The 429,569-nt window shown below is 41.0% G+C and overlaps 8 protein-coding genes and 2 long non-coding RNA genes across 26 annotated transcripts; 7 read left to right on the forward strand and 3 right to left on the reverse strand.

The window, feature by feature from the left end:
- The first annotated feature begins 6,605 nt into the window (after positions 1-6,605).
- Positions 6,606-40,522, forward strand: ripor1 (RHO family interacting cell polarization regulator 1). 5 transcript variants are annotated; one of them, XM_034587322.1, is made up of 26 exons: positions 6,606-7,148; positions 17,915-18,038; positions 21,213-21,365; positions 22,510-22,588; positions 23,373-23,396; positions 23,976-24,029; positions 24,803-24,952; positions 25,165-25,228; positions 25,969-26,012; positions 26,315-26,440; positions 26,817-26,965; positions 27,091-27,223; positions 27,528-27,644; positions 28,824-28,949; positions 30,546-30,718; positions 30,865-31,588; positions 32,223-32,359; positions 33,447-33,567; positions 33,905-34,040; positions 36,717-36,878; positions 37,045-37,185; positions 37,317-37,513; positions 38,024-38,107; positions 38,302-38,392; positions 39,035-39,161; positions 39,222-40,522. In XM_034587322.1, exons 1-25 carry the CDS (start codon positions 7,130-7,132, stop codon positions 39,130-39,132), a joined length of 3,426 nt encoding a protein of 1,141 aa, XP_034443213.1. In that variant the 5' UTR covers positions 6,606-7,129; the 3' UTR covers positions 39,133-39,161; positions 39,222-40,522. The 5 variants fall into 5 exon arrangements, with proteins under 5 accessions (XP_034443213.1, XP_034443214.1, XP_034443212.1 ...); XM_034587321.1 differs by having other exon boundaries at positions 6,609-7,148; positions 37,027-37,185; positions 39,035-39,179; XM_034587320.1 differs by having other exon boundaries at positions 6,609-7,148; positions 37,027-37,185.
- On the forward strand, positions 34,681-35,839 carry LOC117762770. The gene is made up of 2 exons (XR_004614073.1): positions 34,681-35,226; positions 35,792-35,839. It is a non-coding gene; the product is annotated as an uncharacterized LOC117762770 (long non-coding RNA).
- Positions 40,523-44,521: 3,999 nt separating the features above from the next.
- LOC117762751 (transcriptional repressor CTCF-like) lies at positions 44,522-60,098 on the forward strand. Its single transcript, XM_034587344.1, is given in 18 exon segments — positions 44,522-45,050; positions 48,111-48,258; positions 48,396-48,535; positions 48,741-48,833; positions 49,033-49,212; positions 51,577-51,786; positions 51,890-52,052; positions 54,104-54,274; positions 54,398-54,435; positions 54,437-54,532; positions 55,060-55,180; positions 55,399-55,548; positions 55,648-55,808; positions 56,456-56,638; positions 56,755-56,890; positions 56,985-57,221; positions 58,059-58,178; positions 58,181-60,098. Coding segments are annotated over 17 exon segments (2,460 nt in total). The 5' UTR covers positions 44,522-45,050; positions 48,111-48,122; the 3' UTR covers positions 58,306-60,098.
- A 649-nt stretch (positions 60,099-60,747) lies between these two features.
- On the forward strand, positions 60,748-113,400 carry carmil2 (capping protein regulator and myosin 1 linker 2). Its single transcript, XM_034587316.1, is given in 42 exon segments — positions 60,748-61,572; positions 63,135-63,238; positions 63,693-63,743; positions 64,269-64,328; positions 64,409-64,530; positions 65,671-65,768; positions 66,053-66,123; positions 66,294-66,367; positions 66,458-66,533; positions 70,199-70,287; positions 70,901-70,995; positions 72,870-72,956; positions 73,301-73,410; positions 73,609-73,686; positions 74,117-74,193; positions 74,684-74,788; positions 77,036-77,105; positions 77,363-77,444; positions 78,614-78,710; positions 79,248-79,302; positions 79,539-79,711; positions 80,255-80,323; positions 81,403-81,496; positions 81,716-81,802; positions 82,428-82,556; positions 84,583-84,699; positions 86,032-86,207; positions 88,326-88,413; positions 89,313-89,402; positions 89,508-89,574; positions 92,308-92,801; positions 99,398-99,501; positions 104,321-105,158; positions 105,160-105,216; positions 106,970-107,068; positions 107,250-107,286; positions 107,692-107,760; positions 108,382-108,644; positions 109,833-109,968; positions 110,689-110,778; positions 112,429-112,542; positions 112,664-113,400. Coding segments are annotated over 42 exon segments (5,532 nt in total). The 5' UTR covers positions 60,748-61,544; the 3' UTR covers positions 113,176-113,400.
- A 3,996-nt stretch (positions 113,401-117,396) lies between these two features.
- Positions 117,397-132,630, reverse strand: ric8a (RIC8 guanine nucleotide exchange factor A). The gene is made up of 14 exons (XM_034587345.1): positions 132,404-132,630; positions 128,491-128,538; positions 124,614-124,827; positions 124,230-124,375; positions 124,054-124,134; positions 123,679-123,778; positions 123,208-123,395; positions 122,063-122,157; positions 121,823-121,973; positions 120,942-121,037; positions 120,703-120,847; positions 120,119-120,263; positions 119,325-119,444; positions 117,397-118,249 (listed from the first exon to the last, which is right to left on the reverse strand). Exons 1-14 carry the CDS (start codon positions 132,497-132,499, stop codon positions 118,117-118,119), a joined length of 1,758 nt encoding a protein of 585 aa, XP_034443236.1. The 5' UTR covers positions 132,500-132,630; the 3' UTR covers positions 117,397-118,116.
- A 1,079-nt stretch (positions 132,631-133,709) lies between these two features.
- ppp6r3 (protein phosphatase 6, regulatory subunit 3) lies at positions 133,710-162,091 on the forward strand. Of its 9 annotated transcripts, XR_004614064.1 has the most exons (27): positions 133,736-133,944; positions 139,371-139,537; positions 139,723-139,956; positions 141,961-142,147; positions 142,354-142,491; positions 143,284-143,349; positions 143,649-143,761; positions 143,960-144,073; positions 145,563-145,689; positions 146,049-146,201; positions 147,182-147,331; positions 147,798-147,862; positions 148,112-148,227; positions 148,424-148,509; positions 149,025-149,111; positions 150,364-150,461; positions 153,818-153,872; positions 154,360-154,490; positions 154,673-154,788; positions 154,992-155,214; positions 155,353-155,450; positions 155,861-156,056; positions 156,973-156,990; positions 158,536-158,643; positions 159,616-159,690; positions 159,889-160,757; positions 160,861-162,091. XR_004614064.1 is itself a non-coding variant. In XM_034587335.1 (26 exons), exons 3-26 carry the CDS (start codon positions 139,730-139,732, stop codon positions 159,938-159,940), a joined length of 2,799 nt encoding a protein of 932 aa, XP_034443226.1. In that variant the 5' UTR covers positions 133,736-133,944; positions 139,371-139,537; positions 139,723-139,729; the 3' UTR covers positions 159,941-162,091. The 9 variants fall into 9 exon arrangements, 8 of the variants coding, with proteins under 8 accessions (XP_034443229.1, XP_034443226.1, XP_034443231.1 ...); XM_034587335.1 differs by having other exon boundaries at positions 159,889-162,091; XM_034587340.1 differs by having other exon boundaries at positions 150,415-150,461; positions 159,889-162,091.
- A 7,984-nt stretch (positions 162,092-170,075) lies between these two features.
- Positions 170,076-176,191, forward strand: tmem170a (transmembrane protein 170A). The gene is made up of 3 exons (XM_034587355.1): positions 170,076-170,316; positions 171,844-172,014; positions 172,670-176,191. The coding sequence occupies exons 1-3, from the start codon at positions 170,202-170,204 to the stop codon at positions 172,798-172,800; spliced, it is 417 nt and encodes a 138-aa protein (XP_034443246.1). The 5' UTR covers positions 170,076-170,201; the 3' UTR covers positions 172,801-176,191.
- A 4,043-nt stretch (positions 176,192-180,234) lies between these two features.
- On the reverse strand, positions 180,235-182,327 carry LOC117762762 (cytochrome c oxidase subunit 8B, mitochondrial). Its single transcript, XM_034587356.1, has 2 exons — positions 182,080-182,327; positions 180,235-180,506 (listed from the first exon to the last, which is right to left on the reverse strand). Exons 1-2 carry the CDS (start codon positions 182,185-182,187, stop codon positions 180,411-180,413), a joined length of 204 nt encoding a protein of 67 aa, XP_034443247.1. The 5' UTR covers positions 182,188-182,327; the 3' UTR covers positions 180,235-180,410.
- Positions 182,328-182,397: 70 nt separating this feature from the next.
- Positions 182,398-352,380, forward strand: LOC117762746 (cytosolic carboxypeptidase 4). Of its 5 annotated transcripts, XM_034587325.1 has the most exons (27): positions 182,398-182,517; positions 196,449-196,544; positions 210,276-210,339; positions 210,555-210,701; positions 211,977-212,108; positions 214,343-214,436; positions 228,523-228,560; positions 236,316-236,524; positions 237,832-237,997; positions 240,152-240,216; positions 250,572-250,688; positions 251,077-251,266; positions 255,881-255,959; positions 256,370-256,636; positions 263,959-264,042; positions 264,213-264,317; positions 264,421-264,569; positions 284,025-284,112; positions 284,345-284,477; positions 296,448-296,601; positions 305,111-305,291; positions 306,213-306,342; positions 312,713-312,844; positions 343,172-343,234; positions 343,467-343,580; positions 348,473-348,627; positions 352,014-352,380. In XM_034587325.1, the coding sequence occupies exons 2-27, from the start codon at positions 196,488-196,490 to the stop codon at positions 352,324-352,326; spliced, it is 3,426 nt and encodes a 1,141-aa protein (XP_034443216.1). In that variant the 5' UTR covers positions 182,398-182,517; positions 196,449-196,487; the 3' UTR covers positions 352,327-352,380. The 5 variants fall into 5 exon arrangements, with proteins under 5 accessions (XP_034443216.1, XP_034443218.1, XP_034443219.1 ...); XM_034587327.1 differs by lacking the exon at positions 182,398-182,517 and having other exon boundaries at positions 196,342-196,544; positions 264,237-264,317; XM_034587328.1 differs by lacking the exons at positions 182,398-182,517; positions 312,713-312,844 and having other exon boundaries at positions 196,342-196,544.
- On the reverse strand, positions 219,219-245,961 carry LOC117762766. Its single transcript, XR_004614069.1, has 4 exons — positions 245,755-245,961; positions 232,847-232,859; positions 226,717-226,724; positions 219,219-219,229 (listed from the first exon to the last, which is right to left on the reverse strand). It is a non-coding gene; the product is annotated as an uncharacterized LOC117762766 (long non-coding RNA).
- Positions 352,381-429,569: the final 77,189 nt, after the last annotated feature.

The following is a 429,569-nucleotide window of genomic DNA, read 5'->3' on the forward strand; positions in this document are numbered from 1 at the left end:
TTAATGGAAGACAGTGGTTTGGGTTAAACATAAATTAATAAGTTGTGTCTCAATTCACTGTGGCCTTCTTTAGCATGCTAGTATAGGCCAGGATCTTTATCTGGCATTTTCTTTAATCTAGTACTGTGAGAGGCTAAACAGAACTATAAAACACTTGAATGACTCTACAATACCCTACAAGTTTATATTATAAGATTTAGAGGTGTTAAAGGGATAGTTCACCCAAAAACGAAAATTCACTCATTATCTACTCACCACTATGCCAATGGGGGGGGGGGGGGGGGGGGTTTAGTGTTTGAGTCAACAAAACATGTTTGGAGTCTCAGGGGTAAACAGTGTTGTAGCTGAATCCAATACAATTGAAGTAACTGGCGACCACGTAAAAAAGCAACTGAAAAGAAACAAAAAATGCCTCCATGCTGCTCCTGTGCTGTTATCCAAGTGTCCTTAAGCCCCGACATTCAGAGTTCTCGCGATATTCACAAGTTCTCGAATTGCTGCAGCAGTAACTAGGAGGAGGTGCGGACATTTAGAAAAAATACATGGTGTAAATGACTTAGAGTCTCATTAACTGTTTTCCTGATGATTATTTATACTTTTTTCATAGGGTTAATTAATTTCATAAATTTAGTTTCGTTAAGGTCAGTACACTAGAAAAATTATCTCAAAGGAAGAAATTATATTAAAGACTAAAGATTATGTTGTCAGAAAACTCAGAGACAGAAATAAACACAAAGATAATGTGGCAGTTGGAAAGAAGATGATGTGAATTTTATTGTTTCTTGGTTTCAAAATATTTATGTATTTTTAGGAGGTGGATGGAAATTGAATATCACTAGAGGGAGGGTTCAAAACTGAACCCTCCCTCTAGTCTTGTTCATCACTGTCCTGCCACAGGATGACACTGTCTACCGTGCCAAGAATGAACTGTAACTGTAAATAATATTTTACTTTTCAGGAAGTTTCAAGTCGGTGCAAGTTGATTTTCATACTGAACAGAAATAAATTAGTGGTTGCCTGAAAGGTAGGACAGGATTTTTAAAACATGTGTTTTTCTTTGAAAATGGTCTGTAGTCATGACAGCATGAAACAGTGTAGAGAAAGGGGTAAAACATGCGAAATCACTCTTATACAGTTAAATGTGCTTTAAGTTTTCTGTGTCGCTGAACGTGGTTCTTTTGCCAAGAGCTTCAGCCATTGTTACATTTAAAAAACACTGGTTATAACATCTGACTTTTGTCATTAGTTGTGAAGGGTACAAACAACATTCATTTGTTCAAATGATAATGCAATACTCTTGTGTTTTCATCGACTCCGATTGGCAGTGATGTAAAAATTACACTTGGTTGGTAATGCAAATTTTCCCTTTTTCTACACTGTGACATGTTTCAGAGCATACTGTAAACCAGTGGTCACCAACCCGTCGATCGCGATCTACCGGTCGATCTCCCAGTCTTCACGGTCGATCCCCCAACTTTCTGGACTCACTGGCTGTCTTCGCGCCGCAGATCAGCTGTGTGTCGGTTGTCTGTTTTTCACACGCACTGTGTGTCTGCTACTGGAGGTGGAGTTGCAGGTTTATCTCCTGCATTTCCTTCAACAACAAGTTGGTTTATGTACTAAACTAAATGTCAGGACTCTACGGTATGAAGATGCAAATCTTTCAGTCTGTCGATAACAATCAAAGCCCTGTTGGAACAAATGAGTGGATTCCGAAAGTGAAACGCTGGAGTGCTTTTACTTTGAAACGGGTTCGGGAAGTGTTGTAAGTACATTTGTGTCATAAACAGATAAACATTGTGGTTCACAGCAGAATAAACAGAGAAAATGATCTTACCTGAGTTTTAATGTTTATCTGATGAATTTATGTCACAAACAAATGGTTGCAACACTTTCTGTATGCCTTTTCAAAATAAAAACACTCCAGCGTTTCTGTTAATGGAATCCATTCCCTTGTTTAAAAAGGTTTTTTTATTGTGAATTATTTGCAAGAGCGGATGATGCACGGCTTCATACTGTGTAGTACTGGTATTTATTGGAGTACAAGGGACTTCTTTCATACAAGGCAATAATCATATTTGTGGCCATATTCAAATCAAAGCCTATATGTAAAAACTTTGTGCTGCAGTAGCAGCTCCTCTGCAGAACATGATGTGGAACTGAGAAGCTACATATTGTGCATTGTAAATATCAACATCTGGCAATCATGATGCTGTCTAACCATAAAGTGCATGGCAGCACCTGATTTTTGTCTGAGCTACAAACACAATGACACGGCTGTGCTAACAATGCAAGGCATCCTAACTAGGTGCTAGTTACCATGCAGGCCATCTGAGGTTTTGCTGCGATCAGAGCTGCAAGAGTGACCACAGTTATCAGTTGTACTGTATCTGTGGACAAGTCTACCAATATGGGAACTGAGCATTCACCTTGAGAAGGGCAGCTACTAATCAAATGCTTCTAATATACAATAAACGACTTCAGCAAGCAAGCAGGGGGGGTCACAGAGTGAAGGATCTGTGTGTTTAAGTATAGTCCAGGGTGGTGTCAGGGCCAGTGAGTGTTGAGAAAAACTCACAGGATTGATGGTATTAAAAAGAACTGGTACAGAGAATCATCCTCATGGCATAATGCCAGGCATTTGCTGATGAGCCAACCTGATTTGAGCATTAATTCCCCAAAACCCATTCGACACTAGCTCCTATCACCTCAAGTTTTTCAGCACCATTAAATCCATGAGTTGTGAATCACCAAGGCAACAGTTGCTGTATACACAGTTTCTCCATTCTCAGTGCCCTAATCTCTTAAGAGTATGTATCCTAGATCAGTGTCAAAACAATTCTAATTGCATCTTAGTGTGTGAGTGTGATTGACCTTTGAACTTCTTATTTGTGTGGGCGTCAGACGGTTGTATTGTGTAAGTGTTGGCTTAACAGCAGCTGCTCTCCTGCTCTTGACAGATAAACACTGTTGCTCGTGTCCATGGCAGGCTGATAATAATAGTAATAATAATTATTATTATTATTGTTGTTATTGTTTTGATTTATGTGACTTCAGTGTTTCTGATCAAAAACAGTTATTATTACGTATAATTTTTAATTAATTAATACATTTTTTATTTAAAGTTCAGGGAAGTCCCGACTACTGCTTCTACAGAGCACCGGTCACCTGCTTATTTAATGTTTATAATTATTGAATGCATGAAGGGTCCATTTTGACCTTGGGAAATTGTGCGTTATCTATAATTAAAATTTAGTACCATAGATCGGCAATAGACAATTTGATCGGCAGAGGGTAGTCAACGTACGTAAGAGTATTGTTTGCAGCCCCACAAAGTGTGTTAGAAATGTTAGATTACTATAAAAATTGAATAGCTACCTTAAGTTTTCCCTACAAGCTTAAGGTCTCAACCTTATTATGTCATAATTTGGCTCTTAAATTAGACTGAACAGAATATCTTTTATTACAATCGATTCTTCATTTTTGCCATTGACTTTTGAAGCACTTTGTAACCTCGTTTAGATAAGTGCTATACAAAATATAGTTATTATTACTTATGGTTAAAACTATAAAGCAGCACAAAACAAATAGTGACAAAGAAGTAAATTTAGCATTTTGTAACATTAAATGGAAAACTACATATTCAACTAAAAAGCATTAGGGGACAATCACAAGGGGATTGGGGGAGTTACCTAGGAGCACTCCAGAGAAATGCTAACATGGAGGAGTTATGCCCTGCCTCAATTCCTTTCCATTGGTTAGGAATTGGGACACCACTCGCTATGTCATCAGCAGCCAACCAACTTTATAAAAGTGACACAGCGATTCAATGACCTTTTCATTTGCTAGTGGATTAAGATAAAATATTCCGCTGGATAAAATAAAAAAAAAACATAGTTATTTTGCAAGATTTCATTCTTTTATTCTTTTATTCTTTTACTTTTATGACCTGTTCGTTCACAATGTTGATTTGCTTCGTCCGTTCGTAAAGCATTCAGGAATTTCTGTCCACCCCTTCGTTTTTTACGGAGGTCCTGAATACATTATGGGTTTAAGGGGTGTTTTGAAGGGTTAGATCAGTGGTCACCAGCCTTTTTTAATTCCAAATGTAAGTCGAGATCTACCACCCTGATATCTTCCAAAAAAACCACTTGTGAGGTTCAAATTTTTTGCAATTTCTGTTAAAGGCTCAATGTACATCCATAAATATACACAAAGAAAGGCACATTGATATCAATTCATCTTAACAGCATCTGTTCAATGCACAATATTTATCTTCTCAGTTCAACAACATGTTCTGCAGAGTTCTGCTAATGCAGCACAATGTTTTTTATATAGGCTTTGCCTTGAATATGGCCATAAATATGACTATTTCCTTGTCTAAAAGTTTATGTAGTCCTGTGTACTCAAATAAATACCAGTACTTTACAGTATGAAGCTGTGAATCTTCCGCTCTGGAGATAAACCAGCAGCCCCGCAGCCAGTAGCGGACACAGCGTGTGTGAACAACAGACAACCAACACACAGCTGATCTGAGGCGCAACCACAGCCAGTGAGTCCAGAGAGTTACAGGGATCGACAGCGAAGGTTTTAGAGATCGACCGGTCGATCATGATTGACGGCCGGGGTTGGCAACAACTGGGTTAGATGAACATTACCCCTTCATCGCACAGAGAAATTGGACACTACCCCTTCACAGCCATGTGCAAAATGAAGGGGTAGGGCCAAGTGATAGGGCTAATAGTTAAATTTAGTTAGTTAAAACGTGACATACTTGGGAATGTTATGAATTTTAAAGATACCAAAGGTAAGCCTGAGGATCCTACACAGCCTATCTGCAAACTATGTAAAAGATGTGTGCCAGTTAAAGACATGCAGAGCAACAATTGTTTTGCACACACACGTGACTTCAGCATCTCTCCAAGGCTGCAAAACGTCCTCAAGCTTGCTCCTCTCACAGCGCAGGTGCTCTTAGCCAAGACGCACCTCACCAGCCCACAATATTTGACAGCTTTTGCTAAAGGCTTCAAATACAGGGAAGGCAGAGCGAAATGGAAAGAGTATAGCATGGCTGTTGCAAGGTATCGGTCCCATTTGACATGGTTGAGAAAATAACTCAAAGATATGCTGGCTACGTTGGAAAGACAATACGACGGCCTCGGCGAAAACACTAGAAAATGAATATCGCCATCCTTAAGCTTTTACAGCCGGCTGAAAACAGATATTGCCAGTGATTTAAAATACAGGTAAAGTTATGTAATTAAATATTTCTGAGAGTGTTACAAATGTATTTAAGATAATAATTTGATTTTTTTCCCTCATCTGTTTTAACAACAGCTATGTGTGTCTGTGCTTGTGTAACAATACCACAGCGTCATGTTCCGTTTTATCTTTAATGTCACAATCCAAATCATATCATAAATGTTTCCTACTCTTATGAAGCGCAGAGCAAAGTTTTGGTGAGCAGACATAAGGATAACAGAGATGCGTGTCAGGTTCATGGAAAAGAGACAGCAAACATGCAGAGGGCAGACATCCTGCTCACCCAGAAACTGTTTTAATGCACATTAGGGTCCAAATTCTATAGATTATTCTATAGATTAACTTGATAACATATAATCTTAGTTCTGAAAAAATGATTCTCCATCATGCCTCCAATAGACAATCTCACCGCCATTTGGCACAAGCTTGCTGTACTTCCTTGGCCCTTGACAATAAACATGAAGAGTGGTTCTTGAGATATGCGTTCCATGGACGGATGGACAGACAGAAAGACAGACAGACAGAGATTTCTGGAATTAGAAGAGTGTTAGTGTTTTGCATGAACATGCTCATATTTTTGTTGAAATGAACCGAACAGTTTCCAACTGCTGAATCTGAACATGAGTGCGGTTCAGTCCTGTGAGAGTGAATGGCACTCGTGTTTACGGCATAAAAATTTCCGCCTTAAAAAATACAAAAATAAACACTTTTAGAGTGAATATGAATATGATCATGTAGTTGTAGCGTACCGGAGTTATGTTTCCCTTTGGGAAATTTGGGAAAAAAACAAGTTGTGGCTGCAAGATAATCCATGGCAATGAGATACAAATCAGTTCTTTACTGACAACACCAGGCGAACTGAACTGAAGAAGCCTCTTGGATGAGAAATGAAACTTTTCACTTAATCAAATTATGTACCCTCTAGAAGCGGCTTTAGTTTGACACACACTGTATGCACTGACACTGAACAGGGCAACATTGTGCTGGGAAAGTTTGCAACCACTTGTCAATAAAACGCAGTCGTGCACCTTCCACACACACATTCATTCAGCACTTCTATATATAGCACTTTTCTATCATATGTCCCATTCTCACAATGCTGGCACAGCCCAAGGAAACTTGTGTACAACTAAAAATACAAGTCAAAGTTCTATATAATCTTACTAGTAGTGAGGTACTCAATGACCAGGCAAATCTGAAGTATTATCACTGTGTTTTTATGTTAAATTATCATTATTATAATCATTATTGATTTATTGTATGAATCTTATTAATGTTTTGACACCCAATTGATGCTGTAAAAACAACTAAAAAAAAAGTTTATATTGACTCTCACTGTGGTGGGAGGATGTTGGGAGAAGAATTATGTAGTGTTTTTATCTGTGTGGTCAAAAACAATTTGTTCAACAGGGAGGGCAGGAAAAACTGGTGATGTCAGCAGGGAAGCGAAGGGAGGACCGCCTTGCTTTTCCTTTTTCCTCCTCCCTTCCTACCTCCCCCAACCCTCCCTCCCCTTCCTCGTCTTATCAGTGCGGTAGAGAGAGCAAGAGAGGGGATCAGTAGGAGAGTGGACAAAGTGTTATCAACTGTGATAGTGGAGATGGGGGACGCAAGAAAGGGGAAACATACCCCGCTAGAGAGAAGAGGAGTGAACTAAAAGAGAAGACGGACGTAGTTATTCCCACTGCTCAACAAAATAAGAGAGACAGATGTTACAGGCAGTGACAAAGTCAAAGAAAGGGAAGCAAGAAATCAGAAAGTATACAGACCCAAGAGTCAGTCTGTTTGCAGTGAGTATTGAGCGCCTGTTCCTGGAACAGGGTGGGACCATCTCTAGGAAGACTCAACTTCAACCACCACAACGACCATGTACAGTGGATATGGAGGTATGAACCTGTGTAGTGTGGCTCAGTGAGACAAGCTCATCTCTAATCATTAACTCAATGTTTGTCAGGATGAACTTGTTGCTGGTTAACATGTGTGTAACTTATTTTGAGTTGATGGCCAAAGACCACTCCAAACACCTACAAACCAATAACTTCTGTAAAGTTCAGTGAATGGGGATTCAGTGAATGCTTTTCCTCTCAACATAGCAACATACAAACAGGACAAAAGTGTTCCTGCTGCTAATGAAGAGATTAGCGGGGTCACTCCACCTTAAAGGACCATGCAACTATTCCACTGCCAGGACATAGCAAGTGCAGCCAGGGTTGTGGTTCCATACGTATGTCCATGTGAGATCTACTTTATACACATTTGTTAACTGAGTTTAAATGTTGTTCATATTTTTTCAAGTCTGTCTTGTCCAACACTAAAGTGCTGACATTGAAACAGTCACTGTGATTTGTAGCCCTCACTCTGTAAAACCAAAATGGCATTTTTTTTAAAAGACTGAATTTTGAATGACTGTGACCTACATCCCTCTACCTTCTCGTTATATGTTTTAAATAAAGTGAACCTACTCTTTTACATAATTATCAATGGTCAAGACGTACAAAAGCTGTATCCCAGTTCAAATGCTGCATCCTTCAGGAACTGCATTTGATCAACGATTGCGACCATAGACTATGTCATCACTTCCTCCCTGCACTATTCAGAAATTAAGCTAAGATGAATACACCATCTTATACATTTGAGGCAGAGGCAGTAGCCATCGTGGGATGGAGCCGCGGTATAGCGGTCCCCTTGATACAACAATCAACCAATCAATAGTCTCAGCTGTCAATCATGACATTTCAACAAATTGTTAATAACATCAAATAATTAATTGTCCCATCCATTAACATGGAGGAGGCAAGATTTATGATCTTTACTACAGCTTGTCACCAGGTGGCTTTGGCTTCACATTTTGGGAGCAGTCATTTTGTCCATCTTTATGTGTATGGGTGTGACTAGGCTGTTCCATTTGAAAGGCTCCTTCAAACGGTGCAGAGAAATGTGTCCTTCCATTCCTGAGCAAAAAAGGATTTTCAGTGGGAGAATTAGTCTTGGGCCACCCTATCCCAGGATTCATTGCACGCCAGTGATGAAGCTAGCTAGCTTGCTATCTGGATGGCTGAGTGCAGCATCTTAATGTGGCTACTGATGCAAGGGTGAGACAAGTTGGTGATGCATATAGACATATCTGAACAGCTGAACAGAAACAAGAGCAGACTGTCGTTTCTGTTCAGCCTTTTCTATGAAGGCCATGCTTTCGTAAAAAGACCAGACTGAATCCTCTAAAGGATGTGGGGACTGATTTGGCACACAGATAAAGACAGGGCAGTCATCCTAATAGAATTGATGCTGTGGAAAAACTATAACTACAGAGGTGAAAACCTAATCTCTTTGGCAGATGTAAAGATCCTTCTTTTGGGGCAAACTCATGAAAGTTTTTAAGCAGTTTATTTCTAATCCAATCTGACTGGTGAATCTATACTTGAGGTTTTGTATTTCTCTATGACCATTGAATGTGCAGTTGTGACTCTCTTGTTCATTTAAATACAGTAGGATTCTGATGTTGTTATTCTACAAAAACTGCCCAAGGGCATTGAAAAGATGGCTACTGAGTGAGTTGAGGACTTTGGTGGACCCTGCTTGCGTACTTTGATCTTATGATTTAATAATAATAATAATAATAATAATAATAATAATATATGATTTCTCAACTAAAATAAGTAGAGACAGTTTACTGTCTAAAATAAAACCAAAAAGAATCTAAAAATAAAACCAAAAATGTGTGCAACATGCCTTGTAAAATTGTTCACTGTGAAAAGATGCTAGAACATATGCATAGTACTTTTAAATTGCTGCAAAAAAATAATATGTCCTAATCCATCTCAATCGTAACAAGACAAACCGACCATAGACCAAGTGTGGGAGAAATAGTGACTTTCAGATTTTGAAAGAAAATGAAAAGGAAATGAACACAGTAAATACTATATGTTAATAGTATCAGTGCACAATATGAGCTGTTGTCAGCTACAGTATGAAAATATTAATATTAATATTCACTTTCCCTGTTGGCTGTAGTCTCTTGGTTTGTCTCTCTTTTAAATTTTTGTCAAAACATTTTCTTCAATTCAGGAAATCTCGCAAATGTCACCTCTCCTTCCTTTACACATGATACCAGTGAATCATAGCCTTGAAGTATTTGGACATTCAACAAAAATACAACTTAGCACAAAACTAGACATCATGTCCACTGCTGCTTTCAGTGCTGATAATTATTTTTTAGACACTAGTGTCCTTTTCCTGGAAATGAGCAAGCATGCTACACAGTAAAGCTGTGGGGTTATTCCCAGTGACTCAGTACAAGGCCATAAACTGTGCTAGTCTTTTCTGACCCTGCCCTCGTCTCAGGATGTTACTACCCTCTGGTGTTTCCTTCTCCTACAGTGCCTGGAGTTATGAAGCTGACTGTATGTACGTATGTGGTGGTGTGTATGAAATGTGTGGGAATCATGAACATCAAATGAAGCATCAATGCTTGTAGGGAGGAAAACAAAAAAACTGAAACCATCTTTCACTTTGACAGGCATGCAGTATTGTCAGTGTCTACAGTTCACCAGGAGAAACCAATTAGCTGTTTTTGTCATATTCTCTAAGCTGCCCTTGTCTCTGCTGTGGTGGCAGCAGGGACCCTCATTCGCCTCATCTCTTGTAGTTCTTGGCTGGAGACGAATGTACCTCACTGTTTCTTATCATTAACTGCAAAATACAAACATTTAATCAAACCTAATTTTTACAACATAATCATCTTTAGGTTAAAGGAATCTAAAAATACAAATACAAAGACTGAAATTAGATGCAAGATACCCGTACAAAACCATACAGGCACAGTTTGCTCTGATCTGTGCCTGTTTGGTTTCCGATTTTATAATTCTTCCTTTGTCTGATAGGCTGGATAAGTGTTGTTTTCATGGTACAATGGATGAGTCTTTCAGGTAAAATATGTGACTCATGCAGGCCATTCTGTTAATGTGGAGCACAAACTGTTGCACTCTGGACTGTACTGTGATACTGTATGTTTTAAATTTTGAGAATAAGATTAAGTCAGTGATGCTCAGTATGTCTGTTCCCTAACTTAATCTGATAAGATTGTTTTTGATGCCCTTACTGTGGTATATTGTATCAGTAATAAGTAAAAACTTAGATGTGGCTTCATCGGTCATCAGAGCACTCGGGCATTTCAACTCTAAAACAGACTGTGTTTAATTTGTATTTTCTGTTAGACTTTGCACCCATTCGCCAACTTTTACAAATATCATTAGCCAATGTCGCCTCAGCTTGTATTTTTAGCCTAACTGGATATGAAAAGATTTTCTTGGCGACAACTTAAAAGCTTACATTTAATCATTTTACATTTTATCAGCCAATTGAGACCGGAGGACCACAGGCATGTGTGTGTGGGTGATGGCAGATATGCAAGAATATGAATTATTTTTGAAGCTGCAGTTACAATTTCTATTTTTTGTATTTTTGTTTTACCTTTCAAGATTTACAGTGACTGACATTTTGTTTGACATAAAGTTTCCTGTTGCAGTGAACAAGGCTGTTTTTCTTCAGTTTGAAATATGTATATTAAATTGCAAGGATGAATTGCAGTTGTGGTCTGAAGCAAGATATGCATGGAATGCATATTTGGTGTTGAAAAATATGCTGTACATACCTGCACTTTCTGTCGTACAACTTTTTGTAGTTCTACTGAAATGAATTGAAAGGAAAAGTTTCAAACTTTAGACCCTGAGTACTACTGCTGCCTGAAATATTTAAATGTGAGTGTGTGAGTGTGTGAGTGTGTAAATGTGTGAGTGAGTGAGTGTGTGAGTGTGTGTGTGTGTGTGTAAATGTGTGAGTGTGTGAGTGTGTGTGAGTGTGAGTGTGTAAATGTGTGAGTGAGTGTGTGTGAGTGTGTGTGTGTTTTCTTGGATCTGCTAGCCTGTCTGGATTTGACATTCCTTACATGACAGAGATCCACAGGCCCAGTTTTCCCAGGGGTGCATGTGCACACGCACACACACACACACACACACACACACACACACACACCACAAAGCGCTTCTAGTGGACATAACAAACAACCTGGTAACATAGTTATTCTTAGTGCCTTTATCAGTAGTGAGTAAAGAAGTGTTTTCCTGTCGGTGGTGTATGAAAATGCTCTCGATATTTTTGTGAACAATTTTATCATGATACCTTTTGACTTCTTAGTCAATATTTATATATGCCACAATACAGTTTAAGTCAAAATTGAGAACTGAGAAATGATTAACCTGAGCTGTCAAAAGAAAATCTATGTCAGTAACATGGGAATTATCCATTCATATCGGTATATGTCTCAGTTTGAATCTCAGGGATAGCAGCAGCACTTTGTTTGTTGTCAGATGTGTGGACATTCAAGTTGTTGTTAGTTGTGACATTGTGTGTCTGAGTGGCTTGCTGTGTTTCTGAGGGCGATGGGCTCAAACTAGCTTCACTGCCTCTGCTCCTGGTGCTTTAAAAATGAAGTGAGGTGTTATTTCCTGTCTTTGTTGGCACCATTTTTCAGCATTGTTAATGATGCACACCATCAGTATGTGTATTTTAGCACCCGAGTTATTTCTGCAACTATATCATCCACAACCGGTCTAAATGCAGTCTTTTTTAAGATGAAGGTGGTTGTGAATGTTGGAAGAGCTCCTGTTTGTCTGAGCCTCCTCTGTCCAACCTCTGCTGCTAACACAACAACACTTGCTGTGGACTGTCCATTCATAAAGGAATGCCAAAGCATTGATTAGAAACACTAACCTATTACTAATGTGTTTGGTTTCTAGTCCACAGTCATTGCATCCAAATTTGAATGTTATTACTCATCTGGGGAACTGTGTGTGTGTGTGTGTGTGTGTGTGTGTGTGTGTGTGTGTGTCTGTGTGTGTGTCTGTGTGTGTGTCTGTGTCTGTGTGTGTGTGTGTCTGTGTCTGTGTGTGAACCTACGAACGGACATTTTTCCAGAATGGTCTGGGAGAGGGAGGCCAAAGAGCATCAAACAATAGGCATGGTGTCACACACTGGCTCAGCACAGTGTGTGTGTGGCACAGAGCCACAGTCTCACTGTTTATATGAGAACATCAATAGCAGAGGAGATGGTGTGACTGGAGTCTGTTGTTTTCATTGGGCAGGACAGCATCACTGTTTGGATCAGGTATGTTTGGATTAACTGATGGACTTCTGGATAAAGTAGTTGAAGTTTAAACGGAGCCAATTGATCATTAAACTTGGATTTTGGCTGATTAGCCAATGAAAGTCTGTTATAAGGCTGGAAATAGGTGGCAGGACAGTGGGTTGTGACGGGGAGAAATGTGCCATCTACCACTGGTCCGTCTAAACTGGGACAAAGACATGGCGTCCCATCAAGGTTGGTGTTTGGTTTTATTAGGGTGTAGGGTTACTTAACATAACAAAACTCCACAGTTTGGAACATACTTTCATGGTTTAGTACATTTTGATACAGCAGGTAAACAAGAGAAATGCAGAAGATTACATTTTTGTCATTTGTTTTGAAAAATGTAAACATTAAATGGTGGGTCACTGTCTGCAGTTCATGTTTTAACATTTTGTAATATGTTACTTATACATTTACATATTTAGAGAACAAAAAAATCGTCAGTTTACTCTCTTGAGACACATGTCTATAACAGTTGATGTGTACGAAGCAGGAAAACAGTTCCGTGTTAAAAGCTCCATCCGGATTTAGCTGCATCCGATCCATGTGCAGCTTCTGAGATTTGCTGTTTAAGCTGTTTAATTTTTATTTAGATTCTTTAGAATCGTTGACACAAGTTTTATATAATAATCTTGAGATATTTTTCATGTACTGGCTGCTGTATGCAGCAGCTGTTTAGCTCTTTTATATAAGATAAAAACATTTCTTAGAGATACAGCGATGCAAGTATCTTTACTAGTTTCCGTCTGACATGGTCATCATTCTTCCGTCCAGAGCACACATTGTTTAAATAGATAATGCCTCTGCACCCATCTGAGAACCCGGGTGTGTTGGTCCTAACACGAGGTGTGGTCAGGTGTTATTTTATCTTGAGGCAGCAGAAAGAAATTGACCAACAAACACTGGTCTGAAGTCAGTGCAACATCAATTCATTGTTATTTTAAGGTCACATTATCAAGATAGTAAAATCCAGCTACATAGGCAGGTGCACGACACTCAAAGTCTCTGCTATTTACACACAGATGATCTGCTTGTCTGCAAATTTACAACCGTGGCAAATCCACCATTATAATATCATTCCACCAAGGTGGCAGCTTACCTGCAGGAGATGCCACTCTGATTGGTTTATTACACCAAACACACCCATTATTCATTAGGGACTTATTACAACCCTTTGAACCATGTGCGTTTTTTTCTGCTGTTAAACTAGAAAAAAATTGATTTGGACATTAACTCATTAAATCATTATCTACCCACCACTATGCCGATGGAGGGGTGGGTAAAGTGTTAGAGTCCACAAAACACTTTTGGAGTCTCAGGAGTAAACAGCGTTCTAATACAATTGAAGTCAATTGTGACCCATTCTTCAGACTTAAACAAAAACACAGAAAAAACATAACATGCATCCATACTGCTCGTGTGGTGTCATCCAAGTGTCCGCAAGCCTCGACATTCATATCCGACTCGAAACGGCATCATTTACACTGTGTTTTAAGCTTGAAAGTCCTCTGATCCCCCTTGGAGTCGCATTCACGTTCTCACGGACACACTGTAAAACCGCACACACTCACGCGTTAGCAACGCTACGTCTGTAGGATCATCATTTAGGCTTGAAACATGGTGTAAATTAAGCTGTTTCAAGTCGAATATGAATGTTGGGGCTTGCGGACACTTGGATGACAGCAGTATGGAGGCATGTTGTGTTTTTTCTGTTGTTTTATTACGTCTGAAGAAGAGGTCACTTTAGCTGCAACACTGTTTCCCCCTGAGACTCCTAAAGGGTTTTGTGGACTCAAACACTTCACTCACCCCTCCAACATCATAGTGGTGAGTAGATGAGTGAAGTTTATTTTTTACATTTAAATATCCCTTTAAATCTCTGAGTTATTAGTTACGCTAAGATGAACTGCTGTGTCAACAACCCAAGAAGATTTATCTGGTGGCTGATAGTGGCTGATTGTGTTGGATCCAGTATGAGCCAACATTTCCACCTGCTCTGTTTGTGCACTCGATACCTCAGACAGGCTCAGCCCCTCTCTCTCAAGTGGGTTTTCTTCCCGTCTCTCACCCCCCTCTCACCCACTCCTCTGTCTGTGTGACTATTTAAACCAGGTTAAGTCAACAAATCCATTAAAATATCAAACTGGTTCTCACACACACATACCTTCATAATGATTTTCTAAGGCAGAAGTAACACAAAAATCACTGTATGTAACATGTTGTTATTCAGAATACATTTTTCATGATTAACATTTAAGTATTGTTGTGAAAGTTGTACAATCAGTTTACTGATTATAAATACTGCTAAGTACTCTTTCCATCCCTCGTGATTTATTTGAACTCCACCAGAACTGACCTCAGCCCTCAGGACTATCTCCCTTTGTTCAGCTTCCTGTCAGGAGAGGCAGTTGCATCTGACTTCCTGTAGGATTGTGACATTTCCTGTTCTGACAGAGGGGTGGGGGGCGTCATCTTGCAAAGACTTTTCAGCTGTTGGAAGAGACAGGATACAGGACAGTGGATAGGCCACAGTAGGAAAACACTAGCTGACAAAAATCCACCAGTGACTGAAGTCACAATAACAAAACACAGCTTCAGGTCACAGACTTCACATGATGGTTAAGGCCACAAAATGGAAAATGGAAAAGGGATAAGTCCGCAAAATGTTGCCTTAGCCAACAAAGAAACATGTGAGGTATCCAGATAGTATTCACTGGTTTTACATAGTACTAAGAGTATGCCCAATAACACTCACTATATCAATTGTATATTCATGGGCTTTCACAAACAGCCTGGAAACCCACAAACACAAACTGTCTATCAGAGCTGCCACCGCTTTTCGAGTCTGACTCCTGTGCATTAGAATCCAGGTTCTGTACTTAGTTTTTGACCCAATTAGATTGTATGGAGAAAATTGTGTACTAGACAACATATTGTTCTAAATGCTTCATGAATACACTCACAGTGCACTGGGACAGCCTTAGTAGTCTTAGCAGCTCCATAATGCGGTGACTGAAATGCCAAGAAGAAAGGAGCTAGGTTTCTCTCCAGAGAAAACTGAGGCTCTGAATTTTTTTGGTTTATCTTGATCTGTGTGAAGAATTGATAATACCAGAGGTTAGATTCACCAGGAACTCCAATCTAAAACTCAGTCAGTCTAAAGCAACAGTCCTGTAATAACTCCTCTTCTAATGTTCAGTTATGAAAATGGCTTTAGAGAGGTCATTTTGGAGGAAAGTGTGTGTGGTGCTGTTGGACTGATTTGTATTGTATACAGAGATGTTTCTGTTATTTATTTTAGTTCTCAGGTGGACAAAATACTAGAAACAGCTGATTCAGCATCAGCCACTTCATCATCCCAAATGACCATGAAGTTGACCTAATGTAAGCAGAGCAGTTTTAACTAGGTGTGCATATAAACTGTCAACTGAGTGTATGTTGCACATTAGACACAGTCATATTTCTAGAATATGCAATGCACTATAAAATGGTAAACTGACTACATTTATGCAGCAATTCTCAGGTCTGAACTCCCACTTAAAGCAATTTTCATGAGGAGTCACATTCACCAATTCACACACACACACACACACACACACACACACACACACACACACACACACACACACACACACACACACACACACACACACACACACAGTTATAAACAAGCACCACAGGTCACCATGGTATGAGACAAAGATACTGGACTTTAACATGGTGCACATTCACCTGCTCAGCATATAAGAGACGAATTCTGGATTTTCTTGAACATTGTGCGGCAGACTGAGCATAAGTGTTTCTCTCTTTGGCTTTGTGTGCTCAGTTCCTCAGACAGTACACTTTGAATTGGGATGACATGACACGCATGAAACTTTCCTATCTCTGCTATGGTCCATGAATTAAAACTTGATCATACAAAGAATGCTCATGCACACTGGGGTAAACACTTTGGGATTGTTGTAAGGTTACAATGTTAAAGCAAGGGCGACTGGCAGCACCATGTACAGCTGTATCAATTCAGTACATCCCTGCAGTTTTTGTCTCCGAGCTAAACTGTCAGCTGAGAATTATATTATTAACAGGCAGTTTCAGTCAACCTGTCCCTGTATGTGAGTGACTCCGCCAAGGAGCTTATTCATAATTTTTTTGTTGTTGTCTGTTTGTTAGCAGCCAAGCTATACAATGCAGCAATCAAGTTAGAGAGGTCTTATGTTATTATGAGAAGTGTTAAAAAAAATGTTGGTTCATTAACCTGTGGCAGGACAAATTCAGTAGTCTAGATAATGAATGGGAAACACTGCTTTGATGTGCTGTGATTCCACATTAGCCTTGGCAGAGGTATGCCATTCCAGTTGAAACAAGTTTTCAAAGATAAAACATAACACAACTTCTTATTATTGCATCCACCAAATCATGAAACATGCAGTGTCCCACAGTGACTCACTGATAATACACTTCAGTACACAAATTCAAATGAAGGCATGTTTGTATGTGGGTGTTTGTTAGTTTTTTGGTGGGAGGGTCTGTTGATTCTTGCTCCATCTAATAAACCTTATTACCAGAGACAGATAAAGGCCATATCACCATGTCCTGTACAGCCCTGAGTCTAGCTGCTATGAGGAGCAGAATGTGCCGTGGTGTTTACTGTGACATCATACTGCACTGTCACTCTGTACTCACATGACTGACATGATGGTATTTCTAAGTGTGACTCCAGACATGGAGCTGGATGCATAGTGTCAGAACACAACACAGCTGCTCGTTTCTGTTGGTCACTTCTGGTTTAATATATTATTAAATGACTCACTTTAAGTTATACATTCGAGAAGTAACAGTCATATTAGATTATCTGCTGAATAAGAAGAACGTAAAACACAAACGGAAAATAAAAGTACATTTTCATATCTTCATAACTTAAAAATGCTCCTAAATCTCTAGAGTAAATCAGCTGTGGCTCAGGGGATCAAGCAGGTCATCCTCCTACCAGAAGATCAGTGGTTTGATGCCTGGCTCCTCCAGTCCGCATTCCGCAATTGTCCAAGGGCAAGACACTGAAGCCCATCCCTGACTGTGCCTCAGGCTGTGTTGTCAAAACATCAAGTTTTATACACAAATAAAATTATTACAATTATATCAGCATGCTTTTGTCTGATCCAGATATGTGAATCAGATGCAGGAGCACAGGCAGCGACTGCAAAGCAATCTGTGCATGTGACTGTAACATCCCTGCTTGGATTCCCACTGAGACCCTTGTATTGTCTTTGCTTATTTCCTGTCTATCTCCACTGTCAGACTTGAGTTGTACAAATAACTCCTCAAAAAGTTTTTTAAAAGTTGCAGAGTAAGGATAGCTGTGTCCTCAAATGTGTGTGTGATGGATGACAAAGAAGAAAAACATGATTGGTGTGTCCCCGATGCTGTGGTGCCAGCAGTCTGGTGACAAGTCTTTTCCTCTGCTCTCAACAGGGAGTCCGTCCCGAACTCTCTCCACCATGTCCCTGTCCGTTCGCCCAGTCAGACGCCTCACCTCCAGATCCATCACTAGGAGCCAGAGTTTTACTGGAGTCAACAACTACGACAAGCCCTACAGGTACACACACATACACTCAGCGTGCGTGTAAGTGTGGGAATTGACTTTTTGGTGTAATATGATTTTTTTTGTCACCAACTTTTCAGGGGTAAACAGTGTTGCAGCCGAATCCAATACAATTGAAGTCAATGTTGACCACTTCTTCAGACGTAATAAAACAACAGAAAAAACATAAAATGCGTCCATACTACTCGTGTGGTGTCATCCAAGAGTCCGCAAGCCCCGACATTCATATTTGACTTGAAATGAGTTCATTCACACCGTGTTTTAAGCGTAAAAGTCCACCGTAAGTGGCTAAGCTAGCGGACGTAGCCACACGACCGTGAATACCATGCGTGCCCTTGGGCGAGAGGGGGTGTGTGGGTGTGTGTCTGTGTGTGTGTGTGTCTGTGTGGGTGTGGTGAGTCGATAATGAGTGAATTTTTATTTTTCTGTGAACTATCCGTTAAGTCCAGTATTTCTCTTTTAAAACCTGTTTTTACAAATGAATTGTGTATGTATATGTTTATGTACAAAAACATAATAATTTGGATGAAGTACTTTGGATTTATGAGATTTGAGGCTGGTTGGATTGCATGCTACAGAGCAGCTTTTACGCAGATGAGCTGAATCGAACAGTGGCATTTTATTATGATGTACTGTAGCTTCCCTGTTAACTTGCACTGACACTCAGGCCTGATAAGCACAAGGGTTTCTTGATGTCACTGTTGTATCTGTCATGACTTTGATTGAACAAAGACTCACAACTGACTGTGAAATTATGAAGCCATTTGACTGAGGCCTCAATTAAATGCTGTAGCATTTGACACAGATTTACAGTGATTTCAGTTTGTTTGAATGAGCTTGTTGTGATCAGTGCATTCAGTCACTGAGGTAAACATGTTTGAAGTTGTTGGTAAGCATATCCTCTGCAGTCTTTGTGTTAAAGGGGACATAGCATGACAATTCCACTTTGTTAGTGCTTCTACAGGTTAATGTGGGTATCTGGCATGTCTACCAACCCAAAAACTCTGGGGAAAAACACTCGCGCGTTTTGTTATAGTTCCTCTAAGTCAGAAACGTCATGCTTGAGTGACTCGAATGAGCTTCCTGGGTTTTGTGTCGTAACAAGGCACTGGAAGTCTCCCTACATGGTCTTGACCAAAGTATGTTACAGACATTTCATTAAGACCCCAAGGAACCATATCAACTTGTGGTAAAATGGGCATGCTATGTCCCCTTTAAGAAAAATCACATGATCATATTTCACACAGTTTACAAATTATCTATGAAAATATGACATATGAAATATGCAAAAATAAATACATTCATACACTGTTCAGAACTGGTATTAACATGCATCCCCAGTGATCTGATCACAAGTGGACAGCTCTGAGTTCATCAGTTCACCTGTGTGTCTCCAGTGACCGCTTGTGAATAAACACAACATTTCTGTTCACAAAGTTTGAAGACTCAGTCATAGTTCATTGAAACTGTAGCTGACTTAGAGCTGTCCACTTATGATAAGATCACCTGAGACACAGGTTATTAGGCCCACAAACTACCTAAGCCCTTATTTTACATCAGCCATTATTAGTGTATATGAAATGATGTGTTATGTACATATACAGACAGCATTAACACAGATGTGGCACTTATACTAATAGTAGTTGTTGCCTGGCTGCACTACCTTACATTCACAATTTGTCTCATAGTGCTTAACAAGGTGCAAGTTCTTCTGCTCTTAAACCTCAGCAAGAATATGAAAAAACTACCAAAAAAACAAAGAGGGATCCCTCTCCTAGGACGGATAGAAGTGCAATAGATGCACGTGTCAACAAAATCCCAATATTTACAACATTGGAGACTTAAGGGAAAACGAGTAAGCCTGAATTCTCGAAGTGCAGTGATAAAGGGTGATATGGTACTATGAGCTAAGGTATGAGGTGCCATATCATTCAGGGCTTTGTATTGTAAATGAAAAGTCATCTGTCTTCCTGGTTCTTGTCAGGACACGTGCTGGCAATATGGCCAAGCTATAGAGCCTTTAAAGACTTACTGTTGGAGTATACAATAAGTCTGGACATAACAAAAGCATGAACACATTTTTATGCAGCTTTTCGAGATGGGACGTCTGTGATTTTTGAAATGTTATTTAGGTGAAAAAAGTTAGTCCTTGAAGTTTCTTTTGAATGGGATTTCAAGGTCAAATCCAAAGATTACTCACAGATTCCTCAGTTTCCCTGGAAGCAAAACTTTGGTCCGCACAGATGACTCTGTGTTAATTTGTACAAATTGGAATCGATCATATAATTAAGATGTAAACTGGGTCAGGGCAGTTCCTTTAATGCCCATTAACTATTACAGTCTCCGAAGTAGAATGTGATGATCAATAGTATCAAATGCTGCACTAAGATCTAACAATATGACAGAGACACACCCTTTATCTGAAGCTACGAGAATGTAATTTGTGACTTATGCTAAAGCTGTATCTGTGCCGTGATGAGCTCCAAACTTTGACTGAAAGTCTTCCTATACATTATTTTTCTGAAGAGAGTCACAGAGCTAATTAGCGTTAACTTTCTGAAGGATTTTTTAAAGAAAGGAGAAGTTGGATATCGGTTTGAATGGCTAAAACCCCTGGGTCCAGAGTGGGTTTTTTTAAAACAGGTTTAATTATGTGGTACATAACTAATGATAAATACATTGTATTCAGTAAAGTACTATTTCTTAATGTACAGAATTTCTTTAATTAACTTCTTTAATTACATTACAAATTATTCAGTTATTACAAAATAACTGTGTCCTTGGGCAAGATGCTGAACCCCGAATTGCCCTCATAGAACAACAAAGTGCTGCTAATAGATGCACTGTATGAATGTGTGTGTGAATGGGTGAATGCCAAACTGTACTGTAAAGAGCTTTGAGTGGTCATCAAGACTAGAAAAGAGATATATAAATATATAAACTATTTTACAAGAAATGCTTCACAATATGTTACTTTAAGTTGTTATATCATGTAACATCCTCTAACATCTCTTGTAAAAAACAAGAGACTTTAATTTCAACAACATCCAACTTAAAGTCGGTACATCATGGAGAGTTTCCCCTTCATTACTGATTATTTAAAATGTTAAAAATATATTTTTCAGTGTAATGTTTTCATGTAATGAGCCGGTGCTGCTGATGTTGCAGGAACCTCTCGGTGTTCAGCACCCCAGGTCTTAGTAGAAAGCCCAGCAGAGCCAGCAGGATGTTCACTATGTCCACCAAGTCTAACCCACCACCAAAGGTTCCTCAACCAGAGCGACTGGATCAGGTCTATGAGGCACTGAGGAAAGGCCTTCAGTAAGTACACACACACACACACACACACACACACACACACACACACACACACACACACACACACACACACACACACACACACAATGCTGCAGGGACTAATATTTCTGTCTTAGTTCTAGTACTGTGCTCCCACTTCGTACTATTGAAGTCTAGAAGAAGAAATGTCATCATTTGATAATAAATCCACCTGATTGGATTTTGTAACATCATCCATGTCTGTTTGGAAAGGTTTTCACAGACTTTAAACAGACTGCAAATAGTGGGTAACATGCTAACATAAGGCTTAAAGATCCCATTAAATGGTCAATTCATTCATTCATCACAGATATTTCTGCCTTTTTACTCCACCATAACCAAATGTTGGATCTTCATTATCAATAGCTCGTTGGTTTGAACTTAAAGGATTAGTTCCACATTTAGGAAAACAGTCTAACTCACTTTGTTTCCAATAGTAAGACGATAGTATGATTCTGTCTGTTAACTATGAAGCAACGATCTGTCATTTTAGTATACCAGGCTAAGACTGGAAACAGAAAGCACTAGCCCCCAGTTATGACTGCAGAAATGTTGAGCTATTGCTTTAAACTCGCTGGGCTAGAAACACACAGTATTCAGGTGGACAGTGCCATTGAGTCAGCTCCAATTACCATTACATTACATTACATGTAATTCATATTTAACCCCCTGACATATCATACAGGGAGACATAGTGGTCAGTATTTTTGTGTATACATAATAATTTTGATTCCAGAGCAGAAATCCAACTCCATTTGGAATTTCTTCATGAAACTTCACAATAATGTTGATCAAGTTGTGATGTAATGCCTTTTGATATTTTGGGTTTAATGAGAGAAATATTATGACCTTGGGTTACTGATAGCCCTAAATGATCAAATGTGTCAATTGTTCTAGGTGCCAGGTGGATATGTCATTTCCTGATGAGCAGAACAATAGGTTAATCATGAGGCACAGTCAGGTGCAGAGTTAAATCATTTCTTCTTCTCCTTTTTCTTCTTCTTCTTCTTCTTCTTTGTGTGTGTGTGTGTGTGTGTGTGTGTGTGTGTGTGTGTGTGTGTGTGTGTGTGTGTGTGTGTGTGTGTGTGTGTGTGTGTGTGTGTGTGTGTGTGTGTGTGTGTGCGCTCAGGTCTTACCTGCAGGTTCATCAGATGGACTTGGACAACCTCAGCAGACAAATGAAAGAATCAAAGAGGAACTCCAGACTGGTACGTCAAGTCTTGACACGTCACTGTCTGCTTCACAGTCTCCTTTTGTTGAATTATTTTTTCACTTTTTGACTTTTGGGTGAGAGTGTTTTGGCATGTTGATAACGTAACACTGTTTAAATCTGCACTGTAAGCATTCTTGACATCTTGGTAACTGCCTGAAATTTTTTGTTTAATAATGGCACCATGTTCGTTTATATTGCTTCCTTATAAGCCCTTCTTTCACTATGAAATTCTGTATGTCAGTGGGATTGAAATTTCACAGAAAAATGAAGTCTTGATTTACAGGTCAAAGGAAGTGCATCTGACACTGCCCAAGCAAAACAGAAAGAGGGTAGCTCCTACACACTTCCTGGTAGCTATGGGTAGTGTTGCACAGGCAGTGGTGGAATGACAGGAAAGACACAGAGAGAGCCAGTAAAAACCTAGTGACTGACTGCTGACCAATGCAGCATCCTATTGGGTGCTGTCCTGGTGACAAATCCATAAAAAGGTTATAAACAATCCTTCAGTGGACATTATTCCTTCTAGATCAGAAAGTAACTGACCCTGTCTTTACACTACCTTTATTATAGGGTAGAGATAAAACTTTCTTGATAAAATTGGGATTAGCCAGGGCTGATAGTGGTAGCTTTGTTGCCAGCGTCTTTTTCCAACAGTAAAACCACTTGGTGATGCTGGAGTAGATGTTTCTACTCAAACATTGGGACCATAAAACACATTGTGCTGCCACTTAATTAAAATGTGAAAAATACTAATAACTCGTTGCTTTGTTCTTCCTAAGGGTTTCCTGTATGAACTAGACAAGGTGAGTTACTATCAGTTCTTCAATATTTACCTCAGCTGCTAAGAAGCTGTACAACAGCTCTATCAGAGACAGACCTTTATTTCTGAGTCTGTACCTCTTTAAAGTATGCATTCATAATTTTGTTTTCTTTTAATTGCTATGGATGTAACCTCAACACGTCACTGTGTTTACCACAGCACTAAGTGAATGAATACAACAGGCATGTCATAGGCACCACTCTGCTCTTCTTACTTTCTCTTCTCTACCACTTCTTCTGTCCAGTCACTTTTACTGTTAAACTATCCTCAGCTCTTCCTGCACAGAAGTTTCACATTGAAAGCCCCCCGCAGCTTTGGCAGACTTTTAATTTGAAACATATGTAGGAAGTCTTCGAAGTTTAACAGCAATCCAAAAAAGAAATTAGATTCAAGTAATAGTGTGTTGTATTGTGTATGCATTTACACATTTTAACACACTTCAGTGTATTAAATTCATTTGTTCTTGCAGCCTGAGCCATAAATTGACTTTGGTTGATACAATGTGAAAATAGTTCAGTCTGTGCTGATTTGTGGGATGTGACTCTGTGCTTCACTCTCACAGCAAGTGAAGGTGACTGAGAGGTACATAAGACGACTGGAGTTTCACCTCAGCAAGGTAAGACCACTGTGATCCCTGACCCCATTACAAACAGTAATCAGTAGTCAATCAGTGAATCAGTTAGTCAGTCAGTCAGTCAGTCAGTCAGTTAGTGAGTCAGTGAGTCAGTCAGTGAGTTAGACAGTTAGTCAGTCAGTCAGTGAATTCATCAGTAAGTTAGTCAGTCAGTCAGTGAATCAGTCAGTAAGTTAGTCAGTCAGTCAGTCAGTAAGGCAGTCAGCGAGTGAGTTAGTGAGTAAGTGAGTGAATTATACAGTCAATTAGTTAGTCAGTCAGTCAGTCAGTGACTAAGTCAGTCAGTCAGTCAGTGACTAAGTCAGTCAGTCAGTTACTGTGGAACCTGGGGTTGCTCAGCGAATCTTGATCCAGTCTTTGGCTGTTTGTCAGAACCCTGCTTGGATCTGTCCTTCTCCTGTACTTGGGTAAAGGGGTAAAAGCAGATACAGACGGACACCACAGTGTGGTTGGTGCATTGCTGTGTGTCTGCAGCTTTCTCACTGTATTTCATTCTGGAAAATCAGACAGTAGAGCTACTCAACTGCAGACATGTCAAAGCTTATGCATATTGGTCAACAGAGGCATTTTTAAATGTCAGTGTGTGTTTGAAAATGTGCTCTGCAGTTCTGCTCTATAACACAGACAGGGCTCCCTGACTGTCACCCTGACCAGACTCAGTTGTGGACAGTTTTGTAATGATTTCTTTTGGCCTCTCTTTCCTCTGCATAGGAGGGAAAGATGAAGTGGGTAAACTGTTGGCCCTCTTGTTACAGATCGAGGAGCTATATGAAGCCTACTGCCTGCAGAGGAGACTCCGGGATGGAGCTGACAAGATGGTCAAGGCGTACACTGCCTCTCTAAGCAGTAAGGAGGCAAGGGAGAGCTTAACAGAAGCCAACAAAGGCTACAAAGAGTACACTGAGGTAAGACAAAGGACTGGAGAGTGTGAACATAGTATTCAAATCGGTGAGAGAGAAATAGTAAATGTATAGTAATCCTTGTGGGAGATAGGGTATTTAAGAGTAATGAGAGATAACAATTGCACAGTTAATGGGGATGATATATAAAATAAATACTCTGTAGTTGAGGCATGTTATTTACAATAAATTAAATTTTGTCCTAATCCTGTCTTTAGAACATGTGTGTGTTGGAGAGTGAGTTGGAGAACCAGCTGGGGGAGTTCCACATTAAGATGAAAGGTAAGAATCTAACATTCACGGCAAGCTCACCCACGTGTCTTTACTCTTTCCTCCTTCCTTTCATCCTCCATTTTTGTAGGCCTCCGCGCCGGTGACAGCCAGTGGCTGCCGGCATTATGTTTTTGGTTTGTGCGTCAGTTCGGCCATCTCGGGAACGCCTTGAGAGAATTTTTTTTAATTTGGCCACTCCTAAACACTGTTAATTCATTGTATTTATTGCAGCAAGATACTATATTTAGGCTTTCGAGCACCATGATGTTAGAAATGGGATTCAATTGATTTTATGTTTGTTTTTTATTAACCAGCAATCAATATTGACCTATGTGAAATTTGTTCAAGGGGTAGTGGAGAAGGAAGACTACAAAATAATTCAGTTCAGTTATAAGGGGGGAGCGAGTCGCTCACCCAATTTCCATATCCCCCTTGATATGCTCATAATGGACTGTACTGAATTTGGTGCAATCTCAATCATAGTAACATTATAAGTACATTATTAGTAGTCCCTTAAAATTAGATATGCACATTCTTTACATCCTCCAGTATTTTCCTATATTTGGCACAGATTTGCCTTATCAATACCAGTACCCCAGTATACCTGTCTAGTTATGTTTTGATTTTATTATCTAATATCACAGTAAATAATTGTTTTGATTTTGTTTTTTATATCACATAATAATAATAATAGGTTTGAGTCTATGAGAAACCTGTACATACAGTATCTGTCTCTGTTTGTCTTTCAGGTCTGGCTGGATTTGCCAGATTATGTGCTGGTGACCAGTATGAAGTGAGTGTCTCGCTCTAGCTCTCGCTCTAGCTCTCTCTCTCGCTCTCTTTATGTTTTATTGTTTGTGTGCGCTCAGTCTGTGTTTCACATGTGAAGTTCTTGCACAGTGATGGAAGGTCGAAAGGTTGAACGGTTCCTTGATGACCATGTAATCTATTTAAACTTTTAGTTATGCCTTTGTTCACTTTCTGAATTTGATGAAATGATTGATCTCAATGTCTCCATTTTGTATAACTGAATCATCAGCGTTAGTTTAGTTGATTTTTGTCCAGTTTTCAATAGTGTGTGTGTGTGTGTGTCAGATCTTTATGAGGTACGGTCGGCAGCGGTGGAAGCTTCGAGGCAGAATAGAGATCAATTCCAAGCAGGTGTGGGACAGTGAAGAGATGGTGTTGCTGCCGCTCGTCAATGACTTCCTCTCTGTGAAGGTCAGTCCCTCTCGATGTCTTCTGCCTGTCTTTTACTGGTTTTATTTCCCTTTAGACTTAGTTCCGATAGGTCAATGAAAGCATTGTGATCTGGAATACACCTTATGAAATGTAATTGCCCATGCATTCTTCATGTTGTCCTTGTGATTCTTGTGATAGTAAATATCTTTGTGGCACGATTCTGTTGCCGCTAGCTGGCGCTCTCTTTTTGCATTCTTTTTACTCATCTGAGATTAAATGATTAAATAGGGTGAATTAGGTTAATGAAACATGTTCAGTGGGGACGATAATGTTACTGCTTCCACTGATATAAAAAACTATACACTGGCCGAAGACGATAGTAGCCTGATCAAACTATATTTCTGTGGTCTCCTAGGTGACAGAGCTGAAGAGCTTAGCCAATCACGTGGTTGTAGGAAGTATTTCCTGTGAGACTAAGGATCTGTTTGCTGCACTGCCCCAGACAGTTGCTGTGGATATTAATGACCTTGGAACTGTTAAGCTAAGCCTCGAAGTCACCTGGAAGTAAGTTTTTCCAACTGAGCTGTCAGAGTATTGAACAGTGCACTGAGTGTTTGTTTGTTTGTTAATTTAATCATTAAAGTGTTAACTAAAGTGTGTATTTATTGTTCGCACCCCCCTTCTGTCAGTCCTTTTGATAAAGATGATCAGGGGTCAATGGCGAGCTCTGTCAACAAGCCCCCGACCGTCAGTAAGAGATTCTCAACAATCTTCAACCAGAGTCCACCTGACACGCCGTCCTTACGTGAACAAGCCTTTTATGTGAGTTCTCCCATATTCCTATTTCTTCTTCCCTGTAACGAGAGAGGTGCAGACAACTGAGAAATTATCAGGCTATGCCAAGTAAGCTGAGTTATAGATTTCAGGTGACTGTTGTAAAAAGACATTGAAGAAGAAAGCATTTCTATTCCATATCAAAGAATTTATAACCACACTTCTGGAACTGGCTGTACACTCATGGACAACAGGACAGTTTAGTCACTGTAGAGTGAGTTGAGGCAATAATCTCTGGTCCCTAACCAGCTCTATTGCACTTAATTCCACCTGCTGCTACCCTGACATCCAGTCTCTGCCTCGGAGTCTGACCAGGCGGCAGCACTGGCCGCTGTTGGACATCTTCAGAGACACACTTAGCCAGAGCTGTTCCTGTAGTGACAAGTCACCAACAAGACAGCCCACTGCAGTAAGTCTTCGTGGGGTAGAACCCAGCAGATTGTAGAAATGTAGATCCCATTGGCTTATTGACTAGTGGCAGTAATGATAGTGTAGTACATTAGAAACCTAGAACAGTAGTCTCCATTTGTTTTGAGCCTCATGGAGCCATGAGGTATGTACAGTATTCAAGGTTTCCAAACAGCTAAGCAGCTGATTTCAGTGACTGTCAGCTCAGCTCCAGTTTGAGAGCAGGAAAAGGAACTCTGCTGCTGTAGTGTTTGATCAAACTGAAGGTCTGCACACACATGACTTCTCTCTGGCCAATGGAGCTATTGGAGCCCCTCTGACAGACTAAGACTACTTTTATCAAGGAGTCATTACTGGCATCATGCTGTTCTCAGTTTCTTTTTAAACTCCAAGTAAGGTGGTTTAGATAATCTGGAGTAACTACTGGTTTGTTTCTGATGATGCTGCCATGTTCTCAGATCTCAACAGTTACTCTGGTGAGTATAACGTTATTAACCTTGAGAGGCTGCTAGATTTTTTTTACCAACAGAAAAATTATTAATTGTGGCAGAACCACAGTGGTTCAGACCAATGACTGTGTATAAAGATGGACGACATGACAGCAAAAACATCTCCATCGCTGAGCTCCGCCCAAGAATTCTATGTCTTTGTGTCTCTCTTGAAGGTATTGATGGTGTTGCAATCACCACACATGAAAATAGAAGTAGTTCTATGCAGAATGACAACAAGTAAGCTTGAGAGAGGAGTTCACAGCCCACCTCCTTTCAAACCTATGTACGCTGCTCGACATGACCCTGAATGTCACAGTTTCAAAAGTTACTATAGACGCCTTTTGATATTCTCATCGAATTGCAGCAGTCAGACGCTGTTAGACTATCTGTTGAGCTCTTTGTTTGAAGCCCACTGACCATGTTCAGTAACCTGACAGGCATAGACACGGCATAAAAGTATTAAGCAGAGGGAAAAGCAGTTGCTGGATTAGAAGTAGGTACAGCATATATATCCTTCAGTCACTTATATCCTCCAACAACATTTTGTTAGCCATCTGGAAGACACTATTGCGATAGGTGAATTTGGCATCTGAATGTGTTCACCTCTATAATCAAACTTGTTTGTGTTTGTCCACTTACAACAGTTTCTTCATCTGTCCAGCCTTTTAAACAGCACTCCTCTGTTTTAGAACATGCTGCGTCGTCATGAAGAGTTAGAGAATGGAACAGCGTGGTCAAATTCTTCTGAATCCTCTGATGACTCCTCTAGTCCTCAGCTATCTGCAGGAGGTCCACGCAACTCGACACATCATAAGGTAACACACAACAAACACTACACACTGATCGTGATTCTATGTAGCTCTGAAAGCTACATACATGTAGCTTTTTATTGGCGGGGTTGGTTTAAACAAACTGAAGCCAGACTCAACTCAAACAACACAACACATATCACTCTTCACCTGCTGCTGAATCTGTAAATCTGGTTGGGTCCTTTATCCTCTTTTTTTCTTGTTGGGGTGTTTTTGTCAAGAAATTACTGGATTTGTCGAAGTTCCCCTGAAGCCGGTCAGCTCGTAGCAGAGGTAACTTAGTGACGACTGATGTACCTGAGACAGCGTCGAGGGTCGACCAATCACATTAGATTTAGAAAACGTAGATCAGTTCCTATTGGCTGTAAATAAAAGTGGTGTCCGGGGCACGGAGAATTAAATTATGTTTAACATTTTTATACAGGCTTTTTTGTCTCAGGGTGTTAGAGGGGGTGCCCCAGGGCCCCATATTACATCACATTACTTTACTTTTCAGCCTCACTCTCTGTAACATGTGACCTCTACACAGTTAACATTCTAAAGAGATGACTGGATTCTGCTCACTCCCTCAATTTTCCAGTATAAACAATAAACAATAATAACAATTATAACATCAGTCGATCTTACCTGACCTCTCCAGACTATTTAGAATTAAGCTAAGAGACAATGCTGATCCAGAACTCTTGGTTTAATGTTCATGAACGTATAAAAAGCAATCTGAGGATATATGTTCTTAACTATATGCAAATAGGATCCGACTGTGGAGCCAAGGGTTTTATTCAGACCAGTGTGATGGTGGTAAATACTAATAACAATAATAATAATGGCTTGCATTTATGCTATATAAATGCAAGCCATTATTATTATCCTTTCACAGGACCCAAGAATGCTTTACATATGTCTGTGAATACAAAACAGAAAAGAAAAGAAAAGAAAAAAGTAATAGTACACAGCAAGATAGAAATAAACAGCAGGGTGGGGCATTAACTGAGGCCAAAGGCCTTAGTGAAGAGGTGGTGCTTGAGGATTTTTTTGAAGATGTCGAGGGATTCAGTGTTGTGTATTTCGGCTGGGAGAGAGTTCCAGAGGGAGAGGGCTGAGACACAGAAGGCTTTGTCTCCAAAAGTTTGCAGTTTGGTGTTGGGGATGGAGAGCAAACCTGAAACAGGAAGAACCCAGGTGAACCCTCTTTCTTAGAATGGTTCACAGAGTTGGTGTCATACAAACAAATCTTTCAGCTCTAAGGACTGGACTAAGAAATAAGTGGGGAAGAAGGGAGACTACTGATCTCCTTTCCTAACTTTGACCTGCCAAAAGCCACAGCGGTGGCTCAGCAGGTCGAAGTCTCCTTGGGCAAGATACTCAACCCCAAACATGCTGCATATACATGCACTGTATGAAGGTTTGTGTGAATTGATGAATGGCAAAAACTGTACTGTAAGGTGCGTTGAGTGGTCATCAAGACTAGAAAAGCGCTATATAAATATAGACCATTTACCATTTATTATCTTTTCACTGTAGAACCCAATTGTGTTTCTTTACTGCAATGTTGCGTTGTGTCTCCTGGTGACTCCATGGGTTCATGTCTCTCTGGCTCTCTAGGCAGTGGTGGTGACACCAGAGATTCAGCCAACTGCAACAGAAAGATCCTCCCCTCAGCCTGACATCTCATTCAGCCTCAGAGACTCTTCCTCCCAAACTCCAAAATCCACCTATATGGTATGCTCCGTCAGTGAGGTTGCCAACACCACCCATCACCCAACAGAGAGCAACAGGTAGTATTCACTTTGGAGATTTCATTTTAATCCCATTCTACATTCTCATACTTAAATATAGTTACAAATACACTGGGATGTGTTAAAATGCTTGGTATTTTGTGTGTTCTATCAATAATTAAACTGATTTATGAACTCATTCACAGAGAAGAGGACAAGGGGACAGCCACTGAGATGACAAAACCTGACAGTGAGGAAGAGGATGCAGGGAAACAGTCTCCCACTGCAACAGGGGATGGGTTGGTGACCAATAGCCACACCTCACACAGTTACTCGCGCTCTCTGAGCCACATTAGTGAAAGCAGCGCCGATGGTATTGTGTTAACGGATAGGTCAGCTGGGGAATCAGGGGAGGAGATTTCTTTGGCCTCTGGGATCTCCATCAATGACATTGAAATGGAGCTGCCCAGCAGAACTCCTGAGTTACCTAGCTCTGCTGCCACAGACACTGACATGTCACCGAGGAGGCTTGATGTCGTCGAAGAAAACACAACAGTGAATGATGTCACAGATCAACATCCAATCAGGTTGCCACAGGATACATCCAGCTCTGTCCTCACATCATTCTCCCCTAGGACTGAAGGAATGAACTCTAGCCCTCCATCACAAATGAACACACTCCCACACCTCGAGTGCAACATAGTCCCAGAGAGCGGGGATGCAACATATTCAGCTCGGCGGGTGTCGGTGGAGGAGGAGATGCCATGTGCAGATGCAGATTGTCTGTCCAGAGAGGGTGATGGTCCAGTGGACTGCGGGCTGGAGGATGCCCTGGCAGTTGTAGTTTCCTCTCTGGATGATTACAGGGGACAGTTCCCTGAGTTACAACTACTGGAGCAAGAGCTGAAGCTGCTGCAGGTTACACTGAAGGTGAGGACAGAACATGTGTGCCAAACAAGAGATACTTCCAGAGTTAGAGTAACTTTCACTACACTCAAAAAAAGTACATGCAATGTGTGTCATCGAGGAAAAAATACAGGTACACTACAGTCAACTGTCTTTTGTCTTATGTATTATACACATGTTTTAAATGTTTTGTTTTTGCTACATAAAGAGCAGGATATTTCCAGTCCATATCCCTTAAGTGATGTCACAAAATTCCAGAAATACACACACAAACACCCACAAATACAAATATACACAATGCATAAATCTAGTTTTTTACATGCACCCTGGGTGTGCTGTGTTGTTGTGTTTCAAATCAAGGTAGATCTCTGCAGTGTGTGACTGTGCATGCGTTTTTTCTCTTCAAGATCCATTGTGTGTGTGTGTGTGAAGACATATGTATATTGTATCTGTGCTCTGTTCTGTGTACATCTTAAGACATAGCTGACTACTGATACACAATCTAAATATGGACGTGTGTGTGTGTGTGTGTGTGTGTGTGTGTGTGTGTGTGTGTGTGTGTGTGTGTGTGTGTGTGTGTGTGTGTGTGTGTGTGTGTGTGTGTGTGTGTGTGTGTGTGTGTGTTTCTGTGTGTGTTTCTGTGTGTCTGTGTTTTTAGGGTGGAAGGCACAGCCGTTCACCCAGTGTGGCCAGCCTCACAGTGGAAACAGCTCTGGGCAGCTTTGATTTCCTCAACATGTCTGACTGGGAGGAAGATGAGGAGGAAAGGAGTGACAAGAGGAACAGAAATGGCAGGTCAGTGCTGCTCAATGACTGATGAATGTTACTCAAACACAACAATCGACCTTCTCATGAGCACAAATTCTGACATGAACATATATTACATACATGGGTTTAGCTTAAGACCTCCTTGTGTGTCAAATAAATAACCTAATAAACAACCCTCTCATTGTACAACTTTATTTGTTGAAGAATCTGTCACTGCAGGATCTTGCTGCCATCTAGTGGAGCTTTAGGGTACCATCACTTTCGCACAGCACAAATGTTGTATGTGCAGCTGTGACGTGAAGGAAAACCTCACACACTCTCAGATTTTTCACACAATATCATAACCACCTTGAAATATGACTTCAATATCACAAACCATTTTCCATCATTTATTCACCTTGCAGTGATGTAATTTAGTTTCTAACATGCAACACTAGCAATGAAAGCTAAAGAAGACTAAGACTGCACAGCCATTCTTGATGTTCTGCTCTAACTGTACTCATGCAGAGCAGTGCAGGGTGGGTATGCAAAAAATGTATTTGTTTAATATGGTGACATTTGCTTATTGGAAAGGGAACACAAGCCACAGTAGGGACTGATGGGAACGTCACATGTTTGTTCATAAATCAAGAAAGAAATTGAACCTGACGATGGCACTTGAGGAAAGGCCGAGGGAGTTACTGCAGTTCACCATGAGGAGAACACGAATGGATGAATCAAAATTTGGTGGTTGAGATATTAAATGTCAATGTCATAGTAGCACGAGTAAAGTTCTTTGGTGACCATCAACATGTGTGTAAGATATCATCTTCATCTAGCAGTGTGTCAGCAGGCTGGTTGTGATAGTGTTGGGTTATTTTGGGGCAAGTTGTGATTGTCCATGGGACTGGTTTTGTCACACACACCTGGCCACCCTGCTGCTGTCTGTTAACCTGTGTTGCTTAGAGCTTCGTTTCTAGGAATGATCAACTGAAGCAAGCTGAACTGATGTGTCTGAATTAAACAGTAACAGCTTCCTATTACACACTGAAACGCTGTGTGTGTGTGTGTGTGTGTGTGTGTGTGTGTGTGTGTGTGTGTGTGTGCGTGTGTGTGCGTGTGTGTGTGTGTGTAGGTCTCTGCAGGACAGAGGCTGGGACAGCCCCTCCTCCCCCACCCTCCCCCTCACTACAGGCTGCACTACTCTAGACTGCTCCCTGGTGGTCCACTTGAAGAACTGCAATGCACAGTTGCTGGTAAGAGTCAAGAAAATCTTGAATGAACATCTAAATTATAAATGTGTGTCTTGTTAAAAACAAGTAGTATTTGTGATAGATTTACTCCTGCTATCACAAAAAAAGAATGCTTCAATAAGCATATGCTTTTAACAAATCTTGTAGAAATAGATTTTGGAAGGAAACAAATTATATGATCAGCCAGCTTTTTGAAAAACATGTTGCATGATCATATTAATATGAGGTGGAGCACAGAGGACAACATTACTGTTTTATAAATGTTTACTGTTGTTTGACAGATGGTTATACATGACTGTACCTGTCATATGTAAATTGATACATGGCACTATGTGTGTAGCGTCTGGGTATGTTTGGGCCTCTGCGCTGTGGAGAAATGTACGCCTTAGACCGACTGCTGAGAGAGGCTCGAGTGCTTGAAAACATCCGTCGTCTCACCAGGGACAACCCGAGACGCCTCAGACAGCCCGATGAAGGTAAGTACTAACTAGTATCTGTACACATGTGTGGGCTCTTCTGTGTGTGTGTGCGTGTGCCATCACTTTTACATGCACAAGTACAATCACAATACCATAGACAGCGCGTGACAACTGGAAACATCAGTACCTGTTTACCTCGGATTCCTCCATGTGGTTTGATGAAGTGTTGCCCTGTGACATTCAAGGATGAACCAAATACGCATTCAATTTAATTCATCTTCTTCAACAAGCTGCTTGATGACAAAGACACAGTGACTCATTACCTCAAGTACAGTGCTTGCTGCTTGCTATTTGATGAAGTGAACCTGGTAGAATATCAGCTAGTAATACATATAACACACCACTGACTACACTGTTGTCTATAGTGTTGGCCCTTTTTACCACAACTGCAGCAGCTGTGGGATCCAGGACTGCAGCTCTCAGACAGATTCAACTTCACATCACTGCACACAGCTTTAAGATGACAACAATTTAAACATGGAGAGCATTCATAACATGCTCAACCAAACCTGCATTGTCGTCTATAGTTGTTATTTAATCAACGTGTATGTTCATCTGGACTTTCATAATAAAACACAACACGGTAGACAATCATGCTGATTTTCGAGAATAACCAAATCCTTGAACTAGTCTGGCTTTGTGAAGGGATATATTTTACATAATATGACCCTTCTAAATGACATTATCTAAATTTGGTCACAAAAAATGGCAATTTACATGTCAAATACATTGGATTTAAAAATTATACATGGTCATGCTAATACATTTCTTGCTTAATCTGGATAAAATGGGATTACATTCGCGGAAGGGGTTTGTATAAATAATTATTTGTACGAAATTTTGGAAACATTAAAAAAAGCTTCTGTGCCTGATGCTTTCAGTATACTTTTACTGAAGCCTGTAGGGTTTTAAAATGGCTTCTGAAAACTCCTCCCACCACCATATTGACATAATGCTCATAAACTGCTCTGGCACAGTAAGGAGGTATATAAGACATATAATTGTTTTAAATGTTCTACTTCAGGTGAGTGAAATGTTAAGTTATTTAGCAGGAGTTGTCTTCCTCATGAGTTCTGCTCAGTCTTTAAATCAAAACAAGACATTTATTGTGCGAAATATTGTGAAAATTAAGGCCACATCATCCTGCCCGAGGTTGAATTGTTTTTACTCCCTTACCTACACAGTCATTTCAGTCACCTTCCATGTTAAGTGCAGCACATTAAAAGGATAGTTCATCTAAAAATGCACTCATTATCTTCTCACCACTATGCTGATGGAGGGGTGGGTAAAGTGTTTAAGTCCACAGAACACTTCTGGAGTCTCAGGGGTAAACTTGGTTAGATGAGAATCCAATACAATTGAAGTCAATGGTGAGTCCTTCTTCAGATGTAATGAAACAACAGAAAAGCCTCCATACTGCTCCTGTGGCATCGTCCAAGTGTCCCGAAACCCCGACATTCATATTCGACTCGAAACGAGGTCATTTACACCAATAGCATAGGGCTGAGTAGATCATGAGTGAATTTTCATTTCTGGGTGAACTATCCCTTTAAGTGCCTTCCATGAGAAACCGTCTTAAAATGTTTCTCTCTATAAATATTGGTGTATTTGTGTCCAACAATAGTTACTATATATACCTCCGGTTGTTGTGTACCCATAGAACCTTATCTAATTATTATGGTTTCATAACAATGACCCATTCAGAAATGTTGGCACAAGTTACATGATCATAGTGATGGGATATTGAGGCCTTTATGGGTAAATGGTGCCACCATTAAAAACTGATATGAATGACATAAAATCCATGCCATCAATTTAACAAAGGCAAAAACTTATACTTAAAGTAAAACCATATATAGGTTTACTGTTGTTCAACATGTTACTCAAACATTTTAGGGAAGGATTAAACTGTGATCTTTGTGTGTTAGCTACAGAAATAATTTATTTGTACATGTACTTTTGTGTACATACAGCATGTTTGTGTGACTTAATAAGGTTTTCATTACATTAACATTGTAAAACTTGTAACAGTGATCCAACATGAACGTGTAACAGTGACACAAAGAGTTCGTGCACGTGTATGTATGCATATCTATGTATGTGTGTGCGCCCGAGTGCATGTGTGTGTATGTGTGCAGTGAACAATGACTGACCATCTTAATTTACCCCCACATCATTGGCTCATTTTACCCCACAACCACTATTTTTACAAAACTGTTTCACACAGTAGCTCAGATTAATAGCTATGTAAAGTTTATTACCTTGTTTTGTAGCTTACAATAACTTAAATTAACATGTAATAATGTCAAAAACATCTCTATTTTAATTCAGATACAAGACTGATAACTTTAGTAACATGATGAATTCACTTTGCAAGAATCTGTTATTTTGCTCTGGTTTGCTTACCACTCTCTCCATGTGCTTCAGTCAAAGATGTAATGAGTATTGTCGACTACACTACACAATTTTGTGGTCACATGATTACTTTCTTTTATGGTTACCTAGATACAGGGGGTTGCTCATCTTACCACTAGCTCGACTTACCCCGTTCTCTCCTACAACAGGCAGTATCATTCACTTAAGTATTAGTCTCAGGCTGCATATGTTCCAGTGAAAAAGCACTAATACGTATCCTTTAACTTGTCCTCCCTTTTTACCTTCTCTCCTTCACAGTGATACCTCAGTTAGGCCTGTGCCTGGGTGCTGTGTCACTATGGCAACAGTGTGTGGGGCAGGGCAGCAAGTACAGCGTCTCTGCTGAGGACTTCCTGGATACGTTGTCTACAGCCTTCTCCAGCATACTGCCAGAGATGGTCAGCAGCATGGCTGACAAAGGTACAACAACTTTGTGTGTGTGTGTGTGTGTTGGGGGGGGGGGGCTGCGTGTGTGTGTGCATGCATGCATGCATGCATGTGTATTTGCGTGCACGCTCACAGCACAAGTCAGAATAGGTGTCATGTTCACACGTGTGTGTTTGTCTAGTGTTCCTGTGTCTGATTGAGCGAGTGCTGGATCAGAGGTTACCACGGCGAGGCAGCAGCAGAGATGGAGTGATGTTGACGTTGTTCCAGCTCTGGAGTTACGTAGAGGCTAACGGCATCAGTGACATGGAAACACACATCACTGAACTGGCAGAAGAGGGTATCTGACACAAACACACACACACCCACACACCCACACACACACACACACAAACACAGAAGGGTAAATAACTGCAGAAAACATAACTTCTGATTGAATAGCAGTAATCATTGATAACCTTCCTCCACTAGTGTGGTTGGTGCAGCGGCTGGCATCGTCTGACCTGGACGTGATCGTTCACACTTTGCGGCGTCCTGCAGAGTGTAGCCTGAGAAGAGAAGGACTTCATGCTGTGGCAAAGTTACTGAAAGACCCACGAGGCAAAGTGTCAGCATCTGCCAGCTCTGTACTGAGAAGCCTGGCTGCCCAGCCAAGACAGAGAGAGCAGGTGAGTGAACACTGCGTGTTAGTGGCAAAACATTTACTATTTATTTTAGAACTCAACTGTAATTTGAATGACTGAATACTTCTTCTGAATGCTGAGAATGTCTCCAGATTTACCGTGAAATGTTAAAACTCTTTGTTTATCTACGTCATTCTTATAACTTTAAACCTTTAACCTCTCTTTAAATGATGGATCTCCCTTGTGTCATATTGATGATTCTGTATTTGAATATTTCACTGACACCATTGTGGAAGGCCAACTTGCAAGCAGGATATGTTGATAGTGTAACATTAGCGTAATTGTTTCTCATTTTCAGCATTATTTGGTTGGTCTGCCATCCTGCATATACAGCCCTACTGTTTTCCTGTGAGATGAAAAATAGTATTGATTGGGCTCTAATCATAAGGTGTTAATCACACAAACACCTTAAATGTAACAGTGTAAAAAGTGTACTGCAGCAGCCTCACACTGGACGAATCAAAGACATGACACTGTGAATGTTCTCCCCCTCAGGCTTTGGTCAGCTGTCTGGAGCTGCTGGAGGATGAGAAAGTGGACACCAGAGTGTGTGGGTGCAAGGCCTTAGCTTGTCTGAAGGTAGAAACAAATAGAGACTTTGGGCTTTTATCCTAACCTGTTGCAATCTCGATTTTAGGATAATGTTGATCCAGTTTATGGCATAACAGTGGTAAACAACTGTCATAAGATCTTGTGTGTGCAGCTTGTTTGTACTGTGTAATACAGCATGTATTGTTCACATGAACACTACATTCCATCTGTTGTCATTTCAGGCTAAAGAAAGTATCGACCAGTTAGTGTATCTTTGTCGGACAGACAAGGAGGAAGTCCGAGATGCTGCCAAACAAACGCTGCTCGTCCTCGGTAATAACCATCAGATTTATCAGAATGAGAGAACCTGCTTTACTACAATGAATATAGACACAACATTAATAAATAATGAAAGCACATTCAATACCTGCACATGTTAGTGAAATAACTTTGCAGACTGCCGACTTCATGATAGATACTAAAGGATATTAAAGTTCTAAAATAGTGTACTTTGGGACTTTGACATCTAATAGCTGTTGATATGTAGTGTATGGATAATTTATTTATCTCAAATCTTCTTAGAACTGGCAGTAGTGATGATCAAAGTAACAAAAAGCTTTGTTGAGAAATAATTCCCTTAAATGATGTGGGTTGAATGGGTTCTGATTTAAATGTGTATTTTTATTCCTGTACATGATGCACGTACTGTTTCTTATGTATATAATTATTGTAAACATGGTGACTATAATGTTTCCTTTGGGTATTTTCTTCATTTCCATTCATATTTTTATTCCATTTACTCACATGTCTGTGGCATAAGACAATAATTAAGACAGAAACAAGAAACGTATATCTTTCTTGTTTTCTGTTTTTCCAACACAGATCTCTTGAGATGATTCATTCATTCTTTCATTTGACCATTCTTTTATTCACTTTTTCCATTTTTTTTTTGTTGTCATTCATCCTGTGGAGCAGGAGAGGAGGGGAAGATGGCCCACAGACATGTGGAGACGTCTCAGGACAGTATACCAAGACTCTTCGCTCCAGGAAGCATGGCCAGCACAGCGTTCTAACACACACACACACACACACACACACACACACACACACACACACACACACACACACACACACACACACACACACACACACACAGACACATACATATCTACCCCATTACTAACACTGGAAGATCAAAAGATAAATACAATATGATATACAGTATATACACTGACAGAGAGGAGTCATATCAACATTAAGAATGAGACCTCTGCTTAACACTGGGCAAAGATTTACGTAAGCTACAAATACTATCGCTGTATTTTATATCAGCCTGTGATAAATACTCCAAGAAGATTGGTTAGACTGTAAAGATGCTGGGAAGAATGAATAGTGTGAGCAAACTGGACAGGAGGGATGAAGAGAGGAGCAGAAGAATGAAATTGATATGAGAACAGGGAATAATGTGTCGGCATTGATTAAAATCATATTCAAGTCAGATTACTGGGCAAATGTCTTTCCACCACTGTAATGTTCATGGTCCAGACACATATATATACTCTTTTGAAATATGTCAAGAAAAGACAACTTTATAAAGCTTTATCAGATAATTACTGTTTTCACAGCTTTCAAATGCCAAAATAACTATTTAGTTTCTTGTGATTTGTGATATGAAAGTTGTATTACTTTTACATTCTTGATAACTTTTGATTGGTTACATGGTGAACCAGCAGGCATACACAGAATAAATATTCCATTCTAACTCTGCATAAAACTACTTTAAGCTTAAACTGCCGTGTTTACTTAAGAACTGGAGGCTGTTTGTACTGTGCTGCTCCAGATGAACAGTTTGGTCTGTAACATGTCTGCAAACTCAACATTAATGACACTAAAAAAGGCTTTCCCACACAGCTCAGCCTTCACTGTAGCCACCAGCTCTACCTATGCTTGTTGTTTTCAAGTTTTGCCAGATGGCTGTGGAGACCTCTCTGGTTGTAATCAAGATCACTTAAGACCACTTCAGTCGAACGATGTGCTGGTTTTGAGACAGAGTCAAGGGACTGATATTGCTAAATTTAAATGGAGACCCAAAAAATCAAATTTAGTCTATAGTAAGCTTTTAACTACTGGATATAAACCTAGTTGTCTAAAAGGAGGACACTTGGTTGTTATGCGGAAAAGACACTATGGAAATTAAACTTGTGTCAGTGACATTGTAGAGCAGTTAAGGTGGCAGCAGAACTGCAGGCTGCTGTGAGGCAAGAACAATCAAAACACATGCACGACTGAGAGACAACTGGGAGCATGTTTCAAGACCAGTTCTACAGCACTGACTTGCAACATTGTTCAGAGGAAATCATCGTCCTCAAACCTGATCATGAGTGTATAGAATTAGTGACTATAAATGTTTCATTTTATTCTCAAAACAAAGACATGAACTGAAGGTCCACAGGGACAGAAACATCACTAATCCGTCTCTCCATCTGTTATGACTGTGACATAAGTGGCATTACTTAAACAAACTAGATGGCATAACATATTGTGTCACTAACTGGCCTGACCCATAGGAGGAGAATAAAAGGCATTGCTATAGCGTCCTCCTGGCTGAGTCCCACTACCTCCCTGACCCCACTCTAAGAACTCTGTTCTGTGTCTGTAGTTTCGACACATGAAAAGTACAGAAAGGGATACTGGTGCTCACTTTCAGTCAGAATTCCATTGTGTTAAACCTGTTTGCTAATACAGAAAGTGAAAGACAAATGTGTTTGAAAAATGAACCAAGGTGGATAGAAACATTAAAACCCTGCTTACTTCCACTCATCCTCAAACCTGGCTAGTCTCTGCATGAGGGTGGTGTGATGGGTTTTCAGTGGCTACGGTGGTTTCAGATGCTGAAACACTTTGTGAGGCACACAGAGGCCCCAAGAGATACAAACGTCCAGTCCTTGTGCAAAAATACATGCCTCAGTGAACATGAGGTGAGCAGCCTTCCCTCTGGTAGCACAGCAAAGACTCTTATTTTACTGCATAACACAGGATACAGTAGATGCAGAATGCAGCAAGCAGCATGTTTCAACTAACACACTCACAAAGATAATCCATGTCCCACATCTGCTAACACTGGTTTATTAACTGTGAATCGTCTTCCACTTAAGAAGGTCAAAATGAAAGCTTTTTTACTCTGTATTACAGGCCTTCATGTTTAATGTTGCCAACATACTGGCAACCGATTAAGAAGAGAATGACTCACACTGTAGTTCTGTATAAAGCTTGAGACTGTTTCTGCACAGAGAATGGTTTAAACAATACAGTGCCATTACTCTTTACAATTATCACATACCTTATTCTAAATGAAAATACATGACTATATGCCACTGGGATTTAATATTTTGTGATTGTAAATTGTTTTTATTTACCAGAGTCTTCTTTTGTAAATGTATACTTTGTTGTATGAGATGCTGTTAAAAATGATGATCGACATGAATTCACTGTCACTGTCAGTGGCACTTCACTTTACCACTGACATATACCTGCTGTAAATGAGGCTGCAATCTGTCTGGAGTCACTGTATTACTGTGACAGACTGCTGTGGGTAATCTGTTGTTTGAGAAGGTAAATATGGATCACTAAGAGAGGTGTATTCAAGTCCAGGATGACCTCCGTTTAAAGTCAGGTCAATAACAGCTGAAGCTCAAACAGTTATTCACTGATTGTATTTCAAGTAAACTGGTCCCAGACACAGATCATTATATTTAATGGCCATACCAGTGTTATTTCCCTTCTCTTTTTTTTTACAATTTAGCACATATAACATCCTAAAATCATTAAAATGCTGCTTAACATTTCACAGTTAAAACACTAGTCATAAAACAAAAACACGGAAGACCAAATTTTAGAACTCAAAGTGATCACATCTGTAATTTGTCTGAGTAACTAATATCTGCAGTTATGTACTGATGACTTCATAATTACAAGATAGGTCTGTCATAATTGTTAACAATGATCTCATTATTGTGTGATGTTTCCATTCAAAAGAACACATCTAGCTCACTCTTTTAGATTTTTTTAATCTGACCCTCGGGCAGTAACACAATATTTGTTAAGCATACTATTGTCTAAGTAACAATATGTAAACAGAGCGGAAGGTAACGGTGCCATGAGGGATTACCAAATATAATTAGGTCAATGGTAAAAATAAAAAGAACAAAGTTACAGAATGTGATGTTTAGTAAATGGGTAAAAAAAGATAGAAACACACTGATATCATTATAAATATAGTGGTCTTAACAATTGAAGCATCATAACTTGTTTTTCTCATAGTCCAACAGGTTACCCACACTGAGTTTGACGTGTGAAAATGCCAAAATGTCCAGCCCTGTGACTCCAGTTGTTCTGTTTCTTGTAATCCTCTTTCTTTGGTTTCACAGTGACACTGCTGACAGTGATGCTGTCATTCTGCCTTTTCTTATTTCCTGAACACCGTTACTGTAAGGTCATCTCAGAAAGACCACTGGTTATATCATTACTACAGTGATAGTATATAGACGTGTCCTGGTTGCATGCTGTGTTCTATGATGTAAAGATGATATATTTATGTTGACTGTGCATTGTTCGGGCAGTTAAATATAAAGCAAGATAAATTAAAGCAAATTATATGTAGGCTAATTCCTAGTCCATTACTTTAATCTAAGAAATAGTCAATGGATCCATGAAAATGTGTTTATTCTGATGAATTGTAAGATCTCAGGTGACACAGGAGCCACTTTGACATGTTGCTAAACGAACTGTAAAACATAACATTGCCATAAGCTTCAGCTGTTAGCATGCTGCCACACCAAGTTGGTGAACATCATTCTAACTTTGTGAACATGTTAGCATGGTGATGTTAGCATTTAGCTCAAAGCTCAACTGTACAACTTCAGAGTCACTAGCACACTCCTTTTTTTACTGTGGTGTTAAGTTTTCATATAATTTTTTCTTCTTTTCTTTCTGTGTAACAACAGACTAATTCTGACTGAAGACAAGTTTTAACTGAAATTCACATGTTTACCATGTTTTACATTCTACATGTTTCAAACAGGAGTTAGATTCAGTGTAGTGTATGCAGACTGGACATGTCTTTGGCCTTCAAGCAGTTCCTTATGTTCAATGTGCCAAACCTGAGTTAGATGTTGTCAGAAACACTGCAGTGTACAGACCAAACAAATCAGCAGTAACTGTGTTTGTAAGGATGAAATCAATCATCTATAACAGAGGTTAGGGACATGTCTTAAAATATGTACAGTGAAATCTGAGCTTGAAGTCAGAATCCTCAGATTCCTGAATAGGTTTTAAATCATCAGAATTTGAAAAGAAAAAAAATTCTAAATTCTGGCATTTAAGATTTCAAACTGTATACCTGTATGAATTATTTTTACATATCCTTAATCCTCTTGTATGCAGTACAAATGCATATTTTTTTAAAGCAATAATGAATCATTGTTTTGTTGTCTCCCTAAAAAGAACAGATATTCATATATTATTTTCAGTTAGAGGGAGGCTGATCAGACAACTATCTGACTTTTTTAATACAACATATTACAAGCGACTGCAATGTCAGAGATGATAATATAGGACTGGTGTCATGGGGGACTTAGACTCACTGTTTGTAAATATGATTGCTACCACTGTATGCAATGTATTTACCACTATTAGATTCTATAGGACAACAGCAATCTGCAGCTATATCTCTGCATCCATAAAGCACTTTGCAGTGTTTAAGTGCCTCAAGGTTTGATAGTAGCAGAGATATAAAATGACATAGATGAAAAATAAGATAGATCCTTTATTTAAGAATGAAGACAGTGTGAAGCTTGAGAAAAACACTGTAGTATATATTGTACACTGTTGCATATATAGTTTTTACATATGCTATAGTGTTTTGTTTTTTTTCTTCTTCCACAAGCTTGTTTAATTGTGCAGCATTGGACTGGAAATGTTCTAATATTCTTTTCTTTTTTCTAAAAAATAAAGTGTCCAGGTATTCTGGTGTCAAATATATACAATCTATTAAACGTGTTCAAAAATAGTCTTGTGTGACTGTGTGTTTGTCAACTGTATCATGACCTGCTAACACATTTACAACTAAAACTAATATTCTGGCTGAAATCTGCCTGGAGGCCACCAGCAAACTGTACACGTCCTAAAACAGTGACGCTCCCACAGCACAGCAGCTGTTAACAGCTGGCTGTCCTTGCTGAGAAATATCCATTTGTACTCATGTCCCAGAGAGAACAAAATATAATTCAAGCTGCATTCACAGCATTTATGAAACTTTGGATGGCCTATGAAAAACTGAATGGTCAGCTCAGATATGCTGAATGTCAGGTCATATAAGTCACACAGGATTGTAGATTTAAAAAAAATTCATCAGTGCAAAATTCATCAGTGCAAAATGCACTGAATAAAGATTTCTTTGGACTTTAATCTTTGTCACTTTTTGCACTCTTACACTGACAGATGTGACTGAAAGCTTCACAGTAAATATGAACCATAAACCAAAATTATACTCAAATGCCATGGCATTTAACAGCTGCGCTCACCTCATTTTGAATGTATTGCTGTATTTATTTGGTTTGAAATAAACATAATTTCTCATAAGGTTTTTAGTCGCTATCCTTATTTGACTGTGGTGAAAGTGAACATGTCCGAGGGTCGTGAAAGCAGCCTCGTTCCCACCATTGTGACAAATGGCCTTCCATGTATTCCAACGGGGCGCCCCTCCTGGCCAATCAGGGTGTGTGCAGAGGCTTCGACACCACCCCCCAGCGGCCGCACAGGCGCACTGAGCTGCCAACTGCCATTTTGTGGCAGAGGCTACTCTGCTAAAGCGGGAGAGGGATTAAAACAAACTGCGAAGAAGCCTGCACTTCTCAGCAGCCTGTCAAACTTTGTAGCAGACACCCTGAGCTGTGGGCCTTGTTAAAGGGGAAGAGAAACACACCAAACACAGGTAAAGTACCACTACTTTTCTGATAAGGGGGAGTTTGCAGGATCTTTAATCGGCCTCTAGGTGTCACGATGGGGCTCTAGGTCCGGGCACTCGTCGGAGAGTGTTTGTCTCCCTCTATCGTTATTGAAAAAGCCGTCAAAATACGTTTAAATAACTGAAGTTCCAACAAATGATTATACAACCCGCTGTTTTTCCACACACATCTGTGGAAATATCGTCGAGAATAAGTTATGGGCACTTCGTCGCTCTGGTGGGAGAGTTTAGGCCAAGGCGTCCATTTTCTCGCTTCTTTGTTTCCCGTCTTTACAGCCTTGACGACATGGAAACTGGCGGGTTTAAGTTATAGCCCACAGCTAACGTTAGCTTGTTTTAATGAACATACGTAAAGTATATTACTAAACACTTGTATGCACATGGCAACACGACTACATGACCTACAGCACAGCCCTGTGTATCCAGGAGATGTTTCGTTGAGTTTTGCCACATGACATTATTTAACGAGACCTTTACTCGAAGACCCATGTAGCATCTGAAGCTAGCTAAGAGTTAACTAGGTTAGCTCAAGGCCCTTTCCCACCCAGGACCCTCAGTAAATGTTTACTGAGTAAGTGTCGACAGCAGCGAGGTCCCCGTCGGTAACCGAGTCCAATTTTTGATTTCCCAGTTTCTGTAGCTGATGCATTAAATACTTTTGAAATGTCATCGGTAGCGGAGTATACACACGGAAATCGGAAGGATAGGGCCAACGAGGAAAAAAGGAATGACGAAGCATTGACAGCAAAACGATCCTCGGTGATCCACTCAGACCTAACACACGATGTGTGCTCTCCAATCGCTGACTTCTGCCATTATCGAGTATTTCTCCCGTTTCTCTGGTCGCCGTGGTCGGGATAGTCAGCTGTTGTTGCACCCGTCGCCCGCTTGTCTCTTATTCTAAGCCCACCTAGAGCCTCATGGCCACAGCTATATATTACAGCAGAGAGCTCCCTCTACGACTCGGCTTGGAGAGCTACAAAAACACCCCTGTATAAACTCTGTGCAAGGAGGCGACAGTTGCCAGACTGGACACTGATCATCTCTACCATGTTATGGTGGATCTTTTGTACCATATGTCAACAGATCTATAAAGGCCTGCACCACAGCCTCTCTGGCTTCAACCAATTCAACAACATAAAAATGTACTAAGTGTACAAAAAAACTGAAGACAAGCAGATGTTAGACATTTACACAAACATGCCTGTGCATTTGTGCCCGTCTTTGTCACTAATGTGTATATATAGGGTTTACATTAACACGTTGTTTGTATTTAGTCCCTTAAAGGTGGGGATTGGATTTCTAACCCAATACACTTTTTGTCAAATTCATAGAATATCTCCCCATGGTCCTCTAGCTGCCCATTCTGTTGAAGTGATGTAAAAATCCAGTGTTCCTACACAGTCCTGGATCTGTCAAAGTGGATAATCTAAGTGGTTTGGAAAGAGTCACACATCACTAACTCAGTAAATCTGTAACAGGGCATTTGTGCTTGTGAACAGAAGAGAAGAAGGGAATGGGAGGGAAATTAGACAGTGTGAGGATTGAGCACATGCTAACAGATAATGCCCTTTTAAAGATTATCAGGGAAAGGGGGAGTCAGAAGAACAACATTTAGGAAACGAGGCACAGCATCCACATCAGACTGGGTAAGAAAATCATCCCTGAACTGACTTGCTGTAACTGAGCAACATCCATAATGACAGGCATATAGAATGGGTCGTTGGGCTTTTGTAGGCTGAATTTCTCTTCCCAGAGCTGGAGAATAGTGCTAATATTACCTTTAAAATCTCAGAACTACTCATTAAATGAGGTCATACAAAATATTATTATTGTCAGGTAAACAAAGTTTAGCAATTTTTAGGTTTTAGGTTCATCTGTTGGAAAAATTATTGAAATAGTTTTACTCAGTTGTAAGATGTAGATGTAGACAATTCATTGATCAGAGTGAATGTTTGGATCAAACTGACCTGACCAGATTCAAAAAGAATGGCCACTAAGAATTTGAGCTTTTGAATAGTTGATAAATCATTTCAAAGCCTCTGGTTATTCATATGTGCCTTAGTAAACCAGTTGGAAAAAAGCTGCTTTAGACATTCAAGTTTGTGAAGAATGAGAATGTCTTGATAAATCTGAGAACAAATATCAGCAGTAAGCTTAGACAAATGTTGTGGGAGTCTCTCTTGATCACTCTGGTTTCTTTTAAATACAAAGGGAGATCTTTCTTCATATTAAGATGTTGAAACTAATAGGCACTAGTCTTTATGCAGACTGTGGGGAAGAATCCCTTCAACTGTCTGATAAATTAAAGTGAGACTGATACCCAAAGCAAACACTGAACCCCCCCTCCCCAGTGTCATTATGTTGAAGGATTCCACTTGTGACATCACTTGTTATCTCATAGTAGTCATGATAATCAAATCAAAAGAACTCAGAACTAGAAGAATACAAAATAGGATAGAAGCTGTATGGACTCACTTCATTTAAGAGTGAATGTATCAGTGTGTGTGTATCATTTAGCTGATGCTTTTATCCAAAGTGACTAAAAATAAGCGCATTCAACCATGAGGGTACACACCATATGTTGACATATTACCCAACCCCTCTTGTAGCTTTACAGGCAGGTAACAGCCTGAAGGTGAGCATAGTGTGTTGAAGACAACATTTAACTCTGTCAGAGATGTGTTGTGTGTTACCACATCAATCATAATTTATCTCATCCATACTAACACACCTGAAAACTTAATTTGGTGTAAACAGGAAACAGATACTCTACTCTGTAGTTGGTTGCTTGGTTACAGAAAATTCTATGAACAAGGAACAGCAATGGTGAGAAGTAGGAGCAATAAGGCACAGCTGTTACTGACAGCAAGCTTTAGTAACAATTTGCATTCATAACTGAATTTCTGTCTGTCTTCCTTGTCCTTTTCAAATATAGACACAAAATGTCTAAGGAAATAACTAAGAAGCTGGGGTGTTATGCAAAACACTTCATGATGATGATTTTTCCACAATCTCATATTTCAGAACCAACCCAGCATGGATGCAGGGCCATCGGAGGGTGTAGGGGAGGTGGAGGTCCACAGCCAGGACGCCATTGTTGCTGACCTCCTCCAGCAAGCTGCAGAGGCCGGGGGCGTGGTAGAGGGACAAGCTGGAGTCGTCCTTGAACAAGGTTCTTACAAGTTGGGCATGATATTATTCTTCAGTTTAGCTGTTAAAAGAGCAGATCGTATCATACATTTCTATTGCATGTTATCTTTGTGGAGAATGTGGTCAAATATTTTGTGACCGAGCAATGTTGTGTTTCAGGTCATGGGGAAGAAATGGTAGCAGCCGCCCAGGCCCAGCAACAGCTAATGGAGGCCGGGGTTGGTGTAGAAGATGGACCAGGTGTTGAAATGATGGTTATGGACTCACTGGACCCCACCTTGCTGCAGATGAAGACTGAGGTGAGGTCACTGTTAATGACCTTTGTGTTTGATGCAACATAACTGTTGCCCAGTCTGAGATGAATAAGGATGTGGGCTTGTCTCTGTTTGTACTTTGTTCTGATGTCTGTTAGAAATTAAATCACCTGGTTGTGAGGACAGTGTTTGCTGCATCTCCCAACATTTTACACAACAGTCTATTAACATGAAGTTTACTTACTTGCAGGTGATAGATGCTGCAGTGGGGGGGTCATCAGCTTGTTCTGCTCACCAAGCAACTGTAACAACAGTGGACCAGACTCAAATCATCACACTACAGGTAGGTGCTCTTTTTAAACCACTTCCCACCATCATACAATCTCCAGCTGTTTCATTTTTTTCTGTGTGGTGTATGGAGACCATCTGCATTTACAAGCTGTCTGTAGACCATTAACTCTCCAGTCTTGCATTTATCTTAATTGATTTCCTGTATATTGCCCAGACATGAGAGCTGATCTCTGGTGTGTTTCTGTCCTCAGGTGGTTAACATGGAGGAGCAGGCAGCTTTAGGCCTGGGAGAGCTGCAGCTGGTCCAGGTGCCAGTTTCTGCCACCACTGTGGAGGCCCTGCAGCAAGGCACCTTTGTTGACACCACTGCAATGCCAAAGGATGGAGACCCAGTCATTTGCCACACCCTGCCACTTCCGGAGGGCTTCCAGGTACAAAAAAACTGCTTTCAGACATCCGTAGATTCTCCACACTTTCTCCAGAGAAGATGTATGTGTGAACGCAATGTCCAAGTGAGAGCCTCCGCATTATCTGCAGACTTTCTCCTCCTGGCTCCGTAGTATGAAGTCTGCAGAAAGTCTGGAGAATCTTATGTGAATCCATGGCAGGGGCTCCCCCCCTGGATTCACCGTGAGTGAGTTGGGGGGGTTGATGATAATTCTAACACTTGACAGATGCAAAAGTGAAAAAAATATATATCTCCAGGTGAAAAAGCGCAGCCACACACGTAGAAGACACTAACAAAGATGCCAGAGAGTTTGTGATAAGCGCTGATGACAGTGTGTGTGTCTCGTGATCTCTGAAGCGGACTAAATGCATTACTTCCTGCTGCACCCAACTGCACCCAACTGCACCACCTCTCGTCTGAGTAATAAAGAGGTTTTGTTGCTGATGTGAAAGTGTCTGTGCAGAGAGCCTCACGCTGTGTTGTTGCATGTGTGAAAGGCAAACTGCGGATAAAGTCTGCACCCAATACTCCGCACTTTATCTGCAGGTCATGTCTGAAAACGACTAAATGGACTCACTCATTGTTCCGGCTTTAACTTAGACAATCAACACATATGCATGCGGGTCCCTGACAGAAACGAACTTCATTTGAATCTGTTACTGTAAGTGTAAAGTAAACAAATTTTTACCGTTTTAACATTTTTGTTAGACTTCTAGCACAATTCAAATCTGAAAGACCTACTGTCACAATATTAACAGCACAGGGTTACACAGATTTTCTACCTTCTGAGAGAACTGTGACTCATTTATAACATCATATGCACAAAGATAGGAAAATCTTTTAAATAAACTACAGAAAAAAGTATTCTCAAGTCAGATCAGTTTGTAAAATATATACTATCCCTGCTGAGAAAGAAAAGAAGAAGAAAAAACCTTCATGAATGTGTATAAATCAGTAGTGCATTGCAGGTTAAACGCAGGTATACTGCGTATACCCACTTCTAATCGCCTATGGTATTTATATGATATGACTAAAGGCGAGGATATAATGCTGTAATGATTTAATACAGGTATGTGACAAATAATAAGAAAAAACTGTATAAATGAACAGAAACAGCAAATGCAGATGCCCTCCTCTCACAATCGCCTGGTGACCTTCAGTCACCAGATCTCAACTCAGCTCAACACATATGGGAGGTTCTGGATAGTGCACTCCACCACCATCATCAAAACACCAAACGAGCATTTAAATCTGTAAATAACACTCAACACTGTCAGACTGCTAGATGAATGTTTTGTTCAATGATCTGTGTTAATGAGAATGTTGGAGTCAGAGCATTATTAATCAATGTGGTATGTCACTGGCACCGATGCATCTGAATTTTTCACTGGTCGATCAACTTGTCTTGGCTGCAAGACACCTGGTCGGCGCAAATGTTGCAGCTGATTTCAATTAACAAGTTTAAGTTAATTTAACTTATGGAAATAATTCATCCTCCTTGCTAAGGAAGTGGGCATCAGTCCATCCATTCAGGTTTTCTGTTTTTCCTGGTTTCAGTTCACTTGCTTGTTGTGGTGACAGATGACAAATTCAACTCATTCAGAAGCCTTTAAGCCTCTAGCATATTAAAGATAACTTTCACTTTGAACTAATATAATAATTGTTCATTCCTTGCCATGGCTGCTAACACTAGCATTCCTATAATGCGATCACTCGGTGCCCTCCGAGACAGGTCCCTCCCCTCCAGAGAAGGTGCCCGTCGTGCTTCCTTCATGATTAACACTGATCGTGGCTAGGTCTTCTCTGATTCTTTCGGGTATTACATATATTGTTAAACAGACTATGTTTTACCAATGGAAACTTGGTTGATACAGGCCTTGAGTCCACAGATTCAGGAGGAGCCTTGAAGACCTAATTCAAATGTTTACAGACGTGTGAGTAAAATGCACTGAAGGCTGTCGTAAAGGAAGGTAGTGCTGCAACGCTGGCAGCCTCAGGTGGACAAGCACAATGCCCTAAATTTAATTGGCTTCATTTTATCTGATACCAGCCCTTCTACCGTCCCTGGGCGAAACTAACAATACCTCTAATATGCAGTGGCTTCAGAAAGTTAACAGACCCTTTCACTTTGTCATTATGGGTTATTAAGTGTAGATTGTCGGGCAAAATGGCACTTCCATCCATGTAAAGTAAGATCTACTATGTCAAAAAATTTGACATTTTGCAAATAAGTGAATGGGCTGATTTGAATTCATTTGGGAACATGACTTCTCTTTTTAGCTTCATGCTTGCAGAATAAAACCTCACAAACAGTTGGTCAACAACCATGATTGTGTTTTATGTATAGGTAGTTAAGGTTGGTGCTAATGGGGAGGTGGAGACAGTGGAGCAAGAAGAGGAGGGAGGACAAGCCCACCATGAAGAGGAAGATGAGGAGGTGGGGAACCAGCTGTTGGAAGGGGAAGATGGACCCATTCAGACTCCAAATGATGACACAAACTGGGCTAAAGATCCAGACTATCAGCCTCCATCTGGAATGTTGAAAAAGACCAAAAAGGTAAGATAAGTTATTGTGAAAGTGAAACTCTGTTATTGAATTGGACTTAGTTAAAATTTGATCTGCTGATGATATGACATTTAATGAGTCGCTGTTTTTCTAGGGAAAAAAGAGTCGCCTGCGTTACGCTGAAGGCGATAAGGATATGGACGTCAGTGTCTATGACTTTGAAGAAGAGCAGCAGGAGGGCCTTCTGTCTGAGGTCAATGCTGAGAAAGTGGTGGGCAACATGAAACCACCCAAACCTACAAAGATCAAGAAGAAAGGTGAGAAACTGCTATCTGCTGAAAACTGCCTCTGCAAACCTTTGACGATAATTTTTTTTTAAAGTATTAGTTATCTTTGCATGTCATGGATTGTACTCATCACTCAATTGCTAACACAAGTAGCTCTTCTATAATCTGTGATACAGTGGAGATACCACAAAAAACATGCACTGTAATCAATTTGTCTGCTTCTATATCAGTTTTTTCCCTCAATCAACAGGAGAATAAACAGCAAGAATACAAGCCAACCTCGCTTATAATGAATCACAATTACACAAGGACACCAACAAAAAAACATGTAGCATTACTCATGTTGACGTGTACTCACCTTTTAGAATGGTTAATGTTATGATCTGTAACAAGGTTTATGATTAGGTTGTACAGTTGACATGCTCTGCTCACCTTTGGTGCCTCCTTCACTGCTTCACTTGTGTGAAAAGTTAACAGATTTGTCGTAGTTGAAGAGTAAGCCAGCTGCCCTGTACTTGATGACCATCAGCCTTATCTTTGTTTGTTACTTTACCGTCTACGGTGTAGAAGCTAAAATACCTCCTCACACACCCGCCCACTGCCGCCGCTTTTAAAATATCCTGAGGTAAAGACTATCACACTTTAGTGTATTACAAAAATGTAGGGCTGCGCGATTAAATGATATCGATAATTATTGTGATATAGGTTTTCCTTGATAGAGATTTAAGACATGTTGATAGAACTCATCCCGTCCATATTTTGACAAACAACACGAACGGCCAATGATAATGAGCATAGTGCTGCGCCGAACCAATCATGTGGCTGGAATAGAGTTACACCCACATCAAGTTAGGTGAACGAACACAGCACAGAGCAGCGGAAAAGCAACACACATTCTAATGTTTAGGCTCCTGCAGAGAGTTGGACGACTCTGCATCGATACAGTGACAGAACATAATCGTGTTTCCGCTACGTTCATAGTTTCGGCGGGTTTCCACCGCTGAATAATTATAACCAGCGCTGCTCCAGGATCAGACAGGCGCTCATTAAAGATCCGGTCGTCCTGTGTCGGAGTCTCTGTCGGAGCTTCCTCCTCACTCCCCCTCTGACCTGCGCTCACTTTACACTGTAACAATAAACACCATCACTGATCACAAGTTATTATGACACACTAGTTTACTTTGTGTTTGTTTGATTCTCTAAGATAAGACACATGTTTAAACATGCTACACAGACGTAACGTGACGCGCACAGACAGGACATCAGAGTTAAAGTGACGTGAACGATCCGGAGTCATGATCCGACATCATAGATTAATAACTAAATACATGTGATTATTGGTTCCTGTGTCAAGAGGGGCAGAGATGAGCGGGGACACACACACATAGAAACACACTCCTGAAGACAGAAGTTCTTCCCACAGATTACAACGTAACGCAGTGTTTTATCTTCACTGTTTCCACATTCATCCAGCAACATGAATATGAATTCAGCAGGTTTTTATAAAGATCAGTTCTAAGTGTGTGGTGATTAGAAAACATAAGAGGAGCAGAGTCACTTGTTGACCCACATAGTAATGCACCTCAGTGATGAGGTAGACAAGAGAATTAAGAAATATAAAAAGGCAATAGAATAAAAATAAATAATAGAAACAATTCGGAGTATGTACATTATATACACCCTTTCATTGTCGTGGTTTGTATGAAATGCTACTGTATAAGTAAAGTGCAGTGGCACAGGATGAATGTAAAAGCAAGTAAAATCTGTTTTGTGCAAAAAACCTTTTTATTTATTTATATATATATATATATATATGAACACTGTACATGTATACACATATGTGCAAAGTTGTGTTCAGGTTATTTTATTTATATCACGATATATATTGATATCGACTGATGAAAAAATATATCGTGATAAGATTTTTTTACATATTGCCCAGCCCTACAACAATGCATCATATTACTATGTGATTCATTATAATTGATGATAAAGTCATTAATATAGTAACTACTATCTAATATAGTTGTCATCAGGCAGTGGGATTTAGATTTTAACATTTGTTGTTTGTTGTGTTACAGGAGTGAAGAAGACATTTCAGTGTGAACTGTGCAGCTACACCTGCCCTCGACGCTCCAACCTGGACAGACACATGAAGAGCCACACAGATGAGAGACCACATAAATGTCATTTGTGTGGAAGAGCCTTTAGGACGGTCACCTTGCTAAGAAACCATCTCAACACACACACCGGTATACACTAACACCCATCTTCATAAAAACATGTGCTTTGTTTTATTGTAAGAGGAGACATAAGAATGTTGTTGTTTTTAACCACATGCAAGAACAACTTCCATGTTTCTTTAAATTTATACAGAACTCGTCCACACAAGTGCACAGACTGTGATATGGCTTTTTGTGACTAGCGGAGAGCTGGTTCGTCATCGTCGCTACAAACACACACATGAGAAACCCTTCAAATGCTCCATGTGCGACTATGCCAGTGTGGAGGTAGGATGTGGTGATGTCTGCTTGATGTTAAAGTTGTGAATGGTAAATGGTTTGTATTTATATAGCGCTTTTATAGTCCTGATGACCACTCAAAGTGCTTTACAGTACAGTTTGCCATTCACCCAGTCATACACACACACATGCATACAGTGCATCTATTAGCAGCACTTTTTTCTATGAGGGGTAGGCTTCAGATGGGGAAGACTTGGATCGAACGGCCGACCTTCTGGTTGGAGGACGAACGCTCTACTCCTCAACCACAGAGTTTTTAGTTTATTTCTGTTCATTACAGCTCATACATTTATCTCTGTCGACATCTTGTCATTCAGGAGTGATGATGAGTGGAAGATAAATTCACAGTTGTGTAGCCAGCAGCAGTGGAGGAGGGAAGTTACTATGTGCTTTTCTAACAAGTTAATCCATTCTGTTTCAGAGTCCAGAGCAGTTACTAAGAGCATGGCCTAAAATGGCAGACCTATTGTAAAGTTGTAATGTTCTGTGCAGTGACTCTAAGTTTGTCTGTGTAGGTGAGCAAACTAAAGCGTCACATTCGATCCCACACTGGTGAGCGTCCATTCCAGTGCAGTCTCTGCAGCTACGCCAGTAGAGACACGTACAAGCTGAAGAGACACATGAGGACACACTCAGGTAGGACAATGATAAATTCCAATCAAAAGGTTTGGAGGTCATCTGCCCTTCTAACAAACCCCTCCTCCATTAATTGCGAACCACAAACAACTACAAAACCAAAATTTTCACATGTTACCACTGAAGTTCTGCCATACTAGTGGATATGACATTGTTAAAATGTATACTTTAGGTAATAACAGTAATAAACCAGTGTACATGTTAAACCCTCTTTCCAGGAGAGAAACCTTATGAGTGCTACATCTGCCACGCCCGTTTTACCCAGAGTGGAACCATGAAAATGCACATTCTGCAGAAACACACGGAAAACGTGGCGAAATTCCACTGTCCACACTGTGACACGGTTATCGCACGGAAGAGTGACTTGGGTAAGATAATAAATCAAATGTACACATTCACACAGTTGACTTTGGCAAGCTGTTCCTCTTATAACCTTTTTTTATTTTGTTAACCTTGTACACCTCCAGGTGTCCATCTTCGAAAGCAGCACTCGTTTATTGAGACTGGAAAGAAGTGTCGTTACTGTGATGCAGTTTTCCACGAGCGCTACGCTCTGATCCAGCACCAGAAGTCCCATAAGAACGAGAAAAGGTTCAAATGCGACATGTGTGACTACTGCTGCCGCCAGGTCAGTGCTTTATCCAATATCTTCTTAATCTTTGTGAATTGATGTGTAGGGTTGCCATTCTTTCTGCAAATATGTAATTTAATTTTTGAATATCAGGTATGAGTGCCTCTAGGAATGTCACGATATAAAATTTTGGTGCCACGATTATTGTCAGAGGAAATATCACGGTTTTCACGATTATATAGTTTTTATAGGAGATGATCAGAAACAGAAAGTAAACAAGGATTTTTCCTCTCGCTGTGAACTCCTCCAATGGAGTTTTATGGCCAGCATTGGTGAAAATATGGCTGTTACGTCAGTTCCCTCTTCTCAACTAACGTTTCAGTTAAGTAGCTCGCACACAAAAACAAGCGCAGCATACTCACAAATCATGACTCACAAGAGGAGATTTCACCATACTTCAAATAACGTGACTCATGAAAGGAAGGACGCCATAGATATCGTAGTGCATACAATTCTTACAGTTATGAAACCATGGCATTATGAAACTGTGGTTATGGTAAAATCGGTAATCCTGACATCCCTAGTTGACACATGCCACCAGTTAAATTTTTTAGCTGGTTATTATTTAATGTGTACCATGGCCACCTTTTAATGTAATTTAAAGGTTTTCAGAGTTTTGGTGTTTCCTATGCTGCTGAATACAGGAGCGACACATGGTGATGCATCGTCGAACCCACACTGGAGAGAAACCATATGCCTGCAGCCAGTGTGAAAAAACCTTCAGACAGAAGCAGCTGCTGGACATGCACTTCAAACGCTACCACGACCCCAACTTTATCCCCACCGCCTTCGTCTGCCCCAAGTGCAGCAAGACCTTCACTCGCAGGGTAAGGATACTTGCGTTTAGCTGTAATACACTGAAGTGTTTTTCCTACAGGCTTCAACACAGGCTAAGGCTAGTATGTTTTAAAAGTCAACAGTGTATAACAGTGCGTTCTTGTAGAACACCATGGCACGCCACTCTGAGAACTGCAGTGGTGAGGTTGAGGACGCTGAGAACGGAACTCCTACCCCAAAGAGAGGGAGAAGAGGAAGAAAGAGAAAGATGAGGAGCAGGAGAGATGACGATGATGACAGTGGTGAGAATTTGATGTTGCATGATTGGCACAAAAACTCTGTTCACTCAACTCAGAGTACTACATACTGTCTTTGTTGTATCTCTCTGTCATTCAGAGGAGGATCCCGTTGATCCGATGAGGAGGAAGAGGGTGAGGGAGAGGAAGAATCATCACTGCTACAGGAAGATGAGGACCCAGAAAGCATGGAATTGGACCAGGCCCCTGCCGCCATCCCCGTCCCAGCCCCCGACGAGCCACCAGTCAAGAGGAAACGAGGCCGACCCCCTAAGAATGCCCCTAAGCCTCCGACACCTATCAAGTCAGTCAGAGTGGGCTGCCAAGACAACGGCTGGTGAGAAGAGCACTATGTGGGAAAACAAAATGTATTTAGTCTGCAATATTTGTAATGTAATAGCACATGTACTATAGATAATAGATGATTATTATATTTCTGTATTAGGTGTGGTTACAGCTAGGGCTGTGCGATATGGCCTAAAACAAATACAACAATATTTTTAGGCTAAATTACGATGTATCGATTTTTGAAATCTCCTCTAAATCACTGTATAAATGTGAATGCACGTCCGTCTGAAGATATCAGCGGACATTTTGGCTTAAAACACAGTGTAAATTACTTTGTTTCGAGTTGAATATAAATGTCGGGGCCTTCTGATTATTGAGCGGCTGTGGATCAAAAAGGGAACTCTTTGTTTCCACTGTTCTTCCATCTCACAACTACAGAGGCCACTGTAGTTGTGAGATGCGAGGTGCGTTCACGTAAAGCAGCCGGTCATTGACTTTGTGGAAGAACAGTGGAAACAAAGAGTTCCCTTTTTGATCCACAGCCGCTCAATAATCAGAAGGCCCTGACATTTATATGATGATCCTGAGCTCAACGCACTGCAACTTAAGAAAACACATGCAAGTAGACAAAACATCTTCATCAATTAGGCAACATAACACAACACATGGCTGTGGCTGAGTGGTAGAGCGTTCGTCCTCCAACCAGAAGGTTGGCAGGTCGATCCCCAGTCTTCCCCATCTGCATGCCCGTGGTAAAAGCTGCAAATCGCCCACCCCTAGTTACAGCCATTATGATTCTTCTCCACGCTGTTGAGGTTTTGAGCTGGTATTGTCTCTGTCATAAGAGAGCTTTAGTCAAACTTGTCCATGTTGCTGTGTTTTGTAGCTGCTGCCATCATTCAGGTGGAGGATGAGAGCACTGGAGCGGTGGAGAACATCATAGTGAAGAAGGAGGAGGGTGACACGTCTGCAGCGACACCTCTGGAGCAGGGAGTGGCCCTGACGGTGGGGGGGTTGGGCTGGAGGGGGAAGGGGTGGAGACTGTTGAGCTGGCTGTGAATGAAGAAACGGCAGCTGCTGCCGCCAATGGCGATCTAACGCCAGAGATGATCCTGAGCATGATGGACCGGTGAACACAACACGCAGCCACACACGTGTAGCCAGACTATGTGTAAAGCTAATATTTCCACATCCTTAGCCTTCACCTCATGTCTCATCTGTATGTGCTTTTAACAGCAGCCATGTTGGCGCTTTGGAGTGCTGCACAACTGGTGACAGCAAAAATATCCATGCACAAAGAAAGGAAGCTGCATGTAAATACTTCCACAGTAACTTCACATCCATGTATGTCAACCTGCTGCACACTGATGTTTGTGGGTCTCAAACACACACACACACACACACAGACACAGACACACAATACTTGATCCTGTGTCATCTCATATACAGGTCAAATATATTGTCCAAGCTAATTACTGACTGCTGTCTGCTCTAAATGCTTTTTTCATAAGGTGAATGTCTATTGAATGAATCATTTATTTAGCTACTTGTGTCTACACAAAGCCACATCCTGTGTCAGTCCCTACCCACGCACTCTGCCGTTAATGTTCAGCAGGAAACCACCTCCTCTGTGTATGTTGCTCTGCCACCATCACTTTATTTTTCTGCTCTCTTGCTTGAGAATGTTTCAGAACATTTTGCGAATCCCTGGCCTTTATTTGTTTGTATATAGATATTGTATGTAATTTTTTCCTATTGAAGATCAGGATATTGAAAGAAGGGTCCTTCCTTATAAATGAGAGAGGCAGGTACATTAAAATGAACAGAGCGATTCATAACTGTGGTACATCTTTTAGCCTCATTCTAATGGAAACATGCCCTCGGTCAGATCATGTACAGTACATACTTGAGATAGCTGCTAAATTATCAACATAGTTTGAGATGAAGTTATTTTTGAACTTTTTTCTATTTTCTCGTACTTATTACTGTTGGGGGCTATTTATAACTCACAGTTAATATTCTTCTTCCTCCCTGTTTTAAAAGAACATAGACAGTTTTCATCACATTAACTTGGAGCAATTACAGATAATCTTGATTGGTGAAATATGTAACTGTAGTTGTGGGTTTGAACATTCCAAAAACATCAAGTAACATGAGATTATTTCAATGCATTTGAGTATCTCACTTGAAATAATCAGCAGTAACAAACTCAAATTTGTATACGGTAATTATCAGCCATTCTAAAGCCAGTTCATGTTTTGTTTGGCCCAGACTACCTTGTGAGTCAGTGTGTCCCTCAAACACCACCCTTCTCCACCATAATCCATGATGTGACAGGTGACTTTCATGTAAATACATATTTTAAAACCCCTTTTTCTTTTTGATTTCTTGTAAATCCTTTTAAAGTTTTTAAATCGCTGATTGGGGGATGTGTTGGTTAAAAAGTACACATGAGCTTCTCTGTTATGTGGTTAACATGTCAGAACCAGACTGGGTTCTTCCTAACCAACCAAAACCATCTTTGTATTCTCTTGTTCAGAGCCATTTTCTGCTTTGATGTTGTTTTACAGTTTTGGTTTGTGGCCATTGGGTAGAGGTCACTGGGGTTTTCTACAGGTTGATTAGTTATCAGAGGAAACATGTTAGAAGAAGGGTTCTGAGAAAATCAACCTCCATGCATCATACTGACACTGTCACTTGTGTATCAATCATTAAGCAGCATCAGTTCTGTGACCGCAGGACAACATGTGTTCTCAGTCATGTTGCAGAATTCTTTTTTTGCTTGTTTGTTTCGTCAGAGTTGAGGGAACAGAGATTATAAAACATCCCTGTTTAAAGAGCTAGAAAACAGAAGAATCCTCTGTCATGTTGGAGCTGAGACACTGTACAGCTGATGAAAAATAAAACCATATTCATAGGCCTACAACTGCTGCATGCTTCTGTTCTTTCATTTAGTTAGTACAGGTGGGGGGGGCAGTCTGTCAAGGCCCTACAAAATGTATGTCTTCTGTTTTCCAGTCATGATCGGCCTGTATTCTAACCCAAACATTATTTCCTATAAGAACCGTTTTAGCCGAGAAACTTCAGTCAACCCAGCTCTTTCTCTGGTCCTCAGCCACCAACTAGTAAGTTTGAAATGGTTTAAGAAAGTCGAAGGATAGACACTGACAGATTTCTCTGCTGGTATGAATTAGAAAGTTACAGTGAACACAAAATGTCACCACAGCATATGAAAGTGAAAACAGCCTTTTATTGACATGGTTCTGCTCATTGAAGCAAACATCTGAGTCGAGGAACTACAAGAAACACATAGTTCTATGAGAAGGAACTGGAAGCTCGGAGTATGCAGAACAGCTGTAATCCAAAGGATAAAACATTTTGGAGCAAGAGAATAAAAGACTGAATGTTTGAATAATGTCCAAATGTTCCAGCCAAAATATCTAATCAATGAAAAAGAAAATGCTCTTATCAAAGAACTGAAGTACAATATACATATGCGCAACTTGAAATATTGTAACTTTTATTGTAAGTTTTCTTTTTATGCAGGTTATATTTTTACTGAATTCATTTCAGGGACGAATGTCATATGATTTACTCTGCTCTGACATAGGGTGAGTGTCAGTACACCCTATGATAAAATGTTAGTTATGTGAAATATGATGTGTTGTTAAAGGTCTAATCACCCAAAGGTTATTGTCGTAATTGAATTAAAGGCCACTTCAACCAGCAACATTAAAACGCCTGTAACTCATCCAATGATCTGTATTAATAATCCAATATGTCTATATGTAATACAACGGTGTGGATCAGGGCCTTTTCTCATGAATACATCTCAGTGCTCAAATTGTTGCGCTTTAATACAAGGTGGATTTTTAATGCAGTAAATTTACATTTAATGGAGGATATTTAAGTTATGGCATTCGAATGATAATTAATCAAAACACTTCCAACACAAGGTACGACATTTATGTTTGATTTATATGCATGTTGGGACCCCTGGTGGTTCCATGTCACCTAAGCATTGTCACCCTGGCTGTTAATGTGCCACAGTACTGAAGTGTACAGAGAAGCACCTGTTCATCTCACACATCAGATTCTCTGACAATAAGTTCTTCAACCACTCTGATGCTCTTTAAGTCACCTTTTTCCAGCCCAGTGGATTTTTAACACAAGTTTGAAACTCAACCAGACTGGTGATTTTCTCAGTGTGGGAGGTTAGACTAAGTTACTGCCTGCTCTGGCTCCTCTACCTTCACTGCTATAGTGACGCACAACGTGGAACAGGATGTGTGTGTATGGGTGGATTGGTACAGAGGTTGATCACAGACGGATGTTTGTGCGTTGATACCAGTGTTTTACTGAAGACTACAGGATGGACTCCATCTCTCAGAGCCTGCAAGGTAAGATTAACCAGCTCTTTTATCTTAGTTAGAAAATAGAATGGAAAAGCCAAAGTTCTACAAACCATTCTGTATTGGTAAATATTCTCCTTCATTAAACTTCTAATGTTCAGTTTGTGTTGAAACTTTTTTAGAGGGGTTTGTCTCAGCCTGCTTATTTATATCAGTGAGAGAAGGCTAGATATTAGAAGAATCTACTTGTTTTGTAGTTTATGATCTGAAACTTGCAGAAATGTTTTAAACAATTACAAGTTTAATGCCAAAAACAACGATGGGAAAAGTTCACAGAACTATGGAAAATCTTTTGAAACAGAGGTGAGATTGTGTAATCAGATGTGGAATAAATGTGTGAATAGCTCATGCTGCATTACATGTGCAGCATCAGAGACATGAGCATGTTTAGCAAACCACAGCTGGACTGGTTTCAAAGTCTCCTGGTCTGAATACGTGAGCCTGTTCTTGTAATCTGACGTTTGCTGCTGAGGCTTTTCTGATAACAGATCAACATTTGTTTGTTCAGAATGTGTTTGCTCAGGTCAAAAGATGATGGACTGATGAAGGACTTCACATTACTGTCTGTTTTGATGATGATAGAAAGTGAATATGGTCCAGAGAACTTGTCTTGTATATAATCAGTGTGTGCACAGCAGAGGTCAGCCATTTTACCTCTGACTGGGGAAACCGGAGGGTGGATTTGTCTAATGTGCTCTCCAATGATGTTTTGATTCCTACTGTCCTTATGACTACGGTCTGTGTGATACTTTGCTTTGTAAGATAAAAGATATTAGTTTTATAAATTTGGATGATGCATCAACACTGAGTTGGCTGTTTACTTAGGAAACATATAAATTAGCGAGTTATCTTGAGGAGGCCCAAGAGAAGAGAGAAAAAGATCTCTTAATGGAGTCAGTTTATGTATATTATGCATATATTCTGTATGTGATTAGTTTGGGGTTTCTTTTCTTTTTTACCCTTGTTTTGTATATGTACTAACAGAAGATGTACACTTTGTAAATGCCAAATGTATCAGCATGACACAGAAATAAAGTATATTTAGCTTATTTATGTATGAGCAGATATAAGGTAGGTGGACAGGATGGGTTTATTAGTGTTCAGTATTTATCATTTATTATAAAAACCTATTTTAAATACTGTCATGTATTCTCTGTTTTAACAGCAGCCTCCTCTCAGTGTCCGAAAGAGGAGTTTGAGTTCTTAGCAGATTCTTACAGCTACATCCTATTCATCAAATGTCCAAATACATGCTAAATACATATTCACTAAGAGTATTTAGAGTACAGTTTCAGCTCCTTGTTTTCCTTTCGTGTCATTGAAGGCCAACGTGTGAAGTGATCAGATGAACTGTAACACGTCAGGACTGTGTTGTCTAAACCCAGTTATTTTAAACAGACGGTCAAATCGGAGCAATGTGCTGCAGTTTTCACCCACAGTAAATATGGCCGTCATAGCTGTGTTCATTAGGATGATGAAGGTTCAGCAGTAGTCATCACGACAGATGGAGTTCAGGTGACAGTGCTCCTGTCTGTGCTCCTTCTAAACAGATCAGATCTCAGAGCTGCTGAAACCTCAGAGAGTCTGTCTGGTGACGCCTGTTGTTCTGAACAACTCCACTCAGACATGTGGGAGATCGTCCGACACGTTTGTGGTGAGTCACTGATAATGAATGTCACATTTACTATTTTTTACTGGGGATGGAAACCAGGTATCTGTGTCATCATGACAGGTTGAATCCTGGTTTGGATCAAACCAGCATCACTGGTGAAAATGTTCACTCATGAAACAGCTCAAGTATCCTAGTTCAGCTGCCCTTCTCTCCCTGTCTGCTTTTTTGTGTTCAGTGCATAAGGTTATGTATTATGGTCCGGTCCTGTTTAACCAGTGTTGTAGCCCACTGCGTATGTCTTAACTGTGAATCTGGTTTATGGTCTTTTGTTGAACTTGAAGCCCTGTGTCAAATCTCATTTTAAAACCTGACGTGACTACAAATTAAATAGCAATCCTGGTACAATACAGTAGATCAAATGTTGGGGGAGCTAGAGGTCCATCCATCCCATAACTGCTGCCGTGTCTCTTTCTCTCCCAACCTGTCTCTGTTATAGGTGCTGAGTCTGTGGAGAGGTTACCTGGTCGTGAACAAGCAGCCTGTCAGGGTAAATCACAACTTAAAACATCCGTAATGAGGCAAGCGAACTGTTAGACAGCAAACTACCAAGACTTGAACGAGTGTCGTTGCAGGGAGGTAAAGGCAAAGAGGGCAGTTAATGTTAAGCTCCACACATTTCTTACCTCACTCAATATATACAGTTCATTCAGAGCATTTTGTTATGTTAAAGCCTCATGGCTTAATCCTTGTGCTGAATGAATTTCCCTCATCAAACCATATCCCACAATTACAAAACAAAGACAGATCATTCAACTGAAAGAAAATTGAAATCATTTCTCTTGATTATTGGGCACTGAGTGTGGAATGATGAGGAAGAGATGGGGAAAACTCACTTTGGTGGAAATAATTTCAATTTATAGACATTTGAAAGCGTTTTATTTTTTTTACAGCTATGCAAATACAGTTTCAAGGTAAAGCTTAAAATTGGGTTTAGGTTGGAGGAAGAGTTACAGGAACATGTATATCAATGAGGGTCAACATGTGTGTGTGTGTGTGTGTGTCTTGTGTACAGGTGGAGAGCACTTTCAGCTACATAGAGGTTTGCTCCATCAACATTCACAGTCTCACACAGGTACAAGTGAAGCTCAAAATAAACGTGTGTTTTTACTGACAATAAGCATCATGCATGTATAAGTACTGTGTGTGTTGCAGATCGTGTTGGAGACAGACAGGCAGACTCTGTCTTTCGGCGTATTGCATGTTGAGGATCTTGAGGCCATGGTCACTCACATGACTGCTTCACTGAAGAGGATCTTCCCTGATTCATCTCCAGGGTGGGTCTCACTCCACAACCTGAATGCACAGTAATGAGTACATAGTCTCCAACCACCATCTGAATCGATATACTGTATCCCTCTGTTGGGTCCTTAAATAGTCTGAAAAATGTCCAAATTGTTAACTCAAAATGTGAACGTTAAACACAGTCTACAGACAGTGACTGCACACATTTGGTGTAAGATGATGGAGAGCACTGTTTAACACATCGGTCCATGTGTGTAGAAGTGGCCCATAAATGTTAAAGATCTGGTGACTATGAACATAGGATTCACATAAACCATCCAAGGAGTCCTGTGACTTGTTAAAGCATTTGGATTCATACACTCATGTATTCTGGTACAACCTTTGAGTTGTCTGCATCTCAAAACATGAAGACATGAAATGTCCTCAGCACACATACGCTCACATTGACAAAACGTATTGAACAATTCCACAGGCCACTCTCAGGACAAAAGTTAAATTAGCAACGCTGCTTGAAACATGATGGATTTCCATGTACAAACATTTCAGTTTCCGTTAGGATGAGTTGTATAATGACTGACTTTCCATCAGATAGATAATCATCAGGACAAAGTTTCAGTTTGTCCAGTTTATTACCAAATATCAACAAAATCACGACTCTTTGCTGTCCTGGCTCCTAAATGGTGGAACGAGCTCCCCAATGACATCAGGACAGCAGAACGTCTACACATCTTCCTTCACAAACTTGGATAACATTTTCACTTTTTTTTTTTTTTAAAGTAGCGATTTAGTAGCACTTAAACACACTTATACACTTACCTATAGCACTTTGTAGTTTGGCTTTCTTGAAGAAAATTGTACATTCTTGATTCTTGTTGTTCTGGGTTTGTACCCTCATGGTTGAATGCACTTATTGTAAGTCGCTTTGGATAAAAGCGTCAGCTAAATGAAATGTAATGTAAAATACCTGCAAAACTATAGACATTGTGTTTTAGTGCACAGGGCTAATGAGCAAATGTTGCCATGGGTGAACATTGTTAACATTATACATGTTAAAAATCTGCATGTGAGCATTGTCATGCATGCTTGTTAACATGATGAATCTGTAGCACATCCTCACAGAGCTGCTACAGTCAGTGATACACACAGTGTGTTTCCTGCCCTTCACTCCTCAGAAAGCTATTAAAGACGATTCCTGCAGATCTCCAGCAGAGACTCATCACATTGACTGCTGTGATAGAGGAGCAGATGAACAGTCAGCCTGGCTGCTGTGGTACGAACCTTTCATTTTACAGTGTCTGAGGTCACATGTGAGATTGAGCCATTTGTTAACTTTAGCCTGTGCATCCTGTTGCTTTTTCAAAAAGTCAAGTTGCAAATGCTTTTTTGGACCACAAGGTCTTTTCTTCACACAGTCTGATGCTCCTATAGATTGTACATTATAGATCTGATCAGGTCCTCACAGTTGAGATGAATGAATGTTTGAATCAAAAGGGAAAGTGTCTGTTCTCTTCGCACAGATGATGATGAGCGTGTGTTTCAATGTGTGTTCCTCAGGAGGATTCTCTGATACCTATGCTGCTCTATGTGATTTCCATGAGATGCCATTTATAGAGGAGATTCAGTGGGTATGTCACTGCTGTATTCCTACTAATAATCATCATAAATGTAAAAATGCAACACATGCTACTTAAATGTGCTGTTTGTTTGTTTAATAGAATTATTCAGTGACCTTTTAAAGCCACTTGACATGAACTGAATGTTAGTCCCTGTGTATAATGGCTCCCTGCTTTGGCAGGATGTTGACAACATCTACTACAAGCACAACTGCAGACAGTTCAACCTGCACGACTTCAGCCACTTAGACAGCAGGTGAGATCTAACTGTCTCATCCAATCTTACTTCACCTCAGTCACATACTCTGTTTAAATCCCTCTGGTTTCTCCTTTCCTCTGCTCTCAGAGATTTGGCGTTAGCAGTAGCAGCTCTGTCCTTCAACCACTGGTTTACCAAGATCTACTGCAAAGATCTCAAAATGGTAAACTCTCTTCTGTTTTCAAATATCTATGAAAAGATGTGAATTCTTGAATCCAGGCTTTTTAAAGGATTGTGTGCAAAGCATGTAGACAAGTCCATGCTTAATTCGTGCAACCCAATCAGGAGGGCAGAGGTTAAAATTGTTTCACATGTACTAATCCGCTATCTGTGTGTGTGGTCACATGACCCAACAACCAATAACACACAGAGTGCTCTCTATTTTACTGCCTCCTGTCCTCACTCTTCCGTCCTCTGGCTGTGACCCAGAGCCAATATCATCCGTAGGAAAGAGTTAGAAAACGAAGGTCTCTTGGCCAAACGCTGCAAAAGTGAGTTCAGTTTCAACACACATCATTTTTTATTTTATGAATCAACATGAATGATAGAGTCACTGCTTACAGTGTCATCTCTGTTTCCACAAGCAGTTTGTAGAATCTCTAGTATAACAGCCTAAAACCACTGGAGCCTACATTTCCCTTAATGCAATTTGACAGTGTCTTTCATTAAACCCTCTCTGCCTGACAAATCACCAGGGTGGTGTCACTTTAATTTAATTCAATCAAATTTTATTTGTATAGCGCCAAATCACAATATACATTATCTCAAGGAGAGAAAAAACTCCCCCATTAACTGGAAGAAACCTCTAGCAGAACCAGAATGTGGCGGCCATCTGCTTCGACAGGTTGGGGTGAGCAGAGAATAATGGGGAAGAGAAGAGAGATGGGTGGAAAAGAGGGGAGAGAAGGGAGAGAGAGATAGGGGGGAAAGGGAGGAGAGGGGGAGAGAGAGGAGGAGAGAGACCAGGAACTGTGCAGCATCAGGTATCAGCTCTGACTAGTTATAATGAAAACAATAACAGTGTAAAGATGTTATTGATTATGAATGATAGCAGCAACAGTTCATATGATAATTAATTAATACTACGTATTATTATTATTATTATTATTACTATATTATGAATAATAATAATAATATTATATTATATAATATTATATAATAATAATAATAATAATATTATTATTATTCATAATATAGTAATAATAATAATAATAATAATAATAATAATAATAATAATAATAATAATAATGGAGTCAGAGATACCTGCAAAGAGAGCGAGAAAGAGAGAGACTATGGGAGGGAAAAAACACATAGCTAGTGACATGTATTAAGATAAATAAATGAATGTGGGGGCAGAAGGGGAGAAGTGCTCAGGGCATGATGGGAGTTCCCCCAGCAGTCTAGGCCTATATCAGCATAACTAAGGGATGGTTCAGGACTCACCTGATCCAGCCCTAACTATAGGCTTTATCAAAAAGGAACGTTTTAAGATTAGCCTTGAATGTAGAGATGGTGTCTGCCTCCCAAACCGAGAGTAGGAGAGGAGCCTGGTAGCTGAAGGCTCTACCTCCCATTCTACTCTTACAGATTCTTGGAACCAGAAGAGAGCCTGTGTTTTGGGAGCGAAGTGATCTATTTGGACAATATGGTGTTATGATCTCTTTGACATATGAAGGGGCTGAATGTGAAGGGCTCTGGTTGTAAGGACCAGGATCTTGAATTCTATTCTGAATTTCACAGGGAGCCAATGCAGCGACAGGAGTAATATGATCTCTCCTTTTAGTTCCTGTCAGCACTCGTGCTGCAGCATTTTGGACCAACTGGAGGCTTTTCACAGACTTACTGGGACATACTGATAATAAAGAATTACTGTAATCCAGCCTAGAGGTAACAAATGCATGGACTAGTTTCTCAGCATCCTTCTGAGACAGGATGTTCCTAATTTTCACAATATTGCGCAGGTGGAAGAAAGCTGTCCGAGAGACTTGTTTAATATGTGGGTCAAATGACATGTCCTGGTCAAACATAACTCCAAGGTTCCTCACAGTAGAGCTCTGAAATGTTAAGTGCCAATTACAATGACATAAATTATGTCTGAATTTAGAAGTAATAAGTTCTTGCTCATCCAGGCCTTGATGTTCTTGAGACATTCCTGAAATTGAACTAAGTGACTAGATTCATCAGTCTTCATAGATATGTACAGTTGGGCGTCATCTGCGTAACAGTGGAAGTGTATGTGGTGCTTTCTGATGATGTTGCCTAAGGGAGCATATATAATGCTCCAAGGACAGAACCATGTGGAACTCCATGACTAACTTGTGTGTGCATGGAGGATGGTAAATGGTAAATGATTTGTATTTTTATAGCACTTTTCTAGTCTTGATGACCACTCAAATCGATTTAAACCAGCATAATGTCGTTCCTTCAATCCCTACATGTTGTTCCAGTCTCTGTAACAGAATCTTATGATCTATGGTGTCAAATGCTGCACTAAGATCCACTAGGACGAGTATAGAGACAAGTCCATTATCTGATGCAATGAAAAGGTCATTGGTAACTTTTAATAGTGCTGTTTCTGTGCTGTGATGGATTCTAAATCCTGACTGAAAGTCTTCCAACAAACCATTACTATCTAAGTAATCACATAGCTGGTTAGCATAAGCTTTTTCTAGGATTTGGAAATGAAGGGCAGGTTTGATATGGGTCTATAATTAGCTAAAACTTCTTTAACAAGAGTGGGCTTTTTAAGCAGCGGTTTTGTTACAGCTACCTTATAAGCTTGTGGTACGTAGCCGTTAAACAAAGACATATTAATCTGATTTAATATGGAACTGTTAATTAGGGGGGAAACTTCCTTAAAAAGTGTAGTTGGGACAGAGTCTAATAGACAAGTCATTGGTTTAGATGATTAAACTAGTGAAGTCAATTCAGGACGATCAATTGAAGAAAAGTGGTCAAAATATAAATCTGCTGCTACAGGTGGTTCTATGGTTTCTGGACTAGACAATGTATCTGTGCTGTTCATGGGGAGGTGGTGGTGGATTTTTTCCCTGATGGTTATAATTTTATTTGTAAAGAAGCTCATGAAATCATTGCTTCTCAGAGTTAAAGGAACAGATGGATCAGTAGAGCTGTGACTCTCTGTCAGCCTGGCTACAGTGCTGAAGAGGAACCTGGGGTTGTTCTTATTGTCTTCCTTGGTTTATTCCCCACTCTTTCTCCATGTTTTAAGAAAATCACTTCAGTAGTTTTTGCGTAATCCTGCTAACAGACAAAACTGTTTAGAAACAGACAAATGAAAACATAACCTCCTTGGAAGAGGTAATAATTGTTGGTGAAGTGTACAGTGACATTTTGTACAGTGACACTCCAAGAGCTTGGTCAAAGGATATGATCTTTTTATTATTATTATTATATTCAATCCTCACATGCCATTTGCAAACTGAAAGAGTTATTGTTCCTCCTTCATTGCAACCATGAACTGATGAATTCCTAAAACACAAAGTCCTCAGTCCATTGGACATTGTATTTAAGACTTATTGGAAAATGTCTGACCATATTCTTTCATTTGGTTCACGACCAGTTTACTCTCATTTCACCTTAAGAGCACAAAATCAGGACAAAGTAGTGCCATTAGCGTGTGTTCTCCTGCAAAAGAATTTGACATCCAAAAAACGCCGCCCCAAGGAGCCTGAGGAACTTATTGTGACTCTTTGGGAGATGCATTACCAGATTTCTCAGCACTGATGAGAGAAAAGGACATAGAAATTTACATTGACTGGACATGTGTTTTAGACTTTGTCTTTCTCTCTGTCTTTGTACCTTCAGTCAGTAGATGTCCAGAAGCAGCTGACTTTCCTGCTCTCCAGGTCTCCCAGTGTGCAGGAGCTCTCACTGGAGGCCAGTGGACTCAAACCGTGAGTTTGTGTGTGACAACAATGTAAACAAACACTTCCATCAACAAGAGTAGAGGATGTTAGAGTTAGATGTTTCCCTTCTTCAGGGATGCTGCACAGAGATTCAAAGTTGCTGACTGGTTGTACTGGAGGTTTGAATCTGTTTGAAGTAGATTCTCTTCACATTAATAATAATGGGGATGAAATGACACTTTAACGGAGGGCCCTCAGTACTACTGCAAATATATGTCATTCACCTGCTATCTGTAACTTCCTATCAAAGTCCACTCTTGATAAAGGTTCAGGACTTACAGTACAAAGTGAAGTTTGGACATGTTATTCCTGTTAGGATGCAGTCATCCCTCTGACAAGTTTTACAATCTCTAACTTTGATGTACTTTAGTAAGATTTGCAGTAATTCCCTCCGATTTGGCTGATTTATCTGGGTAATAATCTGATGTCTGTGAACTGATGATTTGACTGTGCACACTGACAGACCAAGAGACACTTAACCACAGGGTTGATTATAACTTATACCAGAGAAACACTGTAAGTCCAAAGAGTCTGTCTAATTTAAAGTGTACTTTTTAGGCATTGATTGAAATTGAGAAATATCTTTTTTATTCTGCCGCAGTGACTTTGCAGTCAAAATGGCCGCCGCCCTGCATGAGCACGCCTGCTCTACCCTGCATTCCATCAACCTCTCAGGCAATCCAATCGAAGACAAAGGTGAACTCTTTATATATCACATCTGGTAGGAGCATGGTATCAGAATAGAGCACTAACTCTAAGCCATCTTCCATATTGATCCAAATTGCCAGTTTAACTGTAAATGTCTTCCTCACAGAGCACTCTCTGTGGGAGGCCTCTATTTACTTTGACTCATTCTCTTGGAATGGGGTGACCTCATGTGGTTATGTTGCCTTGTTTTGCTTGGGTTGCAGTAAGAACTTGAGTAAAGTTCAAATTTCAACAGCAGCACAGGCAGCACCTGTCCGGATGTCAGGATGGAGGAGAGAATGAGCACTGTGGTGTGCAATCACTCTGTTCTCTATAATCTGATGTTATCTACTAACCAGGACACAAACTGGAGAAACCAAGCGTGAAGAGACGAGGCAGCTGGTGAACTAAGCTTACCTCAGTGTGACTATGTTGTCTGTCTCGAGCAAGAAACTGCGATTGTTTGTTGTTTTGATGATTGCTCCAGCACCAAGCGTCAGAAACGGACACCATCAAGTGCTAAAGCAGCATGTATGTGTGAGTCAGCCAGTGAAGCTTTGTCAGCCAGTGAAATGGGCTGCTGTACTGTTTAACTGGAAGCTCTTCTTCTTGAGCTTCAATCATGCAGCTATGGGTCAGTTCACTCAAATTACAAAAAAAGTGAATAAAAGACTACATGTAATCAATCTAAGGAATGCCATGCAGTTATTCTGAAGTTATAAGTTTGATACAGTCCTCGAAAGGCAGTGTTGGTCAAATGTTTCTGAAACCCTTTCTCTTTTCTTATTTATTGAAATCCTTTTCATGTCCCAATAGCCATCAATAAATAAAGCACAAAAAAACAAAGAACAGAAGTAATGCCGGTGTCTTTGTCTGCCTGTCACTGTGCATGAGTCTTCACAAGCCGGACAGCAGACATACACTGCTGAAGCAGAGGCGATCGCCAGAAGTTAGTGAGAGAGTCACAGAGCATTCGGCTTCCAGCAGCTGTCAGTCAGTGCACGTTCCTGTGTTTTGGGGGCGTAACTTTGATGAGAAGGCTGACGGAAGGGGGTGGGATGTATCAGTTGGATGTTTTCAAAGTGTAGCCTGCTCTTGATAGCTTTGCAGGCCTACCGACTCTCATACACTGTGGCAGAGGAAAGTGTGCTCAGAGTCGTTCCCTGACTGTGAAGCAGGAGTAGAGAGACTTCTGCTGCAGGTCCAGATAAACAGAGAGTGATAATACAACAGATGCACCATTAATTACATCATTGCTGCTGTACAATAAAAATCTGCCACATTAACATCAATAAATAAAATACACTCAATTTAGTGGTGAATCCATATTATGTTAAATCGGTTTACATTTGAATAAATACAAAATGTCTGCTACAGCTTTCAGTACATTTAATCAAAGCTCCTTTTCTATTTGAGCAGATTTTTTATTATCAATTCTATGAACCATTATAATGATTTTTAATAGGAGTCTGTATTTATAGTGTTTCTTTGACATTTAGTTTTGATGCTTTTGAAGTTTTTGGTCAGGAGTTAAAGATAATGTTGTATCAATATATCAATGTGACATTTGTATAAAAGTGTTCTCTCCCCTTGTCTGATGAAAGTGTTCTTCAATCATACTAATAAATAAATAATATTCACATATTATATTGTTCATTTTACAATTAAAAGTTTTATAATTGATATTAATGAGGATATGTTGGTAATACCAGAGCACCTGAGGTGATCATCTCTATAAAATGTAACCGCTATTCATGTTATAAATTTCACCATCCATAGCTACATGTGATAGGACAAAAATGGTGATTGTATTCACATCAGGTATGCGTTTATAAAAATCAGTCCACATTCTGTGTGTGTGAGTGTTGTGTCTTTGTTCCCAGGTGTAATAGCTCTCAGTCAGGAGCTGGAAAATCGACCTAAAGGACTCAAGCACCTTTCTCTGTCCAGAGTATCAATGACTGCAAGAGGTACACACACACACACACACACACACACACACACACACACACACACACACACACACACACACACACACACACACACACACACACTGTATATGCTGTATAAATCAGGAGGAAGAGCAGGATGATGATTTGGGGGGGTGGACATATTGTACAAAGAGCAGGTGACTGGACCTGAACGTCCTCCTCAGACCTCTCAGCCCTGCAGCTCTCCATCCTGCTCCTCCGGAAGAGCATGTGATGTTCAGTATCTGTGGCCAAATGCAATTCGTTCACAAGATGTACTGTATGACCAGTTGTCCTCCACCAACAACACCATCACTGTTGGTCCATGGTGCATCTGTTTCCAGGTATGGGCTGTCTGAGTCAGCTGTTATGCTCCAGTCAGCTCTTCTCCACCTCTCTGACCCACCTTGATCTGTCTGCTAACCCCAGCACCCTGGTTACTGAGGAGGCCATGGTACGCTCTCTCTCTCTCTCTCTCTCTCTCTCTCTCTCTCTCTCTCTCTCTCTCTCTCTCTCTCTCTCTCTCTCTCTCTCTGTAAGTTTGTGTGTGTCATGCCAAGCTAAAGATACATGCGCTGGAATAATTGATATGGATTTTTTTATCCCTCTCATTATATACAACTCTGTGTGCGTGTGTGTGTGTGTCTTACAGTTTCTCTTCAGGTTCTTGTCCAGCCCTAACTCTCTGTGTCACCTGGACCTCAGTGATACCAGCTGTCCCCTTGACACGGTCAGTGAGAGACTGAAATTCATTTATGTAGATATGTGTAGAGATACACAAATGAAACACTGTGGTTTCAGGTGCAGTTCAGCCATGGAGCACGGTGAAATCTAGGCTGTGACAGTGAAACAGAATAAACTCATTATCAGGTCAGCATAGAGAGATGGTTAGCACAAGAGCATTTGGAGCATAATATAGGCAGCAGTCCTGTGTTTAAAGATTTACTTTATTAACAATTACACTAATAATCATTACAGATGAATGTATCGACTTGTAGATTCAGTTTCTTGTTAAAGTATTGCAGTAGACATATTAAAGGGGAAGGGGCCCACTGGGGCTGTGTACGTTTGGGGCCAAGATGTTTGTGTTAATTGGGTATTGAAAAGCTGTGCTGGTCAGTCTGTATGTAGCACTCACTTGTCCATACTTCCTCTTTCAGTTATTTGTGTCGCTCTCCTCTGGCTTTTGTTACAAACTGATGCACCTGAACCTTGCCAGGAATCCTTTCAGCCACAGGTCAGCTCCATTTTCCATTTCTATGAACCTTATTTAGTGTAGAGACCTTTTTACATAGCATAGCAGGACACAGTACAGGTAGAACAAACAGCTGAGAGTGAGTAAGCCCTGTGAATGAGCCAGGGACAGATACACATCAATCAAATTAAGCCTTTTAGGCCAAAAGTTCTGCGGTGAAAAAGGCAGACTCGCAGCAAAAGTAACACAGACCATCTTGTGCGAAGTGGTCAGTGTACTGAGACTAATGGGGGCTACGCAGTGCAGGTGACAGGTGATGAGTCAGAAACTGAAGATGACCAGTGGACACGTTTGTGATAGAATTCTGACATCACTAGAAATTTGAAAGAAATCACATTCTGTAATTCAGTCATAAACAATTTCATGGTGTGGCATAAAATTTGTATTCAAATTAATAGCAGCTTGTGTACCATTGTGCATGAATTTGTGTGTGTGTGTGTGTGTGTGTGTGTGTGTGTGTGTGTGTGTGTAGAAAGGTGCGAGGGGTGACCAGGAGCATTGAAGAGTTCTTCAGTCAGAGCTGTGAGCTGAAATATGTGAACCTTTCTGTGACCAAACTACCTCCACAAGCTCTCAGGTGGGTTCACGCCCATTAAATGCAATAATGTAATATTCACTTTTAATCATTCATTTATTTCTCTAATTTGAAAGTTTTAAATACACCATAATACAAAGCAGGAAAACGATACAAATACAAAATGTAAAGCAAAACAAGTTCACTTTACATTTTTTGGGTTGTTTTCTTTTATTCCCTTAATTATTAACCACGTTTTTTATAAGGACCACACAATAAGAAATCTAAACCTTATTGTTTAGTGTGATGGAACCGGACTTTATCAATGGACCAGCCAGCAAAGTGGAGGAAGCAAATGTTACAGACGCAATTCCAACGAGACGTCTATATGAACTTTAGAAATAGAGAAAATAATGGCTTTTGTGGTGTCACACACAGTAAAACAGACTTGTTTTAAATGTGTTAAAACTGAGTGTTTTTTCCTTGTTCTTCTAGGAGTTATTATGCTAAGACAAATATCCTTACTGAAGTAAGTTTGCATGGTTGCTGCTGAGCTACAAACGGAGCTTACAGCTAGCACAACTGCTTTTGGTCACCTGTGCTTAGTAACAGCAGACAAACAGACAAACAGCTGGTGGTAGCAACCACTTTCAGTCATGCTAACAAATAGTGACTGGCTGACAAACATAATTCTCCTTAAAGGGGACATAGCATGCCCATTTTACCACAAGTTGATATGGTTCCTTGGGGTCTTAATGAAATGTCTGTAACATACTTTGGTCAAAATACCACAAGGATCATTTCAAACAGCACCCTTTTTACCCTGTATAAAACAGCCCTCCACAGAGTGACCTGTTTTGAGTGCCTGTTCCTTTAAATGCTAATGAGCCAGCTCCCCCCTCCCCCCTCCCCCCTCCCCCTCTCCCCTCTCCCCCCATGATTTTAAACGATATAAATTACATATTTTATATGATATAAATTATCAAATATGCATCCCATACTTTGTATTCCCCTTCTGTTGTCCTGGAGTTTTAATTTTTCCCAATCACATAATTAAATGTCCCCCTCTGCCCATCCACTACAAGCACACAAGCAGACAGACAGAGAGAGAAAGAGAGGGGTGGGGTGGGGGGGGCTATGAAGACCATCATTTACCCCCGAACCCCGACATTCAACGGGTACAACAACAAGCGGAGAAAGCAGAATCGCGGGCTGACCTTATATATACAGTCTATGGGGCTGACCAGCGCGGAGAAATGCACGTCCCGTGTGAACAGCCAGGCGGCTGCGCGCTTGAGAACGGCGCTGCGCTGCCTCGCAGCAGCGCTTCCGCGTCCGGTGTTAACCCGGCGTAACTACTGTACCCCGGCGTACAGTAGAGCTGAACACTGCGGAAGTCTTCCACACAGCTGGCTGTGTGGAAGACCGCTGCGAGGCAGCGCAGCGCCGTTCTCAAGCGCGCAGCCGCCTGGCTGTTCACACGGGACGAGCATTTCTCCGCTGGTCAGCCCCATAGACTGTATATATAAGGTCAGCCCGCGATTCTGCTTTCTCCGCTTGTTGTTGTACCCGTTGAATGTCGGGGTTCGGGGGTTACAGTAGTGCTGAACACTGCGGAAGTCTTCCACACTGCTGGCTGTGTGGCGCTGACACAAATTCCAGCTCACGCACGGGAGAGCGAGCGGTCGCTCCCGAGCAGCTGCTGCAGCCTCCCAGTCCCAACGATCCAGACAAATGCCACATGTGAGTGAATCGCGGGCTGACCAGCGGAGAAATGCTCGTCCCGTGTGAACAGCCAGGCGGCTGCGCGCTTGGGAACGGCGCTGCGCTGCCTCGCAGCCTCGCTGCGTCCGGTGTAAACCCGGAAGTAACGAGTGTGTGGGGGGACGGGGGGGGACGGGGGGGGACGGGGGGTGGGGTGGGCCAAGACCATGTAGGGAGACTTCCAGTTCCTTGTTACGACACAATACACAGGAAGCTCAATCGAGTCACTCAAGCATGACGTTTCTGACTTAGAGGAACCATAACAAAACGCGCAAGTGTTTTTTTCCCAGAGTTTTGGGTTGGTAGACATGCCAGATACCCACATTAACCTGTAGAAGCACTAACAAAGTGGAATTTGTATGCTATGTCCCCTTTAAGCTAACAATTCACAATATTACTATCTGTTCTCATACACAGACACAACACAGAAAGGTGCAAAAGAAGATGTGATACAACTAAATAAAATATCATATATATATATATATATATATATATATATATATATATTTAATAATAATTAAATATAATTTTATTATTATCTTTAAGGTTATTACTACAGGGCCTGGCAACCAACACCCATCTCTCTGGTCTGGAGTTGGACCTTAGTAGCTGTGAGGTACACACACACACAAACACACACACAACCTATGTACATTGTGCAAAACATTTCTCATTCCCCATCAGTTAAAAGACAGTTTGTACATTACAACAAATTAGCAATGTAAATCTGACTTTAAAAAAAAATTAATTTGATAATGCATGAATAGGCTCATTTACTTGAAACTACATTTCAAGGTACCAGAAGTCACAGTAAAGAAATTATTTACGTGTGTGTGTGTGTGTGTGTGTGTGTGTGTGTGTGTGTGTGTGTAGCTACGTTCTGAAGGGGCCCAGGTGATACAAGAGCATATCTCTGAAGCTACTGCTATCAAAAGTCTGGATATCTCTGACAATGGTATGCAAAATTACACACACACACACACACACACACACACACACACACACACACACACACACACACACACACACACACACACACACACACACACACACACACACACACACACACAGGATGGTCAGTTGTGGTTAGGGTAACGAATCATGGTGAGCCAATCAGAGGCAGAAAAAAACGACACACATAATTATAACAGCGATAACAATAATAACATGTAATATTATCTATAGCATTTTATATATATATATATAGTATATTATAGTGTATATGTGTCTGTAAAAATAATACATGTTTTAGTCATGTGTTCATTATGTTATTTAATAAAACATATATCTTTCAAATATTTCAAAACATTCTAATAAATACACTAAAACAATGAAACTAACATTTTGAAAAAAAAGTTTTAACAAAAACTAAACGATTAATTACAGTCTCTTGACAAAGTCTGTTAAATAGCCATTGTGTGTCTTTCTCACTGTCTCTTACACACACACACACACACACACCTACACACACACCTACACACACACACACACACAAACACACACACACACACACAAACACACACACACAACGAATTTTGACCTATAGAGCAATATCAAGGTCACGGACCCTGCATCGGCCCACTGTGGTTTGGGGGTTTAACTGGAGGCTCGCGCCACGACCCTCACACCACGCCCCACAAAGTCTGCAGGCCGTAGCCGGATCTTATTGGAATCCGGCTGTGAGAGACTCTGCTGCTGCAGCAATGCATAGAATAAAAAACTGAACTTTGGAGCCTGTAAACCTTTTCAAGTACTGCCCCAAATTAATATTATGAACCCCAAAAACCAGCATGGTCTCCTTTAACACACAGGCTGAATCTGGAAATAACATTATAAAATGTAGTCTCTTTAATTTGCCATACTTACAACATAAATTCACATTTTTACAGTTTAATGTAATTGAAGACACCACACTGAATTATGGAAATATGTGTCATTTTGACCAGGAGGTGGAATACATTTATTAAACATAAAACATGTGCGCTGTGAATCATAGCAGTTGACTTTCTGGAATAAAAATCTGTTTTGCAGCTGCACTTTTCTTACGTCCTCTCTTAATTTTTGGCTGAATGTTGACAAATAACTTAATTCCTCTGTCGCTTTTCTCATTCTGTTGGGCTGTAGGTTTTGAAAATGACATGGTGACTCTGGTCCTGTCTCTGGGTCGTTGTCGCTCTCTTCAACGTCTCGCTCTAGGGGGGAACTTTGCCATGAAGTCCAGGTGTGGAGAACATAATACAATGCTATGCTGTACATCACCATGCTCCATTGCTTATGATCATTTTACTCTACCAGCTTGTCTTCCTCTGACATCAGGCAATAACCAAACCTGTGAATGTAACAAGGCCCAGGTGAGGCTTCTGTAAACTGAAAACGTTATGAAATAATGGCTCTTTGCCTGTGGCAGAGAAAAAAGATAGACTTAAAATTGATCATAATGAGCACAATACATTCATGTAAAATTACTAAAGATAATTTCCACTTTTCTGTTCAAAGAGTGCCCTCTTACTGTCAGCTGCCTGCTCCGAAGTGGTAACAATTTGATAAATTCATTTAGGTCTGCTTCAAACAAGTGCCTGAGATTTAATTGTAGAATTCATCACATCCAGACAGAAAAGCTTCAAGTCTAACATTATAGGTCAACATCATGTTTCAAAACCTTAACTGTGATGACAGTTTTCTTCCGTCCTTCTTTCCGATGATTCGTTTTTTCTTGTTCACATCATTCTTCTTGATATCTGCTGTCTGTGTCCACCAGAGCTCTCACTGATGTTCTTCATCGTATAGCTCAGCTCATTCAGGATGAAGAGTGTGTGAGTGACACTTCCTTTCATCTCATTCACTCTCTGTATAACCCTCAGTAATATTAGCACTCATTGCTACTTATTATGTTCAACTTGATCAAAACAACAATCACAGCCTATTTTGAATAGAATGTTCTAAATGTTAATATTTTTCCAGTGTTGGAAAGAATAGAGAACTACAGATTTGTCATGCATTTGTGTGTGCATTTGTGTGGGTGCGTGTGTGTATGCGTGTGTGTGTGCAGCCCTTGCAGTCTCTATCAGTGTGTGACTCCAAGCTGAAGACTGGGATGCACATTCTGCTGAGCGCTCTGGGAGGCCACACAGCTTTGGCTGAACTGGACATCAGTGGAAACAACATTGGAGACACTGGAGCCAAAATGCTGGCTAAAACCCTGATGAATAACACTAGACTGAGGTACACACACACACACACACACACACACACACACACACACACACACACACACACACACACACACACACACACACACACACACACACACACACACACACACACACACACACACACACACACACACTAGCCAATGTGTTGCATGCACATCAATTTGAGGCACAGTAACCAACTTTCCATCGGACACACTATAATGGTTGAATCTGTTTCTATTACACATCATAATGCAAATTGTTCCACTTTATGTTTTCACGGCATTTCACGAGAACGGGTTTGGTTCCACAGCCAAACCATTACTGAGCCCCTCTTACTGATTTGTTACTGGAAACTGTGGGTCTAATGTTTGCCACTAGATGTCATTATTTCATCATTTATATTATTTAAATTATTATTTGATTGGCTACAGGAGTATTTGGTGTGTTCACATTGTCATCTGATGTTGCATGGAGCAGCTATCACTCACTGCAAGTTCACACAGGCTACAGTCACTTATCTTCAACCAGACTGTAATGGAATTCTACCAGATCTCTGTCTGTCTCTTTCAAGGTCTCTGACATGGGACAGAAACAATGTGACTGCCAGGGGTTTCCAGGATGTGGCAGATGCGTTGGAAAGGTCACACACACACACACACACACACACACACACACACACACACACACACACACACACACACACACACACACACACACACATATTATTAAAATTTTTGTTAACAGACCTTTTAACCTTTTCAAGGCCTGAATAAGTTTTAATTGCATCCAGGCCAATGGACCAAACCTACAACATTGTAACTACCATGCAGTTAATAAAATACAGAAACTCTGAAGCTTTTTTCTTTCTTGTGCATTCAACACAGAAATTGACCTTTTAGGTCTTCAGTGGCTCCATAGTAAACATCTTAATGGAAATTACAATGTAACGTTGAGCAAGACCTCAGCCATGCAAGAAGCTCTAGGAGGCTGCAGCTAGGTGCAGTGGTGATTTGAGATAAATGCTAACATCAGCACCATCTTAATTAAATAAAATAAAATTTTATTTGTATAGCGCCAAATCATATACATTACCTTAATGCACTTTACACCAAGCACTAAACATGAAGTCCTGTTGAGGCTTTTAGGAATGTTATTAGTTTAGCATGTATCAACTGGACAATATGAAACTCTGACCTGATCATGGCTGCTAGTAAAAAAAAACTTTTATTTATTATTATTATTATTATTATTATTATATTTTAAATTATTATTATTATTAATAAAAGTAATAATAATACATTTTACAGCACTATTAAAGGTGCTCAAAGCTACTTGACAAAGGATTACAAAACAGAAATCAGATAAAGCAAAAACCTATAAATATAAAATACACATCTTGAAGGAACAAGAATGTGTGTATCCAGTAGCTGTGAGAATGGCTTTGCGGCACCTCAGGGAAAGTTGGGATCATCAAAGTCAAAAGGATTCATCCTTTGTGGACCATGAATTTCTATACAAGGGATTTCAAGACAACCCATCAAGTACTTCTTTCTATCTGGATCAAAATGGTGGACCATCCGACAGATACACCTAGAGACCAATGTTGTTATCCCAGGAGCTGTCATGTCACTGCTGTCATGAGTGACGTTTAAGTGGAAGTACAGACAACACAGTATGCATGGTGGTGTAACAGTGACGGTTGGGTTTTATGTTGAGCAGGAACTTCACTCTGCAGCAGGTGTCTCTGCCTCTGGCTGATATCACACAGAGTTACCGCAGTGACCCTGACAGAACAAAAGAGGCCCTGCACAAGGTCAGTGTTAAGGAGCATGAATACATTCTAAAAGGGGGAATGTAAATGGATATTGATGGATAAACAGATATTAAGAGTACAATGTGTGTGTGTGTGTGTGTGTGTGTGTGTGTGTGTGTGTGTGTGTGTGTGTGTGTGTGTGTGTGTGTGTGTGTGTGTGTGTGTGTGTGTGTGTGTGTGTGTGTGTGTGTGTGTGTGTGTGTGTGTGAGAGAGAGCAGATTCAGCAGTGTTTGGACAGAAACAACCAGAGAAAGTTTGACAGAGTGGAACTTCAGCGAGTGTTTGTATCTCAACAATCTGAAAAGGTAAGAAGAATACTGTATAACAAAGATGAAGATATGCACGTGTCAATTTACAACAGGAATACAAATAGTGACAATTAATTCTAACATGGTATTGTCAATGAATAGGGTGTTAGATACCAATATCTTGAGCTTAGTCAGAGTAGAAAAAAAACTCAGAATAGTACTTCCTGGATATATATTTCATTGAAAATGTGTTTGTGTGAAATCATTTAGAAAATAACAGCGTGGAAATTCATTGCACTGAGAATTAACGAAAGCTCCATACAGACAGGTGTCTGTGGCTGAGGTGGTAGAGTGGTCGTACTCTTACCAGAGGGTCAGTGGTTCGAGCTCAGTCTCCCCCATCTGCATGCTTAAGTGTCCTCGGTCAAGATACTAAACACAATTGCCCCTCATAGTAATAGTCCTGCCCATACTGTATGAATGCACTGTATGAATTTGTTGGCAATAAACTGTACTGTAAAGTTATATAGATACAGAACCAAAACTGGTAGAGAGTAAACGCTTCATTTTCATTTAGTATAATTAATTTGACAATAAATGTGTTTTGATTGAAATTGACTTCTTGTATTACCTTCTGCCCAGGTCTGTATCATCAGCTTTGTATTTGTCTGTTGTCTTTTAGCTGGTTCATGGTATGTGTCGGCAGCTGGAGGACAGTCTTCAACAGTTAAACCCCTGCAGCATTCAGGAGGCCCAGGCTGACATCCTAACAGCCCACGAGGTGCTGCACAATGCCAGAGAGTCGTGCAAGGTACGGGCTGCTCTAATGGGCTCAGAAATCCTCTATGAATTACTACAAATTCTTTTGGTCTGTAAAAATCTGAGCAGAAATGTTGGATTCTTGTGGGGCTGACTTGCGTGTTAAATAAAAGTCAATTTGTAAAAATTGGATATACTCTCTAGCACCTTTATTTGGTACTGGTTTAAAATCAATCAATCAAATTTGATTTGTATAGCCCCAAATCTAATGCCATCCAGTAGAACAGCTAATCTCTAAATTCTACCTGAACAAAGATTATGTTTGAATGACAGTGCCAGAGGTATTCATTTGACTATATTTCTGTTATTCAATCAATCACTCAAATGTCATTTGTATAGCCCATATTCACATATCACAATTTGCCTCATCAGGCTTGACAAGGTGTGACATTCTCTAAGAGTGAAGATAAACTACACCCCAAAATAACTATTAACTGGACGGGAAAAAAACCTAGAAACCTCAGAGAGAGCCACATGTGAGGGATCCCTCACACAGGACGGACAGAAGTGCAATAGATGCTGCGTGTAACAGAGAACATTAACAAAATAACATTGACAACATCATCATGACAAAAGAATACATAACATAAATAGAAAGGTGTATCAATGTTTAAAGTGTTAAGGCAAAATAAATCTCGGACAGAGATGAGGGGAGCAGCAGTGACAATCGTAATGATAGAGGTAATGCCAAGATATTGTGTTGTATATTTTAACAATCTAGGTGTAATCATAATCCACAATCAGATGCCACCACCACATATTATCGACAATTTACAAGCACTGTCACGATCCGCCATCATGATCCACGATCATGATCCATGGTGTGGCCACAGCCGCAATCCTAGATCTGCAATGATAAAGCACAATGACTTGGGAAGAAGTCAATATAGTGATGAGACATTAATGTGATGAAGAGCGAGAAGAGGAAAGAGAAGCTCTATGCATCATATGTCCCCTGACAGTCTAGGGCCTAGGCCTATAGCAACATAACTAAGAGCTGGTTAAAGACAAGCCTGGACCAGCTCTAACTATAACCTTTATCGTAAAGGAAGGTTTTAAGCCTACTCTTAAACGTACAGATGGTGTCTGCCTCCCGAACTGAAAGAGGGAGATGATTCCACAGGAGAGGAGCTTGATAGCTGAAAGCTCTGGCTCCTACTCTACTTTTAGAGACTTTAGGGACGACAAGTAAGCCTGAATCCTGGGAGTGCAGTGCTCTAGTGAGGTGATATGGTACCGTAAGCTGTTTAAAGTGTGAAGGTGGCATATCATGAATAGCTTTATAGGTAAAGTTGTGGTTTGCAGAGTTGTTGAACTAAGCTGCATAAAATTGAAAGATGTGTCCCTTGATTGTACCATTATATAGGAGAAAGAGTTTTTATGCCTCCGCGGTGATAGCCAGTGTCCAGAGGCTTTATGTCTTCTGGTTGTCAATCTGTCCCATTCCCGTGAACGCGATACCTCAAGAATGCCTTGACAGTTTCCTCAAATTTGGTACAAATATTAACTTTACTTGTGGATGAACTGATTTTGGTGGTCAAAGGTCAAAGATCAAGGTCATGGTGACCTCACAAAATACATTTTACTCCATCAAGGAATCCTTTCACATTTGGCACAAACATTCACTGTGCTCAAAGATTAACTCACTTGATTTTGGTAGCTAAAGGTCAAAGGTCAAGGTAATGGTGGCCATAGTATGTTTATGTTTTTCTCGTGTTACTGTGTTTCAGTTGTCGAAGGTAAAGGTTACAGTGACCTTTATATGAAAAAAAGTATGTAGAAATATGGACACAGAAACTGCACTGGTGGGTGGAGGTATACAACGCAGTGCGGTGATTCTAGTCTGACAATGAGGCAACTCAGCCTCAGTATAAACATTACTGAGGTGTTGAATTAACAGCTTACAAGGTTTAACAAAAAGTTTCATAAATGTATGGTGGAGTTCTTTTACTTGGTCGCTTGAGATCAGACAGTGTAAATGTGCAAAGTGTAAATGATGCCACTGTTTGTCTGTGCAGATGCTTCCCTCTCTGTATGAGGCAGGAAGGACATGTGCCTCTCATGGAGACTTTGTGAACAGCATCCTCACTAACACAGCTGCTGCACTGACCAAGGAGTTCACACGAAGCATTCAGGTACATATTTAAATTCAAGGTCAAGTATGGATAACTGTTAGTACTTTAGGAAAGTACAACATGAATAGTGTCTTTATATCAATTAGTAGAAGTATTTATACCACACTCAATGCAGGTTGAGAGCTAAAAACCGATGAGTTTGTCATTCCTTGTCATAGTGATAAATGTCAGTTGATTGTTTTGAATGATGAATGTTAGACAGCAGAAAGAAACACAGTCCATTTGAATATTAGAGTTAGACGTTTCAAATGGAAATTAAAAGAAGTTTTTCAAATCAACTGACAATGTATCATTTATATCTTAGATGCATCTTTACTTCAAAGAGCCCCTAGCTTTACTTTGTATAATGTTCATGCTACTATGATGTTCAGTTCCTGTGTCTTTATATATTAAAATCTAGTTGTCTGTATTCAATCAATCCATCAAATTTTATTTGTATAGCCCATATTCACAGATCACAATTTGTCTCATAGGGCTCAACAAGGTGTGATATCTTCTGTCCTTAACCCTCAGCAAGAGTATACAAAAACTACCAAAGAAACGTTACTTACAGGGGACGAACAGAGGTGCAATAGATGCTGCGGGGGAAACTTGCGTGTGTAGGCTGAAGACAAAACCCAAAGCAAAAGAAAATGCCCCCAAGCCACTTGAGGCACCACCTGCTGCTGCTAGCAGTGACTCAGAAGTCTAATCTTCTCTTATCTACATTGTGGTGTGTGGACAGTAAAAGGACAGTATTCAGATATTCAGATAAATCAACTTGAAAACTAATACTACCTCAGATCAGTTTACCTGTGATTTCTCTGATTCTTTGCATGAAAATAGACGATTTACATCAGTGGTGATCTCCTAGTTCCAAATTGTACTTTAATATCCAAAGAATGGTTCTTAATGAAAAGTTCTAAAATGGGTAGGCTTTGGCTCAAAGGCTACAGCAGGGTGTCCACGAACCAAAAGGTCGGTGGTTTGATCCTGCATGCTGAGGTGTCCTTGACCAAAATACTGGCCCCTGTGCTGACAGTGTGTGATAAAAAGAAAGGTGCATAGAACCACTGTATGAATTTGGGTGAATGGGTGAATGTGGCTTGTAATGTAAAGCTCTTTGAGTGGCTGATTGAAAAAGTGCTGTATAAACACAGTCTATTCAAATTCGTTTTAAAATAATGTTAATAATAACAGACAGTGTTGATGGATGCTGGTTAGATCTGAGGTCAATCTTGAAAGGACACATCAAGTGACTGGGGCCTTAGGAGAGAACAGTGTCTTCTCGGTCACAGTCTCAGGCTCGGACTTAACAATGCTCAGTCACTGAAGAGTCACTCTGTGCTGCAGGAAATGGCTCAACGCCTGATGAGGTGCGCAGGGGCAGTGTGTCCACGTGTAGTCCAGCGGTCAAGTGTGAGTGAGTGTTTGTCAGAGTGTGTGTCCAAAAGAAGCACACTGACACACATGTTTCTGAGAAGCACTCTGGTGGAGAACACAGCGAAGATCATCATCGACAGACTGAGGTAAGAAAGCATCCCCTCACTCTGCTTATTTACACTGTATGATCACTGTAGGTACTGTCGATACTGTAGATACTCTATGATCACAGTAAATACCCTGTCATCACTGTAGATACTCTACGTTCACAATAGATACTGTAGATAATCTATGATCACTGTAGATCAGTGGTCACCAACCTTTTGAAGCCCAAGGTCAGTTTTCAATTCCAAACGTAAGCTGAGATCTACCACCCCGATAACTTCCAAAAAACCCACTTAGGAGGGTCATGTTTATAATTTTTTGCAATATCTGTTTAAGGCCATACAAGCCAGTAGCCAGTCGGATTTATCTTTAGCCTTTGCATTTGTTACTATTTTTGTTTGTTGTTTTGCTGGCTGTTTGGATTGGCTCCCAAGGGTTTGGATCTGTCTGTCTCTCTCTCTCTCTCTCTCTCTCTCTCACCAACCTAGATCATGTTATAAACGTGCAGCTTTTATAAATGTCTCTCTCGAGCCGGCAGCAAGCACTAGGCACACATTCAAAATTTCTCGGCAGGAGGAATTTTCTAGTTATTTTTAGCAATTTCTGTTAAAGGCTCAATGGCTCAAAGCATTAATATATGGAAAGAAAGGCAGTGATGCAACTTTATCTGTTCAATGCACAATATTTAGCTTCTCAGTTCAACAATATGTTCTGCAGAGGAGCTGCTACTGCAGCACAATGTTTTTACATATAGGCTTTGCCTTGAATATGTCCATAAATATGATTTTTTCCTTGTATAAAAGTTTATGTAGTCCTTGTGTACTCAAATAAATATCACTACTATACAGTATGAAGCCGTGCATCTTCCGCTCCTGCAAATATTTCACAATAAAAAAACTTTTAGAAACAAAAGAATGGATTCGGTCAACAAAAACACGTTATGTTTGTGACATAAATTCAACAGATATACATTAAAACTCAGGTGAAAGATCATTTTCTCTGTTTATTCTGCTGTGAACCACAGTGTTCTCTGTATATGTCACAATTTGTTCTAACAGCGCTTTGATTGTTATCGAGAGACTGGAAGATGCATGTCTTCATACCGTAGAGTCCGGGTGTTTAGTTCAGTATATAATCGGACTTGTATTGAAGGAAATGCAGTAGATACTCTATAATCACTGTAGATAGTGTGGAATCGACAGTATCTACAGAGTAGATAGCGTAGCTACCCTATGATCACTGTAGCTCCTGTGGCTACCCTATGTTAACTGTAGATACCCTATGATCACCGTAGGTACTCTTTAATCACTGTAGATAGTGTATAATCCAGTTTCTACAGTGTAGATACTCTATGTTCACTGTAGATACTCTGTAATCACTGTAGATAGCGTAGCTACCCTATGATCACTGTAGATACTCTATAATCAATGTAGATACTGTAGATACTATATCTTCACTGTACTGTATGATCATTGTAGATACAAAGGTTTAAGGTAGAACCAGTTACGTTTGAAATAATTATAAGCTCAGGATATCAATATACACTTAAGTATTTAATACACATAATCAGGAGTATAGATGATGTCTACAGTTAAATGAATTTAGATTCATTCATCCATATACATGGAGCTTCCTTGCCTATTTCAAATTGAAAAAAGCTTCAATATGAGTTGTTTAATTTCTATGTCCCAACTCAAAGGTTCAGTAAATGTGTTGCTAATATTTAGTCTGCCTCATCTACAAAGAATGAGAAAGAAATATCATTAACAACAACCATTTATTCTTTTACATAAGAAACATTAACTACAGAAGTTTTGAATCAACATGTCTCTTTGTTCTTTATTCAATAACCTAGTATGAAAAATATAAATGTACTTACCAACAGTTAGTAACCAACTTTAAATTTAAAGTGAAAACATTTTAATATTAGCTTTGTTTTGCTTCAAACAAGTACATTTTGCTGCCATTCACATCTTGCTGATATTGTGAAATACATGCCGTACTGAGACAAAACAGAACATGATATTAACTTTACTGTCTTTTTATGACTGTAAATAATTGATGGACTCATTGTAACTTTGGGCTTTACTCTTTGCTTTACTCTTTGACTTACTGCTATCAAATTTGTTTCCCCTCTGTTGTTCTCTCCATCCATCCAGTGAACTAAGAGAAACATTGAGTGTTTCTTTGGCTGAAAGCATCATAGAACAAGTACTAAAGGATCTGACAGTCGCACAAGATACCATGGTAAATCTTTGCGTGTGTGTGATATTTGATCTTGCAGTATAATAATCTCTTGTTGATTGGTTAAGGTTAAAGAAGGACTGTGGTGTGGTTTCATACAGGAAAGTATTCACAGTGCCTTCAGAGAGACAGTATGTTTAATCACATGAAATGTTTATCTTAACTTGGCACAAAGATACAGGAGGGAAGCTGCATCAAAACCCTCCCAAGAAATCCAGCAATCTTAAATACTGCATTGTACCAATGTGCCAATAAAACACAACATATAATTATTACTATAACTACACATCATTATTATTATTATTATGTCAGGATCCACAGAGATGGTCTGGTCTACAAAGGCTTTCCGTGATCGGCGTTACCAGCTTGTCTGGCCTTATGGCTGTTGCCTAGCAACAGAGCTTGACTTGGACATAACGAGAAAGTTGTAATGCCCCTTGGGTTGTTAACATTAGTACTGTAAGCTGTTCAGTTGAGATGAAGCCGTTCCCCTTTTAAGAAAATGGTTTGTCACTGAAGCACAACAAATCCTTAGATAGGTTGTGCTGGGAACGATCCACACGTTGGAGCTTTCGTTTCTCTGGGTTGGAAGAATGCATAAAAGGGCCACATTTGAAAAGGGACATCCTAGTCGCGCCACTGTGAAGCATATTGGTCTTCAAATGCAGCCTCTGAAAGAAGCCACCCCTAAGATGAGACACAGCTACTGTCAGGGGGTGGAGCAGAGCGAGGAAAGGGAAGATACACATACACAATCCAATTTACCACCAGGAAGTGAACCAAACAATGCCAAAATTCCATAATCCTAACAGTTAGATAACATTATCAGATATCAGTGTTATTCATACATTGTGTGTAAATCAATATGTCGCACTGAATATTGGCCGTGTTTCTTTATTTAGGATTGTCTAATAAAAGAACATTCATGCAGTGCTCTTCGACTCAACATCCCAGAGCTCCTTCTGGGAGACAGTGACTTACCAACTGATGATGTAAGGGAACACCACACCTTTCCCCCCTTATTCATTCTGTTCACACATTCATTTATGTGTTAGACTTTCCATTTTTGTTCTTACTCTTACACTGTCCATCAACAGTACAGTCCAGCGTTTTGGAGAAATAGCTTCAACTCCAAGAGCCTGAGGCCTGCTTCTTCAATAAAGAGTAAGATCCAGTCACTGTTATGCAGGGATCCTGAAATATTTCTATCTGCCTCTCCCACTATCTGACTCTCAGTTTGGTTCAAGTCGATTCCTCTGCATATGTGGACGATTGCTCTACTTGCAAAATACATTCATCAATTTGTTGTCATGTTTGTGTCCCCTCTCCTCTCCCCTCTGGTTGAACCTCACCAGCTCCTAAGAACAAAAGATCAGGCTCTCCAGCTGCTAAACTCACCATTATGTTAACCAGCTGCTCTCTAACATGGTCTGACAGCTGAGTGGTGCTGAGCATGTAGTGGACAGCAGGTTTGTCATAGCTTTTCCCTGAAGACACTGTAAAAGGCTATAGATCTGAGGCGAACTACAGAACTGCTGACAATATCTGTGGGTTTATCTCGACCATTCACATTACACATAGCCATGTGATCAAGTTTTAATACAAACATATGAATTGGTGCAGCTTTAAGTATATTAGCTCACTTTGATTAAATTGACAATGGACTCTGTATGTTGCACTACATTAGGCTATACAGTTGGATGTGTGCAGCCAAAGCTAGTTGGGGTTGCTAAAACTACTTCCAATGCGGCATCATATCTGTATAATAAAAAGCCTTAAAAGGGTGATGCATACCCTGTGCACGTGCCATATATAACTCAATTAGATGATTTAAATTTTTGATAAGCGATAATTGTAATAAGTAAAAAACCACTATGTACGGAATTCGTACGAAAAGATGTTTTTCAGGACATAGAAAGAGACAATAAATAGATATTATTGAAAATCTAAATAAAACAGGACTGAAATGTTGAAATATAATAACATGAGGAAGATACATGGAGAAAAAACAATAAGTGGAGAAAATATTTTTGTGTGCATGATATTTATATTTGTATTTTGGTCGGAATATGATATTTCTATTTTTTATATAATGGCATTTCATCATGTCGTCATTTATACCATATATATGATTAATAATTGGTTAAAGCGAGAGCATTGGTAATGCTGGAAAGCTAGAGAGAGCAGGCTACATAGGCTACACTTCAAATCTGCAACAGATACATCCCTCCCCCTCCCATCAGCACTCTCGTGAAAGCTACGCCCCCAAAACACATGAACATGCAGTGCCTGACAGCTCGCTAGCTGCTGACTATTGTCTCTTTCTGTATTATTTCCTCCACCACACCGCCACTCCAAAGTGTTGGATGTTGTGTTGATATTCTGCTACTCATTTTGTTTTATGTCCGCAGATTGTGGCTGTAAAAGAAAAGTCATTATTTATTGAGAACACTTTTAAAAAGTTAATTAAATCAATGGTAAAAAAGGAGTAGAAAAATCAAGCACAAAGCTTTGTGATAAATATAAGAAGTCAGCTATCTGCCACCACGATCAAAGACACATATCAAACTAGAAAGCAAAGATTAGATGCTGAAAATAAATTCAAACTTCCATTCATGCAATCCAAGAAGAAATCAGTCAGTTATAGACATTGTGAGTCCATCACATGTCCATTCAACATGTTATTTATAAAGTCTTTTAAATCTGACTAGTCCTTCACATGTTTTCACTTCTCCACCTCCTTTAATTGTGACACAATTTTTACAGCCACGATCTGTGGACATCCCAAACATTTTAGCCCCTTTGCGGATAAAAAAAAAAAGAGTTTCTTTTATTGGTCCCCCCCCCCCCCACACTTGTTCGTGGTGAATCCCCTGCTGTATTCACACATCGACTTATCCTGTATTTCTACGTACATTATACTAGGGGGCCAGGCGGAGATAGTCAGCAGAAATTGCTATGTAGCTATGAAAGATTATCTAAGTCATGGCATTATTTAGAGAGAAACCATTACTTTTGGAATAGTAATCAGGATTACATTGTGAACAACCTCTTTAATTATGTTCTGCTGCTGCAGGAATCCAGGCCAGCTATACAGTTTAACCACTATATCATACTACTTAATCTTGTGTCATTGTGGTCTTTGTGTGTGCCGTGCTGAACCATTCTGTGGCACACACTGTTTGGCTAATTGGAGCATGGCCTGTTTACTTTCACACCAGCGACTTCCACTATGGGAGAGATGAGATGGGGAGAAGATGGAGGAGGGAGAGAATAGGAGGAAACATGAGGGGAGTGCTCTGCTCTACCCTCGCTCCTATATTGTTCTACAGGAGAATAACATTAAAAGTCATAAGCTCCTTACAAAATAATGCATGAAAATAATAAGTTACTCATCATCATTTTTTGTTACAAAAAAAAAAATATATATATATATCCGTCAATTTGCTTTTCAAAGGCCTCTGACATGGCAAGACAAGGTGGAGACACTGAACCCGAATTAATTCGACCATAAATGTTGTCTTGTATGTCCGTGTTCCTGCAGCATCCATCTGCTGCTCTCCTTCCTCTGCTCCCTTCCTCTGTGTCTATATCCTTAAATGATTATTTCTCACTTGTATTCTCCCCCCTCTTTTTTTGCTTAGTCTGTCCTCCTCTTTTAATCATGATGGTCCCTCCTTTCATTTTTAACACTTTCTTGTCTCTATCCACCATCCATTCTCTCGAAGTCTTCCCTTTACAGCTCCGCATGTCACATTCCACCCAAAAAATGCAGTAAAGCATCCATCCATCCTTCTCTCCCTCTCTTACATGATCTCTCTCTCTCTCTCTCTCTCTCTCTCTCTCTCTCTCTCTCTCTCTCTCTCTCTCATATTATTCATGCTACCTCTCTGTCAGGTCTCCTCGATGCAGACTGGGAGCAGAAGACCAGGAACAGAGTAGCAAAGGGAGAGAGGGGAGGAGATGCTGGAGAGGAAAGAGGAGGAGAAGAAAGATATGACCTCCCCCCCCTGTCAGTCACAGACACAAGCCCCTCCCCTTCGCCCTCCCCTTCCCCGACCCCCTCCCCCCCGGGATGGAGGAGGCGGAGGGAGGGGGAGGTGGTGGATGCTGCAGCAGCAATATCAGGAGCGAGAGGAGCATCGCTCATTCCTCCTCCCAGTCTCCCCCTCCTGTACTCCATCTCCACTCCAGCGCCAGAGGAGGAGGCTGCCGGCCGTGGAGGCTCATCCAGACGAGAAGCTCCCTTCTCCCGCTGCGGCCCCAGCTCTGGATCCCCCGCTTCTCCCATGGAGCCTCTACCCACCCAGGGACAGACTCTAAGGCACTACACCGCCTCCCGACCACGGCCACGACGCACACATACACAACCCCCCTCCTCCAGGCCTCAGGTAGGAACACAGTGATCACACATATACAAACACGCATACACAGCTTGAGCCAACGTGCATCTGCATCCACACGCATATGCAATCATGCAGAAATTACACAGCCTTTGCATTTATATATGGACATAAAATGTATCCATGGTGAAAGGTGGGCAGCAGGATGGAGAGGAGGAGAGGAGAGATGGAGGGAAGGGTAGATGAAGTGGAAGCTAATTGCATGACTACAGAGGGATCTCCAAGGAGAAAATTATATAAATTGAGAGAATTAACATGATAAAAATGTATCTATCTATCTATCTATCTATCTATCTATCTATTATAATTTCTGTGATGCTGTAGTAATAATGGTAGCCATTTTTCTCTTTGCATTATCTTGCTCCATGTAGTCGTGCTCTCTCTGTGTGTGTGTGTGTGTGTGTGTGTGTGTGTGTGTGTGTGTGTGTGTGTGTGTGTGTGTGTGTGTGTGTGTGTGTGTGTGTGTGTGTGTGTGTGTGTGTGTGTGTGTGTGTGCGTGTGTGTGTGTGTGTGTGCGTGTGTGTGTGCGTGTGTGTTTTGGGAGTGGTGTTCCCTGGGTTGTTCCCAGTGCTGATTTCTCTCTCTCTCTCTCTCTCTCTCTCTCTCTCTCTCTCTCTCTCTCTCTCTCTCTCTCTCTCTCCCCCCTCTCTCTCTCTCGCTGGTCCTCCTGGGAATGGTTTCACTAACTCAATTATTCATGTTCTCACATTAATGGGGGTCTCTTCCTTCCACGGTTCTGTCACTGTGTAAATGGAACACGAGGATTTCTCTTCATCTATGGTGACCTTGCGTGTTTAAACTGTGTCTCATCTGGGATGTCTTTTTGAAAGATGTACATTTGCTGTTCTGTTGCTACTGTTTGTCACACATGATCACAATCACAGTGTATGGGTTCTTAGTGGTAAGATTTGATTCATGTAATCTCATGACATTCTACATTCTTTTCGGTCATTGGTCTTAATGTAAAGTAAAGTAAGTAAAGGAGAAGCTACCATTAGCTTGTTAGTATGCTAGATGGATTTAAGAGGGTCGGACATTTTCAGGCTAGCATGCTAGCCTTAGTTAGGAGAGGATCTCATTCGAATGATAGCATGCAAGTTTGAGTTTTTAAATGATTTAATTTAATAGGAGGAAGAGCCGTGTATTATAGCGTATTAACAGTAAATGTGAGTGACCCTTGCTGTCGCCATTCCACATCCTAATTATATGTGGAAAACAATTTGCTTTGAAATTCTTGGTGCTAAAAAATCTGAATGGGACATAAATGATTAAAATATTCACAACTCGTAAGCATGGGAAGATTTTCCAATGCTAACTTAAAGTCATGAATGTGGCATTAGTTCTTTAGTCAGCTATGAATAACACATGTTACCCCTAACATCAATTATCTTCATATGTGACAGCAACATTTTTCATTACAAAATCCATTTGGGTTAAATGATTTTCTTTTTGTAAGTTAAAAAGTTCATATCAAATAAATATGCTAATAATACAGTTTATAGATGCACACTTTACCGTTTGTTTCTAAATACTCAATTGTCAACGAATCTTCTAAAACACTTGTTGGAAACATTCAGAGTGGGATGTATTTTCTGTAAAGGGCGTCTACCACTCCAGTGATAAATTGATGTAACATGTATAATATTGTATGATAAAAAAATGGCTATAGTTGATCACATTTTATATGTTTAATTAGAAACATCAGGATATATGATACAAGATATTTTAAAATGTAATAAACTGAAAAAGAAAGAAAATCTTTGATAAAGAGGCTTAAGTTGTGATTACTTGGTGTTTCAAACATCTAGATGTTCATTCTGTGTGTCTTCAGAATCAGCAGCTACTTTCTTGTCACACAATGTTTGTGCAGATTAAATTCTGCTGAAATACAACTGTGCATCTACAGATAACATGAAGCCTCACTGACTGTATCGGAATTCTATGTCCCTTTTCCATAATCCTGTTATTTAGTTGGATTGGGACTATTGTAGGTAAGTTAAATGTCTATTTAAGGGATACTATTTGAAGTAAGATCCACTGGATCTTATTTTATGACATTTAAAATGATATCACCAAACCACTTATTGGAATTTATTTGGTTACCATTATACTTAACAAAATCCATGATGTCTAAATGGAAAAGGCAGGCATGCATGGTAACAGATGGCTAGACCACAAGGCAGCGCTGTATGATCTGGCAATTATATGAGGAAACCTTCCCACTGCACAGTCACATGATCAGCAGTCACCTGATCACAGGGACAGTCAGGTGATTCACAGAGGTGGAAAAAACTCAGATGGGGCATCTATCAGGCCAGGGCTGCAGTCGGAAAGTCCAAGTAATGTCTTTTCCTAACCACTATTCCTTTAACCTGATGTAAAACATCACAAGGTCTAGGAAAGATGTGAAGGAGAAGCTGTAAGGAGTTAGGAAAGGAGAATAACAGAACAGAGCACATAAGAGCACATAAATGAAAAACTTCTCTAGGGCATAAAAATGTATAATTCATAATAGATTAAATAAAAATAGAAATAAATAATTATCATGTGTGAAAGGCAAACTCCAGATCCAATTCTGCTGACATCCTCCATGTCTGAAAATAGCCTAAGGGATTTTCTCAAGGACATTAATTATATTAAACTTTTACAGTTGCATTTGCAGTTCATCATTTGTCAGATGCTTTTAGGGCCCAGTCACACACACATGAGTGTATTTAATTTATTTTATTTAACCTTTATTTAACCAGGAAAGTCCCTTTGAGAATAAGAATCTCTTTTTTCAAGGGAGACCTGGCCAAGATAGGCAGCAGCACAGATACAAAATAAATAAAGCACAGGTAAAAACATGTGTAACACACAACCAGGTAAGTTAAAAAGCAACATCTTATAGAATATGCCTCCAGTTCTTTTATTCTGGTTTTAAAGGCGTAGAGTGAGATTAATTCGCTGAGCTTTAGGTCCTTCTGCAATGATGTTGCAGGTGCAGAATAAGCAAAAGCCCTTTTCCCAATTTCTGTGTGTGTCAGTGGAAAGAAACTCACCTCCCTTTCACTTCCAATCTGTGGGAGCGAGGAGGTGAATGAACATTCACTTCACTGGCTTAGCATGGAGTTCAACTTTGGTTAACTTTGACCAGTGATATTTGCATATGTGTAATGGTGCCTCATCCTAACTAAGTGCTAAATATGTTCAATAAGAAAAAGTGAGGAAAATCACTCAAGTAGTGAACTGTTACTACGAGTCAGACACGGTAGAATTTTGTTAAGAGTGGAGGTGCACTCAGAAGAGATGTGTTTTCAGAAGGTTCTTTACCCTTCAGATGAGACTGTGACCGCCTTGTGTGCAGTGATTCTCACCCGGTGTCAGGTGAGAATCCTTCAAGGAACAAGGAGCTGCTGAGTTCAGGTAGATGGTTACAGACCCAAATGTGTCTATAGCCAAGCCTTAGTGACTAAAATGTTTTTCTTTGATTTGACATGATTCTTTCAGCCATGTGTTGTACCCAGTTTAGCTCAATGAGTTGAGGTTAATTGTATAATTGCATCGGCCTGTCCAGGTGGAAGATGGTAGTGCTGGGTCTGGTTTTTGTTACTGTGGACACTTCTGTTACAGGATGATAAGTTTAGCAGGAGAGTCCTGAGCATGTCTGAAGAGTTCATTATGAAAAGGTCATGAGGTCAATAAAAGGGTCCAAAGAGTCTTCAACCCCACTGTTTGTCTTCTAGTGGTCTCAGCGATGAAAAGGAAGGGATTCCTCGCTACTAATAAACAACTCAAAAGAGGAGGGGGCAGCAGGAAGTCAATCTGCATTTCACCAGTGATCATGAAAAGTAAATGTGGTTGTTAATAGGTTGCACTTATATTTACAACAAAAAGTCTGTTGTAATGACCTCATTCAGCTCCTCCAGGCCACATGCTCCCTGTCAAAGCTTTACTTCCACCTGCTCCTGTTTGCACAGTGTGCTGCTCCTGCTTGTCGCTCTGCACAGCGATTGGAAGAGTTAGTGTTTGCTCATTCAACATGTCTGCTGGAAAGACAGAGCATCCAAGTGCAGTGATAAACTGTCTAAACATTTGTCAAGTTTGTCAGACACTGATTTTGTTGTGATGATTCACTAGTTTGTTGCGGGTCTGTAAACATTTTGCTGCCTATGTGTGTGTGTTAGAGAGAGAGAGGGGGGTGAAGAGTCTCTATGCCAACCACTATGTGACAAAGTGCCATGTTGGCATGTAGCACATAGAGACAGGTGGCTGTAAAGGAGGTGGCAGAGATTGAAAGATAGGGACAATTTTTTTCATTGGATGTTAGAAAGAGATGGAGGAGACAAATCTCTAATGACTTTGGAGCTTTTATTTTGGCCTCTGATTTTAATATTATATTATCTATTGTTAGGACATTTTATTATTGTTTATTATTGTTAAAACTTAACATATCAGCCGATTTTCTATCTGTGAAATTTCAAATAACTGACACTTCTATGTTTTTATTCTAGGAATTCAGATGCGTTTTCTGCAATATATATCAAGTCAATCTCGAATAGACCTCATGACTCTCTCGGAAATCTTGTTCACCTACGACCTGTTGACTAAGTTGATGCTTAACGTGAGATGAGCAGTTAAAACAATCAACAGCGAACACTAATGCATTCTTTATGAACATTCAGAAAAGGCTTTAGGTCGTTGACTGCTTGACATGTTGACATCTCGCAATGAAGTTGCATATTATAACCAACTGAATACCCCTTGCCTCACCCTCCTTGTCAAAGAACCTACATTCACGGTCAGAATAATACATTTTTTCAAAATTTCCATCAGAATCAGTAAAGTATCAATCGACTAATTTCTGCCAAGAGCCTAAAAACAGTAAACTAATGTTAACAACTGTTTCAGTTGTTTTGTTCTTTTTTTCTTAACATTCAATCTACATTGAAATAATAATAATACATTTTGGCTTTTATTAGATTTTAAAATCTAACAATTGTTTCTCAGTGGTGTGAAGTGGAAGAATGAAGCAACTCTTTGCACTGTGCTGCTACAAGATGTTTAGTACATGTGAAGGGTTAGCAGAGCTGATAAAGTTGTGCTTCTGCACAGTGAGTTTGACCCAGTTAGAATAATGCTTACACATGACTACTGTGCTGAACTGGAGCTGCTTATTGTTTTAGTCCGCAGCAGCTTCAGCAGGTCCAGAAGGCTGTTAATCCACACCTGACAACAAATACAAACCAACTGAAATGTATCAGTTCTGTTATTATTAACTGCAACGCATTGAAATACATAACTCCTGTGTCATTAAATGGAGGGTTACACACACACACACACACACACACACACACACACACACACACACACACACACACACACACACACACACACACACACACACACACACACACACACACACAGTCGTGCCTCTATAGCTACTTTCAGACATGCACTGAGCTCTGGAGTTTCTCTCCAGAAGGTGTATGTGTGAATGCAAATGAGTGAGAGCCTCTGGGGTTTTTGCGAACTTCTCTGTCTGTTCCCCTAGTTTGAGGTCTGCAGAATGTCCGGAGGAGTGGATGAGAGAACTCCATAGGAGATCCTCTGCAGGATTCACGGCAAGTGAGTGGGGGTTAATGACGTTTCTAACACGTGACAGACGTGAAAAAAATCAAAAGGAATAGAAACATCTCCAGATGAAAAGCTGTGCTATACACGTAGAAGACACAGATGAAGATGTCAAGAGAGCTTTTGGTGATAAACCCCGACGCCGGTGCTGATTTGATGTATGTATCATGCTGGCTGATCGTGATAATAATGGTGGATCCTGTATCGTGTTGGCATCTGATAATGGTGGTGGACCACGATCGAGGTGGCAGCTGATGGTGGATCCTGATGGCGGCAGTGGACAATGACTGTGGACTATAGTGGCATCTGATCTTGATGGTGGATCATGATCGTGGTGGCTGCTGACCATGGACTATGATTACAACAGGACTGCTTGATATACAATATTTCTCCTCAGATACTCGACCATTACTGACAATAATCCATCAATTCATTGACCTTCAGTTATGCTACAAAGTGTTTATTCTAATCAATGCTGCAAATACCCTTATCTCTCTGATGTTCTCCATTACACGTGGCATCTATTGCACTTCTGTCCGTCCTGGGAGAGGGATCCCTCACATGTGGCTCTCTCTGAGGTTTCTACCTTCTTTTTACCCTGTTAAAAGGGTTTTTTAGTAGTTTTTCCTGACTCTTGTTGAGGGTTAAGGGCAGAGGATGTCACACCTTGTTAAAGCCCTATGAGAAAAATTATGATTTGTGAATATGGGCTATACAAATAAAATTTGATTGATTGATTGATTGATAAAACCTGTGGCCTGGTTGACCCACTTTTAGGCAAAAAATGGCAACTACCATCCCAATTGTTGGGCTGATTATAATATAATAGTGAATAAACTGTGTGAGGATGTTTTGGTTCATAATTTAGTTCAAACCGACAAATTGGATTTTTGTCTGTATTTTTTCTCCCTGACAAGCCACACACTCCTATGCTAAGGTGTAAATACTGTTGTGTTTTTTATTTGTTACAGGAGCCAGTGTCAAAAGTAGAGAATGAGGCCAGTGAGGGGATGGGCCGAGTGGATGAAGGAGTAGAGGAGTTCTTCACAAAGAAAATCCTCCCTGACTATGCACTGTGAGTTACACACATATGAACACAGAGAAGCATGAAAATACTGACAATTCATTGTGAAACTGTAGCAGGTCAGAGAAGTCCATCATATGTGGCCCAGGACTAACTGCAAAAGTCTAAAACCACCTTGAACATTGTTTGAGTGCTAGGATCACAGCAAGAACTGAGGACGCACTTTGGTGGTTTAAGATGAACTTAGTGCTGGCCAGTTGGGCTCCAATCACTCAGGATGGATGTTAATACCAATTCTGAACAGGGTCTATGACACTGACAAAGGAGTAGATGTGCAGCCAAGACTGGCAGGTCCAAACAGCCATCCTAAGAGCCAGGTTTATAAATGATACATACACACAAAAACATGCACATACATATAAACTGGTATTTTAGGACAAAGATTGTGCAGTGAGAATGTGCACCTCACACAGGGTGCAGACCAGGCGTACTGTATGTGCAATTTTCTAGAGAAATATGTGAATGATATGATAAGGATCCGATTAAATAAAACGATGAGGAATTAAATCTTATAGTAAAAAAGGTTTGTTTAGGCTGCTAGAGTCAAGGCAGCAGTAGACAGGCACAGGCCCAGTTAAAACATAATTTTAATAATCATTTAATTTACATTAGAGACAGCCTATTTCAGTCGGGGATCTTTTAATTACATACCCTGACCTTTGAATTCTTAGGTCTGTTTCAATATGAGCTCTCTGAATTACCATGGATAACGATGAGTGAGATACCCCTCACCAATAATTTACAGGTATCTGTGATGAATTCGTGTTACAGGTGGTCTAAGAAGCCACAGCTGTGTGTAATGACAGCTGCTATAGTGTGTTTGAGAACTAATGCAACACAGTTTGGGAGGTTGAACTTTCCAATCTTTAGCTGCATCTTCTTCTCTTCAGTCTGTCCTGATACCAACATTTGAAGTATTTGTCAAATGAGGTGTGTAACATGTTGGTAAGAGTGCAGGCAAGGGCAGCTTTATTGGAACTCAGTGTGTTTACATGCAAACAAGTAACAGGTTCCAGTCATCTCTTCTCTGTAAGCTGATTTCTTAACTTTCAGGATCAGACAGAGCCTCCATAATATCACTAATACAGACAGTAAAACTAACGACTAAAGTAAAAAAAGATTGTGGCAAAGGGAGAGATCTGACTACTGATCTGCTACATCTACACACATATCTACAGTTACGACGTGAACACATTGTCCTTCAGTCCCACAGTGAAGTCTAAAAGTGGTTTCAGACTATTGGACTGCGCTGCTTGTCCTGGTCTCTGAGAGATCTGACAATGGTCTGTGCTGGTACACTCTTCATTCTCCTCTCAGATTAAACCAGTGCACATCAGATTCACACAAATAAAAACAGAGTTATTTTAAGTCTAATATGTTCGTCATGGTAGTTCAAGGTCAATTCTGAAATGAGCCCCTTGTTTCCATGGTAACGATCATAGTGACACCTTCTGACCAGTGGCCCCAAATAACAATACCAACATGGCTACATTATGTCATGACTAATGATAGAAGATAGAGTTTGGGTGCAGTAAGCTGACATATACAGCAGTGATGACATTATCAGTCCACTGACTCACAAGCAGCTCAGCCCCACTACAGCTGGACTGAGTGGGCTCATGTGGTTTCTTGATCAGTTATGTTTTGCTTAAATTGTGTGCAACAGATGAATACAGACATGTCTGATGTCCTACTATTAGTTTGATAAAAGCCTTAGTGAAAGTCTGTCTTTGTGAAACCTGTTAACGACACATGGGAAATTAAAAATGATATTATTTTGATTCTGTTTGATGAAATGTTTTTAATTACTTGCTAAAATAATATGATATTTAATATTTCTGGTGACCAGTCTGATCAAGAAGAATAAATTGCTAGTGTGTAGTGATAAAGAACCATCCATCAACTTTGCAGTTTTGACAGAGCCATAACTTTAGGCTGAATCCAACATATCATATATTTAAAGGTGTTGATTATTGTCAGACCAACATCTATTTGTTGGTGCACTACCTGAAATATCTGGATTCCCACTATTTGTCAGATGCTCTAACATTAGCTCTAAATAGCACCACCAATAGTTATGAGCATCACAATGTTTACTACTATGTCTGCACGTGGGTAGAGAGTTATTGAAAAGCACAAAGGGTGGTGGGAAAATAAAAATTCCGACCCCCATGACACAGACACAGACACACACAGATAACGAGAGAAGAAGGTCACGGAACTGCCCTCACTGTCATTGTCCAATCAGTTTCTGGTGTAAAGACAGTCAAACTTAAAATGTACGTAACTTCAGTGTCAGCAGGGGAACTCAGTGACCTGCCTCTGGAATCATTGAGATTGTGGATTCTGAACATTTCCTCCAATTTCCATATTTTAAGATTAGAAGTTGCTCTTTGTTCTTAATACTTTTACATAAAAAAAGTTACTGGGAGTGATAAGAGTGTATTATTATCTAATATAATTGCGTGTGACCCCACAGATGTAGTTGAATGTATAGACTGCATGGTGAATGTTTTTGTAGTGTTTAACAAACCCAGTGTCTGTTCAGTGTACCACAACACAAACACACATTGCATGTCTAAATCATTTTTTGTCAGGCTTTGAGCAGCAGCAGTGAAAGGTGGACCTGCATGCAGACACACAGGCAGATGCTGTTAACTATTCTGATAAGGGTTTATTTTAATTAACCAGGCTTACAGGAAACAGACAAGTGGATACTAAACCAGGAAGGGAAGGTGAAGAGGGAAATGGGAGTGGGTGTGTAGATGGGTGATGGTAGTCAGGTGACTGGGACAGGTGAGAAAGTCAGGGGACATCTGGTGACTAGGTGGAAGAATGGCAGAAGACAGGCCAAAATAAACAGCATGACATGGCACTGTTTGCTATTACATTTGGCTTGGCTGGTTTCACAAAGTCAATTTAAATGGTTGTATTTGTTTAGCTAGATATCAAGACTTAATTAGTATTTTATAGTCACTCAATTAGTCAGTCAAGTGTCCCATGGACTGAATATAAAGATGGAAAACATACAAAATTCAGCCGAAATATCCCAGATATGAACGCTGCCATTTTGCACCAAAGACGTAATTTGGAGTCAGAGACTGCACAGTGGCAATCGGGAAATGGAACAGAAGTATCGAGGTCCCACCTCTCACGCTTAGTGTCAGCTGTCATCATGACATTTCATCCAATTTTTAACTTATCAAATGAGTAATTACAACTAAACTTACTGAAAATATATTAGCACTTGGACAAACATCAGTGTGATAAGAAGTACCTTAAATAACAGAAACTGTGACTGATCCATCCGTTAACCAGCACCACAGCTGCGTTGTGGCAATGAGCAGTTTCCAGATCTTTCAACCACAGAGACCCCTGTTTGTCATCATCTTTGTCCTGGTCCTGGTAAATGCTCAGAGAGATTAAGGTCTGGTGTTCACAGACAGCTATTCTGTTCTTGAGTAGATTTCCCCACAGCTGCCCCACATGATGCCATGATGATGGCAGACAACAATCCAGTCTTCCTACTACAGGCACTCCTGTCTTTAAGATGTACAGGCAGAGATCATAGAAACTAATTCTGATTCTCTACAATGGAGGTGGAGAGTGCAAAGTTAACACTGTACTTATATAACCCTTTTCTAGTCTTGATGACCACTCAATGCACTTTACAGTACAGTTGTGCCATTCACAATCTTTTACAATGAGCACTGAAGATGTTCTGGAGGCTCATGGTGGACCAACAGCCTACTAACACAATTGATGATAGATTATCTTTTTATTTCTCATCCACCTGTATAATAGTTCTTTTAGGCTTGGACTAAGGGGACAGCAGACAAATTCTAGTCATCAGTTACTTACAGAAAACATCAGGGATGTATTTCTCATACTTCCACACTAAGGCCTGTATGTACAGGTCAGAGCTCAGATATGGCAACACACACCTCTCCTTCCCCTTTGGTTTTCTAGCTTCAGAGCAAACTCACCTCCTGTCTGCAGCACACAGGCTGGGCTGTTGTTGGCGTTCATTTTCATTTGCATCTCTAGTCTTTACCAGCCATGTAGCAAAAGCAGCATTATACACAATCCTGTAGCTCCATTTGTAAGGGGAGCAAAAATATATCTGGAGCCTAAAATCTGTACCATTCCCAAGCAGTGGCTAAAATGTAGGTATATCTGTTCTGTTCATGGATAGATTAAGAGGATTATATACTTTTAGTCCTTACATGAAAATGACCTCACAGCCCATAACCATTTCCCTTTTCTCTCAGACAACATGGCTACTGTGTCTGTTGTAGACAGGGTATGAGACGGTCTGTGCAGATCACTGCTACCCAAATATCATGACCCTTTAGATTTAGAGATGCTTAGTTTATATGTTAAAAAATAAAAAGTCTGAAGAATATTCGAAGGAGCCAATTTGAGGACACAACAGGAGATCCTCCGCAGGATTCACCGCGAGCAAGTGGATGTGTTGATGACATTTCTAACACATGACTGACGCAAAAATGAAAAAAACAAAGTCTAGACTAATCCCAAATGTTAAAAAATGACAGCCAAAAGTTCTGAAAGGTCAGGTCCAGAACAGCTTTCATTGTCAAACAGATAATAATAATAATTCTAGATATTATGCTCAGGCCCAAAGTGTCCAGAGGCCATCAGTAAGAGGTGTCTTTGCTCTGTGAGCTGTTTGCATGATGTTTCTCGTTGTGTACCTGAGCTGAGCATGTGACTTGAGTCCTGTAGCAATAGTTGTAGTACTGAGTGTCTCTTCTTGTCTGTTGCTCTTTCTGCTATCTCCCTGCTGCAGAAAAGGCCGGTGGGAGGAGTCAAACCCTGCCCAAGCCACTCCCCCAGAATCAAGTTCCACCCCCTCTGCTTCAACCCCCTTTTCCTCTTCGTCTGAGAATATCACCTCCTCTACCACCACCACTGTCACCTCTCCCTCTGTCCCATACACTGACACATCCTTTACATCCACTGATGTCCCACCCCTATCTGCATCCTCCACTACCCCCACACCCTCTTCTGTAACCACCACCACCAACACTGCAATTCCTACCAAAAACATCAAGAAAAAGTTTGGCGACTTCTTCGTTTTCAAGAGGGCTCGGGCTGGCCGAGTCACCAAGGCAGGAGGGGGAGAGGGAGGAGGAGGAGAGGGGGTGAAGGTCAAAAGGACCTCCATTGCAGACCTTATTCGACCCCTCCGCGAGGCCAAAGAAAGGGAGAGAGAGAGGGAGAGGGACAAGGAGAGAGAAAAGGAGAGAGAGGCAAGGTCAGGGGAGGATGCTAATGTTTCTAATGATGCCGCCACTACAGAAGGAACCGTTCCCACAAGCCACCATGTTGTAGGAGATGCAAGGGAAGTGATGGCACCTGCCAATACATTAACCACAACAACGCCTCCCAGTGAGACCAGTCCTTCTTACCGCACCATCAGCCCTGACCCCATTGGTGCTACGCTTTCCAACCTGGAAGAAGAGGCGGTGTTGTCAGGTTGCACCCCCAGCCCCATGGTCACATCCCCCTTAACTGAGCAGGAGAGAAGTAGTGTGCTGACGAGAGAGATGAAGTTGGGAGGGACCCCATATGGAGAGAGAAGACTGAAGGCCACCAAGAGGTCACTGAGAGAGGGCAAGAGCCAGAAGTCTCATCCTGCTGACCGGACTGGAGCCTGAAGACAAGGATAATATACACAGTAAGGTCAGTCTGATGCGACACTCAACACACACAGTCAGATCATTTAATAACATTAATTATTAATGAAGCACCAACAAACACCAGCTTCAGTTCTTCAATACTACCATGCTTTGTTAACAACCTAACCCGTCAATACCAGCAGCAGAACAACACAGTCATCTCACCAACCTGTCACGTACTAGTTCATTGCAGATGTTTGCTACTTGGCTCTTTTGTATTTCTGTGTTGAGTTACTTTCAGTGAAACTTGAAACTTCCTTCTCATGATCTGTAAATGTGAAACATCTGCATGATTGTTTTGATATTAACTGCTAATAGCTTAAAGGGCCTGCACACCTACAGTATATCATTTCTTAATGCACTTTGACAAAAAGGCTCCCAATTCTTTTCTCTGTGGAACATGGTGAGGAACATTCGGCTCCGGTTGAAAACGAAGCCGTTTCCTTCAGTCCGGTTGAACTGACGGTTCAAATCAGAGGGTGCACCAAAAAAACGGCTTCACTCATTGATATTCCTGAGCAGGTGTTCACATTTAGAACGAAAAAGCATATCGAAGGGCACAATCGCTCCATTTGAGAGTTCAACTTTCGGTGATAATATCTTGTAATGCAGACCAGCTAACAATGTTGTGTTTCACCTTTACATCTTTTCCTGTTTCTGTTGTCAGACAACTGGACAAGCATGATAACAAGCATCATAATATACAACCTTTAACCAAGACGTCATCATTATTATTATTTATTATTTTGTTAGTGATGTCTGACAGAGTCATCATTATTAATTTATTATTGAAAAACATTATTATGTAATTGTCAGTGTCAGTATGTGATACTTATATTATTGTAGTTTGAGTGTTAAAACTATACCACAAACAATTCTGTTCAGGAAACATAAATCCAGGTTAATTAACAGCTGAACTGTGTGTTAGTCTTGAGGAAGTCTGAGGCACATAACAGCTGTCCTCTAAACCTAACTGGCACACAGAGCCTGACCCTTAGCTTCCACCATCTTTTACCCTGTACACACTAAAAGCTGCCATAGTAAGAGTCATCCACTCTAAAACAACATCCATTAAAACTATGTTTTGGAATTGTTCATATGAATGGAAAGTGTTACCAGCATGATTTACTTATTGTAAAATCACATATACTGCCTTAAAGTCTAGACTGAAGATTGAGTAGGCCTCGAATCAGACCTAACAGAGGCTAAAGATAAGAGATGTAACAAGAGCCACAAACTTATCTGTAAATGAATGAAGCTGCATCTCTCTGCAGGAGCTGAAACCTGGGCTGCTCAAAATGTTTACTCGGTTTGTAAAGTGTTGATATTTCCTTCTGTTTAGTAGAGCCTGACAGATTTTTACTGATGGCATTGGCCAATCATATATATATATTGGTATTGGTGTACATATCTAATGTGCACATACTTAGTTTTCGAAGCTTAAAAAGAAGCTTGAGATAATGTAGAAATTGTGAAAATATATTTACCTGAAATCTGAAAGAAAAGTTGCTTGAATCTACACCTTGAATATACCGCTGTGTATGAAAAGTGCTTTTTAAATCAAATTGCCTTGCCTTGCCTTTGTACCAAATTTTGCCACAAAACCTGTCATCGACAATACAAATCAGAATGTTTTGCTCATTGGTATCAGTATCCAGTACCTTGCACTTGGCAGTTATCAGTCAGAATTTGGAGGGCTAAAGTAATTGGAGATCAAAAGAGTTGATTTTAATCTGTGTATGTGTGTTGTCCTCTAGAAACATGCATCTGAGAGCACCTCCAGCTTTGAGCAGAGACTTCAGGTGATGCTGCACAGAATGGGTGTGGCCAAGACCAGTTCTGCTGACACCAAGACTGTGAGCACAGAATTACAATATTTTGGTTTGCTCTTATACGAGTCGAAGGATCAAAATAGGACATGTTTTCTTCAATTCTTATATGTACAGCACCATCTGCTATCAGGAAGATAGCAACCATAAGAGCATCATATTGTGAACACTTATTCAGGTATAATACTGTCTAATGTGTGTGTTCCAGAACAAAGACGAGGAGCTGAGAAAAGCCAACTCTGAAGGTAAGAGTGTGTGTGTGTGTGTGTGTGTGTGTGTGTGTGTGTGTGTGTGTGTGTGTGTCTGTGTGTGTGTGTGTGTGTGTGTGTGTGTGTGTGGGGGGGGGGGGGGGGGGGGTTACCTGTTTACACAGTCACATTATGGGGACTTGTTCTCCTTATTTGGGAATCTAGTTCCCAAAAAATCTAGTTCCCAAAAAACTTAAAATTAAGTTCTCTTTCTCTTTTCCAATTTCAGAAATTATTCTAAATGATTCCATATGTCTGACAACATTCCTTAAATTCTCTCAGCATCACCAGTTACAGCTTAGAATGACTTCAGCCGAGCCCAGTCTTCATATATGGTATTCATCATTTACTGAGCTTATATAAGGATTGTCTCTCAGCTGTACTATGGTCTGTGTCCCTCAGGTGCTATCCTGGAAAAACCTGAACCACCTCCCACATACATGAAACCCAGAACCATGTCCACATCATCAGGTAGGTAACATTATCTATCTACTATCTATCCTTAGTTCTATAGAGTCAGTGTGTGTGTGTGTTACACTGGGTCTGTTTATTTTGCCCGCTTATTTTTAAGTCACTGTTGTTGACACCCTTCCTGGTGTCCCTGGGCCTTGGACACGAGACAACAGGAGTGTCTCTGCAGTGGTCTTATGGTTTCTTAGTCTACATCAGTCGAAACGTCTGTCCAGCCTGGATTCCCTGATTGAACCAATCTGCATCATTCACTCAAGCAATTTTCCAGACTTTCTCCAGAGTTAGCCTTTCACACATGAACAATGCAGCAGGAGATTCTCTGCTCTGACGCTATCACAGGAACACAGAAGTCTCCAGAGCATTCAGTAGAGGGGAGGTGCAGCAGGGTGAAGCAGGATGTAATGTATTAATTCTGCTGCAGAGATTTTTGTTTACAGCAGTTTTTTTAGGGGGCTGGCAGGAGAAACTCTGGATGCTCTCACTTGGACATGGGCGTTGACTTGGCGTTCTCACATTCAGCCCTTCTGGAGAATGTCCGGAGATCCTCCGGAGTTCAGTGCTTGTCTGAAAGTTGAATCAGTGTCTACTCCTCATTGACTGTCTCTCACCCTCTGTTTCCAGCAGACCCTAGGCATCTTATTAGAGTGCTGGACCCCATCCGACCAGACCCTCCCCTTCACCCGAAGCCCAGCCTCCATGATCGCCCCTTTGGCTCCCTGCCCCCCAAACCTGCCATCGCAGCCAAACCTCCCCTCCCCACCCCAGCTGCTCCTGCAGGGGGAGGAGCTCGTCCATCTTCTGCTCCTCCATCCAGCAGCATGGCAGAAAGAGTCCCACTCAGAGCACACACACGTGATGGCAGGCCAGGCGAGAGTGCAGTACAGGTAATACAGCACTCAGTCGGAGAGTTACTTCGATGCTGTAGGGATCATATTCGATATCTAAGGCTTCACATTCAGGGCCAAAGCTACCACTTTTTACATCAAAACGTTTTTTTTATGGGCAGAATGTTTCACAACTGTGTCTGCAGGCAAACATTAATTAGATTCAGTTGCAAGTTCCATCCACAAAAGGACCAGTGCAATAAAAACACAATTTTCTGAAAGAAAAAAAATAGAATGCAATGTTGGATTAAGGAACTTGTCCATGGCTTTGGAGATCTTAGTTTAGAGATTATTAAAATAAAATGATTTAATGAATGTATTTGTGAACATACCAAAAGACAAAACCAACTGTCTGCTACACTTCCAGATCTTTGTTGAGGAGACAGGTCAGCTGGCAGGAACAGACTCAATGATATCAGATGCAGGTAGCTGGTTCACATTGACAAACTGGGAACATGTAGCATGTGCACTAGGAACACACTGAACATTATGCTGCCTTCAAATTGAACTTATGAGCTTGTAGTTACGTTGTAGGAAGTTGTTTACATGATGTGCGTGGTGTTTAAGTTGTGAGAACACTGCTGCTAAGCAATGGCAACATGGATGCTAAAATTAGATACTGTCAGCGTCTAGAACCCACAGATGCTAACAATTTAGCAGGCATGTAACGTGATGCAGGGAATGTAGATGAAACAGATTTATCATAAAGTCACAAAGACACTCTTCTTCTACGAAAATTATATTATTCATCATTCACCAAAAAATGAACTTCCATGACCTTTCCCCATTTCTGTAATCATCATCAAGCATGTCACAACTCGTTAAATCGGTGCTTATGTTAATTCTGAGGTCAGATGTTGTAAACACACAAGAGGGGCTGTTTGAATACACTCTTCTCTGAACACGTACACATATCAAAAATGTAAATTCAGTCTGTTTATTAGATTCATCTCAGTGTTGATTCTAATATTCTTTCATTCCACAGAGGGTAGACTAAATATTAGAAACACCTCAGCCACTACATCTAAAGTTTGGGTTTATTAAAATAGATAACTGAATATTACCACAAACGACTGCCTATTTCCACATTGGTATGATTCTTCTCTTCCTCCATATATGCACATGACATATAGCAGTCACATTGTTTGTGTCATAGCCCTCTGAGCACCTTCTGATCATCATCCCTAGAATGGAGGCCAGGACGGTCCCCAGGGTGCAGCCTCGGCGCCGTCCCCCAGGAAAGAGCAGCTTCCTCCATCCCCATCTCCATGGAGGGGTCCCAGTGCACAGGATCGCCAGGAGAAAGCACAATCAGTGACAGACGGTAGGTCCCACCATCTCATTAAAATCAAATAATTCATGCTAATTAGTTTTGTCTGATGTATTATTTAATGGTTATGATCTTTTAGAAGGAATCAAGTGTGGTCTGGTCAATGTGTTGTGTTTATAGAGAGGGAGGATCTGAGTAAGGCAGCTGTGAACTTATGGTTGTCTTTAGCACACTTAACAGCTCCCGGCCATCATCACATAGATGTAACATGACAGTCATCAGAGTCATATGTGAGACACATACACACCATGTGAGTGAAAATACCAATTAGGAAGATAATACTCTTTAAAATATAACTAATTAAGGCTGTGATGATAAAAGCAATTCCGGAGTCATGTGATGTCTACTGCGGGATTGAGCTCATTACCGACATCTCCGCAATTTATTTATTTTTCGCTGGTGAAAGTTACAGGAGTGCATATATAAATTTATAGACCAGCCCATCAATGATCTGAATATCTTTGATTTATTTAACGGGTAGGGTGGGGGGGGGGGGTTGATTGGTTAATCAAAAGGGAAAGTGACGTATTCGATTTTATGTTTAAATTTTAAGTTAAAAAGTAGTTAACTATCCAAAATGTTGATTTTAATTTGTGTGTGTGTGTGTGTGTGTGTGTGTGTGTGTGTGTGTGTGTGTGTGTGTGTGTGTGTGTGTGTGTGTGTGTGTGTGTGTGTGTTTGCGTGTGTATGTGTGCATGTGTGTGTCTCTTTCAGAGTGTCTTCCCAAGCCACGCCAACATGTGAAGCCCCTTCCACAACGTAGAGCTGTGTCCGTCCATGAAGACGCTCTGGCTATGACACAAGGTTTGATAAAGACATAAGACTTCTTACACTGACCACCATTCATTACTTGTTAACATATACAGTACATGTGACGCTTTATGAGTCATTATAAAGCATTTCATGTTCATGTTGTTCAGTTCATGTTGTATTCTGCGTGACCATATTCTACAACCCTTAGACCATTCACTAAATGTTTGTCCCTCAATAACCTGAAACTTATTAGCAAAGTTGTTGTTAAGTTGTAAACAGAACTAGACTCAATCAGGGGGTTATCTGCCTTGACTGGTTGGGATGAAAGGAGACAAAGGGAGGAGAGAAGAGAGGTGCATTGGTGTATAGGAGGGAGAGAAGAGAGAGTGAGAGAGGGGAGAGACAGTAGTGAGAACAGGTCAAACAAAGAGTGATCAAAGTGTGATCTCTCCCCTAATTCACAAGAGAAAACATCAATTATCAGAGGAGGGTCTGAAAAATACATCATAACATTTAATGACATTTCATGGTTTTTCCCTGCTTATATGTTACAAAAAAAACACCTCACATTTATGTTGGATTACCATTTTGCTCATCCGTTTCCTAAAAGTTGGGTATGTCACATGGCGAGTAAATGCTAAATCCAAATATAAAAGCCTCTGTGCTGTCCCCATCAATGCTTATTAATATATTAATACTGAAGAATGCAGCTTTAAATATCAGTGCTTGTCAGGTTGTGTCTTGTTTTGGATGGTTGCACCTGACACAAAGTGGCGGCAACCACAACTCGTGCCTTTGCCAGTCTAGACTGATGCCATTTTCTTATCATCCACAGTTGCAGTGGGAAATGATTAACCAATGAAAGCAGACAGTGACACAGTGTTATATTGTTAGACACATTATGAACATAGAAACATGTTTATCCTGTACATACAAGGGTACAAAACAACAACAACAACACATATACACTCTGCTTGTTACACACACAGATTGTGCACAGAGTGAAACCATTTCCTGCAGAGAAGTGTTTTCTCTTGCTTCTGGACAAATTATAACATCAATCCACCAAGGTACAAGCTCACCTGGCTTTTAAAGGGAATGTCACTCTGATTTATTACTTGTTACGCCCTTATGAGTTTAAAAGTGACAAGTACAATCCCTCTTGAAACATGTGCCCAGAACAGCAATGTTTTTTCTCTGATAAATTAGCAAAACTAAACTTAAAAACAACTAAGAACATAGAATAATGATAGTATAGCTTGCTGGAGATTTTGAATCTATCGGTCAAAAGCCTTTGTGAACAGTTGAGTGTTAACAAATTTGTTTTAATGTGTCCAGAGATGGGGCATTGCAGATCTCCATATCTGAGTGGAATTTTCCACCGTCTGAGGGCCGTAGATTCTGGGATGGGGTATAGGTGTGGAGCAGGTCAAACAGATACTGGTGGACTGGGAAAGGGAGAAGGATTTTGTAAATGATGTGGGACTTGACTTGAAGCCAGTTAAGATGGATTAGAGTGGGGGAGATGAGCTTCCAGGGGTTGTTTCGAGTGACAACCCCAGCGGCAGAGCTCTGAACATACGGGAGCCTGTCCATGTCCCGCTACCCCAGACAGGTCTTTTCACACATGTGGATCATGTATAATTTACTGCTGACCTCCGATATGTTGAAGCCCGCCTACCTTTGTCTCATCTCTTTAAGAGCTGAAGGCGGTGTTACAGAGGTCCCCCATCCGTTTCCGGGGAAACAGAGGGGACTTACCCACCTGCACTGAAGATCCATCCAGTGCAGAGGAAGCACAAAGAGCTCAGGAAGGTGAGAGGTGTTTATCAGTCATGGTTATATCTACTTTTCTTACTCTTTGCTTCCTTGTTTTTCTTTTTTTTCTTTTATTTAAACATACTCTTCCACCTGTCTGTGTCTTTCATCCCCTCAGCCAGTGACAAAGGAAAAGAGACAGCTGGAGAAAAAAAGGACCAGAAGGAGGAGCTGAAGTCACAGAAAGGTGGCGGGACGATAGCTGAAGCAAAGTACCCCTCTCCAGAAGAGGAAGAAGCCCTAGGCTCAGGGTGTGCCTCCTCTACAGCTCAGACTCAACAAGGAGTATCAGCACCTCGACTCTTCACTCCAGCCGCAGCCCTCAACAAAGCTTCGTCCACCCAGGAGAGGCCTCCAGCACGAACCCCGACGCTGGAAAAGCCTCCTGTAACCTCCACAACCCAGAAAAAGAGCCCCAGCACAGTCCCAACTCTCGACAAACTGCTTGTGTCCCCACCACTCCAAGACAAGACCTCCAGCACAACCCACAAGAAGAAGAGCCCCGGCACGGCACCAGCTACAATGGATCTTGGAAACAGCACAGAGGAGAGAGGAGAGGCGCTCTTTAAACAGCACACAATGAAGGCAGAGCCCGCAGACCAAAGAACTGAGCCCCCTCTGTCTGAATAACACACAGACATTGACTTACCCAAGGAGAAAAGACACACCTCGGAGAGAGAGGGAGGAGGGGGCTGTGACATGACTGAGATCAGGAAATGCAAGGGCACATGAGTTCTGAGAGAAACCCCCTGTGGAAAAAAGCTGCTGGGTCCCACATCATTAGTGTTCTCCTGAGAACTAGATATTATTTAGTGAACACGGTTGGTGCTTGTTTAAATGCTAGCCTACAGCTAACATCCCTGCAGCTTTTTTACTCTGACTTGAGTTGAGTTTGGTCAAATCCAATCAAAAAATGGCTACTGTTTTTTTTTTTGTGAGGCTTCCTGATTCATATGATTTTGGCAGCTGGGATTTATTTTCTGGTCTGTGCTTATTTACACCAACATCAAATATACAGATGTTAGCTGTAGCTAGTCAGCAAGACACACCAATTGTGCGACAGAGTGTGTTTGTGTGTGTTGATCTCGATAAGGGACTTTGTTCTGTTTTTTTGCTCGAGACTCATGATTTTTTTCATCTTCATACACTGATGAAATGACATGGAGTCATAAATTGTTCTATTTTACACTCACCACAAAGAGATGACACATTTAACAACACATTTAGTGTGTGTAGTTCATCAACATGTTAGGTTTCAACACAAATACACAAAAATCGCCTGCTTATATAAATGAGATCATTCTGACATAATAACAGGTTTTCAAGGTCCATTATGTCATTTATTTCTTCTCACTTTACCTTCTTACTTTCTTTTACTTCCAGGTTCGTCTTCGATCCACACTGATGTATTTTAATTTGACTGACATCCAAGTGATTAATTGACAATTAGACCCATTAAGCTCATTTTTAATTGGGTATTTTTGTTAAATGTTTAAATCTTATTGAGTCAAAAAATATTGATTGAATGGTGCTCTCTCTCTCAATGCACTGTTTCTTTTTTGTCATTGGCCTGATATTCAGGTTGATGTTGGCTGTTTAGGATGGAGCATTACAGAAAGAATAGTTTACATTACAACAGGATTACAGTACCAAACCCATAGTTGCATTTATTTTCATAAAAATGTACATCCTCAGTTGGATTTATGGATATAAACAAACTGCTGAGGGAGATAAGGTAAAGTTACATAAGAAGGAGTTCAGTTTTCAGGTACACGAACATGCAGGCTTTATAACTGTTAATAGCTCTGGTGAGATGAGGTGGAAATGGATTAACAATGAATTAGCCACTGTTTTTTTAAGCTTTTACATTTATAGATGCTGCATGGTGGCAGACTGCAGGACTTCAGCAGTTCACAAGGACAGTTCCCTGTCGCTTGTTTGACTTAATCCGTCATTCAGACCATCATGAATCTGATTTGAAATCCATTTTCCTCATGTACCAGAGCATCCGACTGATAAATTCAAGGTTTTTAAACACCAACAGCCTGCTTTTATGGAAATGCCCAAAGTTTCATTCTTTGGCTTTTATTTCAGTCAGTCCATTCACAACAGTATAAATAGCCGTGTCAGTCATCACAACAGGGGAAACTTTAAATCAGAAGCACAGCACAAAAACTTGCCACTTCGAGGTTTGGTAGTGTGGGCTAAGAGTAAACAACATAAATATAAGGTTTTGTCTTCACCAGATATTTGTCATTTTATGATACGTACCAGACTTCGTTACTACAGAACCGGCTCCAAACATGCTCCAAAGAATATTTATAATTCCAGAAGTTTACCACATTTTCGGGTTGTTTTCACTTTTGAACTGAAAGTTATTTCAAATCAATTTCCTCTACACTACTTATTAAAGGCCACATTATGCCAACTATGTGGTAAAATATTCCAATTTTGCTTTTGCCTTGTTAAGATGTTTTCACATTAAGCCTTTGGATCTTCAGATGAACAAATGGAATGCTCTTTCTGATTCAGTCACTGTCACTAATTGAAGGAAGGAGCATATAAGTATGATCAGATGTAGTGTAACATAAGAATCACTGTATTCAGTCTATCGAAGTTTCAGGGTGGTTGTGGAGAGTGGTGCGTGTTTTGTGAGAGCAGACCTCGATGTTGTCAGCGACCTGAGCCTCCGTCTAATCCTGGGGTAGAGTTTATTTTCTACTGTCATGTTTATCTTTATAAATCTTGCACGCACAGGATATGTACAAAACTACATAAGCAAACAAAAACGTTATGAAAGTTATGAACAGAGTGTAAATCCATACAAATACTTATAATTATTAAAAAGTTGATTGAGTTGTGTCAAAATGTGTATTCTCTTGTTTTTGTTGTGATTCTGTTGTTTAATTTCTTCCTTCATTCAAGTTTGTAAAGTCTCAGAAAACAATCCTTATGTTAAACTGGGAGACTCGAAATAGAGAAGAAAAAGGCTGCAGTTTGATAATTTAATATTGGACCCAATGTTTGAGGGGCTCTCCCTGAAGCAGAGAGGAAAAGTTAGGATATACAGTATCTTGTGCTGCTTAGATTTCAACTATTTCTCACTTGCCACATTTATTGGACTAACCTGCTTGCATGCCACACATTAAATCTAATATGATAATTTTTTTACAACCCTTTTTTGTTTTTTACTTGATTTTGAGATTTACTTTCCTACCTACCCTTCTGGGTGTTTTTGCAGTATATTTGTTGAAGATACAGTAAGCAAAGGTTGGGATTCCTTTTACATTTTCTAAAGGTTCACGTCTGTGATGTATAAGTGAAGTGTGCTCTCTGTGTTTAGTAGTGAAATAAGCCTTCTGAAGGGGAAACTAAAATGACCACACATGTCTGGGACCCCATTTCTAAAACAGTGTGTAGGTTTCATACTAAAAAAGAGCACACAAAATCAAACGTGCATGAGTAGATCTGCCTCATATCCTGCCCTCTACACACCTACATTCAACCATAAATGGTCAATGCAAAGCACCTCATGAATGTCTGATGACACTGTATGGACAATTGCGCCTCTCCCTCTGATGCTTTCCCTGCTGCTCTCCACATTTAGTGAAAACATTCATCCATAAGTTAAACACCTTTAAGTTCATCTGTTATTTTATGATGTTGCATTAAGTGAACTTTTGTTTTGGATTTGCAACTGTGATGCTTGTAATGTGTTTCTCTTTTGTATTTTCTGATGTGTTGCTGTTGATAATTTGTTGTGTTTTTATTGGGTTCATCCACAACCATATGTTTGTGCATATCAATAAAAGCTCCCAGATAGTTCACAGCTTAAATCAAAAAAACATGTGATAGTGAAAGCTAATACACAAACTTTGTGAGTAAAATGTTGGTAACACATGGCTACAGAATATACCCAGACAATAGAAAAATCCACAGAAATCTATGTCTAGCTTTTCTATCAGTTATGCATCTCATTCAGGTACAGCCGGCAGGAGCAATTTGGGGGCTTGCATATTGGACGACCTTGGAATCGAACCAACGCTCTGCCAATTAGTGTACAACCTGCTCTAACTTCTGAGCCACCGAAGCTCATGAACGGAGAAAGCTGGTTTGTGTAAAACTGTATTTTACATGGTACACTTCAAAATATGACCTTTTATGATGATGGTGCAACAGTAAAAGTTAGCATCAAAAATATGACATGACATTTTTGTAATTTAAAGACATTTAATGTATAATACAGCCCATTATTATTGGCAGCTATACAACAACAATATAAATACAAAATATTATATGATGTGTTATAGATTACAGGCTCTTTCTTTTCATAAGAATATTTCATCTCCAGTCTAAAATTATGACATATCTGTCAGCAGTTTCACATCAAGTCTAAAAATAAAACATCTGAGGGGCTTTATGAAAAAGAACAGGCATCTAAAGTATTTCTTTTTTCTCCTCAAAAATAGCTGATTCCATCATCACAAACTGAGCAGCATCTCTTTGGCTTTCATACAGTTCCACTGCTCCCATGAGACGGGGAAATGACACATAATCTGAACATGAAAAGCTCCTATTAATGACAAACTAGTTTACACTGTGAAAGCACAACTGTTTTCTGCTGTTAATAGTTCTCTATGGAAAAGAAAATGTCAGTGAGGTTCGTGCAATACCCTGAGTAACAGTAACTGGGTGTTTGTGGAGAGGCATGGTGCTGTTGAGCTCATTCAGCTCTGTGCTGTGAGGAGGCACAGGAGTCTCAAAAGACACGGTCTCATAACCTCAACAAATCAGATCCAAATGATTGGGAAAACATGATCTCAGTGGTTTGGGAGTCAGGTGAGAAGTGTTGAATGAGCCCATAGTTGTTGTTTTTGTCTGCTGAAATAAATCACTTTGAACCATACAATCATACATCAACTCTGTGAGGCATTTAAGGTTCGGGTTTTGTGTCAGGGGGGTTTTGGGGCAAGGAATGGTCAACATAATGGATTACACAGCATACTGTATGTGTGCAGTTGACTGAGAAATACTAATGATCAGTCAAAGACTCAGAGAGCTCAGGTACACAAACACTTGAAGAGATACAAGAAGTCTACTTATAAAGTTAGACAAGCAGGTCATGAGCAAAAATGAGCAATAAATGATTCTTCTTGTTTGTTAGAAGCAAAGTCAACCCTGCTGAGTTGGACAGGAGCATGATTTAAACGACCATACTTAAGCTGTTTCTGTTTCTCTACCTTACAATTATGAAAATCAACTGGCTACATATACAACTCAGCCATTTACAATTTTTTGTCAAAAGGATGGTTTTGGACATGTACGTGTATAATTTCATATAGTCCCATTTTTGTAAAATCGTAAGTAATGAAACACGGGTTATTTGTATATGACAGAGAAGCACATAAAGCCAGTGATATTGTCCTTCAATCTGAATTTCATGCTGTGGTTTCACTTTGACTCAACTAATCCCAACTGTCCACCATGTGACACGTGAATGTTTTCAATAATCAAACTGCCAGGACTGACACAGGAGTTACAGCTATTTCTGTATTTATGCTTCTGTGCTTACTAAGCCTCATCTTCACTGCCTGGATCTTCTGGCTGGAACACAGGATTGTGTGTGAGGTTTTGTAGATCATCTGGAGTTATCTCTCTCATTTTCCCATCCATGCTGAGCTGCATAGGCTGGATCACATTGGTCCTGTCGAGAAAGGTGGTTCAAATGAAATAATGAGGGCATGTGTGAGTATAGATTGAACTAAGTCTGCAGCCCTGAGCAGTGAACACTGTGGCAGTATTAATTACTGAGAAAATGGCAGTAAGCGCAACTAAATACAAAACTGAGTGCATTCAACGTGATATTGCTCAAAGTTAAAGTAATTACAAATCCTGTTCATTTAATTGTGCTGTATGTACATTTTTACAGCCCCTGAACGTCATTTTGACACGAAACTGGCAGTGGGTGGTGGTGATGGTCGCTTGCCAAGAGCTTCAGCTGTTCTTGTCTCGTAAAGACAAGATATAATTTATCATCTGAGCAGAGTAAGTTCATCGGGACAGACTTGATGATTCAGTGACAGGCCAGCCATATTGGGGCTAGTTGGTTAGCATACTGACTTTAGTAGAAGCAGATCTGTTCCAGCTGATGCTCAGCAGGATACTGATGCTCTTAACCTTTTTCATCCTTACAAAGTTTTTATCTGGTTTATATCTTCTTCCTCACCACATGGAGCCATGTTACATCAAATGCAACAGGTCCACAGGTTAATTCATAACCTTGTTCATGTAGTTATAGAAAAATCACAGGTGTAATTACAGTTGTGTTCATGCATGGATACTATACTTTGGGAACTATATTTTGAATGTAGTCTATTTCTTTCATCCATCCATCCATTACCCATTATCCTTTGAGGGTGATGGGGGAGCTGAAGCCAATCACAGGACTAACATACTGAGAAACCGGTAACCTTCTTGCTATGAGGCAAGCACTGCACCACCATGCGGCCTTAGTCAATTTGTCTTTAGTTACAAATAAAACCAAATACACTTAACTTCAACTTAATCACTTAACATTTTGTGATTTTGTAAAGGGTGCACTCAGAATACTAAATGTAACTATTATTAGACTTTCTATCTAGAGTGGAGTGTAATCTGTTCTAACAGATCGTGTGTGTGTGTGTGTGTGTGTGTGTGTGTGTGTGTGTGTGTGTGTGTGTGTGTGTGTGTGTGTGTGTGTGTGTGCGTGTGTGTGTGTGTGTGTTTCAGCTTGTATTGACCTTGACAGTTTGTCAAACATCCTGACCAGCTTCATAGCTTCATATTCTTTCTGCTCCTCTGTCATTCCCTCCATGGGATCAGGCTGCTCCTCTTCCACAACTCCTGTTATTGGGTTTATACTGGAGACAAAAAAGAGCGAGACAGAAAGAAAATAAAAGAATAGAAAATAGCAAAGTTATTCAAATTCTAAGATCTCAGAGTTCAGACCTCATTTTACATTACACTCGCGTTAGTTTAACTGTGCCATGTTTCAAAAGGCTTGCATATGGTCACCTAATGAATCATGGGGGTGTTTTGGGTGTAACATGTAATTAACCAATCAGAATGACATCTCCCATTCAATGGTGTCACTTTGTATATGAGAAGGTCATCTGTGTGTGTAACAAGCTGAGTATTAGTTTGTGGTGCACCTGCCTATGCGGGTGCATATTACTATTTTGATAATGAATCTTTAAAAAACAATGAACTGTGCCACTGACTTCAGACAGGGTTTTGGTGGTCAACCACTTTTCACTGCCTCAAAGTAGCAATTCATTAACAATACACATGACCACAGCTCACTTTAAGACCAACACACCCATGGGTGCTCAGATGGATGCAATTGCATTTTCTATTTAAACAATGTGGGTGCTGGAGAGAGAAATGTCTTTAGTCTGTAAGACAGAGCCCAATAATTCAATGGTTACACTAAATGTTTAATACTTAAAGCTAGCAAATGTATTTTGGAAATGCTGCAATGAAACACACTAAATAAAGCACTGAGCTAAGGTGACAGTGTAGAGGTGGTACTGACTGAGCCTTGGCCTCTTTGTACTCCTCTGTCTCAGAGTCTTCATCTTCAGAGTAGATCCCAGAGTCTCTGCCCCCCCTCAACAGCCCTCTGGCAGCCAGGAGACCCGCAGCGTTACCATATCCAGTATACTTAATGAACCTTGACACTGAATTTTAAAAAAAGTTACTGTTAATACAGCAGAATTAAAAGACACCAATACAATGTCAAGAAAAGCAATCCAAGACGTCTCTGGTCAGAGAGCCCCAACCTCATCCAGCTACGATATTTACATCAGACATGAGGCTGATCTGAATTATGAGCCGATCGTTTAGGCTGCACTAGCTAAGATTTATATTCAGGGCACATGTTTTTATCTATGAAAAACCAGATCTCATGTCGGTAATTTCAACATTAGTACATGCACTGGTCAGAGAGTTTAACTCATAACAGAGTTGATAATAATAGAGTCATATTACATAGTTGTTCAACTGCATAGTTGATGAGTCGACATAGTCCATGTCGCAGTGAGCGATGAGCTTAAAGTCACTCATACAGAGAGTGACATGAATCATTAAAACAAACCATTAAAAATATATTTTCCTCACCACTTTCTTTGCAGAGCACAAAGAGGAATTCAGCTGCACAGTCCTTAACATCGGTGTCAATGTGTGTCATTATACGGACTAGTTTGTTCCTCAGAGCACTGCCCACCTCTGGTCTGTTTATCACATCACGCAGTGGAGGTAGCACCTAAACACACACACACATTAGCCGTCAAAACACCAACAGTGCTAATAATTACTCTCTTCATCGTGGATCTTATTCGCGTCAGTCCAGTACTGACCTTTGACCTGAGAAACTTCCTGGTCTCTCTATGGATGCGGCCGCTTTCGGTCAGCAAGTTCAGTGATGGGAGAAGGGTCTCTCTCAGTTTATGGCCCTGATTAAATGAAAAGCAAACATTTACAATTGTAGAATAAATACAACCAATCATCTGGACTCCGTGGATGCCGCTCAGAGAGCATACACTTCCACCAATGCTATTGCCCAAAACTTCTCCATTTAAAATAATGTGAAAAGAACATCAAATAAATTGTTCTCAAAGATGTATTTTATCTTTGAGGTAGTACTTATTACACTGATGTATTGTGAAGTTTTCATGATTCTGACAAGTTTTGTTGAAATTAATTTGATGATATGTGGAGCTTGTGTATTATATTGATACCATGGCTCCAACCCAATCACTACAGTCACACAATGCTAGCTTGATTTGTAATTTGGATTTTAAATCTTCGATCAAAACCCTATTGAATAAGAAAATTGGTTCTAATTGGTTACTTTCCACCACTGTCTATAAGGAACATGGTCCATTAGATCTTTCTAATATCAGTTAATAATTTAAAATACTGTCAGCTGCATTTGTCAGTAATCAAACGTATCCTAGACTGCTACACATTTTCACTGATTTGTTGTAACTTGTAGCAACCAGCTGGCATAGTATTCTAAACACAGACACATCAGTTAACACACAGCTCCACCTACTGACAGAGAGCCAGGCTCTGTTCAACAGTTTATTTCCTTTTACCTTCAAGAAGATAAGCAACTGTTAACCAGGCGGGTAACAAGCTATATCATATTATAGTAGCATATTTAATATATTACCTAATTTGATTAATATTTGTATTAATTTATATAGTGAGGAAGATACAAAAAGTCTTGTCTTACCCGGTCAAGTCTTTTCTCCATGAATTCCAGCAGCATGTTGACAGCATCCATGTTGACCCCCATATACTCAGTGGAGCCTTGTTGTACCTTTGGCATCAACAGCACATCCAGACAGGGCAGAGGGAGGTTACCTAACAGGTTAACAGTGTGGCTGGGGAAAAGAGGGATGGAGGGCAATGACTGTATGATTCAATGAACAGAGTGACAAAGACAACAGATGTAAGGTTTGTGATGTTCTACCTGTGGAACTCCTCAGTCCTCTCCTCTCCATCAGCATGGCTCATTAGACAGTGTCTCAGTATGGCTCCCAAATGTCTGTACTCTGCCGTCTCCTCCTTCACACACACACACACACACACACACACACACACACACACACACACACACACACACACACACACACACACACACACACACACACACACACACACACACACACACACACACACACACACACACACACACACACACGTTACAGTTACACATGTCTCGTTCGCATGGTCTGAAGTGGAAGCCTTTCACTGTAAATGTGTATATTTTCAGTGTATTTGTGTGTAACAGACAGAGGGAGCTGACTAATCTATGTTGTTGGGTTCCAATGGAAACAGAAAAATGTTTGAAATATTCAAAAGAAAGGCATAAACATTTTCAACACACACAAGACCAGCAGCTAGGGGGTTCTTTCCCTGACTTTTGGTTTGGGATGAAAAGTCTCAACAACCATAGGATGAAAATAAAAAATTCAATGTCTCCTGAGAATAAATCTAATTATTCTGTCTGTGATGATCCCAGACCCTTGCTCTCACAGCACCAACAGGTCTGTGTTTTCATGTATACCATGAAATATCTTAAAATGTCTGCTTGATGGATTGGTTGGATGGATTGTTGGCACTCATGCCCCCCTCAGCATGAGTTGTAGTTGGCGTTGGTGATCCTTTGACTGTCCCTCTAGTGCCACCATCAGGTCAAAGTTGCACTTTGTGGCCAAATACTTAAAAATAATAACAAATCAAATCCGCCTCAGCTCAAATACATTTTTAGTGTCAATTAGCATGTAAATAACTGTAAGTACATTTAACAGTGAGGGAAGGCCTCACAGAGTTTAGCCAGATGTCCCAAGAGAATGAATGAATTTGATATAACTGTAGCTGTTCTGGATAGTTATTACACAACAAGCCTGGGAAATATGACAGTGTTGTATCTTTATGGGTTCATTCACATAAAATAAAAATGGCTGCAGGTCTTTCTGAAATAAGTAATTCTATTAATGTACAGTAAGTTAGCTACTAAATGCAATTACTATATAATATTCAGAATTGTTAGTATTATATTAATAACAACATGACAAAAACTACATAATAAAGACATGTACTTTTCTTCAATACCTCGTCAACCTTACGCCTTGCAGTGTCAAACGTGACGTTGAATAGTATTTTCAGAATTTCCATGGCTAGTTCTATTTGTTCCCGGCTCAGAGGGGGTAGTTCTTCAGGTGGGACGTCCTCTGATCCTGCTCTGGCCGTCTCCAATGTGTCTGGCCAACACAGGCCTAGTGTCACATCCAACTGGTTGCCTAGAACACACAGGAGGAGAAGTTGCCAACGTATTCGCTTTGTACCTTCCTCTTATGGAATCCTTTCCTCCTTGAAAGAACTTGTCAATTTATGTGCGATGATTTTTCATTTGTCTTGTTATTGCTTTATAAAAATCCTAGGTATTACAGACACTGGAGACCTGCAAGGTGAGTTACATTGCGCCATTGGTTAACTTGGAGACTGGTAACCTAGAGATGATGATGGCCACTAGATCAGTAGTTACAGAGGGAGGATATAGTGGTTACACATGAAATCAGTTACCTAGCAGACTGATGCCATGAAGCTCCTGTGCTAGCTGTGCCCTGACATCTACCCTGAGGGCAGTCAGCAGAAAGGTGAGGCGCAAGTCAAAGAACCGCACCTGGACAGAGAGAGCACACACGGACACAAACCTCAGTGCTTATTTGGTACCAGCTGGAGGGTATCTGCTGCACAGAGTATCATTAAGTGTAGTGTTCTATGTAGTGTGACAAATATTTTTCATAAACAACATTGAAGCTTCAAACAACCTGGCAGTTCATGCAGACACACACAAAAGCATAGAATTAGCGCACTATTATTATGAGTGCTCTGGTTTTGAGGCTACAGATGTCAACAAAGTCAACATGAAGAAATGTAGCTAACTGACATCCATACCTCGTGGTTCCAGATGGAATCATGACACTGTTTCAGCCTCTCTGACAAGCCCTTTATCAGCTGCAGATCTGCTGCGATGACCTGCCAACCACCCATCCAAGTACAGGTTTTAGATTGTCACCAACACAATCTGAAGTTTTCATGTAAATGTGCAAAGAGAAATACAGCACACTGACCTGTCCCGTCTCGTTGTGTAGCAGGATGTTACATATGGACTTGAGAGCCTCGACAATCACTTCCTGGTCAGGACTTTCTGACGGAGGGGACGCTCCCTTCATCAACTCACTCGACACTTCCTCTGCATCTTCCCCCTCACCCTCGACTAGAAAGAATTAATGCCAAAGTCCAGTAGTGAAGCAGACACATCCTGTATTTAGACTGTGTTTAGTTGAAATGCCCATGGGAAGATTTGAGGAACAGAGGATGAACTTTGTTCTTTTTTTTGTTTAGTAATTCCAAAACAAATTTATGCTGTAGGGGCTAAAAAGGAGAAACAATACAATAGTTACACTGCAAAAAAAATCTTTAAAAGTGCAAACGTGGTTGGCAGCAGGGCTTACCTTGGCCCTCCATCGGATTGCTGTGGGCATGTGTGGCAGTGCTGGCAACAGTGATGCCAGCGTAGCGGGCAAGAGTAGACATGGCAGAGCGATTGATGAAGGGGTCCAGGCAGTCTTTGTCTCTGGTCAGGATGCGAAGCGTTTCTAGACATGCCAGCTGACAGGACGGCTGCAACTCCCTATTGAGGAAACCGAGCACCAACTCCCCCAGACGCTGTGTCACACAACAAACAAATCAAGTCACACCTGTATTCATGGAAGCATAGAAGGAAATAGGTGATTAAACATAGCAGTTTCACCCATACAATGTAATGAACACTGGACTGAAGCTGCTGCTTGTCTCAATACTGTACATAAAGTGTATTGAGTATTTTCCATGGCTGAGATGCTCTTTGATTTAATTTCACTCATGACTACTTTAGCTTTTGTACAAGTAGTTGTGACTCTGCCGTTAAAGGACAGTTTGTCAAAGTCCTATGTCTCCTGGCTAACGAGGTGAGTGGCAGCTAATCCTGGCTCTGATAAATGCGTCTGCTAAGCTCATCTTGCTAATATGTTCCTACAGTCTATTTGCAGGTGTATGCTCCATGTGTGCACGTTTGTTGGATAAAGAAAGCACGCAATGACACATAAGCTGCACTTGACCTATGTTAAAGCCTGAACTTTGAACTAATTTACTTTTCTTTTTTCCTAAGGACCATAGTTTTAATCTTATGCTCTCTATAGCTAAACTGAACAACAACATCAAGGTTTACTTTGTGAAGCTGTTGCTTTGCTGCTCTGTCAGAGACTGAATGTGGTCTGTATTTATAAAGCACTTTTCGAGTCTAGTCTTGATGACCACTCAAAGCGCTTTATAGTTTATTGCCATTCACCAATTCACACACACACTCATACAGTGCATCTATGGGCAGCACTTTTTCTATGAGGGGCAATTGTCTACCTCCTCAGTCACAGCCGCCCCCAGAGACATTAGACCCAAAACAGTCACAAATGTGTGTTAAATCATCAAAAAATTTAAAATAGGATTTACAAATGTGTAAAATTTTAGAATAATTTGGGGTACTCATAAATGCATGTTCCAATCCACAGCCTAACACCAAGCAATTAGGAACCCAGGTTAAACTTTACAACGTTTATTTTACAAATGGACAAATCACAACCTGAATAAATATGAATGTGTTACTTCTACTATTACTTTTAGATTAACTTCAACTTCATTGATCTGATCATTTTTGCTTTTGTTGTGTCACAGTCTGCTCCTCCAGTAGAATTTAGTTTTCTCGTAGAACCCCATGACCCCCTGGACTGACAGTTTTCCCTGAAGCTGCTTGCTAAATCTACCCCTTTTTAAACCATATGTAGGCTATAGTCCATAGTTGGGACATGTATGTCTTCAAAAGAAGAGTTTGTCTATCTCAACAATTTAAAAACACAAAGTCACCAGAAGCCCATAAAGACATATAAAATAAATGTCACAAATCTTACACATTTGTTTACACATGAAGCTTTTCCAGAGCAAAAATGATCCGATCTGTGAAGTTGAAAAATACGAACATGCATATGTAAATCTGTTTTACATGTTTTCAAATTGCTTGGTATTTCTGTGTGTGGATTGGAACACATTTGTGAGTACTCAAAATTATGCAAATTGTACAGGTGTATATCTTATTTTTCATTTGTAGATTGTGAAACACACATTTGTGGCCATTTTGAGTGTCATTCTTCTCAATAGGTACTTGGTAATTTCCGAACTAAGTAGATTCAGTGTTTAGTGCTCTAACCTGTTAATCACCTTAATCGGTTAAGTGGTCATTTGCATCAGAACAGAATGAAGACTTAGTGGAAGTTCTGGTTAGTATAAGGCTGTGAATGAAATTTAACCTTTTTATAGTCTGGACTGAAAATCATATTTGTGTTCATGTATAGTAAATGATCAGAATAACCTATTAGCTCCAGTTTATGTGTAATTAATTAATTAATGCTGCAGCAAGAAAATCACTTCATCTGATCAATGTATAAAGGACGTGACAGATTTATTCTATAATCTTTGAGTTCTGTTAGCTTCCAGTCTGCTGTTATGAGAGATTCCAGGATGTGCTTTTATTCTGGTTTGATTATTTATATTTATCACTGACCGTCTGAACTGATTAAGCAAAGCATACTGATCTGATGTGTACATCTACTGACTAACACCCAGAGTTGGATTTAGTTTGATATCGCTGATATTCAAAATAAAATGGTACACCCTCTTGGGAACATAAATGTACTCCAACATTTCTGTTTATTGAGGACCATGTCATCATAAATGTTGAGGCAGTCATGAGGCAGTATTTTTTGTATGTCCTCTGCATGTGTGCTTTTCTAACACACCCTCCTTATGTTGAGATGGAGGTCTGGCTACATTACTCATCCTGGTTCACTGCACCACACCTTCCAATAGTTCCCTTCTTTCACTGACACCTCCATGTCTTTATATACACCTCCATTGAGTTTCTGGTTATAGTATTAGGTCCAGAACGCATTCATTGAGAATGTGCTCTCACATTTACATTTATTTTGTACCACTCAGTGGTTAGGTTGAACTGAGGGTAATGAACCATACATTTTTTATTGAGTGGGACTGAATGAGATTTTAGTCCTGGAACCACCCTCACTGAGAGTCACTCTGCCCAAAAAATCCTGTAAGACCACAAAAATCCAAACGTGGAACACTAACCATAGAAACCGTTTATATTGCCCTAGTTTTCAAGTGAACTGAAAAAAATACGAAACAGTTCAAACTGGCACCAAAACCAGTGAATGCTTTAAGTTTCAGTCTCTGTTTCACACCTGTCTGATGGAACACATTCACTCCTATTTCAGTCACTCTCTGTCTCATCGGGCCACATAGCTGCTCATGTGTTAAGGCATGGTTATGCTTTCCATATGGGGTTTGATAAAGTTGCATTGAAAAGCATCTGCATCCTCGTAGTGAGAGAACATGCACAGACAGGCAGTGTGATGCTGCCGGTGTGTCACTGTGGCCGGGCTGACACTCGTAATTTCAGCCTTGATAACTCTGAACTGAAGTGAATGAAACAAGTCAAATGCATTCACAATATTGCCATTAGCAGCCAACTCTACAACTGACAAAGGTTATCTGAGTTTGTCAGATGTCAGCTGCATTGGTTTATTGGTGCATTAGTTTCTTAAATGTCAACGGATGCCCGTCGTGTCTAACTTCAGCAATTTAATAAATAGTATATTTACATTTGTGTTAGCACTCAGTTAAGTAACATCTCACTACAGAGCCTCAGAAATAAGATGAAAAAATACACAAGATTCTCTGTCACCTTGTTTGAACATACAGACAAACAACATTCCACTGACATTTGTTCACTGACATTTGAATTCCCCTCCTATCATTTGCTTTCTGTAATAAATTCCTGTCACCAGGACCTCATCTACCTTTTCATTTCTGGTTTAAGGGAATTAAACTACATTTGGATTTAAAAATCTGCATTACAGTACATTGTAGATAAACAGTGGGATCTCTCTCTCTCTCTCTCTCTCTCTCTCTCTCTCTCTCTCTCTCTCTCTCTCTCTCTCTCTCTCTCTCTCTCTCTCTCTCTCTCTCTCATTGAGAGTAAGAGCATACACATGTTAGTTATTCCATATTCATACCTTTTGTAACTCCCCTTCCTAGAGCACCGGGAATGCACACACAAGGAGAGACAGATGATACAGAGGAGGTGAGAGCGATAATAAATAACCATGTGTTCTTTTACTGGTGACATAAAGTTAGACATTTTATTACAAAATTTAAAGCTTCAAAGCTCTTAAGAATTCATGCAACTCTTTCATTGTCTAACATCAAGTACATTAACAGTCATACCTCTCTTTCATGCTCCTCTTCCCTGCTGAATGTAAAGCATTGGTCCATCTGAAGAGAAGGCACAAAAAAAAGTGTGAGGTAGAGGATATTCTAAAGGAGGAAGAGACAAGAGGAAGAGAACAGTACAGAAGAGGAAGAGAGGGAAAAGCAGGGGAAGAATAAGAAAACATAAACTTTTAAGACCTTAAAACAAAGAGGTAATCATAAATCATGATGGCGAATTGTGACAATCCTCTAACGGAGGAGGGTGGGGTCTCTTTTTCAAACTGAAGACTGCTATTCACATGTACTGTCCAATCAACAGTGTCCTTTAACCATGTCCACTATCCAGCTCGGACATATCCAGTCACTGTTGTGAAGATTGGCTTCTTGAATCTCCACTGAAATGTTTACCAAGGAATCCTGAACATTTCAAACCAAAACTAATGTTTTTTTCAATAAAGCAAAAGCATTCAACAGTTCGAAAACCAATTTTTTTTTAGGTTTGTTGGTTGTTATTATTGTTTATTTATATAGCTTATAAAGTGTTAATGACCAGTCAAAGCTTTTTAAAGTACAGTTTTGCCATTCACACACATTCATACAGTGCATCAAAGTGTGGCTGAGGGGTAGAGCGGTCGTCCTCCAACCTGAAGGTCGGCAGTTCGATCCCCAGTCTTCTCCATCTGCATGCCGAAGTGTCCTTGGGCAAGATGCTGAACCCTGAATTGCCCCTCATAGAACAACAAAGTGCTGCTAATAGATGCACTGTATGAATGTGTGTGTGAATGTAAGTGTACCGTAAAGAGCTTTGAGTGGTCATCAACACTAGAAAAGTATAAATACAAAACCATTTACCATTCCTCTATCACACATCAGTCACACTCTGCCGGCATAACCATCAGGGGCAATTTAGGGTTCGCTGTCATGCTCAAGGACACTTCGAACCACTGACATTGTTGTTAGAGGATGATTTGCTCTATGTCCTGAGCAACAGCTGCCCTAAAGGGGCAGTAGGGGGCGCTATAATGAACAAATTACATGTAATTACAATAAACAAACCCTAAAACTACTCCCAGATAGTAATGGCATGAAAGATGGTTCCATCTCGAAAATGTCCAGTCATATAGGTCAAGTAGTAATACTAGTAGGTAGTTTAAAGCTTATATATCTCTTACAATTAATGAGGTGTGGTGGATGGTTTGTATTTAAATTGCGTTTTTCTAGTCTTGATGACCACTCAAAGCGCTTTACAGTACAGTTTATTGCCTTTCACCCATTCACACACACATTCATACAATGCATCTCTAGGAAGCACTTTTTCCATGAGGTGCAATATGGGGTTCAGTTTCCTACCCAAGGCCATCGGCATGCAGATGGGGACGACTGCTCTACCTCCTCAGCCTCATATTAGCATTCTCTTCGGGCGGTGTAAATATCTGCAAAATGCTCACTTTGTCTGTCTGCTGTTTGGTGCTGAGCAAATAGTTTTTATAGTGTGTTAATCAGAGCTCAGCTGATATATATGTTATTGTCAAGCTGCAAAACCTCAACAATGAGATAATAGATAATAATAATTTTTTTAAACTGTAGAACAGAGGGCAACTGAAGAGTTAGATAATTGTTTTTGGACTTGATCCACTGTTGATGTAAGGCAGGGGAAGGGTAACCTTTTTCCAATCAAATGGTCATTTCGATGTTTTTATTCCTTCAAGGGTCCTATCAATGAAACTAAGCTTGCTATCAATCTGACACATACACATACAAACATGGCTAATCCACACCTTCCAGCCAATCAGAATCTAGAAATATTGGTGGTATAGTTATTATATAATTGAGGTATTGTTATAAGTGCAACTTTAACAATGTACATGTTAAAAGTAAATTCCCACACTGTGTATTATATATATATGGCTTCTGATGTTAGGACTGTTTCTGAAAAGTTTAGAAAAGATTTTGAACATTTATGCTAAAACAGTAAAGGGGGGGCGGCTCTAACTAGAAGGTCGGCGGTTCAATCCCAGTCTTTCCCATCGGCATGCCAAAATGTCCTTTGGCAAGATATAGAAAAACGTTGTATGAATGTGTGTGTGAATGGGTGAAAGAGCTTTAAGTGGTCATCAAGTCTAGAAAAGCAATATATAAATACAGACCTTTTACCATTTAAAGAAATACTTCAAGATAAAACCATAAATAAAAGTAACCAGCACAGGCAAACAGCAGAGCATAGTGAGGAAAGGATATTGCAGATCGTGCAGCTCTCCTTTAACACTAAGCTCCTCTTTAGTAGAGTAGGATTTGACTTGGCTGTAGAAGTCTCTATTTGTGCATCAGAGAACATAATCCTATTGCCTTTGAGATCAACTCCCACACAGCTAAAAGCTCTGCCACAGAGAGAGCCATGCAGCATTGCTCACCTGGGTTAGCAAACAGCATTTTGTGAAACGCAAGGGCATTAAACTCTTGGGAAGAAGTTGCTATTTAGCAGACATAGTGAAATTAATCAGATGCACATTTTTCAAACCAGCCAAATAGTTTTCATCCTCAAAGTCTTCTGTCTCGAAAAACTGAAAAATACCATATGAAGCCTCGTCTTCATTCCTGCCCATGTAGACGAGGACCAAAAACAGCCATTGGTGCTTGACAGTTGGTGAGAGCCTCAGATAAAGTCACTGTTTTTACCAACGTCATGAACTAGTAGGTAGTTGGTTGGGATTATGCACTCCCAGTCTAAAGTTTGTTGTGTTGCTAGAGGTGGTAGGGCCATAGGTCGCCTGAAGGGAAGACCTGTGGACAATATTCAGATCGGAAAAAAGTACTGCCCCAGTGGAATTAGCCCCTATGACTGGTGGACGACCCAACTTTGATTTCACAGGTGGCCCTAAATACTAAAATGTAGCATTACAGAAGTAGAAGAATGCTATAAATCAGTAACCCAACCCCTAGTCCGCATGCTGAAGTGTCCTTTGGCAAGATACTGAGCCCCAAATTGCCCCTTTTTCTTTTGTTAATGGGTGAATTTAAAACTGTACTGTAAAGTGCTTCGAGTGGTCATCAAGACTAGAAAAGCTATTTAAATACAGTCCCATTTACCATTTACCAAATAACACTACTGCTCAATTTTCTACAACATTCTTCATGGGCCATACAAAATATTTAGAAAATGTTTTACAAATTTGTAATAGTTTTAATAGTGTATTTTTTATTGATGTGAATCGCTTAGTGATTTTGTATCTGCGAAAGGTATTATACAATTACTCTTCACAACTTTTATTTTCTTGATACTCACCATGATGCTTGTCAGCTGTGAAACACAACACAATGCATGTTTCTTTCACTCTGACCTGAGAGGCATCCAGTCAGAAGGGACTGAAGAACATTTGCCTTTAAATGGATGGTTTTACCGTGGTGTTCAGGTGGTTGTGAGAGTGCTGCTGGCTAACGGCTACATTGACACTAATGTTACTGTTTTATGCTATTTCTTTTCCTTTATCTCAATAAAAATAATAGCTGTCATGAGAATTTTTGTATTTCTAACTTGCCTTTTTTTGTTTTTATGAATTATTCTACTGTCAAGTTAACATTCAGGTAAACTATTTAAAAATTAGAGTAAATGCTGCAGACTTAAAAAAAATCATTCTATGAAATCTATTGCTGTTAAGAATGTACCTAATATATATAGATACTCATATTTTGTATGTGTTAACATGTTTTCTGTTACTCCCCAACACTGTATGACTTAGAAAAATCCAGTCCTAATGAGGATAATGTGAGCATCCATGACCTTAACTGAACATGTATTTTTTGAGCTAAACACATAAAGCGAGGACAGAAGCTGCTTGCGTAAAACAGACAACATGTACATCACATTAATGTATACATTTAAGATTAACTTGATGTTTCGCTGCAGAGATGCAGTTGGGCTCGTGTTTACCTCCTTGGTGTAGCTCTGTAGAGCAGTCAGAGCGGTGTCCTGCTCTCCCGTCTCCATCTGCTCTAAGATGGCACTTAAATCCATTTTCATCGCCATAGAACTGAGGCTTCCTCCTGGATTCACGCTCAGAGCACAAGTGTGTTTGTCCTCAGCGTGTGTGTACAAGCTATGATTTGACACCACCCACAGATGACTGCATGATGCCTGGATCCCTGCCTGCCAGAGAGAGAGAGAGAGAGAGAGAGAGAGAGAGAGAGAGAGAGAGAGAGAGAGAGAGAGATTAACCTTGGATTTGTTCAAAACTGATGCTGCGTTCAAGAGTCCTGGAGAGTGACGGACAAAACCCATCTCCTGAATAACGAAAGGATATACAGTATCTGTACTTATAATCATATACTAATAATATTAGTAAGTATACATAATATGTACACTGGCTGTCATGTGAACAAAAGAATCCGTCCCTCTTCGACCTATAATTCCTCTCCTTTACATTTGAGTGGAAAATGTACTTTCTTTCTTTTTTCATTATTTTTCATATGGTTATTGTTCGACAATGAATTATAACATACAGTTATGGTAAATAGTGGTCTGCCTAATGTATTACACATATGATAAAAAAGGGTGGTCCTGAGGGTCTGAACCAAAACACAACAACTTGCTTCGTAGTACAGGCCCCGTTTCCAAAGTCCTTATTCTTTAAAGTCACAAAGTCATGATATGATGAAACCATATCGAGAACTGCATCGTATAAATGTGTTTAAACTCTCAGGGCCACAAGTACTGATTTTCGGTAAACATAATCACAGTTTTCAATAGGGGATTCAATTATTTTTTTTAATTATTATTATATAATAGAATTTATCCAAATAAGATTTAAAAATTGTATTGCTTGTTGGACTAAACCAAAGGGGTAAATCATCTCAAAATATGTGCGTGATCTATGATGACCCATCACCGTTTATTTTCTAAAGTAGACAAGGGCGTGTTGGCAATGTGCGGGTGTGTTCGATTCATAATCCAAAGCAAATGTACGGGCGGGGTTAATGTTATACATTCGACAAATATCATCCAAATAGCATTGTATGACAAAGCAAATAAATTGTTATAATTCTTAACTTCTTCTGTTGCTACAGGATTTTTAAGAAATGTATAGAGACGATCACAGTATAAACTCCACTCTTCCGGGCTACACGAGATCAGTACTACGATTTGAATGACGCTTTGATTTGACACGCGCTGTAGCAAATCAAACGTCAAGGCGGGGTTTGGGCGATGGGATTACAGCCAATAGCGTTGCTGTGACTATCTGAGTGACAGAAGCTGCAGCTGTAGTGGGGGAAGGGGTAGCTGAAGTTGACGAAACCGCCATCTTGAAAAGTGCCCTCTGATGATCTACCGTTTCGCGCCTGTCAGAATCACTTTTAAACGCTTTTTTCCCCCACTGGGGTTCCGTGTTAGCTCAGCGTTCGTCTTCTAAAGGCACGGGGCTAATGGCAAGATAAGCCACATGCTGGAGACTCTCCGTTTACCGTTGTCTATCGGTAAGTACACTTGCTAGCCCATGCACTTGGTTGGTGCTGAAGAGACGATTAGCCAGTAGTCTTCTGATAGCCCGCTAGCGTTAGCAAGAAGCATACTTGGCCATCTTAACATTGCGCTGTCAGACACTTGGTGAACCTCTAGCTAGGACATGGGTAATGTTAACATTACATTTCAGTTCCAACATGTACCGTGAAGCCGGATTGTAATTTAGCTGGCCAGCCTCTCAGCGAATTAACGTGAGCTTCAATCTCACTGATATCATTTAACTTGACGTCGTCTCTATCGGTAGTTTGAACCCGATTTTAGGTGACCAGGTTAGCGCATGAGAGCTAACGATAGCTAGTGACGTTAGCTTGCTGGCCTGAGCCGGTGTGTTTCTGTAGCGTTAGCGGTAACTGTTTTGGGCCCTGGTATGTAAATCGACTGACGTTACTACCAACGTGGTATTTCTACAGCAATACGCCAGTAACGTTAGCCAGTCTTACTCATGATAATCCGAGTAAAAACTATCATTTGTACATCCTGTATTTAAACCCGTGTCCATGCCGGTGTTTCGTGGATAGCTGGAAAATAGTGTTAAGTAATGGTCACAATATGCGGTTACTACTGTAATCTGCGACAAAGCTACGTCTTCAGCAGGGTCAGTCTGTCTGTTAGTGGGTAACTACTGAAAATGAATGTAAATCAACGTTTGATGTATAGGTTGAGGTAGCTTTGTTATTGTAGGTAAGGTAAACACTGTTGTCTACCCTTGATTGGGAACTGACTTTAGTCAAGTTTACCTAAACTGGCTGAAGGTGTCCATATCCATTTAGTTTGGGTCTTGTGACAGCGATTCGTCTAATGTGGCACCCAATCAGTAAACTATGTTAAAGCTGTAAAAGTTTGTCATCCTGACTTTCTGCTGTGTTGTCTACACTATTTTATTGCCTTTGACCTTCGGTCTGTCGCTGTGAATTTGTTGTGTCAAGGGGCAAATTATTACAATGTTATAAGAATAAGTTATCTTGTTTGCTTTGAACAATCAAGAATTTGTAGAATTATGAATGTGGATGTATTTGAGACCAGAGCCCTGCTATGGAGGACTCTATGGAGACTGCCATGTGTATATGTATATGCGATTCTTTGACAGCTGTTACATATTCAACAACTTTTAGCCAAAACAACAGGAGATTACATGGTATGACCATGACTGACCTCATTCTAATGAAGTTTTGTGGAGTAACTGAGTTTTCTGCAGCCTAAGTAAGAACAAGCTTTATTTACCAATGTTCACAGTCCTTCTAAACCTGCATATGCTGCAAACACCAACACAAGTGTTTATGTAAACACAAGAAATCACATTATGTGGAAAAAGATGAGTGGTTTACACTCATTCTGATAACATGGTTGGTATAGAAGCTTTGTTTACATACAACTGATCAGTAGTCAGACTTTTCTCGACCCACCAACATTTTTTAAGCCATAACTGGGCTATTTGGTACATTAGGCTCCAGGCTTTTTTCCTTAGTTCTGTTTGTGTATTTGCACTGGTGGCACATTGAGCTGTCAGGCTCTGTACAGAGGCCACACCACAGTTTAACGTCGTCTGAGTTATACAAATACTAGATGATGATTAGACTTAATCTCAGTTTCAGTTGTTGGTTGAATTGTAATAATCTAGAAAAAATACTGGGAATGATCTCTCTATAGCATTACCTTCCCTATTCGGTCTCATTAAGATGCACTCTTGCAAAATGTCCCATTAAAAACCTGATATAGCCTGTTCATGGCCAAGAAATCAGGTTTCTCCAGAGGAAATCATATATATATATATATATATATATACGCACACACACACATTACACTTTTTTTTAATTAAGGGAACACTTAAATCTCACATCAGATCTTGATGAACGAATTATTCAAGTTCAAAATCTTAACTTATTTGTGTAATTTGAGAACAAAACAAATGTAACAACGGCCTATGGAAACCGAAACCATCAACCCATTGAGGGCTGTGAATTTCATCACAGCAACTCATAATGTGACTCAGTAGTGTGTATGGACTCTGCGTGCCTGTATGCACTCCTGACAATGTCTGGGCATGCTCCTGATGAGTCGGCAGATGTTGTCCTCAGGGATGCTCATTTGGATTTAGGTCAGGGGAACATGACGGCCAGTCAATGGCATCAATCCTTCATAAATGAAGCCTTCGTCATCCAGGAACTGCCTATACACTCTGGCGACATGAGGCCGGGCATTGTCCTGCACCAGGAGGAACCCAGCTCCCACTGCACCAGTGTGAGGTCTGACAATCACTCTGAGGATGTCATCCTGTTACCTAAGAGCAGTCAGGATACCATTGGCTATGACATGGCGGTCGATGCGACCCTCCAAGGAAATGCCTCCCAAGACCGTCACTGACTGGCTCTCATCTGTGAACAGAAAGGTACGCCAGTGGCGGACCTGCCAATGTTGGTGTTCTCTGGCAAATTCCAATTGAGCTGCCCGGGGCTGGGCTGTGAGCACAGGTCCTACCAGAGAATGTCGGGCCATCATGCCACCCTCATGGAGTCTGTTTCTGACAGTTTGGTCAGAAACATTCACACCAGTAGTCTGCTGGAGGTCATTTTGTAGGGCTCTGGCAGTGCTCCTCCTGTTTCTCCTCGCACAAAGGAGCAGATACCGGTCCTGCTGCTAGGTTGAAGCCCTTCTATGGCCCTGTCCAGCTCTCCTTTGTAACGCCCGGTCTCCTGGTATCTCCTCCATGCTCCTGAGACTGTGCTGAGAGGCACAGCAAACCTTCTTGCAACTGCACATATGGATGTGCCATCTTGGAGGAGCTGGACTACCTGTGCTACCTGAATGGGCTTCCGGTACCGCCTCATGCTACCAGTAGTGACAAGGACACTAGCAGAACACACAACTAGAGAAGAATCGTCAGAAAAGATAAGGAGAGAGCAATTGTCTCTCACAGCATATAAAACTGTTCCCTTTTTGGGGGTTGTCTTGCTTTTGCCTCTCCATTGCACCTGTTGTCACTTTCATTTGCACCAAAGAAGGTGAAATTGGTTCACAATCCGTTGCGCATCCTAAATGGACAGACTGATATACCTGAAGTTTAACTCACTTGGTGTTATACTGTGACGATTAAGTGTTCCCTCAATTTTTTTGAGCAGTGTATACACGCACAGAGTTTTACATTTTCCCAGACAGTAGTTTATATTCCAAGGCATCAGGTCAGCAGCTCTCATTTAGATGGTTGTTGGTATCTAAAACTTTTCACATCTTTTGAGAGGTAAAGTGTGTACACAATTTAGATTACCTAGAAGGAAACACAGCCCATAATAACACTTTTCCTGGCAGTCACCTTAAAGCTGCTGCTCTGCTAAAATCCTGATTTAATGACCACAATAAAATAAATCTGATTTTGTCAGATGATGCAACACATAAATTTAAAATAATGGCTGTGCTGTTAGTTCAGCTGTATTCACTATCAAAATTATAACAGAGAATGATTAGAAACTTATTCCTTGTTATGCAGGAAATTAAAACATGCTCAGAGTTGAGAGCTGAGTTGAAATGAAAGTCAATACTGGTGTCTTCTGTCTGATATAAGCTACACTTGGTCTGCAGTGGAGCTAAATTTGATGCTAAAAGTGCCTACTTACTACAGTAGAAAGAAGCAGCACAGTTGACAAAGGTCAGTTTAGCACTGTACAGCTGGTATAGTAAAGAACCCAGTGTAAGCAAGGCATGAGTTTCTTCCATTTACAGTGCACTCAAAGTATTTGGACATTGACTCACCTTTTGTTGTGTTGAAACTGTTCTCCAGTCGTTACAATACTGTGCAAGTGTTCCTCTTAAGATTTATCATTTTAACATTATATGGCCATGGATAGACTTGCGCATTCAAATGACAGAGGTTTCAAGTCAGTCTGAACACGGCCTTGAGATTCTGTTTCAATTGGTGTAAATAATTAAAGGTTGTATATAAATTAGATTTTTAACATTAATATAGTAGCCAATAATACATTTCTGTCTTGAGTAAAGAATGATGCTGGGTTTCAAAAATCTTTTCTCTGATTAAAATTGATCTTCATGTTAATGATCCGATATTGATTCTTAAAAAGGAGGAATGGATTTTTTTTAATGTACGACTTTTCCCATGAGTGACCCCATTTTACGTAAGAACAGTGGCAACATTTTAGCAAGTCGCTTCTCTCATATCTGTGTCTGGAGACGGAGCGTGGCCGAGTTTTCCACTCTGACAATTGTTGTTAGGCTGATGGACAATGACCACTTGATCACACAGACTTTCTATGTGACACATTGAAATAAACAGTAGATTAGTTAGTCTCACACGAACCTATGATCTAAAATAAAATACGTAGCCTTAATTCATTGATATGATATGAGAGCACCATCCCCAACAGTGACATGACACTAAACGCCAAGATGTCTCACTCTGTTGGATTAGTTTGAACTCCAGAAAGACTCTTAACATCGGTGTTAGTGACTCGTCCTGTCTCACTTATTATTTTGACAAGTACTGACAGTGGTGTGCAGAAAGCTGACAACAGCCGAGTTTAATTTAGGCCTCTCATCAAGTTAGTTATAGCTGATACAATGAACCACCAGCATGTTTGTTATTCAAACCAGGGTCAACGACTCTCGGCACCAGGTAAAGAGAAGAAGGAGCAGCTGCATTGCTCATGATCTTTCCTGATCATGTTGATAATTATTATTGTTGGAACTTAGTTAACCTGAACTGAAGACACTCACACAGAGGCTCAGACACTGACAGGTACACCATCCTGTGGATTCAATTACATTTTCATTTGCTACTGGTTTAAAAATAAGATATTTGGCTGGATTTAAACATTTCATGGCTATTTCATACTTAAACATGGCTATTTTCATACTTGCATTTATAAACATTTTACCTGCACCGGTTGCCATGTTGATTCACTTTGTCCATTTGTAAAGCATTTAGGAATTTCCGTCTTCCCCAAAGTTTTTAGGGGGTCCTGAATCCACTAGATTGTTCAAGAGGTGTTTGAAGGGCTTGATGGCCACTACCCCTACATCACATAGAGAAATGGGACAACACTACCCCTTCATGGCCACGCGCAAAATGAAGGGGTAGGGTTAAGGGATGAATACGGACAGGGCATAAGTATTTGTTTAGGTCCAAGATGCTGGTGCAAGTGCAACAATTAGTGGCAGTTAATATTATATATACATATATGTATATATAATAACTGCTATGCAGTCAATGTTTTTTTGTAAAGTTCTCTCTCAGATTACATTGGTATGTGAATGACTGGTTCTTTTCTATAAATTATAAAAAATTATAATTAGCGAAAATTGCTGTAATATCCACATGAAAACCAGAGCATTCCTCTAACAATATGTCTCCATCCGTGTTTCTGGCTCACAGGTGTGTGCTGTTGAACTGCTGTATGTGTGCTGTTTGTCAGTCTGTCTCTCACTGCTGTCTGCCTGCCTGTCCATCCGGCTAGCCTGGAATGGGCCACAACTTCCAAAGACTAAAACACACCTCCTTTTAACCTGAGCTCCTCCGTCTGGACTCCAACATACACACAGGTAGTGAGAAAAAATAGCTGTTAAATAACATTCCCTCAGTAAATCTTTACAATCATCTGTCATATTCTGGTCACAGGGTCTGTGTCAGATGAGTAGATTAAGGACCCTATGTTTGTATTTCTGGTAGTGACACATTTTGTCAGCAATATTTGCACTAAATTTTACTGCCAATGTGATCTTTTTAGAGCCAAGATGTTTTGGAAGTTTGACCTCCACACCACATCCCACATTGACACACTGCTAGAGAAGGAGGATGTGACGCTGACAGAGGTGATGGATGAGGATGACGTCCTGCAGGAGTGCAAGGCCCAGAACCACAAATTGGTGGACTTCCTGCTGAGACCACAGTGCATGGAGGACCTGGTCACCTACATCACACAGGAACCCAACACTGAAGTTGAAGAGAAGGTTAAATACAAGTAAGAGAAAATTGTATAAAGGGAAGTGAATTAAATGTGTCTTTTGCTTTTGAGAAATTTGACAAACGCATCTGTAGAGACCTTTCTTTCTCAGTTCTCTCTCTGTTCTGTATAGGTGCCGTTATTTCTACCATAATGGTTATTTTAGCAGTGAATGGTTATACAGGCTCACAAACAGGGTCAAACTGAGTATTGACAGCATTTTATTTACAACACACACAGTTTTTAGTTATTGACTTTGTGAATCCCTGCAGTGCACAAAACAATTATCTTGACAATGACAGAATGTCATTAGATGGTTATATTAGATGAGAAAGACTATATATATTATGCCATAAAAGCACTTGTCTATTTTTAACAAATGGTTCAAGGAATTAATATGGAGCCAAAAAGGAAGGAAGGGTCTCTTGCACATGCCTGCTTGTTTTTGCCCATATCTGAAGAACATAAAACACATTGTATATCTTATAAAAGGAAATAAAACATTATCTAAAGAGCCATAGAAATAAAGCAAATTTCACAGATATGTTGTTTTTGAAAGCCAAGGAAACAATAATGTGAGTCAGTGTTTTATCATAATGTGACTTAATGTCCCGGCTAATGCAGCCAGTACATTTCTATCTCTCCCTGTTTCCAGATGCGCCAGGTGCATCCTGTCACTAAAATACCAAATGCGCAGTCACGTGACGCATGAAAATTGGTCCATATGTTTTTATCAAACAGTGTGGCCTCAGTCAGTGCAGACCGTTTGTGTCAAAGTAAAGGTCATTATAGAGGCTACATCATGTGATTAAGTGAAACGTTTCATCCAAGAGGCTTCTTCAATTCAGTTCGCCAGGTCTTGCAGTAAAGAACAGATTCATATCTTGTGGCCCGAGCTATTTATCTCGCTCCCACGACTTAATAAGTTGTGGCCACACAATATTTCCCCCCCCAAATGTCGTCAGAGAGGCTCAGTGATTATGCGACTACCTGTTACCATTTCAATTTTCCCAAAAACTTAAAATAAATGTGAATTTAATTACAACCAGCTTTCTTAAGGTAGAGGTGGAGTGGATTTTCATGCGTGTGAGGGTCTCTAAATTGGTGCGTGGGTGATGGGCAGAGAGTAAAATTTAGGTTGTGATTCCTGCCTCCAAAATGCAGGACAGTTACTGGTTCGTGCAATAATTCACTTGCTGCACTGTCTTCTGGCTACGCTCTGGTGCAGTCGTGCCTCCATTACAGAAATCTTTCTGAAACGTAACAGTACACCTGTTCCCCAGCAGCCATATTTATAATGTTTGGAGATGTTTAGTGGATTTTTTGTGTGTTATAGGCATAGATATTAAAACAGTAACAGATGCTTTGTAGTAGTACCTCAATATAACTTTCCAAGTTATCACAAATTTGTATTGTCTATATATCAAATCTCACAGCACAGCTCCTGTCATTAACCGATAGTTTCATTTTTTGTCTGATAATGTTGTGATCTTAAAATTTTATCGGAAACTTTATAATGACTCTGGGCAACATGGTATTTATGTGTCACAGTCTGATTTCACACTATTGGTTGTCTGGAAACAGAAAGCATAAATAAGAACAATCAAATTGTTCAGTGAATTAGGCTGACAAACACAGTTATGGTTAAATTCTTGCATATTTTAATATCATTTAAGTAATTTGCCAATAGATAGACATGTATGTACATTTACAAGTAAATAACAGTTCGAGTTTGAGACACAGGCTACTCTGGCAAAAGTGTGCAAAGGAAAACGAAGTGGAAAGAAAAGTTATTTTCCCCACCCTAAAAATAATAACTTTTGAATAAGAATAATTTCAGATTAAAGTTTGAAGAACAGTGCATTCTCCATCAAACATCTCTTGACTCAGAATGTGACATTAAGAGTCACAACCAATCATTACTTTCTCCATAATGACTCTTGGTATTTTCCAGCATTTATTAGAATATTATAACCATGGTATTGGAAAAAACAACTAAGGAGCAGCTTTTGTTTTTTCCAGGTATCCTAACATATCATGTGAGCTGCTTACATCAGATGTTAGCCAGATAAATGACAGACTTGGAGAAGATGAAAAACTGCTGATGAAACTTTACGGCTTCCTCCAAAATGAGCCACCTCTCAACCCACTCCTCGCCAGCTTCTTCTCCAAGGTCCTGTCCATTCTTATTGGACGTAAACCTGAACAGGTAAGTTGGTCAAAAGGGGGTGTTTTGTGTTACAATGTGAAGCAAGTTGTTGTCCTATTTGATTAATAATCAACAGGTTACATGCTATGAATGTACTTTTCACTCAAGCAGAATATATTTGACTTGTTTATAAAAAAAAAAAAAGGCTTTTTGTGTTTATCCTATGTAATGATTGTAAACTGTGTATGGTTGGTTTGTGTTTATAGATTGTCGATTTTCTGCGAAAGCAGGAAGATTTTGTTGACCTGATGATCAAACACATCGGGACATCAGCCATCATGGACCTGCTACTTAGAATGCTCACCTGCATTGAACCACAACAGCTCCGACAGGATGTTCTCAACGTGGGTAGCAGGACAATACTTTCTCATTAGTGCTAAAATTATTTCTACAATGGTTTCATTTACAAAGTAATAAATTAGACCATCACATCCAACAAGAACATATTATCAAAATAAATTTGGCTTGTTGTGATCTGGTATTAGTAAAGCTATCTTTCATCAGTGTGAATTTTACTTGAACAGGTCTAGCCTTGATTTTCAAACTACATTTTTTTTCTTTATGAGGTATACACTGAGCATTTACAGCATTGTGCTTTACATAGTATCTACAATGCTTAGATCTAGGTGTATAGTCAGGTCTCAGTTGATGATAAGAATGACATGTAACACCCGAAGCTGAGGTTGCATCATTCGGGCCGGTTTTGCAAAGCTAACATCACGGTACAATGCATTTCCTCTAACAGTTTCTATTTACGTGCAAACAAGTAATTAGAGTCTTCGATTTTTAACCAGGAATAGACTTCTTTTTTTTTTTTTCACAGCAACCATGTGACGCAGGTAAAACCAGTGTTTCTAACCACATTGATTGAGTTTCTGTATACCCTTAAATAATGTGAAACATGTACCTACTATTTTGTATTCATTGTTGACATGCTGAAATGAAATGTCAGAATAAACTTTAACATTTTCTAACAGTTATATCGTATATGGGATTTTCCCACGTGCTACACTAAAGGTGATTATATGAATTGGTGAAAATGTATCTTCACTTTGAATGGAAGAACTTGTTTTTCTTGTGTTCCCTCTGAATATTTTGTGCTGTCTGGACCATCTCTGCTTGTTGTTGTTTTATAGTGGCTAAATGAGGAGAAGGTGATCCAGAGATTGGTGGACATGGTACAGCCTTCTCAAGATGAGGATGTAAGTTGTCAATTGGCTACTGGGATATTACAGTCCTCTGTGCCTTCTTGATGAACCTGTGAACATTCTTTTGTTTTATTTAAGCTTTGAAAAGAAAATGTTTCTAAAAGATCAGTTTACTCAATTACAAAAAAAGGAAATCATATACCAATTATTAACCGAGATAAACCATCATGCTTGTTTTACATCTGTTTATAAATATAAGGACTTCAAATGAAGCATCAAATAATGAGTCCGATTTTAGACCTTAGATTCCTAGTTTATTGTTTGCCTTCTCCTTTTTGTTCATCTTTGCCCAGAGACACTCCAATGCCTCCCAGTCACTGTGTGAGATCATCAGACTGAGCAGAGATCAGATGTTCCAGGTTCAGGGTTGCTCAGAGCCTGACCCACTTCTGGCCACACTTGAAAAGTATGTGCCATTTAAAACCAAAAAACTCTAATCTAAAAATGGTTCATTTCTCTGGTGTTTTTCACCCATGACCTGACCCTTTGAACCCGCTACGGTGTTTTGTTTTGCTGTATGTTGACCCCTGTATGCTCTTGAAACACATTCTGCTCTACTGTCAAGTGACTCAGTCTTTCCCTTCACCTTGGTTGTTCTTCTCAGACAGGAGACGGTGGAGCAACTGTTGTCTAATATCTTTGACAAGGAGAAGAATGAATCTGCAATCGTCAGTGTTATCCAGATCCTCCTCACACTGTTTGAAACCAGGAGACCAGCGTACGTCTTGTGGACTCTGCCACTCTTGATATTTTATTTTGACATTCCATTTATAGTTGGTTAAGAGATTGTTATGCCTGTGCACCGGCAATAGCTAGTGGCTGGAGGCATTATGTTTTCAGGTTGTCCGTTTGTACCATCCTCAAAATGCGACACCTCAAGAATGCCTTGAGGGAATTTCTTCAAATTTGGTACACATATTCACTTGGACTTACGGATGAACTGATTTAGATTGGCCATACAAAGCCAATGTCTTGCCTTGTGAAGTTCTCTGTAACACTGTCAAGGAATCGTTTCACATTTGACACAAACATTCACTTGGTTTAGGATTAACTGTTATGATTTATGTAGCCAAAGGTCAAGGTCATGGTGGGCTCACAAAGTATGTTTGTTTTTCTTGAACGTGATATCTTAACGTCAACTCAAGGAATGTCTTCAAATTTGGTTCAAACACTCACTTTGTCTCAAAGATGATTTTGGTGGTAAAAGGTCACGTGACCATAGTCGTTTTAATCGCAATACATCAGGAATGCCCAAATGTAATATCTCGGGAACATATCGAGGGAATTATTTCCTATTTAGCACACATGTTCACTTGGACTCTGATTAATTGATTTGATTTTGGTGGTCAAGGTCACGGTGGCCTCAAAAAAACGTGTTTTTGGCCAACAGCTTTTGATCAGTTGTCACTTGGAGTCAAAAATGAAGTGATTTGAGTGGTCAAAGGTAAATGTTACACTGACCTTATGAATCGGTGAAATATAAAATGCAGGTATACTGCACTGGTTGGCGGTGGCATACAACAGCAGTGTGGTAATTCTGGTTGAAGAATAATGTGAAATGAGAACAAAACACCTAGTATGATATAAAATGCCTTAGATTGACAAATGAATGGGCTTTTTGTTAGCACATTAGTTATTGAAGTCAGATTTTATCGCTTAACACATTTAGTATCACATTTTCGACTACTCGCCAGTTATTTCTGATATCTGTGAACATGGCAACATCACTACAACTCTGACAGAAAGCGGCACACTTTATTTTTATAGCCTATATTCACAAATCACAATTTGCCTCACAATGTGCAACATTCTCTGTTTTTAACCCTCAGCAAGAGTAAGGAAAAACTACCAAACAAACTCTTGCAACAGGGGTAAAAAAAACAACATACGAGTGATCCCTCTTCCAAGACGGACAGAAGTGCAATAGATGTTGAGTGTAATCAAACAGGTTATAAACAAGCCCAACAATTAATCCAGATCATTTAAACAATTTACTTGAAAGTAAACCCATTTGAGACTACTGATGGTTTAATGGCAATTCTGTGTCACAGTTAATACCAACAAAATGCAATACAACGAAATAGCTGTACAATAATTATAAGTAAATGTTCATCATACTATGAAATAATTGTGAAATCAGTCTAACCACCTGCACCCCCACAATTACTACAAATGTTCATACTACTTGTTTGTGTTTAATGTTCCAGGTTTGAGGGTCATATGGATTGCCCCCCAGGGATGTCCCATCCGTCATTTTCAGTCAACCACAGCATCCTGGAGGCTGTGAGACCCCGTCTCAAAGACTTTCACCAGCTGCTACTGGAACCCCCAAAGGTAAGCTGCTTACACATGAGGTGTAAGCAGTTTTACAATAACAAAATGTTGTAGACTGCTGTTATAAGGTTACATTCTACATGTGAGTATTAAATAATTTTTTGTCCTATCCATTGTCAGCTTTTTCCAGTCTTGTTTGTAGTATGTTTATCCAAAATTGGTTAACAGTGTAGTTCCTGAAATTGAGTTTATATAATAAAAATGGTAAATGTTTACTAGAAATTATCCAAAGATGACAAATGATCCAGTGGCAAATGGTCTTCTACCTCGTCCTAAAAGTTTTTTATTTAGTAATTATTATGTGTATATATCCCTGTCCGTAGTTTATATACTGAGCTGTGTATGTTCTCCACTAACAGAAGAATGTGATGAAAACAACGTGGGGGGTGCTGGACCCTCCAGTGGGCAACACCAGACTCCATGTTGTCAGACTGGTGGCCAGTCTGTTGCAGAGCAACACGCACAGCATCAACACAGAACTCATTAACCTCAACACACTGGGAGTCATACTAGTAAGTACTGTTGAGGATTTTTGACCATCCTCACACATTACTCTACATTCCACTAAATATTATATATATTATATCTGTACAGGAGAATAGTGCCGGTCTAATTCCACAGATACTCCCTTCTCTCTCTAAGCAGTACCCAAGGTCAGGTTGTAGATAAAGGGCCAACCAACAGTACATTGTAGTGTCTACGTTGAGGGACTTTCATATCTAACTCAGATGCACCAGACAGAGAGGCACCAACTTCAACCATCACCAACTTTGATTCTTTGCGTATTTCACCAGTGACGAGACGTAAGGACACAATGTGATCTAGGAATGGATACTTTAGGCTAAACTATCCAATAGGATGCGAACACCTACATGTAACAGAGTGATAGCAATTCTACCCATTCATGGATGTGCTGATGGGTGATGCAAGTAGAGGAAGATAGATGTGGAAGCTGTGGGAGACATCTTCAGACTTTGGGTGACAATTGCTCATGTTACTCTGTTAGCGTTTGTATATTGTTCAACCTTCTGGTCTCCTTGAAGCATCAAGTCTACATTAAAACCTTCTGCATAAGACATCAGCTGCTGCCTGAGTTCTCCTTTCACCAACTTCCAGAAAACTTTCATAACAAGTACTATTTGGATATTTGATTTTATTTGTCACCCTAACGGTGTTCAGATTTATTTCACTACCTTATTACAGTGTAACAGTCTTAAAAAGATAGTAATAATAATGTAATTAATTTTATTTACGTACTTTATGTACTTTTCCTAACAATGTTTTCTTAACGCACTACAAGATTTAAAATAATGGTACATCACACAACAGGATATTATCAAGATTATCTCTGTGGGTCCACACAATGTTAGTTTGTCCGGCAGGATGCCTTTAGATTTTTCTTCAGTATAGCGTTAAAACCACTCTTAGCATTATACTATCCATACCACGTACTAATATGTCTGTCTTCATAATTCTTTGTTTTGCTCCTCAGGACATGTATTTCAAATACATCTGGAACAACTTCCTCCACATTCAGGTTGAAATCTGTACAGCCATGATTCTTGCTATGCCCCCCGCCCCCAGTGACATCCAGCCAGATACAGAGCAGGAACATGCGAGGGAGAGCATCCTCATCAAACATGTAAGAAAATAGTAGAGACAAGAACTACCATCATAATATTTTATCTTGTGGGATTTAAGCAAATCTTCTTGTTAGTAAATTAAAGCTGAAGTTATTTTTTTTTTTTTTTTCTGCTGAACCTTCAGACTAAACACAACAATGTTGGTTATGTGGTTATTCCATTACCAACAAGCCAATGAAGAAGTGAGTTGTACTTACTGTAAAATAAAGATAAAACACAGTGGCAAGACAGCGATTCTTAAATAAGAAGAAGCATGTTTTTCTAGGCAATCTGGTTCATGTTGAGCATAATTGGTTTATTTCAAAGTTTGGACTGAATATTGTATTGCAAGGTCCATGGACCTTGCATGGACCACTTTCACTATTCACAAATAGTGAAGGCTTATTGATGATATGTGATAGATGACTGTCTGTGCCGTGTACACAAAATTAGTTGGATTAACTTGCTTATATTTTTCTTCACCAGCTGTTTCAAAAGTGCCAGTTTATTCAGAGAATCCTAGACGCCTGGGGCTCCAATGAGAAAGAACAGTGAGTATTCTGCTCTGCTGCAAAGATAATATAAGTAACTACGTCAGACTGTAGCTATGTCAGACTTTTGCTGTGTTTAATTTAGTTGTGGTTTTCTGTAAAAGAAAAGAACAGACCACAAAACCAAAAGTTATGTGCTCCTTTACTATCAAAATGTAAATGTTAAAAGTGTAACAAAATGTCAAAAGAACACTACTGGTTGTGGAGAAGTTAACAGAGTGATGCTAAAATTGTATTGATGTGTTTTAGGGCGGAAGGTGGTCGGCGACAAGGCTACATGGGTCACCTTACTAGAATAGCCAACTCTATAGTTCATAACTGTGACAAAGGCCCTAATGGACCGCAGATACAACAGCTCATCTCAGGTAAGGACTGGCTCATACCTGTTATCTTCATCTGTCTTGAAAAATTGACTTTATATAATATAACATTTAAATCTATTTTGGGAGTAACTGAGTGAAAATCCTCTCATGGCATCCCTTAACTCGATGGTTAGCCTATGTAACAAAATAACTAGTGGCATCTTACATGGAGTATGACCTCTGTGTGTGTCTAACACAGAGCTCCCAGTAGAGGACAGAGAGAAATGGGAGGCCTTTATTTCTGGGCAGCTGGCTGACACAAACAAGAGAAACACTGTCGACCTGGTGAGTAACTAGGGCATCAACGCTGATGTCAAGTTTTAGTTTAGCCATACACGTTGGGTGTGCAGTGCAGGTATTTAAGAGAGTTTTTATGATTGTGTTGACCCTAGTTGAGCACGTTGGATTAGGGTTGGGTAATAACAAATTTTTATAACCAGCCACCGACACCCAACAATCGTCAATTGGCTATATATATGCATGTGTGCGTGTGTGTCGGCGAGACAAAGAAAAGAATGAGCAGAGTCAGAATGGGCTGAGTGAATGAATGAATGCAGGCAGTATTGATAATTTTCATTTAAAAAAAGCATCAATCATTATTGCGGTGATCACTGTTGATCTTGTAGCGGTGGCGGAAAACAAGTCGACTGTAAACTGTAGAGTGTCAGACATCGGCTGTGTGTGTGGACAACCACTTCAATAGACTGCTTTGGAATTCACATTGAAGAAGAGGATACTGTTTTCTTTAAGGCACTTTTTAAAGGCTCCAACCTCTTTTGCTTAAATTAACTTTTCTTTAGGTAAACACACACCACATCCATTCTTCCAGTGATGATGAGGTGGACTTTAAAGACAGTGGCTTTCACCAGGACTCCTCTCTACAACAAGTAAGACCAAAACACACATGCACAAATGCATATGTGCACACAAAGCAGGCCCATAGCCACACAGACTGTTGGATATACATGGACATCTAATTAACAGAGAAAAGTCTTTTAAGCAGTGTCAGTGGTCAATATTGTCTCTTCAGCTCCTTCGCATTTATACACTCTCAAAGCAGTTTCATAACAAAAGTAGAAACCTCTTCATGAAATTCCGGTTTAACTTAAGTTCTCAGTTTCAACTCTTTATGTTTAAGAACATCTTGGGTAATATTGAATGAGGAGGAATATAGTGGTTGAGATTTTGAACTAATCTTCCTCCTTTACTTCCTCAAAATGCCTGGCCCCGACCCATTGCTGCTTATAGCAGCTATAATTGCATGTGAGTTTTTTGAAAATTTGCCATGTTGCATTTATTTTAGTCAAGCCTCTCAAAATACTACATCACATCATTTAGCCCTCTCTCTGGGTGATAACAGTGGTTTTCCTGCATGCATTTACCTTGTGTGTGTGCCATTATGTTATGCAGACAATCACCAGCATTATCAGATGTTATAGAAGCATATTGTATGTTTACTGTATCACTGACACTGATTAAATTTACTACTCAGTTTTCCAAACAACACATTTTTTAAATCACATCAGGTACCAGTGAAACATGATTTAGTTCTGGCAGCCCCTAAGAGCAATAGCATGAAGAAAATGATCTTTTTAGATAGATTCGAGATTTCAATAGTTGAAGGGTACATTACATACAGGCTACATGGGTTGAGTACAAACATTTCCAGCTGATGATGCAGTTGACATCAGCTTTTTTGGTCACTGTACCACAAGTAATACAGATGCGTTTTCCTTAAGCCCTTGTCACTGATTGATGGTAGAGATGTAACTGCATGTGTACAATGCATAACTTTTTTCACCGGGTAATTTGTGACTATGGGTCATGCACAACTACAAGCTACAGATACATCCCTACCCTGTTTTGAAATAATTTACTTAACTACTGTTATTTAAAAACGTTTTAGTCACTGTAAACATAATGGAATTGTTTTGTTATTTTTGGCAAGTGATATATAGTGTTTTGGCATCTGACTGTAAATGCATGTTTGTGCCTTTTTCTGCACTTAACCTGTATAGCCTACATGTTATATATATATATTTATTTATTTATATTTGCTATGTATTTGTATTGCAAGTAATGACCAGCTTTGTGTAGAGCCAAGACTATATCATTATCGTTGGTCTTGGGTTTTGCCAGGCCTTTTCTGATTATCAGATGCAACAAATGACGTCCAATTTTATTGAGCAGTTCGGCTTCAATGATGAAGAGTTTGCTGATCAGGACGATGTTGTGGAGTGAGTACTCATCCTGCATGACTAGACTTCCTGTCTAAGTATTACTGTGTAACACTGAAGGGGCAGGGCACTTCCAACATCAAAAAGCTGGTTGGCAGATTTTTTTCATTTATTCTTACTCTAAAATTTTAAGGTTCTTCATTCTCTGTCTCAATGTTATGCCATGCCAAATATCTGAATGGCCTCTAGATGTCATGCAGCATATATTTGTCTGATACATTTTATATTTTCACCTTGGAGCATAACAAATTCCAATACAGTGATGCATAAAATGGTCCTTGCCAAACCTAAACCATTTTTGGACACATTAAAACTAATGTTATTATTTTTCGAGATAAACCTTATTTTATTTGTATGTAGTGAATTATCCAACTTTTTTATGTTGTTGTGTGCTGCCCCTATGTACCTTTTTGTAGGTCAAGCTGGTTTTGGTGTTAATCTTATGCTAAAGTTGTGGGTTGTTGGATATATCTTGCAGTTGATCAATTATTCAAAATGTGTGCTTCATTTTAAACAAAACGCTTGTAGAGTGAAGCAGAGCATTTTCTTTTTGATATATTTGATTTTGGGTGTACCATTATCAAAAAATGGGTCCGGGTGGAATAAGCTATATGAACATTTAAAATCTATTCCTCTAATCTTGGCATTAATTCTTGTAACTTTAAATTTTAAAACAAAGTAGATTCAAAAGATGAGATTAATAGATGCATTTATTTATAAAGACAAGCATGGTAGTCCTATTCTATTAAAACTTTGCCACTCAAAAGTAACTACTAGTTCTAAGCAATAGCTGGCATCAATAAATAGCATCAGAAAAACTCCCAAAACAACTTCCAAATTATGTCTTCTGTGCAAGCAAGTGCTCATATATTCATGGTTCAAATATATCATGGACTTAGAGCATTGATTACTTCCATCCTCAATGAGAGATTAATGTGGCTATGCTTTGTAAAAAGTGGCAGATTTAACGCGTGTCAACATTTGTTCCCATCTCGAATTCTTTGACAGTTCTAGATGCTAATATTTGATGCCAGTTTTAATAGAGGAAAATTCATGAGTGATCAAATTATAAAGAAATATTTGCTGAAAAATATGTCTTTGTAAAATTGATGTGAATGATTCACAGAACTGCTGTGTTTGTGTACCTGATAACGCTCCTATTCTAGTTAAGTCTGTCTGTCCATTTGTGCAGTCAAGATGCTTGGAAAGTGTCTGACTAGTCCTTGTTGACGACCTGGCTTTTTTCCTTGTCCTAAACACTGGACACCTTCTACAACCCTGCTGTACATTAAAAACACATTCTGTACAGTTCAGATACTTTCTAAATCTCATGATTGCACAAGTAGGAAAGTAACATGGGATTAGACGGATGAATAATTTAGGATATTTTCCGTTTGATAATTTTCAGTAGTGGGGACTTGTAATAAAGAGGTTAAAGGAATTTTGGGTTGGTAGGCCAGCTGGCAGATGGTAACAGGATGTTTGGGTTTATATAGAGTTCGTGTGTGCACAGGTGGTAATTGTTCACCTGGCTTGGTCTTGAGTTATTGATGTGTTGTTTGGTACTTAATTACTGCCATATTCTCTGTGGAAAGACTAAAGCTGTCTTCCTGACAGCAACAAAAGCAACATTTTTACCTAAGTCAGATGACAGGCTCAATATTAATTTGATGAAAGAGCCTCAGGTGTGTTTGGTGTATCTCAGCATTAAAATTTAGAAGCAAGAAGATAGCTTCTATAACTAGTTCAGTCAAGTGTGTTCATCATTAGGCCAACAAGTAACTGACCTTGTGTCCTTACTGTCAAGTCTCTGCTTTTGCCTAGGGCATTTGTCAAACATCTTAACTAAACATCTCATATGTGAAAATGTGATGAAAAACATTTCCACACAGTCCAAACCAGAAGGGCACTCGGGGAGTTTATACCTCCGCTAAGGCCCAACATTCCACCTTATGAAACCCAATTTAAATAAATATTTATTTGGATCTGCACCAAATTACATTCACTCATTATACACTCTTTATATCAATCCCCTAAACATACCAGATTTTTCTTCATCAAGATTCTACCCTATCCCTCAATGTTAAAGAAAGTGGAATAGAAATTCCAGGATCCATCCCCTGATCAGGAACCACACCAAAATATAATGGGTTCCTCCCTGACCCGTACCACATTCTTCCACCAAGTTTCACTGTAAACCATCCAGCAGGGTGTAACGGTACACAAAAATCACAGTTTGGTACCTACATTGGTATGAGTTCATGGTTCAGTTGATTTTCGGTACCGCAAAAATAAGAATTGGCTATCTTGTAGTCTTTTTTATATTAAACACTAGTATTCTCAATAGACATTGGCTGTCATTCTTAATAATACTGACTTACTAATAAAGTGCATAAAGTAAATTTAAAAAATATATATTATGGGGATCGATTGCTTAGTCTGTTATCAAAAAAACTACGACTACCAAATTGAGTTCTGCACACACAAAAAAGTCTGCACATGCAGTGGCGACAGGTGCGTGCCGAATCCAAAGGACCATTCCAAAAACATTTGATACAAATATGTGTACTGTAACACCTCTACTGTAGTTTTAGCATAATCCTGCTAAATAACAACAAATAAACAAATGTTAATAAAACCATAGCCTCCTTGGCAGAGGTAATAATTATTACAAAAGTTTAAACCCTGTCATAGTTTAGTTACTATGGATTATCTCTCCTTCATGGCGTCTAATCCATACTATGTAAACTGCCTTTAGTTTAGTTTTTAGTGTTAGTATAACATGAGATCATGTGACAAGTGCCGTAAAGGTTTGGCCACCAAGTGCATTACCACATTCACATTGTTTAAATTAAATGGGTAATCATCTGCAGATTAATCAATAATGAAAATAATGGTTTGATATTTATGATAGGTTTGGTTGGAAAATGTCACTTTTACCTTTGAAAGAGCTGGTCTAACAATATTCCTCTGTTTCCAGAATTTATGCTTAGCTTGGCTAAACTTTGAGCTTTTATTAATGTTACCTGACCTTGGGAAACTAAGCAAGATTGAAAAAGGCCATCTTGGCCTACGTGTATAGTGCTTTTTATCTCCTGCTAGAGCCCCTGTGTGATTTATGTGCTTTTCGTTGTTTACAACACAAAAAATGCATGTAAAAAACAAGTGTGCTTCTTCAGCACTATCTTTGTGACCTTGAACCTGGCAAAGGACAGAATACGTTAATGTTTTTGCTGCAGTATGGAACATGAAGTATTATAGCTGTGTGCCAGAGCCTGTCTGCTTGTTGTGTAGCCATGTATGTGGATGCCTAACGACCCTAACTAAACTAAACTTTGTTCTCTTTAACATTGCAGTATTCCCTTTGATAGAATATCAGACATCAATTTTTCACTGAATACAAATGAAAGTGTAAGTACTTGGTCTATTAATCTTGAAATCATATTAAGTCAGTGATTAAGAGGATAAATTGAAGTGGAAGAAATTAAATATGTTTATTAATATGGCATGTATTGTATTTCCTGATTTCACTGTTAACATTCATTTAGAAGCAGATGCCACAAAGGGAGATGATAAGAAATTCTAATTATTTTTGGTGGATGTGTAGAATGAGGATTTATTTTGAATATGTGCATTTGAACCACAAGGAACAAGCACATGATGAAATGCAGTAAAGCATGAATTGGCTTAAATTAATATCCATTGAGATGGCTCTGATTGAGGCCTGCTGTGAAACTGTTATGCTAGGATACTAGAGGTTAACCTGTTAATGTCTGCTTCACAGCTCAGGGACTCTTGTTTTGTAGGATCCAACCCTAGTTTTTATGTGCAAGTAAAGTAAAGTACATAAGACAGTGTTTTATTAGCTACCCCTGCATGTGCATTTGTGTTACCACAGGCAAACATAGCTTTGTTTGAGGCTCGCTGTAAAGAGAAAATCCAGCAGTTTGAAGATGCCGGTTCAGATGAGGAAGATATCTGGGATGAAAAAGATGTCACCTTTGCACCAGAGGCACAGAGACGCCCCAGGTCAGCTGACAACACGAGCGCACACACACACACACACACACACGCGTCCTTGTGTCCTTTGTGCTGAATACATGTATGTTGTGACTTTAAACTTTAAGGCCAACATCCCTCTCCTTTTGTAAAAGTTGTCTATGCAACTAAACAAATAAGAAATAGCCGTTTATCCGTTGTGTCCATCTCAGGAGCTCAGGCAGCACAGACAGTGAAGAGAGCACAGATTCAGAGGAGGAGGATGGAAAGAGAGATCCATTTGAAGCATCCAATCCCATCACTGATGACAGAATGGAAGTTGACACAGGTTGGTTTACTTAGCTGACTTGGACTGGATTTGTTTTGAAATTTTGGATTTGTATTCAGTGCTGATAGTGAATGTTCTGTAATTACTATTTTATTCATTTTAACAGTAATATAAATGGTTCAGTGCTGGTGTACATTAGATTTTTTTATCAAGACCTTGCTTCTAATGACTAATTTTATGTATTTTTAAAAAAAAAAAATTAGGGCCAGTGTGGACAGCCAACTTTGATGACATCCCCATGGACACGGGTACATCCACAGCTCCAGCCTCCAGCCCCAGTGACCCTGCTGCCTCCTGTCCTTTGTCCTCCTCCTCCTCCTCCACCACGACTGAAGTCCTTTCTGGGGAAACATGGAGCACCTCTCCTGCTCCCACCTCCAATTCTGAAACTGGCTGGGCAGATTTCTCCAACTTTACCCCTGTTAGGTAGGGCTTCCTGACAGACTCTAATACAGTTTGTTGTTAGTGTGCCAGCAGTGCTGCAGTAACAGCAGAGCATTGATTGCTTTTGGCTTCAGTCAATCTGAAATAACAATTCTTAAAGAGAATTTTTTTTTTTTTCAGCCCAAAAGACCCACTGAGATGCAACTCTCCTGTTGCTATGGAAACCAGCATAGAGACAATGGACCCTCTTGGGGTCAATGCCCCCATTCAGCCTGAAGGTGAGATGTCTTCAAATACATGTCCATATTGACAGCTAGGGTGACTTGTGTACACAGTTATGATCCTGTGACACACACACACACACACACACACACACACACACACACACACACACACAAGAGGGTGCCCTCCCACATTCTGACATCTATGAATGAACATAAGTCTTGGCTGCTGACCCATTGTGACAATCTAAACATAGACACATTTTGAAAGAAAATGTGATACTTGCTAATTTGTGTAATTTCTCTTTGCTTATGATTTAGTATCAGAATCTAAATTAACCAAAAATAACTTTGAGTGAATATGCCTCCTATCCGGGTAGCTTGAGTTGATAAGTGTTGAAACAGCTGAAATAATCTTGACCATTGGCAATTATGACCCCTTTCTCGCCATTCTTAACACCCCTCAGACTGTGATGGCTGGTTGGGAACCAGTGTGGCTTCTCCCTCCCCTACCTCACCTAAGGAGTGTGGGAAATCTAAAGCAGAGGAGGAAACCACCTGCTGTGAGCAGCGCAGCATCACCGAGACGGTCATCAATGGCTCCATGAAAGAAACAGTCAGCCTCACTGTTGACGCCAAGACTGAGACCGCCGTCTTCAAGAGGTTCGCCAAACTCATCCACACGAGACAAATACTACATAGCTGTACTTGATGACTGGATGTCATTACTAGCAGATTCCATGCTAAGGATGTGGTCCTGTCATTCTAAAAACCCAAGAGGGGAATATTGAAAAGCACTTACATTACAGTGTCTTCACTAGAATGACTACATGTTATGGTGTGTCTCATTAGTGTTGTCACATCTGTTTTCTGAGAGTGCCCTCATACTATTACTTAGTCACGATTCCTATAGTAGCAGTGTTAAATATAACACCAAGATTGGAGACTTGCACCAGGCCTATTTAAAACATCTATTGGTTGGAGAGTGTTAAATAGAAATGTGGTTTTAAGATGTCTATGGCCAGCACATGATCTAAGATCCAATTACCACAAAATACCATCAGCTCTCTTTGTTCTGCCTCATTTGAAAAGAACCATTTGCTCCTCTCCTTGCACTTGTGCATCATGTTCTTTTAGCTGAGCACAAAAATACCACACAGATGGGTAAAACCAATTTCTATGTTAGAAGAATACTGTAGGTGTGCTGCTTAAGCTGCTCGTTGCAGCATAGGGCCAAGTTGGGCTGAAAGGAGAGAAAATAGTAGAGACCGAGAGACAATCCACATCTGGTCCATCTTCCACAAATTATCGAACTACAAATGTGTCACAGCCACCTTTCAGTCCGCCAAGGACTAATTGTTTCTTTGAGTTTCAACAGTGTCTTCATATTGAAGTACTTGCTTATCCTAAATCAGCAGCTGTTGAAGGTGGTCATCCTCTGTCCTTCTGTCCTCTTGTTGATGCTGCAATATATTGTCTGTCTGTCTGTGTAAATAACTGTCTGATGAACTGAGCGACACTTACAACCTGAGCTTCCCCTCTCTCTCTTGCTGTGCGTTGTGGGTGTGGTCTTCTTCAGAGTGTTGAAATCTTATCGGTATGTACAGCCAATCAGAGATCAGCCTGCAGCCGTGATGTAGTCTTGTTGTCACGTCAACCACCAACTTTTCTTTCCCAGTTTCGATCTTTGGTTTCAGCTCCTTGTTTGTTTATTTCATTATCTCCATTCTGCATGTTTTTCTACAAAAGTTGTCGTCCATTTCTGGATTCGCCTCAGCCTCTTGACAATAGCATTTTTAATGGTCTCAAACGGCCTGGACTATTAAGTTTATTTAATTTCTATGGTATGTGTCTCCCACATCTGCCTTTTTATTGGCTCTAGCCCTTAGCCATGCTTCCCTTCTTAAGAGAATAGAGAAAAATGAAAATGCTAAATTAAAGGTGTAACTGCTTAAAAATCCCTAATGTGTAAACGGTCACATCAGGCACTGCTGATTTTAATGATGCATTTATGCGTTAGTCCACCAGTCCGAAATGAGGCATGTGTTCAAAGACCATTTGTAAAGAATTCTTATCATTACGGCCCTCCCAACTTGTACTCACATTTTTAAAAATGCATATTTTTCTGTGTTTTGGTCCTTTTTCAGCCACACAAGCTGCGTTTTAGCTTACTAACAGATCCTTCCAGGGCGAACATGTTCTGAAAACTATGTTGAGTTGGCTGGCAAAACAGCCTACTGTAACAGGTTTCTTTTTTCTGATATATATAATTTCAGTTTACCTAGTAAACTTCTATGCAAACTATAATGGAGACACCGTGCGTCAATAACCTCAAACATGTTAATGACTCTACTCTACTGCATTTTATGTTACTTAAGGCCTTAAGTATGTGCCAACGCAGTGGGAATCCTTAATATCTACCAAACAACTTAAGTTGGATTTAGACTTATTTTATTCCTTGTTGTAAGCATTAAGGATGGATATTATTGTTGTTACTACACAATAAAAGAACTTCTAATCAGGCATGACAATACCATTATGAATGTTGTTGCGTTGTGTGAAAAACAGATGTTGTTCCACGTGTGTAACCATAACCAGAGATTTGTAATTGGGCACATATTCGTCTTGTAGCATGACAGCTTGTTTCCAGAAGTGACAAATGCTGAGTGATTGTTAAGTATCATCACAAATGTTGGATTGTATTTCGGTGTTCATGAGTGTTTTGCTTTGATTGAGGCCTCATCAAGATCATTGGTGGTTCTCTGAGACAAAGCAAGACTGACGGCTGGCACAATCAATTTTGGTCTAATCAGTGTCCAAATCCGTTTGTATGGCCACCTGCTGTTTTCTGGCTCTGTAGCTACACAGTAGAAAGAGTGATGTAGCTCAACAACCAAAACAGTTGACTTTCTCCATTTGCTGTACATTTGATGCTTTTCCTACATACTGCTCCAGTTACTCCATTTCAACACCTCCATCCTTTGTTTTACTGTGTACTCTATCAGTCAGTTCAGCATGCATCACAGTTCACGTCTCACTGTATTTTTGTGTCTTTCTATGGGAAACTAAGTGGTTAGTATAAACTACTTCTTATTGTATTAATGTATATCTCTGTGTTTGTGCATGTACGTGTGTGTTCCAGTGATGAAGAGAAGAGTGCTTCTTCAGAGAAATACTCAGTAGTGGAGTGTGTGGATTTGGAAAGAACAGGCGTTAACACCTCTGCTGCTGCCTGCTGTCCCAAAACAGGGTCAGACACAACACATGGACAACTAACCTAAAGAAAAACAACAAAATTAACAACTATATCAATCTCTATATTACAAAATGCTTACCTTGTTGTCTTGATGGTGCATAATTCAAAAGTAACTTTTTATTTATCTGTGGTAAACAAAAATTATCATAATTAATAAAATCAACTTTTCCAGTGGAACATACCACTCCATAGGTTTGTCATAAAAAAAAGAACTAAGTGTCCAGCAGATATGTCAGTATTACAATATCAGAAGTCAATTTAACGATGAAAAGTATATTTTGCTGTATATTGAATATTAATCTGCAGTATTTACACAACCAAATCTGTCATAGTTGTACATATTATATCTGTAGAGCAACATATTTCCACATCTTTCTCTTTAAGCGAAATGTTGTGGAAAAACACCGAACTGTATTTTGTGGGTAGAAAAGATTTCTGATCAATCACAATTTTTATTTGAATCAATCAATATAGATTCTTATTGCTCAGCCAACATGTGCGTCTCTGCTAAATGTTCTGTGTGCTGTGGTCACTTGTTGCAAGTGCTTCAGTTAAGGCTGTATGATGTACAAAATTGAGTTGTTACAATGTGCAGAAGTCATGTTTGTGTCTTTTGCATTTAAATTAATAGGTCATTGTTTCACTTTTTGATAACATGAAATGTGGGAAATTAAACCGTAACCTCAGTTTTATTTTCAAGGAAAAAAGAAAAGTGTAAGCAACTTTGGTATTTTTCTGAATTAACGAAATCATCAAGAATCAAAGAGATTTTAATCAAATCGTAATCAAACTATATTTGACTGTTAGAATAGAAATTAGACTGACTCAGGGAATCAGTGCAAATATCAATCCCTAATTTTGCATATACTATAAGTGGTTTCCTTTTGATCATGATCTATTTGAGTTAGGTTACAATATTTCCAGATGAGCTATTGACAGACTCCACTCTCCTTTGTTTACTTAAAGCAGTGACAAGTGTCGGTCCACTGCAGCACTTCCCAATGGTCCTCTAGAGGAAATGGCAGCCATAGAGGAAGCCAAGTAAGTGAAACCTGTGTGAGAGGTTGATCCTGAGCTTTTCTAGGATATACCCCTAAATCATGAAACTCCCTCAAATGTCATAATGTGTAATGTTCAGTATACATCTTAACTCAGAGAAAAGTACTAGAGCAAAGCTAATTATTGTATTACTCTAAAATGTATGTATGTCCATATCTGTATCTTTGTGTTTCTCTCCAGAGTAGACCAGAGTGCCGTGTCTTCAGAGCCAGCTGTGAATGGGCCAGCATGAGGGTCGTCTATTGCCAGCCAATGGCCAGCCTGTTCTGCCACGCAGGGCCCTCCTCCTGGCTAACCAGCAGAGGCCACTGCTCAGAGCTCTACCAATCACATGCCCCACCAGGACCAGCAATACTCATCGGCTCATCAATGACAGTCACAGACAGGTGTACAGACACAGGATGAACTGAAAAGCAAAATAAGAGACAAACTCAAATGGATACTAGTTTTTTTTCTGCTTTTGTTTATATACTATTGTTCTTATGAGGTGATGTCCGACTGATATCTTGCCACTCAAAATTAAATAGTAATGTTGCTATAGTTAAAGAAATGATTGTATGAATAAAATATTTTATAAAAAGACAAATGTATACAGAAACATAAGATGAATTACCACAGAAACGGGAATAGCACATTGGTGACCAAAGCAACCATAAAGCTGTTGTTACAAGATCGATCTGTTCTCCTGCACAGCAGCCAGACACAACAGTTGCTTTATTTATAACTCTTGCCCACCATTGGTCTTTCTCTGAGCAAAGCTGCTCCTTCCAATTGAAAAACGTTTTAATTACCACGCACAGTTTTATTTTGCTGCAGATCTTCTTTGTAAATGTTTTCACTTGTATTCTTCTGCATTGAGTAAGACCAAGCTTTTTGGTATTTTTTATTTATTTATTATGGAAGTAAAATGATGGTTATGTATTGTTACGTAAGAGCCATACAAACACTCTCTCCCCTTCTAGTGAGCTGCATTTATGCTAACTGGGTTCCTACCTCGCAGCTAGAAGGTTCAGCAGGAGAGAAGCAGTTTGTTGTCAGCGCAGCCTAAAGTGGGAGCTGTAAATGCTTTCTGAGGTTGATGTTATAGCTCCAATTTCAGAACTACAGTCCCCTCTCTTTGGCCCAGCACTCTGATTTTTTTTTTTTTTCAAGTGCTTTTTAGACCAATAGTTTCTCTGAGGGTCTTCCTTTTATATTACCCTTACATTTAGAACATTTAATTGTAGGCTGACGACAGTCTGCAAAACTGTCATTTCTTACCAGCTATGACTAACTTCACAAAGGGACATGAAATAATAAGAAAAGTCAATTTGATTCAGTTTGTGTTAAGAGTTTGATGTTTTGGACAGGCTGCTGAACAAGTTCCAGGCAGCAGTGTTACATACTTACACTGCATTCAGACTGACAACTCTGGAGAAAGAACAGCACCTGTCTTCAAGGTATTGTTGGCAAATCAGAGTAACAGAGCAGAGAAGCTGTACCATCAGACCATTTACTATTTTGACCAATCAAAATAGTGCCAGTCAACATTCCTGGTAGATTAGGTGACTTGTTAAAATGGAGGATTCAAAATCCTTCCTTTAAAATGTTGTGTGGTGTTTTGGTGTCTGATATGCCTTCAACAGTTTGAATTAATTACTCAAACTTCCTGCATTGTCTTATTTCTCAGCAGTAACCAAAGTAAAATATCCTCTCTAATGTAGACCCTTGTGCAGTGATGGTTCATCTTTGAAGTCCATTTTGAGTAAAGCATCTTTAAGAGTGCTCTTGTCAGCCTGAACGCAGCTTTGGTCCTTCTTCATCCACTTAAAAATCCACTTTCATGAGACTTTGGATTGACTTAGTTTTCAAATTTCAAACTTGCTGTGGTTTCAGACAAACTCTAGTTGACTCTGTATATATGGCCTTTTAGCTTTGGTTTGGACGCCACCAACCCCTGAGCAAAATGTCTGTCTGGCTTTTGAGGTGCTAGATGCTTAACCTTTTTACCATTATACATACATGACCCACTTTTGCATTTGGCCAATTGTTAGCGAAAATTAACATGAGCTAGTCTTGAAATATGTTGAAGCATTACGGCTGAATATCTGTCCACATGAGGTTAACTGAGCCTGACAAAGGCCAGTTACCAGAGCATCTACAAGCAGCTGGGATGAAATTAAGGCCGCCTTGTTTCCACAGAACCCTATCTCCACTTCAAATGTGTTCATCCTAGAATCATGTGATTCAGTGTTTGGCATTTGGTTCCAAAATAAACTAGTTTTGTAACTCGGTTTTCTGTACCATCGTTAGAAACGGAATAAGCTATTTACAGATGACGTACAACTTAACCCCCACTTTTTGTCTGATTATTGATAAATTAAATTTCCTCTTACTTTCTGAAGCTCAGTGGTCTTTGCAGATGGGTTATTAGGCTCGTCTATTTTTGCACAATCCCACCACAGACTTTTTTTTAATGCTCTCCATATGTGACCTTAAATGCTTAATAATAATAAGGCAATCCTCCTTCAATGACCCATATTTGTGAGCTGCCAGTCAGTTTCTTTCATTGGATTAAATGTTTCACTGGAATATAAATTTGCCTTTAACGTGACACTGCATGAGGTGGTCTTCAACAGTGGCTGTCTTCTGGTGCTCTCCTTCGTAGGAAAGCAGCATCTGAGCACTGATGTATGCACTGCTTCAACTTCACGCAGAAATCCTGGAAAAGGAAGGTCAGTATTTTTATTCCTCTGCACCCACCAGTGGCTGGAGGCATCCTGTTTTCAGATTATCTGTCTATCCCCTTGTAAACACGATATTTTCAAGGGATAGTTCACCCAGAAATGAAAATTCACTCGGGTGTTTGAGTCCACAAAATGCTTTTGGATTTTCAGGGGTTAACAGTGTAGCAGCCGAATCCAATACAATTGAAGACATTTGTGAATTATCTTTAGACGTAAAAAAACATAACATGCCTCCCTACTGCTCGTATGGTGTCAGCCAAGTGTCCCCAAGCCCGACATTCAAATTCGAGTTGGAATAAGGACATTTCCACTGTGTTTTAAGCGTAAAAGTCCACCAGAAGTGGCTAAGCTAGTGGAATTAGCATTTACGACGGTCTCTGAGTGCACCTCATCGGGAGATATCAGACATTTAGGCTTAAAAATGGGTGTAGATGACCTTGTTTCAAGGCAAATACTAATGTCGGGGTTTCCGGACCCTTGCATGACACCACAGGAGCAGTCTGGAGGCATGTTATGGTTTTTCTGTTTTATTACATCTGAAGAAGGACTCACCATTGATTTTAATTGTATTGAATTGTGCTCTCACAAAGTTTACCCCTGAGACTCCAGAAATGTTTGTGGACTCAAACACTTCATCCACCCCTCCATCGGCATAGTGGTGAATAGATAGTGAATTTAAATTTTTGGATGAACTATCCCTTTAAGAACACCTTGAGGGAATTTCTTCAAATTTGTTACAAATATTAATTTGGACATAAAAACTGTCCAAATTAATATTGGTGGTACTTCTACATCTCAGAGACATCTGTGGGAATTTCCTCAAATTTGGTACAAGTCTTCAGTTGGACTCAGACATGAACTTGGGGAATGTCCTCTACCCAGAAGGTCGGTCACGATGTGATAGAGAAAGTGCTGCACATAGATTAAATGAATGGCAAAACTACTACAAAGTACTTTGGGTGGTCATTAAGAATAGAAGAATAGCGTATATGTAAATACAGACCATTTATCATGATTAGAATTTGGTGGTCCATGGTCACAGTGACCCTATATTCTTTTTAACATGATATATCAGGAAAACCAGGGGAATTAATTTAATTTGGCCAAAACATTCACTCTAGGATGACTTGATTAGAATTTGGAGATCAGAGGTCCAGGTTACTGACCTCTCAAAACACTTTTGCCTTGTGAACACGCTATTTTTAGAATGCCTGGAGAGAATCCCTTTAAATTCACTATAATTACTGACTCAGCGGTACTCGTAGTCTGTGCCCAAGGATAAACTCTGAATTTGAGTGATAGGTTCCAGAAAGAGTCTGGTAGATGGAAAGTCTTAAGCTCATTATAGCAACAGATGACAAAAGAGCAGAGCCTTGATTTTATTCTAATGGTTTCAGAAATATCCAAGGGTAACATCAAGTTTGATTTATCTTGGAGAAAAAAAACAACAGCACGTAAAAGCCTGAGTTGGATAAAATCTCCAGGACAGAAGTGCAATACATGTTGTGTATCCATGTCTGACCAGACTTGTGTAATGAATACTTTGAAGAATCTAATAAAAACATGTTACAAATGGTGAATAGGCTGTATTTATATAAATACTTTTCTAGTCTTGATGACCACTCAAAGCACTATACAGTACAGCTTGCCATTCACCCACACATTCATACAGTTCATCTATTGGAAGAACTTTTTTTCTATGATGCGCCATTCAGGGTTCAGTATCTTGCCCAAGGACCCTTTGGCATACAGATTGGGAAGGCTGGAATCGAACCACCGACTTGGTTGGAGGACAATTGCGCTGCCACAGCCGCTGAATAATAATATATAAATGCAGTGGTTATGGGCACACTTGTTTTGTGCCCCACAGTGATCTTTGACCCAAAAAAGCAGTTAATCTTTGATTTAAAACGAATATTTTTGCCAAATGTGGTGCTATACAAGTAAATGTAATTGAATTAAGAAACCAGTATTTGGTTTATTGTACAGTCAGACACTAGAAGAGCAAAATACCTCAAAATCCCAGAGTATAGTTTGATTATATCACTGTAAATGTCACTATTATTAATGCTCCTGATTGAGATTTCGACAGGAACTGTGGTGGATAACTTGCCTTGATGAAGTTGCCATGTATCAACAAAAGATAGATAGAAATATGGCTTTTTGTCAAGTAAAACACATTCCTTAAAACATTTTTTTTACTGTATCTACCTTTGTGGTTTTATCCCTTAATCAATTAATCATTTGAGAGTTAAATATATAGGTTAAAAAGCCTGTTACCAGTTCAAGCCTTTTTTTAGACATAATCATAGGTATAAGTGAGTGCTGTAGATTTACTCTCAGCTGGTGACATGTTTGTTGACCCACTCCTGTGCACTGTCAAAAATACACCTACAGTCAAGGTTTGCAGTGGGGTTAGTATTTCCTGGACTCAGACTGTCAGGTTGTCTGAACCCAGAGAAACCTAAAGAGTAGAGATTCTAACTAGCATATTGAAAATAATATCTACAACATTCATGAGAAAATACAGTACCTAATGTAAATGGAGAGGTGTATCAATGTTTAAAGTATTTATACAAAACGAAAAAGTCTGATAGGGGGAAGGGTGCAGCAATTACATTGTAATGATAGAGGTATTGCCAATTATGGTTGAATATTTGAGTGGGCCTATTGTGTATCTAAGCAACCAGTTGTAACCATAATCCATTATCAACTACCACCATGATCCACGTTCTACGATCCACAACATCATCCACCATCACGATCCTAGATGTGGCTGCAGCCGTGATCCTGGATCTACAACGATAAAGCACAAGGACTTCTGGGAAGAAGTTAAGACATTAATGTGAGGAAGAGGAAGAGGAGGAAAGAGAAGTTCCATCTGTCCCCCAACAGTCGTAGTAGGCCTATAGCAACATAACTAAGAGATGGTCAAAGACAAACCTGAACCGGCTCTAACTATAGTTTGTTGATTACTGTGTTCTGATTTTATAGGTAAGTATAACTTCGTATCATCCGCATAGTAATTGAAATTTACAGAATGTTTCCTGATAATGTTTTCTAATGGAAGCATATATATGGTAAATCAAATTATCCTGAGCACAGAACCCTTGGGAACTTGTGATTAATTTTGGTGCACACAGATGACTCATTGTTTAATATTCAAACATGCTTAGGACGGTTCCTTTAAAGCCATTGTTCCAGTCTCTGTCGTAGGATTGTGATGATCAATAGTGTCAAATGCTGCATGAAGATCTAACAAAACAAGTATGACAAACCCTTTGTCTGAAGCTATAAGGTCATTGGTATCTTTTGCTAAAGCTGTTTTTGTGCTGGGATGAGCTCCAAACCCTGACTTTCAGTTTATTCTGTTCTGAAGAAAGTCAAAGAGCTGATAGGCAACAACTTTCTCAAGGATTTTAGAAATAAAGAGGAGGTTGGATATCAGTCTGTAGTTGGCTAAAACTGTCAAGTGCATAGTGTTTTTTTTAGAAGAGGTTTAATTATAGATAGCTTAAAGTAATGTGTTATATAACTAATGACAGATTCATTGTATTGAGTGAAGTACTATTTATGAAGTACAGACATTTTTTTTGTAGTTGATCTGAGAGAAGCTGTCGAGATATTTGTCCTGAACAATGTAATCAATTAACTAAACTCCAAGCATGTCTCAAGGACATAAAAACCTGGATGACCCGCAATTTTCTCTGATTAAACTCAGATAAAACAGAGGTTCTAATACTTGGCCCTAAACACCTTAGAGATACATTATCTAATGATATAGCTGCGCTAGACGACATTGCCCTTTCCTCCAATGAAACAGTCAGGAACTAGGGAGCGATCTTCTATCCTGATTTGATTAAAACAAATTTCTAGGACCGCCTTCTTCCACTTGCGTAATATCTCAAAAATCCGACATGTCCTTTCTCAAAAAGATGCAGAAAAACTAGTCCACGCCTTTGTTACATCCAGACTTGATTATTGTAATTCCTTATTATCAGGCTCCAGCAGTAAGTCGTTGAAGACTCTGCAGCTTGTCCAAAATGCTGCAGCACGTGTCCTGACAAGAACCAGGAAAAGAGACCACACTTCTCCTGTATTAGCTTCACTACACTGGCTTCCAGTTAAATCTAGAATAGAATTTAAAATTCTCCTCCTCACCTTCAAGGCCCTTAATAATATGGCACCATTATACCTCAAAGAGCTGATAGTACCTTATCAACCCACTAGAGCACTGCGCTCCCAGAATTCAGGCTTACTTGTCGTCCCTAAAGTCTCTAAAAGTAGAGTAGGAGCCAGAGCTTTCAGCTATCAAGCTCCTCTCCTGTGGAATCATCTCCCACTTTCAGTTCGGGAGGCAGACACCATCTGTACGTTTAAGAGTAGGCTTAAAACCTTCCTTTACGATAAAGCTTATAGTTAGAGCTGGTCCAGGCTTGTCTCGGACCTGCTCTTAGTTATGCTGCTATAGGTCTAGAATGTCCGGGGACACATGACACATGGAGCTTCTCTTTCCAGCTTCTCCTTCCTCTTCTCAACCGTTATCACATCAAATAAATTCATATCTCATCAATACATGTTACTGACTTGACTTCTTCCCCGGAGTCCCTTTGCCTTATCGTCCGCAGATCCAGGGCCGCAGCTGTGGCCACATCATGGATTAAGATCTCTGGTGGATCCAGTATGGTGGATCCTGTATCGTGTTGGCATCTGATAATGGTGGTGGACCACGATTGAGGTGGCAGCTGATGGTGGATCCTGATGGCGGCAGTGAACAATGACTGTGGCCTATAGTGGCATCCGATCTTGATGGTGGATCCTGATCGTGGTGGCTGCTGACCATGGACTATGATTACAACAGGACTGCTTGATATACAATATTTCTCCTCAGATACTCAACCATTACTGACAATAATCCATCAATTCATTGACCTTCAGTTATGCTTCAAAATGTTTACCCTTATCAATGCTGCAAATACCCTTATCTCTCTGATGTTCTCCATTACACTTGACATCTATTGCACTTCTGTCCGTCCTGGGAGAGGGATCCCTCACATGTGGCTCTCTCTGAGGTTTCTACCTTCTTTTTACCTTGTTAAAAGGGTTTTTTAGTAGTTTTTCCTTACTCTTGTTGAGGGTTAAGGGCAGAGGATGTCACACCCTGTTAAAGCCCTATGAGACAAATTGTGATTTGTGAATATGGGCTATACAAATAAAATTTGATTGATTGATTATAAATGCAGCTAACTTGAGCATAACAACAACAACAATGGGCAGAAACAAGGTGGTGCCAGGGTGGAATAGTGAATGTAGCAGAGCTATTAAAGCAAGGAACAAGGCATTCAGGGCTTTAAGGAAAAAGGATAGTCAAATGTACAAAAAAGAGGATATGGAGAGACTTTTGCTCCATCATGGGTAGAGGAGTTAAGCTAGGGGATGTCTGGGGCATGTTCAAACCATTGAGTGGAAAAAGGAAGGCGAGCTAAATCCCAGTACTGGTTGATGGTGACAGGCTGGCTTTGTCAGACAGAGAGAAGGCAGATGTCTTATGTAGGGCATTTGCTGCAGTACATAGTGAGAAGATACTAATTCACAGATTATCTCATGAATTGGAACAAAAAGGTAATCGAGTAATTATCAGTATGGGTTTCAGAAAGAAAGATCTACAACAGATGCTAGTGAGAGAAATTGAAAATGAAAGAGTTGATTGCGATAGTATATTTGATATTGAAAAGGCATATGATTCTTTATGCAGGGAAGGGTTATTTAACAAATTATATAAAATGGGAATTGAATGAATAATGTTTAACTGGGTAAAGGACTTTTAACAGATAGGAAAATAAGCGTGAAGGTTGGAGCAGAGGTATCAGGGGGAAATGGTGACCCTCAGGGGAGTGTAATCAGCCCTGTTTTGTTCAATATAATGATAAATGATAATTTTGCAAACCTAGAACCATGCATCCAACGCATCATACGCAGATGGTGGGGACATCTGGATGAGGGGAAGAAATGTCTCACATACAATAAAGAATATAAGAAAAGGAAAATGGAAAAGTGGGCATATGACTGGGGGTTTAAGCTATCAACAAGCAAGTCTTGTTACACGATCACTAATAAATGCACGCTTGGTGCTGAGAAGCTAACATTATATGGTCAGCAGATGGAGAGAGAAAATGAGTTTAAGCATCTGGGTCTGTGGCTTGATAACAAATATACATGGAAAATATATAACCATTTAAACAGTAAACCTGTTACGAGCAGTGGCTGGCTATGACTGGGGGGGCAGGAAAATAAGCATTAATTAACATATATAGGGCATGCATGAGGTCTGCAATAGGCCATGGCTGCATTGCTTGTGGAGCAGCAGCAAAGTCATATTTACAAAAAATGGAAAGTTTGCAGTATATATCACTGCGTCAACCCCTATTAATGCAATACTCATAGAAGCAGGAGAGATAGCACTTGAGTTAAGAAGAGATACGCATGCACTAGCATACTGGAGCCGCTTGAAGGGAAGAAAATCCCTCAATCAAGACAATACAGGACTGCTGGGAATATACCAAGTTCAGGGGTCACGGCTTTGGGTGGACAAATGCTGAAAGAGACCGGTTTATGAAATGGAGGCCTTAAAGTCCACCCCAATAAGTAACATTTCACCATGGCTATTTCCAGAGACTAAAGTAGCCATGACTATCCTGGAAAATAAAAGAGATTGGTTTGCAGGTGAGGTGACCATTAAAACAAGTGTGTATCTCAGACACAGCTTTTGCAACTACCTTAAAATCTACACAGATGGATCTAAAGACAAGCAGGAGCATGTTGGATTTGCTGTGTATATCCCTGAGTTCAAAGTATCAATCTCCAAAAGATTATCCAATCATCTATCTGTATTCACAGCAGAGATAACGGCAACCATTATTGGGTTACAGTGGGTGGAGGAGGTCAGACCAGACTGGGTGGTATTATGCTCTGACTAAGCAGCTACTTTTTATTGTATTTATTTATTAAGCATATTTTGGGGGCTTTTATTGCCTTTAATTCATAGGAAGGAGAGCAAGCTGTGAAAGGTACAATCTACAATATCCATCAGAGAAGATTTACTAATTGAGCTGTTCTATAGTTTGTTAAGACTTCACAGGTATAGACGTTCACTTTTCATGGGTTCCTGCTCACGAGTGGTAGGGTATGAGTATGCTGATTAGTTAGCATAGTTAGCAAAAGGTAAACCTAGAAAATAAATATCAGTATCAGTTCAACTTGGCGAAGGAGAAGGGAAAGCAATAATCAAGAAGAAATGAATGAAAATATGGCAGAAAAGATGGGAGGAGGACCAGAAAGGAAGGAGATATTATAAAATATAAAACTGATTCATAAAATCCTTATATCAAGACTAACATTTGATAACACTGGATTAAATTACACTATTTATAATGGGGAAGTGTAACAAATGCTGTAATTTGTGGGATCTAATGGGGGTTTTGGGGACAGATGGAGAGGGAATAAGAGAAATCAGGAAGGCACTCGTTATTTTTATAGAAGACGGGGCTGATGGGTTAAATGTGTTAAATTACATGATGTTACACACTCTTGTACAGTAGGTGGCGGTACACACCTTAAGTTGTTTGCGATCCGCTAGTAAACCGAGAGAAGAAGAAAGAGAGCAGAGGAAAAGCCTGCTGCTGTCAAATCCCACACAAACCACTCTGATGGTTCCCCACGTCTCTTGTCCATCTGTCCCTCATGCAGCGTCCAGTGTCGGTGTGAGAGATGACGGACAGATACAGTGAGATCGGTTTTGTCCAGCAAATACTCGGGTTGAATTTAGTGCCGAGGAAAAATGGCACACAGCGAGGAAACGACACATCTCTCAGCGACTTCTCAGGTGGGCTAATGTTTGCTATCTTGTTAGCTACCAAAGCTTAATAACACCAGGTTGAGGAATATCACACTATGTGTTTCCTTGTTAACGACCGTGTTACATTTGGTCAGTTCTCTTGTAAATGTCTCCCTGTAGGTTAGTAGCTGGACGCACAGTTAGCCTTGTTTAGGTAACTCCTGTACATTAGTGCAGCGAGCTCACTTCCTGCTAACTCTCAACTGTTGTTAAAACAAACCTCTCACTTGCTCCAAGCGATGGTTGATACAAGTTGCTGTGATTTTCCACGTTATTGCTGTTAGCTCATGTCACCACCTTTAACTTCAAGTATTAGCTGTATAATAACGTTACGTAACGTTGAATTAAAATCCCTGTGCGCTGCTATAGTTAGGTGCTCTGCTTAGTATTGGGGAAGCCTGAGGTAAGAAAATGTCTGACTGGCCACTGCTTGTATTTGATTATTGAGCTTCTCAGTTATTGAGTTTCTCAGCCTAAAGCGATTATTTCATTCACAACAATGCAATAAAGTGACACGTTTTCTTCAGTTTTCCCTCCTTACACCTGCTCAATCGGTTTATAACAAATTCATAGAGGGGAGTGTAAACTTTCAGCTTTAATTCAAGGGTTTTGATAAAAAATATCCCATAGAGTTTACTGTAAAAACTGACATTACACATTAAGGTATTAAAGCCTGTTTTTCATAGTCCATTGGTTGTGTCACTAGTCCAAATACTAATGGACCCATCTGTAGTCCAAACATGCACAATAAGGGCATCAAGATAACATCAATATAAAAGTACTAATTTTGTGGACACCATACCGGAGGTATGTGGACTCCTTGTGTTGTGTACTCATCTATCTCAGTAAAGATTATCTATGTATTTCATGGATTAAGTTTAGGAAAGAATTATACACCTATATTATAAAACAGTAATAGTAATGTAATAAATTATTAACTGCTGCTGTATTGATGTGCACATTTTTTAAGTGGCAGCTAATGTGATTAAGAAGATATTGTGACTTGTCTTGGACTCAAAGGCTGAAGTACGGGACTTGGCCCTCTCCTGACTGGGACTTGAGTCTCCATCTTAGCTGTTCCCCATGAACCTGTAGACTGTACCGATGTGTGAAACTCTAATGGATTGAACACCACAAAAGAAATTACCCTATTTGGTGGTGGTTGGACAGCACTGTCATTCCGAAATCTCCCATAGGTGTTCAGTTCTGTTAAAATGTGGAGACTGTAGCCACCGCATTTGAATCCAACGATTATCATACTCGACAAACCATGACCCATCATCACCTGCATGGTATCATATTTATTCTATGTATTCAGGTCTTTCCTTTCATTTGTCACTCCTATATTTGTCAAAATCCTTTCCACAGAGGAGATGTAGTGAGTGGAATGAGGAATCATGGTAATGAACAATTTCATAATCTGATTAAATTGCTCCAGCGTCATGTAGAACTGTTCATAATTACTTATCTGATTAGCATGAAGTGATGTGTGACTGCATGACTGTGTTTGTCCAGAGATGTGGTACGGAGTGTTTCTGTGGGCAGCGGTTTCTTCCCTGGTCTTCCACCTGCCTGCAGCTCTCCTCTCCCTTGCCACGCTGCGTCAGCACAAGATGGCCCGATTCATGCCCATTGCCATCCTCCTCATGGGCATCGTGGGACCAGTGTGTGGGGGACTCCTCACCAGTAAGTTATGGGGAGGTGCACTATTAGTTGACTAAATTATTAAATATTTTTACTCTTGCTAGTTGGTACAAGAAGTTCTAATTAGTTAAACAAATTGATTAGAGTGCCGTTGTAACTGTTGAACCTAAAACGTTAGGCAGCTTCCGGCCACCTGCCGGAGCTGCATCCCTCTCTTTATGCCCTAATGCCTGAATGTTGTAAAGCAGCCAGGTCGAATGTGGGAGAGATAAAATCTGGTATAACTGGCACAGTTTGACAGTATTTTGATGTAGAAAATTAAAATAATGTTGTCTATAGGCTGTGTCAGAATAAACTGGAATAAAACCACTCGACCGGAGCCCTGCATACATCACATTCATGTAAAGGAAGGATCTGCATTTCATCAGGTTTATGTCATAACAAATACCAGTCCAGTTAAACGTGGCCAGATCCAGCCAAATCTACGCTATCATACGTCAATGAACTGTTATTTTCTAATCGGAAGTGTTTGGCAAAGAATTATCATATTTATATATATATTTATTATTATTATTATTATATATATATATATATTATTTCAGTTCCATTTTTCTAGAATTCCATGGTTTAAAATCAGAAAACAGGTCAAACTATGCAGTTAATTTATACTTATGTAATGTTTTGTCATATTTTTAAGGTGCAGCCATCGCAGGCGTGTACAAGGCGGCAGGGAAGAGGATGATCTCTTTGGAGGCTCTTGTTTTTGGGGTCGGACAGTCCTTTTGTGTCCTCATCATCTCCTTCCTCAGGGTCCTTGCCACCCTTTAGCAGAGCTGAGGCTTGTCTCGGTGGACCTGATGCTGCTGGATCACTCTCACACCAGCTGCACCCAAATTTCACATGGTACATTACTACATCCCGGCAAATCCTGGGCCACCTGTAAACCAGCCAGATGTGGGTCGTGATGTCACTTCCTGCTGATGGAGCAGGAACAGAACAGATTTTAGTCTACTATGAAGAAATAAGCAGCAAGTGTTATACAGCACTAAGCCTTTTAATTAGCTGTCGAGACATCTATATGATGTCACTGTAAGACAGCTAAAAACTGTATTCACATCACAGGGCAGGCATACACTACACAACAGCAAAGACAGTTTATTTAAAAATGACAAATAATCATTACACACTTAATTATTATGTATGCAGTTTTTCCTGTGTGATGTGGAGGCAGCATGATGCTGTTCTGCAGTAGTATGCGGATGACATTAACCTCTTAGGTTCTGTGTTTGTGTTTTTCTATAGTTGTAAGGACCAATTTGAGACTTGGACCTAAGTAGTGAGGACATTTTGTTTGAGGGTTATGACTTGACTCTGAGGTTCAGTTAGCGTTAGGTTGAGCTTTGGCGAAGCTTTGGGGTTAGACATTTAGTTGAGGTGTTTGAGGCCAGGGTCTGCATAATGTCAATAAGTGTCCTCACAGAGACAGAGGTACAAGCACACTTGTCTAATTTGAAAGTTTAAATGTGCACATGTTCTTTCATTAGGGATCAATATAATAGTGGGACGTACATTGATTTGATACATTTGATTTGTGCTGAGGGATGCTGTTGTTAAAGATGGGTGAACATGTGTCTCCTCTCTTGGTTGCTACTTCGAATTCATAACTTCTTCCAACTGGATTTTTATTCTCAAGCCAACCCCATGTTTCTTTGTGATGTCCAAAGTGATGGCATGCTGCTAAATTCTAGTTTCCTTATTTGGGGACAGCTGACATTCTCCATTCAGTTGCACTGTTAATGTGCAAATGTACAGTGTACATGATATGATGAACATTGTTTTTCATAGCGTGGTATACTGTGAAACCAGCTGCAACCTCAGTATGTGAATGTTGGACTCCATGCAGTAACTGGATAACAGTCATTTTGACAGATGCTCTTTTGATACAGGAAGATGATGGTTTTATGCAAGATCCTGGCTTTTCCTTTGAGGCCTTAATTTCTATTTTCTAATATCCAAAGTGGTGTTTTCTCTTCAGGGCTGTCTTTCTTTATAACCATTTCTACTGCTGCCCTTTTGTTATTCCTCATCGTTTTTGTTTAGATCAATTCAAGTTGGACTGCCTGTCTTCTCTAGGTTTTAAATCAGCAATTAACATTAACTGCCACCTGTAACCTGTTATGACACCGTTGAAAATTTTAAGTTGTGATCACACAGACTAGAGAATGTCTTCATAGTTTCTCTGCTCAACTTCTTAGTTTGTCGGTTTATTTGTTTAGAGTGAATTGATTACAGACTGTTGTCAGTTTTTTTGACAAACCCAAACATGACCTTTGCTGGATCTTTTCCAATCTCTTTGAATGATATGTATTTTGTTTTGTTCGTTTTATTCCCAAGTCTTTGTAGCCGTTCAATCTTTTTGACCAAATACAGATTGCTCATATTTTTTTTAAGTGTGAATATGATGTTTCGATGATGGTGTTAAAAATGTGTTGCCCTGTACATCAGTCACAACATTCAAACCAGTTAGTGGTTTGAATGCTGACAGGTCCTGTATACAGTTTCTGTGCATGCCATCAGGTTTTATTGTTGTATTTTTATTGGCTAATTGAGTCCCACAGTCTTTATGCTATTTGTTGCTTGTGGAAGTGGACATGTGCTTTTGAATTAACATCACACATGTACAACTTTCATATACAGACATACTCTACATCTAATTTTATTCTTTGTTAAAAGTGATGCACGTAATGACTGAAACCTGCTGAATCAGCTGACACCACTAACAGAACTGTATTTAATGTTGAGCACATGTCTCTTCTCCACATGATTTGACTTTGGTTTGGAATTAATATTTAACTTTAGTAAGTTTTGATTAAACTAATAGTAAACCAATATGCAGTTAATGGAATTAACACACTGGAGCTACCACACGGTGAACTTGGAGCAGTTTCCAGCTTCATCTAGTCAACAATCTAAATTTTTAGCATTAATGGAACAGAAACAAGACAGCTGGTAAAAATCCAGGTAGAATCTGTGGAGCAAAGACGGAGTAATAGAGCCTGGACATGATCAGAAACTTCCACTTCTCTACCATTGATGAACTTGAACAGCTGTACACCAGCCATGCTGGAATCAGTCATTAAAACCAGTTAGCTTAAAGCTAGTGGACCAGTTGTTCTATTAACTGTCATTGATACACAATAGACTGCCTTTGAACAAGGGTTAGGAGCCTTTTAACTTATGCAATGGTAAAGAAAGCAGACAGCAAGCTTCATCATCATCTCCTCAAAGAAGTTTTTAAACCCCTGAAACCAAAGATGTCTTGAATTCTTCCCATTGTACATCACTAGCTACTCTTCAGTCCAGTAGTTTACTTCCATATGAACAGTTAGCTTCATGATGCATGTAAATATGCAGCAAATCAATCTGAAGCTAGAATGTAGAAGTTTCTGGTTTAAGTAAAATATCTTCATCGAAATATCTAAAAATAGGAAATTGCCATAATTAGAGAATGAGTAGACATTGATGACAGCACAGTTGGATTGTTAAGAGCAGGTTACAGACGTTCAGTACAATTAGGACCAACAATGGGACAGGAGTAGTTTCTGGACAGTGACCATGATAACCATTAACTGAGGACTTTCGAGAAATATGATTTATTTCCCTATCTTATTTCATTAACAAATTTTAATGGGATGTCTTCAGATTATGCACCAAGATGAGATAATTCCCTTCCACACCAAACGGTAATTTCTTAAAATGTCGCTTCATTGAGACTGATTTTTATCAACAACGGAGGAAACTCCGCTCATCTCACTGTACATACTGTATGTTCTGTATATGCACAATCCCCTGAGATAAGAAAAATGAAACAATTTTTGTTACTACAAAGACTTGATGGAGTAGAAAATCAAAGCAGTTAATTGAAATGTGTGGCTGCTGCAGGAAGAAATGGAGTTGTGTTAATCCCATGGCCTTGCTGTTAATGCTGTACATTTTGGAGAATTTTTATTTTTTTATGGTTGTGTAATTTAGCTCCTTGAGGACAGGAGTTATCTGTGGTTCTGTTACTGCATCTTACACTGTGACCTTAATAAATTCAGTCTGGATATTTTCACTTCTGTTTCAAGCTAGTTTGCATCAACACTAATCTATCTCGACTGGAGACACTGATACAACTATCTTGTTGTCTGACCTTACAGACAATAAACGTGTTTTCCTGGGTGTCTTGTTGTGTTGGGGAAAAATCCAAAACAAGTGCTTTAATGTGAACTGTTAACTGTTAAATACAACACTTTTTTTTTCACAACATTTTTCCACACATGCAGATGGAACTGTCTCAGGGCAAACTCAGCCTTTTACATCAGACTCACAGGAAACATGAAAGACAAACTGTGTAAACCTTCTGTTTTCATACAAACTCAAACGTGTTCAGTTTCTCCAGTTTGGACCACTGTGAAAAAATAGGTGGCCTCCAAGGACCCGCTCTCGATGTAAATACACAGTATTAAGATATAAAGGGCTCATTCTACAGGCCGAGAAATGCGGAGAATGTTAAGCCCCAACACTAAAAGAAGATCAAGTAACTAATAAAAGTAGCTGTTCAGTTGATGCATATGTCCGACCTGCTACCACCAGGAAAAGCCAAGGGAAAATGAATGAAAATTTGGGGATGTTTGGGAAAAATACTCATGCAAAGTCCAAATGAGGAGATGTGGAGTCCTGGAGTCAATTTAGACAAACAGGGAGATTCACTATTTCAGTCATGAGCAACTTCCCTCAATAGGTTATAAAGTAAATGGCCTGTATTCATATAGAGTTTTTCTGGTCTTGATGACCACTCAAAGCGCTTTACAGTACAGTACATTACAGTACATCTATCCAAAGCCAGTCAACAGCAGTAGCCTTTCAGTACGTCCTCCTTCATGAAGCTTATAATGTTCACTTTGAGCTGAAACTGAATCGTCTTTTTGATGACTTTGGATTTCTTTGGAAGATGTAGTTCATGGTGCTGTTCAACCTAGTTGCATTATATTGGGAAACATTTGTTGAACAGCACCACAAACTACATTGTCCAGACTGACCATGAAAAAACACCTCTCTTTCTACAAAAACTACATTATGCATTGGTTTTAGCTAGGTGTACCTAAGAGAGGAGTAAATGACTATATGCTGCATCGTTCATCATTTTCAAAAAGTTCCAATTTCAACTGTCTCATAACCTAAAACTAATCTCGTTATTTTGCCTCAATCTCATAATGCTGATTTACAATGACAGTTGTGATTTTGGTTATTCCTTAAGCACATCCATTTTATTTTTATTTGTCTGGCAGAATAGGCGTCAATACAGGCTGGTACAGTTCATCCAGAAAATCCCTGAGTGCTGCATGGGATGAAGCTTCATGTTTTGTAAGAGGGGGCAGTGTGCACAGAAGACTGAAAGCCATGTAATTTTACTGTAAACACGCCACATGTATCGGTGAGATTTTTCTCTGATGGACAAACAGAAAATAAGTGAATCAAATTATAAATGTCAAGTTCAAAAGAACTTTTGGTTTATTCCTATTGTCCTCATTCCTGGATCAGTGTTGCTCAACTTTTACCAGATTCAAATGGTGTAAAGTTAATTTTACTGGAGTAAATTAAGTGCCATTGGTAATTATTTTCATGAAATAAAAATCTTTCAACTAGAACGTTGTGGTGATTTTTTTGTCCTTTGTCTGCCCCTAGTGGTGAACAGTGGGAACTGCAATAAAACCGACAGCACTGACTTAATCCTCTGTTCAGAAATGTAAATAATAATGCAAATACCTGAGAAAAACCACTGAAACCACATGTATTTTAAGTGAATCCAAATAGTATTAGCTGTATAATATAGTTTATATTCAATAAATGTGACAGTGGTCAGAGCTTCTTGTAAGAAAACTGCTTTTAGACCTAACATTGTCATTCCATTTCTGTTCAAAAGTTTAAGGGGTGTTATTTCCACTTTTGTAAGGCCGCCTATTGATTTCTATGCCTGGTGAATTAGAAGTTCAATTCACATCTTGGAACTTCAGAGGGTTACAGAAAGTCTGCAAGGTAACAAACTGAACACTAATGGTAAATGGTCTGGATTTACATCCATGGGCAGACCTTTTTTTCTATCTTTGGGTTCGGTATCTTGCCCAAGGACACTTTGGCACGCAGATGGGGATTAGATTTGAGACGCTGACCTTCTGGTTATAGGACGACCGCTCAAGCCCCCTAGCCACAGCCGTCACATGATGATTTTTCATTATTTTCTGATATAGTCACTAATGACCTTCTAATAGCTTCAGATCAGGGGTTTGTGTCTGTCCTCGTTCTGTTAGATCTCAGTGCAGCATTTGACACAATTGACCATCACATTTTATTACAGAGACTAGAACAGTTAATTAGCATTAAAGGAACCGCCCTAAACTGGTTTAAATCCTATTTTTCTGATCGCTCCCAATTCGTGCAAATTAATGATGAGTCATCTGTGCGCACCAAAGTTAACCATGGTGTTCCACAAGGCTCTGTGCTCGGCCCAATTTTATTCTCATTATATATGCTTCCACTAGGAAACAATATCAGGACACACTCTGTAAATTTCCACTGCTATGCGGATGACACCCAGTTATACTTGTCAATAAAACCTGAACAAAGTAATCAAATAACTAAACTCCAAGCATGTCTCAAGGACATAAAAACCTGGATGACCCGCAATTTTCTCTTATTAAACTCAGATAAGACAGAGGTTCTAATACTTGGCCCTAAACAACTTAGAGATACATTATCTAACGATATAGCTGCGAAAATGCTGCAGCACGTGTCCTGACAAGAACCACGAAAAGAGACCACATTTCTCCAGTATTAGCTTCGCTACACTGGCTTCCGGTTAAATCTAGAATAGAATTTAAAATTCTCCTCCTCACCTTCAAGGCCCTTAATAATATGGCACCATTATATCTTAAAGAGCTGTTAGTACCTTATCAACCCACTAGAGCACTGCGCTCCCAGGATTCAGGCTTACTTGTCGTCCCTAAAGTCTCTAAAAGTAGAGTAGGAGCCAGAGCTTTCAGCTATCAAGCTCCTCTCCTGTGGAATCATCTCCCACTTTCAGTTCGGGAGGCAGACACCATCTGTACGTTTAAGAGTAGGCTTAAAACCTTCCTTTACGATAAAGCTTATAGTTAGAGCCGGTCCAGGCTTGTCTCGGACCTGCTCTTAGTTATGCTGCTATAGGTCTAGAAGGTCGGGGGACACATGACACACGGAGCTTCTCTTTCCAGCTTCTCCTTCCTCTTCTCAATCTTTATCACATCAAAGTAATTCATATCTCATCAATACATGTTCCTGACTTGACTTCTTCCCCGGAGTCCCTTTGCCTTATCGTCCGCAGATCCAGGGCCGCGGCTGTGGCCACATCATGGATTAAGATCTGTGGATCACGTATCAGAGATCGTAATGGTGGATCCAGTATGGTGGATTCTGTATCGTGCTGGCTGATCGTGATAATAAAGGCAGATCCTGTATCGTGTTGGCATCAGATACTGGTGGTGGACCACGACCGAGGTGGCAGCTGATGGTGGATCCTGATGGTGGCAGTGGACAATGACTGTGGACTATAGTGGCATCCGATCTTGATGGTGGATCATGATCTTGCTGGCTGCTGACCACAGACTATGATTGCAGCAGGACTGCTCGATACATAGTATTTCTCCTCAGATACTCGACCATTAACGACATTAATCCACCAATTCACTGACCTTCAGTTATACTTCAAAATCTTTACCCTTATCAATGCTGCTAAAACCTTTATCTTTCTGATGTTCTCCATTACACGTGGCATCCATTGCACTTCTGTCCGTCCTGGGAGAGGGATCCCTCACATGTGGCTCTCTCTGAGGTTTCTACCTTCTTTTTACCCTGTTAAAAGGGTTTTTTAGTAGTTTTTCCTTACTCTTGTTGAGGGTTAAGGGCAGAGGATGTCACACCTTGTTAAAGCCCTATGAGACAAATTGTGATTTGTGAATATGGGCTATACAAATAAAATTTGATTGATTGATTGATTGATATATTGTACACTAAACATTTAGTCTATCAATAAAAAGATTACGGTCACAACAGATACATCTGTTGTGAACGTAATCTGTAGTTGTAGGCCTGAAACGCTTATCATTGTCATTCTATCTATATCTTTGGTATATATAATAATTAGAAGAAAATCTAAAATGAAACATCACACACACTGAGCCGTAGTCTATGTATTGAGCCTTAATTTATTAGTAAGAGGTTGACAGGTGCACATGCACATTATCATAGAAGGAAGGAACAAGTGAATCTCATCTGTTTACGAGAAACACAGCAGAATGAGATGTGGAGGGAGGGTGGGTTGACAGAGCGGCTGCTGTCATCAGCATCTTCAGCTGTGACATCTACTGCTTCTTCTTGTAGTCCTCCAGGTGAGCCAGGATCCAGCCAGAGGGGCCCAGGATGGCCACAAACATGGCTGTCAAAGCTATGACCTGCTCCTGTGAGATACCAAAGGGATTGATTAATAATACTACAATTCATTTTTTAGACTTCATTACATTACATTTCATTTAGCTGACGCTTTTATCCAAAGCATCTTACAATAAGTGCATTCAACCATGAGGGTACAAACCCAGAACAGCAAGAATCAAGAAAGTGCAATATTCTTCAAGAAAGCCAAACTACAATGTGCTATATGTAAGTGCCATATAAGTGCTACTATCTTTTTTTAATTTTGTATTAATTTATTTTTTTTTTTAATTTTGAGCATTGGTAAGAATGTTCAACACAGAGTTCAAACATTAGTCACATTTGTCCATAGTCACATTTCAGGTTGTCAACTTTAGTGAAACAGAGAGAAGCACCTGATTAGAAACCTCAGTTAGAGCCACATGTGACTGAGGGATCCCCCTCCGAGGACTTATCACTAAGGATTCAATCCAAAAATCAGAACTTCAGAATTCCTCCAGTAATTCTAACTACAAGCCGCAACTAAAAAAACTACTGTTTTCTATGCATCTAATGCATCACTGTTGTTTCAGCTGAATCCACATGTCCTGAATAAATACGTTTCAAACCCCTAGTGCTCTTACAGATCTGTTAACTCAGTAAAATCTCTGTCTGTCTCTGTCCTTGGTACAGAGGGAAGTAGCAAGCAAGAAAACTGTCTATAAACAGAGAACTGTAACATGTTTGTTAATGTGAAACAAATACATATTGGATAATTATTAAAATTATTAAATTTTTCTTACATATTCATGTTAGCCTATGACTCTGAGTGTATTTAAACTAAAACCAGTATACTGTGAGGTAACCTTCGGGTTCCTGAGTATCTGATAAATAATCAGATTAACCAAACAAGTCTAAAGTCCAATGTAGTAAAAAAATTCATTTCAGTGACTTTATAATTCCTCGGGCTGATAATATGAGCACAGGTTTCATACAAAGTCTGTGTTTCACTCTGTCGGGTCTTGGTCTGTCTCAAGGTCAGGGACTTGGCTCCTGCTGAACGTGTTTACACACTGACCTCACATTAAACCTGCACTAATATCAAACCTCTGCTGTGCTCACTAACACTTTCTTCTATCTTTGTGTGCTGTGGTTAATGGGAGCACTTGTATTAGAGACGTTGTCTGTAACTTGCTGTTGGTGTGTGAGCTGCCAGACGTGTACGTGTTGGAATTACGCGGAATAATGGCGAGATACTGACGCACTTATCTGACGTGTTGAATATATAGACCTATTTGTCTGGTCGCCTGATAAAGCATTCACATCAAAATGGTCGGTATTTCACTGCACTTGGAAACTAATATTTCATACACATGAATATTAGAAATATTAGTATGGGAGAAGCAATGGTGTAAAGTTTGTGTAAAAGCTGAGTAACCATGTGTGTAACCATGACAGTTTGGCGCAGTTAAGGTAAAGTCATACTATTCTGTCACAACAGGCTGCGGCGCACCGTCGCAGAAAAGCTCCCGTTGATGTAGCGGGGTGTGTGTTGCTGCTGTGCGGGGACAGGAGCTGTTGTCTAGGCGCATGTTGTGTCCGTGGAGCCGTGCACTCACTCACCCCTGCAGTGACAGTGTGTTTGGCAGGTTTGGACGTCAGGTTAGCCACAGGGACCAGCTGCGTCCTCAGCGCGCTCCTGAACAGACGGGACACGGCGGGCAGAGACATTGGGACTGGTCGGTGCTGCAGACACGAAGGACTGGAGGAGAAGGAGGAGAACCGGAGAAGAGGGACGACAGGCGGCTTTACAGTTACTCACACTGCTGATCGACTTCCAGGTTTCATCTACCAATATGTATGTGTGTGTGTGGGTGTGTGTGTGTGTGGGTGGGTGGGGGCGTGCGTGTGTGCGCACATTACGCCGCGGAATGTAATTGGTCGTCTCACCTCCCACCACATGACACCGTGACCGATGAGCGCGGAACGTGTCCTGGTTTCACCCCGAGCTGTGAACACTCGTCCAGGAAGCTGCAGGCACTGAGTGCTTCACTGCTGGAGGTTAGTGACAAGTCATGGAGATTACACGTATGTTCCCCTGCACCTCTTTGACAACAGGTCTGCCTTAACTTCAGACCAAGTCATACACTCCTATGGTCAAACAGTGTGACATTACATTACATTTCATTTAGCTGACGCTTTTATACAAAGCGACTTACAATAAGTGCATTCAACCATGAGGGTACAAACCTAGAACAACAAGAATCAAGAAAGTATAATATTCTTCAAGAAAGAGCTACTAAATCGCTTTTTTTATTTTATTTTGTATATTATTATACAATATATATATAGTTATAGTCGGAAGAGATGTGTTTTTAGTTTGAGGTGGAAGATGTGTAGACGTTCTGCTGTCCTGATATCATTGGGGAGCTCGTTCCACCATTTAGGAGCCAGGACAGCAAACGAGTGTTGAGCTCGCAGTGAGGGAGCAACAAGCCGATTGGCAGATGCAGAGCAGAGTGAACGGGCTGGGGTGTAACGTTTGACCATGTCCTGGATGTAGACTGGACCCGATCCGTTCGCAGCACGGTACGCAAGTACCAATGTTTTGAAACGGATGCGGGCAGCCACTGGTAACCAGTGAAGGGAGCGGAGGAGCAGAGTAGTGTGAGTGAATTATAGGTAGGTTAAAAACCAGTCGAGCTGCTGCATTCTGGATGAGCTGCAGTGTTCATCTACATATGCCTCAGATTGTTTACAAGCTAATGTCCAGTGTTATCAGGGAGTTCACCATGCAGATGATAAATGGGCAGTAGCAGAGAGACATGGTCTGAGTAGTAACTCTGAAGGCTAGTTGTAGTCGTCACATTTGTCTTAATATAGTGTATGTAGGTAAAGCAGCTTCAATATTCTGTTTATTGTCATTCTTCCAGTATTTCCACACACGTAAAAAAAACAACATTTTATTTCTGCTCAGCATCCTACTGGATCTTGAGCAGATGCTCATGTACCTCTTTCCTGACACCAGGCCTTGAGAAGGGTGGTGAGGGTCCCTGATAAAAACTCAGTGGCTCTGCGGATGCAGCTTTAAAACATGGGTGACTCCAAACATAGCCAGTTTTTAATGTTGGTCCATATGAACCTTGTGACCCATGTATTCAGTATGATATGGTAGGGGGCTGAGACCCTAAAAGAGATGTTAAAAAGATATAACTACTTCATAATATGAAATATCCCATTAGTCCTATACTGCATCGATTACAGGTTTTATAAATGTATTCTGTATTATCCCTGTCAAATAAAATAAGATTCTTTTTGTCTTTTTAAAAACACACATAAGCTAAGTGTTATCATGTAGATATTAAGGCTGAGACCGTAACATACCTGACGTTCTTGCTTCAAGGAGGAGGCTGATGCATAGTTCTGAGCACTGATCCAATTTGTGTCTCTGCAGCATGCACAACGTTCAGGGCAAGATACCCATTCATTATTCTTTCTTCCATGAACTAATTGACATGATTTCCACTTTTGAAAATCATTCCTGCTGATATGTTTATCTTGAAATTTGACAATACAGTGTGAGTATTGTGAGATCTACATGTATGTTGACTGTGATTACTTACAAATGTTTTAGGCTGAAGCTATTTATTGTGATTTATAAACTATTGGTTATTATTTATAATTGTGATAAACACAAACACACAAACAAATCTAAGTAGCAAAGGGGAGATTCATACCTTGTTTATAGCTTTTGCCACCTCTAACTCCAAATGTGCGTCGGAGAGTCCCATCAAGCTGCAGCCATTTTCAGCAAAAAATCTCCTCCCATTTCTCGCTTTTCCGCCCCCAACTTTCTTGTGAAATGTGTGCAGAGATTTCTGTGGATGACAGGCCTTCTTTTGACATATCTAAAAATTTATTTCAGAGTAGGGTTCTCAAAGACATTTTACCCTGGGTTTGTCACCAGCCTACCCGAGTCATCCGACAGGACTAAGGCAACACCGGCACACATATTTGGCGCTCTTGCCAGAACATGAAAAAAAGGGCTGTTTTTTGTCTACATCTTGATTTAATTTTTTTGTTACACTAAATAGAGTCCAATTAAAATTTTTTTTTTGCTAATTCCCTTTTGACCAGGAAAAAGAAAAATGCTGTATATTTCAATTTTTTAATTTTAAAATGAAAATCTATGAACCACTAGTTTTTTGTTTTCCAATACCCGTTCCTTGACAGAAAATCCAATGACCAAAAGATACACTGAACCAGTAGTTTTTCCATTTTTGTTGCCAGAATCAAAAACCAAGAATAAAAAAAAAATATGTTGTTTTATGCAAAGTCTTCTTCTAATTTTTCATATTGTATTATTGCTTGAAAATGGCAGACACATGACACGGAAGAGTAAGTAAAAATATTTTTAAATAAAAGTCAAGAGAATAGAACATTAATGTTAGATAGATAGACTAAAAGAATACGTAAATTAATATATGTGTCAATAAATCCATATATATGCAACATAAATGAATGGTTAATTTCTTCTTATATTTTCATTTAATTAAATCAAATTTTATTTGTGTAGCACAAAATCATAACAAACCCTATCTCAAGGCACGAATGGAAGTTCCCCCAGCAGTCTAGGCCTATAGCAGCATAACTAAGGGACGGTTCAGGACTCACCTGATCCAGCCCTAACTATAGGCTTTATCAAAAAGGAACGTTTTAAGTTTAACCTTAAATGTAGAGATAGTGTCTGCCTCCCAAAGCCAGAGTGGGAGCTGGTTCCACAGGAGAGGAGCCTGGTAGCTGAAGGCTCTACCTCCCATTCTACTCTTACAGATTTGTTGAACCACAAGGGAGCTTGTATTTAGGGAGTGAAGTGATCTATTTGGACAATACAGTGTTATGAGCTCTTTGATATATGAAGGGGTTGATTTAGGGCTATTTAGAGCAGGATCTTTAATTCTATTCAAAATTTTACAGGGAGCCAGTGCAGAGAAGCTAAGACAGGAGTAATATGACCTCTTGTCATAGTTCCTGTCATCACTCCTTCTGCAGCATTTTTAACAGATTCATCATCCTAATAATAAAAAATTACAATAATCCAGTTTAGAGGTAACAAATGCATGGACTAGTTTCTGAGCATCCTTTTGAGACAGGGTGTTTCTAATTTTCATGATTTTGCACAGTCTGTCCTAGAGACTTGTTTTATATGTGGGTCAAATGACATGTCCTGGTCAAACATAACTCCAAGGTTCCTCACAGTAGAGCTGGGGGCCAAGCTAATACCATCCAAGATGGTCTTTCCAAGACAGTGTCTCTCTGAGATGTTTAGTGAAAAGTTCTGGGTCATCCAGGCCTTGATGTCTTTAAGAAATTCCTGAAGTTTAACTAAGTGATTAGATTTATCAGGCTTCAAACATAAGTACAGCTGGGTGTCATCTCTGTAATAATGGAAGTGTATGTGGTGCTGTAGAGGAAATTTGACTTTGCAAGACTTCTGAAATATAGAGAACAGATCTTACAGCATGCGGACATGTGAAGATGGGTAAGACAAAGAAACATTCTCGGCGTGCTCTTTAATACAGAAAGAGGTGATGTATGTGTGTAAGAAGCAGATGTGTGTGTGTGTAAAGATAAAGTGTGTATGTGAGAATGGAGTCGAAGTAAACCCCAGGAAGATATGATTGGACAAGACAGCACAGTGATTCCCAGTGGCTCCAATGTCCGGATCTCTCAGAGTATTGACGAGACAGACACAGTGCTAGCGTTCAGTCACTTTACTCAGCCATGCTCTTAAACATAAACAAAGGCACTGCGCATGCGCGACTTAACAAACGTTGACTCAACCGAGCACACGGGTACACAAGCATAAGTGATCCTCATGACCATACAACTATAATGTGATCAATATACCACATCATTCCTCCTTTAAGCTGAAAAACATCCAACTAAAATTATTCCAATAGACAACTGAAAATATTAACAACCATGTTATCCTTAACCTAATAGCAATTATCTGGTTATTCTTAACAAAAATAGAATGTGACCTCAGTTTAACTCACATAACATTTTTACATTCAACATTTCCTTATGTATAAAGTAAGGTGCTCAAACTGTGTAAGTACATGCATATGAACGCAGTCCACGGAGGCCATACAGTCTAAGGCACATATCGCTCAGGTGGTTTAGTCACTCTGTTTGAGCGCCTCAGAGCCACAGGTTCAGGCTCCAGGAGCTCTGGTGTTGACATAGTAGTGTCCACACTGTCGTGAGTGCTGCTGCCGTCTTGTCAGTCCAACTGTTCTGCCTGCAAACCAGTACCACCTGTACCTGGCTCAGCAATGACACAAGCCCACAGCTGGTCTCCATGGCGTCTGTGTACTGTGTCGAGTCCCGCTCTCTGACTTCATACGACACAGGACCAGTCTGTCTCATGACCAATCCAGGAATCCACTTATGGCCACCTCCCACAGTGCTGCGCAGATACACAGCATCATCCCCTTTGAAGAAACGATCTGCAGCACTGCGTCGTGGAGGTCCTTTTGTTGGTACTGTCCCTTGCACACCAGCTCCTTGGTGCAGGGTTTGAGAAAATCCAGCCTTGTTCGGACATGTCTGTGTAAAAACAGATCTGCTGGGGACTGTCCAGTTGTGCAGTTAGGCTTCGTCCAATACGGCAACAGGAATAGTGAGATTTTGTCCTCAATGTTTGAAGTTGCGTCAGCAAGTTTTTTCATACCTCCTTAAATGTTTGAACATATCTCTCTGCCAGACCATTTGTGGATGGATGTCCCGGGGCACTTGTGGTGTGCCGAATTCCATTCTGCTTGACAAAAGTCTGAAACTCCTCCGATGTAAATGTGGTAGCGTTGTCTTTCACAATTTGTTCTGGCAGACCATAAGAGGCAAACAGCCTCGTAGTGGTACCTTGAGAAGTGGTTTGTGACATGTGAAACACTTCTAACCACTTTGTGTACGAATCAACAATTATCATGCACATGTTGTTCAGGAAGGGTCCCGCAAAATCTATATGCAGTCTCTTCCAGGACTCACCCAGAAACTCCAAGAGGTGTTGTTAAGGCCGTAGCCGTCCCCTGTCTGTCTTAGTATGTATTGTGTGTGTGTGTGTGTGTCTCTCCCTCTCTGTGCACGTGGAAGATATGTTAAAAAGATGCTCCTCCTCCTTATGGCCTGGTGTCAAAGACGGGGATTCCGATTGGAGCGGCATTAACCCCGCACCTCCAATCAACAAGAAGCACTTAGGGAGGGAGGCCGTATATAATCTGTCCAGCTGTGTCAGTCGGGGCAGCTGTATGTCCTGTGTGAACAGCTCGCCAAACTAGCTCCTGAGATTCTGTTTGAATTTAGAATTGATGTAAGAGAATCAGTCTAGAAGTGTTATTAGAGAATTTATGACTTTTGATTTGAAAACTGTCGTGTTGTGAATGAGTATTGTTATTTCGTTTTGGTTTATTCCAGATAGCTCTTGTTAAGAGTCCTCCCTTTGTTATATTTGTTTTCATATTTGAAATAGCACCTTGTTGCTTGTTCTTTGGTTAATTCATATTATTTGTGTTGTCCTGCAATCTTAAAACCAGGTTTACATTAAAATAAACAGCTTACATACCAAAACCATCTGGTTTTATGTTGCCACCTCATTCCTTGCGAGCCGGGTCGTAACAGGTGTAATGGAAGAGACTGCATATAGACTGCATACTAGATAGTAAATCTAGTAAATAATGGTCATATTAAATCTGCCATGAGGTCACTAAAGGACATCTTGTCAGGTCACACATGGTACGGTCATCTTGTCACACATGATATGCATAAGCAGAGATAATAGTGTGGTTACATAAGCATGCTTAAGTAGAGATAATACATAGCATAGTATGATTATATAATTTTCCATTACACTCCTCCCTCATACAATGATCACTAAAGTATTTACAAAACACCATAATGGACATCAGACCCAGAAATTCACAAAGATCTAGGACATCATCAACATGGTGATGTGAAAGAATTTGCTGTTTTTGTGGAAACAAAGGTGCGAGGGTCTTCTGGTAATCCTATCATAGTTAATTTTGGATTGGCTGACATGCAAATATAACAAGAAGAATAGATGGCTTGTCAAGTGGAGAAATTTACAGCCTGCAACCAATTGTTTTAAACCCATGGTTGTGTAAGTATGGAGTTGATGGGACTTGAATCTGCTGATCATCTTTCCTGAGATCTGTTAGTGGAGTGTTATGAGATGGGGATAGTGTTGTTTGTCAAGTGTGAATTATCATCATGCTGTGGAGGTGTCTCTAACATGTATACTATAGGAACAACAATGATAATGGAAATTAAAAGCAAACAACATGTTGTCCCTGGTATGCCACACAAGCCCGGATGACGGAACGGATGCCATGGTGGTCTGCGTTCCATCGTTGATCCCGTGGTTGTAATATTTATAATAATAATATCTTGCATTTATATAGCACCTTTCAAGAGACCCAAGGACGCTTTACATATGTCCGTGAGGACAGAGCAGAAGAGAAAAGATAAAAAGTGCATTTCGGCAGGGAGAAAATTCCAGAGAGTGGGGGCTGCGACACAGAAGGCTTTGTCTCCAAAAGTTCGCAGTTTGGTGTTGGGGATGGAGAGAAAACCTGAATTTGAGGACCGCAGCCTTCTGAGTGGAGTGCAGCTGTCTGCTAGTGCATCAAAATGGACTCTCCAGCCCCATTAACAATATTGATCTTGAATTTGTTGGATGGAATAATTACTCCTGCTTTTTGCAATGATTCAAAAACTGGAGTAATGCCTTTAATGGCTTCAGTTTTTAATGGATATTGCTGTTGGCAGGGCCTGAAGTCAGATTTCGGCGTTATAACTACAGGTTCCGCATTTTGATTAAGCCCACATCATGTTTGTCTTGAGCCCACAGTGTCTTAGGGATTTCCTGTAGTGCGGGGATGTTCGCAACATCCGTTTGAGACAAGAAATGATGAGACAACGACATTAAAGGTACCAGATGAACGATTCGCTGCGTGTGCATTGTAACTGAGAAAACAAAACAAAACAAATATATAAATATCTACACCTTTGGAGATCACTAAATCCAGTATGTGGCCATGGTTATGAGTAGGCCCAGTAATATGTTGAATAAAATCCTAAGAGTTTAGAAGTTGCATGAACACCATGGCCTTGTAGTCCGAGTTGTCATCAATATGCAGATTAAAATCACCAGTTATGATTATCCTATCATCGCTATTAAACAGTGTGACAGCATTTCAGACATTTCTGGTAAAAATGAAGCTACGGGTTTTGGAGGGGGATAAATAGAGATAAAAAACACTGGATTTTGACTTTCAAATCTAAAAGCTTGATATTCAAAAGATAAAAAGGTACCTAGACTGTGACGCTTGTTTAAAAATATAGCTGCTAGACCTCCCCCTTTCTTTCACTCACGTATTGTGTGTATATAGCTAAAGTTTGGGAGGGAGGCTTTGTTTAAGAGAGCAGCTCCACCGGATTCGAGCCATGTTTCAGTCAGGAAAATAAAATCAAGCTTATGTTCACTGATAAAATCATTTATGATGAAAGTCCTATTAGTAAGTGCACAAAGGTTTAAAGAGCCATTTTTACCTTCTGTCCATGTCTGAGACCACCTCCTCGACTGCCTCTTTGCTTTTCTTTGTTCATCACAAATAAAATAAAATCTGTGAGTAATCCTGACAGGAATGTCAGAGGCTGGGGGTGATGGTGTACCAGAGACAGTATTGGAATTTATCCACAAGGGGGAGCTAGTGGCAGCATGGGGAGCATGACTGTTTAAAGTGGCAGAAGAAAAGGAGGGGGTGACAGGTGATGTAAATAGTCAGTCACACGGGGTAAATAGTACAGCGTGCTGCAGATTACCCTCAAGCATGCGACTACCCTGCAAACTTGGATGCAGACCGTCTCGTGCAAACAAGGCAGAGCGATTCCAGGATAAATTGAAGTTGTGAATGAGACCAATGTTGTGAGTGGAGCATACGGACTGGAGCCAGGTGTGGCTGAGAAAAGAGTGTTTGAATTTTTCAAGAGTTTGGTTATCAGAACATGTTACAGGAACGGAATATACTTCTTTAACAATTTTGCCAGAAGCGCCAATGGAGTGTGGGAATCGACCACTTTCTTTGGGTGGAACAGGAAATCATCTCTCCTTATCACAGAGTGTGTTGCACCAGAATCAACCCAAAACATTGTTTGTATGCCATTGATTGTTAAAGCATATTGTGGTAGTTTCTCAAAAACTGCAGTGTCCCATTTAGCATATGTGCTAGTAAAGTCATTTTTCATTTAAAATCAATCAATCAATAAATCAAATTTTATTTGTATAGCCGATATTCACAAATTCTAAGCATGTGATTGCTTCAGATACCAGTGTGGGTGTGTGTGTCAGTGACAGTCTGTGTGTCACTATCTTGTTTGAGTGGTTTGTGTGTTATACCGTTCTCAGGCGTCGAATGAGTCAGAGTTTCCACTGCTCTCTCCTGGTCCCCCTCCTCCAGTCAATCAGCCTGGGTAGTTGCAGCTTGGTTCTCTAGACAATCCCTCGCCCAATGTCACTTCTTTCCACAAATCCCTGATCTGAAACTATTAGAAGGTCGTTAGTGACTTTTGCCAAGGCTGTCTCCGTGCTGTGATGAGCTCTAAACCCTTATGGAAAGTCTTCATATTACTTTCCTGGAGAAATTCACACAGTTGATCGGCTACAATTTTGTAAAGGATTTTAGACAGGAAAGGGAGGTTGGATATCAAGAGTGGGTTTTTTGAGAAGGGGTTTAATTAAAGCTAGTTTAAAAGATTGTGGTACATATCCTGACGATAATGAAAGATAGATTGTATTTAGTAAAGTACTATTAATTAGGGTCAGAATTTCTTCGAGTAACTTTGTAGGAATGGGATCTCAGATACAAGTTGTGGGTTTAGAAGATGAGATTATTGTGGATGCTGATCAAGGGTCATCAGAGAGAAGCTGTCTTAATAATTAATAGGATTCTCAGCTGTTCCTGAGATTTCTGTGCTTGATGATATATTAACATCAATTTAGGGCAGGAGATGGTGGATTTTATTCTGAATAGTTAGAATTGTGTTGTTAAAGAAGTGCATAAAGACATTGCTATTCAGGGTTGGAGGAAGGTTCAATGGAGCTGTGACTCTCTGTCAGCCTGGCTACAGTGCTGAAGAGAAACTCAGGGTTGTTTTTATTTTCTGCAATTAATGTGGAGTAGTAGGCAGCTCTTGCATTGTGGAGGGCCTTCTTATATACTATATAATAATATAGATTTTTTAACACAGTTGTTAGGGCGCCACTTCCTTTCTAGTTTGGTATCTAGTGGTATCGACAAGATGGTCAATCTCAGTGGAACTAGGGTTTCTAAAGAATCCGTCAATTATATTGAGGGATGATAATGAGTTATTTAGTAACTATAACTATTTCCTTAAATTTATCTACAGCACTATAAGGAAGACATCTAGAAAAGGATAATAAATCAATATTGTCACCTGAGATTAATTTATTAACCAAAACAGCCTTCGATGATAATCATCATACATTTAAAAGCCCACATTTAATTATCTTGCTTTGTTCTGTTTTTGTAGAGGTTGTGTAGGACTGCAGATCTGCCTCCTGGTCCCAACTCGGGGATGTCAATTTGGCTTTATAAGCTGAGTTATATTCGTACATAAGAGAGCCGCTCCATCCTTTGGAGACAGAGCTTGTGTGTCGAGCCCTCACCCTCTGGAACTCTCTCCCTGCCGAAATGGATCCCTGGACAACTTCAAAAAACTCCTCAAACACCACCTGTTCACTACACCACCTGTTCACTAAGGCCTTTGGCCTCAAAAGTTGATGGCTTAGAGGGAGAGAATAGTGAAGTCAGCTCAGAAAGATCTACTGAAAGTGGTCTCAATATAAATCTGGTGCCACAGTTGGTTCTAAGGTTTTTGTACTAGACAATGTATGTGTTATTCATGGGGAGGGGGTGGTGAATTATTTTCCTTGATGGTTACAATTTTATTTGTGAAGAAGTTTATGAAATCATTACTGCTCAGAGTTAAAGGAATAGATGGATCAATAGAGCTATGTCAGCCTGGCTATAGTGCTGTACAGGAACCTGGGGCTGCTCTTCTTCTATTTATGATGAATAATAGGAGGATCTGGCATTTCAGAGCGCATTCTTGTATGTTATTAGACTGTCTTGAAATACATAAAGTCCTCCGACTGACGTAGTCGGATGTCGTCATTGCTGACATGAATAACAATCTTAATGCAGAGGTCACCAACCCATCCAAATCCTTCACTGTCGATCCCTGTAACGCTCTGGACACACTGGCATGCGGTTTCTCCAGCTGTCTGTGGCAGTTGTCTGTTGTTCACATGTGCAGCGTTTCCACTACTGGCAGCAGAGCCACTGGGGGGGGAATTTGTTGCAACAATGCTACCTAGGGGAGTTTCACCCCAAGGAAATTACTAGAGCTAAATTGTGAATCAGCAAGGTCCCACAGGTTCATCAAATACCACAGGGCGAGATACGGTTTCAGTTTAAAAGGAAAATAACTTTATTTAACAAACTAATTACTTAGGCAGGGTAATGAGGACAGGGCTGTGGCTTAAAACGGGGGCAGGGAACCAAAAATGGGAAGGGTCCACAAACTAACTGTTGTGTAAGTTTTCTGGAAGTTGGTAAAAGGAGAACTCAGGCAGCAGCTGATTTCTTATGCAGAAGGTTTTAATGTAGACTTGATGCTTCAAGGAGACCAGAAGGTTGAACAATATACAAATGCTAACAGAGTAACATGAGGAATTGTCACCCAAAGTCTCAAGATGTCTCCCACAGCATCCCCATATATCTTCCTCTACTTGCATCACCCATCAGCACATCCATGAATGGCTTGAATTGCTGTCACTCTCTGTGTTCGCATCCTATTGGATAGTTTAGCCTAAAGTATGCATTCCTAAATCACATTGTGTCCTTACATCTCGTCACTGGTGAAATACGCAAAAGAGTTAAAGTTGGTGAGAGTTGAAGTTGGTGCCTCTCTCTCGGCGCATCTGAGATAGATATGAAAGTCCCTCAACGTAGACACTACAATGTACTGTTGGTTGGCCCTTTATCTACAACCTGACCTTGGGTACTGCTTAGAGAGAGAAGGGAGTGTGTGTGGAATTAGACAGGCACTATTCTCCTGTACAGATATAATGTAATATACAATTTACATAATATATGGTGGCATATACAGTAATGTGAGGATCGTCAAAGATTCCTCAACATTAACCAACCGTGACAGTGCACACCAACAAAAAAAAGGGATTGTGAGGAAAACACCACCACCAGGTATAGGGTTGCCACCTTAGCCCCACAGCACCTGTCCGACAACGAAAAAAGAGAGTTAAATGACGGCCAAAGTGCTAGACATAACGGGTGCTGACAAAAATCAATATTGAAAATGAAATAACAAAAGAAACCAAATCCAGGAAAATACAAAATAGCCGAATTAAATAACAACACAAGATGCAAACAAAATTAATAACACAAATCAAAGCAAAGGCTTCACCACGCCGAAGGAAGCCACGCAAAACAACATGCTCTTCCATGCCAGGCTGCAGCCACTACGAGACTGGAAACGGAAGGAAAGAGAAAGAGACGTATGGCACACCCGTATATAAAAGGGCGCACAGCGTACTCAGTGTGCCAGGAAAGCTGGCACAATGCCGTACAGCGGCAAGGGGGGAGACCACCTCTGGCCACACCTGCATCTAGTGGCTTTTCCCTACATCACTGCTGATAATGTTTCCCTTTAATTTCCTCACTCTATGGTTTACAATTGCACTAGTCTTTTCCTCTCCAAAGCCGGCCTTTTTCCCTGGCACCATTACTAAGTATTCTCTTTACACTCTCTGCTTGTGTGGATAATTAGGTACGGTGTTCTCTATTTTTTGAGGGGTATTTATCCAAACCACATGTATATGATTTATTATCAGTGTCATCTGAACATTCTGCATCATGTTCTTTCTTTTTTTCCACTTGATTTTTTTTTTCTTCATTTAAAGATCTCAACAGTGGCTGGATTAGATTGATCATACGACTGTACCTCTCTCTGACTCAGCCATGCCCTGCTAACCACCCTTTGATTTATACTGTAATACTAGGGGTGTACACAAAAATCACGGTTTAGTATGTACCTCGGTTTTGAGGTCATGGTTTGGTATGTTTTCGGTACAGTAGAAACAAGGAACAGAAAACATTAAACAGATTTTTTATTTATTTTTATTCAACACTGGTTAACTGAGCAGACTATGGCTGTGTCTTTCTTACCTTAGTACATTTTACAAAAGTAAAAAACTAAATAAACATTCTCTCAAATGACTAAATAATAAAAAAATAGTAACATAAAGATAAAAATGTCTTTATAAATATCCATTAAGGTGCAGCGTGTAGAATATTAACTGTAATTAAACTGTACTGTTATTGTATTTTACGATTATCATTATTAAATATATGTATTTTCATGTGCTTTTCTCCCAAAAAATGATCTTGTCCACATAGTTTGCAGAGGGTGGCCTTGCTGGTACTAACAATGTCTACACAGTGGAGAACACTCTCACTATAGGGACAGAGGTTTATAAAGGGCTGGTGTGACTTGCTGGCTGAAATGTGGATGAGAGTAAACTTTGTAACGGGGCTCGATTACTTTCAGTGTGTTTTTTGAAGCCTGCATTCTCAACAACAAAGAACGGTCGCATGTCTGCTGCTATAAAAATACCTATGACGCTCGTTATTGCTTTGACCACGAGCCGACAGCACATCCGGTCCTTTACTAAAGTTGTCCCTGGAAATTTGAGACTTGTACGCACAGAAATAAGTTCCACACGTGGACTTATTTGTTGCATTTGTTCGGTACCCGTGCGTATCGAAATACCGAGATACATGTACCGTTACACCCCTAGGTAATACAGACAGATGTTTCTAATACCGTCCATAATAGACAGATACCTGGGTGTTAATAGTTAATAAGTTACTGTTTATAAACACAAGTGCTAAGGTTAGTTCATTGTTCCAGACACTTTGGACCTGTGGTGGTTTTAACATAAATTACTGAATACTTGGCATTTTTTTTGTGTTGTCTGAGTTTGTTGATTACCCTGAAAATGGTAACATTTTAGGGTTAATTTTACATCAGCCATCAACCCTTACTCATTGAGGTCTGTCTCTTACTATAGTCTGTGTCCTGCAGCTGACCAGCTGGTCTTGTCAAGGCCTTTTTATAGTGGCTGCCTTCTCAACACCACAGCACAAATGTTTTCTGGAGCACTTTATCCTGGGGGATAGAATTACACATGCACAGGCATATGCATGCACTCAAACACAACAGGACACATATTTAACCACTTTTATTTATGTTCATGGGACTAATCTTCTCCAAAAGACCAAAGCCCCATGATTGTATTTTCCAATAGGAAACACTTAAAGAATATACAATTGTAATATATTTGTACTGCAACATGTAGTAAGATGGTGTAAAAAACATTAATCACTCAACAATGAGCATGTTTTCAGAAAAAGAGGACACCTACAGAGGAGCGTCCTGTGAATATGTTTCCTTCTATGTCTCCCAGACACACACACACATACCCTGCATGGTCTGCACAATTTTATTTAGGAGTCTGTGTCACTTCATTCTCACTTATAAGACACAGGAGCAATGTTGCATGTGGACATATGTGTTGGTGTCAGAGAGAACTAGAGACAGATGCTTTGGTTTCACGTGTGTGTGTGTGAGAGAGAGAGAGAGAGAGAGAGAGAGAGAGAGAGAGACCGGGAGAGGGAGAGATGACACTTTGGATGTCATCTGTCTACCCCTGATTGAGGATCTCTAGCTGTGCGAGTACACCTATCTCTTTTCTGTCCTTCTGTTTATCTGTGTGCAAGTTAGTTTAACTTTGGCTGACTGTCTTAATGACCAACTGATTGACTGGTACAGAGCAAAGGCGACTAAGAATGGCAGCCTCCCCAAGAACCTCCATTGGCTTCGAGGTCCTTCTTTCTGCTCTTAAGGTAGGATCTTACTAGAATTTTACACAGATCATATCTTAACTACAATGTTTGAATACCAAATACATGGCTTAATTTTTAAGCTTTTACTTTATAGTTAGAAGTTATTTCAAAAAACAGTATTTTGTGAATTCTGAATAATTTTTGTGGTTAAAAATAAGTTTAATCATTTAATCATCAGTAAGCATTATAAAACTTCCTTGCTGTATTAGATTTAACAAAATGTACACTGTGACATTTGTTATATGAGCCACTAAGATGATTAAGTGATGAGACCATAGGCACTAGAATTAGCCACATATTCCCTGTAGATTTGGGACTCTGTTGGTGCATGCTGACATTTCAGAGTACAGTATATGCTCACTTATAGTTGACTAGCATTAGCATTAGTAAAAGCAGAAGTGAGAGGAATATTAAAATACTGAAAGTGAAGTGTGGACATGTCGGCATGAGTTTGGTATATGGTTAAGATACTTGGCTGTGAGGTTTCGTTTTTTTAACTGGACCCGAAAGCAGACACAGGGTTTGTGAGTGAACAAGTGGTATTTTTAATGAAGCGCAGAGGCAGGCAGGTAACAAGATGGTAGCTGGCCCGGACTGAGCAGGCTATCTGTCTGTAACTGGTTTCAGCAGGGAAACATGAAACGTGGGGTGGATCTTAATAGAAGAAGGCACTTTTAATCTTATGGCAGAGGGGTTGATGATCTTGATGATTTGATTAGTGTTTGCTCTGGGAACATAGGTGAGCGTGAAGTTGAAACGGTCGAGAAACAAGGCCCAGCGGGTCTGGGGAGAGTTCAGCCGTTAAGAGGAGCACAGGTAGTAAAGGTTCTTGTGTTCGGTCCATACGATGAATGGCTGCCATAAAGTCCACGCATAAAGTTGCACGTTCTTCAACAAAACTGAGCACGAGATTTAACTTAATCCAAATGTAGACAGAGGCAGAGAACAGGTTGAAAAGTTATTAATTGAGAAAGAGAGTTGGTGTTCAGAGCAGGCGTTCAGGCCGGTAGTGGTGGGATTGGGGGCTCAGAGAGGGGAAACTACAGGACCAGGGGCTCATCCAGAGATCGCAGAGTCAAAAAACAGATAAGTGCGCACAGGAGGGGTGAGTGTAACAGAGACTAAGCTCTGGCGGCATAGTGAAGTTGAAGTCTGCTTTTTAAGCTGAGTTGATTGGCAATGGAAAACAGCTGCAACCGGATGACTGCACTCCTAATGCCCTTCCTGATCTCTCTCACACACACACACACACACACACACACAGTGTTCTTTAAACATACTATACAAGTATGACAAGTGCCAAGTAATAAGTCCAGCAAAAACAATTGGAATTTAAGAAAACTCTCATGTCTCTCCAGGACTGATGTTGGTTAAAAATAAGTTTTGATCTCAGCCTTGCTATAATTTTACAAGATAAAGCTTATAGTTAGAGCCGGTCCAGGCTTGTCTTGGACCTGCTCTAAGTTATGCTGCTATAGGTCTAGAATGTCGGGGGACACTTCTCTTCCCAGCTTCTCCTTCCTCTTCTCCAGGGGTGTCCAAACTTTTTTTCCCGAGGGCCACATACAGAAAAATATACGAAGGACTGGGCCACTCACTAGACGTGAGGTATACTGCCTCACTTCTCATGCACTAATATTGGCAAAATCAATCAAATGCAGGTAAATTACGTTTGATAATTGAACATGTTTGAAGAAAAAAAGCCTCCATCATAGCTCTCCATTAGTAGATTTTCATTTTATTTTTTACAAAAAGGTTGGCAGGTCGTTCTCTCAGTGACAGCCTCAGATTGGTTCTTAGGGTGCTGATCCCCCTTCATTGTCCTGTATGAAGGGAGAGACAAGAAGAGAAATAGGGGATGTGGATATTTCAAGCTTATTACACAAATAAATTATTGGGCTTGTTAACACATCAACTAACGTTTGTTAAAAAATTGTCATCGACTTTAATTGACTGAATTTATTAAGTAATTGGGCTTATTAACAAATGAAAACTGTGTGTATATTTTTAACTCACCTGTAATGGGAAGAATGTTGCGCTCAGTGGGAGCAGTGATGCTGCGCTTTGGTCTGAAGGATAGCTGGCAGGTCAGGAGTAAGTTTGGTGGTTGAGATGCGAAGGATGTCACGGACCGATGGCTGTCGGTCGTTCTGGTTCTCAGTCTGCTTCTGTTCAGCGTTAACAGAGAGAATGTCTGCTCACAGATGTATGTTGAGCCGAACAGACTCATCATTCGTTTTGCGTGGCGTCTCATCAGAGGAAACTTGGCTTTTTCCAAGCTCCGGTAGAAGTCAGGTAGGGAGAGAAGCTGATGCTGATTCTTCAGAGAATCATCACACTGAACTTCGATCAGTTCTAATTGCAGACTCTCCTCCACTTCTTCTGCATCCATTGAAAACGGAGCCGCAAACAGTGTGATTTCCTTCTCAATGACAGAAAAATCTTGGAAGCACTGACTGAATTCTGTCATGAGATGTGATCACAGACACATTCTCCCATTTTTGCAGAGAGCTTGGCATTTGATTTCGGTCAGCGCGGGGAAGTGCGCTACATTGAAGTTGCGCAGTTGTGACTCGAAGAGACGGAGCTTCGCACGGAATGCTTTCATCACGGCAACACTCTCATTGCAAATCAAACAAACACACTTCCCCTTGGTTTCTATGAAAAAATATTCATTTTTCCACCGAGTCTGAAATTTTCTGCACTCGCTTGCAATCTTGCGTCTCTTCAGTTCCGGCATTTGTGGTGACCCTGAGCAAATTTTTTCTTCGATTGCTTGCTTTGTGGAGATGCTGCCTTGTTCAAGACAATACCGCCACCTAGTGTTTAAACTAAGAAGTGCACTACAGTGGGCCATAGTCCATTATATTTTTAGACTTTGATACGGGCCAATTAAAAATGGATGGTGGGCCGCAGTTGGCCCGCGGGCCGTAGTTTGGACACCCCTGCTCTTCTCCATCCTGTTCACATCAAAGAAATTAATATCTCATTGTGGCAGTAGACCATGCCACGGGGTTCTCACCACAGCAGCCAGAGACAAACCATTCCGGTTTTAACATCTTTTACTAAATCAAACACACACTTGAACAAACATAAATAAACTTCAACTTAAAGCAACTAGCTTTGCAGCTCAGTGTCTCTGGAGTGTTCTGTGTGTCTGAGTCTTCCAGTTCCTCCGTGAGGCAGCTCAGTTGCTGCCTTGTAAGCATGAGGATCCATCAGCTAACAGCTCTCACCTGTGCTGATTGATCCTCTGTGGTGCAGGTGAAGGCGTTCTCCCAGTCCCCTCACCTCCACATACCCCCATAACCAAATTCAGGCCAGGGAGCCATCCGGCCTGACCTACTCCCCCACCTCCCCACAGACCAGGAGAGGAAGCCAGCCCATCCACCCAGGCTCTCCGGAGCTCGAGCAGGTGGGCGTCGTCGTGTGCAGCATCTCTCCGGAGGCCGGGCAGGTGGGCGACGCCGCACGGGGCACCCTGGCAACGGAAAATAGGGCCTGAAAGTGTCGGCCTCTCCGCCGACGAGGGAACAGGAACAGAGGCTGCAGGGCCTGCAGGCGTTGGACTCTCTGCCGACAAGGGACTAGGAACAGGGGCTGCAGGGCCTGCAGGCGACGAGGGACCAGGATCAGGGGCTGCAGGGCCTGCAGGCGTCGGCCTCTCCGCTGACGAGGGACCCGGGACAGGGGATGCAGGGGTTGCAGGTGTCGGCTTCACCGCCGACGAGGGACCCGGTACAGGGGCTGCAGGGGCTGCACCTCCGTGTGCTCCGTCCTGAGTGTCTGAGTGTTCTGTGTGTCTGAGTCTTCCAGTTCCTCTTTGAGGCAGCTCAGTTGTTGCCTTGTAAGCGTGAGGATCCATCAGCTAACAGCTCCCACCTGTGCTGATTGATCCTCTGTGGTGCAGGTGAGGGGGTCTCCCAGCCCCCCTCACCTCCACACTCATCAATACATGTTACTGACTTGACTTCTTCCCCGGAGTCCCTTTGCCTTATCGTCCGCAGATCCAGGGCCGCATCGTGGATTATGATCTGATACTGATACGCGGTGGATCGCGTATCAGAGATCGAGATCGTAATGGTGGATCCTGTATGGCGGACTCTGTATCGTGCTGGCTGATCGTGATAATAATGGTGGATCCTGTATCGTGTTGGCATCTGATTGAGGTGGCAGCTGATGGTGGATCCTGATGGTGGCAGTGGACAATGACTGTGGACTACAGTGGCATCTGATCTTGATGGTGGATCATGATCGTGGTGGCTGCTGACCATGGACTATGATTACAACAAAACTGCTTGATATACAATATTTCTCCTCAGATACTCGACCATTACTGACAATAATCCATCAGTTCATTGACCTTCAGTTATGCTAGAAAGTGTTTATTCTAATCAATGTTGCAAATACCCTTATCTTTCTGATGTTCTCCATTACACGTGGCATCTATTGCACTTCTGTCCGTCCTGGGAGAGGGATCCCTCACATGTGGCTCTCTCTGAGGTTTCTACCTTCTTTTTACCTTGTTAACAGTTTTTTTTTAGTAGTTTTTCCTTACTCTTGTTGAGGGTTAAGAGCAGAGGATGTCACAACTTGTGATTTGTGAATATGGACTATGCAAATAAAATTTGATTGATTGATTGATTTATATGCTTACATGCGTAAAGTGGTTTGTTAAACTGAGGGAATGGATCTTTTTTTTTTCTTCACCTGATACCAGGGGGGGCTCCGTATTATTTGAGATGTGGAAATATTTAATTAAAATTCTTTTGAAGGAGAAATTTTCCTCCTCCACCTAAAGTTGTTTGAAGTTTTCTGATGTACATCACTAAAAAACTAAACAAACACTCCATATTTGCTTACCATGTTTTGCAATTTTACCCTCAGGTGTGCATTAACTAAAGGCTATAAACTTATTTTTAAGAAACGTGAAATTATTATCGGTATTGGCCATGTGAAGCATGTAATTATCGGTTATTGGTATCGAAAAATCCATATTGAGCATCCCTATTCGTTTCCTTCCACCTCGATGTTTGCAGGAATCCATACAAACTTGATTTCAATCCCTATTCTCTTTATTACTAATACAGAATGTGCTATCTCTAAAATTGATGTAAACATACTCCTGGGGAGGGGGGATTGCCGCCGGGGTGACGCGGAGCGAAGGTGTGATCTAATTAGCATATGAATCGCAGTGAATCCGCTGGTGAGAACTTATCTCACTTCACCATTGGATGAAACCTTTTCACGCGATGACACAGCTGATATGCTTTATGTGAAGCACAGTGTTTTGGTGTCAGCAGAAAGACTTCTCTTAGAAAACTGTTCAGTGGTGCCACTCTCTCCATTCCAACAGATTTTCTTGGATGAGCTTGACAGACATGCAATGTTAACAATGTATCATCAGATGTAGCCTGGAAATTGTATCACTGATTACACTCATTATAGCATACTTACTTATATAAGACCTAGACCTAGGAACAGGGGGGTCAACTGCCAAGCTTCTCAGGCTTGTAAAACTGCCCAAAACTGGAACCCCACGTCAATTCCCGGCAATTACTGGTAGTTTTCTGTGCTGCCTGCAGATTCCTGTGAACAGTCGTTAACCTGAACTTCCACAGAAATTTACAGGGGCACTAACTGACTAAAATTCTTCTTTTCATGCAGTGTGTGCCCACATTTGTCACTAACATCCACCGGAGTCTGCATGAACGGGACCAAAGGTGTTATTGATGTGTAAAGCCCTATGAGACAAATTGTGATTTGTGAATATGGGCTATACAAATAAAATTTGATTTGATTTAATTTCTACCTTCTCAATAAAATCAACATTTCGTCCTCTTTTCCACATAACTCCACCATCTGAAAATAGTGAAACCCCAATTGACCTGTCAACCTTACTAAATATTTCATTTATTATAATTGATTACAATTAAATCTGACCCGAAGGACCATATGAAAGAACTTGTGACCTAATTTAAGATAATTAAATGAACCCACCAGAACCCTCAGTTGTATGGATTTTGCTGCAATCTCTATACATTGTCCGGTAAATCCGGTAAGAATAAGATTGAAGATTTATTAGTAGATACTCCTACTGAATACTACTTTTCACTTTGTACATGCTTCCTTTAGGACATCATCAGAAAGCACCACATACTCTTCAATTGTAATGCAGATGACCCCCAGCTGTACTTCATAGATAAGTACAGCTGATCTATACTTAGTTGAACTTCAGGAATGTCTTGAATACATTAAGGGCTGGATCAGGTGCGGCTCCTGGCACGGGCGACCGGTTGCCTAGGGCGCAAAATGCAGAGAGGGCGCCACAAGAGGCTGATTTATCATGACGTGATACATGTAATGTTAACCAATGCAGTAACATCACACCATCGTCCTCTAACCCCGGAGACACACCGGAGGCAGAAGCGCCGCAAAGCACCTCGAAAAGCTGTACGCCTCATTTCCACGCCCATGTTAATCAATTGGGCTGTTCGCACCGGCAGCGAAGTATTGGGAAGCGCCGTGAAGCGCCGGGAAGCTCCACGGCTGGCTCACGATCTACAGCGATGGTTTCGGGGTCTGTTCTATTTTTTCCGCTAGCCGCAAGCGAATCGGGCCGGAAAACACACTGATATATTATATATTATATAAATGATTAAATATGCATCCCATACTTTCGATTTCCCCGCTGTTCTCCTGGAGTTTCAATTTCCCCGATATTTGCCCCCACATGATGAAATTTCCCCATCTTTAATTATGTACTTAATCCACACATTTGTCAGTTGTGTCTAAACAGACAGACACACACAAGCACACAATCTCTTGTGGGGGGCGGCTATAGGCTTGCGTAGGTCAGTCACCTATGAAGACCATCATCATTTACCCCCGAACCGGTGCGGAGACATGCGCTTCCTGTGCGACCAGCAAGGCGGCTGCTCGCACGAGAATTGCACATCATTAATGTTTATTTTTGTCGACATGAATAGCTAGCTAGCTGTCAGTACAGCAGATTTCAGACTCTTTGTATATTTTTTATTATATATTCGAATTGTTTTTTATAGCCTACATGCAGTATTTCATTTAACCCTTGTGTTGTCCCTGCTTCCCCCGGCTGTTGGCCCCCTCACATAGCCCACCCCATATTAGGACGCACACGTAGGGCAATAGACAAGTGAGCAGCCCTTGCAGATGTATTGCAAGGGCTGCTGCTAGGGCTATGGAGGAGGCCGGACGCTCGGGTTAAGCGTCGTAGTTGTCGTGGTCAAGAGCTCTCTGTGCGGCGGCGGCTTTTACAGCCTTCACAACCTCGGCCAACGCTTCCGTGCGGGGGATGCGCTCCCTTCGTGCGATGAACGGAGTCACGAGAGCCTTTCCCAGCTGCTCTAGGAACACCCTCCACTTGTTCTGCTTGCCCGGCATCCAGTCTGGGTTGATCTCTCTCCATATCACGAAGGCGTTGTAGGAAGAGACGTCGAGAATGTTGTGAAAGACGACCAGGGGCCAGCGCGCGGTCATCCTCCTGCAGCTGTACGTTCCGATCACCTTGTCTAGGTTGTCCACGCCACCTTTGTTGCGGTTGTAGTCCAGGACAATGACCGGTTTCCCGTCCTCGCGGTCCCTGACGTCGGCCTCGTGTGCTCAGGAGCACCACGTTCCTGTTTTCCTTTGGGATGTAGGACACCAGGGTGGCGGTGGGCGTGAATGCGAACTTGGATGAGAACACCTCTCTTCCCTTGACCGCGAGCAGCCCGGTCAGGAGCTCGGGCTTGTTCTTCCGAACCGTGCCGACCACGGTGAGCTTCCTCTGCAGGAGCTGCCGCGCGAGTTCGTAGGAGGTGAAGTAATTGTCGCACGTGACGTTACGACCATGCAGTCCCTCCGTTACATCGAGCACTACCCGAAACCCCTGGTTCCGTTCTGGGCGTCCCCGCTCGGCTTTCCGGTGTACACTTGCATCTTCCAAGCGTAGCTGGATTTTGCATCGCAGGCCACCCACGACTTGATCCCGTATTTCGCCGGCTTGCTGGGCATGTACTGACGGAACGGACACCGGCCTAGGGAGAAAAACAGGAGGAGAAGAGATGAGAGGAGATGAGATGAGGACGAGGACTAGCAGCCGCTATCTACATAACAACATAACATAACATAACATAATAATAATAATAATAATAATAATAATAATAATAATAATAATATAATAATAATCCACGGTCACTTCGGGCCCCGAGTTGTAGAGACGTGGCGGCCGCGCCACCCACGCGTCCCAGACCTCTCGCACGGCCGCCAATTTGTCCGTGGCTTGTCTCGTGCGTCTCGTCTCGCGGTCGTCGAAGCGCAGCAGTCTGGAGTACGTGTGGAAGAGTTTTAGGGGCATCGTGGCACGAAATGCCCACAGGCTGGCGGCGGCCTCGCCCCGGGACCTGTACATGCCCGCTAAGATCAGCAGCCCTACGTAGGCGTGCAGGTCGGTCTCGTCCATCCCTTTCCATTCGTCGCCGTATTTTCAACGACCCTCCCGATTCGTCATCTCCAGGATGATGTCCTGTACCGTCGGCGTGATGAACAGGCGGAACGTCGAGGCTAGGTCACCGGTGTGGGACTTCGCGTGGATCGTGGGGCCCGGGGGGACCCCGCTTTGAGCCGCAGGAGGAGGAGCAGCGGCCCTCGAGGACCATGTTATTTCCCCGTTTCTTGACAGGAAGGTCTCTCTTTCCACGAGTCCGGTGGTGGTGTTGGTGGTGTCGCCGTGGTCTTGTCCTTCTTCTTCCAAGGATGACAAATCTGCAGAAGCATCACCCACTGGGTCGTAGTCTTCGTCGCCGTCGCCGCTGTCCTCTCTGTCTTCTTCTCGGTCTGCTTTTCTGTCTGCTTCTCGGTCTGCTTCTCCATCTCCTTGTCCGTCCGCTTCTCGGAGAATAGCTGTTGGAGAACCTGTTCTCTGGTGAAACGCTCCTGACATGACATCGTGCCATGGTCCGGGAGGGTGGCACACGGAGAATGGTGCGCCGGCTTCTATGTGGGTCTAATGTACCCCCCTAGATTACAATTGGAATCAGGTGTGGGTCTAAATGACCCCACAGAGCACCACAGCGCCCTCTCTGGGGGTCTAAATGACCCCCCAGGAGAATCAAGAATGACAATCCATTGGTCTCAATTACCCCAGGAGAATTGGATAATGACAATCCTTGGGTCACCCTAACCCTAACCCTGACCGGCCAGGGCTTGCATATGATCACACGCATGCACACACACACACACAGACACACACACACACTCTGGGTCAATCCGACCCAGGAACAACACAAGGGTTAATTAACTAATGAATGTAACCTCTGGAGTGAAGGAAGGAATTTGTGTTTGTTTGTGTGTGTGTGTGTGTGTGTGTGTTTATGTGTGTGTGGGGGGGGCGCCAATGTGAAATCTCGCCTAGGGCTCCAACATTGCCAGGGCCGGCCCTGGGCTGGATGACCCAGAACTTTTTACTTCTAACCTCGTCCATGTCATTTGACCCATGTATAAAACAGGTCGTTAGGACAGCCTTGGCAAAATCATGAAAATTAGAAACATCCTGTCTCAGAAAGTTGCTTAGAAACTAGTCCATGCATTTTTTAGCTCTACACTGGATTACTGTAATTCTTTATTATCAGTATGTCCCAGTAAGTCTGTGAAAAGCCTCCAGTTGTTCCAAAATGCTGCAGCACAAGTGCTGACAGGAACTAGAGAGAGATCATATTACTCCTGTCTTAGCTTTGCTGCGTTGGCTCCCTGTAAAATTCAGAATAGAATTCAAGATCCTGGTCCTTACAACCAGAGCCCTTCACATTCAACCCCTTCATATGTCAAAGAGATCATAACAACGTATTATCCCAATAAACCACTTCACTCCCGAAATACAGTCTTGTGGTTCCAAGAGTCAGTCACACACGAGAGTCAGTCAGTCAGTCAGTCAGTCAGTCAGTCAGTCTCTCTCTCTCTCTCTCTCTCTCTCTCTCTCTCTCTCTCTCTCTCTCTCTCTCAGCTGACGTATCTGACTCGCTACAGTTTAAAATTTGATTTGTTTGTCATCACAATATCAATACTGATCATCACATTAAGATCGATACTTTTATTAATGAATTAAATCTTTATTCAGAGGGCTATGAAGACCATCATTTAATGGGATAAATAAAAGTATAAATAAATAAATAAAATAGATAAATAAATAGATAAAATTGGAAATATATAAATAAATAGATAAATAAATGTGTAAATTAATTTGAAATAAATTAATACATAAATAAATATATAAATACACATTTAGGCATTTCATTATATAATTATGTATTTGTTTATCCATTATTTATTTATTGATCCTTTTATTTATGTATTTATGTATTACCCTCCATAGTTTTTGGCACAACCACAGATAAGAAAAATGTGAGTAGAGCTCTTTACAGCATTGGTGGGACATGGGCAAAGTAAAAATCAAACAACTTTGCCTACAGTACACTCTCAATGTCACAAAGGACATGGACAGATCTATGAAAGCTCTGGAGAGAGAAGTGGTGGAACTGCAGGATTTAGCAGACTCCACAGGAGAAAGAGAACACATTCAGGTTTTCAAAAGGAAAAAAGCAGCTCTGTCTGACCTGCTGGGTATTTCTGCTCAGGGTGCCTTGACTACATCTCGCTTTCAGAACATTGTAAAAATGGATGCTTTGAGCGTAAGAATGGCCAGAGAAGACTGATACACTCGGTCTGACACTGGACAGTTGCTGCAGGATTCAGCCGACATTCGACAGTGTTCTGTGAGTTTTAATCAAGAACTTTATAAAACAGAGTACCAGGACGAACCAGAGGTGTACGGTGGCCCTGAGAGCTCAACGCACTGCAACTGAAGAAAACACATGCAAGTGGACAAAACACAAGCAAAGTAAGAAAACATCTTCATCAATTTCACAACACAACACAGAACATTACAGAAATGCGCAGCAAATACAGAAAACGACAACGGAAGTGTTTCCAGAGGACAGCTAAAAGTGATGGACACTGCTGCCACAGGAGACACAAAAACGTCCAATACATCAAACAAATTCGGTTCCACACAGGGGTCTGCAACCCGCGGCGCTGGAGCCGCATGCGGCTCTTCAGCCCCTCTGTGTTGTGTTGTGAAATTGATGAAGATGTTTTCTTACTTTGCTTGTGTTTTGTCCACTTGCATGTGTTTTCTTAAGTTACAGTGCGTTGAGCTCTCAGGGCCACCGTAGAGGTGGCGCGGCCCTAAAGTCTCTGAGGTGAACAAGGCAGAGCTGGAGGCTCAGCTCTCTGCTCAGGAGCTGCAAGAGGCTCTGCAGAGCATGAAGAGTGGGAAGGCTCCTGGGATAGATGGTCTCCCTGCAGATTTTTACAAGACTTTCTGGCCAATTATTATCAATGAAGATCTGTTGTTGGTCCTCAGAGTCTGAGTAAGGGGAGGTTGCCCCTGAGCTGCAAGAGAGCCGTCCTCACCCTCCTACCAAAGAAAGGAGACCTACAGGACATTAAGAAATGGCATCCTGTGTCCTTGCTCTGCACCGATTACAAGCTGCTGTCCAAAGTGTTGGCAACAAGACTGAGAAAAGTGATGGCGCAAGTTATCCATGTAGATCAATCATATTGTGTACCCAGCAGGTTAATAACTGACAATATTACTCTGATTTGGAATATTTTGGACCTCTCTGGTTCATTGTGCCGTGAGCTTGGTCTGATTTCCATAGATCAAGAAAAGGCTTTTGACGGAGTTGAACACCAGTACTTGTGGCAGACGCTAAAGGTGTTTGGGTTCAGTTCTGGTCTCATAGCCAAGATCAAGGTCTTGTACAGTGACATTGAGAGTGTTTTAAAGATTAATGGTGGTTTAAGTGCTCCTTTTAAAGTTCAGAGAGGGGTCAGACAGGGCTGCTCCTTGTCGGGGATGCTATACTCTCTGGCCATAGAACCGTTTTAACACAAATCAATCAATTTCAAAAATCAATAGGAGATAAATACTCTCGATGAAACTGTGGTTAACTTCAGCAAACTCTCCTCTGCCAGGGTGAACTGGCAAAAAAGCGAAGCCCTAGCGGTAGGCGAAGGGCTGATCAACAGGCTGGCTCTACCTAGAGGCCTTGTATGGAAGAGAGGAGGATTTAAACATCTGGGGGTTCATCTTGGCAATGAAACCTCTTCCTCTAAGAACTGGGATGGCCTTCTAGAAAAAGTTGAAGGCAGACTTAAAAAATGGAAGTGGATTTTACCGAAGCTGTCTTTTAAAGGTCGGATGTTAATCATTAACAACCTTGTGTCTTCCATGTTGTGGCTCCTCAAAGAGCCGGTGGTTCATGGGGCTCGGCTCGAATCAGAGATAGCCCTGCCTCAAAAACTGTGCGAGGCCAAAATCCTCACACTGGGCCATGTGGTGTAGGTGTGTGGCCCTCACCTGGACAACGCTGCAGGTCTGGCCTCATGTTTGGCGATCAGGTCAGTCAGGGTGGTCAGCCTCCTGCTGAGAGGCTGGAAACAACAACACCCCCCCGCTGAACTATTACTGATCACTGCTCACTGTGACGGCCTGATTCAGCCTGACATCAATGATCCTCTTCCTGGTTTTAAACTTGTTCCGGTCTTTAGACATAAAGGTTTTTTGTTAAAGTTATACAATGTCTCTGACAACAACCTGAGCATTATAGCAGGTAAGACACTGTATTATTTATTTGTCAAACTACTGAACCAAAACAAATTAAAAGACCAAGCTGACTCTCCATGGAGGGCTCACCTGGCCCTGAACGAGGCTCAGAGGCCGGAGTGGAGAACACTGTACAAACCACCTCTAACTAGGAGGGTTGGGGAGGGTCCTTCATGGAGCTGTTGCCGTCAATGCGTTTGTCTCTGTAATAAATCCAGAAGTTGCTGACACTTGTCCCTTCTGTCCACAGAGGGAGACAGTCTTTCACTGTTTCACAGTCTCCTCTATTTCGTTTTCTAACTCTGTTATTTACTTTATTTAATCAAGTTTTTTCATGTCAAACTTTCATTCTAGGTCACAAGTACATTGAAAAAGAATTTTGAAAGAGAGTTTTCTTCTGTGTCAAGCGAAAATGGCCATTTATCTCAGCCGGAGAAATAAGATTAACAACCTGGGTGATGTTGACGCAACATCTATTCTCAAACGAATGATAACAACAAGACTAAAAACTGATTTTGTTTTCTTTATGTTGACCAACAATGTGGAGGAGATTTGGAGCTTTGAAAATGTTTTATGTCCTTTAGAGAGAGACGAGCTGGTTTTTGCTCATATTTTGGTTTGCAAATGCTTTTTTTGGTGTTGTTTCTGTATTTATTTGTAAAACAAAAAGTTTTTTCAAACAAATAAAAAGGGTTTGAAAAATCTAAAATCTCTCTCTCTCTCTCACACTCTCACTCACTATGTAAAGTCCCTTGAGATAATGTATATTATGATTTGGCACTATACAAATACAATTTAATTGAATTGATTTGTTGGTTCAGAGTGTACTAAGCGCATGGGCTTCACAGAGGAAGGCCTGATGAGAGGGTGACCTTCTGGAAGGGTTATATCTGCCTATGTGCCTGTGTTTATCTCATGTTGGTCTGTCCTTTATTTGTCATCGAGCTGTAGATATATAGATAGATGGATATATAATAATATATCCATCTATCTAAAAGAAAACCTTTTGCATTTATTTATATTTCTTTGTATATTTGTGTCTGCAGAACGAAGGGGATGTGGAGAGCACCTTAAACATCCTCAATGTCTTGGATGAACTTCTGTCAGCTGGTGAGCTAATATCAGCTTTTAACCAACACCAGCTGTATTCAATGTGATGTGGGAGGAGACACCATGAAATTAAGGCTGAATCCAGTGTGCTAATGGACTCATGGAGACATTATAACAACAACAAAATGGGCCACTCTAACTGAAACTCACAATTAATTTTGCTCTATAACATAATTTGTTTTGTATCAACGTTATCATTACTTGTCTCTGTTCAGGTACAGATCGTCGTATCCACTATTTGATTAGTAAAGGTGGCAGCGAGGCCTTGCTGTCTGTGTTGGTCAACACTGGCCTCAGTTTCTGTCCCAATTACACTGTCCTGCTGCCACTGCTGCACCTGCTGGCTAAAGTTGGACACAGAGGTGAGGAATGATCAAAAGTAAATAAATGATGGTGATGGGAAACTAAATTATATCTATTTGACTCTTTAATCAAACTTCTTACACACTAGTGCAACACAAGATTCTTGTAGCTATACTCACTGAGCACCTAATGAGCAATACCACACTAATTTTAGATTGTTTATATATATTTGCCTTTAAACAGCCTCTTTTTTATGTCATGAATTTTACAATATGTTGGAAACATTCCTTTTATTTCTGCTTTCTGTTGACTTGACTGCATCACATTATTTCTCCAGATTTATCTCCTGCATATTTGTGCTGGAAATCTAGAAATCCATAGAAAACCTCCACATCCCAAAGTTGTCTGTGTTGGAGATAAAATAGTCTAATACTGGGCCAAAGACTGAGCTTCTGATTTGTCCCAAATCTAATGGTGTCATACTTCCATTGTGGATTTTGGCTTTAGATCACTGTTTTTGTAATGGTGTATTCAATCACTGGTTAGCAGTCCAATTGGGACACCTATTATAATTCTCAGTCATTGGAGGCCTTTGAACTGAGCCTTCACCTGTACCTGTTTATCTTAGGTCTTGTCCAGGCCGCCTGCAGTTTCTGATCACCTCAGTACATAGACACATAGTATAAGTACATAAGCTTGCAAAGAATACATGTAGACAGAATAGAATAAATGTATAAAGAATTTTCTACAACATCCGACTGGATTTAGATCTGGTGACTGCAGGGGCCACTGATGTGTAACGACTGGGTTGGAAGTGACGGTTTAGAGGCTGCAATAATAGTAAAGGGTAAATGGGCTGTATTTATATAGCGCTTTTTTAGTCTCATCAAGACTTTGGCCGATTCTGAGATAAAAAGAGTAACTTAGTAACTATCCCCTTGGAAGAAAGACAGGAGGTCCCGGCTTTCAAATTCAAGTTGTTTAAGATTGGATAACAGGGATAATTAGCCTTGTAGAGGTGTATTGACTTTATATTGAGATATACTTACTAACAGAGAGGGACCATACAGAATATAAAATAAATGACTGGCATTGGATAAAGATTTTTTAAAGTCCACTACCGGAAGTAGCGATGCTCGCAAAAGGAGCGATGTTAGCGAAGGTAGCAATGCGTACGGCACCTCCCGTGTGCCCTTGGGCGAGAGCTTGTGTGCAGTGTGTGAACGCAGCTCCAGATGAGGATATCAGCGGCCATTTAGGATACATTTTGTAAATTTTGCCCTTACTAATGGCTTCATTTTAATACAAATATTTATTTGTATCCGTTTGTGCAGATAGTCGTATTGGTTTGAAGGCAGAGGAGACTGGAGCTGTGCTGCTGACTCTGAATCTGCTAAAACACAATGCCAAACATGTCAAGATGGCTGCTGCCTGCCTCTGGGTCATCGAAGTGTTTTCTTCATCAGGTATCAACACATGAAAAGTCACACACTAGCATTAACGTTAACAATTTGGTACCTCCTCTAAGGAGGTTATGTTTCCACTTGTGTTTGTTTATCATCAGGATATGCTAACTGCTAAACCAAACTAGATGGGAGGATGGGGCATTAGCCAGGGAAGAATTCATCCAAATCTAGTGCAGATCTGTGTATCTTTATCAATTTACAGGAAATTTAAATAGTTTAATCTTAAAGTAAATGAACGGAATTATAAATCATGTTGAGACCAATGCATTTGTACAATTTGGTGCAGATTATTAGACTATTATGAGATTGAATGACAGGTGTTGTGCATTTCCCATTATCCTTATTGTTAATATGATAAAGGGATGTTTCAAAATAACATGGCAAGTGTCTGATGCATTGGCAGCTCATCACTGAGTGAAGTAAATACATAGGTATGTGCAGTGTTGATCCACTAGTTGTCAATGAAGTAGCAGTCAAGCAAAGATACAAACTTTACGTATGAACCAGCCAGTATCCATCTGCCCCCATACTTATGAAAGCAACTTTGTCTTTGTCAATACATCATGAAGCAGCACCCCTCTGTGTGTGTTTGCTTTGCATGTTCTTAGACATGGCATTACCATTTATATGACTATTATAGCCATATAAAGAAAGAAAATAATGTAACGAGAAAAGAATGTAACGAGGATAAGTGTGTTAAGTTGGAAACATGTTGATAAAATAAAGGGTAAAATGTTCACAGGTAAGATGTTTGTTTATTCAACCCAAACATCCACTCGGAGCAACTTCAGTAATATGTGAACATAATTTCTAAAAGATTTGGTTGAACCAGGAGTGGTCATGTCATTTACAGTACTGACTCAACCACCTGGGAGCACAGTTTGGTGGAGGGGCAGGTGCAAACAATACAGGTATAAGATTACAAGGATTTAGTGAACAACTGGCAACTCACTACCAATACCAAATTTTAGCGGCAATGACGATATTGCAGCTTTTATTGCCACACTAGACTTGTAGGTGTATTGTAAGACCAAAGCTTTTAGCAGTTAGACACATTACAGATTAGCTCAAGTGGGCAAAAAGCAGTGCAGAACCAAATCGGCTGTGTGTATCGTCTGGAGCATGCACTTAAAATAATTTGTATGAGTCTGTACAAGCATTCCTGCCTGCCCACATACTAATAGAGAGCAGTTCTCTCTACACACCTGCCTACTGAGGCAGAATTCCAAATATACCTTATATATAATGAAATATTCAAATAAAGTCCTTTCAATTTAATTGAAATAATAAAATTAAAACTTCCATATTGCACTTTAAAAATTATAATAGACAATAGCAAGAGTGGACAAGAAGAAAACAGTTATATCAGATCATTAGATTAGACACAATATGCAAGAGTGAAAGTCAAAATACTGTAAAAATTGGATTCTAGCCAAAATGAAAAACAGAAACTGTGGCCGAATAGAGAGGTATTGCAGAAGGTCACATTTCAAAGCCAAAACTTTGGCGTATTAAATGCGGCAAATTGATTTAATGTATATAGCTCCTTTCTACTTCTTAGCTCCACTCAAAGTGCTTTATACTACTTAAAGTGCTTCTATGTATGACACTTCATCATGTAGACTGGAGGAGCTGAGGATTAACATTCTGATTAGTAGACAAGCCGCCTTATCTTCAATAAAAAGGACTTGACTGTTTTGAATTGAATAAGCCTTTGGTGAACTACAGGTTCACAGTTTTACTATTGGACCAGATTGTGGAACTGGGTAGTTATCAAGTTATTAAGGGAACCAATGTGCACAAGACCAGAACACCATGACTTAAGCTCTCAGGATCATAGAAACTGTAACCTTCTATGGTCTATATATATGCGTTTATCTTTAGGGCAGAGGTATATCATTCCCAGGACATGGACTAAAGTGGCATCACGTCCTTTATCCCACGCATTAATCTGCTTAACAAGCTTTGATAACATGGTCTGAATCTGAATTTGAACCATTTTTGAACGTTATGTGGTATTTCATGTCTTGAAAATGTTTTATGTTATATGCTGTCATATATTGATTCTTTTAGTGTGGAGCTAGGTTTTAGCTTACTCTAAGTCTTCCCTCCCCCTCTACTTTTCCATGCTAGAACACCTGTATTTAAACAAATTTGTTGACTAACCTCAGTAACTCTCATCATTCCTTTGTAAAAGAATAGTATTTAATTGTGTTGTTGTGTTCTGCTTACAGTTTCTGCAGCCAACGTAATAGGAGAAAACCATGGACTGGATGTCATCTTCCACCTCATCCCTCAGTATACCACCAAAAATCTGCACACCATCAAGTATGTATACCCAGTATATCTGCATTTTACTCTGACAACTTAAGATAAATAGTTAGTGTCAGAGGTTATGAAATCCTTTTCTCAGAACCCAGGGGCTGACGTCAATGACTTGTTTATTTATACTTCGATAGTTTGTAGATCTAAAAATAACATTCAGGATGTTGTCTTGTAGACTATATCACAGAGGGGCTGCACCATACATATACATACTGCAGTGTTTATTTACAGGTAATTATCCTATTTCCTCCTCCTCTTTGACCTCTGACAATTAGTCTGTCAAAACTGAAGACATTTGACTCAAATAGCAGATTCCTCCAGTATACCCAGTTCAACTTGCCAACAGAACCAGGAGTACCAGACACTCAACTAAACTGGAAATACTAATATTCTCTAAATATATCTGAAACAAAACATCTTTCCTATATCTTAACATAAACTAACTAAAAGCACTGTCATTTATATGTTGGCTGTAGTATCTGATATAGTAAGTAGATGTGTCTTTTTTCAACCCTATTGTGAACCAAAATAATACAAATATACTCAGAATTTTGAGTGTAACTGTAATTTTTTACTTTTATTTATTTCGAAAAAAGCTATTTCCTTCAATTAGAGGTTGTAAATAATAAATAGTATTGAATGGGGTTTCAGGGGAATGGAAAACATCTGATTGTTAGAAGGGTGCAATTTTATATTTGACACATTTGACAGCTCCCCCACTTGATGACTATATCCATATGGATATTGTCACTAAGCTCAAGAGCTCTCTTTAACAGTTAGTCCCATGTTAGTAGCCCCTTCTGTTGCTGAATGACAAGCCTTTCTCAGAAATCAAGGGTCATAGCCATTTACAACTTTTAAACTAACAATTCAGTATGTATTTGTGAGGAATTTCGACATTGTGTACAACCAAATCGTCAGGAGTTATTATAATTAAGTATATATAGGCAAGAGATATCATGAAGCTAGCTTACTGTGTAAATACTAATCCCACAGCTATTTGCCAAGTGATATTGCATAGGTCTACACGAGTTCCCATATGTATGGAAAGATGTGTGTTGATGAATTAAAGCTCCATTTTGGATCTGGAAACAAAAACAATGAATGCTGTTTGAACACTGAGGAGTATTCAGATGGAACTGGCCGACGGGGGTCAACAAAAACAAATGACCAGAACTCACTAACTCATTAACAGTGCTTTGGGGTGTCACCAAATGGATATATCACAGACAGATGTCATAAAACCACATTACATTCTATACTGAAATTCTATACTGAAAGTTCATACTTTCTGTAATTTGGACAATATTGTTTTCTCATTGCTCTCAGGTAATTTGATAGAATCCCTACACAATTCAAAGACTTAATGAAAGCTAAATAGAGATTTCAGATGCCTGAGGTATTCATCTAACAAGCAACTATACATTTACCATATAACTACACTGCAACTAATAATATTCAATTTTGTCATATAGCTGCAAGCATTTATCAATGTTAGGAACACTTAATTACACTATTGTCAAATTAACCTTTAATGTTTCACATTGATCAATCAATGATTCCCTATTCATAACCTACATTTATCTAATACACCCTATATTGCTTTATTTGCTCATACAGCAAAGGTTTATTGGGTCATAGTGGAGAGAGGATATGCAATCTAACCGTTTATACATTAGCTTGCACAATTTAACAAAACAGAATCTATTTTTCTTCTTCTCCAAACATGAAGATCAGTGTGACTGCACTCAGAGACCCATCCGACCTCCTGGAATATAAACAGGGGGCAGACAAAATTTGATTGCTTCTTTTCCTTTTGCTTCTTCTTTCTCTTGCTCTCAGTGTACTTACATAGAAATAGACAAACAGCTGAACAAATACATTAAATAATTGTACAAAATACCTTGATCATAGTAGTGGATGGTCCAGACAATATTGTACAGTACTCCTACAAAGAATGTAATTGAATATGCAGTATATTTTAAACACTAATGACCAACATCATAAAAGTATACACAATGAGAGTATGTACACAGGTCAATTGGTTCTGTATGTAGTAAACAGTCGAGGTAGTGCAAAGAAGTAATAAAGTAGTGTATTTAAATAAATAATAAGAACTGTATAAATATGTGGACAGGGGATCGATGTAACTGATTGCGAATCGCAATATAAAATTGATGCTCTACATTTGTCTATGTGCTGAAGGTAAATTGATGTTTGGTGTGAGAGGGATGAAGACACTGTGTCCTGCCCTCTGATGTGCATGTTCAGCAGACATTTGTGTATCATAATGCCCCCTTCTGGTTATTCAGCAGCAGAAGCTTAGAGCATGGGATTTCCACCAGACTTAGAATTAAGTGTGCTGCAGAACAGAGTGCTGCTGTTTCTCCTCCTGCAATTTTTCCTTTGTACATTGTTACCTTGAACACTATTTGTCCATTAGTATCGTGTTTATTACTTTTTATATAATAATAATACATTCCATTTATATAGCACTTTTTAAATTTCTCAAAGGCAAATTTCTCAAATAGTGGGGAATAAAATAGTGAAACTATCAAAATATTCTTTAAAATCAAAAAAAGCTTAAAATTCAGGTATACTAAGAAAAATATAAAATAAAAAAATAAACAGAATAAAAACATGAAGTGGGGGCTTTAGCTGGGGAAGGCAAGTCTGAAGAGGTGGGTTTTGAGGGCTTTTTTGAAAGATAGCATTGTAGGGGCATTTTTGATGTGTGGTGGTAATGAGTTCCAGAGAGTGGGGGTGGCGACTGAAAATGCCTTGTCACCCTGCTTGGTTCTGGGGACCTGAGGGAGGTTGGCATCAGCCGATCTCAGCTGTCGGGTCGGGGTGTGATGGTGGAGGAGGTCCGAGAGGTTGGGGGGAGCCAGGTTGTTGAGGGTCTTGTAGGTAGTGAGTAGAATTTTGAGGTTTTTACCAGGAGCCAGTGAAGGTCATGGAGGACTGGGGTGATGTGATCAGTTGATTGGGTACTGGTAAGTAGGCGGGCGGGAGAGTTCTGGACATATTGAAGTTTGTAAAGGACTTTGTTTGTGGAACCAAATAGTAAGCTGTTTCAGTAGTCGAGTCTGGCTGTTATAAATGCGTGAATGAGTGATTCTGCAGCAGAACGTGAAAGTGTGGTTCGGAGGCGGGAGATGTTACGGAGGTGGAAAAAGGTTGTTTTGGTGATATGGTTGACATGGGGCAGGAATGAGAGGGTGGGGTCGAGTATGACTCCAGATTGGAAGGGTTCGTAGAGGTTATTGGAGTCAAGGTGGGATTTGATCTGATTTGCAACGATTCTCTCCAGTACTTTTGACAGGAATGGCAGGTTGGAAATGGGCCGGTAGTTATTGGGGGAGTCGGGGTCAAGTCCAGGTTTTTTAAGTATGGGGGTGACTGCAGCAAGCTTTAAGGTGGAGGGGACGTAACCAGAGGATAGGGAGGAGTTTACGGTTTTGGTGATGAGTGAGCAGAGTGTGGGGAGACATGCTTTGAAGAGGGAGGAGGGGAATGGGTCCAAGGCGCTGGTACTGTCCACTTGGGGGGTCAGGTTAGGGTCCAATTGGGGTGGGGAAGGCCAGCTGGTTGTGAATAGTGTTGATTTTTGCTCGGAAGAAATGTACAAATTCGTTGCATTTGTCAACTGTAAAGGAGTGGGAGAGGTTGTCCTTGGGTTTGAGGAGTTTGTTGATGGTGGAGAAAAGAGTTCTTGGATTGTCGCAGCCAGATGGATTAGTCCTGAGTAAAATGCAGTGCAGGTAGTGTTGAGAGTGTTTTTATAAAGATGTTGGTGTTCTTTGTATGTCTCTGTGTGGACCGTGAGACCTGTTCTCCTTACGAGCCACTCAAGCTGGAGTCCTTTTGATTTTAGCTGGTGCAGCTCGTTAGTGAACCAGGGGGCGGAGTGGGTGAAGGAGACAGATCTGGTTTGAATGGGTGCTAGTAAGAAGCAAGTATAGTTGCTGTTCTTTGATAGCTCAGCTTTTTGTCTATGTTCTGATTATGCCCTTACATTGTGCCTTTGTTATCTGTATTGGGGTATTCTAATTTGTGTTTGCAATTATGCTCTGTTGCAGGTTTACAGTAAAAGGTTCTTCATTAAACAAGAAAAGTTATGCCTTGTGTTTTTTTTGGAGGACTTCACACTGTTAGCTAACTGTCAAGCTTTGAAGACGAGCAACTCTTTGCAAGGACAGTATACACTGAATGAAAGAGTGGTAGCCTGTGGTAGAAGTTGTTATTGTGTCTGGTTGCACTGGCCATATTTAGAGGGGAATAGTGTGAACAGGTTGCAGAGGTGTGTTACATTTACTCCGTTACATGTACTAACTTATTTCAATAAATTGTAGTTTGAGTACTGTAATTGCAGAATACTTTATACTCCTACTCAGTTACATTTATGATGAAAAAATTACTTCTACTCTGTTACATTGGGCCAGAAACTTCTCGCTACTTTTCCATGTCTATGATTTATAAATTTGTACACTCAACTGAGCGTACATTGCGATTTCCCGACAGTGAAGGTTGGAAGGCAGTTTGGCACCAGACCCTCTCTGCAGCCATGATAATCCGTTTTAGTCTGTTCCTGTCCTGTTTGGTTGCCGACCCAAACCAGACAATGATGGATGTGCAGAGGGCAGACTGCAATTTACCATGTAGAACTGGACCTACAGCTCCTGAGGCAGATTGAACTTCCTAAGCTGGTGCAGGAAGTACATGCTCTGCTGGGCTTTTTTTATGATGGTATTTGTTGGATGTACACTTCAGGGGAGATAGTGGATCTCAAAATACTGAATGTCTCCACAGCAGACACAGTGTTGTTATATATGGTGATTATGTGCACTATTAGAGGGTTTCTCCTGAAATCCACTGTCATTTACACAGTCTTGTGATGGAAATCAGGAAATACAAGAGGCTGGAACACCAAATTTGTCTTTGTGTATTTTAATAGGGGCTTTCTGCAGAAAGGATCAACACAGAGAGTCACAGGGATTGAAGATTGAGGACAGTCAAATGCAAGGATCTTATATAGGAGAACTAAGGCTGTCTCTCTGAGCCAGTTCAGACTGGTTCTGTAGGCGCAGGTTGAGAGAGGAATCATAACACAGAAATCTGATTTACATATGTTTCCTTTGGAGATAGAGCAGACATACATTCAGTTCTTTGGAGAGTAAATAAGTGATAAAAAGGTCATAAAGGTTTCAGGTCATAAAAGTATTTAGACATGTTATATAGGTTTCAGGTCACAAACAGTTCAGGTCATAAAAGTCTTTAGACAGGTCTGCAAAAACTTACTTTTCAACTACAAAATAGGTTTCAACCACACTTAGTTAATTTTTCCACTACAGTCTTGAGCGTGTTTGTGCTCCAGGTTGTTTCGACAACACCAGAGGACCAGCCATTCAACCTCCCACCGTTGTGTCGTCACCTGCAAACTTCAGGAATTTAACAGACGGGTCTTTGCGGTGCATTCGTGTATGTAGAGCAAGAAGAGCAGTGGAGAGAGCACACATCACAGATTCACATCCGGGTCCTGGATGGTATTTTCCCAAGCCTTACCTGCTGCCACCTCAGGAAGTTTGTGATCTGCAGATCTAGCAGAACTCTGCCAGACAACCAACAATGTTTCTGGAACAGACCACCTTGGTGGGATGTTACCAGCCGGGGAAGCCCACAGCCCCCGTGGCACTCATTCAAGTTGGCTTGGTACAATCATTCTATTCTGCTATTAATGACTGGGTTGATGTTCTTACCACAATTATGATCTATAAATGTACTTATAGATTTATTCATTTTCTAACTCATTCACTTATAGCTTAGTTGCTGTTAAGGTTATCACAGCACAATCCGATATCAACATATTATCTGCCACTATCACCCAAATTGCCGCCTTCTCATTCCATTGCAATTTATCCGTATGATGCATTTATTCCATTTTAGATATTTTATATTTTATCGTCATTATATATACTCCCTTCCTATCAGATATTAGTCAAATAATCTTATATTTTCCACCTTGTTATTATCTTTGTGTTGCTTTGAGGTAGACAATGGAGATGTGATAACAAGTAATTAGACAATGACAAAAGCAACTTAATAAAATGAGATGTGCAATCTACCCTGGGCCTGTGGATTCCCCTAAACTAAGGCCCAACTCCCACCGGCCTAAATATTACTATTAATCATATGTTCATCATAAGTCTATCCATATAGTTAGCTAGTTATGTGTATCAAGTTGTTTTGTCTACTGATGTTTCAGAATTTCAAATTCATTTCAGTGAAATCATTTTTCTGTGTAATGATTTTGTTAACATGTTATGTTGTTGTACTTCACATTAGATGGGTCAATCAATCAATCAAATTTTATTTGTATAGCTCATATTCACATCTCACCTTAACAAGGCGCAACATCCTCTGCCCTGACCCTCAACAAGAGTAAGGAAAAACTACTACTACTAAAATAATCCCCATTAATGGGGGAAAAAACGAAAACGTAGAAACCTTGGAGAGAGCCACATGTGAGGGATCCCTCTCACACAGAAAGAAAGAAAGAAAGAAAGAAAAAAAGAAACGAAACGAAACATACAATACAAACAAAAGCATAAAAGACAATAATCACAAAGGACAAAAAAAAGAAAAGAAGCCAGACTCTACAGAGATACAATAAAGCGTTACAGCCTATACTAATAAATCATTCAGTAAAAATAAAGCATATGGCGAGGAATAGCCAGAATGGGTATCGCGCAAAATTTGGGGTGTCATTCCGGAAAGTTAAGGTGCCTATAAATTGAGCCCCAAGTGCTCTCCAATTTTTCAGGAAAACCATGCGTGTTGCTCCGAAGCCTCTCAAGATGTATCCCTGAAACCAGTTCCATTAACCATCTGGAGAAACAAGGAGCACTGGTAGCTTTCAAGTATTATTCTCTTTGCAACTAGCATACCAAACATCAGGGTCTGCTGTACAGTTTGTGGCAGTGCAAAATAAGCTACAGAGCAGCCAAACAGGGCGTCAGGTTCAATCTGTAGATCATACATTTTAGAATACCATTTAAAAATATCCTGCCAGAAGGGAGCAATCTTAGGACAAAACCAAAAGGTTTGGCCTAGAGTGCCTTTTGAAGATTTACTTCTGTAACATACATTGTCGGTCAACTCTACACCTAGATCTGCCTCCCAGGCAGACTTTATATGTTCTGATGAAACAACAGACTCATTAGCAAATAGTGTCACAAATTTAGAAATAGATGTTTAGAAACAGGATTTTGTTTCATTAAAACATAAAAAGAGTGTTCCTTTGGTGGGTTTTCAAAGTTTTTTTATATTATTTTTAACAAAATGTCTAATTTGTAAGTAACATAAAAAGTGAGCTTGAAGTAGGGAGAAGGTTTCTTTCAGCTCCATATAGGATGCAAAATTATTGTTTCTGTACAAGTCTGCAATAGTAGTCAGTTCTTTATCCTTCCAGTAAATAAAGGCCTGATCAGATTGAGATGGAATAAAATTATGGTTATTATGGTTATATGGTTACAAATAGGAGAATGTTACGAAAATTGAGGAGCTTGAAGCACCATTTTATTATATTTTAAGTGAATTTTGGAGAACAAAATTGTCTTTAACTAGATGCATTTGATAATCCTTAGTAGAAAACAGAAGAGCTGACAGAGAGCTGTTTCTTGCAGCGTTCGATTCCAATTACAACCACGGGGTGTATCACGGAGCTCATTTGACTTGGGAAGCTGGTCTTGCCAATATATTAGGGCTCTGGCATTAGTTCCCCCATAGTAATCTTGGAACACTGGAAGGTTAAAACCCCCCAGTTTTTTGGGGCTTGTGTTTTCTAGCCCCAGACAAAAAGCATTATTATTGAGTCAAGTTTTTTTTTTAAAGATAACGGAAGGTTGATTGGAATATTTTGAAACAAATACATAAACCTGGGGAGCGACACCATTTTAATCGTATTTACACGCCCTATAAGAGATAGAGGCAAAGTCCTGCAAAAATCTATATCTTTCTTCAGCTTGTCTAACTGAATAGTAAAATTACTCTTAAAGGGGACATAGCATGCCCATTTTACCACAAGTTGATATGGTTCCTTGGGGTCTTAATGAAATGTCTGTAACATACTTTGGTCAAAATACCACAAGGATCATTTAAAACAGCACCCTTTTTACCCTGTATAAAACAGCCCTCCACAGAGTGACCTGTTTTGAGTGCCTGTTCCTTTAAATGCTAATGAGCCAGCTCCCCCCTCCCCCCTCTCCCCCCATGATTTTAAACGATATAAATTACATATTTTATATGATATAAATTATCAAATATGCATCCCATACTTTGTATTCCCCTTGTTGTCCTGGGGTGATGTGGGGGGTGGTGGGCCAAGGCCATGTAGGGAGACTTCCAGTGCCTTGTTACGACACAAAACCCAGGAAGCTCAATCGAGTCACTCAAGCATGACGTTTCTGACTTAGAGGAACTATAACAAAACGCGCGAGTGTTTTTTTCCCAGAGTTTTTGGGTTGGTAGACATGCCAGATACCCACATTAACGTGTAGAAGCACTAACAAAGTGGAATTTGCATGATATGTCCCCTTTAAGTAAGAGTGTAGGATTTACGGGAATAGATAGGCCCAAATAAGTGAACTGATCCCTGGCAATTTCAAAGGGAAGAGATTCAAGAAAAAGAGGATCTAGATTTTCTGAAAGAGGAATATATGCACTTTTCCGCCAATTAATGGAATACCCAGACAGGCTACCAAAACATTTAATTAGCGAGAGGAGTGGAGGAAGGTATAATGGGGGGTCCGATAGAAAAATGAACAAGTCGTCTGCATAAATTGATAGTTTACATTCAATATCCCCCACCTTAATTCCCCTAATATCAGCATGCTGCCTTATACTACTAGCCAGAGGCTCTAGTTCTAAGTTAAACAGCAGAGGACTGGCACAGCAGCCCCGCCTTGTCCCATGCTTCAGGTTAAAAGGTAATGACCTGTTCCCATTAGTGAGAATGGCAGATGTAGGACAAGCATAAACCATCTTGAATGAGTGAAAAATTCACCAAATCCATAGTGTCTCAATGTGGCTTGCATATATCTCCATTTAATTTTATCAAACGCCCTCTCTGCATCCAATGAGATAACTACAGGCTTGTCATTTACTTTATGTTTTGGATACATTATATTAAATAATCTCCGGGTATTAAAAGAAAGAGAATCTGCCCGATACAAAGCCCGTTGGATCAGGATGTATTAATGAGGATATTTGCCTGCCCAACCTAGTGACCATCATTTTTGCTACTACTTTCTGATCATAGTTTAATAGACTAAGGGGTCTATATGCCAGCGAATCTGAAACGTCCCTGCCTTTCTTAAGTATTAGACAAATATTTGCCTCATAAAAAGATTTAAGGACTTAAAAAAATCTGCACCGAACCCATCTGGACCTTATCACTTGGAAATGATTTTATTGCCTCTTTGATTTCACAAACAGTAAAATTTAAATCAAGATCAAGCTTAGCAGAGTCACTTATTTTAGGTAATTCAACAGAATAGGTATATACATTTGAATATAGCTCTCTAAAGTATTCATTTATATCACATGGATTAGTTAAAGTTTCACCAGTGGAAGACTTAAGTTTAAGAATGGACCTACTTGCCTGTGCACCCTGCAACTGCCTGGCCAACAATTTACCTGGCTTGTCATTCAATTCAAATTGCTTTTGTTTCAGCTTAAGTATTTGCCTATTAAGTTGAAGGATTTAATCAAATTATTCAAAGTGCCCACTGAATTGATAGACGGCGGAGGGCTTGTGGAAAGGCGATCGAGATAGGGATCTAGGCAACAATTATAGTCACCGCCTATTATTAAGTTAGTAGAATCAAGATCAGGTAGTAAATTGAAAATAATTTACTATCAAGTGCGAAAACACCTTCCCCCTCTTAACTTGACTTCCCATACCCTTTACATTCCAAGTAACAAACGTTATTATCCCTGTGTCAGAAGTAGGCATATTTCTAAGCCTTCCTGCCATAATAAACATACATGTCAAATATAACACAAACAGTAGGCTTATCACACCTAAATGATATTTAAAACCTTTCCCAGTCTGGCACATATAACATACCCCATTCTCACCCTAACCCACGTTAGGCCAAACAGGTTGGCCGTGCCCCATCTTCTTAGGGAAACAGCAAGGCAGCAATATGAATTCACAACGTCTTCGCCCACATTCAAAACCAATGTGGTAACCAATATTTAAGCCTTCTTTTGCTCAGCTTTAAAATGAAAGACTTAAGAGATTTAATCACCCTATCAAATATAAATGAATAACAAGTAAACAAAACAGTATCTCAGACTATTACAGATACCAACCGATTAGTCCATCTTGCAGCTCACTTCTGTTGGATTTACCAGTACATGGTTTTGTAGCATCAGCTGGAGGGTAAAGCATTTGCAAAACGCTCTGCATCCTCCGCTGAAGTAAACGTTGTAGTCTTTCCATTATGCTCAATGCACATCTTGGCAGGGAAGCGGAGAGTAGTTTTCACATTAGCCCCGCGAAGTGTCTTGATGAATTTGCCAAAGGCTTGTCGCTGATTCATCACCTCTGATGTATATTCCGGAAAGATGTGCACCCTAGCACCGTCATAATACAAGGGTGCTCTCTCCCAACTTAATCGCAATATCAGCTCCCTGTCCTGGTCGCGCTGTATTTTCGCAATAATTGTCCGTGGTCGTTCTCCCTCTGACCTCAGTCGGGGTTTCGTAATACGGTGGGCTCTGTCCACTTCCACCACCCTGGAGAATGCAGCTTCTTTAAATTTTTATCTTTGTTGTTTAAGTGTTTTTTGTCCACATGCTGTTTATTCGTTAAGTCCGCCAGTGTTTTTGCGATTTTTCTTTCTTGAAATAAAATGTTTACAGGCCAAGCAACAGCGTTCCACAGCTCTTTTCCCATGACTATTATTCAAGTAACTAAGATTTTGCGAAATATTTTTGAGATTTTGCTGTCGTCTGGCCAACGCCAATTTTCTTTTCAATCAATCAATTAATCAAATTTTATTTGTATAGCCCATATTCACAAATCACAATTTGTCTCATAGGGCTTTAACATGGTGTGACATCCTCTGCTCTTAACCCTCAACAAGAGTAAGGAAAAACTACTAAAAACCCTTTTAACAAGGTAAAAAGAAGGTAGAAACCTCAGAGAGAGCCACATGTGAGGGATCCCTCTCCCAGGACGGACAGAAGTGCAATAGATGTCAAGTGTAGTTTGAGTTTGGTAAGTCCAGTCCCTGTGTAGTCGGAGCCTAGTCCGATAAACAACTCAGCAGACATACACCGCTTAGCCGAAACAACACCTCAATCAATCGCATTCAATCTCATTCAGCCTCAATCTTATCTCCCACCATTACCCAAGTGCATACATTCCTCATTCCATCATATTAATGGACAACTCATTTCTGAACAGAGAACGGAGATATTTTGAATTGATTGCTCATGACTCATGGTTTGAGACAATCAATAGATAATCTAAATTTCCTCCAAAAGGAGCTGGTGCTCATCTTTTTAACAAGTGCAAATTCATCATAACACTGCAGATGTGTTGTTTTTCTATCTGTATTGTGTCATAACACAACCGTGGCAAATGACCATGCCATGTCTCTTCCCATGTGTCTCTGTCCTCTCTGCGTGTCTCAGTCGCTGCCTTTTAAACCTGAGGATCAATCAGCTAACAGCTCTCACCTGCGCTGATTGATCCTCTGGTAAAGGTGAAGGTGCTCTCCCAGCCCCCTGACCTCCACAACAACAAAATGACAAAAATAATGACAAAAGTAAAACTGGATCGTGTTTATTTATTATTTATTTCTCTAAGAACAGCTCCTCATTCTGTTGTCCATCTACTCTCTCCATTCTCTGTTTCTCCTCTCACTATGCCATCTCTCTTCTCTTCTTTCTCTCTCCCTTCTCTGTTTTCTCCCCAAGGCCCCTCACTTCTCCTTCCTTTTCCCTCTCCTCTTCCGTTTTTTTTTTCAAATGCAACATGTAGTAGTAGTATAATATAACAACATCAAGTGAAGAGCAGGGCTTATGAACATTACAACACAAATGCTCTTCTTCCAAACCTTTGATGGTGGCATTACGCCAACCAGTGAATTGCTGTTCATTCTCAGTGCTCCATTTAGCGAGGCGCTGAGTGTCCTCACCTGTCCCTTAAAGAAATGAATAACAATACATGGCATTATTAATCAAGTTATTACTCATCCACATTTACAACTCAGTTAGCTACGTTGATATTAGTCAACTTGCTAACATGTAGACTAAGAGGCTAGCATGCAAGTCGTGCGATATATTAAATTCCAACAATAGAGATACATTAATTTTGTATATAGATCTTGTAAAGCAAGTATTAACAAGCTGTATGGTAGAATGATTTATCGACATTTATATGCGAGTCGTTGCTGGTTCTAAGATGGCAGCATCCACTGTATACTCTGCCATAGTACAGGAAGGAACTGAGGAACGCAATGCATTATGGGGCAGTTAAGTCTGTCAACTAAGCTCATGGTGCATACTGAAATTCTTCCAAATTTAGTATCCATCAGAGCATTTCTCCCCTTCTCACACATTCTGCACGGCATTCTATGCAGTTGGAACGCACTTCATGCTAATTTTGCAGTCATGTTAGTATGAGGTTCCAAACACACCCATTCTCTTACTTTACTTCCTGTCTTTGTCTGTTTTTACAGAGATTGTCTGCAGCTACCCTACTGTATCACAACTGAGTTCAATTATCCCTGATTCCTGTGTATTTATTAGCAATATGTCTGCTCAGTAAGGGTTCTGTTCAGGTCTGTTACTGTCTCAAGATGCTTCTCGTGTTTTTGGCTCCAGTTACTTGCTTTTTTCTGTGTTGATGGACTTTCGACCCAGCAAAGCTTGTGTGTTAAATTATTGGAATAAATTGCTGAACTGCCTCTGCTGGTCTTTGTGTCTGCACTTGGATTCAGGTCAGGTCAGGTTTCTCTATACTTTTTTAGGACTTTACTATGTAAAGTGCCTTGTATGTTGTGATTTGGTGCTATGCAAAAAAAATTGAAATGAATCTTATTAAAATACAAACTGCAAGAAGTCTCTTACATCATCAGTCAACTTCACATCATCTCAGAAACAGAGGAAGTAACAATTCAATATCCATCATAGCTTCTTTACAATATCTCGAATAAAATGTTCTACAATGTTAACTGGCACAGCGTTTCATAGAACTAAGCATCAATAACTAGCTAAGCAGCTAATACTGAGAGGGCAAAGCACATGTGTACCAGCCATCTCCAGACAAAAGTAGTAGATCCAATGATCACCACGCTATGACCAAACAGGCTTTAAACTGTGTTAAGCCCACCTATGTAGTTAACATATGGACAAAGAGATACAGGATTAAATATAAATGTAAATTAAGTCAATAAATATATAAGTAAAATATATAGAAATAGATGTATAAATATAAAATGTAATACTTGTAAAAATAAATACATAAATAATAGATATACATTTAGAAAAACAGAAATGGTCTTTTCTGCCACAAACTATATTTTTTAAAACTTATTTATGTATTTAATTATTTGTTTTTTGTTTGCTTATGTCATGTTTGTTCTTCCTACCTGCCAGACATATTGAATCAAAATCAAAATAACTGATAGAAAGCCCTCAAGCAAATAAATCTTCATTAAAGCATATTATTACTTGTTTTATTTTTAAGAATATAAAGCAACCACAAAGTCAAAACAGTATATGACAACGTCACAATTCAATTAAATTCAATTAAATTTTATTTATATAGCGCCAAATTATAATATACATTATCTCAAGGCACTTTACATAGAAGGTCAAGACCTTTAAAACAATGAGCTACAGCAAATACTAACATCTGAATGACATAATTATTTTGGTGTGTGTCGTCATATCAAAACACTCAAAAACACACACCCTTATTTGTGTCATGGCCTAACTCGTGTACCATGAACACAAAATGTTTATGTATTAAAATATCAGAAAATGACTGCTCCCTCTGTTTCTTTTCCAGGGCAGCAATTAATGCCTTTACGGCCCTGCTGTGCTCAAGTAAGTTTTCATGACTTTCTTCATTCACCAGCTCATGGTTTCCTTTATACTATAAGTATATCATTATTACCACCATTGTCACAATACAACACTTTCTTCACTGGCAGTGCTTGCATTTCTGACACCCTTTTCTTATTTAATGATGTATTTCTCTTAGTTTATGAATAACGGATCACGTACTGATGATCACAGAAACATCTCATTGGGATACACTACATAACAAGTACGCTTTTTTGGGGTCCCATTGGCAGGAAGACTGTTGTTTTAGTATATAGACTAATATAACAAGAGTTTCTGCAGGTTTAAATAAGTTAATTTAAAGTTTTTTAAGAAGTTTTAAAGGCCATAATGAATAAAAAGACCTATATCTTGGGTTGGGTATTGTTTGAATTAGATAAATTCTGATTCTTTTTATCTATTCCAGTTCTTATAGATTCTGATTTATGATTCGAATAGGGAAAAAATGGGTCAAATTCTGATATAATAAAAACATCTTTATTCTTTAAAGAAGCAAAGACATGAGCAATCAAAAACTCTGAAGGAGCAGAAATAAAGAATAGCGACTGCTTCTTAGATGTTCCAAACAATATTCAAACCTATTTTGGCAATAAACTGAAGCTTAGAAATTATAATTCCACACATTTATTATTTCTTTGAGCACACTGTCCAGTGGCCTGGGAGACCATCAACAAAGTAGTGCATTGGTATTTTGCATGTACCTGACCATGTAATCATCACTAACTGCTGTTCAACAACATTGTAAGGAATTAGTGATGTCATGCCATTTCATGTAAGTAATGACATTTCGGCAATGACCCAAAGTTTTACTACAACATGCTTATGCTGTTTTATTATTTAATTACAGCATGCTCTGTATCATTGAGAAAGAATTACAACACACAGAGACATTACAAACAATGCATTCTGCCAAAACATTTCTCTTAAATAAATGAATCTAATCTTGTCTGATGGAGGTAGTATTAAATAGAAATGTGAGATAATTAAGACCTACCTAATGACCTAGTACATAATAAATGAACCTAGACTTTGTATGTCTCTAATGTTCCAATACCTTGGTGACTGTTTAACGCCAATATATTCAACATCACTAGTCCACCCAGATTAAAAATATAAAATAAGCTAGAGCTCAATTCTCTCACTGACAAGAAAAGTGGGGGGTGAATATAAAATGAAAAAAAAGGTAGCGAAAAGGAGAGAAAAGCTATGCAGTTGTTAAGATGTGTTGAAATTGTTAGAAAGTTGGGTGAGATTGTGAAATAAAAATGTGTTAACAAAAGGGATGAAAAGGTTAACGTAGTTCCCATTTTTAAGATGCACATTTTATAAAAGCTTTGTTATGAATTTAAATTTTACTTGACATTAGAACAGAGCATGTATTTTTTATTAGAGTACCTATACTGTATATAATTCAGTTCAACATGAAAACTGATAAGTGTTACTGCACTATCACACTATAGATGTTGACCACACACCGACATGGATACATCTAAAAATATAAATATAAGTAAATTTAAAGCAAATTACGCTTACATACCATAATAGCAGAATTGCAGAGCCAAGGGATTAACAGTTTTTAAAACTGTTCTACCACTGTATATATATATATATACATACATATAATATACATGTATGTATGTATATATATATATATATATAGTTAGGGTTATAATATATAATAATGTATATTATATGTATATAATATACATATAATACTGTTTTCATATAATTTGTGTGTAAAATTACTGCAGTGAACATGCACTGTCAGGCGCACAGAACACCCCTGGAGACCACTATAGAGAATATACTGTATACACTGTGTTCATATGACAAACGTTCATTCCCAAATGATATCCCAGAGTGGAGGTTAAGACACCAATGATTTGTGAAGCAATCAGTCTGATTGCTGTTGACAAAACTCCTGCAGTGACTGATGCACTGGCACTGATAGAGAAGTATGTGAATGGAAGGATTAGATGGATTAGTGTTCATTGACCACAAAGATTTGCTGTCCCATGATGATGACTGATGTCCTGTGATCATCAGCTGATTTAAATTCTGTCGAGCTGTGATCTCGGATCTTTGCATTGAATGAGTCCAGTTTTAGAACAACGAAATCAAACCATCCCAGTACAAACACGTCTACCCATCACTCTGGGTTAATTAGCACACGGGTATGTGTGACAGGATTACACTGTAAAGTTAACCTTTCTATCTAAACCCTTTTTTGGGAATGTTATATTTTATAGGTTGTTGTTTTCACAGAGGTCCATGAGTTTAATAATACCTGCAGTTTTGGATTATAAAAATTATTGGGTGATATAAATTCCCTCACATTCTGACGGTGCAAAGTGATTCTGTTTTTGCCTCAACCATTAAATTTGACCCCGATTTTTTTTCAGCCACTGTCCTCTCTATCATACTCACTCTCACTAACTGCATTAACCACAGCAGCAACACGCTACCACTGTGCAATTTCTGTATTAGTGATATCACTGCTGTGGCCACCAAACAATGTCATTCTCCATCTCACTCACAAGCTCCTCAATGTTGGTGTCTTCTCGCTTGATGTCATGTTTCAACATGGAAACCCATGTATTACCAGGGTCATCTAACATTCATGTGGTGCTTTGCATTGGCCATTCCTGCTTGAATGAGGGCGTGTAAAGGGCAGGATATTAGGCAGAGTATAGGCCATCATGTGAAATACCAGGAGCGAATGAAAATGTTTGTGTGTGTGTGTGTGTGTGTGTGTGTGTGTGTGTGTGTGTGTGTGTGTGTGTGTGTGAGTGAGTGAGTGAGTGTGTGTGTGTCTGTGTGTGTGTGTGCGTGCAGTCAGTAAGTTACTTTGTTGAAGAACAGTGGCAACAAAAAACGAAAATATAGAGTTTCCTAGTCGATGATCAGAAGGTTGGTTTGTATCGTGCTGGAGTTTCTGTGTCCTCCCTCCACACTCCTGCTGACCTGCACTCACTTTAGCTAATAAACACCAACACTCATCACAAGTTATCATGACCAGAACAGTACATGAAGTTTACTTAGTGTTTATGAAGCTGCATTTTAACATAATGAAAAACTAGTCGTCAACATTGTGTGCGCAAAGTTCAACACGAGATGTGACGTGCACAACCAGGACTCAGTGTTAATCAGGAGAATTGGATAATGACAATCCGTGGGTCACCCTAACCCTGACCGGCCAGGGCTTGCGGATGATCGCATGCACACGCACGCACACACACACACACACTCTGGGTCAATCCGACCCAGAAACAACACAAGGGTTAAGCCAAGCTCACTTTAATAATTCATTACCAGCTTTAAGCACTGACTGAAAAACTTGAAAAATAGAGCTGAATAATGACCCTAGATTGTGGAGAATTTCACATGAATCCATGCAGCTAACTATGAGATATAAACGTTTTACATTTGATCACAGCTGCATTACGTCAACTGGCAACTATAGTTCGGCCGACATGTTTAGCCAAAACCTGACCACATGTTTCTTGGTTCTGGAGACAAAGGAGAGCCTCCAGATCTCAGTCTCCCAGGGTGCTTCAACTTAACACCTAGGTGTTAAAACTGCCCCTGGACACAACTTTCAACCAATATTGGTCACTCTGGGCCCCATGACCCATGAGGTGACCAGGCCAATATAAGCCCAGTTCCCTCTCTCTTCTTTCTCTTTCCACTCAATTGTCCTGGAGGAGAGGTGTAGCTCTCCAGCTCACCTCTCTTTCTACTCAACTTCTCATGGAGGAGAGATATAGCTTTCCAGCTCGCCTCTTTCTGATCACTTCTCCTGGAGGAGACCCAGCCAGGGAAGCTTCCTCCCTACCCAAGCTCTACCAACCTTCAAGCAGGCCTGCCTGGAGCAGACTGCTAAAACTTTCCAAAAGGCAGCAATGCAAGAGCCTGCATAAGAACTTCAGCACAAGAGCTGCATCGCACAGCAGAACCACAACAACAGGAGCCACAAACCAGCAAGACAACTTCACTGGACTTCAAACAGCACATCAACCTTTTCCCCCTTTTCATGGATGGGTAACACAACTGGGCTTAATAATTATACTAGGCTTAGCAAAAACTGTTCAATTCTATTCATGTGATGTTTCTAAGTTTGATTTGTGTTGTTGGAATATTTGGTAATAAGTTATTTGAAAGTTAATGTTAGTTATGTTATGCTCTTCACAGTCTTTCTTTGCATGCAACTAACTACTTTCTCTAACCTGGAACCAACACACACACACACACATCTCCCCAAACTTAACACATATATGTGACCTCAACCACATGGTGTAAACACTCCAGGGGGTCGTTTGTCTTCATAGTGGCCAGCCGCCATTTTGAAAGCACATTCACTCACACAGACACACAGAGACACACACACACACACACACACACATACTCACATACACATCTTTATATAGTAAGTACACCTAGTTTGTGTTTTTATGCTTTTATTATCTTCATAATAAATGTTTTCTTTAACAAATGTTGTCTTCATTAATGTTGCATAAGTGTGAATTTTGCCAACCTCTACACTGTCAAGAACTCCATATCCTTCAACTTTGCTAACTACCTATATGGTAATTTTGGTTATAGTTATTAATTTAACTATTAATAAGAGTTCCAAATTTGTAGTTAGTACTTTCATGAGACTTAATCGATAAATTGGGTGGTGCCCCGAGGTAACTTAAATCAATTAAAGTTATTATTTAATATTAATATTTTTAATATTAATATTCTTTCTGATAACCAAATTTATTGAATGCCCCAAGGCACACCATTTAATGGTGTCACGTTTAAGGTATCATATGCACAACATTACCAACACTAGAATTACCATTACTATTATTACCAAGTGGTTGGTCATGGTGGGAATTGTTGGGTGTCTGCAAAGAGTGCTGTAGAGTCCTGCCATGTTGTTGTGATTTGGCACTAAGTAAAATTTACTTGATTTTCTGTTTGTATTGAAAAAAAACACGTCACAAACATAGTGCATTTTTTTTAAAGGCTCAGTAATTTTCTAAAACAGTTGCTCACTGTGGATTTATTTGTTGAGGATAATGTTTTTAGAGCCAGATGAATTACCATTTCAGCAGCAGCATTGGGGACTGAGTTGAAATAAACTACTAAATTACAATGTGTTTTTTCATGGTAATGAAGGACCATGTCACCTTGTGAAATATTGTTGCCCACAAATGTGTTTTAATCATTTTAGGTATGAAACAAACATACTAATATTTTGACTGTTAAGCTTATTCAGAATAAGACGTTATTTTGATTATGTTGTTTTGCACAAGTTGTTCTGTTCACATGTTACAGAGCATAGTGTGCCTCACATTATTATGTCCACTAAGCCATTACGCACAACATGACTCCGCCAGTTTTAAAACCCAAACCTGCATTTTTTTTACGTAGCGCTGGCTTTAATCCCCTGGCTGTCAAGGTGGTGTCCAGCAAACGATGTAACTTTTTTCCACAATTGAATAACATTCTGGAGTAAACCAGGGGAGAAAGCGTTCATCCCACTTTGGATGAACACTCTTATCCTATCTAAATGAAATGTAATGTAATTCAAGAGTATAACTGAGTTTACTGAGCCAAAATGACAACCCAGGGTCAAGGAGATATAGTTGCAGTCCTACACACTTCTCTGCGCTCTCTTTAGATCCGTCACTCACTTAAAACCCTATAGACATTGTCTTTTAATTAATTAAATCAAAAATAAGTAGAGAAAATGTTCCCCTAAAAACCTAATAGGAATGAACAAAATCTCTGCAAAACAATATAGTTAAATGTGGTCTCTTAAACATTAGATCACTGCCATCCAAAGATGATTTAGTAAATTAATTGATCTTAGATTACAGTGTTTAGGCTCTGGCCAAGGAGGTAGAATTATTTTTACTATCAATCTATCAATTAATCCCAATTTTTAAATCCTCTATATCCCATTTGAAAGCCTTGTTCTAAGTTTATCACACCAATCCTAGAAAAAACAAACAATTCTATTTGTTGTAGTTTACCATGCTCCTGGGTCTTAAAACATGTAAAGAAATGATTGTACAGAATGTCAATATTCATGTTGACATTAATAATAGCCTTAGTGCTGTGTTTATGTCAATATTATCCCAATTGGTTTCAGTGAGTGTTTACATCAACCCCCTCATTGTTTTAACCACACCCTTGACCTTGCTTTAACATAAGGCGTTACCAGGAGGTGTGTCCTAGGGCAACATACTGCTGTAAAGCGCTTTGAGTGGTCATCAAGACAAGAAAAGCACTATATTAATACAGGCCATTTACAATTAGTGTGTGTGTGTTGTTCACTGTAGACATAAAACTGCCTGTAGTCTACTGTACTGTAAACTGCACCTGCTGTTACCATGGTCACCATATTTTCCAACCATTTGATGATGTCACTAATGAGATCTGGAATTGTCTATCTAATTGTAATTTTATTTTAATCTACAACCTACAATTCTATTTTCACAGCTCCCTGAACAGAACTTTACAATACAGCAGCCATGTTAAGTCTTTTATCTAAACTGTCACATGGGAGATGACATCCCAGGCAGTGATAGCTGTAATCAGATTGCATCATCAGAACCAGCATGCTCTGTCACAAGGATTTCATGAGAGGTCCAGGTATAGAACATATCCTCAAGCAAAGATCTGGAACATCATAATGTCTTACTAGCATTATGATTAAGTGCAATATATATTGAAATATCAGATGTATCAACATTTGTATGCATCCAACAACTTACTGTCAAATCAAAGCAAGTGATATAAATATTTTAACAATATTTACTATAAGTTTTCACATTGAATTAGAGATTTAAAATAAGTAATCTAATAAAAAAAAGTATTTCCTCATGTCAAGTAAAAAGGTAAATACATAACAGAAAGCTCTTTTTTAAATGGGTATTTTAAAAATATTCTTAATTAAAAAAAGAATGTAAGTGTTCCGTTTTTCTTATTTTTGTCAATCAATTTTCTAATAATTTCAACACATCTTTTCCTTACTTTTCCTCTTGTATCCCATCTCCACTTACTCCACTAACCCTCCACTTTTCATTTTTAGTGAGAGAAGTGGGGTCTATTCTGGCCAAAGCTGCAGCGATTAAAAATCAAATGCTCTATCAAAATTTGACAATTCTAAATAATGTATTGATTATAGGTCCAAATTTAATGGCGTCTGGGTCTGGATCCGGAAAATAAAGTCTACCTCCTCCATATTAGTGGACGGGACATGGACCAAACTAAAAAGACCAAAAAAATATTTTTTCTCTCTGTCATTTTATGCTGATGTATCCTCAAGGGTTTTTCTGGGTATGAATGGGCGAAAAAACTGTTCTATAAAATGCTTTGAGTCAAGCATTTGTATGATGTGGTTGTTTACCATTTGAGCTTTGTGGCTCCAAACTGGTGCTACACAGAGCTATGATACGAGATGAATGAGACACATCAGCAAAACATACATATAAATAATGGGAGTGTTGAGAGTGGATGCAGAGGAACTGATTGATACCATGTAGCCAAACAGCCAGACAATTTGGAGTCAACGATGTTTTATCATTCTTATATTTTGTATTGATCTGCTCAGTCGATATTGTCTCCAATCAGCCAATACTGATGTCAACAGAGGAGGGATCAAATAGTTAAACATCTCTCTCTCTCTCTCTCTCTCTCTCTCTCTCTCTCTCTCTCTCTCTCTCTGTTTTTCCCTCACAGAGGCTAACGTTTGTTCTGTGATATCAAAGGGTTACATCTCTGGCCTATTGCATCTTTATGAGGACTGGCACAGCAAAGATACTCAACATACTGCCATAGAAATCCGGCACATGCTGCTGCGCTGCCTCCATAAGGTCACCCACAACAATCCTGGCAGACAGGCTTTCATATCCAAGGGAGGCCTCAGACTGCTGTATCACACCACACAGGTAAAATTCATAGCTGTATTTATTAAGCGCCACTCAAATTGCTTTACTTTCCCTATCATACATCACTCATACACTTCCGGCACAGTCCTCAATCTAGGGCAATTTCGGGTTCAGTATCTTGCCCAACGACACTTCGGCCCGTGGATTGGTGGAGACTGGGATCGAATCTATTGGTCCAACCATATAAACACACATTTGCATGCACAAATACTCAGTGGACAAACAATGTACTTCTGCAGCATACTGTGCATTTGCCAACTGTAAAGTATCTACAATATACTATCTTCTCAAAGTTGCCTTTTAGTTTCTTCTATGTCCTATTCATTACTGAAGCTGCACATTTCAATTCCCAGTTCTTTCGGTCAGAGCATTTCAGAAATCATGTCTGCCACACCAGGGTTACAAGGTAGAACCCCTTTGTCAGACAAGCCAAACCACAACTTAATCGACTGTTTTCTAAAATGTTTAGACTGTGATTTCCAATGCTCTTTTGTGAAGCTTTGGAATTGATCAAGGCTAAGTTATACCACAAACTCTTCAAGATTAAACTCCATCAATAACAGTAAATTAAAGAGAGAGCAGAGAGGGAGACCAGGAACACTTTGGCACCATCAGGTATCAGCTCTGACTAGTTATAATGAAAACAATAACAGTGTAAAGATGTTATTGATTATTAATGATAGCAGCAACAGTTCATATAATAATTAACTCATAATAAGTATTATTGTTATTAATAATAATAATAATAATAATAATAATAATAATGGAGTCAGAGATACCTGCAAAGAGAGAGAGAGAGAGACTATGGGAGGAAAAAAACATGTTAGTGACATGTATTAAGATAAATAAATGTATGTGGGGGCAGAGAGACAGCGAGAAGGGGAGAAGTGCTCAGTGGATGATGGGAGTTCCCCCAGCAGTCTAGACCTATAGCAGCTTAACTAAGGGATGGTTCAGGACTCACCTGATCCAGCCCTAACTATAGGCTTTATCAACATAGGCGTCATGATGACGCCAAGATGAACATCTGAAGATATGTCCCTAACATCAACTGGTGGTTGGCATTTTTATTAGTGCAGTAGACCTTCAAACATACAACGGGTATTCTCCATCTTATCTTATGTTCTAAAATAAAGTCTAATTTCTTTAATATTCATATATGTATGCCCATTATGCTTATAGCAGTACTAGTTTTGTAGAGTACAGCTTAATTGGTACATCGTTATCCCTTTGTACAACACAGTACAGTCCAGCTAGAGCAAATGATCTATTAAAATCTATTAACTTTTTTGTTTTTACCTTTGTAGACAGATTTGTTGATTAAAGGTCTGGAGTCTCTGATTGAGCCCTCTGTGCAGTTGATGAGGAAGTGTCTCCCCAAAACTCCTCTACCACTGACATCAGATCAGTCTGCATACACCTTCCTCCTGCCAGGAAGAGCGCATGCCGTCCCTGATGTGGACATGGCACCAGGTACAGTAAACAATCAAAGTAATGACACAACTTTTGGTAAAGCTTTACATTACAGCCCACAACACACATACTCTAAGTCAAATGATGCTGATACACGCACCGAACACATCCTCTGTCTAATCTTTTAGAAACATTTATTTGATGTGTGTTTGACTTTTTAGTTTGATTCATTTCCCATCCACTAACATGGAGGCAGCTGGATTTACCACCTATAATGCAGCCTGCCACCAGGAGGTGAGCTTTAATCTGGACATTTGGAAGGGATAGACAGAAGTGTAATAGATGTTGCATGTAAAATAGCACATCATGAGAAAAGACAGTGTGTAAATGGAGAGATGTATCAATGTTTAAAGTTTTGACAAAGGAAATGTCAGCAAGGGAGCAGCAATGACTGATATTGTATATCTAGCAATCTAGTAGTAATCATAATCCACAATCAGCTGCCACCACGGTCCACATTGTGACTGCAGCTGCAGCTGAATCTGCAATGAAACAAGGCCTTCAGGAGAGAATGAAGATGAAGATGGAGAAAAGCAAAGAGATGCTCCATGTGTCAACAACAATTACAGTATAACAAAGAGCTGGTCCAAGACAGACCTGAGGCAGCTATAACTATAAGCTTTATCAAAAAGGAAGGTTTTAAGACTATTCTTAAACGTAAAGAGGGTGTCTGCATCCTGAACTGAAACTGGGAGATGATTCCACAGGAGAGGAGTTTGATAGCCGAAGGCTGAACTCTCCACTGTACTTTTAGAAATTTCAGAGACGAAAATTATGCGGGAATCCTGGGAGTGCAGTACTCCAGTGGGGTGACATGGTTCTAGTGTTTTTAAAGTATGAGGGCACTATATCATTAAGGGCTTTGTAGGTGAGTGAATTTAACAGGGAGTCAGTGAAAGTAATACAGGTGATCTTTTCTCGTAGTTCTTGTCATTAAACTTGATGTAGCATTTTGGACAAGCTGCAGAGTCTTTTAAGACTCATAAGTAGAATTTGATCGTAAGGAACTACAGTAATCAAGTCTAGAGGAAACTAATGTGAGGACACATTTTTCTGAATCTGCATCTTTTTTTAAAAATAGGATGTGCCTGATTTTTGCAATGTTATGCAGGTGAAAAAAGGCAGTCCTTGAAATGTGTTTTAAATGTGAATCAAAGGACAAATCCGGAACAAAGATAACTCACAGATTCCTGGCGGTTTTGCTGGAGGCAAGGGCAATGCCATCCAGAGCAGCTACTCTATATCATTAGATATTGTATCTAACTTTTGTAACTTTTGTTTTGTCTTTTTTCTGAACATATCAATCAATCAATAACATTTTATTTGTATAGCCCATATTCACAAATCCCAATTTGTCTCATAGGGCTTTAACAAGGTGTGACAACCTCTGCCCTTAACCCTCAACAAGAGTAAGGAAAAACTAAAAAAAAAAAAAATTAAAAAAGGTAAAAAGAATGTACCCTGTATACCAGGTAAATAAAATTGGGACAAGCACAGAAACCTGAGAAACCCTGTGATTAACTTTTTCGAACAGATCACTCGGTAAAGTGATCACACTAGAAATAACCAATATTGATAATAAATTGCCAGGTATAATGCAGTTTGAGGAATTCTTTTGTTTCGTTTGGTTGTGTATTCCATATTTCCAAATTAATATGAGAGTATGTGTATTTATTGTAGCGTTGTTTTTTTCTAAGGAAAAGGTACTTCTCCAGGCTAAACTTAAAGGGATAGTTCACCCAGAAATGAAAATGTACTCATTATCTACTGACCACTATGCCGATGGAGGGGTGGGTAAAGTGTTGCAGCAGAATGCAATACAATTAAAGAAATTTGTGACCAAAGCTTCAAACGTAATAAAACAACATAAAAATCATTACATGCCTCTATACTGCTCGTGTGGTGTTATCCAAGTGTCCACAAGCCCCGACATTCAAATTTGACTAGAAAAGAGGTAATTTCCACTGTGTTTTAAGCCTAAACCTCCGACGAGGTGCATTCAGGAACTGTCGGAAACATCCACTAGCTGAGCTACTTCTGGTGGACTTTGAGTAGATAATGAGTGAATTTTCATTTCTGGGTGAACTATCGGTTTAACAGGCACACACATATTGGACACTGACATTTTCACTTAACTTTTTCTGTTGTGACCAGATAACAGCAGTGAGGAGAGTGACGATGATGACGCTGACAAGCAACAGGCAGAGAGCAAAGATTATGTAAGTGTGTCTCTGTGTGTGTATGTCTTATGTGCATATGCATTTGTGTGTAATTTCAGAGCCTTTGATCATCAGGACCTGTCTTGAGATCCACTGTTGAAAACATGGTTATCTTGTTCACTGAGTTGGAGTTAAGACAGTCAACTAATCACAAACTTCTTAATGTTATATTAATCGTGAAACACAATCCAAAAAGTAATGCAGAGTGATTTGTATCTGCACCTCAAAGCACACCTCCATACAACTCATACTATCACTGAGCATTTATTTGTGGATTGCATTTTACAAGACACAATTTACGATGCATTTTACCAGTCACATGATACATGCATTTGAGGATTTTTAGTCTCAGAAGAATAAATTCAGTTCAATTCAATTTTCAATTCAATTTTATTTCTAAAGCGCCGAATTAATAAATACATTATCTCAAGGCACTTTACAAAGTGAGGTGCAAGCAGGTGCGACAGAGGTTGGTTGCTCTACAGGTAAGTCATTTACTTGAAGCAACAATTTTCGGTGGAGAGTGCGGATGGGCCAGCCCCCTGTCTCAGGACTCACTTTATAGACTGGGTTATCACCAAGCTGTTCTCTGACGATGTAGATTGTCTTTTCCCAGTAGGACTTCAGTTTGCATGGACCTCCTCTTTGGGCAACATTGCGAACAAGGACCCGGTCAACTGGCTGAAGAGTCACACCTCTGTTCCTTCTATCATAATAATGTTTGCCTTTAGCACTTGACTGCTGGCTGTTTGTGCTAGCTATCCTGTATGCCTCGACCATTTTCTCTGCCCATTTTTCTGCGTACCCTGTTGGTGTTTTTGTTTCTTCCTCTGCCACCAACCCGAAGAGAAGGTCAACAGGAAGACGTGGATGGTGACCATATAACAGAAAATATGGCGAGTAGCCTGTTGACTCGTGCTTGGTACAATTGTACGCATGAATGACATGAGGCAGGTGATCCTTCCAGCTCTCTTTCTCACCTAGGGTTCTGAGCATTTGCAACAGAGTTCTATTGAACCTCTCTGCAGGGTTGCCTTGTGGATGATAAGGGGAGGTCCTGGAATGGTTCACACCGGACAACTGTCTGAGAGCTCTGAACAGTTCATTTTCAAACTCCCGGCCCTGATCATGGTGCAGTTTAGAAGGGTATCCAAACCGAGGGACAAAGTCCTTAAAAATCTTGTCAGCAGCAGTTTTGCCGGCCTTATTTCTGGTGGGGTATGCTTGGGCAAACCTAGTAAAGTGATCGACTACCACCAGGATATACTCGTATCCACCCCGGCTGGTCTCAAGGTGAAGAAAGTCTATACAGACGAGCTCAAGAGGCGAGTTGGATGTTACACTTCCCATAGGTGCTCTGTCATTTAAAGCTGGCTTTTTCCGCTTTATACACTGACACTTCCTGGTGATGTACTCTTCAATGTCCTTACTCATAAAAGGCCAATAAAAACACTCTCTTGCAAGACTAAGAACTCTCTCGACACCAACATGTCCCATGTTGTCGTGCAAGTGCGTGAGGGCTGTTTGTCTATGGCAAACAGTTGGCTGGCAAGACTAGCTGTTTGCGACCAAGGCCATTCTCTATATACAGCCTGCTCCACTCTCTTGAGAGTTTTCTTGTGTGTTTGTCCAAAGACCTGCGTCTGTCGTCAGTCAGTTCTGTCATTCTCTTTTAACTCTAAAATTTTCCCAATGACAGGATCTTTTCGCTGCTCGTCTACCAGTTCATTATGGTCAATTACAGGGAAAGGTTCTGTGTGTGTCTGTTGTTGAGAGGTGATGTTAAGGCTGGCTACCCATGCTACTTCCCCCTGCTGGGCTGTTCTAGAACCCTCCCAGGTGGCGCACACTGCCTCCTCTGACAATCCCTCTGAACACTGACTCACGTAGGCATTGATATCATGGGGACAACGAGAAAGGGTATCTGCATCAATATTCAGTTTGCCTGGCTTGTATCTTATTTCAAAGTGAAAGTCTGAAAGCTGACCAACCCAGCGATGTCCTACTACATTAAGCTTAGCCGTGCTCATTACGTAAGTCAGGGGATTGTTATCGGTGAAGAGCGTGAAGTGAGGGGCATAAAACAGGTAGTCCCTAAATTTATCACAAACTGCCCACTTTAAGGCTAAGAACTCAAGCTTACCACTGTGGAGATGGTAACTCTGCTCTGCTGGTGTCAACGTGCGAGACCCATAACCAATCACCCTCATCTTCCCGTCCTGGAGGATTGCTCCCAGACCTTGTTGAGAGGCATCGGTGTGGAGTATAAAGGGTTGGTTGAAGTCTGGGTACCCTAGCACTGGTGGGTTGGTTAGAATGTTTATGAGGCGCTCAAGAATCTGCTGGTGTTGATTATAACATTCCACTGGGGTACGTGAAAGCAGTTGCGGGCCCTTTGTTTTCCCCCTGACAGGCTTAGGTTGTGGTGAATTGGGTTTTACCTGGAGCAGCTCATATAGTGGTCTTGCTATGCGTGAGAAGTCTTGTACATATGCTCGGTAATAGCTAAGGAAACCTAGCAGCCTCCGAACATCTCCTACTGTCCGTGGAGTTTTTCTCCTTCAATGCTTGAACTGCCTCAACATCTTTTGGATCCACTCTGACCCCATTTGCAGACACCAGCCGACCAACGTACCTGACCTCGTTGCGAAATAACTCACACTTTTCTGGCCTCAACTTAACCCCATGGCGATGTAGGGCTTGGAGTACATGGCGCAGCACCTCGACATGCTCTTCGAATGACCTCGAGAAGCAGAGGACGTCATCGAGATAAGGGATGCAACACTCATCCCTCAGCGTCTCAAGCATTTCCTCCATGCTTCTTTGGAAGGCTGCTGGTGCATTTGACAACCCGAACGGTATTCTGACCCATTCGTATAAACCCCAAGGGGTCCTGAAGGCAGTGAGATGTCTCGAACCTTCGGCCATAAAGCCTTGGTGGTAGGCTTTGCCCTGGTCTAAGATGGAAAACCAGCTATAGCCCCCAAGTGAGTCAATTGAGTCCTGAATACGGGGAAGGGGATGTCTGTCTGGCACAGTCTTTTTGTTAAGCAGTCGGTAGTCAATACAAAGGCGCAATGATCCATCTTTTTTTCTGACACAAACAATAGGGGCGGCATATGGCGACTTAGACTTTACAATTCATCCTTTCACTAACAACTCCTGGATGTACTCTTTTACTTCCTTGTACAGTGGCTTAGGAATGGAAGCATAAGCTTTCTGAATGGGGATGTCATCACTGAGCCTGAGTGACATCTGGAGAGAGGGGACACATCCAATATTGCCGCTGTCTTGGGCAAATGCTGCTGCCTCCTCATGCAGCATCTCCTCAACTAGATGTTGTTGCTCTACAGTAAGATGACTGAGGTCAACGGGTGGTCGCCCCGGCTCATTTGTGGGAACCCTGGGAGCGGTGACTTTATGGACATCAGCCCTTACTGTTGTAACCTGTGGTGTCTCTACTTGTGGTGTCATTGTCTCACCCATCTCTATGACTTTCGCTACATGTTGGATGGAGCCCAATGGAGTTCTCTTTGGGAGGGTGATTTCATGCTTAGTGTGATTGGAGATGGGCACATGAACAAGAGGCCACCTGTGCTTACTGATCTCTACGAGGCTTTCCCCCACACTCAGCTGTTCTAAGCTTGTACTCTCTTCTGGGGATTCATATAGGACAACAGAGTCGGAGGCGTCGAAGCTAGGTGGTACTCTGCACCGTACACGTAATGTTTTTCCAGCTGGGATAGTCACATCTTCCCTGCCTACTCTGATTGTTGCCAAACTGTGGTCTGGTGTCTTTTGGGCCTGAATGAAATTAACCATTGCTTCAGCTTGTTCTTCTTCCACTCCAAGGGCTTTCTGGTCAGGGGTTTCTGGTGTTTCTTGGGGGAAAGTGTCATCAGCTCTTTTGTCACATCTTTGGCGTTTTGAGTAACGCTGCTTACGCGTGGGGGTTATTGGATGGGACTGGAATTCTGGAACGGCCTCTGGTTGTCCCTCAACAGAGGTCGGTTCCCGTTTCCCTGCTGCCTGGCTCTTTTTAAGCAGCCAACAGCCCGATGTCCTGGGTCCCCACATACAAAACAGTGGTTACAGTTCTCTAAGCCCTGGTGTAGACAGTTGGTACAGATGGGTATTTTACCCTTCCTTGTGAGAGAGGGTTGGCCTGGTGTGGAAGGAGGAATTTTTCTAGGAATGGATGTAAGAGGTCTGTGTGCTTGCGGCTGACCAAGCATTTGGACAGGTACAGACTTTGGGTGGGTTATGTGCATAGCTGTCGTTTGCTGGTCCATTAAAGCTGCAACCATGTTGGTCAGAGTCTCAACCTGAGCACTGAGCTGTTGTATTGTCTGGTGTTCTTTCTTGTTCGCAGTTTGCTCTATATCATCCACTCGCACACTGTGTGAATGTGTTGCTTTCTGTCAGAGACCATAACCTAGCCTGCGCTGGTGCTCATTTTCGTCGCTGAGAATCTTCATAACTTGACTGACAATGTCTTCATCAGTCACTTGATTGTTTGAGAAGAGTGGTCTCAACTGTTGTCTGATGTCCGTGTGTTTAGACCCTAGGCCCTGGTAGATGGTGTGGAGGAAAACTTCCTGGATGGTTTTCGGGTCATAGTGAATGTCTGTGTTGGCCTGCTTTGACTGAAAGAGGATTTTCTGTTTGAGTCCAATCATGCAATACAGAAACTGTTGAGGCGGTTCTTGTTCACTTTGTTTTGCACACATTAGTTACTGCAACAGTTCCGTACTGGCCTTCTCACCAAGATGAGGCCTGAGGAAGCCCTTGAGTTCACCGATTGTGATGTCATCTTTGTGGGTGAGCATGTCTTTGAAGGCACCTGGTTTAACTATCCTCAGCACAGCTCGGATCACTTCTGTCCCTGTGAAACCCTCCCTGACTCCCTCGTCTATCTGCTTACAGATACTGCTATATGTGATGTCAGAGCTTTGGTCTCCAATCTGCCCCCCATGTATCTTAAACTCCCTACGCTGGAGATGGGAGAGGTCCTTTAAAGAAACCACCTTCTCAGTATCGAACGTAGCTGGGATATGACGTGGCAGTTGGTGTGGCATGGGCTCACCTAGACTGTGATGTGCTGCATTTGCTATATCTTTGTAGTGTTGTAGCCTCTTGCCTAGCTCTTCATGCATTACTTGGAGCTGGTCCACACTTTGACAAACTTCTTCATCTGTGGACTTCAGATCGGGTGTACTTTGATTGTCAGTTGCGATGTCCCGTGCCAGCTGGTATGCGTCGCTGCCCGAGAGTTTGTACAAGTTCTTTATGATGCTCCATACGAGTTCTTTGCGTGCGGTTGACATGATGTGTGTGATGAAACAGCAGTGCGGTTCCCTTGGAAGAATGAAGACCCTCCTTGGACTCTGATCTCCCCTCGTGGACACCCACCAGCTGTTGTCACGGCTGTAATCACGTCACCTCGCCTTGGCCTCGTGGTTCTGATATCACTGGATCTGCTCCCCTTGATGATTCTTATGGAGAGAGATCCCGGACGAGCCCCCCAAAATTTCTTACGGGCCCCAGGATTGGTACCACAGCAACAAAGTATGTCTGTAAAATACAGCATGAATGCAGCAGCAATGAAGACACGGAGCATTCAGTTCATCATCCAGACTGCATCTTATTCAAATTCAACACAATTTCAAATACAAGCATTTCTCTGAGTGTCAGTCTCTGTTTCAGTTTATAACTGCATTTTAAAGTGTATAAAACATACATTCAATTATCCTCTCCTTTGTAATGGAATGTGTTCTCAGTGTTACTCACACTTCTGGTGTACATCTTATGTCTCCTTACTTCAAACAACATCTTAATACACATTATCACTCATATATAAGTGAACAGGGCTACTATAATCACATAGTGCAGGTTACAGTGATACTTAACTGTAGTGACATCAGAAATGAATTCTGGACATGCACACTTAATCACAACACAGCTTTCACTCAGGAAGAAATACAAACATTTTCAATATAAACCTATTGAACATTAGCTTATAACTGGTCTTTATAAGGCACAATAACAATACATGACTTTATTACAACATACGTGTGTGTCGGAGCTGAAATACACACTGTGTAAAGTAAACATACTATAGCGACCTGCCTGCAAGACTACGCGCAGGTTAAATAAACACCTATACAGGCGAATGTGGTCACCGCCCACCAAGCCAGCAACACAAAATATTACTTAGCCTGCCATGCAATTTTATAAATATATATATATATATATATATTGTTGTGCAATAGTAGGTAGACTGGATGTTGGCTAATTTTCAATAATCATAAAATATGATTATTAAAATAATAAAATTATTTAATTAAAATAATACAATTATTTATTAAAAATGATAGTTATCAATTAAGAATAATAAAAGTTGTAATTATAATTTATCAAAGACGGGGCACCACCCTGGTATCAGGGACCAACAATCAGTCGATAAAGATCAGTCTCATAGTCTGAAAAGTTCAATTAGAAATCTCAATATTTGCTATTAATGATTATATAATGAACAGTGAAGGTTTTAAGTTCGAGCACAGGCAGTCATAATCCAGCTGTATTCACATACATATGCACAAAGAATCACAAAAATACCGGTACTTTAATTACAAAGGGGATTTATTTAAGACATCAACCAATGACTATTATCACAGCAAAACCCACTATATCAAAGATAAAACACCACAAGCATCTATCACAATCGTAACACATATGTAATACCTCCAATGTGTATACCTGGAGGTGGGTATGTGTGTGTGTGTGTGCGTGCGTGCGTGCGTGCGTGTGTGTGTGTACGAGGAAGATGGAGACAAGATGGCGTCCGACGTCGTACAAGTGGTGTCGTGTTGCGAAATCTAAAATGGCGTACGAAGTCGTACACGAGGTGTTACTAAATACAAAATGGCGGTGCAACCATGTGGTTTGACCGAAAGGAAATGGAGAACAAAGGGTACTTTGATCTATCTCGTGGTTCAAAGCGCCCGTATGGTACGCAAGAAGTGCCCATCAAGCCAATCCAACTTGTGGGAGGTGCTTCAGGAAGCGTGGGGTGAAATTTCTACAGATTACCTCAACAAATTAACAGCTAGAATGCCAAAGGTCTGCAATGCTGTAATTGCTGCAAATGGAGCATTCTTTGACGAAAGCAAAGTTTGAAGAACAAAATTAATATTTCAAATAAAAATCATTATTTCTAACCTTGTCAATGTCTTGACTATATTTTCTATTCATTTTGCAACTCATTTGATAAATAAAAGTGTGAGTTTTCATGGAAAACACGAAATTGTCTGGGTGACCCCAAACCTTTGAACGGTAGTGTATATATATATATAATAGTTAATACAATAATCTGGTTTGTTGTGTATAATCCAAGCCTCATACATAGCGGCCTTGTGTTCTTGTCTTTGGCTGGCAAGGACATCCAATGTCAGGACACAAAACTCTATGTATTGATATTTCACGTTCTGAACATGACCGCAGAAAACATAGTGGTAAGCATCAGAGACTTGTAGGGTCATAATTTCTCCCTGGTGTACACGCTAGGTTTCTCCACTAAATGTGTATATATCTGGCCACTGAATATTGGGCCACTTGCTTATGTCTTCTTCCCACTCACTAATAGCACATGGATCTGGAAGTCAGTCACCATTTTTCAAAGTCAACTTATTTAGGTAACTTTTGCAAACTTTAGTGGTTAATGCCCTTGCATGGGTTGACAAGCTATTGAATTCTGCCATACTTCTGTTGCCACAATGCTCGCGCAGCTAACGTATGTCATCATTGTTTACAAACTGTAAAAGGGTCTATAAGGAATTACAATAATCAAGTATTGATATAAGAAAGGCATGGGCAAATTGTTCTGATTCTCTTGAGACAGGACTTGCCTGATTTTGGAAATGTTGGTGTAAGGTGAACTGCTGACCCGGACTGGGGACATCATCAGACGGTGGAAGGAGCAATTTAAGGAGCTCTTGAACCGGCCCTACAGGTCCTCTGTGGATGACGCAGAATCTGAAGACTCGGGGGAAGCCTCAACCAAAAGCCCTGCACAGGTTGCCATGGTAATTAAGAAGCTTCCCTGATGTGGATGAGATTTGCCCTGAGATACTGATGGCTCTGGATGTTGTTGGGCTATCGAGGCTGACATTCCTCTGCGATGTCACGTGGAGGTCGGGAACAGTACCTGACCGGGGTGGTGGTTCCGATTTCCAAAAGGGGGGACTGGAGGGTGTGCTTGAGAGATCACACGTCTCAGCCTCCCTGGGAAAATCTACTCCAGGGTCCTACAAAGGAGGTTCTGGCCAATTGCTGAACCTCAGATACAGGGCGAGCAATGTGGATTCCTTCCAGGCTGTGGAACTGTGGACCAGCTTTTTACCATTGGTGGCATGCTGCAGGAGTCATGGGAGTATGACCACCCAGTCTAGATGTGTTTTCTGGATTAGGAGAAGGCATATGACTGTTTGTAATTGTTTAAACCAATAACAATTACCTCAGAGTATGCTAAGACCAGCGGCCTGTACTATGAAGCGAGGTCATTGGCTTAGGGCAACTTCACGAAGTCGGGATTAACTTAATGGTTAACCAGTACTACAAAAGAAGGTTAAGTTTGAACCTGAGGTATGCTGCCATGACAACTTACACGGCAACCTAAAACTGCTCTGAGCAGATTTTGTTCATGGTTAAATCTGTGTTGCCCTCTATTCCTTAAAGATGATCCGAATCTGCTGATCCCCCCCAAATCATTTTCAATATGAAATATATAGATTCTCATCTGAGTGAATTCAGTTTCTTCTAGGATCGGACGTCTCTAATGTCACTCACAGGAGTATTGTCCTCACTGTCAAACTCTGCGACTCGCTATTTTGTCACCTGACATTTTTATCTCTTTATCATAATTTCATCTCTTTATTGTAATATTTCCTGTAATTTATGAACTATGTACATTTATATAATATATTTTAAACTACTAAATAAAGCTATCATTCAGACTTACTGTTCCTGTGTTTTTTGTTATACTTTGTGCCATAAAAGGCAAACAGACATATCACAGCATTAACTGTAATTTTTACTCCGTAGATAATTTTATTAGAAATGCAACCCTACAGCATCTGTAATCTTTATACACTGTTTTAGATGCTGTGTTTAAATACAGTAAAAAAGAAAAGAAATAGAGTTAATAAAGTTTAATTCAGTGAATCTTGTATGCAGATGTTTATGAACATAACATGACAGACAAACTTTAGACTGGATACATGTGGACAGTGAATATGGTTCCGTGTTTGATCTGCATTAGCGAATTTGGAACTTTTTGTTCTTCGTATATGCCCTTTGAGATCTTTAATCCATGTTTGCAAAAATAAAAAGAGATGTCACTTTTTATAGGTGGATCAAGTCTAATTACTTAAAAGGAAGCTTCACTTGTGCATTACATATTCATACTGATGCATCATTCATATGGTTAGGATCACATTATGGGAGTGGCTGTGGCTCAGGCGGTAGAGAAGTCGTCTTCTATCCAAAAGGTGCGAGCGGTTTCATCCCCGTTGTGCACTTACATGTCATATGACATTAACATATGTGACAAAAACACTGCTTTTATGAATTAAGTAATGTATTTTAATAAACCTCCTGACTGTTCATTGTCAGTGTCACATTTCTCAATTAAACTTTATTTAATATCTTCATATCCGCTCAGAATCAACCTGCACTCTTCCTCTGTGAAATATGGTGCACAGGTTTGCACTGCAAAACATGCCCCCTTTATGCACATGGACATTAACACAGATTAGCAGACCAACATCTTAACCAGCTTTGTAGTACCGTTTAACACCGATCCACTGAACCAGGGTTTCTCAACTCAGACTTTGTTAACCCAAGTTACAGCTGAGTAGGTTGAACCAGCTTCGTAGTTCAGGCGCACAGATGCCTCTACAAAATAGTGTCTTGGAAAACTTTTTTTGTGGAGCATTTGCATATGAGGAGTGCACTCTCATTAAAATGGCAAATTCTCTTTACAAAAAACAAAAGAGATATATTGACTGTGTGAAAACTTGCCATTTTAAGTGTTTACGTTGGGGTTGTAGCTCAGAGATTATTGCTTCTAGTAGTAAGGGAAATTTTCAAAACATTAACAGGCAGGAAGCGAAGGGGCATCACATAAGAATTTTGCCTGTGATGCTTGGCCAATGGCAAGCTTATACTGACAGTGTACATCTTATAAATCAAACTAGTCCTTGTTTAAATCTGAAAGTATGTTTCCCTCCATCTGTTTCCTCACACACACATCTGTACGTGTGTGTGTGTGTGTGTGTGTGCATTCCTCTATCAAGGATGATGACTTGGAGACAGACGTGAACAGACTTTGTCTTCGTCCGGACCTAGACAGACCTATAGAGCTGCTGCCACAGTATGGCCACCTGTGTCCTGAACTCTCACATGACTTTAAGGTAATGCAAGTGTGTGTTTGTGTCTATATCTAGCTGCTTTTAGACATGCACTTCGCAGTTGGGAACTCCGCAGTTCCTCCAAAATAGTTGCATGCTTAAAACTGTCAGGAAAACTGTCATAGGCCAGAGAATTGTTATACAGTTGCAAAATAACAGGGCTGACAGAAAATACTTCCTTGAGCAGTTTGGTGGGGATGATGTCTAGGATGCAGAAAGAGGAGTTCGTAGGTAACAAGGTAACAAGTGAAACCCATAACACTCAAGCCCATCATCACTGACTTGTGTGAGATTTGTTAGTCATTATTTAGTTAAGAATGAGATATTGTATGCTGTGATTTTGCAAAATGTTTAATTAAATTGACTGTAAAATAACATGCGTGTCTCCCAGGAACTGAATCTTAGTTCAGAGCCAGAGGAGAGTTCACCATCATCAGATGAGGAAGCTGTGCTGCTCAACACTTTCTCCCCTCACTCCACCAGGATGGACAGAAAGAAGGGTGATTCCAACAATGAGTTGTCCACTTCCTCTTCAGGCTCTCAGTCAGAGACAGAAACCTCCACAAAGGAAAACACAACAGGTCAGAATGAAAGTGTTGAAACAATGCTGGAACCAAGACACTCATACGCAGAAAACACTCAGGAAGCCAAGGGATAAGGCAGAAGTCAAGGTCTTTACTAAAACCAGTGAAGGCCATGCACAGGCAAACACTCCAATAATACAAGCTGACAAATCCAAAGGGAGCAGGCAAAATATCCACAAACAAGACAAAAGTCATACATTTAGAAGCAACACTAGGAAAACCACGAGCGTGCACAGAGGCAACATCACACAATTGGGGTGGGAAGCAGTGTGTGTACTGGGTGACTGTTTGGTGATGAGGTGCAGGTGTCATGAGTGCAGTGGCGGAAAACTGAACAATGGGAGGAAGTGATGCTGGAGTCCATGATCAGAGTGAATGAAAAACAGGAAATGACTAGCTACAATGCATGAAAGTTATGTAGCAGATGTTAAAACAAACAACATCCAACTATTGATATTTCCACATTTGTTCCAAAATTTTGTTAAATATTTCTACATCTACATTATTTCTGAATTTCTAAATTTATTTATGCATGTTGGTGACTCTGGCTCAGGAGGCAGAGAGGGTCATCCACTAACCAGGTGCTTTGATCCCTAGCTCCTCCAGTCATCAATATGAAGTGTTCTTGGATACTGAACCTCAAATTACACTTGACAGCTGTGTTGACCATGTTTTAATGTTGTGTGAGAGAAAATGCATGTAATGGCGATTTATGAATATGTGCATGATTGGGTATATGTGACTTGTACTGTAAAGTGCTTTGAGTGATCGATAAGACTGGAAAAGCTCTCTATAGAAATACATTTCATTTTCCAATTCAGCATTGATTTATTTCTGTGTCCATATGTTAATTATATATTCAAGTGTAACTCTGTTAACTCGCATAACGATTTTCAAAAAGCCTTGGAATGTTAACAATCGACAAACCTACAAAAATCTTTCCACGGCTTCAGCAGTCAGAGGATAAGCATCTGACTGTCCCCACTTTATTATGGTCCTCAGCAGATGTTACATTGAGCCTGGGCTGTCCATAACTCAGCCCCAGCACAAAGATCTATGCTGCACCTTGCAGCGTAGGTTTTCTAAATTGAAAAAATAAAAGAGTTGGGCGCCAGACAGGGCTTCTTCACCTGTCAAAAATTGTAATATCTCCCGGTAAGAGAGTTAACCCGGATAGCTTATTTACCAAACTACAAAAGGCATCAAAGAAAAAGAAATCACAAACAATCAATTCGGTTAATCAATATATATTCAATTGAATTATTCAATCAAGTTAACAATCAAATCAAATAGGTATGATTGATAAACAGACAAAGAACTCATTTTGACCAAAATATCCAGTAATCAATGCAAACAAATTAATTTCCAAATAAGAACAATTAACCGTCCATCAAATAAACATATGAAAGAAGCTTCCATTAAGAGTTCATGATGAGTATAGGTCGAGTTCAGATCAAGTGTGAGATTGTGTGTGTGGAGAGAGTGTTCAGGAACAAAACCGTTTGTATATAATATGCCATTCAGTTCATAATTCGATTTGTAAAGAGGGATATGTGTGTGGGTGTTGGAGAGGGGAGTTAGGGTCCAATGAAAAGGTAAAGTGAGGGAAATGTGTGTTCTTTATGGCGGTCCTTTAATCTCCAGGTAGAGGGAAGATGAGGGGTGAAGTTTCTAGAGGCCAAGGGAATTCGGTGAAGCCAGGAGAGTTTCAATAGGGAGACTTAGCTTGTTTGGTTCATCCAGGAAAGAGGGAATCACGTTCCAATCCGAGCAGGTTAGATGGTTTTTTTAAATCCACTTCAGGCTCCAGGGATCAGCTTTCTTGCCTCATGGTCCAGGACGATTGTGAAATAAATCCAGCGGGTTCTGGGATCATGCTTTCCAGAAAACTAGTTTATCTTTTTTATGATCTCCTTCCTACATTTGCTCTCACTTCACATGCTTCCACTCCATGCTGCCTTTGTTTGAATTTCCCTCTTCTCTCTGGCTCACAGGTGTGTCCCATTTATCATCTCCCTCGCCCCTCCTTTTCCTGTTGAGGAGTAAAGGGCCATTCTGTCCTTTTAGTTTTCTCCTTTCTGCTACAACCTATGTCATCAGGGGCCTCTCAGCCTCGTCTTCAACTTCAACAGCATATATCTTTTTTACCTTATTTACCATTTACCTTGTGATTGTTGATAGCATAAATGACGGCTTATGGTGATACAATATACAGTATGCAGTGCATGCTCGTCCACAAACAAAAACTCACATACAAAGAACAAGCAGAGCAAGTCATGAAGTTAATTATATTTCTTGATGAGTGAACACTTCCTGACATGGTGCAGGAAGCATAGCAATAGATGGTATTATTGGGGCGTTAACTATGCTAATTTGCTATCCTCTCGCACGTTAACTTAAATATGCACAAGTCGCATCCATCATGTTTATGTGGGTCATTTATACACGTTTCTGAAGTTAGAAGCATTTGCTAAATCGTATGAGTCTGTTTGTAAAACTGTATGCAAAATTGTACAAGGTTTAAGATAAAAATATGAAAGGAAGTTTCTAATTTCAAATAGGTCACCCCATAGACACCTACTGAGAAGGTAACTGAGGTTATGTATTTTGGGGGCCATAGCAGGCAACATTGAATCCTACTCAAAACTTCTGGCTAAGGATAAATGTTTTTTCAATGACATGTGCGGATGGTGTCCAGAAAAGAAATTGAGCTTGGTAGATAATTGGCAAACTTTCTTCAGAAAACTTTGTCTGAGATGGCATTCATCCCAATTTGGATGGAACTCTCATATGTAGACATTTGACAAAATTCTTTAGACAGCCTGACAACCCAGAGTTCAGACCAGGAAGCAGAGTTGCAGTCTTACACACTTCTTTGTGTGCTCTGTGTACCTGAGAGCACAGTCATGTTCACTTCTGCGACAAGATGGTGAATATCCCTTTTACATTTGAAGGTCTTCTGGATAATTTAAGTTACCAACTAACATTAGATGTTAGAAGGTGTAAGCGGCCGCCAGCGGATGTTAGGGACTAAGCACTTTCCTATTTTAGAACAGAGGACAAGATGCAGAATATCCCTTGAATGTTCTACCACACTAATGATTGCCTACCAACAGTTGAAGTTAGTGGATGTTAGTGACCACCAGCGCCATTAGGTGTCTTGTTTTAATCACAAGACACCCTCTTCTCAGGCAGGCCCACCACAGGTTAATCAGACCTAGGTGCATGTCCCTAGTATCTTGGGGCCCATATCGAATCCTTTGTCCTGGGAGAGATATCCCTCACATGTGGTTTCTAGTTTTTTTACCCCTGTTAATGGGGTTTATTCTGTAGTTTTCCCTTACTCTTGTTGAGGGTTATGGACAGAGGATGTCACTCCTTTCTAAGCCCTATCAGACAAATTCTGATTTTGTCGAGCTGCCAAGACTGAGGAGCTCAGCTCACTTTCAAAGAGCTCAAACATTGTCTCCCTGTCCTCCCCAAAGGACCATAATGGTGGCCTTAAGAGTTTTCACCTACATTCAGCATTAGTGCACACTCGAGTGAAACCCATTTCACTTATGTGGGCTAAAAGGTTTTTGAAGACATGGCAGTTACGGAGGTTTTCTGACAGAGTGCTCGGCCTCTCTATTCCTTCCCGTCGTCAACACGGAGTTGGTGGAGTTGATCATTGAGTTATCTCGATGAGCTTCAGCGAATGTAAACAATGGTGGCTGCATTCAACTTTCCCTGAGTCAATACAGAATCTGTCACTCCCATCTTTTTTTCCTAATAAGAACAGCAGGGGAAGACCTGGCGCTACAACTTTCCTCAATTATTTCTTGTGAAAGGAGCTGCTGAACTTACCTGTCTATCTCTGAAGTGATATGATGGGTGATGCTCTCTGTTTATTGGGTGGAGAATCTCCTGTCCTGATACTGTGTCTTACTATGTCTGTGTATCCATAATCTTGATCACACTCACTACACAATAAAAATACAACTTTGGCAGGGGTTGAACCAAACCATTATTCCTTGACCCTGATGGGAAACATCATGAGGTCAAGGAAAGATGTGAAGGGTTAGGGTTAGGATAATCTGTCTGGAGTTAGGACAAGAGAACCTTGGTGCTGAGAAACCCCAACTCGAATGAAACTTGGACCAACAAACTTCATTTATAACAGAGAGGAGGAGGAGCTGAGGCCATCTGAAATGGAGATTGTGAATACATCATCTTGCAGATATATTGCAAATTAGCATGAACACACATATATGAATTTGTTTTCCTGGGTTGGGCTAATATCTTCAAAGACTGTCGTTAAAATGATGTTTAACTGTTATTGTCTTTTCCAACGGATTTCCACCCAACCATCCATTTCTATTGTTGATTGGTTGTCAGTAGTACATACTGTGCAGCTATGCATTTAATTCCTGCGACCCATCCTTGGCTAAATTCAGTTCAAATATATTTATCAGTCAAGTGTGGTTTCATTTATTGCTCATGGTCACTTATTGACAAAACCCTTATAAAAATACCTTTTAATTTGAGCACCTTTTTTCATTATTTCTAATTGATTTCCTAACTTTCTTAAAAAGTGTAATTTAAAATAAGGTATTTTTTCTTTTTCTCTAGGTGCTGCCCAGTTAGAGACCCCTGACGTTCTCTGTCACAGCAGCATCCTTGGCTGTAGGACTACAGTTAGAGAGCTGAGGTACATCAAAGTATTTTCTTTGTATGTGTATTTGGACTAAGGTTTATAATATGCTGCATGATAACTCTATAGTTTACTTTAGAACACATATGTTGATAACGTGTTTGACAGTCAGGCACTGCAACCCTGACCTTACCTAGACATTACCTGACCGAAATGGCCAGATCTTTTGACCCACGTTAAACAGAATTAACCCTGCATGAATATTCTATGTAAGTTAAGCCCAGGAATATTTGACCTGTCTGTACACTGACTTTCTTTTAAATAATTTCCTTGTGTGATGTGCCATTCCTGTGGTCACCTCTCAGTCAGTCTCTCATATTATTGTAATAATAGAGTCTTTAGTCAGTATGACCTTCACTTTGTTTTATGATGCTGGGTTTGATCTTATTATTGCTTTTTTCTCATAGGGTAGAAGCCACCCCAGGTCTTAAAGGAAATGAACAAGTTGAAGAGCAGGAGGGAGGAGAAGAGTTCCCCCATTGTACCATGATAGACATGTTATTGAAGAGACATGGAGCCTGTATTCCGCACCATGAACCCCAGCTGTATCGTGCTGTAGCCACTCAAACCAAGTCTATTCCAGGGTTCAGCATCCTACCTTTCCCTGATTTCTGGGGTCATGTCCCTCCAGCAAGACATGAACCCATGGTCCCTCGCAAACCCAACATACAGAGGTACTCCGTGCTCATTAAAACAAAATAGATTATATCCCTTGTCCACATTTGGCATAGTTTCTTTTGGTCTTATTAAACTATCTGTGTTATACTTTGGTCAAAATACGAAAGAGATGAAGTACCACGACACCCCTCTCAACTCTATGTGAAGAACCTTGTTCAGAATGGCCTGTTTATGGGTGTGTTCCATTAAATGCTAATGAGCCTCTGCTCCCCTTGGTAATATGTTGTATATGCGTGCAAATTCTAAGTTCTGGCTGTGTATGTGTATAAAATAACGGAAAGACATGTATGGATTGGGTTGTGCAATTGATACATTAAACGTGACACCATTAAATGGTGTGCCTTTCGGCATTCAATAAATTTGGTTATCAGAAAAAATATTGAATATTAATATTAAAAATATTAATATTGAATAATAACTTTAATTGATTAAAGTTACCTCGGGGCACGACACTTCAAAGGAAGGGAAAAGATATATTGACATCTTGATATATTGAAGTCTCATGAAAGTACTAACTACAAATTTGGAACTCTGATTAACAATTAAATTAATAACTATAACCAAAATTACCATATAGATAGTTAGCAAAGTTGAAGGATATAGAGTTCTTGACAGTGTAGAGGTTGGCAAAATTCACACTTATGCAACATTAATGAAAACATTTGTGAAAGAAAAACATTTATTATGAAGATAATAAAGTATAAAAACACAAATTACTAAAGGTGTACTTACTATATAAAAATATGTATGTGAATATGCGTGTGTGTATCTGTGTGTCTGTGTGAGTGAGTGTGCTTTAAAAATGGCGGCTGGCCACTATGAATGCAATAAACCATCCCCCCTGGTATGTTTACGACATGTGGTGGGGGTCAGAGAGATGTGTGGGGAGATATGTGTGTGTGTGTGTGTGTTGGTGCCAGGTTAGAGAAAGTAGCTAGTTGCATGCAAAGAAAGACTGTGAAGAGCATAACATAACTAACATTAACTTTCAAATAACTTATAACCAAAATATCACAGCAACACAAATCAAAACATCACACGGAATCGGAATAAACAGTCTTTGCTTAGACTAGTATAATTATTAAGCCCAGATGTGTTACCCATCCATGAAAAGGGAAAAAAGGCTGTTCGATGTCCAGTGAAGTCGTCTTGCTGGTTTGTGGCTCCTGTTTTTGTGGTTCAGCTGTGCTATGCAGCTCTTGTGCTGAAGTTCTTAGGCAGGCTCTCGCGTCGCTGCCTTTGGAAGGTTTTAGCAGTCTGCTCCAGGCAGGCCTGCTTGAAGGCTTTGACTATACATGTAGGCTGAACTGTAGTTCACAAATACCAGGTCCCAACAATTGTCACCAAAATTGGTGGGAGTTATGTATCCCCAGATTAATAATTCATGGAACTGATGGAGAGGAGCTCCAGGTCATGGTATCTTCAGGAGTTGTACATTTACAGACACTTTCCTCTGACATCCTCACAGATTGAATGTGTCCATTCACTAGATTGACGTGTTCTGAGAGGGCTTCGACTTTCTATGTTCTGATTTTGACCGAGCTGTCATCCACATATCTGAACCAATGGTAGGGGCAGTGAAGTGAAGAGGGTCAAGGCTCTGCTCTCCACTTTCACGTAGAGGATATCCGCTAGGAGAAACAGTTGAGCACAGCAGCTGTCTGTAGAAACTTTAATTGAATTCAAAGTAGGTGATAGCTGTCTACAGCAATTTGAGAAGGACCAAGTTATTTTGCATCAACTAACCACCTTTAGCCTGGGAAACACATGCAAGTTCAGTGTGTGTGTGTGTGAGTGCTGGTTAGGGAGGTGTTAAAAAGTGACGATGGTGGGGAGGTCTGTATTAGAGTAACTGAGTAGCATTGAAAGGAGTAGTGTAAGCAGCTGCAACTGCATGGGGCAGAGGCTCAGCCGAACGTGTCATATTTGCACTGATTTACCGGAGGATGAGTGTTGTTTGCCTGCCATTTAGGGCTGCTGGTGGCCAAGATAGGCAGCACATTTGGGGTGAGTTTTCTTTGTGAGGCAAGGCTGAGGTAATGATTGCGACTCAACTCCAACTATACAAACATCCTGATAAAATTCAACAGTCCAGTGCTTAGCCTAGCTTGATTAGCCATTACATTACATTACATTTCATTTAGCTGACGCTTTTATCCAAAGCGACTTACAATAAGTGCTTTTAACCATGAGGGTACAAACCCAGACCAACAAGAATCAAGAAAATACTATTTCTTCAAGAAAGCCAAACTACAAAGTGCTATAAGTAAGTGCCATTTCAGTGCTACTAAATTGTTAGGTTCAACTTTTATTCAAGGTATAGTCGGAACAGGTGTGTTTTTAGTTTGCGACTTTCTGCTGTCCTGATGTCATTGGGGAGCTCATTCCACCATTGCACCATTCCAGCCATGTTGTGTTACTGATTTGGAGGGAAGAGACACCTAGTGTGTTACTTTCTACGCTTGCAATTCCTTGTGGATGGGCCAGGCTGGGAAAGTTGGGGAAAGCTTGTTTGTTTCCTGCTGTTACAAAATCTGCTGGCAAGACTTTGTGTCGTGGCCGCTGGTCATGTTGTGTGTAGCAGGTGAACTGTGTGTGCCTAAAATGTTGAAATTTTATTTTCAATGTGTTTAAATGTGCCTCAAACTCTCGAGTGAATCAAACAAACATAAAGTAGACTTCAAGTACCGGACAGGTACTAATAACTTATTATATTTGTTGTCAAATGTTTAAGTGCAAAGTGAGTGAGGAGTGGCGAGTTCTTCTGCCCTGATCTGGAGTAGCAGCACTTGTGGTTTTTCCTCTTTTTGTTGCCACTGTTCTTAAACAAATTTGACTTATTGCACTTCTGTACCTCCTGGGAGAGGGATTCCTTACATGTGGCTCTCTCTGAGGTTTCTAACCTTCCCCCTTTATAGGAACAATAATAATTTAAATGTGTTTTTTGTTTTGGTAGTTTTTCCTAACTCCTGTTGAGTGTTAAGGACAGAGGATGTAACACCTTGTTAAAGCCCTATGAGACAAATTGTGATTTGTGAATATGGGTGTGGAGGTGAGGGGGCTGGGAGAGCACCCTTCACCTGCACCACAGAGGATCAATCAGCACAGGTGAGAGCTGTTAGCTGATTGATCCTCACACTTAAAAGGCAGCATGTTACGTTCCGGGTAATGCTCCTTTCTCCACGCCCCTTCCTATTTCTGCACCGAGGCCGGTGGTGAAGCCGGCGTCCCTGCACCAAGGTCGGCGGTGAAGCCACGCCCCCTGCTCCTGCAAGGAGGTCGGCGGTGAAGCCGACGCCCCCTACTCCTGTCCCTGCTCCAAGGTCAGCGGTGAGGCACAAACACCTTGCTCCTGTTCCTGCAGGCCCTGTACCTGGTCACTTGTCGGCGGAGAGGCCCCAGGTGCAGCCTGGTGCCGAAGCTTGCAGGCCCTGTTCCTGTTGCCAGGGCGCACGTGCGGCGTCGCGCACCTGCCCAGCCCCCGGAGAGATGCTGCGCATGACGACCACCTGCTCGACCTCCAGAGAGCCTCAGTGGGTGGGCTGGCTTCCACTCCTGGTCTGTGGGGAGGGGGAGTAGGTCAGGCCGGATGGCTCCCTGGCCTGAATTTGGTGATGGGGGTATGTGGAGGTAAGGGGGCTGGGAGAACACCTTCACCTGCACCACAGAGGATCATTCAGCACAGGTGAGAGCTGTTAGCTGATTGACCCTCACACTTAAAAGGCAGCAACTGAGGTGCCTCACAGACACTCAGACACACAGGAAGGACTCAGAGACACGGACAGACTCTCAGCGACACTGAGAAACGTGGGAGAGACACTGAGCTGAAAAGCTCAGGACATTTAAGTTTGACTTTTGAATTTATGTTTGGATTTAAAACAAGGTGCTAAAACCTGAATGGTACATCTCTGGCTGCTGTGGTGAGAGCCCCTTGGCATGGTCTACTGCAACACTGGCGCCCAACGTGGGGCTCCACGCAGCCAGAGACGCGGACCGGGAGGCAGAGATGGCGCTGGTGAGGATGGCGCTGGACCTCTTGGCCGCGTACCGGAAGCAGATAGCGGAGAGCAGACGGGGCTGGAGGCGCTTTGGAGGCAGGCGGAGAGGCAGACGACTCTGATGGAGCGTCTGCTCGCCCGGTCGGGGTCCGCTCCTGCTCCCACCTGCCGCACCGGGCAGGTGCAGCCTGGTGCCGAAGCTTGCAGGCCCTGTTCCTGTTGCCAGGGTGCCCGTGCGGTGTTGCCCACCTGCCCGGCCTCCGGAGAGATGCTGCGCGCGACGCCCACCTGCTCGACCTCCAGAGAGCCTCAGTGGGTGGGCTGGCTTCCACTCCTGGTCTGTGGGGAGGGGGAGTAGGTCAGGCCGGATGGCTCCCTGGCCTTAATTTGGTGATGGGGGTATGTGGAGGTGAGGGGGCTGGGAGAGCACCGAATGGCTGCTGTGGTGAGAGCCCTGTGGCATGGTCGACTGCCACACTGGGCTATACAAACTATTGGATAAATATAACAAAATATACAATATTCAGGATCAGGTCCCGCTCGGTGCACACACAGGGAGCTCTGCTGCACCCTCAGACCTGGGTGCAGTGCATCTCCTTAGCCATCTCTCGTCTCAGAACAGAAATAAACTCAGCTTTCAGAATTAACAGGCTACACTTGGAAGGAACATTTTACTAAAAGCTGTAATGGTAAAACTATGGAACATGTGACACATCTAATATGTAAACACCAGTGTGTAAAACCTAAATATGGGCAATTTTTTTGAGAGACAGGATATTCTCCACTTCAAGGTGTTATCTTTTGCAGTATAGACCAAATATGTAATCTCCTCGTCATTATTTCCATCCCAGATAAGAAATCTTCGTTAATACAGTGTAAGTTCGTTTTAAGAAGAAATTTCTTAAGAAAGTTTGGTAAATGAGGCCCACTTGTGCTTTTCATTTGAAGAGAACTTGCTAAAGAGTAAGTGATTCTATGAATGTTGCTGCTATGATGGAGATCATCACCTGGGATTTGCATGCATGTCTATGTCTGATATGATGAAATAGAAATAATCAAATTCATTATTGAAGTGTATATTGTTTACTTGATTTGATTTTTTTTTTATGAATACAACTGACTTAATTTAAACCATATAAAATGATAAGAACTGGTAACTTTGATTTGATACATATATGACTTTAAGAACAAGGATATAAATCTAACATAATTATACTTAACACAGTGTAGTAGTGGTATCAAAAATAAAATAGAATTGTAACAATTCCTTGAGATATTGTGACTCAGCCCCCACTGTCTGGTCATCAAATTTTCTATAAAATGGACTGAATATCAAATGTATTTACATTTATTTATTTTACATAAACGCATTTTACTGAGATTAGACATAATTTTTTTCATATTATTACATGCATATATAATGTCAATCTACATTATCTATTTGTATGTATGTATATAGAAGTCTGGTTTATCTGATACCTTAAACAATGAGGATGTTTTTTGAAAGTGAAGACTTTTTTGCTCATCCTCACAACTTCAAAGGGCTGGTTGGGGGTTTTACGGTTCAGGTTAGAATTATAGGCTTAGGTTCAGGTAAGGTAAGTATCTACAGAAAAAAATGATGTCATTGAGTAGGCTCAAAAAGATAAGATTAGAAAGAGATAAGATTTCAAGAGGCCAATAGAGTTTGACAATTAAAAATGTCTGGCATAGAGTGGAAAGTTATTTGAGATGAGAGAGTCCTTTGTTCTGTGTTTTAATTAATCTGTGTGTAAATTACTTCAGTTTTGCTGATTGCTGGCAGAAACAGCACCAACGTATGAGCAAAGTGGATGTTGTTAGAAAGAGTCTGTTCTGCTGAAGAGCAGTTCATGTGTTTAACCAGTGCAACCTCAGAAATGACCCAAACTCTTCCTTCTCATTGAAACTTCTGCAACTTCCTGTACTGCCATGAGTTATTATCATTATATCCATCTATCTTTACTGCCAAGTTATCCAAGTTATTCTGACCTGTCGAGCTGGTTTCAATGGCTCTTCAAGGTTTTTGAAATATCATAGTAACACACTTTATCCTTTGTATTAAAGGGGACATAGCATGCAAATTCCACTTTGTTAGTGCTTCTACACGTTAATGTGGGTATCTGGCATGTCTACCAACCCAAAAACTCTGGGGAAAAAACACTCGCGCGTTTTGTTATGGTTCCTCTAAGTCAGAAACATCATGCTTGAGTGACTCGATTGAGCTTCCTGGATTTTGTGTCGTAACAAGGCATTGGAAGTCTCCCTACATGGCCTTGGCCCACCACCCCCCACATCACCCACCCCCCCCCCGTCCCCCCACACTCGTTACGCCGGGTTTACACCGGACGCAGCAAGGCTGCGAGGCAGCGCAGCGCCGTTCCCAAGCACGCAGCCCCCTGGCTGTTCACACGGGACGAGCATTTCTCCGCTGGTCAGCCCGCGATTCACTCACATGTGGCATTTGTCTGGATCGTTGGGACTGGGAGGCTGCAGCAGTTGCTCGGGCGCGACCGCTCGCTCTCCCATGCGTGAGCTGGAATTTGTGTCAACGCCACACAGCCAGCAGTGTGGAAGAATTCCGCAGTGTTCAGCACTACTGTAACACTGGCACAAACACACAGAGCCCCCCCACTCATTACGCCGGGTTTACACCGGACACGGAAAGCGCCGCTGCGAGGCTGCGAGGCAGCGCAGCGCCGTTCTCAAGCGCGCAGCCACTTGGCTGTTCACACGGGACGTGCATTTCTCCGCGCTGGTCAGCCCCATAGACTGTATATATAAGGTCAGCCCGCGATTCTGCTTTCTCCGCTTGTTGTTGTACCCATTGAATGTCGGGGTTCGGGGGTAAATGATGGTCTTCATAGCCCCCCACCCCCCCCCCCCCCTCTCTCTCTTTCTCTCTCTGTCTGTCTGCTTGTGTGCTTGTAGTGGATGGGCAGAGGGGGACATTTAATTATGTGATTGGGAAAATTAAAACTCCAGGACAACAGAAGGGGAATACAAAGTATGGGATGCATATTTGATAATTTATATCGTTTAAAATCATGGGGGGAGAGGGGGGAGGGGGAGCTGGCTCATTAGCATTTAAAGGAACAGGCACTCAAAACAGGTCACTCTGTGGAGGGCTGTTTTAGACAGGGTAAAAAGGGTGCTGTTTTAAATGATCCTTGTGGTATTTTGACCAAAGTATGTTACAGACATTTCATTAAGACCCCAAGGAACCATATCAACTTGTGGTAAAATGGGCATACAATGTCCCCTTTAATATATGTATGCCTGCATGTGCTTGTCTCTATCAGGCAGAAAGTGTTTGAAGATGTCCAACGTTTCTTGAATACTGCTGACATCATCAACCAGGTAGTCTATGACCTAGAAGACAGCAGGTTGGTGAACAACACACACACACAAACCGTAGGCATTCATAGATTCAGTTAGATTTATGTTTGAATTATCTTTCAGTGAACACACTTGTTAAAATGTTTTTTGAAATGTAATTTTAATATCCGTGTTCAAATTGGAATTTCATAATGTGCCCTAAAATGAATCTGACCAGTTTCTCTCTATCTTTGTTTGTCAGCCTTCAGTGTCTGTCTGATTCTCTGAGGTTTTTCTCTAACTTTGAGTGTGGGAACTTGAGGAAGGCTGTTCATATCCGCAGGTATGACCACATGGACACACAAAAACACACACTGGTATTGCTTCATCCCGGTCCTGACTGAGAGAACCACAGACACATTCTCTTATCTTCTCTTCTCTTGTAGATATGAATATGACCTCATATTGAATGCAGATGCCAACTGTTCCCAGCACACCCAATGGTTTTACTTTGAAGTCAGTAATATGGTGGCAGATGTCCCCTACCGTTTTAATGTCATCAACTGTGAGAAGAGCAACAGCCAATTCAACTATGGTGAGAAGTTGTAATGCGTAAAATTTTGTTAATTAATTAATTTATGCATTACAGAGGAATCCATTATGTCACCAGGGGAGGACTGGGACAATAATTTAGGTCTGGAATTTGACTCTTTTCCAGGTCACCCTTTTCACACAAAGCACCAGCCCTCTAATTTTGTTGGCTAACCCTATATGTTGATGTAACAGTTACCAGACTAGTAGACAAATAGGCAGCACAGTAACTCACTGCACCCTGCCATCTTTTCAGTGACGTCATCTTTTTCAAGTGCCATAAGAATCTCCTGCTCTCGTTCCACAACCAAAACAGTAAAAATATGATATCTCCAAGGGCTTTTACTTTTAAATTTTACATCAGATCGTCCTGATATTATCTGGGTGAAAATCTGAGATGGTGAACTGTCATTGAGAAGTGAAATTAGTCTGTGGAAACAGGTAGTTTCTCTATGACAGTGTCTGGGTTTGTGGAGCAGGTGGACCCAAGATGCAGAGACAGGAATTTTTCAACAAAAAGTGTCCCTTAATGGAAAATTCAACCAAAACAGAAAAAACAACTAGGAACGGGTATCAAAGTCTAAACTGAAAAACCCAGAACACACTGCGTAAATCATTAGGAACTGACGAGAGATGAAGATGACGCAGAGGAATGACGAATGACGAGGCATAAATGACGACGAACCGACAAGGACAAAGGGAAGCACAAAGATTTATATACACAGGGAAGGCAGGGGCAATTGAACACAGGTGGAACACATGAGGACTGGTACAGACAATCACAAGGGCGGGAAACAGGACAAACACAGGAAGTGAAGATGGAATACACACAAGGAGCAGAAACTACGAAATAAAACAGGAAACAGAACACAGGGAGAAAACATAAATCTAAACACAGAATGAAACAAAGAGTGGGAAATCATGAAACACAGGTCAAATACAAACATAAACACAGGGATAGACATGAAACACAAGGAGGTAATAATCAAACTGAAAACACTCAGTCCAGAGTCATAACCATGACAGAACCCCCCCCCCCCCCCCCCCTCAAGGGCCTGATTCCAGACGGTCCAAACTGGAAACTGAGACAGGTGGGAGGAGGGGGATCCGGAGGAGGGAATCTGGGACGGAGCACAGGGGCTCGGGTGGGCGACCCGGAGTCTGGTCAGGGGTAAAGCACGGGGGCTCAGGCGGACAGCCCCGAGGCCCGTCAGGGGTAGAGCATGGGGGCTCGGTCGGAGAGGATAGCTCTGGAGAGAATAGCAGCTGCTGCAGTTGTCCAGGTACAAGAAGGGGCGTTGGCCTAACCCCCGGACGTAGGGCAGGAACGGGAACTGGAGCGGAGCCAGGAACTGGAGAGACGCCAGGCAAGACCACCTAGCGCAGGACAGGAACTGGAGAGGCGCCAGGCGAGACCTCCTGGTGCGGGACAGGAACTGGAGAGACGCAATACAGAGAAGCCAACAACGCCACCTTGGGATATTAATCCAGGGAATATTAATCACTCCCAACCAATACTAATAATCATAAGGCACTCCGGTTCAGTATACTAAGGTGCATGAGACTTGGTTCCATTCAAAAATTATACTTTCCAATCAAAATTTAAATCATTAAAAGAGCCATCACACCATTCACACATAGGAATGGGGAGGAATGATCCAGGGCTGAGGCTTACCAGTGGAGAGGCAGGTTTGTGAAGGAGGAGTGGTATCCCTAGGAGAGTCACCCCGATCACATGTGCACACACGTCCTCACACACACACACAAGCAATAGTGGAAAACCGGATTAGGGATGTATGCAAGCGGCAGCAACCCAGGCTGAGCGATGAGGACAATGCGGAAGTGCAAAAAACTGCAGTTCACTGGATGGACACTTGAGGCTGGTTCCAAGAAGGAGTCAATGGGAAAATGTTAAAAAGCCGACTTTAGAGCAGAATTAAACCTGTTTTAAAGCCTGGTTCAAAAAACTGTTTGAGTCTCAATTACAAAGTTTTTCCTTCATGACAACTGTGAGGGGGGTGAATTTTTTTCTAACTCACTCGTCTAAATTATATAGAGGTTTGAAATTATGAAAAATTATCACTTGATGGACAGGTGACGGCACCGTTAGCTCGCCACTCCTAGCCTGCTGCCTGCTCGGCTTCACCTGAGCTAACAGGCTAATCCCCGTCGCTGAACAGAACCCGAGTCTGTGCAGACGTTTTTTCTCACATATCGGACGAATGATACGGGTTGATGTTCAGCTGGATCTCCTGACGGAGAAGTTAAAGACGTCTGTGCTCCAGTTTCTGTGGTAAGTAAAATACTATATTTTATTTATTTGTTAATAGTGATGAGCAGGTATGGGTGTCTCTGTACCTGGCTTATTAGCTTAGCTCCGCTAGCCTGCAGACAAGATACCAGCAGTAATGGCGATGCTAACGGGACCGTATGGGAGTTATTTAACCGACACAACACCGACATGAACCGACATGAACCGGTCCACACAGCAGAGAGAAGCGTTCCAGTTTATGAGGATGAATCTTTTAAACTGAAGGCGACTGTGTGTGTTTGGAGAATATTTCCAACACGTTAGATATATAACGTTCTGTACGTTATCTGCATTTTAAGAGCAGCCATTTAAAGTAGCATTGCGTCTCCTAAAGCTCTTTATTCAGAGTATTGGTGTTGATGTGTTATAACGTGTTACAGTGAAAACTCAACTTGTCTGCTACATTCAGTTTTTAAATCATTAATCTTAGGCAGACTTTACTGAATCTGTCATTCATGTGTTAAATAAGTGGACATGCAGAATAATTAGTTTGTTTGTCACAAATAAATAAATTATAGGAAGTGTAACTTTACTAGAATAGACAGTCACATAGAGAACCTGAGGCTGATGTCCACCACCTATTTCCTAAGCTGAAGTGATTATGATCTGATGAATTTTGAAGTAATAAACTTGTATTTTTACCATGTAAAAGTCTGTGAAGGAGTTAACCTGGCACATGTATGACTTTACATATCTGTGTATTTGTGTTGAGTTTTACTCTAGGTGACTCAGACAGCCTGCACCTGTGGAGGTCCAACATGAGACACAACTGGAATCTAACCAGACTGAACACTGAGAGTCATCACTTCAACACTGACTCCAGGTACAGACCTGTTTTCATAACTGACAAACAATCAAAGCAAAGTATTGCACATAATACATAATACATTAAATTATATATGCAATACTATTAATGTGGAAGAACTCCATACTGTACATTCATTGTCTTGGTAGTGCACTGTTTAATCCAAAACCATATTCAAATACATAGTTGAATATCCACAGAAAATAAGGGCACAAACTTTGTTTATAAGTAACACTTCCGCTACAATAATGCCATACTTTTATGTTTTATGTCATTTTATTAGGGTCGGACGAGCCTGAAGGACACAGCTGTGCTGACCGTGTTCTGTCTCTTATGGCAGAGAAGAAAAATAAAAAACTGGGTTTAAATCTAAAGTGTATCAAATCAGAAAGTAAAAGATGAACATTGTTGTGATAACCGTGTAATTTTTTTTTTTTACCAACCATAATGAATATAGAAATTGACTCAATATTATCCATGACACTTAAAAATGACTGACAACTCTAAACAGTTGCAGGCCATCTTTAGTTGAGGGAGGTAAACATGAAGTGTTGTGCAGATGAAGCTGGTGCAGGTCGTCCTCATGTTGACCAGCCTGAAGCTGCCGATCTCCACCATGTTGCTGCTGCCACAGTGGATGCTGAGGACATCAGGTGCTGCAGTGCTTCATCTAATGAAAAGAAGAAACTCACTATAAAGGATGTTTTATGCTGAAATCACTGTCACATCTGTAGGATAACATGGGACAAAGGAACAACACCTCAGATTAACGACAGTCTGTAAATACTTTTTACAGATACTGTACAAAACAATTAATAATAATTATATTACTTTTGACACATGTTATATCAGCTGTGTTAAGCAGCCAAGACTGGTACTTACAGTTTATTCTGTGTTCAGCAGGTGTAAGCACCACAGATCATCTCAGCCAGAACTGATGTACTGAAAGAAATAAACATATTGTACAAATATATCAAATGTCTTTCTACCTCATCTGTAATATTCAAGGTGATAATCTCTCACAGTGCTGTTGATAACAGTCCACATTAAGTCCCTTGACTTCTCTCAGGGTACAAACAGATAAATATATAATAAATATGAGAACTGTTAACAGCAGTGGTGTGTGGAGATTATAGTCATATCTAAACTAGAGTCTAATTCACTGTTAAATCCATAACAGGCTAAATAAACGAGGTGGTAATAGTAATGGTGGTTATACAAGCCTGTTTTAGAACAATTGTGAAACATTATATAGTTACTATCACATGCAATTTACACGTGTAGCTTATTAATATTAACTTGTAATTACAATCAAGTGAACACATAACACACGACTCTTTACTAAAGTGATGTGAAAACTGAGGTAGTTAACTTGCTTCAATCTGTTCATTAGACGTGTTAAATAAACGGTAAATTAACACAATTACATATTAAAAATGACTTGAGGCATGTCAGCATATGTAGTATGATTATGATAAATCAATAGGTTTTGTTGTTGTAAAGTTTCAGGGTAACTTAACTCTTGTTAACTTTGTTGTGACAAATCCTTGAAGCATATACACCGCAGCACTAGCTGGTTAGCAGCAGCGGGTAGCATGTAGCCCAGCTCCTTAGCATGAGCTAACCAGGTAACGTTGAGCTCTTTGGGCATGGCGCAGTTGTCCCTAAGCCCACCTCTGTCCACTCGCACTCCGAACTAGGAGGAGTCAGCACCGGCAAGATGGCGCTGGGTGAAACGCCCATTAAGAGTCTCATTTTCACTCTTCAGAAACTAACGGGTGACGTCACGTACACTACGTCCATCTTTATATACAGTCTATGGGTGTATGGCACAGCACACAGGAGGGAGACACCGACACCAGAGACACCAGCCCCGACCACCTTAGGCTCTCAGCTCCTGTAAAATATAAAAGAAACACACACGCATCAGTAGGACTCCATACAGTTCAATCAAAGAAACAAAAGTAAAGAAACAATCCCAAAACCATATAAATTTACACCAGTAAATAACCAAAAGAACTTAATCTACACAAGTATTCAAAAGCCAAATAAAGTCTAATTAATCAAGTCATAACGGGGGTGAAATTTAGATACAAATGGAAAGGAAATAATAAAGATCCTCAAATTAAGCAGATACGTATAATCCAAACCAAAAACGGACAAACGGACCACCAGGGTACGATTGACTTGCCTGGTTTTGGTATGGTCATCAAAGGGTGCACTGGTGTATACTGAGCCACCATCTTTACGTGCTTTAAGGACTTTATACACCAAAGGCTTCCACAGGTCTTGGATTTTATGATGCCCAAATCCTGCTGCAGCACCAACTGACCCTTTCCGTGGTGCATCTCGAACGTGCCAATCGTAGTTTTTCTTCCGGCTCTCTGCAGAGATGTCCAGTCGCTCTCTGGCTCCTTCAAAGACCATCTGTAGCCAGGTCTGGTGCTCCTTAATCCATTCATGGACGTGTCCACCAACAGGGTCCTGAAACAACAGGAAGTCAACTGGTAACCTGGGCTATTGGCCGAACATAAGGAAAAAGGGAGACTCACCAGTTGACTCTAGTAGCACTAGAGTACATGTGGCAGACAGGAATTCCTTTCTCTGTTCTGAGACACAGGCAGAGTACGCAGCAAGTTGTGGAGGTTCCCCTTTTGAACCGCTCGCATTGTCAATTGACAGCCAGATGATACAGTGTTTTACGAGACTTGTCAATTCCATAAAAGCCACAAAGCTACTGAATGAGGCAACCCTCAAAGTTGCAGCCCTGGTCCGAGTGTATACGGGTAGGGACAACCAACTTTGAGAACCACTCTGTCACCAAAAGACATCAGTCATTACAAGGGTTGTTTTCGAGTCCATTATGGGCAGGCTCCAGCACTGTGTAATCCATGGTCAGGATCTCATTTGGGCAAGAAGCCAAATCCACCTCCAAGATAAAAGGCAGGGAGAAATCTGCTTAGGTAATCACCTGTGCAGAGATTAGCTTGGCCTTTAGTGCCTCGAAACTTGGAACTGGATGGAACTCCTCGGCCCAGTTCCTGATGACGCTGTGCTCTGCCCTCTTCTTAGATCTTGTGCCTGCCAGCTCTGCCACCAGCCTATGTAGGGGGGCCGCCAATTTGGTGAAGCCTTCCGCAAACGGCGATAGTAGCTGGCGAACCCCAGGAAAGACCGCAGCTCTATGGTAGTGGTGGGAGACTTCCAGTTGGCTACCACTTCTACCTTGCTTGGATCTGTAGAGACCACCTTGTCGAGATCACATGGCCCAAGTAGCTCACCTGGAAAAATGCACACTTGGTGAACTTTACTTTCAAGCCTTTCTGTTGAAGCTGACCCAGCACCACCTCCAACCTCTCCAGATGCTGTTCTACTGAGGAAGAGAAAACCACAATGTCGTCAAGGTAGAGGAGCAATGATTGGCCTTGTTGGTCAACAAACATGCATTGCATTAACCTCTGGAGGATGCTGGGAGCGTTACATAGTCCAAAGGGCATGCGGTTCCACTCAAACAATCCAAATGGGGTGCAAAATGCAGTCTTGGGCCGGTCTCCCTCAGTGACTGGGACCTAGTTGTATCCACTAGCCAGGTCCATAGTGGAAAACCAGCGAGCACCCGTTAGTCCATCTAGGGATTCTTCGATGTGTGGCAAAAGAAACGCATCTTTCCTCGTCTTGTTGTTAAATTGTCTGTAATCTACACACTTGCGCAGGCTGCCAACCTTCTTTTTGACCAGAACAATGGGGGAGGTGTAGGGGGTGCAACTCTCTCTGATCACCTGTGCTTAAAGCAGTTGATTAATATGCTCTTTTACGACCTCATACTCTGACAGGGGTATGCGTCGATAACGCTGCAGGGACATCATCTAAGAGAGGGATATTGTGGGATATCAGGTTGCTGCAACCCAAATCCCTATCATGCGCAGAAAAGACTGTGATATATTCCATGAGAAGGGACCTCACCTAACCCTGCTCTTCATCAGGCAATGGAGACAGATCCATGGTCTCTATCTGATCCTGCAAAGCATTTGTAACAGATTGAGATGCCATAGTGGCTACACTGGATGGCACCTCAGTGACTCATGTGGACAGACAAATAAACAAAAGAACTTAATCTACTAAATTATTCAAAAGCCAAATAAAGTCTAATTAATTAAGTCATAGCAAGGGTGAAAATTAAATACAATAAATAAAGGAACAGGAAATAATAAAGATCCTCAAATTAAGCAGACACGTAAAATCCAAAACAAAAAGACGACAAACCCCACTCACCCCGTTAAAGCTTTCCAGCAAAGCTCAGAGGGGTTTCTATGCTGATTCACCGTAGAAACCCATTGGTCAGCAGGATAATTTATTATGCATGAGGTGCTTTGCATTGACCATTTATGGTTGAATATGGGCATGTACAGGCCAGATATAGAGGCAGATCCACGTACACACGTTTCCAGCTGGAATTTGATTTATAAAAGAAAAATTGCCTTCAGGTGTGCATACACGCGGTTTTATAAATCTGAATCTATTTTACGGCACGCCATTTTCGGCTTTTGTGCGGACGTACACTTTTAGTGGGAATCATAAGCACTGTTTTATAAATGAGGCCACTGGTCCCTTCCTGGCGAACATGTTGCTTATTTTGCTTAATTTACCTGCATCTGAGCTTTTCTCTTCTTAATTCTCTCTCTCTCTGCTCCACCTTTTCCTTTTCTTCTGATCAAGACCTCCCATTTCCCCCACGACTATTGGAAGCGGGTGCGCGGCTGCGCACAGACAGGCGGCTCAATTAGTGACAGACGGCAGTGAGTAGTATATATTACGGTTGTGCAAAGACCACAGACAGTTTTTTCAGAAAGCTTTATTCATTTATGGCTATCGGGACATGATTCCAACAAATAAGATAACTAGAATTAGCTCACTGCGGTTGTATGCCTCCACCAACCAGTCCAGTTTCTGTATACATATTTCTACCTACTTTTTTCCAGATTCATATATTTTCCTGCCGCTGCTGGTGGCTGTTCTCTCTGAACTAGCTCCTCTACTAACACAGATATTTTTCTATATTAATACGGCTAAATTGCCGGTCTATAGTTAAACATCCACACATACCCTACCCTACTCTTTGGTGCTTTAGCGATTCTGTGTCTTTCCATCTGCGTGTCACCGGATTTTTCAGTTTGAGCTCACCCTCGTAGGCTAACAGGCTAATATATCAGCGATGGCTTCTCTCCCTCCCTCTTGCTCCACTGCTCTCTCCTGCTCCGAGTGTCTCATGTTTACTTACTCCTCTGCCTCCTTTAACAGTGGTGGTACATGTAACAAATGTAGTGTATTGGTAGCGATGGAGGCAAGGCTTAGCGACTTAGAAGCTCGGCTCCGCAGCTTAGAACCTCCGTTAGCTGTAGTTAGCCAGCCCCCGCTAGCCGCCGCGGAGCCACCTAGCTTAGCCTCCGCTAGCAGTCCCTCGACTTCTCCCATGCAGCCGGGAGCCCAGGGCGGCTGTGTGGCTGGTCGGAGGGGGCATAGAGCTATCTTTAAAAAGCCCACGATTAAAGACCAACCAGCTCACGTTTCAAACAGATTCTATCCACTGGCCTGCTAAAGCTAAACGTAAATACAGTAAGATCGTAATTCCTGTATGTCGGAGGTCACTAAAGTTAATGTTGAGTTGGTGTGTGCTTTTGCAAAAACGATGTCGGACACTGTAGTTTTCTCTGGACCTCTTCCTAACACAACAGGTGATGACATGTTTAGCCGCATGTTGTCTTTAACCGCTGGCTGTCGAGGTGGTGTCCTGTAAATGGTGTGGGCTTTGTAGATAATTGGCAAACTTTTTGGAGGAAACCTGGTCTTGTTAGGAGAGACGGCGTTCATCCCACTTGGGATGGAGCAGCTCTCTTATCAAGGAATATTACTCAGTCTATAAAATGACAACCCAGAGTTGGAACCAGGACGCAGAGCTGCAGTGCTACACACTTCTCTGCGCTCCCTCTGATTCAGTCACACAACCACAAACCCATAGAGATTGTGTCTGTCCATTGTCCCATTAAATTATGTAAATAAAAAAGTAACAGAGGGAGAATTCTACACAAAAACCTAATACAAATTAACACAACTTCTGCAACAACTCAAGAAACAAAGACTTTTAAATGTAAGATCATTATCATCAAAGGCTATTTTAGTAAATGAACTAGTCTCAGATAAAAAAATTGATTTATTGTCCCTCACTGAGACCTGGCTGCATCCAGATGAATATGTCAGCCTAAATGAATCTACCCCCCCCCAGTCATGTAAATTCACACGTTCCCCGAAACTTTGGCCGAGGAGGTGGAGTTGCTGCTATTTTTAACTCCGGTCTATCAATTAATCCTAAACCTAAACTAAGCTACAACTCATTTGAAAGTCTTGTTCTTAGTCTTCCACACCAATCCTAGAAACACCAACAGCCAATTATATTTGCTGTAGTTTACCGTGCTCCTGGGGCTTATTCTGAATTTTTAACAGAATTCTCTGAGTTTTTATCAAGCCTAGTCCTAAAAATCGATAAAATTATTATTGTCGGTGACTTTAATATTCATGTTGACAATAATAATGATAGCCTTAGCATAGCATTTATTTCAGTACTAGACTCAGTTGGTTTCAGTCAGTGTGTACACCAACCTACTCATTGTTGTAACCACACACTTGACCTTGTATTATCATATGGTGTTAAAATTTAACAACTAATAGTACTTCCACATAATCCAATTCTATCAGACCATAATTTAACAACCTTCAATTTTTGATTATCAGAATATATGTGTAACACGTCCCTGCGTCACCGTGGGTTCCTCGTCATGAACACAAGGGGGAATCAGGTAGGTTTCTTATTGGTCTCTTTATTTCCAATATTAATCACATATACAAATATACACCACCAGACACGTCTCTTCTTTGCTGTGTGCTGGTTCCAGGGCGATCTCCGCGCCCCAGCGCGCTACTGCTGATAAAGGGGAGAGAGTCATTAGTTGAACTGGAACACCTGTGTACAATCAGACTCTCTCCCTGGCACCGATCCCAGAACCCCATCTCCACTCCCTCCCTCCTGCAGCCGACGCTGACCACGCCCCATTACCACAATATGCCACTAATAAAAAACTCCTTTTCTAGATGTCTACCCGATAGTGCTGTAGCTAAATTTCAGGAAAAATCTTGTCATCTCGTCGATAGCTCTGTAAAGTCATTACGATTAACATTAGACTCAAAAAGAAACGTGTAAAACATAGTAAATTAACTTCGTGGTATAATTCCAAGACATTTGAATTAAAACAGGCGTCAAGAAAATTTAAAAGGAAGTGGCGCTCCAGCAACCATGTTGAAAATCTCCTAGCCTGGAAAAATAATAAATGAACTTCTTTAATGATAAAATTCTAACTATTAGAAATAAAATCAACCATCTCCTGCCCTCAGTTCGCACTAATACCCTAGTCTGTAAAGTTTGTACCAGAGTTTAAGACATTCACTCAAGCTGATCTTAAGATATAATGTTCAAGAATAACCAAGATGAAATCCAAGCTCAAGTGAATGTTTATGCCAAATGAGAAAGAATTCACTTTAGGTTTTTTTTAGAGATATTGCATTCACAAGGCAAAGAATGTGCTTTGCGGGGTCACAGTGACCTTGACCTTTGGCCACCACATTATATTCATGTATCCTTGAGTGTCAGTGAATGTTTGTGACAGAGGTGAGGAAATCCCTTTGGGTATTCCTATAAATGTAGCTTTATCTCAGCGTTCATTTTCTGAAATTCTGAGTAAGTCAGTGATCAGAAAACTCAACATCTAAATAATTTTTAATTATTTCATAATTGAAATTTTTTCCTGCATTCTGACAAATTCTGTCATTGAAAATCTAAACATCTTAACCATTTTTGCTAAATTTGCTTTATCTCAGCGTCCCAAGCATTTTTCAACTCAGTGAATAAGAAACTCAACATCTTAACCATTTTTCCAAATTCTGACTCATTTCCCAATTTCAAGCTTTTTTTCGCATGCTGACCAACTCTGTCATTGAAAAACTAAACATCTTATCCATTGATGCAAATGTACCTTTATTTCAGTTTTCTAAGCAATTTCTGGCAGTCTGAATAACAGTGATCAAGAAACTCAACATTTTAACAATTGTTGCAAATTTAGCTTTATCTCAGCGTTTCAAGCGTTTTCTGAAATTCTGAGTAACTCAGTAATTAAGAAACTCAACATCTAAGTCATTGTTGGAAATTAAGCCTTATTTCACAATTTTAAAAGTTTTCCTGCATTCTGACCAACTCTGTGATTGAAAAACGAAACATCGAGTTAAAAAAAACGTAAGGCTATTTGACTCTGACCTTTGTCCACCAAAATGTAATCAGTTCCTCTTTGAGTACATGTTTTTACCAAATTTGATGAGATTCCCTGAAGCTTATCTTAAGATATCACATTATCTTAAGATATCACATAAAATCCAAGACCTGTGGAAAAACATAAACATAATTTGTGAGGCCATTGTGACCTTCACCTTTGACCTTTGGCTACCAAAATCAAGTGAGCTAATACTTGACTCCAAGTGAATGTTTGTGCCAAATGTGAAAGGATTCCTTGATGGCATTCTTGAGATATCGTGTTCACGGGAATGGGACGGACAACCCGAAAACAGGCATAAAAAGGTGTGGTGGGAGAATGCATGTGAATGAACATTTCAAAGAAATGGAGGTGGTGAATTGATGCCAGATAATAGATCCCCTTTATCATAAGCATTAAAACCGGCAGTCTTATTTGTGCTTGTTAGGCATAACTGTTCTATTAGCATCCCTCAGTTGTAAAAGATATAAGCCAACTCAAATCAAATTACACAAACATTTTCAAATGATATCCCAGGGAAGAGGTTAAGATACCCAAACATTATTCAGGTATTCAGGTATTCAGGTAAAATAGGACTCCCACCAAAGCCACTGTGTGATTTGAACCCAACTCTGATGATGTAAATTTTTTGCCTTTACCTTTAAATCTGACTGCTTTTTTATATCTGTAACAATTCACCTTATATGTTATTAAACCTCGGGTACACCGCTTGACAAAACATCGCTGGTCACTGGTCCCTCACCGGCATGTCAAAAACACACATCCTCCAGGACGACAATTCCCCCCATTTATAACATTCAGGTAGAAAAAAATATACAATAAACAAATAAATATGGAGATCCATTCCCTTGTCATTATAAATTCAGGTTTCTGACAGACAAACCATGTACAGACTATATATATATATGTAGGTAACAAAAGAACAGATTACTTGTCCTCCCCTTCACATTTTTTGTACAATAAAGTTAACTTAGGTGACCTTTACAAATTGCAGGCACTGTCCTCTCTCACTGCATTAATCACAGCAGTAACACATTGCCAATTAGCTCATTTACATTTATTAGTGATACCACTGCTTACGCCATGAAACAATATGTAACTCACAATCACTTAAATTTCGGTGCCAAAGAGGTTGCATTTCTTGATTCCTTGATTCCTTATAATAAATCATAAATAATAAATCATTGATCAGCAGGGTCAGTAAGCAACTTGTTAAGAAACTAGTAATGTAATTACATTTTTCGTAGTTATGGAGTTAATTTGTACTTATTGTAAGACTTCTATAAAACATGAAATAACAGATGTTTTTACAGAACTGCACTCTTTATTCCCCCTCCAACACTGATGTAAGAGGTTGCTTCTTACTCAAACAATCTGGTGGGAATGACAAACATATCTAAGTCAGTGCTAGCAACAGTACTGCAGACTTTCATCTTAAACACTCAAATAAGACATTTGGCCTTTCTGATTAATTTGATCTCTTAAACAGAGATAGGATAGCATTTAGGATTACTAAATGTGTGGTTGTATGAGTTATTTTTCTGTAGTCAGTGTATTAACTATACACTATGGAGTTTAGTTGATGTTTGAAGTTGATAAAAATACCTTTTGTTGCTTATGCTGTGAGGTGAGTTGAGGGGTATTCAGCTGTAACATGCAACTTCACAGCTAAATTCTAGACACTGAACCTTGAATCTTGTAAGAAACATACATTAAGTGAGATCCCATTTTAAGCCTTCTTTGCCACACTTCTACAGTCATCAATAACCTCTTTTCCCTTGATGCTGACTGACACATGGTCAGGGGTGTGGCCTTCCTGTTCTGCATTTCCCTCATATCTTCAAGACATGATGAGGGAAGTCCTCTTTGATGGCTTCCTTTCTGAAATCCTGTCAAACACATTTCAAAGGGCCCATATTTTACACCTTTCTGGGATTTCATTTGAGGTATTGGTCCCCCTAAGATGATATATCAGTGGTTTAAAGCCGAAAAACTGCTGCAATGTGTATTTCCATGTCCTCTCTGCTGCTTCTCTCTGGAGCTGCAGACAGAACAGGCTGTTTTCGCCTGCTGGACTGGTACCGGCTGGGTGGGGCTGAGAGACGAGTGCGATCCCAAATTACATCATACGGGGGGATGAAGTACGAAACGAGACGTTTCGATAACATATTTCTTAGAATGTTAAACAATGTTAATGAAAGATACTTATTTTCTGCATTATTACATCCACCTTACTAAAATACATGTAGTGTAATACATCATAATACATTTTGGCAAGCAGGAGGTGCATAACTTAAGACACGAGGACCCCTTTTTCAGCAACTAAAAACATGTCTGCAAGAATTTGCTGGTGGGTGTTGATTGTATAATTCGGACAAACAAGCCACGAAAAATCACAGGGCCAAAAAAACCATTTTTCTCAGTGTAAAGCAGTAATAACCGAGTTCATGTTGAAGCATGCCAAAAATGGGAAAATCTTGATAGATGTTTTCTCTGCAACCAAGATTTCTCTCCTGCTGATGATCAATCTGATTGTGACAGACGGTCAGTGTGTTTGTGTGGGCGAGAGAGAAAGGCAAAGAGCGCTGTCTTTCTGTTCTTTTTTATGTCTTTTGGTTTTAAATTTTTAAAATAAACTGCAGATCCCGCAATTTAGTCAGCCACATTAACTACAGGATGTTCACCTGCACACACAAATTCTCGATGTCCACACACAGCACCCTCTCATTGAGGTACAGTAGCTGCGGCTGAGAGGGGATGGCAGATTTGGCAGATTATTAAATGGGATGGATTTTTGTTCATTTTGGTTTACAGGGGATGACATCAACCTTCATTCCCCACAAATTGACTACTGGGTGGGACAATTTATCAATCAATCAATCAAATTTATTTGTATAACCGATATTTACAAATCACAATTAGTCATTTGTCATATTTTTGTTGTTCTAGGTTTGTACCCTCATGGTTGAATGCACTTATTGTAATGGTTGAATGTGCATATTTTATATATTTACTTTTTTTTGGGCTTGAGTAATTTTTGGCTTTTGTGCACATTTACACCTTTAGAATGAATCCTACGCACTATTGTATAAATGAGGCTCCAGCTTCCACTGGGGCGGCTGTGGATATCTATTTAAACCACTGGAGATCTGATGCTTTTACAAGATTAGTAGCTCCTTAACTTTTCCAGCATCAGGTAGGTTGAGAGTTAAGGTCATAGCTACAAGATGAATATTTCTAGAGTAAAAAGCTCATCATGAAATTCTATGAAAATTGACATATGCTTCACTAAATACTGCCTTTAATTAAGAACTGACTCATTAAACATATATGCAGCAACAGTTTACAAAGTTTTTCATTTAAAGACTAATTTAGATTGTTTAATAATTGTATAGAGCAGGCGAGGGTAAACTCCAGCCACTGGGCAATACACAGCCCATAAGATCATCCATAAATACAAAAAAGCAACTAAAAAATGCGAAACATTCTCAAGACTGAAATAGTGAAGAGGCGACCACATTTTCAAGGTATGCCCATCAGGTCATGGTCAGGAGGAAGGAACCACACGTCATGTGGAATGTTGATTTTACCAAGTAAAAATGATAAACGATAAAGACAATCCAGTGTGTCTGATTTATGGGGACACCCACTATGATGAAAAAGGTAAATCTCACCATCATTTCAGTTGGAGACATGTTTAACTGGATGCGTTGCATGGACAAATACTCTTGGATAAAGTTAATGCTCTCTGCTACAGTTTGGTGGCCAATAAACAGCTTTCATTCGAGACAAAGCTGAAACCTAATTCTTAAGGAGAAGCTGTGATGGAGTGGGTTGTTGCTACTGTGGCACTAGAACCAGACAAAGTAAACCTGTTCATCTAATTGCTATGGCTATAACCAACTGAGAGTAGCATCATCCATGTCATTAGTAGTAATCAAACAAGCATTTCCAGCCATCCCATTGGAGAGACTTGTGATATACGCTGACGTCCCACATCATGAAGACCCTGGAGAGACTCATCCTGGAGCACCTCAGGCCCATGGTCAGGCCACACTTGGATCCCCCTCCAGTTCACCTACCAGCCCCTGCTAGGAGTTGAGGACGCCATCATCTACCTGCTGAATCGAGTCTACACCCACCTGGACAAGCCGGCTAGCACTGTGAGGGTCATATTTTGTGACTTCTCAAGTGCTTTCAACACCATACTCTACTGGGCGAGAAACTCACAGCGATGCAGGTGTACGCCCCCGTCATGTCCTGGATTGTGAACTACCTGACTGGCAGACCACAGTATGTGCGCTTGCAGCACTGTGTGTCTGACAGAGTGGTCAGTAACACCGGGACCCCACAGGGGCGGTCCTCTCTCCCTTCCTCTTCACCCTCTACACCACGGACTTCAGCTACCAGACAGAGTCCTGTCAAACCCCCCTGAAGTTTTCTGATGACTCTGCAATAGTTGTATGCATTAGCAAGGGTGAGGATGCTGAATACAGGGCTGTGGTGGGTAACTACGTGCAGCTCAACATGACAAAGACAAAGGAGCTGGTTGTGGATCTGAGGAGGGTCATGACACCGGTGACCCCTGTTTCCATCCAGGGGGTCAGCGTGGACATTGTGGAAGAGTATAAATACCTGGGAGTGTTCATAGACCGTAAGCTGGACTGGGCTAAGAACACTGATTTCCTCTACAATAAGGGCCAGAGGCGCCTCTATTTCCTGAGGAGACTGAGGTCCTACCCCCATATGTGGGGGTGGAGCTGGACTCTCTGATGGTGGTATCAGACAGGAGGATGCTGTCTAAGTTACATGCCATCCTGGACAATGTCTCCCACCCTCTCCATGACGTGCTGGTCAAACACAAGAGCACGTTCAGTGCAAGACTGAGACCACCAAAATGCACCACAGAGCGCCATCCAACTATACAACTCCTTCCTCTGAGTGTCAGACACTCTGAGACAACAGACTGGACTCATTACAATGCCAGCAATATCCGCACATATCCATGCTTGCATTCAATACTGAATGTACAGAACGCACATATTGTATATATTTCATATTTTATTTTATTGCATTGTATTTTATATACATTTTTTAAATCTTTATATGCTTATATTTCTACTCTTGCATGGAGCTATTGTAACAAACACAATTTCCCCCTGGGATCAATAAAGTATTTCTGATTCTGATATGAATGTACTGTATTTATCTATAAGACAATGCTAGGGCAAGCATTGCATACTAGCTTATAAGACTAGGTGTGGTATGTGGTATTTGTGCATGCTGTGTACTTATCACTTTATGAAACTTAAGTACATAAAAAAATCTAACAGTGGGCCCAGATACTAAGGCCCAATCCCATTTCACCCCTTGGCCCTACCCCTACCCCTTGTTTTCGAGGGTTATCTTGCTCCTTGAAATGGAGTCACAAGGGCTAATGGTTTAAATATTTCCCTACAGAGTCGGACAGCACTTCAAGAAGCCGTTACATCATCAGTAGTCGATGCGACGTGACATTATGGGAAAATACGGGATTATTGCTAGCATGCTAACGCTAGCGCGCTCGCAATCTTTTTTTTTTAGCTTGTTGGGGGGGTATAGAGCCCTACCCCTTGGCCCTACCCCTCCATCCCAACAGGTATTGGGACAGCCTACCCCTACATGTGAACGCGCAAAACGAAGGGGAAGGGCCAAGGGGTGAAATGGGATTGGGCCCTTGTCTCTGCTGTTGCCCAGGAGGTGGGTTTCTCAACCTCCTTTCTGTTTCAAAACGTCTGATTCGTCCAGAACCTAATGGTGTCATACTTGCACAAGTTGAATTTGTCTCCCCCTACAGTTATGTCAGAGGTCGGTTCTAATGGTGTATTAAAGTAGTGGTTGTTGGTCCAATTTTGACACCATTATAAATCGTATAGTTTTTTTATAGGCTTCTGTTTTAAACCCTACTAGATTTCGGAGGCACTTTTTCAGACTCAGGCAATGTCTAACTGCATTTAAAAAAAATGATGACATTACTGATTACATTTCTTTCATGCTGAATATACAGTATGTGCAAAAAATGACATTGTCTATTAAGGGTGTAAACATAGTTAAATGATTACATTTCTTTATGCTGGATATACAGTGCCTTGCATAAGTATTCACCCCCCTTGGACTTTTTCCCATTATGTACTGTTACTAACTGGAATTCAAATAGACTTAAATAAACTTTTTCCCGTTTGATCAACAAAACATGCATAGTACTTTGGAGGTGCAAAATAAATTTTATTGTGACACAAACAATAATGAGAACAAAAAAGTTGACATCTGTTGGGTGCATAAGTATTCACCCCCCTGTGTCAATACTTGGTAGAACCCCCTTTCGCTGCAATTACAGCTGCAAGTCTTTTGGGGTATGTCTCTACCAGCTTTGCACATCTAGAGATGGAAAGGTTTGTCCATTCTTCTTGGCAAAAAAGATGAAGCTCAGTCAGATTGGATGGAGACCGTCTGTGAACCGCAATCTTCAAGTCTTGCCATAGATTCTCTATTGGATTGAGGTCTGGGCTTTGACTGGGCCATTTTAAGACATTAACATTCTTTAATCCAAACCATTCCTTTGTAGCTCTGGCTGTATGTTTAGGGTCATTGTCCTGCTGGAAGATGAACCTCCGCCCCAGTCTCAAGTCTTTTGCAGACTGCATCAGATTTTCTTCAAGGATTTCCCTGTATTTGGCTCCATCCATCTTTCCCTCTATTCTGACCAGTTTCCCTGTACCTGCTGAAGAGAAGCATCCCCACAGCATGATGCTACCACCACCATATTTCACTGTTGGGATGGTGTGCTCAGGGTGATGGGCAGTGTTGGGTTTTCGCCACACATAGCGTTTTGCATTGAGGCCAAAAAGTTCAATTTTGGTCTCATCTGACCAGAGCACCTTCTTCCACATGTTTGCTGTGTCTCCCACATGGCTTCTGGCAAACTCCAAACGGGATTTTTTATGGATCCCTTTCAACAATGGCTTTCTTCTTGCCACTCTTCCATAAAGGCCAGATTTGTGGAGTAGACGACTAATAGTTGTCCTGTGGACAGATTCTCCCACCTCAGCTGTGGATCTCTGCAACTCCTCCAGAGTAACCATGGGCCTCCTGGTTGCTTCTCTGATTAATTTTCTCCTTGTCCGACTCTTCAGTTTGGGTGGACGGCCTCCTCTTGGTAGGTTTGCGGTTGTGCCATATTCTTTCCATTTTCTTATGATGGATTTTATGGTGCTCAGAGAGATGTTCAAAGCTCTGGATATTTTTTTATAACCTAACCCTGCTTCATATTTCTCCACAACTTTATCCCTGACCTGTTTGGTGAGCTCCTTGGTCTTCATGATGCTGTTTGTTCAGTAATGATCTCCAACAAACTCTGAGTCCATCACAGAACAGGTGTATTTATACTGAGATTAAATTGCAGACAGGTGGACCCTATTTACTAATTATGTGACTTGCAAATGTGACTTGTGAATGCAATTGGTCGCACCAGATCTTTGTTAGGGGTTTCACAGTAAAGGGGGTGAATACATATGCACTCAACACTTTTCAGATTTTTATTTGTAAATAATTGTGAAATCCATGTAATATTTCCCCCCACTTCCAAATGATGCACTATTTTGTGTTGGTCCATTACATAAACTCACGATGAAATAAATTTTAATCTGTGGTTATACCATGACAAAATGTAGAAAAGTCCAAAGGGGGTGAATACTTATGCAAGGCACTGTATATATGCAACTGATAATTGAGACCCAGCATAGACTGAAGTGAACACACACTGCTGCAACATCATCAGATCTGTGTGTCTATATCCCACCTGTCTGTCCACTGTCGCTCTCTCTCTCTCTCTCTCTCTCTCTCTCTCTCTCTCTCTCTCTCTCTCGCTCTCTCTCTCTCTCACCCTCTCTCTTTCTGTGTGTGTGTGTGTGTGTGTGTGTATGGGCACTGTAGGAATGCAGCCAGTGCTGTACTCAGTAAGGGAAGCTCTGGAAGGTAGACCACACTGGACCAGGACCGGAACTGAAATTTGTTATTTCAGGTACGAATGTCTTTATTGTCAGACTAAATAGTAAATTTTTTTTTAATTTTAGGTGATGTTAATGATCCAATCACATAGTGCATGACTTCATCAGACCTTTCTGAGGGACTATGGAAAAATGTGATTTCATAAAAAATGTAAACTTGACTTGATCCACTCAGTAATTTTTACAACCACTGTACATAATTTAACTTGCAGTATCAATTCTTATTTCCTCCACTTTCTCCTCAAGAAACCACTTTTGTCCAGCTCAAGGAAGAAGAAAAACAAACTTTTATACTCTGACCTTTACCATCACCTTCAAACACAACGAGGATGTCTGCTACGTGGCCTACCATTATCCCTACACATACTCTGCCATGAAGGTAATCACTCATCCATCCACCCACCCACCCATTCATCCAATAGCTTCATGTATGAGACATTTACCCGCATGAATTAATTAAAATTCTTAATAATTAAAACATGTTATCGTTGAGCGAGTTAGAAAAAAGTCATGCAGTTCATGGTATCTTCAGGAGTTGTAAATGTGCACATATGGAACTGGACTTGCTTGTGTTTCTTGAAGACGTTTCACTTAATCCAAGAGGCTCTGACTAGTACTTGACTGGACTTGAAGATCATGAGCCTGGAGGAATAGTTCAGGGCTATCAATTTATCAGTGAGTCCAAGGGAATTGTGCCAGACGTATTGAAATTCCCTAAGGGCAGTCCGAATATATCACATTCACAGTAACATGACCTGTTGACCTTTTGACCTTTAACCACTAAAATGTAATTATTTCCTCTTTGAGTCCAAGTGAATGTTTGTACAAGATTTGATGAAATTCCCTCAATCCGACCTCAAGATATCACATTAATATCACAACATATACTTATGAGGCCACCGTGACCGATTACTAAATTAGCTGCCAGCTACTTTTTTAATCGATTATAATATATTAAATAGATAAATTGCTGCAGCCCTTCATCTAGGCTTTGCTTAATTCACATACAACTATGTACAGCTCAATGGTCACCATGTTTCGCAGAGAACACTCTTGTTCACACTTTTGTGGTGTGCTTGAAGTTGTCAGTATCTCATGTTAATTGGCCTCAGTCTAGTTTATCTCGACACCATCGACGCCTAAGATGGCCGCCGCTGCATGTGGAGGTGCAGCAGGCAGGAGCAAAATTCGAACAAAACCTGAAATCTACCGCACAGATACAGGGAAAATGATTGTGGAAGATGAGTTTTTAAACTTTCTTTTTATCAAGATCAAAACTGTGAAACAGGACGAGATTGTTTTGATGACTGTGGACCATTTTGGATCAGAATGGATTACAAACTCCACCAAACTGCTTTTTGAACTGTGCCCAGGTACTACTCGCAAGCTTGTGGCTCACACTGGGCCGCAAAAAGACTCAAAGAACGTCAGGAGTTGCCTTAAGCTTCTCAATGAAGCTGGTGAAACTGTTCCTCGGTTTGTTTCCCACCATCTTGATGAACTACCACCTGTGACTTTTAACAGCCTTGATGTTTCCTGTTTGCTTGGTAAGATTGAACAACTAGGTGCGGATATTACCACCATGAAACAGGCTGTGTCCCTGCAGACAAACACCTGTAACGATCTGCGGATTATCACCGCAGACATAAACCAACGTTTGGGTGCTATTGAGCAGCCTAGAATAAATCTGGAGAGAGGGCCTATTTCCCAAACAAACAAGCCTGGAACGTCTCAGAGAGCGTCCATTCCCCAAGCCTGTGAGAAGACCCAAGATGGCATGGAGGGCCAGACCAGCGAGGAAGACTCAAGCCAGAAGGTGGAGAGTTCTGCCTCGGGCCTGGACGGACAAACCAGCGCTGCAAAGGGAGACCCTCATGTGAAGTGGAGTGACATGGCAGCTACCCCACCCTGGAACCTGGTCCAGGACAAGAGGAGCCACAACCGTCGGAAACAGGTCCCCGAAAATGCTTCAGTAAAGCCCAAACCTCGCCTGAATCCTCCTAAAGGGAGGAAAACTGGCGGCATTGTTGGGACTGGTACTGGTGGAGACATCCAAGTCATAAAGTCTAAGCTGGTGAGTGTATTTGCAACAAAATTCTCACCTGATTTAGACTCTGAGACTTTGACTAGTTACATGAAAGATAAACTTGGGCGTGATGTAACCTGTCAAAAGATAGAAACTGTACAAAGCCGGTTCAGTTCATTTAAAATAACTGCAGAGTGCAAAGAAGTGGATGAAATGTACAACCCAGAGCTGTGGCCTGAAGGCATTTTAAATGTTTATACCCCATATGACTGCTACAAAAATGAAGATGAATATATGAATAGATTGGCATTTTTAAACTCTTATATTAAGGAATGTACATATGCAAATATATTTGTGATGGGTGATTTGAATGCAGACATCTCTGATGATAAATCTCTCTTTGGTCAGCACTTGATGCAGTTCTGTCATGACAGTAAACTGGTTCTTTCTAGCATGAAATTCCTGCCTGTAGATAGTTATACTTACATCAGTGAAGCATGGCACACAACATCCTGGCTGGATCATGTAATCTGTACAGCCGATGCTCATGAAAGTCTGGAAGTAGTTGAAATTTTGTATGGGTTGACTACCACTGATCACTTACCTGTCTCTATGATGATAAATGTTGATAACCTACCAGACTGCAGCAGTTCAACAGAAGATGGCGCCAACAGGGTCAAAGTGGATTGGGCTAAACTATCCAAAGAGGATGTCTTGTATTATTGTGGGAGGTCAGATGTTCTCTTGAGGGAAGTACAGCTACCCATGGATGCTATTTTATGTTCAAATATTAACTGTGATGATGTTACTCACTGTAATGACCTATGTGAAATGTACAATAGTATAGTGAGCGCTATACATGAAGCCAGTAGTAGACATCTACACACTCACCCCAGAAAGGCTAAGAATACCAAGCCTGGTTGGAACAAGTATGTAGCAGACCACCAAGGAGCCGCTAAGGCGGCTCATAGGACCTGGGTTATAGCTGGTAGACCCAGACAGGGGCCAGCCTTAGAGCACACGAAGCTTACTAATGCTAGATATAAATATGCAGTGCGCTTTGTTGGGAAGCATGAGCAAGCCTTAAGAGCTCATTCTATGGCTGAAAACTTGCTTGGTAACAATGTCACTGAGTTTTGGAAAGAGGTAAAAGCTACAAATAGGGCCAAAACAGTACTGCCATGCCACATTGAAGGTGTATCTGGTGCAGACAATATAGCAGAGCAGTGGAGGCAGCACTATGCAGCTCTGTTTAATTGTATCAAAAGTGAGCCCTATTGTGTGGGCAAGTTAAATGAGGAAGTGATTCATTTTACTCCCAACGAGGTTTATCATGCTATAGAGCAACTAGCTGATAACAAAGCTAGTGGCAAGGATAACATCACTGCGGAGCATCTTAAATTAGCCTGCCCCAGAGTAGCAGCACTGCTGTCCATCTGCCTCACAGGGCTGATGACACATGGTATACTGCCAGACACCATGCTGACAGTCACATTAGTGCCAGTCATTAAGGACAAGGCAGGTAAAATAGGGAGTTTGGACAACTATAGACCCATCGCCTTAGCCAGCATTCTTTCAAAGGTGTTAGAAAAGATGCTACTAGATAGACTGAGTGAGTTCATTTACACCACAGAAAATCAATTTAGTTTTAAGTCTAAGCACAGTACAGATCTATGTATCTATGCCTTGAAAGAAGCTGTTGAATCCTACAGAAGGCAGGGCTCTACAATGTTTCTAGGGTTTATTGATGCTTCCAAGGCATTTGACAGAGTAAATCACCATAAGCTTTTTACTAAACTCATGCTTAGGGGTGTGCCTGGATGCATCATACGAATCCTGGTTTACTGGTATGCCAACCAAGGTATGCAGGTTAAATGGGGTACGGCAGGGGGGGGCTTCTGTCTCCAGCCCTGTTCAACCTATACATGAACAACCTGTCGAAGCAGTTGGGGAAGTGTAAGACAGGTTGTCTGATAGGGAACACTCTGTTAAACCATCTGATGTACGCAGACGATTTGGCTATTATGTCCCCCAGCACTGTTGGGTTCCAGCAGCTGTTGGATATATGCTCCGAGTATGGGGTTGAGTTTGACGTACAGTACAATGCAAAAAAGAGTGTTGCTATGTAGGACCAAGGAAGATCAGAAGCTACACTTTCCAATGTTTTACCTGTCAGGAAAATCCCTCTGTGTATCTAACTGTACGAAATATCTTGGGCACATCATCACTGACTAGATGGAAGATTATGCTGACATGTACAGGCAGAGACGAATGTTGTATGTCCAAGCAAACATGTTAGTCAGGAAATTCCACTACTGTTCTGATGATGTGAAAGTGAGCTTGTTTCGTGCTTACTGTACCCCCATGTATGCAGCCCCATTATGGGGCAGCTACAAAAAGGAGACCCTGCGCAAACTTCAGGTCGCATACAATGACTGTCTGAGGATACTGCTGAAAAAGCCCAGGTGTAGCAGTGCTAGTAAGCTCTTTTGTGACTCAGGGCTAAGCACTTTACAGGCTCTCTTGAGGAACCTGATGTTTAAGTTTATGTCTTGACTTGATGAATCACAAAACTGTATTATAATGATGCTCACAAGCCCCAGATATCAATCATATCTGTGGAAACATTGGTATGGGTGCCTTTTAAGACTCTCATGAATAAGAGTATGTTTGTATGTGTTTATGTATCTGTTTTCTTTTTTCTTTATGGTGTATGTCTTGCTATTGGGTCTAGAGCCTGTAATAAAGTTTATCATTTCATTGGAGATTTTTTTTTTCTTTTCGCTTTTCATAATAACAAATAAGCTCTCTAACTCACTGTTAGTTACTGTTGTCTCATGTGGCCATCAGTAGGCGTGGATAAATTATTTTTTGATGCATTGCGATGTGGATGTGGACATGGACGACTCTGCATCGATGCAAAGACAAAACATAATCAATTCATGTTTTCTGCTACGTTTATTTCTTTAGCGATGTCCCACCACTGCATAATTATGACCACCGCTGGTTCAACATCAGGACAGACCACACTAAAGGTCTGGTCGTCTTATACTAGTGGCTGGGGTGGCTGTGGCTGAGGGGTAGAGTAGTCGTCCTCCAACCAGAAGGTTGGTAGTTCACTCCTCAGTTTTCCCCATCTGCATGCCGAAGTGTCCTTGGGCAAGATACTGAACCCCTAAATGGCCCTTTGGATAAAAGCGTCTGCCAAATGACATGTAACAGTATGTCAGGGTCTCCTGTTGGAGTCCTGTCCCAATGACCTGCACACACTTTAATAATACAATCAAAATGCAGACATGTAAGAAATAATCAATGTATGTTGCTATATTTTCTTTCTCTTCTTCAGCTGGTTCAGTGACCTTTGGTAGTAGGAGTAAACCATTGGAAGCTGTGGAGTCTAGGCTTTACGATGATAGTTTATGTTTTTGCTTGAAGTTCCATGATCGTCAGTGCTCGCTTTGTCTGTGGGCCTTGTACATTCAGTAAAATATCCTCCATACTGGTTAGAGTGCATTGCATCTGTGTAGTAGCATTGTTGCGGGGAGTGATTCCCTATTGGTTCTCACCTAAAGCTGAAGTTCATATCAGAGGTTTTCCCTGTGCATTAGTTGGTTTGCTGCCATTTTGTGAGGGGAACTAACATGCTTTTGTAACATAGTTAAAAGGGTTCATATTAAATCCCACTAAATGGGATAACAGTACCACCTGGTGTGGTGAATATGTACCTGCAGTAGGGAGCGGTGAGCCCTAGGGGAAAGGGATGGTGGGTATTCCTCAAAGGTATCGAGTTAGTGTTCGGGACTTCACATCTCCTGTGGATGGCACCCAGACTGATAATCTACCCCACTTAATGTCTCTTTTGTCAGACTTGGATAAATGTGGTGCCGGAGCAACACTGAACAGTATCGGCACGGCTAAACTCAAATGATGTGTCACTCTACACCGATGTCTGAACATTTAGTTTGGGCTAAGTTGCATGCTTCTGATGTATCTGCAGTGGGAAAAGCAGTTGTCATTGAACCCACCCTGTCCAACACTAGACCTGCACAAATTCATGTGGGAGAGTTGAGACTTCCTTATCAGGAGACAGCTGGGTTCCAGTGAAAGTCTTAAATCCGGCTCACGCTTAAGAGAAATGCAAAGGTTGCAGATGGGTCCCCCTGTCTTTCTGTGCAGGACTTACTTGAACCAAAGCAAATCCAATCCAGTACACAGTACACGTACAGTTCACCCCCTGAAGCAAGGTCAGAGGAAGAAGTGTCACGCATCTTGAGTGACTTGGCCTGCAAGATTTGGACCTTTTATCTCGTCAAGTGTCTCCAGAGTGGAAAGATAAACTGCTGCAGATCATTGAGCAGTAAGAGCACATCTTCTCAAGGAACAAAATGTACTGTGGTAAGGCAAAAGACTTTGTCCTCAGAATCTGTTTAATGGATGATAAGCCATTCAGACGTCCATATAGACGTTGCCTCATCAGACCGACACTTTCGCTGCGCTTGGTGGAAATGTGTCTTCCTCCACGATGGACCTCACATCAGGGTTCTACAATGTCGGGCTGCATGAGGATGACAAAAAGTACACAGCGTTCTCTTCTCCCTTTGGTCTGCATGAATATAACAGGATGCCCCAAGGCCTGACAAATAGCCCTGCCACTTTCATGCAGATGATGATGTCCAACTTTGGTTATGAGAACTTCACAAGCCTGTTATGCTACCTGGTTGATCTTATGGTTTATGCTCCATCCGAACAGGTCGCACGCCTTTCTGCTAACAACTTGAAGCTCTCGCCTAAAAAGTGCCACTTTCTTCACCAGTCGGTCAAGTCCCTGGGGTACATCATATGTGAAGATGGTGTTAAGACTGACCCAAGTAATGTGCATGCTATAAATGATGTGAAGGAAGCCGACCTGATGGAGTCTGATGGACAGACACCATCTGCTAAGAAAATCAGATCTTTCCTAGGTATGGTCCTCTACTACCATCATTTTATTGAAGGATGCTCTGCCGAAGCTAAGCCACTGTTCAGCCTTGTGGCTGAACCTGCTGCATCACACAACAAAGGTAGAGGCAACAAACCAAAGTTCAAAAAAGCCCAAGTGAGACTGTCACCAACGGATTGGACTGATGAGTGCGGAGAGGCTTTCAGAGTTTTAAAACATGAGCTTGTGCACAGTGTTACACTAGCACATCCAGATTTTAATGCGCTAGTGTTACACTAGCACATCCAGATTTTAATGCCCCATTCATCCTTGCAGTTGATGCCTCTTTTGATGGCATAGGAGCTGTCCTCTCACAAATGCCTCCTGGTGGAAAGATTGCCAGACCTGTGGCATTTGCCAGAAAAACTCTCTCGGGATCACAGCTTAACTACCCAGCACATCGACTAGAGTTTCTTGCTCTTAACTGGGCAGTATGTGATAAGTTTAGCCATTGGCTAAAGGGACGAAGTTTCACTGTTTGGACGGATCATAATCCATTGACATACATCTTAACTAAGCCTAAGTTAGATGCATGTGAACAGAGATGGGTTTCAAAGCTTGCAGCATACAGTTTTGACCTGAACTATGTCCCTGGTCCAAAGAATGTGGTTGCTGATGCACTTAGTAGAGAGTCCTTTGTCCAGTCATCCAGCCCTTGTAACTGAACCTTATGCCTTGTTGCGGAATCAAGTGAGTGGGATGTTGGATAGGACAGTACAAGATGCATTCAGATGTACCACTAACACTCAGTTAGTTGTTCATCAGCCTGAGAAAGAAGCTGATGACGCCTTGTCATCTTCTCAGGGATCACTGTCTTCACAGGATGTCTCAGCTGTGTTGAATGCACATGACTCTGGAGGTGTGAGCAGATTGCTCATGTCGACCAAACTGCCTCTCTACCAAGGAGTGAACTGGTAAACCTGCAGGAGCAGGATGACGTTCTGGGCAGAGCTCTGTTTTACATCCAGCGTCACAGGAGGCCAACTAGGCGTGACCGTGCTGGTGAGTCTCGTGGTGTGCTGAAGCTGTTAAGACATAGGCCAAAGCTCTCCATCAAGAACAGGATGTTTTTCAAAGTGAAGAGGGACAAACAAATGAACATGACAACTCACCAGTTTGTTGTCCCGAACTCCATGAAGGCACAAGTCCTCAATGGTCTCCATGACTCAGCTGGTCATCAGGGCCATGCTCGCACACTTGCACTTGCCAGGCAGAGGTTCTTTTGGATAGGGATGGAACAAGACATTATCAATCATGTTAAAAACTGCTTTCATTGTGTGTTTGGGAAGACTCCAGCACCTAAGGACTGTGCTCCACTTGAGAGCATTTGCACTTCTGAGCCGATGGAGCTTGTGTGTATTGATTTCTGGACTGCTGAGCAGACTGAAGAGAAGTGTGTGGATGTTTTGGTTGTCACAGATCACTTCTCCAAACTGGCGCATGCTTTCCCGTGCAAGAATCATTCAATAAAGCAGGTTGCCCGGGTTTCCCTTAACGCATTCATTCGGATCAGGGAGCCAATTTCAAGAGTCAACTCATTAAAGAGCTCCTGGAAGTGGCCGGTGTCCAGAAATCTCACACCACCCAGTATCATCCTATAGGCAATGGGGTTGTGGAAGGCTACAACAGGACTCTTGGGAACATGATCAGGGCCCTGCTCCCCCCCCATTTAAAGGCAAAGTGGCCACAAATGCTTCAGATGCTGACTGTCTGTTACAATTGCACCCAGCACGAGACGACAGGTTTGGCTCCCTTCTTTCTTATGTTTGGCAGGATTCCCCGGTTACCAGTTGATGTTATGTTCCAGCACGCCCTTCCCAATGATACTGTTGTTGGTCACAGTGATTTTGTCCTTCGTTTGAAGCGTGACCTGTCTCAAGCTGCATGCATTGCCTGGCAGAACAGTCGGACGGAACAAGCTTGTCAGGCGACAAACTACAACCGCAAAGCAAAGGGATCACCCCACACCGTTGGTGACATGGTCTTGCTTGCAAATCGTGGTGAGAGAGGGAAGAGGCGGACAAATAGGAATCCACAGTCTATGAAGTGGCATCTGTAAAACCTGGAATCAATGTTTACTGCATCAGGGACCCTGTGACATCAAGAGAAAAAGTTGTTCACAGAAACCTTCTACTCCCTGCAAGTTTTCTTCCCACAGGAGATGATGATGATTCAAGCTGCTCTTCTGTTGACGGCAGTGAGCAATGTGAACCAGTCGTTGATGTACAAGACATTGAGTCAAAGACACGTACCTGGCTTCTGCAGATGGATGATGCAAGTGATGTGGATGCTATAGACAGCCAGGCTGATTGTTCTCGTGCTATAGTGGTGTTGTGCAATAATGCATTAAACGTGATACCATAAAATGGTGTGCCTTTCGGCATTCAATAAATTTGGTTATCAAAATAAAATATTGAATATTAATATTACAAATATTAATATTAAATAATAACTTTAATTGATTAAAGTTACCTCGGGGCACCACCCTTCAAAGGAAGGGAAAAGATTGAGGCACCCTGGGAGACTGCGTTCTGGAGGCTCTGGTTTTCTCCAGAACAAAGGACATGCGGCTTCAGGCTTTTGCCTACCCATGTAGGCCCGAACTGTGTTTCACAAAAACCATGTCCCAACAGTGGTAAGCAGCCCACCCCCGCATACTGAACTGACTGTAGCCCCACATGCTGTGTGAGAAGCTTTGGAGTCCTCTGATTCTGTCAAACAAGCTTTACAGTTGCCTTCACTTGGTTGCCATCTGACTTAATGTTTACGATTATGCTCTTTTGAGTATTAGTGTACCCCAATTTAGCAGGATTTAAGGGGGGTGTACGTAACATAGTTATAAGGGTTCATATTTAATCCCACTAAATGGGATAACAGTGCCACCTGGTGTGGTGAATATGTACCTCCAGGGAGCGGTGAGCTCTACGGGCAAGGGATTGTGGCTATTCCTCAAAGTTATCGAGGAACGCCATGAGGTAGGGTGTGTGTGTTGAAGTCTGTAAGCATGTTTGTTGTTAACTACATGAAATGTTAGTTAAGCAGGATTTATTTAATGCGATTTTACATGTCTAGGATACATTTTGCAATCTTTTTATTCAGCTACCGATCGTCTTTTATATGTTTTATTGTCTGTAAAGATTCACCTATGTAAGCTAGCTAACATTATATATGCTGTCTTTACAGTGAGCACGCAACTGCCTTTGTTTTGATGACCCTTCCACTCTGTGTTTTATATAAAATATGCAGGTATGTTCATAAAACGTCATGTTACAAACTGTTTTGATATAATGCAGCTTAGATATTTTCTGCTGTTTAGTTATTGTGTTTTTATGTTGCTAAATGTTATGACTGAAAGGAAACAAAAAAAGGTAATAGCATGTTATGTGTGCTCTGTAAAATAATGTTTTTTTTTATATAGGCAAACAGTTATTTCTTTATTGTTTTAAGAGCGAGAGACTTCTGTTTTGTACTATTTATTTTATCACATGTCCCAAATTCCACTATATGATCACTTGATCACAGTGTGAAATTATAGTTTTGTTTTATATTATTATTTAGACAAAAAGGTATTGAGGAATGCCATGAGTGAGCGCGCGACTGCCTTCGTTTTGATGACCCTTCCGCTCTTGTGTTTTATATCAAATATTCAGAGTCAATAAACATTTGTTGCCAACAACAACATTGACCAGCGTCAAGGGAATCATTGTGGGAGAAGACAGATCACAGCGGTCACACTTTACTAGTTGTAGGCATGTGAATGTGTAAAATGGGTGTGTGAGTGGGTTTGGGGGTGGAAGGTGAGTATGGTTGTCTAAACTGAACTAATCTTAATTATGTTTCGCAAGGATTGTCAGACTCAGGAACGAACTATCAAAATTTTAAATATGCACAGGACAAGCAGGCACACATCCACATCATGTGAAATAATGAAAAAACCAAGCAATGTATGTACAAAAAATTAGACTAAATACGTGATGAGCAACTATCGACCCAAAACTACCGAACATAAGTGCTAGGGATTTCAACGATGAGGGAGAGGTATAATCCAGTGTCGAGGCATAGGAGCTGGTTGTCTTCTGAGGTTCATCCAGCAGCACACACTGTGACAGATTTCGGCAGAGCAGGGGTAGGGAACCACAATCATATTTCATTCCAGCAGGACTGAGTGAACAAGAAAAAGAGCCAAATCTCAAAATAATAACAATTAGGTAAACCAATTTCCAGGATCATGTAGGTACCTGATACTGTCACTGTCATTACTAATTTGATCTTCCAAGTCCCATCTGCAACTATACAAGAGGGAGGAAGAATAGTGTGAACAATCGGAGGTGCCTAATCATGTGTTTGAGCATCTGGTATATTGCGATAGCCAGCGTGATAAGTCTATGAAAAATGCTAAGAAATCATGATACACTGCAATAGGAAGCTGTGGCATTTGTCCAGCTGTTCTCTGGACTAAAGTAACAGCAGAGTGGTAGCTGCAGCACATAATTGAGGCTGAATTGTGGCAGTTGAAGGACAGGGAGATGAGTGATTGAAGAAATGTGTTCAGTTAAGTTATTTACCATGCTCTGTTTGCTGTCAGTGTTCAAAGGGATTGTTCACCTTGTCCCAGGAGCACACCATGGGTGACAGCTTTCTGAATTGTCCTGGTTTCTGGCTCCATATGGACCCATATGCAATTGAAAACAAGAAGATAGGAAATGGTTAAAAACATTCCTTTGATTACCTGCCCTCTGGCTGGGATATATGTCATTTCATCTGAATAGAATCTATAGCTGCTTTCAGACATGCTCTGAACTCCACAGATTTCTCCAGAGTACTTGTATGCGTGAACACAAACATGATGTGAGTGCACAGCAGGAGATCCCCGCTGGATTCATGACAAGCGAGTGGTGACACGTGGCTGATGACAATTCTAACATGCAACAGACGCAAACAATTTTAAAACAAAAAGAAAATAAATATCTCAGGATGAAAAACCACATGTAGAAGACACCAAAAAAGGCGTCAAGATAGTTTGTGGTGATAACAGTCAACTGTTGTTGATGTGTTGTAATTAAATCATTTGATTTTTAGAGCAGAAATTATGTGTTACATCCTTCCTCTGCCTGCTACACCATTCCTCACCTGAATCCTGCAGATACTTTGTTTCTGTTGTGAACGTGTCTGAGCAGAGAACCTCCCGCTGCATAGTGCATGTGTGAAAGGCAAACTGCGAAGAAAGTCTGGACCCAATTCTATGGAGATCTTCCACACGTGTATGAAAACAGGACAGGGGTGTACACATTTATGCATCACAACCTACTGTACTTGTACTCATATATATTTATTGTTTCTTTCAGGCTCATCTGAATGTGCTGCAAAAATCCGTGGACCCTGCCATTGTGTTTTTCCGGCAGCAGATTCTTTGTAGCACTTTGGCTGGAAACCTCTGTCCAGTGGTCACCATCACTGCCTGTCCTGCCAGCAGGGCCTGGAAAGACATGCACCAGCTACGTGAGTTCTGCTGTGTGTGTGTGTGTGTGTGTTTGTGAGAGAGAGAGAGAGAGAGTGATGAGCTGGAAGAAAAAGGGTCAGAGTGGCCATTTCATTGTGGATTGATGGGGTGTTTATGAGTATGGCATTTGTGTACGTTACTCCTTTTGTAGGGAAATAAATATGTTAAAATGGATGGAGATTTAGGTTATGACAGTGGTTAGGGGGTTAGGCTCAATATCCAGGATGCCAGTGTTCTCTAAAGTGAGCCTTCAGGATGGGACAGAATAAAAGCAAGAAAACAAAGGTCTGCTGAGAACAGATGTATATCACATATCACATTATTTTTCAGTAACTAATGATCACTAGCAGTTGGAAATATGTAGAAATCATTTGTTTAAGAGAAAAACATGAGATTCATCATGGCATATCCAAATTAGACAACCTGTAGCTTCATTATAAAACTGTAGCTGTTATTATACACCAGGTATGTTTCCATTATGCCATTGATTTTCAAAGGGTAAGGCGGGGTACAGACACATGAGGTTCGAGCAACAGGTGAAAATATAATGCAGAACTAATGTTTTGACAACAGAATGTATTTGACAGTTGAACAAATTTGCAGTGATGCTCATTCAATAGGTTTTCGAAATAGAGGTATTTGACGGGTAAAACATCAGGTTCAGAAAATACGGGTAAAATACATAAATGTATAAATACAAGTGCTGTGTAAAATATCTCAGTAAAATAAATTAAATGACAGTTATAAAGAAAGTTAAAAATCTGTAAAGGCTATCCGATAAAAGTTTGTTTTAAGAAGGGACTTAAAAGAGTTCACTGAGTCAGCTTACCTGATCTTCTCAGGCGGTGTTTCCAGGGCCTTGGGGGCCCGGACTGCAAATGCTCTGTCCCCCTTTTTAGCCGGGCCTCTGAAACAGACAAGAGACCTCTAGCCAAGGATCTCAACGTGCGTACTGGTGTGTATGATTCTAAAAGGTCAGCGATGTAGCAGGGAGCGAGGCCATGAAGGGCCTTTAAAGTGTTCAGTAAAATCTTAAAAGCAAGTTCAGCTGAAGAAAATCCTGAGACATCCAGTTTTTTATGTCAGAGAGGCAGTTAGTGAGTGAACTCAGCATATCAGGTCTTTTGTGTCTTACAGGCAAGTAGAACTGCATATCGTCAGCATAAAAATGAAATGAGACTCCAGCGCTATGCCAGATATCCCTACTGTTGTATACTCACTCTATTATCAGGTACTATCGCCAATAACGAGTACACGGGAGACACGGGAGAATTGCTCATAAACATGTATTAGCTTTTACACAGAATGGAGGATTGCAACAACATAAGCACGTAACACAAAAGGGGGCGTAACAGTATCCGTGAAGGGACAAACTTAGGCTGTCAATACACAACATATCCCTCCCCGTTTACCTTTGATGCTCCTTTAACAAAAGTAAACATTTTACCGTCTCAGTATCTTCTCTGAAATGTCTCTGCATCAAACACACCTTTTTTTTTTCTCTTTTCTTTTCTTTTCGATATATCACAATGTTTGTACTGTATTTCTTAATTCTATAATGAACTTTTAACAAACTTGTTTTGGCTATAGAACTTTGCCTAAACTAGGGAAACCCTGGGGATTATTCTGCCCCAATGTCAAGGGTTAGTCTCTACTCTACAATGTCAGTCTATCAGGAGGCTGTCTGTCTCTTCTAGGGTAGGTATGACCTGTAGGCAAGTCAGTCACATTGTCTCTTGCTGAGGACTGTATGAGTCCTGGTCTGGGAGAAGTGATGCCTCGGGTAGGGACCTGATCAGGGCTTAGTGTGCCCGGAACAGTGTCCAGTCCTGAAGGTTGCGTCAGGGGTTCTTCTGGGGATAGATGCTGTTCCTGGTAGGCCTCCCGCTCTGGAACAAGGGATGGTGGCTCAGGTGAGTCATCATGGGAAGTGTGGAGCAGTTGATCGATGTGTCTTCTCCAGATGAGGTGATTATGTGTTTCAACTGTGTATGACACGGGGCCTGTTTTTGTAACAACTGTAGCAGGCATCCACTTTATCCCTTTGGTATAGTTCCGGGCGAGAACCATGTCTCCAGCTGTGAAGCTCCGGAACTTTGCTTTCGCTCGTCTCTCAACTTGAGCTCTCTGTTGTAGGTGCACAAACTCTCTTGTCTTTTGAGGTTTTAGGAGGTCAAGTCGAGTGCGAAGTTGTCTCTTGAGCATAGCCACGGCAGGAGACACCTTTGTCGTAGCATGAGGTGTATTTCGGTATGACAACAGGAAAGCACTGAGGCGCCTGTTGAGGGACTGGGTACCTTGAGAGGACATGAGAGCTTGCTTCATGGTCTGTACAAATCTTTCAGCGAGCCCATTGGTAGCTGGGTGATATGGCGCAGACTTGAGGTGCTGAATACCGTTCTCTTCCATGAATGTCTTGTACTCTTCAGACACTAGTTGCGGACCGTTATCACTAACAAGCTGTTGTGGAAGACCAAAACGGCTGAAGATAGACCTTAGCTCTTCAATGGTGCTCTTCATGACAGCAACCTCAGGCCATTTGCTATGGGCGTCGACTACAACTAAGAACATGCAGTTCTCTAGTGGTCCAGCAAAGTCTATGTGGACTCTTTGCCATGGTTCTTCAGGCCAGTCACATGGATGTAATGGAGCCAGCTGTGGGAGGCTTCTTACTTTCTGGCAGGCAGAGCATGACTTTGCTTTCTCCTCTATAGCTGCATCCAGACCTGGCCACCAGAAATAACTGCGTGCAATTTCTTTCATTCGCACCACACCACAGTGTCCAGAGTGGAGCTCGTCCCTCTCTCCCTCTCTCTTAATGGTGGTGGAATAATGACACGATAGCCCCATAATAGGCATCCAGACTGGACTGAAAGCTCATTTCTTCTTACCAGGTAAGGCTTCAAACTCGGTGTCACCTCTCGTTTCCTTCCCCGAGCGACTATGTCCATAACCTCAGACATGACCGGGTCAGTGCGTGTGTGCCTCCTCACATGAGTCGAGGTTATAGGAGCAGCAGCCACATCCTTGAAATAGAAAATCTCAGCCTGTGTTGACTCAGTGTGCACGACAGGTAGCGGGAGCCTTGAGAGCCCGTCAGCATTCCCATGCTGGTCCGACTTCCTATACTTGATGTCATACTGGTGGGCAGACAATAACAAAGCCCATCGCTGCGTACGACTGGCTGCAAGCGATGGGCCAGTATGAGGACCAAAGATAGAGGTGAGAGGTCGATGGTCTGTCAGTAGCGTGAATTTCCTGCCGAAAAGAAACTGATGGAATTTCTTCACTCCAAACACTATAGACAGTGCTTCACGCTCAATCTGTGCGTAATTGCCTTCTGCTTTGCTCAGTGTCCTCGATGCAAAGGCAATTGGTCTCTCTTTCCCTGATACCTTGGGTTTGATAGCATATGGGACAGGTCTAGCTTTAAAGCATTTTGGTGCACTTCCTGATTTAACTGTCAGCTTAACTGTAATGTCCTTCATGCTGCCAAGTTCTCCGTCAAAAACTTTGGAGTGCTTCTTCAGGATCTCCTGTAGGAGGGCGGTGTCTCCATCATTGACCATGAACACTTCTTGCCAATTCAGTCTGAGCTTCCTCAGCCCCCTGCGGCCTAGCAGAGCTGGACGTTTTCCTGGAATGATATACAATGGTCTAGTCTTTTTCTGATTGTGGTGTTCCACGTTCACATCCACGACTCCTAACACTGGAACAGGCTCACCAGTGTAGGTCCGTAACTTCAACTTAGTCCCTCGAAGAGTGAGGTTCTGCAGCTTCTCCTCGTAAACAGCTTCTGATACCATGGATACACGTGTACCGGTGTCCACCTGCATCCGCACTGCTTTGTTCTCCAGCAGTGGGGTGACCCAGTATTCATCATCACTGTCCATAACAGATAAAATATGCACTGTATCTTCGTCATCAGACTCATAGTCACTCTGCTCGACTTGTTCGTGCTCCATCTTATTCACATGTTTTTTCTTGTTTCTGTAAAAACCACTTTTCTTCATCTCAGTGTGCTGTGTGTTTGTCTGAGTCTTTTTATTTTGACAGGCACGTTCAACATGGCCTTTCTTACCACAGTTTATGCAGTCTAAGTCCTTACACCAACACTCTGATGCCTGGTGCCCCACTTTTCCGCAGCGGTAGCATGGCTTGCTCGCTATCTTGTTCTTGGACTCAAAGGACAACCTATGGACTTGGGTTGATGCACTTAGGCAGCCATCTCCATTGACTTGCTTATCTCTATGGCCTTTTCCAGTTTCAGGCTAGCCTCTGTAAGTAAGCGTTTCTGAATAGCCTCACTGCGTAGACCACACACCAATCTGTCACGTATAGTGTCATTGAGTGAAAGTCCAAATTGACAATGTTCAGATAACTGTTTCAGTACAGCTACGAACTGTGAAACAGATTCACCCTCTTCCTGGTTTCTTTTATGGAATCTGAACCTCTCAGCAATAACGAGTGGCTTAGGGGAGTAGTGACTTCCTAATATCTTCACTATTTCATCATAGGACCTGTCCCCTGTCTTGTCAGGTTGCAAAAGACTACGTAGTAGGTTGAAAGTTTTTCCTCCCATAACACTTAAGAATGTTGGCACTAAGACATCTCCTTTAATCTTGTTAGCCAATACGAAATACTCAAACCTCTCGGAGTATGAAGTCCATTGTTCCGTCTGTTCTTCAAATGGTCCAATATTTCCAACAAGTGCAGCCATTTTAAAGCAACATTTGTTATTTTCCTTTGCTTTCTGCAATAAGTCTTATCCTTGTGCTTATTGTCCTTGTTTCGATGGACTCACTGTCCTTGTGGTCCCTATATCCGTCCCATCAGAGTTCTCTTCAGTCTCCTTTCCACCGCGGAGTTTCGTCCTCCCCGGCAGCAGCGCTGTTCTCCGTGCAGGTGCCGTTTCATCCACACTGTAGCAGCTAGCTTGCGCTGTAGCAGCTAGCTTGCGCCGTTGCCCCGTTAGCCACGATCTTGCGCCATGCACCCGCCAAAAAAAACTTTCAACCGAAAATACCAAACACAACGTGAGAACGCATAATCCTCGTCGCCAGTTTTGTTGTATACTCACTCTATTATCAGGTACTATCGCCAACAATGAGTACACGGGAGATACGGGAGAATTGCTCGTAAACATGTATTAGTTTTTACACAGAACGGAGGATTGCAACAACGTAAGCACGTAACACAAAAGGGATAAGACTGTGCAGCAGAGGGTGCAGATGTGAGGGTTCCATCGCTATCCCCAAAATGGCAAGAAGAAGAATGGAGATCTGTTGGTAGAATAAAGGTCAAGGGATTGAAGGACCATGGATATTTCCCTTCTCGGCTCGCTCAAGCCATTACAGCAGCAGTCACATTTGGTGAACATTCTGTCTCACCTGATTTACTGTTTGACTCCCTGATGTTGTATCTTAGTCAGTCCGAGCGTGATCTCTTGTCCACTGCTTTGCAAGAGGCTCTAGTTGGTGATGATGAAGATGAGTTCCTTGATCTTATGGATCGCATGGGAGTAAGAACAGTACCAACACAAGAAAACTGGTGGCCCACAAACAAATAATCCAGCAACCGAAATATGCACTGGATAACATTGCAGCAGTCGCAGGACCAACTCTCAGGAAGTTCTTCCCCAGTGTGCTGGAAATCCGGAAGATGTATGATGATCTTAAACCAACAACGTGAAAGGTGTTAAAGCTAATCATGGCCTCTCCAGCTACACCAGCAGAGAATCAAAGTTTGCGGTTTTTACATCAGTACATTAGGGGATTGGATGAAATAGGCCTCCGGAAGATGTTAAGATTTGTGACTGGGTCTGATGTCATCTGCGTTAAGGAAATTGAAGTCATATTCACCTCGTTGGAAGGGCTGGCACGGCGGCCAATTGCACATACTTGTGGCCCAACTTTGGAGCTGATAATATGGGAAAAGAAAGTCATCACCTCACTTAAACTGTTTATAACAAATGGTTGATGAACAGTCTGTTCATGCACTTGAAGGACTACTACACCAAAAAACAAATGTGCAAATGTGCAAAATTGTTTACTGCTTTTGTGTACTTTTTTCATCTAAATATACCAGCTCAGTACAGTTTTGTAGACAATGTGAAAGTCTTTAAGTGGTACAAAAGACATCATCCTCTAAACCTTTCTGATGTTGTTAACAGGAAGTCTTTTGTGCATTTTGTTGTGTTAAGGTGTCCAAGATTTTACATTTTTACATTTTATTTTGGAAGTGTTGTTATTGCAAATGTCTGAACAGGCTGGGCTTTTCCATGTTACTACTTTAAAATTTCTTGAATTATTTAAAAAAGCTTTTCATTTATTTTATAGTGGTATTGCTGACCCTTTACAGAGCATCCGTTGAACACTGTGATTCTATAAAAAAGCTAGACCTATAAACAAATTGAGCCTTTTACAAAAGTCATGTTTGTCACACATTTTGTTATGTAAATGACTAAGAAACATCTATTGCAAATTTAATTTGATTTACGTCTGTTATCAGTTTGAGTAGAATCTTTTTGGAAATGGTTCTCACACAGTTGCATTTTTTACTGAGAAATTATAATTGAATTGGAGCCTCTTGCTCATGTCAGCTGTTATTACTGGCTGTGTTTGTTTGTTATTCTGTTCTAATATACATTAAGGAGTACCTCAAAAGTGTCTTACTTTAAATAAAAAGCACTGGTTTCTCTCTTGTTTTGTACATTTGTGATCAAGCTAATTGTGTCTTTACTGCAGATAAGCTGCAGATAAGTTTTTCTGAGATAATTATCTCGGAAATTCCGAGATAATTATCTCAGAAAAACAGAGCTTTTTTTATTTTTTTTTTATTTTTTTTTTTGAGAACTTTTTTTTTGGAGAACTTATTTCGGAATTTCATGTGGCTCTATTGGTTACAAGGGAATCAGGGCATACATACACACACATACATAATGTAGATAATCAGAAATATACATTAATGAAAAGAAAAAAACAACTGTGCTGAGTGTCTTATTTGTCTCAGGTTTTAGTGAATTGACAGCGTACAGAGGCCCTCTGAGACTCGGGAAGTTTTCAGTCAGTTGTTCAGTCCAGCATAGTTCCTGGAGAGCTGTGGGGTGGGACCACATCTAAAACTGGTTGTGTTCATGGTGATGAGAAGGTGTACCCCACAGCTGAGGTTTATCTTACAGTAGCTTTAGTGCCCAAATTACCATATCCTGTTATCCTTGGCCAAGATGTCCCAACATTTCTAGACTTAATACAGCAGGCACGAGGTAATAACCAGGTTTCCAGTGAGGGATGGTTAAAGGGCACTGTTGAGGTACCCGTTCAGGAGGGTGAGCATCAGCAGCTCGCTCCCCAACCTGTAGGGGTAGCATGTAATGTGGTCACAGCCAGGGCTCTGAAAGTGAAAAATACCCTTGCATGAGGTACCTTTACCATGCTGAGTTAGAGGCAGGGCTAGCCAAGCAACCAAAGTCCAGAGCTCAGAGAAAAAGGGAAAAGATTTTGATTATGGTTAGGGGAAAGCAGGAGGAGGTCTCAAGGCCCAGCCAGCCCCTAGATTTTCAAATTCCCTCTGATATAGCAGTCCTGCAGCAAGCTGACCCGATGCTAAAACCATGGTAGGACAAGGTCTCAGAGGTTGAGGGTGAGAGACAGGGCAAGGAAGAAAGTTCGGCTGATGCTAGCTATATAGCTCAAAACAGCATTCTCTATCAGCGTCAGGGGGAAATTGAGGCCTTAGTTTTGCCATAGAGCCTTACACACAAGGTCATGTAGCTAGGTCACTCTATTTCTTGGGCAGGCCACCTGGGATTCCAAAAATCCCTTAGTAGGATTGCCAGTAGGTTTGTTTTGCCAAGCATGTATACCCAGGTGAAGGATTTTTGTGCATCATGTGAGACATGTCAGCTAACTTCACCTAGGGGAGTAGCCCGTGCACAGCTTCAGACATTACCTGTCATTGACATCCCATTTGAAAGAATAGCCATGGATGTAGAGGGGCCCCTTGAGAGAAGTTCCTCAGGCAATCGATACATCTTGGTGATTTGTGATTATGCCACCAGATACCCAGAAGCCTTTCCCATCAGATCTGTTGAGGCCAGACAGGTTGCAAATTACAACGTATGCAGGATGGAATGCAGGATGACACAACGTATACAGAATGTAAGATAGAGTGCAGACCAAAAGGTAAAATGCTATACTATAATTCACACAGGATGTAAGATAGCGAACAAAGCAAGAGGACATGACATATTTCATGGTTAAAGGTACTATCCAATATGCATTGCACATCTGCTTGTGGTTTTAAGAACGCACGTAAATGGAACATAGTTTCACATCTAGCTCAGCCGTTTATGCAACATTGGTCTGCGCAGATTGACAGGGTGTTTAGATGAGCTGTGTGTCTTGGTGAATGAGCCAGTCTTTACATACTAAAACAGAACTCTAATTTTCCACACAGCATACATAATGCCAACAGGTAAATGATAGAGCTGTATGTTCCTCCCTCCAGGTAATCGTCCCTGTATCGTGCTGACAAGCCGTGTCCATCCTGGTGAGTCCAATGCCAGCTGGGTTATGAAGGGGACCCTTGAGTTTCTGTGCAGCAGTGACCTGGTGGCTCAGTGTCTGAGGGAAGCCTTTGTCTTCAAGATCATCCCAATGCTTAACCCGGACGGAGTCATCAATGGCACGTGAGTGTGATAAGAAAACTGTTCGAAAAAAGTATCTCTTTCACGTTCATACAAATTGTGATTTAAGCCTTATTTGTTAAGTTGTGTCCACATTTTTATTGTGTACACTGCACACAGTAAAGGGAGATAAGTGTTGTTTGATACACATATGTACATTATTAAGGGACAGTCTGGGACACAACACTGACTTACTGATGGCAAATACTAGATTGGATCAGCCGGAGGGTTGCTTCAATTATTATTGAGTCAAAGGTTTTCTGTTACGTACCTGAGAAGTTCAAAGGATAAGGGGAGTACAATAAAACCTAAACCAGGGAAAACGAGTCCGAAGTATAAACACATAGCAGTCTTGTAATCATAGTCCAAGGTCAGCAGCCACCACAATCAAGATCTTTGCGTATCCATTAGCAAAGATCTTTTCCATAAATGTCACTGCATCTCAGGTTTTATCTTCCAGGTTCATTGCAGGGATGCAAACAGGTTGACTCCCTGCTCATAATTATTTGGTGAATGCTGGTATGGTTTCCTGAATGGTAGTAAATGGTAAATGTTTTGTATTTATATAGCGCTTTTCTAGTCTTGATGACCACTCAAAGCTCTTTACAGTACAGTTTTACATTCACCCATTCACACACGAATTCCTACAGTGCATCTATTAGCAGCACTTTTTTGTTCTATGAGGGGCAATTCGGAGTTCAGCATCTTGCCCAAGGAAACTTCGGCATGCAGATGGGGAAGACTGGGGATCGAACTGCCGACTTTCTGGTTGGAGGACGACTGCTCTACTCTACTCTTTTTTACATTTATGTTCATGGTCTCCTTTTAGTCATATACAACATGTAACAGAAGATAACACACCAAATAACCAACAACATAATAATTTGTGCACTCAATGTGGTCTCTTCTGATATGTCTTCTCAGGAATCGCTGTGATCTGAACAGTAAAGATCTGAATCGTCAGTGGTGTAAACCAGACCCCATCCTCAGTCCAACCATCTACCACACAAAAGGCTTCCTCTACTACCTCAACAGTATAGGGCGAACTCCATTGGTGAGAAACACAGGCTGTCCATTTGTAAACTTGTTATCTTAATTTACTTATCCTTTGATGTTGTGTTTTCTTGAGCTCTGCTTGTTTTTTCTTTTGATGAAAACCTCATGTTACTTTGCACTGATGTCAGTTATTCTGCATATCTTTACTCAACATGTAGTTACACAATTTTGTAGCCTTTAAATTTCTAATTAAAAAAAGTTAAATGTGTTAATAAGTTATCTTTAGAGGTGCTGGGGCTTCTTCTGGAACCTTTAGAAGGTCTTCTGTCAATGAAGCAAATGGCAAAAGGACTGTTTTTATATCACACCTTTGACATCATCATCAGTGCTCTACAATGCAAGTCACATTCATACACTGCTCAAAAAATCCCTTAATCATCACAGTATAACACCAAGTCAGTTAGACTCCAGGGACATCAATCTGTCCATTTAGAAAGCACAAGTGATTCTTAATTAATATCACCTGCTTTGGTGCAATGAAAGTGACAACAGGTGCAATGGAGAGGCAAAAGCAAGACAACACCCCAAAAGGGAATGTGTTTACATGTGGTGGCTACAGACAGTTACTCTCCCCTTATGCTTCCTGACTGAATCTTCTCTAGTTTTGTGTTCTGCTAGTTTCCTTGTCACTACTGGTAGCATGAGGCGGAGCCTGCAGCCTATTCAGGTTGCACATGTAGTACAGCTCCTCCAGGATTGCACATCTATACGTGCGGTCGAAGGGAAAGATTTGCTGTGTCTCCCACCACAGTCTCAAGAGCATCGAGAAGATACCAGGAGACGTGCCATAGAAGGGCATCAATCCAGCAGCAGGAACGGTATCTGCCTCTTTTGTGCGAGGAGGAACAGGAGAAGCATTGCCATAGCCCTACAAAATGACCTCCAGCAGGCTACTGGTGTATAGAGTGTGTATACAGTTCCTGGATGACAAAGGCATTGATGTCATTGACTGGCCCTCACGTTCCCCTGACCTAAATCCAATTGAGCACCTATGGGACGTTATGTATCGGTGTATACGATGCTGCCAAGTACCACCAGGAGCTAACTGATGCCCTGAAGAGTACACCTTCTGCCGACTCACCTGGAGCATGCCCAGACGTTGTTGGGAGTGCATACAGGCACGTGGAGACCATACACACTACTGAGTCAAATAATTAATTGCCGTGATAAAGTTCAAGCAAGTTGGATCAGCCTGTGATTTAAATTTTTTACTTCGATTTTTCTGTGTTTTTAATCTAGCCCACAATGGTTTGATTTGGTTTCATACATCAGTAAAGATATTACACTTGAATAATCCGTTCATCAAGATCTGATGTATGATTTAAGAGTTCCCTTAATTCTTTAAATTTCGGGTGGTAGGTTATTTTCATTGTTCTTATGCAGTTTACGACAGGTTATGCATTGTGGAGGACTGAATTGATCAGTGTCTTGCCACTTAAGATCCACAGTCCTGCTGCCCTGTTTGCTACATCCGTCAGTTGTCACCTGGTCATGGTGATGGCTTGCGAGTAGTAGCGAGATGTGGCTATCTTTGGGCAAAACTGTGGGGTTCTTTTCCATGGTTGGAAGGTGAGAGTGCTTCAGTTGGCCTCCTACACAAATAATGTTGTCCTCCAAGGTTGGGCTGAGTTTCTGCAAGGGGCTGTTTTTGAATATTGGTCTATTGGCTTATAGAGATGACAGTTCTTTTGAAAAAAAGCTCCCTTTTCTGTTGCTCTAAGGAAAACATTTCTTGCTTGAGCCGTTTCATCTGGAGTACGAGGTAGGTCACACCTGTGCCAGCCTTTGCTGTTGTGACTGGAATGATTAAAGGATCTTGCCGTGTGTATGCACTGCTCTTACTAAGAGGAGAAGGTAGAAAAGCGCTGAAAGCAGTCAGAGGTAAGTATCAATTAATTTAGGTAAGTACCACAGGTTTGTACCTGAGGTCTAATTTCTGAGTCCTTTCAGGATCAATGAGCTCAAATGTCTCGCTTAATTGTGTTTTTTTCTGCAGGTGGTTGACTCAGGAAGGAGGGTCCAGTGAACCAAGACGTCTGCGCCAGGTGAGATGCAGGTACAGATCTCAACGCTTGGTTTGCAGGGTTTTCCTCTGTATGTACAAAGTGCCATTGTTCAGGCTTTGTGGACTGGCAGAAACGTTGAAACCTGTTGTGGACGTATGCATAGAATTGCTTTGTCTCATTGCAAATGTAGCCAAGCACTACCTTGCTGTCAGTGTAGAGGTTTGTTGCATCCAACTTCAGGTCTATCTCATCCTGGATGAGATCTGCCACCTCTACAGCGCAAAGCTCAAGCCTTGGGATTGTAGGCTCAGATGGGGGTGTTAGCTTTGCCTTACCCATAACGATTCCCACTTCGACTTATGTCACAGCACCCATGACCTTTGTTGAAGCATCTGAAAACACACACAACTCCATGTGCACTGCTTTACTGGGTGAGGTTGTCATGTAAGTATGTGGAACATGAAGCTCTTTGAGGTCTTGGAGCAAATCTTCCCAGGCTTCCCTTCTGCTCAGTTTGTCTTGCGGGAGGGCTGTGTCCCAGTCTGAGAGTTCGGAGGTAAGTTTCCTTAGGAAGGCTCTGCCCTTGATTGTGATGGATGCCAGCAGACTCAGGGGATCAAAAAGGGGATGAACTTTGAAGAGGAAGACCGTCCGTTTTCCACCTTTAAGTTTGAACCTGGAGAAGACTTGGATGGGGTCGAACTGCCCTTGTCATGTTGCAAGCATAACTATAGCAGGACTGCTTGATATATAGTATTTCTCCTCAGATATTCGACCATTACTGACAATAATCCATCAATTCATTGACCTTCAGTTATGCTTCAAAATGTTTACCCTTATCAATGCTGCTAAAACCTTTATCTTGATGATGTTCTCCTTTACACTTGACATCTATTGCACTTCTGTCCGTCCTGGGAGAGGGATCCCTCACATGTGGCTCTCTCTGAGGTTTCTACGTTCTTTTTACCTTGTTAAAAGGGTTTTTTAGTAGTTTTTCCTTACTCTTGTTTAGGGTTAAGGGCAGAGGATGCCACACCCTGTTAAAGCCCTATGAGACAAATTGTGATTTGTGAATATGGGCTATACAAATAAAATTTGATTGATTGATTGATTGATGACTATTGACAGTAGAGAGGACTCTGCGGTGGGTGAATGGTTTGTTTATGGTCGATGCAGAGAAGGTGAAAGTGTCAGAAGTGATCTCCCAGAGCAGATCTAAGCTCTGTTGCATGGGTGCAGTTTCTCCACTCAGATCTAAGTCCTTGATTACTGGGATTATCGTCAAGCGGGAAGGTCTCCTTGACTGCCTGACAGTTTGACACAAACATGTGTAAGCAAAGGTTTGATTCCGCAAGTGAGGCCCGTGTTCGTTGGAGCAGGTCTATTCCCCCGGCTTCAGGTGGTACAGATACTAAGCCATCATCAACATAGAAGTGTCTCTCCACGAACTTGAGAGTATCCTCTCCATGCTCCTGTGCACCTTCTCTGATGGCTCTTCGCAGCCCATAGATGGCCAAAGCAGGAGATGGCCCGTTGCCAAAGACTTAGACCTTCATCCAGTACCCTATAACTTCCTTTTTGATGTCATTGTCCTTTTTCCCCAAAAACTGGAGGAAATTGGATGAAGGTTCGCAATCTTCTCTTTCCTGAAGCGTAGCAGGACAACCAGGAGGGAGTTATTGAGGTTTGGGCCCGCAAGGAGTACATCATTAAGGGAGACACCAGAGTACTGGCTGCTAGAATCAAAGATAACCATGTTTTGATTGGGTTTTGTGGGTGGTAGACCACAAAGGTAGGGAGATACCAGTAGTCCTCATCTTCTTTAACAGTGGCACTACCTTTGCGTATCCATTAGCAAAGATCTTTTCCATAAATGTCACTGCATCTCAGGTTTTATCTTCCAGGTTCATTGCAGGGATGCAAACAGGTTGACTCCCTGCTCATAATTATTTGGTGACTGCTGGTATGGTTTCCTGAATGGTAGTAAATGGTAAATGTTTTGTATTTATATAGCGCTTTTCTAGTCTTGATGACCACTCAAAGCTCCTTACAGTACAGTTTTACATTCACACACACATTCATACAGTGCATCTATTAGCAGCACTTTTTTGTTCTATGAGGGGCAATTCGGGGTTCAGTATCTTGCCCAAGGAAACTTCGGCATGCAGATGGGGAAGTATGGGGATCGAACTGCCGACCTTCAGGTTGGAGGACGACCACTCTACCCCTCAGCCACAGCCGCCTGGTAAAGACATTTGTGTTCATTATCTTCAAGAGGACGTTGTCCTCCACTGATGAAGCAGGTTTGTTGTCCTGCTCAGTTCAGTTGAACACTGTCAGTCCCAACATATTCTCTGGTGCTTTGTTGACCTGTTGACCTGTTGAAAACATCATTGACAACCACTTTCCAGCACATTGGACTTGAAAGTGCTGACTATGGATTAATGTACACGACCCAAGCACACCTCTCCTAACACTTGTAAGGCAAGGGCCCTAAGTACATCTCCCCTGAGTAGCAAGAGTATTTCTGCTTCTGGGCCCAATTCTGGTATGTCTTTGGCGATGTGATGGAGATGAGGCTGGTGTAGGACTGCGCTTGGTGTTGGAATCTCAGATCAGTTGTTCGGGATCTCGTGACACTCAATGAGTGGGGCAGGGCGGTGAGAACTTGCCATCGAGTGACTCAATCTGGAATCCTTCTTCCTTCTTGCCGGATGTTTTGATTATGCCAGAACAAGTTCTTAGATGGTATGAGAATGGTTGGTTCTACACATTAAACATCTCAAAGAACTCTGGTCTGGCTAATGCTAATGCTCTGTTCATCCAGAATTGCATGGGCTTTGATGGCCATGTCCGTGGAACCCCTATGTTTGTCTTGGCGAGGCAGATTTTTGAGCTTGAGTTATGTAGAAATTATCAGGTGAACCCAGACGATGACTGGAGAGCAGGATCCGGAGTGGTGAAGATGAAACTGCAGAACAGGAGAATAATAGTTAAATTGGGAAAACTGGCAACAAGTAAAAGCTGGAACGCAGACTTACTGATCAGACACTACAGTCTGGTAAGGTGATTGTAGCAGGGCTGAGTCTTTATGGTCTTGATTATGGATGGAATGCAGCTAGTGAGGCTCACCTGTCTCCATTCAGGCAATCACACACACTCACGCATGTACACACACACACAGAGAAAGAGACTGCAGGCTAGATAGAGGGCAAATTAGGAGGGTCTTTTTTTAATTTTTATTCACGATTTCTGGTAAAGGCTGAATGTACGAGCATAAATATACACAAAGAAAGGCAGTTGTGCAACTTTATCTATTCAATGCAGAATATTCACATTAATATCAATTCATATTTATAGCATCTGTTCAAAGCACAATATGTAGCTTCTCAGTTCAACAATATGTTCTGCAGAGGAGCTGCTACTGCAGCATGATGTTTTTACATATAGGCTTTCACTTGAATATGGCCATACAGTATTAAGCCGTGCATCTTCCTCTCCTGCAAATATTTCAAAATGAAAAAACCTTTTTAAACAAGGGAATGGATTCCGTCAACAGAAACGCTGGAGTTCTTTTATTTTGAAAAGGCATACAGAAAGTGTTGCAATCATTTGTTTGTGACATAAATTCATCAGATAAACATTAAAACTCAGGTGAAAGATAATTTTCTCAGTTTATTCTGCTGTGAACCACAATATTTATCTGTCAATGACACAAATGTATTTTCAACACTTCCTTAAAACCGTTTCAAAGTAAAAGCACTCCAGCATTTCACTTTCTGAATCCATTCATTTGATCTAATGGGGCTTTGATTGTTATCGACAGACCGGAAGATGCGCATCTTAATACCGTAGAGTACTGACATTTAGTTTAGTACATAAACCGACTTGTTTTGAAGGAAATGCAGGAGATAAACCAGGACCTCTGTCGCCAGTAGCGGACACACAGCGTGTGCCAAAAACAAGCAACAGACACACAGCTGATCTGCGGCACGACGACAGCCAGAGAGTTCGGGGATCGACAGTGAAGACTGCGAGATCGACCGGTCGATCGCGATCGACGGGTTGTCGACCTCTGTGCAAGAGGTTTCTTCCAGTTGAGGGAGACTTTTCTCTCCATAGTCGCCAAAATGCTTGCTCATTGTGGGAACTTTCTCTACAACCTTTAAGGTCTCGTCCTTACTATGTAGAGTAAATATAATGTATAAAATGTATATTATGTTTGGGCGCTATACAAATAAAATTGAACTGAATTGAATTATTGCTTAATAATCCACACTTGGGTTATTGTGCCACAGATTTGTGTGGATATTAACTGCTGCACTGTAAAGCTCAGTTTCTCTTCCTGTATACATCTTCCAGGTTTTCTGTGACTACCACGGCCACTCTAGAAAGAAGAATGTGTTCCTGTATGGCTGCAGTGTGAAGGAGACTCTCTGGCAGTCTGGATCTGCAGTTGACACTTTAGGATTAAAAGAGGACCCTGGATATAGGGTAAGGCTTATTTCTCTAAAAAATTTTTCACAAATCTTTTATTACTGAGCACTTTACCTTTGCTAAGATAATCCATTCCATCCACCTGGAATGTGAGGCACATCCAGATGCTGATTAAAGACCATGATTTTTGCACCGGTGCGGACACAATAGAACGCTACTCTAAAATGTGCAGTTCTTTCATGCAACAAAATGCCACAGATCCGACAAGTTTTGAGGGAGCGTGCAATTGGCATACTAACTGCAGGAATGTCTACCTGACCTGTTGCACATAACTGAATATTCCAACGTCATTTCTGAGAATTTGGCAGTACATCCAACCGGTCTCGTGAGCGCTTTACTAATGTCAATGTTGTCCCATGGTGGTGGGGTTAGAGTATGCTGCGTCAATGACCACAATTGCTTTTTATTGATGGCAATTTGAGTGCACAGAGATTACGTGATGAGATCCTCATCCCAGTTCTTGCAAGACCTGAATAGTCACCAGACATGTCACCTATTCATCATGTTTGGATCGACGTGTACAACAGCGGGTTCCAATTCCTGCCAATATCTAGCAACTTCGCATAATTCAAAGTTCAGTTCATGCAGATGAAAATGAACTAGTTCACGTTTATAGTAAATTTTTTACAATTTTGAACTAAGTTCACAGTTCCAAAAATGAACTAGTTCACGTTCACTTGTTCAATTTTTTATTGGGATGATTTAGATGACAAACGTACGGTCATGTGTGTTGGGCCATGGTTCTTTGTGAAACCACACTTCGGCCTACATGTTCAGTCAAAGCCTGAAGCCGCATGTTCTTCCAAGACTCAGTCTACCAGGGGCCATCAAAAACCAGAGCAAGGAACTCAGTCTCCCAGGGAGCATCAGAGGTGTGGAAACCCCCCCAGGGACACAGGTTTCAACTCCCATTGGTCACTCTGGACCCCATGACCTGTGAGGTCACCGGGCCAATATAAAGTCAGGTCTCCCCCTCTTCTGCCTTTTTCTACACTCCCTCAACGGAGAGAAGGCTGTCGAGCCTCTTCCTGCCTCTTCCTACGATCCTTCCACAGGAGGGAAGGCTGTCGAGCCTCTTCTCCAGCTCACATCTTCTCTTCCCATCCAACTCTTCGAGAGGAGCACAAAGGTGCAGCTTCCAGCTCATCTCAGCAAGGAAACCTCCTCGCCCTCCAAGCTCTACCAACCCTTCAAGCAGCGACTCGATGTCCTGCTTGAAAACTTCAACCAGCAACTGAGCTACACAGCTCAACAGAAACCAGCAAGACGACACAAAACTGAGAACTGCACAGCAACTTCCTTTTTCCCCTTTCCACAGACGGGTAACACAACTGGGCTTAATAATTATACTAGGCTAAGCAAGACTGTTTCTTCGATTCTGTGTGAGGTTTATAAGTTTGATTTGTGGTGTTGTGATATTTTGGGTACAAGTTATTGAGAAAGTAATGTTAGTCTGTTATGCTCTTCAACATTTTTGGCGTCCCTGGGTGGGCAGAGTACAGTTGGTAAAAATTCATAATTATGCAACATTAATTTTTTTTTTCTCTTCCATTTTTGGCTAACATAAATGGTGCCCCCATGTGAGGCAGAGTACAGTTGAAAAATTCATAATTATGCAATATTAATTTGTTTTCATTTTTGGCCAACGCCAGAAATAGGTGGAATTTTGAATTTTCAGTCAAGCCAAAGGTTTGAATTCAGTTCCACTAGTCTGCCACCGGAGTAGACATTCAACCGTACTTACAAACAAGTGCATTGTGGTGAAATTTAATTTATTCATAAATTAAATGTTTATTAATAATTAATTATTCATAACTACCACTTTAAGTCCTCATAGTGTTACGCTAAAAGATTGCTATCTTTGCTAATAACTCCAGTTGAATATTCGTTGTTGAAATTTTAAGAATTTCTTTTAACATTTGAATATCACATATTCAATGTTAACTGGTCAAGCTGTGAAATTTCCTGTAACTGTCAAGTGCTTTTGAATTAAGACATAGCGTGCCACCGGCCCTATGTAACAGAGCTTGTACCTGGCTGTTACTGCCAAGCATATCAGCCCAAGTTGGATTAAGAGAACCTGAGAAAGAGCCACAGCGTGCTTCCAGCCCTGTGAATTTATAGAACCTCTAACTGTTACTGCCCTGCATATCAGTTAGTGATTCAAAGTTTGGTGAACTGTTTAACCCACCATAGTTTTGGTTGGGCTAGTGTACGATCAAATCCACACTACAAGGTGTCTGCCAGTGCAACACCAAAGCCAACCACACTGCTTTTTGATTTATAAACTTGTAAATCTAATCCTTCAATTTCAGACCCAACAATGGAGAACCCCTGTGTAGAACAATTTGTTTCTTCCATAGCACAGAGCCTGACCCCTGGCTATCCTGAATTCATCAGCAAGTTGAACTTCAGTGAGTGTAATAAAGAAATAGATTCTCTACTTAACGACAGGTGTGATGCACAAACAGCATCAAAGGGTCCATTGTTGAGATGTATGATTCTAAATTTCCACAGGCAAATCAACCTCGCCTGTCAGAGCAAAGCAGCTGTGGAACAGGAGGTAAATGCCCTAAGAGCGCAAAATGCTTTTCTTTTCCGGGAGGTTCAAACTGCAAGTAAGAAAGCCCTGCACTATTTAGAAGACCTGCACTCAGCAGAGTCAGATCTCTATTCACACAAGGAGGAATTGTTAAAACTTAGATTAGAAGGCCCGGCCTTACATCAGTTTTTGAACCAATGTGATTCTGGTTATTCCGATTCACACTCCTCCAATAGTGTACGGTTAACTCCCTCTTCACTCCCAAGATGGGACAGAATCCCATCCGACCCCAAGTCTTTGGGAATTAAGTCACCTCCTGATCCTCCACTGACAGGAAGAGGTAACAGCTTCCTAACTTCCCATCTCTCTGACTCTGACGCTGACATTGATGACATATGTAGTTTATCCTCAAGAATACATCGTGCCTCATATACTTCTGGTCCACTGATGCATGACACATTTTTCCGTGCACAACTCTCCAAAGGGGGGACTTCAACATTCAAGAATGTTTTAGCACCTCCCCCTCAACCAGAGAGACCTGTAGCAGGTGATGCACGTGCCCGGACCTCAGTGTCCTCGCTTTGATTTGCTTGAGTTTCTAGCTAAAGATATTGAACAATTTGATCCAGACAACTGTGATAACAATATTGATAATTACTTTAGAGAACTAGATCTCAGCTTAAGTGATGTGCCAAATGCAACAGAAAGAGAAAAGGTTAGACTCGTGTTAAAAACCAGCTCTACAGCTGTTCACAAGTTAATTCAGTCACTTCCTTCGAGTGTCACAAATAACTACACAGAGCTCCGTCAAGCACTAGTCGAGGAATTCTCTTCTACTGCTGACGAGATAACATCCATTGTTACAGCATCCCAAATTAAACATTCACGTCGCGAAAATCCCAAGGATTATTTTCGACGTTTAAGGCATGTTTATTTTCAGGGAAAGAACGCACCAGGCCTAGAAGAACATCCCACCTTCAAGTCCTTGTTCTTACGTAACTTACATCCATGTATACGCACACATGTTGTACTGATGACACAGCAAGGAAAACCTTCAATGCAGCAGATCAGGAAGATGACACAGGTGGCTTGGGAAACTGTTATCACTTTCAAGGCTACAGTAGGTGCAACCGAGTCCGTCAAAACAAACAGCACGGTGCAAAATTCATCCGCTGCCTCAAAACTTCACCCTCAAAACAAAACGAAGGGGGGTGACAGAAGGCAGCGTAGGGACACAGAGCGTATCCGCCATGTCCACCAACTTCCCAGAGATAGGCATTCCCACAGTAGAAGCTGTAGGAAGCCATACTCTGAAATTCTGGCCCAGACAACTTACCACTACTCAGAAGATGACGACAGCGTCTCTGAGTACAGTTTAAAATATGGTTATGACCGAGCACACAGTGACAGCGCCTCTGAAGTCCTCCTGGACTCTGGCTCCCCAGAGCGTTACGGCCCTGAGCCACGACACAGGTGATCCAGAGCTCGTTTCGCACGGCCATAACCAACACAGTGAACCCCTGTACTGACAGTCAGTATTAAGTTTCTTGCAGTTAATAGGAAAACTGTTTTGTTAGCAACAGCAGCAAACTTCAAAACCTAAATTCTGATTGAACTTATATACCACTGCCAACTTTGTAAATATGTTTGGATTGACTACTTTTCATTTCATAATAATGAAGTCCATACCACACATGTTAGGACATTAGCATATTCTTACAGGAACAATGATACAGTCATTTGGATTTTGAGACTTTGAAAAATTATGACAACCTTCCGCAGAAAAACCTGCTGAAGATTAAAATTGTTAAGTCTAACAGATCAGACTGAGTACTACATTGTGTAGGATTCCATGAGTGAACAAAACTCTTGGACATTCCAAAAATGACCTTATCATTGTACGTGCCACTCTCTCTGCATCTTATCTTACAATTTACAATGTCTTATTTTTTTCCTTTTTCTCCCTAACCTAGTGAAGAGCACCGGTTATTCATATTGTACTGTCATTGTAATCTGAATTATTTGTCTAATTTGAATCTGGCTTAGCCAAACTAGATAGTATACACAAATGCCCAGATGTTACAATCCAAATGAACTGACAATTGACTTTTCCAGCTTTGGACTAAACATGTTCAAGTTCGCCCTCAGGAACCCACGTCAGGTGCGATCCTGAGAACGAAGGGGGGATGTTGGGCCATGGTTTTGTGTGAAACCACACTTCGGCCTACATGTGCCATCAAAGCCTGAAGCTGCATGTTCCTCCAAGACTCAGTCTCCTAGGGGACATCAAAAACCAGAGCAAGGAACTCAGTCTCCCAGGGAGCATCAGAGGTGTGAAACCCCCCCCAGGGACACAGGTTTCAACTCCCATTGGTCACTCTGGACCCCATGACCTGTGAGGTCACCGGGCCAATATAAAGTCAGGTCTCCCCCTCTTCTGCCTTTTTCTACACTCCCTCAACGGAGAGAAGGCTGTCGAGCCTCTTCCTGCCTCTTCCCACAATCCTTCCACAGGAGGGAAGGCTGTCGAGCCTCTTTCCCTGCATCGCCGAGGGAAGAAGCCTCTTCTCCAGCTCACATCTTCTCTTCCCATCCAACTCTTCGAGAGGAGCACAAAGGTGCAGCTTCCAGCTCATCTCACCAAGGAAACCTCCTCGCCCTCCAAGCTCTACTCGATGTCCTGCTTGAAAACTTCAACCAGCAACTGAGCTACACAGCTCAACAGAAACCAGCAAGACGACACAAAACTGAGAACTGCACAGCAACTTCCTTTTTCCCCTTTCCGCGGACGGGTAACACAACTGGGCTTGATAATTATACTAGGCTAAGCAAGACTGTTTATTCGATTCTGTGTGAGGTTTATAAGTTTGATTTGTGGTATTGTGATATTTTGGGTACAAGTTATTGAGAAAGTAATGTTAGTCTGTTATGCTCTTCACAGTCTTTCGTTGCTTCCAATCTAGTAACTTCCTCTAATTTGGCACACACACAGACACACGCATAACTCTTCACCTCATTATCTCTACAGGTCGTAAACATTCCAATAGGTGGGGGAAGGGTGTTATCTCTTTGGCCAGCCACCATCTTGAAAGCACGCTGACTCACACAGACACACACACATGTATACACACATACCTATCTTTGTTTAGACCGTTAGTAATTTGTGTTTTTATACTTTATTATATTCATAATAAATGTTTTCTTTCACAAATGTTTTTCATTAATGTTGCATAAGTGAATTTTGCCAACCTCTACACTGTCAAGAACTCCATATCCTTCAACTTAGCTAACTATCTATATGGTAATTTTGGTTATAGTTATTAATTTAATTGTTAATCAGAGTTCCAAATTTGTAGTTAGTACCTTTATGAGACTTAATCAATAAATTGGCTATCTTTTCCCTTCCTTTGAAAGGTGGTGCCCCGAGGTAACTTTGATCAATTAAAGTTATTATTTAATATTAATAATAAAATATTAATATTTTATATTTTATTTTGATATCCAAATTTATTGAATACAGGAAAGGCACACCATTTAATGGTATCACGTTTAATGCATTATGGCACAACATGTGTTTAGTTATTAATGTTTTAGGATCATGTATGCGTGTCGCTTTGGTCATTTTAACACTGAGTCCTGACTATGTGTCACGTCCCGGTTAATGTACTGAGCGCGCACAAAATGTTGACGAGTCATTTTTCTTTATATTTAAATGCAGCCTCATAAACTCTGCAGTGAATCAAACAAACACTAAGTAAACTTGATGTACTGATCAGGTCCTGATAACTAGTGATGAGTGTTTATGAGTTAAAGTGAGAGCAGAGTGGAGGAGGACACAGAAACTCCAGCTCGGTACAAATCAACTGCAGATTCTGCTCTGATCATGAAGCAGCAGCGCTGATTGTTTAGCAGCTGTGACCAGAGAGAAAGTCTGTGTTTTCACTGTTTGTTTCCACTGTTCTTCAACAAAGTCACTTACCGGCTGCGCCAGGTAAACGAGCTCTGATCTCACTGTGTGTGGCGCCCTGAGCGAGTGAGTGGGGACGGAGCCCCGGGGCTTGTGTGTGTGTGCACATTTTCGCCCGCTCCTGGTATTTCACATGATGGCCTGATAGATGATAATTTTATAAAATGAACGTGAACATGAGTGACGTTCACTCTCGCTGGAGTGAACGTCACTCACGTTCACGTTCATCATATGAAAACTGATTTGTTCAGTTCATCGTCAAAAATATGAACAAGTTCAATGAACACTTTCATGCACAACACTGACAATCAATAACCTAATTAGCTCTATGTGAATGTGTCGCACTGCGTGAGGCATATGCCAGTCATACCAGATACTGACTTGTTTTTTCCCCACTTCCAAAAAATACCCTATGTGAAACTGAAACTCAGTGCCTAAAAATGGCCTTTTATTGTGACTAGTCCAAGGCACATCTGCGTAATAATCATGGTTTATAATCCACATCTTTTGATATGCCACACCCTCAGGGGGAGGGATTATTTTGGTAAAGGTGAGGTGCTCACTTACACAGATTTGACCAAATTTGAGAGAAAATAGCTCTTTGTGTTTGTTTGTATTTTTGTTGAGTGTACTACTTTGTCAGGCAGTCTCTCTCTCTCTCTTTCTCTCTCTCTCTCTCTCTCTCTCTTTCTCCCTCTTGCTTTCCTAAATTAAAATTAAAAGAGGCTTTGCTAGCATGACCGTAGTGAATGTAAGTATGTTTGTATGTGTTCTTGTTACGGTAAGAGGTGAATAGGTTAGGGTTAGGATAAATGGAAGTCAATAACAAATCCTTACAAGGTTACCTGGCAAACGTGTGTGTGTGTGTGTGTGTGTGTGTGTGTGTGTGTGTGTGTGTGTGTGTGTGTGTGTGTGTGTGTGTGTGTGTGTGTGCGTGTGCTGGGTTGGGTGTAGGCAGGGGTGGATACCCTTAAAGAATATTTGGGTATTCTTTAAGGGTAATATTTGAGTCTGCCATGTTGCACAATCATGTGTCATTAATTTACAGGAATCCTGAATGGACTAAGCAAACATAGGGCCTTTAAAATGTTTAGTTATCTGAAGGCCACCACTGGTTCTCCAACATTCTTGGAAAGATATTTGGGAATTTGTATTCAAGGTTAGGTTCACGATTTGATGCCACTAATTCCGAGGTCACACAACTCAGATTTTAACACAATTTTCCACTCGCTAACAGATGTTGGAACTCCTCAAGAACCCTAGATCCGAGGCAAACCAGTGTTCTATTTGCAATGGCTATGTGCAAACTCTTCAAATTCAAGAAACTTGCAGACACGTCGCCTCCTCCTCCGATCAGATTTCTAGCACGCTATCTAGATGGATAGGTGGCAACTGCAGCCAATCAGAGGGCAGCACAGGGTGAAAGAGGTACATGTAGTGGTGAGGTGTCCCCTTGACTTTTGCATATTGCTTAATTATACAACTTTAGAAATTAATTCAGTGTTTATTTGAAACTAATAATAAATAAATATGACAAACCTGTGAGCAGAATGACACAGAAGAGCAGGAGGATGATTTAAAGGTTTTTATCCCATTTCTATTTAAAATTGTGGTATTTAAGTTTGAGAGCAGGACTTCTGATTTCACATTCCTCTGCTCTAAGATTTTTTTGTCTTTCAAAATTCTCCAACCATTGGAAAGGTCCCGCCCTCGCTAAGGGTGTATTAGCTTTACTTAGTCTCATACGGTCAGATACTTTAACGGGGTTCATGCACTCCCGCTCACCATGGCTTTTTTACATGTGCTTCCCTTGCTTCTTTTTAAACTTATTTAGTGAAATTTATTGTATATACAAGTGTCTGTATCTTTTACTATAATAGCTTGTAAAGTCGTATAGCACATCAGCTGTTCGTCAGAGTGCTTGAAGGAAAATTGACATCTTCATGGAGCAGAAGTCCATCTGTTCCCTGGTCAACATGAAGCGGCAAAATCAAGGATCTCAAGTAAGGTTTTAATTCTATTCTTATAGTGCCAATTTTGAAACAGACTTTCTTGTGATGTTGTTTTATTCCATACTATGTTCGCTGTCAAGGATGTTAAGATTTAGCCACGTCAGCTCATGCTTATTGGCAGCTGCACAGGACAGCTGCTAACAAACCGCCACTTAGTAGGCTACGTCCACTCACAACCATGGTCTGCCCAGATTTAGCTAGTCATAAATTTTGCTTGTAGTTCCACTTCTGTGATGGAAATCTGAAAATACAAGAGGCTGGAACACCAAATTTGTCTTTGTGTATTTTAATAGGGGCTTTTTGCAGAAAGGATCAACACACAGAGTCACAGGGATCTCAGAGTGTTGATGGAGAACAGTCAAATGCAAGGATCTTATATAGAAGAACTAAGGCTGTTTGTCTGAGCCAGTCAGACTGGTTCTGTAGGCGCAGTTTGAGACAGGAATTAAGACACAGGAAACTGATTTGCATACGTTTCCATTAGGTTCCTGGACAGTCAATAAGTAATAGAAAGGTCATAAAGGTATTTAGAAATATCATATAGGTTTCAGGTCACAAACAGTTCAGGTCATAAAAGTCTCAAACAGGTATGCAAAAAGTTACTTTTCAACTACAAAATAGTTTTCCACCAGACTTGGTTTTTTTTCACTACACTTCCAAGCTTAAACTGTATGTATCATGCTGAAAAGTGCTCTATATTCAGCCTTGCTAGCATGAGGCATCGGTAATAAGAACTTAGCTCTGTCGATTGAGTGTCTCAAGTCTTGCTGCAGTGATATAGTTGTATAATTTATTTATTTGTCGGTGGTGTCCTGTTGACTAATGCTGAATGTTGTTGTTATGAACCACAGAAGTGGCCAGGTACCACTCCTTGGCATAAAATGATTCTCACTGGTACTGGTAGTACTGTGCCACTAAATTTAACTTGTTTAGCATATTGCGGAGCTGATTATATATTGCTCATAAGTGCCATATTGCTGTGTGTAACTAAAAACTGATGTTAATGATTGTGTACATTTGTATTATTTGTGTCACATATAGATTCTCAGTGGTATGGCACTGCTATTTCACTTGCATAAGGTGAGGGCAAAACAGCATTTCTCTATTTCCATTTAGATATATCATTTCCCGCAGCTTTAGACATGAAAACAACCTCTTCTTTAATCCTTAAAAAAATCTAATAAAGCATTTAGTTTGATTTGAAACAATTAAGGACATAAAATGTTTTAAAAGTCTTATTTTTTATTTGTGAGAGGTCATACATTTTGAGATGATGTGTAGACTAACTGAAACATGTCTAAATACAGTTATCTAATCTACATATATTTACTTCAGGCCTGAAAGTTTTCCAACCTGAAAACAAAACTTACCTGAATCATTTAAATCTATCCTAATTATTTGAGAGGGGGTTTGTAGACATGCCCATTTTAGACTTGTAATGGAACGGAGGCTATACAAGACCAATCAGTGAGCATTTATTTGGAAAATCTGTGAAAATAACACCAAATGCATGTTTTATGACCAATGTATGGGATTAAGACCTTAGTCCCAGTAAAAAAACACTGCTGCATATGATGCTGGGGAGACACATAGTCCCACTGACTGACTCTGCTGACCACTTCAAGGTAAATTAAGTCAACCTGGGTTAATAAGCCGCTTGTTTTTGTAACAAACTAACTTTGACAATTGAAAATACACAATGTAGCCTGAACAATTAAACAAATTCTACCTAAAATTTGGTGTAGTTACCAAATACACTCGGAAATCTTCCAAACATAGTATATGGATGAGGGGTGTACTTCTATCATACAATGTTGTGTGTTGTGTTTTGTACAGATTTCTGTTCTGACCAGTCAGTACCTAAAACTTGAGAATTTATCCAAAGGGTGGCTGCTGTATGAAGCCCTTGGTTTTGTATATATCAAAGAAGTTATTGACTGAATCTAAAAAGCTGTGCCCTGAATCATTTATTTAGGTTTTTAGTCTTCATTTATTCACATATTGCTACTTTTAGGTGGATCAGGACAATAAAATTTCAGTTATTCCCCCAGAAGCTGAAAGTTATATTGCCCATTTTTTTAAAACAGTGACCGGTGGAGGATAGAACACATCTACATCTTTCCACTCTTGGATGAATTAGATAAATCCCTTCTTCCTCCAGATGGACATAAATTCCAAAAGATGCTGAAGGTAATTTGTAGTGTCTGTAAATCTAGTCATTGCAAGTAATGGCTGTGCATGTGAAGTCCTGTGTGGTCGAGACATCATCAGGGGGATGACATAGATCTTCGTAAAGAGGTTATTCAAAATTAAAACAGCTTTTGAGTTTTTTCATCATATGATTAAAGAAATATTTTTAAAGTGTAACTGCCAATATCTTTTCTTTTGTCTTCCCCTCATGTGACAATTGTTGCTAAGTTCATTCTAGCTGAATCTCCGCCAGGGACTGGTGATACCACACTAAGCACAACCATGAGACCAAATTTGGGAATAGAAAAAATGTCATACAAGCACGATGAAGATAAAATTATGATGCAATTATGTAATGAACTCAGGAGAACACACTACTTTTGTATTCAGGCTACCTGTCCAATATGCCAGATGAAATACCCACTGGATTATGTACAAACCCATGCCAGCTCATGTGGAGATAGGTGAGAACAGACACATCATTTTTACTCAGTAAAATTATTTCCTATGGAGAATTAAGGACAAGGTCAAATCAAATTTGGACTGAAAAGATTGTGTGCTATTAGTATATATGCATACACGTATATACACGTGTGTGTATATATATATATACACACACACACACATATGTATATATGTGCATGTATATATACATATACATGACATTAATTAAGCGTTCCAACTACAATCTGAATAGATAGTACAAATTGGTAATTTGTTATCTTTGTGTAAATATGTTGACAGTCTAGAGGGAATTCCTTCTAGGCAAGAGGATGTCTCTAAATCAACTCAACATTATTTGAGAGGTATGTTTTCAGTTAACATATTTAATGTTTAAATTCTCTGATTTAATGTACAGAATCTGATACAGCAGGCATTGTTGAAAAACAAATGCATCGCTTATGCATCGTCTGTATTTACATTTTTCAAGTTGTTATTGTATGTAATGCTAAGTATAAATGTAGAAATATTGAAGTCATTAATGGTTTGAAATAAAATATTTTAGAAATACATGTTTTTGTAAAACCTTTTCTGTTAAAATCTAATGCATTGATAATTTTGTAACTATTTAAGGTTGCATGCACCACAGTCATCCTGACCAAATGGATATAAAACGACTTTGCTATTTACATGGCTCTTTGTGAGCTTGTGACCTTTGGGATGATCAAGTTTGATGACCCTTCAGACAATTACAGGGAATTGGAAATCAACCTTCACAAATGCCATACAAGGTCTGATACACACCTTTAATGAAGACTTTGACCTTAATATTAAGTGGTTAGGCCCCCCGTCATTAGAACAGATAAGGAGAATCAGAGCTGTTTATGTCAGTGACCCAACTGCTGTGCTCAGGATGGTGCGATGGCGAGGAGTGCCATGGTTCGCCTGAAAAAATTGACAAAGCTCTTCTTGACAAACCTGAGAGGTTTTACCAAGATTGGCAATAAATATACCCTCAAATTGAGAGAACTTGGTGATCTCTTGAGGGAGTTGGAGCCAGCAAAACTGGAGGGTTATTTACCTGGGCTTGCCTACTTGGGATACATCTTTGGGTGTTACTGCATAAACTTCTGTCTGGGCTTCAAGAGAAATGGATGACACAAGGCAGTTTGTACAAGCTTCAAAACCAAGTCCACGATTGTCATTCCTCACAGATTTTGTCTGCAGAGAGGCCGTAATTAAGGTTGTCTTGGGTTGCCTGTAGATGCTTATTAATTTTCATAAGCAAACTAAAAATGATAAAGTATGTGTAAAATAATGTAGCGATCGGTAAGCCGGTCGCTCTAATTGGACAGCATATTGCAAAGGCTCATGGGACTGTTAAGTGTTTTGGTGAAATATAGCTGTTTTGGCTGCTATTTAGTTAATCTTCTGACTTATTTCATGAGGTTTTATGTTAATTAAATTCACTTATGCAACCATTGTGACTATGAGGTGTGGTGTCTGTGATGGGGTTCAGTCACTGTTCATCTGTGAAGTGTTCACCTTCATGAACATTTTGCTACTGTATAAAAAAACAATAGATAAATGAGGTCATTCATGGTGTGAAGAAAATAGTAACTTTTGTGTGGCTTGAGTCGAGTGCAGTGTAATGGTGGTGCTGCTATGAGTGGGGGGTATGAGTGGATGGTCATGTGCAGTGGTGATGCTGTTTTGTTTGGGAGTGTGTGGGGGAGTCTGGCTGCAAGTTGAGAAGTGTGACAGTATTTCACAGAGGAAGCACGCACATTGATTCTGAGCAGATACGAGGGTACTGTTGACATGTGAAACTGTGACAGCAAACAAAGTCAGGAGGTTTTTTAAATGACATTTCTGTCTGAGTTAATTCATAAGAGAAGTGTTTTTTTTGGTCACATGTTCTCTAGAATCTGTCATGTCATGACATGTGAAAACATATTGAATTATGAAATGACTTGAACATGGTCTGTAAAGCACTTTGAGTGGTCATCAAGACTAGAAATGTATAAATACACACTGTTAATACTATTAAAAATGTAAAAAAAAGAATAAATTCCCAGTCCAGTTCCACAGCTCCTCCTGTATCCATGTCCTCTCTTTGTCACTCCAATGCCACTTGACACGCCACCCACGCCGACCTGCGGTGATCCGTGGCCATCGGATCTGTGGGAGAAAGGGAGATAGAGAGCGAATAGTGTGTTCCCCACTGCTACACCCCCTAGCTCCAAGCCTTTCTTGCTGTGCCAGCCTGTCAGAGACTACTCATGGTTTTCCTGAGTGGCAAGTATCCAGCTGTCTGCTCTGTATGGATATAATGCAATGAGATTTTGAGCGTAACAGTAAACCAAAACACCGAGAAACAACATGGGATAAAGCTCTGTAGAGTTGAGTGATCTCTACACATTGCTGTAAGCAACGACAAAAATCATAAAATATCGCTGTTTTCTTACAATTCATTGTGATTAGCCAATTTAGTCTATCTGTAATTTGGTAATAAGGTGTGTTTGACAGATAATAGCTGCCAGCTTGTCCCAAGGACGACGAATTAATTGATTATATTTTAGTTACTGGCTGTGTCATGGCCCAATTCAGTTTATGCGTGTTAAGATTATGTAGCAATCTACATAATCTTAACACAGAGAATCATTTAAGCTTTCCAGTGCATCATCGAGGTGTGCACATTATTAAAGTATAACAATATGTAAATTCCTTAAATTGAGTCCTGATTAAACTGAACAATATCAGACACTGTGTGGTTGATATATGCAGTAAGAGCACAATCAAACTGATACTACCTGGTTTTAGATAGTTCTGCTTCATGCTAAAACTATTTGTTACAAACCTGTCTCAAGGCTGTAATAAAGGAGGGGGTCCACAGAGTGTTAGCAGGGAAAGTGATCATTGAACAAAACGTGCATCAAAATCAAAAGGAACGATGTAACATGTCGGTAATGTAGCGTGTGTGGGTGACAGCCCCTCTGGAACTCCAGGAAGGGAGGATACTGAAGAGAAAGAGCAACAGATTAGCAAGGCCGTCACAAAAGGTGGAGTAAGTTGAACGATCAGTCTCTAAAAAGATGAAAAAGTACAAAATCATTGACTCTAGTAATGACAACACCACTATGAAGTCTGCATGCTCAACAAAAGGAGGCCAGTATAATATACAGGACTGCAACAACTAATCGATTTAATCAATCATAAAAAAAGTTGGCAACTAATCGATGAGTCGGATCTGTTTTAATGTACGGCACACACACAAACATTGCCGCAACGTCTCCTGAGGCAGTAAACAAGCCAATCCTGTGTCTTGTGTAGATCAAGTGAACGAGGTCTCCTGTCTGGTAAAAACATTTGGTCCAAAAAAGTGTGGGAACACTTTACATTAAAGCTTTAAAGAAGGCTGTTAGCTGCTAAATGTGCAAAGCTGATTTCAACTGTCACAGGAGCACAACATCACTGTAGTATGTGTGGCAAACGAAGTGAAGTTTGTGATTGATTAGTTTAACATTTAACCGGTACAATCACGGGGAAGCCAATAACGCCACCCTGGGGTATTAATCCAGGGAATATTAATTACTTTCAACCAATACTAATAACCATAAGGCACTCAGGTTCAGTATACTAAAGAGCGTGAGACGTGGTTCCATCCAAAAGTAATACTTTTATTTCCAATCACAATTTAAATCATTAAAAGAGGAGCCATCACACCATTCACACGTAGGAAGGGGGAGGAATGATCCAGGGCTGAGGCTTACCAGTGGAGAGCTAGTGAAGGAGGAGTGGTATCACAAAGAGAGTTACCCCAATCACACGTGCACACATGTCCTCACACAACACACACATGCAATAGTGGAAAAGCAGATTAGGGGTGTATGGCACAGCACACAGGAGGGGGACACCGCTACCAAAGACACCAGCCTCCACCACCTTAGGCTCTAAGCTCCGGTAAAATATAAGGGAAACACACACACGCATCAGTACGGCTCCACACAGTTCAAAGAAACAAAAGTAAAGAAACAATCCCTCCAAACCTTGTTTGGAGGGAGGGGAAAGGCCAAGTGTTAGGGCTGTACAGTCCTCGAGACCGACAGAAGTGCAATAGATGCCATGTGTAATGGAGAACATCAGAGAGATAAGGGTATTTGCAGCATTGATTAGAATAAAAAGTTTGTAGCATAATGGAAGGTAAATGAATTGATGAATTATTGTCAGTAATGGTATCTGAGTAGACATATTGTGTATAACGCAGTCTTGTTGTAATCATAGTCCACGGTCAGCAGCCACCACGATCAGGATCCACCATCACGATCGGATGCCACCTTAGTCCACAATCCATCGTCATGATCCAGTGCCGCTATCAGGATCCACCATCAGCTGCCACCTCGATCATAGTCCACCACCACTATCAGATGCCAACATGATACAGGATCTGCCATTACAATAATCAGAATCTCTGATTCGCGATCCACCATCGTAATGCAAGGTGTGGCCGCAGCCGTGGCCCTGGATCTGCGAACGATAAGGCATAGGGACTCATAGGGAAGAAGTCAAGTCTTCTTGATACTAGAAGATACTAGACTTTGTTACTAGACTTGTAACATGTATTGATGTATTGAGACATTCATTTATTTGATGTGATAAGGGGGAGAAGAGGAAAGAGAAGCTGGGAAGAGAAGCTCCATGTGTGTACCAGCTCTAACTTAAGGCTTTATCCAAAAGGAAGGTTTAAAGCCTAGTCTTAAACATAGAGAGGGTGTCTGCCTCCCGAACTGAAAGTGGGAGATGATTCCACAGGAGAGGAGCTTGATAGCTGAAAGCTCTGGCTCCTACTCTACTTTTAGAGACTTTAGGGACGAGAAGTAAGCCTGAATTCTGGGAGCACAGTGCTCTAGTGGGTTGATATGGTACTATCAGCTCTTTAAAGTATAATGGTGCCATATTATTAAGGGCCTTGTAGGTGAGAAGGAGAATTTTATTTTCTATTCTAGATTTAACCGGAAGCCAGTGTAGTGAAGCTAATACAGGAGAAATGTGGTCTCTTTTCCTGGTTCTTGTCAGGACACGTGCTGCGGCATTTTGGACAAGCTGCAGAGTCTTTAATGACTTACTGCTGGAGCCTGATAATAAGGACTTACAATAATCAAGTCTGGATGTGACAAAGGCGTGGACACATTTTCTGCATCTTTTTGAGACATGTTGGAGCTGTTACATATGTGAAAGAAGGCGGTCCTAGAAATTAGTTTTACGTGAGATTTAAAGGACAAATCGGGATCAAAGATTACTCCTAATTCCTGACTGTTTCATTGGAAGCAAGGCAATGTCATCTAGCGCAGCTATATCATTAGACAATGTATCTCTAAGGTGTTTAGGGCCAAGTATTAGAACCTCTGTTTTATCTGAGTTTAATAAGAGAAAATTGCGGGTCATCCAGGTTTTTATGTCCTTGAGACATGCTTGGAGTTTAGTTAATTGATTACACTGTTCTGGTTTCATTGACAAGTATAACTGGGTGTCATCCGCATAGCAGTAGAAATTAACAGAGTGTGTCCTGATAATGTTTCCTAGTGGAAGCATATATAATGAGAATAAAATTAGCCCTGTGGAACACCGTGGTTAACTTTGGTGCGCACAGATGACTCATCATTAATTTGCACAAATTGGAATCGATCTGAAAAATATGATTTAATCCAGTTTAGGGCGGTTCCTTTAATGCTAATTAACTGTTCTAGTCTCTGTAATAAAATGTGATGATCAAAAGTGTTGAATGCTGCACTAAGATCTAACAGAACAAGGACAGACACAAACCCCTGATCTGAAGCTATTAGGTCATTAGTGACTCTTGCCAAGGCTGTCTCCGTGATGTGATTGGCTCTAAACCCCGACTGAAAGTCTTCATATACATTACTTTCCTGGAGAAACTCACACAGGTGATTGGCTACAACCTTCTCAAGGTTTTTAGACAGGAAGGGGAGGTTAGATATCGGTCTGTAGTTGGCTAAAACCTCAGAGTCTAGGGTGGATTTTTTGAGAAGGGGTTTGATTACAGCTAGTTTAAAGGACTGTGGTACATATCCTGATGATAATGACAGATTTATTGTGTTCAGTAACGTACTATCAATTAGGGGCAGAATTTCTTAAAGTAAATTTGTAGGAATGGGATCTAAGATACAAGTTGTGGGTTTAGAAGATGAGATTATTTTAGTCAGCTGATCAAGGGTGATCAGATATAAACTGTCTAAATAATTGGTAAGATTCTCAGCTGTTCCTGAGATTTCTGTTCTTGATGGGGTGTTAGTGCCAACTGAGGGCAGGAGAGGGTTTATTTTATTTCTAATAGTTAGAATTTTATCATTAAAGAAGGTCATAAAGATATTGCTATACAGGGATGGTGTGACTCTTTGTCAGCCTGGCTACAGTGCTGAAGAGAAACCTGTTTTTTTGTTGTTCTTCTATTAATGTGGAGTAGTAGGCAGCTCTTGCTTTGTGGAGGGCCTTCTTATATGCTTTAACACTATTTTTCCAGGCTAGGAGATTTTCAACGCAGTTGCTGGAGCGCCACTTCCTTTCTAGTTTTCTTGACGCTTGTTTTAATTCATGTGTGATGGAATTATACAAAGGAGCTAATTTACTATGTTTTACACGCTTTTGTAGAGGCGCTATGAAGTCTAATGTTAATCGTAATGAGTTTGCTTTTGACAAGATGGTCAATTTCAGTGGAGCAAGGTTTTTTAAAGAATTCGTTGGTTCGTACAACGTATAGTGCAGGGTTAAATGTAATTGGAATTATTTCGTTAAATTTAGCTACAGCACTATCAGGTAGACATCTAGAAAAGGAATTTTTCATTAATGGCATGTAGTCTGATAATGATAAATCAAAGGTTATTAAATTATGGTCTGATAGAATCGGATTATGTGGAAGTACTATGTTGTGAATATTATACCTTAAGTGTGACACCATTAAATGGTGGGCCTTTGGGAATTCAATGAATTTGGTTAGCAGAAAAATATTGAAAATTAATATTAATAATTTTAATATTAAATATAACTTTAATTGATTAAAGTTACCTCGGGCACCACCCTTCAAATGAAGGGACAAGATAGCCAACTTATTGATTAAGTCTCATGAAAGTACTAACTACAAATTTGGAACTCTGATTAACAATTGAATTAATAACTATAACCAAAATTACCATATAGGTAGTTAGCAAAGTTGAAGGATATGGAGTTCTTGACAGTGTAGAGGTTGGCAAAATTCACACTTATGCAACATTAATAAAGACATTTGTTCAAGAAAAACATTTATTATGAAGATAATAAAAGTATAAAAACACGAACTACTAAAGGTGTACTTACTATATACAGATGTGTATGTAAGTATGCGTTTGTGTGTGTGTATATGTGTGAGTGAGTGTGCTTTCAAAATGGCGGCTGGCAACTATGAAGACAAAAGACCCCCTGGAGTGTTTACACCATCTGGTTGATGTCGCATGTATGTGTTAAGTTTGAGGAGATGTGTGTGTGTGTGTTGGTGCCAGGTTAGAGAAAGTAGTTAGTTGCATGCAAAGAAAAACTGTGAAGAGCATAACATAGCTAACATTAACTTTCAAATAACTTGTTACCAAATATCACATCACAGGAGGGAGTTGCAGTAGTCTAGGCGTGAGATGACCAGAGCCTGGCCCAGAACCTGCACCGCTTTCTGAGTGAGAAGGGGACGTATTCTCTTGATGTTGTGCAGTATGTATCTACACGAGTAGGTTTTTGCAGTAATGTTGGCAGTAAGGGAGAGTTGACTGTCGAGTGTCACACCCAGGTGTCATCTGTGTAGCTGTGGTAGGAAAAGCCATGTGAGTGAATGACAGAGCTGAGAGAGTTGGCGTACAGAGAGGGACCCCAGTAGTGAGAACACAAGGTTCGGACACAGATCCTCTCCAAGTTACCCAGTATGTGCGGTCTTTGAGGTAGGGTGACAGCAGGGAGAGAGCAGAGCCTGAGACACCCAGATCCTGAAGGGAGGAAATAAGGATCTGGTGGTTTACTGTGTCAAATGCAGCAGAAAGGTGTAGAAGGATGACGACAGAGGAGAGAAAGGCTGCTCTAGCAGTGTGCTCAGAGACAGCAATGAGGGCAGTCTCAGTTGAGTGGCTTGCCTTGAAACCAAACTGGTGAGGATCAAGAAGGTTGTTCTGGTGAAGATAGGAGGAGAGTTAATTAAAGATAGCACGCTCTAGTGCTTTGGAAAGAAAGGGAAGACGAGTTCATACTTCAGACGGGTTGAGGGTGGGTTTCTTCAGGAGAGGGTTTACTCTTGCCTCCTTAAGAGAGTTAAGGAAACAGCTAGTTGACAGGAAAGTGTTAATGAGATGGGTGAGAAAAGGAAGAAGGTCGGGAGCAATAGACTGGAGAATGTGAGATGGGATGGGGTCAAGGGGGCAGGTGGTTGGGCGGCCGGAGGTTACCAGGGTATTGCTTTGATATTGATTGATATTGCTTATTAAATCACTCGCTCCCCAGCACCAGAGTCCATTGATAAAAACAGCAAACATGTGTATATGAGTATTTTGGTAATTTCCCCTGTTTAAACGTGTGACTGCCTCAAGGTCTCATTGGCTGCCGAGCACCTAGGTTAAACCATTTTTGTAAGCCCAGAGTTATAGAGGTATAGCAGTAGCAGCTGAATCTACTGTTTAGAAGATTTATCTTACAGAGCATTGAAAAATACAGTGTGAACATGTTGTGGTGTTGAACATGAATTGTTTAGAGCATTGTAATTCACCAGCAACCAAATCATGTAAAATCATATATACTCATCCATTTCATGCTGAGCAACAGTATCTCTTCTAAGATCAAGACTTCTAAAATAATAAGAAAAATTTGTTGCTCTTTATTCTTTTTTCATAATGTTTAAGATTGTTTTTTGCATAAACATAGTTGTAATAATTATATTACATTTCTGTACACAATGTAGTCTAAAATTGTATTAATAAAATGGTTGCATGATCTTGCGCCAGGTTACACCCTGGACAGATCATCAGTCAATAAGAGGGCCAACATACAGAGACAACAGCCATTCACACCAATGTTTAAGAGTGTCTAATAAACCTGCATGTCTTTAGACTGTGAGTAAATAGTACCCAGAGAATACCCATACAGACACAGGGAAAACATCTTCACAGAAAGGCCCTAGTCGGCCATCAGGTTTGAACCCAGAACCAGCTTGCCGTAAGCCGACAGTGCTAACCACGCACCAAACCTTGTGTCAGCAGTGAAAACATCCCTCACATCAACGGGTTGGAAGCTCATGCTGTGTTTCGTGATTAAAGTTGGTGAACGTGCTTTTATTGGATGTGTTCAGCTTCATGTGTCCTCCTCTCACTGCTGGTTAAAGTAAGCGGACGTGATTTTAAAAGACGGGCTCGATGTTCTTGATGATGAGGTTCAGTCATCTGAGAATGGAAACAACTCAAACGCTCATTAGAAAACTGTATAGTTTGTTTATCGTAGTTTCTGTAATGCAAGTGCTATATATCTCTGTGTACTCAACAGATGATCTGTGTGTTGTGATGAGGCAAATCTGGAAAACTAACTTAACGTCTTCATTGTTGAACAACGTGTTGTGCATTTCTTCTCTACTGTCATTTGTGCTTTGTTGGAGCTGTGTCAGTCGAAGGAGTAATTAAAGTCCCCTGTCTAACTATGAGTGTATTCACTGATTGTGTATTTCATGTTCAAACTGATAGTGGTCGTGTTGCATAGTTTGCTATATGTGTGGGATCTGTCACATGTGGTTCTCCCTGAAGTTTCCACGTTTGTTAATAGGTTATTTTTTTGTAGCTTGTCTTTACTCTTGTCAAGGATTAAGGACAGAGGATGTTGCACCTTTGTGATTTAATTCAGATACAATAAAATTAGCGTGTTTTGGTGTGGTTTATGACATCCATCTGTCAGATTTGTATTTGGTTCCCCCCCTCTGGAAGTGAGAGGGGAAGAATGCAATGTCAATTTGTTGAGCATGGGCTTTTGGGCATCAATGCTTATTGACAACCTCTGACTGATCCCTTGTGTTAATCAGACATCTCTTTTGTCAGGCTGAATGTAGTTTTTTTGGAGTACAGATATTCCTTGTTTTTGTGGCCCGTTTTGAAATGGAGGTATTATGGTTTGTAGATAGGGTGTAGGTCAATCTGCTGGTCATTGCATCTGGTTGTCCTCATCTTTGCTCAGAAATGGCCAGTGATTGATACAAAGCAAGGACTGTCCACTACAAATGTTTCACTTTCCCACTGGTGCAGTGCATCAGAAGCAAGTCCTCGTCCAAACTTTGCAAATCATATCAGATTTCAACCTACATTTATATAGCATTATGCCCGTAGATTTTGTAGCAGCAGATGAAGTTGCAATAGGATGGTAAATCCTTGCACACCAATTTTATTCCCTAATCACAGCAAAGTCTACCTGTTATCTTGCTCAAAATTTTTAATATGGCCTCCCGCCTGCTCTTCCCTCTCCCCCGAATATCCGAATATCACAACAGCAGAAAAAAAGAAGGATTTGCTGTTGTGAACACATCCGAGCAGAGAACCTCCTCCTGAGTTGTGCATGTCTGTAAAGGAAAACTGCAAATATGTGTGGGCTTTGTAGATAATTGGCAACATTTTTGGAGGAAACCTGGTCTTGTTCGGAGAGACGGCGTTCATCCTACTTGGGATGGAGCAGCTCTCTTATCTAGGAATATCACCTAGACTACTAGGTCTACTAAATGACAAACCAGAGTTGGGACCAGGAAGCAGAGCTGCAGTGCTAAACACTTCTCTCTAGATCAGTCACACAACCACAAACCCATAGAGATTGTGTCTGTCCACCGTCCCATTAAATTATGTAAATCAAACAATAACAGAGGGAGAATTCTACACAAAAATCTAATACAAATTATCACAACCTCTGCTACAACTCAAGAAACAAAAACTTTTAAATGTGGTCTTTTAAATATAAGATCATTATCATCAAAGGCTATTTTAGTAAATGAACTAATCTCAGATCAAAAAATAGATTTATTGTCCCTCACTGAGACCTGGCTGCATCCTGATGAATATGTCAGCCTAAATTAATCTACTCCCCCCAGTCATGTAAATTCACACGTTCCCTGAGAATTTGGCCGAAGAGTTGGAGTTGCTGCTATTTTTAACTCCAGTCTATCAATTAATCCTAAACCTAAACTAAGCTACAACTCATTTGAAAGTCTTGTTCTTAGACTTCCACACCCATCCAAGAAGTACCAACAGCCAATCATATTTGCTGTAGTTTACCGTGCTCCTGGGGCTTTTTCTGAATTTTTAACGGAATTCCCTGAGTTTTTATCAAGCCTAGTCCTAAAGACCGATAAAATGATTATTGTTGGTGACTTTAATGTTCATGTTGATAATACTAATGATAGCCTTAGCGTAGCATTTATTTCAGTACTAGACTCAATTGGTTTCAGTCAGTGTGTACACCAACCTACTCATTGTTGTAACCACACACTTGACCTGGTATTGTCAGACGGTGTCAAAATTGAACAGCTAATAGTACTTCCGCGTAATCCAATTCTATCAGACCATAATTTAATAACCTTCGATTTTTCATTATCAGAATATATGCCACTAATAAAAAACTCATTTTCTAGATGTCCCGATAGTGCTGTAGCTAAATTTAAGGAAATAATTCCAATTACATTTAAACCCGTACTATCTGTCGATATAACCAACAACTTCTTTACAAACCCTAGCTCCACTGAGATTGACCATCTCGTCGATAGCTCTGTAAAGTCATTACAATTAACATTAGACTCAATAGCGCCTTTAAAAAAGAAACGCGTAAAACATAGTAAATTAGCTCCGTGGTATAATTCCAAGACACATGAATTAAAACAAGTGTCAAGAAAACTAGAAGGGAAGTGGCGCTCCAGCAACCGTGTTGAATATCTCCTAGCCTGGAAAAATAGTGTTAAAGCATATAAGAAGGCCCTCCACAAAGCAAGAGATGCCTACTACTCAAAATGAATAGAAGAAAATAAAAACAACCCCAGGTTTCTCTTCAGCACTGTAGCCAGGCTGACTGAGAGTCACACCTCCACCGAACCCAGTATTCCTCGATCCCTTAATAGCAATATCTTTATGACCTTCTTTAATGATAAAATTCTAACTATTAGAAATAAAATCAACCATCTCCTGCCCTCAATTGGCACTAACACCCTATCAAGAACAGAAATCTCAGAAACTGCTGAGAATCTTACCAATTATTTAGACAGCTTCTCTCTGATCACCCTTGATCAGCTGACCAAAATAATCTCATGTTCTAAACCAACAACTTGTATCTTAGATCCCATCCCTACAAAATTACTTAAAGAAATTCTGCCCCAAATTGATAGTACGTTACTGAACACAATTAATCTCTAGTTATCATCAGGATAGGTACCACAGTCCTTTAAGCTAGCTGTAATCAAACCCCTTCTCAAAAAACCCACCCTAGACCCGGAGGTTTTAGCCAACTACAGACCGATATCTAACCTCCCCTTCATGTCTAAAATCCTTGAAAAAGTTGTAGCCAATCAGCTGTGCGAGTTTCTCCAGGAAAGTAATGTAAATGAATACTTTCAGTCGGGGTTTAGAGCAAATCACAGGACAGAGACAGCCTTGGTTAAAGTCACTAATGACCTTCTAATAGCTTCAGATCAGGGGTTTGTGTCTGTCCTTGTTCTGTTAGATCTTAGTGCAGCATTCAACACTTTTGATCATCACATTTTATTACAGAGACTAGACCAGTTAATTAGCATTAAAGGAACCGCCCTAAACTGGTTTAAATCATATTTTTCAGATCGATTCCAATTTGTGCAAATTAATGAGTCATCTGTGCGCACCAAAGTTAACCACGGTGTTCCACAGGGCTCTGTGCTCGGCCCAATTTTATTCTCATTATATATGCTTCCGCTAGGAAACATTATCAGGACACACTCGGTAAATTTTCATTGCTATGCAGATGACACCTAGTTATACTCGTCAATAAAACCAGAACAATGTAATCAATTAACTAAACTCCAAGCATGTCTCAAGGACATAAAAACCTGGATGACCCGCAATTTTCTCTTATTAAACTCAGATAAAACAGAGGTTCTAATACTTGGCCCTAAACACCTTAGAGATACATTATCTAATGATACAGCTGCGCTAGACGACATTGCCTTGCTTCCAATGAAACAGTCAGGAACTTGGGAGTGATCTTCGATCCAGATTTGTCCTTTAATTCTCACTTAAAACTAATTTCTAGGACCGCCTTCTTCCACTTGCGTAATATCTCAAAAATGTCCTTCCTCAAAAAGATGCAGAAAAACTAGTCCACGCCTTTGTCACATCCAGACTTGATTATTGTAATTCCTTATTATCAGGCTCCAGCAGTAAGTCGTTAAAGACTCTGCAGCTTGTCCAAAATGCTGCAGCACGTGTCCTGACAAGAACCAGGAAAAGAGACCACATTTCTCCAGTATTAGCTTCGCTACACTGGCTTCCGGTTAAATCTAGAATAGAATTTAAAATTATCCTCCTCACCTTCAAGGCCCTTAATAATTTGGTACCAGTATACTTCAAAGAGCTGATAGTACCTTATCAACCCACTAGAGCACTGCGCTCCCAGAATTCAGGCTTACTTCTCGTCCCTAAAGTCTCTAAAAGTAGAGTAGGAGCCAGAGCTTTCAGCTATCAAGCTCCTCTCCTGTGGAATCATCTCCCACTTTCAGTTCGGGAGGCAGACAACATCTGTACGTTTAAGAGTAGGCTTAAAACCTTCCTTTACGATAAAGCTTATAGTTAGAGCCGGTCCAGGCTTGTCTTGGACCTGCTCTTAGTTATGCTGCTATAGGTTTAGAATGTCGGGGGACACATGACACATGGAGCTTCTCTTTCCAGTTTCTCCTTCCTCTTCTCAATCCTTATCACATCAAAGAAATTAATATCTCATCAATACATGTTACTGACTTGACATCTTCCCCGGAGTCCCTTTGCCTTATCGTCCGCAGATCCAGGGCCGCGGCTGTGGCCACATCGTGGATTATGATCTGTGGATCGCGTATCAGAGATCGTAATGGTGGATCCAGTATGGCGGATTCTGTATCGTGCTGGCTGATTGTGACAATAATGGCGGATCCTGTATCGTGTTGGCATCTGATAATGGTGGTGGACCACGACCGAGGTGGCAGCTGATGGTGGATCCTAATGGCGGCAGTGGACAATGACTGTGGACTATAGTGGCATCCGATCTTGATGGTGGATCATGATCTTGCTGGCTGCTGACCATAGACTATGATTGCAGCAGGACTGCTCGATATATAGTTTTTCTCCTCGGATCCTCGACCGTTACTGACAATAATCCATCAATTCATTGACCTTCAGTTATGCTTAAAAATGTTTATTCTTATCAATGCTGCTAAAACCTTTATCTTGATGATGTTCTCCTTTACACTTGACATCTATTGCACTTCTGTCCGTCCTGGGAGAGGGATCCCTCACATGTGGCTCTCTCTGAGGTTTCTACCTTCTTTTTACCCTGTTAAAAGGGTTTTTTAGTAGTTTTTCCTTACTCTTGTTGAGGGTTAAGGGTAGATGATGTCACACCTTGTTAAAGCCCTATGAGAAAAATTGTGATTTGTGAATATGGGCTATACAAATACAATTTGATTGATTGATTGATTGAAATATAAATCTAGAAATGAGTACATAAAGCTTTAAGTACTCGAAAGGCACTTCTGGCAAGAATGAGTGTTATAATATTTCTAAAAAACGGCTTCAGTGTCAAGACTCTTTTTTTAAACAATGAATCCACATTGTAACAGATCAAAACACATTCAATACGAGCTTAAGCACCTGTAGCATTATGATGAATTAGCACTTGATTGAAAAAGGGACACCAGGTCACACCAGTCGAATTGCAGCACTGTATCGTGTACATATTTCTGCGTTATTTTTTTCCAGATTCAAATAAAGTCATAGTGACTTTTTACCACCAACTTCTAATCAGGTCATCCACGATTCTAAGTGAATTTTGCCATATATAATGAAATTCCCTTCAGGCCGTCCTGATATATCTCATGGTGATATTGCATTCATAAGGCAAAAAAGGTGCTTTGTGAAGTCACCGTGACCTTGACTGTTGGTGCAGGCGTGCACAATATTTAAACAATGAGCTGGCTGTTGATTTAGACCAGGGTTCGGCAACCTTTTTGACAATAAGTGCCAATGTGAAATTTTCTTGTTAATTAGTGTGCCATATCAAATTTTTTTTATATTAAGTTTTATTATTGAACCACATTAATATTTCCAACAGACATGTCATTTTATTCCATCCATATTGGCTATATATAGAAAAACACTTTAAAGAACCATGTTTATCTCATTATGATTGCAATAACACTCATATTCAGAATTGCGAAAGCTTGCTTCAGTCGCATGGTTTTTGGCAGTGGCAAAGACTTTGAGAGAGTTGGCTTGCTTCCCATACCTGGACACTGCACATTTGATTGATTCTCCCTTGTCTGCCTGATCTTTGAAACTTCTTTCGTGCTTTGTCTCAAAGTGGCGCTTAACACTGGACGTTCGGCACACAACATTTTCAAAACATAACGTGCACACAGCATGGTCCTTATGAAAAACAAAGCCATAGTCTTCTTCCCATGAGGGCTGAAATGCCCGTGTCTTCATTTTTTTTAGCTAGTGGGCATGCCATCACCAATACACCTGAACGGCTGCACTTCACGGAGATTCATGTGGGAAAATGCGAGCAGCGCCAGCTGGGCGGCTTCTTCTTATTATTATTTAATGGCGATTGGCATCCAGCCTATGGCGCATTACTGGCACCTAGTGGCTGGGAGGTGTTAACATCAATCAAGCTAAATAATACAGGCTGCGTGACGGCAAAACCTTTGAACATTTCTTTTATAAGAAATCGCCTGTGTGCCAATGATTATGGTGCCGCGTGCCAATGATGGCACGCATGCCTTAGGTTGCTGACCCCTGATTTAGACAAACAATAAGAACTAACCAAGTGTATAAGAGAAGAGCAAAATGAGAAAAAGCGGCAAAAGAGTGAAAAGCTAAGTGACAAAAAGTGGGAAGAGCTTAAAAGTATGGAGAGTTTCCATCTGCCCATTGTTTTGTCCCAGGTAGTCAGAGGGGTCCCTTGGGGCAGTCACACTGTTGTCTTCACTTTTGGAGATGTAATAATTGTATATTGTTTAATTGTGTAACCTAATGTCTAAAGGGCAAGGTCACATACTTCATCTCTACCATGACCCAATGAACATTTGTTTTATGGAAAACCAAGTAAAAGAACGATGTAAGGCAGAAGGTGAATTAGACAAATGTGGGTTTTTACTATTGGGAATCATTGATGGATCAATATACAACATTAGGTTAATTTCAAAATTGTATATTGTAACTATTTCTAACATTAATAAAAGATGTGCAGCTATATGACAAAATGAATAAAATATAACATTAGTTGCAGTGTATTTATATTGCAAATGTATAGTTGCATGCTAGATAAATATCTCAGCCCTAAATTTAGCTTTCTTTGTCCTTGAAAAAAGAATCCTGAAAGCAATTACAAAACAATATTGAACAAATTACAGAGAGTTTGAACATTATTCTCACTTTGTGCTGTTTTTTACTTCAGAATGTGGATTTTATGGCCTCTGTCTGATGCAAGCACTCTCGCTGAGTAAGGAGAGGAAGTACAAATAATTGGTTGAGCATGGGTTCTAGGCAATGTCTGTAAGATACACATTTTGTGAGCTTAAAAGCACTTTGTGTGGAAGAAAAGAATCTGTTGTATTTTTGAATCCTGTCTGGAGGTTTTATGGAATGAAGACATGGGTAGAACGCAACCTGCAGGTCATAGGGTCAGGTTGTCCACATGCTGGTTCAGTGATGACAGGCCAGGAAATATCCATTAAACACCCTTCCAACAACGAAGAGGTAACAAAACCAAAAGGTAATATAGGTTTGCATAAAGTAAGGTACTCATATAGCCTGCAAGTGAAAAAATAATGGTGCAAAATTTAAGTAGCAGACCTGTATTGCATATAGTAGTCCACAGATGACAGGATGAGACTGGTTTAAAAAAGTGAAAGGGGAAAAAAGTTTCTTCCAATAGTAACATCAGTCATTGTCTCACCGGGAATTATTAAAGATATTTAACACATTGCAAAACCTTCTTTGGATTGTGTGGTGATCTCCTTTCTGTTTTGCATTTTCTTAAAATTTGGCTTCCTAAAGATTGTTAAATTTTTCCCATAATCAGTTGGTGATAATGAACTGCTAAATTAATGTTATTTATTTCTTGTGTGTATCATATTAGTATATAATGTAACATTAAAGATCAGTTTTTAAGTATTTATTCAATTTCTTTACATTCTTTGTTAAACCATTTTACTCCTTTTAGGTTTACCATTGGATCATTTCAGCAGTTTGCTTTATAATGTGTTTGATGTGTCACTACACCAATAATGTTTACTTTTTTATATTGACTGTATATGGTGTACTTGAATTTCTAGCTATGCCAATTGCTTATAACTCTTTTGTGATTTTTGGCTGAATAGTTTCCTGTTAAACAGCTCATTTGGCTGGGGAGATGTGATGGTTGGACCAAGAACAGATTCACATGCAGCAATCAGGCAAAACTCAAAGTTCAAATCAAGTCATACACGTGAAGGCAGTCAGCGATGCAAAGGTTACTGGGAAGCCAAAGGCAAAAATCACAAAGCCCCAAAACAATTAGAAAGTAAAAAAACAAAACAAGGCAGCAAAACTAACAGGGTATTTATGAAGAGGGCAGTCTCGGACACAAAAACAGGCAATGGTTGAGGAACGAATGTCTGAAAGCTTGATATAAAGTACGGAGACAATCTGGCAGGGAAGTGGTGTGTGAGCAGGTGTATATATACTGGTTGACTGATGGTGTAGGTGTGGTGAGTGCAGTGGTGTGAAACTGAACAATGGGAGAAAGTCAAGCTAGCAGTGCTGTGCAAGTTCACACTTAAAAAGAACTAGTTTAAAGTTCAGTTCATAAAGATGAAAATGAACCAGTTCACTTTTATTTGTTCCGTTTTTTATTGGGATGGTTATGATTTTGATGACAAACTTACAATAATTTGATTAGTTATTAACAGTGGCGGTCGGTCAATACAGGACGCGGGGGCACGGCCCCTCCAACATCCTGAGACAAAAACCCTGTATGTTAAACATAATTTAATTGGATAATAATATTTTACTTGTACAATGCTCCTGGGTGACCGTAAGCCCCGGTGAGCATTCAATATAAGTTGTTTTCAAATTGTATTTGGTTAATTTCTGTTTAAGTACTGTAGTGGCAATTTCTGTTTAATCATACACAAATTAGACATTGTCTCTCGGTAAGTTCAATTCTAACACCTGCAGGTGGACCCACCCCACACATCACCTAGCGTAACGTGTATGAATGAGCAAAGAGCATAGGAGAATCACTACACTTATACAATCACAAGCCCCTCCCTGCGAGGAGCAAAAGGTATTCGTCAGCCACTTGATGTCTGACCAGGGTGGGCAGACATCCTGTCTCCATCTCCGTCCCAGACCCCTGGAGTGACTTCTGGTGCGAACCCTCTGTCTCAGAGATCCTTATCTTCGTTTACAAGACAAAAGACCCCAGTCCTGTATACAATACAGATATCCCCTCACCCATCTACTCAGACATACTGAGTGACCTGCAGTGAAACATTTGCCCAGTGACACTCAGTATTCGGGAAGTCATAAACATCTCAGTTCCTTGAGCAACACTCGTAAAGTTTAAGTTAACCCACGAGAACCACATCTGTTCATACTTCTTCTAAATATATGTCTGTTCTTCTATTAAACATTAACCAAATGCAGAAATCCCCATCACAGTACATAATACTTCTGGGTGTGGGTTGCTGTCCAAGTAGATGTGAATATGGGTCCTGAACGTTTTGGCAACCACGGGATCCAGGAGGTCTCTTTTTCTGTCATTCTGGAAATGAAGCCACATTTTGATAAAATTCAGGTAACTGATGAACACATCTGTCTCTCTCTCCCTCTTTCACGATCTATCTATCTATCTATCTATCTATCTAGACCATTCCAAAGACCCTGGATCGTATTTCACCTGCCTTTTCTTTCAACAGCTGCAACTATTTGGTAATAATAACAATTATAATAACTAATCATCAACAGCTATATTATCATCACAAACTCATCTAAATTATTTCATTCTGTTTTCATCATGTCTCATCACCACCACAATTATCATCATTATAATAGTTAGTCTTATACATTTTTTTGGGCTTAATTTATTTTTGAAATTTTTCTTTTGTTAACAGTTAAGTCACAAAAGAAAACATGTGATATTGAAACTATGTATTTTTGTCAGGTTGAAAAGTCTCGCTCTGCCACAGCCAGGGTGGTTGTCTGGAGGGAGATGGGTGTGCTAAGAAGTTACACAATGGAGAGTACTTACAATGGTTGTGACCAGGGAATATACAAGGTATGTGTATGTAAGATTTTGTGAAATCAGTCCAAAGACACTTTATAAGGTGGACTGGAAGATGAAGAAAAATGTTCATGAGCTAGTATCTGTGCCATATAAGTGCAAATAAAAGCCAGCTCAGATCAGGATGCAATTTGTAAAAAAAAAATATATATATATATATATATATCACATTTACTCCAGTAAATCAGTAACCACAGTGCCTAAAGCCTAAATGAGACACCTCAGATTTTTTCTTGAAGCTGTTTTAACATTTATATAATATTAAGAGTTAAAATTAAAACAATTTAAACTTGAAATTAAAAAAGCATTTTTTAATCAATTCATAAAATATAATAAATATTTATTATAAATATTTTCAACCGATCAAGTAAAACGAAAGGTTAATATGCTAGAATTTCAGTAACATGTTATAGCGCATTTCAGCCTACAAGTAAAAACAATTAAGTTAGCTTATTAAGTTCAATATTTAACATAATTAAGTCTAATAAAAATAGCACAACAAGCTTTAAAACATGAAAATAAAGGCTACAGTGCCTACTTGTTGTTACGCTCCAGATTTTTTTAGAACCCCAGCGCAGAGACAGAACAGTGAGCAGGAGTCAAAAAGGAGAGTTCAAGGGTGTGTATTTTTCCAAACGCTGGATCTGAGATGTGGTAGCTGAGGGAGAATACCTGTATATCTCTGGGAGGTTGTGAGCGAGGAGGGAAGGCAGGAGGATCGACAGGTGAATCCTGGAGGAGACGAGGAGAAAACACGGTGAGAACATTGTATAACAACACGAGAGAGTAACTCTGATTGTCTTAAGCAGAGGGGCTGAGGACGAATAACTACCACGGTAGTGACAAGGGCGAACTGGCGATGACTAGGGTAGATATCCTGTTGCTGATCAGCTGATGAGCTGCAGGTGCGGTGGTGAGCTGTGCCTCCGCCAAGTCATCAGGGGAAGATGGCACACACCTCTGGAGGGGGAGAGAGACAAGGGAAGGGGGAGAGAAACTGGGGGGCACAGAGGAGCTGTGACACTGGTCAGAAAAAAGTATATTTTGATGGTGGACTTTTGTCCTCTTTGTCTGTTTACCTGCAGAATGGACATCTGGGGCATGTCATCCTTCTTTCCTTCACATCTCTGCGAATGTGTGAGCAGGTGAATACATCATTCACTGAGATAAACAGCAGGCTGGTCAGTGTGCAGACATGGATTCTGTTTTGATTATCTGAGCAAATATGGCCCTGTTCAGACCTGACATCAACATCTGATCCAAGAGATCCGCATACAAGTTGACAGCTCTAAGTTTGTTCGCACCTGCTGGTGTGTAGTGCAGTTCCCAGTTGGTCCAGTTTCTTTCCAATGACCGAGCCAGACGTTTTTTTATCAGCCTCTCCTGCCACTTGGTGTTCCTGTCTGTTATGGACCTGTCATTATAATAATGATATATCTGACACCTGCAGGACAGACGGGACCGATTGTTCATACTCACATTTGTGAGCATTTTACCCGCAGCGGTCTCCATGCTGATTTGTTTCCTCTGTTCATAAAGCATTCAGGAAAATTTCATCTACTGCTTCGTTTTCAGGGTGGTCCTGAGTAAACTACGGTTGAAGGGATGTTTGAGGGGCTAGATGGCCACCACCCCTAGATCACATAGAGAAGTGGAACAACACTACCCTTTCACAGCCACACACAAAATGAAGGGCTAGGGCCAAGAAGCCAGGCTTAGGGATGAATTGGGACAGGCGCTGTGCCTCTCCAGCAGGCAGCTATCTAAAAAAGGACACTTGCAGCTACTTAGTGGTAGAACATGCTGAACTTCTCAGTACAGATATCAAATGAGCACAGCTTCCTGAGGAAGAAGAGCCAGTTTTTTGTCTAGGTGGACACCTAAGTAATTATAAGTGTGCACCATCTCAAAGTCCTTTCCTCCTATGCTGACTAGCTGGAAGGGGACTTTGGTAATGCAGAAGTTAACAACCATCTCATCTAGTCTTGGAGATGTTAGTGCAGACTTAATTGTTCCACCTTCTAGCCATTCCTAATGCACGCCACAATAGCAGTCTCATTCTGTACATGGCATAATTCAGAGTTGTATTTAAAGTCTGCTGTGTACAGTGTTAACAGGAACAGTAAAAGAACAGTGCCCTGTGGAGCCCCTGTGCTGCTTACCACCATCCCAGAAACGCAATTTCCCAGCCTGACATACTGTGGTTGTCTCGTCAGGTAAGTACTTAAATATAGGAGGGATCTACCCTCAACCCCTCAACTGTATCTCTTAGTACACAGGGTTGGATGGTGTTAAATGCCACACATAATCACCTGGCTCATCCAAGTGAGAGTAGGCCCGGTGGAGCATGTAGAGGACACCATTATCCACTCCAATGTGTTCCTGATATGCAAACTGTAGCGGATCATCTGTAGGGGAGCATGTTCAATTTGAGGTCTTAGCAAGTAGAGAAGCAGCCACTCCAGTGTTTTCATGATGTGTATTGTGAGTTCCACCGATCTGTAGTCACTTATCTCTGATGGACGCCCTACTTTGGGTACCAACACAAGACATGATGTTTTCCACAGAACTGGGACCCTATCTGACTGCAAGCTAAGGTTGAAGATCCTCTGGAGGGGCTCAGCCAGTTGTCTTGAACAGTCCTTGAGTAGTCACGGACACACACCATCCCGGCTGACTGCCGTCCCAGAACGCAACCTCTTTATCTCTGCCCTCACCTCGTCTGTTGTAAACACAGGTTTGCAACAGTGTGAGGGAGGATGATGATGGGGGGGGAAAACTGGACCTGGAGTGGGGGGAGAGCGAGAAGGTTGTATCCACAGGGGCAAGGCAGACACTAGATGTAGAGTGAAACCTGTTCTGTTAAACTCATTAGCCCTGTGCTCATCCACATCTCCTGCCATTTGCTGGCTGTTCTTCTTTGAGTAGCCAATAATGGTCCCCATTCTGCTCCATATCTCTCTTGTGTTGTTATGCAGCAGCTTTCTCTCAACCTTGAATTTGTTCCCCACCTTTGCCTGCTTTAGTGTCCTCTTCAGCTCATGTTGCACACCCTTGAACTTCTCCCTGTCTCCACCGGAATGTCTGGATGTTGCAGATGATCCAATGTTTATTATAGCCTCAGTGTACCCTAGAGTTTGGCCTGTATCATTGATTACAAGGCCAAAACACCCGATGACACTAAGTTACCAGACTGGAGTAATGTCTCTAACATCTGCTGGTGGCCGCTAACACCTGCTAACAACTACTAACATCTACTGGTAGTTGGTAACTTGAATTGTGCAGAAGACCTTCAAACGTACAAGGGATATTTACCACTTGTACTATATTCTAAAATGATTGTAGCAGGATTCATCAAGTGACCCTTATGAACAGGATAGCTGACAACAAGGGAAAAACCTTGTGACTGTGAGGAAAGACAGCTGACTGGAGGGAATAGACCCCACTGGGGCCGGTATGGCCATACCCATACTGACAGTATCCAATACGTATTGGTATTTGGAGACACCCACAAATGAATACGAAAGCAATAAAAACATTTTTTTTAAAAGAATCGTCGCGAGCAGGGGCGGGAGATGACTCACTAAAGGACCACACGACTGATGACCCTGGAATGGAAACGACAAAGAGGAAGCCAAGCACAATTCAAGAAGCTAACATGGCAGAGGCTGACAAAAAATTCCAGGTTTGTCCCTCTGGCTGGAGGAAAATAACATTGGCAAAGGGCCTAAAAATATACCAAGGAAAGAAGAAGTGCTTGATCGAAAGAGCAGGGATCTTGCATTGATCAGCACTACACAAGTAGTCACTCAAGTCAGGGGAGTGAAGTCCAGTGACTTGACTCAACCCAAAGTTCGCAGGTGATTAGTCCTCCTGTATTTGAAGAAGTTAACTCAAGCACAGAGGCAGTTTAAGAAGAAGGTATAGAGCCCACTCAGCCAGGAAAACCAACAAGGGAGAAGAAACCTTTACAAACCAAACCAAAGGTGAACTGGGCTGGAGCTTCATAAAAAGCAAAATGGGAGGCCATCAATGCAGAAAGGGCACAGTTGAAACAAAGCTTGAGAGGAGGGTAACATCATCTACGACCATGGAGCGGAACATTTTGGAGTGACAGAAAGAATGGATAACACTAACAATGGAAACCAAGTCCAGAAGGCAACTGGAAATAGAATGCTTGGTACAAGAGAGGAGGCAGATTAAAAAGCAGTGGTAAAAGCCTCAGAAGAGCAGAAGGGAGAATTAACTTACTGCAGGAGAACATCAAAAGCTGACTGACAACCTTGAGGCGAGCAGAGCGCCTAAGAAAATCTCGAGGTGACATGGCAGAAATCCCCTGATACTACAATTAATGCATCAGGGTATTGGGTCTTTATTCTTGCGACCATCTCATGGATGACGTCACATGCTTCTACAGTCCCTGCTCATGGTGGAATATAAACAAGAATAGCGCAATGTGAGAAAACTCCCTTGTTACATAATACATTCTTAGACCGTCTGCCAAAAGTTCAATATCCTCACAGCAGATCTTCTCCATCATAAAATGTCCAGGGTTGCAGCATCTATTGTTCACAGACAGAACCAGTCCCCGACTTTTGCTCGTACCACTCTTCTCGCACCTCTGTCTGCATGTACCAGTCTGTAACCTGTCTGGGTGGAAAAATTATGGTGAGTTGTGAGGGATAACCAATTTATATTTATATTGTGAATCCATTCATAGTTGCTCCAAATGGATTCATAATCGTCAGTTTTTCCTTTACACACAACTCTGGTATTAGTTTTAAAATATATGTGAATTAAGTTGGTATAGCTACACTTCTGTTCATAAATAAGTACAAATCTATTTAACAGTGTGTGTGTGTGTGTGTGTGGGTGTGTGTGTGTAGGGCCTGCAAACAGGAACCAGGGAGCTGCAGGAGATGGGGGTGAAGTTCTGCCACAGTCTGCTTTCTGTAACCAAAGACATGAAGGCTCTTTACGACAGGAGACTCAGCAACCACATTGGCCTGGATCATAACATCCTCGACCACAAGTCTCACAAGTAAGACACCATCTTTAAAAGGCTTGTGACATGTACAGTTTAGTACAAAATGCCTTGATGGGGGTAAAAGAAATTAGGAAAATCCTTCAAAGTGAGAACATGAGATTAGGACTTCAGATCTGGGTTAAATTTAGAATGGGTAATGTCCTTACTGAAAGGAATATCGTCTCTCCACAGGTGGATATTGTGAGACTAATTTTGAGTCAGAACTAAATTACCATCGTATATCAATTAAAATGGTATATAAACTTATTAAACCCATAGTAAATAACAACTATGGGTTTTAAACAGAACTTAAAGTAATACATTTCCAGTAATTGACATTATCTTTTCTAATTATACTAAATATCCATCCGGTGGTACAATGTGTGTGGTTTTTGTTGTAACTGTGCAAACTGTGGAGCTGTCAGCTCTGGCTTTTGACTGCAAATTGTGAACATACTGGAACAGCTTACCTCCGCATTTCCCCAGGCTATAAAGGTGAGAGGGAATTTCTTTTTCAGAAAACCATTATATATGAATTTATTTTTCAACAGCGACCCAGAGACCAGACCAAGACATGAATCAGTAGCACGGTGCAGACTGGTGGTGTTGATGTTAGCATCACTTTGAACAACAAGCATTCTCGGAAAAGTTGTGTGTGTGTGTCTGTGCCTGTGCTGACTTCCTATCCTTTCTCTCTGCTGAAATAATTCAAGATAGCTGAGTTTTTTCGTCAAGTAACAATTAGGACCGTCAAAATTAACGCGGGATGATTAATTTGTGGAATTAACGCATTCATTTTTTTCCGCATTAACGCATGCGCAGAATGACCCGCTCCATGTACCCATACCCGCCCCCACTCACTCGCTCAGAGCGACACACGCAGTGAGATCAGAGCTCGTTCACGTTAAGCAGCCGGTCAGTGACTTTGTAGAAGAACAGTGAAACACAGAGTTTCTCTGGTCTCAGCTGCTCAGTGATCAGTGCCGCTGCGTCATGATCAGAGCAGAAGCTACAGTTGGTTTGTACCGAGCTGGAGTTTCTTTGTCCTCCTCCACTCTGCTCTCACTGGCTCAACACTGCTTCTACAGATGGGCTCAGATTCAGATTTCACATTCACATTTAATTGTGTAAAGGTTTGGTTGTTTGTTTGATTTAAAAAAGAAAAGAAAAAAGTTTTATTCAACCATCCTATATTTGCAAAAAAAAAAAAAGAGCAAAGGCTAAGATGCCCCAATTGTTTAGGATAAAGGTTATTTTTGAGTTTGATAAAAAAAAAAGTTCTAAATAACATCATCTTATATTTGCTCAGAGGCATAGCAAAGAGACAGCCACATTTAATTATGGTGTGGTATGTTTTATTTTTATTTTATTTTTCAATCTTAATAACTCTGTCATTTGGACTTGTCATCAACAAAAAAACAAATGTTAAATGTATATATCCGCCTTCTGTCATTTATCTTTCCGTTCCTATAACAATATATTTAGAAAATGGGGATTTTTCGGGCATTTAGAAATGGTTATTAATCGTGATTATTCACAGCTACCCTGTGATTAATCTGATTAAAATTTTGTATCGTTTGACAGCCCTAGTAAAAATATATTCAACTGACTCATTGTACCAGTATGTGTCATGCAATATCCGTACATATCCATGCTTGCACTAAATACTCAATGAACAGAACGCACATATTGTATATATTTTATATTTTATTTTATATTTTTTAATCTTTATATGCTTATGTTTCTACTCTTGCATGGAACAATTGTAACAAACACAATTTCCCGCTGGGATCAATAAAGTATTTCTGATGTCCTTCTAGTTACTGCTGCAGTAAATGCAGCTATTGCGAGTTCTCGTGAGAAAGAAATCTTAGTATTTAGTTTAGCTTAACAAGATGTGACATCCTCTGCCCTTAATCCTCAACAAGAGTAAGGAAAAACTACCCCCCAAAGAATATATACCCCCCAATAAGAACGTAGAGATCTCAGAGAGAGCCACATGTGAGGGATCCCTCTCTCAGGATGGACAGATATGCATTAGATAAGCTGCCAACACGATCATGATCCACCACCACTATCCACGGTCAGCTGCCAACACAATAAAAATCAAAGAACATGATTCTCACAGTGCTCCCAGTTTTTTTTTTCCAGGTCAGAATGTTGTGTTGGAAGTAATGGTCTCACAAAGGGATGGAGATAAGTGAGGACAAATTGCTCCAGGGTCTTCATTAGGTGGGATGTTGTTGCCACCGGCCTTTAGCTGCTAAGGTATTTGGGTTGCGGACTCTTGCAGCAGTAACACACAAAAGGTCACCAAGGTTGTGGTACTCGCCTTAATTTTCCAGAGTTCTTTCCTCACCTGGGTTGTTGTGAGTGTAGCGCTTTCTTGGCCTCAATCTCCATGAGATCCTAAGCACTGGGTTCTTTTGTTTCTAAACCAATCCCTGTAATACAATTACTATGAATCGTTTATGATATGTACTGTTGTCAACTTGCATGAAAGTAACTTGTAACTGAGTAAATAGTGGTGTTAACCCTTGTGATCCTATAAAATAATACCTCAGCTTTAAATCCTATTTATTAACACAGTACCCTCCCCCGATTCGAGAGCGACATACCGAGTCCCGGTTAAGGATTCAGGCCATGGCTGCACGCAATGATTCACCAGAACCTGTGTCGACCGGGGGCTTTGGTGGAGGCCTGTTGGGTGAATATTAGGTCACTTTGGATAAAAGCGCCAACTAAATGTAATGTAATGTGTGATCAGTGTCAGCTGCAGGAGGTAGAAATTGGGGATGTGGTTCAGGGAACGGTGACAGGGAGGGAGTTTGATTGTACACAGGTGTTCTGTGTTGGCTAATCACTCTCTCCCCTTTATCAGCAGTAGCGTGCTGCGCCAAAGACGGCGGAGAACAGCAAATAGAGAACAGTGTGTGTGTGCGTGTGTGCGTGCGTGCGTGTGCGCGTGCGTGTGTGTGCGTGCACGTGCGTGTGTGAAATAGTCTGCAAAGAGGGAATAAAAATCACAAGCTAACCTGTACCTTGTGAGTCTGGTGCTTCATTGACAAGGAACCTGTGCTATACAGTTATGTACTGTTACACGTGTTTGCGCAATATTACCCTTCCCTCAAGTTCTGGGACTATCATATAGAAGCTATGCAATTCGGTAATAGTAATCAGTGTTATATGAATCTCTCGGTTTTACATTATTCCACTGCTAGGTGGTGACACTGCAAGACAAAAAGAAAACTAGTAATAACTGATGTAAAGATTAATTAAAAAAAAAATTTTGCATATGTTTTCTCAAGGAGACATATTCACAATGTTTGTTATAACTCAAGGATATGGAGTGTTTTTATAACAATACTGAACCTAACTTTCCTCTATCCTCTCTTTTGCAGCTTTTTTGAAGACGATGAGCCTCCATGTGTTGAGGAGATTGAGTATTCCACAAACTGTCCCACTCTCAAAGGCACTGATCTGGATTCAGATATCAACAGCAACATGGCCATTGAGGATGAAGATGAAGATGGCGATGGCATAGGACAAAGGGGAGCAAAGCAGCAACAAGGCAGCATTGGCGTGTTGCAACAGTCAAATATGAAGAGCTGCCTATTCCCTGACTCAATCGGACAGGCATCAATCAAAACACTCATTGAGAAAAGAAACAAGTGTCAGGGTGTGAGCATTGTCAATGGACAAATCACAAGTTAAAGGAATATTTCTATAATTTTCAGTGTTTTTAAAGAGATAGAAATTACACCCTTAGCATGTTATTAAATGGTCTTTTAAGACAAGTTCTGCTGTAAGTGAATGATTTCAATTGTATTGTTCTCCAATAGTTTAGCTTTCCTTCACCCACTCATTCACTAAACTCTACTTTACTGTATAATGACCTTCATAAAGGGAACTGTATACTGAGCGTATCAACAAAAGACACTATTGAATTCAATTTGATTTGTATATCATCATAATATACATTATCTCAAGGCACTTTACATAGAAGGCCAAGACCTTAAAAATTATACAGAAACCCAACAGTTACCACAATGAGCAGCACTTTGGTGACTGTGGAGAGAAAAAACTCCCTCATTAACTGGAAGAAACCTCTAGCAGTACCAGACTCACTGTGGGCGGCCATCTGCCTCGACAGGTTGGGGCGAGCAGGGAAAAATGGGGAACAGAGGAGAGAGGGGTGGAAAAGAGGGGAGAGAAGAGAGATGGGGGAGAGGGAGAGAGAGGAGACAGAAACCAGAAACAGTTGTGTAACCATCATGTTTCAGCTCTGACAGAATAGTTATTATGAAAACAATAATAGTAATAATTATGGATGTAAAGATGTTATTAATGATAGCAGCGACAGTTCATATAATAATAATAATAGTTGTTGTCTGAATCCTGCAGCTACTATTCAGCATATCTGCGCCATTAATTACATCATTGTCGCAGGTTTATGATGTACAACAACGTCGGCCTGTGGAAAATCCAGCAGTAAATTTTAAATATTCATTTTCCACTTAATAGAAATACAATTAGGTAAAAAAAACACGTTAAATAACTATGTTTAAATGTAGAAATAAAGTCTTTTACTGCAGTTTGTGCTGTGATGCTCTGCTCTACTAATTTTTACGACAGGTCGGGCTGTTCCTGCTGCCCTGTCTCCTTTCGTCTGTCCACCATTTGTACAATGCATGATGGTATATGTTGCTCCGTTTTCACAATGCATTATGGGAAACAATGAGTGCACTATATAGGTCAAAACAAAAATCACTAAACATTTGGACAGCGCTACAAATTGGCAAACTCACTATATAGTGGACTATATCGTGAATAGTGACTGATTTCAGACACAGCCATGGGAAGTTTGGAACAGCAAAACAATTTCACTCAGCTATAAAAATAATCTAATACTCTTTATTATTTGTCACTGTATTTAAAACAGTCAGGAACCTGTAGAATGATAACTCTGGGTTTCCATTTATCTGATTGGTCAGCAGATGGGCCACTGACAGGTTTTGATCTATTAACTTAACCTGCTAGACAGCTGGAATTTCCATGGTGATTTACCCCGGTAAGAAATTAGGTGTCGTACCACTGAAAACCCAGAGTTAAAAGCTGAAATTACCACCATGACCTGATTCTGCTTGGTTGTACAGGCCCCTGAACTCACATGAAATGTTTAACATTTCTCTCAGTGTTGAAAGCCAACAATGGTAACTACACAAGAGTCTAAAAACCAAAGGATTAATTGGCAACTGGTCACTGCAGCAGTATTTAATGGGTGGTCAGGATAGTCTTAATGGTGTAAATTGTCTCATGCAACCAATAAACAGTCTTGCTGCATGCAACATGCTAACTACCTTCTGTGGTGAAAGAAACTTGCTCTTTTGGAATTTCTGTTTGATTAAACTTTACTCCACTTTAAAACTAAATTGTAAACCTTTGCATGATTTTAGTGTGTAGTATTCTGTATACTTTATATAATGCAACAAATTAAATTCAAATTAGTTGTTGTTTGTTCTGTCTGTACTCCCAGAATAGGGATTATTTACCTACAGAAAACTTAGACGTAGTTATCAGCAGGCCTGTATCAAACTGTACTTTGATTGTTGCTTCTGTGTCCAGTTGTATTAATTGATGGTGTTGGAGACTTCAGAAAACAATCGGCATTAGTTCGTTCAAAATGGTTTCAATTACCTATGTTTTAAAGTAAGGTAGTGGCTGTTGAGGTGCAGCTGGGCATAAAAGAACTTTGTTTGTCCTGTCGTCTACCAACAATTCCCATCTATAACCTTCACCACAATATTTTCCTAACTTTGTTAGGAAAAAATGTCTAATTTGCCCGAATTTAACCAAACTCTTTCAGAAACAGAAAATCAGCCTGCCCTATTTTCGTGATCAAAAACTTGCAGCTGAAGTGTTGTTGAAGCTGAGGCCACATTTACACAATACAAGAAACAAGAGACTTTTGGGAAAAATGTATACATGTTATTGTGGTCACCATGATCAACACCAACATGGCTGAGGTTGCAGCCCAATCCTCACTTTCATATGAACATTATAGTCTCGCCCTATTCATATGTTCACCCATAGAAACTCAATACATCTCTTAAATAACTGTGGTGTGCCTGCACAGTACATCAAATTGGCCATCACTCAATAGGCTCTCAATTCAAAAGTGAACTGAAAAAGTTATTAGTTGTTCTATTTTAACAGTGCAGTGCTAATCTCTTTCGTGGGTATCTGGCCAGATTGCTTTCAACTTTACCTTTACACCATCAGATAAAATATTGCAAACAATTTCATCAAAAGGTACACTTATGAAATTTGCTGTGAAGTCCTTTGTTTTGTAGACACTTTGTCCTTAACAAATCAAGCATTCCATACGGAAGAAACACATTTCCTGGAATGACACAAATAGACAATACTCCACTTTAGTTTCTTGTGTGATGGCTTTTATGAATGTATTTAAATTCTTAAGAATATAAATCTTTTAAGCTTTTTGTCAAACACTAGATCAAGTGAATAAAAAAGAAGATGACAGCTGTCAAAAATAAAACAATGCATTCTCATCCCAATTCCAATGAGATTTTTGGCCAGCATCATTAACAAATTACTCCTTGCCAAATAATGGCACATACTGTTGATCTACAGTAGTTACCTATAGACCAGCTGAGATAACTTTAAATGTGGAAGGTTAGTGTAGGTATATATGTGTTATCATCTAGATTTAGAGGATACTTTCAAGAAGTGACACACATATAAAATGTGAAATAAGTACAATAAATTTGTTGGGATTCTATATCTGGTAAGATGTTGGAACAGTCACACTTTGAACAAAAAGGGAAAGCTTTGTTAATTTTATTGTTATGGCTTGGATACACAACTTTGACTATTCACAGTTCATTTTTCAACAGTAAATATACAGTCAACAAAAATCAATTAAGCAAAACTAAATCTGACATATAATAAGATGCTTACATTCAATACTTGATTTATGTCTATAATATATTGCATTTAAGTTTTTAAATGCAATATTTACACATTATCAACACCATTGTAACACGTTTTATGAATTTGCAACCTAGAATTTAATCATAATTCGAAACATGTAGATATAAAAATTTCAGTATTATGCTTCTTAGGTTTGCCTTTTTCCTTTATTGTTTCATATAAGTTTTGTGCATGTAAAGGTTCTGCAAAGTTACAAAGGCCAAAGTCTGAATTGCAAATAGAAAAGTCCTAAAGAGCCTTCAACACTTTGTTTGAATTCCTGGCTTTATTTCTGTCATGTTGTTTGCCACTAAGCAACAGTTAACACATTTTGAGTATTGTATTGGTATGGGTATTTTGAACATTACAGTGTGATACATTACATAACTGCTGATAAAAGTTCCTGACATTATTTTACCCAAACCTATTGCACTGATTCTAAATTGAGCACAATGGAGGTGTTTTCATAAATAATTGTTTGGAATTGATGTTTCACAAACTCATTTCTTTTGGGCGACAATCACTGCAGGGAAGGAACCAGGCTCAACATGAAAAGTTCATCCCTGAAGGAGAAGGCTTCTTTAATGGTGCCAGAAGAAGCGTCTCAATTTCCCTCTCACTCTCCGGTCCTCTTCCAGGTCCTCCTTGTCACTGTATGAAATAGAAACATGTGAAGTAAATATCTGTTAAAATATTGAGAGGCAAAAGATAAAGACATGAATCAAACATGGAAGACAATTAATACAATACTTCTCATTGTGAAAAACATACTATTCTTGCAGGAATTCTACTGAATTCTAGGCTGAACAGCGGCTGAACCGGTGTGGCCCCACTAAGATGTTAACATGTGCGCGATGAAAAGCAAGCGGTTCTGCAGTGCAACCGCAGCCAGTGAGACTTTTCCATCTCTCACACACACACACACTCAAACATAAAGTGTTGAATGTAAAAATCCCTTACGCCACACAAGAATGCTGGCGAGAAAGCCACACAAACATAGAAACCCAGTTGGAAGCAAGTTCTTTACGGGGCTACTATTAATTCCATCATGATAAAGTGTAAGCAATATCTTAAATCAACATATTTTCAGAATTTACCCGCAAGTCCTACCTCCCTAATGACCTTTTTCTAGGCCCTCTCTTTCCTCACTCAGTCAAAAAATAAGCTGTGGTGTCCTAAAGCTCTGGATGCTGGCACACAGCCACTATTATTTGTATTCCATTTTCTGTCGCAGCGTGGGACACGGACACGTGGGACTCGGACGAGTGAGTAAACTCTTGTTTTATTAACATCTTCACATATGTTCTCTATTCTCCACAAAAGCTACTGTGGGTTTCTATGTGTTCTGACCGGAGAAGAGGAAACTGTTAGCATGCTAGGTACTGTCCCAGTGAGTGTGAAGTATGATGCTTACCAAGCTAGCTAGTTAGCTGATAGCTTTGTAATGCTGGGCCTATCAGTTCCCTCAGGGCTGCTACCCTGAGTTTACCAGGTGTTAAAGTTAAGCTCAATAAAGATGTAAATTTAAAAGGTCCATGAGGACGTGTTGATAGTTCAGTTTAACATGATGTTTAGGTAACTTCTTACATGTGGTTAAACAGTAGCATTAGCTTTCTGTGTTCTGTTGGAATTACATGCTGTGTGTCTACAGTTAATCAGGTAAAAAGTTGTGTGTAAATCTATGTGGTTATTTATTGAAGCTGTCAGATTATACTGACTGTGTAGGAAAAACAGACAGTAAGTTAACTACATTACATTCAGTTTTATGATTTCTCCTGGGCTGTGGATGTTGGATTTCTTGGTGCCACTGTCTTTATTTCTACTTTAATCTGATTATTTAATTCTGATGTGATAATGTCTGATTGTTACTAACATTCATTAATTATTTTACTATTTCTCTCTGATGATGTGCTTTTGTATGCTTTAAATCATCCATGAATCTACCAGAGGCTGAAGGACCGAAGCTTAAGTTTTTGATGATGACATGAAACAACTGGACTTCATCCAACGATCAGATGACTGGAAAGAAGACCTCATGTATGGAGCAGAATATTTGATGCCATTCTTCAGGATGTTGAGGAGAGAGACTGGATATCAACATCCTTAATTCTTTAATGAGATGTGTCAATAAACCACCTTCAGTTTCCTCTGAGATAACAGACCAACAGAACTTTTTGTTTCATTCTCCATATTCTCAGATTCAGTTTCTTACCTTTTACTTAATTTCTGCTGTTTTTAGAGGTGGTAGTAACATTTTTAAAACATAACTTGCAAATTATTTCCATAGAATTAGTAAATGGATCAGCTTCAGCAGTCACAACCTTCAGAGGTAAGTGTTTACCAATGTGACATCTACAACCTGAAGTTCACCTGGATTAATTGTGACATTTATAACAAATGTTTACTGCTGTAATGTATTAGATATACATGATTTAATGTTTACTTAACCTCTGATATTTATAATTAAACCGTACTGAGTACATTTTCCATTGACTACAGATGACTTGCCTGTTTTTTGCACATTTACCCTTTTCCTTATTATAAATCAAACAGACACTTTGGTGAATTAATGTTTTAAGTGGCATCAAATGTTAAAGACACATAATCAAAGTATTAACTCATATCTTAACTATCAATGATTGATTTGATTAAAAGCAAAATATAAAAAGCCTGTCCAAAAACACGTTCATCAAAGTGTTCTTGTATGATTACAGTACTGTGCATCTTGCTGTTGTTACTTGATACCAGATGTTCCCTTAGAATCATGAGTAGTGAAATAGTTTCATAGATAACTTTATTGCACATTAAACTACATTAATTATTTCATAATACAACAAAAAAGTAGTTGTGGATCCAGGTAAACATGATCTTCACTGTAGGAAGATTCATCTTTAGTGCTCAATATTTAGTGAGTATAATTTGCACTAGAAATGTTAGAATTGAGAAAGCACAATAGTACGGTAGTATTTCATATAAATATTACAGCACTTGATGCATATGTGGACAGCACTGGCTTTTCACATTATTAAACATGAACTTTACCTCAGATGTTTTGGGTTAGCAGCTAGTTCTTGGCGCAGTCGGGAGCTGTGGTCAGTAGCTGATGTAGGTGGGCTTGTTTACACTCTGGGTTAAGAGGTCAGAGTTCAGACCCAGCTCCTCCCTTTTATCCAAATATGGTAACGTCAGCTTGGCTCCTGCCAAGATGGCGCTGATCACGTTCGAAACTCTATGCTTCGTAACGGCAGTTCACAAACCATTGGGTGACGTCACGGTAGGTTTAGTCTGCAGCGGAAGATGTTGTTGTGCCATAATGCATCAAACGTGATACAATGAAATGGTGTGCCTTTCGGCATTCAATAAATTTGGTTATCAAAATAAAATATTAATATTTTATTATTAATATTAAATAATAACTTTAATTGATTAAAGTTACCTCGGGGCACCACCCTTCAAAGGAAGGGAAAAGATAGCCAATTTATTGATTAAGTCTCATAAAGGTACTAACTACAAATTTGGAACTCTGATTAACAATTAAATTAATAACTATAACCAAAATTACCATATAGATAGTTAGCTAAGTTGAAGGATATGGGGTTCTTGACAGTGTAGAGGTTGGCAAAATTCACTTATGCAACATTAATGAAAAAACATTTGTGAAAGAAAAACATTTATTATGAATATAATAAAGTGTAAAAACACAAATTACTAACGGTCTAATTGCTAAACAAAGATAGGTATGTGTGTATACATGTGTGTGTGTCTGTGTGAGTCAGCGTGCTTTCAAGATGGTGGCTGGCCAAAGAGATAACACCCTTCCCCCACCTATTGGAATGTTTACGACCTGTAGAGCTAATGAGGTGAAGAGTTATGCATGTGTCTGTGTGTGTGCCAAATTAGAGAAAGTTACTAGATTGGATGCAACGAAAGACTGTGAAGAGCATAACAGACTAACATTACTTTCTCAATAACTTGTACCCAAAATATCACAACACCACAAATCAAACCTATAAACCTCACACAGAATCGAATAAACAGTCTTGCTTAGCCTAGTATGATTATTAAGCCCAGTTGTGTTACCCGTCCGCGAAAAGGGGAAAAAGGAAGTTGCTGTGCAGTTCGCAGTTTTGTGTCGTCTTGCTGGTTTCTGTTGAGCTGTGTAGCTCAGTTGCTGGTTGAAGTTTTCAAGCAGGACGTCGAGTCGCTGCTAGGAGGGTTGGTAGAGCTTGGAGGGCGAGGAGGTTTCCTTGGTGAGATGAGCTGGAAGCTGCACCTTTGTGCTCCTCTCAAAGAGTTGGATGGGAAGAGAAGATGTGAGCTGGAGAAGAGGCTCGACAGCCTTCCCTCCTGTGGAAGGATCGTAGGAAGAGGCAGGAAGAGGCTCGACAGCCTTCTCTCCGTGGAGGGAGTGTAGAAAAAAAAAGAACAGAAGAGGGGGAAAACAGGCTTATATTGGCCCGGTGACCTCACAGGTCATGGGGTCCAGAGTGACCAATGGGAGTTGAAACCTGTGTCCCTGGGGGGGTTTTCACCCCTCTGTGTGAAGTTGATGCCCTCTGGGAGACTGAGTTCCTTGCTCTGGTTTTTGATGGCCCCTGGGAGACTGAGTCCTGGGGGAACATGCTGCTTCAGGCTTTGATGGCACATGTAGGCCGAATTGTGGTTTCACAAAAAACCATGGCCCAACAATGTGGAAACTTTCTGATGTCCGGATGTCAATGGGGAGCTCGTTCCACCATTTAGGAGCCAGGGCAGCAAACAGTCGTGATTTTGTTGAGCGGCTAGCTCGCAGTGAGGGAGCAGCAAGCCGATTGGCAGATGCAGAGCGGAATGGACTGGCTGGGGTGTACGGTTTGACCATGTCCTGGATGTAGACTTGACCCGATCTGTTCACCGCACAGTACGAAAGTACTAGTGTTTTGAAACGGTGTAGGACACAACACAGAATTTGAAAATGTAAGCAGTGAGAGTGTTTCTTTTCTTTACATCACAGTCGACCCAACTGATGCATCTAGTTTGCCAGAACATGAAACATTACTTCATGTTGATGCATAAGAGGATAGTGGAATTGTAACTTTCCACACAGAAAGTATCTCTGGGATGGAGTACTACGGTCTTGATGACACCTTGCCCCTCTCTCAGGAACTGTCTTTTGAATCATACTTACATCCTTTCGTGGATATGTTACAAGAGCAAGCCAATCAGAGAGAAAGAGTAAGGCAAATGATTGTTCTTCATCGTGGGCGCTGGATTCTGAAATAACTTATTCAAGTGTTTTCTGAGGAAAGGATCATGGAGAATGACATGATGGAGGTGATTTGAGGGATGTTGTGACGACTACTGCTCCTCCCTGTCAGTTTGTCATGTGTTGTGGAGTTTTGCCTGGTAGGTAAAGTGGCGTTTTCCCTTTGGGCCATGTCAGTTTTTTTTTGTAGTGACACGGGAGACAATTGTCTCGGGAGCATGTCCATGGTATTTGGGGGCTTTATTTAGTCGCCCTCCAACTCCACTGGTTTACGGTGCGTAACAAACCGCTGCAAGCTGCATGAAGACTAGGGTTGAGTTTTGTTAGTTTGCGTTAGGCAGTTGGTTAGTTCGTTTTGTGTGTTAACTCCGTTTTCTGCTGTGATACCTGGAGGTCTTTCACCAGAGAAGAGCTCCTGAACATCAAGGGAACAACTCAACAATTATTTCCATCCGGCTGCAACCTGCATTCTCTCCAGGACCTGTACAGCTCCAGGACTCTGAGGCGTGTAGTTAAGATTGTGGTCGACCCCTCCCACCCTGGACATGGACTCTTGGAGCCACTTACCTCTGGCAGGAGGCTGCAGGCCATCAGGACCAAAACCTCACGCTACAAAAACAGTTTTTTCCCAGACTGCTGCTGGCCTCATCAACAAGGCCTGTGTTATGGCCAGCTCGTTTTTAGCGACAACAATTAAGGGAGGTCTACAAGGACAGCTTGAATCAAAGTCATCTTTTTTTAACATAATCGATTTTAAAATCAAAGAATAACTAAATGTATGAAGATCAAAAATACAAAAAAGGAGTAGCAGCTTGGCTGTCCAGGGAGAGCGAGATTAGTCGAATGCCACCTGGCTGTTATACTCTGCTTTTCAGGTGCAGTGAGTCATAAATCATGAGTTGCGGAGTCTCCCAGTAACCAGGAAGTCAGGCAAAACAAAGCAGGAGACCAGGGCATAGAAGACTGAGCAAAGAGGCGTGTTGGATCACTGTGTTGGATCAGTTGTAGCCTCATATGTGTATACTTTGTTGTGTGCGCTCCAGTGGTTACTATGGCCTTCATTTTAGATTTTGAGGACGCTCCTTCATGGGGGTTGTTTCATAAATATACCAAAGAACAGCTTTAAAAAGTAGTGGTACATTTTTGATTATATGTGAGGGGCAGCAGCCCTAAGGCCACTGGGTTAATTTGAAGGGCAGTTTTGGCTGAGAAGCCTAACCCAGTGTTGGGTGTAGTTGATACTGCTGGGAGTGGGCTTACTTTTGAGCAGCAGAAAGAGCTGTTGCTGCTGTAAATGGAGGGTGAGAAAGTTAAGCAGATTCCTCTAGAAAAGATGAGGCAAGAATATGAAATGGAGAGCGAAAGGTTCCTGACACATTTTTTTTCTCTGTTTGAACATGTGGCTGACATGAGGGGTTGGTCAGATTTAGAGCGCACTTTGCGGACACGGACACAAAAAAGGAATCATGATGTTCATGTGTTTCTTTTAATGACAGCAGTCAATATAACATCTGAACAATTTTTGAACTGTACATTGAACTAAACATGAACGGAATTATCACTGTCACTGTCACTGCCATCTTCTGTGTTGCCATCTTCACCACCCTGGGAGTGTTTAAAAAACGTGAATATTTGTATCTGCTTTTCAGGTGGTTGATGCGACATGTTTTCCGATGGATGCTCTCTGTCCGCTGGTGGGAGTGTGCTCACCTGTGTGTGCGCGCACGTGTCAGTGTGTGTGTGTGCGCGCACGTGTCTGTGTGTGTGTGTGTGCGCATCGGGATGGAACTCCACCGTGCGCGATACAGAGAGCAGAGGAGAAATCTAAACGTGCGACCATGTAGAGACAGAAATGACATGCCGTCGTGTAAATAAGATAAATAACATAAGGCCATTTAGTTTGTTTAATAAAAGAGCAAGCTATAGACCTGTTTTATAGGAAAGGTAACCTTAAATGACTTATGTTGAGATCTGGCGCTATATTAAAAAAAAACAATTAACTTGACCTTCCGGGGGGGCGGGGGGTGCCGTTGGGGGCGCGGGGCGCCCCCCTAATATAATGGTAGGGGAAACACTGGGGTTGTTGGTGTAGGTGTGCATCCTGCACTGCCTGTTGAGGGGGTGGCCTTCATCCTGGGTAATGATTTAGCGGGTAGCAGAGTTTGGCCTGATGATAATCCATCACAGTGGCCCTTGTTACACCACCTCTCTCAATGGAGTCTGTCTGAGTTGAATTATATTATCTGAGTGTGTGATTTGCAGAGGTTTGTATTAGTATTACTAAAGGTAGATAGATAAATACTATAAAATAAATACTAAATGGACGTACAAGTAGTGTATGACTATTTACAGCATAAACATGACTATACACAGAATATACAGTGTGCAGTATTTACATAGACTTTACATAGATTTTGAGTTCATCTAAGTGTTCATTAGTGTGATGGCCTGTGGGAAAAACTGTGTCTGGTTGTCTTGCTGTACAGTGTTCTGTGGTGCCACCCACAAGTTGTGTCTATGGTGTGATGGATGAGCAGTGATGTTTCCTGCCCGTTTCCTAAACCTGGCATGTATTTGCCATGGATGGACTGCAGGTGGCCACCGATGATTTCTTCTGCACTTCTGACTGCCATAATCTAGTCTGCTCTCTCCATATCCATATGAGGGTTAAGGGCAGAGGATGTCACACCTTGTTAAAGCCCTATGAGACAAATTGTGATTTGTGAATATGGGCTATACAAATAAAATTTGATTGATTGATATCCATCACTGTCTTGTTTAGTTTGGCCATCAAAGCAGTTTGGGACTTCACACAGCTCCAGTGATCTGATGAAGATATGTGTGAAGATGGGGGCCAGCTGGTAAGCACAGACCTTTACACAGGAAGGTGACAGGAGCCTGGAGCCTACTGGGCCTTTTGTCTCCAAAAAAGGTTGACACACATCCTCCTCACAGATCCTGAGTGCATGTGGGAAGTCAGTGGAAAGGGCTGAGGGGTCGCCAAGGAGAGCAGTTGAAATCCTTACACTGGTGACTGACAGTGCAACGATCATAGAATGTGTTTACAGCAGCCACACCACAAATTACTACTTGCTGCAGTCCCCCTTATCTCTGGCCATAGTGATGTCAAAGATGTTTTAAATTCAAAGCCTCTCTGGGAAAGTACTGGCCTTACTGGCACAGGTCTGGAGAGCAGAGCATTGGTTAATAACAGTCCTCCTCTTTGAGCTCTCTGAAGCCTAGGTGGAATGCCACCCACTGTCCCATTGTACATTTTATTGTAAGTGAGATTAGCATGTATTAAAAAGTCTCATTTGACACAACCTTCATGCACAAAAGCAGTGCCACAATCTGAAGGTATGGCTAAAATATGTATTATGATCTTAATATCCAAAAGTGATCCATTTGTAACTTCATCCTTTTATGGTGATAGGGGAAGGGCTAGTGTGCTGCTTTGTCCTGCCAACGCAGCAGTTATTTGAAAGGAGTTATGGCAGGTGACTCAGACCAGCCTCACTGCCACCAGTCCTCAAACCCTGCACAGGGTGAGAGCCCCCTGGTCTCAAGGGAAATTAGGTTGGGTGAGCTGCTGGAGATCTTGGAGTGAGTTCCAGGAAGATTGTGGAGAAAAAAATGAATGACTGAATTTACTTTTTTATTTCACATCACACCTGTCAGATACTAGCAGAGCATTGGGTTTTTTGTTTGTGCGGGCCGGTGAGCGACCAGCGAAGTTCGGTGAAACGGCGGACCTGAGGATTTACAAAGGATTATTTCCAAATAACTGGATTATTGCGTGGTTGAAACTTTCAGGGATTCCCGTGAGGACTGGACTCTTTTTCTGGGCGGTCAGAGGTGGTGAGAATAGCGTGGACTATTTTGTATATTATTGTTTGCGGCAAGCTCACCACGCCACACCTGCTTAAACTTTGCTTTGGGACGTTTTTGGGGATTCGGGACTATAAGGGACAAACTATTTCGTTTGATGAACTGAGGGACTGTATGAACCTGGGGTTTGGGGGAAATATTGATGTATGTGATTTGTTTGAAGTTGAGTGGTTGTGCTCACTTTCCCGTCTTTGTTTGCGGGCACATGTCCAGGTGCTAAGTGTGTATAATTAGGTTAATTGAAAATACAGATTATTAAATGCAACGTTCTGGGTTAATTTCGTTATTATATATATTCTTTCATATGTGGTGGAGCCAGATGACAAGGTTATCGATCCTATAAAGTATTATTCGTTTATTGTAAGAGGGTCAGTGGGCGGCACACGTACACAGCGTGACAGATCCACCCGTTCTCCTTTAGAATAGCGTATGTAATGTTTCCCTTACATTCTAAACAAGGTGAATTGTTAAATAATTAACTCTCTTTTTAAATCCCAGTTTTCTGTGGGAGTCATACATGCGTTTGACAAGATAGGCTGTTTGTCAGGCCCCTGTGTTTCAGACTCAATACCTACTGCAGACATTCTGCAGAGTTTTTGAATGTAGGTGATTTTTAAAGTAGGCTATCTGGTAACCACATCTGCTTTATATTTTATGCAAAGCTTCTGTTTGTGAAATCCCTGCAGCAGGACTGACATATTGATATATACACAGCATCTGATAAGTGCAAAAAGTGTAAAATAACAGACGTGTGATGGCCAGAGCAATAGTCACTTTTCCCCTTCTAGCACAAGTAGAGTCTCATGTTAAAATCATACAGCCAAACAAAATACACAATAGTCCACATAAGTCTTTGAGTGCAGGTTTGCCTATAAGTCTGTTCACCCTTTGCTTGGCTAGGACATTTTATCCTCATGGTTTATATTTTGTTAAAATACCCTTTCCGCCAACGTCACTTCCACTTCCGGTCTAAGCATAACTGTACTTTACTTGGGACTTGCTTTGGTTTTGAAACAAAAAACGAATTGTAACCACACACCCTTACAACAACAAATAAGATAAAAACACGGAAAAATGGAACAAATTACCACTAGTTTTAATTGGCCTAATCTCAACAGTTAAAATGAACATCCTTTCAAAACTAATTTATCTTTTCACCATGACCCCTGTCACCCCTGGTTCTCCTCTCTCAATAGCACAGTTACCAAATTCTAGTGGAAAAATAGAAAACCACGAATTAAACTATCCACCATCCAAAAAAGTTAAAAATAAGTAAGACTAGCGGCTCCAAACCTCAATCTCACAACACTGCAGTCATTGAAAAAATCATAACAATTCACCATGGTTAAGAAGACTAATGAACTAAAGAAAGAGCAGAACTATATATCAAATATCTTTCATAGGGATGCACCGATATGGAAATTCTTGGCCGATACCGATACTTAAAACAACAATCTAGCCGATAGCCGATACCGATATTTGTTTATTATAGCCAGTGCATCTTGCTGCTTCTTATCAGCTTTCAGGAAATCATTGTATTCATCAATGTGTCTGCTTTTCAAATGAGCCTTCAGATTTGTGGTGTTGAAATCCTTGGTGGTATTACCCCCTCTTGAAATGTCAGCTGAACATGTCTTGCAAATTGCTAAACGGCGATCTTTCTCTGAGACAGTGAAGAAATCCCACACAGCCGACGCTGCCGACATTGTCTCTGCTGTTTGTATGTAGTACCTGTTGCGCATGTGCACACCGGACCCGCATTTCTCCGCGCCGGTCAGCCCGCGATTCTCCGCTTGTTGTTGTATGTAACCCGTTCAATGTCGGGTGTCGGGGGTAAATGACGTATTCTCCAAGCAAGCCTTTAGCCCCCCCCTCTCTCTTTTTATCTATATGACTGCTTGTGTGGCTGTATTGGATGGGCAGAGGGGGACATTTAATTATGTGATTGGGAAAATTGGGAAAATTAAAACTCCAGGACAACAGAAGGGGAATACAAAGTATGGGATGCATATTTGATCATTTATATCATATAAAATGTTGGGCCATGGTTCTTTGTGAAACCACACTTCGGCCTACATGTTCAGTCAAGAGCCTGAAGCCGCATGTTCCTCCAAGACTCAGTCTCCCAGGGGCCATCGAAAACCAGAGCAAGGAACTCAGTATCCCAGCGGGCATCAGAGGTGTGAAACCCCCCCCAGGGACACAGGTTTCAACTCCCATTGGTCAATCTGGACCCCATGACCTGTGAGGTCACCGGGCCAATATAAAGTCAGGTTTCCCCCTCTTCTGTCTCTTTCTAAACTCCCTCTACGGAGAGCAGGCTGTCGAGCCTGTTCCTACAATCCTTCTACAGGAGGGAAGGCTGTCGAGCCTCTTCTCCAGCTCACATCTTCTCTTCCCATCCAACTCTTCGAGAGGAGCACAAAGGTGCAGCTTCCAGCTCATCTCACCAAGGAAACCTCCTCGCCCTCCAAGCTCTACCAACGTCCTAGCAGCGACTCGATGTCCTGCTTGCAAACTTCAGCCAGCAACTGAGCTACAGAGCCACAACCAGCCAGAAGACTTCACAGGACTTCGAACTGCACAGCAACTTCCTTTTTCCCCTTTCCAAAGGACTGGTAACACAACTGGGCTTAATAATTATACTAGGCTAAGCAAGACTGTTTATTCGATTCTGTGTGAGGTTTATAAGTTTGATTTGTGGTGTTGTGATATTTTGGGTCCAAGTTATTGAGAAAGTAATGTTAGTCTGTTATGCTCTTCACAGTCTTTCGTTGCATCCAATCTAGTAACTTCCTCTAATTTGGCACACACACAGACACACGCATAACTCTTCACCTCATTATCTCTACAGGTCGTAAACATTCCAATAGGTGGGGGAAGGGTGTTATCTCTTTGGCCAGCGACCATCTTGAAAGCACGCTGACTCACACAGACACACACACATGTGTACACACATACCTATCTTTGTTTAGTAATTAGACCGTTAGTAATTTGTGTTTTTATACTTTATTATATTCATAATAAATGTTTTTCTTTCACAAATGTTTTTTCATTAATGTTGCATAAGTGAATTTCGCCAACCTCTACACTGTCAAGAACCCCATATCCTTCAACTTAGCTAACTATCTCTATGGTAATTTTGGTTATAGTTATTAATTTAATTGTTAATCAGAGTTCCAAATTTGTAGTTAGAACCTTTATGAGACTTAATCAATAAATTGGCTATCTTTTCCCTTCCTTTGAAGGGTGGTGCCCCGAGGTAACTTTAATCAATTAAAGTTATTATTTAATATTAATAATAAAATTTTAATATTTAATATTTTTATTTTGATAACCAAATTTATTGAATGCCGAAAGGCACACCATTTTATGGTATCACGTTTGATGCATTATTGCACAACAAAAATATGTCATTTATATCGTTTAAAATCATTTTTCAGTCTGTTTCCTGGCGCGATACGCCCGCTCGCACGCCCGGTGTAAACCCGGCGTCAGTGTACCATAATCTGGATGCCAGATTGGCAGGCTGCAGAAAACATACCAATGAACATCGGCCAATGTTATCGGTGAAAGTCAAGTTTATTACCGATACGCCGATGGCAGTAAACGAGGCGAATATCGGTCGCTACCGATATACGGCCGATACATCGGTGCACCACTAATCTTTCATTCACAGATAAATCCATAAAAGATCATATCAGCTACAAAAACAACTATATTATCAGTACAACCCTAACTGCCTGGTGGAAATCAAATTACATTCTCCATTAAAAACTCTCACCATCCTCTCATACCCCTCTATGGAATAACCCCATGTTATCAATCAACAATGTGTTTTCAGCCTGGATTGGGAGAGGAATAACCAGCGTGGGACAGTTTTTCAATGATGATCGTCTGATGACCATAGACCATATCCAAAAGGAATAACATATTAAACCCATTGAAACCGATACATTTACTCATGTGAAATTTATTTTCAACCAAACCAAATAACAACCTACTGATTGAAAGTGTATGTGAGTGTGTGTATTTTGCAATTGGGCATGTATGTTTGTCTCAGTATTCTTGGTCTCCTCAGGTTTTGAGATTGAAAGACATAATCAAAGATTAGGGCAATACAAATACCAGTGTATTCTATCAAAGTAAAGGTTAATTTTTGATTGGGATTTGAGGATTTGTTTTGTAATTGTTTGAAGGGGTCACTTTATTCAAAGTAGTCCAATATATAAACAAGCACAGATCCAGTGCAGGCACTTTCCCAAAACTGAATGGGTGAAAGGGTGTATGGTGAAACTGGCCCGCCTAAAAGAAAAAAATAACTTTCTCTTTAGCCAGCTTGATTACAGAATTTTTAATCAACCTCAGTTCCTCAGCTACATGCCAATGTGCCGTCACAGTCAGTAGCTGTCCTCTGGATTGCAACAGGGGATCAACAGTTTGGCTCTGGTTGTGCTTTTTTGCAGGCTTCAGAGTAGGAGAGCAACGTTCAACATCATTTTCTCTGGGATATGCTTCAGATGGTTTCATCAGACATCTCTGACATGTCATCAGTGTTCTATGCTGCTAATGAATCTTTGACTGACTGATCAAGCTGTAACAATACAAATCAATGTAGAACAGAAACTTTACTAAATAAATGTCTCTATCTATATTATATTGATATAGGAAAAAAAATTTACAACACAACACATTTGCATAGAGTAATGGTAATTGCAACTCCTAGTCTCATCTTTACATGAACTCCTTACATGAGCTCTCCTGGGCTTATACTGAAACATAATAATCAAAGGCAAATTTTAATAACAACACTCACTGGTGTAATGCTGGATTACATGTTTTTTGAGGAAATTCTAAGGATGTGCATTGTCCTCACTTCCGCTGGGTCTTGGTTTAAGGAGCTTGCCCTAGTCTTCACGTCCTCCACTGTAAACACAGTTATACAGGTTTACAAAACATTGATTTCTGAACAGTTGATGCTTAAAGTTGCTGCTACTTTATGTGAGCATTAGCTTTTTAGCTCATCTGTTATATCCAAAGCCTTGCCAATTACTGCTCAACTGATTTCTTTGTTGTTTCTGTTATGGTAAGTCTTGCACAAGACATTATACAAGCACTCATACTGTTGCCATGATTCCACAAACTTGCCCTCTTTGTCTATTGTCCATCTGGCATGCGAGACAGAAGTACTGTTGCTGCTGTTTTGGAGCTACATAAGTACCCAACATCCAGTTTGTGAGGCTTCCCGGTCAGTTGCTCTCTCGCTCTCTCGCTCTCTCTCTCTCTCGCTTTCGCTGTTGCGGGTTTCTGTCAGAGATGATTATTGATATTTACGATTCGAGATCGGGGAGGCTCTAACTCTGAATCTGTAGCATTACGATTATTTTTTAAACCCCCCACACTTCAGGATTATTTGGGCAGATAATTGGCCCCGAGTGACCTCCAGTCGGGAACGTACAGGTACTTTATCATATCAATATATATTCAATATGTTGTTTGATGGATCAGTTTTACTATGCACCAGAAATACAATGTTTGTATTCAGTCGGTTGCTGGTATAGCAACATTTACATTGTTACAGATAGATCCCTATTGTTATCTATTTATGCTTCATAGTTGTAATTGTCAGGACACCTAAGATTTTTATTTATTTTGTTAAGTGAAGTTCCCACCACCTCAGGATGTAAAAAATGTATTACCGGAGAAGACTTTGTCATGTAAGCACTTATTTTCATACTGTTCTTTTACAGCTTTCTGACAAAGAAAAACCTTTGACAGATCCAGCTTTGTGGAGTTTCCACTGGAACAGACAGGCAGGTTAATGCATTGAAGAAATTTGATGTTGATTTTCTTATATGTTTTATCATTGACATAACGTTTCTTTCTTTCATTCTTTACTTTCTTTTGTATCCTGAAGTTTTTTCATATGAGTGATACGATTTATAAAACAGTCTCTGGTTATTCTTTACAGAGATCAACATTTGGAAGGCATCCCGGAAGCATGTGTTGATTTTAGTTTACATGTTACTGCTTTCCCTTTGCAGAGGACTGAGGTGCATATTTCTGATGTTGAGATTGGGAGTCCTCCCTGACAAATATATTATGTTTCTTAATAAAAAAATATATCATTTCACATTAAGTTGACAGTCATTTCACCATATCTGTGAAAAAAGTTGGGAAAGCTATAGTATCACTGCACGAAAAGCCGAATTTTCGCCACTGCAAACGCCTGCAAACTCACCTAATTCCTGGCAGTTAGTGCCCGTTTACAGGATGCGAATTCCGCATTAGCCCGTGACACAAATTGGCAGGTACGTACTCCGGTTAGCGCAGTGGGGGGGCTGGGCAGGGGGGAGTGCCGCTGGGGAGTCGCGGAGCGAAGGTGTGATCTAATTAGCATATGAATTGCAGCAAAATCGCTTGTGAGAATGTATCTCATTTCACCATTGGATGAAACCACAGACCTTTGAAATGAAAAGTCACTTGTGATTGGCTGGTAGATCTGTTGCTATTGGTCACCCTGGGTCATTATAATACAAGTGGGTAATCCCCTCCCACATGATAATAATAATTAATAAACAGTTATTATTACTAATAATTTATAAATATGAATTATTAATAAGCCTTTACCAAAAGCACTGCAGTTACTGAAGACTATACATTTACTATACATGTGATACGTCATAGTACGTCTTACAGGCAGCTGGAAAACAACATGAGTAACATGAGTATATTATTAATAAATGGAAATAGCCTCACTACATCACTGTCGGAAGATCCACAGTAAAAAAACACAATTACTAAACAGTTACTTACATACAATGGCCTCATTTTCCACACTGCAAATCCGGAATTGCAGCGAGAGTCTTGGCCTAATGTGCAGTGACTGCCTCGTTGTGGGGGGGGGGGGGCTCAGGCTGTGAAAACACAATGATGAAATGGATCAGATAATGTAAACCTAGAGAATGTATTTTATACAGCACAGCGCGTCTCTTCTTTAATCTTACCCTTTTCTCCTCCCAAGATTTTCCCATGAAACGTGTAGAGAAAGAAGCTCCCGGATTTCGGTATGAAATAACATAAAACACTCGAAATATTACCATAGTCTACCTGTAATTATACTAATATGGTTATTTTCCAACTAGACGTCCAACTTGAGAGTGTCAACTGAAGTGATTCCATAGAATAATCTGATGGATGCGGTGTGGCCTACCGTATGATCCAGACCGAACCTGATTCGCTTATCAAGAAGACATCAGACCCCAGTCCTGCCCGTCAGGTAGACAGGTAGCAAGGTAGTTTAGAGATACAGTACACATAAAGACCCGGACCAGAACGGAACTGGTGGAACCTTCAAGCATACACTATTCATGGACTGAACGGACTATATCCTGGGAACTGTACATATACACACACTGAAAGGACTGAGTTCTTTTACAAGAATCATACAATTTCCAAACAATCTACTCTTCTTTTTTATTTTACACTGTTTATATTGTGGTTGTTGCATGACTGATTGTGAAGCAATAAACTGGTCATTTGTTCAACTTGTTCTTTGTCTTAGGCCTACCTCTCCTTCGAACCTAGATAGATGTTTAGTGCTTTTTCTAATACTAGCCCCAGACAAGTGCTACACTTAGTTAGCTTAGCATTTAGCAATGGCTTCTCTCTTTTGCTTAGCTCTTACCGTAATTTTGGGATTGTGCGTCCGTCGTTTCCGCTTCAACTCCTCCACACTGGGCCCGCGGCTTTGCTTTCCAACGCAGTCATCCTCTCCTCCAGGGAAACAGTGTCGTGTCGACTTCAGCAAGTTTTTTACACCGAAAACAGAGTCATTCATGGAACCACGCAAAACAACAGCCTGGAGTTTCTTGTCTGCGGGAGACAGATGCTTCATTCACGAGGCTGGGATTGGACGAGCCCTCTAACATGATGACGTTAACGACTGACGTGGCATCTTCAGGAATGGACGTATTCACGATCTTAGTGTGACGTTTTCAGAGTAAAACTTCACAAATGACCTTTTCACTTTTGAAGCAGCAGTTATAACAGTTTTTAAATTGTACTTTACATTTATATGAGGACCAGTTAATTCTTTCTGGTGTTAAGGTTATGTACTTACATGATTCATGCTGTTCTGTGTTTGTACCCTCACAGTTGAATGCACTTATTGTAGGTTGCTTTGGATAAACGTGTTTTAATGGAATACTGAGAAAGTTTAATAACAACAATAGGACAATTGAAGTCCAAATTATGAGGCAATTTCAGCAGAGTCAACAGCTTAGTACGCCATGGACATGTGAATATGGTGCTGAGTTTTTCCCAGTAGTTTGGGAGGACAAATGTTTGGGACTTTGTCACGCGATGACACAGCTGATATGCTTTATGTGAAGCACAGTGCAGAAAGACTTCTATTAGATGTATCAAGGCAAATATATTCAAGCTACAATTTATGATTCTATAATTATACTAAGCCTGATGTATTTATAGGAGAGATTTTCTTAAAAGGGAGTTAGTACCTTTTAGAAAAAGGTGTAACCTCTGCAACACTGAGTGAAACTATCCTGATATCCATTTGTAAAGATCAGAGTTTTGTCATTTACATGTGAAAGCCCCCCCATAGACCTAGGAGCAGGGGGGTCAACTGCCAAGCTTCTCAGGCTTGTAAAACTGCCTGAAACTGGAACCCCACGTCAATTCCCGGCAGTTCCTGGCAGTTTTCTGTGCTGCCTGTAGATTCCTGTGAACAGTCGCTAACCTGAACTTCCACAGAAATTTACAGGGGCACTAACTGACACAAATTCTTCTTTTCATGCAGTGTATAATACAGTATTATGTTTCCACATGTTACAAGTGCAAATTATTATTTACATGCACAATCACTGTTCAAAGTTGTTAACATGTATATTGGATAGTCGAAGACTATACAAAAAGAATGCCTAAAAAAACTAAAAAACTTTTTTCAGGATCCTTGCCACAGCTTTTCCTCTCCAATTCCGAAAGGTATGTTGCTACAGTTACCACAAGTACCCCTGGTACTCCATCAAAATTTGGGTCACCATGCCTGCAGTGTTCAGCTCCCTGTGCTGCTCCAGACTGATGTCTTGAATAAGTGTCTGAAAACATTAACAAAGGAGAAACACAGATAAGGCTTTATTATTAGCATTATATTATTTTGACTATATGATAATTGCAGTGATTAGGGGTTGTAGGCTGTAATGTTTTTTTTTTCCACACATATCTAAAACAATAACACGTTTACTTGTCAAAATATCCCTTTGACATACTATCTCTATACAGTATTCATATAATTATTGTTCAATGGTGCCTCTGATGTTTTACAGTCCAGATATCAGCTGTTTCTGTGATAATTCTGTGTATGTTTTGGTTTTGTTGTACGTATTCTGTGTTCTCTCTCCCCCTCCCCTTTCTGTTCTTCTCCTGCAGGTCATTAGTGTGGCAGGGGGCGTGGCTGGCTTCTCCTTCTCTGCAGCAGACAAGGCACACCTGCTCTCACTCACTCATCATCCTCCCCATAAAAGCCTGGTCTTGACTCCACTGCTCTGCCAGATAATTCGGTCTAGTCCGGTAGTGCTCTGTGCGTTTTTTGTGATTTTTTTCGGTGTTTTTATTGAAGTGACTTACCCATGTTTTTCCTCCGCTTTGCCCAGTTATCCTGTGTGCCGTACTGCTCGCCTGCATTTGTCTTCCGTGCAGAGTTTTTTCCCCCTCCATGTGCTCAGCACTCGTGCCATCCCTGGGACTGTTCTAGCCAGCCTGCTCTCTGCCTCCACAGCCTGCTCTTCTCTGCTTTGTTGAGCAATAAACTCTTCATTTATCTAACCCTGTATTTCAGTCTCTGCTTTGGGGTCCAAACAAAATCAGTAACCAAACAATTTCAGTCAGTAAACGCAGCAACAGTGTCTCCTGCTAACACCGTCTTGCTGTTAACAGACTAAACCAGTCCAATGAAATAACTACCTTAAGTTGGTAATAAAGCATTGCCCCAGCGCAGTAAAAACTTTCATACATGTAAACTATCAATCTATTACTATCTATAGACACCTCATCAATGGATGCAGTTGGTTGCAATATAAGCTTCACCACAAGAGGGTACACACTTTAAGCCTTTATTTAGGGCACCAATTTTATCCACAGAAAATTGGTCAAGCATTGTGGTTTAATACATACATTGGGTTTCCATGTAGGTGTATTCCAGAGTTGAAGACTCTGGAATACACCTACAGCATTCTAAGATTTATTATCTATTTTTCTGGCAAAGTTGCTTGTAACAATTCTCTTAATGTGATATACTAAAATAAACAAAAACATACGTCTACAGAATAGTGACTAGTTCCTTTCTTCGGCTGTTGCTCAGGAGATGAAGCGGGTCATCCACTGACCTGTAGTTGAATGGTTCGATGTGATATAGTTCCAAGGCACTTACTCACAGCACACAGACACACACACACACACACACACACACACACACACACACACACAGTGAAATACACACCAAATCGATAATGGGTGATAACGGATTCTTGCTGTGTTAGGTTTCTGATTGAGAGTTTGTCATTCAAGTTTTTGCACACACACACACACACACACACACACACACACACACACACACACAAATTGATGTCTGTGACCCTAAAGTAGGGTTTCAGGGAAAATTAATGTCTATCATTGGATCATGCGGTCTTGGAGTTATTTTATCACCAGCAACAGGGGAGAGTCCTCAGGTTTGGTCTCATTCATATTTAATGGGCGAGATCAGACAATTGTCTGACCAATGAACAGCAGGTGGCCAGATTTGGTCCACTGTTCTAGAGATGCTGTACTAGCAAAATGTGTAATTTGTATGTATACCTGCAGAAGCAGCCATAGAAACCAGTTTACTCTGCATGCTACAGTAGTTACACATGGATCTGACTCTGCCCCTGTGTTTGTACTATGTATTTCTTTGTGAGGACTGTTTAACCCCAACCCCAAACAAACTGAAGCCAGATTAAAAAAAAAAAAAAAACACAACACACAATATGCCAATCCCATTGCCTTTATCGGGCTGCTGACCAATGCTAAGGCTGCTGAAAAAATGTAGCCTCATTGTGTCTAGGTGACTGTGGCAACTTTCAAAATGCTTGTATTTTTCAGAGCAATGTTTTAGGTCTGGCACCCACGTCGTTTTCGACAGTATATCTGTGCCTACACTTTAAAACAGCAAACGGGAAGCAATAAAAGACATTACTTACACCGCATCAAGTTAGCCAACTCTGTTTCTCATAACAAGAGCGGGAGAAGCCCCGGTGTAAGCTCGTCCTCATCACTTGCTGCTGATTCTGTAAATTGGGTTGGGCCAGACAAAGCTCCTTTATCCTCTTTTTTTCTTATGAAAGGGTGTTTTTATTAAGAAATTACGGGATTTCCCAAAGTTCTCCTGAAGCCGGTCAGCTCGCAGCGGAAGTAACTCAGTGACGGAAGACGTACCTTAGACGGTGTCGATGGTGCCAATAACATCAGATTAAAAAAATGTAAATCAATACCTATAGGCCTTGAATAAAGGTGGGAGTGTCCGAGGCGCAGAGAGCTACGTCACGTGTGAAATCTGCACAAACCAATTAAAGAGCAGCCTGTAGCCCCGTGGTTGCCAAAAATATAAGGACCCCAATTCACATCCATTCGGCCAATGCCCCACACCAGGAGATATAGTATGTACTGTATTCAGACAGAAATTAACCATATACAATTTGAAAACAACTTACATTGAATGCTCACATGTGCTTACATTCTACCAGGAACATTGTACAAGTAAACTTTTTATAATTATTAAGCTCAGTTGTGTTACCCGTCCATGAAAAGGGGAAAAAGGTTGATGTGCTGTTTGAAGTCCAGTTAAGTCGTCTTGCTGGTTTGTGGCTCCTGTTTTGTGGTTCTGCTGTGCGATGCAGCTCTTGTGCTGAAGTTCTTAGGCAGGCTCTTGCGTCGCTGCCTTTTGGAAGGTTTTAGCAGTCTGCTCCAGGCAGGCCTGCTTGAAGGTTGGTAGAGCTTGTGGTGAGGAGGATGTTTTCCTCGCTGGGTGAGCTGAAGAGCTGCACCTCTCCTCCATGGGTTGAGTGGGAGAGAAGAGTCGAAAGAGAAAGTGAGCTGTACGGCCACACTTCTCCTCTTGGAGAGTTTAGTAGAAAGATGAGTCGAAAGAGAAAGAAGAGAGGGGGGACTTGGCTTATATTGGCCTGTTGACTTCATGGGTCATGGGTCCCAGAGTGACCAATAGTGGTTGAAAGTTGTGTACCCGGTCGGTTTTCACACCTCTGTGTGACGTTGAAGCACCCTGGGAGACTGAGTTCTGGAGGCTCTGGTTTGTCTCCAGAACAAAGAACATGTGGTCAGGATTTGACTATACATGTAGGCCGAACTGTAGTTCACAAATACCAGGTCCCAACATACATGTAACATAGAGAGTGACAGCCATTCATGGATGTACTGTTGGAATGGGTGACGCTAGTAGAGGAAGATATATGGGAATGCTGTAGAAGACATCGTCAGACTTGGGGTTGACAATTGCTCATGTTACTCTGTTAGCATTTGTATAGTGTTCCACCTTCTGGTCTCCTTGAGCATCAAGTCTACATTAAAGTCTTCTGCTTAAGACATCAGCTGCTGCCTGAGTTCTACTTTCACCAGTGTAATGGAACATTTTACCATGATACCACACTATATATTATCTCTGCTTATGCATACTATTTCTGCTTGTGTAACTGCCAAGATGACATCAGGGCCACAAATCTGAGACTGTGCTCATCTCCCTCCACCAAGACCTCGAAGAAGCCTTCAACCTGTGTCTGGGTTTTTGCTTGGCCAGGAGGCCTTCAGCATGTGTCTGTGTCTTATATGTAAATGTAAATGATGGAGATAGCAGGACTTCACCCCTGTGGGTGAGGCCATTCATGTTTGTTTCAATTAGAGAAGCAGTTTACTGAGCTGGTAACATACACTCACCAGCCACTTTATTAGGCACACCTGTTCAATTGCTTGTTAACACAAATAGCTAATCAGCCAATCACATGGCAGCAAGACAATGCATTTATGCATCTAGAGGTGGTGAAGACGACTTGCTGAAGTTCAAACCAAGCATCAGAATGGGGATTTAAGTGACTTTGAACGTGGCATTGTTGTTGGTGCCAGACGGGCTGGTCTGAGTATTTCAAAAACTGCTGGTCTACTGGGAGTTTCACGCATAACCATCTCTAGGGTTTACAGAGAATGGTCCGAAAAAGAGTCCAGTGAGCGGCAGTTGTGTGGACGAAAATGCCTTGTTGATTTCAGAGGTCAGAGGAGAATGGGCAGAGTGGTTCGAAGATTATAGAAAGGCAACAGTAATTCAAATAACCACTCGTTACAACCAAGGTATGCAGAATACCATCTCTGAACGCACAACACGTCGAACCTTGAAGCAGATGGGCTACAGCAGCAGAAGACCACACCGGGTGCCACTCCTGTCAGCTAAGAACAGGAAACTGAGGCTACAATTCACACAGGCTCACCAAAATTGGACAATAGAAGATTGGAAAAACATTGCTTGGTCTGATGAGTCTCGATTTCAGCTGCGACATTCAGATGGTAGGGTCAGAATTTGGCGTAAACAACATGAAAGCATGGATCCATCCTGCCTTGTATCCATCCTGCCTTGTATCAACGGTTCAGGCTGGTGGTGGTGGTGTAATGGTGTGGGGGATATTTTCTTGGCACACTTTGGGCCCCTTAGTACCAATTGAGCATTGTTTAAACGCCACGCCTTGTTGAATCTATGCTACGAAGAATTAAGGCAGTTCTGAAGGCAAAAGGGGGTCCAACCCGGTACTAGCAAGGTGTACCTAATAAAGTGGCAGGTGAATGTATATCCTGTGTCAAATGTTTTTATGTATTTAAGAGCAATTTTTGTTAACGGGACTAGAGAGTCCATCTTATCTGGTGTTTTAGTTGTGAGTTGTTTATTTTATTTATGTTTTTTTAATTGTTTTATTAGATGTTTATTTTATTTGTTTTGCTTGTTTTATTCATCAAGGATATTTAAATATTTCTCAATCAAATTCAAATGTCAGACTGAGTAATGTTCATTGTTCTTTGAAAAGGTGAACTTGCATGATTATTTTATAATATAATTTTTCTTAAAATGGTTTGAGAGTTATGACAATATATCACCCAACATAATTTGCTATCGAGACAGGCCAACCATAATATGTTTTATAGTGCACCAAGTCAGAGGTTTCCTTGCACTGTTACACATATCCAAGCAAAATTGGTGTTTTGCAATGATATATCCTTAACTGAATAGATACTGAATCAAATCGAAATAAAATCTTATGAATCAGAAATTGATTAATAATAAACACATTTTTTGTTCACTGCGAACAAATTTGGAGTGACTAAGAATCAATTTCCAAACAGAAATTCTTTGTGATTTTTATTTTATTTTTAGAATTGGAAGATAAAGACTACTTAAGAATTTTACTGGAGATTTTCACCTTTTAATATGCTACTTTTATTCACCCTTCGACATTACAACATATCTAAGTCAGTGCTAGCAACAGTAATTCACATAACATAATGATGTTCTAGATTGAATCTTTGTGAATTTCTGGGTCTGATGTATATTATGATGTTTTGTATATACTGTTGTGATCATTGTATGATCAAAAGGGAGGAATGTAATGGAAAATTTTACCTTTATACCACACTATATATTATCTCTGCTTATGCATACCATTTCTGCTTGTGTAACTGCCAAGATGACATCAGGGCCACAAATCTGAGACTGTGCTCATCTCCCCCCACCAAGACCTCGAAGAAGCCTTCAACCTGTGTCTGGGTTTTGGCTTGAACAGGAGGCCTTCAGCATGTGTCTGTGTCTTATCTCCTGGGATTTTACTATTCACTCAGTTCACAAACATAGTTCACACACACACACACACACACACACACACACACGTAGTTGAACTCTTCACACATACACATCTCTTCACTGCATCTGCATAAAAAGCACACGCCTTCAACTGTTTCTTTGTTTCATTCCCTCTGCAGAATGCTCTTCGCATGCTGTATGATTGTCTGACCTTCCTTGCAAGGAATAAAGTATACTTAGACTATGACTAAAGACTATGAAATAAAGACTATGATCTCTTTATTTCAGAAGTCTCACCAGGTCAAATTTCCATCACACCAACTTCCAGAAAACTTCCATAACAATTCACGAACAGGATCTCAATACAGCACTCCTGTTCCGGCGTCGGGGGTCCCGGCAGCAACCACGCCAGTCCCAGTTCCTGTTCTGCGCCGGACGGTCCCGGCAGACGCCACTCCTGTTCCGGCGTCGGGGGTCCCGGCAGCAACCACGCCAGTCCCAGTTCCTGTTCTGCGCCGGACGGTCCCGGCAGACGCCACTCCTGTTCCGGCGTCGGGGGTTCCGGCAGCGACCACGCCAGTCCCAGTTCCTGTTCTGCGCCGGACGGTCCCGGCAGACGCCACTCCTGTTCCGGCGTCGGGGGTCCCGGCAGCGACCACGCCAGTCCCAGTTCCTGTTCTGCGCCGGACGGTCCCGGCAGACGCCACTCCTGTTCCGGCATCGGGGGTTCCGGAAGCGACCATGCCAGTCCCAGTTCCTGTTCTGCGCCGGACGGTCCCGGCAGACGCCACTCCGGTTTGGCGTCGGGAGTCCCGGCAGACGTCACACCTGTTCCGGCGTCGGGGGTCCCGGCAGCTGCGACTCTGGTTCCTGCCCCACATCCGGGGCTGAGGTCTGCGCCCCTTCATGTCTCGGGACGGCTGCAGAAGCGGCGGTCATCTCCTGCGCTCCCGTGCTCCGTCCCCGACCGGCCTCCGGGCCGTCCGCCTGAGGCTCCGTGCTTCGCCTCTGACCGGCCTCCAGGTCGTCCACCTGAGCCCTTGTTCTCGGTTGCTGGGCGGCCACGGTGCCGTCCGCCAGAGTCTTTGTTCCCTGTCCCTGATCGGCCTCCGGGCCGTACACCCGAGTCCCCGTGCCTTGTCCCTGATCGGCCGCCGTGCCGCCCGCCCGCCCGAGACTCTGTACTCTGTTCCTGATCGGCCACGGTGCCGTCCCCCTGAGCCCCTGTACTCTGTCCCTGATCGGCCACGGTGCCGTCCTCCCGAGCCTCTGTACTCTGCCCCTGAGCGGCCACGGTGCCGTCCGCCCGAATCTTTGTTCTGTCCCGGACCGGCCTCCGGGCCGTCCACCGAAGCCCTTGTACTCTGTCCCTGATTGGCCACCGCGCCGCCTGCCGGAGACTCTGTACTCGGTTCCTGATCAGCCACGGTGCCGTCCTCCCGAGACCCTGTACCAAAAAGAGACATTTTATTGAACGTAAGAAGACCTGTGTTGAACAGGTAAATCTATTCTTTCTTTCTTTACTCCCACCATTAGCTTGTGTATTTTTGCTGCATAGTTAATTAACAGTGTTATGGGGAACAGATTTAGGTCAAAATGTCCCTGCTAACCGAAGCTTAAAAATGATATTCTCTTTTAATCTCTATCAGTAAATTATATGCAATGTATATAATTATGTGATCCATTCTGCCATATTATTGCTACTAGGACTTGTATCATTGCCACCACCGTTCCTCTTTAACATACTAATTCTACACTGTTAATGGGATATTTTCTTACACTTACCAGATATTCCTTTATGAGCTTCTCTGGGTCTTCATTGAAATACACAGCAAGTGATTTAAGGTTGCAAGCCCTCCTTGTAGCAATGGTGTCATTCTGTAAAAGAGGGAAATGTCACTGTACAACACTTCACTGTCATGTAAGAGAAGAAAGTAAGAATTAAGCCCCCCATTGGAGCATAGGTTTTCAAAGTGGGAGGCCTCCCCAGGGAGAGTTTTAGTGGAGGCTTAGTGAATGTAAGAGAAAAAGATATTACATTCATTAATTATATTAGTTATCAAAACGAGACCACATAGAATAGGCCAAATTTGTGTGACTTGGTTAAAGTGGGTAGATTTGGGCCAGTTTAAATATTTCTAACTGGTTGGTTTTTTGAAAAAACTTCACCGGACATAATACTGAATATCAATTTTTTACATTCCAAATTCTGATACAATATTTTTTCAATAATAATTATTTGTGAGTCGTGTTAAGAGTTGGACACTTAATTCTGACTTACCTCACGTTCGGTAAAAAGAGCTGGCCATCTGCTCTTGAATTCTGCAATGGAGGGCATGTCGATAACAACCTCATGCCTCCTGTGGGCAAAGGTTTTGTCCATCTTCACTTTGATCATCTGATGGTTGTCCCTCTTCTTGACCTCAGATAGCAGTTCCAACCTCTCTTTCTCCAGACTCTCTTTGTCTTCTCCAGCTGGATAGTCTGGTAAGTAATTTACTTCGGCTCTCCAGTGTTTTTTTTCTTGGTTTGGACTTGTATGCGTGTCGCCTCGTCTGCGTTTCAGGGAATTGATGCTCAATTCAGAGGTTATATTTCTCAGGCTAATGCGATAATTCGCCATTTTGTACTTTAAACTGATCTTCCAACCATAGAATCCATTGACAGAACCTTGCTCCTTTAGGCATGCATGCTTTTTAATCAAAGCTTCTGCTACATTATCGAACTCTGCACTTGAAGGGTAAGCTTTGTACTTAATTATTTCTGAAGCCAATGACTCTAAAATGGCAGACTTGAGTTTTGGGCTTGGGTTCAGGAAGGTGCCATTTTTCCAATATTCCTGATTGGCCTTCCCCAGTTGCAGCTCTACTTCATAAGAAAACTGTGGTATAGGAAAGCTTGCTGGCCAGGCTTGAGATCTCATTGTCGAGGACGTTGACTCAGAGGAAGAGAGTATCTCAGTGTCCGAGGAAGAAAAGGAGCTGGATTCCACAAAGAGAGTTCTAAGCATCTGAGGAGTACTACCTTCATGTGCACTTGAAAGAGTCACTGCACTAGTTTGTAATCACTTTAACTGTGCCCAAGTGTTGGAGATCTGCTGTTGAGGTCAGATTTAGAAACTCGCCGAAATCAACGTCCTTGTATTGCAATCTGAAGTCCTCTGCAACTGCACATTGTTTTTTGATCTCAAGTTTAAGGTCGTCTACTGACTCTGGTATTCCAAAAGGCAGGGTCAATTTTTCGGAGTTGTTTTCTCCCAGGATAATCCGAAGCTTTATTGGGTCTGTCATCCTGGTCCAATCCAACTCTTACTCTTACAGATTTAGACAGAGCCTGGAGAGCAAAACTATTATACAAGTCTCACAATACCTCTATGTGGCAAGCATCATACACTGATGTGAGTGAATACAAATGTGTGAAAACCCTACAAAATTTGTATCAACTAAACCTCAAATCAAATCTGTAGAACTGAGCTGGCCACCTGTTATTGGCTAGTCTCTGGTACCAGGTGATGTCACCACCTTTAAAGTACAACAGGTGGGGACATCATCTGGCAACAGAGAGCAGCTAACAACCAATGAAAATTTCAGCATCAAAGTATGTTTAACTGTTGCTTTGCCATACATTACCTGAGGAATTTATGTATCTTTTCAAAGTCACCATGCGAAGTGCTCCAATTCTGTAGTCAGATAGGGGGTAACGATCTGCCAGTTCACTTGACTCTATCAGAGAAACATTGGTTGGAGATGGATCCAATTGGAAGGCCCGGTAGTGTTCCCTGTACCATGAGGGCATTTTTTTCACTATGAATTCTAACTTATCCTTCAAAACACACATCTGCACAATTTCTGCAAACTCTGGCAGGCCACCAACTGATCCATGTGCTATTATCATGCCATTTCTGTAGTTCATGCCATCAACAGAGACATTCTGGGTAAGATTAACCACAGTAGCATCAGGGTACTTCTGGGTGAAGCTAATTGCTACACCCTCTTTTAGGATTTCCACAGGGACTGTTGAGACTCGTGCAACTTCCAGAGAGGGTTTTTCACATCTTGATGAATGCATATAATGGCCAATCATGAGTTGATGTTTATTGGTAAAAGATTGGGTTATGTTTTTGAAGCAGTTTGTGTGCCTAACAACTTGTTTAAAAAACGTATGTTTTGCTTCAAATCTCATTGTCCACAAGAAAACAAGTGGACCAAAGTGGCGAATCATTGCTGGATAATGTTCCAGAAAGTGATGTTTTGGCAGCAGTCTTCTTTCTGGGAAAAGTTCTTGGTGCCTATATCGGTGCTCTGATATTTTACTCTCCAAGTATGCAATCGACTCATTGGTATGGATGGGGCAAACCACCAAATCAACAATATCCTTCAAGTCTAGTATGAGTTGCCAGGCTGGTTCCTCCTCTGGTATCAGATTTCCAACAATTAGTGGAAACAATCTCAATAGACACCAATTCTCGTGTGCATTGCCACCGTTTTCTTACTTTGGAAGGTACGTGGTAATAAATGAGGGCGATTAGTCTTGTCTCCCCATTTGTATGGAAAAGTCTGAATCATCTGATTTAGAGCATCAAAAGAGAAATACTTCTTGGCTATTAGAATTCCAAAACATTCAGCTAGCTCAACAGGCACTATGCCCTCGAAGAGATCATGAGCAACATCAGGGGGGAAGCCTGAAGTAACCTTAAAGTAAGAAAGGCTCTCAGCTAAAACACTTATTTTTCACACCCTAACAGTGTTTTCCTTCTTCACAAGTGCCCTTGCTACATGTACACAATGCAGCTCTTCAGTTCTGAGTTGAAATTCACCAGTTTTTACCTCTTTTGACTGAACCTCTGAGTGTGTGGCAGTACAGAATCTACAGAAGTCCTCTCCAGAAAAACTTTCAACAAAACCAGCCAATCCGTGAGCTCCAAGACTATCTGCCACTACACACTGGACTGTGCCTTTGATAAATGCTCCTAGATGGTCAATGAACACCCCTTCCTGCTCTAAAGTGACAAGGTCATGCAAAAGGGGCTGAAATATTTTCTGATAGCCAAAGGTCTTTATATCATCACTTTTACATAACAATGCAAGATAAATCGAGGAGAGAGATGAATGAGAACCTGGTGGCAGGTTTTCTAGAACCCAATAAACTGAGCAAAGTTTATGCTTTTTGCGTGATGTCCCCAACGGATTGCAGATTTCAAAATCCTCTATATAGAGGCACAAAGATATTCTAAGTTCCTCACCAAATTGAAAATCGCTGTTTAGAAAGTGAAGACCATCTCGATAAGATCTATACTGCTCCTGCTTTACTGAATGCTGCTCTGCATGACTATCAACAACTTTATTGAGTATGTCCTTCTGTTTGAGTAACTGCTGCAATGATGTCAATATGGGAACATACTGAAAAGTACGTTTTGGTTGGGACTCGAGTATGTATTCAACTGGATCAACCACATCAAAATGTTCCCTGTAATACTGTCTCCGTTTGAAAGCAGTACCTAGTGGGCCATTCTTTGCTACAGCTTTTAACAAAGGGTTAAAAGAAGATAATGAATTAGTCAGTTCTTTAATGACCAACTGGTCTACACAGAGGTTGTGATTCTTAAAGGTATCTAGAATGACTTTGTTTGTTACAGGTACAGATGCAGAGCTTATCAAATAATGCAATTATGTAAGCAGTTCATCAATTGCTGTGCTTGGAACGTGGAAATAGTTTTCCAATTTTAGCAAAAGGGATGCAAATTTCAGCTCTATGGTTTTTGGCAAATCCTGCGGTTCTGTGTAACTTTCACTATCACCATCAGAATCTGCATTGCTGTTTCTATCTTCTGAGAATCCATCATCTACTGTGCCATAGGCTGAAGTTTGAGATTCACTTGTTTTTACAATGCCAAATTTAAAATCTTTTAAAGTATATGGATTGTGCTTCCTATTTTTATGTGACTTAAAAGTACCATACACATTTATACTGAAAGGAAATATTCTTGCGCTGAAGCTACGTCACTGCATGTACACAAATGACAGTTAAAGGTTACCCCATTCACAGATTTTTGCAAAGTATGATTAGCATGAGATCTGCTTAAGTGACTATGAAGAGCATTCCATGTTTTGAAAACACAGGGGCAATGAGAATATGCACATGGGTAATGGTTTCTGCGGCCAAAATGGCCATGAGCTAACCTGTAATGCTTCAATAGTAGAAACCTTGTTGACACTGCTGTCCTGCACTGTTTGCACTGCCACATGAATTTCTGTGGGGGGAAAGAGAAAGAGAAATTAGTCAGTTATACAAACCAAAAGGTTTGACCACATGTTAACTTGAAACCAAAAAGTGCACAATTTCTTCTCAAAACCTCATATCCTGATATAGGTCATTTCATATCCAGATAATATATATCATGCTGTAGCACATTTTTGCTGTAAATTTAGTGAATGAATAGTCTATATAAAATGATCAAAAGGAAAGGCCTACTTCTTATTACATTTTTAATTAAAGAATTAAAAACCTGACAAATACAAGGTATTGACTCATATTTGCTTATTTTTCTCATTTTATTTTAAACATTTGTGCAAATCTTAAATTAAACATGTAAATATAAAGTATAATTGTATGAAATATAAAAGGTCATTAGTATAAGGCAGCGCTGCCAACTCTCATGCACTGATGGTGAGAATAAAGTTTTAATCGGCCGTCTGTCTCTTTAGGTCCCTCTCAGTGTGCGCCTGTTCCGTGTCACGTTCACTCTCCATATTTGTGTTTGTTGCCTTCATGCACATTTCAAAATTTCCGTCCTGCATCAGTGCCGTGTGGGAGTAGGTGTAGACGAAAAATATTGCGTGATTGAGTGTGATTTACGACACAATGAAATAAACGATTGACGTGTTTCTATCGTCACACGACATATATCATATCCACTGATGTGCCAGTTCACACTGAAAAATAAAAAATTAACTTTCATTTGTTCCGTTTTATATTGGGATGATTTAGACGTCAAAGTTACGATCATGTGTTAAGTTATTAATCCATGGTGTCGGATCATGAATCTGTGTTGCTCCGGTCATGACCGGTCATGACCGGTCTTAAACTTAGCGCGCACATTAAGTTTAAATGCTTCCTCATAAACTCTGGGGCGAATCAAACAAACTCTAAGTTACTTCATGTACTAATCAGGTCCTGATAACTGATGAGTGTTTGTAAGTTAAAGTGAGAGCAGGTCAGAGCGGAGGAGGAAACAGAAACTCCAGAACGGTACAAACCAACCTTCTGATCACTGTGCAGCTGCGGATAAACTCTATATTTTCACCGTTTGTTTCTACTGTTCTTTAAAGAAGTCACTTACCAGCTGCTTCACGTGAACGAGCTCTGATCTCAATGTGTCTGTGCGCTGAGAAGGTGAGTGCGGTCGGAGCCCCGGGGCTTGTGTGCGCGCGTGTATGTGGAGGACACATGTTTTCTCCCGCTCACGGTGTTACTCACAATAGCCTACAATATGACGACTTTAAAAAAAACGCTGGAGTGAACGCCGCTCACGTTCATCATTTGTAAACGGATTCGTAAAGTTCAGCGTTCACAAAAAAATATGAACGTGTTCAATGCACAACACTGGTAATATCGCACAACCCTCTGAAACCCGATGAAATAAACATGCAGCGCTGTAAAACACGCAGGCCTCGAGACACATCTACTTCGGTTAGCAGATTTACTCTTTTAAAATCTACTGAAATGATGATTCTCAAACACAATACTGATGTTATGCTGACTTTCTTTGTTTTAAATGCTTTAGCAGCACAATTTATAACTAAAAACAATGAAATTGTAGAGAGTAAAATACTTACATCAAGTATGCTTCACGACCACATTCCTTGTGCGAAAGGTGAGCGAAAATGGTGGAACACCTCATGGAAGTACGGAGTCAAAAGAGGGACAATCTTCAATAAAGGGACAGTCTACTGCGTTTTATTCAAGAATATAGTGTTGACTCAATGAATGACATTAATCCACCAATTCACTGACCTTCAGTTATGCTTCAAAATGTTTACCCTTATCAATGCTGCTAAAACCTTTATCTTGGTGATGTTCTCCTTTACACTTGACATCTATTGCACTTCTGTCCGTCCTGGGAGAGGGATCCCTCACATGTGGCTCTCTCTGAGGTTTCTACGTTCTTTTTACCCTGTTAAAAGGGTTTTTTAGTAGTTTTTCCTTACTCTTGTTGAGGGTTAAGGGCAGAGGATGTCACACCTTGTTAAAGCCCTATGAGACAAATTGTGATTTGTGAATATGGGCTACACAAATAAAATTTGATTGATTGAAAAGCTGTTGAGTAAACCTGCCATTAAGCATTATTTCGTTCAAAAATCACAACTGACTCAATTCAACTTAGAAAACCGCATTTGTTGAGTAAATCCGATGAAAGACGATTCTTTAAACCCAACAATAGCAAGATTTCATTTTTTTGAGTGTAGCCCGGGAGCGCCATCAGACTGCTCATCACTTTCAAAAAGGGAATTTTGAGCATAGAGAGAGAGAATATCAGGCTGAACAACATTCTCCTCCTGATAGGAGGGTAACCTGCCCAGGGAGGATTCCTTTGAGTGCCCATGCCCCGATGCCTTAGCTGTTGTGGCCGGGTACTGGGCCTCAACTCTACACAACCTCTCTGGCAGACCACGTATGGCAGCTAGGATTTGCAGCTGAATGTCATCCTGCTGACTAGCTGGGTTCTGTGAAGATTGGGGAGCCTGTTTCTTGCCTTAGCCCCGCCTGCACACACAGGGGTGTGCTCATGCTTACGTTTTTGGGGGCCTTTCCTTGAGGTGTGTCCCCTTTTACTTAGTTGGGCTGGTAGAGGCTGCACTGCCCCAGCACGAACAGACTGCTCCACCCATCTGGCTCTTTTAACACGCTCCTCCACAGGCAGTTCCACTGCTGCCACACAGGGGTTCTCAATATCATCCATCAAATGTGCCATGCCCAAACAAGTAGGGCATTCATGGTGGCCATCACGGGGATCCATGATACCCCGGCAATAACGGCACAAATGTGAGGAAATTTCTGTGTCACTTTTGTGATTTAAGAATAAATAAATAGATAAACAATAGCGCCCAGCAGCTACGGATAGCTGATAAAGGGGAACTAATAAACAGGCTGCACACTGTTGTGTCAGTTAGTGCCCCTGCAAATTTCGGTGGAATTTCAGGTTAACTGCCTGTTGAATCTGCATGCAGCACAGAAAACTGACGGGAATTGACGTGGGGTTCCAGTTTTGGGCAGTTTTACAAGCCTGAGAAGCTTGGCAGGTTGACCCCCTGCTCCTAGGTCTATGGGGGGGCTTTCACATGTAAATGACAAAACTGTGATCTTTACAAATGCAAATCAGGATAGTTTCACTCAGTGGTGCAGAGGTTACACCTTTTTCTAAAAGGTACTAACTCCCTTTTAAGAAAATCTCTCCTATAAATACATCAGGCTTAGTATAATTATAGAATCATAAATTGTAGCTTGAATATATTTGCCTTAAATAAGTAAGTATGCTATAATGAGTGTAATCAGTGATACAATTTTCAGGGTACATCTGATGATACATCTAATAGAAGTCTTTCTGCACTGTGCTTCACATAAAGCATATCAGCTGTGTCATCGCGTGACAAAGTCCCAAACATTTGTCCTCCCAAACTACTGGGAAAAACTCAGCACCATATTCACATGTCCATGGCGTACTAAGCTGTTGACTCTGCTGAAATTGCCTCATAATTTGAACTTCAATTGTCCTATTGTTGTTATTAAACTTTCCCAGTATTCCATTTAAACACTCAACACTTTTATCCAAAGCGACTTACAATAAGTGCATTCAACTATGAGGGTACAAAGCCAGAACAGCAAGAATCATGTAAGTACATTAACTTAACACCAGAAAGAATAAACTTGTCCTCAGTCACATACTCATCCCATATAAATGTAAAGTACAATTTAAAAACTGTTAAAAGCGCTGCTTCAAAAGTGAAAAGGTTATATGTTAAGTTTTACTCTGAAAACATCACACTCAGATCGTGAATATGTCCTTTCCTGAATGTACATAATCCTGGTCTGTTTTCGGTGTTAAAAACTTGCTGAAGTCAACACCTCTCTGTGTCCAGGGAGGAGAGGATGACTGCGTTGGAAACCTTATTATGTTATGATTTAGCTCTTAAATTGGACTGAACAGAATATCTTTTATTACAATCAATTCTTCATTTTGCCGTGGACTTTAGTGTGAAGCACTTTGTAACCTCGTTTAGATAAGTGCTATACAAAGAAAGCTATTATTGTTATTATTATTACTACTGTTATTTAACAGGAATAACCCAGAATATATTCTCCACCTCCAACTGTAATACCTGAATAGGGCTATATATAGTTTAATGTTAGTATTTTCTTTCAGATAATTTAAGCATATTAGAATACAATATCATTAAATCTTTCACATCTATGTTCTGTTGCAGGTCACTCATTTAACTGTTGCTCATACCTATGCGCCTGAAGTTGAAATGTACTATATTATATGGTAAATGCTCTGTATTTATATAGCACAGTGGTGTCAAACTCAATCCCAGAGAGGGCCAAAATTAATAAAAGAAACTACATCCACACCCCCTGCTAATGCGTCACTCAGGCACCAGGTGGTAATGGCCCAGCAATAGAAACTCAGCAGAGTTCAACAACAAGACACACTTGTCACCTTAATCAGTGAATATGTGGTTTGAGGCACTAACATGACATAAACCAAATGTGAAGTCGATTGCATAAAATCTGTAGGAGAAGCACAAATTTAAACACAATATTACAGGATTTTTTGTGCGTCTGGGCATAATACATATGTGTGCCAATTTTCATTACTGTAGGTGAAAGTCATAAATAGAAAGACCCTCATTGAAAATTGTAGGGGGCACTATTGAGCCATATGATCCCAAGCACATTAAAGTACGTAAATTTACACCAGACCTGACGCGCATGCGAAATTTGGTGAGTTTTTGAGTATGTTAAGGCCCCCAAAAAGGCATTTCTTTTCGTCAGAAGAAGAAGAAGAAGAAGAAGAATTCTAGCAAAAACAATAGACCCTTGCACTGTCGTGCTCGGTACCTAATAATCAACACAGATTCAATAGGGTTTTTACACTGTCGGTGTTCGGGCCCTAATAATCCTTTCAATTTCAATAGGGCCTTCGCACTGTCGGTGCTGCGAAGCTGTCGGTGAACGGGCCCGACCACTTGCGAACTGGGGACCTGATGCAGTCGCCGGGTAGGGCGGTTGGGGGCCGGTGAAATGGCTGTGTGTTGCGTGTGTTTTGTGTACCGCAGGAAGGATAAACGCGTCACTTCCTGCGTCCTTCACGAGCGACGGACCATGCCCACGGAGCAGGGAAAAAAAGTCATACCTGCTATCCGGCGCTTTTCCTGTTGAGAGACCCACAGCAACAGAGCTATCTATTACAGTACAGTTTAGTTACAAAAACAAAATGTTCACGCTGATCAGTAGGTGGCGGTATCACTGTCGCTGCGTACAGACTAATAGATCTGCTCAGGTCGGGGCTCTGATCGTGTAACAGAATTTTGTAGTTGATTGGACAATGCACAGTGGATATACAAAAACTTCCTTTTCACTCATCAATAGATGGTGCGATGACCCTGACTTAATTTTGACATATGGAGCTGTTCATGCCGGGACTCTGATCATGTGACAGAATTTTTTGGATCAACCTTCGCATCACCTCACTGTTTACACGGTTTGAGGAAATGTCACAATTCTGACCATGTTCTTATGACTTGTCTCAGCTCATTTGAGCTATATATTGTAAACCAGCCAGTAGCAGTGCTTCAAAGTATAATACATGTCACTTCCTGTCGCCAGCAGGTGGTGCTGTGATGATAAGTCAATATTGACATATGGATCTGATCAGGGCAGGTCTGTGAACGTGTGAAAGAGGTTTGAGGCTGATTGGACAATGCACAGAGGAGACATAACAAATCCGTGTTTTTTGGCAAATCATCTAACTTTGACGCCACGGTCAGACCATGTGACGAACAGTAAAAATCCAAGGTAGTTTTAATATCCATGGAGTTGAGACGACACTCACCGAGTTGATCTGATGAAAGCTCTAGGAGGAGTTAGTTCCAATACAACATGTGTAAAATGGCCAAAATGGCCACTTAATTCAAAATGGCCAACTTCCTGTTTGGTATATCAAATTGCTCTGAGAGGCTTTTTTGTTCGGAATTAAATGACACATGACACATCCTAAGCGATTTTTGTACACGTCGGTCAATTGTGGTGCCAGGGCTGCACTTTAGGGGGTGCTATTCAGCTTTTTTGCCACGCTTATCCCTAAAAACAATATGAAAGTCTTCAGGGGGGGAGGCTGTTGTTACACAAATGTAGTTTGAGGGAGATTGAACAATGTACACTAAAGTTACAGCAATTTCTTGTGTCACAGCAACTTGTTGAAATGTGACACCACGCCAATACATTTGTCTCGGGCCAAAGTGGGATCCTGTGTGCAAGTCTGACCACAGAAGCTTTGTAGATGGTCTTAAGGGAGGTAGTTATTTTTGCCCATCACCTTCATAACCATGTTTAGCATGCTCTGACTTAAGCTGGACTGTAACAGTGTCAAACCATGCTGCCATTCCGTATCTAATTATGCTTTCTAGCACAGCAGCATAAAATATCGTGACACAATGTCAGGGCTCGGGCCCTAATAAAGAGATAGAAAACAAACAGGGCAGACAACTCTTGACAGATTTCTTTCCACAGAAAGTTGGGTCCAACCAGCAATAACAGTTTTCACACCTTTCATAATATGGCAACTAAATAAAATAGCTTACATTCACACTTGATGATGATCAGCAGCAGTTCTACAGCTGAGCTATAGCTGAAAGAGAGAGAGAGAGAGAGAGAGAGAGAGAGAGAGAGAGAGAGAGAGAGAGAGAGAGACTATTGCCCTGCACCTGAAGTTTTTTACATTAACTTTTAATATAACTACAACCTTTGAGGTTTCTGGTGTGACCAGGGATATTTCATATTGTGCAGAATTAAGCATATCAGATCATTATTACTTAGACTACATTGGGTATGTATTGTTCATTAGTGACTACCCTAACAAACACTGCAGATTAATTTCTGCAGTTGACTCTGACACAGACATTTTCTTTTTTATATGCATGAGAGACATCATGAATCGAGAGAGGAAGGGGGCCGACAGAGACTGCTTGTGTACAGGGCCCAAAATCTTTTGATACGCCCCTGGTTCCACCGCAAACCGTTAGCAGTTGTGCATTAAGTACCCTATTTCTGGTTCACTTGTTTCAAAAACGTTTGGACTCTCACCTCTCTGGGATCGAATATCATCTCCTTCATGTTTTTGATGTGAAAAATTAGATGATGATTGTGACACCAGTCTTTAAAGGTTTAAATTTCATCCCTGTTCAACAAGCTTAAACTCATTGTATCATCAGAAAACTGCTGCATTTATGTGATTGTTACTGCTGTAGATGTTTAAAATTGAGATTAATAATTTTTTATACCGTTGGGAAGTTTAATTAATCATTAATTCAACAAAAGGAATAAATTCATTAAGATAGTTGGTCTTCAGTAGACAGACAGGTTGTAAAATATTTTACAATTGCATCTGAGATATAGTGGAGTAGAATCAAAAAGTTGCATAAAATGGACTAAACTAAAAGTACCTTGAATTTGTACAAACCATAGTGAGTAAAACCTCCTGAAACGTAATAGTAAAAAAATCACACGTACAAGTCTAATCATACTGTACTGTATTGTAGTGCCTTATTGATTTAGACATTCTCAGGGCACCACTAGATGCTATTAAAGACAGACCTATCTAATTTCATACTGATTGCTTACATAGATGCCAATGGGTTTAGAATCAGTGTTAGTAATGGGCCTGTAATTTGCTGCAGCATGTACAGTATCCTCCCCCAGGAACTGTGGGAAGATTGGTTAATCTGTTGACTCATAAAGAGCTTCCTCTGGGAAGCTGAGAGTATAACATCTACTGTAATTACTGGCTCCACCACAAGTCACAGCAGTGCTTTGACATTGATTACACCTAATTAAACATGTAATCAGTCTGTGCTGACACTGGTGTGTCTTGTGTGGACGTGTTTCTGCCTTTACCTGGTTCATCTCTCAAAACAAACAGGAAGAAGATGCCACAAAGGACTAACACATATTTTGTTTTAAATGTCAGTCAGTTAATTGTCAGTCATGAAGCATAATCTTGTCAATGTTGCAATAGTGAAGCTCAGTGTGTCATATGTCCCCCGATAATCAAAGCTTATAGCAACTAAACTAAGAGCTAGTATAAGGCAGACCTGAGCCAGCCCTAAATTTAAGCTTTAACAAAAAGAGAGGTTTCAAACCTACTTTTAACTCTTACAAACTGTTCAGGTCAAATTTGACGTGTTTTGACATTTGACAGCAGTAAAAATACCTTAAATGTCATTCTTTTAGCCTGAAATCTTATGACTTTTCCTAAAGTGACCCTAAATACACAAAAAAAGGAAAATGGTAGTTTTAGGTAATCTTGAAACTGCACATGCTATGTCTGTGTGTGAGATCAAGGGGGACCTTCACACTGTCATGAGAACTGTCTGTGTTCCCACCATATTTGCCCAGGTTCCCACAGAGACATGCACCTGCTGGTCTTTGAAGGGTCATGGGGGAATCTCGAAACAGTGAAAGAGTAAAACAGCATAGGAGTGATTATAAATGGTGCACATAAGGAACAGATGTTATACAGAGGTCAGAGGGTGCCTTGACACAGACACGAGATCTGCACCTGCAAGCATAAGCAATCTGTCAAAAATAATCTAAAAATAAACTAATTAGAATCCATTTATTCTGAGCTAACTGAGATCAAAAGAGGGTTTGGGGTGGTAAGTGAGCTGTCATTTATTTGCTCATCACTCCCATCTTATCTTTGTAATCATATCTGGGGGAGTGATTAAGTTGGAGCCTAGAAGCCAAACACTAACATGTTCTACTCTTTCAATAAACATTTGAACATGAGTTGTCTGACTGAACTGAGTTTATGACAGCTATACTGTGCAAACGGCCCTTGATCTGATCTTCCAAGATGAGAAGCAGATAGTGATTTGGAGGAGGATCAGAGCAGGAAGACAACATATAGGAAAACTCTGATTACAGCCCATCTGATGAAGATGACTGTGAGGGAGAGGAGCAGGCAGCACTTCCACATCAAGTTGCAGGCAGGATGGCAGCGAAAATGTCATTCGAGTGACTCGGTTTTAACGGTTATAATGGTTACACATGGTTATACATGGTTATATAATAAATCCCAACAGTTCCAGAATGTTCTTGCCATTCTCACTTTCAATTGAATATTTTCAAATCATTATGGCTATTATCTTTTCATGTCTTAGGTAAAACAGGACATGATATTATGTGATAGTAGATGTTTTTCTCCAAATACGATTGGTGTAAACCCCCAAAAAATACACTCTCCCTGCTCTCTGAAACATTATCTTTTATTAATGTCAGATAAGCTATTTAAACATTGTAAATAGATCTGTAGTTCAAAAAAGACTTATAATGAGGATATTCTTGGCCCGGGTCAACATTTACCCAGACTATACTGTGAAGGCATAAAATATGAACATTATGTAAGGGTTAAACAGAGAGGGTGTGCCTCCTGAACTAAAACTGGGAGATTATTCCACCGTAGGGTAGCAAGATAGTTAAAACCTCTGGCTCCTACACTGAAAAAAATTTGGAGTGACATTTACTTAGTAGAAGCTAGGTAACAATTCTCACTCAGAAATTCTTTGTAATTTTTACTTGGCAAATCCTCAAGTAAAGTTTACTTATTTTGTGTGAATTGTTAGATAAAGAATACTAAAGTAGATTTTACTAGCTATTTTCATCCCTCCTCAATAAAATAATAATAAAATGTCCTCAAACTTTGCTATTAAATTTTACTCAGACAACCTTTGTATCTATTTTTTAAAATATTAACCTTATTTAACTAGCTTTTAATTACTATATATCAAGATGTTTTTAAGTAATATTTCCATAATATTTCATCACTACTTTACAGTACTATTCTACTCTGGATTTGTTGCATTTTTAACATGGGCTCCTTTTTGTCAATACAATTGTCCTAATATAAGACTTCGACAAAACATGAAATAACAGAGTTTTAAAGAAAAGCCTCTTTATTTAAATACTTATGCAAGAGGCAGCTTCTCAGCATTAAAACTACATCAGTGCTGCAAACAGTATTGCAGACTAAGAACACTTAGTCTGACATTTTCTCACATTTTCACAACATTTACACATGTAAAAGTGCATTTTTGCAAGAACAATTTAGAAAATAAAATCCTTACATATTCCTTTTTGTTTAAGGCATTTCAAAGGGAAACTCATTAAAGAGTTGTACATAATTCACAATGTGTTCAGACAAAGATACAGCTGAACAAAGCACTCTTTGGCCCAACCCTGATCTGAAATGTAAATAGTGATATTGCTGAATATCTTCCGAATCAACTACATCAGTGCTGCAAACAGTATTGTGGACATTTAGAACACTTAGTCTGACATTTTCACAACATCTACACAACATTTACACATGTAAAGTGCATTTCTGCAAGCCATTTAGAAAGTAAAATCCCTAACTATTCCTTTAGTTTTAGGGATTTCAAAAAGGGAACTCATTAAAGAGTTGTACATAACAATTCACAATTTGTTTGATCAAATACCAAACCGGCTGCTAAGAGAACAAACGTACAGCTGAACAAAGCACTCTTTGGCTCAACCCTGAACTGAACTTTAAATAGTGATATTGCTTCACTTCTTCACAGCCACTTCTGTGGAAATATTCATGCCAAAAGTTTGTTGTGCAAACTTTGGACTTTTGGAGACATCTTCAGGACATCAAGCTTGAGAAAGAGCTTCTGAAACACTTCGAATGTGTATTTCGACTTTGGTGAGTAACTCAAGTTCAAAGCATAAATAAAACCCATGAGCAAAAAGCAAGCCCTGGCCACACTCTTACAGTCCCCAAGAACTTCCTTTCCCTCTATGATGATCGACACATGGTTATGTGCTGCATTTCCTTGCACAACACAAATCTTCATGTCGTGATGAGCCATGTCCTCTTTGCTCAAATCCTGTCAAAACATTGGAAATCAGTACTTAGGTCTATTTACAATTGACCATTTAAAAACATTGACCATACCGGTCAAAAGTTTCCCCAAATTTTGGATTGGTACTGTGGTTTAAATGCCAATTGTAGTTAATGCCTTAATAAAGACTTAAAAGTAATAGATTTAAAATTTCAAGCGACATGAGTGATTTTCCTATAAAATATTAGTATGGAGATAAGAATTAGGCTCTTAGGCTGAAGAAGAAAAAAAAACCTATATATATATTATTACGGTCATAATAATAAGAAAATCTCAAATTTTCCAAATTTACCTGGTAGTCCTTGATTAGCTCCTCTCCAGACTCCCCAAGGTACTCCACCAAACACCAGACGATAACATCTTGTCTGCCTTCAACATGTTGCTGTTAGACAGACAGAACATCTTTTAACTGCATATACAACTAGAAAAGAACATTAGTATGGTGCCATTATTGTAACAAAACGATTAACAAATGATACGAAACATAAAACTTACCCCACATCCATTGATTTTCGAGTGAGCGACTCGACGTCTGTCGTCCTCGAGCAGGTATTGCATCGGTCGATGTCCCTCCCGCAAGTGAGTCTGGGATTGAAAAAGCCCGCTTACCGGTCTCTGACGCTGACGTCACTGGCTGAGCAGTCAGCGGGTCGCCAGTTTCACTAACGTTAACCAAGTAAATTTCACTTCATTGTGTAAAGTTGTGCAGTCAATAAAGAAGTTTACTTAATAGTACTTGGCGTGAATGATAAAATGTACTTATCAAATTGAGGATTCATAATAACAAACAAATTTCAAGTATCAGATTAAATAATATATGGAATTTTGAAGTAAAATCACTTAAATAAGATTTTATTGTAGAATTTAAACAAATAAGCAATTAAAGATTAGAGGGCCAAAAAATCTTTTTTCTCAGTGTACTCTACTTTTGAACAATGAAGCGATGACAAGTAGGCCCGAATTCTGGGAGCACAGTGCTTTAGTGGGGTAATGGTATTAGAAGCTCTTTATATGATGGTTCCATAGGGTTATGTAGGTAAGGAGGAGAATTTTTAATTATATTCTAAATTTAATAGGAAGTCAGTGTAGAGAATCTGATACAGGATGAATGTGAACTCTGACCTCTGCATAATTTTGACAAGCTACAGAGTCTTGAAAGTCATTGGTAGAGCCTGATAATTGGACTTACAATAATGAAGACGAGGAATCTTTTCTTTTTTTTGCATTAAGTGTTACACCTGTTAAGGCTTATGTGCCAAATTGTGGTTTGTGAATATAGACTTTACAAATACAATTTGATTAATTTATATTGTTATGATGATGATGATGATAATTATTATTATTATTGATTTTGTTGTGCAGCTTCTGTAACATACTTCACAGCACACGCTGCTAGTGTAGCATATTGTGACAGCAGGTCAGCCACAATCACAATTCACCGCAATTATACTTTCAGTGTAGTTGGGAGCAGCTGTATAAATAACAATCAAGGTTGAGCTATTCTTAGATCTATTTTGATCCTTTCCAGGTGAAATAACTCAACTTTAGCATTACTGAGGCAGAAATGCATTTTAAATGTCCCCTATGTTAACACAAGTCTTAACACGTGATGAAAAAAAAATAACTTTCGGATACCTTCCTATCTTTCTAAGCAGTGAGACTGGACTAACCGTGCTAAGTACGGCTCTGTAGGGCTCTGATTTTACAGAGCCCTCAGTGTCTGTGTCACTGGCGATAGGCAGTATCACATTTACATGACTCACTATGCCCTTGGCAATAGGCCTTACCGTAGGCTTTCAGACTACTAAATAATTCACATATCACAAATCATAGTACAGACTTCATTCCACCTCCTCCAGTTTCACATTTTTGGGTAAAAATCAAATATTAGCGATATTAGCCCTCTAAGGAGCTGCCACCTACCCTCTGTCTGCCCCTGCAACCCTATCTGCTGTCTTTACACATACACACCCTCCTTCCCTGCAGACTCTCTAGCCATGGTAATGTGATGACAAAAGTTGTGCAGTATGTTGATGTATGTCTGTGTTACCCCCTTACTCAACAATCCAACCTGAAACATCTCATATGCTTGGGCCTTTGGAGTCTTTAAGTGCTTAATAAGTACTTTCCCCAAGGCAAATATTTGGACACTTACTTTTCATGATGCTGCAATTAAGAGCCTTGTGCCTTAAAGTAAAAACAATTAAAAGTACAATAACCACTATTATTATAACTTCTGTATTATTAGTATAAATTAACATTAATATTCAAGATTAAAACTAATTTTGATTCATTTTTTTCCCATTTTATTTTACGTTGAAAAGGCAATGTATATTAACATTTCCAGAATTTTCAAATACATCACTTCTCCATTTTTTAATACATGTATATATGGTTATGCACCAGAGGAGGTTTCTAAAGGCTAGAGATCGTAACCCAGAAGGCCCGTAACTTTCAGTCCTCTGAAAAACATTCATTCTTCCATCGTCACCTGACACTGATTAGGATACAGCAGAGGACACAGTTCTAATAGACCCCTACAATAAGTAAAAAAATTAGACACTTGTGAGGAGGTGATTCTGCCTTTACCTGGTTCATCTCTCAAAACAAACAGAAAGAAGATGGCACAAAGGACTAACAAATATATGGTTTTAAATGACGCACTGTCAGTCACGAAGCATAATCTTGTCAATGCTAAAATAGTGTATTCTCCCAGGGAAAAATGTAATCATCATTAAAGAGGGGTCTATCGAAATTATAGCTGGAATTATAATTATATTCCTGTGCACCCTCAGGTCTCAGTTTGGTCTAACTTAATCTCTGCCGCATCGGAATCAGATAGGGTTCTTATTAGACTTGATCTAAGACCCAGTCTTCTTCTTTCGCATGCTGGAGATACTAAACCCCCAATTGCCCCTGATGCAGTGCCATTTTTATAGAGACAGTGATGCGCATAGATGCATTGTATGCCTATTGTGTGAATAGTGGGAATGGCAAAAATTACACTGTAAAAAAACGATTTGAGTGATCATTAAGACTAGAAAAGCACAATATAAATACAGACCCTTTAGCATTTAGATGCATGCCACTCTCATACCTGTGTGTTTAATATGACGCAGGGAAATGCTTAGCTTACTATAAAGGCTTGTAACAGAAGTGAGCAGCTACCATAACTGTTGGGTTTTCTCTACAAACTTAAGGTCTCAACCTTATTATGTTATGATTTGGCTCTTAAATTGGACTGAACAGAATATCTTTTACTACAATAGATTCTTCATTTTTGCCATGGACTTTTTGTGTGAAGCACTTTGTAACCTCGTTTAGATAAGTGCTATACAAATAAAGTTATTATTATTATTATTATTATAAAAGTAATGTGAGCCACCTTATTAAACACCTCTGGACCCCACTATTAACCTGTTACATTTTTATTCTTATTATGATTCACGATCCCTGATGTCGCCGCACCCACAATCCTGGATCTGCAAGGATAAAGCACAGGGACAGTATAGCATTTAAGTAAGTAACTCGTAGTGATGAGACATTAATGTGATGAAGAGGGTGAGGAGGACAGATGTATACATCCATTTAATATTTACACTTTTAAATATATCCCTTTCTCAATAAACGTATCTATACACACCTGCAACCCAGCTAGTCCACATCCTATATATCTTTAAATCTTAGTACTTAAATCAGTCCATAATTTAATTAAAACCAAGCGAGCTTACATTTCAACAGTTCTGCTCAGGAAGAGAGAATGAGCACATAACAAAGTCTGTTCGCATTGGGGTTATAGATTTGATCCAAATGTTAATAACATCTTTTTATACTCCCAAAGAATAAGTCCACTTATCCATTTGAACTATTTCAACAATTATAACATACCAGTCTTTCAATGTTGGATGAACTGGTATTAGCCCCTTGTTCGTTAATATTTACTTGTTGCTTAAAGGGCCTGCATCAGCTTTGTGCCATTGATGAGTTCCAAAAACAGCACGTTTCTTAGTCCAGGGGTATTTGAGTCAACAACACCAAGTTTTGTGAATTCCTTTTCATCATAATCTTAGTTTGAGACAATCCCAGAATATGTGGAAATATGTGTCCATTGAGCCACACTTTCTCTAGTATTTCAAACTTTTTTCCTGGTGTAGGGTCTTAAAATATCTTAAATTATATATTATTTTCCAAATGTGTACTCTCCAATCTTTCAAACTTAAATGGCCTGGCCCCCCACCAGATTTCTGAAGATTCTCCATCCCCTCTCCACTCCTAGAAGCCTCCAATCTTCTGAACGGGTGTTCCTGTGTGTCCCTTAGTCAAGGCTAAATGGTAAAAACTGTGTTTACTGTGGCCATAAGTGTTCCCCCCATAGATGTATGAGGTTAAAATTAAGACAACTGTCCTCTCAGGCATATGAATATCCTAAGTTCAGTCAGACAACTCATTCAAACATTTATTGCAGCAGTAGAAAAGGTTTAGTGTTTGGCGTCTAGGCTCCAACTTAATCCCTCCCCCATATGATTACACACGAATGATGGGAGTGATGAGCAAATACTTGTAACCTCCTAGCAGATACCGATACTTGGATCGGTATCTGCTATGTGTGCGCCATTCGCCACCGCGGCCATTCTCCGTAGGCGCACTGACCTGCGGGAGCACATACTACCTAGTGAGACTGCCATATGTGCGCCATTCACCGCCGCGGTGTGGCCATTCGCCGTAGGCACATTTGCCTGCAGGAGAAACTACTTCCTAGTGAGATTGCTATGTGCGCGCCATTCTCCACCGTGGTGTGGTCATTCGCTGTAGGCACATTGGCCTGCGGGAGAATATACTACCTAGTAAGGTTCCCCCCAAATGCGTCCTGGCTGAAGAGTACACAGGACACAGAGATTTCAGGTTAAAGATCTCTTTAACCACCACGCGTAAGCTACGGTAAGCGAATTGCGTCACTTCCTGTTTTCCTGCCGCTGGTGGTGGCCACTCTCTCTGAACTAGCTCCTCTACTAACACCGGTATTTCTCTATATTACTCCGGCTAAATCGCTGGTCTATAGTTATACATCCACATGTAGCGTGAGGGAAAGCGGGGATAGTGAAAAGTTGCCACAACGCCACCTAGGGAATTTCACCTCCAGGAAATACTAAAGTATTGTAAGTGTAAGTGTTGCACCACAACGCCAAACTCCGCCGTGGCAACAAAAGTACCTCTTCCATGCTTAACTCAAAGACCCACCGGAGAGGAGCGGAAACGGAAGGAGGGCGAGCCAAGCACGGCCGCCTCCTTAAATACGGGGCGCATGACGTCGCCCAACGACCAGTGCGCCATCACGACAGGTAAAGCGCCCCGCAGCGGCAGGGAGGGAGCGCGCATCTGGCTACATCTATCCCTCCCTTTTGCATCGTCGGCCCGACGATGGACAGAAAGGTCTGGTTAACACCAAGGCCTAAAAATGGCCAACTGGGAATTTGACACTGGGCCTGGAGGTCTATTGGCGGTCCCATTGGCGCAAAATCGGCATGACTGGCTTGGACAATTGTTGCCTTTCAGCCGAGCGCTTTTTGTCACCAAAACACAAACACATCTTTTAGAAAGGGATCATCCTCCTGCAAGGAGCGGAGATCAGATGCAGAGTGGGATGGAAGAGCTGAGACTAGGGACTGAGTTACAGACACCACCGGATCTGGGTGTGGCCCTTGCTGAAAGCCTAGGGGGACTGAAGTGCCAGGCAAGACATGAGCAACTAAATGGGAGCCAGAAACATACTGCCGTGAGAGCGCATCAGCGTTCCTGTTGCTGCGACCTGAACGATACTTGATGGCAAAGTCAAAGTCGCGAACTGAGCAGCCCATCGTTGCTCTGTGGCCCTCAATTTAGCTGATTGGAGAAAGCTCAACTGGTTGTTGTCGGTATAGACAAGGCACTTATGCCCCAACAAATACTCCCGGAACTTCTCTGTCATGGCCCACTTGAGTGCAAGGAATTCCAGCTTCATGGAACTATAGTTCGACATGTTGCGCTCGGTGGGCCGAAGGCCTCTGCTTGCATAGGCCACAGGTTTCACGCCATTGTCAGTCTGCTGTGAGAGGACAGCCCCAAGACCACTATAGCTGGCATCAATTTCTAAAATGAAAGGCCGCAAAAAGTCGGGGGACGAGACCAACTTTGACTTCAAGGCCTCAAAGCTCGCCTCACACTGAGGTGTCCACGCAGCACCCAAAGTTTGGCCTGGCCCCTTCTTGGACTTGGTACCTGCCAGCTCGGCCACTAGTTTATGCAGAAGGCCAGCCAGCTTTGCAAAACCCTCTACAAAGCGACGGTAGTAGCTGGCGAAACCCAAAAAGGAGCGCAGTTCCGATATGTGACGGGGGCGCTGCCAATTAGCCACAGCCTCGATTTTCTTGGGGTCTGTGTAGACTCCCTGGCTTGTGATGACATGCCCCAAGTAACCAACCTCCCGTCGAAAGAACGCACACTTTTCAAGCTTCGCTTTTAGGCCTTTCTTTTGGAGCCGACCAAGCACTATTTCCAGCCTCTGCAGATGTTGTTCAACAGAGGAGGAGAAGACAATAATATCATCAAGATAAAGTAGCAAGGACTGACCCTGCTCATTACCAAACATCCTCTGCATCAGACACTGGAAAGTGCTTGGGGCATTGCACAAGCCAAAAGGCATGCGATTGAACTCGAAAAGGCCAAATGGTGTACAGAATGCAGTTTTGGGTCGGTCCTGTTCTGCCATAGGAACCTGGTTGTAACCACTGGCCAGATCGATGGTGGAAAACCAGCAAGCCCCAGAGAGTGCATCCAAGCTCTCCTTGATGCGAGGCAGAGGAAATGCATCCTTTCTGGTCTTACTGTTAAGGAGGCGATAATCCACGCACAAGCGCAGATTCCCATCCTTTTTCCTTACCAATACTATGGGTGATGCATATGGACTACTGCTCTCCCTAATGACCCGGGACTCCAGCAGCTGATTAATGTGAACCTTTACTGCTTCATACTCTGAGGGAGGGATACGCCGGTACCTCTGCCAGACAGGGACCTCATCGAGCAGAGGTATGTCATGGGAGAGGAGGTTGGTGCAGCCTTCATGGGTTGAAAAGACGGATTGATACTGGCATATTAGAGAGTTTACACTGGCTTGCTCATGCTCAGTCAATTCAGACAGATCTAGTGACTCTAACCTATCTGACACTGAGGGGGCAACTGTATGGAGGAGACAGTTGCCAAGGTTGACCTCTTCTCAGTTACACCTGCAGGCAGGCTGACAACCTGGGCAGCATTCAAGACGCCCAGACTAGTCCGTGGGTAAAGGAGAACCTCGGTCGTCCCAACATTGACCACTGGGACGTGCACTGTACCCCGGACAACCTGTATAAGGCATGGTGAAACTAGCAGCCCAGCTGGTAAACCTGACTCGGCTGGCTCAAACAGAGCACTAGTGAACTGTTCTGGACAGGTACTAGCAACCAGTTTCATCACCCCTCCAGGTATGCGCACCGCTTGTTTGCCCCGGACTCTCACAATGCCAGTGTGGCCCCCTGGAGCCTGGGCGGCAGACTGATGGCACTGCTGCAAGGCCGCAATAACGGGACCAGGCACCTGCGACACCGAGGGTGAATCAAAAAGAGAGGGCCCGAATGCGCCGTAGAGCTCTCGATAGCATTTGCGTATCACGTTCATCCCCAAGATGCCAGGGTCAGAAGACAAAACCAGGGGGTTTTTTGACAACAAGAATCCCACAACGGGGGATCACCTTGCCACATAGTTCCACATCAAGCTCCAAGTAGCCTATATATGGAATTGCTAGACCATTCGCTGCTCGCAGCTGTAGCCAGTGACAAGACCCAATGAGATCGTGGCCATCGATTTCACGCTGTTGCAACCTTCCCGGAACGGGTTCAAAAATGTTCTGATAATGACAGATGTGTTGAGTAAATTCACCGTAGGTATCCCTACAAGGGATCAACGAGCCTCCACTGTGGCTCAGGTCTTGGTTCATGAGTGGTTTTATAAGTTTGGTGTTCCAGGCCGCCTTCACTCGGACCAAGGAAGGAATTTCATGCGAGCGGTTTAATAGAACCTCCTTCGTACCCTGCCAGTATCAGAGAAACGGGATTGGGCCTCCTGTCTGTCCCAGGTGCTGTTTTGTTACAACACCACACCTCATCAGGGCACTGGTGAGTCGCCCTTCTTTCTAATGTTTGGACAGGAACCTCGGCTTCCTGTGGACTTCCTCCTGGGTCGAGTTCAGGATCCAGTACCTGGCGGGGTGAAGGACTGGGTGGTTGAACACCAAGCTCGACTCAGAGTTGCTTTTGAGGGTGCTCGTGAATGGTTGTTGGCTGCTGCTAGCAAAAGGAAAGAGCGGCATGATCAGCGGGTCCAACATCTACCTTTCACAGTAGGCCAATTAGTGTACCTGAGGGACCACGGTGTTAGAGGTCGACATAAAATCCAAGACCTTTGGAATTCCGTGGTCTACCAGGTTGTGAAGGCAGTGATGGAGCAGTTTAAAGGCTGTGGTCCAGCATGAGGCTGCCAATCCCCCACCTAAGATGCCCTCTCTGCCGTCCTTGGTGGCACGGGATGATGATTCCTCTAGTGCCGGAGACTTGTGGGTCTTGGTTCCTGAAACCCTTTTCCCACAGTCTGCAGTGGTTCCAAGTACCATGCGTCTTGAAAGCCCTCCTGTCATGATCCCATTGCAGACCAGGCCCATTCTGGCAACACCTCCGGCTTCTGGAGGTTCCTCACCGCCAGCTCCTTCATGGTCCCCAACTAAACAGCCAAGTCCCAGTCAGCTGGCTCTGCGTAGATTTGCTCGTTCCACGGCGGGCCACCATTCGAATGTCCATCGCCTTCCTCGGCCTGCAGATCACCAGGACCATGCGGCCAATAGACCTAATGACCTAGTAAAGTGTCTAATTCCCAGTTGGCCATTTTTAGGCCTTGGTGTTAGTCAGACCTTTCTGTCCATCGTCGGGCCGACGATGCAAAAGGGGGGGATAGATGTAGCCAGATGCGCGCTCCCTCCCTGCCGCTGCGGGGCGCTTTACCTGTTCTAATGGCGCGCTGGTCGCTAGGCGACGTCAGGCGGCCCGTATTTAAGGAGGCGGCCGTGCTTGGCTCGCCCTCCTTCCATTTCCGCTCCTCTCCAGTGGGTCTTTGGGTTAAGCGTGGAAGAGGTACTTTTGTTGCCGCGGCGGAGTTTGGCGTTGTGGTGCAACAGCCAGCGCCTCCCTTTAATATTCCCCTCATACGTAGTGCGACTGACCACTGGCGTGGGATTGCTCCGCCGGGAACCTTCGGGGTGCAGTTGCGGGTCGGCTTGGTAAGTAACTGTGGCGTTCGACCTTGCCACGGGGCTCTCCCACACACAGCCAGAGACGGAAGTGTTGCTTCTTAAAATCCTTTATTTAATCAATAAACATAAATTCAAAGTACAAACTTAAAGTAGACTGGCTTTGCAGCTCAGTCCGGGTGTCTCTCCAGTGTGTCAGTCTCTCCAGGGTCTGAGTCTCTGGGTTCGGCAGTGCAGACGCTGCCTTTTAAGCACGAGGACCAATCAGCTAACAGCTCTCACCTGCGCTGATTGATCCTCTATAGCAGGTGAGGGTGCTCTCCCAGCCCCCTCACCTCCACATACCTCCATCGCAAATTTCAGGCCAGGGATTTATCCCGGCCTGACCTACTCCCCCCCACGGACCAGGAGAGGAAGCCCATCCACCGAGGCTCTCCGGAGGTCGAGCAGGTGGGCAACGACGTACGCAGCGTCTCTCCGGAGGATGGCCAGGTGGGCGATGCCGCCCGGGCGCCCCGGCAAAAGGTACCGGGCCTGCCGGTGTCGGCCTCTCCGCTGACGCAGGAACAGGGGCTGCAGGGGACGCTGGCTGTACCGCCAGCCTGGGTGCGGGGACAGGGGACGCTGGCTTCACCACCAGCCTAGGTGCGGGGACAGGGGACGCTGGCTTCACCGCCAGCCTAGGTGCGGGGACAGGGGACGCTGGCTTCACCGCCAGCCTGGGTGCGGGGACAGGGGACGCTGGCTTCACCGCCAGCCTAGGTGCGGGGACAGGGGACGCTGGCTTCACCGCCAGCCTGGGTGCGGGGACAGGGGACGCTGGCTTCACCGCCAGTCTGGGTCCGGGGCCCGGGGTCGCTGGCTTCACCGCCAGTCTGGGTGCCGGAACAGGAGACGCTGGCTTCACCGCCAGCCTAGGTGCAGGGACAGGGGGCGTCGGCTTCACCGCCGACCTGGGTGCCTGAACAGGGCACGCTGGCTCCACCGCCAGCCTGGGTGCAGGGACAGGGGACGCTGGCTTCACCGCCGACCTGGGTGCAGGGACAGGGGATGCTGGCTTCACCGCCAGCCTGGGTGCAGGGACAGGGGGCGTCGGCTTCACCACCGACCTTGGTGCGGGTACAGGGGACGCTGGCTTTACCGCCAGCCTTGGTGCAGGGGCCGGAAGGGGGTTGGAGACCGGAGCATCCGTCGACGTCACCGCCTCCTTCGGCGCGGTGGGGCAGGCTGGAGCCGGAGCGGGTCCCAACCGGGCCAGCTGACGCTCCGCCAGGATCGCCTCCGTCTTCACCTGCCTCAGGAGCGCCTCCAGCTCCCGTCTGGACCTCGCTCTCTCCTCCCGGTACGCAGTCACCAGGTCCCCCATCCTCCGAACCAGTTCCCACTCCGCCTGCTGGTCCGTGTCTGTGTGGAGCCCCACGTTGGGCGCCAGTGTGGCGTTCGCCCTTGCCACGGGGCTCTCCCACACACAGCCAGAGACGGAAGTGTTGCTTCTTAACATCCTTTATTTAATCAATAAACATAAATTCAAAGTACAAACTTAAAGTAGACTGGCTTTGCAGCTCAGTCCGGGCGTCTCTCCAGTGTGTCAGTCTCTCCAGGGTCTGAGTCTCTGGGTTCGTCCTGAGGCAGTGCAGACGCTGCCTTTTAAGCACGAGGACCAATCAGCTAACAGCTCTCACCTGCGCTGATTGATCCTCTATAGCAGGTGAGGGTGCTCTCCCAGCCCCCTCACCTCCACAGTAACGTTGTCTGCCTATCTCTCACTTATCTTACCCCAGCTGATTGTTCATGTTATGCTACAGCTGGATTCAGCTACGGCTGGGGAGACTCCCACACTCTGGGTTGCTGTGGCTGTACCTTGGCTTGACAGGGTGGTGCGTATAGTCCCATTAATCATCAAATTCTGTTATTTTGTCCTTTTAATTACTAAATCTGTTTATTCGCCTTCCTAGAGGCCCTGCTCCTTTGTCGGCCGTCATTGGCCACCACGCTGCAGACGGACCTGCTGTTTTGGCTTTCTGAAACTTTGTTTTGGCTTTCTGAAACTGTGTTTTGGCTTTCTGAAACTGTGTTTTGGCTTTACTGGAAATTGCACTGGCTTAAACGACACTTTTATGAACTGTTGCAGCTGATAAAGGCACGGTTCGAACAGTTAAAGACTGCCTGGCTCGGACCAAGGAAGTGTGTCGTTTTTAAAAGTATTGTCTCGTTCACTGTGGCTCTCCACGCTACACCTTCACGGCGCGTGGACTGACCACCTCGGAGGGATGCCCTGATTTTAGTAACATTTAAACCCATTTACATTGTCTTTATATTGGTTTGTATTTGGTTTATTTTGTTGCTTTGTTTTGTTGTTTTGTTTTGTTGTTTTCAACCCTGACATGTTTTAATTATCTTTTTATTGTTGGTCAGGTGCTGTGGGCCTGAGGCAGCGACCCAATTCCTGGTGGTGGTGTTTTCTTCACAACCCGTTTTGTTGGTTTGCAGTGTCACGGGTGGTTAGTTTATTAATCCTTCCCCTTTTTCTTTGGTTCTCGTCGCCGTGGTAAGTCCCAGCCCTGTCCCTGTGTGATCTTGTCAGAAGTGTTTTATTTCATGTTAATTGGTATTCTGTTTGATTGTTTCATTGTGCTTTTGTTTGCATTTATTCTGTTATATTAAAGTTATTTTCCATTAGTACAACACGTCTCTTGCCCCGTGATTCAAACGAACCTGTGCTGTTTCCCTGACAATATTTTAGTTATTTCCTGGAGGTGAAACTCCCCAGGTGGCGTTGTGGCAACTTTTCACTATCCCCGCTTTCCCTCACGCTACACACACATACCAACCCCTACTCTGGTGCTTTAGCGATTCTGTGTCTTTCCATCTGCGTGTCACCAGATTTTTCTGTTTGAGCTCACCCTCGTAGGCTAACAGGTTAATTTATTAGCGATGGCTTCTCTCCCTCCCTCTTGCTCCACTGCTCTCTCCTGCTCCGAGTGTCTAATGTTTACTTACTCCTCTGCCTCCTTTAACAGTGGTGGTACATGTAACAAATGTAGTGTATTGGTAGCGATGGAGGCGAGGCTTAGCGACTTAGAAGCTCGGCTCCGCAGCTTAGAACCTCCGTTAGCTGTAGTTAGCCAGCCCCCGCTAGCCGCCGCTGAGCCACGTAGCTTAGCCTCCGCTAGCAGTCCCTCGACTTGTCCCGTGCAGCCGGGAGCCCAGGGCGGCTGTGTGGCTGGTCGGAGGGGGCATAGTGCTATCTTTAAAAAGCCCACGATTAAAGACCAACCAGCTCACATTTCAAACAGATTCTATCCACTCAACGACACACCCGTTGAGAAGCAAACTCTGGTCATTGGCGACTCGGTCCTGAGAAACGTGAGGTTAGCGACACCAGCGACCATAGTCAATTGCATGCCAGGGGCCAGAGCAGGCGACATCGAATCCAAACTGAAGCTGCTGGCTAGAGCTAAAAGTACATACAGTAAGATCATAATTCACGTCTGCAGCAACGACTCCCGGCTTCGTATGTCGGAGGTCACTAAAGTTAATGTTGAATCGGTGTGTGCTTTTGCAAAAACGATGTTGGACACTGTAGTTTTCGGTGTGGGCTTTTTAGATAAATGGCAAACTTTTTGGAGGAAACCTGGTCTTGTTAGGAGAGATGGCGTTCATCCCACTTGGGATGGAGCAGCTCTCTTATCTAGGAATATTAATCAGTCTATAAAATGACAACCCAGAGTTTGGACCAGGAAGCAGAGCTGCAGTGCTACACACTTCTCTGCGCTCCCTCTGGATCAGTCACACAACCACAAACCCATGGAGACTGTGTCTGTCCACCGTCCCATTAAATTATGTAAATCAAACAATAACAGAGGGAGAATTCTACACAAAAAACTAATACAAATTAACACAACCTCTGCAACAACTCAAGAAACAAAGACTTTTAAATGTGGACTTTTAAACATAAGATCATTATCATCAAAGGCTATTTTAGTAAATGAACTAGTCTCAGATAAAAAATGTATTTATTGTGCCTCATTGAGACCTGGCTGCATCCTGATGAATATGTCAGCCTAAATGAATCTACTCCCCCCAGTCATGTAAATTCACACGTTCCCCGAGACTTTGGCTGAGAAGGTGGAGTTGCTGCTATTTTTAACTCCAGTCTATCAATTAATCCTAAACCTAAACTAAGCTCCAACTCATTTGAAAGTCTTGTTCTTAGACTTCCACACCCATCCAAGAAATACCAACAGCCAATCATATTTGCTCTAGTTTACCGTGCTCCTGGGGCTTATTCTGAATTTTTAACAGAATTCTCTGAGTTTTTATCAAGCCTAGTCCTAAAAAACGATAAAATGATTATTGTCGGTGACTTTAATATTCATGTTGACAATAATAATGATAGCCTTAGCGTAGCATTTATTTCAGTACTAGACTCAATTGGTTTCAGTCAGTGTGTACACCAACCTACTCATTGTTGTAACCACACACTTGACCTTGTAATATCATACGGTGTCAAAATTGAACATCTAATAGTACTTCCACGTAATCCAATTCTATCAGACCATAATTTAATAACCTTAGATTTTTCATTATCAGAATATATGCCACTTATAAAAAACTTATTTTCTAGATGTTTACCTGATAGTGCTGTAGCTAAATTTAAGCAAATAATTCCAATTACATTTAAACCCATATTATCCATCGATATAACCAACAAATTCTTTAAAAACCCTAGCTCCACTGAGATTGACCATCTCGTCGATAGCTCTGTAAGGTCATTACGATTAACATTAGACTCAATAGCGCCTCTAAAAAAGAAACATATAAAACATAGTAAATTAGCTCCGTGGTATAATTCCAAGACACATGAGTTAAAACAAGTATCAAGAAAACTAGAAAGGAAGTGGCGCTCCAGCAACCGTGTTGAAAATCTCCTAGACTGGAAGAATAGTGTTAAAGCATATAAGAAGGCCCTCCACAAAGCAAGAGCTGCCTACTATTCAAAACTAATAGAAGAGAATAAAAACAACCCCAGGTTTCTCTTCAGCACTGTAGCCAGGCTGACAGAGAGTCACACCTCCACCGAACCCAGTATTCCTCGATCCCTAAATAGCAATATCTTTATGAATTTCTTTAATGATAAAATTCTAACCATTAGAAATCAAATCAACCATCTCCTGCCCTCAATTGGCACTAATACCCCATCAAGAATAGAAAACTCAGAAACGGCCAAGAATCTTACCGATTATTTAGACAGCTTCTCTCTGATCAGCCTCGATCAGCTGACCAAAATAATCTCATGTTCTAAACCAACAACTTGTATCTCAGACCCCATTCCTACAAAATTACTTAAAGAAATTCTGCCCCTAATTGACAGTTCATTACTGAACACAATACATCTGTCATTATCATCAGGATATGTACCACAGTCTTTTAAAATAGCTGTAATCAAACCCCTCCTCAAAAAACCCACCTTAGACCCAGAGGTTTTAGCCAATTATCGTCCGATATCTAATCTCCCCTTCCTGTCTAAAATCCTAGAAAAAGTTGTAGCCAATCAGCTGTGTGAGTTTCTCCAGGAAAATAATATATATGAAGACTTTCAGTCAGGGTTTAGAGCCAATCACAGCACAGAGACAGCCTTGGCAAAAGTCACTAATGATCTTCTAATAGCTTCAGATCAGGGGTTTGTGTCTGTCCTCGTTCTGTTAGATCTTAGTGCAGCATTTGACACAATTGACCATAATATTTTATTACAGAGACTAGAACAGTTAATTAGCATTAAAGGAACCGCCCTAAAATGGTTTAAATCCTATTTTTCAGACCGCTCCCAATTCGTGCAAATTAATGATGAGTCATCTGTGCGCACCAAAGTTAACCATGGTGTTCCACAAGGCTCTGTGCTCGGCCCAATTTTATTCTCATTATATATGCTTCCACTTGGAAACATTATCAGGACACACTCGGTAAATTTCCACTGCTATGCGGATGACACCCAGTTATACTTGTCAATAAAACCTGAACAAAGTAATCAAATAACTAAACTCCAAGCATGTCTCAAGGACATAAAAACCTGGATGACCCGCAATTTTCTCTTATTAAACTCAGATAAAACAGAGGTTCTAATACTTGGCCCTAAACACCTTAGAGATACATTATCTAACGATATAGCTGCGCTAGACGACATTGCCCTTGCTTCCAATGAAACAGTCAGGAACTTGGGAGTGATCTTCGATCCTGATTTATCCTTTAATTCTCACTTAAAACAAATTTCTAGGACAGCCTTTTTTCACTTGCGTAATATCTCCAAAATCAGACATGTCCTTTCTCAAAAGGATGCAGAAAAACTAATCCACGCCTTTGTTACATCCAGACTGGATTATTGTAATTCCTTATTATCAGGCTCCAGCAGTAAGTCGTTAAAGACTCTGCAGCTTGTCCAAAATGCCGCAGCACGTGTCCTGACAAGAACCAAGAAAAGAGAGCACATTTCTCCTGTATTAGCTTCGCTACACTGGCTTCCGGTTAAATCTAGAATAGAATTTAAAATTCTCCTCCTCACCTTCAAGGCCCTTAACAATATGGCACCATTATATCTTAAAGAGCTGTTAGTACCTTATCAACCCACTAGAGCACTGCGCTCCCAGAATTCAGGCTTACTTGTCGTCCCTAAAGTCTCTAAAAGTAGAGTAGGAGCCAGAGCTTTCAGCTATCAAGCTCCTCTCCTGTGGAATCATCTCCCACTTTCAGTTCGGGAGGCAGACACCATCTGTACGTTTAAGAGTAGGCTTAAAACCTTCCTTTTTGATAAAACTTATAGTTAGAGCTGGTCCAGGCTTGTCCTAGACCTGCTCTTAGTTAGGCTGCTATAGGTTTAGAAGGTCGGGGGACACATGACACACGGAGCTTCTCTTTCCAGCTTCTCCTTCCTCTTCTCAATCTTTATCACATCAAAGTAATTCATATCCCATCAATACATGTTACTGACTTGACTTCTTCCCCGGAGTCCCTTTGCCTTATTGTCCGCAGACCCAGGGCCGCGGCTGTGGCCACATCATGGATTAGGATCTGTGGATCACGTATCAGAGGTCGTAATGGTGGATCCAGTATGGCGGATTCTGCATCGTGCTGGCTGATCGTGATAACAAAGGCAGATCCTTTATCGTGTTGGCATCAGATACTGGTAGTGGACCACGACCGAGGTGGCAGCTGATGATGGATCCTAATGGCGGCAGTGGACAATAACTGTGGACTATAGTGGCATCCGATCTTGATGGTGGATCATGATCTTGCTGGCTGCTGACCATGGACTATGATTGCAGCAGGACTGCTCGATACATAGTATTTCTCCTCAGACACTTGACCATTAATGACATTAATCCACCAATTCACTGACCTTCAGTTATACTTCAAAATGTTTACCCTAATCAATGCTGCTAAAACCTTTATCTTGATGTTCTCCTTTACACTTGACATCCATTGCACTTCTGTCCGTCCTGGGAGAGGGATCCCTCACATGTGGCTCTCTCTGAGGTTTCTACGTTCTTTTTTCCCTGTTAAAAGGGTTTTTAAGTAGTTTTTCCTTACTCTTGTTGAGGGTTAAGGGCAGAGGATGTCACACCATGTTAAAGCCCTATGAGACAAATTGTGATTTGTGAATATGGGCTATACAAATAAAATTTGATTGATTGATTGATTGATTGAAGTGGCGCTCCAACAACCGTGTTGAATATCACCTAGCCTGGAAAAATAGTGTTAAAGCATATAAGAAGGCCCTCCACAAAGCAAGAGCTGCCTACTACTCCAAATGAATAGAAGAAAATAAAAACAACCCCAGGTTTCTCTTCAGCACTGTAGCCAGGCTGACAGAGTCACACCTCCACCGAACCCAGTATTCCTCGATCCCTAAATAGCAATATCTTTATGAATTTCTTTAATGATAAAATTATAACTATTAGAAATAAAATCAACCATCTCCTGCCCTCAATTGGCTATAACACACCATCAAGAACAGAAATCTCAGAAACTGCTGAGAATCTTACCAATTATTGAGACAGCTTCTCTCTGATCACCCTTGATCAGCTGACCAAAATGTTCCAAACCAACAACTTGTATCTTAGATCCCATCCCTACAAAATTACTTAAAGAAATTCTGCCTCTAATTCATAGTACGTTACTGAAACACGATTCGTTTAATAGGGCTTAACAAGTGCGACATCCTTTGTCCTTAACCCTCAACAAGAGTAAGGAAAAACTACCAAAACCCCATTAACAGGGAGAAAAACGTAGAAACCTTAGAGAGAGCCACATGTGAAGGATCCCTCTCCCAGGACAGACAGGAGCGCGATATATGCCACGACAAGGGTTCAGCGAATCTCTTGGCTCCATTCGCCTTGTGTCGTCACCCCTGGCAACGGAGCCCTCTCGACCACACACAGCCCTCACTCTGCGTCGGAGCCTGACGCGTAACGCGGGCAGCGCGGAGACAGGAGTTTGTCCAAAAGCAGCAGCGCCCGGATCATGCAGGGCCCGACAGGAGGCGCCCCTCCCGGGTGGAAGGAGTGGAAGTGTGAGGAGGTGGGAGGAAGGACCCGTACCAGAGATGGGTTTCACAAAGCGTCTGCACTTGGGGGGACGAAGGTGCGTTGAAGCATGCCTGTGACTGCCCCAGACACAGAGACGGGATGGTCTCCGAGATCTGGCATGCAACAATGGAATTAGGCAGCGGAGAGTACATATTAAAATGTCAAGGGTGCAGCAACTGATGATGTTTGAGAGTCAATATTTCTTCTTGTGGTGTCTGACATAGCATGATTAGCTGCAGTCGTAGCTGTGCCACAACTTAGGAAGTGCGGGGAATAGCATTCAGGTGTTACGCCTCAGCTCTGGCAGGGACTGCGAAGCTTTGAGGAGATCTCGTCATGCGTTTTTAACCATTGCTGGTGAGCAAGGGTGTCGCCAGATGGGTTAGAGAGCGATGCAAGTGTTTCATCATAGAGGAGAAAGAACAGAAAGCAGTATTATTCTTATCAATGATAATTCAGAAGTCTCTACAAGATCTATCGACTTGTCGTGTACATGTGTTCTTCTAAGATTAGAGAGGGTAAGGTCATGTACAGGATTAAATGAGAATGTCCTTGGCAGATTTCTGGCAAGACTGCTTCCATCATCGTATCTACTCTGACTCACCTTCAAAACAACTTGGTAATACGGAAATAGAAAGCCAAGCTAAATGTTGGGTAAGACTGTAATCATTGAGGCTTTATAGATTATTTCTATTGTAGCAGCATTGACGCAAGATAAAGTAATTGTTCTTGATCTATTTACGGCTCTGTAGGAATTGGATGAAGACCATGGGGTAAAGACCATCGGGTTTGGTTGGCCATACATTAATGAAGAATCCCCCAAAACCAAAAGAGGGGGCTGGATCAGAAAACTGTGGGAATATGCAAACTCTCTTGTAGTGACAATAGCTGCAACAAATTTCAATCTAGGGTACAGCTCAACATAAACTTTTTATCTCACTTGCAACCTCAACCTTGCCTGTGTGATCCTTTCTGCAGAAAGCTTTTACAAAGACAACTTGTCTCAGAACCTCGTTTGTTGACCAATTTCCAATATAGCATCATTTTCAGGGGAAAGTGATATGACTTAGAAGGCATCTATAATATCATGCCTTTCCCGACAACTCACGGCAATGTCATCGAAAGGAATAGAACAACGAAAAGCTTCAAGGAATTAAAGTATTTATTAATTTAATTAACCCTTGTGTTGTCCCTGCTTCCCCCGGCTGTTGGCGCCCTCACATAGCCCACCCCATATTAGGACGCACAGGTAGCGCAATAGACAAGTGAGCAGCCCTTGCAGATGTATTTGTTACACCCGCGGCACATGGTGTGAGTTTTACAGTCCTTTTTCCTGGGGCATATCTGACACCTCTTCCTCTTACTCGCCCCGAGCGGGGCTGCTGCTAGGGCTATGGAGGAGGCCGGACGCTCGGGTCGAGCATTGTAGTCGTCGTGGTCAAGAGCTCTCTGTGCGGCGGCGGCTTTTACAGCCTTCACAACTGCGGCGGACGCTTCCGTGCGGGGGATGCGCTCCCTTCGTGCGATGAACGGAGTCACGAGAGCCTTTCCCAGCTGCTCTAGGAACACCCTCCGCTTGTTCCGCTTGCCCGGCATCCAGTCTGGGTTGATCTCGCTCCATATCACGAAGGCGTTGTAGGAAGAGACGTCGAGAATGTTGTGAAAGACTACCAGGGGCCAGCGCGCGGTCATCCTCCTGCAGCTGTACGTTCCGATCACCTTGTCTAGGTTGTCCACGCCACCTTTGTTGCGATTGTAGTCCAGGACGATGACCGGTTTCCCGTCCTCGCGGTCGCTGATGTCGGCCTCAGGGTGCCGTGTGCTCAGGAGCACCACATTCCTGTTTTTCTTTGGGATGTAGGACACAAGAGTGGCAGGGGGCGTGAATGCGAACTTGGATGAGAACACCTCTCTTCCCTTGACCGCGAGCAGCCCGGTCGGGAGCTCGGGCTTGTTCTTCCGAACAGTGCCGACCACGGTGAGCTTCCTCTCCAGGAGCTGCCGCGCAAGTTCGTAGGAGGTGAAGTAATTGTTTTCACGTAACGTTACGACCATGCAGTCCCTCCGTTACATCGAGCACTACCCGCAACCCCTGGTTCCGTTCTGGGCGTCCGCCGCTCGGCTTTCCGGTGTACACTTGCATCTTCTAAGCGTAGCTTGATTTCGCATCGCAGGCCACCCACGACTTGATCCCGTATTTCGCCGGCTTGCTGGGCATGTACTGACAGAATGGACACCGGCCTAGGGAGAAAAACAGGAGGAGAAGAGATGAGATGAGATGAGGACGAGGACTAGCAGCCGCTATCTACATAACATAACATAACATAACATAACATAATAATATTTTTAAAAAAAAGACTAACCTCTGAACGGAACCAGTTGCTCGTCCACAGTCACTTCGGGCCCCGGGTTGTAGAGGTGCGGTAGCCGCAACACCCACGCGTCCCAGACCTCTCGCACGGCCGCCAATTTGTCCATGGCTCGTCTCGTCTCGCGGTCGTCGAAGCGCAGCAGTCTGGAATACGTGTGGAAGAGTTTTAGGGGCATCGTGGCACGAAATATCGCCCGGCCGCTCTCGGCGTCCCACAGGCTGGCGGCGGCCTCGCCCCGGGACCTGTACACGCCCGCTAAGATCAGCAGCCCTACGTAGGCGCGCAGGTCGGTCTCGTCCATCCCTTTCCATTCGTCACCGTATTTTCGACGACCCTCCCGATTCGTCATCTCCAGGATGATGTTCTCTACCGTCGGTGTGATGAACAGGTGGAACGTCGAGGCTAGGTCACCGGTGCGGGACGTCGCGTGGATCGTGGGGCCCCGGGGGACCCCGCTTTGAGCCGCAGCAGAGGAGGAGGAAGAGGAGGAGGAGGAGGAGGAGGAGGAGGAGCAGTGGCCATGTTATTTCCCCGTTTCTTGAGGGGAAGGTCTCTCTTTCCACGAGTCCGGTGGTGGTGGTGGTGTCGCCGTGGTCTTGTCCTTCTTCTTCTTCTTCTTCTTCCAAGGATGAAGAATCTGCGGAAGCATCACCCACTGGGTCGTAGTCTTCGTCACCGTCGTCGTCTTCATAGTCACCGTCGTCATCGTCTTCGTCTTCGTCGCTATCGCCGTCGTCTCCGTCTCCGTCTCCGTCCTCTCTGTCTTCTTCTCGGTCTGCTTTTCTGTCTGCTTCTCGGTCTGCTTCTCCATCTCCTTGTCCGTCCGCTTCTCGGTCTGGCTCTTTCGCGTCCTCTTCAGGTTCAGAGGATGGTTGCTGGGAGAATAGCTGTTGGAGAACCTGTTCTCTGGTGAAACGCTCCTGACGTGACATCATGCCATGGTCCGTGAGAGAGTGGCACACTGAGACTTATATGTGGGTCTAATGTACCCCCCCTTGATTTCAATTGGAATCAGGTGTGGGTCTAAATGACCCCACAGAGCACCACAGCGCCCTCTCTGGGGGTCTAAATGACCCCTCCCACGACAATCGAGAATGACAATGGCAGATTTCATTCAGCAGAGGGGACAGGATGGAAGCCCCAGCGGATCCAGGCATGCTTCCTCTGCCTCCGAGGGACAACATCCCAAGGTGAGGGAGAAGTTGGTGGAGCAGCGAGGTCCCGGGAGGAGGCTGTCTGCAAAGCTGCCACCAGCTTTTGTTTGGCCTCGCGGAGCCCCCCTTGAGTCAAGAAGTAGTTGAAAACTTCCTCGTGGCTCAGACCTGATGAATGATTGTGTGGGTGCACAGCTCCTCCAGGATGCGGCGCACAGCCGAGAGGCCCGCAGGAGCCACGGCGCAGACACTGGACGTCCGACCCACACCCCAAGTGAATCCCGAAGGACCGAGCCCAAGCCTCGGGAATAAAGCGGACCTCTTCCCCAGAGGACTCGGACTCTGAGATGCTGAAGCAACTGGTAGCAATACTGCAGCAGCAGTGAGAGCAAAGGGGATAATGGGAAATTTCTCTCTACTTAAATAGCCTAATAAGTTGGGTGTGTATTATAGATGGTTGTGGAGAGTGAGGTATGTCACATGATGTATGTCACATGATTGGAGCAGCACAGCTCGAGTTGGCTGCCTGAAATAGCTTGCAGGGTTCCCTTCATTTAATTTTCTTTTTAATTTTGAGATAAGTTCACGTTTCCAAAAATGAACTAGTTCACTATCATTTGTTCCATTTTGTATTGGGATTATTTAGGTGACAAACTTACGATCATGTGTTTAGTTATTAATCAATGGTGTTGAATCATGTCTGCGTGTCATTTTAACACTGACTCCTAACATTTTAAGCTGTGTTAAGGTAGATTTTACAGCAGTGCTGTTGTATTGAATTGTATTAGATTGTACAATTGTAACTGTGGAGGAAGATGGGAGAGCACCTTCACTGGGACCAGAGGATCAATCAGCGAAGGTGAGAGCTGTTAGCTGATTGATCATCTGGTACAAAAGGCAGCAGCCAGTAACGGAGAGACACGAAGGTGAGCGAAGCTCACGGAGGACAGGGTCACGCAAAGAGACACGATATTCACTGGGACTGAGAGACTGAGCTGCAAAGCTAGTCGTTTATGTTAAGTTTAATTTATGGTTGCTCGTGTCATTATTAATAAAAGATGCTGTGTGGAAACCCACGTTGGGCGCCAGTGCGGCAATTGACCATGCCATGGGACTCTTGCACACACAGCCAGAGCCGCGGACCTGCAGTCAGAGACTGCAGTGATACAGAGTTCGTGGCCGCGTACCGGGAGCAGGCAGCAGAATCCTGACGGGGGCTGGAGGCGCTCTATAGGCAGGTGAAGAGGAAGAAGGCTGGCTCGGTCAGGGCCCGCTCTTGTTCCCACCTGCTGCACCACGTTGAAAGCGGAAATAGGAAGAAAATATTGTCACTTATCTAAAATGGTTAGACTGGACAGTAGTTTGCAAATATTTTGGTTAATACATTGATGATATCAATCAATGTCCAATCATTTTCTTGATTTCTTGATTTAATTCTTTACTATGGCCTTTTTTTCTGTATGGATGCAACATACATTTATATTTTAGTTCACTGTTAGACGTGTCTACTTCTTGCACTGTACCACGATGTAAATAGACAATCCTGATGAAGTTAGGATGCTGAAGTTAGGATGCTGTGCAAAACATACATCAAAACAAAATGCCATAATTTGCTTATCCTTTTCAATCAATCAATCAATCAATCAAATTTTATTTGTGTAGCCCATATTCACAAATCACAATTTGTCTCATAGGGCTTTAACAAGGTGTGACTTCCTCTGCCCTTAACCCTCAACAAGAGTAAGGAAAAAAAAGTGCAATAGATGTCACGTGTAAAGGAGAACATCAGCAAGATAAGGGTATTTGCAGCATTGATCAGAATAAACACGTTCAAATGAAACCCACACAAAGACAGGAAATTCTGATCAACCCTTTTTTCTGTAAATATGCCATCATTCAATTTGATGCCTGTAAATTTTATTAACATTTTACACAGTCCCAACTTCTTTGGAATCAGGGTTGTACAATGCCTATCCCAACCTAAAGCAACTAACCTAAGTTCTGCTGACCTTAGCTTTACAGTACATTTTCCACTTTACTAACATCTTGTCTCTGGCTTCAGTCTTTTGATAGCTTAAAACCTGTGGCTATGTTCAGAAATGATCTTAAGTTTCCCCCCCAACTGGCGAAATTATGAAGCACTCCAAAAATGTATGGATATGGCAGCCTTAACAATAATTAGAATTTTAGGTATACAAGTAATTTACAGATAAACTCTTAGTTCGGAAGTGTGAGATCATTTTTGGAAGATGGCCCCAGTTTACTTCAATGTTCAGCTTCTTCTAACATGTGATCAAAGCCACTTGCAACTTTCCAACCAATGTTTATGCTATTAATACATGCTTAGTGGCTGGGTACTTGTCTCTTCTAGACTGAAGTGTTTGGATGATGGCTGCACCAGTAAAACTGCAGATTATCCTTGGTGCCAACAATGCTGAAAAACTGACGATAGAATTGGGCATACCTGAGTCTATGGAGGATCTTTAAAATGAGATCAAACATCAGTTTCTTATCGAGGGGAACATTAACCTTCAACACATGGACAGTGACTTTGATAATGATTTTGTTAACCTTACCCGAATCAGCGATATTCAAGACAGGAGCACAGTGAAAATATTCTGTATGTCAAATGCTCCAGACCTCAACCAAGGCAACATGAACCAGAGTGGGGAAGACACCTTTTCGTCATCTTCCACAATCATACTGTCCAGCCCTGAGTCAGAACTGCTCGATGACAGTGGCCGACAGAATTCCAAATACCAAAGTTTCCATATGATGTTGAGATGCAACTTCAAAGCGCAAACTAGGCCTTCTTATCAAATGGAGTTCTTTTGAACCCCGGTCACAAACTTACGGACATCTTGGAAAGTCTTGCTGAGCAAATCAATAAGTTCAAGGCATATCCTTTAAACTTAGAAATATAATCTGTTGCTGAAGCTTTAATCAAAGCACTTCCATGTTTGAGAGAACAATGATCATTCAGTGGTTTCTATGGATGGAAAATGAGCCTCAAGTTCAAGATTGCGAACTTTAGGACAAAGATTAGAAAGTTGGGGTGCCCAGAACTGAGAATGAATTCCCTTAAGCTAGGGCTGCACAATTAATCGAATTTTAATCGTGATCACGATTTTGGCTGCCACAATTAAATGAGCATGATCGTCAGCGATATTGACGTTTAAAATGCGTGCTCTGCTACATATCAAATCAAGCGCTTCCTCAACTAACAGTCAGCCAACCACCAGGGGGAGAACGAGATGGGAGGTGTCATGTGGGCACCCTGCAGCGGCAGTCTCAAAAAAAGTTCTGTCTGCAGTCGACTCCGGTATTAGTAGAAGAGTAGAGAGACAGACAACAGAACAGAGAGCAGACGGTCACGGGTGTCGTGTGAAAGGTAAATCAAATGTCAGGAGCTGAAGGCGAGGAGCTAGTCCCTCGAAAAGGATCATCATCCGTTGTCTGGAAGTTTTTTGGATTTAGGGCAAGTGATGTTGACCAAGAACAAATCATATGCACAGAGTGCGTTAGAGTTGTGTCTGCGTCGCATAGCAATACAACTAACTTGTTCAACCACCTGAAAAATCACCACAAACCACAGTACGACGAATGCATTAAGGCCAAAGCTAACGTTACCTCACTGAATCTCCGTCCATGTCCAACGTCAACCCAGAAAACCATAACAGCGACCCTGCATAGCTCGACAGCGTATCCATCCACCTCCCAAAGACACACTGAAATAACGGATGCAATCGCATTTCATTTGGCCAAAGACGTGTCCAATAAATACTGTGAGCAATGAAGGCTTCAGAAAAATGGTCAAGACACGAGACAAGAAATACGTGATCCCCTCGCGCAATTATTTCTCCAAACAGGCATTACCTGCACTGTATGAAAAACGTCGGGGGGAAATACAAAGGGATGTCACAGAATTGTTTTCATTTGGTTCATTTGGTGAAAAATTTTATTTATATTTTGCTTCAGGTGAATAAGAACCGTATAAGTTTTATTTTGATGCAAAGACGTGTACATTAGCTGCAACATGGAAATGAAAGCAGTGCTCTGTTGATTTAATTTTGGGTAAAAAGTGTTGATACTATTTTATTTATATTTTCCTTCTACGAGATGCACTGTGATAAGGACCAGTCTGATGCAAAGATTTGTACATTAGCCAGAATGTAGCACAACAATGGAAGTGGAAGCAGTGTTCTTGTTCATTTAAACGTGAAAGTGCAATAAAAAGATGTTGTCCCTAAAATGAATGAATAATCGTGATAAATGATCTCAATATTGATCAAAATAATCGTGATTATGATTTTGGCCATAATCGTGCAGCCCTACCTTAAGCACAAACCTGCAGATAGAGGTCAGCTTGCCTATAATGTCAAAAAACCAGAAAGGTAGAGGGAAATTGTTAAATTATAACTATATAATTATAAATTATAAGCTCATGTTGACTTAACTATCACTAGTCACTGTAGTTACTAATAAATAAATGAAATGGAATCGTGGCCTTATCATCTGGGATTTTGTCATCCATTTCACATGCTTATACAAATGTGGGATGTTGTTTGTATGTGTAGTCCTAAGATATTTGTGTATTTCTCTGTCTTTAGGATGAAACTGTTGAGAAGAGGAGGGAGTATACCCTCAGGGCGCGTTGTGTCTTCCTGAATGAAGACCCAAACATCCTCTTCAAAGAATACCTGGTTGGTAATTTAAAGTTTAAGCTCTACCTGTATTAACTAAATATTAAATTTGGCTTATGGCAACTGTGTCACATATCAATGATTTTAGGAATAATGTTTTTTTCCTATATGGATATTAAGGTGATTTTAACTAACTTACTATCAGAACTGAAATAAAAAATCTGCAGCATCACACTAACGCTGCCCTCCATTTGTATCCCTCTCTGCTTCAAGTGGACATTTTTTTTTGTTCTGTAGTAATTTTGAGACTGCTTCAGTTTGTCATTTTGTACACATGGCACTGAAAAAGTATCACTCTAAAACCAAGCAAAGATAAGAAGTCCTTTATTAGTTCCGCAATGGGGAAATTTGCAATGTTACAGCAGCAGAAGACATCACATAAGTAGCATGCAATACTTGGGTGAAGGAATATAAAGAAATAGAAATATACAACAATATATAGAAAAAATATAAATGTGATTAAACCGGTATATACAGTGTAAAGAAATACATTGTGTCAGAATATGTACAGTAAATGGATTGCACATAACAGTTTATATTGCACAGAATTATTTTACAAAGGTGTATAGTATAGTAAATATTGCACAGTTGAGAATATTAAAGTGACAGTCCATAGAGGTGGTGCATGTAGTTTTACTTGGAGCAGAGCTGGTTGTACAGTCTTACTGCTGCAGGAAGGAACGACCTGCCATACCTCTCCTTCAGACACTTAGGGTGGATCAGTCCGTTGCTGAAGGAGCTGCCCAGTGCTGTGATGGTGTCCTGCAGGGGGTGGGACTGGTTGTCCATGAGAGAAGACACTTCTGGTCCCCTGCAGCTTGGGACTCAGCTTTCTTGTGGCCAGAGATGGTTTTCACGCCTCTCCAGACACCGCTGATGTTGTTCTGTTGCAGTAGTCCTCCATCTTCCTCCTGTAGCTGTTCTTCCCCTCACTGATCCTCCTCCTCAGCTCCTTCTCAACAGCTCTCAGCTCCTACTCCTACTAAAAGCCCTCTTTTTCTCCTTGACGAGGGCCTTTATGTCCGGATTTATTCATGGCTTGTTGTTAGAGAAGCACCGTACAGTCTTGGTGGGTACAGTGTTCTCCACACATAAATGGATGTAATCCGTGATGCAGGTGGTAAGGCTGTCGATGTCCTCCCCATGACCCTCGCAGAGTTCTTCCCACTGAGTTGACTCGAAACAGTCCCTCAGAGCCTCATCCATCTCATCGGACCACCTCTTCACTCTGCGGGTCACAGCTGGTTGCCTGTGCACCAGAGGTTTGTACACAGGCAGGAGATGAACCAGGTTGTGATCAGATCTCCCAAGGGAGGGAAGGGGTGTTGAGTTATATTAAAGACCCCAGATATGAGGAGGAGAGCCTGTGGGTGCTGTGTCTGCAGCCTGCACACCACAGAGTGCAGGACATCACAGGCTGCATCAGCGTTAGCAGAGGGGGGAACATACGCAGCTATCGCGATAACATGCGAGAATTCCCGTGGTAGATAGTGAGGTCTCATGCTAACGGATAATACCTCAATATCCTGACAGCAGTGCTGTTCTCTAATAGTGATGTGCCCAGAGTTACACCATCTATCATTCACAAACACTGCCAGCCCTCCTCCTTTCCTTTTAACGCTCTCCACTGTCCGCCCGTATCAGCTGGAATCCGTCCAGCTGTGTCCGGTATTGTTGTTAGCCATGTCTCCGTAAGTAGCATGATGCTACACCGCCGGGATAATCCCTCTCATGCCGGGTCAGCGCAGCTAACTCGTCCATCTTATTGGGAAGAGATCTTACATTCCCCATGACGATGGACAGGAGCAGAGGTCTGTAGCGTCTCTTCCTCGCACGACGCTGGGCTCTGGCACGATTCCCCCATCTCCTAAGCTAGCTGGGGGCGTCGGGTCTCTCCTCGGGCAGCACCGCTGTGTTACAGAGCGCTAACAGTTGATTCCTACTGTAAACAATCGGGCCATGGTGTTATGGTACTGATTTTAGTTGGACCCCAAAGCAGAGACTGGAATACCAGATCGAAATGAAGGCAGAGTTTATTGTTCAACAAGGCAGAGAAGAGCAGGCTGTGGGGGCAGGGAGCTGGCTGGCTGGAACACTCCACGGGATGGCACGGACACTGAACACCAGGAAAGGGAAAACACAGCACGGAAAACGAAACGCCGGCGAGCAGCAAGGCACACAGGAGGTCTGGGCAACACGGAGGAAAAAACATGGGTTAGTCACCTTAAACAAAAAGACAAGAGCACCGAGAGATAACAAGCAAACGCACTACCGAACAAGACGGAATTATCTGGCAGCGGAGTGGAGTCAAGACAAGGCTTTTATGGAGAGGTTGATGAAATGAGTGAGAGCAGGTGTGCCTTGTCAGCTGCAGCGGGGAAGCCAGCCACACCCCCTGCCACACACACGACCTGCAGGGGAAGAACAGAAAGGGGAGGGGGAGAGAGAACACAGAATACAACCAAACCAAAATAAACACAATCATCACACATGGCTCCACACAGGATCTCCTGACACGGACGAAAGTGCGAAAAACAGGAGAAAGAACACTGCAAGCGTGGTGCACCTGGTGTCCATGGTGCACAAATGTCGGTAAAACAAAAACAAACGAAAGAAAAAAAATGAAATAGGACGAAGTTAGAGAGAAACAAATGTTCAGAGTGAGCGGTAGCTACTACAACAGGCAGCCGCTAAGGAGGCGCCATTCTACACTTCAGTAAAAAAAACACTGATTTGGCAAACTTTTAGAAAACTCCTATCAAAGGTAAAAAGTGATCGTCTAGTGGTACTATTTAATAAAGTTTCAAATTTAATTAAAGGATTGACATCACTGATCGCAGTTTTTCTCTCAGTTGTGCTGCTCTGTCTATCAATGTGCCGCTTTGTCTATCAATCAATTAATAAAATTGTATTTGTATAGCCCATATTCACAAATCCCAATTCGTCTCATAGGGCTTTAACAAGGTATGACATCCTCTGCCCTTAACCCTCAACAAGAGTAAGGAAAAACTACTAAAAAACCCTTTTAACAGGGTAAAAAGAACGTAGAAACCTCAGAGAGAGCCACATGTGAGGGATCTCTCTCCCAGGACGGACAGAAGTGCAATAGATGTCAAGTGTAAAGGAGAACATCAGAGATAAGGGTATTTATAGCGTTGATTAGAAGAAACAGTTTGTAGAATAAGGTAAATTAATTGATTAATTACTGTCAGTAGTTAGTAGAGTATCTGAGTAGACATATTGTATATCAAGCAGTCTTCTTGTAATCATAGTCCACGGTCAGCAGCAACCGGGATCAGGATCCACCATCACGATCGGATGCCACCATAGTCCACAATCATGATTCACTGCCACCATCAGGATCCACCATCAGCTGCCACTTCGATCGTGGTCCACCACCATTATCAGATGCCAACACGATACAGGATCCGCCATTATTATCACGATCAGCCAGCACGATACAGAATCCGCCATACAGGATCTGCCATTATTATCACGATCAGCCAGCATGGTACAGGATACCATCATTATCCACGATGTGGCCCTGGAGCTGCAAACGAAAAGGAATAGGGACTACGGGGAAGAAGTCAAGTCTGTAACATATATTGATGAGATATTCATTTCTTTGATGTAATAAGGAGGGAGAAGAGGATGGAGAAGAGGAAGGAGAAGCTGGCAAGAGAAGCTCCGAGTGTCATGTGTCCCCCGACCTTCTAGACCTATAGCAGCATAACTAAGAGCAGGTCCAAGACAAGCCTGTACCAGCTCTAACTATAAGCTTTATCATAAGGAAGGTTTTAAGCTTACTCTTAAACGTACAGATGGTGTCTGCCTCCCGAACTGAAAGAGGGAGATGATTCCACAGGAGAGGAGCTTGATAGCTGAAAGCTCTGGCTCCTACTCTACTTTTAGAGACTTTAGGGACGACAAGTAAGCCTGAATTCTGGGAGCGCAGTGCTCTAGTGGGTTGATATGGTACTATCAGCTCTTTGAGGTATAATGGTGCCGTATTATTAAGGGCCTTGAAGGTGAGGAGGAGAATTTAAAATTCTATTCTAGATTTAACTGGAAGCCAGTGTAGTGAAGCTAATACAGGAGAAATGTGGTCTCTTTTCCTGGTTCTTGTCAGGACATGTGCTGCAGCATTTTGACTTACTGCTGGAGCCTGATCATAAGGAATTATAATAATCAAGTCTGGACAATTGTGTGATGATTCCATTCATAACTTTCCTTAAACATGTTTATCTACATTATGGTGTGTAAAATATACAAGTTATTGTATAGGTATTGGTTAACACAGATATCAATATATCCGAGATAAGCCATTGTCGGCCGATTATATGAGCAGAACGACATATCGATTGGGCTTTACTGACAACTTGAAAGAACAGAATTTTGCAACATAAGTTGACATGTTTGTAAAAATGTTTGTCACTGTTTCTCTCCCACATTGCTAAAATAGAAGCAGAAAGTGTTTTGTTGAATAGTTAGACCATTGAACTATGAAAACAGCAAGCCTGTTGTATTATTAGACAATGTTCACCCAAATTGTTGGATTTTTATGCCGCATCAAGGCAATTTACAACTGTTACTGTTGGACCATGCTGCACCATATTGTTGCAAATTAAATGGATGTGTTGCAGTTTTAAAGTTTACCAAGCAGCACCTAAAACAACTCCAAGGAAGTTGAATTGTAGTCACTCGTTCTCGGCCGCTCTGTATTGTGTATTTCCGAGTAATTTCCTTGTGTCACTCGATTCTGTACTCACCGTGAGTGGAGCGCTCAGATACACAAGTCAAAAATATTGGGGAATATTGGGGAATCGAGCGAGCCATCTGCTTGCCTTTCAGTTGAGAAAAGAGCAGTCAAACCGTATAACACCTAAAATAAGACACCCCAAATCTTTGGCTGAGGTGTCTCATCCAGTAGAGGTGGCAGATGCATTTAAAATATTTTATCAAAACCTTTATGATGCACCGGAGGAGGCTCAAAATGTGGCAAAATTTTGAGGAATCTTCCAAAATGTTAATTTGTCAAAGCTAACGGAGACAGAGGCAAAGCAGTTAACAGCCCCAATTTTAGAAAGTGAAACAAGAGAAACCATTAAATGCCTAAAGAACAACAAGTCCCCTGGGACAGATGGTTTCCCCGGCGAATTTTTCAAGACTTTCATGGATGAACTTACACCTAAACTTTGTGAAGTTTTTAATTATGCCTTGGACAAAAATGACCCACCCAAGAGCTGGTCTGAGGCAATAATAACAGTAATCCATAAGGAGGGGAAGGAGCCACTTGAGTGTGGCTCCTATAGACCAATTAGTTTGCTCGGAAATGATGTAAAGATTCTTAGTTCCATACTAGTGAGCAGAATGCAGAAACATGTAGGGAGATTAATTAACCCTGACCAGACTGGATTCATACCAGGTCGCCAGGGGGCACATAATATTAGAAGGGCTTTAAATTTACAGTCTGTGGCAAGAGATTCCACCCATCCTTCAATGCTTCTAAGCCTTGATGCGGAGAAGGCGTTTGATAGGGTGGATTGGTCATATTTAAATTTCACTATGGAGCAAATGGGTTTTAATTCGACATTTATTAGATGGATTAATACTTTAAATAAAGATCCAATATCTAGAGTCAGGGTGAATGGATATTGCTCTAATTTTTCTGATATCAAGAACGGTGTTCGGCAAGGAAATCCAGCCTCTTCTATTTTGTTCGCATTATGTATTGAACCGTTAGCTGAATTAATTAGAATAAATGACAAAATTGAGGGGATAGTGGATGGGGGGCATGATGCACAAAATATTGTTGTTCGCGGATGATGTTCTTTTGTTTATTAGGAATCCAGTATCATCTATTCCTGCGCTCATGCAATGTCTGAGGAACTTTGGGGAAATCTCAGGGTACAAGGTCAATGAAGGTAAATCGGAAGCAATGATGATCACAGGAGACTGGCCGAAACATTTAGACGGAGAGACGAAATTCAGATGGTCAAAAAAGGGCTTTAGGTACATTCTGACTCCTAACTCTTCTCAATTATACAAAGCTAATTATGATAAACTCACTTCGCAGATAAAAAATGACCTGGAAAGATGGGGGATGCTCCCCCTATCTTTAGTGGATACAGTTCGCTTGGAAGTTGAGAATGAGATATTTCAAAACACCACTGGTAATAGCTAACTATGACACGATGTCTAGCCCCCTCTGCTGGAGAGGATGTGGATTAATAGGAGACTTCTCACACATCTTTTGGGATTGCCCAAAACTACAAGTATTCTGGAAGAAGGTAATTAACCTTAAGGTAAGGTAAAAGCAGCCCCTGCTGCTTTTAGGGAATATACCTTCAAGTGGGTTGGAAAAAAACAAAATGTATATGTGCAGAGCCCTGGTGTTAATAGCACACAAAATTATCACAACGAACTGGCTCAAACCTCAGCCACCTACCTTGGACCAATGGACCCAAAGACTCAAGGTTGTAAACTTTATGGAAAATATAACAGCGAAATTCCGGATGGACATTTATTTAGAGAGATGGTCATCTGTTATAAGGTATTTAGCAAAGTGAACATATTGTATCTATTTGTAGTATTTCTTTGGGCA

Source organism: Hippoglossus hippoglossus, chromosome 6, assembly GCF_009819705.1.
Source record: "Hippoglossus hippoglossus isolate fHipHip1 chromosome 6, fHipHip1.pri, whole genome shotgun sequence".
Taxonomy (NCBI): Eukaryota; Metazoa; Chordata; class Actinopteri; order Pleuronectiformes; family Pleuronectidae; genus Hippoglossus; species Hippoglossus hippoglossus.

What these genes read in the sequence shown, in the direction of transcription:
- LOC117762762 (XM_034587356.1), bottom strand. Translation starts at nt 182,187, where the DNA reads ATGTCTCTGCCCGCCGTGTCCCGTCTGTTCAGGAGCGCGCTGAGGACG. An exon ending in AACACACTGTCACTGCAGGG is followed by an intron (nt 180,507 to 182,079) that starts GTGAGTGAGTGC and finishes GGTATCTCACAG; the next exon opens with GAGCAGGTCATAGCTTTGAC.
- ripor1 (XM_034587321.1), top strand. An exon ending in GTTCCACATTAAGATGAAAG is followed by an intron (nt 25,229 to 25,968) that starts GTAAGAATCTAA and finishes TTTGTCTTTCAG; the next exon opens with GTCTGGCTGGATTTGCCAGA. An exon ending in CCTCAGACAGCCCGATGAAG is followed by an intron (nt 34,041 to 36,716) that starts GTAAGTACTAAC and finishes TCTCCTTCACAG; the next exon opens with TGATACCTCAGTTAGGCCTG.
- tmem170a (XM_034587355.1), top strand. Translation starts at nt 170,202, where the DNA reads ATGACGGACAGATACAGTGAGATCGGTTTTGTCCAGCAAATACTCGGG. An exon ending in ATCTCTCAGCGACTTCTCAG is followed by an intron (nt 170,317 to 171,843) that starts GTGGGCTAATGT and finishes GTGTTTGTCCAG; the next exon opens with AGATGTGGTACGGAGTGTTT. An exon ending in GTGTGGGGGACTCCTCACCA is followed by an intron (nt 172,015 to 172,669) that starts GTAAGTTATGGG and finishes CATATTTTTAAG; the next exon opens with GTGCAGCCATCGCAGGCGTG.
- LOC117762746 (XM_034587325.1), top strand. Translation starts at nt 196,488, where the DNA reads ATGGCAGCCTCCCCAAGAACCTCCATTGGCTTCGAGGTCCTTCTTTCT. An exon ending in TGCTGTATCACACCACACAG is followed by an intron (nt 236,525 to 237,831) that starts GTAAAATTCATA and finishes TTACCTTTGTAG; the next exon opens with ACAGATTTGTTGATTAAAGG. An exon ending in CGCAAACCCAACATACAGAG is followed by an intron (nt 256,637 to 263,958) that starts GTACTCCGTGCT and finishes TGTCTCTATCAG; the next exon opens with GCAGAAAGTGTTTGAAGATG.
- ppp6r3 (XM_034587335.1), top strand. Translation starts at nt 139,730, where the DNA reads ATGTTTTGGAAGTTTGACCTCCACACCACATCCCACATTGACACACTG. An exon ending in AGCCTTCTCAAGATGAGGAT is followed by an intron (nt 143,350 to 143,648) that starts GTAAGTTGTCAA and finishes ATCTTTGCCCAG; the next exon opens with AGACACTCCAATGCCTCCCA. An exon ending in TGCCCCCATTCAGCCTGAAG is followed by an intron (nt 155,451 to 155,860) that starts GTGAGATGTCTT and finishes AACACCCCTCAG; the next exon opens with ACTGTGATGGCTGGTTGGGA.
- ric8a (XM_034587345.1), bottom strand. Translation starts at nt 132,499, where the DNA reads ATGGCGATGAAAATGGATTTAAGTGCCATCTTAGAGCAGATGGAGACG. An exon ending in AAGAGGAGCATGAAAGAGAG is followed by an intron (nt 124,828 to 128,490) that starts GTATGACTGTTA and finishes TGTGTGACACAG; the next exon opens with CGTCTGGGGGAGTTGGTGCT. An exon ending in TCATGGCATCAGTCTGCTAG is followed by an intron (nt 123,396 to 123,678) that starts GTAACTGATTTC and finishes TGTGTGTTCTAG; the next exon opens with GCAACCAGTTGGATGTGACA.